Source organism: Staurois parvus, unplaced genomic scaffold (genome assembly GCF_062004578.1).
Source record: "Staurois parvus isolate SC_StPar_1 unplaced genomic scaffold, SC_StPar_1.0 ptg000015l, whole genome shotgun sequence".
Taxonomy (NCBI): domain Eukaryota; kingdom Metazoa; phylum Chordata; class Amphibia; order Anura; family Ranidae; genus Staurois; species Staurois parvus.
In genome coordinates, this window is record NW_028317811.1 from 3,254,740 (window position 1) to 3,736,588 (window position 481,849).

Below are 481,849 nucleotides of genomic sequence, written 5' to 3' on the forward strand. Positions count from 1 at the left end.
ATTGCAGAATTGTGTTACAGTAAACAATTTGTAGCATCTTGCATTGCTGCATACACACTGTAGCCTCGTGTGAATCTCATGAGTTTGTGGGCATGCATTAAATGCATGAAAATGCGTGTCATGTTTGCAGTGGTATTCATTAACGGCAACCCAAACGCTGCAAAATGTGCCACCTAAAAAATTTGTGCATGAGCTAGTTTGCCCTACTTTGCACATGAAGTGCAGCTTATTGAAATGAATGGCCTGCCCTATGTGTGTAGCTTGACAATGTGCAAAAAAAAAGAAAGGGTATGACAACTTGGGCATCAAAGTGTGAATGGGGCTGTGATCTGACACAAAAATTAGTCTCATGATATTTCAGGGGCACTATTAAGCAACCAAAACCCACCCATGTAACCCTAAGCTTACCATCTCTCTTGCCATACAGCTCTGATTTTGAACATTCATTAGCTCATTATTTTATACTGATATGTCAGGCTATATGGAAGTTATGGTTTATATTGTGTTTTTATTTTCACATGCTCTGTTCCAAATAATAGCTGGGTAAGTCAGCCACTTGTAAATGTTGTATTCAGAAATGCACATATTTAACAATTAACAGCATTAATGGATATGATAATTACTTGCACATGCTTCTCAATAAATGAATATTTGTAAAACCTTCCCTGGCTGTTTCGGGGAAAACATAGCGTGCACTTTTAACTTGTCTTATTGTAATAGGATATGACATAATGATCTAAATGTGCATGCTGTCATACCTCATATTCATTTTATATATAATCATGATTGGATAATAGAAATGTAATGGTAATAATTATTTAGTACGACATTTTCTTGTAGCTTCACTTATGTTATGCAGTATCCCAAGTGAATTAATTCACTGAACAGTGCTGCATCCAAATCCTGTTGAAGTCAATGGAAGCTGAATGTTAAAAAACAGTTCTGGCCATTCCCTAGGCTAATAGGTAATGGATTGTCAGACACATGGCATGGGAGGCTGGAAACTGCCCCAGGGAACATGTACTAAAGCAAAAAAAAAAAGTAAAAAATGTTGAGTTTCTGTAAGCAGTGATTTTAGTACTGCTTAAAGTGAAGCAATAAACATTCAAAATTCCATTAAATCACATACTTGGGGGATCCCTTGACCCTGTCTGTGAAGTAGCACATCTGGTCTCCTGTATGCAATACAGGAGGCTCTAAGATAATGCCGCCTCCATTTTCGACAAAGCCTTTATTAAAAAAAAAAAAAAGCTCCATGTACTGCGTCCACCATCCATCACGTCATTCGGTGATGTTGGTCTATGGCAATCACGATACCTGCCGGAAAAAAATGCAGCCCCTTGACACACATCTGATCCCAGACTTTTTTTTTCTGTTTTTTAAAAGACTTATTGGAAACTTGGGATTCCCATCTATGAGGAAGTTTGCATGTTCTCCCTGTGCTTGCGTGGGTTTCCTCCCACACTCCAAAGATATGCTGGTAGGTTAATTGGCTCCTGTCTAAATTGACCCTAGTATGTGTATGTATGAATGTAAGTTGGGGACCTTAGATTGAACACACCTTGAGGGTTAGGGACCGATGTGAATGTACAATATATGTGTAAAGCGCTACGTAAATTGATGGCGCTATATAAGTACCTGAAATAAATAAATAAGTGTAAGTAAATGGCCCATACAAGTGTGTTTGTGCTGAGTGAACTCCTGGATGCTGTACGCTGACAGCTGGAGTACACAACCAAATAGCAATACCTACAGTTGGGCAAAAAAGTATTTAGTCAGCCACCAATTGTGCAAGTTCTCCCACTTAAAAAGATGAGGGAGGCCTGTAATTGGCATCATAGGTAGACCTCAACCATGAGAGACAAAATGAGAAAACAAAATCCAGACAATCAGATTGGCTGATTTGGAAAGAATTTATTTGCAAATTATGGTGGAAAATAAGTATTTGGTCAATATCAAAAGTTCATCTCAATACTTTGTTATATATCCTTTGTTGGCAAAAACAGAGGTCAAACCTTTCCTGTAAGTCTTCACAAGGTTGGCACACACTGTTGCTGGTATGTTGGCCCATTCCTCCATGCAGATCTCTTCTAGAGCAGTGATGTTTTGGGGCTGTCGCTGGGCAACACGGACTTTCAACTCCCTCCAAAGGTTTTCTATGGGGTTGAGATCTGGAGACTGGCTAGGCCACTCCAGGACCTTGAAATGCTTCTTACGAAGCCACTCCTTCATTGCCCGGGCGGTATGTTTGGGATCATTGTCATGTTGGAAGAACCAGCCACGTTTCATCTTCAATGCCCTTGCTGATGGAAGGAGGTTTACACTCAAAATCTCACGATACATGGCCCCATTCATTCTGTCCTGTACATGGATCAGTCGCCCTGGTCCCTTTGTGGAGAAACAGTCCCAAATCATGATGTTGCCACCCCCATGCTTCACAGTAGGTATGGTGTTCTTTGGATGCAACTCGGCATTCTCTCTCCTCCAAACATGACGAGTTGTGTTTCTACCAAACAGTTCTATTTTGGTTTCATCTGACCATATGACATTCTCCCAATCCTCTTCTGGATCATCCAAATGCTCTCTAGCAAACTTCAGATGGGCCCGGACATGTACTGGCTTAAGCAGGGGGACATGTCTGGCACTGCAGGATCTGAGTCCCTGGCGGCGTAGTATGTTACTGATGGTAGCCTTTGTTACGTTGGTCCCAGCTCTCTGCAGGTCATTCACTAGGTCCCCCCGTGTGGTCCTGGGATTTTTACTCACCGTTCTTGTGATAATTTTGACCCCACGGGGTGAGATCGTGCGTGGAGCCCCAGATCGAGGAAGATTATCAGTGGTCTTGTATGTCTTCCATTTTCTAATTATTGCTCCCACAGTTGATTTGTTCACACCAAGCTGCTTGCCTATTGCAGATTCAGTCTTCCCAGCCTGGTGCAGGTCTACCATTTTGTTTCTGGTGTCCTTCGACAGCTCTTTGGTCTTCACCATAGTGGAGTTTGGAGTGTGACTGTTTGAACTTGTTATCAGTATAAAAGACATCTGTCCACAACCTCAAACAGGTGCCATTGATACAGGTAATGAGTGCAGGACAGAGGAGCCTCTTAAAGAAGAAGGTACAGGTCTGTGAGAGCCAGAAATCAGGTGACCCAATACTTATTTTCCACCATAATTTGCAAATAAATTCTTGTGATTGTCTGGATTTTTTTTCTCATTTTGTCTCTCATAGTTGAGGTCTACCTATGATGCCAATTACAGGCCTCTCTCATCTTTTTAAGTGGGAGAACTTGCACAATTGGTGGCTGACTAAATACTTATAAGCCCCACTGTATATACACTCAATTGCGCTTCCTTCAAATTTCATATAAATGAACAGTGACCCCAATACACTGATTGTGATTAAATATATACAAAAATGTGAAGACATTAAAATACTCAAACCATAATATAATATGTATATGCAAATTAATGCATAAAAAAGATGAAATACAAAAACAAACCCTTACAAAAAGATGTTGATCTCTAGTTATAGAGATCAAAAAGCCAATGCAAAAAGTCCTATGCCGCTCCAACCAACCAAACACTCGGGGGTTCATAGATCATGCAACTATGTATATATCCCAAAGGAGCCAGCATAGTGTAAAACTGCCACACAGGTTGATTTCAGCAAATCTCAAGCAAACACTTACAGGATGATGAGTACAGAGCAGCACAAGAGAAAACACTGCAACACTATCCACGTATAGCTAACATGATAACGTCACTGGCTTCCCTTGAGTAAGCTCATTGCAAGTGAAACATGTCCAGTGGGGCCTAACTGTATCAGTGTATGGTGGTCACTATTCAGTTACAGTATTCATTTATATGACATTTGAAGGAAGCACACCTGTGTGTATATATGTAATGGTGCCTCCACCCCATGGCTTCCTTAAGAACACTTGACAGTGAGAAGTTGTCATACATAAAAGTTGTATTAATACCACTATTATACATGATGTTACGCTCTGTCTGAACGCCAACACAGCCATGGTTTGGTTCAAACCTTAAGCTCATCCCGACTTGTCAGCAGCTTTAGGTTTTCTTATAGAGAAAGAATCTCTGCAAGTATTATACCGTACTAGCTGAGCATGTATCATAATTTAGATGCATTTAATATAAAGTTTCTTCTAAAAATGCATACTATTGCATATGACCTAATGGTCCTTCCATCTGGGTGGCCTAAAGCTGAAATCTCAGATACCACAAACCAAGTAGATTTTCAAGATGTTTATTATCCATCTGTTACAAACCAAGACTACTTTATTGTGGTTAATCCCCAGAAACGTGTCCATTACGTAGAAGCCATAGTCTTGGAAAATGTGCTTTGTTAGACCTTACCCGATTTTTAAGCTTGCCACACGTAACAGTCTAATTATGCTTTTCTTTAGATTTACCAACAGCCATGAGGTGTGATGGTCTACCTTATTGGAAAAATAAAAAAACTGGATTGTTTAGGTAGGCCCCCATACTACATAGATGTTGGTAAATTGCAAAGTCAGATGTGATGTGTGTGGCTTCCTAAGGACTCATGAATGTGGTCACAGAAATGTACAGAGGACATTACTGGCATAACAAAAAATGGTTTGTAGTGCAATTCAACTCATACAGACATACATGCATAGGTTCTTATCCAGTTCCCGCCCGGCCTATGGCCGAATGGCAGCCGGCAAAAACCCTCACCGTTCCGGGTGGATGCCATATGGCGTCCTTTCGGGCATGCGCAGTTTGTGCACCTGCAGAGCCGCGCAATCTGTCACCGGCCGTGTACCTCGGACACAGTCGATGACAGATCTGAGTACCGACCCGTTGCTGATACCATGTGACCTGCTGTGACCAATCACAGCAGGTCACATGACAGTTGTATACAATGGATGGCTTCATTCATGACATCTATTGTATACTAGTGTGTCTAGCTGTGAATGGTCACAGCGATCACATGCACAAGCTGGGCCAATCACAGCCCAGCTGTGTCATGTGAATAGCCATGGCCAAATCACAGCTAAGCACATAAAAAAAAAAACCCTGAATGAATCAATGTCATTCAGGTAAATGCTTGCTTTTAGCAAAGTAATTCTTTGCTATAAGCAAATTGTGTATAAAAAAAACATTGTAGTACTTTGGTCATAGTGAAATATGAAAAAAAAAGTAATAAAAAAATAATAAAAAAAATGTAAAACAAATTATATTTTTTTTCATACTGTCACCAGTCAGTGTCCCTGATCACCACCACGCCAGTTATATGATGACGCTGTACTGCACTGGTGACAGTATGTGAAAAAAAATAGTGAACATTTTTAAAATTTTTTCATTTTCAATTATGACAAAAAAAATACAACTTCAAAAAACTCGCCATGCCTCTTATGAAGTACGTCAGACTGTCTATTTTGCAAAAAGGGATCATTTGGGGGATATCTGTACTGTTCTGACATTCTTGGACCTCAAGAAATTAGATTGGCTGTCAGTACTTCAGGATTGATCAATATTCAGATCTATACCATAGTTTGTGAACTCTATAACTTTCCTACAAACTAAAAAATACATCCTAATTTTGGTTATTTTCACCAAAGACATGTAGCAGAATACATCTTGGCCTAAATTTATGAAGAACAATTATTTATTTGCAAATTTTATAACAGAAACAAAGAAAAATTTTTTTTTTCAAAAATTTCAGTCTTTGTTAATTTAGCAAAAAATAAAAACCCTAGTGTTGATTAAATACCTTCAAAAGAAAGCTCTAGTTGTGTGAAGAAAACTATAAAATTTTAGTTTGGGTACAATGTTGTATGACCGCGCAATTGTCATTCAAAGTGTGAGAGCGCTGAAACCTGAAAAATGGCCTGGGCAGGAAGGGGGTAAAAGTGTCCGGTATGGAAGCAGTTAAAGAATTGAGATGCATAAAAAAACATTCATTCAGAATGAAGGCCAATGTCACTCTGTGCCACCACTGCTGCCTACTACTTTGTTTATGTTTACATATCCCCCTAGCTCTAAATTTATCATTCAATAGGCAGAGGTGGTGGTGCAGAATGACCTCAGCCTTCAGTCATTACAAATGACTGAAGGCTGAGGTAATTCTGCACATTTACTTCTGCCTAGTGACTTACCCATTTTTGGTTTACACAGCTCAATGCTATAGGGAAATATGGACCACAATGTAGCTGTGTGCATGGGCCCTACAGCCTACAATACTGTTGCATTCAAAAGCACATATAACTGTGCACAGTATAGATCTGCATGCAGTGATTCATATGTCTATATGAACCAGCCCTAATGCTGTTTACTTTATTATGAGACACTTACCTTTGTAGCGCTACCCCAGCAGGTGCCCCTTGGTAATTTGGGTTCTCTGTTCTGTGTATCTGCTCTCTAAGAACAACCTCAGCCCCTCTGACATACCTGGTTGAATGAAAGTTACTGTCAGCACTTATAAGAACACTAATATCTAGATATATAGATATCTTTAATTTGGCTCTCAATCAGCATCAGGAAATATATATAAGACCAGTTAATGGCAAATGAAATCAATGTATCAAAGTAATTTAGAATAGATTTTTGTATCATCAGACTGTGGTTACCTCATGAATCAGCAAAGTCAGCAATAAACAGTTTAAGCATTAACTGCAATGTGAATAATAATACTATAACTAGTCTAGAGTGCACTCTAGAAGATTGGCTAGCATATGGGTCAATGTCCCCTGAGAGGTACCTCTTATCATAAGCAATAGGTGAAGGTCTCTGTGTAGCAGCTGTAAAGGGAGTGTCTTTAGTCCTAACTCTTCAGCCAGCTAGCTTTGGGGCCCAGTTGTACTGTTGGCGCACATGAGACTAGTCCCAGTCAAGCCTGTAGGCAGCAATAAGGCTACTAGGTGTCTGTATGGTCAGTTCCTAAAAGGCTCAGTCTCTCTAGCAGCAGATTGTAAATCCCCACAACAATAGCTCACCAGTCCCAGTGATATTGCAGCTTACCACCTGGTCACACACAGCGATTAGTCCACTCTCTGCTCTGAACCCAGGTGACTCTGGCTGTCGGCACACATGAACTCAGCAATACTAATAGCCGCCGTTAAGCAGCTGTGGCGGTGCACACTGGACAGCGATGTGCACTCTCTGGGCTCCCTCATGGCAAAAAAGGAAGATGTGTCCTGTACAATCTGAGAAAATGCAACTGTTTCCCCTTCTGCTGCCAATCTTTCTCAGGGAAATGCAGTTCAAAAGCTCTGGATTACAGTAGAGTCTCTCTCCTCTGGACTACAGTTCTTATAGTGCTCTTCCTGCTCAGCAGCTCCCTCCTTGCTGATATAGCTTTAACCAGCTTGGCACCACAGGGCAGCAGCTACAGAGAACAGCTGCAGCCAGTGTATCTTTTGCTCTCTATTCTTAGCCAAGCACCTGGCTATACCTGCTTTGCCTCCTGCTACAATACTGGCAGGCACACACCCTGCGCACTGCAGTGAGCTGTCCACCTGTATATGAGGAAATGTGTGCAGCCACAATCCTCTGTGCCCAGACACATGGACACATATAGTAGTGGTCACTTCGGATTATTTGATTCCCTTTTAAAGGGACTGCTACATCCCTTCCCTGTAGAGCTTATTCTGTCTCATTTAGCTTCTGAGTTGATTGTTTTGACACTTCTCCTTGCCTGCTCTCTAACTATATTTGTTCCTCCTAATTTGGTACCTCAGTCTGGTGTGTCTGCTTCTTTGACTCTCAAGCTCATTTTACCAATTATCTTCATATGACATCTGTACATTTGGTTCCTAAATCCATCTGTCTGACCTTGAATTTTAATATGCATAGGTATAATGTCAAGGCATGATAGTAGGGTGTTAAGTCCTGGGAGTAGCTGAGCATGATCATATATCACACTAATATCCATTTGCTTAAAAGGGACTGCTATTGGTAAAGTGCACCTTGTATGGCTAACCTGCCTGAACCAGAACCTAGAATGTTATTTTGTTTTTTTTAAAACAATATTATTGCATATTCATTTGAAGTTAATTAAAATAAATAAACAAAAAAAGAGGTAATACAATCCGATAGTAACACATGTGGGCAGTTTTAAAATATATTTAGCTTTAAAGTGGTTGTAAAGAGTGAAGGTTCTTTACCTCTATCCTTGTGCTGGGGGCACTCAGCAAGGGGGAGGGGCCACAAGTGTTGGGGGGGAACCCAAGAAGAGGAGGATCAGGGCTGCTCTGTGCAAAACCATTGCACACAGCAGGTAAGTCTGACATGTTATTTTAAAAGGGAAAAAACAACCTTTAGAACCACTTTAGTAACAGATATTCCAGTTCAAGGTTTCAATCTCATTCACATTGTGAGCCCACTCACACTTTGCATTTCAGTAGATTTGCAGTCAGTTCTTTTGGACCACAATGGCTAAACTTACACCTTTTAAAACCCAAATTAAAATCTGGAGTAACCATTCTGAATGAGCCATTTAAGAAAGTGGCATTCATCAGCTACTATTTCAATTAAATAAACCCAATGTGAAAATACCACGGAGGGTTTCAATGCTTACCTGGTCCTGAAAATGCTATTACATGACTATTAAGCTAACCCACTAACTTCAATACTTTGTACCACTGTCCCAGAACAAGTAGTTCAGCAGTCAGTAAAAAAAAAAAAATGCCTTATGTGCATAATTGTTTTTGGTCAATGAGTCAGTTTGTTAATGCATGACCAACAGGCAATTCAAGTAGAGCTCAGCAATTGCAGTCTCCAGGTTTGCCTAATGGCAAGTTTCCATTATAAGTGTAGCACTACCTCCTTAGGAGTCGCTAGAGATTTGGGTCCCCCTATAGTCCTGAACAGCCAGGCAACACACAGGACAGTACCCACTCCTTGAGCTTGGTTTTTTTGGGGGGGATTTTAATAGGGGAATTTGAACTTGGTTGGGGTAAGGTTGTATGGGATGCTCAAGGGAATGGCAACTGAGGACGAGCTTCCTGAAACTATGTACGAGTCTTTTAAACAGCATAAATCTCATCTTGGAGAGCTAGCCAGCCTCTCCTAATGTACTACCCCAGACTCCAGATGCTCCTCTATCCAGCTGTCTGAAGGAATCCCTTGGCAGGGGATCCAGTGCCTGTCACTTAAAAGGTAAGACAGTCCTGGGTAGGAAGGTAATCCAGTTTCCCTCCAGAGTGCTTCTTCAACTTACTGGCCCATGGGGTGTAGGTCTACTCACTCAGTCCTCTGTATATGAGCTGATGGGCCAGTCGCTGCTCTCAGGCCTGCTGGGCCACTCCTTCCCTGCTGCACAGGTGGTCCTTGCTTTGAGGGTCAATGAGGTCCTGAGCTTTCCTCCTTTCCAGCTCCACTGCCTGCAAGTAAGCCCCTTCCCAACTGGTCCCTTCCCAGCCTTCAATATACATTTTTCACCCAAACTCTCCTGCTGCTGAGAAGGCTCTCTCACATTTAAGGGCTGCCGTGGCTCCATGCCAAGCCTGCTTGGGGATTGGCCAGGGTCCCTTAAGTGTGCCGGCCAGCCCTTCCTCACTCCTACCCATTTCTTCTAGAATCTTCTCCAAGAGCCTCTCAGCACGGACCCAAAATAACGCTATAGCTCAGCCCAGCCTGCTATTCAGCCTTTCTAGCTGAAAAACCTACTCTAGCTCCCCATAGCGATCTATGAGTGTGCTACTCAAAAATGTGGGAGTAAAAAAAAAAACCAAAAAAAAAAACAAACATTCATACTCAACTAGGTGGATGCAGAATCAATATATAGTGCAGCGGTTCTCAACCTGGGGGTCGCGACCCCTTTGGGGGTCGAACGACACTTTCCCAGGGGTCGCCTAAGACCATCGGAAAACACATATTTCCGATGGCCTTAGGAACCGAGACACCGCTCCTTGATCCGTCTGCAGGTGTGGGCGGGATGACATACCGTCCCTGTCATCTGGACACACCCCCGGGATCAATCCTTCCTCGTCGGTGATTGACTGCCGGAACTGTAGCTCAAGAGAGGCACACAGGCGGCCAATCACCTGCGAGGAGGTGGAGCTTGGAAAGGAGGAGCCGAGCGGCACCGCGAAGCACGAGCGAGTGAAGAGGAGGAAAGCGGCCGGAGAAGGAAGCCATCTGACCGGTAAGTGTTTGTACCATGGGAGAGGGAGGGAGCGAGCGAGCCCAGGCTGGAGCAGGGGTCAGCAAGGTAAGTATCATTGGTGTCAGTGGGAGGAATAGTGCCCAATCATTGGTGTCACTATTACCAACGATGGGGCACTATTCCTCCCCCCACTGACACCAACGATGGGGCACTATTCCTCCCACTGACACCAACGATGGGGCACTATTCCTCCCACTGACACCAACGATGGGGCACTATTCCTCCCACTGAGACCAACGATGGGGCACTATTCCTCCCACTGACACCAACGATGGGGCACTATACTTCCCTCTGATACCAACGATGGGGCACTATTCCTCCCACTGACACCAACGTTGGGGCACTATTGCTCCCCCTGATGCCAATGATGGGGCACTATTCCTCCCACTGACACCAATGATGGGGGCACTATTCCTCCCACTGATACCAGTGATGGGGCACTATTCCTCCCACTGACACCAGTGATGGGGCACTATTCCTCCCACTGACACCAATGATGGGGCACTTTTCCTCCCACTGACACCAGTGATGGGGCACTATTCCTCCCACTGACACCAGTGATGGGGCACTATTCCTCCCACTGACACCAATGATGGGGCACTATTCCCCCCACTGACACCAATGATGGGGCACTATTCCCCCCACTGACACCAATGATGGGGCACTATTCCCCCCACTGACACCAATGATGGGGCACTATTCCCCCCACTGACACCAATGATGGGGCACTATTCCCCCCACTGACACCTATGATGGGGCACTATTCCTCCCATTGACACCAACGATGGGGCACTATTCCTCCCCCCACTGACACCAACGATGGGGCACTATTCCTCCCACTGACACCAACGATGGGGCACTATTCCTCCCCCCACTGACACCAACGATGGGGCACTATTCCTCCCCCCACTGACACCAACGATGGGGCACTATTCCTCCCCCCACTGACACCAACGATGGGGCACTATTCCTCCCCCCACTGACACCAATGATGGGGCACTATTCCTCCCACTGACACCAGTGATGGGGCACTATTCCTCCCACTGACACCAATGATGGAGCACTTTTCCTCCCACTGACACCAGTGATGGGACACTATTCCTCCCACTGACACCAGTGATGGGGCACTATTCCCCCCACTGACACCAATGATGGGGCACTATTCTCCCCACTGACACCAATGATGGGGCACTATTCCCCCCACTGACACCAATGATGGGGCACTATTCCCCCCACTGACACCTATGATGGGGCACTATTCCTCCCATTGACACCAACGATGGGGCACTATTCCTCCCCCCACTGACACCAACGATGGGGCACTATTCCTCCCACTGACACCAATGATGGGGCACTATTCCTCCCACTGACACCAACGATGGGGCACTATTCCTCCCACTGACACCAACGATGGGGCACTATTCCTCCCACTGACACCAACGATGGGGCACTATTTCTCCCACTGACACCAACGATGGGGCACTATACTTCCCTCTGATACCAACGATGGGGCACTATTCCTCCCACTGACACCAATGTTGGGGCACTATTGCTCCCCCTGATGCCAACGATGGGGCACTATTCCTCCCACTGACGCCAATGATGGGGGCACTATTCCTCCCACTGACACCAATGATGGGGCACTATTCCTCCCACTGACACCAATGATGGGGCACTATTCCTCCCACTGACACCAATAATGGGGCCGTATTCCCCCCACTGACACCAATGATGGGGCACTATTCCTCCCACTGACACCAGTGATGGGGCACTATTCCTCCCACTGACACCAGTGATGGGGCACTTTTCCTCCCACTGACACCAGTGATGGGACACTATTCCTCCCACTGACACCAGTGATGGGGCACTATTCCTCCCACTGACACCAATGATGGGGCACTATTCCCCCCACTGACACCAATGATGGGGCACTATTCCCCCCACTGACACCAATGATGGGGCACTATTCCCCCCACTGACACCAATGATGGGGCACTATTCCCCCCACTGACACCAATGATGGGGCACTATTCCCCCCACTGACACCAATGATGGGGCACTATTCCCCCCACTGACACCAATGATGGGGCACTATTCCCCCCACTGACACCTATGATGGGGCACTATTCCTCCCATTGACACCAACGATGGGGCACTATTCCTCCCCCCACTGACACCAATGATGGGGCACTATTCCTCCCCCCACTGACACCAATGATGGGGCACTATTCCTCCCACTGACACCAATGATGGGGCACTATTCCTCCCACTGACACCAATGATGGGGCACTATTCCTCCCACTGACACCAATGATGGGGCACTATTCCTCCCACTGACACCTATGATGGGGCACTATTCCTACCACTGGCACCAATGATGGGGCACTATTCCTACCACTGACACCAATGATGGGGCACTATTCCTACCACTGATACCAATGATGGGGCACTATTCCTCCCATTGACATCAGTGATGGGACACTATTCCTCCCACTAATATCAATGATGGGACACTATTCCTCCCACTGACAAAAATGACGTGGCACTATTCCTCCCACTGATACCAATGATGGGGCACTATTCCTCCCACTGACACCAATGATGAGGCACTATTCCTCCCACTGCAGAATTACAGTTATGAAGTAGCAACGAAAATAATTTTATGGTTGGGGGTCACCACAACATGAGGAACTGTATTAAGGGGTCGCGGCATTAGAAAGGTTGAGAACCACTGATATAGTGCCTTCTAGGTAGATAGGCTTTTTTATTTTGTTCAGCAGAGGCTGGGTAGCAGCCTGGGATCAGTCAGCCTGGGAGTGAGGTAGTGAGTTCAGCTCAGGACATGCTGGGAGGCTGTACAGGTCAGGGCTTCTGGAGTCCTCCCACTCTTCCAGAAATGCAAAGAACATTCTGGAGGAGGGGAGGAGGCCCAGATCTGCATGTTTGAGGGAATTTGGCCAATCCCTAGGCAGGAGGCCAGGCATGGTGACCAAGTACAACCCTTAAATGTGGCAGTGCCTGTGCAGCAGTTTAGTGTTGGGTGGAAGATGGGATGAGAAGAAAGCTGGAGTGTGGAGCCTGGGAGGGGACCCCAGGGAGGGGAGCTTACCTACAGGCTGGTTGCTGGACAGAAGGTTCTCCACTGTTCCACTGTCTCCTAGGGAGCACAACCTGCCAGCTTCAAAGGAGCTAGCCCCACAAAAGGCCTGAAAGCAGCTTCAACCCACCAAGCTAACAGGACAGCGTACGTACATCTGCACCCCCTGGGCCAGATAAAGCGAGAGGGCGGTCAGGTGCAAGAACCAACTAATTCTCATCAGGGACTGCTTAATTGCTAGCTCTTGGAATCCCTTGCCCAGGGATACCCTCAGTACAGCTGGGTGAAGAGTAGAATTCCTCTGGAGTCTGAGGAGGTTTGCCAAGGGGACTTGAGTGCTCCTCAACAGAAACAGTGATATTTTTTTTTAATCTCATCCTTTTGTATGTGTATAGGCTGTTAAGAAGTCCTCAAGTTTGCAGTTGCTTGGGCATCCCATATACCCTTAGACCCCATCCCAGTTGCTAACCCCTTAATAAAAACAACTAAAAACTAGCTCAAGGACTGTTTACTGACTTTGAATGTGCAAGTTTGAAAATGCCTGGCCATGCAAAGCTAAGGGGGACCTAAAACTCAGCAGACCCTAAGGGGATAGTGCTACAGATATGATGGTTATATGATAAGCAATTAGTGGATCATCTGTTCCCAGGTCAGGTCATATATCAGATAACCATCTGGACACATCAGCATAGAAGTATCGCGGTCCTTTGGTGCGTATCGCCATCTTGGGTCATCTTTTTTAGAATGGGCACTGCGAATGAAGGCGCTCACACAGAGTGCCCAATAAGAGAACACATAGTGTTATACTGTATAAAGTACCTTTATTCCAATTGAATGAGTGTTACAGGAAATCAAATAAAATAAAATGTACTGACCATATGTTCCAAGTGGCCACCAGCGGTGGTCAGACGTCCGGTTGCTGTAGCCCCCCTAAGATGATCCACTAATTGCTTGGAAACGCAGGATTTCATATTGCGTGTTATAAACGCACTTCTGGTGAGTGCGTATTTCATTCATTTGAAGCACACCATCTATCACTCCCGGATCAGGATATCCACACACCTGCCATTGTGATCCCTCAGGATCCGCACGATTTTACCATACACTATTGAACTATTTAATCACTGAGAATCACCATTCGGTGACATCATCTGTTTTGCACTAATTGATATTGCATGAAAGTGTGTATACTATAAGGGTTTATCATTACTCAGCGCTGCACCTGCCTATTTTGATTTATATATTTCTGGAGGTTTTTTGGTTACCTTTATCTTGGTGTTTCAGCGGCTAGTGCATTTATTTCTTTTACTCCTATGGTAGCGCTCACTAAATATTCCTTGCATCAATTAGCTGCGAAACCTGAGCTTCAATCAGCATCGCACATGTGTGAATCAGCTCTTAATGTACTAGATATGAAGTAGTACAAAACCACATCTCTTCTCACCAAGTCCAATGCATTTTGAGTACTACACTGAAAACTGTTAAAAGTGAAAGGTATACTTCTAGCACTCATTGATAAATATAATTTCATATCTTGTTTTAAGTCTTGGACCTTAATAAGCCACAGTTACTTTGCTAACATAGCTGTTTTTTCATTAACATATACACATTTGAAAGTGATATTCCTTTAGCATCAGTATTTTTTGTAAAATGATGCTGAATTCCAAAGCTGCTTTTGCACAGACTGGCTGCACTGGTGATGTGTACAGTAAATAGCAAAATAAGAGGGTGTACACTAGAGACAGCTAATCCTGTAGTTTTATATTAGTGCAAAATAATTCAAATCATATCATACAAAGAAACACACTTTTTAAAATGTACTAGTAGAAATAATTTCTACTAAGTTGGCTAACTATATAAAGTATATCTAATGAACTAACAGATCTTTACCAGAAAAATTATATTTACATTATGAGTATATGCAGAAGTAGTTGGCTTAGACGGTGAACAGCTGTTATGTCAGGCTATTGCTAGCATCCTGGAGCACTTCATTCTGTCAATTGCTAAATATTTTTTTCTATATGATAAAAGGGTGGGACTACATAGACAAAATATGGCTAAAGATCTCAGAAGTTCATAAATTATACAGTATGTAAGATACAGTATGTGGACAATTTGCAGCTGGACTTTTTAAATACAACATAAAACACTGGCAGAAGTCCTCTTGTAGGGTATCTATTGGTTTCAGGACATCTGCTTATGCATACATGATGGTGAGTCATTCATTAAATATCCAAAGCCCAGTGCAACCATATCACTACCATGGTTTGCGGCAAGCAATTACGAACGGAAACACTACAAGTGTCTGACTTGGTAAATACATAGCTGCTTTCATGTGGGGTTCTCTTGTGGTAATCCCTTTCTGTGAAATGTTAGGAAAACCCACAAGATGCTGCTGCAACCCAGTACTGATTGCAGCCAACAATTTCTCAGTCAGGGCTTTATCTACTGGTAATTTGTAAAGGTGAGCATGTGTATGTGTTTACAAACCTATCAAACTTAAACTGTGCAAATAACATATAAACATGTACCACTTCATGAATGGAGGGGGAATCCTCAACACTATTCCCACTCCTGTAGTGCAAATTTTTAAACCTAAATACACATACATTATATTGCCAAAAGTATTGAGACACCTGCCTTTACACGCACATGAACTTTAATGACATCCCAGTTCATAGGGTTCAATATTGAGTTGGCCCACCCTTTACAGCTATAACAGCTTCAACTCTTCTGGGAAGGCTGTCCGCAAGGTTTAGGAGTGTGTCTATGGGAATGTTTGTCCATTCTTCCAGAAGTGCATTTGTGAGGTCAGGCACTGATGTCGGACAAGAAAGCCTGGCTTGCAGTCAACGCTCTAATTCATCCCAAAGGTGTTCTATCAGGTTGAGGTCAGGACTCTGTGCAGGCCAGTCAAATTCCTCCACCCTAAACTAGATCATTCATATCTTTATGGACCTTGTTTTGTGCACTGGTGTGCACTCATGTTGGAACAGGAAGGGACCATCCCCAAACTGTTCCCACAAAGTTGGGAGCATGAAATTGTCTAACATGTCTTAGTATACTAACACCTTAAGAGTTCCCTTCACAGGAAACAAGGGGCCAAGTCCAACCCCTGAAAAACAACCCTACACCATAATTCCCCCTCCACCAAACTTTACACATGGCACAATGCAGTCAGGCAAGTATCGTTCTCCTGGCAACTGCCAAACCCAGACACGTCCATGGGATTGCCAGACAGAGAAGCATGATTCTTCACTCCAGAGAGTGCTCTAGAGTCCAGTGGCGGTGTATTTTACACCACTGCATCTGACGCTTTGCATTGCACCTGATGATGTACAGCTTGAATGCTGCTGTTTGGCCATGGAAACCCATTCCATGAAGTTCTCTATGCACTGTTTTGCTAATCTGAAGGCGACATAAACTTTGGAGGCTAATTACTCTGCAGACAGATAGCAACTTCAGCGCACTGTGCGCTTCAGCATGCAATGACCCCGCTCTGTCACTTTACGTGGCCTACCATTTTGTGGATGAGTTGTTTTTCCCAGTTGCTTCCACTTTGTTAGAATACCACTAACAGTTGACTGTGGATTATTTAGTAGCAAGGAAATTTCATGCATGGACTTATTGCACAGGTGGCAACCTATCACGGTACCACTCTTCAACTCACTGGGCTCCTGAGAGTGACCCATTCTTTCACAAATATTTGTAGAATCAGTCTGCATGGCTAGGTGCTTGCATTTATACACCTGTGGCCATGGAGATGATTGGAACACCTGAATCCAATGATTTGGAGGGTGTCCCAATACTTTTGGCAATATAGTGTATATTATTTAATAAATAATGGTGAAAACCTCTAGTTTAGTGTATAAACCTTTAACACTTCATGAATAGTGGTGGAAGTCTCCGCACAGTTCTCAATTCTGTAGTGAAAAAATTACAAAATGAAATACACATACTATATCACTTAATGAATAGTGGCGGAAACCTCCAATTTGTACCCACTTGTGTTATTTAAAATATCAATCTGACTATGAACAGTAGTTGAAGCCTCCAATCTGTTCCCACTTAAAAAGTGCAAAATGTCAACTCCAAAGAGTCTTTCAAATTAAAGAGTCCAATGAATTATCCTCTTGCCACCATGTTGTGCAATTTCTTAACACAAAACACCACATGCAGGCCTTCACCAATCGCACCATCTGCTCACCTCCAGGAATTCATCTATGCGCACTATAGGTCTCAATGCTATTCTTTTTTTAGGTATTTTTGTTGATAGTTTCACATATTTATTCATTCACTTTTTTTTTGTTTCTATTGTTGTTATCTAATACTGTTTGAAAATTTAGTAGACTAGAAGAGTGAACACCAAAGGCGCAGTGTGGTGCAATATGTTTTATATAGGTCCCAATGTGCCTTCCCCTTTAATAGTGTTTTTTTGCTCCAACTCAGGATTTCTCCAGATTCTTCAACTGGATACACCTTTCACTCTGGTTTATATTAAGCTCTCCAGATCACAACTTCTCTCCCCATCAAATTCTCAAAAAAAAAATCACATTAAAAACCATGCATTTTATTGAAACCCTGGAAGATTTACACTCACATTAAAATGTGAATTGATTCTGGTGGGTATACAGCTTGAAAACTACATACTGTATATTGCCTCCTTAAGAAGTTAGAGCATTGGCATCACCTCAATCTAGTTCTATACGACGTCCCTTCTGGTTTGCATGATATCAATGGCTTCACCCTGTCGTGTTTCGTCACTATCACCTGACTTCCTGAAGGGAAAGGAGCCATAACGCCAGATCTCCCTCTTTATACCGGACCTAATTTAGCTAATGTTGTATAGCAACCAGTGCCATATTGTAGACCAATATCCAGCATTCTAACTGCACCTAATGCCTCTCCTCTAGTATTTTTGCCCCCATGATAATATTTATACATAGAAAATACCCCATTTTCTTTACCGGCACCATTTTGTTGGTTGTAAACAATACACGGGGGGGGGGGTATGGTGGATGGAGGTCGCACTGCATTTGTTATTACTTTATCTATGCCTCATGTTGATATCATGATATTTTGGTACATAACTGCTACTTCTTGATGATTGCTAGTTAAAATACAATTCAATACAGCAGGGATCAGACGCTGCTTGTGAGAGCTTACAATCTAAAAGGTAGGGTCAAATGATATAGAAGTTAATTTTTGGGATAAGCTGATAAACAATATTATGACCTAGTTTATTTGAGGAAGTGGTGTGACATCCATAATGATATGTAAGAAGAGTTGAAATTGAAGCACCATCAATTTCAGCTCTTCTTACATTACACTGCAAGCCAAAGAGACTGTGGAGGTCCTCTGTGGTGCAGAAGTCGCCTGCCTAGGAACCAGATAATTTTCATCAACATTATTACCTTAAGATAACAATATCAGTAAAATAAACCTATGGGTCCAGGGCTAGCTTTCCACTTTCCTCATCCATACTGTCAGTTAGTAAATGAGTGATGTGTGAGAAGACCGATGGGATGAGCAGGGTGGTAGAGAATGATTAGGGTCTTGTCAGCATAGAAATGGTGGTGTAGATAGAGAATGATAGGAAAAGGGGGAAAACAGCAGCAGTGCAGTTTCACGTCCCCCCCTCAGCTTTTCAGGGGGTGGGATTAAGGTACCTGAACGTCACCTGACCTTTGGTAGGGTTACGTGACCTTTCCACTTTTTTTCTAGAACTTTTTGGGGGGCTATATAAGTGGAGTTCCATTCTGGATTATTCAGTCGCCTCAGAGGGCACAGGCTATGGTGCTCAGGGAGCAGAAGAGGATGAAGATGCTTCTGAGGCTACTGATTGAGAGGACCGGCACAGAAGATGAAGATTGGCTCCAAAGGTGTCTGAGCCTACTGCGGTTGTTGGGTCAAGAAGAAACCGGGGCTGTCCTTGCCACTGCACCCACCTCTGCCTTCACCACCTCCAGTGATGCCTACGCCATTAAGACCTCCACCGCATCTGCCACTGCCTCCGTTGACGCGGTTGCCCCCAACGATTCCAGGGATAAATATAGAAAAAGTGTAGCGCAACTAAATTGTGTATAATCCAATATAAATGTGCAATAAAAATATTTTTTCTAAAAAAAGACAAACACATATAAATGCATCAAACACAATTAGTGATATAACTGATGATATGAATAGATAAAGTGCAATGAATAACCCAATATAAGATGTGCAAAAAAAAAAATTAAATTTTTTAAAAATAAAACACGGGAAATGCATGTAAATGCATAAAACACAATTAGTGATATAACTGATGATATAAGTAGATAAAGTGCAATGAATCCCAACCTCCTTTGTAGATACAGAGCTCAATAATTTATATTCCCCCTATAAACTTCATAAATACTATAAAAAAAGTAAATGCAATATGTATTAAACTAATATAAACAAATGAAGAATTCATAAAATGTTCCAAAATATCCAGTGAGAAATGTATTTCTTCAAAATATTGTGTTTCTTGACATGCATATGTCATGTGTGCTCGATATAAAGTTGCTGATGTGCTCCACCACAGTGAACCATCACCTTCCAATGCTTACCTCAAGGTTTGACCCACATAAAGATAAGGTCAAACACACTTTCCGAACACTCTGTGTAATAACTGGCAATATTCCTCCAATTCACTTGTAATAGGTAAGTGTCACTTTAAGACTGGAAGACTCCAGCCAAATCAATGTGAAAATTTTAACAAAAAAGATCATGGTGCAGTATCAGAGTAACTTGATATTGTTTATTAAAAGAAGATATAAAACACTCACAAGTACTGTGAACATTTAACATTCAGTGCATTAGATTGACCGCTTGTTTACATTTCCATTCCAATAGTATATTTCCCCCTTAAGGATGCATATTTCTGGAGTAGTGTCTAAAATAGCCGAACTCACACTTCTGGGCGTAATGACATCTAGTGGCCCTCTCTCTCTTATGATGCATTTCGACATGTGATCAGTGACTTAATCATAGGATTCCAGAGATGCCACCACCAGAGCATGGACAGATCTAGGGGGGTGCTGTGGTGGGCTGTCCCCCCCAAATTTCAGCTGCGCCCCATGGAGTTTGTCCAACAAGAGAAGCGGCTCACACAGCCCAGACAGCACACTCCCCCCTCCCCTTCACTCACAGGAGAGGCGAGAGGAGATCGATGCACACTGTCTCCTCCCGCTTCTCTCTTCCTGTCTGCCCCGCCCACACTTCAATTCCCAGCCAGTACTGTGCCTAAGAAGATGTGTGGGTAGGAAATTTGAAGCACTGCAGCCATCTACATGGTAGCTGCAGGACTGATTCCTGTCTGAGCCTGCAGAGACCAACCTTGGTGAGTGAGCGGAGCTCTGCACTACAGATGAACTCTCCCTCCCATCTCTTTCCCTCCCCCCCTCTATCTCCCTACCTTTTCCCCCACCTCTATCCCACATTCACTCACCCTGTATCCCCCCCTTCTCTCCCCCTCTATCTTGCCCCCTTCTCTTCCTCCTCTATCTCCCCACCTCCCCTCCACTATATTACCCCCTTCTCTCCCCCCTCTAACTCTGCCCCCTCTATCCCCCCTTCTCTCCTCCTCTATCCCCCATTCTCTCCCCCATCTCTTCCCATCCCCTCTCTCCCCCATCTGTCTCCTTTGCCCTCTCTGTTCCTATTAACATGCAGGGACAACTTTAGTATTATTGGGAATGGCTGACAATATAAAGGCTGGATAAACTGATGGAGTTATTACTCACAAGTTTGGGATGCTTCTGTTTAACCCTTTCTGGCTGAGCCCCAGCATCACTTTAGGGGATTGTTCACATGCACTTTGATCTCTGAAGAGCAATCTGCATTCGGATCACTCCTCAGAGAGCAATTGGCAGGCAATGAGAGGTATAACCTCCTCACCACCTGTTTTAACCCCTAGAACTTCACACTAGCGCACTACAACCACGTGCATTGCTTGCAGAGCAGCCTCATTCACTTGAATGGGTCACATTCAGCAGGCACTGTGCCCACAGAAAGCAAAACAGAGTTGAATTTCTTCCACAGCCACAAAACATCACAGTATATGTACACCCCAACCCTGTGTTGCCAACCATCCATAAATTTACAGACCGTTTGTATAAAAAAGACACTTTTCTCCTATCCACAAATGTTCATGGACAGGAGTAAAGTGCCCGTAAATAATCCCATTGTCATGGGCTCTGACTGCCAGACTCTGATGTAAGTGGGCAATCTGCTGGACTCTGATATAAGGGGAGCACTCTAGATTTTGCTAGACTCTGATTTAAGGTGGACTCTGCAGACTGTAATGCAAGGTGGTTTCACTGTGAGGACACTGATGTAAGGGAGGACTCTGATGTAAACGTGGCTATAGCTGGTGATGCTAATTGCACAGAAATTTTCCTAGAGGCTGATTGTATATAAGTTGATTGAAAGATCGACTTCTGTACAACCAGCCTGCCCATACATGGATCAAAATTCAACCGGTCCCTACTGAAGCAGATGAATTTTGATCCAAGTATGACCATCTATGGCAAAAATATCCTTTGTGTGTGCATAAAAACATATACAATGGAATAAATTGATAAAAACAAATGTTCCTTTGTTCTGAGGTTTGTCTTTGAGACTGTTGGTTGTGGCACAGTATTTAGTATTTTGTGGGTATGAGGAGTGTGGTATAGGTGTGAATTGTATACAGGAGGCACAGATTCTGTTCAGTCTCCCTTTAAGACCCTCCCACTGGCCAACCACATAACTTAATTCTCTGTTCTTTTCCAGGGTGCCCCACGTCTTTCATGATCCCAGTCTTGCTCGCATTTTTTCATCTTGTTTTGACTTTTTACTTGTAAAGCCAGTCAGATTACTTGTTATGAGTATTGTTAATATTGTCAATGTTTAGATATTGTTTATACTGTTGTGACAGGAAGCCAGGAAGAACTAAGGGTCCAGGATGGGAGGTATATTTGTCCCAGATCCATGCTTTACACTGACTGTTTCTCCTGTTGTGCGGTGTAGTGAGCCGGTTTGGCTCACTGATGATGTAATTAGCTCAGCTGTAGTAGGTTAACGGCGCTGGGCTCCCAGGCTGCTTAGAGAGAATGCTCCAACCTGGAACCAGTTTGCTGTGCAGGACAGACTGGGGAACAACCAAACAATACTGTGGTGAGAGTAAATCTGTGTGATCTTGGACTGGGAGACGCTCTGTGTGCAAACTCTGTGTCTGAGCAGCAATAGGCTGCATCCAGACAGGTAGCTAGGAACCCGTGTTTGCAGTTAGATGCCCAGTGTGGCAAGGCTTTATTTTCTGTTTGTATTTTTTTTTTGCCTTTTTGAATATATGCACCTTGTGTTCACCAGGATCCTGCTGTCGTGCTGAGCCTCTTTCACCGTGCTCTGACTCATCCAGGGGGTCAAGCACAACCCACTACTGGGCTAATCCCTCACACTGTTTAGAGGCTAAATTGGCCTTTAAAAGCATATTATATGTCCTGTGCACTGCTGACCTCTGTACACTGTTCTTGTATTAAACTGTATTGTTTCCTGTTATATTGTAAAGCGGTGAGCAAACTGTTGGCGCTATATACAGTCATGGCCGAAATTGTTGGCACCCTTGATATTTTTCCTGAAAATCAAGTATTTCACACAAAAAAGGTATTGCATTAACACATGTTTTGCTATACACATGTTTATTCCCTTTGTATGTATTGGAACAAATATAAAACAGAGGCAGAAAAGCAAATATGACATAATGTCACACAAAACCCCAAAAATGGGCTGGACAAAAGTATTGGCACCCTTAACTTAATATTTGGTTGCACACCCTTTGGAAAACATAACTGAAATCAGTCGCTTCCTATAACCATCAATAAGCTTCTGACACCTCTCACCCGGAATTTTGGACCACTCTTCCTTTGCAAACAGCTCCAGGTCTCTCTTATTGGAAGGACACCTTTTCCCAACAGCAATTTTAAGATCTCTCCACAGGTGTTCAATGGGATTTAGATCTGGGCTCATTGCTGGCCACTTCAGAACTCTCCAGCGCTTCTTTGCCATCCATTTCTGAGTGCTTTTTGACGTATGTTTGGGGTCATTGTCCTGCTGGAAGACCCAGGATCTTGGACGCAAACCCAGCTTTCTGACACTGGGCCCTACAGTGCGACCCAAAATCCTTTGGTAATCCTCAGATTTCATGATGCCTTGCACACAGTCAAGGCACCCAGTGCCAGAGGCAGCAAAACAACCCCAAAACATCATTGAACCTCCACCATATTTTACCGTAGGTACTGTGTTTTGTTCTTTGTAGGCCTCATTCCGTTTTCGGTAAACAGTAGAATGATGTGCTTTACCGAAAAGCTCTATCTTGGTCTCATCTGTCCACAAGACGTTTTCCCAGAAGGCTTTTGGCTTACTCAAGTACATTTTGGCAAACTGTAGTCTTGCTTTTTTATGTCTCTGTGTCAGCAGTGGGGTCCTCCTGGGTCTCCTGCCATAGCGTTTCATTTCATTTAAATGTCGACGGATAGTTCGCGCTGACACTGATGCTCCCTGAGCCTGCAGGACAGCTTGAATGTCTTTGGAACATGTTTGGGGCTGCTTATCCACCATCCGGACTATTCTGCGTTGCAATCTTTCATCAATTTTCCTCATCCGTCCACGACCAGGGAGATTAGCTACAGTGCCATGGGTTGCAAACTTCTTGATAATGTTGCGCACTGTGGACAAAGGCAAATCTAGTTCTCTGGAGATGGACTTGTAACCTTGAGATTGTTGATATTTTGCCACAATTTTGGTTCTCAGGTCCTCAGACAGTTCTCGTCTCCTCTTTCTGTTGTCCATGCTTAGTGTGGCACAGACAGACACACAATGCAAAGGTTAAGTGAACGTCTCTCCTTTTTATCTGCTTTCAGGTGTGATTTCTATATTGCCCACACCTGTTACTTGCCCCAGGTGAGTTTACAGGAGCATCACATGCTTGTAACATTCTTATTTATCCGCAGTTGTGAAAGGGTGCCAATACTTTTGTCCAGCCCATTTTTGGAGGTTTGTGTGACATTATGTCGAATTTGCTTTCTTTCCTCCCTTTTTTTGTTTTGTCCCAATACACACAAAGGGAATAAACATGTGTATAGCAAAACATGTGTTAATGCAATACGTTTCGTGAGAAATACATGATTTCCTGGAGAAATATCAAGGGTGCCAACAATTTCGGCCATGACTGTAAATCCTGTATAGTAATAATAACTGCCATTCTGACCCCTGTCCACTCCCCTGCTGACTGACTGTACTCTGCCCTGCTGACCCCCTATACACTGGCCTACAAACTGCTGATCCCTGCAATACACTACTACACTGACCCCTGTCCTCCACTCTGCTGACTGCCCGTCCTCTGCCCTGCTGACCCCTGTACACTGCCCTACAAACTGCGGATTCAAGCCCTTTGCTCTGCTAATTCCTGTCCTCTGCCCTGCTGAAACTCAACACACATCGCTACTGATTCCTGTTTTTGTGCACTGCCCTGTTGACCTCCTATCCTTTGCCCCCCTGACATTTTTTACTGCACCCCCATATCAGACTGGCTAGATCTGTCCCTGCGCCAGAGCTCTGTCTCCAGGCTGAAGAGGAAGATGTCTTGAGCATCAGGTCATTTGCCGGAAGAAGATGGGAGGAACCGACGAGGATTGGATCCAGGTCACCAAAGGCCGACCAGTGTCACTTCTGGTCAGGATGGAGGGCCTGTGAAGAGGTGGCACACTCGGAAGACCCCTCACTGTCTCTACCAACTGCGCTATGAGGTCTCCTCTGCGCATATACAGTACAACTAGCAGCAGGGGAGGGGGGGCGGAGATTCAAGAGTCGCAAGGCAAGAGTCACCTCCTAGGAGACCGCAGATTCAGGTGGAAGATGTAAGAAGACCGGCGCCAGCACCAACCCAATGTCAGGTTCTTCAGCAAGATGAAGAAAGAAGGCCCATACCTGTCTTCTTCACTGCCAATCAGCAAGCAGGACCTGCTTAGCAGTTACCTGATGCTGGTGAGTTAAAGCCTAATATAATGTCATTATTTAACAATTCATATTGCAATTAGATGTAGCTAAGAATAGTAATGCTTCTCCATGTCCTGAGGCTAATAATTTTGCCTTGGTTGAGCCTCTTCCATCACTAACTCTGGATTAAATTCTGTTAATAATCCGATTGCTCATTCAACAGCCATAGTTTGGTCACCATCTACTGGCACAATTCAGAATGACAATCCCTTACAACAAAAAATAATAGATAAATGTCAGAACTTTCCTGAAACTTGTTTGAAAGAGGCATTGCCGTGTGAGTTATCACGCTTGGCTTTCATCTTTCTCTCAGTTTAAAGGAGAAAATATGGTGAGGTGAGTTCATCAATGTTTTATCTCTTCTTCTGTTTGCAAAAGAGTTTATTTAGAGATCTGATAAGGAGGAGAATGAAACTGAAGATGATAGGAGAAGGCCCATAACCAGATCTTTCAATAATTGGTTGCAGGACTTTCACATTTTCTCAAGCGTAGCATGTGAGAAATTCCCAGAAAAAAAGTTCTGGTCTTTTCCAACACATAGATATTGTGTTGAAAGTTTATAAAAATGTTGGAGGTGCTGCTTGGTTTGTGTATGATGAGTCGTTCCATCAGAGGTTGTCGGTACGTCCTTCTCTTAAATGGGGATCAAAAGATGTTGGCCTCTGGCTTAATCCTTTTCTTTCCTAGAGACCAGCATACATGAGACAAATGACACCCTCCGTTACAAGTTCCAACACAAGCTATAAAAAAAAGAGTATGTTTTAACTTCAACAACTTCAACGACTGCTGAAATAAATTATCGGCTGCACTTTCCTCACGCTGTCACAGCGTGAGGAAAGTACTACTGAGAACTGGCAGTTGTCAGAGGAGGGATTGGCACCGATCATCAGGGCAATGATGATCGGTGCCCAGCAGTGCCGCCCACCTGTGCCCATCATCAGTGCCAGCTCAACAGTACCGCCTATCAGTGCAGCCTCATCAGCGCACATCAGTGAAGGAGCAAAATTACCTGTTTTATAAATTTTATAATAGAAACAAAGAAAACTTTTTTATTTGGTCTTTTTTTGTTTATAGCGCAAAAAATAAAACACCCAGCAGCGAGTAAATACCACCAAAAGAAAGCTCTATTTGTGTGAAAAAACTTATAAAAATTTCATATGGGTATAGTGTTGCATGACCACACAATTGTCATTCAAAGCTGAAAATTGGCCTGGTAAGGAAGGGGTATAAGTGCCCGGTAGGCAAGTGGTTAAATCAGATTTTAGATTACTACCCCATAACCCTGCATGCTTCAATTCCTTGAGATTTTTTTTTTTATGGCAATTTTTTGTTGTTGATGTTTGCAGATGAGCTGTTCATTATCTTGTTTTTATTTGTATCATTTTCTTCATTTGTAGAATGGGTGGTTTTCCAAGTTTCTAGTTCTAAGTTATTATTGCATTATTTACATGATGTTTTATTCTTAGGCCCTCCTGCATCACCTGATTGCTTTAATTTACTAAATTTATTTTTTTAAATTTGTGATAACTTTGGCATCCCATTGGCTAAAGAAAAGACAGTATGGCCCTCTGTTTGGAGTACTTGTGTGTGTAACAATAGACACTATGACTATAGACTTCAGATTGCTAGAAGAAAACATTTTTACGATTAAATGCTCGTTAGTAAATGTAATTAGAAGAAAGTTACACTGAAAGAAATGCAATCCTGATTAGGTTTATTAGCTTTTGCAATGCGTATTATGCCTATCGGAATAATTTTTTCCCCGTAGGTTACACACAGCTATTTCTGGTTTAAACTCGCCCACAGCTCATGTTTGCTTATCACATATGAGGGAGGATTTGCTAGTATGGTGGCAGTTTTTGGAGCATTTTAAAGGCAGAGCGGTATGGCAGAAGGTCTTAGATAAAGACTTCTGTTTACTTACCGACTCGATCGGGTCCATAGGCTTCGTGGCTATTTGGAATAAACATTGGTGTGCAGAACCTTGGAATCCATCTTGGGAGCTGAAAGGATATTTATGCAACATTGTGTTGCTTGAATTACTCCCAATCATAGTTGCTATAGTTATGGGGTGAGAGTTTTAGAAACAAACGTCTCCTCTTTAGTACTGATAATAAGGGAGTAGTTTTTACAATAAACTGCTTGACTTCTAAGTCTCCACCAGTCATTGGTGTATTGAGATACTCGATTTATAAATGCTTGAGCCTTAATATTTGGATTAAGGCCAAGCATATCCTGGGTAAATCTAATGGATTGTCAGATTAATTGTCTCGCCTCCAGATGGATCGTTTTTTTCTCTTTGATGCCAGATGCAGATTTGGTCAGGCTAGTATGTCCATCCCATTTATAGGAAATTATTTAAGATCTGTGATGGACAACGTTCAGAAATCTATGGCACCTTCAAACTGGGCAGGATATCAGTCAGCCTGGTTGTTGTGGATTTCCTTCTTGAATTCTAATTGAAGTTGGAACATATTCGACTTACATCTCATTCATTTAGGATAGGAGCTGCCACAGAGGCTTCTAGATTAGGTTTCAGCACAGGTATGATAAAAAAGATAGGTAGGTGGAGGTTCAATAGTTTCCAATTATATGTTCGCCACAATATTTAACCTATTTTAGGTCTGTTACGAGTTTTATGGCTTATTCGGCACTCTTTCATCTTTTGGGCTCACAAATGACCAGAGAACCAGGTTTATTCAGAGAACTTGAGTTTAGATCTGGCAAGAGTCAAGATTTTTTTTTTTTTTTTTTCATTGGCAATGGTTGGAATCTAGTTCCCTCCATCCTCTTGAGAAGATTAGAAAAAGGGTAAACAGAGCAGTCCAAAATTTTTTTATATCCTTGTTAGGTTTTTCATATAGACATACTGAATTGGAAGGTGGTATCCCTGGTCTAAACATTGTAAAACATCATTTAATTAAAATCATACATAGAAAAAAATGGCGGAAGTGCCTGTAAACTTGCTGTAGGCTGAGAAATGTTGTTCACCCTCTTCTGTGAGCCACGAGAGAGAGAGGGGTGAGTAAACTTCAGCTGAAAAGACCCAACGCATTTCAGAACAAAGTCTTTCTTCAGGGGTAAGCTGAAGAAGGATGGCCGAGAAACATTCTATAGAATTTAGTGGACATTGATAAGAATTTACAATAGCATCATTAGAAACAGCAAAATCAGGAAAATATATTCATACTACATACCATTCAATTTTCTTTTATAATTTGACTCACCACAATGTAGGAAAGGAAAACAGTAGTCTCCTATTAATGTGCTCACCATCGACAACTCGATACACCAGAGCTCGATGGAAATTGGCTTAGGGGAAAGGCATATCCCCCAAGGGGATTTCTCACACTGGGATCACCACAAAATGAGGCATCGGAACCAATTAAGAGGCTGTAAATCCAGGAGCAGATCTATAAGAAGAACATAGACACTTACTACACCATGTGCCCTGTTGCCACAGCTGCTACGGATGCACCTTGTTCTAAACGGGCAGTACAGATCCTATCATGATCAAGACAGAATGCTAAATGGGCTAGGTCTAGACAGATATAGACTTTCACTGGGATGGTAATCTTCTTACAAAAAACTGTATAGCAATGATGGCCCAATGCACAAATTAGTGCCAAAAGAACAACGCATAGAACCAATAAATCAATTACACCCAGTCCCTTCCAGGAAAACTAGTTCTTCATAGTGCAAACTGGAAGACAATAGGAAAGCAACCCATTCTTACCTAAATCCCAGGGTAAATATAGTAAAATAAGCTTGTCGTAGTACAGCAGCCTGTGTATCAAGAAGTCCACTGTGTATTGCACTAGTGGTGGTTTAAATATGACGTCAGAACACACGCGCACGCACAGTATGTCCTGTGCACTGCGCATGCGCGATTTCCCTGTCATGGTGACCCCTCCACGGCACCACCCCATCCAATGAGCGGGATGACGTCATGCGTCAGCGCACAATTCCAGCAGACTGGCAAACACCAGTAACAGGGCAAGATTGAAATGACACATACGAGAGGGAAGTGGGTGGCAAAACCCTCCACTTCCTCTCGTGGGCTGCTGGAGAATATACAAGGCTGGCCGTGGATCCCCGACCAGCTCTGGTGCACCGGGTGGAAAAAAAACACCCGGGAGAGGCACGCCCCCACCCCTCCAGCATGTAGACCCTAGGCTGAGCACCGTGGTAAAATCTAGTGGTGGCAAAGAAAAATATACACACAAAAACAATCATTATGATTAACAATACAACTCAATATATACAGGCTAAATACAGAAATAATAAGTGTGTCATACAGATACTGGCAAGCATGAAAAACAATGTCTCAATCTGGAAGATGATATGCATTATAGATTGTATACATGGGCCTAAACATATAAAGAATATAAACATATAAAGGGGAAGAAAACCCCAGAGGTATAAAAGGGGTATAAAGAAATAAATATACCTAATTTTATCTTTCCCAACCACCTGACACAAATCCATCCAAAAAGAGCTTAAAGCTGAGTGTGTCATTCAACCCCGGAGGGGTGGTAGCATTAAGCTACACAAACCACCTGGTTTCATTTTGAAGTAGTGATTTATTTCAATCCCTACCACTAGGGTGGATGCGGTTGAGGATGGTAAAGCTAATTTTAGGGAATTTGCTGCAATGGATGTCTCTAACATGGCAAATCAGGGTTTACACATTTCATACTGGAGATGTGGCGATATGCTCGACTCCAGAATTCAAGTTTTGTTTTTCCAACATAAAAACCCCAGCAATCACAACTCAAACGATAAACTACTCCTGCAGTCGAAGCTCATCCTCCGTTGCCATTCCCTTGAGCATCCCATACAACCCTTACCCCATCAAAGTTCAAATTCCCCTATTAAAATCCCCCCAAAAAAACCAAGCTCAAGGAGTGGTTACTGTCCTGGATTATTATACAGGATTTATATAGCGTCAACAGTTTGTTCAGCGCTTTACAATATAATGGGAGACAATACAGCAACAATACAGTTCAATACAAGAGGGATAAGAGGGCCCTGCTCCTCGGAGCTTACAATTCTAGGATGCAAGTCTGTATGGAAAATGTGGGTTGCCTGGCTGTTCAGGACTATAGGGGGACCCAAATCTCTAACGACTCCTAAGGGGTTAGTGCTACACTTATAATGGAAACTTGCCATTAGGCAAACCTGGAGACTGCAATTGCTGAGCTCTACTTGAATTGCCTGTTGGTCATGCATTAACAATCTGACTCATTGACCAAAAACAATTATGCACATAAGGCTTTTTTGTTTTTTTACTGACTGCTGAACTACTTGTTCTGGGACAGTGGTACAAAGTATTGAAGTTAGTGGGTTAGCTTAATAGCCATGTAATAGCATTTTTAGGACCAGGTAAGCATTGAAACCCTCCCTGGTATTTTCACATTGGGTTTACTTAATTGAAATAGTAGCTGATGAATGCCTCTTTCTTAAATGGCTCATTCAGAATGGTTACTCCAGATTTTAATTTGGGTTTTAAAAGGTGTAAGTTTAGCCATTGTGGTCCAAAAGAACTGACTGCAAATCTACTGAAATGCAAAGTGTGAGTGGGCTCACAATGTGAATGAGATTGAAACCTTGAACTGGAGTATCTGTTACTAAAGTGGTTCTAAAGGTTGTTTTCTCCCTTAAAATAACATGTCAGGCTTCTCTGCTGTGTGTAGTGGTTTTGCACAGAGCAGCCTGATCCTCCTCTTCTTGCCCCCCCACAACATTTGTAGCCCCTCCCCCTTGCTGAGTGCCCCCAGCACAAGCATAGAGGTAAAGAACCTTCATTCTTTACAACCACTTTAAAGCTAAATATATTTTAAAACTGCCCACATGTGTTACTATCGGATTGAATTACCTCTTTTTTTGTTTATTTATTTTAATTAACTTCAAATGAATATGCAATAATATTGTTTTAAAAAAAACAAAATAACATTCTAGGTTCTGGTTCAGGCAGGTTAGCCATACAAGGTGCATTTTACCAATAGCAGTCCCTTTTAGGCAAATGGATATTAGTGTGATATATGATCATGCTCAGCTACTCCCAGGACTTAACACCCTACTATCATGCCTTGACATTATACCTATGCATATTAAAATTCAAGGTCAGACAGATGGATTTAGGAACCAAATGTACAGAAGTCATATGAAGATAATTGGTAAAATGAGCTTGAGAGTCAAAGAAGCAGACACACCAGACTGAGGTACCAAATTAGGAGGAACAAATATAGTTAGAGAGCAGGCAAGGAGAAGTGTCAAAACAATCAACTGAGAAGCTAAATGAGACAGAATAAGCTCTACAGGAAAGGGAATCAAATAATCCGAAGTGACCACTACTATATGTGTCCATGTGTCTCGGCACAGAGGATTGTGTGTTTGGGATGTCCTGAGTCAGCTCTTAGAAATCTATAGCCTGATAAGGGTTTCCTATACAAACTGGTGACAACTGCACCCTCACAACCCCTCAGTGTGACATCCAAGAAATGAATGCTGTGATCGCTCATCTGTCCAGTGAAACTGAGGTTAAGTTCATTGTCATTGAGAAACGACAAAAAACCTTCCAAATCCCCAAACTCACTGGAACAAATGAAGATCAAATCCTCTATGTAGCTCCTGAAAAACTGGATGTAGGGAAGGAACGGGTTGTCAGGTCCAAATATCTTCACTCTCTCCCACCATCCCATGTAGAGGGTGGCGAGAGAGGGTGAAAACCGAGCACCCATTGCCGCCCCACATCGTTGGAGGTAAAAAAAACACTATAGAAAGAAAGGTAGTTGTGTAATAATGGGTATTCAAGACATTCCAAAATGAATTCCCTCCTGTATGCGGGAATATAGTCCACACAAATGTAAATAGAAGAAAACAGCCCTAAGCCCCAAAGTATGAGGGATGGATGAATATAGGCTCGCCGCATCACATGTGACCCATTTAACTTCCTGACACAAGTTCAAGAAATGGTTGGTATCACGAAGGTAGCTGGGGAGTCCCACCACTACAGGTTGTAATTGGAAATCCAACCATTGTCCAACCCTTTCGTTCAGGCTACAATTGGTCTACCCATTAAGGGGTCCAGCCCCTTATGTGTCTTAGGTAGATGGTAAAATATTGGGACAACAGGAGACTCTGGAACTAGTACTTCACTTTCCCATTTGGATAGAATACCCAATCGGACACCATTCTGGATCAGTGAAGTGAGTACACATTTATACTCTTTGGTAGGCTCCCTTCTCAGTTTAAGGTAAGTATTCTCATCTGACAGCTTTCTCAGATCCTCATGTCTGTATGTGTCGGCGTCCTGGACAACAGCCAAGCCCCCTTTATCCGAATTTGTAATAACAATAGAATCATCCTCACTAAATATCCTAAGAGAATGTCTCTCAATAGGGCTAAGACAGGCTATAGCATTCTAAGAGCTGACTCAAGACATCCCAAACATACAGTTAGAGGGATTCCTGTGGGACAGTTCCTACGATTGCATAGGATTTGCAATAAGGATGAAGATTTCAATAGAGAGGTGACACACGAGGGATCGCTTTTTACAGAGAGGTTATCCAGTGCTCATGTTAGATCGTGCTGTGGGTATATCTAACAATACTGACAGGAACAACTTATTACTAACAAAGGAGAGGTGTAGTTCCAGGCAGGGACCACCAGTTTTCTCCACTGCTTTCAGCCTAGAATTTGGGAGGATTAAAAGGATCATTGGGCGCTATCTTTCCATACTTCTGAGTGAAGACATACTTGCACAAATATTGTCCCACAGTACTAAAATTGTTTCCCTACGTGCACCAACTTTGGGCAACACTCTGTCCTCTAGCTATTTCTTCTCTAGAAAAACTCAGAGAACATGGCTGAGTTTTAAGGGTAACTATAGGTGTGGTATAGATGGCTGTCCTTGTTCCTCTTGTATTAAGAAATGGGAGGAATTTAGATCCAGTTAGTGGCAAGGTTTACAGGATCAAGAACTTTATTAATTGTAATACTAAGCATCGAATATATTTGATCACCTGTAGAAGTTTTCAAGTACAATATGTTGGTAGGACGACTAGGAGGCTACGAGATCGCCTTCATGATCATGTTTATGACATACAAAAGAAATCATTCTATCAATGTCGCTAATCATTTTAACAGTGCTCATGGAGGTGACCTTAGTACTTTGAGCATACAGGGCATTGAGAGGGTGGACAGGGCTCCTAGGGGTGGAGATGGCTTTAGATTGCTGTGCAAATGTGAAGTCTTTTGGATTTCTTATTTGCGTACACGTATTCCTAATGGTTTGAATTTTGAAAGGGATCTTACCCATTTTTATCACTTCCTTGTCCAACCATGGCCTCACCCTTCTCCCTCTCTAATGTGAATATGCTTTACCAGCTTTTTGAATATATGCGTTTGTTTACATGCGTTTATCTGGTGCTGATCTTTTTTGATTATTTTCTGTGTCTCTGCCCGTTCCATCGCCTTATTAGTCTTCATTATATCTGGGATGGTGAGGATAGGACAGAGACATTTGTTATTGATCTGAGACATATCTATTTTTATAATTTGTATATCTTCTTATTTGGGATAGATCAAATATACATACGGTTATACATGATGTGGTGTTTTCTTCATGGTATGTTATTTTTTGTTTGTTCTTCCCATACATTCTTTACAGCTTTATTTTCATTTTTGCCATCTCCATTGTGCGACGCGGGAATTCTTGCACATGTCCTATGGTTGAAGCGTTGGATTTTATGCCTTGCACTTTGGGGATCTTAAATTTGTTAATTGCAGAACTGTCTTTACCTTTGAATCGGCTTGGTGTAGCAGGAGGTGGACCAAGTGTTGATTAGGAGGAACCGCTGTTACTGGTGCTTAAAACCAACACTTTGTACATGGGTCCACTGGGTAATGAAGAAGAGCTGTCTTTAGAGTGAAACGCATTTACCTGCCAGTCCCCCACTGTATTTCCACTGTCTGTATAGGTTTTATTTTTGTTCAATTAAGTGGATTGTTTCGAGCAGCCGATTGGACGTCCTTTGTTCTCATCTATGCAGCACATGAGCTGGGCTAGAATCTACAGGAGGGGTTGTACTTGGAGATTAGGAGTCTCTCTACCTTGAGCAGTGGTAAACATATATGAGAAGGGTTATTGTTGAGGGTGGAGAGGTGGTTATTGTTTAGGGTGTAGAGGCAGGGAGGGGGGTTATTTTTTGAGGGTGGAGAGGCGGGGAAAGGGTTTATTGTTGAGGGTGGAGAGGTGAGGAGGAGGGTTATTGTTCTTGGTGGAAAGGCGGGGGTGAGGGTGGAGAGGTGGGATTATTGTTTAGGGTGAGGAGGGGGTTTATTGTTGAGGATGGAGAGGAGGGAGGGGGTTTACTTCTGAGGGTGGAGAGATGGTCGGTCAATTCTGGTTGCCAGACTTCACCAATACCTCTCCTCCTCCATATTCTGCTACGGAGCAATGGCTGGGAAATGCAGAGAGGTAAACCCCACAGCTGTCAATCACTGTAAAGGCAGGCATCCCAATACTTTTTGCAGTACAGTGTATACTGTATGAGTAACATTTGTGGCACATTGCATACTGTTTACAGTTATACCTTTATGGTTATCACCAGGTTTGTTTTTTTTAAATATTCACTACACTGAGCACTTGATTGGTTCAGGAGGTATTTTTTATTTTTAGTTCTTTTAGCAACTCCTCGTGTACCAAGTACTTGAATAATGGTAAGGTACTGTAGCCCCAAGGAAGTTAGTGATGAACTCTGGATGAGAAGGCATGGAAGCACGCTTGCAGTACTTTTGCTCTGAATCAGCTTTTTATGTCTGCAATTTTTCCCATAAACTTAAAGAGAGTTGCTGAGAATTCCTCCCTAAGTAATACCTTGAAAGGTTCACTCCAGAAAAGGTTAAGGAGGACCTTAACCTGAGACTTAGGCTGTCATTATCAAGTCCTAAAGAGGGGACACTGACCCCAGACAGACTGTCAACTGGCCAGGCCTCCATAACTGTTGCTTCTGCACTTATGATCTGCCATATCAATACAGAGTGGCATACAGTTGTGGCCAAAATTATTCAACCCCCAATGCTGTAAAGGGGTTTAGGGACTATAGTGTACATTTGGAATTGTATTCAGAATCAAATCCTACAAGGACGTTGTAACTACCCAAATGCAACTAAAATGACATCAATTGTTTATGTAATACAGTAGTAAATGGTTCTTATGTGGTTTCTTCATTGCCACAATTATTCAACCCCTTAAAGACTACCACTCTGAAGAACAGAGGTTCATACAGGTGCTTTCCATCAGGTATTGAAAACACCTGTGGATGTCACCGAGCAGCAATCAAGCATAATAAGCACCAATTAGGCAGCTTTAAAATGACTGTGATACTCAGCTCCTTCTAGACATTTACTGGTGTGGTTACAAACATGGTGAAGGCAAGAGAATGGTCCAGGAAGACAAGAGAAGAGGTGATTTCTCTTCACAGGAAGGGCAATGGCTATAAGAAGATTGCAAAGATGTTAAACATACCAAGAGACACCTTAGGAAGCATCATTCGCAAATTCAAGGCAAAGGGCACTGTTGAAACGCTACCTGGTCGTGGCAGAAAGAAGATGCTGACTTCGACTGCTGTGCGCTACCTGAAGCGTAGAGTGGAGAGAAGTCCCCGTGTGACTGCTGAGGAACTGAGAAAAGATTTGTCAGATGTGGGTACAGAAGTTTCAGCCCAGACAATAAGACGCACACTGCGTAATGAAGGCCTCCGTGCCAGAACTCCCAGGCGTACCCCCTTGCTGTCTCCAAAGAATAAGAAGAGTCGACTGCAGTATGCCAAAAGCCATGTGGACAAACCACAAAAGTTGTGGGATAGTGTTCTGTGGACTGATGAAACAAAATTAGAACTGTTTGGGCCCATGGATCAACGCTATGTTTGGAGGAGGAAGAACAAGGCCTATGATGAAAAGAACACCTTGCCTACTGTGAAGCATGGTGGAGGGTCAATCATGCTTTGGGGCTGTTTTGCTTCTGCAGGTACAGGGAAGCTTCAGCGTGTGCAAGGTACCATGAATTCTCTTCAGTACCAGGAGATATTGGATGGAAACGTGATGCAGTCCGTCACACACCTGAGGCTTGGGAGACGTTGGACCTTTCAACAGGACAATGATCCCAAGCATACCTCCAAGTCCACTAGAGCATGGTTGCAGAGGAAAGGCTGGAACATTTTGGAGTGGCCATCGCAGTCACCAGACTTAAATCCGATTGAGAACCTCTGGTGGGACTTAAAGAAAGCAGTTGCAGTGCGCAAGCCTAAGAATGTGACTGAACTGGAGGCCTTTGCCCATGAAGAATGGGCGAAGATACCCGTAGATCGCTGCAAGACACTTGTGTCAAGCTATGCTTCACGTTTAAAAGCTGTTATAACTGTAAAAGGATGCTGTACTAAGTACTAAGATTGAATGTCACTTGGGGGTTGAATAAAACTGATAATGCTGTGAGCACAGAAAAGACATTTGTGGTTATTTCATTATAACTGTTATGTTATATTTGTCTGACCTACAAGTGCCTCTTTAATGTAAATGTAAGCAAGATGACTGAATGATCAAAAGCAATGTCAAACTGGCCAAAACACTCAATTTCAGTGGGGGTTGAATAATTTTGGCCACAACTGTATGTGTACTCTAGTCACTGTTGGAACAGGAAGGATTAATGATGTCTGTGACCAGGTCAGTAGCCATGTAGCAGAGTGTCCAAGGTTTTCCAAAGGATTTCTGGCATGGGTGAGGCTGTAGGAGCAGGTGAGAAGTGTGGAGCCAGGTTCTGTGCACACCTGAAAACCTGTGCATTCTTGCTCAGCTTGCGTTGGAAAAAATGTCACCAGATCTGAATATGGTGCCACGCTCCATACCGCATCCACTGGCAATTGCAAAGAGAAGATTTCGCTCAAACATATACAATTACTTTTCCTTCATTAACATGCCCTATTGAGTGTTCAGTGCTTAAGTTCAAACTGAGCAAAAATGCATGTAGAAAGAACACCTAGCTCTGTGGTACTAGATGTGAACTCAGCAGTTTTACAGACCTATTGACTTTGTCCACTCTTTATTGTGCTGCTCCACATTTTTAAGCAACTCCAGTACCAGGCACTTTTACTCCCTTCCTGTGCAGGCCACTTTTCAGCGTTCAGTGTGGTCACATTTTGAATGACAATTGTACAGCCATGCAACACCGTACCCATATGAAAGTTTCTTATAAATTTTTTTCTTCACACAAATCAAGATTTCTTTTGATAGTATTTAATCACCACTTTTTTTTTTAATCTTTGCGCTCTCCTTTGGTGAGATTTAATCAGCACTGGGTTTTTTTTGCACTATAAAGGAAAAAAGACCAAAGATTTAGAAAAATAGGAAAAACACGTTTTTCTTAATAATAGTTATAAAATTTTTCAAAAAAACTTTCTACAAAAATTTAGGTCAGACAGCATTCTGTTACATTTCATTGGTGAAAATAACCCAAATCAGTGTGTATTATTTAGTCTGCAGGAAAGTTATAGAGTCCACAAACTATGGTATATATCCAAAAATCAATAAATCCTGACGTCTGATCTCATTTCTTGAGGCCCAAAAACGCCAGGACAGTACAAATACCCCCCAAATGCCAACTTTTTGGAAAGTAGACAGTCTGAGGTATTTAGTAATAGGCATGCCGAGTTTCTTTGAAGTTGTAATTTTTTGTCATAATTTTGTGGAAATGAAAAAATGAAAAAGAAAATGCACAAAAATTTTTTTTACATACTGTCACCTACGCAGTACAGCATCATAACTGGTGTGGCGGTGATTAGGGACACTGACTGGTGACAGTATAAAATACAAAAAAAAAAAACACTTTTTAAATAATTTGCATTACTTTTTTTTATGATTCTTTTTTTTTTTTTACTCCTTTGATCAGAGCAATACAATGTTACCATAGTAAAATTGTACTACTCTGGGCAAGTGATCAGGACTTTTTTTTTTACACACTGATTGCTTATGCCAGTGAATTTCATTGGTATAAACAACCATTTTTACAGAATGAAACAGATTCATTCAGCAGTTATTGTGTGATCAGCTGTGATTGGCCACAACTGATCACATGGCACAGATAGGCTGTGATTGGCCCTGTCTGTACCATGTGCTCACTGTAACCAATCAGAGCTAGCAACACTGTTGTAAGCCATAAATGTTCATTGTTTACAGCTCTCATGTGAGGAAGAAGGCATGTCCTTCGAAACGCGTCAGATGTACTGAGTGGCTTCCTCCATGATGGGATTCGCATTGGCATCTTGCCTCTAAAGTCCCTTTGAGGACTTACATGCTTGTTTTTATTCGCTGTTTGTGAGTACCATTCTTTTACTTAATAAATTTTGGTTACTGAGGTAATGCGCAAGGTTGGTGTGCTTCTTTTTGTTGTTCTTCACAGCTCTCTCTGACCACAACCTGATTACCTGCTCTATCTCCTCATCCTCCAACGCCTACCCCTCCAAATGTCACACTACTACCAGCCGTAACCTCCGCAACCTTAACCCTGCCCCCCTCCACTCTGCAGCTGATCAACTTCACGACAGCATCCTCCCCTGTCTTGCCCCGACTTGGCTGTGACTGCCTACAACAATGCGCTGTCAACAGCCCTTGACTCACTAGCGCCTTTAACCACACGCAACATCAGACCCCGACCGCTCCAGCCCTGGCAGACTGATCACACCAAAACCCTCAAACGACACAGTCGTGCCCTGGAGCGACTATGGCGCAAAACAAAATCCCAACAAGCCTTCACCCGCTACAAATCTGCCTTCCACACCTACACCTCCTCCCTCCACGCAGCCAAACAAGCCTACTTCCTGACCCTCATCAAGGCCCTCTCCTCCAATCCTCGCCGACTCTTCTCCACCTTCAACTCTCTACTCTCGCCACCCCCACCTCCACCCAGCACCTCACTCACTGCCCTTGAGATTGCCAATCACTTCAAAAACAAGATTGACACAATTAGCAAGGACATCGCCGCAACTCACACACCCTCTCAACCCGTCCCCTCTCACACAGCTACCCCCTCATCCCCCCTCTCCCTCGACATAACCCGCAGGGACTTCGTCGCTGCTCAAACTCCCTCCAACCCCGTTCCTCCTCACTCAACTACCCCCTCATCACCCCTCTCCCACGGCCCCACCACTGCTCTGACCTCCACTTCCACCCCACCCTACATTCCTCATACTGAAGCTCCCCCAACACTCCGCACCTTTGACCTTACTACCATCGAGGAAGTCTCCAAGATCCTCTCTGATGCCCGCCTCACCACCTGCCCCCTCGACCCTATTCCCTCACAACTCCTACGACCTCCCTCCCTCCATCCTACGCTCCCTCACCCACATCTTTAATCTCTCCCTCTCCTCCGGCACTTTCCCCTCCCCTCTGAAACATGCACACATCACCCCCATACTTAAAAAGCCCTCCCTGGACCCCAATGACCCAAACAACCTCAGACCCATCTCCCTGCTCCCATTTACATCTAAACTCCTTGAGTGCCTAGTCTACACCCGCCTAAGCTCTCACCTCAACGACAACAACCTCCTCGATCCCCTACAGTCTGGCTTCCGTCCCCTACACTCCACTGAAACTGCCTTACTCAAACTCTCCAACGACCTGCTAACCGCCAAAGCTAATGGCCACTATTCAGTGCTCCTACTCCTTGACCTCTCTGCGGCCTTCGACACAGTCGACAACCCCCTCCTCCTCAAAAAACTACACTCCCTCGGCCTCAGAGATTCTGCTCTCTCCTGGCTCTCATCCTACCTGTCACAACGCTCTTTCAGCATTACCTATAATGGGGTCCCTCAAGGCGCTGTCCTCGGGCCCCTTCTCTTCTCCATCTACACCTCCTCCCTTGGCCAACTCATACACTCTCACGGCTTCAACTACCACCTCTATGCCGACGACACACAAATCTATCTCTCAACCCTCCACCTCACCCCCTCGGTCTCCGCCTGAATCACACACCTACTGAGCGACATATCAGACTGGATATCGCTCCACTTCCTTAAACTGAACCTCTCCAAAACCGAGTTTCTTGTCTTCCCCCCAGCCCGGACACCACCCCCCATTGACTTCTCCATCACATCCAACAACGCCACCATCAAACCCGCCCCGCAGGCCAGAGTACTTGGTGTCATTCTGGACTCCAACCTATCCTTCCAGCCCCAAGTCCAATCTTTAACAAACTCGTGCAGACTCCACCTCCGCAACATCGCCAAAATACGCACGTTCCTAACCCCAGAAACCACTAAACAGCTCATCCACTCCCTCATCATATCACAACTCGACTACTGCAACTCCCTCCTCACTGGCCTGCCTCGCCGCTGGCTATCCCCGCCTCAGTCGATCCTGAATACGGCTGCCAGACTCATTCACCTTTCCAACCGCTCCATCTCCGCCACCCCCCTCTGCCAATCCCTCCACTGGCTTCCGATTGCGCAACGGATCAAATTTAAAATCCTAACACTGACGTAAAAAGCTGTCCACCATACTGCCCCGTACCTCATCACTGACCTAATATCCAATACCACCCAGCACGCACACTCCGCTCCTAACAAGACCTCCTTCTCTCTAGTTCCCTGGTCTCCTCCTCCCATGCCCGCCTCCAGGACTTCTCCAGGGTGTCACCCATCCTCTGGAACTCCCTTCCCCAACCCATCAGATTATCACCTACTCTCCTCTCCTTTAGGCGCACCCTGAAAACCCATCTCTTCAGGGAAGCCTACACCACTCCCTCCTAACCTGCCGACCTCCTCCACTCTTCCTACCACTCCTTCCCCCACAGCTATCTCCTCCTGTACCACTATCCCCTCCCTCCTAGATTGTAAGCTTGAAAGAGCAGGGCCCTTGATCCCCTCATGTTTTGCATTGTATTGGTATTGTTCTGTCACATGTTCTGTCCCCCTTTGTAATGTACAGCCCTGAGCGAACCATTGGCGCTTTATAAATACTTAATAATAATAATAATAATAATAATAATGAGCGATCCTTTTCCTTTTCACATGTGGTTCTGCTGAATTATCTACTTCTAACCTATGGTTGTTGGCTGACGCAGTGTTACAAATGAGGTCCATACTTTATTAAACAGCTGGCTGCTACTGGAGTTTAAGTGCTGATCCATCCATCCTCGATTGGGATTTTTTTCTAAAGCGTTGTTAGACCTTGATTTAGAGGTCTTAGCTTCTAGTAAGAGGCTTTTTTTTCTCTTGGTGGTGCACGCAGCGGTGAGAATTGGAAGCACAAGACCACTTTTGTTATTGTTTGATGCACAGACAGCACAATTTTCTTTCACACAACTGGCCATGGACTTTACTATATTTTATCATATTTTATATATTGATGAAACAATTGAGTTAATGTGTTTTTATTTGTTAGTGTAATTAATTAGAGAGAGAGATATAGATATATATGCACTTTAGTGAATTGTATAATTTTTAACAACGCAATACATTTGTTCGATTTATACATTTTTGTGTATTTTGGGAAAACACAGTGAGCGCAGCTGTTTATTTTGAGTATTTGATTAATTATTCTTTATACTAAAGCCACATAGCGCAGGATATTAGTTTTATTCATATGTGTTGGGTAGTTGTAAAATGGTTAAATTGCTTTTAAACTAATAGCAATAAAGAAGTAGTACGTTATCAATATTGTACTTGAAGTTAAAAAAAAAATCTTTAAAATGAATTCTATTGTAGTCTCCATTGTAGAGGTTCCAAGTACAGAAAAGCGGATAACGTATACAGGATAAAAAAAAGGGGATTTTCGTTTCACTCTTGTATAGATTTTAATTGCCGACTGCTTTCCTGCTAAAGAAATGCACACTTGAAATTTAGTATTTTACAAGGGTAAACCTTCTAATGGGGACACATACAGGTGAAACTAGAAAAATAAGAATATCGTGCAAAAGTTCATTTATTTCAGTAATGCAACTTAAAAGGTGAAACTAATATATGAAATAGACTTATTACTTGCAAAGCAAGATAGTTCAAGCCGTGATTTGTCATAATTGTGATGATTATGGCTTACAGCTCATGAAAACCCCAAATCCACAATCTCAGAAAATTAGAATATTACATGCAATCAATAAAAGAAGGATTGTACATAGAACAATATCGGACCTCTGAAAATTATAAGCATGCATATGTACTCAGTACTTGGTTTGGGCCCCTTTTGCAGCAATTACTGCCTCAATGTGGCGTGGCATGGAAGCTATCAGCCTGTGGCACTGCTGAGGTGTTATGGAAGACCAGGATGCTTCAATAGCAGCCTTCAGCTCTTCTGCATTGTTCGGTCTCATGTCTCTCATCTTTCTCTTGGCAATGCCCCATAGATTCTCTATGGGGTTCAGGTCAGATGAGTTTGCTGGCCAATCAAGCACAGTAATCCTACGGTCATTGAACCAGGTGTTGGTGCTTTTGGCAGTGTGGGCAGGTGCAAAGTCTTTTTGGAAAATGAAGTCAGCATCCCTATAAAGCTCGTTTGCGAAAGGAAGCATGAAGTGCTACAAAATCTCCTGGTAGACGGCTGCGTTGACCATGGACTTAATGAAGCACAGTGGATCAACACCAGCAGATGACATGGTTTCCCAAATCAACACAGACTGTGGAAACTTCACACTGGACTTCAAGCATCTTGCAGTGTGTGCCTCTCCATTCTTCCTCCATACTCTGGGTACTTGGTTTCCAAATGAGATGCAAAAGTTGTTCTAATCAGTAAGAGGACTTTGGACCACTGAGCAACAGACCAGGTCTGTTTTTCTTTAGCCCAGGTAAGACACTTCTGACGTTGTTTGTTGTTCAGGAGCGGCCTGACAAGAGGAATACGACCTTTGAAGCCCATGTCCAGGATCCATCTGTGTGTGGTGGCTCTTGATGCACTGACTCCAGCCTCAGTCCTCTCCTTGTGAAAGTCCCCAACACTTTTGAATGGCCTTTTCCTGGCAATCCTCTCCAAGCTGCGGTCATCTCTGCTGCTTGTGCACCTTTTTCTGCCACACTTTTCCCTTCCACATAACCTTCTATTAATGTGCTTTGATACAGCACTTTGGGAACATCCAACTTCTTTTGCAATTACCTTTTGAGGCTTTCCCTCCTTATGGAGGGTGTCAATGATGGCTTTCTGCACAACTGTCAGGTCAGCAGTCTTTCCCATGATTGTGTTTCCTACTGAACCAGACTGAGAGACCATTTAAAGGCTCAGGAACCCTTTGCAGGTGTTATGGCTTAATTAGCTGATTAGAGTGGGACACTTTGAGCCTAGAATATTGCACCTTTTCACAATATTCTAATTTTCTGAGATTGTGGATTTGGGGTTTTCATGAGCTGTAAGCCATAATCATCACAATGATGACAAATCACGGCTTGAACTATCTTGCTTTGCATGTAATGAGTCTATCTCATATATTAGCTTCACCTTTTAAGTTGCATTACTGAAATAAATGAACTTTTGCACAATATTCTAATTTTTTGAGTTTCACCTGTATACTGGTCAAAAACTTTAAAGAGAGGATTTTTTCTCACTTTGGAGAGATTGCGTCTCAAATTCTCTTGTGTCAGGAAGTAAAAGTACATATCTCTAAAGAACCAGACAACAAAAAACTGACAGATTTTAAATATTGCCCACTCTATCTAAAACGGAAAAGATATGTCTTGGCAGTGACTTCTCGAATGCAGGTTTTCTAGCAAGACTATCTAATGAACGGGTTCTGTTGAACAGAGAGGGCTACACACAGATTGACATTTTGGCCTGTTCCTGCTGAACCAGCAAAATTTCGATCTGTGTATACCCGGCTTACACAAGCAACTCAACAGTACATACATTTAGTTCCTCTAAAACATTAGCATTGTACCTGTACAAATTGGCCTTTGGTTATCCATGTCCATAAGATTTTGCCATCATTGTCTTTTGGCCATTAGCAGACAAAAGAGTAGAGTCCTTTGATTACATCTAGCATCTGCTTGGGTAGTTTCAGATTTACCTGTTTAAGACTGTTACATTATTTACTGTAAAAGCATTTGCATTGAACGTAATCTGATTTTACATGCATAGCTTTCCAAATGCATAGCTTTCAGTTCATTATAATGTAACAAAATCATAGTGTGAATTTTTGTTTGTAAGAAATACTTCTTGTTCCAAAAAGTTTTACTTTGCTAAAAATAGAAATTGGAGAAAGGAGATAACTACCCCTTGTGATTGTAAACTGTAAGGAGGTGTAGAATTAAAAACATTCTGCCTTATGAAGCAGCAAGTACCGTAGGAATGTGTATAACAGAAAAATAACAGCAGTAGAGCTTCTTCGTGTATCTCTCCTTGTCAAGGGGTGGTGGCAACTTTTCTGAGCAGGTCCTTTTAGGCTTAGATGTGAGGGGTCTGCAACAAGGTGAAGGTCCTGTAATAGATGAAGATTCCCTAAGAGGAAAACACAGAGGGGAGACCCATAGAAAAGAAAGGTAAGATTGAACATAGTGGGGTAGAAGCCTGTCCCTCAGTAGCCACCTCAATGTATTCCTCAAGGGAACTTCCAAACAGAAGCATACCCTTGAAAAACATGCACAAACAGTTTTCACTCTGGTGACCAGGCTTTAATACAGAAGATTTTGTACATACTAAAGGAAGGTAAGGCCATTCTGGAGATCTTCTGGATCACAAGCAATATCTGGTTGCAGGGCAAAGGAGGACTTTCCTTTGATGTTTTTAACGGTGGTGGAAGGGTATTGTGGATGGTCTGGAGTGTTTTTCACATATGGAGTAACCAGTGGATAGAGGCATCAAGATTTTACAGGCAGCTGATCGCTGTAGGGGTTTGCTGAAGCACTAAACACGCAGTTTGACCTACCGATGCAGGTGGTCAACAATTGTTGTCAAGAGAACCAGAGAGCACACAGAGGCAGATTGCATGGAACCCGGCTTTTATTGGGGAGGTTTTTGGGGCACAGACAACAGTTCCTTTAGTCCACAGATCCACACCAGACACAGCAGCACAATACAGTTCTCTGGAAGGCAATATGGAACAACAGGGGTATTGTAATCCACAGGGTTAATCCACACAGGAGGCTCCAGGCAGGGAAGGGTTAAGTCCAGGCAGGTTTACGGAGAGAAAGGGGTGAAGTCCAGGCAGGGGATAGATCCAGCCAGGCAGATTCATGGGGACAGAAGATTCCTCCACAGTACAGGGGTTCCAGGCAGCACAGACAGTCCGGGAGATGAGGAGGAGGACAGGGGATGGTCGGATGAGAGAAGTTGGCACTCAGCGCAGCCTTCCCTCACACACGCAGCCAGGAGAACACACGAGGGGTTTTCCTTGCTCTCTCTTAAGTAGAGAGCTGTGTGCCTTGTTGGTAACTGAAGATTTCCTGTCGGGTTATCATGGCAACGGGCCCTGTCTCCCAGGTCTCCAGACCTGCCCAGGGAGCCCAGGAACTTGTGCATGAGGGGGAAGGGAGGAAGGGGCCTGTTTGTGGATTCCTTCAGCAGGAGGCCAGACTGCAAGCCAGGGGGTGAGGGGCTGCTGAGGGCTGCCTGTGTCAGGGACACGGAGGACTAGAAGTCCCAGCATGGATGGGACAGAAGAGTGAGGGGCTGCTGAGGAGTGGGGGGTTGGCAGGCAGCAAGCCTAGAGGATGGGGGAGGAAGGACCAGCTCCGTGACAGGTGGACTTTCCTTTGATGTTTTTAACAGCGGTGGAAGGGTATTGTGGATGGTCTGGAGTGTTTTTCACATATGGAGTCTGTAACCAGTGGATAGAGGCATCAAGATTTTACAGGCAGCTGATCACTGTAGGGGCTTGCTGAAGCACTAAACACGCAGTTTGACCTACCGATGCAGGTGGTCAACATCTTGGGGTGAGTGGGGCTCTGGGGGGGGAGGACTAAGTGAAGCACTCAACACAAAGATCTTTACAGATAAGATTGATCACTGAATCACCTAGTCTCACATGGGATGTGGAAAGTGTTAAACATTGGGACCTTAAATATTTGAATGTGGAAAGTGGTGCACTGGGACTTAAATACAGTGCACTTATTGCAAATATTAACCTCCCTGGAGGAATTCCCCAGTGTAGCTCGGGATAAAGTTTCAGCACCACAAGCAGTAACCCAGAGCTACACTCGGGAATACCTTGCAGCGTTGCTCCGGGATCTCTTCTTCACTTACCTTGTCCTTCGCTCCCGCGATGTCCCCCAGCGTCACTGGCAATGTCCTCCGGCCGATGCCGGCATGTGTCTTCCGGGATTTGTTCCCTTCGACATCAGGACGTACGGGGACGGAACTGGCGGGAAATTTAAAAATGTCAAAAAGTGACATTCACTAAAATCACATAGTAAAACATTACTGTATCAAACCATTTCACATACATTTTGTCCCGAGTGCTTTGTCCTGTGCCCTGCCTGCATTTTTACGATTCATTCAGGCCTTGAAACTGAGAAAAGTCCATGGCATCCAAAAAGCATCCCTTTAGGTCAAAATCGGTTTTAGATCAGCTAGAGAACAGCGATAGTAAATTAGAACTACTTGCAGAACTGAGTGATGATTTGTGGGGAAATTAGTCATCGGATACTGAAAACGATTTTGCGACTTTACTCAGTGATGTGCAAACTTGGTGCTATATTTCAAATTTGAGTGTTTTTAGTTTGATTATATTATTGAATTAAATTTATTATTATTTATTAAATTATAATTTATGATTTCATGTTTAAAATTTTAACATACCCGGGATGTTTACTAGACTCTTGCTCGGACAGATTTCAGTGAGTTATTCCTAAAAATTACAGGCCTACAATAAAAAAAACAACATCTTTCCATGCAAAAATTTTTTTACCACTCTGAGCACAGAAATACTGACATAATCAGACCGCTAGGGAGGTTAATGTATGTTAATATTTCCATGTTTTGATTGAAATCTGTTCACATTGGGAGAACTGATCTCCATGATTGTTGCACTATTTGCACATTATTTCACTAATATAGCACAGGCTTATAGCATTAGTCTAAGCACGCTTGATATATAGGAATGTCAAATTTCCCCCTGCCATAGGGATACACTGAGACCCTGGGGAGGAGGGGTACACTTTAAGTTTATATGGTATAGAGGTACACATTTATCTGTGGGCCACCATCACGAACGGAGTGTGGCACATTCACTCACTAGTGGCAGCACAGCATTTATTTATGTTCATAAGGCAATAAGCAGTGTCAAGCTGGTGTAAATTGGATGATGGACCTCTTCTTCTTCCTCCTGGAGAGGATTTTTGTTTTCTAAGGACACCAGCCTCAGAGTAAGAGTTGTTACATGTGTACAGTGTGGGGTGGTTCCCAGCAAAGCTTTAATCAGTGTCCAATCATGTTAAGTTAGCTGTATATAGTCAATGTTCTAAGAATTAACTTCTGTTTCCTGTATGTACTATTAATATGCAGTAGATATGTTTTAATCACTTTTTGTACAGCTGCATCTTGTTTGAAAAGAATAGAAATAGCTTTGCAAATTTTAGAAATATTCTGTATGAAATACGGTATGACCTATTCTCTTTAATGTGATCACCGGAAGCTCATTTTGCCAGACTAATTTATCAGGACTACATGACTGTAATATCCTGCAATGTTTTCATTTCATGTTATGAACCTATCCTTCGACATTAAAGATACATTTTTTTATTTTCAATCATAGCCGGATGACTACAAACAGCAAGCCTGGCATCTGTGGATGCTGAAGCACCATATATTACTATAGGGTAAACATAGAAGATTGAAACTATTCTTACAATAGAAAACAATAAGTAAGGGGTAGAACTCCTTTAGCTTGGAATTACCTAAATTTTTCCAAAGACATAATGTGGTTGATTTTTCAAAGGCAAAAAGGCTGTTCAATTTGTAAGGAAACTTTCTCTCCAGGTTCTGCTAACTTCCTAAAATCTACTATATTAAGACATTAAAATATATCAGATCAAACAATTACACATATGGAAAATTCAGAATCATCCCCCAATGATAGTGGTCATGAGTAGTCTAAGCATTTTGTGAATGTCCCGCTTCTTCAGGATTTGGGATTTATTCTCATATAGATCCTTACAAAAATATCAGTCCATCTATTAACATAAAAGTATACATGAGAAAAAACAAATATACATTATACCAAACCTTCTATATATTCAATCATAAGAATGAAAAGCCTTGGGTACTCACCCCAGAAGGATTCTCAGGAAATCGCCATACATTTCAGGCCTTCCACAGGACTTGCCAGCTCTACTTTGCATTACAACCACAGACTTTCTCACTTGAATTCACTAAAGTGAGCTTTATTATTTCCTTGCTGCGTGAAGAACCACAGTCAAGGGCCCATCATCTCCTGCAGCAGACCAGTTCTGTCCTAAAGTCAGCTTCTTCCTTCTTTGAGGCTATGGCTCAGATTTATGAAGGTCCCCAACTGCCCTCTATAGCAGTGGCTATCTTGCATATACTCCAACAAGGACTTTGGCTTGGGGAAGACTATATGGCTGAGTTTCGCAAATGGAGTTCTGATACAGCTTGGAATTAATGCAGCTTTGCAGTATCAGAACCATTTGGGAGTTTCAGAGACTCTTAGATGAACTTGCCAGACTAGATCCACCGACTGCACTCTCAGACGTGATCCAGCTTGCTATTCAGCTCGATTGCAGGAGCAAAAGAGAGGAGATCAGAAAGGTCTGGCAATTCTCGACCTACCTGGATACCAGCAGCTCCTGTGCCCCCAGCTCTGTCACCATCTTCCTCCATGGTGGAATCTATGCGGTTGGAACTTACCCATTCACCTCTTTCATCCAAAGAGAGACTATCACCTGCAGAACTTGTGCCTTTCCTGCGGTGGTGCTGATCGCTATCTGTGAGACAGTCCAGTGAGGCCTCGTTTGTCTGTCCCTGCTTCTGATGCGCCCAATTATTCTGTGATGAGCAACCCCACTCATCTTCTGTTAGCTCTCTCCTTACAGCTAACTGGAGGGAACATCCAAACCCAAGTAATTATTGATTTGGGGGCATGCAGTTGTTTTATGGACTATGCCTTTGCTAAACATCAAAGTTAGGATGCAGCATCTATTTACCATGATTTTTTAGATGTTTCCGATAAGAAGGTGGCCAAGATTCTGCTGCCTTGTCAGCCATACAATTTCCAAACTAAACTGTTACCTGGAGCAGAGATTCTGTTAGGGCAGATCAGAACTCGAGCTTGAGGCATTGCGCCAATACATCGATGAGACCCTAGAAAAGAGGTTAATCCGCCCATTCTCATTTCCTGCTGGGGCCGGCATATTATTTTTTTAAAAGAAAGATCATACCCTGAGACCTTGTGTGAGTTGAATTATAGAGAGATGAATAAAATAACAGTCAAAAATAGAATACCTCCTTGTCCCTTGTTCTAGAACTTTCCAGCGGTTCAGAACAGCAAATGGAAAACCGCTTTTCGTACCCGTTTGGGCAATTCAAGTACTTAGGCCTTTTGGACTGTACAATGCCCCTGCTACCTTCCAGCATTTCGTCAATTATATCTTTAGAGATGTTCTTGAGCTCTTCATGATCATGTATCTTGATGACATACTCATTCTCTCCATCCATGGGAGAACACCCATATCTTGTGTTCAGATATTAGAGTGCTACAGTCCTTGAGAGATACACCTATTTAATTTATTGACACAGAGCGCAGGTGTTTGGTTAATTTAGTAATTGATGGCTACCTCCGAACCTCTGGGCTCCCTCAATTATCCAAGGATAGGGAGGAAATGAAGGGCCCCAAAACTGGACTGGAAGAGTCCTGAAGGCAATGCAGGGTATTGGGACAAGTCATGCTCCTGGTCCTGAAGGCTTCCCTTTACTACTGGACCTTCTCTACGCTACTGGTGCCCCAAATGGTACACTCTTGCAATGCTCTGTTTAAGAGGATGACTTTACCTTAAGCCACCCTTCAAGCTCATATCACTTTAATTCCAAAAGATGGTAAGGGTAATTCAAATTACGCAAATTATCATCCTGTTTCATTAAATGTGGACCTAAAAATTTTTACAAAGATCCTGGCTAACCCTCTCCATGGAACACTTACTGTGCTGAATTAGGTCTAATCCTGACATCAAGTCTCTAGAGTTTATCCACCATAAAGTCACAGCATATTCCAATGACCTCCTTTTTTTTTTTTTCTCCTGTGCAGATATTGCCATCTCCAATCTCCTATGGTAATTTTATGACTACGTTGACTTCTCAAATTATAAAATCAATACACGTCAGCACTCTTAAACATGAATTTAGCTCCCAAGGCACTGCGTCAAATTCAAACCAACTTCCTTTTTTCCTAGGCTCACAAGAAAGTCAAATACTTGGGCATATACCCTACCTTGTCTATGTTGGAGATATTCAAAGAAGCCTTCCCCCCATGGCTGACATTGACCAGGGCAGACCTTAAATGGTGGCATAAGCAAACTTTAAGCTGGTTTGGGGCACAACAGAATTTTAAAAATGACAGTCCTTCCAAGACTGCTTTACCTTTTGCAAACCCTCTCAGTTGCTATACCATGTTCCTTTGTGACAAAACAGAATTTTTTTATGTTCTTTGGGGCCACAAAAAAAATGAATTTCATAATGTCTTCTTGCCTTGCCTACAGGAAGAGGAGGCATTGGCTTCCCAGACCCCTTTAAATACTAATATGCTGTTCACAGATCTCTCGTATGCTAGACTGGATGAAACATGTTCCAGACCTAAAAATCCTGAGAAAACTCCCACTACAGACTCTTCCGTGACATACTTCAGTTTTGCCACAGGTGATTTTGCATCTAGATATGCTGTAGTGTCCTGGCAAAGATGGTCTGCCTGGAATCCCCTTCACAGACACCCACCATCATGTCCCTGTTTGTTGGCACTTTATTCTGGGTCTGGTGGATGCAAGATTCAAGGGTTTTCTTTTGACCAACCAGTTTAAGGTTAAACACTTCTTACTGCAGGGTAGACAGTGATCCATTCCAGAGATTCAAGATGCGATATCCCCCCCCCCCAGCTATACCACTGATGGGCTATGTACATACATCACTTTTTAACTATTCTCATCTTGAGCAGTGTGTTCCAGAGACAAGTCTCCCCATATGAGCACACTTTACCACTGCACCAGGTTGTCAACCTCCAATTCCCTGTAAGCTCCTTTACTGCTGGAATGGGAACAAGACCTGAATAGGACCTTGACCCTTAAACAGAGAGATTGTGTCCTTTACATTGCCCATCAGTCCTTTATTTCCATCAGGTATCAGAAGGTAGGTTATAAACTGCTGACACGTTGGAACAGGACTCCCATACTACTTCATAAGATCCATCCTTCCATTTCCCTGATGTGTTGGTGAATAAAACAGGAAACTGGGCACTCTGCTACATATTTTATGGTCATGTGTGACCATTTTGGGATGATATGAAATGGCTGATCCACAAACTCACTGATATATCCCTAGAGGTACTCCCAGAGACATTCCTTCTACACATTACTCCACTCTCGAAGCACAGGTGCAAGAGATTCCTCCTGATTCACTTGCTCAATGCTGCCAAGGTTTGTATTCTGCAAATGTGGAAAAAAAACAGACCCACCGTCAAATGACCAATGGATTCAAATAGTAGAGGAGAAAAATGACATGGAACGTCTGATAGCGGCTATGACATGCAAAGAACAATACTGTAAAAAGTGGCATTACAGGTAGGCTTTCCGGTACTCACAGGATTACACCTCATACCTAACCACCATGATAACATGGCTCCACCTGAGTAGAGGTTATACATTGTAACACCTTTGAACCCCCCAGTGGACTCCAGTCCCCCCCTCCCCCCATATTTACCCTATCAACCCATTCTATCCCCTTTTTATTTTTTGTTCTTTGCTTTCTCCATTTCCTAGGGGCCACTCTAGACCCCCCCCCCCCAACATATAAAACGTTTGAAAATAGGCTCCTTTAGCTGAAGAATTATTATTTTACCCGATCCCCTCCTACCTACAAGATAAGAGTGATCAAGTATTCTATTTGCGGTTGACTAAACTACAGCCTCGTATATGGATTCAATTCTAGAGCCTTATAAAGATGTCACACAGTGTGGGGTCTGAGTACACCTCCAGAGGTTTCACTGGGGTTGCTCCAATCTGCATGCACTGTGGTATTAGAAGACGCAAGCAAAAAAACTGAGTACTTGTGGAGTGGGGTAGAGTCACAGAAGAGGCACGCAGGGGGAATATCCTCAACAGCTTTGTCAGTGTCCATTTACCTGAAGGTATGAGCCTATAACTCGGGGTCTATGAATACTCTTGTACTTGTTTTGCTTGCAAAGCTCTTGAAGGGTAGTAGTTGGGAGCTCAGTTCCTATTGAGTTAGGTACAACTCCAAACTACGTCTCTCAAGAGCCCTTTTAGTGCATGCAGTGCATTGGCAAGCATTTGAAAGTCAAGGCAGTAGCATTGTTTTGCTGGGAAAAAAAAAAATCAAAGTATGGTTGTGGTGTGGGACAGAATAGGGTGGGAGATTGTCAGGATTCTATAGTTCAGCAAGCAGGTCTGTTTGGGATATCATTGCAAAGAAGGCAGCGTTTCAGTGTTAGCCCAAACAGGAAACTAATAGCACATTGTATTTCTTGCAGATTAACAGGCATTTTTCTGTGCCTGTAGCATTTACAAAGGGTGTACATGTACTGAATCCCTACACTAATACGAAATACGTTACTGGGAGAAAAAAAGTCAGTAAACTAAGTGCTGAATTATCTCAGTATTCAAATATATTATATACTGGCACACCTGCATTTCTGTCAGATAATGCACCACTTCACTCAGAAAATTGTTGCAATTACAAATGATTAGATATTCTCGTGTTTATTTCTCAACTTTTTTGTGTCATACCAATACAAACAAAGAAATAAACATGAGAATGCCTAAACATTTGTAATTGCAACACTTTTCTGTGCTAAGCGGTGCATTATCTGATCCGGGGGTGCCAATATTTTTGGTCATGACTATGCGAATGTTTAGTTAAAAATCAATTGTCATGTAAAGAATAATGTATGAACTGAATAGAGCATGAACATATTTTGGTGTATATTTATAAAGCAGAGAATGTATATTATCTACCTGTAAATGTTTGGAAAAGCCATATCGGATTTAAAAATAGACCCCTTTATGTTGCTTTTATAGTATCTTTCTATGTTACAATACCAAAGTTGGTGTAGCTTTTATTCAACCAGTCATACTTTATGGGAAAGCAAGACACCGATTCAATATTCCTTTAACTATTTATTTCTTCAGAAACATAAAAAATATGCAAAATAAAGAGTTATGTCTTCAAAAATTAAGACAATTGTATCCCGTTATTGCATTTTATACAAGTTTTTTCCCTAATAAAATAGAACATATTTAATAACATTATGCTCAGAAATCTGTATTTAGTACAAATAAATCCTGCAAAGTTTCAATACATTGGTACAAATGTAAAAATAACCACATTATTAAACATTATATAACAGAGCTGCCCATTACATAAAATTAAACAACTCCACCCACTTGTTGGTAGCAGCCATGAAACAGTACATGTAAAAATACAATTGCTTCTGGAGTTCAAATGTGATCAGTCACTGACAACCTGCTATGTGACCACTCCAAAGATCACAATACATTTTCTTCTACAATACTTTCAGATGCAGCATAAAAGAGGATGCCAATGGGAGGGAATGTTTACAGAAGAACCCCAGATATAGCTAATAAGCAATATATGCATTTTTATGGCCATATTGTAGCTGTACATGCAATTTTATTGTACCAGCTGGCATCTGCCTCAATATGTAAAATGAGTTCCCTGACAAATCAACAATCAGCATTCATATATCTGTATATGAAATGTTGCCTTTCTCTGGGGAGAAGGAAGGCGGGTATGTGAATTCCAGCACCTCTGCTTCTTAACCACTCCAAGACTGGACTGTTTCACCTTCTTCCTGCCCAGGTCATTTTAAAGATTTTAGTACTTTTAATGACAATTATTAGGTCATGCAACACTGTACCCAAACACTTTTTTATTTTAAAGGAAAAAAAAGGCTGAAAAATTTGACATGTGACAACACTGAAGAAATGACACTTTGCTGCAATGTAAAGTAGTGGGTGTACAGCTTGTATAACAGTGTAAATTTGCTGTCCCCTCAAAATAACTCAACACACAGCCATTAATGTCTAACCCGCTGGCAACAAAAGTGAGTACCTTCCATTTGAGGATGCCCCACAGATGCTCAATAGGGTTTAGGTCTGGAGGCATGCTTGGTCAGTCCATCACCTTTACCCTCAGCTTCTTTAGCAAGGCAGTGGTTGTCTTGGAGGTGTGTTTGGGCTGCAGGACAGTATTCCAGCATTATAATGATCCCAGTCTCCAAAGGGAGGGGATCATGCTTTGCTTCAGTATGTCACAGTACACGTTGGCATTCATGGTTCCCTCAATGAACTGTAGCTCCCCAGTGCCGGCAGTACTCATGCAGCCCCAGACCATGACACTCCCACCACCATGCTTGACCTCAAGACACACTTGTCTTTGTACTCCTCACCTGGTTGCCGCCACACACTCTTGACACCATCTGAACCAAATAAGTTTATCTTGGTGTCATCAGACCACAGGACATTGTTCCAGTAATCCATGTCCTTAGTCTGCTTGTCTTCAGCAAACTATGGGCTTTCTTGTGCATCATCTTTAGAAAAAGCTTCCTTTTGGGATGACAGCCATGCAGACCAATTTAATGCAGTCTGCGGCGTATGGTCTGAGCACTGACAGGTACCCCCCCTTCAACCTCTGCAGCAATGCTGGCAGCACTCATACATCTATTTCCCAAAGACAACCTCTGTATATGACACTGAACACGTGCACTCAACTTCTTTGGCCGACCATGGCGAGGCCTGTTCTGAGTGGAACCTATCCTGTATGGTCTTGGCCACCGTGCTGCAGTTCAGTTTCAGGGTCTTGGCAATCTTCTTATAGCTTAGGCTAACTTTATGTAGAGCAACAATTCTTTTTTTCAGATCCTCAAAGAGTTCTTTGCCATGAGGTACCATGTTGAACTTCCAGTGACCAGTATGAGAGTGAGAGCGACAACACCAAATTTAACACATCTGCTACCCATTCACAGCTGAGACCTTGTAACACTAACGATTCACATGACTCCGGGGAGAGAAAATGGCTAATTGGGCCCAATGTGGACATTTTCACTTAGGGGTGTACTCACTTTTGTTGCCAGCGGTTTAGACATTAATGGCTGTGTATTGAATTATTTTGAAGGAAGAGCAAATTTACAGTTTTACAAGCTGTACACTCACTACTTTACATTGTAGCAAAGTATCATTTCTTCAGTGTTGTCACCAGTGGCATCCCTAGGGGGGGTGCGGGCCGCATCGGGTGACACCATCATAGGGGGTGCAGCAGCAGCAGGATGCCAGCAGAGCTTCTGGGCTCTGTGAAGGTCCTGGCTAGTTATTGGGGTGACCCTGGATTCCTGGCACAGTGACAGCTTCCACCGTGTATCGATACATTGAGTATATGTATCATCCTATACAGGGGTTAACTGATTTTGCAACCCATAGTGATCCACGGGATCAGCTTCAGCGGTTTGCAGCATGTAAGGGGTTAACTGTGGCAGCTCTGTGTTAAAGGTGAAGATCGGCTTCTTTGGCCTGAAACCGGCACATGCGCAGTTGCTTCAGGGGATACATATCTTCCCGGGTCTGGGATACTCATTTTACCGCTACACTGGCACCGCTCTTTCCTTTCTGGAGGGGTGACACCAACCCTAGGGACGCATCTGGTTGTCACATGAAAAGATACCATCAAATATTTACAAAAATGTGAGCGGTGTACTGACTTCTGTGAGATACTGTATATATAAAATTTGAAAACTGGATTTTGACTGCCTATCATCTTGAGGTCCAAAATACCAGGACACTACAAATACCCCCAAAATGGCCTCTTTTTGGAAAGTTGAAGATATTTACTAAGGGGCATGGAGAAATTTTTTTAATGTTGTAATTTGTTGTAACAATTTTTGTAAAATGTGAAAAAAAAAAAAACAATTTTTTTTTCAAAGTTATTATTTTAACGTTATTTTTCACACACAGGAGATATTTAAAATTACATCCCAAAAACCATTCTGCTATTCCTCCCGAGTATGGGTATACACATATGTGAGACTTTTTTCACAGCTAAACCCCATAGAGGAGTCCAAAATCTAAGCAACCTTAGATCTGAGCAACTTAAGGTGTTCTTGGGCATACTTCTAAGAGGAATGAGTCGTGAAAATAATATTTTTTACCACTCGTTTTTGGAAAATGCAGAAAAAAATGAAATTTTTTTTTTCGCACAAAGTTGCCAATACAATATTTCTAACACACAACACATTATACTAACCCTGAGTATGGGGATTCTACATGTGTGAGATGCTCACAGCCTAGCCAAAGGGTCCTAAAATACTAAGGCTTTCTACGGTAATACATTTTTAATCTTTCTTGTTGCCTTTCACATCTTTGGAGGCCATGGAGTGCTGGGATAGTAGAACTGCCAGCAAAATGACCACATTTTGCAAACACCCCAAATTTATTTGTACAAGGCACGGTGTTGTGAAAACTTCCATTTTTTTGTCATGTTTTTGGAAAATGCAGAAAGAAAATGTATATTAATTTATGTTCATTGACGGACGTAGCTCTTCCATTCTTGACCATAAGGAGCAGGAGACTGGACAGAAAAAAATAACATGACTCTGCCTATGGGCAGACTTTCTGATAGTAACCTCTCCACCTCTGCTTTGGGCATCTGTTTTTTCTGCCTCGTGTGTTAGGACCTAGCTCCCTGTTTGGACCAGTGAAGATCTTCTATCAACAGTTGGACTGGGCAACAGGCTGGATAATATAGATCTACCAGTCACCCCAGCCATGCAGACCATTAGCTATAAGCTGGGTCGCCTGCAACAGCCCCATCCGAGATCAGGGCGGTTGGTGAGCCAATTGTCTCGCAGAAATACCTGACCCGGACACCTGATGTCCATGTCAGAGTATTTCCCTGGCTGACAGCACCCCTCACCTCGGTGGGAGGCGGTCTTTCTTGGGAGTGGTTTCCATTACCTTCGCTGGACTGGTAAGTATATGCCCCTCCCCAGGTAGTTGCCTCTGCAGGGTCTCCTCCTACCCACCAGACCTGCGTTGCCTGTGTCCAGTGCCCCCCCTCCACCTTCTCCCATCGGCTCAGGACCTGCTCAGCACAGCTCACAACACTGCATACCAGTTGGCTTCGGTCCAATTTTTGGTGGTGCATCCTGCTGGGGTCCCCCTTCAACTGCGGCAGCCTGTTGGATATGGTTTTCTTCCTCTCCGTGGGCATTTGTGCCCGGCAGTGCCTGGATTGGGGGGGGAAGGTAATTTGTGCATGGAGTCTCAGTAGCTCACATCGCCTTTAGACCTCCTCATGGAGGTGGCAGTGTTCTCAGAAGCACACTGTCGGCGGTCCTCAAGACTTTTTTTTCCCTTTGGTGGAAGCGCCATTCATATGCAAGGGGAATAAGAAACATCCCCAGCCTACACTTTGCCCCTGGATGCTTACAAGCCAGAGTCCAGCTCGGTTGCAGAGTTTCCTGGGGAACCAGAGGAAGTGGTCCCCAACTCTTCAGATAGCAAGGATGACTCCTCTATCACTGTTTCTGCGAAGAAAAGGCGCTGGTGGCCACAACCATTATCTCTGTATGGAAAATTTGTAAAAATGAGGATATTTCTGCCAAATTAGTGGTTGTCCCCTTTGGTACTCACAGGCGGGCTTGTTCCACTAAGGTATTCCCTTACCTGGCATACTTTAATAAATGTATTTACAAAGATTGGAAAGACCTGAAGAAACCCTTTATAGTTCCTAAACATTTTTCAGTGCATTACTTCTTTGCGGAGGCCTTTCTGAAGAAGTGGATCTCTCCTCCAGTCATTGATGCTCCTATCTCTCACTGTACTGATGTGGCGGAGATCAGAGACACTGGTAATGGCTGCCCTGCCTCTGGTGACAGTCACCCTGGTGTGCCAGTGATCAGCAACAATGGTCAAGCAACAGTGACTAATGTTATGGTGATTGGAGACATGGGGATTGGCTGGTCACACTGTCTGTGTTTGGGGCCTTGCACCTGCACGGATGTCAGATTGGGAGAAGTGGCTGTGCCCTTGCAGCTTCTGTGTCCCAATAAGACAATGATACACAGGGCGTATCAATGTGTACTCTGTGAAAGAGCCCTGTTTATCTACACAGGGATGAATAGGTGATCTGTGAATCCCTGTGCAGACAGTCCCATTCATGTCCATTGGGACACAGTGACTGCATAGACACCCGTGCAGTTTGTGTGCCTGAACATACACTGTTTGTGTCAGATTGGGAGCAGCTGCTGTTTCCCAATAGACATGAATGGGGCTGCCTGCACTGCGATACACAAACACCTGCACTGGGTATGCATTGATATGCCCCCTGGAAATGAGGCCTTATGATGACACTGTGACTAGCTACACTGGTGTGGTGAATGATGTGTAAGGGCTTGTTTACTCTTGCTGTTGGGGGAGGCAAAACACACAGAATCGCTGCATTTTTACTGCCCCTCAAATGCAACCCCTTTAACTGGGAAGGTAGCGGCTGGAGATGTACACAGCAGAAAATATACCGTTGCATTCAATAGGCATGACCTCCTGCTAAGCATGACCCATTCAAGTGAATGGGGACATGCTGTAACAGATAACTGACCTGTGGTGTGACAGTCCAGCATTTAGAGGGTTAAAACTATTTAATGCTCTCTGAAGAGTGATCCAAACACAGATTGCTCTTCAGAGAGCACTGCAAGTGTGAATTAGCCCTCATTTTTGTTATTTTTACATTTTTTTTTCTAAATTAAAAAATGATCATCATCACCAGAGCTCTGCACTGTTACTATGGTGACATTGTACTGCTCTGGCCAATGAGCAGTACAATGTACAACTATTTAATGCTCTATGAAGAGTGATCCAAACACAGATTGCTCTTCAGAGAGCACTGCAAGTGTGAATTAGCCCTCATTTTTGTTATTTTTACATTTTTTTTTCTAAATTAAAAAATGATCATCGTCACCAGAGCTCTGCACTGTTACTATGGTGACATTGTACTGCTCTGGCCAATGATTAACGACACTGTATACTGCAATGGCATGTCTTAGATCACTAATCAGAGCAGTACAATATCACCATAGTAAAAACAGCAAAAAAAATTTGACCATCCAAATATGCCCTGAACACAGCGCTCAAACCTGGTCTAAATCAACACTGGTTAAACCACTGTGGCATAAACCAGGTGGAGAAGCAGATGTATATGAATATATAAAAAAGAAGCAAATAGGTAAAACATCAATCATAAACAAATGTTAAATATGGGTAGTCCAGAACTAGACATAAAAAAACTGACACTAAGGCTGAGCATGCTGCTGTGTCTTGTGGGGAGGGAACAAAATAAACAGGTGAAAAGTGTGAAAACAATAAGGGAAGGAAAAAACACAGCGCAATCCACCATAGTGTAGTATCAATATTAAAAGTGCTTCATTTAAAGACAAATTCCTAATCACAGGGTATGTGACATGGCACACATGGCAACTGCGAAGCAGAGGATAGAAGGACCATGGTTGCCACTTATCTGTACAGCTTGTGGGCTGAACTTGATGTGGGGATACCTTCAGCTGCCATTGTGCTCTTGCTGGGTATCCAACGTGTCCCTGTGTCTTTAAGGTGGAGAGGGCTACCTTCAGGCAAACCTGCCCTTAATTTATCCACTGCTATATGTGCAACATATTGGAGACTCTCAAAACTATAGAGTTAGGACTGCAGTATACAGAAAAGCCTTGGCGAGGCACTGTGGATTACACATATATTTGCAAATGTGTGCAACTAAAACCTGTTTTAATGCAAACAGGGCCAATTTGGTTTGGTTGCAGGCTAGCAGGTATGTGGGCTGGGAAATTTGATGTGGTTTGTAATATAGAAGGACCGTACACTGCTCACAAGTCCTGGCCAGGGGCATGGATGTAAGACTTTGTTCAAACTTGATCAAAATACAGACGCCTAACAAACATGCCTACAGTGTTACTGGGAGAAGTTAGTTGCGTTTGTGGCGTGTTGAACACACATTAAAGACGAGTTAAAAATGCTCCCGAAATGCCCTATGCGCTTAAGTGTAAAAACGCACCCCAGATGCCTAGGTTTTTCCTTGGCTGCTGTGAACAAGGCCTAACGCCCTGCAAATGCGTTGCAAACACATCTCAAACTCGCTGCAAATACATGCCAGTGAGTTTATGGTGTAGTACCATACTGTAGACTTGAACAGAAGGAGTTGAGATGCTTCAACTCCTTCAAAACTCTACACAAAGCTTCATTGTCAAAGCGCAGTGACGCTATGTGACACAACGCAACCTCTTCATGAGCACTGTGTGCAGTCTATAGTAATAATTGCAGACTGCTTTACTAGGAGTTTGAGGAGAGTTGAGGAAAGACATGCCCCCAAATGCTTGGTTTTAATGCCAGTATAAACAAGGCCTTATTGAGCTTTTTTTTTATCTGAGTGCTCCCTTGATTGGCTGTTTTTATCATGACACACTGATTGTTGTAATAGCTGTACCTGTGGTAGAGCAATTAAGTCGGCAGATCCTTTGAACTTTCCGATACCATTCAGTATATAAGCACTTTAAGACCAGGCCTATTCTGACACTTCTCACATATATGTAAAAGTTAGCATTTTTTTGCTAGAAATCTACATAACATCCCCAAACATTATGTATTTTTTTTCTTTTACAATGAATTTTATTATAGAATAGACAACATCAGACTTTCAAAAGGGGTCAGCCTACAGGATCCCTAATGCGCATGTATTAATGTATTGATTAAGTGACAAAGTTGAAAGTAGCCAAAGAGCTCCCGCAATGGGATATCGTAAGAAGAACGCAGAATCTCAAAGGTGAGTATCTGGGTGGGAGAAAGCAAAGAATGCACATCGTGGAAGCTATGATCTGGCCACCATGTAAACTGTCCGGGATTGTCAAGGCCCGGGGGAAATAATGGGTTATGGAGCAAACATAGCAAAGGCAGATGGGGAGAAATGAGACCAGTAGAATATTTAATAGAATCCCAAAGTTGAAGTGTGTGCGTCAACGTTGGGCTAAGGGGTGAAGGGCAATGAATAGGAGGAAGCCACGGCAAAGAAGAGAGTGGTATCAGGTGAGAATCCATCAAATCTACAGTAGCCCACAAGGGGATATTGCGGGATGCGTGAAGATGAGCTAGGGGAGCAATATTAGCCACTAAACAGTAAGACTGAAGATTCGGGAAGGACAAACCTCCTGCAGTCTTACAGGCAAATAAAATCGGTTTGTTAATTTTAGGTCGAGTGGAGCCCCAGATAAAAGACAGAAGCTTCCGCTGATGAATGCGCGATATATGTGAATGGTCAAGGACCGGTAAAACTCGACGCACATACAATAGTTTAGGGAGATAAGTCATACGAATCGCATTAATTCTACCGAACCATGAAAGCGGAAAATAAGTCCAAGACAACATCTCTGTCAAATCCTTAAAAACAGCGGGGAAGTTAGCCCAATAAAGTCCCTTATAAGACGGGGTTAGCTTAATCCCCACATTCAGCACGGCCAAAAGCCACTGAAAAGGGAACGAATGCTTCAGGGTCGCCAACAATGACTGCGAAAGGGTTACTGACATGACCTTAGATTTGGCAGGATTGTCATGAAGGCCCGGAAGCGCAGAGAAGGAATCCAAAACCGAGAGTAGGTTTGGCAGAGTGACCCCCGGATTCGTAACTGACAACAATATATCGTCAGCACACAGGGATAACTTATGCTTAGAGCCGGCAACATCCAGTCCCGTAATATCAGGATGCATACAAATAGCTTCTGCCAGGGGTTCCAAAGCCAAAATGAATAGAATAGGGGGAAGCGGGCAACCCTGTCTAGTACCCCTACCAATCAGGAATGTTGAAGACTCGAATACATAATATTTAAGATTTGCTTGGGGGCTCGTATATAGTGACAAAATCTAATGCAAGAATGAGGGACCGAAACCAAAATGGTGAAGGACCGACATAAGGTAAGGCCAGGATAAAGTGTCAAAAGCCTTGTTGATGTCCAAGGATAAGAGCAGCATATTGATTTTGCGAATATGAGCCAGATGTTGCAACTGTAGAACTCGTCTGATGGCGTCCCTCGCTTGTCTATGGGGGATAAAACCCACCTGATCCTTTTTGATCAGCCGAGAAATAAAGGAATTTAAACGAGTGGCTAACATATAAATTAGAATTTTCATGTCAATGTTTATAAGGGAAATTGGCCTATAATTCGCCCAAGAAGAATGATCACGATCAGGTTTCAGGATCGTAACCACAGTAGCAGTCAGGGCGTCGGAGGAAAAAGCAGAACCACTCTTCACCTCGTTGAACATAGCGGCAAGGTGAGGAGCAAGCACATCAGCTAATTTCTTGTAATACAAAGCCTAGTATCCACTGGGCCTGGGCACATGCTCGACTTCAAATCAGCAATGCAAGACTTCTGATATTTGAATATCACGGTCCATTAAGTCTTTATGGGCCTGAGTCAAAGTGGGCAAAGACAGGCGAGACAAGAAATTGGAAATAGCCTGGGGATCAGCCACATTATGTATTTTTTTTTAAGCAGAGGCCCTAGGGAATACAATTGTGGGTGTTGCAATTTTTTTATCGTGCGGTATTTGTACAGCGGTTTTTCAAATGCAAATTTTTTTTGGAAAATGCACTTTAAAACAATTTAGTGCACACAAATACAATATAAAGGTTTCTTCACAGTAAGAGCTGTGAAAATGTGGAATAGTCTCCCTCAAGAGTTGGTTATGGCCAGCTCAGTGGATTGCTTTACAAAAGGCTTGGATTCATTCCTAGATACACAGAATATAACTGGATACTAACATTTATAGGTAAAGTTGATCCAAGGAATATCCGATTGCCTCTCGGGGGATCAGGAAGGAATTTTGTTCTCCTACAGGAGCAAATTGGACCATGCTTTGCTGGGCCCTTCCACTGCCTGTAGTTAACCTAAAATCACGTTTACAAAAAAAGTCCATCGCCTGCACTAAACAAAGTTATCGGAATGATGCCTGTAGCTGAAGGCATCATCCAGGTAAAGCCCAGTATATACACCACTGGGCTTCTGTGGGTAGCTGTGCATTTATCAAGGACTGACTTCACACAGGGGACAGGCTCCGGGGACGAGATTGATTCCAGCAAGTTTTCTGCATCGCTGAGCATAGCCTGTCAATGCAGACTTCCAGGAAACTGCTTTCCCAGTTTACATCCATGCCCCTGGCCAGGGCTTGCAGACGGTGTATGGTCTTTCCCTGCTCTGCTTAGCAATCCCCACATGAGCCATGTCATATACTGTAGCCTGTGAGTAGGATTCTGTCTTTAAGCACTTTTTACTTCTTCAGTGTGTAGTACAGTGCCCAGCAGTGTACTACACACACACACACAATCTCTCGCTCTCATTTCACAGCTGACTGATATGACAGGAGACACTTTACAGACTGCAGCATTGCAGGCTGTGTTTACATGTGTGACCGCTGTGATTGGTCACAGAGATCGCATGGTAAAGGGCCAATGAAATTAGCTCTGTGATCCTCTGCGGATCACAGATCCTCTCACTCTGTGATCCGCTGTGTCCAAGGGACACAGTGATCACAGATCACACACCTGAGAGTATGCAAACGAGCAGCTAGAGTGGAAAGATGTATAGGTTCACCCTCCCAGAACAGCACTTAAATCTGCACCTTAGTCACAAGATGGTGCTATAGTTCTTAATCAGCTCCCACCCAACTGCTATACTTGAAAGGTCAGGTGGGAACTGCTTAAGAAAATTTTTTTCCCCCACTGGTGCTCTACATTATTTAGTGACTATATGTATAGCACCATCTTGTGGCTGATGTGCAGATTCAAGTCTCTAGAAAATCAAGTGTTGCCAAGTTACGTACATTTTTGTATGACTTGTGGTTGTCTGCCTTTAAAGGACGAGGGAAACCCACACAGAAAAACTGGACTTTTTGTTCTTTTCGGTATTTCATTGCCTGTTAGAATCATGAAAAAATATATTTTTACAGGTATATATTTTTATTTTAAGCTGCAGAGGGATCTTGGTATAAACACTATATACTGGCGTTGTATTTTAAAAGCATAAAATCTTTAGATGAGGGTTGAAAAGTTAAAGTGGAAGTGTGGGCTAATACTATCTAAGCCTAAACCTGCTCCTATCCCCCTTTTAAACCCTATACAAGCTATCCTGTAAAGGAATGATGCCTATATTTACCTAATCTAACGGCGCTCCAGTCCGGTCACATGATCTCCCGAGGCCAGCTTCAGTGGAGAGAGCAATGACAACGGATGCAGTGCGTGTACAGTAATGTCATCCATAGACTTACTATGGGGCATCCATTGTCCGCTGTCACTTCTCTCCCCTGAAACTGCTGCTGGGAGCTGATCATGTGACCGGGCGGGAGAGTCCAGGGAATAGGTAAGTATAAACATCTTTCCTTTATAGTGTAGTTAGTGTAGGACTTAGAATGGGGGTGGTAGCAGGTTTACGCTTAGATAGTATTGGCCCAGACTTCCACTTTAAGCATAACTTTTCATGCAGGGTTTCCAAATTTTTAAAACCCAATATCAATTATTTTGAGTCCATTTTTTAAATTAATCTGTAATCACTACTGCAGCCAAACAAGAAGGCAGATATAAGAAAAAAAAAAAAAAGGATCAATTTTTTTTTCAAAACAATACATAGATATAAATCAAGGATCCAGACAGATATTTTCCTCTGAACATTTTCTTGATACACGGTGGCTTTCCTGGGACCTGGGAACTAGATGTAAAGAAAAAAAACATTTAAATCGAAGTGCAGGATGTGAAATTCTTACAGGTGCAACTAATTTTTCAGTTTGACTTATATTTGGAGCATGATCATATTAATAAGAGCATATAAAGTAAACTACCGCAACCAATCATATCTTATCTTTAATTGCCTAACTCAAGTTAATCAATATTTTACAGGCTGCTGTACTTTGAAAACATTATTTCAGGTGTTACTGCTGCTTAATTGAATTACCCATGTGCAGTAACCTTCCTACACAATGCCATAATTCTGGTCTGGTGTTTTCATGCAGGTTTTTGAACCCTACAACCACCTACAAAACAAGTCTTTATTGTGAATGAAACCTCTGTTTTAATATGTCAAAGACTGTATTAGATTGGAAAGTAAAAAAAAAACAAAAAAAAACAAAAAACAAACTACTGCAAGTTTATATGCTTGATGCAATTCATTATACAAACTGGACGTCTTTTACTTCCTGGTGACAATTGCTAAATAACAGTACTAAAAAAAACAGTAGTGTTTTTATGCTCCATTCACACCGGCACTCCTACATTTTCTAAATGCAGTCACCTGAGAAGCATAAACAACTTTTATGCCTTCCAGATCACTTTGATATTGTTTGGCCGCATTTAGTTGTGCTTACACTGGTTTATAGTGTCAATTCCCTGATCCTGGACACACAGAAATCTATCTTTCCTAAATGCAGCTAAACTGTCTGCACCTAAATACAGGTAAACGTACCGCGAGATTGGCACTAGTGTGAATAAGGACTAAAATCTAACTGAAAGACCCCTCTCAAATAAAACGTGTGCATGAAGGCTCCATTCCTAAACAGACAATATATGAATATATTGCTTTTATTTACATTAATATTTTTCTCTCTGCCCCACAAAAAAGAAGGGAGCATGGGTTATGCAGGCCATACATGGGTCAAAATCCAAACAAATTTTTTTTAGAAAATCGTAATTTTTGTGCATTTTATAATCCAATGGTGCCACCATTGATTTCGAAATTCAACCAACCAAGTCTTCAATTTCACGTCAAGTTGCTACAGAAAAGAATTTTCGTGGCCAAGAATTTTCTTTTCTTTCCAGGTCAAAGCTCATGCTCATTTCTTTATCGTTAATGATGGGAGAATTGTGCGGGAAACAGATTCGAAATTTGTTCATTTTCAAAAACATTCCAACAAGCCCGATCACTCGAATTCCATGGTCACACAAAAATCGGCCATTTCTGTGACATACTAATGGTGCGAAATTTGAACGAAATGTCTTAGAAAAGATTTTCGAAAGAAAATTCTTTCGGAATTCAACCCATGTATGGCTGGCTTTAGTCTGAACTTAGAGAAAAGACAAAGCCTCATTAGAAGGGTCCTAAGGCATCAGAAAGTACCAGAGTTTTACCACTTTTCACACTTTGATGTACATGACAAGTTCACTTTAAAGTGTCATTACACTTTTGCAGCCAAATTTGAGAAAAAAAACTATAAATGTTTGTGTTACCATTCATACAGCATGCCTAAAAAATAATTTAAAAAATATTTCAACCTTTCTACTTGTTTCTTTGGAGTAGGCTTTTGGGCATACTGCAAGGTACTTTGAACAATTTCAAAGTGAAAGAGGAGGGACACAATGGGGACAGACTCAGGATTCTTCAATGAAATACCATGCCTTGAGATTTTTAACCCATTGTTGGAACAGGCAGCATTTCTCCTGAGGTTACCTGTGGGTTTTTCTTTCTATCCCAAACAATTCTTCTGGCAGTTGTGGCTGCAATCTTTCTTGGTCTAGCTTACTTCGGCTTGGTATCAAGAGATCCCCAAATTTTCCACTTCTTAATAAGTGACTAAACTGTACTGGCCAACTAAATTCAAGGATTTGGATATCTTTTTATATCCTTTTCCATCTTTATAAAGTTCCATTACCCTGTTGCACAGGTCTTTAGACAGTTCTTTTCTGCTCCAAATGGCTCAGTATTTAGCCTGCTCAGTGCATCCACTTGACAGGTAACAAACCCATTGACTATTTATACACAGACACAAATTGAAATTTAGAAAGTCACAGATGTGGGAAATGAACTTTTAATTGCCATTTTAACTCGTGTGTGTCACCTTCTGTGTCTGTACCAAGGCTAAACATTCCAGGGTAGGAAAACTTTTGATCAGGTCCATAGAGGTGATTTCTGTTATCATTACGATTTAAAAATGAGCCAAACAACTATGTGATAATAAATGGCTTCATATGATCACTATCCTTAAATAAAAGACAGTTTTTAGGCATGATCAGTCATATTTTCATTATCAATGCCAAAATTTCACAATTTCCGCCAGGGTATGCAAACTTTTAGCACAAATATATATATTAGCGGTCTCCAAACTGTGGCCTTTTGCTTGCTTGTACACCGAGTTCCAAATTATTATGCAAATTCTATTTAAGTGTCACAAAGATTAAATATTTTGTTTTTCAGTTTAACTCATGGATGGCATTGTGTCTCAGGGCTCTTTTGATCACTGAAAACAATCTCGGACACCTGTGATAATTAGATTGGCCGGTGAGCCCAATTTAAGGAAAAACTACTAAAAGGAGGGTGTTCCACATTATTAAGCAGAGCACCATTTTCAAGCAATATGGGGAAGAAAAAGGATCTCTCTGCTGCCGAAAAGAGTGAAATAGTTGAATGCCTTGGACGAGGTATGAAAACATTATATATTTCACGAAAGCTTAAGAGTGATCATCGCACTATTAAGAGATTTGTGGCCGATTCATAGCACAGACGGGTTCGTGCAGATAAAGGCACATTGAGGAAGATTTCTGCCAGATCCATGCATCGGATCAAGAGAGCAGCTGCTAAATTACCATTACATAGCAGCAAACAGATATTTGAACCTGCTGGTGCCTCTGGAGTCCCACGGACATCAAGGTGTAGAGTCCTCCAGAGTCTTGCAACTGTGCATAAACCTTCTTTTCGGCCACCAATAACCAATGCTCACAAGCAAAAATGGCTGCATTGGGCAGAAAAATACATGAAGACTAATTTTCAAACAGTCCTGTTGACTGATGAGTGCTGTGCAACCCTGGATGGTCCAGATGGATAGAGTAGTGGATGGTTGGTGGACGGCCACCCTGTTCCAACAAGGCTGCGATGTCAGCAAGGCAGTGGTGGAGTCATGTTTTGGGCCAGAATCATGGGAACAGAGCTGGTCGGCTCCTTTAGTGTCCCCGAAGGTGTAAAGATGACCTCTGCAAAGTATGTGGAGTTTATGACTGAGCACTTTCTTCCCTGGTACAGAAGGAAGAACTATGCTTTCCGTAATAAAATCATCTTCATGCATGACAATGCACCATCTCATGCTGCAAATAATACCTCTGCATCAATGGCTGTTATGGGGATAACAGGAGAGAGTCATGATGTGGCCTCCATCCTCCCCTGACCTCAATCCTATTGAGAACCTTTGGAGCATCCTCAAGCAAAAGATCTATGAGGGTGGGAGGCAGTTTACATCCAAACAGCAGCTCTGGGAGGCTATTCTGACATCTTGCAAACAAATTCAAGCAGAAACTGTCCAAAAACTCACAAGTTCAATGGATGCAAGACTTGTGAAGCTGCTATAAAATAAGGGGTCCTATGTTACAATGTAACGTGACCTGTTAAAATGTTTAAAAAGTTAAAATGTTGTTAAAAGTTTGATTGAAATAGCTTTTGATTTCAGTAAATATGCTGCAAACACAACAAATGACAATTTTCAGTTCTTTACAACCTATAAAGTGTTTTGAAACTTACTGTGCGTAATAATTTGGAACAGTGCATTGTAAGTTTTTTATGTTTAAAAAAAATACTGTTATCATTAGGAGGTTTGGTCAATAAAATTTGAATTGTACTCTTAATAGTTGATAACATGAGAATTATGCTGACTGTTATTTGCATCAATTATACAGGTCTGCGACTAAAAATCTGTTTGATTATTTTCATTTAATTTCCATGTATTTTGGTGTGCTGAAAACAAATAAAATATTGAAACAACTCCTAGACGTCATGATTTGCCACAAAGTGCAAACTTGTCTTCAAATTTATCAAATATTTTTAATTTTTGGTATTTTTTTATATTATGGGTTTTTAACCAAATTTAAAGTCCAAATTACTATTAATTCACATAAGTGCATTTAAGATATAAAATGCCAAAAAAACCTTAAAAGGGGTTGTCCCAGTTATGTAAAAAAAATATAGCACTGTAAATCTGATGGTCAGCAATATATACATAAGCTAAGCAAGTTTTAGGGAAAAAAATTATATTTCCTCATTTCCCTAGTTCTCTTCTGGCCCTTTGTTGTTATTTGCAGGTAAACAATCTCTGCCCCTCCACCCCTGCAAAGGGGGTGAATACAAGTGCTGCTCTGAGTGACATGTCTGACTACTGGGATACTCAGCAGCATGCTGTATGTGTAAGCCTCAGCCCTGAGTCTGTGCTTCTAATGGTAGAAGGGGTTAATCTTTCCTGAAGAATCCAGTGAGAGGGAGACACAGGGCAGATAGCAGCAGCTCCGGTCAGTGCAGGGGGCGTGGCCAGCACTGTGATGTCACGTGTACAGACACAGAGCTGCTCTCTCCTGCAGTCCATACTTGTGCACGAATCATCATCAGGTTCTTGGTTCTAGGCTGTTCACACTTTTTCATCGCAGTTCGTGTTAGCTCGTCATTCTTCAACCGTTATGTTATGGCTCTGCGAAAGTGTATTATTTGCCAGACAGTTTCTGTTTCATCTGTGGTGAATATCTAGTGTTGAAGCAACAGCAGAATATTATAGACTTTGTGAAAAAAGTATACTTTCCATACTTTGGACTAAAAATTGGAGATCAAGCTAAAGTTTGGGCGCCTGATAAAGTGTGCAAACGGTGTGTTGAGGACCTCCGAAACTGGTTAAAGGGTAAGAAAAAAATCTTTCCGTTATGGGATTCCTATGGTATGGCGAGAGCAAAAGAACCATAGTGACGACTGTTACTTTTGTTCATGCGATGTGAAAGGGTTTAATTCTAAATGGAAGCATTCCATTTCATACCCCAATCTTCACTCAGCAATTCGTCCCATCCCCCGTGGCACAGATATACCAGTACCCAAGCCCCCTGCTACCTTGGAAGAGATACCTAGCTCCGACGAAAGTGAAGTCATACCTGAACCAGATGACGAATCAAGTTCTAACTCTGAAGATGATTCAAGACCAAAATTGTTTTCTCAGGAGGAGATGAATGATTTGGTAAGAGACTTGAATCTTCCCAAAGATGCCGCTGAGTTACTCGGATCAAGGCTGAAAAGCAGGAATTTATTGTTGCCAGGAGTGTCATCTTCATGGTTCAGACATCATGAAAAGGAGTTCGTTCCTTACTTCGCCCAGGAAGACAAGTTGGTTTATTGCATCGATGTCGAAGGTCTGATGGGTCAATTTAAAATCCAATATGATTCAGAGCAATGGCGTCTTTTTATAGATTCTTCAAAAAGAAGTCTCAAAGCAGTTTTACTCTACAACGGTGGTTTTTACGCTTCCATACCTGTAGGTCATTCCATACACTTGAAGGAAACCTACGAGAACTTGGAATTGGTTCTTCATAAACCTAAATATGAAGACCATGGGGAGGGCGGAGCCTAGTCATGGTGGTGTAGGAGAGCACGGAGCGGGTGCTCTCCGAGACATCTACACCGCCCCAGATGCCTGCAGAGGTGTGAACCGGGGACTTACTTGAGAGTGGCGGGGTCCAGAGTGGGTTCGGTGACCCCGGGAGCAGCGGGGAGAAGGCGTGCCATGACGGCGGGGCTTGCTGGAGGAAGTCCGGCCTGATGTACGGGGCTGCTGGGAGAGCAAAGAGACGCGGCGTGGCCACGTGGGCAGCCGCGGAGGAGTACTGGGAACGGGAAAAGCCGTCCGGCGTCTGAAGTGAGAGCGAAGACGCCGGTTCGCTCCCCCCCTCAGCACACGAGTGAAATTTTTTATGGACAACCTGCTCCCCTTGTGAACCAAGTTTATACACAGGGGAGTGGGATTTGAAAAAGAAAAAGACCCAGAGGAATCCCCCTGAAGAGAGCAATGGAAGGCTGAAGTTCACTGCTGGTGGCCTGTAGCTGTCTCAACAGAAGAAAAGCAAGCAGAGGGTGAGTGTGAGCAGCTTGGCCTAGCCAATATTGATCAAATAGTGACTGTATGTTTTAAAGGAAAAAGAAGATATATGAAGGGGGGACTCCCTGGGGAGGATTGAATGGGATAAGGAAGAACTAGCAGCCCTAGAAGAAGGAGAATATAGTGGAAAAGTGGAAAATAAGTGTGAATTGAAATCTGGATCCCTGGCTTGCAGTTGTTAATCCACTGTGGTTCCTGTATTTAAGCAAATAAGACACACAGAAGAGATGAAGAATAAAAACGTCAAAAAGTAGTGGGCTAAAGGGGTCCCAAGTTGGTACAATAAAAAAGTATACGTCCCAAGGAAATGTGATTCCGGAAAGATCTCAAGGTATCGGTGATAAAAGTGAGCTGGAAATGAGTTTGGAAGTTAGCCCTAGACTCTCCCTGGGAACAAAACATAATAGCCAACAAGTATCAGAAAATGTGGAGAGGAAAGAATTGGAAAGTGAACTACAAGCACCAAATAAGAAAGAGATGGCAGATATGTTTAAGAATTTAGAAAAAACAATAAAACAAGAACTGACAATTATACGGAGTGATTTGGGGCAGATGTTATTGCGGATGGAGGAGACAGAGGAAAGAATTAAAAACCATGCCCAATTTATCTCCGGTTTAGAAAAAAGGACAAAAGATATTAGGAAAGAGCAAAAAAGACTGCTTTATAGGATGGAAGTACAGGAAAACAGGGAGAGGAGGAAGAATCTTAGGGTAAGAGGTGTTCCAGAGCTTGCAAAGGGAGAGGAAATAAGAGACTTTGTCTGTAAAATCCTAAATTTCATAATGGACAGACCAGAAACAGAACTGGTTAATCTGGAAGAGGTTTTTAGAATTGGAAGGATTCAACAAGGAAACGGAGAAAAGAAATCCAGAGATATAATTGTCCAATTCCAGAAGATGGGAGATAAAGAAGAGATATGGAAAAAGATTAAGGGAAGATCAATTATTAAGTATGGAGAAATGGATATACAGATATTTGCAGATTTAACATCAGAGACACTATGGAGAAGAAGATCTCTGAAACCCCTGTTAAAGCAGATGAAAAAACAAAACGTGCACTATAGATGGGGTATTCCTGAGTGTCTAATCGGATAGAAGAACGGAGTTAGAGCTTATTTGAGATTCCCAGAGGACTTAAGAGACTTCTGTGACAGACTTGATTTGCAAATTATAGAGATTTCTGGTTGGGAGGAGGAGGAAGGAGACAGTGGGGCCAGAGTAAATGAAGATTGGCAGTTAATTAGGAGAGGGAGATAGAGGATGGAGAGGATGTGCTTTTTTTTTTTTTTTTTGCTTCTCTCTCTCTCTCTCTCCCTCTCTCTCATGAAGTAGCTCCTAGTGGAACCATGTTGAGTTTATGAAATAGATATCGGGCATCTGGGGTGGTGGGAGGTGGGGGAGGCCGTTCATGGGTGGAGTTCAACCCCAAGGTAGTAAATCTAGGTGGGTTTTGACTCTCAAAAGATTTATAGGCAAACTACAAGCCTAAAATGGGTGGGAGGGAGGGAATTGGGGAAGGAGGGGGCAGAGGAGGTTTTTAAAACTGACATCTTGCATAAAAGAAGAGGTACAAGGAATGGGAAGAAGAAAGGAGATGGTAAAATAGGAAGAAGACAAATGAAATATGGAGGAAATACAGTTTGTAACCCATAATGTAAATGGATTAAATTGCCCAGGTAAAAGATTTAGGTTATTCAGAGAATTAAAGCATAGAGCGGCCTCAGTGGTATTTTTGCAGGAAACGCACCTTGAGTTAAAAAAAAACCCCTAAGTTGAACTCTAGATATCATCCGATATGGTACTATGCAGACTCCCCAGTTAAGAGAGCGAAGGGTATGGCTATAGGATTCGCAAAAAATACTAGGTTTGAACTGGAGGATAGAAAAACGGATCCGGATGGGAGGTTTCTGTTTTTGAAAGGTAAATTGCAGGACATTGAGTGTACGCTCGCAAACATATATTGCCCTAATACAGCGGTTCTCAACCTGGGGGTCGCGACCCCTTTGGGGGTCGAACGACGCTTCCACAGGGGTCGCCTAAGACCATCGGAAAACACATATTTCCGATGGTCTTAGGAACCGAGACACCGCTCCTCGCCGCTGCCGCCACCACCAGGTGTGGGCGGGATGACATGCCGCCCCTGTCATCTGGACACACCTCGAGATCAATCCTCGCCTGTGATTGGCCGCCGGCACTGTAGCTCAGGAGAGGCACACAGGCGGCCAATCACCAGCAAGGAGGTGGAGCTTGGAGAGGAGGAGCCGAGCGGCACCGCGAAGATCGAGCGAGTGAAGAGGAGCAGAGCGGCCGGAGAAGGAAGACATCTGACAGGTAAGTGTCGGTACCATGGGAGAGGGAGGGAGCGAGCGAGCCCAGGCTGGTGCAGGGGTCTGCAAGGTAAGTATCATTGGTGTCAGTGGGAATAGTGCCCCATCATTGGTGTCACTAATACCAATGATGGGGCACTATTCCTCCCACTGACACCAACGATGGGGCACTATTCCTCCCACTGACACCAACGATGGGACACTATTCCTCCCACTGACACCAATGATGGGGCACTATTCCTCCCACTGACACCAACGATGGGGCACTATTCCTCCCCCAAATGACACCAACGATGGGGCACTATTCCTCCCCCACTGACACCAAGGATGGGGCACGATTCCTCCCCCCACTGACACCAACGATGGGGCACGATTCCTCCCCCCACTGACACCAAGGATGGGGCACTATTCCTCCCCCCACTGACACCAAGGATGGGGCACTATTCCTCCCCCCACTGACACCAAGGATGGGGCACTATTCCTCCCCCCACTGACACCAAGGATGGGGCACTATTCCTCCCCCCACTGACACCAAGGATGGGGCACTATTCCTCCCCCCACTGACACCAAGGATGGGGCACTATTCCTCCCCCCACTGACACCAAGGATGGGGCACTATTCCTCCCCCCACTGACACCAAGGATGGGGCACTATTCCTCCCCCCACTGACACCAAGGATGGGGCACTATTCCTCCCCCCACTGACACCAAGGATGGGGCACTATTCCTCCCCCCACTGACACCAAGGATGGGGCACTATTCCTCCCCCCACTGACACCAAGGATGGGGCACTATTCCTCCCCCCACTGACACCAAGGATGGGGCACTATTCCTCCCCCCACTGACACCTATGATGGGGCACTATTCCCCCCACTGACACCTATGATGGGGCACTATTCCCCCCACTGACACCTATGATGGGACACTATTCCTCCCCCCACTGACACCAAAGATGGGGCACTATTCCTCCTCCCACTGACACCAATGATGGGGCACTATTCCTCCTCCCACTGACACCAATGATGGGGCACTATTCCTCCCACTGACAGCAATGATGGGGCACTATTCCTCCCACTGATACCAATGATGGGGCACTATTCCTCCCACTGATACCAATGATGGGGCACTATTCCTCCCACTGACACCGATGATGGGGCACTATTCCTCCCACTGACACCGATGATGGGGCACTATTCCTCCCACTGATACCGATGAAGGGGCACTACTCCTCCCACTGATACCGATAATGGGGCACTATTTCCTCCCACTGATACCGATGACGGGGCACTATTCCTCACACTGATACCGATGACGAGGCACTATTCCTCCCACTGACACCGATGACGAGGCACTATTCCTCCACTGACACCAATGACGGGGCACTATTCCTCCCACTGATACCAATGACGGGGCACTATTCCCCCAATGATACCAATGACGGGGCACTATTCCTCCCACTGACACCAATGATGGGGCACTATTCCTCCCACTGATACCAATGATGGGGCACTATTCCTCCCACTGATACCAATGATGGGGGCACTATTCCTCCCACTGACACCTATGATGGGGCACTATTCCCCCCACTGACACCAATGATGGGGCACTATTCCTCCCCCCCACTGACACCAATGATGGGGCACTATTCCTCCTCCCACTGACCACCAATGATGGGGCACTATTCCTCCCCCCCACTGACACCAATGATGGGGCACTATTCCTCCTCCCACTGACACCTATTGATGGGGCACAATTCCTCCTCCCACTGACACCTATGATGGGACACTATTCCTCCCACTGACACCGATGACGGAGCACTATTCCTCCCACTGACACCAATGACGGGGCACTATTCCTCCCACTGACACCAATGACGGGGCACGATTCCTCCCACTGACACCAATGACGGGGCACGATTCCTCCCACTGACACCAATGAAGGGGGCACTATTCCTCCCACTGACACCAATGGCGGGGCACTATTCCTCCCACTGATACCAATGATGGGGCACTATTCCTCCCAATGACACCAATGACGTGGCACTATTCCTCCTACTGCAAAATTACAGTTATGAAGTAGCAACGAAAATAATTTTATGGTTGGGGGTCACCACAACATGAGGAACTGTATTAAGGGGTCGCGGCGCTAGAAAGGTTGAGAACCACTGCCCTAATAGGAAGCCGGAGATGTTTTTGAAAGGGGTTCTGAAGAAATTGGTGGATTTCGGAAAGGGATATTTAATAGGAGGAAAAAAAAGAATAGGAATTATATAGACAAAATAAAAAAATCCAAGGGAGAGTTAGTCCACTCAACCAAAGATATCGCAAAGGTATTTAAGGATTACTATAGTAAATTATATAATATTGCCCCCAACGATGCTACAAATAAGGACAAAATGGTAAATATTGAAAAAAGAAGGGAATATTTAAGAAATGCAGGATTACCAAAATTAAGTGAAGAACTATTAAACTCCTTAGAATCTGAAATTACACAGGAAGAATTAAAAAAAAGCACTAAAAAGCTTTATGATGGGAAAAAGCCAAGGTCCAGACGGGTATACTGTGAGGTATTATAAAAAATATAGTGACTTACTGTTACCTAACTTAAAGATATATATGGATGCGTTGGGGGGAGAGATGGAGATGAGACAGGAATCCCTACTGGCCCAGGTGGTTCTAATACATAAGGAAGGTAAAGATATCTCCCAGTGCTCAAGCTATAGACTGATATCGTTGTTGAACATAGATACGAAGTTGTATGCAAAGGTTCTGGCGAATAGGTTGAGGGATCTGATGCCAGAGTGGATACATGGGGATCAGGTGGGCTTTGTTAGAGGAAGAGAGGGCCGAGATAATGGGTTGAGATCCCTGATGCTTATACAGAAAAGTGGAAAGGGAAAAAATCCAGTGGTGTTGCTCTCGATAGATGCGGAGAAGGCGTTTGACAGGGTTAACTGGAGCTTTATGATGGATACACTAGAGGTTCTGGGATTGGGTATTAGGATGAGGAGGTGGATTGGAAGATTGTATGTAGGACCTTCCGCGATGGTAATGGTAAATGGAGAGAGATCAGAGACTTTTGCGATGTCAAACGGACAGACAGGGCTGTCCACTGTCCCCACTGTTTTTTGTTTTATCTTTGGAATCCCTGTTATCAACAATTAGGAAAAATATAGATATTAGGGGAATTAATGTAGGAAAGATAGAACATAAGGTAGCCGCATTTGCGGACGATTTATTGTTCTATATTGGAAACCCTAGGATAACACTTCCTAACCTAATGAAAACATTGAAGGAATATGGGAAATTGTCAAACCTAAAAATTAACCCGAGTAAAACAGAGATATTAAATATAAATCTTCCAAGGAGTGAAAAAGAAAAGACACAGAGAGAATTTCCCTTTATATGGAAAGATAGAGAAATAAAATACCTGGGAGTGAAACTTACTTCTTCACAGAAAAACCTTTATAAAGCTAATTATATCCCATTGTTAAACGAGATTAGGGAGGAATTGAAGAAAATTGGTGGAGGAAATCCTTCCTGGTTAGGTCGTATTAATTTAATAAAAATGGTAATTGTCCCCAAGATCCTGTATAAATTCCAGATGATTCCCATTAAACTCCCAGAGATATATTTCAGGACAATTAAGCGAATGGTAACAAGATATATATGGAAAAATAAAAAACCTAGAGTATCATACGAAGTGCTAAGTAGAAATAAAGAAAAGGGTGGGTTGGGAATACCGGACTTCAAAAGATATTACAGGGCAGTTATCCTAGCAAGAATTTTTGATTGGATGCACAACTTAAAGAGCAAAAATTGGGTCACAATAGAAAATACATTTAGTGGAAAGGATTTGAGTAGGATTGTCTGGGTGTCAACACAGTTTAGAGAATTAGCTGAGAGCACGAGTCCATACACTATGATTGTATTAAGGGAGTGGGATAGAATGCACAAACAGATGAATTGGGATTTTAATTCACTGCTAATGCCACTAAGAAACTCAAAGTTTTTTCTCCCAGGTAAAGAGGAAATTACAGGTAAATGGATTAAGAAGGAAGATGCTCAGCTGAGAGATGTAATGGAGGGGGTAAACTTAAGAACACTGGAGGATTTGAAAAGGGAAGAGGGAGGGATTTTCACTAAGAGAGATATATGGAGGTATAACCAATTGAAACAATTTGTGGGGAAATTGACGAAGCCTCTTAGAATTAGAAAAGATTGGAATTTATTTGAGAAGTATTTGGAAGTTCGAGGTGATGGGAAGCACAGCACTGCTAAAGTATATAAAATTCTCACTGATCTAGATAGTAAGTCAAAATTAAGGTACATAGAAAAATGGGAAAGGGATTTAGGGGTGGAGTGGGAGGAGCACACACAAAGAAAAATATATAGACTGGTACATGAGAATGTCAGTATGCATGAGGTGGAAATGAACTTCAAATGTTTGATAAGGTGGTATGTTACACCGACGGTAGAGCCCAAGATGAGTGGGGAGAAACAACCTTGGTGTTGGCGAGGGTGTGGAGGGGTGGGCACGATGTACCACATATGGTGGGAATGTCAAAAATACAAGTTTATTGGAGAAAGGTTATAAATCAAATTAGGATTATTACCGGAACTGAGATTGGACTGGACCCTGAAATTTGTCTTTTTCATATCACAAAAATATCAGTGAATAAATATAAAGATCTGGGTATATGGTGCTATCTAAATGCAGCAAAACATTTGATACCTAGGTTTTGGCGCAAAGTTGAGGCACCGAGGGAAGAGGATTGGATGAATAGAGTGGACCAGATTGCTAGATTGGAGAAACTATATTACAAACAGGAAGATAGGATGGAGGCATGGGAGGAGTTTAAGGTAAAGGTGAAAGAAGTTACTTTGTAATTAAGTATAAAAAAAAAAAAGAAAATATATAGGAATTTGTCTTTCTTCCTTTTAAAAATCTGTATCCAGAGGATGTGAGTTATAAGTCGATCAGATAGATGTCAGGGATTCATTGAAGAGGGGTGGGGCGGAGGGTGGGTTGAAGGAAGGGGGTTATGGGGAGAAAATGATATGCAATAAGTGGTTTTAGAAGAAATTTGTTGTTGTATTTCCTTTTTGGATTTTTCTGTATTGCTATATTTGAAAATGAATAAATATCTAAATTAAAAAAAAAAAAAAAATATGAAGACCATGGTTGGCAAGTGTGTGGGGACTTGAAGGTCTTGTGCATGCTGCTCGAGCAACAAGCTGGGTATACCAAATAACCTTGTTTTCTGTGTCTATGGGACAGTCGAGACCGACAAAATCACTGGACCAAGAAGAGTTGGCAGCCGAGGGTGCTAACAGTCGGTGAAAAAAATGTCCTTCGAGAAACTTTGGTACCTTCCCATAAAGTTCTTCTACCACCTCTCCACATAAAATTGGGATTGATGAAGCAATTCATAAAATCACTTCCAAGAGATGGAGAATGCTTCAAATACTTGGTCACCAAGTTTCCAGGCCTGTCGGAGGCAAAATTGAAGGAAGGTGTGTTCGTCGGACCAGACATTAGAAGGCTTATAGTTGATCAAGAGTTTGTCAATACCATGACGGATCATCAAAAAGAAGGGTGGATTGCATTTAAAGAAGTCGTACAGAAATTTTTAGGCAATAACAAAGATCCTCACTACAAAAATATCGCTGGATGAATGCTGAAAGCATTTCAAGCTGTAGGTTGCCTGATGAGTTTGCAAGTGCATTTCCTCCAGTCCTGACTACTTTCCTGAAAATTTGGGAGCTGTGAGTGAGGAACACGGTGAACGATTCCACCAAGACATTAAAGAGATGGAAAGGACATACCAGGGAAAATGGAGCATTACAATGATGGCAGACTACTGTTGGATGCTTCAGAAAGACATTCCAGATGCTACTCACAAGCGTAAATGCACCAAGAGGAGCCTCACAGGGAAGACGAATCGAGTTTAGTGTGTGTACGTAAGCTCATTTCAGTTCAAAAAAGGATTTTCATGAAAAAATTGTAATAAAACTTTAATTTTATAAGTCTATTTCCATTTATTTTGAGGTATTGCCTTATTTAACATAGTTACCTAAATTGTCAGGAAACGTGATGTCCTATGACAAAATGGAGGTCATTTTCGGATTCAGCGCACCAAAAAACATAAAGATTACATGGAATAACCAAAACAGCTCTTGAAAAATTTTTTTTTGCAGACTTGTGTTATTTAGGAAAATTAGAAAAATATAATTACGCATAATAATTTGGAACACGGTGTATCTAGCCCTTGGGGCACCATTTCATCCCCTGGTACCAATAATGGGGCATAATTCTCTCCACTGACCCCAACAATGGGGCACAATTCTTCCCACTGACACCAACGATGGGGAATTGTTTTTCCCCCTCTGACATTAGGACCTTTTCTACTCCCTGTGACCACCGTCCAGCCCCCCTAAAGTTTGGAGACCCCTAACATATATATATATATATACACACACACACACACACACACACACACACACACACACACACAGTGTGTGTGTGTATATATGTATATATATTTATATATATATATATACACACACATACATACATACATATATACACACACATTTTAATTTTTTTTGTGAAACTGATGCATCATATACCATGTGGGAAAATGTGTTCGGCTATAACATGTTTTTGCCTTTAAAACAGGCTTTTTTTTTAAACCAGCGTTCTGTGGAACCCTATGTTTCCTCCAGAAATTGCTAGGAGTTCCTTGACCAGCGAGCAATGACAGAATGATCTTCTACAATGATGACCAGTTCAAGGGTTTTTTTTTCCACTGACCATCAATGTAAGTGGGTATTTATTTTGTAACTGAAGTAAAGTGACACTACAATTTTCAGTCTATGTTACTTTCTTATCTGTTTTTCATATTTCATGATTATTGCTGATGATTAGAACAAGAGAGTGTTGTAAAATAATAGTCTCTGGATGTCAAAGATTCTAGATATGTAATATTTTTTATTCATTCATTTAAACCGAATTTATTTATTAATTTAGTTAAACAACTTACTAATCATATTAGGAAAAGACAATATTGACCGATAGCAGGATTAGTGAAAAATGATAGCCATGTATTAAAAAAAACCTATATCCACACATACATGAAGGAAAGGGGTATACAGCTTGAGCGCAGAAAGAAATGGCAGGATGGCAGGCAGCCACTGACACAGTGGATTAGAGGATCCCGCCCTCTTTGCCAAGTCTGATCTCCTGTTTCAGCAGCTGCCTCTAAGCCTGTCATCAAGCTGATCCTAAATCTACCTCTGCACTCGTGCTGTATATCCCTTTCCTTCATGTAACTGTGGATATTTTTTTTTTAAATAAATGGCTATTATGTTTTACTAATTCTGTGCTCTGGCAATATTGTCTTTTCCTCTTATGCTGCTACAGATCCCTCCCTGATCTATAGTCAGGTCCATAAATATTGGGACATTGACACAATTCTAACATTTTTGGCTCTATACACAACCACAATGGATTTGAAATGAAACGAACAAGATGTGCTTTAACTGCAGACTGTCAGCTTTAATTTGAGGGTCTTCACATCCAAGTCAGGTGAACGGTGTAGGAATTACAACAGTTTGCATATGTGTCTCCCACTTGTTAAGGGACCAAAAGTAATGGGACAATTGGCTTCTCAGCTGTTACATGGCCAGGTGTGTGTTATTCCCTCATTATCCCAATTACAATGAGCAGATAAAAGGTCCAGAGTTCATTTCAAGTGTGCTATTTGCATTTGGAATCTGTTGCTGTCAACTCTCAAGATGAGATCCAAAGAGCTGTCACTATCAGTAAAGCAAGCCATCATTAGGCTGAAAAAAAACAAACAAACCCATCAGAGAGATAGCAAAAACATTAGGCGTGGCCAAAACAACTGTTTGGAACATTCTTAAAAAGAAGGAACGCACCGGTGAGCTCAGCAACACCAAAAGACCCGGAAGACCATGGAAAACAACTGTGGTGGAAGAATTCTTTTCCTGGTGAAGAAAACACAATTTCACAACAGTTGGCCAGATCAAGAACACTCTCCAGGAGGTAGGTGTATGTGTGTCAAAGTCAACAATCAAGAGAAGACTTCACCAGAGTGAATACAGAGGGTTCACCACAAGATGGAAACCATTGGTGAGCCTCAAAAACAGCAAGGCCAGATTAGAGTTTGCCAAACGACATCTAAAAAAGCCTTCACAGTTCTGGAACAACATTCTATGGACAGATGAGAACAAGATCAACTTGTACCAGAGTGATGGGAAGAGAAGAGTATGGAGAAGGAAAGGAAAGGAACAGCTCATGATCCTAAGCATACCACCTCATCAGTGAAGCATGGTGGTGGTAGTGTCATGGCGTGGGCATGTATGGCTGCCAATGGAACTGGTTCTCTTGTATTTATTGATGATGTGACTGCTGACAAAAGCAGCAGGATGAATTCTGAAGTGTTTCGGGCAATATTATATGCTCATATTCAGCCAAATGCTTCAGAACTCATTGGACGCCGCTTCACAGTGCAGATGGACAATGACCCAAAGCATACTGCAAAAGCAACCAAAGAGTTTTTTAAGGGAAAGAAGTGGAATGTTATGCAATGGCCAAGTCAATCACCTGACCTGAATCCGATTGAGCATGCATTTCTCTTGCTGAAGACAAAACTGAAGGGAAAATGCCCCAAGAACAAGCAGGAACTAAAGACAGTTGCAGTAGAGGCCTGGCAGAGCATCACCAGGGATGAAACCCAGCGTCTGGTGATGTCTATGCATTCCAGACTTCAGGCTGTAATTGACTGCAAAGGATTTGCAACCAAGTATTAAAAAGTGAAAGTTTGATTTATGATTATTGTTCTGTCCCATTACTTTTGGTCCCTTAACAAGTGGGAGGAACATATGCAAACTGTTGTAATTCCTGTTGTAATTCCTGGAAATGGAAATACCCTCAAATTAAAGCTGACAGTCTGCAGTTAAAGAACATCTTATTCGTTTCATTTCAAATCCATTGTGGTGGTGTATAGAGCCAAAAATGTTAGAATTGTGTCAATGTCCCAATATTTATGGACCTGACTGTATGTGCCTATGATTTGTGGATTCTGGTACATTAGATTACCTCTGTACTCTTAGTTGCTACTTTACTGTTTCAAACTGTGGATTCTATCAAACACTGACTGAGAATGCTGGGAATCATTGGTTGTCTTAAAAGCTTTCTCATAATGCTATTTTACCATAAAGGGTAGATATAATAAATTTTATCAGGGGTTTCCTGAGACTTGAAAATTACTTTCAGGGTTCCTTCAGGCTAAAAAGGTTGAGAAAGGCTGCTTTAAAGGGATAGACAAAGCTAGAGAATGCTTCCTTGTCCCTGATGTAGAACTGCGATACGTTTGAGGGCTTAGCCAGTAAAATAGCAGATAAGTAATTCTGAACAAATTAAAAAAAAAAAAAAAATACTGTCCAAAATAAGAACTGTAACTGCAAATAGCAGTTGAAAATTACCTTTTATTTATTTATATCCCTTTATGTCCCTTTTCGCCCGCTTAGTTGGAATAGGACAATCAGACACAACTTCAGTATTTTGAATTTTTGGTGTAATACCTGCAAAATATAAGTAAACACTGAAATATACATAATTGGTGCAATGCAAATCATAATTTACAAGGGACAGCAGCTTTTGTTACCAATTTTAATGCGCTCCAACACTGGTTAAATCGATCAAATTTTAAAGCAGCCAAAACTATGAAAAAAAAAGAATTTTGACCTACCTGTATATTCCATATCTTGGAATGCAGTACAGGAAACAGGCTGGATATTTATAGATCCTGGGTTATAAGCCACTAGCTTCAGGTGATAGGGCAATGGAAAAAGCTTGTTAACATAGGTCTTCCTTGAATGTACCAGAGACCTGTTTTTTTTTTAACAGTGTCCTGTACTGTACTTACAGATATTAAAATTACAGGTGAGTAATAATTCTGTTTATCTTTATCATGCAATGCAGGACAAAGGCTAGATAATCAAGAACCTTAGGCCATAAGTTGCATCAACAGAGGCCTGGACATCTACCTGGTAGAACTTAAAAGAATGTGTGAACTGAAGACCAGGTGGCAGTCTTAAAAAGCTGAACAGACACTTGGTGGAATGCCGAGGAAACCTCCACCAATCTGGTGGTATGAGCATAAAAGGATACTGGAGCAGGGTTGCCAACCATCAGCAAATTTAAGGACAGTTTGTAAAAACCTGTGATTTTTATAACTGCCTGTACATACCAGGAGCTGATAATTTGGTATGCTGTGCTGACTTTTGTAAGCATAAACCAGTCAAATTACCTGTTATGAGTATTGTCAGCGTTTTCATATTGTGTTTATACTATGTAAATATTGGTTGTCTTAGTTTTAATGTAGGTTGTCCGTTAAAAAAAAAAAAAAAAAAGAAAAAAAAAGCTCAATCAGTACATTTTTCATGTTTTCTCAGTAAAAATGATGCAGAAGGTTGGCAATGAGTTTCTTTATCCACCTGGCAATAGTGGATCTGGAAGCACAGTGTCCTTTTGGAGACTCTGTTGGCAAGGCAAAAATAGAGTTTTTTTATGAGGTTTTTTTTTTTCATATAGACTCTGACAACTCTCACTAAACAATGAAAAGCAATTTCCTGGGGGTGCTTGGGAGCAGGGCACAAGGAAAGTAGTACAATGTAGGTAATTATAGTGGAAGGCTGATACCAACTTAGAGAGAAAGGAGGGTTTTGGATACAAGACCACTTTATCCTTGTGAGGGATTAGGAAGGGCTCCCCACAAGAGAGGGCCACTAATTTTGAAACAAGTCTGACAGAAGTGATAGCTGTCACGAAGGCCAATTTGCAGGAGGGATCATTGGAATGGGTTCAAAGAGTGGTTTGTTCAGGGCAAAGAGGTCCAAATTGAGATCTCAAGGGGGTTTGATCCATGAAACACTTTGAATAAAGGTTTTTACAATTGAGAGTGACGCCAAAGCTTTTTTGGAATAGAATGAACAATGCTGAAACCTGTCCCTTAAAAGTTTTTAGAGCTAAGTTTTGGTAAAGTCCCAACTGCAGAAAAGTCAGAATATGAGGTTCAGAGTAGTCACTGGTTGTAATATGCCTGTACTCACACCAGGCAAAAAAGGATCTCCAGGTACAGAATAATTTCTTTAAGTGGATTTTCTGGACCAGAGAAATGAGGAAATTACAAATCAGTCAAATCAGTGGAATAGCATGGAGAGGGGCAGCCGGGGCCGTTGCACCAGATGCAACATCTAGAGGGGTGCCGCAAAGTCCAGATTCACAAGTGTGCAACTGACTATGCTCTCCCTCCACTGCTCTTCACGACCCATGATACCAGCGCTGCCTGAGCCTCCCCGGCTGTCCGGGCTCATCGATGGGCGCCCTCTGTGATTGGCTGAACTGGGTCACGTGCGACAGCGGCGGACATAGGCGGCCACCGCCCTGTGATTGGTCAAATCGAGTCAGATGGCAGGCACAGCTAGCGTTGTATTGAAATAATAGTGGTGGTCACAATGCCACCCTTATCGACAGCTAAAAAGACAATTGGTGTCATGCCATTAGCTCTGCCAAGAGGCACAGCACCTGAAACTATCCTGGCACCATGAAACAGGAGGTCTATCAGCCACAGCTCAAGGAATCCCTAGCAACCACTAGAAGAACCCTAGCTGCATATGGCTGTTTTACTGGAACTAAAAAAAGATGATTTACTTATGCTCCTCCTTGTAGCTACTTCTACCCCATGTTCCAGCAGGCTAGGGTCCTAATGTCATCAAGACCATAGCTGGGTCCATAGACCTGCACTGGACATCATGGAGTCGGGCTTATAGCATGTGTGTTATACTATGAAATATATTTACAGTTAAGACACAAATCATATTTTCTTCATTGTAAATTAAAGGACTAGTTCACCTTCACCAATAAATGTCTGTGCAGGTAAAAACAAACTGTGCACCTTTAAGGTAAATATTGCCCTTGCTATAAGTGTAGGCCATTTATATACAGTATCTCACAAGGTTTGGCCATAAAACTCCCAGAGATGGCATTTCATCATCCCATGCTGCCTTGATGCTAGAACATTGCAAAGACTACCAGCTGATTAAAACCCCTTTGCAGGTGCTCTCACTCCTCTGTGGCAATAACTCTGAGCTCAACAATGCCGCAACAGAGGGGATGGTGGACCACAGTCAAATCTGCAGTTTGTTTTAATCTACAGGCACCCCTTACCTGCACAGGCAGTTTTTTGCTAAAAGTGAACTAACCCTTTTAGTGCCAGGTCATGCACTGTACTTTTAACCTCAGAAGGCCAGACCATTTTTGTCATCCCCCACCTTTTATTGTTTAAAAGAATTTTCACTTACAGCTTTCAGAGTTAAAATATCATCCAAACCATACATTTTCTGAAAGCACTGGATGAACAGAATAAAAAGATGGTGCTAATGATTTTTTTTGTAGGTCCTGTGATAGTTTCTCAAATATTTATCAAAACCTTTTCAATAAAAATACACTAAAATCAATATTAGTGCTCACAGACACAACATAACTTTCAAAATTCCTGATAAATCTAAAATATAAAACGGTTTTGAGTCAATAAATATTTGGTAATTTTAAATTGTGCCTTTTAGTGAAATGATGAAAATTAAAGGTATACAAAAATGTAAATAAGCATGTTATGCTAAAAATCTGGAGGTTGGTCTTACCTATACATTATAGTAATGCCCGATCTGCAGTGATATTTGTGTGGTGCAATAATTTGATGCAGGCTTACATTTAATCTCACTGCGGCACATTACAATGCAGGCATTGCAACATGCTGCCACAGAGAACAGAATGCATGTAATTTCAAAAACATAAAAAAAAAAAATTAAGCACTGAAATGCACTGTACCAACACACTGCGCCACATGCACACTTTTTGCCCTTTGTTGTGAATAGGCCTTTAGTGTGTTGGTGCACTTCAATAATTAAATAAATAGGTATATGGGGGGCGTTCGTGAGCAGCAGCCAGGATGGCTGCCTTTTGAATCTCCTCCTCGGCCGCCGGACACATCTGCCGATTTCTGACCCTCAGGGGGCGTCCCCCTGCTTTCTCGCTGGCCCCTTGTCCTCCAGGTACCCCAATGGGCAAGAAAACACCGGCCACCTGTGCCTCCAGCACCCGACGGGCCGCGCCAGAATTTGCAGCCTACCCGCTGGAGGTCACGGCTGAAGCCGCGGCCTCGATTTTTGGCCGGCCGTCGGAGGCTTCCAGGACCCCGGCCGCGAGTTCGTGGCTCCCGCTGGAGGCCGCAAATGAAGCCCCAGCCTTGATTTCGGGTACCCTGCCGCCGCTACCCGCGGGTGGGTTGGATCCTAGCGGTATGGAAGACCTGGCATCAGAGACATCCCTGCAGTCTCCCATTCCATCCTTGCGGGATGCTGAGCTCCTGTGCCACTTCAAATTCATGCTGCAGTCAGAATTGTCCTCCGCTACTTCCAAGCTGGCCGACCGTCTTTTGCGAGAAATTCGGGAGCTGGGCAACTGGAAGAAAGATCTCGAAGATAAAATGGACGCTGCGGCCACGGTCATTGAAAATCACGAACAGGATTTGTGCGACCTCAAGGAAGAATTGGCGGACGTGCTGCTACGGCTTGAAGATTTCGAAAACCGTTCCCGCCGTGGCAATTTACGGTTAAGGGATATCCCGGAAACGGTCACAGATCTCACTTCCACTGCTACTGCTCTGTTTCAGGAGCTGACGCCCGCTATTCCCATTGACCGGCTCGAATTTGACAGCATACATCATGCATTGGGCCCCAGACGACCGGATGAGCCCCAAAGGGACATTATCATCAAGTTTACTTATTACCGCACTAAGGAAACTATCCTCTTGGCGGCCATAAACAACCCTGTTCTCAGCTTCCAGGGGCATCACTACCAGCTCTTCGCAGACCTCTCCCAGACCACTCTTCAGAAGTGCCGCCAGTTGAAGCCCTTCACTTTGGTCCTGGTGAAACGCAGTATTAAATACGCATGGGGCTTTCCATTCCGCCTCACTTTCAACTACCAGGGCCGCAGTCACTCTGTTGCCACGCCGGAGGAGGCCCATTCTCTATTTGAATCTTTGCACCTTCTTTCGCAGGAAGCTGCTGATCAGAGCCCAGCTCATTCATCTGGATCCCTGGCGAGGCCGCTTCCTCCGGGCCACATTTGGGAGTGGTCGTCCAACAGGAAGAGGGCCCTCCCTCAGACCCCTTCACGTTCAAGTCCTTCCTGTTCTTCTCCGGGCTGAAGATGCATCTTGGACCTCCCACGTATAGTTTCACCGATGGACTTCTCTGAGGGGACCGTGAGTTTGGCCCTTGGGCTTTCCCAGTTTGTTAGCATTCCAGGTTGGGACTGATCCAGCTTGCTCCCTTGGGTTCCATAACTAGTTGGGGGGAGGGTCTCCTCCTGGACTTAAGGATTATGACTTTCTGCTGTTGCAGCCTATTTTGGGTCTGGGTGATGTTCTTCGGGTCTCCGTTGGTGGCATAGGGTGATGGTTCCCTCGGGCTCCGGGGTGGGAGGTTGACCTGGTAGGCCCGGTTGGGCGGGAGGGGGTTGGCCCCCATGGTTCTCCGGGTTTCTATGAGAAGGTTATCACGGAGGTTCTCGCTCCTGGGACTCATAGTGTTATTATTTGGTACCCCGTTCTATTATGTTCATTGCCGTATTGCCTTTTTGCCCCCTGAGGGCTTATGTTTTTGATGTTTCCAATTGCAGCCATGTGTCCGGTGGTAGAGCCACCCCTAACTGGTATCCTTCAAGTGTAGGATGCACCATTGGCGTGACACAATTGCACTGTTGTATATTCCTCTTGTGTCATTTTCTTTTTTCTTTCTTTGTTTTTTGTTCTTCTCTGGTTTTTTTGTTTTTGTTTTATGCAGGGTTCCGGGACGCCACGGTCCGATCGCCATTGGGAGTGGAAATTGTTGGCTGCTTTATGCTTTTTCTGTTGAGCATGCTATGCTGATACCGCCATGGCCTTGCCCCTTTTGAAAATACATTCACAAAATGTTCAAGGCTTCAATTCGCCTCAGAAGCGGGCTAAAGTTTTTCATCACCTCAAATCGCAACAAATTGACGTGGTATGTTTACAAGAGACCAGGTTTTCTCAGCCCTCCGCTCCACGTTATCTTTCACATTGGGGTGTACTGATAGCTTTCAAATTAAATCTCCCTTTTGTCTGTGCTCGGAAAATAGCGGACCCCACGGGAAGGTATTTGCTTCTGCAAGGCACCCTCTGGGACCAGGAGGTTACTTTTGTCTCTTAATACGCGCCTAATCGTTTTCAGCATAAATTCTTTTTGCATCTTTGCACCATTGTTTCCAGACACTCCAAGGGTCTTCTTCTTGTTTTGGGAGATTTAAATGTTACCTTGGATTCCACATTGGATAGGCGCTACGCACGGGGGGTGGCCCCTTCTCACGACTTAGTGCTGGAGGAATGTATGCGCTCTCTCTTGTGGACGGCGGGGCTGGCGGATGTCTGGAGAGAACTTCACCCAACTGAGAGCGACTTTACATTCTATTCCAATCCTCATGACAGTTTTTGTAGAATTGACCATATATTCATGCATGTTCAGCGGCTTCCCTTGGTTCGGCGGATAACTATTCCCTCCTCACCCTGGTCGGACCATGATCCCTTGGTACTCCTCCTTGCCCTCTCTGGGTCAGAACGGCGCCCTTTTTATTGGCGCATCAGTGATTCTTTATTGACCACCCAGACTACCTGCCAACAAATAGAATTTTTCTTACGAACACTCGGGATCGGTCTGTTTGGCAGTGCCCCTACGGGAGGCGCATAAGGCCACGGTGCGGGGTCATGTTATACAGCTGGCGGCGGTCCGGGAGCGCTGACTTTTGGAGCTTCATTCTCTCCTGGCCTCTGTGGATGCGCGTTGGAAGTCATCTCCATCCACGGCCCATAAACGCACTCGGGACGCTCTGGCGGCAGAGTTGGACCTACTTGCCTCTTCGGAGGCAGAACGGGCCCTGCGTTGGACCAAACAAAAATTTTATTCCTGTGCTAATAAGCTGGGCCCGATGCTGGCCAGGAAACTCAATTCTGTGGGGAAACCCCATAAACCGATCCGACTGCGACTTCCCACAAGTGGCTGTACTTCTAATCCCCAGCAGATTGTTTCCCGTTTCTCAGACTTCCTTTCGCGCCTCTATGCTAAACCAGATCCCTTCCCTGTGGCTCAAGCAGAGGCATTTTTTCAAGATCTCCAACTTCCTGGGTTATCCGAGGCAGCACAGGCGGCCACCAACGCCGGTGTCACCGTTCTGGAAGTGCTCCAAGCTATCAAATCTTTACAGTCCACCGTGGCCCCAGGTCCCGACGGCTTCTCCGGTTTCTATTATAAGAAATTTTTGGCCTTGTTGGCTGACTATTTTAATGAGTTACGACAGGGCTCCTTGCCCTCTCCAGACGCGCTTAGAGCACATATCTCCATGATTCCTAAGACGACCGATGATGTACAGGAACCGCAAGCCTTCTGGCCCATTTCTCTTCTCAATGAAGACCTGAAGATATTGGGCAAGATCCTGAGTTTTCGCATCAATAAATATTTGCGTAGCCTGGTCCACAGGGACCAAGTAGGGTTCGTCCCCGGGAGGCAGGCGGGCGGTAACGTTCGTAAGGTGGTCCATCTTATACATTTTCTGCAACAGCGGAAAATCCCAGGATTCTTACTGTCCTTAGACATATATAAAGCCTTTGATTCTCTATCCTGGGAATATCTGCGGTTTGTGCTGTCTCATTGGGGTTTTGGGGATTCTATTCTTTCTTGGATTCAAGCCTTGTATTCTTCACCTTCGGCCTCCGTTAAATACGCTGGGTATTTTTCGGATCCCTTTCCTATTGGGCGAAGGACGAGACAGGGTTGCCCCGTCCCCGGTGCTCTTTGTCCTGGCGCTTGAGCCGCTGGCTTTAGCGCTCCGAACCGATTGCAATGTATCAGGGGTTCCATACGCGGGACAGGAGTTCAAGCTGAACCTTTTTGCAGATGATGCCCTCTTGACTCTTACTAATCCCCTGACAACGCTTCCTAATTTGCAACAGGTTCTTGAGCGCTTCTCCTTGATTTCGGGTCTCCGTATTAACTTGGATAAGACTGTCGCTCTCAATATTACTTTGGCTTCAGATTTGGTTTTGTGCCTACAATCCCACTTCCCTTACAAATGGGCTTCCTCTGACGTTCCTCTCTGGGTCCTGCTGGAACTACCCAATTGTGCCCCTATTGCATCGTCAACGCTTCTATGGCTTCCCCCTGCCCTGCGCCCTATGGCACTGAGTCCGATGTTGCTCCATGGCTTACAACTGTGGGACTTGGTACGTTACTCCAGTGGCCTGATGTCACCTTTTCTGCCTTTGCTCCCAATTATTAACAACCCTCTTTTCCCACTGGGTTTAGATCACCCAAGGGCGTTTTCTTGGTGGGTGACTAATGGTTTTTCGCAGGTGCGACACTTTTTGATTTTTCGGTCCTTCCCCACCTGGAATTCTCTTCGGGAGTCCCGGGATGTCCCCCCAGCGGAATTTTTTTGATACCTTCAATTGCGGCACTGGCTGCTCTCGCTGCGGGGCACTTCTGCTTTCCCGTACCAGAAATCTGCCTTTGAACAGCTTTGTCAGCAGCGTCTGGGCGCCCCAGGCCTTATATCCCTTCTTTATGCAGCTCTGAACAGACGCTTGTCGCATACTTCTCCTTCATATGTTGTTCAGTGGGAGCGCGACCTGGGAGTGGCTGTGGATCCGGAGGACTGGAATAAGGCCTCTGGTCACTCATAGCTAAATGCTCATTTAATACGACCACGCTGGAGGCAGCCTATAAGGTATTGTCAGGGACCATCGCGACGCATGGGTCTACACATGCGTAGGCGTCTGTCAAGACGTGCAGGTAGCAGGGCACTAGTACCCAGGCGCACCCGTCGTCTTGACAGTACTAGGCAGGCACTGGGACCTAGGCAGCGCCTGTCAGGTGCAGGGCGGGCTACTTAAACCAGCCCTGCACAGACGCTTGTTGCCGAATGCCCTTTTGTATCCTGTTGCCTGTGTTTTGAATACTCTGATCTGGATTGTCTGACCTTGTTGCCTTCTCCTGTCCTGACCCCTTGGCTTGCCTGACTCTGCTCCTGGATGTTCCCTTATAGATCTGATCTTTTGGTATTGACCCTGCAAGTGACCCGACTAGTCTTGTACCTCACCGACCCGCTAGTTACCGACCCAGCTTGTTTGACTCTGACTTTGCTCATCCGTCCATCCATCCCTCAGGGATCCCTGGGCTCCCTCACATCAGACTCTTAACCCGCTGGAGCCCTTGGCAGACTCTTCTACCTCTGGTAGAGATACCTAGCAGCTGCGACCTGGTCCCGGAGCGCTCCAAGTCCATCCCCACCATCAGGGGCCCTGGTGAACAAGTGCTCCGGTACTTAGACTCCGCACTCTGGGGAGGCTCTATCAGGGGACTGATAGAGGTACTGTCAGGCGGTCCGTTACAGGTATTGTTTCGTTGGTATTGGGTTCCGGCTCGTTTGGCCCAGGCTAACCCTGCCTGTAGTGATTGATGCTTTCGGGGTTGTGGCCATCATGGAGATGTATTGCATATCTGGTGGTCATGCCCGAGACTGTTTCGTTTTTGGTCTCGTGTGTTTGGCCTCCTTTTCACCTTGTTCCATCTCTCCATACGCCGGGATGCTCGGTATACCTTGCTTCATTGCCCCATACTGGGCCTCTTGGCTCACCAGCAGAAGTTGGCTTCCTATTTGTTTTTATCGGCCACTAGAACAATTGCTCAGACCTGGAAGAGTCCGTTTGTCCCTCTTCAGGGGGTGTGGGATCACATGACCACTATGATGCTCAACGAACAGATGTTGAGTATCTGCAACAACTCCCAACGTAAATTTTTGAAAATATGGGAGCCGTGGTTGCAATATGCCTTTCCCACGCTCCCCCCGGCTAGTCTGGGGATGTAATGGCGTTCGGTATTGGCGCTCTTGGACCCCTGCTCCTTTTTGTTTTCCTTTCTCCCTTTCTCTGTTTGTTTTTGGTGTGACGGTGGACAGCTGCCTTTAGTTTGTATAGTCAGAGTTACATTAATGGTATTGTAACTTATGTGCCATTGATAGCCCCTGCGTGGGCATACCTTTTGCCCTGTTGGCGTTAGAGCACTGTTTTTTCTATTTTGCATTTTTCATCTGTGCAATTGATAGCCCCTGTGTGGGGGTGTTTTGTTGCCTCTGTTTTATACTGTTTAAAAATTAATAAAAACCATTGAAATATAAATAAATAGGTATATAATCCTCTAGTTGTGCATAGCCAAAATTAACCTACATTATTTTATAATACATCAATATATACAGTGCAGAAGTGACTTAAAACTGTTTTTGCAAGAAGTGTTATTTAATAAAAAAACCTTTATGACTCTAATGCTAATTTATTACTGCAACCATGAAATGGTAATCTCAGTGTAACACAATGTCCTTGTGAATCACAGTCCAAATAGTATTATTCAATAGACTTCAATGTGTCAGTGTATAGTATACATCCCACATCAAACAAAAGCCAAAAACTGTTGCTTGTCAGCAGTGCCTCCTCCTGCTGGATCCCAGTTCAAGTGCACACTTACAGGATTTAAATGACCTTTTATATAAATAAGTCAACAGTGCTTTGGTAATACACTCCAATATGACCAGATCCTCTCCGCTTTACTCCTTTCCGAAACCATTCATAAGAAGCTACAGATAGGGAGAACTTTCATCGCTTACCATTGTGAATTAAAACTGTTAAAAATTATGAAATATAACACACATATCCTAGCTCCTCCCCGCAACTCAGTGGGGATTACGAGCTTCAATGCAGTAAAGCGCTGCTCAACCCACTGCCAGTGAGTGCAAGTGTACTTTCCACTGAGCAGAAGTGATGTGCAGCAGATGCCATCTGAACGCATTTCGTCAAATCAGGATGTCATCAGCAGTAGTGCAGCTAAGCATTCTTTGCTCTCTAAATGGGAATGTAGTTTTAACCTCTTGAGTGCTGGCTTCTTGCATACCTATCTAAATTATCTGTACTATATTACACACTGGGAACAAAGCATATCAATTGCAGTTCATAATATAAAACAAATGGTGCATTCTGGAAAAATACTAGTAGATTGCACTATGTATATTAATAATAGATAAAAGCTTCTTATTTATTTCAATTACTGCCTTATTTAATAGTGGTTCAGCTGTACATCTATGTTTTATCATTTAAATCCAGTGAGCGTGCACTTGAATAAGGATCTAACAACGGGAGTCACTGCTAACAAGCAACACAGGGGTTTCTGGCACTTGTGTGGAGTGTGTTTTGTACTACACACTGACACATTGGAGTTCATCATTGGATTTTTACTATATGAACTGTGATTCACAAGGACATGGCTTGTGTCATACTGAGTTTATAGTTTCACGGTTGCAGCTATGTTGTATATGAAATTAGCATTAGAGTCATAACGATTTTTATATTTAATAGCACTTTTTGCACAAGCACTTTCAAATCTGTATTACAACTTTATATATTGTCTGGTTTTAAGGTAAATATTCACTTTGTAAACGTAAGGTTCACAGTTTTAATTTTGCAAAGAATCATAAGATGATGCAAGTTTATTCTGACTATGCACAACTAGAGGATTATATACAGTACAGAAACAGAAAGATGGGGATCAGAAGGTTCAATGAGGCAGGGGAGAGCAGTGGGCAGCTGAGAGCAAAAAGGAACTTTGACAGGCAGGGCTAACTGTAGGCAGTGTAAGAAGGGGGCACAAAATTCTTATTGAATGATTGCACTCTGTGGTTGATCAGTCTAGGGAAGCCTTCTGTTATTAGTTCATGGTAGCTGAAGCAACAGTGAGCATATAGCGGAAGGGAATACAAACCGTATTTGGGCCTGTCATCTGGAAGCAGTCCTGTTCCAATATAATCCTGTATCCTTTAATCCTTTTGCCATCAAGAATATAAGGCTTAAGTATTCAAATACATTTGGATATCCAAAGGGGCTTAAGAAAACCAACAAGGCAACAGAGGGGTTCTCAACACAGCCTAAAGAGCGACTTGAAGAATCTAACAACAAAACTGGTATCTGCTAAGGAATACATGTCCATCTGTTAAATCTTGACAAATGTGGGGAACAGAAGACCAGGTGGCAGTTAATGAATCTGAGAAATGTATGCCTGATGATCAAAAGCCAAAAAAAAAAAAAAGACCCACTAATCTTGCGGAGTGCATTTTAACAGGGAAAATTGGAACCTTGTCCTTAAGTCTACACCGTGTGCACAATTATTAGGCAAGTGAGTATTTTGACCAAATCATCATTTTTATGCACATCGTCCAATTCCAAGCTGTAGAAAAACTTGAATGCTTTTTGGATTAAGGACATCAGGTAATGTGTATTTGTGTAATAAAGGAGGGTATGGCCTAAGGAGATCAACACCCTATATTAAGGTGTGCATAATTATTAGGCAGCTTCTTTTCCTCAGGCAAAATGGGCCAAACAAGAGATTTAAATGACTTTGAAATGTCAAAAATTGTAAAAAGTCTTTCAATAGGATGCAGCACTCTTGAAATTGCTAAGATATTGGGGTGTGATCACAGAACTATCAAACCTTTTGTTGCAAATAGTCAACAGGGCAAAAAGAAACATGTTGAGAAAAAAAAGATGCAATTTAACTGCCAAAGATTTGAGAAGAATAAACCATGAAACTACCAGTTACCTATTATCCTCCAGTACTGTCATATTCCAGAACTGCAACCTACTGGAGTGCCCAGAAGTAAAAGAAGTTCAGTGCTTGGAGACGCTGAAACATCAAGACTGAGCCAAAAAATATCTGGAGACAGATTTTTCAAAGGCTTTAAGGACTGATGAGATGAGAGCAATGCTTGACGGACCAGATGAATGGGCTAGTAGCTGGATCAGTTACGGGGCACACAGCTCCACTTTGACTCCAGCAAAGTGGAGGTGGGTTACTGGTATGGGCTGGTATTACTAAAGATGAGCTAGTTGGACCTATTTTGGTTGAAGACGGACTCAAAATCAACTCTCAAACCTACTGCCAGTTTTTAGAAGACACTTTCTTCAAGCAGTGACACAGCAAAATGTCTGCATCTTTCAAGAAGACCATGATATTTATGCAGGACAATGCTCCACCGCATGCACTGATGTACCCCACTGCGTGGCTAGCCAGTAAAGGCCTTAAAGATGAAAGAATAAGGACATGGCTTCCTTCCTTACCTGACCTAAACCCTATCGAGAACTTGTGGGCCCCTCTTAAACAGGAGATTTACGGTGAAGGAAAACAGCACACCTCTCTGAACAGTGTCTGGGAGGCTGTGGTTGCTGCTGTACAAAAAGTTGATCATCAACAAACCAAGAAACTGACAGACTTCATGAATGGAAAGCTTATGACTGTTATTGAAAAGAAGGGTGGCCATATTGGACACTGATTTTTTTTTTTTAAAATAGAAATGTTTATTTGTAAAATTTGAGTTGTTTATTTTCATTTGTTAAAGTGAGAATAATAAACAAGTGAGGTGGGAAAGTTTTTCATTCAGTTACATAAAAAATGCACACTAATAGCTGCCCAATAATTGTGCACACATATTCTCTTAATAAAGCAAAAACCTCACTTTTACTTTCTTAAATATTCAGGTTTGAGGTTTAATAACATTTTAGATTGACCAAGAGCACTGCGGTTGTTCAATAATGAAATTAATCCTCAAAAATACAACATGCCTAATAATTGTGCACACAGTGTATATGCTTGAATGATGAGTTGCTGAATCAACCAGACATTAGTGGAAAGAAGCAGGCTGTCCTCATGGAAAAACTTTAGGAATGACAAAGAGGGAGTCAAATCGTCTAAGGGGAGCTAGAGGTGAGAGAAAGGCTTGAACAGAGCATAACACTCCTTAAGGTGCTGTGGAGCAGGATACATAAAAGGAAGATCAATGTCCTGGTTAAGATGAAAGGACGAAACCATCTTGGTAAAAAAAAAGAGGCCTTGGGTTCTTTACAGGTTAAGGCTGCCAACTCAGAAACTCACCTTGCAGAGGCAAGGGCCAAGAGTAGGAAACTCTGAGTAAGAACAGACAGAGCAATATCCCTGTCAGGTTCAAAGAGCAGTTTCTGAAGAACTGATTGAACCAGGCATCACTGTGAACATACATGAGGAATAATGTGAATGATACACTGTATGAAGGCCTTCAGTAAGCAGTGAGAATCAAATGATCTTTGCAAAATAACTGCTAATTACAAGATTTGAGCCTTGATAGTAGTCAAGGCCAAATGCAGATCCAGATCAGACTGATGAAGACCCATGGATTATTACCTGGGATGAAATTTCCTTGGCAAGCAGTGGAACCAGAATGGGGCCCTGGTGATTCCAACAGGAAATGTCTAAACTGGAGCCTTAACAGGATAGTTCACCTTTCAAATTGAAAAGGTGGGAGAAGAAAAGGGAAGTGTGGATGTGCCACACGCCACCTAATGGATGATCCCAGTGCTCAGTTCAGTACAGTCATCACGCCTGTAAATATAGATAGTGCACATTGCTTCAATTGTGTAATCGCGCTATATCAGTCTGTGCAGGGTCAATCACTATGTGAGTTCTTAGAGACCAGGCATGTCAAAGGCTGTGCAGCCCTCTGAAATCAAAGAAAAAAAAAAAACACTTTGTAAAATGGCACAGACTAAGCAAGGGCCCAAAGACACTTTCCAGACAAAACCCTAATGTCTGAAAGTACAGAGGGGTATATATACAGCTGTGAAAAAATCAACATGGGTTTTATTTGGTAAAGGAGTATGAAAAGACTGGGTCACGGTGTGATTTGCACCATGGTTCTGAGACTAGGAAAGTGCCTTGCAGTTCATTAATACAGTACACAAAGGTGTGGATAGTGCTATAAGGCACTGCTGAATGAGGGAAGGTCACAGACCATGACAACCCACCAAATCACTGTTCAGTGAGGTGCAGGTAGGGATTCCAAAGTTACACTGAGGAAGTGCCCATATGTTTCAGACTGAAGGCCTATCTCACCTATTGAGTTTTCAGGGACTGAGTCACACCAGTGGGTGTGTCACAGTTCTGGACTTTGAGATGATGCTCTGCTGCTTACTGACATAGGTCTGGAATGTGCCACAATGTAGAGCTTAGTGCCTGAAGATAACATACCAGGTTTATCTTCATCACAATGTGAGTCTTCAGAGATTGGTTTACAAAAAAAGGCTGTGCCATAGCTTTGAACCTACAAAGAGCTCAATTGCTAACACAGCACAGTAATGTCTGGAAAGTGCCACTGGCAGAGCACACAGTCTAATGGTCTAATTCCAGACTAGCTCCACAATCTCCAGTCCAGCGGGGTCCAGGTATGTCTTCAGAAGCTATTATTGAGGATATGAAAATTCGGATAGCTGCTATGAAGAAATAAGCTGGAGCAGCACATTTAGAGACTTGACGAGGAAAACATGCACAGTGAAACACATACTCATTGAAAAGAAAAAAAAATTGTCAAAAAAAAATTAGGGTTTTCTACAGCAGTGTTGAGAAAAAGGCGTCCAGTCACCTAGGACACTTGTAAAAACTGAGGCCTGATGGTTTGAGGCAGAGTTATAGAGGGGTTGGCCTAACATGTTCTGTTTTGCAAGTATCCAAACCTCCTGAATGTGGTAGTATAACTTAAATGTCAGACTATTCTACAGTTATGTGTGCCTATATGGAAAATAAAGAAAATACAATTCAAAGCTTTTTCTGTGTGGACTTAACAATACAAATTAAAATGCCACTCACCCAGCTTTTTTTCGATTGTCCTTAACCGTATCTCATGTTCATCCAACTCTTTTTTCTTCTGTTGCATATCTGGGGAGTTAAGATGTTGGATCTGCTTCTTAAGATCTTTATCTACACTCTGTGATCTCTTCACCGCTCGACAATACTGCTGTAACAAATCTTTAAAAAGCAGGCATATAAATAGGAGTGATTTTGGCATATAGACAACCAGTACACATTTAATGACAACTTAATGTGTCCACCATAAACGTTTAATTAGAAGTTTCACTTTATATGAAAGTTACTTAGGAGTATTTTTTTTTTATTTATAGAAGCAAAATCATTTGAAAATGCAGACTACCTGACAGACTCACTGTATGAGGTATGAGATATTACTGTATAACATGCTTCATATTACAGAATTTAATTATCTACGACAGCAAGCTGTTGTACAAATACTGTATAAGAACACAGAATCCTAACTATGCAAACTAACAGAATAAAAACATTTTCTGAAAGTCTTAATGATAATGTAATGGGTCAAGACTTGGCATAAAATTCTAATGACTTGTGCATCATTGACATAAAAATTCCAGGATTGCCCGAGACCTAAAAACATCCCCCCACACACACTGCTTCACTGTGTCTGGGTGCTTGAGACTTTTTTTTTTTACTTTTTTGCATTTAAAATCTTTGTTTTACATAACATTTAATGATGGGATGACCAATGACACTGATTGGGAACAGTATAGAGTAAATACTTTCACATTCAGAAGTAGTTTACCACACACTTTCATTTATTGCATTCTAATTTTTTTATATTTTTATTACTGAACATAATAAATAGAAAATGTATAAACACTATGGGGTGCAATTATAAAAGAATTAGCAAAGCAACTCACCCATTAAAAGCAAATATGGGAACAATTAATATTTTTAGGCTATTTTCTGTGCTGGGTTAAATGTTTTTCATTCATTTAATATCATTTGTTTCTCCCCACCCTTTCAATTGCTATGTGAATATTTTATAAATACAATCTTAAGTATTCACCTTCAAATACCAGTATAATAAAACAAATTTTCCTGCAGCCAGCAAAATCAAAAATCTTCCCTGCAATATGAAAACTGAAGTCCAGTCCCAGAATAATCTCATCTCAGAAATGTATTATAGAGTGTGGGATTCATGGAGAATCCCAAATTCCATTACCTCACTGTCATTTTTATTTATTTTATTAAGTCAGCAGACATCATGGTTACAATACTGAACTAATTATAGTACAGGACTGGAGTTTTGGAATTTATATTTCTTCCTATTTTATCTCAGGTGCTTTATTTATGCACATGGTTACATGATTTTACACAAAAAATGGCAACCATCCCAACCTGTAACCAGCCTTAGCAGTAAGGTGCACATGGAAGGGCAATGCACATCGCAAGAGGATTTTGTTTGCACACATTCTCGCGTCAAGGGTCCTCTGTATACTGTGTACCTAACTAATGGTTTAAATAATCTCCAGAAAATGTATATGGTAAAGGATACTGGAGAAAAGTCTAATTTTGTTATCTATCTACTTAAAGGATAAGTTAATTTTTGGAACATGTTACATGTTCTACCCATATTTCTGTGAATGAATATACTACAAGTACTGCTGACAACAGCAGAAAACAGACTAGTAGTTTCAATGGGTTGTGGGGGTGGTGAGGTGCATTCTCGTAGTCCACTGACATGTCTTTGATTTTTCAAACAGAAAGCCGTACGGAGGTAGGAGCTGAAAGCCAGAGAACATGTCTGCAGGAGTCCACATTGTACCCATGAAAAAATATTAAATACATTTTTTTTCCAGCAAAAATATGTGCATTCATTATTTTTTCTGCAAATGTGAACTTAGCCTTTATTGCTGGGACAAGGCCATCAGGCATCCAAGGTGAGGATGCAGAAGTGTCCTACCCTGTATAATAATCAAATCAGTGACAGTTGTTTTCTTTGCTCTGTTTATTAGAAGCAGAATCTTGCTGACTATACCCGCTCTTCAAGTGTAATCTGCATAAGCAGCCTAAAACCAGGTATAAAAAAACAAAACAAAAAACAAGAGCCCAAACAACTGCAACTACTTATTTACCCCTAGGGCAGACCCCTGGTACTTTCCCAATGTAGCATGGTCTGCTCATAAATGTGGAAATAAAAGGGATTTTTTTACTTGCTTGTAAAATCTGTGTCTTGGGAGTACAGTACAGGACACAGGAACAAAGTCAGAACCATGGGCTGTATGCAGCTACCTTCAGGTGATTGAACACTGGCAAAGAAGAAAGCTGCAGTGACATCTACTATATAACCCCTCCCGCTTTCAGCAAGACTCAGTTTTGTAGAAAGCAATAGGGAGATAAAAAAAGAAAGGCTCACCAGAACTTAGAAATCAGCTACCAGCAACTTAACAAATGTGTGAACAGAAGACCTGGTTACAGCCTAACAAATCTTAGAAACAGGTGCTTCATATTAGGGAGCCCATAAAGCAACTGATTTGGTAAAGTGTGACCTAACAAGAAATGGAGGAATTCATTGATTGTGGGCAGTTGACAATAGATTGTATTTGCATCTCTGCCTTGCTGACTCCAAGTGCTCCTCCCCCACCTGCAGCGTAGTGCTGGGAAGCAATGAGCTCACGTGTGTTCGGACATGAGCCCAAACACGCCTGAGCTCTCCTGCCAGGAAGCTATCAAAGCTGACAACCGATTCTATGCAGTGGGCACATTCCCCACCCAGCAACACGCCCCTCGTATACGTATGGCTGCAGGGTGGGGAATGCCTCAGCTGCTCAAGATTCGCTGTTGACTTTGACAGCTTTTTAGACGGGACAGCTCAGGTGGGTTCAGGCTCTTCTCTGAATAAGCCTCAGCTCATCCCTTGAGTGCACTGCACTGATCCCTGCTGGTCTTCCTCTTCAGTCTATCCAAGGTGCTTGAGGATGACATCATCTAGGATAGACAAAAGAGGAAGGCCAGCAGGGAACAGAGCATGCAAGTAGATCTTTCTGCAGTAGCATGACCTCCTGACCCCAATGTTCTTTGCCCTGCTGACCCTCTGTCCTCTGCCCTACTGATCTCTGTACACTGCCCTTCATTCTACTAACCTATGTACAATACCCTACACCCTACTGTCCTCTGTAGACTGCAATACATCCAACTGACCTCTGTACACTGCCCTACATACAACTGACCTCTGTGCACTGCCCTACTTACTACCGACGTCTGTACACTACCCTACATAGTACTTACAGAATTCAGAGCAGCAGATCAGCTAGGCCTGAAACTATTTGAGCAAGTCAGCCTACAATACCAGCTGTTCTGCCTTCATGATGGACTGCATCAGCCTTGTGCTTGTGACCAATTACTCCCCAGACATGAAAAGAATTGGAATGAAAGTGAATTCATTACTGAAGCTAACTTTTAAGGTTGAAAAAGTTTAAATTTTTACAGTGACAGGTTTTTATTATGTTTAAAGTTTCTACGTTTGTCTTAATGATATCCTTACTTTTTATTTGAGGCTTGCTGGTTAATTCCACCGCACTGCAGTGATCTTTGATTCCTTCCATGTTGTCCAGGTAGATCCCCACCTTTCAAAGGTTGCCTACCCTTGCTTTAGACCATAGGCTTGAATGATGACAGATAAGCGGGAACCACCCCAATCTATAATTTGCCTTTGCAGTAAGGTGAACATGGAGGGACATTTGCAAATATATGTGAAAGCCGCAGTACATCCCCAAGGATCCTCAGTATACTGCAGCCATAACTCTATAGTTTTGAGAGTCTCCGACTTTGAGCACATTTAGCAGTGGATAAAGTAAGGTATGATTTGCCTAGAGGGAGCCTAATCTTCCTTAAAGGCACACTGTCAACATTGAATGTCCAGCAAGAGCACAATGGCAGCTGAAGACATCCAATGTGGCCACCACTAACTCTATAACTATTCTTTGCAGTCAGGTGTCAATGGAAGGGCTTTTTCCCAACGTACCTATGAGCTAGCCTGCAAAAAAAAACAAAAACAAATTGACCCGGTCTAAAAATTTACGTTAAAAACGTAACACAACCAAACCCCCTGTGTTTACTGTAAATTGTTAGACGGGCAATTTTTTTTTTGCAGGCTAGCTGGTAAGTGTGCTCTTAAATTTGTTTGTGATGTGCAAAACCCTTCCATATACACCTTACTGCAAAGGCTAGTTATAGACTGGGGTGGTTGCTACTTATCTGTACAGCTTATCCACTGGATTTGGCATGGGGTCACATTGGATGCCTTCAGCTGCCATTGTGCTCTTGGTGGGCATCCAATGTGGACACCATGCCTTTAACCACTTGCCGACCGCAGATAGCCAAATGATGGCTTCACTGCGGCCGGCCAGTTCTGGGAGGGCGTCATATGACGTCCTCCAAGAACGCACCCTTCCGCGTGCCACCGGGGGCACGCATTGGGCGATATCCGTGATTGCTATGTTCTACGGACACAGCTGATCACGTGATGTGGTAAAAGGCCAAACACAGCAGCTTTTTACCACGTGATCGACTGCTCTTTCCTCAAGCTGTCACACCGTGAGGAAAGTAATGCCAATAACAGACAATTGTCAGAGGACGGATCGGCACTGCTCATCAGGGCACTGCCACCCACCTGTGTCCATCAGTGCCACCTATCAGTGCTTATCATTGTTGCATATCAGTTCAGCATCATCAGTGCTGCCTATTGGCACTGATGAGCTGGCACTGATGATGCCTATCCGTGCCATCTCATCAGTGCCGCCTATCTGTGCCACCTCATCAGTGCCGCCTATCAGTGCAGTCTCATCAACGCACATCAGTGAAGGAGAAAAATTCCCTGTTTGCAAAATTTTATAATAGAAACAAAGAAAAACTTTTTTTTTCTTCTAAATGTTTGCTCTTTTTTTTGTTTATAGCACAAAAAATAAAAAGACTCAGCGGCGAGTAAATACCACCAAAAGAAAATATTTGTGTGAAACAAAGGGTACAGTGTTGCATGAGCACGCAATTGTCATTCAAAATGCAAAAGCACTGAAAGCTGAAAATTGGCCTGGGCATGAAGGGGGTAAAAATGCCTGGTAGGCAAGTGGTTAAGGAGGAGTTAGCTCCCTCCAGGCATAACTTTTGGTGCCTCCTTGATAGTTTATGCCACTGCTGTGGCATTATCCATATGGATTCTGGTTGAGTGACCTCGCAGCTGGGGGGTTGAGCTTTTAAGGAACCAGAGGACTGCCCTAAGCTTCAGGATGTTGATAGAAAGTTGAGCTTTCACCGACGACCAAGTCATCCTGCACCAAAAAGGAATTAGGACTCCCCAGCATGACAGACTGACATCCATTGTGAGAACTTTTGATGTCTGTTGGGGTAAGGGTCTCCCTGACTCCATTGCCAGGTTGGAAATTCAACATGTCAAGGAAAGTCTGGTCTTGTAGATCAGACACATGAGAAGGTCTAGCTGTGTCTCACGCTGCTAGAATGTTGAGTTTTACCGGTCCACCAATTGCTGATTGATGCTTCCAAAGCCTGTCCAGCAAAAGTAACACCCTGGCCTGCAATGAATCAAAAATTATACCCAGATATGCCAAATATCTGGTTATACCCAGATATGCCAAACATCTGGTTGGAGTCCAAGCAGACTTATGGACATTCAGGATCCACCTGAAGCCTTGCAGGGTGTGCAGCATGATCACCACGGTGTCCATCAGGACAAATTTAGTTTTTGCTCTCAGGGGCAAGTCGTTCAGATAGTCAATAACGGCAATCCCCCGCTGTCACAGCAAGGCCAGAACTGGAGCCAGCACCTTGGTGAAAACCCAAGGAGCAGAAGCAAGACCAAAAGGCAGCTTCACAAACTGATGTGCCTCTCCTACCACAAAACATAGGAAGCATTGAAAAGGTAAAATGAAGGTATGCATCCTTGAAGGAAATCCCCCTTATGAGGGGATGCCACCACAGACCGTGTAGATGCTATCTTGAACTTCTGCACCCTCACATAGCAATTCAAGTCCTGGAGATCCAGGAACAGGTGAACCTTTCCTTCCATCTTGCGTAAGGCAACTAGGTTTGAGTAAAAAACCCCAAAACTTTTTCAAAGCCAGAACTGGAGCAATCATCCCCCAGGGTGGAGGTCCTGCACTTCCCCGTAAAGAAACTGAAGGTGAGATGGGGAAAGTCGAAGATTGGAAAGAAAGAACCGCTCTGGGGACAGGAACAAAATTCCATTTTTTACCCGTACAAAATCAACTTGTGGACCCATTTGTCGGAAAGAAGGTAGTGCACAGACTACCAACGGTCTGAACGTACCCAAATGTTGCCAGCTTGAGTGTACCAAAAGGGAAGGATGAAGCCTTCTGTACACTATAGACTGCTGAACTCAGGAAGTGTCCAGATTTTGCTATGCTGTACCGCTGGAGCTAGGATACTAGGTGGCAACAGAGAGAGCATGTTGGGGGAAGCAAAACAGATTGTGTGTGCACAGAAAAGCAGTAGGGACCATGCAAAAACTTGCAACAGAAGGTTGGAAAGGATGACGGCAATTTGGAACGGCTGGCATTCCTACTCCATAGCTATGGCACAACATTTAAAGTGGTGCAGCCTGTGCTCCATTACATAACAGGCCTTGCAGTAACAGCAAACTGGGTCAAAGAGGCCCTGTAACTTACCATGGCAGATACTTCTAACTCTGGACAGGATGTATAGGGACCAGCCCCATCCTAGCTTCACCCTCCACAAGGCACATACCCCCGAACAGGCCTTCAGGGACAGGGCTCCACCAGCGTAAGATCATGATGGCCCAAGATCTGAACAGCACACTGTGACTAACACAACATGATACAGCACATGGTAATGTAGGCGCCCAAGCAGATTCAGTGTCCTAAATGGCATTACAGGCTGGTATCGCCACTTCTCCAGGTGAAGTCTAGGTACAGTCCTAAAGGTAAAGTCCTAAATCAGCTGAGGCATGAATTAATCTAGCAACTGCAAAAGGAAGCCACAGTCACTATGGTGTAGTCAGGAAGCTTGACAGAATAATCTTTAGGAAAATCTCTGCATAGAAAAGGTACGTTTTTCTCACTAGAGAGAATGGGTCTATCACCTAAGAATAATGGCAAAAAAATTAGACTTATTGGGAGTAGGAGGTGTTATATAGAGGATGTCCCTGCAGTTTATTTTTGTCAGTGTCCATCACCCATGGTTATGACTAAGATTCTGTGTACTGTACTCTATGATTACAATTAAATAGAAAATAACTAAATTAAATAGAAATCACAATACTAAATGTTATTACAAGTACTAACACCATACACTTATCAAAATACAATATTTTTGTTGCAGTAGTGTTAATATAAAGGAGAACCCTCCTGCCCTTTCCTTAATATAAAAAATACATAAAAACAACCTAAATAACTACATACCTACCTCCATGCTGTCCCTCTTTTTCCTCTCATCCTTTTCATGGTGTCTCTTTGTGCGGCTTGTGCACTCGCCCTGTGCCACCATTTTGTAATATAGTGCTAGAGTACATGTGCGAAATGTCATGCAGCTCATTTGGCATGTGACATACAACAGTGCTTTTTTGTTAAAAAAACAAAACAAAACAAAACAAAAACAAACTTCCACCAAGAACCCGTGAAATCTTGAGGGAAGACATGAATGTAACATTGTATGGGCCATGCGTGAAATTAGCCGGATGACGTCATGTGCTCTATCTTGAGCATGAGCAGAACGACAATACTGCAAAATCTCACAGATTAGGTATGAGATCTCCCTGAAGACACGGATGACGTTGCCTTCCCAGGGGGCATCACTGTGGCCAGGACTATGTCATCTGTGACTTCAGAGAAACCAGAAAGTGGACACAAGAAAGTTAAATAAATAATAATGAAAAAAACAAACAAAAAAACCCCAAAACTGTGTTAGATGATTTCACATCAACATGCAGTGATGCATGTTGATGTTTTAGTAAAAAGGGGAAAAGGTTTAAGTCTAAAGCTTATACTGACTAATAATTATTACCTTCCCATATTCATATACATGTTTATTTCTTTACTGCTTTTGACATCTTTTTGTTAAAAAGGGAACTGTTTTTAAATGGTTTACCAAATATGCATTAGCCAATAAAATACGCTAAAAAGTTCATACACACCAATTTCCACAGAAAGTGTATTATATTCTTTAGGTAATGGTGCTCCAAAAACTGTTCCTCTGAGTTTGTCTAGTGGAGGGGCCTTATTCTGCAAGCCTCCAAACTTTCCATTGCTACGTATTCGATCTCCTTCTCTTGTTAATAATGTTGGACAATACGAAAAGGTAACTAGCTGCACAGGGAAACAAATCAAATATGTGTCAAAAATACCTAGAAACAGACACTACATCTAAAACATATACTGTATACTTTTATAACATATACATTATCAGGCCATCTGTGGGCTGAAATGGAAAGCTGAAGCAAAAAAAAAGAGAAACTGTTAAAGGACCGCTCAATTTGTAGTCAAAAATTCTATTCTATGGTAGCAATATAAGGATTTTTGACTTACCTGTAAAATAAATTTTGGCTGAGAACTCTGGCAAACAAAGCTGTTATGACAAAGGATATAAATTTGCCCACTCCCAACAGTCCTCATTTTTTTTAGCAAGCAATCAGAGGAAAATGCCAGGATAGAAGGAAGGACACCTGGAGTTGAGCTTTAAGACCATGATCTCTCAAGACATTGGTTTCAGCAGCCAAGCTATCTGTGTACCAAGTTATTTTAGGTCAATTTAGTGCCACCAGGATCACTGGAATGCCCTCCATCTCGCTCCTGTGAAGCGACTGAAGAAGAATCCAAAGTAGAGGGAAGGCATATACAGTATCAGCTGCAGCTGATCCCTTGAGATCACCAGTGCATCCAATGCAAAAGACTTTGGATCCCTGACCCTGCAAACAAATCTGTCCACCTTATTGATGAATCAAGATGTCAACAGATCTACATCTGCTGTCCCTCAGAGGTGACAACTCAGACCTAATTATTAAGTCGTCAGCTTCTCAAAGGGATGTGCGGCTTCTGGTACTGCTCCGTCTTTGTCCAACTGAACCCTCGTTGGTCACCCCTGAAGCTGGTTAATTCCATGCAACAGGGATAAGCGAATGGCCCTTAGTTCGACAATGTTGAAGTGAAGTCTGGACTCCACTGACGATCACATCAATTGGACCATTTTCGTCCATAGGATACATCACCAGCCCCTCAGGCTGCCATCCATTGTGAGAAACATCTAAATCAACAGGAGAAAACGTCATCGGTTCTAGTGCAAGGATGGTCAACCACTATGTCAAAGATATCTCTCTTAGGACAGATGTGCATGAGCTTATCCATAGACTGAGTGAGCTTGTCCCACACAGTTAGCACTTTGGGTTAATTGCTCAAATGTAATGAGTCCCAGTGAGTTCAGTTCATGGCAGAAGTGCTGTTTCAGGGCTGGTTGGCTTACATTTCCTGAAAAGAAAGTAAAGTTCCTTACATCAGGATTCTCAAACAGTGCTTCAGCTTTATACAGGAAAAAAGAAAAGAAAAAGAAAAGCAAAATCCTGGCTCTTGGCGTAGTATGAAGTCTCTCAGTCCAGACATACAGTGGGGCAAAAAAGTATTTAGTCAGCCACCAATTGTGCAAGTTCTCCCACCTAAAAAGATGAGAGAGGCCTGTAATTGGCATCATAGGTAGACCTCAACTATGAGAAACAAAATATCCAGATAATCACATTGGCTGATTTGGAAATAATTTATTTGCAAATTATGGTGGAAAATAAGTATTTGGTCAATATCAAAAGTTCATCTCAATACTTTGTTATATATCCTTTGTTGGCAATGACAGAGGTCAAATGTTTCCTGTAAGTCTTCACAAGGTTGGCACACACTGTTGCTGGTATGTTGACCCATTCCTCCATGCAGATCTCCTCTAGAGCAGTGATGTTTTGGGGCTGTCGCTGGGCAACACAGACTTTCAACTCCCCCCAAAGGTTTTCTATGGGGTTGAGATCTGGAGACTGGCTGGGCCACTCCAGGACCTTGAAATGCTTCTTACGAAGCCACTCCTTCCTTGCCCGGGCGGTATGTTTGGGATCATTGTCATGTTGGAAGACCCAGCAACGTTTCATCTTCAATGCCCTTGCTGATGGAAGGAGGTTTGCACTCAAAATCTCACGATACATGGCCCCATTCATTCTGTCCTGTACATGGATCAGTCGTCCTGGTCCCTTTGCGGAGAAACAGCCCCAAAGCATGATGTTGCCACCCCCATGCTTCACAGTAGGTATGGTGTTCTTTGGATGCAACTCAGCATTCTCTCTCCTCCAAACACGATGAGTTGTGTTTCTACCAAACAGTTCTAATTTGGTTTCATCTGACCATATGACATTCTCTCAATCCTCTTCTGGATCATCCAAATGCTCTCTAGCAAACTTCAGACGGGCCCAGACATGTACTGGCTTAAGCAGGGGGACACGTCTGGCACTGCAGGATCTGAGTCCCTGGCGGCATAGTGTGTTACTGATGGTAGTCTTTGTTACGTTGGTCCCAGCTCTCAGCAGGTCATTCACTAGGTCCCCCCGTGTGGTCCTGGGATTTTTGCTCACCGTTTTTGTGATCATTTTGACCCCACGGGGTGAGATCTTGCGTGGAGCCCCAGATCGAGGGAGATTATCAGTGGTCTTGTATGTCTTCCATTTTCTAATTATTGCTCCCACAGTTGATTTGTTCACACCAAACTGCTTGCCTATTGCAGATTCAGTCTTCCCACCCTGGTGCAGGTCTACAATTTTGTTTTTGGTGTCCTTCGACAGCTCTTTGGTCTTCACCATAGTGGTGTTTGGAGCGTGACTGTTTGAGGTTGTGGACAGATGTCTTTTATACTGATAACAAGTTCAAACAGGTGCCATTGATACAGGTAATGAGTGCAGGACAGAGGAGCCTCTTAAAGAAGAAGGTACAGGTCTGTGAGAGCCAGAAATCTTGCTTGTTTGTAGGTGACCAAATACTTATTTTCCACCATAATTTGCAAATAAATTCTTTCCAAATTAGCCAATGTGATTGTCTGGATTTGTTTTTCTCATTTTGTCTCTCATAGTTGAGGTCTACCTATGATGCCAATTACAGGCCTCTCTCATCTTTTTAGGTGGGAGAACTTGCACAATTGGTGGCTGACTAAATACTTTTTTGCCCCACTGTACACCTTCTTCAGCTCTGTGTATAAAAAGGAGCATGGGGGAGCTCTTGTCTATAATGGGCATGGTATTAACACAGCCCCAGATTATCCACACTGGCTCACAATTGATATGATCCAAAAATATTTAGACAGTTTAAAGGTGACTAAAGCACCTGGACCAGATGGCATACACCCACGGGTCCTTAAATAATTGAGCTCTGTCATTTCAAAGCCATTGTTTCTAATTTTTAGGGACTCTTTAATGACTGGCATAGTACCACTGGATTGGCGTAAGGCCAATGTGGTACCAATATTTAAAAAGGGGTCAAAATCTTTACCAAGTAATTATAAACCTGTTGGGAAGATACTGGAGAGTTTAAAAAAAGACCACATAGATAAGTTCTTGCTGGAAAAAATATTTTAAACAACTGACAACATGGATTCATGAAAGACAGCAGTTGTCAAACAAATCTGATTTCTTTTTATGATGGGGTGAGCAAAACCTTGGACAGAGGGGTGGTGGTGGACGTGGTATACTTGGATTTTGCAAAAGCGTTTGACATAGTTCCCCACACAGGGCTAATGTGTAAGGTAAAGTCTATGGGCTTGGAAAAATCTGTATGTAAATGGATAGAAAACTGGCTAAAATATTGTATTCAAAGAGTAGTGGTTAATGATTCATACTCTGAATGGTCTGGGGTCATCAGTGGTGTAGACCCTTACTTTATAATATATTTATAAAAGATATAGGGTCTGAGATTAAAAATGCCATTTTAGTCTTTGCAGATGACACCAAGCTGTGCAGTTGAATAACGTCCTTACAGGATGTCTTCAACTTACAAGCCGACCTCAATGCACTGTTTAATTGTCAACTGTGTGGCAAAGGAGGTTTAATGTTGATAAATGTAAGGTTATGCACTTGGGGGCTAAGAATATGCATGCATCATACATACTAGGGGGAGTACAACTAGGGGAATCAATAGTGGAGAAGGATGTGGGAGTTCTGGTAGATCACAAGCTTAATAATAGCATGCAACGCCAAACTGCGGTTTCTAAAGCGAGCAAAATCCTCTCTTGTATTAAAAGAGGTATAGTCTCCAGAGAGAGAGAGATATCATATTACCCCTGTACAAATCATTAGTAATACCTCATCTGGAATATGCAGTTCAGTTTTGGACACCAATTCACAAAAAGAACATTGGGGAACTTGACAAAGTACAGAAAAGAGCAACTAAATGGATAAACGGCATGGAGGAGCTCAGCTATGAGGAAAGATTAGAGGAACTGAATTTATTCTCTCTTGAGAAGAGGAGATTAAGAGGGGATATGATCAGCATGTATAAATACATCAGTGGTTCATATAGTGAACTCTGTGTAGAGCTATTCACTCTGAGGTCATCACAGAGGACAAGGGGGCACTCTTTACGTCTGGAGGAAAAGAAATGTAATCTCCAAACACGGAAAGGTTTCTTCACAGTAAGAGCTGTGAAAATGTGGAGTAGACTCCCTCAAGAGTTGGTTCTGGCCAGCTCGGTGGATTGCTTCAAAAAAGGCCTGGATTGTTTCTTGGATACAAAGAATATAACTGTATACTAATATTTATAGGTAAAGTTGATTCAGGGAATATCCGATTGCCTCTCGGGGGATCAGGAATTAATTTTTTTCCCAGCAGGAGCAAATTGGATTGTGCTTTGCTGGGTTTTTTTTGCCTTCCTCTGGATCAACTGTGGGTATAGGATTATAACTTTTTTTTTTTCTATGGTTGAACTGGATGGACTTTTGTCTTTTTTTAGCCAGACTATGCAACATCGTTAGTGTGTTCACACATGCCTACTACTCCCTTGCAGCTTCAGACTCCTGGGGAAGGGTGAGCCACAACTACAGGCAGGCCCTTGATTATAGCGGGTGTGCACACATGGACATGGGTGGAGGCTTCATCCCACCCTTGAAACTTCTGCACTCCAGACACTGATCTGGGAATTTCAAATCCCAGAGAGAACTAAAAGCATAGTTTTCTTTGCTCTGAACTTAATCTTTGGAGCCCCTCACTCTGAGTTCGTTAGAACCTTGTGTTGTTTTCAATTATCTTGATACAGTGGCAGGTCCTCAATCTGTCACATACCCCACCATTGTTTTGAACTGGAAGGAGAAACATATGAGCCTGTACTCTTGATTGGAAAACCTCTGTGCCAGCTGTCAGCCAGATGGGTCCAATCCTTTTTCCTGGTATGCTTCCACAAGCACTTCTTCCAAAATTTTAACAGGGATCCACTGGTCTCTTTACCAACTTTGTCCACTTGCCTTGGGTTCCTGGGTTTCCTGACAACCCAGAATTACTGTCTTGGGGTTGCAGGGGGCCTACTTTTATTGTGTCGGTTATGGTTCCATCCATCTTATTACCTTTATCAGCTTTGATCACTACAGTCTGACTTTCAGGGTTACTAACCCCTTCATGGATACTCTTAGCAGCCAAATCCTCGGAGATCTGCAACACCTCACTCTGTTTATTCCTGATAGTCCTATTCATGCAAGTATTAGAACTCTGTTTATTGTCAAAGTCAAACACCAGTACCTCTTCAGACTGTAAAAGTGAGCACTGAAAGATTTTACCCCAGAATTCATCTACAGGCACCAGTTTATCATTAATCAAATGGTAGATGAAGTTTGTTTAAATAATTGTATTTATATTCCACTTCCTCTGGATTTGCAGCATTTCTTTGCGCAGTGTCCAAAGAGGGACCACACACAGACGAGTGGCTATTCCCCATGGGAAAAGTTTCATCTTGCTTGTTAAGCAACACTCAGCAGGCAACCGCCCTAGCATCTGATATTTTTCAAAGAAATCTGCATCTCTATTCAAATGCTGAAGAGATGAAACCTTGTCTGACCCATTTTCCACATACCACACTAGGATAATTTAGTCCTTTAACCTCCTCGGCGGTATGATTCTTTCCGATTTTTTGTGCTGAAAGCGGTACCATTTTTTTGCATGTAAATATGTAGTTTTTTATTGTAGGATGTAATTTTTAGGAATAACTCACTCAAATCTGTACGAACAAGAGTCTAGTAAACATTCCGGATATGATAAAACTTGAAACACAAAATCATAAATTATAATTTAATAAATAATCATAAAAAATAATATAATAATAAATTTAATTCAATAATATAGTCAAACCAAAAACACTGAAATTTGAAATACAGAGGCAAATTCGCACATCGCTGAGCAAAGTCCCAAAATCGTTTTCAGTGTCTGATGACGAATTTCCCCACGAATCATTATCACTCAATTCTGCAAGTGGTTCAGATTTACTATCGCTGTTCTAAAACCGCTTTTGACGTAAAGGGATGCTTTTTGGATGCCATGGACTTTTCTAAGTTTCCAGGCAGATAGAACAGTCAAAATGCAGGCAGGGCACAGGACAAAGCAGTAGGGACAACATATATGTGAAATGCATTGAAACAGCAATGACAGCAAAAATGAAATTTTTTTAAAAATTTCAAATTTCCCGCCGTACGTCCCGACGTCACAGGGTCCGGAACACAGAAGCCGGATCCCGGCATCAGCCGGAGGAGATGGCCAGGGACGCTGCAGGGGACACATTGCGGGAGCGAAGGACAAGGTAAGTGCTGCAGGGACTCCCTGAGCAACGCCGCATGGTAAGCCCGAGTGTAGCTCGGGGTTACCGCTTTTGGTATTGAAATTTTACCCCGAGCTACACTCGGGAAAACCGCTAAGGCGGTTAACCAGTACCTCTTTCTGGGTTAGGGACAGGATTTTCTGACACCGTAGCGTCCATTCTTGGCCCTTCTATCCTGCAAGGCTTTTCTACTGATCCAGCATGTGTGCCCTTCACCAACTGACCAGTCACACCTCGGACTGCAGCAGTAAAAATGTTTCCCATCAGGTTATCGTTTGGAGAAACCTCCAACACCTTCGATTTGTCTAGTAGTTGATCAAAGCATCTTCCATATACCAGTTTACCAGAAAGCAACCCGGCCGTGCGCTGAGAGACAACTTTTAACATCATTAATACATTTTGTAACAAACCATTCTTATCTTGTCCACCTCTTTTCAGTTTAACTTGTAAATACCTTGTTCCATCCAATAGTGCCACGCAGTAGCAGCCCATCCATCTGTGATATTTATTGGCTGTACATCCCAGACTTCAAGTTTTTCTTTTTACCCATCTGTCACAAACAGATACACTGACTCCATGTGGATACTTATCTTAAGAACCTGGAGGGACTCATCTGCTGAGACCTGAGAGATTGTAACTTTTCTTAAAAGGGACCTTCTTCCAGATGGAGGTTGCTGACACAACAGCCTGCTGCTCTCCTAGAGTCCTGCCAGGTGCGTGACTCTCAACCTCTCAGGTTTAGCATTAGTGAGCTGCTACAGGTCTTGATCAATGACACTGTCAACTTGACCCTCCACATCATTAACCCTTTGATGGGTTGCAAACAAAAGTCCTGCTGTGCAGTTGCCCTCACAAAGTCCTTCCATCTTGAGAGGCTTAACCTCTGCAGCAGCCAATGTGCCCTTGGCTATAGGCTCTTCTGCAGATGCTCCTTCTGGCACAGCAGAAATAATGTCTACCCCACAGTTATACAAAGAAGCCTTGTTAAGGCTAGATAACAGACTTTCTGTCCAACTGTTCTAATTTATCATTTCTCAATATGTTCCATCTGCATTCCAATCACAGGTGCTCTGCAGCACCGATCCATCTGCCCAAGGTGTCACAGAAGAATAGACTGACTTTGCAGCATACGCATTACACACATCACTTTTAATCATAGCTACCTGTGATAATGCAGTCTTAACCAAAACAGGGTGCAATCTCCCAATTTCACCACCTTGCTCTGGTGGCGATTCACACTTCACAGAAAAATTTGCATTAACAAACTTAACAGACTGCACAACATACTCCTATTATAAGGCACAGATCCACACTGTCCCATCAGGGCAGCATCACAGTTGTCCTGTGTAACCTTGGGTTCCAACACACTGATGTCTCTACTGCTCTAGACACTGTTCCAATAGGAGACAACATATCTTTTACTACAGCATTTGAATTGCAAGACACAGGAGTTTTCCCAGCAGCAGCAATAAACTTTCTGTCAACACTTTTATTTTCAGTAGATAACATGGAATTGTTAGGTTTGGTTTCAACAATTGCTTCCGCATTGTACTGGGAACTGCACCAAAGCAAGTCTCTCTTAAGAGAAGACTCTGTGGGAATCTCAACTGGGGTCATTCCTACTTCACAGTGGACTGTCTCAGAACTAGTCCCAGCATTTTTTCCAGCAGAGATAATCCTACCCACATCTCTGTAGGTGTTGCCATCTTTGCCTGGCCAAATTTCTAATGCAACCACAGGATGAAACCGCAGGCCTCCTGAACTCTCTGGCACCCCCTGCACGCTAAATAGGATTTTTATTCCATTTGCAATGGATGACAGCATTTTTTCACCAAATGCTTGGCCATATCCAATGAAGGGCTATGGAATTTTACAGAGCCTTAAAAAAGTATTCATACCCCTTGAAATTTTCCAGATTTTGGTACATGTTACAACCAAAAACGCAAATGTTATTTACTGGGATTTTATGTGGTAGACCAACACAAAGTGGCACATAATTGTGAAGTGGAATGAAAATATTAAATGGTTTTCAAAATGTTTTACAAATAAGTATCTGAAAACCGTGGCATGCATTTGTATTCAGCCCCTTTTACTCTGATACCCCTAACTAAAATCTAGTGGAACCAACCGCCTTCAGAATTCACCTAATTAGTAAATAGAGTCCACCTGTGTGTAATTTAATCTCAGTATAAATACAGCTGTTCTGTGAAGCCCTCAGAAGTTTGTTAGAGAACATTAGTGAACAGCATCATGAAGGCCTAGGAACACACCAGACAGGTCAGGGATAAAGTTGTGGAGAAGCTTAAAGCAGGACTAGGTTATAAATAAAATCCCAAGCTTTGAACATCTCACGGAGCACTGTTCAATCCATCATCCGAAAATGGAAAGAGTATGGCACAACTGAAAACCTACCAAGACATGGCCATCCACCTATACAGAGAGGCCGGGCAAAGAGAGCATTCAAGAGGCCCATGGTAGCTCTGGAGGAGCTACAGAGATCCACAGCTCAGGTGGGAGAATTTGTCCACAGGATAACTATTAGTCGTGCACTCCACAAATCTGGCCTTCATCAAAGAGTGGCAAGAAGAAAGCCATTGCAGTTTGTGAGAAGCCATGTAGGGGACACAGCAAACACGAGGAAGAAGGTACTCTGGTCAGATGAGACCAAAATTGAACTTTCTGGCCTAAAAGCAAAACGCTATGTGTGGCGGAAAACTAACACTACACATCACCCTGAACACACCATCCCCACCATGAAACATGGTGGTGGCAACATCATGTTGTGGGGATGCTTTTCTTCAGCAGGGACAGGAAGGCTGGTCAGAGTTGATGGAAAGATGGATGGAGCCAAATACAGGGCAATCTTAGAAGAAAACCTGTTAAGAGTCTGCAATACATTTGAGACTGGGGCGGAGGTTCACCTTCCAGCAGGACAATGACCCTAAAAATACAGCCAGAGCTACAATAAAAGGGTTTAGATCAAAGCATATTTATGTGTTAGAATGGCCCAGTCCAAGTCCAGACCTGAATCCAATTTACAATCTGTGGCAAGACTTGAAAATTGCTATTCACAGATACTCTCCATCCAATCTGACAGAGCTTGAGCTATTTTGCAAAGAAGAATGGGCAAAAAATTTCACTCTCGATGTGCAAAGCTGGTAGACACATATCCCCAAAAGACTTGCAGCTGTAATTGCAGCAAAAGGTGGTTCTACAAAGTATTGACTCGGGGGGCTGAATACAAATGCATGCCACACTTTTCAGATATTTATTTAAAAAAAATGTTGAAAAACATTTTTCACTTTCCTTCCACTTCACAATTATGTGCCACTTTGTGTTTGTCTATCACATAAAATCCCAATAAAATACATTTACGTTTTTGGTTGAAACATGACAAAATGTGGAAATTTATAAAGTAATGTTGAGTATAGTACCAGCAGATTAATTTTTTGTATCCGAATTTCTAGTATTTATTTTCTAGTAATTATTACTTATGAAGGATTTATAGGACAGAGCTAGTATGTTAGATTGCTCCACAGATGATAGAGTAATGTTAGGATTCTTCTCCCATTGCTTCAGAAAGCATGGGGGAGTTTGTGAGGATTTGGTGACAGAAAGAGTGAATGCCAAAATGGTTCAGATGCCTGTTTTCCACTTTGAATTGGGTTAGGGGAAATGAAAACTCTGTTGACACTGGTAGGGATGGTAAAAAGCGGGTGACCTGTAGTATTTGATGAGGTCCTAGCAAGAGGATATCTGGGTGGAGGACAGCCAGGATGAATGTTTTAAAAAGTGTCTAACACACCACTTATTTCTCTGGCGGAGTGGGAATATATGCCTTGTCATATTGCCAGGGGGTAAATTAGGATTCTCCAAGATAGGGAAGAAGAGGGAAGGGAACAGGGAAGATGATTCATTAGGTCTTGCATGGGAATTGCTGGTGACCAATTACTTGCAAAGGGGTAAGAGATGTGTCTTGTTCAAGTGTCACCTACTGCTTGATCATATTGTGTCTGCACCAGCCTAGGACCCTGGTTAATCGGTAGCAATGTAATATAGTCTGATGACTGGGAGTTCCATGCCTCCTAACTTTTTCAGTCTGCGTGGAATGGTTTGTTTCAAGTGTGCTTGTTTAAAAGACCAAAGTTGTTTATGAGTGAACGCAGAAATCTGAAGTAAGCGAAGTTGAAAATTCAGCACGAAACATAGGTAGAATGGGGCCAACGAAACTGGATTCTGAGATATCTGATTTGGTAGAGGCCCATTTGAATGCAAATATGGAATGCAATGAGTTGCGTATGGTGTGGGAAGATCAGGTCTAAGGCTTCTGATTTCTGCTAATTAATGTGAAATCTGTGATCAGGTTAGACAGAGTGATCTCTGGGTTACTGAAGAAGAAAAGAAGGTCATTTGCACAAGCAGAAACATTATGAACAGGATTCCTGACTTGTATCCCTGAGATGTTCAGGTTGGCTCGTATGGGGCATAGGAAGGGTTCCATTGTCAGGATAAAAATCAGTGATGAGAGTGGGCAACCCTGTCGCATGCCACCCTGATCCTAACCTGTGCTGTGAAAGAAGTGCGAAGCGAACTTACCCAGGTCTGCATATGGTCTTCCAAGGTGATAGAAGGTCCAGTTGACCCTGCTGGAAGTCCTTCTCGGCATCAGTGGTGAGTATTAATTTAAAACCATACATGTAAAGCGCTATCCTTAATGTTCACAAACAACAAACCAATAGGTAATGTCCCTTTAAATCTACAATACACCACATGCAATTTATATTAGAAATAAACAAGTGTCCTTTTTATATTAATATTATAGGTACCTAGTGTGACTCACTGGGAAAAAGAGCACTTGGCTGTCAGGGACTGCTTGAACCGCTACAAAAATATTTACCGGCAAGTGCTAACAGAGATCAGGCCTACGGTTTTGTGTGCAATGTATCAAGTGACAGTGACCCACTGACACTGCACTTGCTGGGGGGGGGGGGGGGTGGTGGTTAAGCATAGGGGCTAAACGCAGGTGCTGGCAAGTTCCAGGGCTGGTTCCGATAACGCTGCATTTTTGGAGACACTCCACTAATGTGAACGCTGGTATAGTATTGATCTGATCAAAGATATTGATCCTTTCAGACACTATACTAGCAATGGAGGTTTATTGTGTATGTGAGCGTGTTCCTGGCAATCAACGCTATCTGGCAGGGACACTAACTGATGCTAACGCTATCTGAAGTCACCAGCAACATTAATACAATGATCAGCAGCAAATAAATCTGTACACTGTACAAAAGACACTGGTGACAGGGCAGTGAAGGGGTTAACTGGGGGGGCAGTCTAAATCGATGACTGATCCCTTGGGGATCAAATTACGCCACCAGCAGGTCAGCCCGCAACAATCGCGGGAGTACGAATCACGTATATATACGTGATTTTGCACACCCATGCCGCCCTGTAGCAGTATTTCTGCTATAGGGCGGTCGGGAAGCAGCTAAATAATGCGTGAAAACACAATGACATCAGACACTATGCCCCACCCATCCAATGTGGCGTTTCGTTACAAATAATTTTTTGGGGAAAAATGCTTCCATTTCCTCTGAAGACATATTTTCACGCATTCACGCTGGTTACTGATGCCGATAACACTGTTTGTTTATTGCAAGTATTGTTTAATGTTTGTTGATTTTGTACATGAACTTTATGCCCTGGAAACCATCCATGTGTGTCCTGTAAATTGCCCATGAGATCCTGGGAAAGACATCTGAGCGGGTTTGGAGCAGGACGGAGCGTGGAATGGTGGTATACCAAGAGTTCTGTGACCTCCTTGTGGTATAGGGGTCATATTACAGGGTAAGGAGTTTTCTGGTGGTGGTGGTTGCTGGACTGGTTTGCTTGCATCCTGGCACAAAAGAATTTGGATCTTTTGTTTTTAGAAGCACTTCTGTGGACTTTATATCACTTTGAATATAAAAAGAAAATTTTTGGGGGGGGACTTTATTTCAAACATAAATTGCATGTGGTGTATTGTATATTTAAAGGGATATTACCTATGTTTGTGAACATTGGGGATAGCGCTTTACATGTATGGTTTTAGGTTATTATTAATATCTGTATGTGGGTATTTAGTTTGGCAGCTTTCCGTTTACATTTTATTTAATGCAGAGTTGTGGTTTATAACACAACACATTTAATACATTGTGGATAGGTTTTTGTGTTTACTGTATTAGCACTGAGTGTTTTGGTTTTTAATTTTGAGTATTAACAATTGTTCTCTCTTTGACAAGGCCAAATGGATAATATTTATCACCTGGTTGGTTTAATCTTTTGCATCCCATGTCAGCATGAACCCACACGGTCCAAGTGCATTATTTGTGGACATGTGATCACTCAGTTCTCAAGCTTAGAGCTTATGAAAGACCGCTGCCGCATATAGCATAGAGGTAAGTATGTTTACTTTTTTATCATACATCTCCATTAGCCTGGGTTCACATATTTGCAGTGCAGTATATCGCATATGCTTCGCACAGGAATTGCACCGCATTCCTGCGCAAATCACATGCGATTACATACATTTTGTATAGCTCTAATTGCACCGCATCCGCACCAAAAAGGTGCAGGACCATTTTTTGGGTCTGCACTAGAATCGGATCGCATGGGTATTCACACCTATGTGATCCGATTCTGCACATAGTACTGCGTTTTGTGGACCGCTTTCAGGGTGTTGCTAACTTAACATACACACCTGCAGCGGTTAGCATGAACGGGGTGTGATTCTGATGCGGTGCGGAATTCGCACAGAAAATGCTGCACACCGCATCAGTGTGAACCAGGGTTAAAGGTGACAGGCAACATAATCCTCTCTGACCAGGAACCTATCAGTGGGTGGCCAGTTGCGAATGCCAATGATTTATTAGGATCTTGTCAATATGGGAGTATTAACCATGGACTGCAGAGTGGTAAGAGTAGTTCCTGTTGGCAGGATGGTGATTTTGCCAGACATCTGCAAATTGGTGGAAATATAGAATCAGTTTAATACATTTGCAAGCTGGGCCAGAAAAGTGGGAGGTTTAAGAATCTAAGAACAGGTTGAAGTCAGCACCTACAACTGTAATTCCTTCGGAGAAATTGCTATTGTTTCCAATGTAGATTCCGGGAATTAAATTTGGTTATGATTAGGAATGTACATTATATCGGCCTCCACTATCTTAGTGTACAGTCCAAGGGACCATGTGTACAAAAAGGTTAATTATCCCCCCTATTTTTCTCGTAACTGAGGTATAAGAATGAAATTACATGGGGTAGTGTGTCTCATAAGGAGGGGGCTTTGCCTTGAGTAAAGTTTGCTTTCTAGAGAATGTCTACTTGGGCATTTTCATTTGTGAAGGTCCGTTTAGGTCAGGATCAAGGATGTTGAGGCCTCTAACAATGAAGGAAAATGTTGTTTGACATGTTTCAAATGTTTTGGATGGGGGATAGTGGAAGATAAGAATAGGGTGGTCATGAGAGAGTAAGGATGCTGTGATGGAAAGGACGAAAGGATGGGGAGAGGAAAAGGTACTGGAAGATGTTTAAGCGGTAGACTGGGTCGGGCGGGAAGCCATATGCCCCTGGCCAGACCAGCTGGTGACCAGGGTGAGTGTTGGCCCTCGTGAATGGTGTTGGCTCTCGGAATAGAGTGTGCCCACAGTGCAATGCTGTACCTAGAGATATACTTTCAACCCATTAGGGAGATTCATTACAACTGGTGCTTACAAAATCTGGTGCAGCTGTGCATCTAACCAGTCAGCTTATAACTTCAGCATGTTCAGTTAAAGCGGAACTACACTGCATCTGAGCACCACAAACCAAAAACCTATTTAATTCACTTTTAACATTCAAAGCAAACACACCCACTCATCGATGTCTCCATGCTTTATTTAGTTAAGAAATGACTTTGAAAAACACCCCTTAGCATTTCTGGCCGTGGCCATTTTGAGAAGGGCAGATGATTCATGTAGCATTTACTTCTTGAAATCCATTTGACTCTAGCTCAGGCATGCAGGCAGGAGGGTGTGCTTACCTAAGAACACCCCTCCTCCCCTCCTGGGATGCATGACATCATTGCCTAGGCATAGAAACCAGAAAGTAACCGAAGAAATGTAAAAAAAAGTTTAAAACAAGTAAATATAATATACCTTCCTGTTTATTTAATAATGCTAGCTGCATTAGGATTAAAAATAGTCAATGTTGACAGAGAGGGAAGGTCTGCTTTAAGCTTTGACAATAAAATCTAGAATGTATGTGTATACATGTGTATATAGATAGATATATATATATCCATATCTATATAGATATATATATATCATGGCCAAAAATATTGGCACCGCCTGTATTTCTGTCGGGTAATGCACCACGTTGCCCAAAAAATTGTTGCAATTACAAATGCTTAGGCATTCGCATGTTTATTTCTTTTGTTTGTATTGTTATGACACAAAAAAGCGGAAAAACAAATAAGGCAAATCTGACACATTCCATGTAAAACCCCCGAAAATGGAATGGATAAAATTATTGGCACCTTTTCAAAATTGTAAGAAATAATTGCATTCCAGGTTTCTGATGCTCCTGTAATTTGTAATTCAACTCACCTGTATCAATTAAAAAGTACTGACAACATAGAAATCACACCAGCAACCAATTAAAATGGTGAAAAACGGACTCAACCTTTCTGTTTGTCTGTGTGCCACATGGAGCATGGAGAAGAGAAAGAGCAGCAAAGAATTGTCTGAGGATTTGAGAACAAAAATTGTGGAAAAGCATGGACAATCTCAAGATTACAAGTCCATCTGCAGAGATCTTAATGTTCCTGTGTCCATGGTGCGCAACATTGTCAAGAAGTTTATAGCCCATGGCACTGTAGGTAATTGCTCTGAATGAGGACAAAAGAGAAAAACTGAACAAAGATTGCAATGAAGGATTGTTTGAATAGTGGCTAAAGAACCTCGATCAACTTCCAGACAAACTCAAGCTGACCTTCAGGCACAGGGTACAACTGTGTCAGCTCACATTATACATCACCATCTGAATGAAAAGTGGTGATATAACAGGAGACCCAGGAGGACTCCACTGCTGACATAGAAATAAAACAGCCAGATTGGAGTGTGCAAAAACTTACCTGAGGAAGCCAAAATCCCTTTGGGAGAATGTGTGAACAATCACAGCTTTTTGGTAAAGACAATCATTCTGTTTTCAGAAAGAGCAATGAGACCTTTAAAGAAAAGAATACAGTTCCTACAGTCATAGTGGAGATTCACTGATGTTTTGGGGTTGCTTTGCTGCTTCAGGCTCTAGATGTCTTAACTATGTGCATGGCATTATAAAGTCTGACTACCAAAGACTTCTGGTGTGCAATGTAGGGCCCAGTGTCAGAAAGTTGGGTCTCTGCCAGATATCAGTGGTTTTACATCAGGACAATGACCTAAAGCACACGTCACAAAGCACCCAGAAATGGTTTAAGACAAAGCGCTGGAGAGTACTGAACTGGCCAGCAATGAGTCCAAATCTTAATCCAATAAAGCACCTGTGGAGAGATCTCACAACAGCAGTTGGAAAAAGGAACCCTTCCAATCTGAGAGACCTGGAGCAGCTGGCGAAAGAAAAGTGGTTCAAAATTCAAGTAGAAAGGTGTAAGAAACGCATTGATGGTTACAGGGAGTGATTTATTTTAGTTATTTTTTCCAACGGGTGTGCTACCAAATATTAAGCTGAAGGTGCCAATAATTTTGTCCAGTCTTTTTTGGAGGTTTTGCTTGGAATGTGTCAGATTTGGCCTTTTGTTTCTCCACTTTTTTGTGTCATGCCAATACAAATAAAAGAAATAAACATGAGAATGCCTAAACATTTGTAATTGCAACAATTTTCTGGGTGAAGTGGTGCATTATCTGACAAATGCAGGGGTGTCAATATTTTTGGCCATGACTGTATGTATGTGTATACATATTTTTTCAATATTTAAAAACATACATTTAAGTATGACCAAACCCCAGCATGTTGATACTATTCTCATCTTGCCAAATGTCTCTTGGCATATCCTCAAACCTTGAAATGGGAACATTCTCAATTTATACGTGCTAAAGACAAAGGTGCTCACCTGTTTTCTGTATTCATTAGCAGCTTCTAGATTATCCAAGAGTATTGTATCTCCTAAAAGCATTCCAAAAACTAGAAAGAAAAAAAAATCACTTTCAGGTAGGTTAGTGTGAGTAACCCCAAAGCTGTTTAAAAGTTATGTTATACCTAAAGCCAGTTCCCATTATTTTATTGCTCTGTGGTGTGATATAGCCCCATTCCAGCTTTTGCTTAAATTGTCAAACTAGGAGGGCTACAGGCTTTTTGATAATTCGCAAAGAACATTGGGGTAGACAAAGCCATGATCAATGCCAAGGCATTATTCAAAAGTTTTAATGTGAACATTTTCCATGCAGTCATTTGAAATCAGGAATGTTTGTGCACATTTCAAGATGTGAACATGTCATTCTTTTTGTATGGTTTAACCTCTTCACGCTGGCCGAACGCAAATGTGCGGCCTCACGGCGTCTGGACCTAGATGCCGAGCGGCTGCACATTTGCGTTCTATTAAAAAAGGACATATGTGCCTAGAGAATGTGCCCTGCGCGGAGTCCGGTACTCACGGAAAGGTGCCGATCTCCTCTTTCAGTCGGGACCTTTCCCGATCATGTGACAGCCGTGACAACGCGTCATATGACCCTAAACCCAGCCACGACTCCTGGCTTCTGAAACTCTTAAAGGGCTGGGATGCACCGGCGTGAAGGGGTTAATATGCAATGGCTTAAAAAATCCCAAGTGCTTGAAGAAAAATCTTTGTTCTATGTGGGGACATTTAACCACTTGAGCTCCAGAGGATTTACCCCCCTTAATGACCAGGCCTCTTTTTGCTACTCGGCGCTGCACTAATTTAACTGATAATTGCGCGGTCATGCAATGCTGCACCCAAACGAAATTTACGTCCTTTTTTTCACACAAATAGAGCTTTCTTTCAGTGGTATTTGATCATCTGTGCACTTTTAATTTTTCACGCTATAAACAAAAAAAGGCCAAACATTTTGAAGAAAAACAATATTTTTTACTTTCAGCTATAAAAAATATATAGTAAACTCAAAGTTGGTTATAAATTTAGGCCAAAATGTATTCTGCTACATGTTTTTGGTAAAAAAAAATCCCAATGAGTGTATATTGATTGCTTTGTGTGGAAGTTATAGCGTCTACAAACTATGGTATAAATACTGCAATTTACGCCATTTTTCTGCTATACAGCTCTTCGCTAGTTTAACGGATAATTGCGCGGTCATGCAATACGGTACATAAATGAAATTTACATCCTTTTTTCCCCCACAAATTGAGCTTTCTTTTGGTGGTATTTGATTGCCTGTGCGGTTTTTATTTTTTGCGTTATAAAAAAAAAAAAAAGGCTGACAATTTTGAGGAAAAAAAAAACAATATTTTGGACTTTTTGCTATAAAACATGTCCAGTAAAAAAAAAATGCAAAAATCAAATTTAGTCATAAATTTCTGCCAAAATGCATTCTGCGACATGTCTTTGCTAAAAAAAAAAAAACAATACGTGTAAATTAATTGGTTTACGTGAAAGTTATAGCGTTTACAAATGGCGGGAAAGATACTGGGATTTTTAGGTTTTTTTTTTTTTATACTAATAATGGCGGCGATCAGCGAATTATGGCGGCGATCAGTGACTTATGGCAGCAACCAGTGACTTATGGCGGGACTGTGGCGGACATTCTGACATTGGGGGGTACTGACTTGGGGTCACTGACATCCCCAAAAACACTAATACAGTGATCAGTGCAAAAAAAAAAACAAAAACCACTGACACTGTACTAATGGCACTGGGGAGGAAGGGGTTAACTTTATTTTGCAGGGAAGGGTTATCTGTGTGAGGGGGAGTGTTTTACTAGGGGCGGGGGTGTGTGCTGCACGGGACACCGATGATCGAGAGAAACTCTTCTTTCTCGATCAGCTTGTCCTCGAGCTGTCAGGAAAGTGACAGACAGCACAGCTACTGCAGCTGTGCTGTCTGTCACTGTTTGCCGCCGATCGCCGGGAAACAGCCGGTAAGGACCGGCTGTGACCCGGCGACTGACATCCGTGGCGGTGATCGGCGGGACAGATAGGGCGGCGGCGCCGCGCCTCCTATCTGTTTACAAAACACACGTTTTAAAACGTGGTTTTGCCTGCCCGTGCTGCCCTGCCGCCGTATTTCTACAGTGGCAGGGCGGCAAGTGGTTAAAGTGAAGGTGTATTGTGTATGTGAGCGTGCTCCTGGCAATCAAGGGGTTAAATGTGATGATTGGTGTACTGGCGATGCTATCTGGGAGGAATGCTGATGCCAATGCTACCTGAAGTCGCCGGTGACACTAATACTAAAAAAAAACCTGTACACTGTACTAATGACACTGGTGACAGGGCAGTGAAGGGGTTAACTGGGGGGGGGATATGGGGATTAAATGTGATCTATATGTGTGTTTACTGTAACTGTGCAGTACTTTTACTCATGTGGATCTTTCTTCTCTCTCTGGGACAGAATGTGCCCAGAGAGAGAAGATTGCATCATTTCCTGTGCCTGTGTAAATGTAAACACAGGTACATGATGATGTCCGATAGGGCAGGGATCAATCAGCAGATCCAAGCCGAACATCACTGGCCTAAATCTGTTGACTGATCGGTCAGGCACCAAATCACGTATTCCTGCTATAGGGCGGACTTAAAGCAGTTCATTTCATAATCATATAAATATAAATCGATCTAACTGTGCAAAAAACTGTATTAAAAAAAAACTGTGTGTAATCAAAGAAATAAAGTCTTTTGATAATAACAAAGTGCTCTAGAAAAAAAAGTTAATGCAAAAGTGCAAATTTTTTCATTGAGGTGTATCCCAAATTGAACTGAGCAAAGTGATGTGCCAGATTCAATCCACTAGACACTCCAGAAGGCAATAGACTCATCTTTAGTTTTGACCCCTTTAATAATAAACCATTGAAAAAGCACAGGTACACAATTATTTAAAATCTGGGAAAGATGCTCAAACCCTACCCTATGCATTTTTCCCTCAATAGACCTTGTCCTATCACAGTGCTTAAATTCCTCCCAAAGGATTTCATCTCCAACTGACTTTGTCCTGACAAAGGACATTAGAGACAAAAACATGTAGGATGTGGCTTGTCATCGTACACGCTTGGGACCACACATGGGCACAACACTAGGAAATGCTGGTGCGATATTCCAACACAGGATTAATCATTCTGTCCTTTGTGCTGGGTGATAGCATTTCCTATGTAAGTGGATATTTATGTTTAATTTGGTGTGTTTAACCCCCCTTAGAACTGGCTGTTGTATTACTACTCACTGTAATAAGTGGTCATCTTTAAACAACTTTTTACTCTGTGCTTACATGTGCCCCTTAACACAGCAACTGCGGTTGCTTCTGTGATAGTGCAGACCACAGAAAGAAAGTATAAAGGCAATGAAATTGGCTCTGTACTATGCGATTGCTGCGAAGGATCAGAGCTCTCAAACCGGTCAAGAATGCCTGGGATCTGCTTAATAAATGACATCACAGACTTTAAATACAGAGCCAAAGAAACAGTTCTGTACCTTGTAATTGCCGTGACCAATCACAGTGAACAAAAGTGCAAATGCTAGTTGCCATGACCAGCCAGCCCTCCCCTTCCTGTGACAAGCACAGCTGCAGCCACTGTTAAGCAGGATGTATATACGTATTGAAATCTGGCTGGTTTAGCAGAAATCAAGCACATTTCGATGTGTGTGTATCCCTTTCTGTTTACCAGAGGCTGATTGTTAGACCAGCTTCTGTCAAACAGTCTTGTTGGAAAGCCAGCATTCCATCAGCGTGCGCAGCCAATGCAGACAGCAGCGCTGATCTGTGCATTCTGACAGGGGGAGATCTCTGCATCCACATTGCTTTTGTGGATGCGGCGATCTGTGAATGTTTCCACTGGTTAAATTAAAAAAATAAAAAAAATTGCTTACCGTTTGCTGGTCACAACCAGCATCAGTTTGTACAGTTGGCTATGAACAGCAACACTGGCCCGCTGGCTGTTATGAGCAAAGAGTACTTATGCTCAAGTCCAGATTTTAGGAAGGCTATGATGCAAGGCACGGAGTAACCTCTGGGGTAGAAGTGCCTGCGTTCAATCCAGGCAAGGAAATTTACCAGGTATAATATTAGATTTGGTAGTGACCTTTCTTGCTCTGCAATGTGGGAATGACAACATTAGAGACTACTCTGTCCTTCAAGACCTGGGCATTAACAGCCAAGTGGTTAACACCAGATATTGAAGCAGGATGGAACAGGGGTCCCCGGGATAGAGGCCAGGGGTTTGTTCCAGAGGTAGGAGTATATCTGCATAGCAGGTTCTTCTGGGCCAGTTTGGGGAGAATAACTGGTTCCTTCCCTTGCTCTATTTTGCAGAGCAGTCAAGACAGAATTCACACTGGGGAAAGGCATAAATTAAAGAAACGGAGCCCAGAGAAATATGGGAGCGTTCAATGCAAATGCTAGAGGATCCCTGGTCCTGGCCAAAAACAGAGGTAACATGTTGTTGAATCTGGAGGCCAGGATATCCACATTTGGAGTCCTCCATCTGTGACATATCAGGCTGAAGATGTCTGGATGAAGGCCCCATTCCCCTTGTTCCAGGTGGTGACAGCTGAGGTAACAACTCATCTAGGTGTCCACTCCTGGGAAGACTACAGCAGAGATCTTAGGACAGTGTTTCTATGTCCATGAGATGATCAGGCTTGGTGATTAACCAGTTCCCACCGGGCCTATAGTAAAATGATAGCTGAGTGGGACTCTCGTCGATCCGGGTGGACGTCATCTGAAAATATGTAAAAAATACTGATCACTTCCCCAGAGTAGTGCAATGTTACTATGGTAACATTATATTACTCTGGTCACAGTGTTTATATAAAAAAAAAAATCATAAGGAAATTAATGTAAAATCCATTTCTCTGAGTTAATTGATGGACACAGCCTTCATGATCTTGACCGTAGGGTTATAACGCCACTTCAGGAGTAGGACTAGGCACAAGCACAGCACCGCCTATGGAGAGTCCTAATCCCCACTCTGCGATAGGCAGCTCAGTTTGTTATAAAGAAGTACAATAAAAAGGAGGGGTGGGAGCTGTGTCCATCAATGAAGGCCGAGAAAGGGATTTTACAGTAACAAAAAAAGTTTTCTCTTTCATTCACTGACGGACACAGCCTTCATAATCTTGACCGTAGGAACATACCAAAGGAGTGCCATAACAAGGGGTGGGAGCTCAATAAGAAGAAAACACACAACCACCCACAGGAACCCCCCCATAACAGGCCTCAGAAAACCTCAGACAACAGCCTGCAAAACCGTGTAGCCAAAACATGCATCCAAAGATGCCAGAACATCAACTTGGTAAAAGTGTGCACAGACGACCAGGTAGCCACCGTACAAACTTGAGATACGGACGCCTGATGACGGAACATCCAGAAAGCACTAATCGCCTTGGTAGAGTGTGCCGTGACGGGGAAGGGAGGCACCCAACCCCTAATTGCATTAGCCTGGACAACCGTCTGTCTGATCCAATAAGAAATAGTGGCTGAAGAAGTCGACAGACCCTTTCGTGGACCGTCCACAATCACAAAGAGCGAATCCGATTTCTGAAAGGGGGTCGACCAAACTGTCAAACCAGTATTATAACTCATCATAAGTGCAGCGCCATGGCAGTTACAGATCAAACAGATGGCAGATTCCTTGGCTGAAAAGGATAGGAGGGTTTAGTTCTGCTTTAACTGCCTCCAGCAAGAAGAAACAGGAACAGTGCTGGAGGCAATTTACAGCACACACTAATTTTGGTTGCATAATTATTAGTGTGGAAAGTATGTTCCTTGCTAAAGAACATTATTTTTTATCAATTGTTATGAGTAAAGTTCCACTTTAATATAAGCTAGTCAAAATAATGATGCAGCGCTATACATATATATCTAATTGGTGGATATGAAAAACCACCCAATACCTGAAAACATAAAGCAACATATATAGCAATATCAATAAAGTAGATCCTCTTTTCTGTGTTAGATCTGACCAGATCTATTAGGTGACTTATAAGTGGTTAGCGGTTCAAATAAGAGGTTCAATGGTGAACCCTAACAAGTGATAATACCTATACCCCACCAGGGGATCAGCCCATTCAGAGTAAAAGTGAAAAAAACACAGTGAATCCCTATATAGGGATATATGCTACCACATATAAGTGATTAGTGTAATGAACCATATTAATTGTTAAACCACAAATATTGGGCAATGTCCATAATGAGCTGACATAATCATACGTGGCACAAGTAAACAATAATGACTTTCAAAGCGTGCTCCTGTGCTGGTGCAAGTGGTGAATGGTAATCCTAAACGGCAGGCATGCCCGCTCACCTTCCATCTGTGACCCACAGGGGCCAAAACGCCTTTCGGATCACTTCGGATCCTGCACGCAGTCTCTAAGATAGGTTCCACAGCCCCTACTGGTCTCTCCTTCACTCTGTTACTCCTCCATACACAGGTGACAGTGTATATGCCCATATATGCACATCATGTTGGAATCATACAATGATAAAACAAAGATCCTCCATAGTGCAACACTGTATATTTATTGTTAAATAAGGTAAAAACGCCAAGTGTCAACTCACATTTAAGCAGATAATAACAGGCAATTCACACCACTGTACATGGGTGTACTGGATGCACTCTGGTGTACTAAGATGGCGCTCACCGAAAGTGCATCACCACGCCTCATCTACGCGTTACGCCACGCCCACGTGGCTTACTACTTTATTGATATTGCAACATATGTTGCTTTATGTTTACAGGTATTGGGTGGTTTTTCATATCCACCAATTAGATATATATATATATCGCTGCATCATTATTTTGACTAGCTTACTGTATTCATTCAAAGGTGAGGATTGGATGTCAGCTGCTGTAGTTTAGGCCTTTTAACCTTTAGCAGCGCAGGAGGACTTTAACATAATATTTTGTGCCACTTAATGTAAGTCACAGGCATGGCCTTGTCTGTTTGCACCCTGATTTGGTATTCCTGAAGAAATGGGGTCCAGTGGTGCAGAGTCATTTTTACTGCTCTGAGCTCCAAGATGTTGAAGGGAAGCTTGGCTTTCTTGGTGAACATGTTCACTGGAACCCTCTTTCCTAGCCTGAGAGGATGGCATCTGTTATTACCTTGCATTGGTATGGAAGAAGGGACTTCCCCATTGTCTAGACCAGGGGTGTCAAACTGACGTCCCTCCAGCTGTTGCCAAACCCAAGAGGTATTGCTAGGCTGACAGTTGCAAGCATGACTGCAAAAGGCAGAGGCATAATGGGACTTGTAGTTTCGCAACAGCTGGAGTGCCGCCAGTTTGACACCCCTGGTCTAGACTATTTGGAAATCCAGGTTACGGAGGTCCTTGCTTGGCTGGACAGAATATTAGGGATGTTGGTGGAAGGAGTGTGTTTGTTTCATGCCAACAAGATGTTGTGTTGGAGGCCTTGAATGGAATAGGATGAATCAACGAAGGAGGCCACCATGAGGCCCAGTATTGAGAATCTCTTGAAGGATGTCTGTGTGACCGTAAGGTCCAACCGCAAGATCTTAGAGAGACTATAGAAAAATCTATACTTGGAGTGTGTCTAGAATGACGCACATGTATTCTAGGCGGTGAGAAGGTTGGAGAGAGAATTTTTGAAAACTGATTAACCAACTGAAAGTCTGAATATTCCTATTGAAATTTGCAGATAGGTGGAAAACAGTCCTTCACAACAAGGTTGTCTGCAAACCCTGTGATCCTAAAGGTCTGAGTTCTTAAGAGGGCAAGAAGGGGTACAAGCACCTTTATGAATACACTGGGGTTGAGGATTGGCCACAGGGTACTGCGGAAAACTGTAAGTGTTTGCCTCCTATTGTAAAGTGCAGAGAGCGCTGAGGTAGGTAGATAGAAATATGCAGATATTGGATGTCTACAGATGCTAAATATTCCCCTTTCATCAGAGAGGCAATAACTGGCCTGGAGGATTCTGTATACAACTTTGTTTAGGGATTTTAAAACCAGCGTAGGATGAACACCCCTGTGGGTTATGGGTACTGTGAATAGGTTCCTTTGAACCTGTCCCCCAGAGAGAGGTACTGGAAAGGGTGACCCTTGCCTGAACAAGAGATGGTTTAGGTTGCACTGGAAATCTGACTGTCCTTCAGCAGATTTTGGTTGACTTGAGTGGTGGGTACTCTTTTAAACTCTAATTTATACCCCTATTAAATACACTTGCCGGTTATCGGCAGTACTTTCCTCACATTGTCACAGCATGAGGAAAGTACTGTAGATGACTGGCAACTGTCAAAGCAGACATCTGCACTGATAATCAGGGCACTGATGTGCAGCCCCAAAAGGGCCCAACAGTGCTGCCCATCAGTGCCCAAAAGTGCTGTCAATCTGTAAACGTCAGTTCCCTTCACTGCTACCTATTAGTGACCATCAGTGCCGCCTCATCAGTGACTCATCAATGCCCACCAGTGCCACCTCCTCAGTGCCTATCAGTGCAGCCTCATCAACGTACTTCAGTGAAAGAGAAAACATTTGCAAAGTTTTATAACAGAAACAAAGAAAACATTTTTTTTCAAAATTTTTGCTCTTCTTTAGTTTACAGTGCAAAAAATAAAAACCCAGTGGTGATTAAATACCACCAAAGAAAGCTCTATCTGTGTGACAAAAATTATAAAATCAGGTACAGTATAGGGTACAGTGTTGCATGACCATGTAATTGTCAAAGTGCGACAGCACTGAAAGCTGAAAACTGGCACGGGCAGGAAGCGGGTAAAAATGCTCAGTAGGAAAGTGGTTAAAGAGCATACATGTGAGGCAGCTTTTACAATTAATTTGTACTCCTAAAATTAATCCACCTTCACGAAGGCATTCTTTATATCCACGTGTACCTCAAAAAGAAAAAATTCTTCATAGTGCATTAGCCCATGGACATAAGGGAATACAGTATCCACCCAGTGCTAATAAACTGTCTAACCACTCAGTGTCCACTTCTAAGCGGCTGTATTAACCCCTTCATGCCGGCGCCTCTTGGCCCTTTAAGAGTTTCAGAAGTCGGGAGGCAGGGTGGGGTTTAGGGTCATGTGACTGCCGTGACGCGTCGTCACGGCGGTCACATGATCGGGAAAGGTCCCGATCGAAAGAGGAGAACGGGACATTTCCGTGAGTACCGGACATGTGTGCTGGGAGCGCACAGGGCGCGCGCTCTTGGCACATATGTCCTTTTTAAATAGAATGCACATGTGTGGCCGCTCGGCGTCTAGGCCCAGACGCCGGGGGGCCGCACATTTGCGTTCAGCCGGCATGAAGAGATTAAATACCCTTACCCTATCAACACTTGTAAATGACTTTAAATCTCATAGTAATCCACAAAACTGGTGCTCCAAGCCGTTCTTTTCTGCCATCAGTATTACCTCCGAAAAAACATATAGTGCAATATCCAAAAGTGCTCCCCTTCTTCACAGCATTAGTGTAATGTGAATCCACTCCCCATCACCTTACACACCATGCACCTTACCAGACTAAACACTTCCACAAGCATAAATGGCTCCCCTCATCCGATAATCCCAGCCATGTTCAATCTCCATATGACATCATGGCATGGGTCAAAAACAAGATCCTTATAGTGTAAGTCTTAGAAAAGGGTTTAGTTTATTAAAATTATGCTTACAATCAAGACAATATTAAAAACGCATTGTCCTCCATAACAGGGAACATGAATCCTCAGAAAAAATGTCAATCAGTGAATAAACCTCAATCAAGATGGCCGCTCTGTAACTTCCGGTCTATGTCTAATGTCACGTCCTAGACGCGTTTCGTCACTTCCGACTTCTTCAAAAAGGGAACCCTTGTTCCCTATTATGGAGGATCATGCATTTTTAATATTTTCTTGATTGTAACCATAATTTTAATAAACTAGACCCTTTTCTAAGACTTTCTACACTATAAGGATCTTGTTTTTGTGGAAGTGTTTAGGCCGGTAAGGTGCATGGTGTGTAAGGTGACGGGGAGTGGATTCACATCACATTAATGCTGTGAAGAAGGAGAGCACTTTTGGATATCCTAAAGAATATTGCACTATTATATGTTTTTTTCGGAGGTAATACTGATGGGAGAAAAGGGCGGCTTGGAGCACCAGTTTTGTGGATTACTATGAGATTTAAAGCCATTTACAAGTTTTGATAGGGTAAGGGTATTTAATACAGCTGCTTAGAAGTGGACACTGAGTGGTTTGACACTATTACCAGTAGCACTGGGTGGATACTGTATTCCTTTATGTCCATGGGGTAATGCAATATGTAGAATTTTTTTCTTTTTGAGGTACGCATGGATATAAAGAATGCCTTCATGAAGGTGGATTAATTTTAGGAGCACAAATATCATTGTTTTGAGAATATCACAGACGCCAAGAGATTGTTATCTTGACTTTGGACTTTCGGGGGAGAAGGTAGAACTGTTTGCGTCTAGGGTGGCATATTAATTATTTTAGGATTGTAATTTAGGTTTGGGTAAACCGAATTCTGTGATTGAACTTTTACAAGTAGCTTCAGCTGTCCAAGCTTGTGTTGCCATGGCTATTGTAAATTAACCAAAAAGATACAAGCAAAATATGGCTTTTAGTCATAAGATTCTGTGGATGTGGACAGAAATCAGAGCCATTCTGGTCATGGCTTGTTCTAGGGTGGGTGTCGGCAACCCGCGGCTCCAGAGCCGCATGCGGCTCTTTTTCACCTTGGCTGCGGCTCCGGAGCACACTGCCCACCAGGTGACAGGCAATAGGGCAGCAATGGGCAAACTACGGCCCGGCGGACCTTTTAATCTGGCCCGCGGAGCTAGGCTCCCGCTAGGCTCCTCTCACAGTCCACCCTGAAGACCGGTGTAGCATGAAAATCTGTCTCCTATGAGGATCTGTCCCCCTCGACGTATCTGCGCATGTGCTGGAGATCGCCGATCGGCTGCTAATGCCTGAAACTGGCACATGCGCAGATACGTCGAGGGGGACAGATCCTCATAGGAGACAGATTTTCATGCTACACCGGAACGGCGCGGGAACACGGCGAGAGGAACACGCGGAGCAAAGGTAAGTGAATTGACACAGGGGGGACTTGGGGACTTAATATGGGGGATGAATTAATATGGGGGATGAATTACTATAGGGGGGATGAATTACTATATGGGGGATTAATTACTATATGGGGGATTAATTACTATGGGGGATGAATTACTATATGGGGGATGAATTACTATATGGGCGATGAATTACTATGGGGGATGAATTACTATATGGGGGATGAATTACTATGGGGGATGAATTACTATATGGGGGATGAATTACTATGGGGGATGAATTACTATGGGGGATGAATTACTATATGGGGGATGAATTACTATATGGGGGATGTATTTTCAGTTTTAAAAATGTGGCTCTCAAAATAAATTTCAATCATGGTTTTGGCGAGATTTGGCTCAGTTGAAAAAAAAGGTTGCCCACCACTGACCTAAGGCTATGATTGTGATTATGACGATACACTGTGGCCCTGATTAACCCTTTGCTTACTGGGCCCTTAAACCCCCTTCATGACCAGACTGCTTTTTGCAATATATGCAGTGTCGGATTTGTTTTAAATGTTGCAATGGTTTTGCGGCTCCCAGTCTTTTTTTCCCTCTCGGAAACGGGTCCAAGTGGCTCTTTATGTCTTAAAGGTTGCAGACCCCTGTTCTAGGGCATCAACACAAAACAGCAATGTGGAGGGTATTTGCTGTAAGTGTTCTGCCAAAGCATGGTCCTGGAATACAGGATCCTGGTGGTTGTTCATTGTCCTAGTCCAGATAGCTGTGGCTTGACAAACAGAAATTGCAACAGCTGATAGCAAAGTTGTGCCTGCAAGAGTAAAGAGTTCCATACAGACTAAATTGCATGCACTTAATTGGGTTTTTTTTACCAAAGAAATTTAGTAGAATACATTTTGGGCTAATTGTGTAAAGAAAAAATATTTGATAACATGTTTTATAAACAGAAAGGGAAACTTTTTTCCCAATGTTTGGTCTTTTTTTTCCCTTTATATATAGCACAGAAATAAACTGGTCACTAACCACTTCCACTCAAGAGCATTTTTAAATTTTTCACACACAGGTTAAAAGATGCATCTATAAAATACTTAAAACCCCCAAAACATTATATAATTTCTGAAATAAATTGCAATTTAAGTCACACAATATTTGCGCAACTGTTTATCCGATCTATATTTTCATGAAAAAATGCACTTAAAATGCATTTAATTGCACGCAAATGCAATTTAATTCCCTCTTATTGGTATAAAATAGAAAATGAGGTAGTGTAACGTGAACGGATACCAAAATGTGTCAGGCCTCAAAACTGTGTGCACTCATTAAATTAACAACAGGCGATCATTTAAATGCTTTTACAGCTCATCAGTTTAGAGCAGTGGTTCTCAACCTCTGGAACCTCAGGACCCACGTTTGTCCTTGGCCATTAAGTTGCGACCCAAAAATAATTAAATTTCCGAAACATTATAATTTATTCCACAAAACAACTTGTGCAGTATTCTACAATGTACATGCACATTTTAAACCGTAAACAAACGGCTTTCTTCCAAAATGGATAGTGCAGTAATCACAGTGCTAGTGAAAATGAAAGTTAGCATGGGCCGATCATGTAAAAGCGATGGCTCCACAGCTGCCCAGATCAATTTTGGATAAATGCCCAGAGATTGCAGATAAACACAGAGGTGAGCCTGTTTGAACCGATGCACGTTTGGATGTGCCACACACATCCAAAAAGCTGACTAGTTACCACCAAAAGAACGCTCTGTCATAAAAAAAAGAGAGAAAACAATTTGGGTACAGTGCTGCTTGATCAACTAATTGTCAGTAAAACTATCACAGAGCTGAAACATTGCCTAGTTAAGAAGGGGGTGTAGAATGCTGGTACTAAGTTGGCAATAAAGATGGTTTGCTTAGCCTTGTCTCCTCTCGTTTATGCACTTTATGGAAGAGTGTGTTTGTTAAGTGCTGCAGGTTTTCAGATTTTCCAGAGTTTAAACAAGACTTTGTATCTTTGCTTTCCTAGCAACTTATGTATTAAAGGGGTCAAAACTGAGAAGTGAGTTTGTCACTTTAGTGGTGTCAGGTGGAATAGATTGGCACACCACTTTGCGGAGTTCAATTTTGCAGATACCTCAAACAAATCTTTTGGAGGAAGTTTTTAATGGAGAACTTTAATGATATCGCTATCTGAATACTGAAAGAGACTTTCTTTCTTGGATTGCACATATCATTTATATATACACTAGAATTTTTGACACAGTTTTTAATTATTTAATGTTTTAAATGTATTTATTGTGTACAAACTGTATTATGAGTAGAAAATGTACAGGCTCCCAAAATTACTAATGACAAATATTTGTTCAATACTATGACAGAATGCACAGAAAAAGTGTTACTTAACCTTTTTGACACTCTTCTTTGCGGTCAGAGAAATCCAAGAGATCTCTGGCGAACACTGGATTTCCTGTTGCATTGAATTGTTTTTTTCCATTAAGTATGTGTGGTAAAGACCTTGAAACCAAATCACAACAACTTTCATTAGTTTAATTTCTGAATTGCAGCATGTAACAAAATAAATGCATGCTCTACAACAACACTACAGCAAACACAATTAGGATAAAAAACAACAGGGGTAAAGATAAAAATAATAATAAATATACAACAAATTGTCATCCTCAACAATTTTCAATGAAAAATGGCAGCTATTTTTTTGACTGTTTGCTGCTAACAATATACCTTGAAATGTCCAGGCTTTGCACATTAAAGTATTAATATAATAAAATAATTAAGCTTTAAAACACATAAGCTTTAACCCTTTGCGCCGATGCTTCCTGGCCCTTTAAGAGCTTCTAAATGCAGAAAGGTTGAGGCTGGCATTTGGGTCATGTTACCACTGTGATTGGCTGTCACATAGGTCACATGATCGGAAAGCTCCCAATGACAAGTATGCATCAGGAGCCCGGCAACCGTACTGGGAGTGCATTCTCAGTACGATAAGTGGTTTATACAGGGCCGCATATATGTGGCCACTTGGTGTTAAGGCCTACTCGCCGAGTGGCTGCATAACAGGGCCGGATCTAGCCTGTCCAATCTGGGGGTGCAGTAAAAAATGTTAGGGGGGCAGAGGATAGGAGGTTAGCAGGACTGTACAGACAAACCTCAGAACAAAGAATTATTTTTAAATATTTAAATGTTTCCATCACGTATGATTCTCTTCACAATTTCAGTAAAACGGGGAGGGACTTAAACTTCAACCTAAATACAGAGTGCAGAAATCAGAACTATGTAATTTACAGTGCAAGTGTTATGTGTACAGTGCCTTGAAAAAGTATTCATACCCTTTGAAATTTTCAATATTTTGTTATGTTACAACCAAAAACCTAAAAGTATTTTATTGGGATTTTATGTGATAGTCAAACACAAAGTGTCACATAATTGTGAAGTAGAAGGAAAATGATAAATGGTTTTCACATTTTTTTACAAATTAATATCTGAAAAGTGTGGCGTGCATTTGTATTCAGCCCCCCTGTGTCAATACTTTGTAAAACCACCTTACGCTGCAATTACAGCTGCAAGTCTTTTGCGGTATGTCTCTACCAGCTTTGCACATCTAGAGAGTGAAATTTTTGTCCATTCCTCTTTGCAAAACAGCACAAGCTCTGTCAGATTAGATGGAGAGCGTATGTGAACAGCAATTTTGAAGTCTTAATAATAACAATGAAAACTCTGCGCCACAGGCAAAACCAAAAAAACAAACAATAGAATCCAAAAACAAAGAAACACAGATGAGTGTGATTATGGCTGCTGCAGTCTTCAAAATGTGACTGACTTCCACATTAGTGAGCCTTATAAATGTGTATAATAATATACTGCGTATAGTGTAGTATAATATAGACTGCGCTGCCAAAAACCGTGCATCAAAATTACTTAACAATTTGCCATATCTTCCTGAAGACGTCTAATTACACACGAAACTAGCTGAAGCAGTATTCCCCAGCCAATACATCACATCAAATCCTATCCCATCCCTGGAGCGCAAGCCAGCTTCTGACTTTGGGGCGGTGATAGCCATAACAACAACAAGCTCTGTATGTACCTGGTGCCATTCCCTAGGCATATACAGTATACATGTGAGTGCGGTGTAATGGTTAGGGTTATATGATTGCATAAAGTCGACTACTTTGCACAATTAATTTTTTCCCTGACACGGTTTTTAGAGTGGCCGTGTATTGCATGGAAAGAAATCGCATTCCTGGTACATGTGAATGGTCAAGTTGTTGACAAGACACACAGTGGGTCCAATCAAAATAAGCACAGTGAGACCTATCTAATAACAGAAGTGAAATAGAGATGAGTGCAAAACCATGTGGGGTCACCTGGAAGTGGTCACCTGTTTTTTCTGTTACTAATGGCACCAAATAAATATCTGAAAAGTGCAGTGTGCATTTGCATTCAGCCCTCCTGGGTCAATACTTTGTAGAACCACCGTTCGATGCAATTACAGCTGCAAATCATTTTGGGGATGTCTCTACCACCTTTGCACATCTAGAGAGTTACATTTTTGCCCATTCTCCTTTGCAAAATAGCTCAAGCTTTGTCAAATTGGATGGAGTGTGTCTGTGAACAGCAAGTTTCAAGTCTTGCCACAGATCCTATATTGGATTTAGGTCTGGACTTTGACTGGGCCATTCTAACACATGAATATGCTTTGACTTAAACCATTCCATTGTAGCTCTGACTGTATGTTTAAGGTCGTTGTCCTGCTGGAAGGTGAACCTCTGCCCCAGTCTCAAGTCTACTGCAGATTCTAAAAGGTTTTCTTCTAAGATTGCCCTGTATTTGGCTTCATCCATCTTCCCATCAACTCTGAGCAGCATCCCTGTCCCTGCTTCATCCATCTTCCCATCAACTCTGACCAGCTCCCCTTTCCCTGTTGAAGAAAACCATCACAACAACATGATGCTGCTACTACTGTGTGTCACAGGGGATGGTGTGCTCAGGGTGATGTGCAGTGCTAATTTTCTCCCATACATAGCGTTTTGCTTTTTTCAATTTAGATTTTACCTGACCAGAGCACCTTCTTCCACGTTTGCTGTGTCCCCCACATGGCTTCTCGCAAATGGGACTTATGGATTTATTTCAACAATGGCTTTATTCTTGCCACTCTTCCATAAAGGCCAGATTTGTGGAGTGCATGACTAATAGTTGTCCTGTGGACAAATTCTCCCACCTGAACTGTGGATCTCTGCAGCTCCTCCAGAGTTACCATGGGCCTCTTGGATGCTTCTCTGACTAATGCTCTCCTTGCTCGGCCTGTTAGTTTAGGTGGACAGCCATGTCTTGGTAGGTTTGCAGTTGTGCCATACTCTCCATTTTCGGATGATGGATTGAACAGTGCCCTGTTCAAAGCTTGGGATATTTTTTATAACCTAACCCTGTTTTAAACTTCTCCACAACTTTATCCCTGACTTGTCTGGTGTGTTCCTTGGCTTCCATGCTGTTTGTTACCTGTTTATTCACTATTGTTCTCTAACAAATCTCTGAGGGGTTCACCACATAACAGTTGAATTTATACGGAGAATAAATTTCACACAATTGGACTCTATTTACTAATTAGGTGACTTCTGATGGCAATTGGTTCCACTAGATCAAAGTTAAGGGTATCAGAGTAAAGGGGGTTGAATATAAATGCACGCCACACTTTTCAGATATTTATTTGGAAAAAATTTGGAAAACCATTTAACATTTTCTTCCACTTCACAATTATGTGCCACTTTGTGTTGGTCTATCACATAAATGTGATGTCCTGGAGTTCCCCACCGGCTGCTGACATCTTCTAATGGTCAGCTTCTGGCTATTGAATGCCACCTGCTTTCATTGGCTGGGCAGGGATGACGTCACTCCTACGCATGCGTGGAAGTTCTGTTGGCTTCTGCATTGCTGAATTTCTACAGTGAGCTGCATGTACGTGGCTACTTTTGCTGCAGTCCGGAGCAATTTCAGACCATTCAAATAAAAGGGTTTAAATCGCACTACACCCAGGTTGTATGTGAATGGCACAGGAACGTGTAGCATGTTCCTGTGCGATTCATGGTGTGAACTAGCCCTTAAGCTTCATTCACACAGGTGGCAAGCGGGTGGTAAAAACAGGTGGCTGAGCTGCAGTTTCACCACCCCTGGCCTCCCACATAAATGCTAAAATACAGCTGGAGAAGGCTGCAGTAAATTTAACACGACATGTTCAGTTGATAGGTGGCATTGCTTTTCAGACTCAGCCATTTAATTCAATAGGGCTGCACTGCAACTGTGATCAAAAGCTGCTGGCTTGTCGTTGCAGCACATTATCCCCATTCTAAAATGCCCCCTCCACTCCTGTATGCCAACTTTGTGTTTACATTACAGTATAGAAGGCTAACAAGTTCCATGTCACTGTCAGCAGGGGAGAGTAACACTAGCTACGAATAAAAAATAAGGCTTTTTTTTTTTATTGTTGTGAACTTTGATAAATTAGGACCCATTTACACTAGAACGCAGTCCCCATAGCACAGGCATTTTCGAGCATTAAGACCTGTTATGCTGGGCTTTAATGCAGCTGAACATAACAGAAAATAAGTATTACAGCATTTTTATGCAGCACAGTGTACCACATGCATTGTAAAGAAGCAGCAGAGGTGTGTTGGGGTGCAATTCAAAATGTGCCTTTTGATGTTTAGCTATTTTGGTAGTGGGACCTCTCCTATCTCTTTTCTCCCAAACTTTTGTCTTCCTTTCTTTTAATTCCATCATATTATTTCAAACACTGACTAGGCAAACTGATATGCACACTATGTTTGCTCAATTAAATATGTGCATTTGACTTTTTATAGCATTACCATTATACAATTCTTTGTGCTTACTTGAAAATCAGTTTCTTGGAGTTAATTAAGGAACAGAAACAGAAGTAAATCAGAGACAGTTGAGTTACACTGCCACCTACAGGAAAAACTGGACACGGGCAAACAATAAAAGAAATTGTCTTATCTGTAAATATTGTTGGAGTACAGTACAGGACACAAGTTAAATATTCATAGACTCAAGGTTATGGCTGTACCTTTAGGTGATTAGACACTGGAAAAGCTTTTGAAGACACCCCCCATAACCCTACCCCACTCCGAGTCCTCAGATCTTGGCTAGTGTCCAAGGTAATGGACCCCCTTCACCGTGGGGTCATGGTGATTGTGGACACAATTACTCTTTGCTAACTAGTTTCTTATTTTACTTTGAATCTTTATTTAACTCCTTAATGTTTTCTGCTACCGCAAGAAATGCTGTGCATCTGGATCAGTACAACCTCCTTCTAACCTTAAGAACGGAACTCAGACCCCACAAGCAAAGCAGAACACATGATTCGAAGGGAGGGTGTCCTATAGCCTATACTTTACTTCAAGATAAGGAATTTACAGGCAAATCAAAATGTCTTTAATCTTAATCATATACGCCTGGAAACATGGTCAATATTCATAGAACTTGGGATGTTCCCCAAGCAACAAGAAGGTTGGCAACAACTGGGCAAACTAAACTGTGCCAACAGGCCCAACACCAGGGGTCAACAGACCCAAATTTGGAGTGCAGAGCAAGTAACTTACAGATGAAAATGAAGATTGGATGACCACCTGGTAGAACTTTGAAAACCAAAGCTAGACTTACTAAACTACTTCCAGGACAGCCCATGAGAGAGAGCTCCTCCCATCAGAACAGGAAGCATGCTACCTTCAAGAGTTAAAAGGCGGTCCTCCGGGCCACTGTTTCAGTAAACTTAAGAACTAAAGCACAGAACTACAGCAAAACACAGAACACATAATAAACAAAATGGGAGGGAATCTGGCTGTCCTAGAAGACTACTGAAAATAGAGTTACCGGTAATTCTGGTTTTCCACAGTCATCTTCTAGAACAGCCCATGAGACGATAAGCAATAACTTACCATCCTAGGGTGGGACCACCGCCTAGAGGACTCTTCTACTGAAAACTTGGTCCTGACTCGACAAGAGGTCCAAGCAGTAGTGCTTAATGAAGGTGGAGAACCTGGACCATGTTGCCACTTTACAGTTCTGCTCGAGTGGCACCAGTTCTCTCTGCCCAGGAGGTAGATAAGGCCCTAGTTGAATGGACATTAAGAAAGAGGAGAAACATTCATAATCTGGTAGGATTCTGCAACAGCATGCTTGATCCACCTGGCTATCAAAGACTTTGAGGCCTGTGCTCCATTGTGAGACCCAGCAAAGTGTAAAAACACAGCATCTCACTATATGAACTACTTGGTTACTAATAGGTAAACCAAAAGAAATCTCAGGACACAACTTCAAATTACCAGGTTTCATTCTAGATACTGCTTTGAAGAATCTAGAAACTGTGGGGTGTTCTAAAAAGGTTGTTTAGTGCTGCTGCCTGAATGTTTGATATGCTGAAATCTAACCCCTGATCCACACTGAATCACAACCACAACCCCTGATCCACATCCTGAAAAAAACTCTAGGACAGACTGAATGTCTGGTACGGTTTATTTATGCCCTACCATCCATGAGTTAAACTTTTTCCACACCTTCTGATAGATGGCTCTAGAGACAGGCGTGCTGCAATTGACCAAAGTCCTAATAACCCAGTCTGAAAAAACTTTGGATTATAACATCTGTTCTTCAGATACCAAGCCACCAGAATCAAGGTAGCTTACTTGATGATGCAGAACTGGACCCTTAGATATTAAAGTGATTCTAAAGGCATAATAAAAAAAAAAATGCCTATACTTACCTGCTGTGTGCAGTGGTTTCTCGGGTCCCCTGCAGGCTCTCCTGGCTCCTCCCTCTGGTCCGGTGCCCCCCACAGCAAGCTATGGGGGCACCCGCTGCTTCGTATGTCCATTTACACATGGAGCAGCGGCTCCACCTGCCCTCTCTCTCTTCTCATTGGCTCACTTGTTGTGATTGACAGCAGCGGGAGCCAATGGCTCCCATTGCTGTCTCAGCCAATGAGGAGTCCCAGGTTAGCCGAGACTCCAGTGCACATCGCTGCATCGAGAAGGGGCTTAGGTGAGTGTTAGAGGATGGGGGGAGATACCGCACACAGAAGGTTTGTTACCTTCATGCATAGAATGCATGAAGGTAAAAAACCTTCAGCCTTTACAACCACTTTAAATCCTCCTTCACTGTCAGGAAGACTGAAGGAGTCAAGGCTAGGAATTGCAGGAAAACCAAGGTCTATCAGAATAAAATCTGTCCTTTCTAGCAGACATTTGTGAAGCAGTTCCAGAATAAGTGAATAATAAAGTGAGCGCTTCTTAAGATTGGAAAATGAAAGCAGCTTGCATAAGTAAAAAACCCCTAGATCCTTTAACACATATATATAAAAAATGCAGCGCTTAAATAAAAGTACATATATATGAATAAATTATAAAGTGATAAATAAAAGTGCTATTTAAATAAAAGTGCTATTGTGTCGTCTTATTTTAGATGAAATATAATGACATAAACGCACACTATAAACGCATGAGTCCACAATATAAATGTTTAAAAATTCACATGGTGCATCAATACTCCAGAGTCTGGGGGTACAGATCCCTCTTACTGGAATTGCATAAATAATAAGGTGCTAGTGACTTCCGTGGTAAGGAAAAGAGGTGTGCTTGCACTCACCGGTCGCACAATAATATTGCGCATATAATAATCAGAAGGGCATTAATGGTCATCTGGGAACCGATAAGGTTGAGGCACTCCGATGGCACTTGGTACACCCAAGGTTGGACTCCAGACCTCTCAGTAGGACCCTCTCAGCTTACAGGGACTGCTCCTTGGTATCACTTACACCCGGCATCAAGCAAGGTCAGCATCAAAAGAAATCCACCTTAAGTAGCTCAAAAAACAAGCCACCAAACAAAGAGAGCGGTTGTCTGAACGAGGCTTTTATTTTTCTCTCTTCAGAAGGTCGCAGTCTATGTTGTCTCATCTTTTTATGAAGATCATGAAACCAATTTGCCATGAAAACTTCAATCCAAAAACTAATTCTCCATGGACAACATGGATCCTTGAGGACTTCCATGTCCTCAAAGGCTAAATGTGATTTCTATGAAATCTTAGAGAGGGATGCATCCAAATAAGGGTACTTGTTCCATAAATACGTGGAATCATCAAAGGGAAATCTTCTCTTTAAACTGACAGAGAAGTAAGGTTTCTTATATGGTTCATGCCACTCCAACTGGATAGCATCCAAAAGAGTTTTATATACTTAAAAAACTCCCCTGACACATGAGGTCATGCTTATAAAGCTGTACTTTTTCTTGTTCAATTTCCAAAATGTTATAAATGCCTCTTAACAAATCATCCAAGTCTTCTAAGGACAATTTGTACCTGGAGCTCTTGGCAGGCTCATCATCCCACTTACTATCTGCTTCATACTGGGATGAAGAGAAAGCTACAGAAACATCATCCTCCATTCCCCCTCCCCTCTCCCTCACACACACACAAACACTGCCCAGTGCTGGAGAGGACCCCCCTGCAGGCGGTTTAGGTACCACCAAGGACTGAAACGGAGGCACTGTGGGGGTTTTCATATCTGCCAGAAGGGATCTAAAGGAGTGAAAGCTGGAAGCTGATTATTTCACTGAAAACAAAAGCTTATTAGATGCCATGGCTGACTCATCCCTTACCAGGCTGTTAGTACATGAGTGGCATAAAGCTTTACTCCAAAAAGATCCTAATTTAGCTGCACAGACTATACAGGGCTTCTCCTATGGGTTTCGCAGGCAGCATGTTACCCCCGTTTGGAGGAAATGCTAAAAAGTGAAGCAGTGGCCTGGAGAACCACCTTTTCTTTTATAATGGAAGGAGTTCTACGTCTCATGGGCTGCAAGACAACTGGGACAAAGATATGAGCAGAAGATAAGATGATGGGCTTACAAAGCTGGGCAACAGAGGCTTGATGTCTGAATGCCCAGGAAACGTTCACTGGTCTAATGGAGTGAGCAGACAAGAGTGATGGAGGACCTTTTCCTTTTAAATTGTAAGCTCTTAAGATGAGTTGTCTTATCCATCTAGCAATGGTTGATTTTGAAGAAGTGTTTCTCATGAGGTCCAGAGGGTATGACACAGGGAGTCTGTTTTTCTGATAGAAGCCATAGCTTTGAAATAGTTTCTGATGACTACGTCTAAGCAGCGAAGAGTAATTTATTTAGTGATCTTCAGAGTAGGACACAAAGATGAAAGTACAGTGTCTTAATTGAGGGGGAAGACTGACAACACCTTAGGAAGGAAGCATAGCCTTGGGTGTAAGGCTGCTTTGTCCTTGACCAAGAATGCTACTTAAAGAGAGATCATCTAAGGAGATTTCCCTGCTGGGTTCAGAGGGTTGTTTCTTCAGGGCAGAAAAACACACAATAAACTCCCAAGGTGGACAAAGGTTTTGACAAGGGAGATGCCAGAGGTTTTAGGAAAAGAATGAACAAGGCATAGAAACCATCCTTTTAGAGTGTTTAGAGCCAAAGCATATATGTGAGTTGTCTTTTGCAGGCAGCTTCAGCTGTCCAGGCTTTAAGCCATAAAATACTGCACATGCAATAAGGAAACAGAGCCATTTTGAAGATTTGTGTCATAACCTAGGGCATCGACACAAAAGAGCAATGTAGAAGGTATATGCTGTAGTTGCTCAGTCAAGGCACAGTCCTGGAAGACAGGATAGTGTTGGTTGTCCACTGTTCTAGTCCAGTTAACTGCAGTTTGGCAGACAGAAGTCACAGCAATAGCTGGTTGAAGAGCTCGGTCTGCCAGAGTAAAAAGAGCCTTTAAGAGCATATCAAACTTTCTATCAGCAGAATTTTTGAAAGAAGGCACATGCTTGAGGCAGTGAGATGTTTAAGATGGCAGGGTCCACCACTTCGACAGAATTTCTGTTGTGCTGCTGCATTCATACAGCCAATGTTACCTACTAATCATATTGAGGACTTTTTGACCGAGTTTGAGAATGTTGCTGTGTTCAATGCATGGCCCAGAAGAGACTGCTGGTCTGAAATATTACAGCCCTTTCTACCAGTGCAGTTCTGGGAAGTTTACTGACTGATGAGATGACTATGACAGGTAAAACGTAGCAAGCCGGTCTGGAGAGGGCTGGGATGCTCAAGAGTCTGTGATGCCTAGGAGGGCATCTGTTGTTTCATCCCATGGTTGCATGGGGAAATATGCCAGGGAAAGTGCTGCATAGGAATGGTTCCTGAGGTGACGCACGGAAAGGAAGATCGCAACACCTGCTAACTGGAGAAGTTGCAGTTACTGCAGAAGTTAACCCTCCCATGACAGAAGGTTTGAGTTTTGTCCACAATGTATAAAGAAATGATGGGTGTAGTGCAAGGGTGTCCATCTTTTTGACCTTCTTGGGCCATATTGGAAGAAGAGGAATTGTCTGGAACCACACATAAAATACACTAACAATAAGGATTACTGATGAGCAGAAAAAGTCAGGCAGATCACAAGTTAATGATCACTGATATAGATAATGTACCTCTCTGAGTAATAAAACTTCTTTTGTAATTTTTTTTTTGTATTATACACGTAAAAGAGGACATAAAAATAGTGCAATATTTGACACTGTTTTTGAGAAACTAAGGCATCAATATCTGGTTGGATGGATGTAGTTAGTAGCAATTCTCAATGAATTCTCAAGGTGCTCATCAAATATTTTGGTTCCAATTTTGCCCTTTGTGTGCTTCATCTTTGCTCAGAAATATAGGTGCCGCCGAAAACAATTACATGAATAAGTGACTGTGAAAAGTGGGATATTTTTCTTTGGGAAGCTAAAACTTATAAAAGTCCAGTAAAGAGACAGTCAAATTTTTCTTTGGCCGCATGTGTTTGCCAAGGGTAAATGTATTTATTTTAAAAATTTATTTTTAAAGTGGTTCTAAATGCTCAAGGTTTTTTATCTTTATGTATTCTATGCATATAGGTAAAAAACCTTTTGTGTGCAGCATCTCCATCAAAACTCACCTAAACCCCTCCCGATCCAGCGATGTGCACTTAAGTCTCAGCTATCCCGGGACTCCCTCTTCTCATTGACTGATACAGAAGCAGTAGCCATTGGTTCTTGCTGCTGTCAATCACAATCACAGCCAGTGAGCCAATAAAAAGAGCGAGAGAGGGGGCAGGGCCGAGCCACAGTACTGTGTGTGAATGGACACAAGGAGCAGCGGGGGCTCCCATAGCAAGCTGCTTGCTTTAGGGGCACCCGACAGGAGGGAGGGGCCAGGAAAGCTTGCAGGGGAACTGAGAAGAGGAAGATCCGGGCCCCTGGGTGCAAATCCACTGCACAAAGTAAGTATAACATGTTTGTTATTTTCTCTTAAAAAAAAAAAAAAGCCTTTAAAATCACTTTAAATAAGTTTAAGATTTCGTGTTGGGCCAAATGTATACCTGTCTTGGGCCGCAGGTTGGACACTCCTGGTGTAGAGTGTCTTGTGATGACAGATATGCTGAAAGAAATGTAAGAATGCTGGAGTGTACAGCCAGTGTATATTTTGATTCCTCTCCTGGGTCAGGAAACCCATATCACAGGGTACTGCTAATCTGAACTGGATATTACAGACTGTACTGGACATGGATAGCCGATATGGGAAGTATGTGATGCAATGTTCTGTGATAATATTGAAAGTGCGTTGCTGAATTGCTTACTACTAGTGTTGTGTAGGAGAAGCACTCCGGAGCACTGTTGGACAGGTCAGAGGTATTTGTTAAAGTACCAGAGGACACAGAAGTGGTTAAAGAGGCTGGTGTGACCGAACTAGACAACAGTTGTGTTGAAAAACGTTCGCTGGTAGGAATGTTGCTTATGTAGTGTTGGGTGATAGCTGGCACAGAGGTGCCAATGTGAGGAACTGGTATGTTTCTCCCTCCACTGCGAATTTGGGGGGGGGGGGGGATAATATGTGGTAGGGTGAGGCCATGCCACTGTGTAAAATGGCAATCTAGGTCAGGTTTCACAGAAGAGAGCCACACTGATGGCACTGGTGTGTGCTGACTTTTTAGGAGAGACAGGATTAGTGTTCAGTGAGATATTGCGTGTCTACAAGGGAGCAGAATGGTGCATATCTGCACAGCACTGCAAGGAAAGACACAGAGCTGACAGAGGAAAAGAGTTGGTGCACAAGCACTGGGATGTGTGTTAGATGGTCTGGAGGATCCAGGCACGAGGCTTGAACTGTAGAGCTGCAAAGAGCCAGGAGGCTGAACAATCTTCTTTTGTCATATTGACAGTGGAAACCCCCTGCATGGAAATCTATTTGTGAATTTTTGTTTCAAATAAAAGTGGGCAGAAAAAGCCCTGAAAAGGAACATCTGAAGAGGTCTGGACTCGCTGTTATGCACTACCAATGAGTTACACTCATTGTCACAAAGGATAGAAAGTGAATCTCTGCAGAAAACAAACAGTATTTTCTGCTTCTCTTTCCGCAACAAGACACCTGGTTCCTCCCAGATCGTTTGTGTGCCACTGTTGTGGCATTGTCTGACCAAGTTCAGATCGGATGGCCCTATAGTCAAAATATCCCATGTTTAAGGGACAATTGTGTTGCTTGGAGCTCCAGTATGTTGATCAGAAGAGAAGCTTCTTCTTCAGGGTCAAAAGGACTCCTGGATTCCTCTCCAGTTTGTCAAGACAGGCATCCTTTTTGAGAATCCTCCAGGATAATGGAAAGAAGGATGCCACAGACTCCTGGGATGGATTCCTGAGCTACCAGACTAGAGATAAACTGATCTTGAGTGTTTGGCGCATCTTTTGATCCACAAACTTCATTTTCTCGTCCCATACAGCCAGAGTTGTAATGGCCGAAGTGGAATTGAGCAAGACTGCTTCAAATGAGGCTACCATGAAGCTCAGAACTCTCATGCAACAGTGGAGATGCATACAACACATAAACTGTATAGTCAAAACCCGAGAGCAAAGAGTCTGGAGTTTGTCTTGCAGAAGGGTAACTTTGGAAAGAGTAGTATCCAAGTTGAGAGCAAGGTGCTCCAAGCAATGTCTGTTCAAGCACAGATTTCTGAAGTTTCAGGATCAAACCAAAGCATTAAAAGGTCTGGGCAGTCCACACCACATTGTCAGAGGATGAGCTGACTGTTCCCACAACATCCAGGTATCCCAAAATTGGAATATCCTGGGAAAGGGAAGTACTGGAGCCAGTACCTTGGTGAACACTAGTAGTGTGAAGTACTGACCAAATGAAAGGGCACAAAACTGGTAGGGTTGAATGCCCACAACAAAGCAAAGCAATAGCACTGGGAAAATGGGGACATGCAAATATGCATACCTGATGTCCAAAAAGGCTAAAAGTCTCCTTGGTGAAGGAAGCTTTGATAGATCTAATGGATTTCATGAAAACTTTTTAGATCCAAGATGGAGCAAATATCCTTTTTTCTGAACAATGAAGTTTTGAGTAAAAAAACATAAATCTTTTCAATTCCACAACAATTGTACGGTCTACCTGATTCAAGAATCCTGTAGTTCAGAATGAAGGTCTGCTAGCCTGTGTGGGGACACAGGTAGGTAAGAAAACACGAAGTAGGATGGAGGAAGAGGACAAAACTCTAGCCTGTGGCCCCTGAAAACTATATCTTTTACCTGTGCATTTGAGATGCTTTCTGAGCATGTGTCTGCGAAGGACAACAGGCACCTCCATCCCCTCTTTGGAAAGCAGGGGTGTCCCTTCACTGCAAAGAGGACTTATCTGCAGGTTTGGAACATTCATGAGCCAAAGACTAGCAGTTTCAGCTGCAGGACCTTCCAACCTGTGCATTTAACATCAGTAAGATCCAATATGGTATCTCTAAAGTGTTTTTCCGCTTTTGAAGTCAAATTGGGACAATACCTACTGTGCTATATATGCTCTCATTCACGTAGCAAAAAAAATATTTAAAAATTGCACCTTACCTTTTAAAGATGTTCCATTCTGGAAATTCCAGTACTGTAAAATCCTACTTGTTAACTTTGTTTGGGTGGGGGGTGCTCAGCTGTGTTGTTGCCATAACTAACCCTGTCTGTAATGTGCAGGCAGATCTCTATTATCAATTGTAAACTAAAGTTGCTGTCCATCCTAGCAAAGGCTTAAAGATTTAGAAGCTGATGTTAATAAGAGGAGACTCAGCCTGTCCTTTCTTCAAAAATCCTTGAAGTCAACCATGAGGCCTGAATAACATCTAAAATGTAAGAAATATATTTTTTTTTTCATTTTTATTTTAGTATGATATGTGAATGGGATTTTCTCAAATTTGACTGCAAATCTGGAAATACACTTTAAGCTTGAAAGCTATATCAGCCGACAATTTTGGTACAAACTTGTCCAAAACTCCATCTGCAACTCAGAGGACAACACAGCTGCAGAACTTTTAAGGGGATAGTATAAGGGACACTCCTAAAAGTGTGGAGACAACTATCTATGATATTGGTGTTAGGTCCAGGAGGAGGGGAAATGTAAGCTGTCCCAGAGTTGTCAGTGGATTGAGACCACTCCCTTATCCTTTTGGTCCAGCATGTTGCTGTATAATTAGAGTAACTTATTTAACCAGTTCCCGCCCAGCTAATAGCAAAATGACGAACAAGCGGGACTTTCATCGATCCAGGTGGGCATCATATGACGTCCTCCCGAATCGCCGCCGCATTGCGGCAAGATCTATCACCTGCTGTGTCTATTGTACACAGCTGATGGCCAATCTGTGTACCGGCTCGTTGCTGATACCATGTGACAAATCACAGCAGGTCACATGACAATTGTAAACAATGGATAGCTTCCTTTCATTCCATCCATTGTATACAATTGTGTTGCTAGCTGTGATTGGTCACAGCGATCACATGGTAAAGACTGGGCCAATCACAGCCCATCTGTGTCATGTGATTACTGTGGCCAATGACAGCTAATCACAACAAAAAACACTGAATTAATCGACTTTATTCAGTTAAAGTGGTTCTAAAGGCTCAAGGTTTTTTACCTTCATGCATGCTATGCATGAAGGTGAAAACTGTCTCTGTACAGCTCCCCCCCAGTCCCTCCTAATACTTACATAAGCCCTGTCTCGATCCAGCGATGTGCACTGGAGTCTCGGCTATCCCGGGACTCCCTCTCCTCATTGACTAAGACAGAAGCGGGAGCCATTGGCTCCCACTGAGGTCAATCACAGCTAGTGAGCCAATGAGAAGAGAGAGGGGGTGGGGCCGAGCCGCGGCTCCGTGTGTGAAAGGACATATGGAGCAGGGGGTGCACCCATAGCAAGCTGCTTGCTGTGGGAGCACCCGACAGAAGAGGAGGGTCCACGCTGCTCTGTGCAAAACTCCTGCACAGAACATGGCAAGTATAGACATGTTTGTTTTTTAAGGAAAAAAATAAGCCTTTAGAATCCCCTTAAATGCTTGCATATAGAAGTGAAATTCACTGCTACAGGCAATCATAATGTGTTAAAAAAAAAAAATTACTGATCACTTCCCCAGAGTTGTACAATGTTACTATGGTTACATTATATTACTCTGGTCACAGTGTTTTCTTAAAAAAAAAAAAAAGTAAAAAGAAAAAAAATTGAAAAAAAATATTCTTTTTTTTAAAAAATACTGTCACCAGTCAGTGTGATCACTGCCACGCCAGCTATGTGATGACGCTGTACTGCAATGGTGACAGTGTGTAAAACAAAAAATGATGAAAACATTTTTTTTTTCCATTTCTTTATTTTCTAAAAAATTATGACAAACAGCTACAATTTCAAAAAAACTCGCTATGCCTCTTACTAAATACCGCAGACTACCTACTGTCCCCCCAAAAAGGGGTAATTTGGGAGATATCTATACTCTCCTGACATTTTTGGCCTCAGGAAATGAGATAAGCCATCAGTACAGCAGGTTTGAGTGATTTTCAGACACTGTATATACCACAGTTTGTGGACACAAATTTGAGTTATTTTCACCCACAAAAAGTAGCAGTACACATTTTGGCCAATATTTAGGAATAACAACTATTTGTTTGTAAAATGTTATAACAGAAATGAAGAAAAACTTTTTTTCAAAAATGTTTGTCTTTTTTAATTTAACAAAAAATAAAAAACCCAGTGGCGATTAACCACTTGGCTACACCTTTCTTTTGGTAGTATTTAATCACTACTGGAGTTTTTATTTTTTTGCCCTATAAATGAAAAAAGAGCAAAGATGGTTAAAAAAAAAAAAAAAAAAGGTTTCCTTTGTTACTATTATAAAATTTTGCAAACAGGTAATTTTTCTCCTTCACTGATGTGCGTTGAGGAAGCTGCACTGATAGGCAGGATTGATGGGCACTGATAAGCTACACTGATGAGGCGGTACTGATGAGGAGACACTGATGATGCTGCATTGATAGACAGCACTGCTGGGCACTTTTGGGGCTGCACTGATAATCAGGGCACTGAATACCAGTGCAGATGTCAACTTTGACAGTTGCCGGCAGAACTTTCCTCACACTGTGACAGCGTGAGGGAAAATACTGCCGATAACCGGAAAGTGTATATACAAGATGATCAGCTGTGATTGGACACAGCTGATCACATGGTAAAAGGATGCTGTGATTGGCCTTTTGACATGTTAGGTGATCAGCTGTGTCCAAAAGGCACAGCGAACACAGAAAACGCCAGGTTCGTGTCGCTTGGCGCGTGTTTTTGGAGGACGTTATAGGACACCCTCCCAGAACTGGACGACCGTGCTATAGCCATTATTCGGCTATAGCGCAGTCAATAAGTGGTTAAACCAAAAAGAAAACTCTAGTTGTGTGAACAAAATGATAAAGATTTAGTTTGGGTACAGTGTTGCACGACTGCGCAATAGTCAAACTTTCGTTTTATTTAATCACCACTGGGTTTTTTTATTTTTTGCACTATAAACGAAAAAAGAGCAAACATTTTGAAAAAAAGGTTTTCTTTCTATTATAAAATTTTGCAAACAGGTAATTTTTCTCCTTCACTGATGTGCGTTGATGAGGCTGCATTGATGGGCATGGATAGGCAGCACTGATGATGCTGCACTAATATGCAGCAATGATGGGCACTAATAGGTAGCACTGACGGGCACTGACAGGCACAGATTGGCAGCACTGCTGGGCACTATTAGGCCTGCGCTGAAAATCAGGACATAATCAGTGCCCCGATTATCAGTACAGATGTCTGCTTTGACAATTGCCAGTTACTGGCAGTACTTTCCTCCTGTGACAGCGTGAGGAAAGTACTGCCGATAACCAGCAAGTGTACTTACATGGTGGTCAGCTGTGATTGGACAACGCTGATCACGTGGTAAAAGGCCGCTGTGATTGGCCTTTTACCATGTCATGTGTTCAGCTGTGTCCAAAGGATACAGCGATCACAGACAGCACTGAGTGCACGCTGCTGGGGGCTCATTCTAGGAGGACGTCATATGACGCCCTCCCAGAACTGGACGACCGCGCTGTAGATGTCATTCGGCTATAGCGTGGTAGTAAAGTGGTTAAACAAACCAAGAAGAAACCTTGGCTACTCACAAACCAGAGGTGACTGTAACCTTTTAGCAAAAAGGAGACCCATACAAAATTCATAGTCGTCGAAAATAACTTTACTAATTCACAAAATATCCACCATGTTTTGTGGTAAAACACACTCCCCCTTCATTAGGGCTAGAATATAAATATAAATGAAAAAAAAATAGATAACTATCCACTTGTATACATAGTGCCTAAAATCCTAACATTAAGAACAAGATCAATATATGCCTTGCATACAAATACCAGGTAATTTCCTAAATAGAATAAATAATTCATGATAATATAGTTCATATAATATGTTGTAATGTAAATCAATAAGTGCAAAATTATAGTTCGTAGCTCCCGGAAATGACCCTCTGGACCCTGGTCAACAAGATTTGTTGAGACCAGAAGGGCAAGAGGTGTGCTGACACTCTTAGAAGGGGGAGTCCCATCACTAGGAAGAGGCCCTGGAATCAGTCGTGGCTGGTCTGGAGAGTCGTGTCTTCTTACCAAAGTACGTTCCAGTCTTGGACTTGGCATTGAAAAACTGAGAGGGATGAAAGTAACCCTTCCTAAACTAAAGAGGAGTAGTTCTACTGATAGCGATATAAAACTTCTATTTCTCAGGGAAGGAGAGTAATCTTACCCATTCTGATCCCCTTGATATACTTATCCAAGAAGGGACCAAACAGCTGTTCCGTTTCAAAGAGCTCAAGGCATATTCTGCATGGGAGCTCAGCTGACCAGCTTTTAAGCCAAAAGGATCCTGCGTATATGTGACTGGAAAGTACTTATCCTGAAGCAATGACGAAGTGTATCCGCCCTGCCATTCATGCAAGTTAAGGCTTGTAATTAAAAGATTTAAATGACTGTGGATGAGGAATTCATTAGGAAGCAACTAGGATTTCAGGCCATGCACTTAATCCAACAGCAATCATCTGATAGACTGCCATTAAATCAATTGCAGGTTGCATAATGGTATCAGGGCCTGGACTTGAACCTGGGACCTCCACTGTGTCAGGCAGTAACTCTTCTCACTGAGCTACCTGGGATGCTGGACAACACTCTGCCTGATCTATTGGACAATCCTGCCTTGTGTCTTGTTTTCTGATGAACCTTGAACTCCTTGCTCCTCATGAACTTCCTGATTTAAGCCATGTCTCTGTACTTCCTGTTGCCAGATTATTGTGCCTTCTCCAGCCAGTATCTCAGTTGTCTCTCCTGCTGCTGTCTATACCTTCGCTACCGACCTTTGGCTTGTTCCTGGACTACGATTCTGCCTCATCCCATCTACTACCGCTTGTTACCGACCCTTGGCTTGTTGACTTCGCTTCTGATAGATTCCTACCTGCTCTATCTGCTATCGGATTCTGGCTTGCTCGTTTCCTGGTGGGGTGATCCTGAGAACTGCCACCCGGTACTAAACACGCAGCTAAATCCATCTCCACCATTAGGAGCTCTGGTGAAAACCGGTTAGTGCTTAGACCCCGCACCTGCAGGTGAGCCTGCGTCATTTCCCAGGGTGACCGGCTGGTGTACCCATCCTGCTGGTTTCAGGTAAGCCTTACACTGCTATAGCAACTGGTCTCTGAACCTGACCTCACACCGTGACAGGTGGAAATAACCAAGGAGAAGAGCAATTTAAAAAGGGCATCTGACCTCTTGTCTACGGGGTCCTTGAACACAGGATTATCCTCCACAGGTGAAGGTCATGTTAAAAACAGAAAAGGCAGGATCTACCACAGGAACCACCCACTTCCACAGGAAAGCGATGCATTTTGGAGGAGTAAAGATCTTCTCCAGGTGAGGCCAGGTTCCACAAGCAAGTGGACTGGGATAGTCTTGACTGGTTAAGGTAATTTAAGGGAACTCTTGCTGCATAAATCGGAGCATGCTTAGTCAGTAAAGGGTGATATGTTATCCTTAAGTTCAGATGAAATCTCTGTTATGGGTGTCACCTTCTCTTGAGGTATTATGCCTGGCTCAAGGATAAAATCAAAGACTAAATCTGGAGGGGAAGTCACAAAAAAAAGGTTGGTGTGATAGCTGACCCAGCACAATGGCCAGAGAAAGGAGAAAGGCAGAGAGTCGGACTAGGGAAAAACATCAAAGTAAAAGATACTAGAGCATCAAGTGGAAAAAGTAACACCCTCATTGGGGTTAAGACCTGAGTTTGAGTTAGCAGGTCCATCTGATCCTTTTCCCTTTTGCTTAAGATCTGCCATGCATGTAAAATATCTTCCTCAGTGGGCTACTCATGATCTCTGCCACAGTAATCCCACCGAAAGTGGAGGAGTGCGGAAACAAACTATGAGGTTGCACTGGTGCAGAAAGTGCCCACGTCCTGCAAGGTAAACCCTGGCACATCTGGTTCTCAGCTGCCACTGCCGAAAGGATAGTCAAAGGCCTCCACACCCCCAAAGGGGACCTGTAAAATAAAAGGGAACCCTGGGCTGAATGTTTTTAAAGTTTCCCACCCTGTACTCACAATTTGTGATCTTGTAGACAGGAGTAACATGGTATATACCCCGTCCTGGCTACACCCTCCATGATAGGCACACACCTCAACTGTCTTGGGGACTGGGCTCTGCTGCTGGCATGAACCTGTAAAGTTAACTTGCCCCCTGCAACTTAAAACGCATCATGTGCCAAGTGAGCATCCACGCAGGATCCAGTGTACAAAGCGATATTGCAAACTGGCTCCACATCTTTTTCTGGGCCTGGTTACAACCCCCCAAGGTTTGGGCAAGGGGTTAACTGATATGGAAGCTGCATCTGTAGAAAGAAAGAAACATATAAAAAGGAGGAAATCTCTCAATAGAGAGAAGTCCATCACAAAACAAAGAAAAAAAATACAGGCTTGTCTGAAATGGGAGGGGCTTTATAGGTCTTTCTTTGTTTGCCAGTGTCCTGTCACAAGAAGGTAGCTGCATATAACTCATGGTTATAGACTAAAACATGTGACTTGTACAGTATGGCAAGAAATAAAGTTTCAGACACGGAGCTGAAAAATAAACGTTGTAGCTGCTTTAATAACATTGGTCTAGCACACAAACAATAGTTTATCTTTAAAGTTGTCCAAATAACTAAAACTTTTTGTATTCTGATGTAAAGGTTCCATGCACATCAGATAAAAATCTTAGTTTAGTGATTTTAACACTCCATACACCACCAACAATCAAAAGAGGCAACCTCAGAATAACAGTGTTGATAACTGAATTTTAACATATTGCATATTTTTGTTCACATCCCCATTGTGGCTGCTGCAATACCACCACTGCCATAGTGCCAACTCTACAGCACACTAGTTACTAACCCTAAGGACTGTAGAAAAGCTAGAATACCTTCCCCATGTTGGTAGATTCTTCTGATATATTGAGTCCATTGGAAGAACCTGTTGGTGGCCTTTTGTCTCATTGTAGATACGACGAGCTGCATCTGTGGTTTGTGTAACCACACAGTCCATATCACTAGCTAAATGCCACGAGATTACTTTTGCTGCTTCATCATCTTCTACATATGCTAAATGAGCAATCTAGGAAAAAAAAATCAAGCATAAAATTGATACCAAGTATCAAACAATTGCTTTGTTTTTCTTATTCTATAAAAATACTGTTTTTACCTTTTTAATAATTTGTTGCATCCCAGTGCTACTGATCGCCTCCAATTTAGCCACTTACAGTCTACATGCACTTGCTACAGCCTTAGCTGCACATAATTGCTCTAGCATCAGCTGCTTGTGTCCAGGGGCGATCATCTGTCTCTAACTGCAGGTAATTACTGAGTGAAAACTTCTGAATACCGGCAGACAGCTGCCCGCATACACCTGGGCTCCCAGCTGCAGTTTTCCACAAGATACTTGATCCTTACCATGGCCAATTTGGCTGTATGAATGAGAATCAATGGTGCCCTTACACTAGATGAAAAATCTTTTGAAAATCTGTCATTTGAATAGTTTTTTGTCCAGTTATTGGGCACAAATAGAAATTCGGTTTTGACATTTTTGAACCATAAATTCTAAGGAAAAGTTTGGGAAACTTCTGCCGCACAGACGATAAATTGAAAGGTTAATGTGTTTTTTTTGCAATGAATATGATGCCTCTTCTAAATGGCCGAATTTAAGAGGCAGGCAAATTACAGGAAGGTGTGTTTAATCTCCACTGAGTGGTCCCCGACAGCCCCCTTCCCAGTGCTCCAGAAGTCAATCACAGTTTGATTTCAAAGAGGCAACAGGTTGAGTTACCACAAGGTATTAAAGAGACACTAAGGGCTCCATTTATGAAAAATTTGTTTTGCGAATGTCTCAACATTAATGCAAACGTAGCCAATAATATCTGTAATGCGCATGTAATAGTTTTCTTGTCTTTTGCCAGGCGAGTGTAGCACTCCCTAACATTCAATATTAAGAGAAAAATAGCTATGAGATGTGACCATAAGAGAACATTCCCCAATACAGAACATAGCCTGCAGATACACACTCTAGGCTCTAAGAACTTTTGAACAGCAGGGGATATAATACGGAGGAGACCTCTGCACTCTTTACAGTCTATGGAGATTCCTGTATGAAAAGCCAAACGAATCCCCAGCTGTAGTGTGAAGTGAAACATTTAGCAGTGGTGTAATTACCTCTGCTAAATAGAACAACTTCCTACTGATTGTTAGTGAGTCATAACAACTAGTCACAGCTTTTGAGATGGAGATAAGGAAACTAGGGGAATAATCTCAAGCTTCTGTCCACTGCTCCTCATCCAAAGGGTCCAAATCTTTTTTTCTAGCTCTCATCACGCCGACTCTAGCACAATTAACCATTAAAAGAGCACAAAAAAAGATTTCTTACAAGACCCTTCCTTGCAAAATGTTACAGAAACAACCATCGTCAGATGGAATATGCTTCAACATAACCGTGCGAGATTGCGCCTTAAGGGCAGACATTTGAAAAGTAATTGTTTAGTTAACTGAATTTGTTCTGAGAGAGATTGAAATGAAAAGTAAAATATCATTATTGAATAACTGGTGAATTAAAAGAATGCCAGCCCATTTCAGCTCCCAAAAACCTCTAATTTTGATAGTTCAGGAAAATACAAATTATTCCAAATTAGGACATATTGGGTATACCCAGGATGTTCAGTGATTGTTTGGATGGCCAGATAAAGCTTTTGAATAAGCAAAAGAATAGGGAATTGCCACTGACTGTGAAAATGCCCAGCTTCCAATAGAAATATAAGGCTGTGTTTTGTTGAAGATGGGCAATAAGCAATCTCTGAATAAGATCCTCTAAATTTAAGCTACTCCACCCCTCTAAATGTTGAAGTAGGTCAGTATAAAATAATTTGGCATTAGGGACTGCCACACCACCTCCATCCTTTGAAAGTTGTGGTATCTCCAGTCTATTTCGGGGCTGGCTGTACTTTCAAATAAGAAAAGTGAAAATTTTTTTTTTTTTTTTAACACCCATTGTGTAATCGATAGAGTTGTGAAGAACAAATCATTTTTATCAAGTTTGCCCTACCTACCACTGATAGAGACAGTTTACACCAAGTTTTGCAAGTCTTCCTCATTCTCAGGAGTGACTCAATATTAAGAGATGCATAACCCTGAATTATAGGAGAAAGCTGAATGCCCAGATATTCAAAGGATTGTACCAATACTATCAACTACACCACCACAGGGAGCTTGGAAGTCAAGGGGTCTAATGGCAAAAGTGAGGATTTAGTCCAATTTATGATAAATCCGGAAAAGCGACCTTATTCATCTACTAGAAACATAAGAGAGACCAAAGATTGAGAAGTATCACTCAAGAACAACAAAGCATCATCCAAGTAAAGGGCAATCTTTTCCTCACCTGAGGGATAACAAAATTGCGTTATTCCTGGTGATCGTCTAACAGCTGCGGCTAACGGCTCCATGGCTAAAGCAAATAATAAGGGTGATAACAGACGCCCTTGTCTGTCCCTCTGTAGAGAAGAAAGGAATCTGACACATGACCATATGTGTCATCAAATTACCATGCGACTGTGAATATCCTCTGTTCAATATCACATGGATGATGTTAAAGTGAACAGTTAATAAAAAAATTACATTAAATAAAATAATGCTTGGAACCAGGGCTTTTTTTTCTCAGGGAAAAGGTGCAGGAACGCCCCCCTCCCAATCCACAGGGGAGAGTAGCAATGTGGCGCATTGTGTGCACTACATTATATGGTGACTGTGGCAAAATTGCAAAGCGGGAGGAGGGTTTTAAAGGTGCAATGTTAAATAAAACCAGGATTGCACAAAACACGGAATGCAGAGTTCAGAAGTACCCTATTCAGAGTGCAATGTTCAGGAGTGTATATCTCACAACAGGCCAATTTCCAATCCAAAAGTGACCTTGCCCTAAATTCTTCACAAACACCCTCCCCTCCAGTACAGAGCTCTTCCCTCGAATCCCCCCCACTAAAAAATGTCATCATTCACCTGCAATTCTTGTCCTCAGTGCACCCCACTTTGCACAACTCACTTCTTCCCCCTAGCCAAAGTTCACATCTGTATCCCTATCTAAATGTTCACCTCTGTACTCCTGCCCAAAGATCACCTCTGCAGCCCCCTGTCTACAACTGACCTCTGCACCCTTGTCCAAAGCTCACCCCTGCACCACACCATCCACAGCTCACCCTGCTGTCCCATCCACAGCTCTTCTCTACACTTCCTGTCCATAACTTACCTCTGTACCTCCATCCACAACCCCATCTGAGGCAGATGCGGATGCAGAGGTGAGCTGCGGACAGTAGGTGCAGAGGTGACCTGCAGACAGCTGTGGGTGGGGGTGCAGAGGTAAGTTGTGGACAGGAAGTGTAGAGATTAGCTGTGGATGGTGGGATGCAGAGGTGAGCTGTGAACCAAGGTTGCAAAGGTGAGGTGTAAAAAAGGGGTTGCAGAGATGTGCTGGAGTCAGCTGTGGATGGGGATTACTATAGAGGTCTGGATGCTGATAGTTGTGTTTTGCAAAGGTAACTAGCCATATGAGGGCAGTGGGGGGGTGCACAGGTGAGCTGCAGTCAGGTGCTGCAGAGGTAAACTGACAGATACGTTGCAGAGAGCGTGCAGAGGTGAGTTGCGGCCAGGGGGTGCAAAGGTGAGTTGCAACTCAGCTCACATCTGCACCCCTCGTTCAAAGCTCACCTCTATTCCCATCCAGCTGCAGGTCACCTCTGAACCCCCCCTGGCCCCAGCTCAGCTCACTCCGGAACCCCCTGGCCACAGGTCACCTCTGTAACCTCCCGGCCTCAACTCAGTTCACCTCTGCATCCCCCACCACGTTTCAACTCAGCTCACCTCTGCACCCGTCTCATCTCAGCTCACCTCTGCACCCCCCCATCCCAACTCAGCTCACCGTTGCACACTGTCTGTAGCTTACCTCTGCACCCTATCTGCAACTCATCTCTGCACCATCTGCAACTCATCTGTTTACCTCTGCAACACCTGAAGGCAAATGACCTTTCCACACTCCTCTTCCTCCACTGCCCTCAAATCCTTAGCTAGCTTTGCACACAACTGTCAGCAGCCAGCTCCTCTCTATACTGGCGGGTCTTATCTTCAAATACAAAGCACTCGTGTACCGCTCTGCCTCTTCCCCACTGGCCGGCGATCACCCCTGGGGTTTTGATTTCCAAGCATCAGGCTGCAGGACGAGATGCCCCGCCGTGATCTGATAAACACACTGAACAATACCCCCGCAGATATCAGCTCCTCCCCTCTACCATGATAGTGAGTACAGTGGTAGAAAGGTCCTGTGGGAGCCTATGGCACTGTCACTTACAAACACAAAAGCCGCACTTCTGTGTTTATAATTGACAGTAGACATTGATGTGCACTGTGCAGAGAGCGTTCCGCCACGTTCCATTTGAAAAAATATTATATATATTCTACTAATATTTCTTTAATCAATATAGTGAGCCACCAGTCAATGAATATTCAATAAATATGTTCTAATCTTCTCTCAGTTTGTGCATAATGTTTGGTCAAATAGCGATTGTGTCTCTTTCATTGGACTTTGAAAGAATGTCTCGTGGATTATGATTCATTCTTACGGGCAAATCGAATCCTCTATGTGCAACCTCCTCCTTCTCACTCCACCGCCCAGCATGAAGAAACAAATGCGCAATCGCACTCAGGGGAAGCTACTTGACCCTATGGTGCAACGCATATAGGGGAGGGCCTAATTACATCACAATGCTTGCGTTGTCCGGCGGATTGGTAACACGAGGATGTCATTAGTATTGCTGTTTTACATGCTGGCTGTATCTGGTGCAATTGAGCACCAATGAAATGTGAGTGGCTCATTGTTAGGCTTTTATGTTTTGGAATAAAGGTGTTTTAAATGATAAAGCACTATGTTCTGCCCATTTGTTTCTTCATGCCGAGCGGTGGAGTGAGAAGGAGGAGGTTGCACAGAGGATTCAATCTGCCCATCAGCTTGAATCATAATCCAGGAGACATTCCTACAAAGTCCAATTAAAGAGACACAAGCGCTATTTGACCAAACATTATACAAGTGAGGTCAAAAACTCCAGGTGAGAGCACACTAGGTATGTTGGTGGAGGTGCACAAATTGAGAGAAGATTTGAGCATATTTACTGAATATTCATTGACTGTTGGCCCACTATACCGACTGGAGAAATATTAATAAGGACTACACAATTCTCATGGGACTTCTTTTGGTTCAAAACATTATTTTATTTAATGTTCATTTTTTAATTTACTGTTCACTATTTTATTATTGATGTGATACTGAACAGAGGATATACACAGTCACGTGGTAATTTGATGACACATATGGGTTTGGATATTTCAGCATTTTAAAGAGAAAGCGTGGCACATTTTTTGAGTTTTTTTTTATATAGCACACTAATGCAGGCCATAGATGGGAAGAAAAACGGCAGATTTTTCTTTTAAAAAACGAAAATTCGGTCGTTCAAGCGGCCGACGTTACCATCAATGGTGAAAAAAATCGGCCGATTTTCATCCCTTCTACAGCCGGCAAAAAGTGTCCCTGCAGAGAGCTCCGCTATTTCTGACAGTTCTCTGACAGTTCCTTCACATTTACAGCGGTTGAAACATTGTATCTATTTGTTTCCATTTAGGATACAGATGTTTTTATTCGGAAACAAATAGATACAATGTTTCAACCGCTGTAAATGTGAAGGAACTGTCAGAGAACTGTCAGAAATAGCGGAGCTCTCTGCAGAGACACTTTTTGCTGGACTGGAATTCTTCTTATTTTCATCCTACTTCTTCTTCTTCATCCTCATCCTCTTCTTCTTCATCCTCATCCTCTTCTTCTTCATCCTCACCTTCTTCCTCATCCTCCACTTCTTCATCATCCTCATCCTCCACTTCTTCTTCATCCTCATCCTCTTCTTCTTCCTCATCCTCTTCTTCCTCTTCTTCTTCATCCTCATCCTCTTCTTCTCCTTCTTCATCCTCATCCTCTTCTTCTCCTTCTTCTCCTTCTTCATCCTCTTCTTCTTCATCCTCTTCTTCTTCTTCATCCTCTTCTTCTTCTTCATCCTCTTCTTCTTCTTCATCCTCTTCTTCTTCTTCATCCTCTTCTTCATCCTCATCCTCTTCTTCCTCTTCTTCTTCATCCTCTTCCTCTTCTTCTTTTTCTTCCTCTTCTTTTTCTTCTTTTTGTCTTCCTCTTGCAGGTCACTGCTCATGCGCAGATTTTTTATCGGTAAAAAATCGGCCGATTTGCCCACTAATTGCCGCGAAAATCGGCCGATCGGCAAAATCGGCCGATTTTTTTCCAACTTTACCGGGAAAAAAAACGGCCAAAATCCCGAAAAACGGCCGACCAAATAGCCCACTAACGATCTGAAAATCGGCCGATTTTATTTTCGGCCGAAAAATCGGCCGATTTTCGACCCATCTATGGCCTGCATTATATGAGTACGGTATGTATAAAGTGCGAGTAGCTTTCGCAGAGTGGTAAAATAATTTCTTGGTTAGAGACTGTGTAAGAGCTTTTCTTGAGCTGCTCGCAAGGTTTCATTTATTTATAACTTTATCCACTTAGTGAAAACCAAATCTCGTTGGAGTCTGCTAGAGGTAACACCACTCAATACCATCAAAGGCCTTGGCCACATCTACGGAATGGGTATCTCTGCTGCCCGTGTTGATTGGTATAAACTGTAAATTAAGGAATACACATAAATAAAAAGTGTGGCGCTAATAAATATGAGATCTATGGACACATATATATCTCAGATGATCTGAAAAACACGATGTGGTATGTAGCACTAATATATCAGGTAAAATTAATAATAATGTTCAGACAAGTTGTCGCAGGATCCTGCATAGAAGCTTAGTATACCAGGATCAAATAGTAAAATTACGCACTCACCAGAAGCGCATATGATATATGACCCCTGGAGATCCCTCATCTAGTGGGGAAGGTAGATATCCATCCGGGAGCAGATAATCCTGATGCAGTAGACAGCTTCCAAATCCAGGAATCCCCTTAAGGCTGGGTAAATTTATGAGTATGGAACTCCCTCCGGTGGCAAAGGTGAGTAATAGGATATCCTGAAATTTATTAGCGGTCTCCGCTCCGCCCCCGGCACCTCCACGATCCGCACTACTTTATCCCTGCTTGTTTTGGTCTGCCTCAAAACTCTCTTCCGCGGGCGTGGCCACAGATGAGGGATCTCCAGGGGTCATATATCATATGCGCTTGTCCATAGCGCGTCCGGTGAGTGCGCAATTTTACTATTTGATCCTGGTATACTAAGCTTCTATGCAGGATCCTGCGACAACTTGTCTGGACATTATTATTAATTTTACCTGATGTATTAGTGCTACATACCACATCGTGTTTTTCAGATCATCTGAGATATATATGTGTCCATAGATCTCATATTTATTAGCGCCGCACTTTTTATTTATGTGTATTCTTGAAGGTTTTGCTGAGATTACCTTGGGTGCATTAGATGTATTAAAAGTCCTCCTGCGCTTCTATGGACCACCCTCCCCTTTCCCTAGTTTACAGCCGCTTACACTCCTACTGATACCCAAAAACAGTGCTCAAATAAATATTAAAATAGTGTAGCGCTAAATGACATAATCAAGACAATCTAAATATAAAAGTGATAGTGATAAAAGAGATGAAGTCACGAGGTACGTGACGTAACGCGTAGGCACGCAGAGACGCAGTTTCCGGACTCCGGAGTGACGCACTTCCGGTACGGGACGCCATTTTCCAAGAGGTTACATGAGTGCAGTTTACCCATGCAGGGGAGAAGAAAACGCTGTACACAAATGTGAGTTGCTTTTTATTTGTCTTACAAATAAATGCTGGATTTGAAAACTACTACACTATGGAGGATCTCTTTTTTTGAACTCACTATTATGAGAGTGAGAATTCACAGAGGATCGCTGTAGAGGACTCCATAAGGCATAAAGGTGTGGAGGAGGCCAAACAGGAGGATAGCCTGAGAGGTACCATCCAGGAGTGTTGAGGATCCAAGGTGATCCTAAAGGCTTGTTGGCCCCTAGGGGTCGTTGAAAGGAGGTGAGGAGGCATTGCAGCCAAAGTGGAAGAGTGGATTTTTCACGAGTGACAGTATAACACACTGCATGTGCATCTAAGCATCACTTGGATTATACTGTTGTATATTGGTTTTTTGGATATTGGACAATTCATTTATTTATAGTGATTTGGCACGATCACATGTTATATATTTATTTGAAGTGGCACCAACACAAAATTATGTTTAATGGTTTTATATAACACTATTATGTTTTATGTGGTCTATTATTCATGAGTAAAGTAACACGTTTAATGAGCACTTAGATTATCTTAGACACTATGAGATTTCCCACAAGGTTTATGAATTTAATTTATCACTTTTATATTTAGATTACCTTGGGTGCATTGGCTGCTGATGGGAGAGCGCTCACTTTTTTATTTTGTCCTGTAAATTAAGGAATAGTTGCCCGATATTGATGGCGGTAGAGCGTTCAAATATAAAACCCATTTGATCAGAATGTATTAAATTGGCAATAATGGTAGACAATCTAGTCACTAAAACTTTAACAAAAAGCTTAAAAGCAGAAAGAAAGGCATCCCCATCAAAAATCATTAATTAAAAATAATACATATTGTCACGTGACATTTATAACTCTGGCTTTCCCTGTGATTCATGACTCCTGGGCGTGTCCCATGTGTGGTGACTATGTCATTTATGGCGGACCGTTATCCAGCACTGGGTAAATAGCAATTTACCCTGATGCCGCCTGCTGTCCAGCGGCATCATTTTCGTAGCAACGGGATGCATTAAGTAGTACAGCTTCCACAAGCTCTGGTCCTGACTCTTCTACAGCTATTATTGCACCGAACTCATCTGCAGGGAATTTGAGTTTCTTCATGTGTTTAGAAACACACAGAAATACAGTATGTGTTTGTAGTGTGTGTGTATGAGCTGAAGGCTGGGAGGGATGGGGATGGTGCTGGGTGGGACTGGGCAGGACAGGGGCGGAGTTATTGAAAGCTACGTTTTCTGAAAAAAAAAGACTTCCAACGGTTTCAGGAACTGCATGACAGCTGGCAAATTCAGTTGAAGAGAGCAACCATTGTCGGTAAAGAACAGAATACAGCTGATTGTCTAGGTCAGATTAGATTTTTTAAGCTCAACAATAAGCTAGTCTGAAAATGCATAACATCAAAGTTAAACATATTTAACATACTAATCATGGGCAGTATTTCAATTTTGACTGGAATTCCACTTTGACATCAGATGTCAAAAGAGATCTGGGATGATAGAAATTCAGCAACGGGAGATCCTTTCCCAATTTCAAAAGAACTATGAGGGCTATGAAATGAACTATGATTCATAGATTACGGAAGAGTACTCTCATCAGATGAAGTATTACATAGCTTTAGAAGTTATAACCTCCCCATATTTCTTTATAAATTTTCACAAGTAGGCCATCTATACCTGGAGCCTTATTGGCATTAGTGTCCACTAGTACCTGCTGTAAATCCACTAAAATTATATAAGCATCTATCTTCCTCGGACAAAGATGGCAAGGAAATGAAGTCTAAGAAGGTATTTAGATCATCCTCCACAAATAATACTTTACTGCTATATAAAACAAGATAAAAACTGCTAAAAAGTGGACTTCCCATAAGCCATAAGGCAATTTACTACGCCCCCCATATTGAGGGGATGTGGACTGGGTTCAGGAAGGGGGAACATTCACCAGTCAGTTGGGAACCCGTGGCGTACAGTTGACAGTGCCAGGTGGGTATAAGTCACTGGTTGTTAGTAGACTGGCGTTAAATAATACCACTGCTAAATCTTTCGCTTCAAACTGCAGCTGGACATCCTATCATTTAGCTGATCACAAAGGAGACACAATAAACTGTACACTGTGCAGAAGTCTCACTCATCATTTCCCCTGCTGGTCGAATGTTTTACCCTATAGTGTTAGCTAATTTTCTCTGATGGTGAATGTTCATTCTCATGGTCGAATGTTCTTATAGCCATTTTTCTCTTATGATTGAACATTAACACATTTTACTTTCATCTGGCAAAAGAGAACAAAGACAAAATTATTACACGCATATTACAAACATTATGAGAATTATTGTTTTAGAAATAGCCCCCTAAATTATATCCTTATTCTCCAAAAACTATCCATTCAAATCCGCTACTTAATGTCCTGTTTTATTTTTCATGAAATTTCTTACTGTGTTTTTCTGCCTCCTAGTAACATCCTCTGTAAACTCCCAAATTTCTACTTTTTCCTTCTCACTTTCATTTGTTTGGAACAAACAGTGCATGTTAGCTGTAGTATTTCATGCCTACTGTTCTATGCACACTACATATCTGATAGTCCTTAGTCCATCTCAGGAGCGAGCAATAGAACCTGGCTACATTTCAACAAAGAGTGGGAACATGGTGAAAACATGTAGTCACCCTCTAACAGGAAATCAAATCATAACAGCAAAGACGAAAAAACAAACTAGACATTTGGAGGACATTTAGACAGATTTTATTTTTAACCAGAGTTTTGTGTTATTTTAAAGCAGTTATGTACAACCCCCAATTCCAAAAAAGTTGGGACGCTGTGTAAAATCTGCATAAAAACTGCATACAATGGTTTCTTGCTTGTTGTGTGCATAGACTAATTTTTCATTTTAACTGTGCCAGTCTGCTGCAAACTTCCCAGTTTAGCTATCGCATGGTTCTCCTGTCAGTACTCATTCGTACACAACTTGGTTAGGGTGCTAGACTGGGAAAATCTTGTACAGACGATTTGAGGCACATAGTGTCTTCAGATTGATTCTAGATACTATATATCTAGGATGCTACTGTTGGCAAGAAGTCCCATTCACCTCAGCAGATGAAGTCAAAAGAATAGACTGCTAAGCACCGCCCCCCCTTGACTAATAAATGTTTCTTTCATTTCTCTACTTCTTTGTGGAGTGCCTCCAAGCCTAGTTTCTTTACTTCCTCGTGGAGTGCCTCCAAGCCCAGTTTCTTATCTGTCCACAAAGTGTGACACTCTAAATTTGCAAAATCCTCAGACAAATATTACTCATCATGAAAGTGTGCCTCCATTTTCCAGATTTTTCATCTTTGACGCTTGGATGCAAGAGGTGGCAATGCAAGGGCTAATATAGCTTCTCTCACTGCCCTTGCCTCAGTTTCTCACCTCCAAACTTCCAGAGTCAACACACCAATTAGCAGATCTCCTTCAAGGCCTCTCAAGTCTCTTGGATCAGGGTGTCATTGTCAAAGTTCCTGTGACAGAATGGTTTCAGGGTTTTTGCTCCAAATTGTTCACCATTTGCATACACAAAAGGGGCATTAACCTAATCTTGGATCTCAGTTCTAAATGTCTCCATTTGCATCCCTAAATTCTGCATGGAATCCACCATATCGGTCATCGCCTGCCTTCACTGGGAAGACTTTCTGACTTTTGTGTACATAACATGAAGCTGCTTGTCTCCAATGTCCATGACATATACATACATTGAACCTCCTAGCTTCCAGGTTCAACAACAAACTGGACAGGTTTTTGTCTAGGTACAGGGATCCACTAGCAAAAGCACTGGACTATATTGGTGGCTCAGTGGGTTCAGAACACCTGGTTCTATGCAATTCCTGCCTTAAACATCTTTCTTACCTGCTTTCTAGGATCAAGGTGAAAGGTATTCTGGTGATCCTCATTGCGCAGTACTGGCGCAGATGGCTGTTATACGCTGATCTGAGAAGACTCCTGGCAGATACTCTGTTGGCTTTGCTGGATTGCTAGGATCTTCTGTTGCAAGGACTGATTTGCATCCTCCTTCACGGTCATCGTCTGTCAGCATGGCTGTTAAAGCCATTTTGTTTTTACTTTTTTTTGAACCAGATGCATTTCTGAATATGTTTTTTGCCTGCTTGCTCCTTTAAGGTCTTCCATCAGACATGGAAGGCATACTTCACTTTGTATGAGTCAGGGCTTCCACCATACAAATTTTTCTCTGTGGGATGAAGCTCCTTTTTCTTACAACTGGGTCTGGTTTTCAGCACTTCCAAGAACGAAGGTTTCTACTCAGTCTGATCTCTGTCTATGCAGCACTCTCTCTGTCTATGTGACTCAGAGATCTGTATTTTTTTTCTTTTTTTGTTTTCTCGGTTTTCAAAGACAATGATGTGAGCCTATTAAATATATTCCTCTCTCTTGCTCTACTCTCACAACAAGGTGGTGTATCTTGTAGCCATCGTCTCTGAAGTGAGCGTTTAAAATGTCAGTCCAATAAGGAACCTCTTACTGGATCTAAACAGGGACATGCTGGGATTGAGGCCCAGAACTTATTTTTTGCCTAGGGTGGTTTTACCTCAACCAAGACACTGCTCTCCCTTCCCTCTACTTGGCTCCAGTTCATCAAAAGGCATATATTGACTTCTCATTCTACCATCTAGAGTTAAAACTCAGGCTGACCATTGTCCAAATATATGGTCTTTAAAATTACAGTCCACCCTTTTCTGTCTGATGCACTTTACTAGAACTGTGAGTGTGCCTTGGTATTTTTTGCATCACAACTTTCCAAGTTTGTAAGGATACCATCTGCTTTTTTGCCTTCCATGATTCACCAGGAGGATATGCATACCTCATCTCATGCCATCTTCTGCCACTCCTCTATGTTTATTTTCATACTTTCGGTACTACATAGCTACATAACTGAGGCATGATCGTTATGGGTGGGGTTAACTGCCCAATGTGATTTTTTTTTTTGCCAATGTTCATTTCTTTTGTAGGTGGCAGGATAACTTGACAGGCGAAGTCCCTCACTGGACTTCAGGAAAATGGTTTTAAGCAGAATACAAAAATCTTATTTTAACAATTTTCCCCAAACTTCCTATATACTTTTCCAGTCAGGAACCTTAGTAGAACACAGAATTGAAACTAAAATCTATATCCCAGTCTGTTTTTAAGCCAGAATGCTCTTCTGGCCACTGTTCTTAGCAGAAGCCCTGATTGACATCTTACAGTGCATCCAGAAAGTATTCACAGCGATTAAATTTTACCACATACAGTGGGGCAAAAAAGTATTTAATCAGCCACCAAGTGTGCAAATTCTCCCACTTAAAAAGATGAGAGAGGCCTGTAATTGGCATCATAGGTAGACCTCAACTATAAGAGACAAAATGAGAAAAAAAATCCAGACAATCACATTGGCTGATTTGGAAAGAATTTATTTGCAAATTATGGTGGAAAATAAGTACTTGGTCAATATCAAAAGTTCATCTCAATACTTTGTTATATATCCTTTGTTGGCAATGACAGAGGTCAAATGTTTCCTGTAAGTCTTCACAAGGTTGGCACACACTGTTGCTGGTATGTTGGCCCATTCCTCCATGCAGATCTCCTCTAGAGCAGTGATGTTTTGGGGCTGTCGCTGGGCAACAGGGACTTTCAACTCCCTCCAAAGGTTTTCTATGGGGTTGAGATCTGGAGACTGGCTAGGCCACTGCAGGACCTTGAAATGCTTCTTACGAAGCCACTCCTTCGTTGCCTGGGCGGTATGTTTGGGATCATTGTCATGTTGGAAGACCTAGCCACATTTTATCTTCAATGCCCTTGCTGATGGAAGGAGGTTTGCACTCAAAATCTCACGATACATGGCCCCATTCATTCTGTCCTGTACATGGATCAGTCGTCCTGGCCCTTTGCGGAGAAACAGCCCCAAAGCATGATGTTGCCACCCCCATGCTTCACAGTAGGTATGGTGTTCTTTGGATGCAACTCGGCATTCTCTCTCCTCCAAAACACGACAAAATGTGTTTCTACCAAACAGTTCTATTTTGGTTTCATCTGACCATATGACATTCTCCCAATCCTCTTCTGGATCATCCAAATGCTCTCCAGCAAACTTCAGATGGGCCCGGACATGTACTGGCTTAAGCAGGTGGACACGTCTGGCACTGCAGGATCTGAGTCCCTGGCGTAGTGTGTTACTGATGGTAGCCTTTGTTACGTTGGTCCCAGCTCTCTGCAGGTCATTCACTAGGTCCCCCCGTGTGGTCCTGGGATTTTTGCTCACCATTCTTGTGATCATTTTGACCCCACGGAGTGAGATCTTGCATGGAGCCCCAGATCGAGGGAGATTACCAGTGGTCTTGTATGTCTTCCATTTTCTAATTATTGCTCCCACAGTTGATTTGTTCACACCAAGCTGCTTGCCTATTGCAGATTCAGTCTTCCCAGCCTGGTGCAGGTCTACAATTTTGTTTCTGGTGTCCTTCGACAGCTCTTTCGTCTTCACCACAGTGGAGTTTGGAGTGTGACTGTTTGAGGTTGAGGACAGGTGTCTTTTATACTGATAAGATCAAACAGGTGCCATTGATACAGGTAATGAGTGCAGGGCAGAGGAGCCTCTTAAAGAAGAAGGTACAGGTTTGTGAGAGCCAGAAATCTTGCTTGTTTGTAGGTGACCAAATACTTATTTTCCACCATAACTTCCAAATAAATTCTTTCCAAATCAGCCAATGTGATTGTCTGGATTTTTTTTCACATCTTGTCTCTCATAGTTGAGGTCTACCTATGATGCCAGTTACAGGCCTCTCTCATCTTTTTAAGTGGGAGAACTTGCACAATTGGTGGCTGACTAAATACTTTTTTGCCCCACTGTATTGTTATGTTACAGCCTTATTTCAAAATGTAATAAATTAATTTTTTCCCTCAACATTCTACAAACAATACCCCATAATGTCAACGTGAAAGAAGTTCGTTTTTGAAATCTTTGCAATTAATTAAAAATAATAATAAAAAAAAAAAATGTACATAAGTATTCACAGCCTTTGCTCAATACTTTGTTGAAGCACTTTTAGCACCAATTAGAGCCTCAAGTAGTTTTTAGTATAATGCTACAAGCTTGGCACACCTATTTTTGGGCAATTTCTCCCATTCTTCCTTGCAGTACCTCTCAAGCTCCATCAGGTTGGATGGGGAGAGTCGGTGCACAGCCATTATCAGATCTCTCCAGAGATGTACAATCGGGTTCAAGTCTGGGCCACTCCAGGATATTCACAGAGTTGGCCCGTAGCCACTCTTTTGTTATGTTGGCTGTGTGCTTAGGGTCGTTGTTCTGTTGAAAGATGAACCGTCGCCTCAGTATAAGGTTGAGAGTGCTCTGGAATAGGTTTTCCATCAAGGATGTCTCTGTACATTGCTGCATTCATCTTTCCTTCTATCCTGACTAGTCTCCCAGTTCCTGCCACTGAAAAACATCCCCACAGCATGATGCTGCCACCCCCCTGCTTCAATATAGGGATGGTATTGGCCAGGTGGTGAGCGGTGCCTGGTTTCCTCCAGACATAACACTTGGCATTCAGGCCAAAGAGTTCAATCTTTGTTTCATCAGACCAGAGAGTTTTGTTTCTCATGGTCTGAAAGTCCCTCCGATGCCTTTTGGCAAACTCCAGGCGCGCTGCCATTTGCATCAGGAACGAAGCACACGGTCACGTGTGCAAAACGCATTGCCGTAGGCAGCGACAGCTAGGTCCTGGCCCACGCCTACTGGAATGGGCGCGTGTTGATCCACCGCACGCTGTTCTGAGCGGGGCGGTTACTCCTACACTGCGATTGCCGTTTTGAACTACTACTACAATCACTGAGTCATCTACTCCAACCTGGCTCGGTTGTTTGGAAGCTATAGATGGTCCGGTCACCCGGATGCACGCCAAGCCATCAACTAATCTAACCATGTGAAGTCTGTCATGTTGTCAATAGATGCCCAGATTTATCTTGGAGTGGCGAGAGCCTGTGGGCACAATTTTAGCGGCAGCTGCCGTATCAATGCTACACCAATACCTTTCACTTATATGGTCCATAGCTGTCACTTTAATATACAGTGACTTCCCAATTGTCAATATTTGACTGTGAATATCATCTTGCATTGGAAATCAAGCTGGACTGAGTTGATTTAATAACACTGGTTTAGTCACCCTTCAACCACATATTAGGCTGTTCAGTCTTTATTCCAATCTGTACATCAATGATACTTATACAACTGTAATTGAGCTAGACTGATCTGGTCTTATTATGCTGGCGTCTTAGCCTTCAAGTTTCATCATTATTAGGCTATTAGCCTTTACTTCAAGTGGAAAATCAATATCACTGATGTCTACAATGTGATTTGGATACAATTATTTTTCTATATACCTGTGATCAGGTCAAGTGGGCATTAGCCCTCATCTTCAACTGTATGGCATTGTTCTCTATTGATGTCCATTGAAGCTGGATATTTAATTTATTTTCATTAATCTGTGATCAGATTTAGTGGATCTACTGGATGAACAGACCAACAAGCTTCCAATTATTCAACATCCAACTGCAAGCTCCTTTTCTAATGTGCGCATTTTAATAACATCTGTGGCTATAAAGGGAAGTTATCCCTCATGGGATGTGATTCGCCACTATGGCTCTACACTAATATTGTGTTGATTTAGTGAGCCCCTCTGCCTCATTTCAGATTTTTCATATGTGCTGTCTACGGTTGCAAGAAAAAGTACCGTATTTTCCGGCGTATAAGACGACTGGGCATATAAGACGACCCCCCTACTTTTCCTGTTAAAATATAGGGTTTGGGCTATACTCGCCGTATAAGACTACCCCTCTACCAACCAATCACGGCAAGCGATGTACCAGTATTTTCTGTGCACACTGTGCACACTGCATACAAAGCCTGCTTGGATTGGGTGGGTCAGCTCTCCCTGCCTGCCCAGCCCTCCCTGTCTCCAAGATGATCTGAGAACTGCCACAGTTATTAATATATAATAATTAATAATTAATGTTAATTACCGTATTTCATAAAGGGGTCAAGAACTGCAAGGTACTGCCTAGCTGACGCTTCTGCGCATGTCTTCGGCAGCAGTAGACGATCGCTGATCACCATTCCTCGCAGAACTGCATGAGACGTCGGATGCAGCCGTTCAGTGCTCGATTGAGCTTGACTGAAACTGTGATATGCAGAGAAGGGATACACATCGGGTAGCGGCAAGAAGACGCTTCTGCACATGTCACAGTTTCAGTCAAGCTCAATCGAGCACTGAACGGCTGCATCCGACGTCTCATGCAGTTCTGCGAGGAATGGTGATCAGCGATCGTCTAATGCTGTAGAAGACATGCGCAGAAGCGTCAGCTCGGAAGTACAGGTATGGTTTCAGCACAACACCTGGCGTATAAGACGACCCCCGACTTTGTAGAAGATTTCCAGGGGGTAAAAAGTCGTCTTATACGCCGGAAAATACGGTATGTGAACCCCTTGGGATTGCGTGAAGTTTTGCATGAATTGGGCATAAAATGTGCTCTGAACATCATCTAAGTCACAACAATAGAAGAACACAGTCTGCTGAACATAATACTACACAAACATTAGATGTTGCCATGGTTTAATTGCACATAACATGTAAACATTCACAGTGCAGGGAGGAAAAAGTATGTGAACCTTTGGACTTAATACCTGGTTGACCATCCTTTGGCAGCAATAACCTCAACCAAACGTTTCCTGTAGTTGCAGATCAGACCTGCACAACGATCTGGAGTAATTTTGGACCACTCCTCTTCATAAAACTGTTTCAGTGTAGCAATATTCTTGGGATGTCTGCTGTGAATTGCTCTCTTAAGGTCATGCCACAGCATTTCAATCGGGTTGAGGTCAGGACTCTGACTGGGCCACTCCAGAAGGCGTATTCTGTGCTGTTGCAGCCATTTTTTGTTAAATTACTTGTATGCGTTAGGTCATTGTCCTGTTGCATCACCCATCCTCTGTGGAGCTTCAGTTGGCGGACAGATGGTCGTAAGTTTTCCTGCAAAATGTCTTGATAAACTCTGGAATTCATTTTCCCATCAATGACAACAATCCGTCCAGGCCCTGAGGCAGCAAAGCAGCCCCAAACCATGATGCTCTCTCCGCCATGTTTTACAGTGGGGATGAGGTTTTGATGTTGGTGTGCTGTGCCTTTTTTTCTCCACACATAGTGTTGTGTGTTCTTCCCAAACAACTCAATCTTGGTTTCATCTGTCCACAGTATATTTTGCCAGTAGTGCTGTGGAACATCCAGGTGCTCTTTTGCAAACTTCAAACGTGCTGCAATATTCTCTTTGGACAGCAATGGCTTCCTCCGTGGTGTCCTCCCATGTACTCCATTCTTGTTTAATGTTTTCCTTATTGTAGATGTGTCAACAAAAATGTTAGCATGTGCCAGAGATTTCTGTAGGTCTTTAGCTGACACTCTGGGATTCTTCTTTACCTCATGCAGCATTCTGCGCTGTGCTCTTGCAGTCATTTTTACAGGACGACCACGCCTAGGGAGAGTAACAACAGTGCTAAACTTTCTCCATTTGCAGACAGTCTGTCTTACTGTGGACACATGAACATCAAAGCTTTTGGAGATACTTTTGTAACCCTTTCCAGCTTCATGCAAGTCAACAATTCTTGATCATAGGACTTCTGAGAGCTCTTTTCTGCGAGGCATGGATTCACATCAGACAGTGCTTCTTGAAACCAGTAAACCCAAAACAGGTGTGTGTTTTTTAAGGACAGGACAGCTGTCAGCAACACATCCAATATCATCACACTGATTGGAGTCAAGGTTGGCTCACTCCTGGCTCCAATTAGCTCTGGGAGAAGTCATTAAGCTAGGGCCTCACATACTTTTTCCTCCCTGCACTGTGAATGTTTACATGTTATGTGCAATTAAACCATGGCAACATCTAATGTTTGTGTAGTATTATGTTCAGCAGACTGTGTTCTTCTATTGTTGTGACTTAGATGACGTTCAGAGCACATTTTATGCTCAATTCATGTAAAACTCCACCTAATCCCAAGGGGTTCACATACTTTTTCTTGCAACTGTATATATGGTGGACAATCTCCTGGATGGAAAGTTTATTTTCCAGAGTCTTGGATTCTGCACTGCTAGCTCATGGTGATCATCCCACTATGCGAGACTCTGGTTAATTGACTCATAATTAATGTTCATTTAAGACGGAAGGTAGTAGTAAGATGTCTATATTCATAGTATGTGTGGCCCAGGTCATTTTAAGGTGATCTTTTGGCTTAATAGGTTAATTACCAATTTTTGTGAAACATAATAAAGCTATTGGTTTTATTTACACCGCTGTTGGTTCTCTTTTAAACTTCTCTCCTTTGGGGGAACTCTCTCACCCCCTAATGCTTACTATCGTGTCTCTGGTTTTGAGGACGGTGATGACCATAGCACTGAGTCTTAAGGCTCCCTAAATAGGGAGAGGTAAAAATATAAAAATATGCAGATTTTATTAATTGATTATTTACACTCTAGCATACAGGCCTCATTGGTGGAGTGCTGCAGAGATGGTTGTTCTTCTGGAAGGTTTTCCTCTCTCCACAGAGAAATGCTTGAGCTCTTTCAGAGTGAGCATCGGGTGCTTGGTTATCTCCCTGGCTAAAGCCCTTCTCCCTTGATCGCTCATTTTGGCTGGGCGGCCCACTCTAGGAAGATTCCTGGTGGTTCCAATCTTCTTCAATTTACGGATAATGGAGGTCACTGTGCTCATTGGGACCTTCAATGCTGCAGAAAGTTTTCTGTACCCTTCCTAGATCTGTGCCTTGATACAATTCTGTTTCGGAGGTCTACGGACAATTCCTTGGACTTCCTGGCTTGGTTTGTGCTCTGACATGCACTGTTAACTGTGGGACCTTATATAGACAGGTTTATGCCTTTCCTAATCACGTTCAATCAACTGAATTTCCCACAGGTTGACTCCAATCAAGTTGTGGAAACATCTCAAGGATGATAAGTGGGAACAGGATGCACCAGTGCTCAATTTCGAGTATCATGGCAAAGGCTTTGAATACTTATGTACATGTGTTTTTTTCGGTTTTTATTTTTATTAAATTGCTAAATTTTCAAAACAAACTTCTTTCATGTTGTCATCATGGGATATTGTTTGTAGAATGTTGAGGAAAAAATTAATTTAATCAATTTCGGAATATGGCTGTAACATAACAAAATGTGGCAAAAGTTCAGTGCTATGAATACTTTCTGGATGCACTGTAATAGCTTCTGCAGAACCATTCATCAAGTTTGCTGTGCTACACAAAGTAGGAATAATGCAAGACTCAGGTCAGTGGGAGAAACTTTGTTCAAATGTTTCCATGTTTAAACCAAAAATGCAAGCAGTAGAAAACTACAATTAAGATATGCAGCAGATGCCTCTGGTCTACTTCAACTAGAAGCCACATCTGGGGTGGATTGGTCTGTTCCTAATCTGTGCAGTGTAACTTCCTCTTTTTGACTGCTGTAACACAAACTAGATTCAAAATTCCAAGGCATGTTTGAACCTAATTGATGCCTAAAAGCAGCTTACATTAAACCTCCTGTATGCAAGACAAAACTAAGTCTATTTTTGGTGTTTGGAAAAACCTCTCTTGCATTCCAAATATCTGGGAAATAGTGGTTCCTGGATCTTTAAAATACAGGCAGAGTGATAAACTACAGGTAAACATGGATTAATAAAAAAAAAAAATCTGAGCAGGTAGGTGGTTACATTTCAATGTTTCCTTTTTTAATTTTAACTGGAATGTTTCTTTAAGAATTTACAGTATATGCTACCTCAAAATTGCATGACAAAAATACAGAACACTAAAAGTGTAACTAAAGGCTTTTTTTTTTTTTTCATGTTCGATACAGTAAGGGAGGGTTGAAACCCCCACACATTTTTTTGCCACCTAATTCCTATTGGGGAGATTTCCCTTCACTTCCTTTCCCACAACCTAAATCCCTCGAAAATAAGGGAATCCCACTGTGTCCCCAGGGTCACCAGAACTAGTGTTCATATTAGATTTCCCTTCTATTAGTGTTCTGTCAACCCAAAATTTGTTTTCTTTTACTTTCACATTTGAAAATGGCAAAAAAAGGCAAATATAGAGAATGAATCTCCCTAACAAAAGCACAGACAGCGATAAAAACTGACAGGTGTCCTATTCCTTTTTGCGCTTTCCAAAATAAAAAAAAATAGTTCCACTATAAATGCATAAAATTTCGGGGATATGTATATACCCTTACTTAAATTTAAAGACAAGAGTTGTCACACACTGACACCTACTAACAAATTTCAGGCACCATACTGACCTTTCCTATGACATTACTGTCTTTTGGAACAGGGGGAAGCAAACATTTCCTCCTTGGCTGATTCACTAGATTTTGCATCTGTGTTTTCTTTTGGTTCATAATTTTAATGATGTGGTCCATCTATAAAGTAAAATCATGTCTGTAAGCACTGCTGCTAACATACAGTATAGTATGGTAAAATATAGTATCAACATACAGTAGCTGTTAGAGTAAATGTGGTACCTGGTCTTCGATGGGCAAGTCAATCTTTTTCTTCTTCAGTTCATTCTCTAGAGACACTTCTTTCTTTTTGGCTTCATCTGCCAGACCTAAATAAAAAGTAAAAAGTCATACGTATCCAGTTTTTTCTTTAATCAATTATATCCCAAACAAGCATGTAACTAGACCACAAAATCATTATGACTGATTTGCATCCGTAAATTAAAAAGAACATATCGATTGTCAGTATTGCTTTATAGCTCTGAATGCCAGCGGAGAACCTACTAATGTCACTCTGAAAATATCGTAATAGAGCACATCAGCAATCATGACCTAATATGGATTAGCTGCACATGGAAAAAATAGGATTTTTATACTAATCACAAAATCATTTTTTCATTGTCCATGGAGGAAAGAACTTGATGATAATGAAGCAGTGTAGGGTTGTATTGCCGCCTACAAGAAAAAACACCAGGTGCAAGGAGACTGAAGCCCCGCACCCTTGAGGCCATTATCCTTCCCACCCACCTCAAAACTGCTCATTTGTAATTTATAGTAAGCAGCCCAGGATAAAACAATAGAATTTGAGGGGAAAGAGTGGTGTCCCTCGGTGGACTGCAAGAAAAGGATTTTATGGGGAGTAAATTATTATTATTATACAGTATTTATATATAGCGCCAAAGGGTTTGCTCAACGCTGTACAATAGCAAGGGGGACAGAACATGAGACAAAACAGTAGCAGTACAATACACGAGGGGTTCGAGGGCACTGCTCTTTCGAGCTCACAATCTAGGAGGGAGGGGAAGTGGTACAGGGGGAAGTGGTACAGGAGGAAGTGGCTGTGGGGGATGGAGTGGTGGGAGAAGTGGAGGAGGTCAGTTGTTAGGTGAGGGTGGGGTAGGCTTCCCTGATGGGTTTTCAGGGTGCGCCTGAAGGTGAGGAGGGTAGGTGACAGTCTGATGGATTGGGGTAAGGAGTAAATCCCATTCTCTTCAAACCTCTATTGTGGGATACAACATGATAATTAAGCAACCTATGGCTATTCAAAGGCAGCTCAAATAGAGGGGCAGGCACACTAAAATGAATTACGGCAAACAAGTCCAACAAGACAAAATCAAAGTAAAAGGGAAAACAAGTGCATTACATAGAACTTGGAGAATGCACATACAGAAGAGCAGGTCACAGTCATACAGAACTGACACATACAGCAGGGCCGCCAACCATCTGTATTTTCAAAAACAGAAAAGAAAAACAAAAAAAACATCCCCCCCCCTAGTAATTTGTCAGGTCTGTAAAAGTGGGAGAAACTATTCATCAAAATATAGTGCTTGGTTGCGGCTGTCAGTTCCGTATGTATGTGACCCTCTACCAATGCCCAGATATCTCCGGGCACTGTCCACCCTTGCATTAAGAGGACAGAGGTTGGATCTGCTCCACGTTCTGCTTTATTCCATGTGTCCTCCACACTCCAACCCCTGGCGTACCATACATGGCAATGGCAAAGTGCTTGTCGAAGGGGTTGCATGGGCAGTCAGGCAGCAGAGTGGAAACAGAGTGTACAGCTCTACTTCCTGGCTGCCTGAGCCTTTGGGAGACCAGTTTGGGCCCTGGGGGTGGGGAAGCATAACTAATGAGTTGCCATTCTGTACACTGAACACTCCCCCCCCTCTCACTCCCTGTCCCTCCTTCCCTATCCTTACTGCTTCACTCTATATCCTGTTATATTTTACTTGCTGCTCCTGACACCTGCACCTCTATACTAGGTTGTGCATTACGTGTTCATTGTCTCAACAGTTACGAGTTTCAATGAAGTTCTTCTTTAAGATTTCATGAAGGAGAAAGTTAGAGACCACTTTGGGTATAAAGGAGGTTCTTGGCTTACAGGGCCTTTCTGATCGATGTGGTGGCTTCAAGGAGAATACCTTACAGTGTCGTAACGTCAGGGAGATGTCACAAATAGGTCCACATGGACTTCTAGCACTGACAATCTAGATGCAACTCCCATGAATGGAGTTGATGCCTAACAGTGGAAGCAATGTGTGTAACCCCTTGTAGAATAGTAAGAAACAGCAATAAAAATACATAAATTAAAGCAATAAGACATAGTAAAAGAACAATGTACACACCCGTGTTCTGATTGTGCTAAGGAATGATAATGGTTCAACCCCCAATTGGAGGAAAGAAGAACATAAATAACATAAGGGAAGTAGAGATACAGGATTAAAGCATGGTGGGATAGTTGAATCTGAAATGTTCCCCTCTCTCAAAACCTGTTTTTCAGTCATCAAAATTATCAACTGAAAAGCAGTGTGAAAGATCAGTCCTTGAAAAAGCAGATCTAACCGACCTTCCAGGAGGCCATGAAGAAGTATCAGTTATTAGTTGAACAAAGACTTTAATGCGCTTAGCCTTGAACTTTTGAAGTAGACAAGGTAAAGAGGCTCAGCATAGGAAAGCTATAGATCAGGGTACACTGATCCCACGGTGCTGCCAAGGCATCAGCTGCATTTGCTGTCGCATCCCACATCCTATAAGAAATCAACATCTAGCAGCCAAATGCGGATATACATTACTGTGCAATAGTTTTAGACAGGTGTGAAGAAATGCTGTAAAATAAGAATGATTTCAAAAATATATATTTTAATTGTTTATCTTTATCAATTTACAAAATGCTAAGTGAGCAAACAGAAGAAAAATCTAAATCTAATTAATATTTAGTGGGATTACCCTTAGGATTAGAGTCAGGTGTATGATTAACCAACTATACGAAGCAGGAGCTAATGATCATCAATTTTATGTGCAGGTTGAAGCCAAGTCATTAAGCGAAACAGAAAAGGCTGTGCAGCAGCATAAAACTGTATGAGAAACAGCCAAACTCTGATACTAAGGGGAGGTTGGGGAACACAGTTTCATGTCACAGATCATATACCATGGCAAGGCTGAGCACAGCAGCAAGACACAAGATACTTACACTGCATCTTATACTGCAAGCTCTCTCCCATACTCCCCCTGGGGTTTTAAGATGTGCCGTTCAAGCTCTTTTGAAGAAGCACAAAGAAATAGGCAACACTGAAGACTATAGACTCAGTGGTCAACCAAGGAAAATTAATGCAGCATAAGAAAGACACATGCTTACTTCCCTTTGATGGAAGATGTACAACAGTGCCAAAGCCATACCTCTGACATGGAAACAAGGCTAAGTGACTCAACTATAAATTAATAAAGGTAACTCGTGCATTGCCACCTACACCATATAGATTATAGGATCTAAGCTGCTGCCGACACCTGTGTGACCTACCACAGAGAACAGGATTAAAGTACAGTATATATGGTGTAGTAAAAAACTTGTAAAAAAATAAATAACATTTATAAAATACAATTCTTAAATACATGAATAAGTGGTGGAAAGCATAATCCAGTGCTGCAAATCTTCTCTGATAAATAATTACCCAAAAATTAACAGTGATAAGAATAAAAATGGAAGTGAAAATATGTATGTGTTTCAGTGTAATAAGCTGATAGTAGTTACTGCTGTGCAAAATTCATAAATAACTTAAACATATTAGCATATAACTCATGTGATCTCCAACTTTCAAATAAAGACACTACATGTGAAGCCACCACATCGATCAGAGCTGCAAGCACTAAACAAATTCTTCTAATTTCATAATCAAATAAATATTTACATAATAGAGTGAGTAAATCCAAAGCTCGTGTACACAAAAAAATCCATAATAAATTAGTCCTCCCTTAAGAATAAGTCCCCAACGTGATGTGGAAAGAACCAAACGTGCTCCACCAACGTGCAGAGTGATTGCTTGCCTTCAATATTGGCTCATATTCTCATATAAGTCAACCATGCTTTGTTTTTGGAGTCCCAACTGATAAGTGCTGCACTCTCTCCGCCTAGTGTAGGCCACTCACGTTGGGTAACACTGGTCATCAATGGTAATCAGCAAATGTGCAAAAAAAGTAGATAGGACCGGAGATGATAACCGGAGATTACCCAGCAGAGTGGTCTACACTAGGCAGAGAGAGAGAGCAGCACTTACCGTTTGGGACTTCACAAACAAAATGCGATTGACCTATATGAGAATATGGGTCAACACTGGAGGTGAGCCACTCTGCACATTGGTGGTGCACGTTTGGTTCTTTCCACATTACATTGGGGATTTATATAATTTATAGCATATGGAAGAACAAGGAGTCCTGGAAGCCCTGATCAACATCGAATCTGTCTGGGATTACATGAAGTGACAGGAGAATTTGAGGCAGCCCACATCTACAGAAGATCTGTGGTTAGTTCTCCAAGATGTTTGAAACAACCTATCTGCCGAGCTCCTTCAAAAACTGTGTGTTAGTGTACATAGAAAAACTGAAGCGGTCTTGAAGGCAAAGGCTGGTCACACCAAATATTGATTTGATTTGGATTCCTCTTCTGTTCATTTACTTTCCATTTTGTTAATTGAAAAAAAAAAAACAAAAAAAACTATTAAACACTTATGTATGACAGTATTCTTAATTTACAGCATTTTTTCACACCTGCCTAAAACCTTTGCACAGTAGTGTGTCTTGGAACACCTCTGATGAAGTGCGGATTCCCCCAGTTCCAGACATTGTCTGCTGAGAAAATATGATTGCCAGTTTTTAACTTTGAGATTATGCACTATGGAGATTGCTTTAACATGAAACTCCATCCAGGACAGTATAGATTTTACCTCCAGGTTCGTCATGGTGACCCCAATGACTAATGAAAGCCACTGATGTAGCATTGTCTTATTGCTCATAGACTAGATGACCGTTAGAAGCGGAGTCCAGTGAATTAAAAGAAAAATTTAAGAATCACAAAAAAATAAATAAAAAACTAGGCTGTCACCATCTCTCTGCTCTGTCCCTCCAGCGCTCACTGACGCGCTGGGATATGGAAGCGGCGGGAGAGGCTGGCTCAGGCTCTCGGTGCATCGCTGAGCCAGGTGACGGTCCAGACTTCTGGGTGGATCCCCATTATATGGTCGAAATCTTTTCAAAGTCTGGACCAACTCTGTAAACTCAAAAACAGGTTACAGGAGTGCAGAACGACCTGTACTCCAGTGACCCACAGAAGAAGTACAGCCAAAAAGCTTTTCCCATAATTCTCCTTTAATACCATGTGAATTGCTTGTAATTTTAGTAGGCATTAATTTCTCCCGAGACCACAACCCTGGACTGATAGATCATTCAGAATTTTGCTCCCAAACCAGAGAATCTGCTAACAGTCTTTCATTGTAAGGTCAAAAATGGTCCACGACATTGCTGGGGACAGAAGCCACCACAACAGACAATTTGAGGATGTAACTGGATCATTATTTAGTCAATAGGTTAAAGCTGTAAATCAGATCTTACCATATGAAAGAATAGTGTATGAAGATATTGGGGATATACAGAAATATTATGAAATGTGGGGGGACGTGGAGTAACTCTTATATAATATTTTATATAAAGCAAGGATAAAAACAGATACAAACTGAAATGGTGTAAGAAAGCATTTCACATGGAAAGAAGAGATAGTACCCATTGCATTGAAATTATAGAACTGATTGGGTGATTTGGGTATTATTAGTGTGAGAAACTGGAATAAGGATGGAATTGTAAGAGAAGGTATGTAAATTGTATTTAATGATAATGGAGATTGTAATTTAATTGGAAGAAAAATTTGGAATAAAGAGTATTATTAAAAAATGGGTCATTTTTCCCAGAGAAACACTGGATGTGTCCCACACAATGAGAATGTTCCAATGAAAACTGGATTGAAGGTTTACAAATGAGATTGCTTCAAAGGGGGATATCATAAATCCAAGTAATGACATATTGGAGTCTAAAGCAAGAGGGGTCTGATTTGACAGTAATAAAGGTATCTAATGACTCGAATAACTCAAACATAGAAAACACATATGCAAAGACCTTTGTGAACACTCTCAGGACTGAGGCAAGGCTGAACAAAAGGGCCACAAATTGATAATGGTCATGGCCCACGGCAAAGTAGAGAAAGTGGAGAAACCGCTGATGACCTGGAAGAATGGGAACGCGTGAATCTTTTTGTGTGGATGGATGCTAAGAAGTCTGTGCAGTTATGAGAGGTAATTACTGGCCTGTCTGGGATGAAGGGAGGCAAAAATAAATCAATGAGATTCCATCCTAAACTTCTGAGCATGTGTTAAGTCATTGAGATCCTTTATATCCAGCATGACATGTATGATCCCTTTGTGTATTTAAACTATAGATAGGTTTTGTTACTTTTTTTAATTTTTGGATGACGTAATGGGATTGATAACCCCTTGTTGAACAATCCCTGGATGGTAGGAAAAAGGCTTGTCCAATCTTTTTGAGACATGGGAAGAGGCAAATCTCAGCATCCTGTACCCATGATTTGGCTGTGCAAGATTCCCAAATCTCAGCAAAAACCAGCTGGCATCTCCCCACTTCTAATGAAGTTAGTGGGGGTTGTTTCCTCCACTGGTTGATCCCCTGTTTATCCAAGGAAGTTAAAAATTTCCTGAACCCAAGGGCATAGAGAAGAGTTGTGAGTCTGAGAACTGGAACCCGATTTGGAAGAATAAAAGAAACAGTTGATGCAGATTAGGAAGGCGTCAACTTGTAGATTTTTATTTCTTTACATAACTGGGGTTAGATCCAATAGTTACTATGTAGTGCTCTGGCTTGCCAGATTAGTTGTTTATTGTTAGGATTGCATAAATGAGTCTACATTATGTGCAGTCTATATGAATGTGTAGGGCGATTGTGCAGATTGAGGGATCTGATTGCATTGTGTATATCCAGCTACAGAGAGGGGTTTTTCTCTCTGCTGTGTATATGTATTATTTACTGTTTTCTTTTTATATATTTGTTTGTATTAAATATGTGTAGAGTGTCCTAAATTGGGTGCACGGTCCTTTTTCTAGCACAGTATATTTACCTTCTGTACACTTGCTGTTTTCCTAATCATGGTAATTTTTCTTATATTTTAGATTGTGAAATTCTAGCAAGCCACTCTTTGGAAGCTGCCCCCTGAAACTTCACCATCAGAGTTCTTGTTGAGCATTATTTCTACCACATTACATGCATATTTTTATTTTTCGCTGTCAATCAGAAGCTTATTGGCACATGGTCCAGCCATGCTGTGGTTTGCAAGTCTTGGGAGTAGGGAGGAAACAAATTTAATGTCACTCCCAGAAACAGGAGCCAGAAGAGATGTCACATATGGTTAGCTGGGGGAATAGTTGCTAGTAGCAGCCTTTGTATATAGGCAACATGTGCTCAGATGGTAGATTAGGTAGGAGATTCTTGCAAAAGGGGATTCTTACATCCTCAAACTGTTGGGATTTTCCTCTCCCTCTCTCCTTTCACCAGGGTCTGGCTCAGCTATCCTTTTCATTACTCTCTTCTGGGTACTGAATTCCTGTATGTAATTCTGAACATCAGCTGCTAAAGTGCTGTTCATTGTACCTACATTCAGGTCCATAAATATTGGGACATCGACACAATTCTAACATTTTTGGCTCTATACACCACCACAATGGATTTGAAATGAAACAAACAAGATGTGCTTTAACTGCAGGCTGTCAGCTTTAATTTGAGGGTATTTACATCCAAATCAGGTGAACGGTGTAGGAATTACAACAGTTTGCATATGTGCCTCCCACTTGTTAAGGGACCAAAAGTAATGGGACAATTGGCTTCTCAGCTGTTCCATGGCCAGGTGTGTGTTATTCCCTCATTATCCCAATTACAATAAGCAGATAAAAGGTTCAGAGTTCATTTCAAGTGCGCTATTTGCATTTGGAATCTGTTGCTGTCAACTCTCAAGATGAGATCCAAAGAGCTGTCACTATCAGTGAAGCAAGCCATCCTTAGGCTGAAAAAACAAAACAAACCCATCAGAGAGATAGCAAAAACATTAGGCGTGGCCAAAACAACTATTTGGAACATTCTTAAAAAGAAGGAACGCACCGGTGAGCTCAGCAACACCAAAAGACCCGGAGGACCACGGAAAACAACTGTGGTGGATGACCGAATAATTCTTTCCCTGGTGAAGAAAACACCCTTCACAACAGATCAAGAACACTCTCCAGGAGGTAGGTGTATGTGTGTCAAAGTCAACAATCAAGAGAAGACTTCACCAGAGTGAATACAGAGGGTTCACCACAAGATGGAAACCATTGGTGAGCCTCAAAAACAGGAAGGCCAGATTAGAGTTTGCCAAACGATATCTAAAAAAGCCTTCACAGTTCTGGAACAACATCCTATGGACAGATGAGACCAAGATCAACTTGTACCAGAGTGATGGGAAGAGAAGAGTATGGAGAAAGAAAGGAACTGCTCATGATCCTAAGCATACCACCTCATCAGTGAAGTATGGTGGTGGTAGTGTCATGGCGTGGGCATGTATGGCTGCCAATGGAACTGGTTCTCTTGTATTTATTGATGATGTGACTGCTGACAAAAGCAGCAGGATGAATTCTGAAGTGTTTCGGGCAATATTATCTGCTCATATTCAGCCAAATGCTTCAGAACTCATTGGACGCCGCTTCACAGTGCAGATGGACAATGACCCAAAGCATACTGCAAAAGCAACCAAAGAGTTTTTTAAAGGAAAGAAGTGGAATGTTATGCAATGGCCAAGTCAATCACCTGACCTGAATCCAATTGAGCATGCATTTCACTTGCTGAAGACAAAACTGGAGGGAAAATGCCCCAAGAACAAGCAGGAACTGAAGACAGTTGCAGTAGAGGCCTGGCAGAGCATCACCAGGGATGAAACCCAGTGTCTGGTGATGTCTATGCGTTCCAGACTTCAGGCTGAAATTGACTGCAAAGGATTTGCAACCAAGTATTAAAAAGTGAAAGTTTGATTTATGATTATTATTCTGTCCCATTACTTTTGGTCCCTTAACAAGTGGGAGGCACATATGCAAACTGTTGTAATTCCTACACCATTCACCTGATTTGGATGTAAATACCCTCAAATTAAAGCTGACAGTCTGCAGTTAAAGCACATCTTGTTTGTTTCATTTCACATCCATTGTGGTGGTGTATAGAGCCAAAAATGTTAGAATTGTGTAGATGTCCCAATATTTATGGACCTGACTTTATATACATTCAAGTAATTTTGTTTGCTGGATTTATTAGTGGAGCGAATACCTATGCTGTATTATGCTTGATGTGATATGACAATACTTAGATATTTGTACCTATTGTAGAATTGTATGTAAATGCTTAATACAACTGTATTGCTAAAGCATTTTTGCTATGTGGTATGCTTATTGTATATATATTTAACATTTTGTACTAACAGACTGATACACTGTGGAGTTTAAGCACCCTAAAAAATAATCTATTGCTAACTGCTAAAAATGGCAGATGATAATGGTATGCAGATCAGAGATTAGAGAAAAATAGCTTATTTCTATTTCGTAGAAAACATTTCTGACTGAAATTAGGTTGATGGAGCCTCCTCCTCTAAGAATGGGAGGAACTAGATGTCCAACAATGTGTTCTTAGGAGGACCTCAGAAATATTAGGCATATCTTTCCGTCAGATTTTAAAATCAATCGGCCAATCCGTGCTGTCACACAAAAGCAGCTACAAGCATCATATACAAAACATTTACATTAGAACAGGGAGAAGATCAAGGCTAAAAGTACAGAAACAAACAAACATTCAATATACAGTGGATATAAAAAGTCTACACGCCCCTGTTAAAATGTCAGGTTTCTGTGATGTAATAAAATGAGACAAAGAAATCATTTCAGAAATTTTTCCACCTTCAATGTAACCTATAAACTGTAAAACTCAGTTGAACAACAAACTGAAATCTTTTAGGTGGAGGGAAGTAAAAATAAAAAACTAAAATATGGTTGCATAAGTGTGTACACCCTTAAACTAACACTTTGTTGAAGCACCTTTTGATTTTATTCCAACACTCAGTCTTTTTGCGTATGAGCCTATCAGCCTGGCACAGCCTAACTTGGCAATACTTGCTCACTCTTCCCTTGCAAAAACACTCCCAATCTGTCAAGATTGCGAGGACATCTCCTGTGCAAACCCTCTTCAGATCACCCCACAGATTTTCCATCGGATTCAGGTCTGGGCCATTCCATAACTTTAACCACCTTCTGGTGGAGCCATTCTTTGTTGATTTGGATGTATGCTTTGGGTCATGCTGAAAGATGAAGTTCCTCTTTATATTCAGCTTTCTAGCAGCAGCCTGAAACTTTTGTGCCAATATTGATTGGTGTTTGTAACTGTTCATAATTCATTCTACCTTGACTAAGGCCCCAGTTCCAGCTGAAGAAAAACAGCCTCAAAGTATGATGCTGCCACCACCATGCTTCACTGTGGGTATAATGTTCTTTTGGTTATGTGCAGTGTTGTTTTTGCGCCAAACATATCTTTTGGAATTATGGCCAAAAAGTTCAACATTGGTTTCATCAGACCAGAACACATTTTCCCACATGCTTTTGGGAGACTTTAGATGTATTTTTGCAAAATTTAGCTGGGCTTGAATGTTTTTCTTTGTAAGCAAAAGGCTTCCGTCTTGCCACTCTACCCCATAGCCAAGACATATGAAGAATACGGGAGATTGTTGTCACATGTACCACACAGCCAGTACTTGCCAGATATTCCTGCAGTTCTTTTAATGTTGCTATAGGCCTCTTGGCAGCCTCCCAGACCAGATTTCTTCTCTTTTCATCAATTATGGAGGGACGTCCAGTTTTTGGTAATGTCACTGTTGCGCCATATTTTCTCCACTTGATGACTGTCTTCACTGTGTTCCATGGTATATCTAATGTCTTGGAAATTCTTTTGTACCCTTCTCCTGACATACCTTTTAACAATGAGATCCCTCTGATGCTTTGGAAGCTCTCTGCGGACCATGGCTTTTGCTGTAGGATGCAACTAAGAAAATGTCAGGAAAGTCCTACTAGAACAGCTGAACTTTATTTGAGGTTAACCAGAGGCACTTTAAAATGATGGCAGGCGTGTACTGACTCCTATTTTACATGATTTTGAATGTGATTGCTTAATTCTGAACACAGCTACATCCCAATTTATAAGAGGGTGTGCACACTTATGCAATCACATTATTTTAGCTTTTTTATGTTCACTCCCCCCCCCCCCAAAAAAAAAAAAAGATTTCAGTTTGTTTTTCAATTGAGTTGTACAGTTTATGGGTCACATTAAAGGTGGAAAAAGTTCTGAAATTATGTATCTTTGTCTAATTTTTTTACATCACAAAAACCTGACATTTTAACAGGGGTGTGTAGACTTTTTATATCCACTATACTTGAAAAGTCTGCACCTGTCTGCATGTGGCACCCAAACTATTTAAATATACAAAAAAGGCTCCAAAATAAACTAAACCCGCCTCTTTCCCCATCTTTGATGTCACATACAGTGCAGGAAGTCTCACCTTCATGACATCATATCCAGTGGAGGAATTATTATTATTATACAGGATTTATATAGCGCCAACAGTTTGTGCAGCGCTTTACAATATAAGGGAGACAGTACAATAATTTCAGTATAGAAAAAATAGGAGGGCCCTGCTCGTGGAGCTTACAATCTAAAGGAAGGGGAAGATGATACAAAAGGTGATAGCTGCGGGGGATGATCTGGTGGAGGTGATTCAAGTACAGTTCTTAGGTGGAGGTGGGGTAGGCTTCCCTAAAGTGGTGAGTTTTCAAAGATTGCCTAAAGGCAGACAGGGTGGGGGCTGACCGGACATGCTGTGGTAGGGAGTTTCAGAGGATGGGAGAGGCTCTAGAGAAGTCCTGGAGGCGAGCGTGGGAGGAGGTGATGAGGGAGCTAGAGAGGAGGATATCATGGAAGGAGCGGAGTGGGCGATTTGGGCAATATCTGTGGATGAGATTGGCGATATAGCTAAAGGCAGTGTTGTGGATGGCTTTGTAAGCTGTGGTCAGCATTCTGAATTTTATACGTTGGGTTAATGGAAGCCAGTGAAGGGATTGGCAGAGAGGGGCAGCAGTCGCTGATTGGTTGGTAAGGTGTATGAGTCTAGCAGCAGCATTCATAATAGACTGAAGGGGGGATAGCCTGTGTAACGGTAGACCAGTGAGGAGGGAGTTGCAGTAATTGAGGCGGGATATAACCAAGGCGTGGATAAGTTGTTTTGTGGTGTCACTGGTCAGGAAGGGGCGGATTTTGGAAATGTTCCGGAGGTTGAGGCGGCAGGATTTAGCCAGTGAGTGGATGTGGGGCCCAAAGGAGAGGTCAGAGTCTAGGATTACGCCTAGCACCCTGGCATGAGGGGAAGGACCAATGGTTGTGCTGTTGAACTTAATGGTAATGTCGTGAGTGGGGGATCGGGGAGGAGGAAATATTACAAGCTCAGTTTTTGAAAGATTGAGTTTGAGGTAGTGATGTGACATCCATGCTGATATGTCGCTTAGTCGATTTGTGATACGTGAGGAGATTGAGGGGGTGAGCTGGGGAGTGGAGAGATAGATCTGGGTGTCATCAGCATAGAGGTGGTATTGGAAGCCATGGGAGGTTATTAGTTGGCCCAGGGAGGAGGTATCGACAGAGAAAAGGAGGGTCCCAAGAACAGAACCTCGGGGTACCCCAACAGAAAGGGGAAGAAGAGCGGAGGAGGAAGAGTTGTATGTGATACTGAAAGTGCACTAAGAAAGGTAAGAGGAGTTCACATTTTCACAACATCACTTCCAGTCCACCACCACTAGGATGCACAGGAAGTAGCCAACCAGGGGCAGGGAGGCTGTCCCACACAAGAAAAAGCATACTGCTCTTCCTGTCTTAAAGAGACACTCCATCAATTAAACATCACAGTGGGAAAACATTTTGAGATAGAGGACTAGCACAGCATAAAGAGCCATCGAAAAAAATAAATAAATAAATAAATACAAAGATAGGAGACTGCATTAACCAGAATCACCTATATCTACATACACTACATTGCCAAAAGTATTGGGACGCCTGCCTTTACACGCACATGAACTTTAATGGCATCCCAGTCTTAGTCCGTAGGGTTCAATACTGAGTTGGCCTACCCTCTGCAGCTATAACAGCTTCAACTCTTGTGGGAAGGCTGTCTACAAGGTTTAGGAATGTGTCTATGGGAATGTTTGACCATTCTTCCATAAGCACATTTGTCAGGTAAGGCACAGACGTTGGACGAAGAGGCCTGGCTCGCAGTCTCCGCTATAATTCATCCCAAAGGTGTTCTGTCGGGTTGAGGTCAGGACTTTGTGCAGGCCAGTCAAGTTCCTCAACCCCAAACTTGCTCATCCCTGTCTTTTCAGACCTTGCTTTGTGCACTGGTGCACAGTCATGTTAGAGCAGGAAAGGGCCATCCCCAAACTGTTCCCACAAAGTTGCTGATGCCTTAAGAGTTCTCTCCACTGGAACTAAGGGGCCAAGCCCAACCCCACACCATAATCTCCCTTCCACCAAACTTTACACTTGGCACACTGCAATCAGCCAAGTACTGTTCTCCTGGCAACTGCCAAACCCAGACATGTCCATCGGATTGCCAGACAGAGAAGCGTGATTTGTCACTTCAGAGAACACATCTCCACTGCTCCACTGGCAGCGTGCTTTACAACACTGAATCTGATGCTTTGTATAGCACTTGTAAGGGTTGGATGCAGCTGCTTGGCCATGGAAACCCATTCCATGAAGCTCTCTACGCACTGTTGTCGTGTTAATCTGAAGGCCACACCCAGTTTGGAGGTCTTTAGCTATTGACTCTGCAGACAGTTGGCGACTTCTGCACACTGTGCGCTTCAGCATGCGCTGACCCTGCTCTATCATTTTACGTGGCCTACCACTTTGTGGCTGAGCTGCGGTCATTCCCCTGTTGCATCCACTTTGTTATAATAGCACTAACAGTTGACCGTGGAATATTAGTAGCAAAGAAATTTCACAAATGGACTTATTGCAAAGGTAGCAACCTATCACGGTACTACGCTTGAATTCTTTCTCAAATGTTTGTAGAAACAGTCTACATGCCTAGGTGCTTGATTTTACACACCTGTAGTTATGGAGGTGATTGGAACACTTGAATCCAATGATTTGGAGGGGTGTCCCAATACTTTTGGAAATATAGTGTATACACACCAGGAGGATCACTTTAGCCACCTCACACATAGGGGAACAATAACAGTTAGGAACACAGATCACATGAATACGAATAGATCCTTATCCTCATTCATCCCTTTAGGGATCCAGTTTATAGATCCAAAATATTTCTCTCTGTAACATTAGATGAACCAAGTCACTACTTTGGGAGTATTAACCTCTTCAATAACTGCAACGCTTAATTGGGAACAGTTATGTCCTGCCAACCAAAAATGATATGAACGACCTAATGCTGCCTCTGGGTTCACATATACAAGCCCTAACTTCTCTGTTATTCCCACATCATCTCCTCCCTTCAATTTTTACATGGTAGAAGCCTTTGTGAAGCTGGTACAGTGGGAACTCAGTTGCCTGCATTAGCCGAGTCAACATGGGAGGTTGGAAAACTTTCCTGTGAGGAAAAAAATGGCTTCAAATTCATTATGAGCAAATGACCCATACGTGAAACCAGCAAATAAGTGTGGAGCCATCTTGATTTTGAATAAATATATCAGGGTGAGGTTATGAGCTTTTAGATGGTGAAGTGTATTGTAATTTGAGGGGTGATCCTTTCTAGGGATTGAAGAAGCAAATTGATACATTAGTTTTACAGGCCTACTTAAAGTGGAACTTCACCCTGTAAACAAAAATGTAAAAGTCAGCAGTTGGCTTTTAAAAAAAATACACACTTATTTAACCCAGAATCCAGCAATATCCTAACCCAACCCAGACCTTTGTCTTTTCTTCATTCCCCGGTGTTGGCTTCTTAACTGTAGGCAGCCGGCTGTGACTCCTTGCGGTTTTAGAGACGGTTGCCCACTGCGCATGCTACGAGATGCGCTGCGCCCCATTACTGATCCCACATTCTCTTGGGATCTCTGACATGTCCCAAGAAGCAGTGGAGGAGGGGGGGGGGGGGCACTTCCGTGTCATTTGCCTAGGTGGCTGGAGCAGAAGTGGGAGCGGGTATCTCTTTTTTTCGACAGATACCCACTCTTCCCCTACAAAAAGCACTCCAAATATGGCAATATGGCAGGGGGTTGGGGGGTGGGAGAGAGAAAAAGCGGAACATCCCCTTTTGGCTGAAGTTCCGCTTTAATGGGAATTATTGCTACAAAACAAAATTTTTGCTCAGGGAAACATCCGTTAACACTCCTATTTTATTACCGCTCCAAGGTTCACAAAGGACTACAGAATCCTTCAGGGCATTCCATTATGGCAGAGATTTAATCTATTTTTCAATTTTTGGGCATCTTTGTGAACAAATTATTACAACCTAAGAAGGCAGGCATACTATCATTTTTTAACCATTTGGTCTATTTGGATAATTTACCTACTGATTGCCTATTATGCGGTATGAATGTGAATGGTTTGTACACATCCATACCACGTGATGAAGTAGTAAGAGTAATGGGCAGAGTACTGATGAATTTATGTCTCCCTGCTGGCCTGACTTGACTTTGCCATGCAGCTGCAGGAGATAGTTCTTACCAGTAACTTTGTTTTTAATAACTAATTCTTTGAGCAGCTCATGGAACAGCCATGGGCTCAAATGTGGCTCAAGAATGGTTTCTCAAACCATTCTTGAACCATTTGTGCAGTGTAGCAGGGCACATTATCCTGCTGAAAGAAGCCATCACCATCAGGGTATACCATTTTCATGAAGGGGTGTACTTGGCCAGCAACAATTTTTAGGTAGGTGCTAGATGTCAAGTAATATCCATATGTATGGCAGGACCCAAGTTTTCTTAGCAGAACATTGCCCAAAGCATCACACTGCATCTGCCTATTTGCCTTTTTCCCCAAACTGTATCCTGGCACCAACTCTTCCCCAGATAAACAACACACATGGCACCTGGCCATCTACATGATGTAAAAGAAAATTCGACTCTTCAGACCAAACCACTTTGTTCCATTGCTTTGCAATCCAGTTCTGATGCTCGTGTGTCCATTACAGGTGCTTTTGGCTGTGGACATGGGTCCGCATGGGCACCCTGACTGGTCTGTGGCTATGCAGCCCCATACACAATAAACTGATACCCATTTTTTCTGCTGTCAACACATCAAATTGAGGAACAACATGTCTACTTGCTGCCTAATATATCCCACCGACTTTCAGATGCCATTGTAGTGAGATATTCAATATTATTTACTTAACTTGTCAGTGATCATAAAGTTACGGATAATCAGTGTATATCAGTAGTTGCAAAGAAGATAGACAAAAGTGCAAAGAGCTAAAAACCTGTAAGGTGGTTGTAACCTGTCCAGGATACTTAAAAGTGACAGCTAAGAGTTGTGTCTGCTCAAAGCTGTGAGGTTTGAGAATGAATGAGAATACTTGAGAGCTGGAAATCCACAATGAAAAATAAACTCAGATTGAAAATTGTGTTCTAGCTTTAAACATGGTTAGGACCTCTGTATGGTTCTTATTGTTGTGTTTCCTAGCTCAGTCACTAGACAGCAAACCATCCTCATCACCTTGGTGCAATTAGCATTGATGTGATAAGGGAAGTGGTAGGTTTATCCTACCTGTTAAGCATTGCTAAACAAAAACGGTAAACTTTTTGGCATGTAGAGTAAATATGCCTGTATTTTAAAGGATAACTACAATGAATATAGAAAATAATCACTCCCTTTAAAATAATCACATTTTGTTGCTTTGCAGCCTGAAATGAAGACAGACAGTTTTTTGTTTTATACAGCTGTATTTACTCAGTACAATTTATAACATCCAAGTGAAAGATACAACATCAACATGTCAGGAAAAAAAATAAAAATTCAAAAACAGAATCATGGAGTTGGAAAAAGGATCACCCCCTCCTAAAAATGACTTCTAAACTCAATCTGGTGTAGCTAATCACCTTCTCAATGTCACACAAAGCAGTTTGACTTTCAACTGTGATCAGCTGTGGTCATTTTGATTAGCTCAGCATAAAGAGCCTTCCTGGAGCATTTCAGTCCCTGATAGTGCAACTGAAGCAAACAATCAACTATGGGTGGCAAGGCACTGTCAAAAGATCTCCGGAATAAAGTTGTGGACAGCTACAAGTCAGGAGATGGCTACAAAAAAATTAAAAAGCTTTATAAATGCCAAGAAGCACAGTGAAGTCGATCATTAAGAAGTGGAAGGTATTTGGTACAACACAGACCCTTCATGGATCAGGACGTCACTCCAAACTAGATGAAAGAGCCAGGAGAAAACTGGTCAGAGAGACTACCATGAGACCTACAGCAACTCTGAAGCAGTTGCAGGAATTTGTAAGAGTGGTCATTGTGTGCAAGTGGCAACAATATCACAAATTCTCCACAAATGTGGCTTGTATGGGAGGGTTGCAAGAAAAAAGCCTCTCCTCAAGAAAGGCCACATGCAGTCACAACTGAACTTTACCAAAATGCACCTTGAAGATTCTGAGCCCACATGGAAAATGGTGTAATAGTCAGATGAGACTAAAATTGAATTATTTGGGCTCAACACAAAATGACATGTCTGGCGGAAATTAAATATAGCTCACCATCTAAATAACACCATTCCTACATTAAAGAGTGGAGGTGGTAACATCCTGTTATGGGGGTGTTTCTCTGCAGCAGAGACTGGAGCACTTGTTAGGATAGAAGGAAAAATAGGTGGGACAAAATATCGTCAAATTCTTGAGGAAAATCTGCTGCCCTCCGCCAGAAAGTTGACAAAGGGAAAGTTTACCTTCCAACATAACAATGACCCAAAGTACACAGCAAAAATGACCACACAGCAGTTGTAGGAGAATAGGTGCATGTCCTTGCATGGCCTAGTCAGAGTCTAGACTTAAACCCCACTGAAAATCTGTGGAATGGCTTGAAGACTGCAGTCAACAAACGGTCACCATCAAATTCATCTGAACTTGAGCTGTTCCGCAAAGAAGATTGGGCAAATACTGCAAAGTCTAGATGTGCAAAGTTAGTAGAGACATATCCCAATACACTAAAGGCTGAAATTAAAGCATAAGGTGGTTCAACAAAATACTGACACAAGGGGGTGATCCTTTTTCCAACTGATTAAGTTTTTTAATAAAAAAAAAATTTCTGATATGTTGGTGTTCTATCTTTCACCTGGATGTTATAAGTTGTACGGAGTAAATACAGCTGGATAAAACAAAAACGGTGCCTGTCTTTATATAAGGCTACAAAGCAACAAAATGTGATTTTAAAGGGGGTTATTCTTTTCTATACCCACTGTAAAGCCAAAGCTTTTTTTAGTTGTGTATGAAGTGAACGGGGATTAGAGCCCATGTTAAATTTGTATTGAGGTCTGTGCCACTGGGTAAAGTCCTCAATGGGGACAACTAGGGATTCCGATTTTGGAGGAATTTCTGCACACCAGCTTTGGCAATGGAACAAAAAGGTGAAGGAAAACATTCCCAATAGGACACAAAAGGCGAACCCGCTCCTGCCTCAAAAAAAACAAAACAAAACAAAAACTTCACAGGGGTTATAACTACCTTAATTTACCCCCCCCCCCCCCCCCAAAAAAAAAAAAAAAAAAAAAACAAAAAAAAAACACATTTTGCCTTTAGGTCTACTTTTATACAAGGTGGCATTGTTGAACAGGACCTAGAATAATCTCCCAAATAGTGAAACAGATTGCAGTAAAAACCTGACAGATGTTCTATCCCCTCTCCTCCAAATCTAGGAAAACATTTTCACCTTTAGCTATATATTTATGTTACTTTATGACAAAAAGGCAGGCTAAACTTACTCTTATATTCCCTGAGCAGTAGATTTGTTGCATCAAACAGGCTTCTATAAGCCTTTACAGACTCGGTCAGCTGGTCCTTCTCTTTAGTAAGCTGTGCCATCTCTTGTTGTTTTTTGAAATCTGTAGAACAAAAAAAAAAAAAAAGGGACGGTAATGAAAAGGCTATAATTTACTTTTGTATAAATCTGTCCAAAAAGTTATTATGGCACTATTACATTACAAGGCTGAAGTTGTTTAAGAAAACACAGTTTCATCAATATTTATTGTAACTCGATAATTAGAAACACCTAGCCACAATGACATAATTATTAGATAAGGGTAACCTCCCAGCCCAGGGGTTTATGATCTCAGGAGACAAGGTGGGTTTGAGGTAACGTGACCACCGTGATTGGCTGGCACAGTGGTCACATGATCGGAGCTTTCTGTTAGGCACTGGTAAATTGCAATGCTCACACTCTCGGCACAGGTTTGTTTACGTTTTGGTACGCATTTATGCAGCTTTTTGGTGTCAAGGCCCACTGGCCAAGAGGCAGCATATATGCGTACTGTTGGCACAAAGGAGTTAAAGTATAGCTAAATGCAACCTAGAATAGTGGTGTTGTGAACGTTCTGCGCTACCAATAAATACATATACAGTTAGTATGTGTTGACAAATGTGCGTGTAAACCAAATATGTGTAAAATAATACTAGTGAATCAGCTGCTGCTAAACATCAATTTGTGTTCCCACAAATAAACGCAAACAGTGTAGCACAATCAATGATAATGTGAAATCAATAAATAAAATTAGCACAACAACAGTGCGTAGAGAGCTTCATGGAATGGGTTTCCATGGCTGAGCAGCTGCATCCAAGCTTTATATCACCAAGTGCAATGCAAAGCGTCGGATGCAGTGGTGTAAAGCACGCTGCCACTGGACTCTAGAGCAGTGGAGACGTGTTCTCTGGAGTGACGAATTATGCTTCTGTGTTTGACAATCCGATGGACATGTCTGGGTTTGGCGGTTGCCAGGAGAATGGTACTTGCTTGACTGCATTGTGCCAAGTGTAAAATTTGGTGAAGGGGAGATTATGGTGCAGGGTTGTTTTTCAGGGGTTGGGCTTGGTCCCTTAGTTCCTGTGGAGGGAACTCTTAAGGCGTCAGCATATCTAGACATTTTGAACATCTTCATGCTCCCAACTTTGTGGGAACAGTTTGGGGATGGCCCCTTCCTGTTCCAACATGACTGTGCACCACTGCACAAAGCAAGGTCCATAAAGTCATGGATGAGCGAGTTTGGGGTGGAGGATGGCGTGACATCCATTGAGAGAGCCATGCTGCGGCCGAAACTTCCTTTGTGCATGTGTGAGAGTGACGACATTGCGGCTTGGCCAATCAGATGGCCGCAGCCTGCGAACCCAGAAGGAAGACCAGGTGAAGATGGAAGCCTCGGCGAGCCGTGACAGTGCTCTACTGGAGGGATTCGTTTTCAGGTAAGTCTTTCATAATGTGTTAGTATGCGATGCATACTAGCACATTATGCTCTTAACTTGCAGAGAGAAGATTATTTAGAATTTTTTTTGTTGTTTCCTACAGCTTTAAAAGGCACAAGTACCTCAGATATTGTTTGGGAATATATGAATTGGCATCCCAAGGGAGACCCCTGTGGACTGAGGCTGTAATGTTGCCTCGGAGAATCTGATCATATATACTGGTGTATTTGGATTGGAGGTGAGAGTTCTGGGAGCTTGGAGGGAGCATGTGGTGTTTGGACATGCAGAGAGCATTTGTGTGATTCACAATTAGTGCTGGATATAACATTCACGGACAACACGAGTATCATATATCTGAAGAATTTTATAAATGGACTGCACTACGAACTTGTTTGATTTGGGTTTTGTTATAGAGGTTTAAATGCATGATTGAATATTGATGATAGTTTATGTAATTTAGATTCTCAATGTGGAGCATCACATCATATTTTCACATCATTATTGATTGCCAGCAGCTCTACACTATTCTTTAGACATATAACTAAATGCAACTTTGGATTGTGTGGAGAGGAATTAGAACACCTGTCAGGTTTTCACTGTTATCTGTGTCAACATTAGGGAGATTTATTGTATTTGTACTGTTTATCGTTATCACCAAAAGAAAGGAAAAGCCCAGAACAGGAGAGGTTAGCTGTCACTAGAACAGTAGAGCACTAGTTCTGGTGACCCCGATGACAGCCAGGGATTTTCCTAACTTAGAAGAGATTTCCTCTAAGTTCCTGTTGGGCTTTGGGATAGGAAGTCACATTAAGAAAGTTTTTAGTATTACTTTAAGCTCACCACATTTTACAATTTGACTGTACAATTGTATTCATATCTACTGACAACTACGTACTGTAAGGGCCTTCTTGACTGGATATAAATTGTTTGTATATTTTAGGTAGGTGCTCATTGTGATAATTTTGTTCCTAGATACACGGACGCTGACAATCATATTTGTATCATACTCTGCAAATGTCATTCTCACTCTGTCCAGTCCCCCCTCCCCTTTGAATGAAATGTGGTCTGTGTGTGTGCACTGGGGTCACAAGTACATAAGGCACAGCTGGATAAGCTTCATGGTTGTAACCCCAATTAAGCCTGTTGCCAGAGTGTCTGACAAACACTTTCATCTGCCCGGTCGTAAAACTATAACTCAGTCGGTCACTTGACATGTAAGCATTACCTCAGCGTGGCCATAAAATGTACATTCCACATGAGTAATTTCTCATACAAATTTATAAACTTCCGCAGGAACTGAGCACATTGATATAAAGCATATATTCAGATAGGTCATTTTAGTACGAGTCACCTGACACTTTACACCCCTAGGTAGCATCTCCAAGAGAGTAGAAAGCAATATATTTTTATCCGGAATGGCAGGATATGCCATATTTGGTGTCTGGACGTTTGGAATATGATTCTGCATATTAATCTGCCAGTGGCTAGGATGCTACATGTACCCATTGAAGGTTATTGACCATGGTATAAGTGCTCACCAGCTGTCTGCCACGGTGCCAGGCGGTAGTTGTAAATCGGTTCTTCAGATTCCTGTGAATGAATGATGTGGCTGTGCTGGGAGAGGATCCCCCGCCAACTGGCACTGGGGGTGGGGGGGGGATAAAAGGACAGGCACTGAAGCATGTTACACTCTAAATATGAGTGTAGTGTGTAACATGCTCAAAAATTTGAACCTTTAAGTATTTAATCTTCCTGGCTCCTTTTTCTGCTCTGCTCAATAAACTCCTCATAGAGCCTTGTCATATTAAGGACTGATAACTTTTATTAATTGATCTCTATTGCTTCAATTCTGTGTCCTAGCAAGGGTAAAATGATATACAGCGGATAAAATAGGGACTGAACACGTCACCATTTTTCTAGGTAAATATATTTCTAAAGGTGCTATTGACATGAAATGTTCACCACATGTTGGTAACCCATACATACAAATAAACCAAAACAAATGAGTTCAGAAATTAACCGCTTGCAGACCAGCCACAGTACGAGGTGCGCGACCGCCCTACCCACACCGTCGATCGCGGCCATCATCGGGTCCCGGCCGGTGATTACCCGCTGCAGCCCAGTGATTACCAGAAAACACCGACAGGAAGAGGGCTGCATTGTTTGCAACGCAGCTCTTCTCCCTGTCAGTTTGGGTACACTGCTCGGGATGGCTGAGCACAGCTGTCACGAAGCTGGTCTTCCCCCCCATCCTACAGGTTTGCTGCCTGCCACCCCCCACTCTTCTGTCATGTCCATGCTGTTACTTCTAGTACTCACTAATACAGTCCATGCTGGGACTTCTAGTCCTCATTGACACTAATACCGTCCATGCTGGGACTTCTAGTCCTCATTTTCACTAATACAGTCCAGCATCCTGCTTCCCTGGCCGAGCGCAAGAAAGTCGGTCCCCTTGCTGTGGGAATCCACATGTAGGTTCCCTCCTGTCACCCCCCTCCCGTCCCTCCATGCCCGTCTTCCTGCACTCCGTGCCCGACAGGGACAAAGGCAACCACGGCAACAGCAGCGCGCCCAGCTCTGTACTTAAGACAGAGCAGGGCCCCGGTCCTGGGTGTTCTCCTGCCTGCTGTTAGTGAATGAGGTCTGAGCTGCTGCCAGCCTCCTCATTGCTCCAATCCCTCTCCTCTGACTGGCTCCCCTGCCTGCCAGTCTGCTGCTGGATCCCTCCTCTGTGTGGGGTTAACTCTCTGCTGCCTGCAGCTCCTCACTGTGGATGAACCCTCTGCTGCCCGTGAGCCTGCTGCCTGGATCTCTCTCCTGTGCAGACTTAACCCTTTGTTGCCCGTGAGCCTTGCGGACTTAACCCTTTGTTGCCTGTGAGCCTGGCAGACCTAACCCTTCGCTGCCTGGAGCTGCCTGTGTGGATTGACCCCTGTGTTGCCTGTAACCCTCTGTGCCCCGCTCCCCGCATCCAGTAAGTGGACTAACCCTGTGCTGCCCGAAAGACTGAGCCCAATTCTCCCCATGAACCCCAATTACCACGGAACCTCCACCCCACTGTCCTATTGAACCCTGTGGACTATCGGCCCCCTGTTGTTCCATATTGCCTTTCAGAGGACTTTACGGTGTTACTGTGTCTGGTGTTGATCTGCTGACTAACGGATCTATTGTCTGTACCCCGTAAACCTCCCCAATAAACGCCCGCACGTCGGGTTCCGTGCAATCTGTCTACGAGTGCTCTCTCTCTGCACTTCTGGCACTTGACAACAGCTGTCTTGATCAGTGTGCTTACAGTGAAGCACACACCCCGTCCCCTATTAAAACACTCCCATCATACAGTTAACCCTTTGATTGCCATAAATTTTAACCCCTCCCCCCCCCCCCCAGTGCCATTAGTTCAATGCCAGTGCTTTTTTTTGTATTGATCACTGCATTGGTGTCACTGGGGATGTCAATGACCCCAAGTCAGTTCCCCCCCAGTGTCAGAATGTCCGCCGCAGTCCCGCCATAAGTTGCTGATTGCTGCCATTATTAGTATATATAAAAAAATAAATCCCAGTATATATACCGCTATTTGTAGACGCTATAACTTAAACGTAAACCAATTAATTTACACGTATTGGGATTTTTTTTTCTTTTTTAGCAATGACGTCGCAGAATACATTTTGTCCCAAATTTATGACTAAATTTTATTTTAAAGTTTTTTTGCTGGACATGTTTTATAGCAAAAGTACCAAAATTAAGTTTTTTTTCTCAAAATTGTTGGTCCTTTTTTTATAGCGCAAAAAAACAAAACAAAAAAACGCACAGGCGATCAAGTACCACCGAAGGAAAGTTCAATTCGTGGGAAAAAAAGGACATAAATTTAATTTGGGTACAGCATTGCATGACTGCACAATTGTCAGTTAAAGTAATGCAGCGCCGTAACACAAGCCGCTTTTGTAACCGCTTCCTGACTACCCCATAGCAGAAATACTGTTAGAGGGCGGCACGGGTGTGCAAAATCACGTATATATACATGATTCTTGCTCCCATGGTTTTCACTCCCCTCCCAGGTAGAGTCAGATTGCCAGTCAGTACACCAGTAATCACATTTAACCCCTTGATTGCCAGGAACACTCTCATACACAATAAACCTCCATTGCTAGTATAGTGTCTGAACGGGTCAATATCTTTGATCAGATCAGCACTATACCAGCGATCACATTAATATAGTGTCCCTAAAAACGCAGCGTTAGCGGGATCAGCCCCGGCACCTGCGTTTAGCCCCTACGCTTAACCCCCCCTCCGCCCTCCCCTGCTTCTCCCCCAGCAAGTGTACTGTCAGTAGGTCACTGTCACTTAATACATTGCACACAAAACTACAGTGGTCACAGAATCAGCATGGTAATTCCCCCATTGACTGCGCAACTGGGAATTCAGGTGGAAACAGCAAATTTAACTACTCCCCTTGATTTTTGGAGCGGTTTTCATGGAAAATCTGTATGCATTGATTGTGGAACAAAGCGTTTTATATGCACAATAATTTATCGCCACCAACCCAAACTCAAACCTTGCAAGACCATTCGCATGGAAACCCATTACGGTTTTCAAATTTACATTTTTTTATGGGCCTAACCCTCAACATGGGCATTACTAAAAAAAATTAATTGCAGTTGTATTGGTCCACAGAGCCGATTCTTCACATGCCCGTGTTCTCTGCTACCATGGCCAGGCACAGAGATGAGAGTATAATGTGTTTTATACATTTCAACGACAGTACACTCTGTTGTCCTTGGGGTGATCCTGAATTTGACCGACTCCACATAATGCGGCCCCTCGTAAATCACCTTAACCAAAAATTTTCAGATGTCTATACTCCCCAGCAAAAAATCTGCATTGATGAGTCCCTCATTCATTTTTCTGGCTGCCTTGCATTCAAACAATTTCTTCCCAGCAAGCGTGCCAGATATGGGATCAAGATGTATACGACCTGTGAGAGGGCAACAGGCTATACCTATAAGTTTCACTTTTTCTGGCAGATATTTCTTCTCTTTTTCCCATTCAGCCCACAGTTTGCATACAAAAAAAAAGAAAAAAACATAGCAGATATACCCAACAAGGACCAGCAATGTACTGGTACATCACTGGACTTTGAATGGTTATACCAGGATGATGCCTACAACTGCAGGCATCATCCTGGTATTGTTTTTATCAGCCAGCGATCGGCTTACAAGTAAAAGCAATCCTAGTGGCTAATTAGCTGCAGACTTGCTATTACAAGCAGCAGGAGACGATGCCCCCCCATCCCGTGCTGCCTTCTCAGGCAGTCCTGTGCCATTGGGAGAACCTGAGAATGCAGCCGGTGCTTCTGCCAGCTGACCATACAGCTGATTGGAAACCGGAATAGTGCCAATCATCTCTATAGTCTAAGAAATCGGAAGCTACGAGCATTTCATCACTTCAGCTTCGCAGGATATAAACAGCACCATTTTAAATTGGGAAAGCATCTGATCACACTGATATTGGTGAGATTAGTTAATGTAAGGTCAGAGGAGATATCTAGAGCAGTGGTTCTCAACCTTTCTAATGCTGCGACCCCTTAATACAGTTCCTCATGTTGTGGTGACCCCCAACCATAAAATTATTTTCGTTGCTACTTCATAACCGTAATTTTGCAGTAGGAGGAGTAGTGCCACGTCATTGGTGTCAGTGAGAGGAATAGTGTCCCATCACTGATGTCAATGGGAGGAATAGTACCCCATCATTGGTATCAGTGGTAGGAATAGTGCCCCATCATTGATGTCAGTGGTAGGAATAGTGCCCCAGCCTTGGTGTCAGTGGGAGGAATAGTGCCCCATCATTGGTGTCAGTGGTAGGAATAGTGCCCCATCATTGGTGTCAGTGGTAGGAATAGTGCCCCATCCTTGGTGTCAGTGGGAGGAATAGTGCCCCATCGTAGGTTTCAGTGGGAGGAATAGTGCCCCATCATTAGTGTCAGTGGGAGGAATAGTGCCCCATCATTGGTGTCAGTGGGAGGAATAGTGCCCCATCATTGGTGTCAGTGGGGGGAATAGTGCCCCATCATTGGTGTCAGTGGGGGGAGGAATAGTGCCCCATCGTTGGTGTCAGTGGGGGGAGGAATAGTGCCCCATCGTTGGTGTCAGTGGGGGGAGGAATAGTGCCCCATCGTTGGTGTCAGTGGGGGGAGGAATAGTGCCCCATCGTTGGTGTCAGTGGGGGGAGGAATAGTGCCCCATCGTTGGTGTCAGTGGGGGGAGGAATAGTGCCCCATCGTTGGTGTCAGTGGGGGGAGGAATAGTGCCTCATCGTTGGTGTCAGTGGGGGGAGGAATAGTGCCTCATCGTTGGTGTCAGTGGGGGGAGGAATAGTGCCTCATCGTTGGTGTCAGTGGGGGGAGGAATAGTGCCTCATCGTTGGTGTCAGTGGGGGGAGGAATAGTGCCCCATCGTTGGTGTCAGTGGGGGGAGGAATAGTGCCCCATCGTTGGTGTCAGTGGGGGGAGGAATAGTGCCCCATCGTTGGTGTCAGTGGGGGGAGGAATAGTGCCTCATCGTTGGTGTCAGTGGGGGGAGGAATAGTGCCTCATCGTTGGTGTCAGTGGGGGGAGGAATAGTGCCTCATCGTTGGTGTCAGTGGGGGGAGGAATAGTGCCCCATCGTTGGTATTAGTGACACCAATGATGGGGCACTATTCCTCCCACTGACACCAATGATACTTACCTTGCTGACCCGTTCTAGCCTGGGCTCGCTCGCTCCCTCCCTCTCCTATGGTACAGACACTTACTGGTCAGATGTCTTCCTTCTCCGGCCGCTCTCCTCCTCTTCACTCGCTCGATCTTTGCGGTTCCGCTCAGCTCCTCCTCTCCAAGCTCCACCTCCTCGCCCGTGATTGGCCGCCTGTGTGCCTCTCCTGAGCTACAGTTCCAGCGGCCAATCACCGGCGAAGGATTGATCCCGGGGGTGTGTCTAGATGACAGGGACGGCATGTCATCCCGCCCACACCTGGAGACGGATAGAGGAGCGGTGTCTCGGTTCCCAAGGCCATCGGAAATATGTGTTTTCCGATGGTCTTAGGGGACCCCTGTGAAAGTGTCGTTCGACCCCCAAAGGGGTCGCGACCCCCAGGTTGAGAACCGCTGATCTAGAGTCTGATAGACCCCAGATTTCTCAAAAAAGAATATATGACAATGCCCAAGTTATAGGGGATATTTGCATTCCCTGTGATAGCATTAAAAGTGATTAACAAAAAAAATAATAAAAAATTTTTTTTTTTCAAAACCTTTTTGTTTATAGCGCCAAAAATAAAAAGCGCACAGGTGATCAAATACCACCAAAAGAAAGCTCTTTTTGTGTGAAAAAAGGACGTACATTTCATTTATGTACAGTATTGCATGACTGCGCAATAAACTAGTGCAGCGCTGTATAGCAAAAAGAGGCCTGGTCATTAAAGGGGGTAAATCCTCTGGATGGCAAGTGGTTAAATTATGTGTAATAAAATGGAACGACACAGGGAAAAAGTATTAAACACATGAAGGAAGGGAGGTGCAAAAAAGCATAGAACACCAAGACACCAGCTGAAATCTATCAGTGATTAGAAAGGAATCCTGCCCCTTGTCAGTGCAAATTAGTATTAGCTGGTTCAGCCTCAACTGATGGCCTATAAAAAGGTGTCTCATTACCAAGGCACCGCACAAGAAACATCTCATGATTGGTAAAGGCAAAGAGCTCTCTCAAGATTTTTGTAACCGGTCATGACCAGATGCTCCTCGCAAGATTTCTGACAGAGGAGTGAAAAGAATTATCAGAAGAGTTGTCCAAGAGCCAAGGACCACTTGTGGAAAGCTTCAGAAAAATCTGGAGTTATCGGGTACAATTGTTTCAAAGAAAACAATAAGTAATGCACTCAACCACCATGGCCTGTATGCACGCTCATCATGCAAGAGTCCATTGCTGAAGAAAAAGCATGTTGAAGCTCTTTAAAGTTTGCTGCACAACATTTAGACAAGCCTTTGAAATACTGGGAGAATATAGTCTGGTCAGATTAATACCAAAATTGAACTCTTTGGATGAATAATACACACCATGTTTGGAGGTCAAATGACACTGCACATCACCCCCAAAACACCATAACAAGAGTGAAGTTTGGAGGTGGGAACATCTTGGTGTGGGACTATTGTTTTTTAGCATACAGTATTGGCAAGCTTCATGTCATTGACGTAAAGATGAATGGAAAAATGTACCAAGACATTCCTGATAAAAATCTGCTGCCATCTACCAGAATGATGATGATGATGATGAAACGAGGGTGGACGTTTTCAGCAAGACAACGATCTCATGCAACTAGTTTCTCCATACAGGAGGCGTGTTTAAGCTGTAATTACCAACAAAGGATTCTGCACGAAGTAGTAAATAAATTTCAGTTAGCGTGTTCACTACTTTTTCCCTGTGTCATTCCATTTTATTACACATAGCTTAATTTCTGAAGTTATTTGTTTTGGTTTCTTTGTATGTGTTGTTACGGACATGTGGTGAAAATTTAATGTCAATAGAACCTTTATAAGTATATTTACCTAGAAAAATGGAGATGTGTTCAATACTTATTTTACCCGCTGTAGGAATACTCTCCTTAGCATTTCCTAACTGTACAGATGAATAAAGGAACAAAAACTAAAACTAGTAGGGGTGAGAATAGGCACAACATGACACCCCCTGACCACAATGTTCTTAATGTATGGCAGGTTGAATCTTAAAATGACTCTGGGTACTATGTTTTATTACCAGCCCTTTTAGCTTCGGCAGCTGACTGCTTTCCATATGCATCTGGGTATATTAACCACTTGCCGACCGCGCATAGCCGAATGACGGCTTCACCGCGGCCGGCCAGTTCTGAGTGGACGTCATATGACGTCCTCCCAGAACGCGCTCTCCTGCGCGCCCCAGGGGGCGCGCACCCGGCGATCTCCGTGATCGCTGTGTCCTACGGACACAGCTGATCACGAGATGTGGTGAAAGGCCGATCCCACCGGCCTTTTACCACGTGATCAGCGGTGTCCAATGACACGCTGATCACAGGAAAATGCAAGTGCCGGTTCTCGGCTGCACTTTCCTCACGCTGTCAGATCGTGAGGAAAGTACTGCCGAGAACCGGCAGTTGTCAGAGCGGGGATCGGCACCGATCATCAGGGCACTGATGATCAGTGCCCTGATGATCGGTGCCCAGCAGTGACCCCCGCAAGTTCCGATCAGCTGTGCGCCCACTAGCCCCGCCCACCCATTCCCAGCAGTGCCCCCACCTGTGCCCAGCAGTGCCCCCACCTGTGCCCAGCAGTGCCCCCACCTGTGCCCAGCAGTGCCCCCACCTGTGCCACTCTGCAGTGCCACCTACATGTGCCCAGCAGTGCCACCTACATGTGCCCAGCAGTGCCACCCACCTGTGCCCACCCACCTGTGCCCACCAGCGCCACCCACCTGTGCCCACCCACCAGTGCTGTCCACCAGTGCCACCCACCAGTGCTGCCAGTCAGTGCCACCAGTCAGTGCCCAGGGGTTGTGCCAGTCAGTGCCGCCAGTCAGTGCCCAGAAGTGATGTCAGTCAGTGCCGTCTATCAGTACCCATCATCAGTGTCACCTATCAGTGCCGCCTATCAGTGCTGCATATCAGTGCCGCCTATCCGTGACCCCTAATTAGTGCTGTCTATCAGTGCCGCCTATCCGTGCCACCTCATTAGTACTGCCTATCAGTGCCCTTTAGTGCTGCCTATCAGTGCCCATCAGTGCCCCCTATCAGTGCCCATCAGTGCCGCCTCATCAACGCAAATCAGTGAAGGAGAAAAAATACCTGTTTGAAAAATTTTATAAAAGAAACAAATAAACTTTTTTTTTTTTTTCAAATTTTTTGCACTTTTTTTAATTTATAGCGCAAAAAGTAAAGCGCCCAGTGGCGATTAAATACCACCAAAAGAAAGCTCTATTTGTGAGAAAAAAATGATCAAAATTTCATATGGGTACAATGTTGCATGACCGCGCAATTGTCAATCAAAGTGCGGCAGCGCTGAAAGCTGAAAATTGGCCTGGTAAGGAAGGGGGTATAAGTGCCTGGTAGGCAAGTGGTTAATGAATATGCATCTTAGTGGATGTATTTCATAAAACTTATGATCCTTGTTTTTACTACTAAAATTCATGTATAATGCAGTATAATGGAATGAAATGGCAAAGACAGCTCAAAAAAAGTACTGTTCATGGAATATCACTTGGAATAGGTAATATTTATACTTACATTTATGAATTTCAATCATTTATGTTGATGGATGGTATCAATACAGACACCCTGAATTTGAGATTACTTCAGTTTCTGATCTCTACTAATCATGGTAGGAATTAAACTATCGAAGAAATGTACGTACAAGTACTGTGCAAATTTTTAGGCAGGTGTGAAGAAATGCTGCAATGTAAGAATGCTTTAAAAATATATATTTCAATAGTTTATTTTTATCAATTTACAAAATGCAAAGTGAACAAACAGAAGAAAAATCTAAATCTAAATCAAATCAATATTTGGTGTGATTATTCTTTGGCTTCAAACAAGCATAACATTATTCTAGGTACACACAGTGCTTGTGCACAGTTTTTGAAAGAACTCATTAAGTAGGTGGTTCCAAAAATCTTGGGAGAACAAACCAAAGATCATCTGTGGATGTAGGCTGCCTCAAATCCTTCTGTATCTTCATGTAATCCCAGACAGACTCAACGTTGTTGAGATCAGGGCTCTGTGGGGGCCAAAGCATTACTTACAGGACTCCTTATTCTTTTTGTTGATGATATTAATGCTGATCTTAAAGACATTGGCTGTATGCTTGGGGTTATTGTCCTGCTGCAGAATAAATCTAGGGCCAATCACATGCCTCCCTGATGGTATGGAATAATGAATAAGTATCTTCCTGTATTATTTTTCAGCATTGAGGACACCTTTGACCCTGTTCTGGCCAAATCTTCAATTTCATTTGCAAAAATGCAGCTCCAAACCTGGAAAGAATCTCCACCACGCTTCACTGTTGCCTGCATACACTCATTATTGTACTGTTCTCTAGCCCTTTGGCAAGCAAACTACCTTCTGCTAAAGCCAAATATTTCAAATTTTGACTTTGACATCAGTCCAGAGCACCTGTTGCCATTTTTCTGCACCTCAGCTCCCATGTTTTCATTTATAGTTGAGTCGCTTAGCCTTGTTTACCGCAATTCTTCCTTGAAGACCACTTCTGGCCAGCCCCTGGACAGTAGATGGGCTAACGTGGATGCTACTGGTTTCCACCTGTTATGCGCTGATGGCATTGCTGGACATCTTCTGATGTCGAAGGGAAACACGATGTATTCTTCATCTGCTACATTAAGATTCCTTGGCTGGGCATTGCATCTACAGTCCTCAACATTGCCCAACCAATGGTGTCCTCAATGCTGGGAAATAAAGGCAGATACTTATCCATCATGCTATACCATCAGGGAGGCGTGTGATTGGCCCCAACTTTATTGTGCTACAGACAACAACTTCAAACATACAGCCAATGTCTTTAAGAACTATCTTCAGCATAAAGAAGAACAAGGAGTCCTGGAAGTGATGGTTTGGCCCCCACAGAGCCCTGAATTCAACATCATCAAATCTGTCTAGGATTACATGAAGGCACAGGAGGACTAGATCTTTATAGAGGAATCAGGATCTTCTTCCTCATACTGGTGACTCACCCTAGTAATGGATACTAGAATTCCTAGAATCTTAGAATTGATGCTAGTTTGAAGCCAAAGGGCAGTCGCACCAAAAATTGATTTGATTTAGATTTTTCTTCTGTTCACTCACTTTGCATTTTGTAAATTGATCAAAATCAATAATTAAAATACATATTTTTGAGCACATTTCTACTTTTCAGCATTTCTTAGGACCTGCCTAAAACTTTTGCACAGTACTGTATATCACATGTATAAAGAGGTGGCGCCATCAACAAGACATACCGTATTTTAGTGGCATATACTAATCAATCCATTTCTAATGTTGTTTAACCACATGACAACCAGGCTATAGCCGAATGACTGCTACAGCGCGGTTGTCCAGTTCTGGGAGGGCGTCATATGACCTTCTACCAGAACGCGCCCTCCCGGACGCCCCCAACGGCGCGCAACCAGCAATCTCAGTGTTCGCTGTGTCCTACGTACACAGCTGATCATGTGATGTGGTAAAAGGCCAATCACAGTGGCCTTTTACCACGTGATCAGCTGTGTCCAATGACACAGCAGATCACCGGGTAAATGCAGTTTCCAGTTGTCGGCTGCACTTTCCTCACGTTGTCACAGTGTGAGGAAAGTACTGCCGATAACCAGCAATTGTCAGAAAACAGATCGGCTCTGATGATCACTGCCCAGCAGTACCACCCACCTGTGCTCAGCAGTGCCAACCACAAGTGTCCATCAATGCTATCCACCTGTGCCCATCAGTGCCACCCAGCAGTGCCGCCTATCAGCGCCCATCATTGCTGCATATCAGTGCAGCATTAGCAGTGCCGCTTATCAGTGCCCATCAGTGCTGCCTCATCAATGCACATCAATGAAGGAGAAAAGAATTACCTGTTTGCTAAATTTTATAATAGAAACAAAGAAAAACTGTTTATTTTTCTCAAATGTTTTGCTTTTTTTGTTTAAAGCGCAAAAAATAAAACACCCAGTGGCAATTAAATACCGCCAAAAGAAAGCTCTATTTGTATGAAGAAAATGCTAAAAGTGCGACAGCACTGAAAGCTGAAAATTGGACTGGGCAGGAAGAGGGTACAAGTGCCCAGTAGGCAAGTGGTTAAGCGAGTAAAAATAATACCTATTTACCATCATCTTTTGGTACTAGAAATTTGTGACAAGTCTCACTGTAAGGACTATCTAGTAAACATTTCATAATAAACATATTAAGAAATATTTTACAATATGTTTAACATCCACACTTAGAAAGAGTGCAAATTTCACATTACCATTGTAAAACATAAAAGGAAGATAAAACGGTGAAATATCCTCTGGTACTGGTGCTACTAGATGTAACTTGAGATAGAACTGAACTTCATATTCAGTGCTGTCTCTCCCAGGGCTGTTTTCAGCAAGAACAAGCTCCTGAAATGGGCATTATAAAGAAAAAAAACAGAAAGAAATGAGGGTTATCATTAATAATAAAAACAAATACAAAAATCAAAATGGCAAACTCAATAATATACTGTTGTCACCAGCATGTATAGGATGAAATGTACATAAATATATTAACATTGAAATGGTTGTAGTAAAAAAAAAAAACATTTGAAATATTACTGTTTTTCAAAGCAAGAGTTCTGGTAAATAGACTCTGGTACATCCGAAAACAATAAACAAGAAAGGTGGGCAACAACAAGGCAGAACTGATTTGAGCAGAACTCCAACAGGCCCAACAATACTACAGTCAACAGATACAACTCACGGTGTTGCTGCAAGAACCTTGCATCTGAAAGCTGCTCCTGCAGTAGCTTGAACTTATAGTGCTAGAACTTGGAGAAGCTAAGAACTGAACACCAGGTGGCGACCTTGCAAAGCTGGGCATAAAGGGCTTGATGTCAGAATGCGCAAAAACACCTACCAGTCTAGTGGAGTGAGTACATAGCAGTGCTGGTGTCTTATCCTTAATGGTGGCCATACACTGGACAAAAAATCTTTTGAAAATTATTTTTCGACCACCTAATGGTCAGAAAAATATTTTTTTTTTTAACTTTTTTGAGCAAAAAAAAAAATTAAAAGATTGGAAAACTTCTGCCAAATGGACGTTAAACTGAAAGGTTAATGTGTTTTTCTCCCGTTAAAAATCAAACTGTTCGTATTGCACATGTGACAAAACAACCAAAAAACTGATTCATTTATTGTCCACTCAGATTCGGTCACTACAAAATAGTTTGCTTTAACGACTGAATGTTCATTATTTGAAAATGAATTCAAACGATTTTTCGACTAGTGTGCGGCCAGCATTAGATTACATTTTTGAGTTGAGTTGCCTTGTCAATCTGACAATAGTGCATTTTGAGGTAGGTTGTCCTTTGCAAGGCACTGATAATAAGAGTCGGTTTTTAGATAAACTCTGACACCTCTGAGAATGTCCAGGCAATGAAGAACAATCTCTTTGGGGTGTTTAGAACAAGGCGCAAAAGGGAAGGACTCCGGGGGAGATTTACTAAAACTGAATCACTCAAAATCTGGTGAAGCTGTGCATGGTATCCAATCAGCTACTAATTTCAGCTTGTTAAATTAAGCTTTGACAATGAGCCCTGGTTCACACTGGTGCAACTTGTCATGCAACTTGACAGTTTCAAATTGCATGACAAGTTGCACCCTATTGTCCACAATGGAACCCTTTAAATCGGTGCCACCCCGCCTTTGCGGTGAAGCACCGATTCGAAAAGAATGTTCCTGCATTATTTTTTGCAATTTCAGGTGCAACTTGCATAGACATCTGTGCATGAAATCGCATAGATGTCAGCCAAGTCGCACCTGAAGTCGTACTGACATGCGGCTTTGAAATCGCGTGACTTCAAATGAAGAACCAAATTAAGACCCCAAGGAAGCACTGGGTGCTGCAAGGGAGATCTAAGAAACACCTTCAACAAACGTTTTTACCAGGGATAAAGAAGCCAGCCGTTTTTGGAACAAAATGGACAATGTCAAAAGTAGTCACTTAACAGTATTTAAGGTCAATAAGTCCGGACTGTAGGAAGACCAGAATGTGAGGCAACCAAGAATTCTCTGTGATCGAAATGTTCACACAAGGAAAATAATTTGTTTCCAGAAACAATAGTACATTTTTCTGGCTTTTTTGGCTTTGAGTAATGTGCAAATTAAATAACCAGAGACACACCTGTCCCTCAAAACCTGGGTTTCAAAAACCATGCTATTAAAGCCAGTGACTGAGAAGCAAAATGGAACAAGAGGCCCTGAGATAAAAGGTCTGGCCTGTTTGAAAAAAGCCAGAGTTCATCTCCTAGAAGTTTGAGTATTTCCATGTACTCCTGGGTGAGTGTGGAGCAATGGGTCACTTTATTTTTCTTTACCTTGCTCTATTTTCCGGAGCAATTAGGGCAGAATTCACACTGCAGGAAAGACATAAATGAACTGGAATGGGGCCCAGGGCATCCTAACAGCCAGTGCTACAGGATCCTTGGTCCTAGCAACAAACAGGGGTCATGTTTTGTAGAAGGTTAAAGATGTCAGGATGAAGGACCCATTCCCTATGGTTCAAGCGGTGACTGGTGAGGTAATCTACCTTCCAATTGTCCACTCCTGGGATGTCAACAGCAGAGAGGGCTGGACAGTCTTTCTCTCCACCCATGAGATGAACAAACTTACTTATTTTAAGGCTGCTTGACTCATGGTACCCTTGGTGTTTGATATAGGCCACAGCTGTGGCATTGTCTGATTGTACCCTGATAAGGTGACCTTAAGAGGGGGGTTGCAGTGATACAGAGCTAGTTTAATTACTCTAAGCTCCAGGATGTTGATATGGAGCCAGGATTCTTTGGTTGACCATGTTCCCTGAACTGTGAGAGATTAGAACATTCTCTCCTAGCCTGAGAAACTGACATATGTTGTTATCACCTTCCATGGGTGTGGTAGAAAAAACTTCCCAATTGTCAAGACTGGATTGTCAATCCATCAACCTAGGGATTTCCTTGCTTGGCTGCAAAGATGCATAGAGAGGCCAAAAGAAGTGAGCATGCTTGTTCTAGGTCAACAAAATGATGCATTGGAAAGGCCTTGAATTAGGTTACCAAAAAGACCCAGAACTCTCAGAGAATCTCACTGAAGGATGTCTCTTTCATCTTAAGTGCCAAGCATGGGATGTTAGAGAGACATTGGCCTGGGCTTTGGTCAGAATGAGGTTTAAAGATTGGTACACGCAGATCAAAATTCAGCTGGTTCAGAAGAAATACATTTTTATCTGTGTGTCTCCAGAATGGGACTGTGGAAAACTTTCACTTGATTAGTAGCTGCAGGATTGATCAGTGTATTCTGACGGCAGAGGTATCTCTGCCGTCAGAATACAATAGCACAGCATGGAGGATTATACCATTCACTTCATTTGTGTGAATGAGGGAATCCTTCCTTTTTTATACTAAGCGTGCACATGCAGCTTAAGTATTCTAGGCAAAGGTCTGGTTTCTATAGGGATGTACTATAGCCCTGGACCTGTATTGCACCCTGTGGCTAACTAGATGTTGCTCTACAAATGCCAATACGAGTGCCTAAAGCAACATTACAAAGCGTCCCTATTTAAACAATTCCCTGCACTTGATAGAAATGTACTGGCAGACAGACAATATGTACTCTTGGACTGATCCAATAATGGCACCGGCTTTGCAGCTCTCTTAGCAGGCCAGGGAAACCCATAATAGGAACTGCAAAAATGAGACAGAGGGTACACCAGCTTAGTGCATTACCTTTGTGGTGATCTTATTAATGGTAAAAGAGTAAACATATACTAACAAACAAAAAATTCAGCACATACACACTCTGTGAAAGCACAGTTTTTCCTACTGTTCTAAGGGGATGGACCTCTTTTCCCTTATGAGAAACCATATGCTTCACTAGTTATTTTTACTTCAGGTTCTGCAATAAACTCTTCAGTCTGCTCCGCACTATCTTCTAAATGAAAAAAAAAGTAAAGAAGTGCATCTATGCAATGTCATATAACCTTGGGAGCAAGACCCCATGCTATCGGGACGGCCTACAAAAACAAGAGAAAGAAGAAGCACCAGCCTAGCGCATTACCTTTGTGGTGATTTTAAAAGAACATATATATACCCACAAACAACATCAGTGATAAGGCATATCAAACTCCACAAGTGAACGTCTGGTCTCCTGGACAAATCGCAAATGAGTATCGAACTTTCAAAATACTGACACGTTTTGAGGGGCGATCCCCTCTTCATCAGAGCCAATTTTGGATGCTGCATAACTAGCATTTAAATAACTGAATAGGGTCATATGATCACTCCCCAGGGCCTCTCCCATTCATCGGAGGGTATATAAAACATGTAACATACATATCTCATCTCAACCATCTATACAATCCCGCACTCTCAGACTGGTGCTGTCAACAAAAGATATGTCACCTCAGAATCCACATCTAGTACCATAAAAAACACAAGGCATAAAACTTGATAGATGAATATGTATGATATAGGATATGTATATACATATGGTGTACAGTATGTATTAAAAATGTGCATAAAAATCGTACCCATATATCAGAAGCTCTGAAACACAGCCTAGCTGTCACATGTACACAAACATGTATCCTAAAAAGACAATGCATTTGGCCAGCAGCTCATTCTTGGAGACTTGGCAGGAGTCCAGAATGGGTGACAGCTGGATCTTGAACACACGCTGGTGAGAGCTGGAAGTGCGGCTCAGCTGTACCTACTGTTGGCTCTGCTGTGCGTTCCGGCTACTGTCTCCTTCAATAGACCTCACTACCGGTTTGGCGGCAAGTGCATCTTAACTGGTGTCTCCGGAACGCAGAAAACAAAGAACATAGACCGACCAAAATGCTAGCAATGCACACAAACAGAAAAATTACAAAACAGCAAGGTCAAAAAGAAAACAATGGACCAACCGCCCAAGACACTGTGCGCTCCTGTGGCCGCCAGTCCGCTGCTTACATTATGAGGCTTGGTGATAATATTACAAATAATTATTTGTAAATATTATTGATAATACGTTGGCCCCAAGTAGTTATGCATGGTGATTCTCTGAATGAATGGGTAACTAATATTGCGTGAGAGGAAAAAACTAATAAATACACGTGTGTATATGTGTTAAGCGCTTCCTGGAGGGCCCTATAGACCCAGTGTCAATATATACATAATAAAAGTCATAAATATGAACAATAATAATACTAATAAAAGTAGTGATTCATTGCTACTTAAAATTTAAATAAGAAAACCATATACTAAACATAATAAATACATAATGTATGATAAATATATAATAAATCTCGTTTTATAAACTAATGATCGTTTACAGTTATGCAACTATGGTGTGAAAATAGTAATGTGTGTGTGTGTGTGTGTGTATATATATATATATATATATATATATATATATATATATATATATATATATATACACACACACACACACACATTACTATTTTACACCATAGTTGCACAACTGTAAACGATCATTAGTTTATAAAATGAGATTTATATATACATACATACACAATGCAGCACATAATTGTGAAGTGGAAGGAAAATGATAAATGTTTTTTTTCATTTTTTTTACAAATAAATATCTGAAAACTGGTGTGCATTTGTATTCAGCCCCCCTGAGTCAATACTTTGAAGAACCACCTTTTGCTGCAATTACAGCTGCAAGTTTTTTGGGGATGTCTCTACCACCTTTGCATATCTAGACAGTGAAATGTTTGCCCATTCTTCTTTGCAAAATAGATTCTGGGAAGGAAGTCCACAAGGTTTAGGAGTATGTCTATGGGAATGTTTGACCATTCTTTCAGAAGCACATTTGAGAGGTCAGGCACTGATGTTGGACAAGAAGGCCTGGCTCTCAGTTCCCGCTCTAATTCATCCCACAAGTGTTCTATAGGGTTGAGGTCAGTACTCTGTGCAAGCCAGTCAAGTTCCTCCACCCAAAATGTCCATGTCTTTATGGACCTTGCATTGTGCACTAGTGAGCAGTCATGTTGGAACAGGAAAGGGCCATCCCCAAACTATTCCCATAAAGTTAGAACTAAGGGGCCAAGCCCAACCCCTGAAAAAAACTCCCACACCATAATCCCCCCTCCACCAAACTTTACACTTGGCACAATGCAGTCAGGCAAGTACCATCCTCCTGGCAACTGCCAAACCCAGACAAGTCCATCAAATTGGCAGACAGAGAAGCGTAATTTGTCATTCCAGAAAACACGTCTCTACTGTTCTAGAGTCCAGTGGCAGCGTGCTTTACACCCCTACATCTGACGCTTTGCATTGCACTTGGTGATGCAAGGCTTGGATGCAGCTGCTCATCCATGGAAACCCATTTAATGAAGCTCTGTACACACTGCTGTTGTGCTAATCTGAAGGCCACATGAAGTTTGGAGGTGTCGCAATACTTTTGGAAACATAGTGTATGGGTATGTATATATATATATATATATATATATATATATATATATATATATATATATAAATAAATAAATAAAGGTATACACGTACACACTGCCTTGAAAAAGTATTTATAACGCATTTTGTCATGTTACAATCATAACGCATTTTGTCATGTTACACTCAAAAACGTAAAATTTTAATGTTTTATTGGGATTTTATGTGATAGACTACAACAATGTGCCACATAATTGTGAAGTGGAAGGAAAATGATACATGTTTTTCAAAATATTTAACAAATAAATATCTGAAAAGTGTGGTGTGCATTTGTATTCAGCCCCCTTTAGTCTGATACCCCTAATTAAAATCTGGTGGAAACAATTGCCTTCAGAAGTCACCTAATTAGTAAATAGAGTCCACCTGTGTGTAATTTGATCTCAGTATAAATACAGCTGGTCTGTGAAGCCCTCAGAGGTTTGTTAGAGAAAATAAATGAACAAACAGCATCATGAAGGACAATGAACACACTAGACAGATCAGGGATAAAGTTGTGGATAAGCTTAAAGGGTTAGGTATAAAAAATCCCAAGCTTTGAGCATCTCACGGAGAACTGCTCAATCGACCGTCGGAAAATGGAAAGAGTATGGCACAACTGCAAACCTACCAAGACATGGCCGTCCACCTAAACTGAAAGGCCGGGCAAGAAGAGCATTAGAAGGGCAAGAAGAGAAGCAGCCAAGAGGCCCATGGTAAGTCTGGAGGAGCTGCAGAGATTCACAGCTCAGGTGGGAGAATCTGTCCACAGGACAACTATTAGTTGTGCACTCCACAAATCTGGCCTTTATGGAAGAGTGGCAAGAATAAAGCCATTGTTGAAAGAAAGCCATAAGAAGTCCCGTTTACAGTTTGCGAGAAGCCATATGAGGGACACAGCAAACATGTGGAAGAAGGTGCTCTGGTCAGATGAGACCGAAATTGAACTTTTTGGCCTAAAAGCAAAGTGCTATGTGTGGTAGAAAACTAACAGTGCACATCATCCTGAACACACCACCCCCACCATGAAACACAGTGGTGGCAGCATCATGTTGTGGAGATGCTTTTCTTCAGCAGTGAAAGGGGAGCTGGTCAGAGTTGATGGAAAGATGGATAGAGCCAAATACAGAGCAATCTTAGAAGAAAGCCTGTTAGAATCTGCAAAAGACTTGAGACTGGGGCGAAGGTTCACCTTCCAGCAGGACGACCGTGAACATACAGCCAGAGCTACAATGCAATGGTTTAGTTCAAAGCATATTCATGTGTTAGAATGGCCCAGTCAAAGTCCAGATCTAAATCCAATTGAGAATCTGTGGCAAGACTTGAAAATTATAAATGTGTATATAGACTGCGCTGTCAAAAATATGAATCAAAATGACTTCATTTGCCACATGTGAAAATGCAAAAAATAGAAAAAAAAATTATATAAATGGACAACACAAGAAAATACAAATAATGTGCAATGTATCAATAAGTCCTATTAAAATAATATTTACATGAAAGGCAACAGAGGTGAACAGGTGCTGCTGCCATTAGTAACAGAAAACACAAGTGATCACTTCCAGGTGAACCCACATGGATTTGCACTCATCACAATGGATGGACCTTCTATTACTAGATAGGTCTCACTGCACTTATTTTGATTGGACCCACTGTGTGTCTTGTCACCAACTTGACCATTCACATGTAGCGGGAATGCAATTTATTTCCATGCAATACACGACCACTCTAAAAACAGTATCAGGGAAGATTAAGTGAGCAAAGCAGCTGACTTTATTCAATCATAAAACCCTAACCATTACACCGCACTCACACGTATCTGTGCCCAGGGATCGGCACCAGGTACATACAGCGCTTGTTGAGATGGCTGCCACCGCCCCAAAATCAGAAGCTGGCTTGCATTCCAGGGATAGGATGGGATGCATAAGCTGGGGAACACTGCTTCAGCTAGTTTTGTCTGTAATTGGACGTCTTCAGCAAAACATGTGGAAAATTGTTAAGTAATTTTGATTCACATTTATAAGGGTCACTAATGTGGAAGTCAGTCACATTTTGAAGACTGCAGCACCCACAATCACACTCATTTGTGTTTCTTTATTTTTGGTTTCTATTGTTTTTTTGGTTTTGCCTGTGGTGCAGAGTTTTCATTGTTATTATCAGGACTTGAAAATTGCTATTCAAAGACACTCTCCGTCCAATCTGACAGAGCTTGACCTGTTTTTCAAAGAAGAATGGGCAAAAATGTCACTCTCTAGATGTGCAAAGCTGGTAGAGACATACTCCAAAAGACTTGCAGCTGTAATTGCAGTGAAAGGTGGTTCTACAAAGTATTGACTCAGGGGGGCTGAATACAAATGCATGCCACACTTTTCAGATATTTGTTTGTAAAAACTTTTGAAAACCATTTAACATTTTCTTTCAACTTCACAATTATGTGCCACTTTGTGTTGGTCTATCGCATAAAATGCCAATTAAATACATGTTTTTGGTTGTAACATGACAAAGTGTGGAAAATTTTAAGGGGTATCAAATTTTTTTCAAGGCACTGTGTGTGTGTGTGTGATACACACACACACACACACACACACACACACACATACAAGCACATATACAGTGGGGCAAAAAAGTATTTAGTCAGCCACCAATTGTGCAAGTTCTCCCACTTAAAAAGATGAGAGAGGCCTGTAATTGGCATCATAGGTAGACCTCAACTATGAGAGACAAAATGAGAAAAAAAAAATCCAGACAATCACATTGGCTGATTTGGAAAGAATTTATTTGCAAATTATGGTGGAAAATAAGTATTTGGTCACCTACAAACAAGCAAGATTTCTAGCTCTCACAGAGCTGTACCTTCTTCTTTAAGAGCCTCCTCTGTCCTGCACTCATTACCTGTATCAATGGCACCTGTTTGAACTTGTTATCAGTATAAAAGACACCTGTCCACAACCTCAAACAGTCACACTCCAAACTCCACTATAGTGAAGACCAAAGAGCTGTTGAAGGACACCAGAAACAAAATTGTAGACCTGCACCAGGCTGGGAAGACAATCTGCTATAGGCAAGCAGCTTGGTGTGAACAAATCAACTGTGGTAGCAATAATTAGAAAATGGAAGACATACAAGACCACTGATAATCTCCCTCGATCTGGGGCTCCATGCAAGATCTCACCCCGTGGGGTCAAAATGATCACAAGAATGGTGAGCAAAAATCCCAGGACCACACGGGGGGACCTAGTGAATGACCTGCAGAGAGCTGGGACCAACGTAACAAAGGCTACCATCAGTAACCCTACGCCGCCAGGGACTCAGATCCTGCAGTGCCAGACGTGTCCACCTGCTTAAGCCAGTACATGTCCAGGCCCGTCTGAAGTTTGCTAGAGAGCATTTGGATGATCCAGAAGAGGATTGGGAGAATGTCATATGGTCAGTCGAAACCAAAATAGAACTGTTTGGTAGAAACACAACTCGTCGTGTTTGGAGGAGAGAGAATGCCGAGTTGCATCCAAAGAACACCATACCTACTGTGAAGCATGGGGGTGGCAACATCATGCTTTGGGACTGTTTCTCCGCAAAGGGACCAGGACGACTGATCCATGTACAGGACAGAATGAATGGGGCCATGTATCGTGAGATTTTGAGTGCAAACCTCCTTCCATCAGCAAGGGCATTGAGGGTGAAACGTGGCTGGGTCTTCCAACATGACAATGATCCCAAATATACCGCCCGGGCAACGAAGGAGTGGCTTCGTGAGAAGCATTTCAAGGTCCTGGAGTGGCCTAGCCAGTCTCCAGATCTCAACCCCATAGAAAACCTTTGGAGGGGGTTGAAAGTCCGTGTTGCCCAGCGACAGCCCCAAAACATCACTGATCTAGAGGAGATCTGCATGGAGGAATGGGCCAATATACCAGCAACAGTGTGTGCCAACCTTGTGAAGACTTACAGGAAACGTTTGACCTCTGTCATTGCCAACAAAGGATATATAACAAAGTATTGAGATGAACTTTTGATATTGACCAAATACTTATTTTCCACCATAATTTGCAAATAAATTCTTTCCAAATCAGCCAATGTGATTGTCTGGATTTTTTTTCTCATTTTGTCTCTCATAGTTGAGGTCTACCTATGATGCCAATTACAGGCCTCTCTCATCTTTTTATGTGGGAGAACTTGCACAATTGGTGGGTGACTAAATACTTTTTTGCCCCACTGTACACACACACACACACACACTATATTGACAAAAGTATTGGGACACCCCTCCAAATCATTGGATTCCGGTGTTCCAAACACCTTGATGGCCACAGGTGTATAGAATCAAGCACTTAGGCATGCAGACTGCTTTTACAAACGTTTGTGAAAAAATGGGTCGCTCTCAGGAGCTCAGTGTATTCAAGCGTGGTACTTGGTTGCTCCCTGTGCAATAAGTCCATCCGTGAAAATTTCCTTGCTACTAAATACTCCATGGTCAACTGTTAGTGGTATTATAACAAAGTGGAAGCAACTAGAAACAACAGCAACTAAGCCACGAAGTGGTAGGCCACGTAAAATGACAGAGCAGGGTCAGCGCATGCTGAACCGTACAGTGCGCAGAATAGCCAACTTTCTGCAGAGCCAATAGTTAAATACCTACAAACTTTGTGTGCCTTTAAAATTAGCACAACAGTTCGTAGAGAGCTTCATGGAATGGGTTTCCATGGCGGAGCAGCTGCATCCAGGATTTACATCACCAAGTGCAATGCAAAGCGTCAGATGCAGAGGTGTAAAACACGCCGCCACTGGACACTAGAGCAGTGGAGACGTTCTCTGGAGTGACGAATCACGCTTCTCTGTCTGGCAATCTGATGGACATGTCTGGGTTTGGTGGTCGTCAGGAGATGCCTGACTGCATTCTGCCAAGTGTAAAGTTTGGTGGAGGGGGGATTATGGTGTGGGGTTGTTTATCAGGGGTTGGACTTGGTCTCTTAGTTCCCTTGAAGGGAACTCTTAAGACATCAGCGTACCAAGACATTTTGGACAATTTCATGCTCCCAACTTTATGGGAACAGTTTGGGGATGGCCCTTTCCTGTTCCAACATGACTGCGCACCAGTGCAAAAAGCAAGGTCTATAAAGACATGGACAGTTTAGAGCGGAGACTACAAACCGGGCCTTCTTGTCCGACATCTGTGCGTAACCTCACAAATGCGCTTCTGAAAAAATGGTCAAACATTCCCATAGACACATTCCTAAACCTTGTGGACAACTTTCCTAGAAGAGTTGAAGCTGTTGCAAAGGGTGGGCGAACTCAATATTGAACCCTGCGTACTAGACTGGAATGCCATTAAAGTTTATGTGCGTATTAAGGCTGGTGTCCCAATACCTTTGGCAATATAGTGTATATACATACAGTGGGGAAAATAATTATTTATCTCCTGTAGATTTTGTAAATGTGCTCACTTAAAAAAAATTATAGACCATTAATTTCTTTGTATCAAAGGTGTATTTTAAATGATAGACAGAATATCAACCAAAAATCCTGAAAAAAACCCCGATACAAATATAATAAATTGAGTTGCAGTTCAGTGAGTAAAATACATTTTTTGATCTCCAAGCAAAACATGACTTCGTACTTGGTGGAGAAACCCCTGTTGGCAAGCACAGAGGTAAGACGTTTCTTGTAGATGGTTAGCAGGTTTGCACACATCTCAGGAGGGATTTTGGTCCACTCTTCTTTACAGATCTTCTCTAAATCCTTAAGGTTTCTTGGCTGTTGCTTGGCAACTCTGTTTCAGCTCCCTCCATAAATTTTCTATAGGACTGAAGTCTGGAAACTGACAAAGCACTTCTTGACCTGAATGTGCTTCTTCTTGAGCAACTCCTTTGTTGCCTTGGTGGTATGCTTTGGGTCATTGTCATGCTGGAAAATCCATCCACGACCCATCTTTAGTATTCTGGTTGAGGAAAGAAAGTTCTCATCCAAGATTTTACAATATTTGGCCCCTCAATGCAGCAAAGTCAGCCTGTACCTTTAGCAGAGAAACAGCCCCAAAGCATAATGTTTCCACCTCTCTGCTTGACTGTGGGGATGGTGTTCTTATGGTCATAGTCAGCATTTTTCTTCCTACAAACACAGGGAGTTGAGTTAATGCCAAAGTGCTCAATTTTCATCTCATTTGACCTCAACCCTTTTTCTCAATCCTTCTCGGAATCATTTAGATGTTCATTGGCAAACTTCAGATGGGCCTGTATATGTACCTTCTTGAGGAGGGGGACCTTGTGGGTGCTGTAGGATTTCAATCTATAGTGGCATATTGTGTTACCAATGGTTTGTTTGGTGACTGTAGTCCCAACTGCCTTGAGATGATTCACAAGCTCCTCCCGTGTAGTTCTGGGCTGATAGCTCACTTTTCTCATGATCATCCTTGCCCCATGAGGCGAAATCCTGCATGGAGCTCTTGACCGAGGGCGATTGATGGTTATTTTGTGTTTCTTCCATTTGTGAATAATCGATCCAACAGTTGTCTTGTCACCAAGCTTCATGCGGACGGTCTTGTAGCCCATTCCAGCCTTGTGTAGGTCTACAATCGTGTCTCTGATGCACTTTGACAGCTCTTTGGTCTTGCCCATGGTGGTGAGGTTTGACTGGAAGAAAGAGATTCTGTGGACAGGTGTCTTTTATACACATAACGAGCTGTTGTTAGGAGCACCTTCTTAAATTGACAGGACTAATTTGTGTACCACATGTGAACAAAGCCAGTCTGTGGGAGCCAGAATTATTGTTGGTTGGTAGGGGATCAAATGCTTCATTTACTCCCTGAACTGCAACTTAATGTATAACGTTGTATCATGTATTTTATCTGCAGTTTTGGTTGATATTCTGTCTCTATCATTTAAAATACACCAATGATAAACATTACAAACCCTTCATTTCTTTGCAAGTAGGCAAACTTACAAAATCTGCAGGGGATCAAATAATTATTGTGTGTGTATATATATGTTATAAATTGGAAAAAAAATAAATTTTTACTTCAATTCTAGTTTTATTTTTATCTTTATTTTTAGGTGGAAAAAAGCATTCAAAAACACACGCACACAACTGGATACTCAACAAAGTGGAAAAAGCTAGCAATATAGTAATAGGGGTGATTGTTTTTTTAAATTCTTTTAGGATAGAAATAGTACTATTAATATTAAAAATTGTTGTGCTGTAAAGTGCAGTAAATTGTACACTTGTCTAAAAAAAAAACCAAAAAACAAAAAAAAAACCATGAATAAATAATTTTCAAAAATGGATAAGGAGTTAGTGCTCAACCATATATGAGAAGTATGTCCCCAAATGAGTTTATGGGGTTTAGAGAGAAGAATGTAGCTGGAACTAGAAACTAAAACCTAAGGGATCACAGGGCAGGGCCCAAGACATATCCCTTACCTGGGCATAAGTGTATTACCCCAAAGGCTAGAATGAGGATCTTGAGATCCACAATCTTTTACAGTAACCCTCTCAAAACACAGGCAATTTATTCTTCTATGCTCTCGTCGCCGTGTGTTCCAGAGCCGCCCATCATCCATTTTGGACTCCTGCCAAGTCTCCAAGAATGAGCTAGCAGCCACATACATTGCCTTTTTAGGATACATGTCTGTTTACATGTAACAGCTTGGCTGTGTTTCAGTGCTTCTGATATATGGGTATTTATTTTATGCACATTTTTAATACATACTGTAAAAAATATATAAAAAAAAAAGTAAAAAAAAACATACAAAATAAAGTAAAAATATAATAATAAAAAACAAAACAAAAATAGTTGTTGTTTTATTGAGTTACTGTTTTAATGTCAACCATTGCTGATTTCTTTGCAAGAATGCCATTCAACTACAGCTTCGATCTGTTTATTCTGACAGCAACAGAGTCTTACTCTCAGAATATACGTAAGTGTGTGCAGCACTGTTGGATGATATTTTTCATCCGCAATATAAAAAAAAGAACATGAAATGTCCAATCATGGGGGCCTGGGGTGGATTGCCCCTATGCTTTGGCATACATATTTTACCAAATTTTTGGCACAGATTTCAATAAAAAAGTTGTTTTATTGAGTTACTGTTTTATTGTTAATCATTGCTGTTTTCTTTGCACGAATACCATTCAGCTGCAGCACCGATCTGTTTATTCTGACAGCAAAAGGGTCTTGCTCTCAGAATATATGTAAGTGTGTGCAGCACTATCGGATGAGATTTTTGCATAAAAAAAATAGAACATACTTGCCCAAGCATGGGGGCCTGGGGTGGTCAGTGGGTGGATCGCCCCTATGCTTTGGCATATATTTTTAAAATTCTTTTTTTGGCAGAGATTTCTTCATACACATCGATGTGAATAGAGGAATCTGTAAGTTTCTTTTTTTTCCCATTCATGTCACAGCTCTTATGCCCACCATTAGAAGTGGGTGGATGAAGGGTGGTATATTCTAGCGGTGCGCATAACACACACTTTTTCTGGCAGAGATTTCTTCTCTTTTTTTTTCATTCAGCCCACAGGCTGAATAAAAAAACCCCCAAAACAATAGAAAAAAAAACTAGATGCCCAACAAGGACCAGTGACATACTGGACTTTGAATGGTTATACCAGGATGATGCCTACAGCTGCAGGCATCATCCTGGTATCGTTTTTTTTTCAGCCAGCGATCGGCTTTCATGTGAAAGCAATCCTATTGGCTAATTAGCTGCAGGAGAGCTTTTAAAAGCAGTGGGAGGTGATCTCCCTCTCACGCTGCCTTCCACGACTTTCTCTGGAAGTCACGTGCCATAGGGGAACCTGAGAATGCAGCCGGCATTTCCACCAGCTGGCCATAGAGCTGAATGGAAACCGGAATGGGGCCAATCACCTTTATGGTCTAAGAAACCAGAAGCTACGAGCATTTCATCACTTCGGTTTTGCTGGATATAAACAGCGCCATTTTTAAATTGGGAAAGCATCTGATCACACCGATCTCAGTGAGATCAGATGATTGAAGGGCAGAGTAGATATCTAGAGTCTAAGAGACCCCATATTTCTCAGAAAAGAATACCCGTTACTGCCTATTGCTATCACAAGGGATATTTACATTCCTTGTGATAAGAATAAAAGTGATAAAAAAAAAAAAATGAGAGGGACAATGTAAAAATAATTTCAAAGATCAAAATAAAAAAAACCCCCAAAAAACAAAAAAAGCACCCTCGTCCCCCCTGCGCACGCGCAATGGCATACACAAGTCTTGGCCCCGTGTCAGTATGTAAACAGTGGTTGCACCATGCATGTGAGATATTGCCGAGAACAACAGATTGAGGGCAGTAATTCTAGGAATAGATCTCCTGTGTAGTGCCCCCCCCCTCCTCCCCAAATGACCCCTTTTGTGGAAAGTAGACACCCCAAAAAATTTGCTGGGAGGCATGTTGAGTCAATAGAATTTATTTTTTACCACAAGTTTTTGGAAAACGACAAATGTTTTTTTTTTTTTTTTTTTTAAACAAAGTTGTCACTTAAATGATATATTGCTCACACATGCCATGGGTATATATGGAATTACACCCCAAAGAGTCATGGTGAGTATTTTGCAGATCTGGTTTGTTGCCACAAATTTTTGGAAAATAAAGAAAGAAAACAAAAACATTTTTCTTTTTTTATTTTTCCAAACCTTACGCAAAAAGATTATATCTGCAAAATGCTCACCATGCCTCTTATTAAACTCCGTGGGGTGCCTACTTTCCAAAAAGGAGTCAATTGGGTGGAGGGGGGGTGTACTCCTGGCATTTCAGGGCCTCTGAAACTGTGATAGGTAATGAGGAAGTGAAAGAGGAAGTTACGCACCTTCAGGCTTTCAAAGGGGTCACTAGATTTTAGACTCTTGTATGTGGCTAGGCTCCCAAAAAGTCTCACACATGTGGTATCCCTATACTCTGTAGAAGTAGCGGAATGTATTTTGGGGTGTAATTCCACATATAACCATGGTATGTGTGAGCAAGATATCATTAAAGTGACAACTCTGTGTAAAAAAAAAAAAATTGTTTTGGTCATTTTCCAAAAACTTGTGGTAAAAAAATAAAGTATTCCATTGACTCCACATGCCTCTCAGCAAATAGTCTGGGGTGTTTACTTTTCAAAAAGGGGTCATTTGTGGGGGGGAGGGGGGTTGTGCTATCCCGGAACTTCAGAGCCTCTGAAACTGTGATAGGTAGTGAGGAAGTGAAATGAGGAATTTACGCACCATAAGGCTGTCAAGGTGGTCATTGGATTTCGGGCTCCTGTATGAGTCTAGGCTGCCAATAAGTCTCACACATGTGATATCCCCACAGCAGAATGTATTTTGGGGTGTAATTCCAAATATACCCATGGCATGTGTGAACAATATACCATTTAAATGACAACTTTGTGTAAAAAAATAAAAGTTTGGCATTTTCCAAACACTTGCGGAAAAAAAATAAATCTTCCATGGACTCAACATGCCTCTCAGCAGATAGCTTAGGGTGTCTACTTTACAAAAAGGGGTCATTTGGAGCGGTTTGTACTGCCCTGGCATTTTAGCACCTCAAGAAATGTGATAGGCAGTCAGAAAGTAAAAGCTGTGTAAATGCCAGTATCCATACCATAGTTTTTAGACACTATATCTTTCACACAAACCAATTCACTTATTGGGGTTTATTTGCTATCAAAGACATGAAGCAAAATACATTTTGGCCTAAATTTATGATGAGCTTTGAGTTTATTGGATATTTTTGAGAAAATATCTGGTTTTTTTTTTTCAAAATGTTGTCTTTTTTTGTTTATAGCACAAAAAATAAAAAACCCAGCGGTGATCATATACCACCAAAAGAAAGCTCTATTTGTGTGAAAAAGGAAATAAATGTTGTTTGGGTACAATACAGCATTACCACGCAATTAGCAGTTGAAATAGGGGAGAGGCAAATAGCAAAAAATGGCCTGGTCAGGAAGGGCGTAAATCTTCCAGAGGGCAAGTGCTTAAGGTGCAGCCCACTGATCTGATCACCCTCGCTGGATGCCTGTGGTATCCCTGACAGCAAATGAGTTCTCATAAGGGAAAAGAGGTCTATCCCCCTTAGGACAGTAGGAAAAAACTGTGCTCTCACAGAGTGTGTGTATGCCCAGGGGGTGTGTCCAGCAAAGTTTTGCCATCGTCCAGTAACCTGAAATTCCAGCCTATGGACAATCAATATTCAGACTGTGTCCTGCACTGTATGATTAAGATATCTTGCTCACTGATGCAAGGGCATGCATTTCAGGTAGATTTCTCATTTTCTGTGTGGCTGGTTCACATCAGTGTGCTGCAATTTAGTGAGAAAGGAAAATGCCTATGCATGTGGGATACGCACTGAAAAAAACACAGAACACCCCAGCCTAAATATTCAATGTTCTATGTAATGCAGGTTATGCCTTTCATTAGGTTTCACTGGTTTTCCAAAATTATGCAACACATTTATAACCAAAAAGAAAATTTATTGTATTTATGAAACAATCTCACACCATATGGCAGCATACAACTTACTGCATAATGACATACAAAAGAAAAGTATACTCACTGGTATGCCAGCAGATCCATTATTAAATGGAAACTCCAAGGTGTCAGTATTAGACTCGAACAGTGGTATCTCTTTCTCACCCTCTTCAGAACAAATTATCCTCGCAATGACTTTTCCACTTAAATTGGCACCGGCCACATTATTGTGCTTATCCTAATAATTTAGAAAGACAACACAAAAGACCAAAATTGTGACAATGAGATTTAATTAATCTGAGCAATGATGTACTTGATGCTTAGGCAGAGCTTGCCGCGGGTTGCGCAAGATGGCCGTGATGTTTAGGCAGAGCGATTTTTAGTAAGTCAATGTGACACTATTTAAGCTTGAAGACTATGGGAAGCTCCAACCTCTGATGAAGTCAATTGGATGTAACACATAAGATGGAGTTATCCCTGGGTGACGACATCACGCTAGCTGGGAGCTGGTGTGTCAGCATAGAGCATAAAGCTGGGAACAAGCTTGTACTTTGAAGGATGACAGAAGAAAACACTTAGCACTGTTTGCTGTAGAACCCAAGCAGGAAGTTTTTATGCAAGTGTTTTTAACCCATTTAAATAAATATTTTCGGGAAACAGTGAGCACTATGCCCGTCTCTGCTTTACTATGGTTTTATGTGGGGAACAGTATTGAGATCTGGTGAATGGAGGACAATATCCCTGGGGAGACAGTCGATTTAGTATCTATGTGTGTTTATTCTGTTATTGATATTTGGGGAGCAGTGAGTTCTATATTTTTTCTTGTTTTAAACATGAAGAACTTACAATTACTTAGATGTATTTTGTGCATCGAGCGTAATACCATAACTGTGGGTCGGTCAAGGGTAACACACCACGAATAGAAAGAGAGGTTCACAGTGGAAATTGGTGTGTCCAGAAAGGTTTTTGATGTGTTAACCAACTTATTATGTGATATTTGCATTTGGAAGTGGTGAACACTATGTTTAACCTTTTTATTTCTACTAAGGATTTGAATACGGACATCTGAATTAAGTTCAAATGATAATAGGGTAGTTCCCAGGGTCCAGGGTCTGTAAACCTTCTATGATTTAGAGGTCCATTCTTTGTGGTGAGCAAATTGCCATAAGTGTGAGTGAAGCTGTATAGCAGGGGTCTACAAACTTTCTAAACAAAGGGCCAGTTTACTGTCCTTCAGACATTAGAGGGGCAGACTGTGCCCAGTGGGAGTATAAATTGCCTTTGCATCAGTGGGAGTAAACAGTGTCCCATCTTTGGTATTAGGGGATGAAGAGTGTCTCATCATTGGTATCAGTTGGGGAAAAAGTGCCACATCATGGGTCAGAAGGATAAATAGTGCCTCTTTGTTCATGTCAGTAGCAGGAATTATGCCCCATTTTTGGTGTCAATAGTTCCCCAAGGGCCGGATAAAGGCAAGCGAAGGGCCACAGTTTGGAGGCCACTGCTGTATAGCATCACGGAATTTCAGAAGATATTGCACTAAATGGAGTCATGTGATTACATCCTTTTGTAGAACGCTAAGTGGACTTTCATTATAAACAGGGACACCTGTTTAAGAATGTATACTACATTAATTAATTTCTGGAGTATATCTATAGTGGGGTTAACACTGTCGCTTTATTACTTTTATTTTATATACAGTAATACCTCGGTTTAATTCATTCTGCAGGACTTTTCGTATAGCGAAAAATTTGTAAACTGAAACATCGTTTTCCATAGGAATGCATTGAAAACCAATTAATTCATTCCGGAGGTCAGAAAAAAGAAAATGCTACTAAAATACGGCACGAGTTATTTTATTAAGTCATGCCGTATTTTAGTAGTGACAAACGTGTTAATGTTTCAGCTGTAAGCGGGGTTCCCCACTGACAGTTGAATGTAAAAGAATTTGCCGGCAATTAAAAAAACGGTGTGGTGTCCCCCCTTCTATCCATACCAAGCCTTTCGGGTCTGGTATGGATTTTTAGGGGAACTCCCACGCCAAAATGAAAAAAAAAAAAAAAAAATGGCGTGGGGGTCCCCCCAAAAATCCATACCAGACCCTTATCAAGCATGCAGCTCGGCAGGTCAGGAATGGGCCCTACCCCGAACCATACCAAGCCACGTACCCTCAACTTGGGGGGGGGTGCTTTAGGGCAATTGATGGGGGCAAGGGCCTTTTCCCCACAACCCTGACCGGTGGTTGTGGGGGTCTGCGGGCAGGGGGCTTATCGAAATCTGGAAGCCCTCTTTAAAAAGGGGGCCCCCAGATCCCGCCCCCCTATATGAATGAGTATGGGGTACATGGTCCTGATACTCATTCACAAAAAATAAAAAGTGTAGTGTGAAAAAAGACAGGACACGGCCTTTGACAAGTCCTTTATTAAAAGAAAAAACTAAAAGAATGTCCCCAGCAGTAGATCCAATGTCAACCACGATGCCCTTAAATAGGTAAGGGGCGGGGCCATCCCAAGTCATCACGCATGTGACCTCACCCCATGTGACATGACCTGACTGGGCTGCATGCTCGTATAAAAATCTGATATGGATTTTGGGGGGACCCCCACGCCATTTTTTTTTTTTTAAATATTGGTGTGGGAGTTGCCCTCACAATCCATACCAGATCCGGAAGGCTTGGTATGGATGGGAGGGAGGACCACACACAGTTTTTTAATTTATTATGGTGTTGGTTTTTAAATGTAATTACCGCTTTTTTTTTCCTTCACTATAGCTCAGAAATTCAGCTGTCACTTTCCTCCCAGCTATAAGAGAGAAAGTTTTATTTTGGTTTATTTCCCCAAGTTAAAAGAAACAATATTTCCTTTTAGTTTCTAAAAAGAAACAAAGTTTCCTGTAACTCCGGGGAAAGTGACAACTAATCTTGTGAGCTATAGTGAAGAAAAAAAAAATGCCGGAAATTGCATTTAAAAATCAGCACCGACATACACTTCGTATTGCGAAAAAAATTAGTAAAAGACACGTAAACCGAGGCATTATTTTCAATGGATTTTTATTCGTAAACCGAAAACTACGTTAACCGAGGCATTCGTAAACCAAGGTACCACTGTACTAATTTGGGGGGTATATTAGGTAATGCACAAATTTTGACATTGTTAATGTTCAATGATACTTAAAGTTTTGTTGATACATTGCGCATTTTCTTTGCGCGTCCGGTGAGTGCGCATTTTATACATACCCTGCCCCTCACCGAGTCTTACTTAAACTACGGCCGTGGGAATAATATATCACCTTTGAGCTCTTGTATTGTGGACTAATAACCCATTTATGAACATTGTTACCATACATTTGTCCAGATTATACTTAGCGCTGCAAATATTTTACATATATGTCTCTTGAAAGGTTTATGGTTTCCTTTACTGTGCACAGCTGCTTTTATGAGTTTATATTGTGAGCGCTCGCCGAGTCCTTTTATCTTTGATCAGATCAGCACTATACCAGCGATCACATTAGTATAGTGTCCCCAAAAACACAGTGTTAGTGGGATCAGCCCCGGCACCTGCATTTGGCCCCTACGCTTACCATCCCCCCACTTCTCCCCTAGCAAGTGCAGTGTCAGTAGGTAACTGTCACTTGATACATTGCACACAAAACCACAGTGTTCGCAGAATCAGATCTGATCTCTGCTAGCACTTGCTCGTAAATTTTGATGACTCTCATATGCAGGAGTGCTAGTACTAGTGCCGCTCTACCTTTTGATGAACTGGCGAGCACCAGCGGCCTAGTACACCCTGGTCTTTCACATACCAGCACTGCAGTATCACTTGGTGACGTGGCGAGTCCCATAAGTGCAGTACAAGCTGATGTGGTGATGAGCACATGTACTGTCCTGCTACCACCAAGAATTCGCACACCGGCCCGTAGAACCCCTAGTATTCTTCTGGATGTGCTTGCGAATCCCAAATGGCAGCCCACAAATTCTGCAGCACCCGTAGTTCCCTCCATTCACTGCCCAACCCGGACTTCAGGTGGAAACAGCAAATTTAATTACTCCCCTTGATTTTTTGGAATTGTGTTTCATGGAAGATCTGTATGCATTGATTGTGGATCAAAGCAATTTATATGCACATATCGCCACCAACCCAAATTCAAACCTTGCCAGACGATGTGCATGGAAACCCATTACGGTTTCCAAATTAAAATTTTTTTTGGGGCCTAACCCTCAACATGGGCATATTCCAGATGAGGTCTTACTAATGATTTGTACAGGGGTACAATTATATCTCTCTTTCTGGAATCTATACCTCTGTTAATATAAGAGAGGATTTTACTCTTCTTCTGTCTTATGCTCCCTCACTCACATCTTCAATCTCTCCCTCCTCCCCTCCTATGTTTTCCCCTTTTCCACTGGGTTATCCACAACAAACGTTTTCTGAGAAGTCCGTCTCACCATGTGCCCCCTGCATCCTGTCCCCTCTCAACTATTACGGTAACCCTCTTCTTCTGTCCTATGCTCTCTCACTCACATCTTCAATCTCTTCCTCTCTAATGGCACCTTCCCCACCCCTCTAAAGCATGCACAGATCACTCCCATACTTAAAAAGCCCTCGCTGGCCCCACCAACCTGAACAACTTAAGACCCATCTCCCTGCTCCCGTTTACCTCTAAACTCTTAGAACACTTAGTCTATAATCACCTGAGCTCCTACCTTGACCCTTTAGTCTGGCTTTTGCTCACTACACTCCACTGCCCTACTAAAACCAATGGACACTACTCCATACTCTTACTACTTGACCTCTCTGCGGCTTTTGATATTGTTGACCATCCCCTCCTCCTCAAAAAACTCCACTCTCTTGGCCTCCCAGACTCTGCTCTCTCCTGGTTATCCTCCTACCTATCGCAGCGCTCTTTCAGCGTTGCCTATAACTCTGTCTCCTCCTCTCCACTTCCTCTTTCTGTAGGGGCCTAAGGTTCTGTCCTTGGATCCCTTCTTTTCTCCATCTACACCTCCTCCCTTAGTCAATTGATAAACTCCCATGGCTTTAAGTACCATCTCTATGATGATGACACACAAATCTATCTTTATACTCATCTCCTGTCCCTTCAGTCTCCTCTTGCATTACTAACCTACTAAGTGACATACCAGCATGGATGTCATGCCACTTCGTCAAATTAAATCTTTCCAAAACGGAGCTCATACTATTCCCTCCAGCCCGTGCCCCCTCCCGTGACTTCTCCATCAAAATCAATAATACAACCATCAGTCCCTGCCCTCATACCAAAGTACTAGGTTTAATCCTAGACTCCCATCTGTCCTTTCAGCCTCAAATCCAATCACTGTCCAAATCTTGTAGACTTCACCTCCACAACATCTCCAAGATACACCCGTTCTTAACCTCTGAAGCCATTAAGCAACTTATTCACTTGACTTAACTATTGTAACTATCTCCTCATTGGCCTACCTCATTGCAGGCTATCCCCTTTTTATTCTATCATGAATGCTGCTGCCAGACTCATCCACCTTACTAACCGTTCCATATCTGCCATCCATCTCTTCCAATCCCTCCACTGGCTTCCCATTGCCCAACGAATAAAATTCAAAACATTAACAATAACATATAAAGCCATTTATAACTGCCCCAAATTACATCACCAATCTTGTCTCCAAATATCACCCAAACAGTCCTTTCCACTCCTCCCACGACCTCCTGCTCTCTAGCTCTCGTCTCCTCCCATGCTCATCTTCAGGACTTCTCCAGAGCCTCCCCCATCCTCTGGAACTCTCTACTCCAATCTATCCGACTATCGTCTACTCTGTCCACTTTCAGGCAATTTCTGAAAACCTCTCTCTTCAGGGAAGCCTATCCTGCCTTCAGCTAATAATGAAATCTTCCATTCCTCCTATCAGTTCATCCCCCACAGTTATTACCTTTTGTATCACCAGTTCCTCCTTAGATTGAAAGCTCCAAGGAGTAGGGCCCTCCAAACCCTCTTATATTGAACTGTATCGTTGCTGTAATGTCTCCCTTTATATTGCAAAGCGCAGAGCAAACTGCTGGCGCTATATAAATCCTGTATAATAATACTAATAATAAGCTTGAAAAGTTTAATGCTGTATAGGTGAATGTGTTCCAAACACGTTCCCACTTTCCTGGTATAACCGATAGGCTATAAATGCATATTATTCAGGATATACAAAACAGTATAAATCAAGTATTGTGGTATTGTATACCATTCTTGCTGTGGGATGGATCACAGCCCTGAACCTGTATTAGCACCCTTTGGCTAATTACACATGCTGCATCATGTACTGAGGTGAGAGCTCAAGCAGGAACTAGTGCCTGAAGCAACAACACAGGACATCCACCTGGTGTGGGATCAGAGTATGGCTCTCAAGGTTTTACCAAGGTTGCACCGATCCAATTGCACTGATTCTATTGTTGAATTATATTGTTGAAGACAGTAAAGTGACGAGTTAAGAGTTGATTGAGGAATCCGAAGTAAGATAATAAACTAGTTAAGCTAAGAGTGACTTCTCCAGAAGGGACAAGAGGTACATTATTTTAGGACACTGACACCGAGTGGAACAGAGATACAGGCGGAAACCCAGGGGGCATGTCCTCAAAAGCTTTGCCAGTATCTAATCACCTAACGGAACCAGCCTATATCCCAGGGTCTACGAATATCAAGCCTGTATCCTGTACGCTACAATTAAGATAAGTAATTTAACCTTAATGGAAAAGCTTTTTCACAGTAAGAGATGTGAAAATGTGGAATTGACTCCCACAAGAACTAGCACTGGCCAGCTCAATAGAAGGTTCCAAAATAGAAAAAGATGCATTTCTAAATGGACAAAATATAACTGGCTATCAACATTTATAAAGGGAAAACAGGTGGCGCACACCTGTTTTCCCTTTATCCAGTGGCTGATTTCCCCGTCTGAGGAGGGCTGCACCCCTGAAGCATTTCCTTTGGTTTTCGCTGTCCTGATACCCTTGGCTTCCCTTTTGGCTGTGCATATCCTGAGGCGCTGGAGAGTACATACGATATCAACATTTATAACACCAGAGATTGTTGATCTAGGGAATGTTCGATTGACTTCTGGCTGATCAGGAAAAAAATCTATTTTTTCTTTCCTGGAGCAAACAGGATCATGCTTTATAGGGTTCTTTTTTTGCCTTCCTCTGGACCAACTGTCATTATAGGATTATGTATTTGGAGGGTTTTCTATTTATTTATTCTATTTTTTATTTTAATTGGTTGAACTAGTTGGCTTTGTGTCTTTCTCAGCTTAACCATGTAACTATGTACTGACCTTCCTGAAATTACTGTTCAACAGCAATAAAAAAAATAATTAAGCTGAATTTGATTAGATTCTTTTCCAGGACTGATCAGTTTGCTTTCATGAAAACTATCAACTGACTGGAGCAATTGGCACAAATTGATTTTTGAAAGATAACATTTTTTCATCAAAATAAATATTATATAGAGTGAACTTATTGCCGTGTGTATGGCCATCATAATACAGAATTTATCAAAAAAAAAAAAAAAAATTACCACAGTTTTGAGCCACAGATTCTTGATCAGAGTGCGTCCCTCCTTTGCCTTTATGTTGGATACCGTAGGCGTAGCAGGCTGAGGCTGTGGCACCAACTTCACAGGTGAGTTTGGTAGAACATCTATTAGGAACTTAAAAAACCATAAAAATAGGTTTTATTTTTACATGAAATGACAGCAAAGGGAAATATAATGTTTGCTAAACTATGAAAAATAGATTAAGAAAAGGTTACAGACCTGTTCACTGTATAGTACATTAGACTTTTCAGTCATATACATAAACTGGATGCAATACTTTTCAACACGCTCCGGTATCATTTTGTCCCTGTAATCATGAAAAGTAATGAAAAAGAACCATACCAGAATGCAATATTATAGTATAGATATGTAGTTTAAAAAACAAAACAAAACAAAACATAATGCATGCTTCAATGCTAAGGTATGCAACTTGAGAGTGTTGACCCTATTAGGGTTTGCAACAATGGTTTCAGAAGTCCAGCACAACAGGCTGTCCTGCAAACACTGGGAGTTATTACAATAGCCTAGATAATCTCTTGCAGTGCCCTTGTGATCATCTAAAACAAAACCAAAAAAACAAACAAGCATCAACTATTAACCACCTTCCGCCCACCATATAGTACAATGACGGGCACAAGGTGGTTCTCTCGTTCTGGGAGGACGTCATATGACGTCCTTCCATTCTCACCGTGCATGCGCGGCTCAGGGAGTGCGCAGCGAGGCGATTGCCGGTGCGCTGTGTCCCTCGGACACAGCGGATCACGGAAAGAGCCGAAGATGTCGGCTTGGTCATGTGATCAGCTGTGTCCAATCACAGCTGATCACATGTAAACACGGAAATGCCGGTTATCGGCATTACTCTCCTCTCGAGCTGTCACGCTGACAGCTCGAGCGAAGAGCAGAGCCGGTAATCAGCTTTCCACAGAGGGGACATGTGCCCTGATGATCAGGGCACTGATGATCAGTGTGCCCTGATGATCAGTGTGGCCCCAGAAGTGCCACCTGTCAGTGTCCATCACTGCCAGCAGTCAGTGCTCATCAGTGCCACGTGCCAGTGCCCATCAGTGCCACATCAATGCCACATATTAGTGCATACCAGTGCACATCAATGCCACATATCAGTGCCCATCTGAGCTGCCTTTCAATGTCACTCATCAGTGCCAGTTAGTGCCACCCATCAATGCCAATCAGTGCCACCTATCAGTGCTGCCAATCAGTGCCAGTCAGTGTCGCCTATTAGTGCGCATCTGTGCCGCCTATGAGTGCCAGACAGTGCTGCCTAAAAGTGCCAGTCGGTGCTGCCTAAAAGTGCCATATATCAGTGTCATGTATCAGTGCTGCCTTTCAGTGCCCATCAGTGATGCCTGTCAATGCCCATCAGTGCAACCTACCAGTACCTCCTCATCAGTGTCCATCAGTCCAGCCTATCAGTGCCCATCACTGCAGCCTCATTAGCGCACATCAGTGAAGGAGCAAAATCACTTATTTACAAAATTGTATAACAAAAACTAAGAAAAAACGTTTTTTTTCAAAATTTTCAGTGGTTTTTGGTTTGTTTAAGAAAAAAAAAAAATCCCAGAGGTGATTAAATACCACCAAAGGAAAGCTCTATCTGTCTCAAAAAATGATAAAAATTTCATATGGGTACAGTGTTGCATGACTGCGCAATTGTCATTCAAAGTGTGACAGTGCTGAAAACTGGAAATTGGCCTGGGCAGGAAGGGGGTATAAGTGCCCTTTAGGCTAGTGGTTAAAGGCAGAAACCTACATCAGCTATAGACACCTAACATAACCCCTACAAGTTTCCAGGGAGCACAGAACAATTCCTGTTCTTTCTTTAGTGCAGTCTTCCTCAATCTTTTCAATACAAAAGAATGCATTAGTGATGATGGTCAGTGGGAAGAATGTTCCTTACCCTTGCGGTCATTGGGAAGATTTACCCCCTTACAGATGGCTAAAAAGATAAAGGTTGTCAGTGGGAAATTATCTGAGAGGCAGAATTTGCTCATTGCTCAAGAAACCTTTAGCAACCACTGGAGGTACCTTAGGGTTCTATGGAACCCTGGCTGAGAAACCCTATGCTAGTGGATCAACCTTCTTTAGAAATGTGAAGGAGGAGGTGTTGGTGCTACTATTTTGATGTTTGTCTGTGATGTAACTTTACCCTGTCCTTGAGAATCATACAGCCTGGGAGAAATGTAGAGTAGACTTTAAATTTACAGGATAAAGAGAAGTCATTTTGTGGCTTTCTCGGTTTTCTCTCTATAATTACCCTCAGTTTTCTATCAATCGACTTCTGTACAACCGCCCTGTTAGATGTATGCCACTTGATCAGCACTGCCGGCTATAGCTGGCAGCGCTGGTCAGTGTATTCTAATAGCTCAGCAGGGAGGATTCCCTCATTAACCTGAAATGTGTGGATGGGGGGGGGGGGGGTCATTTTTTTTTCCTCCATCAACCCAGAGGTTGAAAGAAAGAGAACAAAAAAAAAAAGAATATATGGGCTGGTTAAGAATCTGCTGCCCATTCCATCCCTAATTCCAATCATTCTTAGGACTGTAGAAAAGAGAGAGGTCAGTGAACAGCAGTGAGCTTATTTCTTACTCTTTCTCCATCCAAGGTTGAACAATGCAGACTAAGGGAATACTTCTGGCAATTATGGGAGAAGAAATGTCTAGTGCAAGAGAAAAAGGAAAGATTCTTGGACCCCCAAGAAAACAAAGGATTCTACACACCTGCATGCAACAGAGTGCAGTAAAATGCCAGTCACTGTACTAGTGTGAATTGGGCCTTAGCAGCAAGAGGGCCATCATTTTGAACTAATCATCAACTCTACTCGTAGAAATACAGTCCCAAACCAGGGACCCTCCTCTATGATTCACTGTTATTCATATTTCTCAGTAATCAAGGCCATCATTTTGAGCAAATGTAACCTGAAATCTAGTACCTGCAAACACATTCATGTACCTTTTTCCAGGCTTTCAGCAAACTGCCCTCTTTTGCAACCAAATAAATCATTTTGATTAATCCATCCAACATTACTGCATGAGAACATGCCTTACTTACCTAAAGTAGAAGCAGCCATCCTTGTCCCCATCTCTAGGCTTATTGCAATGAAAGACAGTTGCCTGCATATAAAAGAAAATACATTTATGTTGAGGTGTCACACAAAAAAACCTCACAAACCTTTGTCCTGAGCACAGAGAAAAAGTGTATGTGTGACATTTTCTGCTCTATTTCTGCATGCATTACTGAGTAAGTTAATATAATGGGTCCCTGTAGTAAAACACGGACAAATACTACATGTTAAAATAGTAAAATAGGATTTTTGCATTCACTGTATAATTCCTTTTCATGGACTCTAACGAGAACATGCAACAGTGACAGCTTATTTCTCTCAAGAAGCAAAAAGAGCAATCTCATACCACCAGGTCTCCAAATTAAAAATCCTTGTGCAAATACACTAGACTGTGACTATACAGAAGGACTTTGCAAACATACAAGTGAAAGAGAAAGGAACAATCTCATACACAAACAGTATGGTAAAAGGATGAAACTCTAACAGAATTGGATCCTACCAACACTAACAAAATTAAAAATGAAATGGAAGTTATACAAAGGTGTCTGCAAAAACATGACATGAATAAGAAGAAAAAAACTCCAGAAATTATATGAAGAGCAGACTCTTTGGATACAATATAAAACCAATACAACATCTACTCTTCCTTCTATCAAGGACCTGGAATCCAATCCAGAAGCCCAAGGTATGCCATATGAACATGATGACCTTACTGAAAATGGGGATAAAACAGAGGAACTTGGAATAATCAATTTGTCAGATCACAGACTTTCCTGAACCAGAAATAGGTTCTCTTAAAAGGCCTTTCATTCTGCCCAACCACCAAACTTGACAATTTACAGTTATCCTAAGATATGGAGGAATTCTTCAGTAGACTAAGGTTCAAAGAAAACTTTCACAGAATTTATAGCAATTCTAGGACAATAGAATGAGACAAAAATAATAATGACTTCACATCTCCACAAGGATGTAACCCCAAATTGGACATCTATATTAACAACTTCAGACTACAAGTTACACCCTTGATATCCACCTAGCAAAATAAAATTTTATACAATCTTTCACCACTGAGGCGAAGGGCTATACACGATTTACGCAACAATCAGGCCATCAGCATGAAACTAGCGGATAAAGGGAGAGCAGTGGTTGTGATGGATACAAATACACACAAAAGGGCCAGAGACAACCGGCAAATGCTACCTACTGTAAACAACAGGATTGTGATCTGACCCATGATTCACTCACCAATTAAAAGGTCTCATTGAAAAACTCTACCAACCCACCTACATTCAGAACTTATCAGGGGACTTCTACATGCTGCTAAGATCTACAAGCCAGGGAATCTAGGCAGGCCCATCATAACAGGTATGAACACACTTACTGATAAATCTCAGGGTTTGTAGAAACAAAAATGGTAAAACCATTAGTCATAAATACTGCTTGTTTTCTACAAGATAAAACTGATTTTCTGAACAAGCTCAACAATATACAGTACAGCATTTACCACCAAACACACTTCTAGTCACCATGGATGTAGAATCTCTGTACAGTAGCATCCGTCACAAGGACGGTATTTTCATCCGCACCAAACCATATATACAGCGCTTAAGATGTTACATAGCTCATTCAGTTCATTCTTACACACAATTACTTCATTTTTAATAATGACATCAATCTTCAATGTATGGGTACAGCTATGGGAAGTAAAATGGCAATCCCAATATGCAAAATTGTTTATGGCTGACCTGGAGAACAGATTCTTTAACAGCATACAACAAAAACCATATAGATACTATCACTATATTGATTACATTTTCATCATATGGACAAAAGGTGAAGAAAATCTAATATAATTTTACTCATTGATCAACACATTTCACCCATCAACCATACTAAAAATTGACCATTCAATCTCCTAGACACCATAGTATACATCAAAGAAGACAAGCTGCACATCTCAATAACAGAGTATGAAACGGTGAAAGAAATTAAAAGAAAAAAAACCAATGCTGGCTTTCAGGCAACCACCCAAACTCAGTCAGAAACTAATCAGCAGGAAACTTGATTCTGACTAGTAATAAAGAAATGAGGCACTGCAAAAAAAAAAAAAAAAAAAAACGCAAACGATGCAGACAAATCAATATATCAAAAAGTGTCACATACACAAAAGGGATCTTCAGGATTATACAGCTGCACCTCCAGCAATGTTGTGCACTATGAGAGTTTTTTTTAAATTCTTTCTCATATCTTACTGGCATGTATGAGGTTCATAAAAACAGCTGGCAGAAGGCTACAGGGCTACACAGCCCTGTTAAAATGTCAGGTTTCTGTGATGTACAAAAAAGATAAATCACTACAGAACTTTTTCCAGATTTAATGTGACCTATAAACTGTACAACTCAATTGAAAAACAAACTGAAATCTTGGAGTAAACATAAAACATTAAAATAATGCGTTTGCATAAGTGTGCACACCCTCTTATAACTATGGCTGTAGCTGTGTTCAGAATTAAGCAATCACATTCAAAATCATGTTAAATAAAACTTAGTACACACCTGCCATCATTTAAAGTGCCTCTGATTAACCCCAAGTTCTAGTAGGTCTTTCCTGACATTTCCTTAGTTGCATCCTACAGCAAAAGCCATGGTCCGCAGAGAGCTTCCAAAGCATCAGAGGGATCTCATTGTTAAAAGGTATCAGTCAGGAGAAGGATACAAAAAAATTTCCAAGGCATTAGATATACCACGGAACACAGTGAAGACAGTCATCATCAAGTGGAGAAAATATGGCGCAACTGTGATGTACCAAGAACTGGATGTCCCTCCAAAATTGATGAAAAGATGAGAAGAAAAATGGTCAGGGAGGCTGCCAAGAGGCCTACAGCAACATAAAAGGAGCTGCAGCAATATCTGCAAGTACTGGTTGTGTGGTACATGTGACAACAATCTCCCATATTCTTACAGTATGCCTGAGCTATGGGGTAGAGTGGCAAGACGGAAGCCTTTTCTTATGAAGAAAAACATCCAAGCCCAATTTTGCAAAAACATATCTGAAGTGTCCCAAAAGCATGTAGAAAAACGCGTTATGGTCTGATGAAACCAAGGTTGAATTTTTTGGCCATAATTCCAAAAGATATGTTTGGTGCGAAAACAACACTGCACGTCACCAAAAGAACACCATACCCACAGTGAAGCATGGTGGTGTCAGCATCATGCTTTGGGGCTGTTTTTCTTCAGCGAGAACAGGGGCCTTAGTCATGGTAGAGGGAATTATGAATAGTTCCAAATACCAGTCAATATTGGCACAAAGCTTCAAGCTTCTGCTAGAAAGCTGAACATGAAGAGGAACTTCATCTCTTAGCATGACAACTATCCAAAGCATACATCCAAATCAACAAAGGATGGCTTCACCAGAAGAAGATTAAAGTTTTGGAATGGCCCAGCCAGAGCCCAGACCTGAATCCGATGGAAGACAAGGGGTGGTCACACCAAATACGGATATGATTTGGATTTCTCTCAGCATTTTTCACACCTGCTTAAAACGTTTGCACATAAATGTAAGTGGATGAGAAATGCACATGACAGAACTTGGAGAATTTGGAAACAGAAGATCAGGTGGCAGCCTTGCAGTCAGGGTAATAGCTGCTTGATGCCAAAAAAAACAAAATGCACTCACAAGTCTAGTACATTCTGCCTTGACAGGAAAGGGTAGAGCCTGATCCTAGAAAACAAAGGCTTGGATGATGGTCTGCCTGAGATCACATAGAGATGGTGGAACAAGAAGTCAGATTACCCTGCTGGGGTCTATCCTAGGTGACAAATGAGAATCAGTCTTTAGAATGAAACAGTAGGTTAGAGATAGATTCTCATAGCTAGACAATGGAGGACATTTTCTTTTGGGTATACTGAAATCTGAAACCTGGTTGAGGTTAAAATAAATATTTTATTGTATCTTTTCATGTGACAACACTGATGAAATGACACTTTGCTACAATGTAAAGTAGTGAGTGTACAGCTTGTATAACAGAGTAAATTTGCTCTCCCCTCAAAATGTTCCCTCCCCGGTATCATGTGACTTATTAGTGTAACAAGGTCTCAGGTATGAATGGGGAGAAGGTGTGTTAAATTTGGTGTCATCGCTCTCATTCTCTCATACTGGTCACTGAAAGTTCAACATGGCACCTCATGGCAAAGAACTCTCTGAGGATCTGAAAAAAAGAATTGTTGCTCTACATAAAGATGGCCTAGGCTAAAAGAAGATTGCCAAGACCCTGAAACTGAGCTGCAGCACGGTGGCCAAGACTATACAGCAGTTTAACAGGACAGGTTCCACTCAGAACAGGCCTTGCCATGGTCGACCAAAGAAGTTGCATGCACATGCTCAGCGTCATATCCAGAGATTGTCTTTGGGAAATAGACGCATGAGTGCTGCCAGCATTGCTGCAGAGGTTGAAGGGGTTGGGGGTCAGCCTGTCAGTGCTCAGACCATACGCCGCACACTGCATCAAATTGGTCTGCATGGCTGTCGTCCCAGACGGAAGCCTCTTCTAAAGATGATGCACAAGAAAGCCCGCAAACAGTTTGCTGAAGACAAGCAGACTAAGGACATGGATTACTGGAACCATGTCCTGTGGTCTGATGAGACCAAGATAAACTTATTTGTTTCAGATTATGTCAAGCATGTGTGGTGGCAACCAGGTGAGGAGTACAAAGACAAGTGTGTCTTGCCTACAGTCAAGCATGGTGGTGGAAGTGTCAAGGTCTGGGGCTGCATGAGTGTTTCTGGCACTGTGGAGCTACAGTTCATTGAGGGAACCATGAATGCCAACATGTACTGTGACATACTGAAGAAGAGCATGATCCCCTCCCTTCGGAGACTGGGCCGCAGGGCAGTATTACAACATAATAACGACCCCAAACACACCTCCAAGACGACCACTGCCTTGCTAAAGAATCTGAGAGTAAAGGTGATGGACTGGCCAAGCATGTCTCCAACCTAAACCTTATTAAGCATCTGTGGGGCATCCTCAAACGGAAGGTGGAGGAGAGCAAGGTCTCTAACATCCACCAGCTCCGTGATGTCATCAGGGAGGAGTGGAAGTGGAATAAAGTGGCAACCTGTGAAGCTCTGGTGAACTCCATGCCCAAGAGAGTTAAGGCAGTGCTGGAAAATAATGGGGGCCGCACAAAATATTGACACTTTGGGCCCAATTTGGACATTTTCACTTAAGGGGGTGTACTCGCTTTTGTTGCCAGTGGTTTAGACATTAAAGGCTGTGTGTTGAGTTACTTTGAGGGGACAGCAAATTTACACTGTTATACAAGCTGTACACTCACTACTTTACATTTTAGCAAAGTGTCATATTTTCAGTGTTGTCACATGAAAAGATATAATACTTCTGTGAGATCCTGTGTGTATATATATATTTCTATCTAAAAAAAATAAAATATAAACAAGGACCTTAAGGGTGAGAGTAGAAAAAAAATGTCCTTAATGAGATCAAATGGCATTTTCCAAAGTGCAAAGAGAACCATATTAAGATCTCACAAAGTCACAGGGGACAAAGGTCCTAAATCAAGGAGTAAGAGGCCAGCAGTCTCTGAAACAAGATAGAAAGGACAGAAACTCAGTCCTGCTAGTACTGAGCCAAAAGATGATCCAGACTGCAAAAAAGGAGTGGATTCTTCCCATAAAAAACATCTAAACAGTGAGGTGTGCTATAAACATCCAGAGACAGACATTGTATGAAACATACTTCCTAGTTTTCATAGGGATCAAATTCCGAGATGCCCTTGTCTCTCAAATCCAATTAAATCCAGTAACTGTAAAATACAATGATAAATTTGTGCTTAAGTCAAAAGGACCTGACATACTGATAAAGCCCACAGACTGTCTGCTAGCAGTCATTATAGCTTACAACATCCATCTAGGCTAATCCAGAGCAAGGAGGATCACTGCCCTCCATATTCATCCTACAAAGCAGATGAGGAAGAGGTTTCAGGGGAGGAAAAGCATAGACCAGGTTGTACTGATCCCCAGAGCTTCCACTGTGTCAGACGTTGACAGTCACCTCATATCTATTAATCAAGGAGAGAGTGTTTATTTAGAAGCCCTTATGACAATTGGCCCTCCTTTGGTAGAGACACAAGCTTGCCTGCGCTAACTGATATACATCAGTTTATGACCAGGTAAAAAAGTGAGTGTGATTATGATGTAGAGGGAATTGTCAGAGATTGCACAGATATAGTTTGTTTGAAGGAGCACACAGCATGTTGGATCACCTTCATGACTGAAAAAAGTAGACGGAGAACTATACTGTTGATTTACATCACATTTTGAGAATTGACTTCATTTGTATAAATATTACAAATTGGTGGATTTTTGTTGTAAGTGTTTGGGAGATATGGTACTCTAATGCAATGTAGTTATATATAATATCTATTGTTGATAAGGTAATTGTAATATGAGACTATAGCGTAAAAGCACTGCACTAATCACAGATTCACCGTTTGGTTTTCACTTGTTCAAACTGAGTGCTGACAGCTATAGTTAGAGTTTTTAGGTTGGGTTGGTGCAAAAGGAACTCAGTATTAGAGAAATTTTACAGGTGTTCAATTAACTAAGTTTGGTAGTTTCTAGTGCTCAGACCAATCAGCCTATTATCAAAGTGGGTTTTCGGAGGTAGGGCAAGCAGTGAGGCAATGTCAGTGGCTCTAGACCTGCAAAGCATTCCATTAATACAGAAAATGTGCATGTTAGACAACCTAAAAAGTTGTTACCTAGTAGGCTGATGGTGGTACTGTCAGAGTTAACATTTGTTCAGTCATTGAATCATTTCCAGACAAAAATAAAAATTGTTTGTAGTTGTTTTTATGGTTGGTCTATCTTCTTGGTAAGTTTACATTAATAAAACTTCAGAGCCTGTGCACACAGTTTTATTAATGTATATTGATAGTGAAAGAAAAAAAAGTTAGACTCACTCTATAGGACACAAAGTGAGAGACAACATGAAATATGCAAAGAACATGCTAGAGAATGAACTACACATTCTCAAATGATTAAAGCTAAATTAGATTAAAACTATGTACCAATTATTAACATGATTCCAATTAATGCACAGTAATATGTACAAGTTACTCACAGTAGCTGGAGGTTTCACCCCTATTGACTGAGATTTCCATATTTTCATTGAGCAATTCACTTGACTGAGGTTTTTAATGGCATCTCTATCTTCAGACAGAACACTTACCAAAAAGTCTAAATAAGTAGACAAGAGACCAGATAGGCCATTATAATTTTTCTGTTGACTTAAACTACGTACACATTTTACAATTCGGTTGCAAAAATTGAATTTTTGGTTTACTTGTAAGATCCTTTTCTTGAAGTACATCACAGGACACAGGGTATATTCATATCCATTATGATAGGGTTATGCTGTCATCTTCAGGTGACAGGACAGAGGGAGGAACAATTTAACATTAAGCGTGGAGGGGGTAAACTGTGAAAATACAGCTTGTAACCACGAGCCACAATGTTACACGCCTATTGAATTGCGATAAATGTTTGTGAAGGCCTGTAAACATCCCCCACAGGAGCAAGTGGGGGTGTCCCTTGGTACTATTCCTCATTGAAGACTACTGTGAGCAATGAATCCGGAATGAGCCAGTCATCTAATCTCAGACTGAATATTAAGGCTACTTTCACAATGATCCACCGCAAAAATGCACAGGCATGTTTACAGCGTTTTTGCTACGTTTTTTAAAGGACACATGACTTAAAACTGCACCAAAAATGCTTCTCAGAGGTGGTTTTGAGGTGTTTTTTCATGCATTTTCCATTGATTTCAATGGGAAGAGGCGTTTTTGGGGCTAATTATTTTTTAACTCCCCAAACATGCTGCAAGCAGGAGTTTTTTACACCGCACCGAAACGCCTCAGTGTGAAAACATACATAGATATACAGATGAAATTCAAAAAATTTGAATATCGTGCAAAAGTTCATTTATTTTAGTAAGGCAACTTAAAAGGTGAAACTAATATATGAGATAGACTCATTACATGCAAAGCAAGATAGTTCAAGCCGTGATTTGTCATAATTGTGATGATTATGGCTTACAGCTCATGAAAACCCCAAATCCACAATCTCAGAAAATTAGAATATTGTGAAAAGGTGCAATATTCTAGGCTCAAAGTGTCCCACTCTAATCAGCTAATTAAGCCATAACACCTGCAAAGGGTTCCTGAGCCTTTAAATAGTATCTCAGTCTGGTTCAGTAGGAATCACAATCATGGGAAAGGCTGCTGACCTGACAGTTGTGCAGAAGACCATCATTGACACCCTCCATCAGCAGGGAAAGCCGCAGAAGGTAATTGCAAAAGTGCTGAATCAAAGCACATTAATAGAAAGTTATGTGGAAGGGAAAAGTGTGGAAGAAAAAGGTGCAAAAGCAGCAGGGATGACCGCAGCCTGGAAAGGATTGTCAGGAAAAGGCCATTCAAAAAATGTTGGGGACTTTCACAAGGAGTGGACTGAGGCTGGAGTCAGTGCATCAAGAGCCACCACACACAGACGGATCCTGGACATGGGCTTCAAATGTCGTATTCCTCTTGTCAACCCGCTCCTGAACAACAAACAACGTCAGAAGCGTCTTACCTGGGCTAAAGAAAAACAGACCTGGTCTGTTGCTCAGTGATCCAAAGTCCTCTTTTCTGATGAGAGCAACTTTTGCATCTCATTTGGAAACCAAGGACCCAGAGTATGGAGGAAGAATGGAGAGGCACACACTGCAAGATGTTTGAAGTCCAGTTTCCACAGTCTGTGTTGATTTGGGGAGCCATGTCATCTGCTGGTGTTAGGCTCACTGGATTTAATGAAGCACAGTGCACCACCAGGAGATTTTGTAGCACTTCATGCTTTCTTCCGCAGACAAGCTTTATGGGGATGGTGACTTCATTTTCCAGCAGGACATGGCACCTACCCACTCTGCCAAAAGCACCAAAACCTGGTTCAATGACCATGGGATTACTGTGCTTGATTGGCCAGCACACTCGCCTTATCTGAACCCCATAGAGGATCTATGGGGCACTGCCAAGAGAAAGATGAGAGACATGAGACCGAACAATGTAGAAGAGCTGAAGGCCGCTATTGAAGCTTCCTGGTCTTCCATAACACCTCAGCAGTGCCACAGGCTGATAGCTTCCATGCCACGCCGCATTGAGGCAGTAATTGCTGCAAAAGGGGCCCAAACCAAGTACTGAGTACATATGCATACTTATACTTTTCAGAGGTCCGATACTGTTCTATGTACAATCCTTGTTTTATTGATTGCATGTAATAATCTAATTTTCTGAGATTGTGGATTTGGGGTTTTCATGAGCTGTAAGCCATAATCATCACAATTATAACAAATCACAGCTTGAACTATCTTGCTTTGCATGTAATGCGTCTATCTCATATATTCGTTTCACCTTTTAAGTTGCATTACTGATAAAAATGAACTTTTGCACGATATTCTAATTTTTCACGTTTCACCTGTACATTCACATACAAAAGGAAGCGGTTTTCTTCAGCTTTTCAGGTGCTTTTTTTTATGCATAAATACTTGAAAAAACTCCTCAGCGTGAAAGTAGCCTAAAGAAAAACTAGCCAATGTATTTGTGCAAATAGTGCACAAGCATGACCATCACCTGAGACTGTAGCAAAAAAAACAAAAAAACAAAAAAAAAAACCCAAAACAAAAAACTGTTAGCCTTACCAGTAACTCTTCCAGTAGTCTTCCATGAAAGCCCCTGAGATATGTAGCTACTCTCCCATCAGACAAGAAACACATTGCCCACTTAGATTAATGTATAAAAAGGTGGTCCTCCAGGCATCCCCTTCAGTTTAACCATGCACAATACACAACAAAGCAAAGCATAATAAACTTTCAAGGATGGGAAGTTAGCTGTCCTGGAAGACTACTGGAAACAGTTACCGGTAAGTCCAACTCCAATTTTCCCCCATCCGTTTTCCAGGACAGCCCCATATGATAAACGAGAAACTTGCCAACTCAGGGAGGGACCACTGCTTGGATTACCTTATACACATATGACGAAAGTTGAAAAGAAGGACAAGGTTGAAGCTTTAGAATTTTGCTCTTGGGTGGTGCCAGCTCTCTTTACCATTAGAGGGATTTTGACAAAGGGTAGGTAAAACAATGTCAGAACCAGTAACAAAAAAGTGAGAGGCACAACAAATTTAACGTATCGCTGAACGTATATTATCTGCCAAGTAACCTGACGAAGCTGAGTAAGCTACGCCCATCGGCGAAACGCACTGACGTCACTACCGGTCAGACGCATTGGCGCCATACACGTAGTCCTGCAGGGGATGCGGATACACACGCCTGTCCTGGGCGTCCATCAGGATGCATGTGTACTAGGATGGAAGCGGAGCCTGTTTGTCCATAGTCCCAACGCTGAGGGCTGCCTCCGGGCGGGAATCCATTTATGAGAGGGACTATGCATTGTCAGTTATCCTTTGCACGTGTGGTGAGTGGAACACTGAAAACATAAATAAGGAAGCACGGCCTTACGGCTGTCAGTATTTGACATACTTAGTGACAACCATATTGACTCTCTTTATGTCACTTATTTACTACAGGATGGGGACATCATGCTACATTTTCTGAAAGGTGCACAGCACCCTACTTCTATTACACGGCATGGATACCTCTACATTCTGCACAACAGATACATAATAAGGGAGTTACTCAGTCCGAACTCTGGCGATGAATAATCCCTATTGGCAGGGCCCTGCCACTTCAACTACAGATGACAGATGTCATTTGGAGATATTACTAAGGTCAGTAAGTCTATTTCATAATACTATCTTGGACATGACTGTCTAGATCTTTACCACTCATCTTACCCTCTAGTGCCATTTTTGAACCATCATTAATTTTTTCAGTGTGTTTATACAGTATAGCTTTAGGCGTTTGCGCCTACATAAGCAGATTTACTCTTTATTGCATATGTTTCTCATTGATCATTGCCCTGAATTGGAGGTCTATGCATAGTATCAGGTTCCTGAACCCATCTTTAACTGGTACCAATATATACAGTATTGCATGTCTGATGTATAGCCTACTATGGTACAATTTTTTTAATACATCCCCTACATGGTGGTGTTACCTGTGTGTCAGTGCTGCTCATGTACTAGACCAAGTGTCATTACATTTACAGCATTATATGTTCATGACTGGTCATAACGTCTGGTTTTTAACAAAATTTTGGTTTTAAGTCATACTTTTTTGTATTGTCTCATCTTGTGGTGATGGCTAACTGAGCTATTTACCTAAATGTCTATACATGCATTGTTTGCAATAAAGCATAATTTTTTGAAAAATTTCTGGGTATCGCTTTCTGTTCATGATGTAACCGGTTTTCTTGTGAATCCCTAGGTAAAACAATGTCTTGAGACCTGTGGAAAGTTGAAGCTACTTATGTACAGATGAAGGACCTGCTCTTGAGAAATTATATCATCTCTGAGAGGAAGAATCCAAGGAGGAGAATCTAGAGAGCGAAGAAGTGTGAACCATGACCATTTCGGCCAATAAGGAGCTATGAACTTTTGGAGAACACACATCAAAAGGGAACCTCTGCTATAGATTACTTGAAAAAAGTGGATTTCCTTCAGGATTTTCCCATTCTTACAAGATGGAATCATGGTAAATCATGCTTGCTTAATTGAATTTTACCTTCTTATAATAGCACTAACAATTGTGTCATAATTGGCTCTTGGGAGTTCATCTGCTTCCTCCATGGACAGCTTATACCTGGAAATCCAGAGACTTCTTCTGGCTTTGGTTACCTATCCAAATACCAGAATAATCAGGGTCACTACCCTCCCCTCTGTTTTTCCCATCATATCCTAGAGTACTAACTCCGGAAAATATAGTCAAAGAAGAAGCAGATAGCTCAGGTAGAAGAACAATCTTAGAGGATGGTTTCTGCACGTCAGTTAATAGAGTCTTAAACACATGAAATGTTGCTGCTAATTCTTAACTAAAGCCAATGAACTGTTAAAGGCAGGTTCATCCTTCATTTAATTACTAATGCAGGTACGGCTTAGAGGCTTGTTCCAAGAAGAACCCAGTTTAGCTGAAAAACTTGAACACTTCTTTTTGGGTGTCACACTTTAGCTTTTGTCAGCCAACCTTTCCTGCAGATGGACAAAAAAAAATAAAAAGTGACTCAGTCAACCAGCAAGCCCACCATGTGTCCTGTTCACCTAAGTCCACCACCAATAGAAACTCCAAGGTGAACAGAGGAGACTTATCATAGAAGCATATGTGTAGGAGAACAGCACGGCTCAGTCGCCACCGCCATTTACCTGTCCAGAGTTGGTGCCTGCCTGACCCGGAGCTTGTTGGGTAGAAGACTCCACAGCACAATTCTTCTTCACCTTGTGTACCACAGCCGCTGGTGGGTTTTAAAGACATTGGTGAAATACGCGCCTTCCCCTGTGCCCTCGAGGCCTGAACCGTTACTTCAGCACTCGGTGATGATCCGCCTCGACACAGATGCATGTTCTAGAATCTGTTGTTCACGGCCCCTCCCCCTTCTGGCAGCCAAGAGAAACTCCAGGCTGAGAGCCACTTTCGAATCTATCCCGAAAAACACAAGGCAGTGACCCAGCCAGCAGCACCAATAAAAACTGCACCTACAGCCTTCACCAAGTACTGATGGGAAATGGCAGACAGATAACTCCTACCTCAAGGAGGGGGTCTGCTGGCTCAAGAAAGGGGTTAACAGAAAACACTGTCCCAATATCCTGTCCATACCACTCAGTCTCCTAGGCATTAGAGCTGTGGCCCTTCTCCCTGCAAAGGATAGAAAAATGGTTCCTCTTAGAAGGCAATGTATCCCCTCCAGCCAGAGGAAACACAATAACAGAAGGGGATGCCTGGATCACCTTTTGTAATCTAAGTATGCAATGTCTCTGCTGTCTGATCAGGGAGGAGCTACACATCTCAGGGGCTGTCCTGAAAAACGACTGGAGTAAAACTGAAGATATGCCTGGCTGGCATCACCCGAAGTGGAACCTTCACCCTGTCATAATGGATATGACGATACCCTGTGTTCGGGATGTAGGATGAAGAAATCTACTTTAGATACAGCCACAACAATGTTACACATGACTTAATTTTCAACTTCGACTGGCATGTACCTATAACAGTTATGAGCCCAAACTACTGAATTTATGAACACTAAAAAATTAAGAGGATAACTAACAGGCAAAAATGTGGAACATGGTAACTTGAGAAATGTACCACAAATATGCATTCTCTATAGTCTTCACCTCTTGTAAAAGCAATTCGTAGTACTGTTTACTATTAAACCTTTATAAGCAACTCTTAAAAGCTTCATTTCTTATAACAATACAATTATGCTAATCTGTATCCTTTTTCTCAAGTCTAAATAAGAAGAATTTAGACCTACCTGTAAATTCCGTATCTTGGAGGACAGTGCAGGGGAGTGTATCTATAGATCCCAGGTTATACGTCTGTAGGCCTTCAGGTGACTAAATACTTTTGAGTATATGTCCCTTGGGTGCTTCCTCATAACCCAACCCCATGAATCCGCAGTTTTGTAGCAGGCAATACAAAGTAACCAAAGAAAGACGTGATGGTGGCCTGTATCCTGCACTATACTCCAAAATATGAAATTTACAGGTAAGCCTAAATTTCTTTCAGCTTAACTGTACAGTGAAGGACAAAGGCTGAGTTTTTAGAGACCCTAGGACATCCCCATGCAATGAATGAGAAGGGAATGCAACAAATTGACAAACAAAAGTTTGTCAAAGGCAATAATTAAAGAAACCAGGATGAGTGCGAAAGTAGCCCAAGACTGAGACAGCAGGATCAAATACCAGAACAGACCACTTTTTAGAGAGATCTTTTTCCAATCGAAAGACTTCAAAATATTTTCACTCCTCCAAAATTTTTTTGCTGACATGATCCACTCATAGGATGACCATTCTATTTGTTCATGGATGGGGAATTTCTATGGATTTTGAAGGCCTCTTTGCACCCAAAAGGGCATGCTGTGGAGAAGAATCAAGTGCAACAATGCCAAGGCTTTTGCGCACAGCAAAAGCGAGCATATACACATTTGCAAGAGTGTTACATGAAGCTAACGACTGTGGTGGTGAACCTCCTCAAAACACAGTCTCTGTGTCCACCTCTTTTAGGCTGGCACATTTTCATTTGACTCAAGTCGAGACAGAGGAGATGGGGAAGGCGCTTGGGGTTTTCTGGCTCTAGACAGAAGCAGCTGTATTGAAGCTGTTAGTTATCCCAAGACACAACAGAATGTGCAAAAAGATCAGCTCATTTCTGGTAGGCTGCTTGTTGCATGCTTGAAATGGAACTAGAATTGGATACAGAGATTGGTGTTGATGTCGCATTCCGTTCTAGTGCAAGGGAAGCATCATGCCTGTGTCGTATGGGCCTTTGGTAGAGTAAATGTTCGCCTGAGATTTTCGGTGTGGCTCTATTTCACCTTGTTTATGCCATAGCTACAGGTGAGGGTATTCCCGTGTGGGATACCACCAGAATAGGTTGCGGAATATAGCAAAGTACTCATGGCAAAAGGGCAGGAGGAAGTGACTGAGGACCTTAAAAGGGCTCTTGGCTGAAGTGCCGTCAAGTGTGTGACCAGTGGTGTGATCTAATAAGCATATAGGATGATCAACAGTAACTATAAGCAACCTTTCAGCGCTCACACAGAAGATGGAAAATGAGTGAAATATGAAACAAGAATAAAAGAGGAAGGCATAAAAACCAGTTCACAGGGTGAATGGACGGAGGACAGGATTCCTGGCGAAATCCAGTTAATTCAGCATACAGCGGTCAATAGGTCCATCCAATTGATATGCGGAGTGAGAAGGGAATGGACTGTGAAGACTGAAGAACCACACGAGCAGACCGGCAGCTTCTCGCCAAGAATGGGGGGATCCCACAGAAGCATGCAAAGGAACAACAAGCAGGGTGCTGGGTCAGCGTGGATAAAAACAGTAGTACTTTATTTAAAAACACTAACATCTAAAACTCCGTCGACGTATGTGGTAGGCAGGAACACTGGAGCCAGAAAAGCAGATTGGATAATCTGTGCAGGACCCGGGAAGAGACCCGCTGCGGTGGAGACCCACTTTCCCTTCACTTAGTATATGGTCCTCAGTTTTTACCGTTTCTTCCCCTTTTTTCTTCATTTTCTCTTCCTTTCTGTACACATAATCCTACCCATTTTCCCTCCCTTTCTTTTCCCCTTTCAATTAATTTTCCATTCCTTTTCCATCAATTCAACTATTATCCCTTTGATCATCTGGATCGCTTTCCAAACACCCTATCCAGTGTGTGTACTTTATGCTCTTATCTTGCTCTAATCCATGATCTCCGGAGAGCACAGCGGTCTCCTCCACTTGCACTCCTCCCCTTCCCCTCTGGCTTTTCACGATCTGACAGCTCATATATAACCTGCAGTCACAGGGGCGGGCTTGCTTGACAAAGGAGGCGGAGCCTCTGAAACGCACTGCGCCCCCCCCTCTTCCATTCACAGCACCTGTCACTTCTGCCTACTACTGGCAGGAAGGCACGCAGAGACCCCGACAGTCCACCACAGCGGGTCTCTCCCTGGGCCATACACAGATTATCGAATCTACTCTTCTGATGCCCCTGGCTCCAGTGTTCCTGCCTGCCACACACATCTAGGGAGTTTTAGATGTAAGTGTTTTTAAATAAAGTACTACTGTTTTTATCCACGCTGACCTGGCGCCTTGCTTGTTGTTCCTTTGGTGTGATCGAATACTTGGTCATCCACCTGAGTTGAGTATATGCATTTTAGAACCAAATTTTGAAAAGTTTACATTCTAAATTGAATACATTCCAAACACAGACAGTTTTTACAGTAACAGTCAGAGATATAGGGTGACCCTGTCTTACATATCCATGACACTTGACTATATATAGAGTCCAGGCTTCACCCGCTATGGTGGACATACCCACAAAGGGTATAGTTTTACTGAGGTTGCATTGACCCAGATGCACTGATTCTATTGTTGTATTATAAGACAGCGAAGGGGTTGATTGAAGAATCCAAAGATAAAATAAAAAAATTGTTAAGCGAAGAGTGATTTCTCCTTAAGGTTGAAAAGGTACAACAACTAACAAACTGAAGACTCACCGAGAGAGGTAGGGGTATAGGGAAGGCGCACAGGGGGGGTACAAACCTATAACCCAGGGTCTATGAATATTCAGCCTGTGTCCTGTACTGTACGATTAAAATATACCTTTTTGGGTAGTCAGGATTAGGCTGGAATTTTGTATTAGAAAGGAGGGTGCCTTATTATATGGAGGCCATTGATGATCAACACATTCTTAACATGATCCCTGCTTGTTAAACAAGATGGGTTTTAACTACATTCCTCTCCTACATGTAAAGATCAGCATTTTTTTTTTGCTAGAAAATTACTTAGAACCCACAAACATGTATATTTGCAATTTTTACTGTATGTCATACAGTATTTGCACAGCCTTTTTAAAAATGCAAATTTTTTGGAAAAGACACACTTTAATGAATTTTAGTGCACGCAAACACAATATAATACCCAATTGTTTGTTAATGGTAAAATATAAAAGATGATGTTATGCCTATCATCCGGTACAGACTAATAAAGGCAATGGTAGGAAGGAGGTGGGACCCCTGCTGCCTGTAAAAGTAATCCAGCAGCTTCTTATCTGCTAGGATTGCTTTTACATGGAAGGGAATCACTGGCCGAAAAAAATATCTCTTGCTGCAGCGATGTCTGAGATATCACCCTTCCCAATCAAGGGGACCAGAGATTGTTTACTTTTTCTCCTTCGGTCAAAAATCACTTTAAATAACATACAACTTACCTGGAAAAACACTTCCAGCTGTAAAATCTACACCTTTATCATATTTAATAGAAAGAAACACTGGTTTATCAGGGTCTGCCATTACTTTAATCTTGACTGGTTGACTTTCCAGGGTACTTCTGTGATATGATGCTTTACAGTGCAAGGAATAAACCCCCCTAAAGGAAAAAAAAAAAAAAAAACTTAGACGTTAATATAGAATACTTTCTGAGAATAAAAGTGATAAAAAGTGCAAAGTTCTCCAAAACAAAAAATACTGCATTGTAGCATGAAAAAGTGAATGTCTAGCCAAAATGTATTCATTTATTTATTTTTTTTTCCATTTTTATGGAAGTGTGGAAGAATCAGAACCTCTGCCAGATTTACACTGCTATTACTGTCCCGGTGACAACTGTTTTACCACACAGGAATTAAGAGAAAATTATCCACAGCAACACAGAGATGGAGAGTAGAGAAGCTAGAACACTTGGCTGCCTTTTATTGCTGTCTGTGCCTACTGGATATTCCCTTCAATTTCTGTGTGGTGAAACCATTGCCAGGCTGACAATACGAAGCCCATGATAACCGTGAAAACTCCAAAGGGGTTAAAATCCTTTACCACTTTATTTATAACTAGAAAAAAAAAAAGTTTGCCTGGACATACAGTACATGTTAAACATAAGGAATTTGGTAGATTAATTTATCATTCAACAGACACAACTACTTTGCAGAGTATGTTGGATGAAATAAATAAACGGGGATCCAGCTGAAATTTCCCAACTTATCTGGAATATTTCCTGTGGTTTTAATCAAAATTGTTAGATTAACCACTTGCCTACCAGGCACTTATACCCCCTTATTTACCAGGCCAATTTTCAGCTTTCAGCGCTGCCGCACTTTGATTGACAATTGCGCGGTCATGCAACATTGTACCCATATGAAATTTTGATCATTTTTTTCTCACAAATAGAGCTTTCTTTTGGTGGTATTTAATCGCCACTGGGCGCTTTACTTTTTGCGCTATAAATAAAAAAATTGCAAAAAATTTGAAAAAAAAAAAAAGTTTCTTTGTTTCTATTATAACATTTTTCAAACAGGTAATTTTTCTCCTTCACTGATGTGCGTTGATGAGGCAGCACTGATGGGCACTGATAGGCGGCACTGATGGGCACTGATAGGCAGCACTAAAGGGCACTGATAGGCAGCACTAATGAGGTGGCACGGATAGGCGGCACTGATAGGCAGCACTAATGAGGTGTCACGGATAGGCGGCACTAATATGCAGCACTGATAGGCGGCACTGATAGGTGACACTGATGATGGGTACTGATAGACGGCACTGACTGGCATCACTGCTGGGCACTGACTGGTGGCACAGACTGGCAAAACCGCTGGGCACTGACTGGTGGCACTGACTGGCAGCACTGCTGGGCTGCACTGGTGGGTGGCACTGGTGGGCAGCACTGGTGGGTGAGCACAGGTGGGTGGCACTGGTGGGCACAGGTGGGTGGCACTGCTGGGCACAGGTAGGTGGCACTTCTGGGCACAGGTGTGTGACACTGCAGAGTGGCACAGGTGGGTACACTGCTGGGCACAGGTGGGTGCACTGCTGGGCACAGGTGGGTGATCTGCTGGGCACAGGTGGGCGGAGCTAGTGGGCGCACTGCTGGGCACAGGTGGGCGGAACTTGTGGGTGGCACTGCTGGGCACCAATCATCAGGACACTGATCATCAGTGCCCTGATGATCGGTGCCGATCCTCGCTCTGACAACTGCCGGTTCTCGGCAGTACTTTCCTCACGATCTGACAGCGTGAGGAAAGTGCAGCCGAGAACCGGCACTTGCATTTCCCTGTGATCAGCGTGTCATTGGACACCGCTGATCACGTGGCAAAAGGCCGCTGTGATTGGCCTTTTACCACATCACGTGATCAGCTGTGTCCGTAGGACACAGCGATCACGGAGATCGCCGGGTGCGCGCCCAGGAGAGCGCGTTCTGGGAGGACGTCATATGACGTCCACCCAGAACTGGCCGGCCGCAGTGCAGCCGTCATTCAGCTATCTGCGGTCGGCAACTAGTTAATGAAAGACTGTACCAAAATATTTTGCTTCATTTGAAAATCTAAATATGTAGGTGTAGTTTAGCTAAGCATAAGATTTAAAACCCAACTCTAGAGTAAAAGTAAACTCCCTCACTCTAATAGCTTGATTAGATTTAAAAAACAAAACAAAAAAAACAAAACCAAAAAAACCTGTGGTCACATGGTCATATAGGGTGGTCATTTCCTTCTCTTTTTATTTCCAGGAAATGTCCTTCATTCGGGTATCAACATCACCATCTGAGCAGCGTGGACAGTTCTCTTTGGCTTGCCAGCAGAGAGGTCATCTCAGATTCCAGAAAAAAACTGAAGTCAGATTGAGGGGAGAGAAGGAGACCTGCCATCAAAGTTAAAAATGGCACTGGACTAGCAGTCCCTGCTGGAGGAAGCAGCATCAGCAAGGGACCTGGATGGGGCGGACTCAAGTGAGTATAACTAACTTCACTATGTAATAAAAAACCAAACCGCTGGAAGAGAGGGTTAGACAGAAGTGGGAGGGAGAGATGGGGAACATTAGATTTTTTTCTAGAGTTGCGTTTTAAACAGCTACCTTTATTTTGGTAAATTTTCACCTTGCAGTCATATCACAGCTCAACAAACAAAAATTTACATTGCCTAAACCAGTGTTTCTCAACCTTTTTCAGTCAAGGCACCCTTTTAAATCATGGACAGTCTTGAGCACCCCATTAAAAAATGTAAAAAAATATTCTAATAATTTTACATAATGCGTCAACAGCCACACACGTAGCACACCCAACATTAGAGGTGATTTATTCTTCCAAATCAAATACACTTTTGCACACTAGTACTGGCTAATATTCCAATGTGTTTATCTCCATCACTCAGCTAATGTGATCCCAGCACTGATGGAGAGGGGCAGTGGAATGTCCAACAAAGATGCTGTGCCAACATCCTCCTTATCAACTGGTGATGTTATTGGTTTTTCGGGATGCCAGCAGCTAGAAGGTCATAATGATGCACAATGAAAACCCGTGGCTTTGTGTAACAAAAAGGCAGGATTAATCCACTTTTGGCTAGGTACACAATTTTTGGGCAATGTTTAGGCATTTTGCCAAGGCACCCCTGAAGAAACTGAAAGGCACCCTGGTTGAAGAACACTGGCCTAAACCTTAGCCCTTCTAGTTAATAACTTGGTACTGAACTACTTGGAGGCTATTATAAAGACTACTTCTAAAAGAAAACAGAATTTTTGTAATTTTCGTAAGTTTCTTTTCTTGTCCATTGAGGGACACAGGAAATCATTTTACGTTTACTTTTTTGTTAAACTGCTGACTATAGGAGACCTGGACACTAGCCAACCCTGAATAACTCCCCCCCTCCCATTAACGTTCCTGAAGTCATCAGAGCGACGAGTTAAAAGAGGCTTACCACATCACTTCCGCTTTCATACTTCCGGTGTGTGGAGAGCAGGTGGGTCCAGAAAGTGGTTTACATGTGCTGTAGCTTAAGTATATACAAGCACTGGTATGGAGTAAGTATTTTAATTGTTTTAAACTGCCAGTAAATGCAGACTTAAAGCATTGGAGGCTGTCTCCTGTTTTTTGTTTTTTTTTTTCCTTTACATATGCAAACTGGAGGAAAGTTTATGAAGAAATGATCCTGGGGAGTGAATCTGGATAAAGCTGCTGGAAGGAAAATATATTCTTAAAGAGCTAAAGACCCATTTATAGGGGGTCATGGAGATCTGGTGAGTGCGGTGCTCACAAGAGGAGCACATATTGGTCACAATAAGTGAAGATATTGGAAAAAAAAATGATCCCAATATATAGATTGATATGAGAAAAAGTTATTGCGTTTGCAAACTACTGTATATATACTGAATTTTTTAAAACAAATATGTAGCAGAATACAATTTGGCCTAAATTTATGAAGAAATTAGATTTTTTTTATTTTTTTTTATATTGGATATGTTTTATAGAAGAAGAAACCTAAAAAAATTGTTTTTTTTCGTTGTGGTTTTTAAAATTTTGGTCTTTTTTCATTTATAGCACAAAAAAATAAAAAAAAGTGGTGATCAAATACCACCAAAAGATCAAATACCACCAAATATTTGTGGGAAAAAAAGTGTCGTATCACAAAAAATAGCCTGGTCATGAAGGGGGTAAATGTTTCGGAGCAGCAGTGGTTAATTTTTTATTTAAAGTGCCCTTGTCCTCCCATGTAAAGGCAAATGCAATCGTAGGTCACACAAACATCAATCACCCCGCAAATGTGAGGTATCACCGCAAACGTCAGATCAAGGGCAGTAATTCTAGCACCAGATCTCCTCTGTAAATCTAAAGTAGTAACTTCTAAGGCTTTTAACCACTTGCCGCCCTGCCACTGCATATATACGTGTGCAGGGCGGCACTGGGGCAGAAAAGCACGTTTTAAAATGGGCTCCGCGCTCCCGACGTTTTCGCCGGCAGGGGGCGCACGCGCTCCCGCCGACCCGCGGGTGACACCATTTGATCCCGGAGGGATCAATCAGTCGATTTCAGCCAGTGATGTCTGGCTGAAATCAGATGATCGGTCCCTGTCCTGTGTTGACATTTACACAGGACAGGATATGATGTCATTCTTCTCTGCCTGGACACATTCCGTTCCAGACAGAGAAGAAGACATACGAACAGTGAGTAAAACAGCACATACCCACAGTTAGAACACTCTAGGACACATTTAACCCCCTGATCGCCCCCCCCCCCCCCCCAGTTAACCCCTTCACTGCCCTGTCACCAGTGTCACTGATCAGTGAACCGATTTTTACTGATCACTGTATCAGTGTCGCTGGCGACTTCCAATAGACGACCCCCCCACTTGGAGGCATGTTTTTCAGGGCAAAAAAGTCGTCTTATATGCCGGCAAATACGGTAAATTTCGTTTGGGTACAGCATTGCATGACCGCACAATTATCATTTGAATTAGTGCAGCGCCAAACAGCAAAAAAAGGCCTGGTCATTAAGGGGGGTAAATCCTCAGGAGCTCAAGTGGTTAAAGCATCGTCTATGGATAGTAAAATTTACATTGTCTGTCGCCGTTGCACGGGCATGTGCAATTTTAAAGAATGACATTTGGTAGCTATTTAATTTTAATTTTTTTCAAATTGTTCAGACAATACTGCATTCACAAAGCAGTAAAATACAACATACACACACACACATACATATATATATATATATATATATATATAGTGTAACTCCTTCAAAGGTCACACACCGTCATAACAAAATACAACAGGTATAGACAATATAAAGTGCAAAGTAGACTCGTTCAGAACATGTAACTAGTATGTCAAGTTTGCAAGCAAGATGTAAAGAGGGCTTTCCCCTCTGCATAGAAAGTAAACATATTCCAGTAAATCCAGGTTGTTCACTAGGCCTCGTGTCTGTTTTGCGCTGAAAATATTAGGTCATCTTGTTCACTTCTACCTTTGAAAGCCAAAGCGTGATAGGAGGGGGGTGCAGATCTCTCTATCGTAAGGCAACGCACGATTTGGCAGCATTAAACAAGTGGCGCAAGATCAATTTGCTGTACGTTTTTTCGGGAATATCCGAGACATGTAGAAGGAAGAGAGCTAGGTCGTCAGGAAGGACATAATCAATGAACTTCTGAGAGATACGGTGTACCTCTTTCCAGAAGAGATTACTTTTCATCTCAACATGCGTCAAGTGCTTGCATGGATTGTTTTTCGTTTCTCTCACCCATGCATTTATTGCAACAGATATGTAGTGCATCACTGCCATTTCTTGTGTTCATGTTCATTTTAACATTTTGTATAAATAAAATATAGTCTGTAAAATTTTTTACTTATTGAATGACTATTGGTTTTGTCTGTGCCTTTAAAATCCCACAAAAAAAAGAGGGTTTTCCATACATGCTTTAACCTCCCTGGCGGTATTCCCGAGTGTAGCTCGGGGTAAAGTTTCAGTGCCAAAAGTGGTAACCCTGAGCTACACTCGGGTTTACCATGCGGCGCTGCTCCGGGATCTGTTCTTCACTTACCTTGTCCTGCGCTCCCGCGATGTCCCTCCTGCAGTGTCCCTGGCAATGTCCTCCGGGGGATGCCGGCATCTGTCATCTGGGTTCCGTCCCCTGCGAGCGTCGGAACGTAAGGGGACGGAACTGGCGGGAAATTTGAAAATGACAAAAACTGACATTCACTAAAATCACATAGTAAAACATTACTGTATCAAACCATTTCACATACATTTTGTCCTGAGTGCTTTGTCCTGTGCCCTGCCTGCATTTTTACTGTTCTTTCTGCCTGGAAACTGAGAAACGCCCATGGTGTCCAAAAAAGCATCCCTTTAGGTCAAAAGTGGTTTTAGACCAGCTAGAGAACAGTATAGTAAATTAGAACCACTTGCAGAATTGAGTGATGATTTGTGGGGAAATTCGTCATCAGACACTGAAAACTTTTGCGACTTTGCTCAGTGATGTGCTATATTTCAAATTTCAGTGTTTTTGGTTTGATTATATTATTGAATTAAATTTATTATGGGATGATGGCACTTCTTGTTATCACACCCGTTGTTTTTCTTTTTCTTTCCAGAATTACAATTTTGGCCATGTCAAAAAGATGTGTAGTAAAGACCCCAATTTCCATCCTGGCATCTCCAGCACAGGTCTAAGTTTGCGGGAAGATATTTGGGAAGTACCGATAGTGTGTGGTACCATCTAATAAGGATTTTTAAATTCGTTTCCTTAATCCGTGTACAGATGGATAATTTTAGAGCAAGATGTATGATCCATCTTTGTTGGACTGAAGAGAAGGATCTATTTAAAGTCAGTTTCCATTTCCGTAGGAAGGGGGGGAGAGTAGCCCTCTGGTGGGAGTGATCAGCTGGGAGTACATCTGAGAGAGTGAATGAGCAGGGGACCACCTCCTTTGCAGTCGTTCAAAGAGAGTAAACTGACACTGTAACCTCATCCTTTACATTTTACAAAAATTGTGTAATTTATTGTGCGGTTCTTTTGCATTAAAATAAAAAAAAAAGTTATTTTTCCCCCATAAAAATTGGGTTTGAAAAATCACTGCGCAAATACCGTGTGACAAAAAAATTGCGAAACCCATCAATTTACTGTCTAGGGCAGAGGTCCTCAAACTTTTTAAGTTCACTGTCCCTCAGACCGTTGGAGGGCCGGACTATAGTTTTAAAAAAAAAAACTATGGTCATCTCCTGTACTGTGTCCGCATTTGTTCAGAGACTGCGGACATACAACGGCGGTGGGAATACTGGGCCGGCCGCTCTATAAGACGCACAGACATTTCCCCCCAAGTGTGTCTTATGGAGCGAAATAGTGCCCCATCATTGGTGTCAGTGGGAGGAATAGTGCCTCATCATTGGTGTCAGTGGGAGGAATAGTGCCCCACCATTGGTGTCAGTGGGAAGAATAGTGCCCCACCATTGGTGTCAGTGGGAGGAATAATGCCCCATCATTGGTGTCAGTGGGAGGAATAATGCCCCACCATTGGTGTCAGTGGGAGGAATAGTGCCCCACCATTGGTGTCAGTGGGAGGAATAATGCCCCATCATTGGTGTCAGTGGGAGGAATAGTGCCCCATCATTGGTGTCAGTGGGAGGAATAGTGCCCCATCATTGGTGTCAGTGGGAGGAATAGTGCCCCATCATTGGTGTCAGTGGGAGGAATAGTGCCCCATCATTGGTGTCAGTGGGAGGAATAGTGCCCCATCATTGGTATCAGTGGGAAGAATCGTGCCCCATCATTGGTGTCAGTGGGAGGAATAGTGCTCCATCATTGGTGTCAGTGGGAACAATCGTGCCCCATCATTGGTGTCAGTGGGAACAATCGTGCCCCATCATTGGTGTCAGTGGGAGGAATAGTGCCTCATCATTGGTATCAGTGGGAGGAATAGTGTCCCATCATTGGTGTCAGTGGGAGGAATAGTGTCCCATCATTGGTGTCAGTGGGAAGAATAGTACGTCATTGGTGCCAGTGGGGGGGGGGGGGGAATAGTGCCCCATCGTTGGTGTCAGTGGGGGGAGGAATAGTGCCCCATCGTTGGTGTCAGTGGGGGGAGGAATAGTGCCCCATCATTGGTGTCAGTGGGAGGAATAGTGCCCCATCACTGGTGTCAGTGGGAGGGAGGAAGAGTGACCCATCGTTGGTGTCAGTGGGGGGAATAGTGCCCCATCATTGGTGTCAGTGGGGGGAATAGTGCCCCATCATTGGTGTCAGTGGGAGGAATAGTGCCCCATCATTAGTGTCAGTGGGAGGAATAGCGCCCCATCACTGGTGTCAGTGGGAGGAATAGCGCCCCATCACTGGTGTCAGTGGGAGGAATAGCGCCCCATCATTGGTGTCAGTGGGAGGAATAGCGCCCCATCATTGGTGTCAGTGGGAGGAATAGCGCCCCATCATTGGTGTCAGTGGGAGGAATAGCGCCCCATCATTAGTGTCAGCGGGGGGAGAAATAGTGCCCCATCATTAGTGTCAGCGGGGGGAGAAATAGTGCCCCATCGTTGGTGTCAGTGGGGGGAGGAATAGTGTCCCATCATTGGTGTCAGTGGGAAGAATTGTGCCCCATCATTGGTGTCAGTGGGAGGAATAGTGCCTCATCATTGGTATCAGTGGGAAGAATCGTGCCTCATCATTGGTGTCAGTGGGAAGAATCGTGCCCCATCATTGGTGTCAGTGGGAGGAATAGTGCCTCATCATTGGTATTAGTGGGAAGAATCGTGCCTCATCATTGGTGTCAGTGGGAGGAATAGTGCCCCATCATTGGTATCAGTGGGAGGAATAGTGCCCCATCATTGGTGTCAGTGGGAGGAATAGTGCCCCATCATTGATGTCAGTGGGAGGAATAGTGCCCCATCATTGGTATCAGTGGGAGGAATAGTGCCCCATCATTGTTATCAGTGGGAGGAATAGTGCCCCATCATTGGTGTCAGTGGGAGGAATAATGCCCCATCATTAGTATCAGTGACACCAATGATGGGGCACTATGCCTCCCACTGACACCAATGACACTTAACTAACCGACCCCTGTTCCAGCATGGTGCTGCTGGAGCCAGCATACCTGGTTGCAGCAGTACCATCTGCACGGCACACTTACCGGGCGGTCAGCTGTCCTCCTTCCTTCACTTCGGCCTCTCCCTCCCTTGATTTTCGCGGGGCCGCTTGGCTCCGCCTCCTCGCCGGTGATTGGCCGCCTGTGTGCCTTTCCTGAGCTACAGTACTGGCGCCAATCACCGGTGAGGAGGCGGAGCCGAGCGGCAGCGCGGACATCGAGTGAGGGAGCGGCCGGAGTGAAGGAGCTGCGCATCCTGGACTAGATCGTCGTGGGACTGGGACCGGAGCCAGGTAAGAGACAGCAGCCCCCTGCCTGCCCCTGTACTTAGTGTACCCTGCCGGTGGGCCGGATGAATATGCTCGGTGGGCCGCATGTGGCCCGCGGGCCGTAGTTTGAGGACCCCTGGTCTAGGGACTCTGCTTTAAAAAAAGAATATAATGCTTGGGGATTCTAAGTAATTTCTAGCAAAAAATACCAATTGTTACATGTGAACAAAAAGTGCCAGAAAAGGCCCGGACTGGAGGTGGTTAAAGAGCACTTTATGAACACTAAATTTTAACACTCTTTATTCGATATACAACCCTGGCAAAAAGTATGGAATCACCGCTCTTGAAAAATGTTCATTCAATTGTGTAGAAAAATAAAATCCAAATAACAAACATGCCTCAAAACTATTTTCATTTAACCACTTGCTCCCCAGAATGTTTATGGCCACCCCCCCCCCCGACCAGGCCATTGTTTGCGATATGGGGCGCTGCGTTATTATAACTGACAATTGCACAGTCATGCAATGCTGTACCCAAATAAAAGTTATGTCCTCTTTTACCCCACAAATAGAGCTTTCTTCTGGTGGTATTTGATCACCTCAGTAGTTTTTACTTTTTGTGCTATAAACAAAAACCCATGACATTTTTTGAAAAAAAAAAAAAAAAGACAAAAAAACAAAACATTTACTTTCTGCTATAAAACATAGCCAATAAAAAAAAATTTAAAATCTAATTTCTTCATAAATTCAGACCAAAATGTATTCTGCTACATATTTGTGGTAAAATAAAATCCCAATAATTATATATTGATTAGTTTGCACAAAATTTGTAACGTCTACAAACTATGGTACATATACTGGAATTTTTTTTTTTGTAATACTAGTAATGGCGGCGATCAGTGACTTGTATTGCGCAAGACATTTTTACACTGACGCTTTGTGGGAACCAGTGACACTAATACAGTGATCAGTGCTACAAATATGCACTGACACTGTACTAATGACAATGACTGGGAAGGGGTTAACATCTAGGGTGATCAAAGGGCTAAGTGTGTGCCTAGCTACGTGCTTGGTGTACACTAAGTGGTGCTTTAATTTGTGAAGTTATGAATCATGTTCTCAGAGAAACGATTCATGACTTTCCTCTGTCACAACAACGTTGAGCCATAGCTCTGTTCTTCCTCCCTGACTGACGTTCCGCAGGAGCTGGTGAGCAACTGCTTGCCGGGGCTTGAAAATCGTTTTGTGCTGTGTCAGTTCACAGCTGAAGATTTATGCCGGCGGCGCGCCCCCATGTGGCTAAAGGGCGGAGGGCAAGTGGTTAATATTCCAACCTTCTGGCTTTTTAGGAAACACTTAAAAAAATAAAAAAGAAAGAACAATGAAGTCAATTGCAACTGTGTTTGCAGGTCAAGCAGAGGAAAATAATATAGAATCACTAAATTCTGAGGAAAATATTATGGAGTCACTATGTACTTGCAGTTCTAAAACAAACATCTGCAAATTAGACTGCAGTTAAAAAAGAGTAAGATATAGTGCTGTTGCGCTTAGGAATACATATTCATGTAACTTTGATAAGTATACGCTGCAGTCCTAATTTGTGAACCAATAACAGAAAAACAAACAAAATATCCACGTTGGTCATCATCCTATTGGTTACTATCAGTCAGATCGCATGATTCCCAGGAATGAATATTGGTGTCATTCTTACCATCACGTATTGGGCTAGTTCCAAACCAGGCGCTTAAGACCAACCTAGAGATAGGTGGTCCACGGCTAACGGTGAGTGCACATCCATGTGGGGAACCGATTGAGCAAAGAGAAGCACCTGTCATTTTTTGCATGAAGTTCACCAACTAGTATTCAACAGCTGGGCACTTTATTTTTCCGTATTGGGACTGAATGTTAACAATTATTCACTTTGCATATGTGAAGCAATATTACTCATGTATTGTCAAATTTAATGCACTTAATTTATGCGCGGTTTACATGGTATTTAGTTAAAAAAAAAAAGAGTGCTTGCACACCTTGGTGAGCTGTTGCACCAAGCTGATTGACATGAATCATGTCTCCAACACGAGAGATGTCAGTTGAAACAAAGGAGAGGATTATAAAACTTCTTCAAGAAGGTAAATCATCACAGAATGTTGCAAAAGATGTTGGTTGTGTCCGGTCCCTGTGTGTAAAATCTGGATCAAGTACAAATCAAATGGGAAGGTTGTAAAAGAGAAGAGTACTGGTAGACCAAGGAAGACATCAAAGCTTCAAGATAGAAAACTTAAAGCAATATGCCTTGAAAACAGAAAATGCACAACAAAACAAATGAGGAACAAATGGGCAGAAACTGGAGTCAAAGTCTGTGACCAAACTGTAAGACATCGCCAAAAGGAAATGGGATTTACTTACAGAAAAGCCAAACAAAAACCATCATTAATACCTAAACAGAAAAAAACAAGATTACCATGGGCTAAAGAAAAGCAATCATGGGCTGTGGATGACTAGATGAAAGTGATATTAAGTAATGAATCACGAATCTGCATTGGGCTGGGTGAAGATGCTGGAACTTTTGTTTGGTGCCATTTCAATGAAATGTTTAAAGACGACTGCCTTAAGAAAACATTTAAATTTCCACCATCATTGATGATATGGGCTTGCATATCAGGTAAAGGTACAGGGGAGATGACATTTATTAAATCTTCAATAAATGCACAAGCTTATATTAAAATTTTGGACACTTTTCTGATTCCATCTATTGAAAGAATGTTTGGTGATGATGACATTTTTCAGGATGCATCTTGCCACAGGACATCAAGTCCTGAAAACTTTTCTTCTAGAAAGACATATAGTGGATATAAAAAGTCTACACCCCCCCGTTAAAATGTCAGGTTTCTGTCATGTAAAAAAATGAGAAAGTTAAATCATTTTTTCTTCACTTGATGACTGTCTTCACTGTGTTCCATGGTATATCTAATGCGTTGGAAATTCTATTGTACCCTTCTCTTGACTGATACCTTTTAACAATGAGATCCCTCTTATGCTTTGGAAGCTCTCTACGGACCATGGCTTTTGCTGTAGGATGCGACTAAGAAAATGTCAGGAAAGACCTACTAGAACAGCTGAAGTTTATTTGGGGTTAATCTGAGGCACTTTAAATGATGGCAGGTGTGTTCGGACTCCTATTTTACATGATATTGGACGTGATTGCTTAATACTGAACACAGCTACATCCCCAGTTATAAGAGGGTGTGCACCCTTATGCAACCATATTATTATTTTTTTTAATTATTTTTACTTCCCTCCACCTAAAAGATTTCAGTTTGTTGTTCAACTGAGTTTTACAGTTTATAGGTAACATTAAAAGGTGGAAAAAGTTCTGAAATGATTTATCTTTTTTATCATTTTTTTACATCACAGAAATCTGACATTTTAACAGGAATGTGAAGACTTTTTATATCCACTTTATAATGTCAATGGCATTGCCTGCAAATAGTAAGGACCTCAATTCAATTGAAAATTTATGGTGAAAAATAAAGAAAATGGTCCATGACAAGGATCCAACCTGCAAAACTGATCTGGCAACTGCAATGAGAAAGTTGGAGCCGGATTGATAAAGCATACTTTATTGATAGTTAAATCCAAGCCTCAGAGAATTCAAGCTGTATAAAAGCCAGAGGTGCTGCAACAAAGTACTAGTGGTGTACTATAGTGTTTTTTCATGATTCCATAATATTTTCCTCAGAATTGAGTGATTTCATGTTTTTTTTCCTCTGCTTGATCTGCAAAAACAGTTGCAACTGTTTCTTTCTGTTTTATTTTTTTTAAGTGTTTCTTAAAGCCAGAAGGTTGGAATTTTAAATAAAAATAGTTTTGAGGCATGTCTGTGATTAGTTTTTTTTCTACACAATTAAACAATTGAATGAACATTTTCCAAGAGTGGTGATTCCATACTTTTTGGCAGGGGTTGTATGTACCTCACACAGAGACTTGTGTTGCTGACTTTTGCACAGAATTTACAATATTGTTTGCACTATATCTTTTACAATATTTATGCTCTATATTGCACAGTTATTGTTTTATTTGAAATATTACATGCTATTGATTTAAGCACTTAACAGATACATGCACTTTAGTTAAAACGGAGATCCGCTTATTTGCCTCTCCCCCCCCACTACCATATTTGGCAACCTTTGGGGTGAGCGGGTACATGGTTTTGACAGGTACCCGCTCACACTTCCGGCTCAGTTCGCCGTGGCGAAGTGACCTAGAGGTTTGGCCCCCTCCTTGCTCCCACAGTCTCCTGGGAACTTTCACAGGTCCCAGGAGACTGCCGGACCAATCAGGAGGTGCGGCACGATTCGCACATGTGCAGTGGGCACCAGACTGTGATGCCGCAGGCGGTCACAGCCTGGTGCCCACAGCAGAGATGCCGGTGCTGTGGAGGACAGAAGGAGAGAAGGGACTGCACGGGCGAGTACATCGCTGGACCCCGGGACAGGTAAGTGTGTGTTTATTAAAAGTCAGAAACTACAGGTTTTGTAGCTGCCGACTTTTAATTAACACAAAAACAGCTTGAACTCTACTTTAAGGATGCGATTGAGGGAGGTGTGTTGTAGTACAGTTCATGAGTATGGTGTCAATGAAGGGAATTTATACTGTATTATTGTTTAGAAGAGTTGCTGCATTGAAGTATTGCACCATACGGTCTTTTCTTACCTTGGTTGTATCCTATTCATGGGATACAAGTACGGTGGGGGCAGCTGAACTTGGTAACAGACTTATAGCGCAGAGTATTGAATTGATTGATTACAAGGAATGCCACCTTGCTGGGTGAGAGGAGAAAGAGAGAGCAAAGGGAGAAATATCTGTGATGGGTTCAAACAGCGGTTTGTGAAGCGCAGACAGAACCAGATTCAATGGACCCCTAAACATTATAAATTTTCAGAAAGCAAAGGACCTAGAACATAAAACGGTGGTTGTTACAGTTTTTAAAAAAAAAATGTAACATGATACTTATCAAATGAAAATATTCAGGAAAAACTACAGGTTGGTGAATTTTTGTTTACACAAATGTAATACCCAATTTTGTGATGAAATAAAAGATGAAGTTGCACCGAGTAAATAGATACCAAACAGGCAATGGTTTAAAATTGTGCATGCCTGTGGAATGGGAACAAACTACAGTACATTAAATTATCCATAGGCGATGCTTTAAAAGCCTTTTTACAGGTTACCAGTTTGGAGTTTAACAGGTCTGGTGCTAGAATTATTGCTTTCACTCTGATGTTCGTGCAATTTCTTACGTGTGGTAAGATTGCGGTTTATACATGGGTGTGGGTCCTATGTACAATTAGGTCCATATTGCTGTGAACCTACAACATACTTTCAAGGCAGCTATCCATGCAAGTGAAACAGGCCATTGTAAGGCTTCAAAAACTAAACCAATCCATCAGAGAGATAGCAGCAACTTTGGGAATGGCCAAATCAACAGTTTGGTACATTCTGAGGAAAGAACAACGCACTGGTGAGCTCAGCAACATAAAAAGGCATGGACGTCCACAGAAGACAACAGTGGTGGATGATCGCAGGATCCTCTATGGTAAAGAAAAAAACATTCACAACATCCTGACAAGTGAAGGACACTCTCCAGGAGGTGGGCGTATCATTGTCAAAGTCTACAATCAAGAGAAAACTTCACAAGAGCAAATACAGAGGGTTCACCACAAGGTGCAACCATTCACAAGCCTGAAGAATAGAAACGCCAGATTAAAAACTTTGCCAAAAAACATCTAAAAAAGCCAGACCAGTTCTGTAAAAGTATTCTTTGGACAGATGAAACGAAGGTGAATCTGTACAAGAATGACAGGAAGAAAAAAGTGTGGAGAAGGCTTGGAACAGCTTATGATCCAAGGCACACATCGTCATCAGCAAAACATGGTGGAGGCAGTGTGATGGCATGGGTATGCTTGGCTTTCAGTGGCTCTGGGTCATTGGTGTTTATTGATGATGTGACAGAAGAAGACAAAAGCAGAATTAATTTTACAGTGTTTGGAGATATACTGTCAGCCCAGACAACAAAGCTGATTGGAGGGCACTTCACAGTAAAGACGGACAACGATCCAAAACACACTGCAAAAGCAACCCAAGAGATTTTGAATGAAAAGAAGTGGAATATTCTGCAACGGCCGAGTCAATCACCTGATCTCAGCCCAATTGAGCATGCATTTCACTTGCTGAAGGCAAAACTAAAGGAAGAAAGACCCACAAAGAACTGAATACAGCTGCAGGTAGAGCCTGTCAAAGCATCAGAAAGGAGGAAACTCAGTCTTTGGTAATGTACATGGGTTCCAGACTTCAGGCAGTCATTGCCAGTAAAGGATTATCAACAAAATATTAAAAATTAAAATTTTATTTATGATTATATTCAATTGTCCAATTACTTTTGGTCCCTTGAAAAATGGGGATGGCTACTCTTAAGAGCTGTAATTCCTAAACCCTTCCTCCAATTTGGATGTACATACCCTCAAACTGAACCTGAGAGTGTGCACCTTTCAGCCCATATCCATTATATAACTATAGCTTGAATATGTTTTGGTAAATACCTGAAAAATCTAAAATTGTGCCTGTGTCCAAATATATATATGGACCTAACTGTATGTGTTAGAATTTGCACAAAATCACGTAGTAACGAGGGCCCTTTAAGTTTTTTTTTAAGTATTTAAAAAAAAAATCCCTCTGATGAAGTTGCGTGATGTAACGTGTAAGGGGCTTGGCTCTGGGCAGACATGAAAAGTGAGTACAGTTTACAAGTGAGGCCTGCATCTGAAGATTTTATTGAATTTTATTAATTTACTTCATGTGAGTGTATTACTGCTTCTTAATAAATTTTTATATTAGTACATACTGCACCATGTGTCCTTTGTTCCCTTATAAGGATAGAAATGTGTGACCTCCATCATCCTTAAAGGGACCGATCCCTGGCTCTGGTTTGACAATCTATTGAAAGCTCAAAGGTGTTTGATTACTACCACATGGATGTGGATTGAAAAAGTGAAGAATCCTTTTGTCTATTTGATATCATAAAGTGCATTTCCATGTGCTCTGAGGTGAGAGTTCTGTGAGCACTGAGGTGGAACAATATGTTATGTGCACTATTTTACTTGATGGTGTTTGGGATATCAGCACAAGAAGAAAACACATGAATTATGGGAGAATCTTTATTACAAATTGATTGATTGATTTTACATATATGGACTCATTATGGACATTTTATTCAGACATGCCACTCTTATTTTTTGTAGCTATTATTTAGCAGCACTATATCACTTACTTATTTTTAATTTGATAATAGTCTGCCTGAGCCACATAGAGATGGTGGATCAAAAAGCCAGTATACAGTCCAGGTATCTGGGATAGCAAATCAGAATCATTCTTTAGACAGAAGCAGTAGCTGAGAGATAGATTATCACAGCCGGACAATGGAGGGAGATTTCCTTTAGGTAGACTAAAATCTGACAGCGAAAGGAAAAAATTATGTCCTGGTTAAGGCAAAAATAAGAGATTACCTTATGCAATAAGGAAGTCCTGGGTCTCAGCAACAGGGAGCAAACAATTCAACAGAGGCCAACAGTCTTTGAAAACAAGATAGAGAACAAAAACATGGCCCTTGAGAGTGCTGAGAGTAAAACACCAGTCCAGACCCAGCTGCAGGGAGGGGAGGATTCGTCTAATGTCAAACCTCCTAAAGAGAAAACCCTGAGGCTTACACTAAGTGAAGCATGCCCTTCATGTTCGATGATAGACTTTGCAGGAAATAAGCCTTCCAAGCTTTTAGCACTCTAGGAATCACAGTTTTAAAGATGTATATTGAATTCTGGGCTTCAATAACCATGCTGAAGTACCAGTGAAAAAGAAGCCACGAATTTCAACTTTTTTCATCATCCATTGATTTTATGGTATATAATTTTTTGTTGAACCTGGAGGCCAGGAGATCCACATCCAGTGTCCACCACCTGCAATACAGGTTCTAAAACACCTCCAGTCTTAAGACTACTCCACCGGGTCCGACTAAGTATGGCATTCTGTCAATGCCTGAAATGTACACAGCAGACAAGGCTGAAATGTAAAGTTCTGCCCACAATTCCATCTATCCTAGTTAGTGCAGGGAGAATTGTGGTTCCTCCCTGATAGTTGATGCATGCCACCTCTGTGCCAATGTTTGACTAAAACCCAGATCAGATGACCTTCAAATAGAATGGTCCAATGCTGTAGAGACAGTCAAATCACCCAAATTAACAGGATATTAAATCAGGAGCTGAGACTCCTCCAATGACCAAGTCCCTAAAACCAACAAACATACATTGTGAGGATATTCTGGAAGACAAAATGGAAGGACTTCACAGATTCCAGAGACAGAACCCTAATCCAGGTGGCCAGTGAGAGCCTGATCTTTCGTGTCAAACAAACTGGTCTGTCCAGGGACCTTTTAAGTTAAGTTTATTTTTATTGTATTATTTTTTGGGCTCATGATCCTGAATATAGAACATACTGTATATTATTCAGATATGTTGCTGCCCCTGGGATCTCGGCATGCACTTCTGTCCCTTGCCCTACTGGGACCATATCATCATGGGACCACGCTATCTGAGTTGTTGTTTTTAGGCAACAGGCTACATATCTCTCACTGAGTCTGTAAGTGTTTTTTTTGATACTCAAAGTGATTTCTTTTTTGCATGGCAATATTGTAACTGTTGTAGCGGTCTTCATTTGATGCTTATCCTAACTTACAGTATGTCCCTGATGTAATGTGATACCTGAAACATGTTGGGAAAAATGGATACACTCTACATATTGTATGATCAATATTACTGTATTCTTGTCACAAAAACTATGATTTCCTTCTATGCTTACCTCACCTGATATTTTATCTGTTAACTGTTTGCCCAATAAAGATGTGATAAGTTCATTTTTATCATACAGGACTTGGAATTGTTTCTAGCGGCATGCGGAAGTAGGACTTGTCACATGTCCCTTAGGCCTATGGGGAAGGAAGACCACTTCCTCTTCAGATCAAAAATTTCCAATTTAAAATCTGATACCCGGACCAACCACTCCCCCCACCCCCCAATCCGCTACATAGAGGTGCCAAACCCTAACAGGGAGAGGGAAACAAGGCCATAAAGCAGATGTTCCCCTTTAGGGTGGAGCTCCACTTTAATCATCACAGGGTTTTTAATTTTTGCTAAACAAACTAAAAAATACCAAAAATTAAAAATAAAAAGTTTTTCTTAGTTTTTGTAATTTTTCTTCTTCACCGATGTGCTCTGATGAGGTTGCACTGATGGCACTTATAGGCTTTCACTGATAATCAGGGCACTGATATTCAATGTAAACCGTGCAGTGACAGTCTTGCCGTAATTGGCTTTCCAGTCCTCACACTGACACAGGAAAGGACCACCGATAACCAGCAAGTCTGTTTACAAGTGTCCAGCTGTGATATCATATATTAAAGGGCTGCTGTGATTGGCCCTTTACCTCGATCTGCGATCAGCTGTGGCCAAAGGAGCCCCGCAGGATCCACAGAGCATGCCCGATGTGTGCCTCGGGGTCATCCATGGGGTGGGGTTCTGAGAGGATATCTATGGACACCCTCCCAGAACTAGACGACTGTGCTGCAGCTGTCTTTCAGCTATAGCGGCAAGTGGTTAATTAACTGAAATGTTTGCCCTGATTGGCGCAATAGAGAGATTACCAGGATTTCAGTATCTGGCCTCAACCCACTAGAAGCTATTCACAGCAGGAAAAAACTTCTAAACAAATAGAACATATCAAATCTGAATAAAACATATCTACCATCCTTAGGACACTAGCAAAAACATGACCTTCAGTTTTTCTGTCTGTCACCGTCCAATTCTCCCATAGGCAGTACTATAGCCCCAAGGTAAAAGACATCATGTGTGGACATTATTCTTTGTACAAGAAAAAGTAAGATATGCTGTGGGTGTGATATATATATTTATTATACATACAAAGCACTTTATTAGTAACAATGTAGTATACTAAATTGTGGCCACAGAGGGAAGCAAACGGTCAGCATTAATCCTTCAATTCAAGAAATAATCATGTGCCAATTCAACTGCCAATTGGAACCTGTTTTGGTCTTTTGCTGTAGTTGCCTGAGCAACTCAAGGTTCAACGTAATGTGCATTCTAAAGCTGGTTATGCAGCGTGGATTGACGAATCTCTCTCTCTCTCTGGCTATTGTAACAGCTGGCTCTGCCAATCCAATGCAGCCACTGTTTGACTGACAATTTTCTGCCTGACTCCTCCGATTTTTCAGTCAAAGGATGTTGGGTGGGAGGTGGCCGAAATTCACATAGTGTATGGTCAGCTTAAGATGCTCTCTCATTCACTACAGTTACAAAGAGCTGACAACAGACACCATAGTTTGTCAGCTCAAACCAGTCTGGCCATTCTCATCATCAAGGAGTTTATTTCTGTAGGTCTGCTTACTGCATGGTTTTTGTTTTTCGCCCATTCTGAGTGAACTCTGAGACTGCAGAAACTGCTCCAGATCAGCAGTTATAAAAAGTCTTAAACCAGCCCTTCTGGCACCAACGATCATGCCACAGTAAAAACAACTAATCACATTTTTCCCCCATTTCAATGTGCAATGAGAACATTAATTGTAGCTCCTGACCTGTATCTGCATGACTTTATACACTGGTCGGCTGCCATATAATTGGCTGCTTAGATAATTGCATGAATGAGCAGGTGTACCCAATAAAGTTCTCGATAAGCGTATGTGGTGTGTGTGTGTGCAAGTGAGAGAATGCATGAATATGAGAATATATGTCAAATGATCATTCAAAAACAAAAGTGTTATTCTTTTATTTTCACTTCAAACCATATAGCTTACTTTGGTGCAGAAAATGCAAGTAGTCCCATATTCATCCGACCTTCTTTATCTGTTTTTATCTGTTGAGATTGCCCATTTATCTGAAACAGAAAAAGGATTGGTGAATGTGTGACTGTTACACAAAACAGGGCTTTAAATTGGAAGTAAAGGCAAAACCTAAGTCCAAACCTACTCTCAGCCACATTCTAAACCTAATTAATTTAGCCCTCGATATCTATGTTCTGCAGCTGCTCCGATCTGGTCTCCAGTGGCGCTCTGTGTGTACAAGAGACAGCCTCAGCTGTCAAGGAAGTGATTTCAAACATAGCGTTACTATGGGGCTTCTATTCTTGGCTGCCTCTCCTACACACTGAAGCCGCTACTGGCAGCTCAGCGCAAGACAGGACCGGAGCGGCTGCAGAATATGGAAGTATAGTGATTTTTGCTTTACAGGGCTAGATATATTAGGCTTAGAATGTGGATGAAAGTAGGTTAGAGTTAGGTAGGTTTTGCCTTTACTTCCACTTTAACAAGACACACAAGACAACTGATCAAACAAATGCACTCTACCACTTTATTCTGGTCTTCTTAGAGATTTTCAAAAGTTCTACATTTCTTTCATTTATTTAGTAATCAGCCAGTTGCCTTTTTTCCCTTCACTGCTTTATGTGTTATATTTCGGCGTATTACTAACATAATTCTTTATGGTGTTTATCTGGAGATAAACATATTAAAGAGGAACTTTACACAACACTAATATTTTTTTTCCCCCTGAATACCTGATGTGGTGATCTGCACAGGAAGCATACTCACCCAGTGGATCCAATATTGCACAGCTGAGATCTCCTTCTCTGTAGCTGGCAATTGGGTCCCACAGCCACCACCATCTTCTTCTGAGATGTCATTGGTAGGCCCAGGTGCATCTCCAGATAAAGTGCTGTTAGGCCTGTCCCTCCTGCTTTGGTGAATAGAACAAGTATGATACTCCTGGTGCCTCCTTGAATATGCATGTCACATATCCCAACGGGCACTGATGTCAATCACCTAGACGAATGACGAAGGGGGGGGGGGGGGGGACGACAAAATGTTTTCAGAAAATAAGGTAGATAAAAGGAAAAAAGGCTGAGAGTTGTGCAGTGGAGTGGGGGCAGGATGGAGAGGAGAAAACTTATCTGGATGGGTGAAGATCCCCTTTAACTTATTTTATTGTTGGTACAATTTAAAGGAATTATGACTTGACTATAAGCTTCATATCTTACAGTACAGGACATAGGCTGGACATTCTTAACCCCCGGATTATAGGCAATTAAACAAACCAACTAAGCCAAGAACACAAATGAACACTTGCTATCAGTCCATGTAAAGAGTGGGGAAATTACTTATTAAAAATTAACACTGTGAAACTGCAGATACATCTGTTCAATAAAAGACATACAATCTGAGTAAGAAGGAAAATGAAGCTTTAAAGGCCTTGAAAACAAATGTAGATTTTATCATAGAGTAGGACAAAGGAGGAAGCATTGTCCTTCAAGATAAATCTGTAAATATTGCAGAGGCATGAAGCCTCCTGTCTGATAACGCAACAAATCTAAAATTGCCTAAGGATCAATTAGAGGAACACAGAGTTGAAACCCCTTGTGGATAAAGCTATGATTGATTGAGTTCTCAAAAAGGAAGAATTTTCTTTTCTGTATAGAGATTAATATTTTTTATTATATTATTTTTTATCACATTCCTGAAGTCCACAAGTACTCAAATAAGCCAAAGGGGAGGTCAAACAGCTTCCATGGAGAGCCTCACCAATGGGCTTTTCCAGTACACAGATCAATTTTTACAACCATGTGTACAGTTTTTACTATCTTATTTTAGAGATTCCCTGCACTTGTCAGAGACTTTGAAACATTACACTTGGGACATTAGATACATCTGGTATTTGGGTGTAAATGCATTATACACCTCCATTCCTCATATAATTGGATTAAGAGCATTAGAATATTTTTTAGCTACCAATTCATGGTTGCATCACACCCAGGCCGAATTTATTCTATATCAGAGATGGTCAACATGTGGCCCTCAGAGCCATCTGATGTGGCCCTCGACCTCAAATCAGGGAAGCACATGATCAGGGTCGGCAACCCATTGATCGCAAACTGGGCTTGCTGATCTGTCATCCCAGAGCGTTAGAGTACATCGAGCTTGCGCCAGCAGCGAAAGAAGCAGTGGTCACGGAGAGAGAGCAGGAGCTACATAAGTCGAAGCTTCCTCTGTGGAGCTGGATCTTGTCCCAGGCGGAGTCATACCAACTGCACTTCACCTGGGACTTTTCTAGCAGTTTGGAGAACAATGCCAGCAGAAGCTGGAAGAAGAAAAGAAGGTCAGTGTATTAAACATCACATACACTGACATTTGACAGGAGGGGTAGCAGGGGCGGCATATGCAGGAACTGATCCTCTCCATTTTCCTCCTGCACCTGCTGAAATCCAGCGTCTCTTCCTCTCCCTCCCATTGTCATTCTGCGGCTGCAGGAGGAAAAATTAAATTAATAGCAATTTCACAATGCTATTCAAAATAAAAAAAAAAATCTAAATTCTGAACCATTTCAGTTCATTTTGGCCCATGACCAGTTACCAAATCACTTAAGTGGCCCTTGTTCTTCAGAGGGTTGAGAACCCCTGTTCTAGATAGTACCCGTTTTCGCTTAGAATGTAATTAAGTCTGAAAGGATAATATAACATAATCAACTCCATTTTGTGATACAAGATGTTTGCTTAAAAAATATATAACTTTTGTACACATTAAGAGAAAAGTGTGTATGTATGCTTTACAGGAAAATAACTGTGCTTGCAAGTTTTTGAGGAAGTAACTTTCGGTAAGACAGTAACCGTAGTCTGGGCGTAGCGCCAAAATCATGAGTTAGTCTGACCACAACCATCTGGCCAGACAATAGTTTGCAGATAGTTCTGCAAAGTTTGATGACAACTAAGATGCAGTATTAAAGATAAAATGCATGGATTTGATTGGCTGATATTAAAAGTTGGTCATTAATATTCTGCCTAGAGACTACAGATTTATATATACGCTGATGTTTCCGCAATAAAGTTGAAGTGTTTGCAACGTACTGCGGTGTTTGTGCATACATTTCCCAATATATATCGTAGCTATCGCTCACGTGTAACCGGTGGGGGCCCCTATTGAGAGGAAAAACTAATCACCAAACCTTTGAACGTCACATTTGGTAATGAATTTTACCTTCAAGTTTGCAGGACAGTGATGTAAACGATTTTGTGTCCAGCTACGCAAATTTAACAATGAACCTTTGGGAGCAATCCAATTTGTGGAATCACAATCCTTTTGCTTCTAGTATAGTATTTTTTCAGACAATACATCAACAACATTATTGTCATTTGAGACAGTCCCTTTTCAGCCCTAGAATCATTCATTCATCATTGTAATAGCAATTCTATTGGTATCTCATTCACTTATGTATGTGATGCTACGACACTGGTATTTCTAGACCTACATATAGGTCATGTAGATTATAAAATAATTTTAAGAAATCATTTCATATGGTCTGCTGGAAATTCATACCTTCAGGCAAACAGTTGGCACTATCCAAATTGGGAGCGCAACATACCAGGTCAGTTTTAAATAGTTTAGGATAGATGAGGACCTACATAGTCCAGAGAAAATTTTTGATTAACAAATTCATAGACAATGGGTACAAGAGACAGGATTTGGAGAAAGCCTGTTGGGATTGTTTGTCAACCCATCTTCTACCACTAAAAACAAACATGTCAATCATTCAGAGGTTAAATTTGTCCCACAGCTTCGGTTTTATACAAAATATCGTAGCATGGAGAATATTATAAAAAACAAACAAACACTGGAACATTTTGAGAAGAGACCTGATAAACCTAAATTTGTGTAGTAAAAGGCACTGAGTATAGGAAATAAATTAGCACTTAGCAAGAGAAGAATTGACATTACCAAAAAAACAATAAGTAACACTCTAAAATTCCTTCTGTATCCTGATAGAAATGTATCAGTGTAAAAAAGAAAAATGTTCGATGTGTCAATTTATCCAAAACAGGTAAAGATCTTTCTCTGGCGAGAAAGGTAAGGTCTATAACTTACAACTGCTCCTGAATTTGTAATATATTGCGTCACTTGCCTAGGTGGTCTCCCATACATTGCATTATTGGAACTTGGTGAACAATGGAGACTAAAAAAAGAGGGAGACATTGACCACAGTGCGCCTAAACACTTTACATTAAACATAGTATGTCCACAGAAGGCCTCAAAGTTTGGGTAGTACAAACTATACCCAAAGGTGGGTCCCTTGGAGAGAGGTTCCAAAATTATGCCATAGGGAGACTTTTTGGATATTTACTCTTCACACACTAGCCCCAAAGGGGTAAATGAGGAGTTGGACCCCCATACTTAAAAAGGCCTCACTGGACTCCACCAATCTTGGAAACCTAAGACCCATCTCCTTACTCCCTTTTGCCTCCAAACTCCTTGAATGTCTAGTCTACAATCAGCTGCACTGTCACCTCATTGAGAATAACCTTTTGGATACCCTTCTGTCTGGATTTCGCCCACAACACTCCACAGAAACTACTCTCCTAAAACTCACAAACGACTTAACAGCTAAAACCAATGGTCACTATTCCGTACTCTTACTCCGCTGCTTTTGACACAGTTGACCACCCCCTCCACAAAAAACTCTATTTACTTGGCCTCCGTGACTGTACTCCTTTGGTTCGAATCTTACTTATCTCATCGCACCTTCAGTGTCACTTACAACTCTACTTCCTCCTCTCCTACTCCTCTTACCGGCGGGGTCCCCCAAGGTTCTGTCCTTGGACCTCTCCTATTCTCGATCTACACTTCTTCCTTGTGTCAGCAGATAGCTTCCCATGGTTTCCAATACCATTTCTATGCTGATGACACACAAATCTATTTGTCTACTCCTCAGCTCACCCCATTAGTTTCCTCACTTATCACCAATTTACTAACAGACATATCAGACTGGATGTCACACAATTTCCTAAAACTCAATCTATCCAAACTGAGCTCATAATATTTCCTCCCCATGTGCCTCTTCCCCTGATTTCTTGGTCAGGATCAATAGCACAACTATCAACCCATCCCCACATGCCAGCGTTGCAGGGGTAACCCTGGATTCTGAACTATCCTCAGGCCCACATCCAATCCCTGTCCAAATCATGCTCCATCAACCTCTGCAACATCTCCAGAATACGCCCCTTTTTAACCAATGATACCACAAAGCTCCACATTCACTCCCTGATTATCTCTCGCCTCGACTACTGCAACTCCCTCTTCATTGGCTTACCTTACCATAGGCTATATCCCCTCCAGTCCATCATGAATGCTACTGCCAGGCTCATACACCTTCAGTGTCTGCTACGCTTCTCTGCCAATCCCTCCACTGGCTTCAACTTACCCAACAAATAAAATTCTAAATACTAACAACAACTTACAAAGCCATCCACAACTCTTCCCTCAGCTACATCACCAACCTGGTCTCAAAATATCAACCAAGCAGCTCTCTTCGATCCTCCCAAGACCTTCTGCTGTCTAGTTCCCGTGTCACCTCCTCCCATGTTCGCCTCCATGACTTCTCCCATCCTATGGAACTCCCTACCACAATCTGTCCATTTATCTCCTAATCTATCCACCTTTAGACGATCCCTGAAAACCTCTCTCTTTAACCAGTTGCCAACCGCAAATAGCCAAATGACCTACGGACACAGCTGATCACGTGATAAGGTAAAAGGCCAATCACAGCGGCTTTTTATCACGTGATCAGCCATGTCCAATGACACGCTGATCACAGGGAAATGCAATTGCTGGTTCTCGGCTGCACTTTCCTCACGCTGTCAGATCGTGTGGAAAGTACTGCCGAGAACCGGCAGTTGTCAGGGGAGGGATCGGCACCGATCATCAAGGCACTGATGATCAGTGCCCTGATGATCGGTACCCAGCAGTTCCACCCACCTGGGCCCAGCAGTTCCACCCACCTGTGCCCAGCAGTGCCACCCACCTGTGCCCATCAGTGCCACCCACCTGTGCCCAGCAATGCTGCGAGTCAGTGCCTAGCAGTGCCGACTATCAGTACCCATCATCAGTGCCGACTATCAGTTCCACCTATCAGTGCCGCCTATCCGTGCCACCTCATTAGTGCTGCCTATCAGTGCCCTTCAGTGCTGCCTATCAGTGCCCATCATTGCTGCCTATCAGTGCCCATCAGTGTAGCCTCATCAATGCACATCAGTGAAGGAGAAGAATTACCTGTGCAGAATTTTATAATAGAAACAAAAAAAAAACTTTTTTTTCAATTTTTTTGCTCTTTGTTTATAGCGCAAAAAGTAAAAAACACCCCGCGGGGAGTAAATACCACCAAAAGAAAGCTCTATTTGTGAGAAAACAAATGATAAAAATTTCATATGGGTACAATGTTGCATGACCACGCAACTGTCATTCAAATTAGGACAGTGCTGAAAGCTGAAAATTGGCCTGGTAAGGAAGGGGGTATAACTGCCTGGTAGGCAAGTGGTTAAAGAAGCCTATCCTGCTTCTAGCTAGTAAACTGCCTTTTATTTCCTCCATCAACTCATCCCCACAGCTATTACCTTTTTTATCAATGGTACAAAAGGTATGTTCAATCTTAGACAATTTCTACCAACCAATCCACAATATGCTGGTCAATCTGAGACGTACCTTAAGTGATAGAATATTACAAAAATAAATCAACACAGAGCACAACAGTAAATCATTTTTGCCTGTGGCCATCAAATTAGACCATTCTTCTCTGTAAGTATTTACTGTGGTTTATGATCCAAAATTTTATGTTATGTTAGTATTAGTTAATTATGTTTAATAATGTTTAGAGAAAGTGGTGGTTTGTAATTTTTCAATCAGTGTTATTATTCCAAGTAGTTGTTTTAATAGGATGGTATATTATATTAAAGTATAGTGCAAATTTTGTTTAATTTTAATTCATGGCTATTGTATACTGTATATTAATTTACTCTTTCTAGTAATTATATTGTTGCTATTGTGTCTTGTTTCCATTTGTTGTGATTTTTTGTTATTTTTGTTGCATGTAACTGTACCTTAAAGTGATACTAAACCTACACCAGTAAAATCAGTTTGTACATGCAATAAAGCATGCTTGTTATAATCACTGTGGAACCTAAGGGGTTAATCCTCTGCATTGTGTAAAAAGGCTGTTTGATCCTGACTTCTCTGATCCTCCCCTTCTACTTTTTCAATACTTTTTTAAAGGATTTGACAAAGCCAAAGCACAAAAAAAACAAAAAAAAAAGGGAATGCAAAAGTACCGGAATGAGCACTGAGTAACAGACCTTATAAGCTGTATAGGACCACAGGTATGTGCTACATTCCAATAAAACATGCAAACAAAAATGAGTTTCCGAATTTTTGTCAAATACATACTGAATGAACTGTAAGCAACTGGGTGGATGGGCCCAACCGGGAGTCCCCAAACACTCTAAAAGCAAAAAAAAAAAAAAAGATAAACAATGTGGTTCTTCAAATCTATTGTCTGTCCCCTCAATCGGGAGAAAATTAAAATTAGGGAGGTCAAAGCAGGTAGGAGAGCCGAGGTAGAGAAGAAAGAAAGAAAATAAAGAAAATGTCAAAAAGCAAGAGAGCTATGGAGGGGAAAATGCCAGCGAGTCCCTCCAGCGACTGATCGTGTGTTCAGGTTAAGTAGTATTGCCCGTCAGGTGCTTGATGATTCTGGCCTTCTTTTGCTGTCCTAAATCCATCTGCCATAGTTAAAGCAGCAAGTCTGCACATGCTCTGCTTGGTGTGTATTGTTAGAGGGTGCATGTGATCGGCACAGGGCCAATCAACGCTGTCAAGAGGGTCAGGAGATATGCAGGCTCATAGGACAGTCAGAGGAGAAAGAAAACTTCTACAAGATTAACCAGTGCTTGGCTGGTCACTGGCAGAAGTCACAAAACTGCTATATACTGCTGATGAGAAAAGGTATTTAGTCATTTATATTTACTAAAATAATTTAATTTCCATGTTCTGTGTACTGTGGAAGACTGGATATACTGAATGCAGGGTCATGGGTTTAGTAACACTTTAATAATTTCCCTTTGGGATTAATAATGTATTCTGAGTATCTGTCGAGGAGTAGCATTGCTACCTCCGCCAGTATACAGCAGAATGACTGCTCAACTTAGGATGGGAACAGGGAATTAGGCAAAGAGAGGCAAATACTGGTGAAGGGAACTTGGTTATTAGAAGGGTAGGCAGGGTAATCTGTCACAATGACTGCACTTTCAAGCAGTTTGCAGTTTCCGCAGTGTGAACCAGGTTGAGAGATTGTTGGGTGGGGCTGGAGAAGAACCAGCTATCGTGGTACAGATTGGCACAAATGACAAAATTAGAAGAAGATGGAGCATCGAAAAAAGATTTCAGAGACTTGGGTATCAAATTACAAAAAAGGACCTCTAAAGCAATATTTTAAGAAATTCTACTTGCGCCATAAACCACACCAGCAGAGGGGCAGTGGGAGCTTACGGAGTTGAAAAAATAGCTTAATACCTGATGTAAGAAAAAGGTTTATCAGTTTCTGGAGAACTGTGCCTGCCTTTTTGGTCAGTTTCTGGCTCTACTATGGGGAAAGACAGCATCTAATTGGGGAGAATATAGGTCTGCTGGGGAGAAACTGGCTAGAAGGCTATAGAAGTTTTTAAGCTGGGATCTGTGGGGGAAGAATCAGAAAAGAATGACATATGGAGAGCAAGGGATCTGCATATTATATATGTGCTCCTATTATGGAGGCTCTCAAAATTCATAGTTACGACTGCAGATAATACTGGGGTGCTGTTAAGTGGCCTCTGCAGCTTACGCATGTATTTTTCAAATGGGTGCAAACTAAATCCGTTTTTTAACATGAACTGTTAGGACAATTTGGTTTGTCACAGGCTGGCTGGTAAATTGAGCTGGGAATTATTCTTTGTTGTTACGGATATGCATGTACATTACTCGAAGAGTGATCTGAAACTAAATTTGAGAGATGATATCACTAATAGGAACTGGGATTGTGCACAGTCATTATGGCTGGAGCTCTAGAAGAATTCAACAAATAGTAAATTAGTTTAGGGAGAACGTTATAGGCCCCTAGCATAAAGGATGAGGAAGAGTCACGGCTTTTTTCACAAACTGGAGCGCTTGGAAGCAGGGCAATCTTATTACGGGCAATTTTAATTTTCCTAATATTGATGGGGCAAATAGGACTGCACACTTAACAAAGGTTTGTCATTTCTTAAACTTATTCCAGTACAGTTTCAAGGAACAGATGGTGGAAGCCCCATTGAGGAAAAATGCCCTGCTTTAAAAATGTCAAACACAAGACTTGGGTAATAATGATCCTGATGTATTCACAATGCCAGGAAAAAGAGGCACATCCAAAAAAGCTAACTTCAATAATACTTTCTGCACAACACTCAATGGGACCAATATTTGCAAAAAAAAAAAAAAAAAGGCAAATGGGAATGTTTTAACCACTTCAATACCGGGCAATTTTACACCTTCCTGCCCAGGCCATTTTTCACGTTTCAGCGCTCTCACACTTTGAATGACAATTGTGCGGTCATACAACATTGTATCCAAACTAAAATTTTATCATTTTCTTCACACAACTAGAGCTTTCTTTTGGTGGTATTTAATCACCGCTGGGGTTTTTATTTTTTGCTACATTAACAAAAAAAGACCAAAAATTTTGAAAAACAAAACACGTTTTCTTTGTTTCTGTTATAAAAGTTTACAAATAAATAATTGTTCTTCATAAATTTAGGCCAAGATGTATTCTGCTACATGTCTTTGGGGAAAATAACCCAAATTAGGATGTATTATTTAGTTTGTAGGAAAGTTATAGAGTTCACAAACTATGGTATAGATCTGAATATTGGTCAATCCTGAAGTACTGACGGCCAATCTAATTTCTTGAGGTCCAAGAATGTCAGAACAGTACAGATATCCCCCAAATGACCCCTTTTTGCAGAGTAGACAGTCGGACGTACTTCATAAGAGGAATGGCAAGTTTTTTTAAGTTGTATTTTTTTGTCATAATTTTTTGGAAAATGAAAAAATGAAAAAAATAATTTTCACTATTTTTTTTTTACATACTGTCACCAGTGCAGTACAGCGTCATCATATAACTGGCATGGCGGTGAACGGGGACACTGACTGGTGACAGTAGGAAAAAAACAAAATATATTTTTTTTATTATTTTTTAATTTTTTATTACATTTTTTTTATTTTTTTTAAGATTTTTTTTTCATATCTTACTATGACCAAAGTAGTACAATGTTACCATAGTAACATTGTACTACTTTGGGGAAGTGATCAGTATTTTTTTTTTTTTATACACAATTTGCTTATAGCAAAGAATTACTTTGCTATAAGCAAGCATTTACCTGAATGAAATCGATTCATTTAGGTTTTTTTTTTTTTTTGTGCTTAGCTGTGATTTGGCCACAGCTAATTACATGACATGTGCATGTGACCATTTACAGCTAGGCACTAGTATACAATGGATGGCATGAATGAAGCCATCCATTGTATACAACGGTCATGTGACCTGCTGTGATTGGTTACAGCAGATCACATGGTACCAGCAACGGGGGCCGGTACTCAGATCTGTCATCGGCCGTGTCCGAGGTACACGGCCGGTTACAGATCGCTCTGCAACCGTGCGAACTGCGCATGTGCGGGAGCACGCCAAATGGCGTGCACCCGAAAAGCTGATGCATTTTTGTCGCCGCCAAACGGCTATAGGCCGGGCGGCTAATGGTTAAAGATGAATGTGTGTTTACAGCCAGGAGAGTATCAGACTTGTTTCTTCTAAAGCAGCTTGACTTCTGGCACCCCATTGATGGTATATTTAGGACAATGCAATGACACTGTCCAATCCTAACTGGGTGGCCTAGCAGAATGGACATCAGTGTTGTAGAGATAATCTGATGGCTCTCAGTACTAGAACATTGATGGAACGTTTCTACTCCTGTAGGGACCTGGTCCCCTGGATGGTCAGGCAATTGTAAACTTCCCCCAGCCAGTAGAGCTGGCATCTGCTGCCACCACCTACTAGGGTATGTGAAGGAAAAACGTTCAAGAGCATAAATTGAGATCTACCATCAGGGAGGAGCTTTGTCTGGCTAGACAGAAGCACAGTGCAATCCAAAGATTGGCTTTGCGTGTTCCACATTGTCTGTATGTTGGATTAAAGAAGCCTGGAGTGAAACAGAGCAAAGGGAACTACCTTGAAGGAGGCTACCATCTAGCTCATAACCCACATACGGAAGCAAACTGAGGGTGCCATTTTTGCCCGACTGTCCTAGTGGTCCTAGTGTGCAACCATAGAGAAGTAGCCTTCTCCCCAGGAAGGAAATGTTTGGCCTGAGCTGTGTCCAAAATTGGAACCAGATACTCCATGCAATGTGAAGGCTGTAAAGAAGACTTTGGAAAGTTGATTATCCCGTCAAAGGTTTTAAGGAGCTTAATTGTCCATTGGACGTTGACGGACATAATTGTGGCTGAGGTATAACCTTCATTAGGAGGTCATCTAGATACCTACAAAAGGTACCTTCAGCAGGAGGTCATTCAGGTAATGTATCAAATTAATGTGCAGGGAAGAGCCAGAAGCAGGGAAAGCACTTCTCTGAACACTCAGGGTGAAGAGGATAGCCCGAATGGTAGTGCTACAAATTGGAAATGTTTGTCTTCTAAAGCAAAATGCAGAAAGCCTTGATTCCAGAGAAAGATGCAAATGTGCAGATAATTATCTTGCATGTCTATTGATGCCAGAAATTTTCCTTGTCTGACGGAAGCAATGACAGGTACAAAAATAAATCTGTTTCGATATTTTAAATCCAGTGATGGTGGATGCCCCCATTTGGTTTTGGGACTGTGAATAGTTTTACATAGAATCCTTGAAGCCATTCCTCTAAAGGAACTGTGACAACCACTCCTTTTTTTCATAAATTGGTTCAAGATGGTCATTTAATCTGCCTTTTTTTGTTCTAAAGCTGGCAGACTGAAAGACAAAAAGCGAGAAAGGGGCAGAAATAGAAACTCTACTTTGTACCCATTTGAAATGACAGATTGCACCCAGAGGTCCAGGACATCTAAGATCTTGACGAGCGCAGACCTCAACAGAGGTCCCCCCACTCCTAAGAGTGGTAGAATCCCTTCATTGCGAGGAGAGCTTTTGGGCAGGCTTGGTGGACCTGAGAGTCCAGGGCTTGTGACAAAATGAATTGTTAGCCTCAGTTTGGAAATTGATGCCTGGGGAGAGAGAAAATAACTTTTTTGCCAAGCAGCAATAGCTGTAGGAGCTGGAACTTCCTTGATAAATTTATCAAGGGGTTCCTCAAATAGGCGTTCACGGTCAAAAGGCATGTGTACAAGATGCTTTTTCAACCAGGTTCAGCATACTAACTCATTAATCGCAAAACCCTGCACAGGTTAATAAAGATACAGGAAATTTTTGAGACTTGGCAAATTACATTCTCTACAACATAAACACAACATAAGACAACAGGGTCCTAAGAGAGATTTGTGGTCTCTATTCATTTATATGGTACACTTAGCAAATCTGGCAAATAGACAAGGCAGCAACAGCTAGCTGCAAGGTAGGACCTGCAAGGACAAGGGAGACCTATAAGAGGTCTTCCAATTGTCTATAAACAGAATCCTTAACGTGTAATTAAACCCACATCATCAAAAAAACAAACAAAATCAAACTATCAACAAATGTTATATTACATGTTGTTCACACTCACTCATTCAGTAAGGGATTATTTTCTGTATTCTGCAAAAAACCTGGTTGATCCTAGTGTTCTCTATCTTCCCATTCTGTCCATGTCCCCAATGCAGTTGGGGATTTTGCAAAGCAGTGTTGGCAGGTACTGCACATGCTCAGTTTTTAGTGAGTTTCTATGCTGAGCATTTCCTCCCCATCACATCTGAGCAGCCCATGTGACTATAGAGTCAAACATTTGGGAGTATACACTGTGGGAAATTACTCCCTCCTTCCCTTCCTCCTCCATGCCAACAAACCAGCTAAACACAGTGGAAGCAGGATATTACATCTTGATTGATGGAGGCACCACCTCCCTGTTTTTCTAAGAGACAGGTTGGAGGGGCATGACACAGCCTGTGACTGGTAGAAATCCACCCAACACGCTGTTATTGCCAAAAAATAATAAAGATTTGATTTCAAATACGAGGTGTGTCTAAAACGTTTGGTGAATAGTCCAATATCTAAATAGCAACATGGGCCAGGTTCGTGCGCATGCACATGGCTATCAGAGACATGCCGAGAAGTGCTACCTAGCGTGGGTCAGGATAAACCTGCTGCAGGCAGCTGAACATATTCAGTGCGAGACGTAGGGTCACAGTGCAATGGAGTAATGAGTGAACATCAAGTTCGGCTACAAATTGGGTAAAAGAGCGACGGAGACGCCTGAAACGTTGGTGCAAGTGTACGTGCATTACGACTGGTTCAAATGTACTTTCGCAATGGGAAATAAAAAACTGAGGATGAGCCACGTTTGGCCAGTTGTCGACAAGCAAAACCTGAGACATGATTGAGTGCAACAAATGCTGGCATAAGATCAGCGACTGACTCTACAAATTATGGCAAAAGAATTGGGCATTAGCAAGGACACGGTACGCACCATCGTCCGTGATTATTTGGGAAAGCGGAGGATCTGTTCCCGGTTTGTGTTGCACAAGCTGACAGACAGAAAGCAAAACCCCCGCAACCCAAAAAGAGTTGCCTGTAAAAGTCCAAGGTCAAGACAATGTTGATCGCCTTCTTCAACAATGATGCCGCCATCCATAAGGAATTTGTTCCTGCGCGTCAAACCATGAGCGCAGCATTCTACGAAACGGTTGCTACGATGTATCAGCCGTATTCGGCCAGAGTTGCACAGGACTGGACAGTGAATTCTACTGCACAATTACACGCCTGCGCTCTGTGTGCACCAATTCTTGGCTCAGCGTGGTGTACCTGTTCTCGATCATCCACCATACTCCCCTTAATCTGGCACCTGCGGACTTCTGTTTCCCCACCTGAAGACAGTCATGAAAGGTGCACATTTTGCGGACTTGGCAGCAATCCAAGAATGTGCAACAGCAGTTCTGTGATTGATTCCTAAAGAGGCCTCTGCTGACAGCTTCCATAAGCTTTAAGAATATTGCCAAAAGTGTGTTGTAAAGGATGGCAATTATATTGTTTCCTGATAACATTCACCAAACTTTTTAGAAACACCATATATATTTGAAAGATGACTTAAAATAGTTTGATATTAATGATTTATTTTGTATACCAAAGTCTGTTTTTTTTTTTTTTTAACATGTGACTAGCAGCAGAGGACTGGAAGCTCCTCCTACCTACGGGAATGAGCTGGGACATGTGAAAGCTGTATATCGATTGGGGGAAAAAAAAAAAGGTACTTAGATTTTTTTTTTTTTTGTTTATTAAAATAATTACAGTGCCATCATCCACAAACAGGAGGAGAAGGGTCAATGTAAATTAAACGTGTGTTTAGCATCACTTTAGAGTGGGGGGAGGGGGAAATCTTCAATAGGAACTGTAGGGTGTTTATTGATAACTGACCAGACTACCAGTCCATTTCTTTTTACATTAAATACATTTCACCAAAAAGCTTAGGAGTGAAAATACTTTCAGAATTGAGCTTGTCATTATAAAGTGCACAACCAAACTGTCCAAGAATTGTAAAGTTTTTCTTGATTTAACCAGTTTTTAATGCCTATAGGGTTTTTTTAAGCTGAGGGGAATTGCATGCTGCCAGGGAAAGATCTGGCATCTGCTAACACTATGAGCCAAGGTGAGCACATACCACAGGATTCGGTGCCTGAAGCAAACATTACAGGCTGGCCCCGCACAGTGGAGTCTGAGACTGGTTTCCAAGGTACACACCGAAGGTAAATGATCCAGAAACTGCTGGATATGCCAGGGCTGTACGCAATCAGATCTTCAAAGAAGCTTAAAGTGTTACTAAACCTACAACAGCAAAACCAGTCCATATATGCAGTAAAGCATGCTTGTTATACTCACTGTGGAACCTAAGGGGTTAATCCTCTGCATTGTGTAAAATAGCTGTTTGATCCTGACTTCTCTGATCTTTCCCTTCTTCCTGTGTCCCCCTCTTATCTCCTGATAAGACATATCGTGTGGAGCCACTCTGCACATGCTCAGTTTGGTGTGTATCAAAAGCGGTTTTTATTTTCTTGGGAGAGTGCATGTGATCAGCAAAAGGACAATCAGCACTGTACAGACAGAGGTCGGGGGTTCTGCATCTTCCTAGAGCAGAATGAAAACTCATCCTACAAGCTGTAACCAGTGCTCGGTCAGAGCAACTTCCTAGTTGCTCCGTGCTTCTGCTTTCTCTCATACTACTTGTATACTCTGCCTGACTTCCTGTGTACCGACCCCGGCTTCATCTACCATGTTTGCTTGCATGGCATGTACCCTGATCTCAGCTCATTTCTCAGATCATCTCTCTCTCGTCATCTGTACTCTGCACACGCGAGAGCTTGCTTCATCTTCAGCTGGGTGTACCTGGGGGCAGAGACATGGTTCCAGTCTGCTGCAAGTCCATTCCCACCATCAGAGGCCCTGATAAAGAAGCAGGCTGAGGCTTAGACTCTGTGCCCTGGGGAACCCAGAGTTGGCCATCTACAAGGGCTCACAGCCATAGGAAAATTACAAAGCCTCCCTAGTGGTCTGATTATGTCAGTATTTCTGTGCTCAAAGCGGTACATTTTTTGCATGTCGTTTTTTTATTTTAGGCCTGTAATTTTTAGGAATAACTCACTGAAATCTGTCCGAACAAGAGACTAGTAAACATCCCGGGTATGATAAAATTTGAAACCCGAAATCATAAATTATAATTTAATAATCATAAAAAATAATATAATAAATTTAATTCAATAATGTAATCAAACCAAAAACACTGAAATTTGAAATGCAGCGCCAAGTTTGCACATCACTGAGCAAAGTCACAAAATCATTATCAGTGTCTGATGACAAATTTCCCCACGAATCATTATCACTCAATTCTGCAAGGGGTTCTGATTTACTATCGCTGTTCTCTAGCTGGACTAAAACCGCTTTTGACCTAAAGGGACGCTTTTTGGACACCATGGACATGTCTCAGTTTCCAGGCAGAAAGAACAGTAAAAATGCAGGCAGGGCACAGGACAAAGCAGTAGGGACAAAATGTATGTGAAATGGTTTGATACAGTAATGGTTTACTATGTGATTTTAGTGTATTTAGTGAATGTTACTTTTTGACATTTTTAAATTTCCCGCTGGTTACGTCCCCCGTACGTCCCGACGTCGCAGGGAACGGAACCCGGAAGACAGATGCCGGCATCAGCCGGAGGACATTGCCGGGGGCGCTGCAGGGGGGACATCGCGGGAGCGAAGGACAAGGTAAGTGCAGAAGGGATCCCGGAGCAACGCTGCAAGGTATTCTCGAGTGTAGCTCGGGGTTACCGCTTGTGGTGTTGAAACTTTACCCCGAGCTACACTCGAGAATATCTCCAGGGAGGACAGTCTATAATTGCCTTTAACATCATTTATTCAACAAACATATCAACAGATGAGCTGTGAAAAAAAATCAGACGCCTGTTTTGCCCTCCTTTAGCTTTGTAAGAATTCACACATCTGCCCACCAGTCTGACACAGACTGAGATTTTCAACCCATTTTTCATTCAAGATTCCATCAGCTGCAGGAAGTTTGTATGTTTGCTGGCATGAACTGCCCATTTCATATATCTCTAAACATTTTAAATGAGATTTAAACTGAGGCTTTGACTAAGGCAGTCCATAATCCTCAATTTCTTCTGTCTGAGCAATTGCTTGGTTCATTTGCTAGTGTGCTTCAGATCATTATTGTGTTGAAAGATCGATTTCTTTCAACTCCAACTTTTTGGACAGATGGCCCTATAGTCTCATTAAGCACACTTTGCTACAATGCAGAATTCTTACTTGACTCGAAGATTGCAAGCAGAAAAGGCCATGAAGCAGCAAAGCAACTCCAATCCATAACATTTGCAATCACATCCACAATACTGCAATATATAACATTTTCAGTGTTGGATAAGGATAAGTGTTGGAAAAGGATAAGTTCAACTTTTGACAAAAAATAAGTGCACATTATTTTGTAAGTAAAAAAAATAGCATTTATTATTTTTTGCTGCAGGAGCCTGTAGTTCATTGCGAACTACAAACTACAAGCCGTCATCAGCTAAGGCTGTCGGGACTTGTAGTTTGCTAATAACTTCCAGTTTTGCTCTGCATAGACTCTGGCAGAGCTCTCTCTAAAAACAAAAAACTAATGCAGCCACTGCATTAAATAATTTGTAAGAAGCAATATATATAACATTTTTGTTTAGGAGTTTAATGACATTTAAATAAGACAGGTTCCACTTGCATATTTCATATATACGGATTCAGATCATTGACACCTAATCTGAAATATTGCATTTTATTTTTGCATTTTTCTAGAAGTAGCAAACATGGGGTTTTACTTACTTTTCCATGTAAGAAATCTGCATTTTCATTTGACACATAATTACATATTTATACCTTGTATTTATTTTGTACATTACAAGACATATGGAATATCCAAATACTGCTTGTCATAACATGAACAAACATTTAGTTAATAATAATTTTACATGACTGCTGTACAGTGTGTATAGTGTGACTGTACAAAGTGGTAAGATGCCATTTTCTAGCCATGTTGGAAGGTTATAGTCGACACCCTTATTTCTGCAAACAATACACAATATATTTACATTTTTTTCAGGCTTTCTTATTCAAGTGTACCTTAAGAAGGTTGTCCTTCACCAAAGTGACCTTAACATTTGGCTCCAGAACTTGGTTTCCCCATTCATCGCAAAGCTGGACAATCAGGGGCTTTTGTAACTTTTTACCACAGACAACTGTAACAGACTAATTCATAAAACATTGTTAAGTCAGCAACCATCAAATACAATAAAGCAGCATACTTTTGTACCCTCAAATATTTTACCTCTGGCCAGTCTACCAGGGCAATTTTAGTCGGAGACCCAGCAACTAAGCTCAGTCTTAAGTATGTTGAAAAACTTCTCCACGCGAAGCAAAGTTCTTTTTCCTCTAGAGGACCATTAAAAAATTGTATTCCTTTGACAATGAAAGATTGTGTATTTTCCTGGATTAAGCATAAGAAGGCACATAACAGATATGTTAGCATTCCCTTTATATATAAACATAAATACATGTTACATGTACACTGTGTCCTGACAAAATGTGAACACAGTAAAATATGCACAATACGCACCTGAAAAGTCATTTTTACATTACTTTTGTCAAGACTAGTTCCAGAAATACCTAGGGAGTCAAGGTATGAGGGTGATAATGTACGGATCTGATTACCAAACTGGTCTGTCAATAGCAACTCTGCAAGAGAGATAAACAAATGGCAGAAACTCATCAATTAGATACAACAGTTCGACACACTGTTTAGGCTCCAGCTACCCTTGTGTGACTTGTCATGTGACTTTGGTCACTAAAGTTGCATGACAAGTCGCACCCCATGTTTTTCAATGACAAGCATTCAAATATGTGCGACTTAAAGATACAGCGAATTTATAAAAGGTACCTGCACTAATTTGGTCCAACATTCATGTGACTTGAGTGCCATAAACTGCAATGTAAAACCTCAAAAGTTGCATAAAAGTTGCACATGATTGGTATACAGTTGTACAACAGTTCTTCATTATCATTGGTCAAAGCCAAAGTCACATCCACCACCCACCCAAAGTTGCACTCCAAAAGTCTTACTTGAAATTGTGCTAATTTTGGAGTGTAAATGGAGCCTCAAAGCAATCATGTATTGTTTATGAATAAGTAAGCTACTAACTGCTGCATGCTGCCTCAATCTGCCAATTAGAGCCTGAGAAAGTCAAATCCAAAATCAGTTTTCTAAATAGCTAGCTTCTTCACATTTCGTCTGAAGAGTTTGTAGATGGCTGGGATGACTGGAATGTTATTGCCATAGTTTGAATGATACATAAAAGAAGAAAATAACTGTGGAATAATGTAATGTAATAGCCTGCACGTTTTGTTTAGCTATATAAATCACATATACTGTGTCTTTATGAGTGATAACCATTTATAAATAACCCAGTGTGATAAGAAAATGACATGTAAATGGTTCATGCCAGTTGATGGACCATTATTACTTACCAACTTCACCCTTCAGCTCTTCTCCCATTTTGATAACATTAGGTCCAGTTAACTTGCATTTCAAATATTTTGGTTCATCAGGGAGAGGCCTGAAACATTGCAAAATGTATTCAGTTCATCCCTAGAGTTAACATTGTGATTGATGGTGTGATTATAACAGACAGACACTCCTATAGAGAACTCAGAATAGAGGAACGTGTGTGGCAGTATCCACAAAAAAAAAGGTAAAGGTGAAAGTCTGAAACAACATTTGCAAAATTCGGTGCAATATACTGTATGTAGTTAAGCTGGAGAGGAGGGTTTCCTCCCACAATAAAAGAATAGCTTTACTTTACCAGGATGCCATATACAGGCCCTGCCTGTATACCTAGAATCTTCAGGAGCAAACGGTAATGACTTAACTCAATTATTGATACAACTTTTTCATAACACCTCCCCTGGCTGCTTATTGGTCAATAAAGAATACCAGCACTGTGCTCTCTCTTACTATCAGCATGCTTAGAGAGCCTTATCATTTTACCAAACAGTTCAATGGTGACTACATGAATTTATAACACTAAATGTTCATCATTTAAAAAGCTTATATTATTCTATAAATTATTTTGCAGTTCTGAGTGACTGGTGGAGAAAATACACTATTTTCAATCAACAGCTGCTGTAAGAACATGTCTTTCTCTAATCAGACACTGCTGTGTGCCCTTCGCTGAATCTTCCCTGAATTTAACAAAGCAAATCTTCCCTGAATTTATTAGCATTACATAAAATTTTGGCTTAAAAAAAACACAACATATTTTGCAGATTCGCATATTTTGTATATGAGAAGCTGCAATATTTTGTAAACTGCAATACATACTTGAGTGTGAAAGCACTCTCCAATGAAACATTATCATCATGATAGGTGACCTGGCAGTAGCGAACATCATTAACTGAATTTGACACCTCTACATCAGGTAAAAGCCCTTTGACTAATTTCTCCTTAGAAACGTTTGGTGTCCAGTTCACCTGTCATGGAGAAAAAGATTCTTTAAGAAAATACATGTAATACATATACTGTAAATAGGTACAACTAAAGAAAAATGTAGCAACCAAAGAGTTTGAAACATTTACTTGCATTACTAAACATAGAGCCCCAAAATAATCTTCACGGCCCATTTGCTCATTTAATTTATACAATAACTCTGCTTGTCAAGGATGATCATCACTCTTGGAGTGAAAGATAAAATCCAACACTTTATTCCAACCATAAAACATCAAATGCTGGTGCCCAAACACTGAACTTGTAAGGAAAACACAGGGGGATGTGGTCTGCAGAGTCCCAGCATGGCAGTTTAAGCCTGGAGTTCCCACTAGCCGGAGATTCTGTACCGTTATTATATAGGATCAGGTGAGCAGAGGGCAGTGACAGATAGGGAAGGGGGACCGGAGTACACTGGGATCCTGGTCCCGCTCCCCTCGGGCTTCTAACACATAGCAGTCCCACCATATACAGTAGCTGTTCTGCTCCCAGCAGACGGAGAGGCCACAGCCATCCCCCTCTCCCTCTCTCTCCCCCTTCAGCAGCAGTATCGGCAGCCAGCTCTCCAGGGACAGACACACCTGCTGATTCAGTCCCTCAGCATGATCTCTCTGCAGAGAACCATACACTATCCCTAAGAGACCTAAGCTTTTTTGGTTTATAGCGCAAAAAATAAAATACCCAGCGGCAATTAAATACCACCAAAAGAAAGTTCTATTTGTGTGAAAAAAATTATAAAAATGTCATATTGGTACAGCGTCACATGACCGCGCAATTGTCATTCAAAGTGCGACAGCGCTGAAAGCTGAAAATTGGCCTGGGCAGGAAGGGGGTATAAGTGCCCGGTGAGCAAGTGGTTAATGCAAAGATGCAGATACTCTTAGAGGCACTGTGTTCTCTCTTTTCTTCCCAGTTTCTATATCTCTATGTGGTGGATTGGAATAAACAAGGAGTCTTGGAGAACTACTATTATTTGGAGTAATTGTTTCTGCTCTAGTCTGTGCAAAGGACTATCTGCTGCCCCCTTTCTTTTAGGGGTATAATCTGTATGGGTTGTCATTCCCATTGGGAGAGAGGGGTAAATCTATTTTCACTGGTAAATTCCTACAGAGGATATATTCAGTCACGTGGTCAGCGGCCATTTACTTAAAACATGTGAGTCCATAAAACTGCATGCATTACCACTGTTTGGAAAACACAAATAACTTACAGATTATAATTAAAAAAACTAAAACAAAAACAAAACACTGCTGATATTGATGGAAATACATTAAACAAATAAAAGTGTTATACCTTTATTTTTTCAGCAATTGTTGGTGTGATGAGAATTTCTCTATCTCCTTCATCGTACATTTGGAAAATAAGATTCTGCATGATATCACCTGCAATCCACTCTATCTCATCTTTGTGTTTAATTTGAATTGCTTTTTCACCATCAACACTTAGAATATGAAGTTTTGTAATAGTGCTACTTGGCTGAAGTTTAATAGTTTTTTCCACTGTTTTTATGTCTCTGCAATTCTATAAACAGAAAATAAATATAAATGCATAAGAATAATGCATACGATCTACATGTAAATTAATTACTCATTTTAAAACAGACTGTACTTACAGATACTTCAATTTTGGCTTTCAGTAACTGTAACTTTTTTATGTTTTGAACTCTGATGGAAGGCCCAGTCAAAACACCACTTCCTGAATTGCTGCAATCCAAGGTGTAGGTTGGGAGGTTTGGAGCCCCTGTAAACTACAAATTAAGATCATAATGCCTAAATATATAAAGTGGTAAATAATCCTGAATTAAACTGATTTATATCTTGAACAAATACTGTTGTCCCTAAGGAACAAATCAGGGTTGAGAGATGTAGGCAACTTTAAATTACCCAGAGTCATGTGCAGCTTCTACCTATTTTCGGAAATGCACAAATCAACACAATCCAAGTCAAATACAGTTGTTTTCAAAAGTTTGCACACCCTGGCAGAAATCGTGAAATTTTGGCATTTATATTGAAAATATGACTGAATATGACTGATCATGCCAAAAAACTGTCTTTTATTGAAACTTAGTGATCATATGTAGCTATTTATTACTACACGGTAGTTTAGCTCATTTTTAAATCATGATAACAGAAATAACCCAAATGGCGCTGATCAAAAGTTTGCATACCCTGGAATGTTTGGCCTTTGTAAAGACACCAAAGGTGACACACACAGCTTAAAATGGCAACTAAAGGTTAAATTTCCCACATCTGTGGCTTTTAACCATGTTAGCGCCGGTTTTTCCCCCTTCCTGACCAGGTCATTCTTTGCTATTCCGCACTGCACTATTTCTGCTGCTAATTCTGTGGTCATGCAACGCTGTACCCAAACAAAATGTATGTCGTTTTGTCACACAAATAAAGCTTTTTTTTGGTGGTATTTTATCACCACTGGGTTTTATATTGGGTTTGGGTGATATATTGCTTACACATGCCACGGGTATATGAGTAAAACCGCAAAACACATTCTGCTACTTCTCCTAAGTATGGCGATACCACATGTGAGAGACTTTTTAGTTTCATATAGGTTTTTATTATAGAATCATCAACATAGTACATGAACAATGGAGGACCTGTCAGCTTCCTTCGATACAGAACAGTGGTAAACATGAACAAACATTGCCACATAATGAATGTCTGATTGATCGTTTTCCATATAAAAGAATGCCAAAAACATACACATTCTCCCACATATCCCACACAAAGTTGTCAGATATTAACATCATCCAAGAGAATATATGAAGAGACATGTATAATTTTCACTACAAGACAAAGAAGAAGAAAGAGAAGGCAGATATTAGTACAATTTGCTTACTGTTCAAGCCTAGCAGGAAGGCATATACCAGCAAACAAGAGTTGTCTTAAAAAATACCAATACCCATAGTGTAAGAGTAAAAATTATAAGCTCCCACTGAACAGTCAGGTAGCTCAGAGAGAAGGAGGAAATGAGAAAGAGAGGGGAGAAGAGGAGGAAAACTGGGGGGGGGGGGGGGTTTGTGGAGAGATTAAGAGGGGAAAGAGTAAAGAGAGGGGTAGGGGGTGTGTTCAGAGAGGGCAAAGCAGAAGGGGAGTCCCCTCCTTAAGAGCTGGTATAGGTTCCATTCCACCTGCTATCAATCAGTTTGACTGAAGTGTCTCTCACCATGGTAGTCCTTCAGAGAGTAGGGGTAGTCAGCCTTCATTGACAGGACAGCACATTTTGTATTTCTCCGTGGTCACAAAGTCCATCCAACAAGCCCAGGTTTTATAGTATTTTGTCATAAGCTCTTTAGGAGGTAGCCATTAGTTCCTCCATTTCAGCTACTTGAGTCACTCTTAGAAATCATTCTCTCATGGAAGGGATTGTGGTTTGTCTCCAATAAACAGGGATGCGTTGTCTCACTGAATTAAGTGCATGGCTAATGATTTTCTGTATGATCTGTGCATGACAGAGAAGTGGTTCATCAAGAACTGAGCTGGTGTGAATTCTAGGGGATATGAGGTCACTCTAGAGACAACGTCATGAACTTGTCGCCAATAGGCTTGCATACGAGGACAACTCCACCAGATGTGAAGAAAAGATCCCACCTCCTCTTCACATCTCCAGCATTTATCTGGCACAGAGGGTGATATTTTGTGCAGCAGCAATGGCACTCTATACCACCTGGAACCCACCTTGTAGCAGTGCTTCTGTACAGCCACACTGAGCGAGCCCTTATGGGTCATAAAACTTGCAGCTTCCCATTCATGCTCCGAGAGGGGCTGAGGTAATTCATTGTTCCACGCTTTCATAGCTATATCTAGGTTTGAGTGGTCCTGTGCTGTCAAGAGTAAATAAAAGAAAAGGTGTTGTTGTGGTGGACGAAGCGAACAGAGATCTTCGAAAGGGGTAGTAGGTCATTGAACCGCCTCCAGTCTGGATGCACGAGTCAAAAAAGAGCTTATTTGTAAGTATGGCAAGACCGGGAAAGTTGTCCTATCTGACCAGGATGGGAGGAGCTGCTGAGAAATTACCTTTCCCACAGCAAAGAAGTCACCAGCCCTAGGACTCTGTTGAAATCCACATGTTTGTTGGAAGATTTAACAAAAGCCCAGTGAGAATGCAGAGTTCTGAAACATCAAGGTCATTGGCCCAGGAATAGAGGACAGCACAGAGGTGTTGCATAGCACCCAAAAGCAGCATAAGGTTGCTGCAATAAGCGGGTGGCCTTTTAGGGGGTTGATACTAGTGTATTCCACGGGACTACAGTCAGAGAACACAGAGAATATCCCTGTTCCAGGGAAATCCAATCCTTAGTCTGTCTGTGAAAATGCCAACACACCAATCTAACTAGGTGACATGCTTGGTGATCGCGTTTAAAAATTGGGGAGACCAATACCACCTTTAACCACTTGCCCTCCTGAGAATTTACCACCCTTCATGACTAGGCCATTTTTTGGATTACGGCGCTGCGTTACTTTAACTGACAATTGTGCGTTCATGCAACGCTGCAACCAAATGAAATTTACTTCAGTGGTATTTGGTCACCTGTGCGTTTTGTATTTTTTGCGCTTTAAGCAAAAAAACCTGACAATTTTGAGAATTAACACAACATTTTGGACTTTTTGCTTTTAAACATACCCAGTAAAAAAAATGAAATTTAGTCATATATTTAGACCAAAATGTATTCTGTCTTCGCTAAAAAAAAAATCCCAATACGTGTAAATTAATTGGTTTACGTGAAAGTTATAGCGTTTACAAATGGCGGTAAAGATAATGGAATTTTTTTTTCTACTAGTAATGGCGGCGATCAGAGACTTTTAGCGGGACTGCGGCGGACATGCTAACACTGGGAGGGAACTAACTTGGTGTCATTGACACCCCGGTGGCACCCATACAGTGATCAATGCTAAAAAAAACAGCACTGACACTGTACTAATGGCACTGGGCAGGAAGGGGTTAATGTGTGGGGCGATCAAAGGGTTAACTGTGTGCTGGGAGTGTTTTACTAGGGGGCAGGGTGCGTGTTCTTCATTGTACTCACACTGATCGGGATGGATGAACTGTGCACAGCCATCTCAAGCAGTGTGCTCGAGCTGACAAGGAGGAAGATTGCTTGTAAACAGAACAATCTTCCTCCCCGTCGGAGATGCTCGGTAATCACTGACCGGGACCTGATTGAGATTCACAGCTGCGAATGGCAGCGCACGCCCCCTACCCGGAAATGCAAAATTACATATATATACACGCGATTCTGTGCACAGGTGCCACCCTGTAGCAGTATATCTGCTATAGAGCGGTCCTTAAGCGTTGTGCAGGAGAGACATCTCAAACTAATTTGTGGAGGTCTTTTACTCTATATAAAAGATTTTATTAGGTTGTGTAGGTTCTTGAAAAATTAGCTTGGTAGCCAAATAGGAATCGTTTGCATAACATACAAGAAGTACTGGGAAGTACTGTTATCTTTACAATAACGGCCCTCCCAAACCACGAGAAACAAGGTCTACCCCATGTCTTAATATCTATCTGAAAGGATGACAAGAGTGGCAAAAAGTTTTGAGTATAAAGTTCAGATAGATTAGTGGGAAGCTGGATGCCTAAATATCTTATCAAGGTGGTTTGCCAGATAAAGGGAAAGTTGTCTTAACATTTGGTTACCAGATCCGAGGGTAAAGAGATATTAAGGGCAAAATATTTCGACAGATTGACCTTGAAGTTGGAAATCTCCCTGTAAAACTTAAGATCACGCAATAGGTTCGGAAGCGCAGTTTGGTGGTTCGTGAGAAACGGAAGTACATCATCGGCGTATGCTGCCGTTTCATATTCGTGACCTGCAATACGTCCTCCTTGGATACCAAAATTGGAGCGGATACATCGCAGGAATGGTTCAAGTGTAAGGATAAAAAGAATCGGGGAGAGGGAGCAACCCTGTCATGTTCCATTGGTGATGGGGAAGGCGTTCAACCATTTACTGTAACTCTAGCTTGTGGCATAGGGTAAAGAGCAAAAATCCTGGAATGCATACCATTACCTAGGCCAGAGGACTGCTTTCATGAAGTCCTATGCCACCCTGTTGAACTCCTTCTCAGCATCCATGGACTGAAAAAAGCCAGGACAGGAGTTGCTGGTGAGACAGTGGTGAAAGTTCAGGGCTTTTATGGTATTACCACGAGCCTCTTTACCCGGGGTAAAGCCCACTTGGTCCAGGGATACCTAGTGTGACAGTAAAGGGAGAAGTCTAGCAGCTAAGATTTTGGTGTACACTTTGAAATCCACATTGAGTAGAAGAGATCGGTCTTTAAATCATTACCTGGGAAGGGTTGAACCTCCAGGTTTTGTGAGTATGTCTTTAGTCCAAAAGGGTCATCATGATAGGGTTGTGATCTGAGAGGGTCATGGGTTCACTAGAGGCCATCTGAAGGCGTGGTAAATCTGTTTGAGTAATAAAGAAATAATCCAATCTGGAGTATTTTTGATGGGATGTGGAAAAGTAAGTGAAATCCTTATCTATTGGGTGTAGGAATCAACAGGTATTGTGAAGAAGGAGTGAGGAGAGTTGCAGCTTTATAGCTTGAAGAGCTCTGTAAGGGATGGAGATTGCTCCATTGGATGAATCCAGTGACGGGTTTAGAGGTAGTTTCAAATCTCTGCCCAAGATCAACATTCCAGAGGCAAAGGATGCAAGTTCATTCCCCACAGTCTGAAAGAAAGCAACGTATTTCTCATTAGGACTATAGACATTCGCCCGGGTAACTGGTACATTTTTCAGAGTGTCTTTAAGGAAAAGATAATGGCCTTGGGGATCAGCCCTCTGGTCCTCAAGTTGAAATTTAACAGTCTTTGCAAAAAGAATAGCAATTCCTCTCGTCCTGGATGAGGGATTAGAAGCATAATACTTTGTGGGAAACCTGCTATTGGTCAGTTTCGGGCAGCAGCTTGGTAAAGTGCATCTCTAGATTAAATGCTATATGAACTCGATACCTATGGAGTTCTTGGAGGACTATCAACCTTTTTTCGGGCATTTTAAGACCCCTAGCATTCAGTGAATTGAAAAACATACCTGGGGGAGGTGCTTTCCTGTGGCCGGAGGGTACGCTAAAAGAAAGTGCTTAACACTTCATAATCAGCAGGAGAAAATTCAGTCAATGAAGTACCTCCAATCAAAGAGGGCAATCTCTTCAACTCCCCAAACACACACACATTAAAAAAAAAAGAGGGGGGGGGGAGAGAGAGAAGGGAAATAGGTGTAATAGAGAGGAAGAACAACAATTAAGCTAACGTAAGTGATAGTGATAGCATTTGACCAGGAATAGAAAGAAAGCAGGCGAGAGAAGAAAAGAGCGTGAGGGGAAGTATGTATCGGGTGGGTTAGAGTACCAAACTACTCACCCATGTTACAATGCCTAAATATGAATCAGCATGGCCTATGAGCCAGGCAGTGTGGGGTACACATGCATATCAGGAGGCAGCTACCATGGGCCATAGAGGGAAATCTGGCCATAGAGGGAAATCTGCCTGTAAATAACCAAGATATGGCAAATATCTCTGCATTATCTGTATAAATCCACAGTACATAACATAACATAACATGAGGCAAGTTTAAAGAAACCTAGTAGGAAACCTGCATCATATTGCAGCCTGGCAGCATTATAGAGTGGTTGGCAACACGGAAAATATCCTCCTATTAACTGTTGGTCCACTATGTATGCCCTTCTCCTAGGTGCACACCTTTCAGAGTTCATACTCTAGAAGAAAAGGTGGTATGTCACAATGAAGCTCCTAACAGTAGACTGGAAAGAAACCAAGGAGCACAGAAGTCTCTACTGTTGATTCCTTTCATCTCTGACCAAAAATAGCGCTCCACTGCCACAGTTGTAGAGATCACTAAAAAAGAATATAGGGGACCAAAGTCTCCCTTGGAGCTCGGTTTAGGTGAGGTAAAAACATGTCAAAGCGTGCACCCGAGTTGGGGATAAGAATCTGCACTGTCAAATCATCAACAGTAGCACCCTGTGCAAGTTCAGACTACAGTTTTAAAAAAGCCTAAGTCTCATTACTGTCACATTTATCATCACATAAATATAGGGATTATAGGCTAGACCATACAGTGGTGGGACATCACAACCTCAGTAAAAACAGAAAAGTGAAAAAGAAATGCAAATAAAAGAGAAAATAAAAATATAGATTCTCTAGAGCCAAAGCTTAGGGGCCCTCTACTGAGGGTCCCTCCTTAATCAGCATTGCTATGGCTCTCTCTGGCTGAAGGAACATCCGTCTCACCACAAGCAGTAATGGCAGCCTCAGGGTTTCCAAGAGGCTTATTGGCCAAGTGCCAAGAAAAAAAAACCAAAAACAAAAATTTAAAAAAAGTGAAAAAAGAAGAACAATTCTATCATTAACTGTAGCATACAGGGCGAAAATCACAGCAGTGTGTCATCCACTCTTGGAATAGGACTGAAAATGACATTTCCAAAGGCCAGCACAGTTCCCTAAAAATCTTGATACTTTCAGTAGCTCAAAGAGCAAATGGCTAGTTGTACTAGAGAGTAAAGAATTGTGAGAGTGAGAATGAGGAGTTATGCTAAGCGCAGTAATCTCAAACAAACTTAAAACTTAGGGATAGTCTACAATAAAGAAAAGCACAAAAGCAAGAGGGCGTCTAAAGAACCAGAAGGTTGTGTAGCAAGACCCCATACTTTTCTGTCCCTTAGGAGTCACAAGGAGGTTCTGCGGCTGTATGCGGTCTGTAGCATGGTAGAGGCTGGTGATCTTGTTGGTAGCCAGATGGGCCATCGGCAGGGATGCTTAGAGTGAGGAATTCACTGTACCATTCCGGAACTGGAATCGGAGGCACTTGGAAGGATGTCAACGAACTTCTCCAGATCATCCGGTGTTTTCAGGACAGCTGTTTTGACTTGAGACGTTGCCTGGAGAGCAAAGGGGAACCGCCAAGTGTATGAAATGTTGCGTGCTGTGAGTGCTTAGGTAATAGGCCTCAAGGCCCAGCGGTTCTGGAGCATGAGTGGTGAGAAGTCCTGGAAGACCTTCACATCTGCTCCATTGAATGTGAACTATTCCTACTCCCAGGAGAGTTTGTGGATTTCTTTCTTCAGCTTAAAGCTTGTGAGGCAGCATATCACATCCCGTGGCTGATCTCCATTTCAGCCATGTGGCCAGAGGGCCCCGATGTGTTTTCTCAAACTCCACCGGGTCTCTCGGGTGGTCAAGAAGGTAATTAAATAGGGATTGCAAGGCTGATGGCAGTTGTTCTCGAACTACCGATTCCGGGATCCCCTGATTACTCTGGTACCCCCAATTACTTGAGCCCCCCAATTTGAATTGCATTTCCATAAAGTGTCACAGTAAATCCTCTCTATTCTCCAGCATGTTTGCATCATGGCGGGTTACCTCGTCTTCCACCACCTCCAGGCCATCCGAGACTCCAAGTAGCTCTTCTTTCAGATTAGAGACGGCGTCTGATAATGCGCTCTCGATGTCCGCCACAACGTATTGTAAATCCGCCATATTAGGAATCTGTTGAATTAGAGAGAGCACCGTATCTCAATAAAGCCTGCTTTTGGCCTTCGGGGATTGTTCTGGCGCCTTACAGGAGGACATAGCGGGGAAGAGATAACCCTCGAGTCCTGCAGCATCTTGGGCAGCTGGTTCCAAAAGATTTTAGGATTTTCAAGTTCAGCTATGAGTGAGGGATCTTGGAGGGGTAAACTGGTCGCCCAATCTTGTCCATGTTCGTCCAAGAAATGGAGGAAAGACAGCAGTATTCCCTCTTAGCCACGGCGCTCCGGATTCAAACAGCCAAGCAGTGCCAAGCCCCCGTGAGAGACTTTTTGGCAGCCTAGCTACATACAGCCCCCAAAATCCAATGACCACTTTCAGGCTTTCAAAGGGCATATTTCCCCATGTCACTTCCTCACTATCTACCTAGTTTCGGAGGCCCTAAAATGCCAGGATAATACAAACACACACCCCCCCTTTCTCAAATAACTTTTTGAAAAGTAGACACCCCAAGCAATGTGATAAGAGGCATGGTGGGTATTTTTTCAAAATATTTCTTTGTCACAGGGTTTTGAAAAAGAAAAGAAAAATTTTCGTTTTCTTTCTTAATTATCCAAAAAACTAGAGGCAACAAATAAGATCTTCAAAATACTCTCACTGCCCCTTAGCAAATACCTTGGTATGTCATCTTTCCAAAAAGGGGTCATTTGGGGGGTGCTTCCACTATCCTGGCATTTCAGTATCAACATTAGAAGCTTACCTACCCACTCTTCTAAACACTTGGAGACCAAGCCTTTTCTGACACTTTTTGTTTAATTTTCTAGCAAAAAACATTTTTTTACATGTACTTTGAACCCCCCCAAACATTATAAAAAATTTTTTACAGCAGAGGCCCTAGAAAATAATAACAGTAGGAATTGCAATCTTTTGTCACACAGTATTTGTGAAGCGATTTTTCAAACACAAATTTTTGGGAAAAAATAAACTTTGAGTTGTAATGCACAAAACCACAAAATATAATTGATAACATATAAAATAGATTACACTGAGTAAATAGATACTAAGCATGACATGCTTTACAAATACCTGTGCAATGGCGAAAAACTACGTACGTTTTTAATAACCATAGGCGACACTTTAAAAACCATTTTTGCAGGTTACCACTTTAGATTTACACCAGAGGTCTAGTGCTACAACTACTGACCTTGGAATGACATTCGCAGTGATACCGCACATGCTTAGTGCAATCTCTGTTTACATACCGTCACGGGACTGATGCTTGATTTAGTCTTTGAGGTGGGTTGTGTTTTTTTTTCTATTTATTTTGCTTTTCTTCATTTTTACACTGTTCCTTTTTTTTTTTTAAACCACTTTCATTGTTATGATAGGGAATGTAAATATGATTTAAAAAGGAGCCAAAAAACTATGAGATAATAAATGGCTTCACATGATTACGGTCTTTAAATAAATCATAGTTTTTTGGAATGATCAGTCATATTTTCAATATCAATGCCACAATATCACGATTTCTGCCAGGGTGTGCAAACTTGTGAGCACAACTGTACATTATCTGATGAATAACCCACTTACAACAAAGTGTATTTAGTACTGGCTGATAATGCTCATAAAGGTTACAGTGGCAGCAGATACAACTTGCCTTTAGTGTACACATTAGCCATGAAGGGTGGCTATAAATGGCTGGAAAAACAAGAAATGCTCCCAATTTTAAAGCAGAACTAAAGTAAAAAATCTGTTTTTTTTATTTTCGATAAAGTAAGGGAAGATTATAACCCATCTGGTTTGTTTGCTTTTATTGCCTCTGTGTCTAATTGGGGCGATTATCCTTAATTTCCTGTTCCACAGAAAAAACAGGTTGTGAGAGGACATGCCCAAAATGTATGGAATTCCTGGTTGACACCAGGACTACTGCCTTCATTGGAAGATTTCCCCTATTTTATTGTTTTGAGGACAGCCCAAAATTTGGGATTTTCTTTTACTTTCAATTTCCATGGTAATGGTAAACAGACAAGTACAGAGGGTGAATCTCCCTAATGAGGGTACAGGCAGCAATAAAAATCTGAAAAATATTCTAATCCCTCTTCATTATGTTAAAAAAAAACCCCATAAAAAAGTTTTGCCTTTAGTTATAATTTGTGACTGTCCAGGGAGTACCACTATCTGTCAGAGGTCTGTGAAGAGTGTGAATTGTTAGCTGAGAATTTCATATCTTAGAAGTACAATACAGGACTTGTATTCATAGACCATACATACCGCTACCGTAAATTGGACCACCATTTTGTGGAGGAAGGAGGGCCTGGGTCTAAAGATCAATTTGTCTCTATGCAAGATAAGGAAAAGTTCTTCACAGGAAAGGCGCCAACTCACAGACACACCTGACAAAGATAATGGACGTGAATAGGCCGTATTACTGGTGAGATCTCCCATTGAGGTATCACAAATTGATTCAAAGGGAGGTCGTTAAACTGAAAGTAGCAGCAGATACCAAGGAGACACAAGTGGTCAAAGTGGGGGATTGAAATAAGCAACTCCCTGTAGAAAGGTCTTCAAAAGTGTTTGAAACCAACGTTTTCTGGAATAGAATGGACAAGGCAGATAATGCTGCGGTGATCCTGGAGGCGGCAATACTGGGTTCATAACTTCTTAACCTAATTCATAGAGGTCCGAAGCCAAACTCGGCCATCACTCTTCCTATGCTGACGACCCTTAGGGTGTGGAGTCAGGCTAGAGCTCAATTTCGGGTGAATAATGCATACTCCCCTCACACACCACTCTGGGGCATTCCTGCCTCCCACATTTGCATACGATCCCAGACCCTGTGGTGTGGGCTCGATATGGTATAAAAACATTGCACCATATTATGCCTAGCGGCGTCCTGCTTCAGTTTGACAAACTCAAATGTAATTATGGCCTGCCTAACCAATTTTTACAATTGTGTCATGCGGTGGCAGCTCAATTTCCCTCTACACCGACCAGACAGATCCATTAGAAAACTTGCTGTTACTGGAGGATTTGCCTAATCCGTTATCTGCTCTCCATTCCCTGTTGATGCCACTCTCTACCCCTAGAATGCAGGTGCTCTTTGATAAATGGCACACCTTCCTTCGTTATCAGAGGATGACTGAGAGGATTGTTTTCTACAGTGCCTCCCTACCAAGATCTCGGCCAGGGACCGCTTCCTACAACTTAAATTTATCCATAGAGTATATTACACCCCTCTGCGTTTGGCTGTGATATATCCTGATAGATCATGCACATATCCTCCCTGTGATATGGAGGTGGGCACGTTTCTCCATATGTTCTGGGAATGTCTGGGTCGAGGTACTGGATATTGTTAACGCTGTTAGTAAACTGTCTATCCCCATGGATCCCCTGATTATGTTGCTAGGCCTTTTGGACCTTGTGGAGACGTCTAAGCATAATAGACTGTTTGTCCTCTATGCTTTTTACTAAGCTAGGAGAGAAATCCTGTTGAAATGGAATCAGTCGACTCAGCCAACAGTCTCGGGATGGAAATTGGCAGTCAACGGGACGCTTCCATTGTACAAACTTACTTATATGAGCTGTAATTGTCCAGCTAAATTTGATAAAATATGGACTGGGTGGGTGGAGGCTCAAGGCCTTCCGGTATAATTGGCTTATTCTCTTGCGGGTATGTCCAGTTTGTACTGTCTACTTGCTTGGTTATTGTTTATGTTTATGATTTGCTTTTCTTCTTTGCCTCTCTTTTTCTTCTTCCCCCCTCTATTTTTCTTCCTTATCTTCCCCCCCCCTCTTGGGGTTTTCTCTATTCTTACCTTTTCTCCCCCACCTTTTTTTGTCAAGGATGTTCAGTTGACTCCGTATGATATTTAGCGATGGAATTCCATGTGAATTGTATTTTTACTGACTGCCGCAACTTTGCCTGTTCTTATGTACCTTGCCTTGTTATACTTTTGTACGATTTCAATAAACGCAACTGTTAAAAAAAAAAAAAAAATCAGGATGGAACAGAGGGGGTACACTGTTGGCCAGCACTACAGAGGGAAAGGATTTGGGGGTACTTATTTCAGATGATTGCAAAATGAGAAAACAGAGTGGCCAGGAAGTGGGGAAAGTGAATAAAATTCTAGGATGGCTCAATAGAGGGGTCACCAACAGGAGGAAGGAGGTCCGGATTCCTCTATATCAGGGGTGGGCAACTGTGGCCCCCCAGCTGTTGGTGAACTACAAGTCCCATCATGCCTCTGCCTTTGGGAGTCATGCTTGTAACTGTTAGTTTTGCAATGCATCATGGGACTTGTAGTTCTACAACAGCTGGAGGTCCACAGTTGCCCGCCCCTGCTCTATATAGATCTTTAGTTAGACCTCATTTAGAATACGGTGTCCAGTTCTGCAGACCTCACTTATAAAAAGATATTGAAAAGATAGAACAAGTCCAGAGATGGGTATCAAAAATATTGAAAGGTCTGGGGGTCTGGGCTTGTTTACTTCAGGGCTGTCCAACATATGGTACTCCCCTGTTAGTTTACATAGGCCACAGCTGTGGTGGTGTTTGACTGCACTCTGGCTGGGTGACCTTGTAGGAAAGACGTATAGTGTAGGAGAATTAGTCTTAAGGCTCTCAGTTCCAGAATGTTGATGGGGAGCATGAACTCCCTTGGGAACAAGGTTCACTGAACAGTGATAGAACTGCAGTCCACAAGCACAGGTAGATTGTTCAAAGCAATGAAAAGAGTACCGCTCAAGTGCCCCCTAAAACTGTGCGTTGGTTCAGCATGTGAATAGGCATTAGTAAACTTCAACAAAATGGTGGCCGTCTGTACACAGACACTGACTCCTTGTTGCATAAATATGAATGAAATGAGTAAAAGATGGCTTCAGCTCCTGTTCTCAACCTGTAGAGAACTACTCAGGTGTGTTTTGCCCTTTTTGGGGCTTAATCGTAAAAGCAAAACACATCTGATGAGTTCTCTACAGGAGGAGAACAGGAGCTGAAGCCATATTTTACTCATTCACATTTATGCAACAGAGAGTCAGTGTCTGTGTGCTGATGGCCACCATTTTGTTGATAGGCAGACTATTGTTGAACCTGTAGGCCAGGATAGCCACATTTGGGGTGACAGAATAAAGCAGATAGGAGGTAGAGTTCTGTATCCCCCTTGAAACCACCAAATGAACCCACATGTCTGGGATACAAAAGAGAGGCAAACTGTAACAGATACCCCCCCACTCTTAGGAGTGAGGGTACCTCCTTCACAGGGAACAGGGCTTTGGGGAAAACTTGTAGGGCTTTGTGAGGCAAATATTATGGCAAACAAAGGGCTGAACTTGGGTTTGCAGTTGAAAGGGGGTTTTTGAATCTTCTGCTGTGGAAGTAGAACCTTCTCTCTTGTGACATCTTGATTTAATTCGCCAAGTGCCTCACCAAAAAGACATCCTCCTTCAAAGGGAATACATGTGAGGTGTCTTTTACAGGCAGCTTCAGTTGTCCAGGCTTTGAGCCTGAAGATTCTGTACATGCAAATTGAGATTACAACCATTTTGGAAATTAGTTTCATTACTGCTTATAGGTCATCCACACAAAAGAGAAAAGAAACTGCTGTAATTTCTCACTTTAGGCATGGTAATGGAATACAGTATCATATGGGTTGTTCATTGCCCATCAAGTGTGACGAGAGCCTTTAAGAGCATTTCAAACTTCCTTTTTGCAGAATCTTTGAATAAAGGCACATCTTCAATTAGTACAGTGCCATGTTTAAGACTGAGACAGCAGGATCAGCTACTGGAACAGACCACTTATTTGTGAACTTTTTTTTCACTGAATAAAGTTCAGCAATGATTTTCAGAGGAGTGAAAATATTTTCAGGATTAACCCAATTGTCACAGATTGCCCATTCTATTTGTTCATGATCGGGTAATGTCTTTTTAGGTTTTGAAGGTCTCTTTGTACCTACAGTTGCAAGAAAAAGTATGTGAACCCCTTGGGATTACGTGGAGTTTTGCATGAATTTGGCATAAAATGTGCTCTGAACGTCATCTAAGTCACAACAATAGAAGAACACAGTCTGCTGAACATAATACTACACAAACATTAGATGTTGCCATGGTTTAATTGCACATAACATGTAAACATTTACAGTGCAGGGAGGAAAAAGTATGTGAACCTTTGGACTTAATAACTGGTTGACCCTCCTTTGGCAGCAATAACCTCAACCAAACGTTTCCTGTAGTTACAGATCAGACCTGCACAACGATCTGGAGTCATTTTGGACCACTCCTCTTCACAAAACTGTTTCAGTGTAGCAATATTCTTGGGATGTCTGGTGTGAATCGCTCTCTTAAGGTCATGCCACACAATTTCAATCGGGTTGAGGTCAGGACTCTGACTGGGCCACTCCAGAAGGCGTATTCTGTGCTGTTGCAGCCATTGTTTTGTTGAATGACTTGTATGCTTTGGGTCATTGTCCTGTTGCATCACCCATCCTCTGCAGAGCTTCAGTTGGCGGACAGATGGTCGTACGTTTTCCTGCAAAATGTCTTGATAAACTCAGGAATTCGTTTTCCCATCAATGACAACAATCCGTCCAGGCCCTGAGGCAACAAAGCAGCCCCAAACCATGATGCTCCCTCCGCCATGTTTCACAGTGGGGATGAGGTTTTGATGTTGGTGTGCTGGGCCTTTTTTTCTCCACACATAGTGTTGTGTGTTCTTCCCAAACAACTCAATCTTGGTTTCATCTGACCACAGTATATTCTGCCAGTAGTGCTGTGGAACATCCAGGTGCTCTTTTGCAAACTTCAAACGTGCTGCAATCTTCTTTTTGGACAGCAATGGCTTCCTCCGTGGTGTCCTCCCATGTACTCCATTCTTGTTTAATGGTTTCCTTATTGTAGATGTGTCAACACAAATGTTAGCATGTGCCAGAGATTTCTGTAGGTCTTTAGCTGACACTCTGGGATTCTTCTTTACCTCATGCAGCATTCTGCGCTGTGCTCTTGCAGTCATTTTACAGGACGACCACACCTAGGGAGAGTAGCAACAGTGCTAAACTTTCTCCATTTTAGACAGTCTGTCTTACCGTGGACACATGAACATCAAGGCTCAAGGAGATACTTTTGTAACCCTTTCCAGCTTCATGCAAGTCAACAATTCTTGATCGCAGGTCTTCTGAGAGCTCTTTTCAGCGAGGCATGGTTCACATCAGACAGTGCTTCTTGAAACCAGTAAACCCAAAACAGGTGTGTGTTTTTTAAGGGCAGGACAGCTGTCAGCAACACATCCAATATCATCCCACTGATTGGAGTCAAGGTTGGCTCACTCCTGGCTCCAATTAGCTCTGGGAGAAGTCATTAAGCTAGGGCCTCACATACTTTTTCCTCCCTGCACTGTGAATGTTTACATGTTATGTGCAATTAAACCATGGCAACATCTAATGTTTGTGTAGTATTATGTTCAGCAGACTGTGTTCTTCTATTGTTGTGACTTAGATGACGTTCAGAGCACATTTTATGCTCAATTCATACAAAACTCCACGTAATCCTAAGGGGTTCACATACTTTTTCTTGCAACTGTATAAGGGCATCATGAGATGGAGGAGAAACATATGAGACAAAGTTGAGGTTTTTGCAAACAGCAGAAGTGAGAAAATTCACATTAGCAAGTATATTGCATTAAGCTGCAATTTCAAGGTGTATAGGAGTTGAGGGTGAGAAATCTTCTGCAGCCTCCTCTAACATTGCCTCTGGGTCCTCATTTCCTACTGTATCTCTTCTAGGCTGGGCATATCGGGATATGACTCAGATAGATAAGGTGTATAGGAGTTGAGGGTGAGAAATCTTCTGCAGCCTCCTCAAACATTGCCTCTGGGTCCTCATTTCCTACTGTACCTCTTCTAGGCTGTGCATATTGGGATATGACTCAGATCGATACGGAGTATCTCGTAAAAGGGATCATGGCATTCTGATGCCCTGGAAAGCCTTTAGTTGTCTGACAAATTGTGACATGGTTGCAGAAAAATCTGCCTTTATCAGGTAGGCGTACTCGGATACAGAGACCAATGTTAAAATCGAGGGCCTGATCTGGTGCAAGGGAAGCATTGTCAGTCTGATGTTGTGTGGGCCTTTGCCTGAGCTTTTGACCTGTCTCCCTTCTGCCATCGCTACAGATGAATGTAATTCCCTGAGAGGTACTCATGGCATAGGGGAAAGCAAGTCCAAAATGAGTACACAGTAAGCCCAGGTGTAGAGTGTCGTGTAGCAAAGTCCTTATGGTAAAAGAGTGGGAGGAATCGCCTGAGTACCTTAAAAAGGCTCTTGGAGGAAGTGGCAGTAGAGTGTGCAAACTGTGGGGTAATGAAACACCTGGCAAACCACTTGAGACTAGAATGGCTGAGTTATAGCACCAAGTTTGAAAAGTTTAGACTGTAAAGTAAATAAATTCAAAATATAACCTGGCTTTTTTAAAGTAACGTGACCCTGTCTTACCTGTCCACTATGTTGGACCCTAGAAAGAAAGAGTCCAGGCTTCGCCTGTCATGGTGGGTATACCCCAGTAAGGGTCTTCAGGGTCTTGGCACCATAGAAGGGGCCAAGGCCCTGGACCAGTATAGCATCCAGTGGATAACTGCACTTGGTACACCCAGTGCCATGGTGAGAGCTCGTGCGAGATCCAGTGCCCGAAGCAACTCTACAGGCCATTCCCATTGTGGGGTCTGGACACGGCTCCCACGGTTTTACTGAGGTTGCACGGATTCTGATGCAGTGAACAAATTGTAGAATATGAAGATAAAAACAAACAAGTTAGGCCCAGAGTGAGTTCTCTATAAGAAAGAAAAGTTCCACTACCTTAGTAAACTAGCTAAAAACTAAGGATTTAAAGAGTGGGTTAGGGTTATAAGGGAGGTGTCCAGGTGGTGTGTCCTCAAAAGTTTTGCTAGTGTCCAATCATGAGCCTTTAAACCCAGGATCTATGAATACTGTCTCCTATACTGTACAATTAAGACAGCATATTTTAGAAACTTCTCAAGAGAAGAAGGACAATAGCAAAAATGTTCAACAGAGTGGGTGGGGTTACATGAGGGTACACCGGAGGCATTCCCCACAAAGCTTTTGCCAGTGTCCAATCACCTGAAGGTAGTGGCGTATAACCCAAGGTCCATGAGTACAATTTCTGTACTGTACAATTAATATCTCTTCATGAGCATGTCTAGATCCTTCTATAGAGAATCAAGGACAATCAATGTGCCACATGAAAACAGTCACCAGTGTTTAGAACTGCAGCAGTTTCCAACAATCCATTCCATCTTTTGATTAAGGGCAGATATCTCCTCACCAGTTGTTTTCTGGGACTATCTTTGGGCAGCCTTTGACATTACTCCTGAATATAATTATCTGTGCAGCCCTCGGCAGTCTGTAGTGGGAACATTGATTAGGGTAATACCATTGATCTCTACTAGCCTCGTCCAATATGTTCCCAGTTTTATATTGTCTTTTTCAGCATATTCCCAGCCAAAAAATGCAGAATGTCTGCACTCACCGACCCTCATTTCCTCGATTAGGTCTGCAATTGCTGACAGTCTTCTCAAGCATTACATATACTAAACTTTATGTGAGACCCATTTGAAGCCTCCTTTAGCTCATAAATTGACAACCACTGGTTTATAGTATCTTGGACTCACCTTACACTGCACAATTAGCTTCGGCTGACATGTTATATTTCCTTCCTCATCTAACACTTTAACCTGAAAAGTAACTGCTGATCCATTGTCAATAATAAGAATATCAGTACTCGGAATAACATTCAGGAGCTTGGGTGGACCTAAAAAAAAAAAAAATGAAGAAAAAAAAAAGTTTACATTTTTAATATACACAAACATTTGGGGGAAGGCATCCATAAAGCACAAAATAGAACAGCTATCCAAGCCAATTTCATTACCCATTCATAGAAAAAAAGCCTCTCAAAATATACATAATTAGAAAAACAAGCCCTTACTTGGACATATCTAAGAACACGATTTCCCCATTAACGTCAGGATAACAAAAGTGTAATCATATAAATATTTTACTTATCCAAAATAATAACACATCAACATAATGAGACACAAACTATTAATAGAATTTTCCCTGCAGAGTATATATGTATGGCTCCTAGATTTTGTTAATCAGCATTAATATACAGTACATAAACAATCTTCACAAATACAGTATATTCCTTTGCATAAAGTTTAATCCGATTCATACATTTGCCAGTTAAATGTACTGTTGCATCTGCCCTACCAACCAACCGTGCTAACAACCAGGTGCACTTAAGTGAGCTAATATAGTCCACAATGATTAAACGGTATACCCATGGGTGATTTCTTATATTGTAAGTCCAAAAAACTAAATACTCTCTTTATACACTCACAACTTTCTGTATGCAGATTCTAACAGCAATGGCAAGGTTAACCCAAATATGTATGATAATGGATGTATAGGTACTTGTTTATATCACATCTCTTGTAGATTGACAAGCATTCTCACACCTGGGCTTAAATCCCGTTGGAGATACCTCACCCTTAAATTTAAATGGAACTGGGGCAATAGAATGGTGAGAAAGCATGTTTATGTGGTCTCAGTGGTAAATGCAATTTTTTGTGAGTCCATGCCAGTCCAAACTTTTATTGAACAAAACAAAAGTAAAACTCTTTAAAGCAAAAAAATAAAAACCTTACCCATGCAGGAGATTTAAAGCAGAACTCTTGGGAAAAATATCTTTATATGTCCTTTTTGCCAATGTCCTACCTTCATTGAATATGTCATCCATCTGCTGGTTCATTAAATAGTTGCGCTGAAATAGCCTATTCATTTTCAAATCAAATTGTTAATTCTCTTTGGTTTCCTGTTTATAAGACCAGTGGCTGCAATAGCCTCCTATCCCTGCAGCCACTGGTCTTGGCACATCACTTATGTAGGAAGCAGTGATGTAGTTCAGCCCCAATTGCAGTGGTGAGCGGACCGAGGCTTTCAGACACATTGAACATGTACAGGCCTAGTGTACCCACCCACATTCACTACAATTCCCCTTTGGTTGATGGGAACAGTAGTTTCCGTTTACTGCAGAGAGAAAGGAGAGGATATGATGTAATCTCTGCTGTTACACATCCTACTGGGCAGAACAAATGCGGTTATCTTTTGAATTACAGAGATAAGGTCATGAACATTCAATTAGACTTTTCTCCTAACTGGTAAGGGTTTTTTAAAGTTTTAACTGTTTAATGTTTTGTGTAGGGGTTGTACTAAAAGGTGATTTGTTTGCCTATCCCGGAGTTCTTCTTAACCACTTGCCTATCGGGCACTTTTACCCCATTCCTGCCCAGGCCAATTTATCAGCTTTCAGTGCTGTTGCACTTTGAATGACAATTGTGCGGTCATGCAACACTGTACCCATGTGAATTTTTTAATATTTTTTTCCCCACAAACAGAGCTTTCTTTTGGTTGTATTTAATCTCCACTGGGGTTTTTATTTTTTGCACTATAAACAAAAAAAATTGCTAAATATTTGGAAAAAAAAAGTTTTCTTTCTATTATAAACGGATGAGGTGGAAAAGATAGGCAGCACTGAGAAGGTGGCACTGATGGTGCTGCACTGAAATGCAGAATTGAGGGGCACTGATAGGCAGCACTGAGGGGCACTGACTGACAGCACTGCTGGGCACTGATAATCATCAGGCATAATCAGTGCCCTAATCATCAGTGCAGATTTGCTTTGTGACATTTGCGGGTTATCGGCAGTACTTTCCTCACGCTGTGACAGCATGAGGAAAGTGTTGCTGATAACCAGCAACTGTATTTACTTTGTGATCTGCTGTGTCATTGGACAAAGCTAAACATATGGTAAAAAACCACTGTGATTGCCCTTTTACCTAGTCATGTGATCAGCTGTGTCCGTGCGACACAGTTATCACTGACAGAGCCGGGTGCGTGCCGCTGGGGGAGCATTCTGGGAAGACTTCATATGACGCCCTCCCAGAACTGGACAACCGCGCAGTAGCCATCATTCGGCTATAGCGCGGTTGTAGATTGGTTAAATCACTTCAATACTGGACACTTTCACCCCCTTCCTGCCCAGGTCAATTTTCAGCTTTCAGTGCACTTTAAATGACAATTGCGTGCTCATGAAACACTGTACCTGAAAGGGTTATTAGTTAATTAACCTTTGCTTTATGCTTACTACTCAACTTTTATTCCCATAACAGAATGTTCTCTGGGGACTGGAATGTTATCTGAAAGTGTGTCCGGTCTTGAAGGCTGCAAAACGTATTATTTTGTTTGCTATATTTCTATTGCACACCGTATGGTGAGTTACTATAACATCTATAATGTACTTTGATTGGTGCTAGGGACACCGCCTGAAATATTCAATGTTATCGCTATATTTAAACTCAGATCAATAATAAAGACTTTGAATTCTGTGCTTGACACCTCAGTTTCTGAATTGCATTATTCCCAAAATACTTTGTACCTTTCATGATTGGACACAGGGTGCTGGTACGAAACTGAGTTGTCCTAACAGAACTGGTGTCAGAAGTGGGATAGGTTCGGCCATCGGAGATAAGGGAGCAATTTTTGTCTTACTTTGCCCCGGTTGCCTCCCATCTTGAACAAGCCTCTGTGCTGTGGTAGTACGAGCAGTTGTCCGCTGGAGCTTTGGGAGTTCGTGGGATTGAAAACCTAGGCTGATTTATAAAAGATTTGTATATGTGCCTTCCCCCAAGCACACAGAATAGGGTGTGAAGTTATTTCTGTATGTGTGCAACTAGAAAAACTGTTAAGTATATGTATTATAAGTCTCTGGATGATTGTGATGTGCACCACCTGCTCAGTGAGGGGGTTTCATGTGAAAGCATGGTGGCAGTCTGAAAGAATCAGAATAGGGGTGTATTTGTCCAAGTGATTTTAAGCCTTGAAGCTCTTGTGCAGTTGGGAAAATTTTGTCAGAGCTCTACATGAATTCAGTACAGCTTCACCATGCACAAAGAGTAATCACCAGGACAGAAACATATAGGCCCACTCGCATAACCTTGCTTCTTCGCTTTAAGTGACAATGGGAAACTCCCAAGGTAAGGGGAAGTAGCGAGATCCTCCTAAGTCAGCGCGTAAAGTATTAAGAGAAAGCAAATTCTAAAAAAAAAAATAACTAAAGAAAAGGGATCAGCTCTAGAAAAACCCCAGCCACCAGTTAATAAGACATGTAAAGAGTATGTTGCCAGAGTGTCACCTTGGGATTATTATGTTAACCCATGGGTGGACAACTTGGCGGTATGGACTGAAACTATGGGTAATGCCAGTCCTTTGGGATGGAGACCATGATGATTTTCATGTGGACATGATAAAGGGTCTATGTTTGGGGGACAGAACTGCCTTTCCATATTTTGATTCAGATCCTGAGTGGGATATGACTTATATGAAAAGGGGAGCATTAAACTGGTTGAAATATGCTCCAGGATACAAGCGCCCAATACAAACCCTTTCTGCCTCAATAGCCAAGCAGAATAATCATCCTTTTTTTGACACCACCTTGACAAAAGGGCACTAATCTTCCCGATTATACTCAATTGTATCCTCAACTCCCTAAGGAAGAGGATGAGGATTATATGTTGTCACACAATTGGAGGAGACATTTATTACATTCTGCTCCAGCCCACAGGGCCCTGCCTACCACTCCACTGGTTTCACCTCTGCAGTCGCCAGATGTTCCCTTCCCTGATTTTACCAAGCTGTCCCCAGTCGATCAAGAAAGCCATTTGGCATTGATGGATGGCGGTAGTGAGGGTTCTTCAGGGGAAGAATCAGTTAAAGGTTTGTCAATGCGTGAAATAAGTAGAGAGTAGAAAGAAGCTAAAGTTATATTGGGAAAGGCGATGGAGCAGATGCAGGAAACTGTGGCTGCTTTGACGCCTAAGACCAAGGGAAAGGGTAAAAAGGGCAAGGTAGCAAAACTAAGTAAATAGCAATTGGTTGTAAAGGAGCAGACAGCACAGGAGAGGGATGCAGCAAGTGAGGAGTCAGAAGATTCAGCAGGGGATGAAGAGGTGAGTCAGACTGAGCAGGATGAATCAGAAGAATCTAGTAGGTATCATCTGAGAGCCAGAAAAGGCACTAGAGATGACGAGGGATCCATCCAAGCTTACCATTACATCATTGTGGGTAATGATGGGGTGGTAAAGCCGGTGGAAATTACTGAAGTTAATGGCATCATAAAGGGTTCTCCTGATCCTCGGAGGAACTCCACTGCTGCCATCAGCTGCCTGAGAAGAGCAACCTGAGAAAGGACGACAATGTTCACAACAGGATATGAAGATAATCATTGATGGGATTTTGGGATATGATATGGAATCATCAAGTTGGGAATGGGCTAAGTTGTCTTCCATTACTGAGCTTCATGAACCATCTAAGCCGGCTACAGACTACAAGTAGAGAACTTCCACGGGAAGGAACAGATGTGGAAGGCGTTCACTGCAGAAATGCAGTGGTTATGGAAAGAAAAGCAGTCACTAGCTACAGCAGTTGTTTGTAAGCATGGCAGTAAGGAATCAAATTCCTTAAGAGATTTAAGAAGGTCTGGAAAGAAGAAGCAAGATTAAATGTGACAATGCGGGAGTTAGGAATTATATACATACAGCCAGTTATGCAAGGACATAGACCAGAGGTTTTATTATTAATCAAACAGTTAGTGTCGGAGTGGACAGACAAGGATGCTAAAACATTTGAAGCCAGAGTAATGGAGGATTCAGCAGGGTGTTGTGACCTTCCTAAAAAAAAACAAAAAAAAGGATTACAGCATAGTGATCCTAGAGATGCCAGACCAAAGGATGAGATTGGACAGTTTAGGAGCAACACAAGGAGGTTTTAGAGGAACAGGGAGAAGAGTTAGAGTCTTCAGTCCTAGGAATGACTGCTGTTTTTCCTGTGGTCAGTCCGGACATAAATCAGTGCCGAAATGTGACACCACAAAAACAGAATATATCAAGCGTGCCCTCACAAGCTCTTTCACCACAAGCACCCCTTATCATCTGCGCAGCAAAGCTTGTCGTGAAATACCCATTCCAGTGGGAAAACCGACAATAGGGCTGCCCGGAAGGTGTTCCCCTCATGCTCCCCCAGCTCTCTTTTGAATACGCTAAACAACCCTCCATATCTCTCTTGGTAGGAGGTGTGACATTATCTTTCATAACTGATACGAGATCCACCTGTTCTTCTTTAGGGTCAGCATGTTAAAAGGGTGCTGTGCTGGAGTGTGAACCTTCTATGGGAATAACTGGGGTTCTAACCAAAACCTGAAAAACCCCACCTTTAGAGGTGGGCAATCCCTATGGGCAAGGTCATATCATAAATCATTCTTTTAAGGTCATCCCAGTTTGTCCAGAGAATTTGTTAGGCAATGATTTATTAGGAAAATTAGAAAGTAAGCTCTGAAGGAGGGGTTCATATGGAATCACCATATTGTTTTATTGTCATTGAGGAATTGGAAGGGGTAGATCCAAAAGTATGAGCAAGGGATAAGTTGGATGTGGGATTCATACCCTGTACACCATACAAAGCCACACTGAAGCCTAACACACACCTTGACTGAAACATTTTTACAGGGGGGAATTCTGAACCCTGTAATATCACCTTACAACACCCCAGTTAATCCCGTTAAAAAGCCTGATGGTTCATACAGATTTACTCAGGATTTAAGAGCAGTTAAGGCTCTTGTAGTGATGTAGCCCCTATTGTTCCAGATGTATCGTCGTTGGTGACATCTATTCCCTGCACCACACAATATTACACTGTCCTAGTCCTAAGTAACGTAGTGTTAGCGGGATCAGCCCCGCCACCTGCCAGCACCTGGGTTTCGCCCGTACACTTAACCCCCCCCCCCCCCCTTCTTCCCCAGCAAGTGCAGGGTCAGTAGGTTACTGTCACTTGATACATTGCACACAAAACCGCAGTGTTCGCAGAATCAAACGTGATCTCTGTTAGCACTTGCCGGTAAATTTTGATGACTCTCATATGCAGCAGAGTGCCAGTACTAGTGCCACGCTACCTTTTGGCGAACTGGCCTGCACCAGTGGTCTAGAACATCCTGGTCTTTCACATACCAGCACTGCAGTATCACTTGGTGACGTGGCAAGTCCCATAAGTGTAGTACAAGTTGGTGCAGTGGCGAGCACAAGTATTGTCCCGCAACCACAAAGAATTCGCACACAGACATGTAGAGCCCCTAGTATCCTTCCAGATGTGCTTGCAAATCCTGATTGGTAGCCCACAAATTCTGCAGCACCTGTACTTCCCCCACTCACTGCCAAACCCGAAATTTAGGCGGAAAAAGGAAATTTAACTGCTCCCCTTGATTTGGAGCTGTTTTTCACGGAATATCTGTATGCATTGATTGTGGATCAAAGCAATTTATATGCACAACAATTTATCACCGCCAGCCAGAATTCAAACCTTGCCAGACCATTCGTATGGAAACCCATTACGGTTTCTGAATTTAAATTTTTTTTGGGCCTAACCCTCAACATGGGCATTACTAAAAAAAAAAAATGAATTGCGGTTTTATTGGTCCACAGACCCGATTCATCCTATGCGCGTGTTCTCTGCTGCCATGGCCAGGCATAGATATGAGAGTGTAATGTGTTTTATGCATTTCAACCACAACACACCTCGTCCTCAAGGTGACCCTGAATTTGACCGGCTCCACAAAATTCAGTCCCTCGTATCACCTTAACCAAAAATTTGCAGATGTCTATACTCCCCAGCAAAACATCTGTGTTGGGGAGTCCCTCATTAATTTTTCTAGATGCCTTACATTCAAACAATTTCTCCCCAGCTACTGTGCCAGATATGGGGTCAAGATTTATAAGATCCGTGAGAGGGCAACAGGCTATACTTATAAGTTTCGGATTTACGAGGGAAAAGATAGTCACATGGAGCCCCCCAGATACCTAGGCTACATGGGGAGCAGTGGCAAGATAGTTTGGGTGTCATCCCTTTTCCATATGGGGTACCACTTATACATGGACAATTTTTATTCAAGCGTACCACTATTTAGACATTTGTACAATCTTGGAACTGGCGCATGTGGAAACATGCAACCTAATGTGTGCCCACCATTAGAAGTGGGTGGATGCAGGGCGGTATATTCTAATGGTGGGCATGCCACACACTTTTTCTGGCAGAGATTCCTTCTCTTTTTTTAATGCAGCCCCCAGGCTGCATACAAAAAAAAAACAAAAAAAAAACATAGCATATATACCCAACAAGGACCAGCGCTGTACTGGTACATCACTGAACTTTAAATGGTTACACCAGGATGATGTCTACAGCTGCAGGCATCATTCTGGTATAATTTTTACAGCCGGCGATCGGCTTTCATGTAAAAGCAATCCTAGTGGCTAATTAGCTGCAGGATTGATTTTACAGCAGCGGGAGATTATGACCCCCGTCCCCTGCTGCCTTCCACAGCCTTTTTGGACAGTCCCGTGCCATTGGGGGAACCTGAGAATGCAGCCGATGTTTCTGCCAGCTGACCATAGAGCTGATTGGATTTCAGAATGGTGCCAATCATCTCTATAGTCTAAGAAATCGGAAGCTACAAGCATTTCATCACTTCAGTTTCGCAGGATAAAAACAGTGCCATTTGTAAAATGGGAAAGCATCTGATCATACCGATCTTATCATACTGGCTTCCGATTGCGCAACGGATCAAATTCAAAATCCTAACGCTGACGTACAAAGCTGTCCACCATACTGCCCCGTACTACATCTCTGACCTAATATCCAAGTACCGCCCAGCACGCACACTCCGCTCCTCACAAGATCTCCTTCTCTCTAGTTCCCTGGTCTCCTCCTCCCATGCCCGCCTCCAGGACTTCTCCAGGGTGTCACCCATCCTCTGGAACTCCCTGCCCCAACCCATCAGATTATCACCTACTCTCCCCTCTCCTTTAGGCGCACCCTGAAAACCCATCTCTTCAGGGAAGCCTACCCCACCCCCTGCTAACTTGCCGACCTCCTCCACTCTTCCTACCACTCCATCCCCCACAGCTATCTCCTCCTGTGCCACCACCCCCTCCCTCCTAGATTGTAAGCTCGAAAGAGCAGGGCCCTTGATCCCCTCATGTTTTGCATTGTATTGGTATTGTTCTGTCACATGTTCTGTCCCCCTTTGTAATGTACAGCGCTGAGCGAACTATTGGCGCTTTATAAATACTGTATAATAATAATAATAATAATCTTGGTTTGATTAGATAATGTAAGGGCAGAGGAGATATCTAGAGTCAGATAGACCCCCGATTTCTAAAAAAAGAATATATGACAATGCCCATTGAAGTTACAGGGGATATTTGCATTCCCTGTGATAGCATTAAAAGTGATTAAAAAAAAAAATTAAAAGGGACAGTGTAAAAATAATTAAAATAATCAAAATAACTTAAAAAAGGCTTTTAAACGTTGCCTATGGATATTAAAAACATATGCAGTTGTTGCCATTGCACGGGGCATGCGCAATTTTAAAGCATGTCATGTTTGGTATCTATTTACTCGGCATACCATCATCTTTTATACTTTACCAAATAATTGGACAGAATATTGTGTTTTTGTGCATTAACTACTCGCCAACCGCAGATAGCCGAATGACGGCTGCACTGCGGCCGGCCAGTTCTGGGTGGACGTCATATGACGTCCTCCCAGAACGCGCTCTCCTGCGCGCCCCCCGGGGGTGCGCACCCGGCGATCTTCGTGATCGCGGTGTCCTAAGGACACAGCTGATCACGTGACGTGGTAAAAGGCCAATCACAGCGGCCTTTTACCATGTGATCAGCCATGTCCAATGACACGCTGATCACCGGGAAATGCAAATGCCGGTTCTCGGCTGCACTTTCCTCACGCTGTCAGATCGTGAGGAAAGTACTGCCGAGGACCGGCAGTTGTCAGAGCGGGGATCGGCACCGATCATCAGGGTCACTGATCATCAGTGCCCTGATGATCAGTGCCCAGCAGTGCCACACGCAAGTTCCGCCCACCTGTGCCCAGCAGTGCGCCCACCTGTGCCACCCAGCAGTTCGCCCACCTGTGCCACCCAGCAGTGCGCCCACCTGTGCCACCCAGCAGTGCGCCCACCTGTGCCCCCCACCTGTGCCCAGTACTGCCACCCACCTGTGCCCACCAGTGCTGCCAGTCAGTGCCACCAGTCAGTGCCCAGCGGTTGAGCCAGTCAGTGCACAGCAGTGCCGCCAGTCAGTGCCCAGCAGTGATGTCAGTCAGTGCCATCTATCAGTGCTGTCTATCAGTATCCATTATCAGTGTCACCTATCAGTGCCACCAATCAGTGCCGCATATCAGTGCCACCTATCCATAATACCTCGTTAGTGCCGCCTATCAGTGCCGCCTATCCGTGCCACCTCATTAGTGCTGCCTATCAGTGCTGCCTATCAGTGCCCATCAGTGCCGCCTATCAGTGCTGCCTCATCAACGCACATCAGTGAAGGAGAAAAATTACCTGTTTGAAAAATTTTATAATAGAAACAAAGAAACTTTTTTTTTTTTTCAAATTTGTTTGCACTTTTATGCTTATAGCACAAAAAGTAAAGTGCCCAGTAGCGATTAAATACCACCAAAAGAAAGCTCTATTTGTGAGAAACAAATGATAAAAATTTCATATGGGTACAATCTTGCATGACCGCGCAATTGTCAATCAAAGTGCGACAGAACTGAAAGCTGAAAATTGGCCTGGTAAATAAGAGGGTACAAGTGCCCGGTAGGCAAGTGGTTAAAAGTAAAAAAAAAAGTGTATTTTTTTTTTAAATTGCATTTGAAAAATTGCTGTGCGAGTACTATGTAACATAAAAAATTGCAGCACCCACCATTATATTCACTAGGGTGTTTGCTTTAAAAAATATATATAATGTTTGGGGGTTTAAATTAATTTCCTAGCAAAAAATACAGATTTGTTTCATGTGAATAAAAAGTGTCAGAAAGAGCTTGATCTTCAGGTGGTTAGAAGAGTGAGTGATGTGTGGCATAAACTTCTAATGCTGGGCATAAAATGCCCTCACCACCCAAAACGACCCCTTTTTGAAGAGTAGACAACCAAACTATTTGCTGAGAGGCATGTTGAATCAATAGAAGAATTTATTTTTTTTACCACAAGTTTTTGGAAAACTTTTTTTTATTTTACACAAAATTGTCACTTAAAACGATTTATTGCTCACACAAGCCATGGGTATATGTGGAATTACTCCCCAAAATACATTCTGCTACTTCTCCCGAGTATGGGGGTACCACATGTGAGAGACTTTTTGGCAGTCTAGCCAAGTACAGGACCCTAAAATCCAATAAGCACCTTTAGGCTTCTAAAGGGCTTTGTTTTCTCATTACACTTCCTGACTACCTATCACAGTTTCGGAGGCCCTGAAATGCCAGGATAGCACCTAACCTCCTCAAATGACCCCTTTTTGGAAAGTAGACACCCCAAGGAATTTGATAAGAAGCATGGTGAGTATTTTGCAGATCTCGTTTGTTGCCACAAGTTTTTAAAAATGAAGAAAAAAAAAACAAAAACATTTCTTTTTTTTTTATATTTCAAAACCTTGTGAGAAAACATTAGATCTGCAAAATACTCACCATGCCTCTTTTAAAATTCCTTGGGGTGTCTACCTTCCAAAAAAGGGGTCATTTGGGGGAGTTCTGTGCTATCCTGGCATTTCAGGGCCTCCAAAAACTGATAGGTAGTGATGAAGTGAAATGAGGAAGTTACGCACCTTCAGGCTTTCAAAGTGGTCATTAGATTTCAGGCTCCTGTATGTGGCCAGACTCCCAAAATGTCTCACTCATGTGGTATCCATATACTCGGTAGAAGTAGCAGAATACATTTTGGGGTGTAATTCCACATATACCCATGGCTTGTGTGAGAAATATATCATTTAAATAACAACTTTGTACAAAAAAAAAAAAAAAATGTTTTTGTAATTTTCCAGAAACGTGGGGAAAAAAAAAAAATCTTCCATGTACTCAATATGCCTCTTAGCAGAGAGCTTAAGGTGTCTACTTTCTGAGTTCATTTGGGGGTGTTTGTACTATCCTGGTATTTTAGCACCTCAAGAAATGTGATAGCCAGTCAGAAAGTAAAAGCTGTGTAAATTCCATTTTCTATACCATAGTTTGTAGATACTATAACTTTCACACAAAGCAATCAAAATACACTTATTGGGATTTTTTAACCAAAAACATGTAGCAGAATACATTTTGGCCTAAATTAATGATGACATTTTAGTTTTTTTGGATATTTTTTGACAGAAATGAGAAAATATAGTTTTTTCCAAAAACATTTTTTTTTTCAAAAAGTTTTTTGTTTATAGTGCCAAAAATAAAAAGTGCACAGGTGATCAAATACCACCAAAAGAAAGCTCTCATTGTGGGAAAAAAGGACATTCATTTCATTTATGTACTGTATTGCATTACCGCACAATTGTCAGTTAAACTAGTGCAGCGCTGTATAGCAAAATAAATGGCATTCATTGCAGTATCTATACCAGTTTATAGACACTATAACTTTCACACAAAGCAATCAATATACACTTATTAGGATTTTTTTTACCAAAAACATGTAGCAGAATACATTTTTATAACTAAAATTTGAGTTTACTATATATTATTTATAGCCGAAACTAAAAAATAGTTTTTCTTCAAAAATTTCGGTCTTCTTTTGTTTATAGCGCGAAAAATAAAAAGAGCACAGGTGATCAAATACGACTGAAAGAAAGCTCTTTGTGTGAAAAAACAGATGTACATTTTGTTTAGGTACAGCACTGCATGACAGCGCAATTATCAGTTGAATTAGTGCAGCACCGAGTAGCAAGTAGAGTAGTAGTAGAGGCCTGGTCATTAAGGGGGGTAAATCCACTGGAGGGCAAAGAGTTAATCCTTTTTTTTTATTGAAACAAATCTGGCCTGCAGTATGGTTTTTATTGTACAAGTTTGGGGTTGCTATGCCCAGCGATGGTACAGTATATTTGGAGTATAGAGCGATATCTCCAAACATGGCCCCTGGTATCCAGGTAACAAATGTGTAACCTTTGGGCCTTGGCGATCATAGCTTAGGATCCAAGATTCTGATCAGGTATCTAGGCAACGGACAATTAACAACTGATCGGCATTTAAATTGTGATCCATCTGTCATGGCTCCCAATACCTTTGAGTAATACACGTGATGGTACGTATCAAGGCAGTGCCTGTGACATCATTCTGCAAACCCAGAGGTGGACAAACTGTGGTTTTACTGCTGGTGATAGGGATCTACTGATCTTAAGTGGACAATGCCACATATGTTTTAAAAGCTGTCATAATTCAGTACATGGTTTTATATTGCACTGATCTATGTGAGTGTATATTTATTGGTTTTAATAAAGGAGTGAAAGCACGTTTTTCCTATTTTTTTAATTCAAGTGCTCATCATTTGAAAAATGATAGGATCTCTTCTGCTGTACCAAACTGAAGGATTTATTAAGAGCGCGTTCCTGGTGGTAAATTCATAGATATCTGCAGGAGGTGTGTTAAGCCCTTAACCACCTTCCGCCCACCATATAGTACAATGACGGGCGCAAGGTGGTTCTCTCGTTCTGATAGGATGTCATATGACGTCCTTCCATTCTCACCACGCATGCACGGCTCAGGGAGCGCGCAGCGATCGCCGGTGCACTGTGTCCCTCGGACACAGAGGATCACGGAAAGAGCCGAAGATGTCGGCTCGGTCATGTGATCAGCTGTGTCCAATCACAGCTGATCACATGTAAACATGGAAATGCCGGTTATTGGCATTTCTCTCCTCTCGAGCTGTCACGCTGACAGCTCAAGAGGAGAGGAGAGACGGTAATCGGTTTTCCGCAGAGGGGATATGTACACTGATCATCAGGGAACTGATGAAGCCTATGAGTGCCCATCACTGCAGCCTCATTAGCGCACATCAGTGAAGGAGAAAAATCACTTATTTACAAAATTGTATAACAAAAACTAAGAAAAAACGTTTTTTTTTCTAAATTTTCAGTAATTTTTGGTTTGTTTAAAAAAAAAAAAAAAAAATCCCAGAGGTGATTTAATACCACCAAAAGAAAGCTCTATCTGTCTCAAAAAAATGATAAAAATGTCATATGGGTACAGTGTTGCATGACCGCGCAATTGTCATTCAAAATGTGACAGCGCTGAAAGCTGGAAATTGGCCTGGGCAGGAAGGGGGTATAAGTGCCCTGTAGGCTAGTGGTTAAAAGGGAGGGCACATTAATATATATATAGATAGATAGATATAGTGAAGGAAATAAGTATTTGATCCCCTGCTGATTTTGAATGTTTGCCTACTCACAAAGAAATGATCAGTCTAAAAATCTGATGGTAGGTGTATTGTAACACAGAGACACAGAAGCAACAAAAAATTCAACATAAATGCATGTCTAACAAATTATGCACTGATTTGCATGTTCATGAGGGAAATAAGTATTTGATCCCCTATCTTTCAGCAGGATTTCTGGCTACTAGGTGTCTTTCATACAGGTAACACGCTGAGATTAGACGCAGTCTCTTAAAGGGAGTGCTGTTAATCTCACTTTGCTACCTGTAAAAAAGACACCTGTCCACAGGAGCAATCAAACGATCAGATTCCAAACTCTCCACCATGACAAAGACCAAAGAGCTGTCCAAGGATTTCAGGGACAAGATTGTAGACCTACACAAGGCTGGACTGGGTTATGAAACTATCGCCAAGCAGCTTGGTGAAAAGGTGACAACAGCTGGTGCAATCATTTGCAAATGGAAGAAACACAAAACAACTGTCAGTCTCCCTAGGCCTGGTGCACCATGCAAGATCTCACCTCGTGGAGTGTCAATGATCATGAGAACAGTGAGGAATCATCCCAGAACTGCACGAGGATCTTGTCAATGATCTCCAGGCAACCGGGACCACAGTTACCAAGAAAACAATTGGTAAACTACACAGAGAAAGATTGAAATCCTACAGTGCCCGCATGGTCCCTCTGCTCAAGAAAGCACATGTCCAGGCCCGTCTGAAGTTTGCCACTGAACATCTGAATGATGCAGAGGAAAAGTGGTTGAAAGTGTTGTGGTCAGATGAGACCAAAATCAAGCTCTTTGGCACCAACTCACTGTGTTTGGAGGAGGAGGAATGCTGCCTATGACCCCAAGAACACCATCCCAACTGTCAAACATGGTGGTGGAAAGATTCTGCTTTGGGGGTGTTTTTCTGCTAAGGGGACAGGACAACTGCACCGCATCAAAGGGAAAATGGACAGGGCAATGTACCATCATATCTTGGGTGAGAACCTTCTTCCCTCAGCCAGGTGAGATCTTGCATGGTGCACCAGACCTAGGGAGACTGACAGTTGTTTTGTGTTTCTTCCATTTGCAAATGATTGCACCAGCTGTTGTCACCTTCTCACCAAGCTGCTTGGCGATAGTTTCATAACCCAGTCCAGTCTTGTTTAGGTCTACAATCTTGTCCCTGAAACCCTTGGACAGCTCTTTGGTCTTTGTCATGGTGGAGAGTTTGGAATCTGATTGTTTGATTGCTCCTGTGGACAGGTGTCTTTTATACAGCTAACAAAGTGAGATTAACAACACTCCCTTTAAGAGACTGCTTCTAATCTCAGCTTGTTACCTGTATGAAAGACACCCAGTAGCCAGAAATCCTGCTGAATGATAGGGGATCAAATACTTATTTCCCTCATGAACATGCAAATCAGTGCATAATATACACCTACCATTAGATTTTTAGACTGATCATTTCTTTGTGAGTAGGCAAACATTCAAAATCATATATATATATATATATATGTATGTATGTAGGTGAGCGCAAAAGGTGGAGCTCACTTAGCACATCTGAATGAAATTATTCATGAGCACAAGTAGTGGAGTTTTATCTCCGTACACAGATCAGCTAAAAGGCCAATTGAGTTGTTACACATTGATTATTCAATATGGACATTTAAATAAGGATTAACACAGGATTTTTGAAAATTGGTATGTTTATATCGTGTAGGATGTGCATCTATACAAACATTAGTATATGTGGTCTGTGGAATGTATATTATTATTATTATTATTATACAGGATTTATATAGCGCCAACAGTTTGCTTAGCGCTTTACAACATAAAGGGAGACAATACAGCAACAATACAATTCAATACAAGAGGGTTAGGAGGGCCCTACTCCTTGCAGCTTACAATCTAAGAGGGAGGGGCTGGTGGTACAAAAGGTAATAACTGTGGGGAATGAACTGATAGGAGGAAGAGAAGATTCCTTTATTAGCCGAAGGCAGGATAGGCTTCCCTGAAGAGATAGGTTTTCAGAGATTGCCTAAAAGTGAGCAGAGTAGGCTATAGTTGGATAGATTGGGGTAGAGAGTTCCAAAGGATGGGGGAGGCACTGGAGAAGTCCTGGAGATGAGCATGGAAAGAGGCGACAAGGGAGCTAGAGAGTAAGAGGTCGTGGGAGGAGCAGAGAGGACAGTTTGGGTGATATATGGAGACAAGATTGGTGATGTAATTTGGGGCAGAGTTATAAATGGATTTATATGTTATTGTTAATGTTTTGAATTGTATTCATTGGGCAATGGGAAGCCAGTGGAGGGATTGGCAGAGCGGAAAGGCAGATATGGAACGGTTAGTAAGGTGGATGAGTCTGGCGGCAGTATTCATGATAGACTGAAGAGGGAATAGTCTGCGATTAGATAGGCCAATGAGGAGGGAGTTACAATAGTCAAGGCGAGAGATAACCAGGGAGTGAATAAGTTGCTTAGTGGTTTCAGAGGTTAAGAACGGATGTATCTTGGAGATGTTGCAGAGATGAAGTCTACATGATTAGGACAGTGATTAGATTTGGAGCTGAAAGGACAGATGGGAGTCTAGGATTACACCTAGTACCCTGGCATGAGGGGAGGGACTGATGGTTGTATTATTGATCTTGATGGAGAAGTCAGAGGAGGGGAAACGGGCTGGAGGGAATAGTATGAGCTCTGTTTTGAAAAGATTTCGATTGAGGTAGTGGAGTGACATGCATGCTGATTTGTCACTTAGTAGGTTAGTAATGCGAGAGGAGACTGAAGTGGTGAGGTGAGGAATACAAATATAAATTTGTGTGTCACCAGCATAAAGATGGTACATAAAGATGATACTTAAAGCTATGGGAGTTATATATGCTAGTATATAGGATTTTAGATAAGATAGTAGATACGTTTTTTGAGACTTTGTGCTGCACTATATATGAAACATACCAATCAGCCTTAACATTATGACTCCTCTAATATTGGGTACGTCCCCCTCCAGCCAAACAGTCCTGATCACTGGATTGAGAAATGGAAAATTTGGAGGCCAAGTCAACATCTCAAATTCATTGTTGCATTCCTCAAACCATTCTTAAACCATTTTTGCAATGTGGCAGGGTGCATTATCCTGCTGACTGCCTTTAGGGAATACCATTTCAATGAAGGGGTGGTACTTGATCATCAACAACGTTAAGCAGGTGATACGTGTAAGAGTATCATCCACATTAATGGCAGGACCAAGGTTTCCCAACAAAATATTGCTCAGAGCATGGCACTGCCATAGTGCATCCTGGTTTCAGCTCTTCCCCAGGTAAAGGATGCACATGTATCCAGTCATCCACAAGATGTAAAAGAAAAACATGATTCATTAGATCAGGTCAACTTCTTCCATGGTCCAATTCTCATGCTCACGTGCTCATTGCAAGAACTTGTTGGCTGTGGAGACGGGTCAGCATGGGCACCCTTACCAGTCTGTAACACTCCATACAAAACAAACTGCAATGCCCATTTTTTCTGCCTTCAAATCATCAACTTCAGGAATAACATGTTTAATTGCAACCTAATATATCCCACCGATTTCCAGGTGCAATTGTAAAGAAATACTTCAAGCAGAACTTTGGGCAGAAACTTTATTACATATTTGTACAGGTGCATCCATACCTTTAAATAATCCGTTGGTCTTACAGTGCACAGTTCTCTTGCCTGTCAGATATTCAGCCTGCTTTGTTCAGTGAAGAGCCCTCTGTCCCCCTCATATCCTGTTCACAAGACCGGTGGTTGATATGACTTCTATCCCCTCAGCCACCGGTCTTGTACAATCTTCTCAGTAGTTTTTAGTGAAGGCAGAGGACATGTTATCACTGAAGTAGATGGACCCAGGAGACTCATGCCCCCTGTCTGACCCACCAACTGTGCGGTGTCATTAGATGGTCTGGTCACTGCACTCCTGGTCTGTCCCGCCTCCTATGACCAGACAATTCATTAGCAGACCAGGATGTGCAAGGCAAAGAGAAAGTGATCCTTAGCACATTAGCATCTCATATTATGGGGAAACAATGTGCAATGTACGGTCATAAAATGAGAGCATAGCAGGGCACAGTGATGTCGGTGGGCAGAGTCCAAAGCCGCTGTGTAGCACACTTCACATCCGTTTCACACATGCCCACAGTCCCGCCCACGTAGACACTATATCCCAGGGCATGGTGGGATGCATAGTCTCAGTGAGCGGCAATGAGCACTAATAGGAAGTGACATTGCCGCTTCTGAGATAGACCCTGGGGACTGAGAAACTTTCAGAGCAGAATGATGACAACAAAGCTTTTAATACAGTGAGTTTTAGACAAAACACACAGGTTTGAGCAATACAATGTCAGCAGTTTTGCCTAACTATACTGGACTACTGTGCACATTTAATCACCACCCAGAGTTCTGTAATGTTATTCATTGAAATTGTCAGTGATGTTAATGTTATGAATGATTAGGATATAAACTATATACATATACAGTTGTGCTCAAAGTTTTGCATACCCTGGCAGAAATCGAGAAATCTTGGCATTCATATTGAAAATATGACTGATCATGCCAAAACTATCTTTTAGTTAAGCACAGTAATCATATGCAGCCATTTACTATCACATAACTGTTTGGCTCCTTTTTAAATCATAACAACATAAATTAACCAAATGGCCCTGATCAAGAGTTTATATACCCTGGAATTTTTGGTCTTGCTACAAACACACAAGGTGACACACACAGGTTACAATGGAAATTAAAGGTTAATTTCCCACATCTGTAGCTTTCTAAATTAGTGTCTGTGAATAAATACTGTAGTCAATAAGTCTGTTAGCGCTCACGTGGTTGTACTGAGCAGGCTAGATACTTAGCCATGAGGAGCAGAAAAGAACTTTCAAAAGACCTGCGCAACAAGGCAATGGAACTTTATAAGGATGGAAAAGAATGTATAAAGATATCCAAGCCTTGAATATGCCAGTTAGTACTGTTCAATCACTTATTGAGAAGTGGAAAATTCAGGGATCTCGATACCAAGTGAAGGTCAGTTGGACCAATAAAGATTGCAGCCGCAACTGCCAGAAGAATTGTTTGGGATACAAAAAAAAAAAAAAAAAAAAGCCTCGGGAGAAATGCAGGCTGCTGAGGAAAAAAAAAAAAAGAGCGTGGTGTTTCAAGGAGCACAATATGATGATACTTGAACAAAAATAAGCTGTGTGGTCGAGTTGCCAGAAGGATGACTTTATAGCTCCATTGCCACAAAAAAGCCTAGTTACAATATGCCCGACAACACCTCACAGTTTATGGCACACTGTAATTTGGAGTGGTGAGACCAAAATAGAGCTTTATGCTCACAACCATAAGCGTTATGTTTGGACAGGGGTCAACAAGGCATATAGCAACAAGAATACCATCCCCACTGTGAAGCATGGTAGAGGCTCACTGATGTTTTGATGGGGTGTGAGCACTAAAGGTACAGGGAATCTTGTACAGATTGATGGCAACATGAATGCAGTATGTTATCAGAAAATACTGACTGACAATTTGCACTCTTCTGCACGAAAGCTGCGCATGAGCACAACAATGACCCTCAGCACAAGGTCAAGTTGACCCTTCAGTGGTTACAGCAGAAAGAGGTGAAGGTTCTGGAGTGGCCATCACAGTCTCCTGGTCTTAATACAATCAAACCACTCTGGGGAGACCTCAAACATGCAGTTCATGCAAGACGACCAAAGACTTTGCATGACCTAGAAGCATTTTGCCAAGACAAATGGGCAGCTATACCACCTGCAAGAATTTGGGACCTCAGAGACAACCATTATAAAAAAAACTGTACGCGGTCATTGATTTAGAACAGAGGTCATTTCATTTGTTGACTTGCTTCCATGTTTTGTTTTATGATAGTGCCATTCTATTATGACCTACAGTTGAATTTGAATCCCAAAAGAAATGTGTTTTGCCTGCTTACTCATGTTTTTTTAAAAAATGGTTTAGAGGAGAAAGAGAAAAGCGAGTGTGTTTGTTACCTCCGGGTCATGCCATACCCTTCTTTCTGATGCTCCAAACTAGACCACAGACACCACCTAGTTGTCACTTGATAAGCAATTTCAGAGAGTCTCTAATATGATGATTATATCATCGTATGGTATATGAATCACCGCTGGTTCATACTGGTTGATCCACCTTGCCATAAATACCGAGCCCGCTACATACCTAGCAGGGACATATTAGTCCACAGAAACCCCCCATAGGGACATACCTCAAAGAGAGGATGACATCATATAGAAAACTCTATGATATCACCATCAGGTGATAACTAAGTAGAGTCTATGGTCCAATTTGGAATATCAGAAAGAGAGGCATGGTGACAGTTCATCTATGGATGCTACATGGCTACAAACTGAACATCATGCAGTTCTGATGAGAGCCTAGGATAGCCTCCTAAAGCAGGTAATAATAGCGAAATTCTTTTAATCAGCAACTAGGAGGAGCACATCCTGACGCTCGCTCTGTTTCGCTCGTGTTACACACACACACACACACACACAGTAGTAGCTACATTAGATGTATATATCTTGTGGGGAAAGTTTTGGATATAATTAAAAATATATTTACATGATTGTTAGAAGTCATAGGAGAAACCCTGTTCATAGAGATCTCCAAGTGGGGGCTTGTTTTTCTAAATACATCTAAAATTCTATTGAAGGTAACATGAAAGACACAAATTAATAAAAATAAAAAATGAGTGTTCAAAACATAAAAAGATTGCGTAAATATGATTAGGCATTTTGATATTTATGGTTGAACTAATATTAGATTGACATTCTTGGTATGGAATATGTGATTAAATATTACAAGCATTCTTTTTCAATTATGAATGCTCTATTTAAACCGTAGAAACCAAGAAAGCCAAGAACAGAAAGTACAAAAAAAAAACACTTAAAAAAAAAAAAAAAGATATATATGGTAAAATAGCATCTACTTCAAGCTATTAAGTAAAGGCTTACATGTTTAGAACAAGCTTTTTTTTTTTTTTTTAATAGGAAGGGTAAATGTACACCAGAGGCAAAGCTATGCCCCTCATCACACAAAAGACCACTAGAGTGGTGCCCTGTCCCTGGGAATATGCACAACCGTATAAAGCAAAAGGGTATGCTCATCTCCTTGCATGCAGTACCCAAATGCATGCAAGAGAAACCGTTCTAGGGGAGAAGAATGCAGGACTCCAGTTACCAATATACCAATTGAAAAAGCCATATGAAGTCTTGAAAGCATGGTCATTGTACATGTGATAGCCTCAGACAGTCATGTTCCCTAAGCACATGTGCTTCAAAAGCTAGATCATTAATGTCAGAGACAAAGGATGGAGGTCTAGCAGACCTGGAAGAGGTCAGAGCACACCAGGAGAAAGAGAAATCATATCTGGGTGGGCAGTATAATCTGTATGAGTACTTGCCAAGCTTCAGAAGTGAACAAATAACAGTAGGGGTCAAAGCATATCAACAACTTAGTCCCTAGGGCTTGCTAAAAACCTGGTTAACTTCCAGTTGAGGAATACACCATTTGGTCAAAGTGTAGAACAACCTTGAGACATTAAGGATGTTTTTCTGGAGGGTCCAGATGTGGTCCTGGGCAAAGAGTATTGAATTGAAGGAAGACATCACCAGAGTACTAGGGGTAATATCCTAATTATCCATGGGCGGCACAGTGGCTAAATGGTTAGCATTCCTGCCTGGCAGCACTGGGGTCGTTGGTTCAAATCCCAACCACGGCACCACCTGCCTGGAGTTTGCATGGTCTCCCTATGCCTGCGTGGGTTTCCTCCGGGTACTCCGGTTTCCTCCCACACACCAAAAACATGCTGATAAGTTAATTGGCTCCTGTCTAAATTGGCCCTAGTCTGTGTATGTACGAATGTGAGTTAGGGACCTTAGATTGTACGCACCTTGAGGGTTAGGGACTGATGTGAATGTACAATATATATGTGTAAAGCGCTGCGTAAATTGACGGCCCTATATAAGTACCTGAAATAAATAATAAAATAGTGGGCTGCTATGGCTCCCAACGAAAGTTAAAATAAAATCCTAAATTTATCCAGACTTCCCACTACTTACATTTTAAAGAATTGGTTCAGAAGTGTATGTAAACACTAAATAGTTCTGTAAATCTGATTTCTATTACCTAGTAAAAGAGTAAAAAAGTAGTTGGCAGACAGAAAAGTAATAAAAGATACATACCTGGAAACACCTTCATTTTCACAGTTTGAGTATCTTCTTTTAAGCCAGGCAGTGTAACTTTCAGCATGAAATTCTATTAACAGAGATGTGCCATATGAGCATATAACAATTATATAATTAAAAAAAAAAACGCTGAGAAAAGAAAATAAATTAACTGAGATAAACCTTTGGGTACATGCCTATTGCTGTGTTACACAGGGATTACCACTGCTAGGAAGAGGGAACAAATTTGTCCTTTAGGAACAAAGATGTCAATATTTAGGGAACTGGAGAATCTAAAAGTTAGGCTCCATGCACACTAGCATTCTTTTTTTAAGCTATTATGAGCAATTTTTTCTGCTCCTAGAAGCTACCAGTGTTATCCTGTGTGTCCATGCACACTATTTTATGCTAGAAGCATTTTTCAAGCATCAGTGTTTAGGAGCAGAAAAAAATTGTTTTTGTAGCGTTTTTGGGAGCGTTTTCCAGGCAGAAAAATGTTCATCGCTCCTAAAAACTACTAAAACGCTCCCAACAGCTTTTTAAAAGATTTTCTTTTGTTCTTCATGTACCGTAAAAATGCTAATAAAATGCTAACACTCTTAAACGCTACTACAAGCTGGTACAAAAAGGCTATTTCATCCAGCCTTTTTCGAGCATATAAAAAACACTAGTGTGCAAATGGAGAAGGGTTTGGAGACCTACTAGAGCCTTTTCCCACACCTAGGAACCTTGTCATGTATTTGCAATACTGTGAAATATACCTAAAAGCTGACATGGCTTACATTTACACTGCAGAATGCACATGGGACTTAGTGCACCAGATAAAGTTGCAAGAAAAAGTTTGTGAACCCCTTGGGATTATGTGGAGTTTTGCATGAATTGGGCATAAAATGTGCTCTGAACGTCATCTAAGTCGCAACAATAGAAGAACACAGTTTGCTGAACATAATACTACACAAACATTAGATGTTGCCATGGTTTAATTGCACATAACATGTAAACATTCACAGTGTAGGGAGGAAAAGGTATGTGAACCTTTGGACTTAATAACTGCTTGACCCTCCTTTGGCAGCAATAACCTCAACTAAACGTTTCCTGTAGTTGCAGATCAGACCTGCACAACGATCTGGAGTAATTTTGGACCACTCCTCTTCACAAAACTGTTTCAGTGTAGCAATATTCTTGGGATGTCTGCTGTGAATCGCTCTCTTAAGGTCATGCCACAGCATTTCAATCGGGTTGAGGTCAGGACTCTGACTGGGCCACTCCAGAAGGCGTATTCTGTGCTGTTGCAGCCATTGTTTTGTTGAATTACTTGTATGCTTTGGATCATTGTCCTGTTGCATCACCCATCCTCTGCGGAGCTTCAGTTGGCGGACAGATGGTCGTACGTTTTCCTGCAAAATGTCTTGATAAACTCAGGAATTCATTTTCCCATCAATGACAACAATCCGTCCAGGCCCTGAGGCAGCAAAGCAGCCCCAAACCATGATGCTACCTCCGCCATGTTTTACAGTGGGGATGACGTTTTGATGTTGGTGTGCTGTGCCTTTTTTTCTCCACACAGTGTTGTGTGTTCTTCCTAAACAACTCAATCTTGGTTTCATCTGTCCACAGTATATTTTGCCAGTAGTGCTGTGGAACATCCAGGTGCTCTTTTGCAAACTTCAAACGTGCTGCAATATTCTTTTTGGACAGCAATGGCTTCCTCCGTGGTGTCCTCCCATGTACTCCATTCTTGTTTAATGTTTTCCTTATTGTAGATGTGTCAACAAAAATGTTAGCATGTGCCAAAGATTTCTGTAGGTCTTTAGCTGACACTCTGGGATTCTTCTTTACCTCATGCAGCATTCTGCGCTGTGCTCTTGCAGTCATTTTTACAGGACGACCACGCCTAGGGAGAGTAGCAACAGTGCTAAACTTTCTCCATTTGTAGACAGTCTGTCTTACCGTTGACACATGAACATCAAGGCTTTTGGAGATACTTTTGTAACCCTTTCCAGCTTCATGCAAGTCAACAATTCTTGATCATAGGTCTTCTGAGAGCTCTTTTCTGCGAGGCATGGTTCACATCAGACAGTGCTTCTTGAAACTAGTAAACCCAAAACAGGTGTGTGTTTTTTTAAGGGCAGGACAGCTGTCAGCAACACATCCAATATCATCACACTGATTGGAGTCAAGGTTGGCTCACTCCTGGCTCCAATTAGCTCTGGGAGAAGTCATTAAGCTAGGGCCTCACATACGTTTTCCTCCCTGCACTGTGAATGTTTACATGTTATGTGCAATTAAACCATGGCAACATCTAATGTTTGTGTAGTATTATGTTCAGCAGACTGTGTTCTTCTATTGTTGTGACTTAGATGACGTTCAGAGCACATTTTATGCCCAATTCATGCAAAACTCCACGTAATCCCAAGGGGTTCACATACTTTTTCTTGCAACTGTAAGTCCTGCATTCCCCCAGTTTTGCACACTACTTACTTTAAAATATGACTAATATTCTATATAATAAAAAGACTTCATTGCTGTAACCATGAACTATGATATCAGTGTGCCATACAGCATATAAACATGCTGTCAACAAACTGTGACACTAATCCTGGTAAATGCACCCCTGGGCAGCTGCTTTATTAATGGAAAATGCAAATCGTGGATGAAATATTACAACGCAGAAGCCTAAAAAGTAGCATATAATGTAAATTGTAAAATAACGGTTACCTCCCCCTGGCAGTTGTTCACCTGCCCTCTGGCATTCACTCCTTGTATTAACAAAGGATGCATTTTGTTTAGATCTTCATAATCCAGAATAAGACCACTAGGTAAGTAAGTAAAATGAATTATGAGATACAGATTTCATAAACTGCTGACACTTATTCAAATAAAGAGAAGTGGTCATTAAAACAGAAAAACTAACAAATAAGTCAAATGTGAAATACAAAAGTAACTTTTACTGCACACCTCTTCTGCCACATTTATTAAAACATATAAGCATGTCTTTTGTAGAATTTGTTTTTACCAATATACTGCATATGACAAATTGAAGCAATATTAACCATATGAGTATTTTAACTACTTGCCGACTGCAGATAGCCGAATGACGGCTACACTGCGGCCGGCCAGTTCTGGGTGGGCGTCATATGACGTCCTCCCAGAACACGCTCTCCTGCGTGCCCCTGGGGGCGCACACCCGGCGATCTCCGTAATCGCTGTGTCCTACGGACACAGCTGATCACGTGATGTGGTAAAAGGCCAATCACAGCGTCTTTTCACCACTGATGATCAATGCCCTGATGATCGATGCCTAGCAGTGCCACCCACAAGTGCCACCTACCTGTGCCCAGCAGTGCCACCCACCTGTGCAGCCTAGCAGTGCTGCCAGTCAGTGCCCAGCGGTTGTGCCAGTCAGTGCCCAGCAGTGATACCAGTCAGTGCCACCTATCAGTGCTGTCTATCAGTACCCATCATCAGTGTCGCCTATCAGTGCCACCCATCTGTGACAGCTCATTAGTGCTGCCTATCAGTGCCCTTCATTGCTGCCTCATTAACGCACATCAGTGAAGGAGAAAAATTACCTGTTTGAAAAATTTTATAATAGAAACAAAGAAACTTTTTTTTCTTCAAATTTTTTGCACTTTGTTTCTTTATAGCGCAAAAAGTAAAGCACCCAACGGCGATTGAATACCACCAAAAGAAAGCTCTATTTGTGAGAAAAAAATAATAAAAATTTCATATAGGTCAAATCTTGCATGACCGCGCAATTGTCAAAGTGCGACAGCGGTGAAAGCTGAAAATTGACCTGGTAAAGAAAGGGGTATAAGTGCCCGGTAGGCTAGTGGTTAAACATTGGAGATGCTTTGTACCAAAAACAGAAGAAAAACAAACAAACATTCTTACATTTAGCTCTTTCCCCCCTTCTAATGCTTTCAAAATGTACTGTAGCTTCTCCCACGTAAAATGACACTTGCAGATAGTCTGCAAATGTCAGTAATAACTTGTAACAATGTATTGCTTCCTTTTATTTACCATTTAAATCATATGCAGATCCTTAACTATTAATTTTTGCTGACTTTTTTTTCCATTAATATTATTTTTTTCCTTTTCCATTCATTCTGTGTTTTCAGAATCTCATAAAAATGTGCAAATCTAAAGAAAAAAAAAAGCTTTTTGGGAGGTATGTACCTTGGAGTATGGTCCAGGACGGAGGAATCAAAGAACTCATAGACCACTGGTTACATGCTGCTACTTCCAGGTGATTGGCCACTGGCAAAAGCTTTGCTGGGTCCACTCCCTTGTGTTCCCACATAACCCTGCCCAAACTGTAAGGCTCCAGTTTAGTTAGCAAGCAAAAAAGAAATCTAAGAGAAGAAGAGGGAGCAACCTGTGTCCTGTACTGTACTCCAAGATATGGAATAAATAGATACGTCAGAATCCCTATTTTTATCATACGCTACAGGATACAGAAATCAGTTCATAAACCATAGGATGTCCTCAAGCAGTAATCAGCAGTGGGAAACAATACATCTAAACAGCAGCAACAGGCCCACAGGAGAAAAGGCAGGACATGGCAGGAAAATTTAGGTTTCAAAAGGACAACAAGAAGCATTATGGAGGTAAGGAGAACACAGGCTTACAGGCTACCCTATCTCCAAGGAATGGTTACCACAGCTGATGGGAACAGGAGGAAGATTGGATCTTATGGGGGTCATCTCAAAAACGCAATCCCTCCTATTTAGAAAGATAGAGCTAAGGGTGGCCACGAGTTCCTGTAGGACTCCCGGTGGGTGACAAGGCAGAGTCCTTTGTGGTAGAAGGCTGCACAAGGAGTGCAAAGTGTCAAGAGATAGGAAGAGGGTGTATAAGGTTAAACAGGTCTTACAGGGCGCTAACTGAAATGCTGTATGTATGGCCAGGTAAAGGTATATAAAGAACGGGGGACGAGTTGGGAAGTCACAATGAAGTCTTCAATTAGCTTACTAGGTGGAGACATTTTACAAAAGATTACTGAGAAAGGGAATTAGTTTGGCTGAATAGAGATGTAAGGGAGTCATCCAATGCACGAATGTAGGAAATATTTGGGCAGTAAATACAGTTGTGTTCAAAATAATAGCAGTCAGACATCACTAACCTGATCAATCACTGTTTTTGGTAGAAATGATATTTCTACATGGCAAATAATTTACTAGCAGGTGTAGCAGAGTAATAGAAATCCAACAGACCCAACAGTCATGACATACATGCTGCTGATTCTGTGTAATTGAATCACTAATTGAAAGGGGCATGTTCAAAATAATAGCAGTATGGAGTACTATTAGTGAGGTCATTCATTCTTTGAAAAACAGGTGGCAATTATTGCCCTTATTTAGGGAAGGAAGGCAGCAAATGTTGTACATGCTGGTTACAGTGCATTTCTCTCTGAAATTCTGAGGAAAATGGGTCATTCCAGATATTGTTCAGAAGAACAGCGTACCTTGATTAAAAAGTTGATTGAAGAGGGGAAAACATATAAACAAGTGCAGAAAATGATAGGCTGCTCAGCTAAAATGATCGCAAATGCTTTAAAATGGCAACCAAAACCTGAAAGACGTGGAAGAAAGCGAAAAACTACCATTCGAATGGATAGAAGAATAGCCAAAATGGCAAGGACTCAGCCGACAATCAGCTCCAGGAAGATCAAAGAAGGTCTAAAGTTACCTGTGAGTACTGTCACAATTAGTACTGTTACAATTAGAAGACGCCTATGTGAAGCCAAGCTATCTGCAAGAAGCCCCCGCAAAGTCCCACTGTTGAAAAAAAGACGTGCTGAAGAGGTTACAATTTGCCAAAGAGCACATTGACTGGCCTAAAGAGAAATGGCGCAACATTTTGTTAACTGATGAAAGTAAGATTGTTCTTTTTCGGGTCTAGTGGCCGGAGACAGTTTGTCAGACGACCCCCAAACACTGAATTCAAGCCACAGTACACTGTGAAGACAGTGAAGCATGTTCCAACAAGACAATGACCCCAAACACACCAGTAAACATGCAACATCTTGGTTGCAGACCAACAAGATTGACGTTATGGAGTGGCCAGCCCAATCCCCGGATCTTAATCCAATAGAAAACTTGTGTGGTGACATCAAAAAATGCAGTTTCTGAGGCAAATCCAAGAAATAGAGAAGAACTGTGGAATGTAGTCCAATCATCCTGGGCTGGAATACCTGTTCACAGGTGCCAGAAGTTGGTTGACTCCATGCAACACATATGTACAGCAGTTCTCAGAAACAGTGGTTATACAACTAAATATTAATTAAGTGATTCAAAGGAAAGCAAAATCTTCAAACATTTTTCAGTTTATATGAATGTTTGAGTTTGTAAAGAAGAATACAAACACTGCTATTTTTTTGAACAGTCTAATATCCAATTTTTTTTAGAGGAACAACACAAATTTGATATATTTTTCTTCATGTTTTGATTTGGAATAGAATGTGTAGTGTTCCCAATGCATTTGTGTGTATAGAAATAAAAGCTATTAGAAGGATTTTGAGCTTTATTCACTTTTTTCAACACACTGCCATTATTTTGAACACAACTGTATGTCAGTAAATTAACTGCCCAGGCTGTCGATTATCAATAGGCTAAGGAGAATGGCTGTGCAAGGTAGTCAAGTGCCAAAGCTGCAATGGACCCACAGGTGGAAAAGCGGGGGGAACCACCCAGGAAACCCTGGGAACAGGGGGATTGCAACCTTTTTCAATAGCGTTTGGAAATAAGTCACTCCACAAAAAGGTCAAGACAAAGGAAGGTGAGAGCAGACTAGACGCCTTAGCCAGGAACAGGAAAGTTCGTGAACTGCAGCAGGTAAAGGGTCCGTTGGGGAACAAGGCCTAAGGATTAAAACCATGAAGGACATATCGTGGCAAAACACGGTAGTCAAGATTCTAGTTCATGTAACTAACCTTCTCAAGTAGAGTGGATTAGAAACTGGTAGCCCGAGAGAAATTAATTACCCACTGATCTGTCTCAAGGAGATCCTGCATAAGAGATAAATGCATAATGCAGGGAAGGTCTCAAAAAATGTTTTGCAAAGACGAATCTCCCAAAGAGTAGGCAAGCAAACCCTCAACAATGTGGAGGACACCAAAGCTGACAACTCCTTGTCCCTCGTAGCTGGCAAGCACTAGTGATGTCTTCCAGCCAGAGAAAGTAACCCAGGGTTGCAGAGCAGACCCTGGGAAGGTGGACCTTCCAAAGCAGCAACCGCCAGGGAGCGTTGAACATCAGCTTCACCATGTCGGTGTACCACAGACCAGTCTGGAGCCACCAGAAGGATCAGAATCCCTAAGGTCGTTGTCCCATGAACCCTCACAGCAGAAAAGGGAGCAGCCTGAGAAGATGAAAGGAAGAAAGACTATACTGGTCCCACGACAACACCAGCACATCCTTTGCATCCGCCAGGGGAACCCACACTTCGGCCACTACCGTGAGGCAGGAGCTCAGACGATCAACTCCCAGGGTTCCCCACCGCAGGTAGATCTGCTGAAAAACCATCCAGGTGCAGAACTCACTTCCCATGCTAATTCATAACGCTGGGAAAGTGCATGGTGAAGAGAACCAGAACGTGCTATGCTGTCCACCACAAAGGGTGGGAAGCATCCAGTGCTGTTGCCACAATGCACGTGTTACCCTGGTGGATGACAGAAGAAACAGTGGTGGAAATGTCCGGTTATCCAGTGCCCCAGAGGCAACCCGAACTCTCTCAGCCCCAGGACACTGATGAGCAAACAAGCCTCTGCCAGAGTCCTACGGCCTCATTCTGATCTAGAACCAAAAGCCCCCCCAGTCAGACAGTCTGGCATCTGTAGCAACGGCCATCCAGAGTAAGGGAAGTATGCCCCGCCTTGCCAGACAGGGGACCAGAACCACATAAAGAAAGGCCCTCGTCGGTCGTTTCAGATGAATCAGTTGTCCTTCCATATGGACCAAACTTCCTTAAGCAGAATTCTTGTATGGAATTGTGCTCATTGGACCATCTCGTGGAAAGGTGGATACCATATGACCCAGAGTCCACATAAGAGACCACTGGTAGGGCCGCTCACTGGACAAAAAATAGTTGGATCGCAGTCTGAAGCTTGTCCACCAGGAGAAAAACGCTGGTCTGCGTCAAGTTGAGAATCAGGCCCAGAGACTCAAGTCTCCTGGTCAGGGTAGACCTCTTGATGTTCTGGAACTATCCAAAGCCCTGCAGGGAGGGACTTACGCTCTCCCCAAGTTGTTTGTCACTGCGACTTGGGAGTCTGCCTTCAAAAACAGGTCGCCCAAGTAACCAGTCACAGCAATCCCGTTGTCTCAGCAACACCAGGACTGGAGCCAGCATGTTAGAAAACACCTGGTAAGACGAAGACAGCCTGAAGTAAAGCACCACAAATTGACAGTGTGTTTCCGCAGCTGCAAAGCATATGAACCAACATGTCCCTCGCCCATGAGAATGTGCAGGTATGCATCCTATAAGTCTAAAATTGCAGAACAAAAAACCCTGAGACGAGAGGTCACTGAATGAATGGACTCCAGCTTGATTCATGAACCTGGCCTCTGGTCCCTGTGTCGGGACAGGTTGGAGGAAACCTTTGGAATCGTGCAGGCTCGGGCACAGAGACAAATACCCCCTAGAGTGGGGGACCCTGCACAATAGTAGAAAATAGAAATTGGAGGGAAGGAATTGCTTAAAGCGCATAAGGAAATGCTATTCTGCAGTAGGACACAAGCCTCCAGCTACCCCGCCAGGGGAGCAGGTAGTCTTGCCAGGCAGGAAACAGAGGGGAGGGCGGATGCCCTAGCGGAAAATGAACGCTACAGCCGCCCTCAGCAAGGTCTGCTTCCACAGTGCCACCCATCCAGAGGGAGGCAACTGGCTTATCCAGCGGCAGTACCATACAGAAAGGGCAGCTACTCAAAAAACAAATGGCGACCCTGCCACACGGCGACTAGGCCGCATAGCTTTGGCCTAAAGTGGCGGGTGGCCCGACTGTATGGTGTGCACTCCCGCAGGGGGTGCCTAGCAGCACGTTCCCCAGGCCTCATGCAACAAAAGCCAGGACATCCAAGGGGAGCAAGAGCGGTACTGCCACATATGATTCCTACATCTCTGATGAGTACCAAAACTGAGAAGTGAGGGAAGAAAGGCGCCCACAGCTACCCAGACCAGGGGACACAGTCTTTCTGGCATGGAACAGGATGTCAGTGCAGCACACCAATCCATACAGACTAGCGTTCCTCGATAACCCCCCACCCCCCAGCGATTAAGGGAGACTACAACACCAGAGTCCCCCCCCCACCCCCACCATGCCAAAACACCCCATATGATCTAGGGGGAGGAAAGGGGAGGGAGGAGGAGCAAGCCTGGAGGGGAGAAGGGAACTCCATAGGGACCAACTACCCCAGGAAGTACCAGAGCCCCAAAACCACGTCCGAGAAAGGAGGGGGCATCTACTTACCAATCCAGCAGTGCTTGCAGGCAACACTCCCAAGACAGAACTTCCTCTCCATCGAAATGGAGGGGGCTGTCAGCCAGGGTAACACTGACACAGACTATAGGTGTCTGGTCGTAAGTGTCCCTGCAAGACGTTGAACTCGGTGGGCACCTTAGTCCAGGATGGGGCATGTCGCAGCCAACCCTGCATGTAGCTACAGGTCTGCGCGCACTTGCTGGCCAGTCAGGGGTGACCACTAGATCTAGATTATCCGGCATGACACAAAAAGGAAAAAGCTATGGAATTGCAGGTCCTAGTGGGGATGCTACATCTTTTTGATAAAAAAAAATCCCAATAAGTGTATATTGATTGCTTTATGTGAAAGTTATAGCGTCTACAAACTATGGTATAGATACTGCAATTTACGCCATTTTTTTGCTATACAGCGCTGCGCTAGTTTAACGGACAATTGTGCGGTTATGCAATAAGGTACATAAATGAAATTGATGTCCTTTTTTTCACACAAATAGAGCTTTTTTTCGGTGGTATTTGATCGCCTGAGCGTTTTTTATTTTTTGCGCTATAAAAAAAAAAACTGACAATTGAGAAAAAAATATATATATATTTTGGACTTTTTGCTATAAAACATGTACAGTAAAAAAAAATGTAAAAATCAAATTTCAGCCAAAATGCATTCTGCGACATGTCTTTGCTAAAAAAAAAAAAACCCTATACATGTAAATTAATTGGTTTACGTGAACGTTATAGCATTTACAAATGGCGGTAAAGATACTGGGATTTTAATTTTTTTTATATAATAATGGCGGCGATCAGCGACTTATGGCGGCGATCAGTGACTTATGGTGGGACTGCGGCGGACATTCTAACACTGGGGGGGAACTGACTTGGGGTCACTGACATCCCCAGTGACACCAATACAGTGATCAGTGCAAAAAAAAAACCACTGACACTGTACTAATGGCACTGGGGAGGAAGGGGTTAACTTTATTTACTGAAAGGGTTAACTGTGTGAGGGGAGTGTTTTACTAGGGGGCGGGGGTGTGTACTGCACGGGGACAGCTGATCGGGAGAGATAAACTCTTCTCTCTGGCTCAGCATGTCAGGAGCTGACAGGGAACTGACAGAGAGCAGAGCTACTGCAGCCTTGCTATCTGTCAGTGATTGCCGCTAATCGGCGGGACACAGCCGGTAACGACCGACTGTGACCCGGCGACTGACATCCGCGGCCGTGAGCGGCGGGACAGGTAGGGCGGAGGCACGCCTCGCGCGCCCCCTACCTGTTTTGCAAATACACGTTTTAAAACGTGGTTTTGCCCAGCCGTGCCACCCTGCCAACGTATTTCTACAGTGGCTGGGCAGCATGTGGTTAACCCAAGACAGCAGAAAAAATTTTGGCCTAAATTTATGATGAAATTTGATTTTATTGGATTTTTTAAAACAAGAAAATATAAAATACTGGGATTTTTTTCAAAATTTTCAATCTTTTTTTGTTTATATAATAAAAAATGTAAAACCCATTGGCGATCAAATACCACCAAAAGAAAGCTCTATTTGTGTGAAAACAAATTATAGAAATTTCATTTGGGTACAGTGTGCATGACTGAGCAATTGCCAGTTAAAGTAGTGCATTGCAGAGCAAAAAATGTTCTGGTCACGGAGGGGGTAAATCCTGTCTGAGCCTAAGTGATTAATATCCTATACATTACTTTCCCATACACTTCTCTTTCATCTATTATAGAAGAATTGTAAGAAATCAGCCTGGTGAGCAGTTTCAAAATTAATTATGACAAAAAGGAAGGTTTTGAAAATTTCCCTGCCTTCCCAAGATCTTTCCCTAATCAAACCAAAGTTTTTGTTTAACCACTAGCCTACAGGACACTTATACCCCCTTCCTGCCCAGGCCAATTTCCAGCTTTCAGCGCTGCTGCACTTTGAATGACAATTGCGCGGTCATGCAACACTGTACCCATATGAAATTGTTATTATTTTGTGACAGATATAGCTCTATTTTGGTGGTATTTAATCACCTCTGGGTTTTTTATTTTTTCTTAAACCAAAAACCACTGAAAATTTAACCACTTGAGGTCCAGAGGATTTACCCCCCTTAATGACCAGGCCTCTTTTTGCTACTCGGCGCTGCACTAATTCAACTGATAATTGCGCGGTCATGCAATGCTGCACCCAAACAAAATTTACGTCCTTTTTTTTCACACAAATAGAGCTTTCTTTCGGTGTAACTTGATCACCTGTGTGCTTTTTATTTTTCACGCTATAAACAAAAAAAAGGCCAAAAAGTTTGAAGAAAAACCAATATTTTTTACTTTCAGCTATAAAAAATATATAGTAAACTCAAAGTTGGTTATAAATTTAGGCCAAAATGTATTCTGCTACATGTTTTTGGTAAAAAAAAATCCCAATAAGTGTATATTGATTGCTTTGTGTGGGAGTTATAGCATCTACAAACTATGGTATAAATACTGCAATTTACGCCATTTTTCTGCTATACAGTGCTGCGCTAGTTTAACGGACAATTGCGCGGTCATGCAATATGGTACATAAATGAAATTTACATCCTTTTTTCCCCACAAATTGAGCTTTCTTTCGGTGGTATTTGATCGCCTGTGCGGTTTTTATTTTTTGCGCTATAAAAAAAAAGGCTGACAATTGAGGAAAAAAAAACACTATTTTTGACTTTTTGCTATAAAACATGTCCAGTAAAAAAAAAATGCAAAAATCAAATTTAGTCATAAATTTTTGCCAAAATGCATTCTGCGACATGTCTTTGCTAAAAAAAAACCCAATACGTGTAAATTAATTGGTTTACGTGAAAGTTATAGCGTTTACAAATGGCGGGAAAGATACTGGGATTTTTAGGGTTTTTTTTATACTAATAATGGCGGCGATCAGCGAATTATGGCGGCGATCAGGGACTTATGGCAGCGACCAACGACTTATGGCGGGACTGCGGTGGACATTCTGACATTGGGGGGTACTGAGTTGGGGTCACTGACATCCCCAAAAACACTAATACAGTGATCAGTGCAAAAAAAAAAAACCACTGACACTGTACTAATGGCAATGGGGAGGAAGAAGTTAACTTTATTTTGCAGGGAGGGGTTATAGGAGTGAGGGGAGTGTTTTACTAGGGGGCGGGGGTGTGTACTGGACGTGACAAGGCTGATCGAGAAAGAGAAACTGTTCTTTCTCGATCAGCTCATCCTCGAGCTGACAGGGAAGTGACAGACAGCACAGCTACTGCAGCTGTGCTGTCTGTCACTGTTTGCCGCCGATCGCCGGGAAACAGCCGCTAAGGACCGGCTGTGGCCAGGCGACTCACATCTGCGGCGGTGATCGGCGGGACAGATAGGGCAGCGGCGCGCCCCCTATTTGTTTACAAAACACACGGTTTAAAACGTGGTTTTGCCTGCGAGTGCTGCCCTGCCGCCATATATATACAGTGGCTGGGCGGCAAGTGGTTAAAAAAAAAAAAAAATTCTTAGTTTTTGTTATAAAATTTTGTGCGCTAATGAGGCTGCAGTGATGGACACTGATAGGTGGCACTGACAGCTCGTGAGGAGAGAAATGCAGATAACCGGCATTTTCCTATTTACATGCGATCAGCTGTGATTGGACACAGCTGATCACGACTGAGCCGACATCTTCGGCTCTTTCCGTTGATCGGTGATCCGCTGTGTCCGAGGGATACAGCGCACCGCTGATTGCCGCGCGCTCCCGGTGCCGCATATGCGCGGTTAGAATGGGAGGTCATCATATGACGTCCTCCCAGAATGAGAGAATCGCCTTGCGCCCATCATTGTACTATATGGCGGAGGGGAGGCGGTTAAAATGCAGAGCACGGCCACTGAATGAATACCTTGGCATACATATACCAACTGACTTGACGAATATTGCCAAAAAAACAAAACTATCTTACACATAGTTTGCACTACTCTACAGTCATATGACAAACCAACATTTTCATAATGCAAGCCCATTAATATTAAGGTGGATAGCTTACTCAAAGTGCTATATGAATTCCAGACTTTCCTTGTGCCCCCAACCCCTGGCTTCATAGCCCAAATCATTTCTGCTATACATAACTTTGTTTGGATAATTAGGAGCACCCTTCTATCGCTTCCCAAACAAAGGGATGGAGTGATTCTATTAAATATTGTATATCCCTTTATCTTAATGTAGCCTCATCATAAGAAATCCGGTCTGATTCCACTGCAGATCTGTCAAAATATGGACCAACTTAGAAAACAGCTTCATCTCTCCCGATAGCATTTCTTTGCCCTAGATACCCCAGAACAAACACCACCTAGAGACTCTCTACCTCTGTTACTTCATGTATGGGATAGCAATATAAACAAGGGCCTATTGTCGACTAGAAGAGGCCCCATCATACACCTATTTGCTAACTATGCGTTTCACCTAACCCGATCTCACTTCTCGTCCTCAAATGGAAAAAGATTAGTCAAATATTACACCACAAACTACTGCAAATAAAGCCCCTTTGCCACAACTCATCTAACGTGTGGATAGGGTATTCTCAATTTAACCACTATGTAAGAGCTTTGCTTCTATTGGACCCACTCTTCAGACTGTCACGAGATTTGAATTGCCATTCCTCCAAACATATACCGTGGGGCAAAAAAGTATTTAGTCAGCCACCAATTGTGCAAGTTCTCACACTTAAAAAGATGAGAGAGGCCTGTAATTGGCATCATAGGTAGACCTCAACTATGAGAGACAAAATTAAAAAAAAATTCCAGACAATCACATTGGCTGGTTTGGAAAGAATTTATTTGCAAATTATGGTGTAAAATAAGTATTTGGTCACCTACAAACAAGCAAGATTTCTGGCTCTCACAGACCTGTACCTTCTTCTTTAAGAGGCTCCTCTGTCCTGCACTCATTACCTGTATCAATGGCACCTGTTTGAACTTATCAGTATAAAAGACACCTGTCCTCAACCTCAACAGTCACATTCCAAACTCCACTACGGTGAAGACCAAAGAGCTGTCGAAGGACACCAGAAACAAAATTGTAGACCTGCACCAGGCTGGGAAGACTGAATCTGCAATAGGCAAGCAGCTTGGTGTGAACAAATCGACTGTGGGAGCAATAATTAGAAAGTGGAAGACATACAAGACCACTGATAATCTCCCTCGATCTGGGGCTCCACGCAAGATCTCACCCCGTGTGGTCAAAATGATCACAAGAATGGTGAGCAAAAATCCCAGGACCACACGGGGGGACCTAGTGAATGACCTGCAGAGAGCTGGGACCAACGTAACAAAGGCTACCATCAGTAACACACTATGCCTCCAGGGACTCAGATCCTGCAGTGCCAGATGTGTCCCCCTGCTTAAGCCAGTACATGTCCAGGCCCGTCTGAAATTTGCTAGAGAGCATTTGGATGATCCAGAAGAGGATTGGGAGAATGTCATATGGTCAGATGAAACCAAAATAGAACTGTTTGGTAGAAACACAACTCGTCGTGTTTGGAGGAGAGAGAATGCTGAGTTGCATCCAAAGAACACCTACTGTGAAGCATGGGGATGGCAACATCATGCTTTGGGGCTGTTTCTCCGCAAAGGGACCAGGACACCTGATCCATGTACATGACAGAATGAATGCGGCCATGTATCGTGAGATTTTGAGTGCAAACCTCCTTCCAAAAGCAAGAGCATTGAAGATGAAACGTGGCTGGGTCTTCCAACATGACAATGATCCCAAACATACCACCCGGGCAACGAAGGAGTGGCTTCGTAAGAAGCATTTCAAGGTCCTGGAGTGGCCTAGCCAGTCTCCAGATCTCAACCCCATAGAAAACCTTTGGAGGGAGTTGAAAGTCTGTGTTGCCCAGCGACTGCCCCAAAACATCACTGCTGTAGAGGAGATCTGCATGGAGGAATGGGCCAACATACCAGCAACAGTGTGTGCCAACCTTGTGAAGACTTACAGGAAAGGTTTGACCTCTGTTTTTGCCAACAAAGGATATATAACAAAGTATTAAGATGAACTTTTAATTTTGACCAAATACTTATTTTCCACCATAATTTGCAAATAAATTCTTTCCAAATCAGCCAATGTGATTATCTGGATTTTTTTTCTCATTTTGTCTCTCATAGTTGAGGTCTACCTATGATGCCAATTACAGGCCTCTCTCATCTTTTTAAGTGTGAGAACTTGCACAATTGGTGGCTGACTAAATACTTTTTTGCCCCACTGTATATGCGCAGTGGCTCTGGGAGCAATGATCTGCAGATATATCAATGACTCCTATACCTTCTTGGCTTTGGAGGTGACGTCACCACGTGGTACGGGTGAGCTGGCAGTGTTTGTAGTGACCGGAGTTCACCCGCTTATAGATATACATGCCATTTATACCAGTGTCTGTGATGACACTGCACATTGTGAGTGTGATTCATACTTTTTAATAGAATAAAGCATTTAATGGTTTTACGCTATGGAGTTCCCTCTTCCTTTCCTTCCATACGGTTCCATATAGTCACATGAGGATTGACCAGCCAAGAAGGTATAGGAGTCATTGATATCTCTGCAGATCATTGCTCCCAGAGCAACTGCACAGTAGTTTTAAATAATAATTACTTTAAAAGTGATACAGTAACTTGATGAATCAGAGCCAATATTTTTTTCTTTAAATGGTCATTATACCCAAAACTGATGATCCTGTTAAAGTGTTACTAAACCCACAACAGCAAAATCAGTCTGTATATGAAGTAGAGAATGCTTGTTATACTCGCTGTGGAACCTAAGGGGTTAAAATCCTCTGCATTGTGTGAAAAGGCTGTTTGATCCTTTCTCCACCCCTCCTCTTGCTGAAACAACCACCTGATACAGACGAACTCGTGGTCACATGCACATGCTCAGTTTGGTGTGTGTTGCTAGAGGTTTTTTTTTTTCGTGGGAGAGTGCATGTAATCAGCACAGGTCCAATCAGCACTGTCCAGACAGAGAATCAGAGGTTTCACATCCTCCTAGAGCAAACGGAAAATTCCTCCTACAAGCTTTAACCAGTGCTTTGCTGAAGTCACAAGACTGCTCTAACTGCTGATGAGAAAAGGTATTTAGCAGTTCATATTTACTAAAATGATTGCATTTCCATGTTGTGTGTACTGTGAGAGACCAGATATATTGAATGCAGGGTCCTGGGTTTAGTAACACTTTAATGCTGCCAAACTGAATTATTAACCAAAATCCTATATTTCTCAATGTCTCAGCAAAATCTAACCTTCTAAACCAATAACTGTGTATTTGAGGTTTCAGTCCAATGGAGTCTAATTTCTCTTGTGCAAGGATATCAATTATGCAACTGTACTATCCATTATACAAAGTATGTGCATGCTTTATACGGTAACTCACACATAAATATTTCCAGTTTAGGACCATATGAAGTTCATCTAACTTCCTGGTATATCGGATTTGGGTGGACAACATTGATAAAGCTATACTTTGCAGGTTTCGCCAATCCAAATTCATAACAATTATCAATTACAAACTGTGATTAAAAGAATATCTCTTCTAGTAGCTGCTATCACATATAATAATTACCTAGCTTCCAAGACAGGCTTGAGATCTGGTGTGGGCAACGTTGGGTGACTAAATTCATCCTGGAGACTTAAGGGGATATTGAATGGAATTCCAACACGGATTGAAGAATCCATAGTACCCAAGAAAAATTTAAATGGTTTACCCTCTGACACAAAGAAAGACAAAATGGAAAATATTTAAAAGAGAAAAATATAAAATCAAACAATGCAAAACTTCTAATCATTATATCAAAAAGTAAACATTAACTGGAGTCGCTAAATCAATGCCTAATTCATTCAAATCTCATGCTTTTGGTGTGTGTGTGTGTGTGCGTGCGTGCGTACATTAACAGCTAAGGTAGGAAGCCTGTACAAAGCAATGACATGCTGACAGGGAGCGGCTTCTTTCCACTCCTGTTTGTATTTATTCGCACATCCATTAGGGACAGATGATCCAACCTGGACACAATTCACCTTATCATTTGTCTCTAAATGCTGGATGTGTAGATATCAGCAAACTGATGGACAGACAGAGGGCCACGGCTCCTATCAGCCTGTCTTGCATTATGATTACAACCACAGTAAAAGATAATTTTGTGGAAGGAAATATATTTAACTCAAAACTACCCATTAACTGAAAAAATGCATTAAACAAGTAGCCAATTGAAATTAATCAGATGCAGCAGATAGGACAGTCTCACTGTGCTTCCTGGAGAGGGGGGGGTTGAAACTTGATATGAATTCTAAACTTTCATTTATTTCTGCACTTGCTTTGTGTTTTGATATTCTGCTGCATTCAGATTACTCTCCCATACAAGTCAAATCAACCTAAATGCAAGTTTAAAGCATCTCCGGTAAAACAGTTTTTCGCATAAGCATGTTGCATTTGACTATTCAAAATCTACAATACACAGATGAAAACATTAACAAATTTAGGGTTTTGGCAGGCAGATTGCATTTTGGTCACAATATCACAATGCATATTTGAAAAGAATGGATGAATTGATGTGACATAGGCCTAATCCAATAAAAAAAAAAAAATCAAAATATTCTCACCCACAATCTTAAAAGTGATCTTTTTACATGGAAGAGTTTTTCCTGCATATTTGTCAGCATTACTTTCATTTAATACAACTTGTAGTTTCAGGGTATACACACCAAGCTTTGTTATGTTCTCTGAAAGAAATATATTGTATGTCAAAAGATAGGCCTCACATGAAGAAAAACTGAATGAACTGAATACAAATAAATATGGCTGTTAAAACAATTACCCATTTTTTTAAACCAGTAGGGCCACTTTCCACCATGTTGACTGATATGCGAAATTACTTCTTTGTCCCCACTTGGTGCTGCAATAAACAAAACATAAAGAGACCTAAATGACAGAATAAATTTATGGGTAAAGATGACATGGCCCTGTAAACATAGACTTTGGCTAGTATGTTTAAAATAAATAAAATATATCCATCTTTAATTTACAGAATTTAATACACAATGCTTCATACACGTCCCTGAAATATCAAATGACTACACCATCCAATATTTTAAAGGTTAAGTATCTAAACTCAAGAACAAATACTTTTTGAGTCTTATTTTTACCTGGTGATCCTGCCATTACCACAGCCAGATCTTTGCAAGGGTAACAACACTCACTCAAAGTAGGTTCACATTACTGTGTGTCATGAAGGTATGCAAACTCATGTATGTTCCCTACCTGCAGACAAACGTGCTGCTTTCCATGCACCCCCATGCACTGGCAAATGCAATGTGCTTTTCATGTGCCAAACCACCTGGTGATGCAGCACCATGCGTCTTAGTACTACGCAATTTTTAAAAAAAGGGTAGGGGACTTCTTTCTTCATTCTTCTGCAGGTAGGGCAGCCCAATGAAATGAATGAGCTGCCCTACATGCACAAAGCAGACATAGTAATGTGAACCTAGCCTCACTTACTCAGTGTACTGCATCAATGAAGGAACAAAGTTGCTATCCTCAGCTGCTTTTTTTTTTTTTAGCTCTGCATAAGATACACTAGTTACCCACTTCCTGCCTATGTTCTTCTGTGCCCCATTCTCAGTAATGTAAATGTAATCACTTTTACTGAAAAGCCAATCATCAGCTTTAACAACCTACCAAGCTCACAGCTGCAGCCCGGGACATATATTAACCACTTGGAGTCCCCAAAGTTTTTAAATGTCGTGTAGATGGAAAGTGGTTAAAGCCAACCTATTGCTTTTCCCTTCTTGGAAAAAAAGTTTTGTTTTTGGGGGAGGGGGAGGTTTGCCCTACGTGTCTCATTATGGAGATTTCCCTTCACTTCCTGTTCCATAGCCAAAACAGGAAGTGAGAGGAAATCACTGCAAACAGAATATCTTGCGCCCTCCAGGTCAACAGAAATGGCCCCCATTATAAGATTTCTCCTCGATTATTGTTCTGGAGAAAACCACAAATTTGGGATTTTCTTTTACTTTCACTGTTAATGGTAAACATGACAAATAGAGATGGTGAATTTCCTTAACCACTTGCCCTCCAGAGCATTTGCCCCCCTTCCTGACCCGGCCATTTTTTGCAACACGGCGCTGCGTTACTTTAACTGACGTGGTCATGCAACGTTGTACATAAATTAAATTTATGTCCTTTTTTCCCCACAAATAGAGTTTCTTTCAGGGGTATTTGATTACCTCTAAATAAAACAATGTGCACTATCAAACTTTTAAATCAGCTAATAAAATAGAGCCACTGCAATAACACTTAAAAGGTGATCCCACACTTCAAACATAAAACATATATAAATAGTGCTGCGCTAACTCGTATATAAATAATAGTCCATAAAAAAGTTCAAATGTGATAGTTCAATCAAACTATGAAATATAAATTAGAAAATATATAAAGTGTTTGAATGGTGAAAAATCAATACAGTGCTTGAATGGTGAAAAATAAATACAACGTGCTCCTTACAAATTAAGCCTTTTCAAAACACACAGTGCTCCACTTTGACTTTGTGTTCCTCCACCTAAAAATTTATGGATGGCCTCTCACCTCATAACGTGGACCTATAAATTAATACAGGTCAACCAAGCATGGTAATTCCAAAAAGATGCTCTAGATGGCAGCAGGGAGCCGATGACAGGCACCCCTTCAATGACAGGATATATGGGACTCTTCTCAGCTTAACTCCATATACAGAAAGAACAGAGTACATCTCCGATAGTGTTATACGGTTTAATTTCACATAAAATGTCACTGTGGAACAATTTTATGTGAAATTAAACAGTAATACACTATGGGAGATGCCCTCTGTTCTTTCTGTATGTGGAGCGAAGCTGAGAAGAGTCCCATATATCCTGTCATTAAAGGGGTGCCTGTCATCGGCTCCCTGCTGCCATCTAGAGCATCTTTTTGGAATTACCATGCTTGGTTAACCTGCATTTATTTATAGGTCCATGGTATGAGGTGAGAGGCCATCAATATATTTTTAGGTGGAGGAACACTAAGTCAAGGTGGAGCACTGTGTTTTTTTGAAAAGGCTTCATTTGGCCGGAGCCCATTGTATTGATTTTTCACCATTCAAGCACTTTATATATTTTCAAATTTACATTTCATGTTTTGATTGAACTATCACATTTTAACTTTTTATGGACTATTATTTATATATGAGTTAGCGCAACACTATTTATATATGATTTGATTACCTCTGCGGTTTTTATTTTTTGAGCTATAAAACAAAAAAGGCAAACAATTTTGAAAAAAAATATTTTTGATATAGAATATATACCGTATATATATATATATATATATATATATATATATATATATATATATATATACACACAGAGAGAGAGCGTATATTGATATACCGTATTTTTCGCTCCATAAGACGCACCTGACCATAAGACGCACCTAGGCTTTAGAGGCAGAAAACAGGAAAAAAAAAATTCTGAACTAATGGACTGCAGACATAGTACAGGAGATGAACAGAGACTGCGGACAGTACAGGAGATGAACAGAGACTGCGGACAGTACAGGAGATGACCAGAGACTGCGGACATAGTACAGGAGATGACCAGAGACTGCGGACATAGTACAGGAGATGACCAGAGACTGCGGACACAGTACAGGAGATGATCAGAGACTGCGGACACAGTACAGGAGATGATCAGAGACTGCGGACACAGTACAGGAGATGAACAGAGACTGCGGACACAGTACAGGAGATGAACAGACTGCGGACAGCACAGGAGATGACCAGAGACTGCGGACAGCACAGGAGATGACCAGAGACTGCGGACAGCAAAGGAGATGACCAGAGACTGTGGACAGCACAGGAGATGACTGCTGACCTTTGGGGAGGGAGAAGAGCGGGTACCTGAATTTGACAGGTACCCGCTCTTACTTCCGCGGAGTTGTTCTTTGATCTTACCTGTTCCTCTATCCAGCCGCGCGCTGTCTACCCGGCTTCTGTAGTGTGGGCGCTTGGCGGACAGCCAGATGCCCAGTGCGCATGAGCGAGAAGTGCTGCGCTTTTTGATTGGTCCGGCGGCTTCTGGGATCTGTCATGTGTCCCAGGTACCGCCTTACCATTCACAAAGAGCACCGCTTCTTGCGCATGCGCACTTGGGGCCCGGCTGTCACGCACACTACGGAAGCCGGGAAGACAGTGTGCCGCTGGATAGAGGAACAGGTAAGGTCCCACTGCAGAGCTGAGAGGCCGGCCCGGTATTCTGACACGGCGGCAGTGGAAATACCGGACCGGCCGCTCCATATTTGCTCCATAAGACGCACTGACATTTCCCCTCCTTTTTTGGGGGGAAAAAAGTGCGTCTTATGGAGCGAAAAATACGGTAGATATAGAGTTTGCTCTTAAACATGTCCAATACAAAAAAATGAGTAAATTAATTGGTTTACATGACAGCTATAGCGTCTATAGATGGCGGTATACACAGTTAGCTGCATATATACAGTGAGGAACATAAGTATTTGAACACTCTGCGATTTTGCAAGTTCTCCCACTTAGAAATCATGGAGGGGTCTGAAATTCACATTGTAGGTGCATTCCCACTCTGAGACAGAATTAAAAAAAATTCAGGAAATCACATTGTATGATTTTTAAAGAATTTATTTGTCTTGCACTGCTGAACATAAGTATATGAACACCTGAGAAAATCAGTGTTAATATTTGGTACAGAAGCCTTTGTTTGCAATTACAGAGGTCAAACATTTCCTGTAGTTCTTGACCAAGTTTGCACACACTGCAACAGGGATTTTGGCCCACTCCTCCACACAGATCTCTAGATCTGTCAGGTTTCGGGGCTGTCGCTGAGCAACACAGAGTTTCAGCTCCCTCCAAAGATGTTCTATTGGATTTACTTCTGGAGACTGACTAGGCCACTCCAGAACCTTGATATGCTTCTTATGGAGCCACTCCTTGGTTCTCCTGGCTGTGTGCTTCGGGTCGTTGTCATGTTGGAAAACCCAGCCACGACCCATCTTCAATCCTCTCCTTAATACAGTGCAGTTGTCCTGTCCCCTTGGCAGAAAAGCACCCCCAAAGCATGATGTTACCACCCCCATGTTTCACAGTAGGGATGGTGTTCTTGGGATGCAACTCATCCTTCTTTTTCCTCCAAACACGACGAGTGAAGTTTAGACCAAAAAGTTCTACTTTGGTCTCATCTGACCACATGACTTTCTCCCATGCCTCCTCTGGATCATCCAGATAGTCATTGGCAAACTTCAGACGGGCCTGGACATGTGATGACTTGAGCAGGGGAACCTTCCGTGCAATGCATGATTTGAAACCATGACGGCGTAGTGTTCTACCCACAGTGACCTTTGAAACTGTGGTCCCAGCTCTCTTCATGTCATTGACCAGCTCCTCCCTTGTAGTTTTGGGCTGATTCCTCACCTTTCTTATCATCAGTGATACCCCACGAGGTGAGATCTTGCATGGAGCCCCAGTCTGAGGGAGACTGACAGTTGTCTTTAGCCTCTTCCATTTTCTAACAATTGCTCCAACAGTTGATCTATTTTCACCAAGCTGCTTGGCAATTGCCCCGTAGCCCTTTCCAGCCTTGTGGAAGTCCACAATTTTGTCTCTGGGATCTTTTGACAGCTCTTTGCTCTTGCCCATGGTAGTAGTTGGCGTCTGACTGACTGTGGGGTGGACAGGTGTCTTTAAAGAGCTCAGACAGGTGCTACTAAGTTAGATTAATGAGTGGAGTTTTAAAGGCACAATATCAGGTCTTTGAGAGCCAGAATTCTTGCCGTTTCTTAGGTGTTCAAGTACTTATGTTCAGCAGTGCAAGACAAATAACTTCTTTAAAAATCATACAATGTGATTTCCTGAATTTTTTTTTAAATTATGCCTCTCAGAGTGAAAATGCACCTGCAATGTGAATTCCAGACCCCTCCATGATTTCTAAGTGGAAGAACTTGCAAAATCGCAGGGTATTCAAATACTTCTGTTCCTCACTGTATTTGGACATAGCCACAATTTTTATACTTTTGGCTCTGTATGCCACCAGAATAAATTAAAATTAAACAATCCAAATGAATATGAAGTGCAGACTTTCAGCTTTATTTCAAGAGGTTGAACATAAATACCAAGTAAAAAGTTAAGGAACTGCAACCATTTTTATACACAGTCCCTCCATTTTCAGGGGCTCAAATGTAATTGGAAAAATGCATATAATCATAAAGTGTTCATTTTTAATATTTTGTTGAGAATTCTTTACTGGCAATGACTGCCTGAAGTCTGGAACCCATGGACATTACCAAAGACTGGGTTTCCTCCTTTCTGATGCTTTTCCAGGCTCTAACAGCAGCGGTCTTCAGTTGTTCTTAGTTTGTGGGTCTTTCTGCCTTTAGTTTTGCCTTCAGCAAGTGAAATGCATGCTCAGTTGGGTTGAGATCAGGTGATTGACTCGGCCATTGCAGAATATTCCACTTCTTTTCCTTCAAAAGCTCTTGAGTTGCTTTTGCAGTGTGTTTTGGATCATTGTCCATCTGTACTGTGAAGCGCAGTCCAATCAACTTTGCTGCATTTGGCAGAACCTGGGCTGACAGCATATCTCTAAACACTGTAGAATTCATCTGGCTGCTTCTGTCTTGTCACATCATCAATAAACACCAATAACTCAGAGCTAGTGGAAGCCATACATGCATATGCCATCACACTGCCTCCACTATGTTTTACAGATGATGTTGTGAGCTGTTCCAAACCTTCTCCACACTTTTTTCTTCCCGCCATTCTGGTACACATTAATCTTAGTTTCATCTGTCCAAAAAATGCTTTTCCAGGACTGGTCTGGCTTTTTTAGATGTTTTTTGGCAAAGTCTAATCTGGCTTTTCTATTCTTCAGGCTTATGAATGGTTTACACCTTGTGGTGAACCCTCTGTATTTGATGCAGTGAAGTCTTCTCTTGATTGTAGACTTTGACAATGATACGCCCACCTCCTGGAGAGTGTCCATCACTTGTTTGGATGTTGTGAATGGATTTTTCTTTACCATAGAGAGGATCCTACGATCATCCACCACTGTTGTCTTCCGTGGACGTCCATGCCTTTTTATGTTGCTGAGCTCACCAGTGCGTTCTTCTTTCCTCAGAATGTACCAAACTGATGATCTGGCCACTCCTAATGTTGCTGCCATCTCTCTGATGAATTTGTTTCATTTTTGAAGCCTTACAGTGGTCTGTTTCACTTGCATGGACAGCTCCTTTGAACGCATGATGTAGGTTCACAGCAATAGATTCCAAATGTAAATACCACACTTAGAATCAACTCTAAACCTTTTACCTGCTTAATTGAGGAAGAAATAATGAAGGAGTAGCCCACACCTGGCCATGAAATAGCTTTTGATTCAACTGTCCAATTACTTTTGGTCCCTTGAAAAAGGGGGGATGGCTACTCTTAAGAGCTGTAATTCATAAACCCTTCTCTAATTTGGATGTACATACCCTCACATTAAACCTGAGAGTGTGCACTTTCAGCCCATATCCATTATATAACTGTAGCTTGAATTTGTTTTGGTAAATACCTGAAAAAAAAAAAAACTAAAATTGTGCCTGTGTCCAAATATATATGGACCTAACTGTATACCGGAATTTGTTTTTTTTATACTAGCAATGACGGCGATCAGCGACTTATAGCGGGACTCCAGGACTGCAGGAATTCTGATACTGGGTGGGAAATGACTGCCACTGACATCCCCAGTGACACTAAAACAGTGATCAGTGCTAATAAAAAGCACTGACACTGTACAATGACATTGGGCAGGAAGGAGTTAACTTTTGGGTGATCAAATGGTTAACTGTGTGCTGTTTTACCTTGGAGACATGCTGTTTTGTATTTCTCTGCTGTGCAGAGAAATACAAAACAGCATGTTCTTGCTGGCAGGAGAGAGACCTGTGTGGTTTACACACAGGTCTCTCCCGTCAGCTTTGCACGGTGATTGCCGATTGCCAGCGGGGAATCTTCGGACGGGATCCGGAGACTGACATGCCTAGATGCCAATGACAGCCCTGCCGCCCTGTAGCAGTAGTTCTACTATAGGGCGATGGGGAAGTGGCTAATGGGGGCAAAGGTAGCAATAAAAACCTAACAGGTATTCCAATCCCTCTCCACTCTGTTCAAAACTAAAAAAAATGTTGCCTGTAGTTATACTTTAACAAAAATAACAATACTGTGACCAAGTATATCATGTATCAACGCAGACCTTTATCTGCTTCCAGCATGCTGTTCACTTACAATGTAACAGAACCTTCAGCTCCACCAAAAGTTTCTTTGCAGCTCCATGACTTGTACCCGGAAGCTTCTGCACAGCCTCCCCCTTCTTATTGAAGATCTCAACTCGTAATGCTCCTGTAAAGAAAAACTTTCTACTTAGAAACAAGGATCTAGCACATCCCATCAACATATATACTTAATTCTAATTAGTTTCTGTATGATTAACAGAAGAAATAAGTAGACTATCTCCAGAAGAATGCAGCATGTCAGCATGCATATGACATCTCAAAACAAAGACAGGTATCATGTAACGTACATTAGCTGAGCTGAAAGAGATACAGTACATCAATGAATTAAAGTAGAACTGAATGCAATGTTTTTCATATTGGATATAGTAAATGAAGATTATAACCACTGACAGTTTTTTTTGGGCGGGGTTTGCCATCTGGGTCCCACTGGGGAGATGTTCCATCATCTCCAGTCCCGTGGCCAAAACAGGAAGTAAGATGAAATCCCGGCAAACTAAAGGAATCCCTTGGGGCTCCCCAGATCAACAGAACAAGTGTACCTATTGTTAGATTTCCCTCTATTTCTTTTCTGGGGACAACCCAGAATTTGGGATTTTCTTTTACTTTCAATGACAACAGTACAAACAGAGAGGGTGAATCTCTCTGAAGGGGCCGCAGACAGCAATAAAAACCGGTGTCTAATCCCTTTTCACTATATCAAAAAAAAAAAAAGTTTCACCTTTAGTTATACTTTAAATAGTTTGCACACCCTTGGAGAATTGGTAACCGTATGTAACATCTTTAAAGAAAACCGTGAGCAGGCAAACACATTTCTTTTATTTCTTATGTGATTCATAGTCAACTGTAGGTCATAACAAAATGGCACAATCATAAAACGGAACATGGCAACAAGTAAAAGAGATAAAATGACCCCTGTTCAAAAGTATGCATACCTTTAGTTTTTAAAGTATACCTAAAAGGCAAAGATTTTTTTTTTACTTAGTTTTGGATAGAGTGGAGAGGAATTAAAACTCCTGCCAGTTGTTATTTCTGCCAGTGCCTCGTTAAGAAGATTCACCCTCTCTATTTGTCCTGCTTACCATTATCATTGAAAGTGAAAATAAAAAAAAAAAAAGAAATGTGGGTTGTTCCCAGAAAAGTCATAGAGGGGGAATCTTTCAATGGCATACACTAGTTCTGCCGGTCCTCAAGGAATTCCCCTACTTTACAGGGATTTCCTCTCACTTATTGTTTGGCTATGGGACAGGAGGTGAAGAGAAATCTCCCCAATAGGACACTGATAGATACTCTATCCAAACCGTAGAAAAAAAAAAGGTTTTGTCTCTAGTTCTACTTTAATATTGTGTATTACCCCCTTTAGCATCAATGTCAGAGTACAGTCTTTTGTAAAAGTTGTCTACGAGACCCCAAATTCTTGCAGGTGATATAGCTGCCCATTCCTCTTGGCAAAATGCCTCCATGTCATGCAAAGTGGTTGGTCGTCTTGCATGAACTGCATGTTCGAGATCTCCCCAGAGTGGCTCGATTATATTAAGCCAGGAGACTGTGATGGCCACTCCAGAACATTCATCTCTTTCTGCTGTAACCACTGGAGGGTCAACTTGGCCTTGTGCTTAGGGTCATTGTCATGCTCTAAAGTCCAAGAGTGTCCCATGCCCAGGTTTCGTACACAAGAATGCAAATTGCTTGCCAGTATTCTCTGATAACATGCTGCATTCATCTAGCCATCAATTTTCACACTCACTATGCCTTCAGAGCTCACACCTCCCCAAAACATCAGTGAGCCACTACTATGATTCACAGTTGGGATGGTATTCTTGTTGCTATCGGCCTGTTGACTCCAAACACAGGGCTTATGGTTGAGGCCATAAAGCTCTATTTTGGTATCATCTCTCTAGATTAGCGTGCCATAAGCTGTGAAGAGTGTAAAAAGTGCTGTTAGGCATATTGCAACTGAGTTTTTTTGTGGTATTGGTGCAGTAAATGCTTCTTTCTGGCAACTCGACCATGCAGCTCATTTTTGTTCAAGTATCATCGTATTTGCTCCTTGAAACAACCACATCATCTTTTTCCAGAGCAGCCTGTATTTATCCTAAGGTTACCTGTGGGTTTTTCTTTGTATCCCAAACAACTTTTCTGGCAGATGTGGCTGCACTCTTTCTTGGTCTACCTGACCTTGGCTTGGTATCAAGAGATCTCCAACTTTTCCACGTCTGAATAAGCAATTGAAAAGTACTGACTGGCATATTCAAGGCTTTGGATATCTTTTTATATCTTTTTCCATCTTTATAAAGTTCCACCTTTATAAAGTACCTTGTTACACAGGTCTTTGACAGTTCTTTTTTGCTCCCCATAGCTCAGTGACTAGCCTGCTCAATGCATCCACGTGAGCGCTAACAAACTCATTGACTATTTATACACAGACATTAATTGCAATTTAAAAAGCCACAGAAGTGGGAAATTAACCTTTAATTGACATTTTAACCTGTGTGTCTGTACCAAAGCCAAACTTTCCAGGGTATGCAAACTTTTGATCAGGGCCATTTGGGTGATTTCTGCTATCACTATGATTTAAAAAGGAGCCAAACAACAATGTGATAATAATATGATCACTATCCTTTAAAAAAAAAAAAAAAAAACTTTTCTGGCATGGATCAGTCATATTTTCAGTATCAAAGCCAAAATGTCATGATTTCTGCCAGGGTTTGCAAACGTTTGAGCACAACTGTATACTTGGAATCGATACTTAGCTCAGTTTTATTTTTAACGTTATTGCTTAATAACTGCACATAGAGCATTACTGGGCTTAAAACATCAAAATCCTATTAGTCTCTCAGTCATATCTAAAAGCTAGGCTCTAAAAAAGTAGACAGTACCTATATTTTTCAGAACCACTAACTATCCTGGTATCTAAAATTTGTCAAGCTTTGCTGTACTGAGCAAGGAACACTTTCAAAGCCATATGTTAAAGCAGTAATAAATGCAAAAGCAAACATTATATTGCAGCTTACCTATTCTTAGATGTGATGGCTGTATTAGTTTTCTTTTTGATCTTTTTTTGTTTATTCCCACTTAGTGATCTGACCAGTAAGTCTGTTGTTTTACAACAAAATAAAATGTCCTGCGGATGTAGCAGTTAAACTATTTAACACTGACAGGGGTGCTTACAATGATCTGCTTTAATTTATGTAAAACCTTTATCCCAAAAGGAAAAAAACTGTTGTTGTAATTTGGCTTTAATTTGTTAATGTATCTAAATCTGCTAGTTCATCTAACACTCCCCCAAGATTAACAATGCTGCACTCCAAAACTGCCTCTGCACTCCTTCATCCAGAGTTGAGACACCCTAATATAGGAGGTGTGTTAGGGCCAGATCACCAGGTGGAAAAAAAGAGGGGAAAAAAGCCTTAAAAAAGTAAGCTAACGCAGCCACAAATCTAAGGATTGGGAAGCTGTAATATATTTAATTTTTGGGTTATTGGGTTTAATACAAATTTAATTTAGCTTGCATTACTGAAGAGCAATGTTATCAACCTATTCAAAACCTGTCCCCTGTGTGGGCAATTTATGAGCATGTCTTGTTCTTGATGAAACACAAAAAACATTGAGGGCCAGTTCACACCACAGACACACACTCTGGATGCATTCCAGATACGTTTTTTTTGCTTACAGTTCACACCACACTCTGTTCCAATGTAGTTTTGATGCAGTTTGCTATGTTCCAGTACAGTTTTGTGCAGAAAAAATGCAGCATGTTCTATTTTTTTTTCTGCATCGGAAACTGACTGAAACTGACTGCACTGGAGTGAACTAGGATTATTGGAATACATGGAAAACACTGTGCAAGCATTTTGGATGCAGAAAAAATATGTGCTGGACTGCATCTAATGTGAACTAGCCCTGAAAAGAAAAAGGAAGTTTATCATGCGGATACTAAAACCTACTGCATGTCTTGCTCATCTCAGCTGCTAAGTAGAAGATTGCAGACAGACACTGGTTGGTAATGGAAATAAGATCTGACAGAACTTTTAATAGTGAATTATTATTATTTTTTTATTTAGGAAAGGGCACATCACATACAGTTGTGTCCAAAATTATTCAACCCCCAATGCTGTAAAGGGGTTTAGGGACTATAGTGTACATTTGGAATTGTATTCAGAATCAAATCCTACAAGGACGTTGTAACTACCCAAATGCAACTAAAATGACATCAATTGTTTATGTAATACAGTAGTAAATGGTTCTTATGTGGTTTCTTCATTGCCACAATTATTCAACCCCTTAAAGACTACCACTCTGAAGAACAGAGGTTCATACAGGTGCTTTCCATCAGGTATTGAAAACACCTGTGGATGTCACCGAGCAGCAATCAAGCATAATAAGCACCAATTAGGCAGCTTTAAAATGACTGTGATACTCAGCTCCTTCTAGACATTTACTGGTGTGGTTACAAACATGGTGAAGGCAAGAGAATGGTCCAGGAAGACAAGAGAAGAGGTGATTTCTCTTCACAGGAAGGGCAATGGCTATAAGAAGATTGCAAAGATGTTAAACATACCAAGAGACACCTTAGGAAGCATCATTCGCAAATTCAAGGCAAAGGGCACTGTTGAAACGCTACCTGGTCGTGGCAGAAAGAAGATGCTGACTTCGACTGCTGTGCGCTACCTGAAGCGTAGAGTGGAGAGAAGTCCCCGTGTGACTGCTGAGGAACTGAGAAAAGATTTGTCAGATGTGGGTACAGAAGTTTCAGCCCAGACAATAAGACGCACACTGCGTAATGAAGGCCTCCGTGCCAGAACTCCCAGGCGTACCCCCTTGCTGTCTCCAAAGAATAAGAAGAGTCGACTGCAGTATGCCAAAAGCCATGTGGACAAACCACAAAAGTTGTGGGATAGTGTTCTGTGGACTGATGAAACAAAATTAGAACTGTTTGGGCCCATGGATCAACGCTATGTTTGGAGGAGGAAGAACAAGGCCTATGATGAAAAGAACACCTTGCCTACTGTGAAGCATGGTGGAGGGTCAATCATGCTTTGGGGCTGTTTTGCTTCTGCAGGTACAGGGAAGCTTCAGCGTGTGCAAGGTACCATGAATTCTCTTCAGTACCAGGAGATATTGGATGGAAACGTGATGCAGTCCGTCACACACCTGAGGCTTGGGAGACGTTGGACCTTTCAACAGGACAATGATCCCAAGCATACCTCCAAGTCCACTAGAGCATGGTTGCAGAGGAAAGGCTGGAACATTTTGGAGTGGCCATCGCAGTCACCAGACTTAAATCCGATTGAGAACCTCTGGTGGGACTTAAAGAAAGCAGTTGCAGTGCGCAAGCCTAAGAATGTGACTGAACTGGAGGCCTTTGCCCATGAAGAATGGGCGAAGATACCCGTAGATCGCTGCAAGACACTTGTGTCAAGCTATGCTTCACGTTTAAAAGCTGTTATAACTGTAAAAGGATGCTGTACTAAGTACTAAGATTGAATGTCACTTGGGGGTTGAATAAAACTGATAATGCTGTGAGCACAGAAAAGACATTTGTGGTTATTTCATTATAACTGTTATGTTATATTTGTCTGACCTACAAGTGCCTCTTTAATGTAAATGTAAGCAAGATGACTGAATGATCAAAAGCAATGTCAAACTGGCCAAAACACTCAATTTCAGTGGGGGTTGAATAATTTTGGACACAACTGTACATCAAACAAAGAGATGTAATATAGATCATAGTCAATGGGGAGAACATAGCATAAATCACAGACATTAGGCATGAAATTGATCTAGGTGTTGTGATGCCACCCAATGTTTTTCAAGCAGCAAAAGGCAACTAAATTACGGAAGGTTCCCCATTGTAACAAGAAGAGTAGGTGATAAAGGGAAGGATAGGTCTACAAGGAGAGAACAGCATGCCGCTCAGGGGGGAGGGCTGTTAATGTACAGTTGTGAGAGATAAAAGATAAGAGGCAGAGGGGGAAAGTCCTCCGCCACAGTAGGATTAACCCCTTCCAGCCGGCGCCTCCCGGCCCTTTAAGAGTTTCAGAAGCCGGGACAGGCGGGGTGATCGCCGGGACGCGTCGCCAAGACGGTCACATGATCGGGAAAGGTCCTGATCGAAAGAGCAGACCGGGACCTTTCCGTGAGTAGCGGACACGTGCGAGCTCTCAGCACATATGTTTTTTATTAATTGAACACAAATGTGCGGCCGCTCGGCGTCTAGGCCCAGACGCCGGGAGGCTGCACATTTGTGTGCGGCTGGCGTGAAGAGGTTAAGGAAGAGTAGATAAACTCCTGTGTAATCAAGGGAAATAAGGCACTCATAGCCAATACTAAAATTATTTTTAATCCTATTTACCTATAGGTGCTCCAGCAAACCTCTCCTCGTTCTCTTTCAATGCATCTCCTTCAGGCCATGTCACTAACAGAGTGTCAGGAAATCTGATAAAAAAGGAAGTCCATGAGAAATATCCACAACCTACATCATCCATAAGAAATAATAAAAATTCTAATCATACCGTGCCATTTCATCGTCCATATACTTCTTGATAATAGCCAGGTTTGCACTACGATCAAGTTTAGAAATGGGCACACTTTTTGTTTCATCATGTACCTCTTTTGGTTCCTAAGAGTAAGAGGGCCATCATAAAAAGATGCAAAATTGGAAAATATTAAATAAAACATCCAATTAAAAAATTTTAAAAAAATCAAATTTCAACATAAAATTTAGGCCAAAATGTATTCTTCTATATGTCGTTGCTAAAAAGAAAATCCCATTTAATTGTATATTAATTGGTTTATGTGAAAGTTATAGCTTTCACAAATGGCGGTATATATGCTGGAATGTTTTTTTTTATTACTAGTAATGGCGGTGGTCAGCGACTTATAGTGGGACTGCGGCGGTTATTCTGACACTGGGTGGGAACTGAATGCCACGGACATCCCCAGTGACATTAATACAGTGATCAGCGCTAATAAAATTGCCCCCCTACCCAGAAATGCAAAGTGTGTGTGTGTGTGTGTGTGTGTGTGTGTGTGAGAGATTTTGCACAGCCGTGCTGCTATGTAGCAGTACTTCTGCTATAGGGTGGATGACAAGTGGTTGAAGTAAAATAAATAAATCCCTTAAATATCATGCTTGGGGAGCCTTAACCTACCTTCAAAGTTGCACATCTGTACAAAGCAAAGAACCTGTTGCAGGACTGACATTTATTTAAAAAACACAGGGTGGGGCTCCCCCTCTAATCTATACCAGACCCTCTAGGTTTGGTAGGAAGGTTAGGAGGGACCCCACAGAAAAAAAGTGTACCCCACCTCCCTAAAAGCCATACCAGGCCCTTTAGGCCTAGTAGGATTTTTAAAGGGAGCCCAGCCCCCAAAAATGGGTCCTCCTCCCCCCAGAAACTATACCAGACCCTTGATCTGAGCACAGGCCTGGCAGGGCAGGGAAATGGTAGGGGGACGAACAAGCGTGGCTTACCAGGCCACGTGCCACAAGGGTCTCTTTCCCAAAACCCTGTCCCGGTGGTTGTGGGAATCTGCGGGCAGAGGAGCTAATTAGCATCAGGGTACCCCTTTACATAGGGGGGCACCCTGATGCTGCCTCCATTGTGAATGAGTAAGGGGTACCTACCCATTCACTAAAGGGTTAAATTGAGTCAAAAATAAGATCAGCCTTTTGAAAAATTCTTTTATTTAACAAAAAGATAAACAAAAGTTTTTGACAAATCCTTTATTTAAAAAAATAAATAAATGAAAAAAAAAAAATGGTTCCATCATTGTAATACATCGTCAATCATGCTATCCAGCACTGTCATGACCATGCAGACTCACCAATATAAAAAAAAAATTCTGACGCTCGCCAACCCATCCGCCGAGCTATGGTCAGGTGCACTGTAATGGCCACTCCCATTGCACTTTGAAAGCGCAGTGTATTGGGCTGTGGCAAGCGAACAGCCAGCTGAAAGCCCTTACCATTCATGTGTGCAAGCAAGCAAACGTCTGATGTTTGAGTTGAAATTACATTCAACTCAAGCATCCAGTCTATCACTGCTGTTTACCAGTCAAATGCCATGTTCCACCTACATGGGTGTTTCCCAACCGCACTTTGTTGGTCACCAATATTATAGGACTTTCACACTTTAAACCTAGGTTTTGCATAAACGCACTACAGTCCATTTAGCATGATTTCCTTTGGGACACGTTCACATCTCTGCGTTTTCACGCAGTGCTTTTTTGGAAAGGGTCAGGGACTTTTTTCAATGCAAAAAGTTGCATTTTTGGTTCTACAGACTTCAGGGGAAACCTAAGCGTTTTCCGCAGCATTTTGTAGAGGTGCACTACAGCCCATTTAACATGCTTTACTTTGGGACATGTTCGCATCTTCGCGTTTTCACGTGGTGCGTTTTTTTGGAAAGGGTCAGGGACTTTTTTGAATGCAAAAAGTTGCATTTTTGGTTCTATAGACTTCAAGGGAAATGCTGCAGAAAAGCATGTAGTGCGTTTTTGCCATGTTTTTGATGCATTTTAAATCTGCCTAGCAGCAAGGGGAAAACAACACATCAAAAAAAGCATCAAAAATTCAAAATGCAATGCAGAAACAGGTGAAACTCAAACTGTATAGGTGTGAACCTAACCAGAGGTAGAAAAGTATCTTCAACTTTGCCAAAGCTTAAAATAAACACACTAATTGTTCTGGAAAACACCTACTTCTGACTGCTCCCAAAGGCCACAAATTAACACTGACCTATGTATTCACCAGACAGAAACTGAATCAACTTACTATCTAGGTAACTAAACCTCAGTTCACACTGCATTCATCTAAAACAAAAACTCTACAGTGTAAAAAATAAACAAATAAAAAATGTGTTTAAAACAAGAGCTTTTATTCTAGTTGTAAAGGCTCAATGTATTTCAACATTAATATCATTGCTTTATCCATGCCATTTCCTCCTTATACTCAGCACTGCACATTTGAACTTAGGTGGGTCACTTTACACAAATGTTTGCAATTACAAGACAAAAGGTGATTCATTTGATTCAGTACTTGGATCCTGATATGAATTCTGGAAAACACTTACCAAAGCAAGAAGAACCTCCCCTCCTGTAGCATAAACATCCCCTTCATGATTTCCATAAAGGAGAAACTTTATAATCCTTCCATAAATTATTGGCTGGGTTTTAAGAGTTTTTACCTGTAACAGGGAAAAAAAGGCTAAATAAACAGCAAAATAAATAAAATAACCCACTCTATGTTTCCCAATGGCACACAAAGGATGTTTTTTCCCTTGCTTGGACAATTCTGTAACTATTTACCACAAAGACCAGCATGTAAAGCCCCCTTCCTGTCCAGGCCATTTTTCAGGTTTCAGCACTGGAATGCTTTGAGAATTACTCAGTTATACAACAATGCAATCAAATGAATCTTTATATAATTTTTTGAGAGCTTTCGTTTTGAGATATTTAATCACTTGATAAGTGAACTCCATGTTTCAAAAAGTCTACCTCTCCTGCCCCTTACTTTCCAGTCAGGTCAGTTCTACTAGATTGATCAACCTACAAGGTTGATCAATCTGATAGATTGATCAACTTAGTGAAGGTCAGGTGAGGTATGGGCCAAGCTGTTTATCCATCCCTACAAAAGAGATGTCCCCACATGCGTCCAGTATGGAGGTAACAGGAAATCAGGAAAAATAAGAACAGAGGAGGAACAAAGACAAAATAAGAGAAAGGGGGATAAGACATAAGATTAAAGAAAAAAAAAAGGAGGGGGGGATGGGGACAATGCAAAAAAAACAAAAAAATCTATAGAAAACCCCAACTCCCCCTTCACCATCTTAGCGTGTACAGAGGCTATCTTGCTACATCTGACAGACCCAAGGAGGAATTAAAGCAATACAAACAGGAGTAAAGGCATAACCCTATAAAATCAGCAAGCCAGGGGAACCCCCAGTCTCAAAGAGCAAGTTACATATATTATTAAGTGCATCTAGCACGCCCATATCTGTGTGAAGTTAGAAACACTATCCTGTGCTATATGGATTAACCCTTTAATGCATAGTGGTCACTACAGCACAAAGCTATTTAAAAGAAGTTTTCGAGTGCATTGGTGCTGATTGTATAGGTGCATATCACGCTGTATATTGGACGCTAGGGAGTCATTCCATACTCTGCCACCCACTGGTCAGCCATTGTAAGTTCAAAACAAATTTCTCAAAACTATGGCCGATGGCCGATGGGAAGCCAGAAAGGCTGAGCAGCTTAGCAATATCCTGCTAATCTTTTTATAGGAAGAGTCCCTTGGAGTTTAAGAAAAATATGGTAATGTCAAGTAACACCTAAAAAATGTTCCAATTCAATTTTACTAGTATTGATTTTATCTTGGGTGTAAATTACAATTAATCATATGTCCACTAAATTGGACATTGTGCATCTCTGATTATACAACCCCTGGCAAAAAGTATAGAATCACCACTCTTGGAAAAATGTTCATTCAATTGTTTGTGTATAAAAAAACAAAACAATCACAGACATGCCTCAAAACTATTTTCATTTAACATTCCAACCTTCTGGCTTTAAGAAACACTTAAAAAAAAAAAAAAAAATCTGAAGTCAAAAGCAACTGTTTTTGCAGATTGAATAGAGAAAAAAAATATGGAATCACTCAATTCTGAGGAAAATATTATGGAATCACCATCTACTTTGCAGTTCTAAAACAAACATTTGCATCAGATTACATCTGCTAATTAGTCTGCAGTTAAAAAAAAAAAGAAAAAGTGTTTGCACACCTTGGTGAGCTGTTGCACCAAGCTGATTGACACGAATCCTGGCTCCAACATAAGAAATGTCAGTTGAATTAAAGGAGAGAATTATAAAACTTCTTCAAGAAGGTAAATCATCACAGAATGTTGTAAAAAATGTTGGTTGTTCCCTGTCAGCTGTGTCTAAAATCTGGACCAAGTACAAATCAAATGGGAAGGTTGTAAAAGGAAAGCTTACTGGTAGACATCAAAGCGTCAAGAAAGAAAATGTCAAGCAATATGCCTTGAAAACAGAAAATGCACAACAAAACAAATGGAGGAACAACTGGGCAGAAACTGGAGTCAATGTCTGTGACAGAACTGTAAGACATCGCCTAAAGGAAATGAGATTAACATACAGAAAAGCCAGTGGGTACAACCAGGGGAGTTCCGGGGCGGAGCCTGACGATGGCGGCGGCGGAGAGCTCGAGCTAGGAGCTCTCGCACGAGCCCTCTCTGACCGACCCCCCCTATTTTCGGTCTTAATTCCCCCCAGCGGTATGGAGCCCTAGATGGCAGAGATATACCTCGGCCTGGTGGGCTTTCTTTGATGGGCAGCGGTGCGCGGTTGGAGCCGGAGAGCAGTGGAGAGAGACTGGGACGCTGAGCCTGGTTGCCGGGAGACGAGGAGGCGCGGCCGGGGCACGTGACCAGCCGCGGTGCATCCCTGGGAAGCAGGGACGCCGGCCGGCCGAAGGCGGACAGGGGGAAGGAGAGTCGTGTGAAATTGGAAGCCGGCTGCCTCCCCGATGTGACAGGGAGACGCTCACTGCTGCCTATACCCCCCTACCTAGCTGGCTGTCCGCACCTGGGCCTGGTGGAGCCAGGAAAACCAGGAAACCCATCCTGCCTCCTTGGGACGAACCCTAAGGAGGAAAAGAAGAAGAGAGGAAAAAGGAAAGGAAAAGAAGAGGGAAAGAAAAACAACACAACATCGGAAACCCTGAGAAATCCCCCCCCCCCAGGACTGAGCAGCAGTGATGGCCCTCCGTACAAGCATGGAGCTACCGTCTTGAGAAGGGAAGGGTGAGTGAGAACTACTGGGGACTTACTGTGTTGCTGTGTTGTGGACCCCAGAGTGACATAGAAGACCAGGTGGTGAAAGGGGAGGGGAGGATTTCCAGGGGTTAGAAGAGAAGAAGAGAGGAGGTCCAGGTGTCCTAGGTGTCCTAGGAAAATAAAACATAAAAAAAAAATTGCAAGTTTGTCTGGTCCAGAAATTATAAAGGAGAGGTACAATCCCATCTTGAGGATATAGAAAGAAAAAAAAAAAAAATTTAATAACAGAAATTTCACAGAGGATATGAAGAATAAGGGTCCCAAGGCAGCAGGGCCCAAAGGGTCTCAAACAGGAACTTTACATCATATGGAAATATTACGCCAGAAAGGGCCCAGGGCACAAGCACAAAAGGGGAAATGGACATTAGTTCAGGTAATAGTCCGAGATTATCATTGGGCATGAATAGCAGCTGCAGCCAACAAATAGAGGATGGTTCGGGAAAAAGAGAACCAGATGGGGAACTACAAGCACCAAACAAGAAGGAGATGATAGAAATGTTTCAAAACCTGGAAAAAATGATAAAACATGAAATGACAGCTATTCGTAATGACCTAGGGCACCTGCTATCAAGAATAGAAGAAACAGAGGAGAAAGTTAAAATTCAGGCCCAAAACTTTGATAACTTAAGGAAAAAAATAAACCAATTGGAAAACACTCAGAAAAAATTAACCTATAGGATGGAAGCCCAAGAAAATAAAGAAAGAAGGTGTAACCTTAGGGTACGAGGAATTCCAGAGACTGCAAAAGGCGAAACACTATATGAACTAGTGAAAAAAATTTTGAACTCCATAAGAGATAGACCCCTGACCCCTGAAACAGACGGGATCAAGTTAGACGGAGTGTTTAGAATAGGAAAGCTCAAACAGGCTACTGAGAAGGAAAGACCGAGAGACATAATTGTACAGTTCCAAAAATTTGGGGTCAAAGATGAGATTTGGAAGAAGACCAAGGGAAGATCATTAATTAAGTATGGAGATTTGACTATCCAAATTTATGCAGACTTAACAGCAGAGACCCTATGGAGAAGGAGATCCCTGAGACCCCTGTTGGAGCAAATGAGGAAACAGAATGTGCAGTATAGATGGGGTATCTCAGCATCTCTGATTGGCTGGAAAAACGGGGTCACAGCCTACTTGAGATTTCCGGAGGAACTAAGGGACTTTTGCGAGAGACTGGATTTGCAAAGAATGGAGATGGCGGGGTGGGAAGAAGAAGAAGAAGATAAAGGAGATACAGATGTTACTAGGAAAGAGGACTGGCAACGGGTCGGGGGGAGGGGGAGGGAGATTTTGGGGTCGGGGAGGGAAGGGAGGAAGAATTAAGTAGAAATTATGTTTTTTCTTTTGTTTTTTTTTTGTTTTTTTTGTTTTGTTTTTTTTTTTTCTTTTTCTCTCTCCTGCTTCCATCTCTCGCCCCTGGTCTCTCCCCTCCGGATGTTGAGGTCCTTCAGAACACTCTGGTGAAGGGAGGGAAGTTAAGATTCTTCTTGAGCCTGGACGTTAGAGAGAAGAGATCTGGGGGGGTCGGAGGAGAGGAGAGCCGTCCATGGGCGGAGTTTACGCCCTAAGTTTTAAATCAAAGGTGGAAATAGATCCACAAATGATTTGCAGGCAGTTTATAAGCCTAAAAACGGGTAGGGGAAAAAGAAGAGAGGGGGGGAGGGAGTGGGAGATGGGGGTTGGGGGGGGAGGATGAGGGGGGAGGGGAGGTGGGGTTAAAATGTTGCACGATAGAAGGGCCTAATAGAAAGAGGTTTATTAGAAGAGAGATAGACAGATTTAAGAAGGATGGAAGAAATACAGGTTATACCATATAATGTGAACGGGTTGAACTGTCCTGGGAAAAGATTTAAGTTGTTTAAAGAGTTACACCACAGGGCAACGTCAGTGGTATTTTTACAGGAAACACATTTTGAGATAGTCAAATGTGAAATTAAAATCTAAATATTATCCAACATGGTATTACGCTGACTCCCCAATTAAAAGAGCAAAAGGGGTGGCAATAGGGTTGGCAAAGAACATGAGATTCGAGCTGGAGGATAGAAGAACTGATCCGGAGGGGAGATTCCTATTTTTGAAAGGTAAACTACAGGGAATCGAGTGTACATTAGCCAATATATATTGCCCCAACAAAAAGCCGGAGATCTATTTGAAGGGTCTGTTGAAAAAACTAATGGACTTTAAAAAAAGGGCGTTTGATAGTAGCAGGAGACTTAAATCTCTGCATGGATCCCCAAAAGGATGCAACCTCCCCTGTGCGGAGAGAGGGGGGTGGGTCTCTGAGAGCTTTGAAGAAAGCGATTCACGAGTACCAACTGGTGGACACTTGGAGAATAATGCATATGAGAGACAGAGACTACACCTTCTTCTCTAAGGCACATGAGATATATTCGAGGTTGGATTATATTTTGATAGATCATCAACTCATAGAGCTATTGGTTAAAATAGAAATAGAGATGAGTACATTCTCGGATCATGCCCCTGTCACAATGAAAATGGGATGGGGAAGACGGTGGACGGGAGGTTTAGGATGGAGGTTAAATGAGGCCCTTCTTTTGGATGAGGACATAGCTCAGAAGATTGGGGAAGAGATCAAGCTATATTTTAGGGAGAATGAGACAGAGGAAGTATCGACAGCCACAGTATGGGAAAGTCACAAGGCATATATAAGAGGTATCCTGATTGCGATGGGAGCAAGGAAGAAAAGAGAAAGAAGAGAGAGGGTTAGTGGGCTCCTAAAAGAAATCCTGGATCTAGAGCAGATGCAAAAGAAGAAAATAACAAGAGAAATAAGACAGAAGTTAATGGATAAAAAAGATGAATTAGAGAGATTGATGGACGAAGAGAGGAGAAGAGTATATAACAAAGTATTAAATGAAAGATATAGATGGGGCGACAGACCAGGAAAATATTTAATGAGAGCTCTGAATAAAAAGAAAAATAGAAATTATATAGAAAGGATAAAAAATTCTAAAGGAGAGTTGGTTTATTCAACCAAAGGGATTATTAAAATATTCACGGAATACTATAGAAAACTGTATAATATTAGCCCCCATGGCTCTTCAAAGGAAAATGTAAAGGATATTAATGAAAAAAGGATGATATATTTAAAAAATGCAGGATTCCCAAAGTTAAGTGAAATACAATTGAATGCCTTGGATGTGGAAATTTCCCAGGATGAAATAAAAGTAGCATTAAAAAGTACAGGGGGTGGAAAAAGTCCAGGTCCGGATGGGTATACAGTTAAGTACTATAAAAAATATAGTGAAATATTGTTACCTAAGCTGAAGAAGTATATGAATGAACTGGGAGGAGGGATGGAGGGTAGAAGAGAATCTCTTCAGGCCCATGTTGTACTCATTCAAAAGGAGGGAAAAGACCCTTCCCAGTGTTCTAGTTATAGACCAATTTCACTATTGAACACCGATACTAAGTTGTACGCAAAGGTCCTAGCAAATAGGCTGAAAGATCTAATGCCTGAATGGATTCACGGAGATCAGGTGGGCTTTGTCCCAGGGAGAGAGGGTAGAGACAACGGGTTGAGAACTCTGATGCTCATTCAGAAAATTAGAAAAGGGAAGGCCCCGGCGGTACTACTGTCGATTGATGCCGAGAAGGCGTTCGATAGAGTGGACTGGGCCTTCATGATGGACAACTTAGAAGTGTTGGGGATTGGAGAGAGAATGCGTGAGTGGATAGGTAAACTATATAGAGAGCCCACCGCAATTATCACGGTAAATGGGGAGAGGTCGGAATCCATTGGAATGTCCAATGGAACAAGACAGGGCTGCCCACTGTCCCCCTTGCTGTTTGTTCTGTCATTGGAACCCCTGCTGTCTACGATAAGGAATAGTGGAGCGGTAAAGGGAATCCAGATAGAAAATATAGAACATAAAGTCGCGGCCTTTGCGGACGACCTATTGTTTTATGTAGACAACCCTCGAATAACATTACCTAATATAATGAAGATCTTGAAGGAATATGGCGATTTATCAAATTTAAAAATTAACCCAACAAAAACAGAGATCTTGAACATTAACGTACCAAAGAGTGAAAAGGAAAAGCTACAAAAAGAGTTCCCCTTTACATGGAGAGAAAAAGATTTAAAATACCTAGGAATAAAACTTGCTATCTCATATAAACAACTGTATAGATTAAACTATATTTCTTTAATAAATGAGACCAAGGAAGAATTAAAAATATTAGAAGGAGGAAACCCATCATGGATAGGACGTATAAACTTAGTTAAAATGGTAATCATACCTAAAATACTGTATAGATTCCAAATGGTCCCAATTAAACTCCCAGAGGCCTTTTTTAAGATAATGAAAAAAATGTTAATAAGATATATTTGGAGGAATAAAAAACCAAGAATAGCATACGAAATATTGAGTAGAACTAAAGAGAAAGGGGGAATGGGACTACCTGATGTCAAGAGATACTATAAAGCAGTAATTTTAGCAAGAATTTATGATTGGACATTCAACCACAAGGGGAAGAGTTGGGTTCAAATTGAAAACAAATTGAGTGGGATTAGTTTGAGTAAGATGATATGGGTCCCAGCACATCTTAGAAGAATTAAAGAAAGCACAAGTATTTACACTTTAAATGTTTTAAGGGCATGGGATAATTTACACAAAAGTAGGAAATGGGAATTCAATTCTATATTAATGCCTCTTGTAAATTCTGATTATTTCCCCCCAGGAAAGGATGAGATATCAGGTAGATGGTTTAAAAGGGAAGATATCCAACTGAGAGATGTACTGGATGAGGGGGAATTGAGACCATTTAAAGAATTAAAAGAGAAGAAGGGAGAAAGTTTTATTGGAATAGACGAGTGGAAATATCATCAGTTAAAATGTTTTATTGGAAAACTACCAAAACCCCTGAGATTAAAAAAGGATTGGAATAAGTTTGAAAGGTTGTTAGAAACACGTAGAGATGGGAAACACGGTATTGCCAAGGTTTATAGAATACTCACAGAATTAGACACAGACACAAAGTTAATTTTTATAACGAAATGGGAAAGAGATATGGAGGTGGTGTTAGATGAGGACCAACAGAACAAGATATATAGATTGATACACGAGAATGTTAGTGTGAGAGACGTGGAGATTAATTATAAATGTTTGACACGATGGCATATTACACCGAGTATTGAGCACAAGATGAGGAGGGAGAACTCTAAAATGTGTTGGAGAGGTTGTGGGGAGGAGGGCACGGTGTTTCACATATGGTGGCAATGTCCGAAAATTCAGGCTTTCTGGAAGACAATAGTTAACTCAATAGAAATAATAACTGGAAATGACATAGGGTTAGACCCAACGATGTGTCTTCTACACAATGCTGGGATCTCAGTAAATAAATATAAAGAATCAGGCATATGGTACTATTTAAACGCTGCAAAGGGGTTGATACCCAAGTTCTGGCAAAAAACAGAGGTGCCGAAGGAGGAGGATTGGATCAACAGAGTAAATCAGATAAGTAGAATGGAAAGATCTTACTATATGCAGGAAGATAGGATGGGAATATACTATACAAGATGGGAAAAATCAGGAATGAAAGAGAAGTATAGAAAACTATAAATTAAGAAACTATTGGGCCTCGAGAGAGTATAGAACGTGCTAAGGGGAGGGAGGGGGAAGGGGGGTGGGAAAGGGCTGGGAGGGGAGGGAAAGAAAAGATTTATTAGAAGGGGTAAGGTAGAAATGTATGGAATATTTATATGTATTGTTATCTCTTCTTATGGAATTTTTTGTAATAATATGAAAAACTAATAAATATTTAAATTAAAAAAAAAAAAAAACATACAGAAAAGCCAAACGAAAACCATCATTAACATCTAGACAGAAACAAAAAAGGTTACAGTGGGTTAAAGAAAAGCAATCATGGACTACGGATGACTGGATGAAAGTGATATTCAGTGATGATTCACAAATCTGCATTGGGCTGGGTGATAATTCTGGAACTTTTGTTTGGTGCCCTTCCAATGAAATGTATAAAGACAACTGCTTGAAGAAAACATGCAAATTTCCACAATCATTGATGATATGGGGTTGCATGCCAGGTAAAGGTACGGGGGAGATGACAGTCATTAAATCTTCAATAAATGCACAAGATTATACTGAGATTTTGGACATTTTTCCTATTCCATCAATTGAAAGGATGTTTGGTGATGATGACATTTTTCACAATGATAATGCATCTTGCCATAGGGCAAAGCCGTGAAAACTTTCCTTCAAGAAAGAAATCTTGGGGCTGATTTACTAAGAATAAGGTGAAGCAACAGAAGTTAGACACCAAGGGGTTGATTTACTAAAGCACCTTGTCTGCAAATGGTCACAGTTCCTTGCATGACAGACTACTTTTAGGCAGAGAAGAGATTTACTAAAGAACTCAGTCCAAAAATAGACACAATAGGAATTTACGAATGGTCACAAAACTTAGAGACTGTCTAAATGAGTTCACCTCTTAGAACCAGGTGGTGAACAGCAGAGAAAAATCTTTTTAATGACATGATCTCAAGGAATGTATACTTTCTATAAATATGGACATTTTTAAGAATAAATGCTTTAAAAGAATTCAAGATTTGTCTGTATAAAGTAAAATATTTCAAAAAATCCAAACAGGCATGGACTTCACCTAGTTCAGACATCTCGGTAGTGACATGACTGAGCATGCCCAGACCAGCAAAACTGAAAACTACCTTCACCTTATAGTGTCAATGGCGCGGCCTGCAAATAGTCTGGACCTCAATCCAATTGAAAATCTATGGTAGGATTTAAAGAAAATGGTCCATGACAAGGTTCCAAACTGCAAACCTGATCTGGCAACTGCAATAAGAGAACGTTGGAGCAGGATTGATGAAGAATACTGTTTGTCGATAGTCAAATCCAAGCCTCAGAAAACTCCATAGCTGTATAAAAGCGAGAGGTGGTGCAACAAAGTATTAGTGGTGTACTGCAGTGTGTTTTCTTCAGGATTCCATAATAGTTACCTCAGAATTTAGTGCTTCCATATGTTTTTCCTTTGCTTGATCTACAAAAACAGTTGCAACTTTTTTTTTTTTTTTTTTTAGCGTTTCTTAACCATTAGCCGCCCAGCCAATGGCCGTTTGGCGGCTTCAAAAGTGTTCCTGCATTCCGGGTGCATGCCATTTGGCGTGCTCGCGCACATGCGCAGTTTGCGCTAATGCAGAGCGGCGCAGCAGCACGATCTGTCACCGGCCGTGCACCTCGGACACGGCCGATGACAGATCCGAGTACCGGCTCCCGTTGCTGGTACCATGTGACCTGCTGTGACCAATCACAGCAGGTCACATGACAATTGTATACAATGGATAACTTCATTCATGCCATCCATTGTATACTAGTGCCTAGCTGTGAATGGTCACAGCTAATCACATGCACATGTCATGTGATTAGCTGTGACCAAATCACAGCTAAGCACACACAAAAAAAAAAAAGAAAAGCTGAATGAATCGATTTCATTCAGGTAAATGCTTGCTTATAGCAGTAATTCTTTGCTATAAGCAAATTGTGTAAAAAAAAAAAAAAATACTGATCACTTCCCCAAAGTAGTACAATGTTACTATGGTAACATTGTACTACTTTGCATATTTTCCATTCTGGCAAAAATATTTTTTTTCAGCACAGCAATACCACACATATATGATTACATCTTTACCGAGTTTCCACATATCACACTGGACATGGGGGAGTGGAGCAATTTATGAGCTAGAGGACATAAGTGTGGAGGAACTCTAAAAGTCCCCAGACATTATTATACTTCTTGGGACACCCTCTATGTTCATAAATTATTTTTTCCTAATTAACAGCTTCTATCCATTGATGGATAGAGGGGGGTATAGCCTAGATCAATTTAAGTGCAATTAATTTGAGGGCCAAGAAAAGCATTTCTTGTAACAAAATTCTAGTATACCTTGGCAACTCTTCATCAAGTATACCCAAAAAAACATATTTTGGGGGTAAGAGGAACAGATAATATAGCGGATAGGAAATCTACAATTTGTTGCCAATATCTGATGATCACTGGGCATAACCACATTACATGGTCAAAATTCATCCATCATAATCACATCTAGTACAGCTGGAGGTAGATATACAATGCATAGCATGAAGTCCAACTAGGGTCAGGTAAGATTGGTGCAACAAATAAAGTTGCATCAATTTGTAGTTTACAGCAGTAGAAACAAATTAGTTTTAGAATTGTATTCCATTACCATGACCTGCCTCCATAAAAAAATAAAAATAACTTCTCATATACCTGGTGATTGCGGTGAAACCACACACACGTGTGTCATTTCCTCTTTGTAGCTGTAGTAGGGCCAAGAAACAATAGTATGCACTTTGTGTTTTTGATGTCCTACCTAAACACATTTACGCTAACACTCGAAAGGACACTAAAGCCCTGTACAAATGGGCCAATATCGTCCGGTTCAATAGAAACCGGCTAACATTCGGCCCGTGTGTACACTCACTTGGCTGGCTTCTGTCAAACGGGTATGCTAGAAAACCAGCTGCTGCCAGCACTGACCGATGTGTTCTGGCGAGGGGCAGCCCTTTTGTCAGAACACAATAGCTCAGAGGGGAAATTGCTGTACTAACATCGGAAAGTTATCGCAGCAAGCTCCTCCCAAGCTCTTCAGTTTTTTTTTTCATTTAGTCCGCTGGGTTGAACGAAAAAATAAAACTGATAGCGTTTAGCCAGCATAAAGGGTTGATTTACTAAAGCTGGAGAGCACAAAAATATCTGGTGCAGCTCTGCACAGAAACCAATAAGCTTCCAGGTTTTTTATTGTGAGAGCTTAATAGAACAAGCTGAAGTCAGAATCTGACTGGCTACCATGCACAGACCCTTAAATATAATATCATGTTTCCTATCTAAAACACACTGACATTAACTGCCAGTTCTACTGGCAGTAAGACACTCACCAAATTGGATCCAGCCCTGATCTAATTAAAGAGAAGTGCAGGTTTACAAAAAACAAAACAACAAAACACAAAATATACTCACCTAAGTGGATGCAGCATCACTCTGATACTGCATCTGTCTCCTGCCACTTCTAACACCAAGAAACAGCACGCTTAGAGGTTGAGCCAGCTGCTGGTCAGACATCTGGGTAGATCCCAACATTACAGTCAGGATCCCTGCAGGACCTTGACCAGCTATGTGACATCAGCTGACTTGAGCCAGCTTTGGCCATAGTTCTCCTTTAATCTTTATTATTTTCAACAGGCCTCTTTTTTTATCTTTTTCTTAAACAGCCTTCTCTAGCAAGGAGGAAAGACACAATGGGGTATGGTAGCCATCAGCTTCTAACTTCAGCTTGTTCAAATAAAGGGTAACACCACTTTGGAAAAAAAAAAAAATAGTGTACACAATTGTGACACAGGTCATATTGTAATTGATTAATAATAACCTTTCTTTTTCAATCTGCAGCTCTGAAATGTTCTGTTCAATGCAATGCAAAATGACAGATGGTGTACAAAATGCCCCCAAAAATGTCATTTCCTGCTTCTATGATTGGTTTACTGATTTTACCAGAAGTCTGAAATAAGATACAAATCAGATATCGGGCATCCCCCGCAACAAAATTTTGCACACATACAAGCTATTTCTTCAGAATAACAAAAGGTAGGAATCTGCAACAATGTTTGCTAAAATCCATGCAATGTATATTGATTACCCAAAGGGAAATGTTTTTTTTTCAACAAAAGTGGAGTTACCCTTTATGCTTTGACAAAACAAAAATGGAAGTTGACTGGTTTCTATGCAGAGCTGCCCAAGATTTTGAACTCCCCAGTTTTAGTAAATCAATCCTAATTAATAGTTTCCTCTTCACAGAGAAGAAACACTGGATCAGGTCTTCACAGTGATCGCATGATTGAGATCTGGTTCTCCCAACCCCCAATCATTTGAACGGGACCTGGAGCTGTAGGTAACAGCTTAGTTTCAGTGCTGGAAGCACACGATTTAGCATGCTTCATGGTTGTAAATGGGAGAAGAAAAAGAAAACAAAAAGTACACAACCTTGACAGTAAAAATATATCTTACCAGTTGTCCAGCTTTGTAGGTCTTTCCATCCCATTCTATGGATGTATATTCTGCCCAAGGAGTTTGCATGCGTTTTGAAGCTATGTCCTGACGTGTAATGACACCTTTAAAGCCCAAATACTTTATTTGTTTGTCATATTTTTCATGGCAATTTTTTAACCATATTGCAAATTCTCGATCAATTTTTACTCTTTGCTCCTGGAAAAAAACAATAAAACCAAAAAATTAAGTATGTCAGATTTTTTACTTGCTGTTGACTTTACCAGATTATAACACAAAAGGGCAAGCTGGAAAAAGAAAGCTTGCTGAAGAAACCTAAAACCTACTGATGGACAGGGACTGAGTGAGAATATCAAACACAAACATCAGTCAAGGACTGAGTCAGCCCACAAGACTTAAAAAGGAGACGTTCAGCCAAAGCTCTTTTGGCTATACTTCTATGGATCACAGGAGAACAGTTCGTTCTGTAACTTTAGAGGATAAGCTCACCTTTGGGAACATGTTCCACCCATTTTTAGGATGAATATGTAACATGTTCCCATAGTCGTAGCCGCCACCCCCTCCCTCTGACAGATAGTATAAGGAGAAGTTTCCCCGTACTATCTGTCAAAATTTGAAAACAGCATCGCCGTGCGGGGCTCTACCCACACGGCTGCATTATTCATTTACGGACTTCCGTGAATGAATGAACTGCAAGCCCCGACAGCCTCAGCGGCTGTCAGGTTGTAGTTTTCAATGATCTACCATGGCGCTCCACAGTTCATTGAAGCTTCCTGTCAGAATATCTACTTGCTCATACATCCCGTACGGAAAAAAGATATTCTGACAGGTCTGCAGGAGGCCTGCATGGCATTAGTGATTTGCTGATCGCTGGTGTAATGCTTTCCAGGCTCCTGTAGACAAAAATAATTTACTTTTTGTCTAAAGGGTGAACTTCAAAGTTGGGATCCACCCTAGAGTCTGGAGCGGCACCTGCTCAGCCTCTCAGCAATCCGCTGAGAGCCTGAGCCAGTCACTCCCCCCCCCCCCCCCCCCCCACAGCCCAGTGCACCAGTGAGTGCAGGGGGCAGAGCAGACAGCGGTGATTGATAGACACCACTCTCTACTCAGAGTGGCTGTGAGAACTCAGTGATCAGCAGTCATGTGATCACTGAGTTGTTTCATTCTATAAAGATCACATTCTAAAAGAAATAGCTCAGTGACAGTCATGAGTGGATAATGACTATCCATAAAACTATACAAGTGCTCTAAATAAAAATTTACAATTAGTTTACCTTATTTTGGTTAAATGTAAACCACTGCAATTAGAGTCAAGAAAGTGCTTCTGGGTACAAATATCGCTTTTTGCATTGGGATTCTAAGCACCCTCCCCTCCTGTTGTAAGCAAGGAATTTACAAAACAGGTGGAGGTGAGTACACATGAACTGCATATTATCGGGCTCAGGAACTAGTGAAACTTGAACATAATAAGCAGAAGGGTGATTTTAGGAAAATAAGCCTTGTGCACTGGAATGCATGAAAAAGACACATGCAGAAAGGCATAGAAAAACGCATCCTGACTGCGTTTCTGTGGTGTGAACCAGCCCTTCGGGAACAATAAACAAACATGATTTCACCATAGCGTCAAATCTATATTCTAAAAAGTATCAGTATAGCAGATTTACTTGTAAACTCCCTATCTTAGAATACAGTACAAGGCACAGACTTCGTATTTATAACAAAGCACAGCATGCAAAGATATAAAACATTCTTGGCAGTTATAAAATTATATAAATAGAGTACCAATGCTGAATAGAATTATTTCTAAAGCAGTACCATAGAAATATATTCAGCATCAGTACATCTACACTATATTGTCAAAAGTATTGGGACACCCCTCCAAATCATTGGATTCAGGTGTTCCAATCACCTCCATGGCCACAGGTGTATACAATCAAGCACCTAGGCATGCAGACTGCTTCTACAAACATTTGTGAAAGAATGGGTCGCTCTCAGGAGCTCAGTGAATTCAAGTGTAGTACCGTGATAGGTTGCCACCTGTGTAATAAGTACACATATAAAAGTTCCTTGCTACTAAATAATATATCACGGTCAACTGTTAGTGGTATTATGACAAACTGGAAGCAACTGGGAACAACAGCAACTCAGCTACGAAGTAGTAGGCCACTTAAAAATAACAGCACATGCTTAAGTGTACAGTGCGTAGAAGTCAGCAACTGTCTGCAGAGATAATAGCTAAAAAGCTCCAAACTTCGTTCAGATTAACACACAAGTGCATAGATAGTTTCATGGAATGAGTTTCTATGGCCGAGCAGCTACATCCAAGCTTTACATCACTAAGTGCAATGCAAAGCTTTGGCTGCAGTGGTGTAAAGCACACCAAAACTGGATTCTAGAGCAGTGGAGACATGGTCTCTAGAGTGACAAATCACGCTTCTCTGTCTGGCAATCCAAAAGACATCTGGGTTTGGCGGTTGCCAAGAGAACAAGAGCAAGAGTACTTGTTAAGTTCTGCTAAGTTTAAATTTTGTTGGAGGGTGGATTATGGTGTGGGGTTGTTTTTCAGGAGTTGGGCTTGGCCCCTTTGTTCCAGTGAAGAGAACTCTTAAGGCATCAGCATACCAAGGCATTTTGGACAATTTCATGCTCCCAACTTTGTGGGAACAGTTTGGGGATGGCCCCTTCCTGTTCCAACATGACAGCGTACCAGTGCACAAAGCAAGGTCCATAAAGACATGGATGAGCAAGTTTGGGGTGGAGGAACTTGACTAGCCTGCACAGAGTCCTGATCTCAACCCGATAGAACACCTTTGGGATCAATTAGAGTTTAGACTGCGATTCCAGGCCCTCTCATCCGACATCAGTGCCTGACCTCACAAATGCACTTCTGGAAGAATGGTCAAACATTTCCATAGATACACTCCTAAAACCTTGTGGACACCCTTCCCAGAAGAAATGAAGTTGCTATAGCTGTAAAGGGTGGGCCAACTCAGTACTGAACCCTACTACAACTGAGATGCCATTTAAGTTCATGTGCGTGTAAAGGCAGGCATCCCAATACCTTTGGTAGTTATGCTTTAACCACCTCCTGCCCGCCATATAGTCCAATGACGGGCGCAAGGTGGTTCTCTCGTTCTGAGAGGACGTCATATGACGTCCTCCCATTCTCACCGTGCATGCGCGGCTCAGGGAGCGTGCTGCACGGCGATCGGCGGTGTGCTGTGTCCCTCGGACACAGCGGATCACCGATCACGGAAAGAGCCGAAGATGTTGGCTCGGTCATGTGATCAGCTGTGTCCAATCACAGCTGATCATATGTAAACAGGGAAATGCCTATCAGTGCCACATCAATGCCACATATCAGTGCACACCAATGCCACATATCAGTGCCCATCTGAGCTGCCTTTCAGTGTCATCCATCAGTGCCACCTATCAGTGCTGCCAATCAGTGCCAGTCAGTGCCGCCTATCAGTGTGCATCAGTGCCGCCTATCAGTGCCGCCTATCAGTGCCCATCAGTGATGCCGGTCAATACCCATCAGTGCCTCCTCATCAGTGCCCATCAGTGCCAACTATCAGTGTCCATCAGTGCAGCCTATCAGTGCCCATCACTGCAGCCTCATTAGCGCACATCAGTGAAGGAGAAAAATCACTTATTTACAAAATTTTGTAACAAAAACTAAGAAAAAACTTTTTTTTTTTTAAATTTTCAGTGGTTTTTGGTTTAAGAAAAAATAAAAAACCCAGAGGTGATTAAATAACACCAAAAGAAAGCTGTCACAAAAAAATGATAAAAATTTCATATGGATAGTGTTGCATGACCGCGCAATTGTTATTCAAAGTGCGACAGCGCTGAAAGCTGGAAATTGGCCTGGGCAGGAAGGGGGTATAAGTGCCCAGTAGGCTAGTGGTTAATATTTATTGCAGTTCAGATTGATTTTTTTATTGGCATGCTGTACTCTGTTATTGATGTTGAAAAACAGATGGTGACATTGTTTATCCACTTGTACGGGGCTGCTCTTATACATGACAAACATTTTATCAGAGCAGGGTGGCACAAAAGGGTTGTTTTCTTACTGTATTTTTTTCACCATTTAACTGTAAAATTCAATGAAATACAATTCAAGGTTATTTTTTAAAAAAATGGAACAAAAACTAGCTGCTCACCTGTCCATTGGATATCCTTGTAAAAAGTGTGTTTTTGTCCTGTAGTTTTAATCCCAAATCTAAGAAAGTCAGTTTATTTGTGCTGACTCCAAACTTGTCATTTGTAAATAATACTCCAGATATCCTATTATAGCACTCAAATGGAACAATTCCTCTTTTTTTAGGGACAGCACACCAATCAAAACTGTTAAAAAAAACATACAGATTATCAGATTTAATATGCATTGTCTGTTGATCTTTAAAAATTTTGCCCCTCACAATGTGGTTAGGGGATGCTCTATGTAGTTAGTTCCACCCTTCTTCATGCATTGGCCTCCATTCGCCACATGTACTGTACTCTGTTGACCCTAGACACACTATGATTTTCTTTTTATGTATTTGATGTTCAGTATGCCAGAATGGGCAAATTGACAGACACTGGATTGATTTTCAGTATCTGGTGCCCATTAAAATACAGCCTTAATGGTTAAAATTCACAGGATGTTAATAGCAGCAAACAAGTAAAATAATCTAGTTTGTTGACTTAATAGGAATTGGTACCTATGCCTTGACAGCACATTACAGCAAACTTTTTGACTTTTTTTTTTCATTCACAGAGCATACAGTAATCATTTTGTGTGTCATGGGCTTGCCTCACACAGATGTACTAGTGAAGCGATAATACTTCATTGCCAGTTAAACAAGATGGTGCCCCATATTGCGAAGCAGTAGTTTTCAGCACCAACATCTCTGCATTGCTTTGTTTTGGTGTCAAACTTCAAACAAAAATGATCAATATCTTCAGTGAGAAGGTGAGAACAGATTAGAAGATTAGGTTTTAAGTTCAGGTTTTAGGTAATTAGCTGTTAAGCTATATGCTGTGTTAGGATATGGGGTTATATTTCAAGGTTAGAAGAGAATTTAGGGGTTAACAAACTTTAAGGCATGTGTAAGGGAAGAGTTAAAAATTGGGGTCTATGTTTTTCCCAGTCATAAATGAACCTCTTACAGTTTGCAAAAATGTCACATTTATGTTTCGTCACTGTAATGGTTGTTTTAAAACCTGTAATCTGACCTTCGGGCACACCAAATTTTTGTAAAAATTAAGTCAGCAACCACAAAAAATATAGCTGCTAAGTTTTTTTTTATAAATAGACCCTTACCTGTCCACGGATCCAGCAGTGTGCTCACCTTAGGGGGAGCCAGCATCTTAGCTGTGGGCACCCCGCTGTGCCAGCCTGCGATTTCACAGCCAGGATCCCATTGCGCATGCGTGAGCTGCACACTGTGATTAGACTGGCAGTCTTCTGGAACCAGTGCTGTGTCCCAGAAGACTGTGGGGAGGAGGGAAGGAGCCTAGGTGATCCGAGTGAAGTGGGAGCAGGTACCTGTCAAAACCAAGGGGGGGAGGCCTTAAAACAGAAAGTCTCCTTTTGGGTGGAGATCCGCTTTAAGTACAACTATTTGTATGTACAAATAGCTTTAAAATAAGGTTAGACTAGTTTTCAAGTAGATTTATAAGTATGGTAAGCTACAATACTCACTTGTGAATTGTAGTGTAAGGAATAAGCCTTCCATTCCAAAAACATTCAAAGATTGGCCTTTTCCCTCGAGCTTCATTCTCCAATGGAATACAGTCTTCATCAAATTCATCATCCTCATTTTCTATGTAAAAACGTACCATGAAATTAAATAGTGTTATGTTGAATGCACACATTTTTTTACACTTATCAGAGCTCTTTGACACTAGTAAGTTTTTGAGGAGCTTTTGAGGTTTAAAAAACAAAACATAAATGCATAATAGATATATCCCTTTAAAATTCTATGGAACTATTCACACCAATGGCGTGCGTCTTATATGCGATATGCATTTTTAAGGGATCATTCATATAACACGTGCTGCCGTGCTTTTGTTGCCATTTCCAATACATGGCAACCAAAAAAATGGTTCCCCTTGAATTAAATTTATACCAGTGCTTTGCGTTGCATTTGCCCAGTGCTGATAAAAAGTACGGCATGCACTACTCTTTTTCAGCATAGCACATGTTCAAGCACAAGCAAAAACACACAAATGCAACGGCACTGGAAGCAAATCAAGGCAAAAAAACCCCAAAGCAACACATGAAAAAATGCACACCAATGCATTACAACACCTTACAAAAATGCAATGCATGAGTTATGGTGTGAATGAATGCTAATAGCCCTTTCACACAGTTCCATTGAAAAACATGGTAAAAAACACATATGTTTTCAATGTGTTTTTGATGGTTATTCTGGTTGCTTAATTTCAATCATGTACCTGTGCTATGTACCGTGGTGCTTTTTCATGCATTTTCTATTCATTTCAATGGGGAGGTGTGGTTTAGGTGCGCTCTTTAACCAATACACGCCCGGCCAATAGCCAAAAGGCGGCCGGCAAAATGTATTGGATTTCTGGGTTGGACGCCAAATGGCGTCCTCCCGCACATTTTAACGCTTGCAGAGCCGCGCAGCGGCGCGATCTGTCACCGGCCGTGTACCTCGGACACGGCCGATGACAGATCTGAGTATCGGCCCCGTTGCCGGTACCAAGTGACCTGCTGTGACCAATCACAGCAGGTCACATGACAGTTGTATACAATGGATGGCTTAATTCATGCCATCTATTGTATACCACTGTCTAGCTGTGAATGGTCACAGCTAATCACATGCACATGTCATGTGATCAGCTGTGGCCAAATCACAGCTAAACACAAAAAAAAAAAAAAAAACCCTGAATGAATCGATGTCATTCAGGTAAATGCTTGCTTATAGCAAAGTAATTATTTGCTATAAGCAAATTATGTAAAAAAAAATACTGATCACTTCCCCAAAGTAGTACAATGTACTATGGTAACATTGTACTACTTTGGACATAGTGAAATATGAAAAAAAATGAAAACAAAATGTAATAAAAAATTAAAAAAAAAATTAAAAAAAATATATATTTTTTTTTTTTCATACTGTCACCAGTTAGTGTCCCTGATCACCGCCATGCCAGTTATATGAAGATGCTGTACTGCACTGGTGACAGTATGTAAAAAAAAAATTGTGAAAATTTTTTGCATTTTTTCATTTTCTGAAAAATTATGACAAAAAAAATACAACTTCAAAAAACTCGCCGTGCCTCTTATGAAGTACGACAGACTGTCTACTCTGCAAAAAGGGGTCATTTGGGGGATATCTGTACTGTTCTGACATTCTTGGACCTCAACAAATTAGATTGGCTGTCAGTACTTCAGGATTGATCAATATTCAGATCTATACCATAGTTTGTGAACTCTATAACTTTCCTACAAACTAAAAAATACATCCTAATTTGGATTATTTTCACCAAAGACATGTAGCAGAATACATCTTGGCCTAAATTTATGAAGAACAATTATTTATTTGCAAACTTTTATAACAGAAACAAAGAAAATTGTGTTTTTTTTTCAAAATTTTCGGTCTTTTTTTGATAATTTAGCAAAAAATAAAAACCCCAGTGTTGATTAAATACCACCAAAAGAAAGCTCTAGTTGTGTGAAGAAAATGATAAAATTTTAGTTTGGGTACAATGTTGTATGACCGCACAATTGTCATTCAAAGTGTGAGAGCGCTGAAACCTGAAAAATGGCCTGGGCAGGAAGGGGGAAAATTGCCCGGTATTCAAATGGGTAAACATGCACCCAAAAGGGTATGTTAACAGTTACCATCCGCCCTATAGCAGTTTTACTGCTACAGAGTGGACTCCCTGCGCAGAATCAGGTATATAAACGTGATCCGTGCTCCCGCTGTGCTCACGGTACGGGGGGCGTGCATCGGTGCTGTGACTCAGTACAGCAACAATCACTCAGCAGATTCAGGCCAATGATGTTTATCCTAGACCGGCTGATGGGCTGTACCCAATCACAGCTCAACCTGTGCCTGTGTTTACATTACACAGGCACAGGAAATGATGAACATGAGTCAAAGGACGGATAGGTCACATTTAACCCCGATTGCCCCCACAGTTAACCCCTTCACTGCCCTGTCACCAGTGTCTTTTTTTTTTTTTACTGATCACTATATTAGTGTCACAGGCGACTTCAGAATGCATAAGCATTAGTTACCGTCCCTCCTGGATAGCGTTAGATTGCCCACCACCACATCAATCACCACATTTAACCCCTTGATTGCCAAGAACACGCTCACATCCAGAAACCTCCATTGCTAGTATAGTGTCTGAATGGATCAATATCTTTGATCAGAACTACAGCGGATATAAAAAGTCTACATACCCCTGTTAAAATGTCAGGTGTCTGTGATGTAAACAAAAGAGACAAAGATAAATAAATAATTTCAGAACTTTTTCCACCTTTAATGCGACGTATGAACTGTACAACTCAATAGAAATACAAACTGAAATCTTTTAGTGGGGGGGTAAACATAAAAACTCGGGATGTAGCAGGGTTCAGATTTAAGCAATCACATTCAAAATCATGTTAAATAGAAGTCAGTACACACCTGCCATCATTTAAAGTACCTATCTTTAACCCCAAATAAAGTTAAGCTGTTCTAGTAGGTCTTTCCTGACGGTTTCTTAGTCGCATCCTACATCAAAAGCTATGGACCGCAGAGAGCTTCCAATGCATCAGAGGGATCTCATTGTTAAAAAGTATCAGTCAGTAGAAAGGTACAAAAGAATTTCCAATGCATTAGATATACAATGGAACACAGTGAAGACAGTCATCATCAAGTGGAGAAAATATGGCGCAACTGTGACATTACCAAGAACTGGACTCCCTCCAAAATTAATGAAAAAACGAGAAGAAAACTGGTCTGGGAGGCTGCCAAGAGCAACATTAAAGGAGCTGCAGGAATACCTGGCTAGTACTGACTGTGTGGTACATGTGACAACAATCTGCCATGTTCTTCATATGTCTGGGCTATGGGGTAGAGTGGCAAGACAGAAGTCTTTTTTAACGAAGAAAAACATCCAAGCCCAGCTAAATTTTGTAAAAACACATTTGAAGTTTTCCAAAAGCATGTCGGAAAATATGTTATGGTCTGATGAAACCAAGGTTGAACCTTTTGGCCATAATTCCAAAAGATATGTTTGGCATAAAAACAACACTGCACGTCACCAAAAGAACACAATACCCACAGTGAAGCATGGTGGTGGCAGCATCATGTTTTGTGGCTGTTTTTCTATTTCAATGGTCTTTATTAAATTTTTTAAACAGTATAAACAGAGGCAATAAAACACGCCCACGCAGGGGCTATCAATTGCACAGATAAACAAAATGCAAAATAAAAAAAAAAGGGAAAAACAATGCTCTAATGCCAACAGGGCAAAAGGTATGCCCACGCAGGGGCTATCAGTGGCACATAAGGTACAAAACAGTAATATAACTGATTATAACAATTAAATGCAGCTGTCCAGTCACACCAAAAACAGAGAGAGAGAGAAAAAAGAAAAGAGAGAAAGAAAAAAAACAAAACAAAAAGGGGTGGGGGGCAAAGAGCAGGGATTCAAGAGCGCCAATACCGAACGCCATTACATCCCCAGACTAGCCGGGGGGAGTGAGGGAAGGGCATATTGCAACCATGGCTCCCATATTTTCAAAAATTTACGTTGGGAGTCGTTGCGGATACTCGACATCTGTTCGTTGAGCATCATAGTGGTCATACGATCCCGCACCCCCTGAAGAGGGACAAACGGACTCTTCCAGGCCTGAGCAATTGTCCTAGTGGCGGATAAAAACAGATAGGAAGCCAACTTCTGCTGGTGAGCTAAGAGGCCCGGTATGGGGCAATGAAGCAAGGCATACCGAGCATCCCGGCGTATGGAGAGATGGAACAAGGTGAAAAGGAGGCCAAATACACGAGACCAAAAACGAAACAGTCTCGGGCATGACCACCAGATATGTAATACATCACCACGATGACCACAACCCCGAAAACATTGATCACTACAGGCAGGGTTAGCCCGGGCCAGCCGAGCCGGAACCCAGTACCAACGAAACAATACCTTATAGGCTGCCTCCAGTGTGGTCGTATTAAATGAGCATTTAGCTATGAGTGACCAGGCCTTATTCCAGTCCTCCGGATCCACAGCCACTCCCAGGTCGCGCTCCCACTGAACAACATATGAAAGAGAAGTATGCGACGAGCGTCTGTTCAGAGCTGCATAAAGAAGGGATATAAGGCCCGGAGCGCCCGGACGCAGTTGGCAGAGCTGTTCAAAGGCAGATTTCTGGTACGGGAACGCAGAAGTACCCCGCAGCGAGAGCAGCCAGTGTCGCAATTGAAGATATCGAAAAAATTCCGCCGGGGGGATATTCCGGGATTCCCAAAGAGAGTCCCAGGTGGGAAAGGACCGAAAAATCAAAAAGTGTCGCACCTGCGAAAAACCATTAGTCACCCACCAAGAAAACGCCCCTGGGTGATCCAAACCCGGCGGGAAAAGAGGGTTGTTAATAATTGGGAGCAAAGGCAGAAAAGGTGACATCAGACCACCAGAGTAACGCACCGAGTCCCAAACTTGTAGGCCATGAAGTAACATCGGACTCAGTGCCATAGGGCGCAGGGCAGGGGGAAGCCATAGAAGCGTCGACAGTGCGATAGGGGCACAATTAGGTAGTTCCAACAGGACCCAGAGGGGGACGTCGGAAGAGGCGTGCAACATAGACAGCGGGGCAATCTGGCTCGCTTGATAATACTTAGTCACATTAGGCACCCCAAGACCACCCTGAAGTCTATGGGCAAAAAGCGTACTTTTGGATACTCTGGGGTGCTTATCGGCCCAGATAAAACGCATTAACTTCGCCTGAAGCAACCGAAGAAAATGAGGGGGAACCCGCACCGGGAGTGTGCGAAAATAATACAACAATTTCGGCAAGATGGTCATTTTCACCGAATTAACCCGTCCTATCCAAGACAGGTGCGGAAATTGCCAAGAATGCATAAGAGAGGATAGAGAGCTAAGCAATGGATAGTAATTCGCAGCAAACAAGGAGTCATAAGTGGGGGTCAAGCGAATGCCTAAGTATTCAAGAGAAGAGGAAGCCCATTTGTAAGGGAAGTGGGATTGTAGGCGCGAAACCAAATCTGAAGCCAAAGTAATATTGAGGGCGACAGTCTTATCCAAGTTGATACGGAGACCCGAAATCAAGGAGAAGCGCTCAAGAACCTGTTGCAAATTAGGAAGCGTCGTCAGGGGGTTAGTAAGAGTCAGGAGGGCATCATCCGCAAAAAGGTTCAGTTTGAATACCTGTCCCGCGTAAGGAACCCCCGATACATTGCAATCGGTCCGAAGCGCCAAAGCCAACGGCTCAAGCGCCAGGACAAAGAGCGCTGGGGACAGGGGGCAACCCTGTCTCGTCCCTCGCCCAATAGGAAAGGGATCTGAAAAATACCCAGCGTATTTGACGGAGGCCGAAGGAGAAGAATACAAGGCCTGAATCCAAGAAAGAATAGAATCCCCAAAACCCCAACGAGACAGCACAAACCGCAGATATTCCCAGGATAGAGAATCAAAGGCTTTATATATGTCTAAAGACAGTAAGAATCCCGGGATTTTCCGCTGTTGCAGAAAATGTATCAGATGGACCACCTTACGAATGTTATCACCCGCCTGCCTCCCGGGGACGAACCCTACCTGGTCCCTGTGGACCAGGCTACGCAAATATTTATTAATGCGGAAACTAAGGATCTTGCCCAATATCTTCAGGTCTTCATTAAGAAGAGAAATAGGCCGGAAGGCTTGCGGTTCCTGTACATCATCGGTCGTCTTAGGAATCATGGCGATATGCGCTCTAAGCGCATCTGGGGAGGGCGAGGAGCCCTGTCGTAACGCATTAAAATACTCAGCCAAAAAGGGCGCCAACAAGGCTGAGAATTTCTTATAATAAAGACCGGAGAAGCCGTCGGGACCTGGGGCCGCGGCGGACCGTAAAGATTTGATAGCTTGGAGCACTTCTGGTACAGTGACACCGGCGTTGAGTGCCACCTGTGCTGCCTCGGATAACCCAGGAAGTCGGAAATCTTGAAAGAATGCCTCTGCTTGAGCCACGGGGAAGGGATCTGGTTTAGCGTAGAGGCGTGCAAGGAAGTCTGAGAAACGGGAAACAATCTGCTGGGGATTAGAAGTACAGCCACCTGTTGGAAGTCGCAGTCGAATCGGTTTATGGGGTTTCCCCACAGAATTGAGTTTCCTGGCCAGCATCGGGCCTGGCTTATTAGCACAGGAATAAAATTTGTGTTTGGTCCAACGCAGGGCCCGTTCCGCCTCTGAAGAGGCAAGTAGGTCTAACTCTGCCGCCAGAGCGTCCCGAGCGCGTTTATGGGCCGCAGATGGAGAGGACTTCCAATGCGCATCCGCAGAGGCCAGGAGAGAATGAAGCTCCAAAAGTCGGCGCTCCCGCTCCCGCTTCCGGACCGCCGCCAGCTGTATAACATGACCCCGCACCGTGGCCTTATGCGCCTCCCATAGGGGCACTGCCGAGGAGACCGATCCCGCGTTTTCCGTGAAGTATGTTCGTAAAAAAAATTCTATTTGTTGGCAGGTAGCCTGAGTGGTCAATAAAGAATCATTGATGCGCCAATGAAATGGGCGCCGTTCTGACCCAGAGAGGGCAAGGAGAAGTACCAAGGGATCGTGATCCGACCAAGGCGAGGAGGGAATAGTTATCCACCTGACCAAGGGAAGCTGCTGAACCTGCATAAATATATGATCAATTCTACAAAAACTATCATGAGGACTGGAATAGAATGTAAAGTCGCGTTCCGTTGGGTGAAGCTCCCTCCAGACGTCCGCCAGCCCCGCTGTCCGCAGGAGAGAGCGCATACGTTCCTCCAGCACCAAGTCATGAGAAGGGGCCGCCCCCCGTGCGCAGCGCCTATCCAATGCGGAATCCAAAGTAACATTTGAATCCCCCAAAACAACAAGAAGACCCTTGGAGTGTCGGGAAACAATGGTGCAAAGATGTGAAAAGAATTTATCCTGAAAACGATTAGGCGCGTAGTAAGAGACAAAAGTAACCTCCTGATCCCAGAGGGTGCCTTGCAGAAGCAGATACCTGCCCGTGGGGTCCGCTATATTCCTAGCACAGACAAAGGGGAGATTGCGTTTAAAAGCGATCAGGACACCCCGACGCTTCTCAGGGGCCGAGGCCGTGTAAAAGGTGGGATAGTGAGGTGAAAGATAACGCGGGGCGGAGGACTGAGAAAACCTGGTCTCTTGTAAACATACCACGTCAATTTGTTGTGATTTGAGGTGATGAAAAACTTTAGCCCGCTTCTGAGGCGAATTAAAGCCTTGAACATTTTGCGAATGAATTTTCAAAAGGGGCGAGGCCATGGCGGCATCAGGGCAACGCGCTCAGCAGAAGAAACCATAAAGCAGCTAGCAATTTCTGCTCCCAATGGCGATCGGACCGTGGCGTCCCGGAACCCTGCAGAAAAAAACAAAAAAAAACCAAAGGAGAAAAAAAAACAAAGAAAGAAAGAAGGAAAAGTACACAAAAAGAATATACAATAGTGCAATCGTGTCACGCCAATGGTGACGTGCATCCTACAAAGGAAGGATACCAGTTAGGGGTGGCTCTGCCACCGGACACATGGCTGCAAATGGAAACATCAGAAACATAAGTCCCCAGGGGGCAAAAGGGCAATAAGGCACTAAACACAATAGAACGGGGTACCAAAGCAATAAAACTAAAGGAGCTAGGCCACCGTGATGACCTCCCCATAGCAACCCAGAGAACCATGGGGCTAACCCCCTCCCACCCAACCGGGCCTACCAGATCAACCTCCCACCCCGAAACCAGAGGGAACCCTCACTCCGTGCTACCAACAAAAACCGGAATACCATCACCCAGGCCCAAAATAGGCTGCGGCAGCAGAAAGTCATAATTCTCGAATCCATGAGGAGACCCCCCCAACCAGGGAAGGAACCCAAGGGGGCACACTGGAGCAGTCCCAACCCGTAATGCTGACAAACTGGGGGAGCCCTAAGGGCCAAACTCACGGTCCCGTCAAGGAAGTCCATCGGTGAGATGATACATGGGAAGTCCAAGACACATCTTCAGCCCGGAGAAGAACAGGAAGGACTTGATCGTGAAGAGGTCTGAGGGAGGGCCCTCTTCCTATTGGATGACCGCTCCCAGATGCGGCTTGGAAGAAGAGGCCTTGCCGGGGATCCAGATGAATGAGCTGGGCTCCGATTCGCAGCCTCAGGCGAAAGAAGGTGTAAAGATTCCAGAAGAGAATGGGCCTCCTCCGGCGTAGCCACAGAATGACTGTGGCCCTGGTAGGTGAAGGTGAGGCGAAACGGGAAGCCCCAAGCGTATTTGATACTGTGTTTCACCAGGACCGAAGTGAAGGGCTTCAATTGGCGACGCTTCTGAAGAGTGGTCTGAGAGAGGTCCGCAAAGAGCTGGTAGCGATGCCCCTGGAAGCTGAGGTCAGGGTTGTTTCTGGCCGCCAAGAGGATAGTTTCCTTAGTGCGGTAATACGTAAACTTGATGATAATGTCCCTCGGGGGCCCATCCGGTCGTCTGGGGCCCAACGCACGATGTATGCGGTCAAATTCAAGCCGGTCAATGGGAACAGCGGGTGTCAGCTCCTGAAACAGAGCTGTAGCAGTGGAAGTAAGATCCGCGACCGTTTCCGGGATACCCCTTAACCGCAGATTGCCACGGCGGGAACGATTTTCGAAATCCTCAAGCCGTAGCAGCGCGTCCGCCAATTCTTTCTTGAGGTCGCACAAATTCTGTTCGTGATTTTCCATGACCATGGCCGCAGCGTCCATCTTATCTTCGAGGTCGTTCGTCCGGTTGCCCAACTCGCGAATCTCCTGCGAAAGACGGTCGGCCAGCTTGGAGGTAGCGGAGGACAACTCGGACTGCAGCATACATTGGAATCGGCGCAGGAGCTCAGCATCCCGCAGAGATGGGATGGGAGACTGCAGGGATGGCTCTGGTGCCAGGTCCTCTACACTGCCAGGGTCCGACCCACCTATGGATGGTGACAGCGGGGGACCCAAAATCGCGGCTGGGGCTCCATCTGTGGTCCCGGGCGGGAGCCGCGAACCCGTGGCCGGGGTCCTGGAAGTCCGCGGCGGCCGGCCCAAAATCGAGGCCCCGGCTTCAGCCGCGATCTCCGGCGGGTAGGCCGCAAACTCCGGAGCAGCCTGCCGGGAGCTGGAGGCACGGGCGGCCGGCGTTTTTTTGCCCATCAGGGCACCAGAGAGACAGGGGGCCAGGGAGGAAACAGGGGGACCCCCCCCCCCCTGAGGAGAGAAAATCGGCCGATGTGTCCGGCGGCCGAGGAGTTAATTTACAAAGCAGCCATCTTGGTTGCTGCTCACGAGCCTGTGGCTGTTTTTCTACAGCTGGAACTGGGGCTTTGGTCAAGGTAGAGGGACTTATGGACAGTTCCAAATACCAGTCAATATTGGTACAAAACCTTCAGTCTTCTGGTAGGAAGCAGAACATGAAGAGGAACTTCATCTTTCAGAATGACAGCGACGCAAAGCATATATCCAAATCAACAAATGGCATCACCAGAAGATTAAAGTTTTGGAATGACCCAGCTAGAGCCCAGACCTGAATAAGATCAAAAATCTGTGGGGTGATCCGAAGAGTGCTGTGCACAGGAGATGCCCTCGCAATCTGACAGATTTGGAGTGTTATTACAAGGAAGAGTGGGCAAATATTGCCAAGTCAAGATGTGCCATGCTGATAGACTCATACCCAAAGAGGCTGAGTGCTGTAATAAATCAAAAGGTGCTTCAACAAAGTATTTAAGGGTGTGCACAGTTATGCAACCATATTATTTTAGTTTTTTTATTTTTACTTCCCTCCACCTAAAAGATTTCAGTTTGTTGTTCAACTGAGTTATACAGTTTATAGGTTACATTAAAGGTGGAAAAAGCTCTGAAATTATTTCTGTGTCATTTCTTTACCTCACAGAAACCTGACATTTTAACAGGGGTGTATAGACTTTTTATATCCACTGTATAGCAGCGTTCACAAAAGTATAGTATCCCAAAAATGCATCGTTAGCAGGATTAGCCCCGACACCTGTCAGCACCTGCATTTAGCCCTTATGCCTAACCCCCCTTTCTCCTCCAGTAAGTGCAGTGTCAGTAGATCACGGTCACTTGATACATTACACACAAAATTGCAGGGTTAGCAAGATCAGGCCTGATCTCTGCTAGCATTAGCAGGTACATTTTTTTGTAGCAGTTCAAGCAGTCCCTGACAGACAGGTGCTTTTTTTCCCCATGATTAACACTAGGTACTATGAATTTAGTGGCCAGAATGTTCAAAGAAAGGTACATTACTGAAGAGGCCTACAGCATTTTGAGTACATCAGATGAGAGTGAAGGGGAAGCCTTACTGACAGAATCAGGCTCAAAATACAAACCTGTAGAGAGCAGCGATACCCTGACAGATGGCTCAGACAATGGAGTAGAGGTCCCTTTCTAAGGTCAGGTTTACCTGACCCCGTTCCCAAGTTGCTGAGGTGTTACAGTTGCATGATGATTCTCATATGCAGCAGAGTGTCAGTACTAGTGCCGCTCTACCGTTTGGTGAACTGGCGAGCACAAGCGGCCTAGTACATCCTGGTCTTAAACCAGCAATGCACAGTCAGTGACGTTGTGAGTCCCCCTTTCACTGCCCAACCCAGAATTCAGGTGGAAAAAGCAAATTTAACACCTCCCCTTTGATTTTTTTGGAGCTGTTTTTCACGGATGATCTGTATGGATTGATTGTGGATCCTGACTCCTGTGATCTACCTGCTTGACTCTGACTACGACTGAACTCCGCCTGCACCGATCCGGCTCTCCCTTTGACTATCCCCTTGCCTACTCCTCTGTACCTGATCCGTCGGATTGATCCTGACCCAGCCCGCCTGACTATTCTACCTCTCCTGCCTGTGACTACCCCTGGCTACCAGCTGCCATGGTCATCCGCATCTCAGTTACACCTCGCTGTTGCTGCACCTGATCACCTGCATACTGCTACCTGCATCCTGGTCTTCAGGGTCTTCACCTGCCAGCTGTCCTAAACCCTTCCTCCAATTTGGATGTACATACCCTCAAATAAAATGAGAGTGTGCACTTTCAGCCCATATCCATTATATAACTATAGTTTGAATATGTTTGGGTAAATACCTGAAAAAAAACAAAAATTGAGCCTGTGTACAAATATATATGGACCTAACTGTAAGTGATTTGGACTTTGCTTGGGTGGTGACACTACTGTGCTGCTCACTTGGCCCCCTACCAGAATCTCTGATATTGCAAAGAAAAATCCTGTTTCTACCAAGGTAGCCATCCTCACACAAAGTGCAGAACAAGGCATAGTAAGACAGTAATAAGGGAAAATCAGCTGCCATGAGACCACAGGCAATTCTGGTGAATAGTCCTGTTCTGTCTGTCTTTTTGGGCTCAACTTCCAGAGTTCAATTTCTCAAAGTAACATGCGACATACAAAAATTGCAGGGAAGCTACGATTTCGCAGCTAGACAAGGAGAAGCAAGCTACAAAATCTGTGCTTTCACGATACACAGAATACAGCAGAAATTTTGCGCTGAAGGTTTTTTTGATTGTTTGTTTTTTTAAAGCAGGGACAATAAGACTACTGTTCTTATAGTTACTCAAAGGGCTACAGTGCAAGAAAAGGAACAAGGTATTTCACTGGTAAACAAGTAGAGAGGTTAAGGGAAAGGGGCCTGCACATTCTCTCAAAAGTGGGGGAAATAATTAAAAAAAGGGAAATGCCTATTAAAAATTAAAACCTTGAACAAGTCAGTTATCAGAAAGGAACCATGTTAAATAAAGAGTGACACAGAAACAAAGATAACTAAAACAGAGTAACTTACTTGTGGGAAAGTATGGGTCATCTGGGTATGTTTCTTTGTCATATAAGAAAGGATGGTATCGTATGATTCCTTCTATTACACCATCAGCTTCAACCAGAGCCTTAAACTCAAAGCTCTCAGAAGCACTGTTAATATACAGTGTCTGCATGTCATTACAGACATCTCTTAAGTTAATAATCTTAGGTGTTTTTCCTTTTTCAAATATGTTGATCTGTAAAAGAATTGAAAACAACTATATTTCACTGAGTGTATTTTCATCTTTTTTCTATGGGAACAAAAAGCAAACATTTTATGATTGACCAGAAGAATACATATAAATGTAAAATTGCTGATGGTCTAGCTTCATCCATAGTTTATAAAATAAGTACCCAATGGTCATCTATTCCAAACCCTATATACAGATTTCATGTGAAAATCACAAATAAAAAAATTGGATTTTTGTACATAAAATCATTTTCTTGGCAGTTGAGGGACAGCTGGGTTATACTGGGGGGATACGGACACTGGCAAACATATTTACAATAAAGTATATATGTAATCTAAAGGAATTCATGCATGTCATCTTATTGCCATTTTAATATTGAGATTTTGAAATACTGTATCTATGAGAGTGAACATCTTTCCCATCTGCGTCAATCATTGTTTTTTAAACAATTTTATTCTTTGTATAAATAAAATATAATTAAAGTGATATTAAAAGGCAGATGTTTTGGTTTACAAATAACAAACAAGTCATACTTACCTTGCTCTGCGCAATGGTTTTCAACAGAACAGCCCCGTTTCTCCTCTTCTTGGGTCCCCTGCCGGCATTGCTGGCCCCTCCCTCCTGCAGAGTACCCCCATAGCAAGCAGCTCGCTCTCGAATCACTGCTCGGCCCCACCCCCACTCTCTCATTGGCTCACTGACTGTGATTGACAGTAGTGGATCGAGAAGGGGCTTAGGTAAGTTTTAGGGGGGGCTGGGGGTACTGCTGCACACAGGTGGTTCTTCAGAATGCAAGAAGAGAAAAAAAAACCTTGAGGCTTTACAACCACCAAGCTTTTATACAGCTTTGTATTGTGTCTTTTAACCCTTTCGTTGCCAGGCCCTGTGCTTGACTTTTAAACCCAGCTGGCTAGACCATTTTTGCAGTTTTTCCAATGCTTTTTTATTTTTATCTTACAGCTTTCAGAGTTTGTAAATGACCAGCAGTTGAAAACACAGCAAATTTTACAAAACTCCTGCTAAAAATAAAAGTTTAACCTGTATTGAGTTAATAAATGTCAATTTTAAATTGCGCCTTTTTGCAAAATGGTGAAAATCGAATGTACACAGAAACGTAAATAACCAAATCTCTCTAAAAATCTGAAGGATTTCATTTTTCCTCAACCGTATTCACCTCCTGGACGTACTTAAAGGTTTTAAACACTGCATGGCCACACTGCTCATTTTGCAATCGTCTGAAATAAGTACTCCCAAATGTTTTCCTCTGTAGCATTGGCCAACACTGTGCCCACAATACTGTACTCTATCAAGGGATTCTTTTCCTAGGTGCATTATTTTACATATAGAAACATTCACCTGCAGTTTTCACTGCTTTGATCAATCTTCCAGCAATACCAAATCACGTTCCATATTAGACATCTCCAGGGATTGAAACCTTATTGCACAACTTTGTTTCATCAGCAAAAAGACATACCTTACCCACTCAAACTTTATTTTTACCACTTACAAATAGAATAAATAGAACAAGATCTAGTACAAAGCCTTGGAACACACCACTAGCGACTGGTCTCTGTTCGGAATGAACCCCATTTACAACAATGCTCTAATATCTATCCTTTAGCCAACAGCACGTCCACAGAACCACCCAAGGGTCAAGTCCTAGCTTGTACAGCTTTTATTTTATTATATAGAACTGTATCAAATGCTTTACTGAAATCAAGAAAATTCAATCAGATTAGTCTGACATGATCAGCCCTCAGTAAAGCCATGCTACTTTGGGTCCAGCAAGGACAGATCATATCAGAATAATCTGATTTAATAGGTTTTCCTATATCACTAAAGTTTTGGACAAAGGTGTTTCTGTGGGCATAGCCTATCCTATCGAAGTGAGCTTTCCTTGGTGAATGCAAAGAAACATTTGAGAGTATTTAATGCAAAAGGGGAAGGCTTAGAAACTCTAGCTTGTAACCCCAAGACATTACACTGGAAACCCATTTGTCTGCAATTTTTCTGGTCCAATTGTTCGCGAAGGCCAGCAATCGTTTTTTTCATTCCGAGCGAGTGGGGGCATTCCTGCACTTAGAAGGCTTAAAGGTCAAATGCTTCTTGCAGAATTGGGCTTAGAGCCATATGCCTGTGACAGACAATATGACTGTTTCTGGAAGGTGGAAGGAGCAGTAGACTTCTAAACCACAAACGTTGCTTTTTTCTTGAGCGGTATTTCAGTCAAAGAATTCTGTAAATATGCACGGATAAAATGCTCAAAACAAGAGAGCTGTGCACAATGGAAATCCTCCAGGTATCTACCTGATGAGGTGGCATCCCCCTGCTCAGAATCCTTATCTTTCATCATGTGGCAAACTCAAACTTAAAGCGTTTGACACACACCTGCCACAGCAACTGCCAGTAAACACAATTCCAACCAGGGCAAAGAATGACTTAACCCCTTCGCGCCGGCGCCTCCCAGCCCTTTAAGGGTTTCAGAAGCTGGGAGGCAGGACGGGGTTTAGGGTCATGTGACCGCCGTGACACGCCATCACGGCGGTCACATGATCGGGAAAGGCCCCGATCGAAAGAGGAGATCGTAACCTTTCCGTGAGTATGGGACATGTGTGCTGGGAGCGCGCAGGGCGTGCGCTCTCAGCACAGTGTCTTTTTTTAATAGACCGCAAATGTGCGGCCGCTCGGCATCTAGGCCCAGACACCGGGAGGCCACACATTTGCGTTCGGCCGGCGTGAAGAGGTTAAAGGGCATTCAGGGACACGACTCCCCATCTGGGGATCACCACCCAGGACCTGTATAAGATCCTATCAATACATAAGGGATTGCAAGAGGTCCAGTATGCGCATCATCAAGTGCCAAACAGCAATTATTATCACTAGCAATACTAGCATTCTTAAGGGCACAGCTATGGCAGTCTGCATTAATTTTTCAGGACAGTGTAATATTACAAATTAAAAATAAAATGTATTTGGTTGATTTTCATATACTGCGAGATAAGCAGCCTATCCATATGCTTAAATGATAAGATATTATAAAATTGTCATGTTTACCTTTATGTCAATGTGGCTGATAAATTTATCTTTGGGATTATTCAGCACATTTCCTCTAGGTCCATGTATGTAATAATGGTAGATGTGCCTGAAGTAAGAAGCTCTTGTTACATAAATATTTTCACAACAGAATTTATGTTAAACTTTTTTATTATTATTTCATTAAGAAAATTTAAAAATAGCAGAACTGTCTTTAAAGAAATGTAAATTAGTATTCAGATATACTCACGACAACTGCCTGACCCATAGATGACGATATTCCTTCAGGTACTGTATGTGGACAGGCTGAATACCAGTAATGAGAACTGTTGTGAAGCTGTCTTGAGCATTTTCTTCCACAATGAGGTCACGCAGATAGCGCTCATCTTCATATAAATGAGAATAATCACCTGGCTTCAAAATCAAACGATAAAAAATAATGGTGTTATAAAAGGAACTTATTCACTACTTAAAAAATTTACAAAATTTTATCAGTTGTCACATGCATTATTAAATACATCCTTGCATAAAAGTTTAACCAGGGCTGTAATACACCAAAACAAAATGTATCCAAGTGACATTAACACCACATCTTCCCCCGCCTCCTCAAGTTCTGATATACGTTACCATATCTACCTTTAGACAAACTCAAACATGTCAGAGCTTGAAGAATTTAGCAAGGCTGTTAATGCCACTTGGATAAAGTTAAAGTATATGTAACCCCTCACCTTGTAAACCAAACCGTTCATTATAAAATTTAAATGAAGGGCAAAACATTTATGTATACATATAAAAAAAAATTATAAAAACTTTCCCCCATTTTTATAAATGATCACATACCCTCTAAGCTCCTTAGGCAGCTGAGAACAGAGAGCTGGGGAAGGAAAAACAGTACTACACTGAGATTCCCAGTGAATGGCTGTGCAGGGAGGGGGGGGGGGGGTGAGCAAAAGTCTGATCAATGAAGGAGTACACACAGTTTCCAGCACAGCTAGATAACTGGCCACAGGTTGCTCTCATGCCTAGTGTAGTTAGTTTTTAACAGAAAAGCAGGAGAGGCTGGAAGCAACACCAGGGATTTCACACAAAGGAAGCAATACAAGGAGAACAGGATACTGTTTCATACAAGTACATGGTGCATTAGGCACATATGAGGAATATGAATGTTGGGTTTATATACTCTTTAACTTCTTGCCGACCGCGCATAGCCGAATGACGGCTTCACCGCGGCCGGCCAGTTCTGAGTGGACGTCATATGACGTCCTCCCAGAACGCGCTCTCCTGCGCGCCCCAGGGGGCGCGCACCCGGCGATCTCCGTGATCGCTGTGTCCTACGGACACAGCTGATCACGTGATGTGGTGAAAGGCCGATCCCACCGGCCTTTTACCACGTGATCAGCGGTGTCCAATGACACGCTGATCACAGGTAAATGCAAGTGCCGGTTCTCGGCTGCACTTTCCTCACGCTGTCAGATCGTGAGGAAAGTACTGCCGAGAACCGGCAGTTGTCAGAGCGGGGATCGGCACCGATCATCAGGGCACTGATGATCAGTGCCCTGATGATCGGTGCCCAGCAGTGACACCCGCAAGTTCCGCCCAGCAGTGCGCCCACTAGCCCCGCCCACCCGTTCCCAGCAGTGCCCCCACCTGTGCCCAGCAGTGCCCCCACCTGTGCCCAGCAGTGCCCCCACCTGTGCCACTCTGCACTGCCACCTACCTGTGCCCAGAAGTGCCACCTACATGTGCCCAGCAGTGCCACCCACCTGTGCCCACCCACCAGTGCCACCCACCTGTGCCCACCAGTGCCACCCACCTGTGCCCACCCACCAGTGCCACCCACCAGTGCAGCCCAGCAGTGCCACCCACCAGTGCAGCCCAGCAGTGCTGCCAGTCAGTGCCACCAGTCAGTGCCCAGGGGTTGTGCCAGTCAGTGCCCAGAAGTGATGCCAGTCAGTGCCGTCTATCAGTACCCATCATCAGTGTCACCTATCAGTGCCGCCTATCAGTGCCGCCTATCCGTGACCCCTAATTAGTGCTGTCTAACAGTGCCGCCTATCCGTGCCACCTCATTAGTACTGCCTATCAGTGCCCTTTAGTGCTGCCTATCAGTGCCCATCAGTGCCGCCTATCAGTGCCCATCAGTGCCGCCTCATCAACGCAAATCAGTGAAGGAGAAAAAATACCTGTTTGAAAAATTTTATAAAAGAAACAAATAAACTTTTTTTTTTTTTCAAATTTTTTGCACTTTTTTTAATTTATAGCGCAAAAAGTAAAGCGCCCAGTGGCGATTAAATACCACCAAAAGAAAGCTCTATTTGTGAGAAAAAAATGATCAAAATTTCATATGGGTACAATGTTGCATGACCGCACAATTGTCAAAGTGCGGCAGCGCTGAAAGCTGAAAATTGGCCTGGTAAGGAAGGGGGTATAAGTGCCTGGTAGGCAAGTGGTTAACTTAATGCTGGACTTGCAGAGTGTGCGATTACACTTCACATTGAAACTGGAAAAGAATAGGATGATGGAACAAAGCCTCTGGTTTGGACAGCATCCTAATTCTTATGAAAACAGCCAAACATGGGGCATAAGTGATGCGGTGTTTAAGTGAAGTTACCAAAACCCAAGTTTTTAGCAAAACAAGTTTCAGGTTCACAAATGTCCATTCCATTATGACAAAAAAAAAACTGCTGAAAAACACTTTTCTCTTGTTTGTTAACTTTTACTTTTTATCAAGACCCACCTATTCTTAAAAGGAACATGTTGGGTTCATAAATTTAAAGAATAGCTCCACTTTTGTTGAGAAAACATTCTCTTCTGGGTAATTTACGTACATTGCAAGGATTTGAACAATCTTGTTGCAGATTCCTACCTGTTGTTATTCTTTATAAATAGCGGTCTGTGTCCCTGTGCAAAGCAAATCTACATGGGAATGAATTCATAATAATCAATAAGCTGCTTCACCTGCAGGTCTGCATCCCTTTAGGCTAAGTTCACACCTATGCAGGTTGCGTTTGAGACGTTTCTGCATTGCGTTTTTGCCACGTTTTGCTTTTTTTATTTCTTTTTTTGCTAGGAAGATTTAAAACGCAAAACGCCGCAAAAAGCGCAATACATGCTGTCATGGTATAGGGGCCCTGCCAATTATTAATTCTGCTTAATCCTCTCATTAATCCCTTGTGCCAAACGTCCCCAGATTTAATTACAGTATGGCCTCCGTGTCATCCGGCCAAATGGCCCAAATTCATTTACTGTCGTTTTCTCCTCCCTGCCAGCTTGCTCAATTGTCCACAAATTTCATTAAACTCTTATCTCCACCAGGTCCCCTTGATGTCCCCAGGGGCCCAGTGTCATCCTGGCCCCCTCACTGTTGTCCCCTGTCTCCAGCCTGTTTCTCTCCCCTTGCCAAATGACCCCCCTCCACCGCTCATCCTGCCGCGCAGGATGAGAGGTGCGGCTTTCAGCACCCCTGCCATTATCTTCTCCTCCGGCAGGGCCGGAGAGGAGAAGGTAGCGAGGTTCACACCTCTCCACGGAGAGGTGCGAACCTCCTGCGGGGATGTTCCGGGCTGCGGCGTCTGACTGACGCCACCCCAGCCCTGTCATCTGCAGCGCGGGCATGGGAAGTTCACACAGGACAGAACACACAGAGTAGATGGCAAACACACAAAGCTTTATTGAGACAAAAAGATGACAGTCACTCAATGGAGGGGTTGCAGGGAGGGTGACCTCGCCAGTAAGGGGCAGCAAGGAGGGGCCAAAACACTTGTAGTCCAGTACCGAGAGCAAAGGAAAAGTCTCTGTAGCAGGTTGTAATCCAACAGGGGGGGTGGTGGGTCATCGCAGGAACAGTTCAGGTAAAGCAGGGGAGAGCGTATGCTCACGGATCCAACAGAGTGCCTGGTCTCCCAGGGATAGAAGGTAAGACACAGGTACCTGTTGGGGTCCGGAATAGGCGGGTGTTCTCTCCCCTGGACTGGGGTCTCAGGCAGCTGGAAGGCGGTCTCTCCCCTGCACTGGGGTCTCAGGCAGCTGGCGGGCAATCTCTCCCCTGGCCTGGGGTCTCAGGCAGCTGGCGGGCAATCTCTCCCCTGGACTGGGGTCTCAGGCAGCTGGCGGGCAATCTCTCCCCTGGACTGGGGTCTCAGGCAGCTGGCGGGCAATCTCTCCCCTGGACTGGGGTCTCAGGCAGCTGGAAGGCGGTCTCTCCCCTGGACTGGGGTCTCAGGCAGCTGGCGGGCAATCTCTCCCCTGGACTGGGGTCTCAGGCAGCTGGCGGGCAATCTCTCCCCTGGACTGGGGTCTCAGGCAGCTGGCGGGCAATCTCTCCCCTGGACTGGGGTCTCAGGCAGCTGGCGGGCAATCTCTCCCCTGGACTGGGGTCTCAGGCAGCTGGCGGGCAATCTCTCCCCTGGACTGGGGTCTCAGGCAGCTGGCGGGCAATCCCTCCCCTGGACTGGGGTCTCAGGCAGCAAGTGGGCAATCTCCCCCCCTAGACTGGGGTCTCAGGGAGCTGGCAGGATATCTCCCCTGGACTGGGGTCTCAGGCAGCTGGTGGGCAATCTCCCCCCTAGACTGGGGTCTCAGGCAGCTGGAAGGCAATCTCTCCCCTGGACTGGGGTCTCAAGCAGCGGGCAGGCAATCCTTCTAGGCTGGGGTCTCAGGCAGGGCTTGGATGCGGTCCCCCTCTTAGCTGGGGGTCTTGGCAGAGTCTGGCCACGAGGGTCCCGCTGCAGCTGGGCTCCCTCGGTGGCTGCACAGCGGAGAAGATGACCGGAGCGCCCGGCAGGACGGTCCCTGGTCATCTTGGCAACCGGGGCAGGCTGGAACTGGCGTGCCTCGTCGCCTGGCAACGAGGCACGCCCCCTGGACACGGGCCGCTCTTCTCGTGAGCGCGACCTTTGTCCAGGGACCTTTGTCTGGGAACAGCTGCGGATGACAGGGCTGGGGTGGAGTCAGTCAGACGCCGCAGCCCGGAACATCCCCGCAGGAGGTTCGCACCTCTCCGCGGAGAGGTGTGAACCTTGCTACCTTCTCCTCTCCGGCCATGCAGGAGGAGGAGAAGATAGTGGCAGGGGTGCTTAAAGCCATACCTCTCGTCCTGCACAGCAGGATGAAAGGTGGAGGGGGGTCATTTGGGAAGGGGAGAGAAACAGGCTGGAGACAGGGGACAACAGTGAGGGGGCCAGGATGACACTGGGCCCCTGGGGACATTAAGCAAGCTGGCAGGGAGGAGGAAACTACGGTAAATGAATTTGGGCCATTTGGCCGGATGACACAGAGTACATACATTAATTAAATCTGGGGACGTTGGGCACAAGGGATTAATGAGAGGATTAAGTAGAATTAATAATTGACAGGGCCCCTATACCGTGACACGTTTTTCTGCAGCATTTCCATTGAAGTCTATAGAACCAAAAACGCAACTTTTTCCGTAAAAAAAAAAAGTCACTGACCCTTTCCAAAAAAGGCACCGGGTGAAAACACGTAGATGTAAACATGTATTATAGAAAATCATGTTAAATAGACTGTACTGAGTCTCTGCAAAACGCTGCAGAAAACGCTTAGGTATGAAGCTAGGGTTAGACGGGGTTTCCCTTTGAGAGCATATAACCAAAAATTATGTTTTTGTTGCAGGGATGTCCAAAATATGTCTTGTATGTTAGTGCAGAGTTCTGGGAAAATCAGGAAGCCAATCACACAAGCAGAGAATGACATTGGCACCTTTGGGGGGCGGGGGGAGCAGGTACCCGAATTTGACATGTACCGGCTCCCAATTGCGGTCGGACTGCCTAGGCGATCAGAAACGGTCCTCCCTCCTTCCCTCCCCGTAGTCTTCTGGGACACGTGACAGGTCCCAGAAGACTACAGGACTATTCATGAAGCGCAGCGCTGCTCGCGCATGTGCAGTGGGTACCCGGCTGTGAAGCTGCAAGCAGTCTCAGCTGGGTGCTCACATTGAAGATGCCGGCCTCCAGGAATACAGGGCGGCAGGTGAAACAGGCTGCGGGGGGACACACCATGGGACCGAGGGACAGGTAATTGGCTGTTTTTTAAAAGTCAGCAGCTACAGTTTTTGTAGATGCTGACTTTCATTTTTTGACAGGATGAGTGGAACTCAGCTTTAATTCTATTAGCTGACAGATCACTGTGCTATGCTACAAAAAAAAAAAAAACACTCAGAAAAAGAGAGACAATGTTTTTGTATGCAGGCAGGCTTACTACAGAGACACAGTGCATATCTGAATTCTGGAGGAAAAGTCAAGGGACCTGTAGGAAAGTTATTGCCTGTCATACCATCTCATTGTAACTGTGCTACAAACGCCTGTTTATAGCACCACAAAATTATAAGGAAAATAGTTTCCAATAGTCTATGAAGATCTTCACATTATGGCTCAGGCACGTGTGCAGTTTCACAATGCAAAACATAGGATCTGGCTGCAACAAGATCCTACGATTTACTTGTCCAAACCAGCCTCTCTCAATTAGAGTGCCTCCAGAGGTGCCGTGGTGTCCTGGCAGAGAAAGGCTGTCAGTTGAGCCCAAGCTCCCGATGCCCATCAGCACTGTATGTCGGTACTGGGAGCCATCAGACCGCTAAGCAAAATGAAAGCAAAGGGAAGGGGAATGCCTTCTGTGCTCTTTTTTTTTTACGACTTGTTCATAATGGGCAGCACAGTGGCTAAATGGTTAGCGCTTCCACCTGTCCGTACTACGGTCGTTGGTTCCAATCCCAACCACAGCACCACCTGTCTGGAGTTTGCATGTTCTCACTGTGCCTGCGTCGGTTTGATCTGGGTTTTCCAGTTTCCTCCCACACTCCAAAGACATGCTGGTAGCTTAATTGGATTCTGTCTAAATTGGCCCTAATATGTGTATGTACTGTATGAATGTGAGTTAGGGACCTTAGGATTGTATGCCCTTTGAGGGTTAGGGACTGATGTGGATGCATTATATATTTAAAACGCTGCGTAAATTGATGCCGCTATATAAGTACCTGTAATAAATAAATAATAGTAGTGAGGACTGCTGCTGCTCTGAAAAGCAATGTGTGCACTGATCACTTTTCAGAGGTATTTGACAGGTGGTAAAGAGGCAATAATTGCTTTAACCCTGTAAAAAGCAGCATCAGCTGCGGCCACAGCATGTGTATACCCCCAACTGCTGCTTCCTCAGCTAAAAGGGGGAGCAGCTGGAGGTGGTAAAAGTAGCTCAATTGCATGGTATACCACCACAACCTCACAGGTGAACAAGCTCTTGGTTCACATCTGTATGGCTGTGTGTAGGGAAGCTCATTTATTTCAATGGGCTGCCTTACCCGCAGAAATGCAGGGAAAGTCGTCCCTGACCCTTTTTTTTTTTTAAATTGCACACCTAAAACACCCCGTGTTTGCCAATGTACCCCTAAAGGGCAGAGCATTTGTCTGCATGTCAGGAATGAGCACGATTTTGCACGCATTCTGTGACACACAGTAACATGAACCAAGCCTTGGACAGGGATGCCTCGTGATTGAAAATACTTTTAAAGGGCGCACCGACTGGAAAAAGGTTGAGAAACACTGGTTGAAACATTGCACGTATGTAACATTTCTTTAATGCTTACATGTTTAATGCAGGTAGCTGCAGCCACCTAGTGCCCTTCATTACTAGGATGCTGGTGGCTCTTGTACCTAAATAGAGCACATTTGCATTGTACACATGTAAACATTAACACAAACATTTACAAGCACATAACGTAAAATACAGTACATAGGCAGGACCATGGAAGCAGACTTTATAAATCTGAAAACAGCAGTGTTACTGATCTTCACACAGTTTTGTGCATGGGGCCATAGCAAACCATGCACTTGCATTCAGATCCAATTAAAAAGTCCATAGTTTGTCGTTTTTTTGACAGGAACAATTGATACTGTCCGTGACACTTTTTTTATTTGCACGAACATACAATTTTGAGGCTACAATCACCTCAAGCACAATGGAAGATTGTGTTTTTGAGAAATCCTGCTTGGTGCATCTTACACACACTACATTACAAAGGGCCCTTCTGCCAATTATTGGTACACTGGTTCACTGTGCAGCATTACTTGCACAAATGTGATGTGAACTAAAGTCATCAGAAGGAAACCTAACCTGCAATCCCATTACAATAGTCAATGTGTGTAATATGCAAAAAAACAATAAAAAAAAGTCAGAGGCGCTTTAAACTGTGGGCTTCTGATCTGACACTACAAAAAAAAATTATTCAAAGTCACCATATTGAAAAAAAAAAAAGACAAAGCATTAGCAAAGAAAGAAAAAAACATGTAATTTTTTTTTTTTAACCACCTAAATACTGGACACTTTCATCCCCTTCCTTGCCCAGGCCACTTTTCAGCTTTTATTACTCTTACACTTTCAGCTGAAAATAGGTCACATCAAATTGCACTCCTGTGATCCACAGGACAGCCAAACAAGCTTTGGCCGTACTTCACCTTTAACCACTTTAATAAATTTTGTAATGAGATTAGTGATGGAGATGGAGCAGTACCCAAAAACTCATAGTGCAAGCATCGCCCCAATATCTGCACCTCTCCTGCTACTTATGAATCCCCACCAGTCATCAAATCAACAGTCATCAAAAGCGCAGCTCTGAAATGAGGAAGACTGCCTCCACACAGAGTGAAAGTGAAAAAAGTATAGTAAGTCATTACAGAGGAAATTATCAACTTTAGGATTCTTACAGGCAATAGTGGTGACTAATCCTTTGCCCTCTGCTTGCCTATTTTTGGGCTCAACTTCTAAAGCGTAGGTCTTTTTTAACATTTACACATACTATACTGCATAGCACATGTATGAAACCAACACAGCAAGCTACTGTTCAAACTGAAAAATTTTACCTTTCTGTTTGTAATAAAGCCACTGTAAATAGATTCTTTATTTTTTTCTTTTTTCTCAAAATCTTCTTTGGAAAGCAAAAATTCATGAACATCTTGTGAATCTGATTTCTTGGTTATAATCTTAAAAAAAAAAAAAAAAACACTAATATTTGAAACATGCTACACAGCCTACTTATGGGATCATGGACTATCAAACCTACAATCAATATTTAAGTAATCATTATAAAGGTAAAATAGAAAGATATATGTTAAACAATTAAAGCTGATCTCCAGACACAGCTAATTTTCGGTGAAATGCATGCCTCAAATGAAGCACAAACTGATATAAAACCATTTTGTATGTTACATATGCCTTTTGTAGAAATGTGTCCTTATTGGGCTACACATACCCTGTGCAGAGATACTGTAATGCCTAGTACACACGATGAGAAAATCAAACGAAAAATACTTCTTTTGATCATTCAATAATCTAATCTTTAGTGGACAGTACAGTGGCTAAATGGTTATCACTTCCGCCTGACTGTACTAGGGTCGTTGGTTTGAATCCCAACCATGTCACCACCTTCCTGGAGTTTTGCATGTTCTCCCTGTGCCTGCATGGGTTTTCTCCCACACTCCATTGGATCCTGCCTAAAATTGGCCCTAGTATGTGTATGTATTGTAGAAGGTGCCAAGGATACATCCTGGAGGGGCGTTATTTACGTTCCTTTTGAGAGGTTCTCAGCCCTAGCTGAGAGATTTCAGGGAAATTGGTTAGCAGTTTCCCCTGTGTTTCTTTATTTTGGTATGGGTCCTTGGAATCTGGAGATTTTAAGAGTTAATGGGAGGGATGAGTCTCCAACCTCTCACCACCGGAGCCGAAGGGTTAATGGCCTCATCTGGGAGGAGAGGTGTGTTAATGGCATAGCCCTCACCTAGCAGGGGGGCTGTGTGAGCTGTGTGTGGGAAGACACATGGCTGAAAAACAGTGTCTGCTCCTAAACTGCTGAGCCATTTTGCTGGAGTTGCTATGTGCTGTGTTTGACTCTCAGAGAAAGGCAAGGACACAACCCTGGATTGACAGTTCCATGGAATTACCTGTTCTGTGGATGGCAGTAAGCCACAAAGTTTATTTTGGGTTAAGGACTGTTTTTTTGTCTGCTCTAGACTTGTGTTTGAGTCCCTGTAGAGGCTTAAGGCCTATTACCCAGCTTTTGGAACAGTTTTATTTCTTTTTGCTGCCAGAAAGCTGTTTTTGTTAATGTTATTTGGAAAAATAAAGACGGATCTTGATTTTACATGGCACCAGTGTAAGCATAATCCCCCAGAATATCACAGTATGAATGTAAGTTAGGGATCTTAGATCATACGCCCCTTGAGGGTTAGGGACTGATGTGAATGTACAAAATATATATGTTAAGCGCTGCACTATAAAAGTACCTGAAATAAAAAAAAATAAATAGTGCAAAGTTTTCATGTGAAATTATCCAAAGGGACAAGCACAAAAATGTTTCTCGTGCGATAACAGAACTATTTTTTTATAGAATCGAGCATGCTCAGAAATGAAAGAATACATTACAATACATTACTTCTGAAATTGTATTCTGTCATACAAGAATTTCCGAAACTTTAGTAACCTCTATTGTTAAGAGACTAACATGCAAAAAAAAAAAAACCCACGATCATTCGTTTGATATTCTTGTTGTGTGTATGAGGCTTAAGTACTGCAGGTGATTAGTTCCTCCTGACTCTTTATGTCACTTTATGTCACTTGCTAGTGACGTCTGTGCTCTTCAGAAAACTACATTTCCCAGGATTACCAACATTTGCATTCTCAAATTTGAAAGTTATAATTTTTTGGGGTAGGGAGGGAGGAGGTTTAGGCAACCATCAGTATTGGACTCATTTTGTTTGATTTGCATATGCTGCTAATTAGAGTTAGCGTTAAAAGGCATGTCTAACAGAATATATTCTATACTAAACCTTTCATTTTACATTACCAAATACACAGAATGAATACGAGCCAGCACACTTACGCGAGTGGACTGGCCAATAAAGAAAACCGCTTGTTTTCCTCCCACTCCAAAGTAGGAAATATCACTGTTCAGACTGCGCATAACTGGAAGAGGGCGGATGTAACTTTCTTCATCACTTAGGAAAAATACAACAAAATTACTGGAACTGAAATTTTAGAGAACCTAACACTACTTTAGTTTATAATTATATGATACTAAAATTAGTAAAAAAAAAAAAGGTACTTTACCAAATAAATTTACAAAAATTACAGACTCCAGGTTTTTATATAGGTCACAAATATTAGGTCTCTTTGGTCATGTTTGCTACTATGCTCCCTGCAGTAGACATTACAATTTGGAACTGTCACACTCCCCTACTGAACGTCAAGTGAAATAATAAATAAATGAACAATAGTGAGCGCTCATCTTTAGATTCACTGTATTAGATAAAGACTGTACTCATGTTCAGAGCAGAGAGTCTGGAGATTACGCTGCCATCATCAGGTTACTGGCCAAAAGGTGGGAAATCCCCTCCTAGGCATAACCCATTCCCGTCAGGAAAGGTTTCAAAGGGGCATGATCTCTTTGTCCCATGATGTACTCCAAAAAAAAAAAAAACCTGTAGAATCCTAATTTCTTTATCATACATCACTGAACACAGATGTGTTCAAAATCCTTATGACAGAGATGTCCCAAAACCATAAATCTGAGGAAAGGGCAACACAGCAACAGGCCCCAAACAACCCAGAACATGATAATGCAGCAGCTTGCAACACATGCCCACCAAAGGTGTTGTTCTCAGTGGCTCTAGCACCCACCTGGTAAAACTTGGTGAAGATATGAATGGAAGACCAGGTAGTGGCCTTACAAACTTACGATTAGCCCAGGAAGCACCGACACTCCTGCTGGAATGAGCTGTCACTGGAACTTTTCCTTTTAACCAGTAAGCCTGAGAAATAAGCTGATGAATTCATCAAGAAATTGTATACTAGGAATATGAGCGTCTGTGGTTTAGGATAAAAGGATGGCAACACAATGTCCTGATTGAGGCGGAAATAATAATAAATAAATAAAAAAAAAAACACCTAAGGTAAGAGAGACATTTTAGGCCAAAGAACCACCTTCTTGAAGTAGATCACCAGGAATGGTTCTTTAATGGAAAGAGAAGCCATTTCCAAAACTCTACAAGCCAAAGTAATGGCGACCAGAGAAGAAAAGACCTGGATGGGTACAAATAAGAGATTTGTGTAATACCACTAACCATAACATACAAAGCCATCCACAACACTACCCCTAGCTACATCACCAACCTCATCCTCAGATATCATCCAAATCACCTGCTCTGCTCCTCCCAAGACAACTTACTCTTTAGCTTCCTTGTCACCTCCTCTCACGCTTGCCTCCAGGACTTCTCCCAGAGGATGGGAGAGGCTCTGAATTCCCTACCGCAGTATGTCCAGTCAGCCCCCACACTGTCGGCCTTTAGGCAATCTTTGAAAACTCACTTATTCAGGAAAGCCTACCCCACCTCCACCTAAGAACTGTACTTGAGCCACCTCCATCAGATCTCCTCCCCCTTCCTTCAGATTGTAAGCTCCATGAGCAGGACCCTCCTATTCCTCCTGTAATGAAATGTATTGTAATTGTACTGTTTCCCTTTATATTGTAAACCACTGCGCAAACTGTTGGCGCTATATAAATCCTGTATAATAATAATACCAAAAATACCAAGAGACAGACTCCCACAGAGTCAAAGGAATTCTGATTGGTGGAACAATATGCATGACACCCTGCACAAAGACATGCACCAAGGAAGCAATCAGCTGCAATTAAGAAGAAAAAAAAAAAAGGCTAAGGTCGAGGATCTGACACTTCACTGTACTCAAAGGCGATCTCAGATTCACTCCAGTTCGAAGAACAGTCAAGATGCAATCTACAACATGCCTGAATGAAATACCCTAGTCTCGCACCAAGCAAATTACCGTATTTTTCTCTTCATAAGACGCGCCTAGGTTTTAGAGGAGAAAAACAAGAAAAAAATATTGTGAGCCAATGGACTGCAGACATAGTACAGGAAGTGACCAGACACTGCGGACACGGTACAGGAGATGACCAGAGATTGCAGACAGTACAGGAGATGACCAGAGACTGCAGACACAGTACAGGAGATGACCAGAGACCGCAGACACAGTACAGGAGATGACCAGAGACTGCAGACACAGTACACAAGAAGGACCAGAGACTGCGGACACAGTACAGGAGATGACCAGAGACTGCAGACATACTACAGGAGATGACCAGAGACTGCGGGCATAGTACAGGAGGTGACCAGAGACTGCAGGCATAGTACAGGAGGTGACCAGAGACTGCAGGCATAGTACAGGACCTGACGTCACTTCCGGTGAGTGGAACACACGCCGAGTGGTGCGTTCCAGCGGCCATTTTGCGGGATTTAGGCTGGCTCTCTGCTGTTCCTCTGCTCTATCTGGCTACATTGGTGTGGGAACCCTGGAGTATGTTGGCTGGTTTTGATCATCAGGATGTCATGGGCTTAATAAATGTGCCTTTTACAAGCTATTGAAATGTGAGTGGCCTGGATTCTGTTCGTTATTGTATAAGATTGATCTGGAAATATTACACTATGTGAGTTTTCTCTTTGATGATACGGTGGAGCAAACTAGGGAGCCACGGTGAGACCTGTAAGAGGATTTTATCTTGGAGAGGCTATCACTGAACTGATGAAAAGAGGGTATAGGATTCCCCATAAGATCCTAAAGGCTTTTCATTCACCAAAATCTGGTGAGTGCATTTGATTTTGGTGTGCACGGGTGAAAGGTGGAAGGCTAGAAAAATTATTTGGAGTTCGTATTTTTCACCACAAGGGACTTTTTATGGTGTCCTTCTCTTGAAAGAAATTTTCTCTGACACAGATATGCACTTATTGATATGGGACATTTATATTTTGTGATTTATTAATATTTGATTTTAGGTCTATTTTTGCACTGTTTATTTATATATTTCAATGTTTGTGTATTCACATTTTAGCACAGCAGCAATTTAGAAGGGTGATTTACTTAATTTGGGTTTTGGCGCAGGAATATTTTTCTTTTATTTTAGTACAGGGCATGACCAGACACTGCGGACCTTTAGGGAGGGAGGGGGAGCGGGTACCTGAATTTGACAGGTACCCGCTCCCACTTCCGCAGAGTTCTCCTTCCTATACTGTGGGCACCCGACTTTGACAGCCGGGTGCCCACTGCGCATGTGCGAGAAGCACTGCGCTTTGTGAATAGCCCGGCATCTTTTGGGACCTGTCATGTGCTTCTCACACATGCACAGTGGGCACCCGGCTGCCACAAATGCCGGGGCGGGAAGAAGCCGGCGCGGGAAGACTACAGCGCTGGACAGAGGAACAGCTGAGTTCCTGCCGCAGAGAACAGCTGAGCGACCGGCCCGGTATTCTGACATGGTGGCGGCGGAAATACCGGACCGGCCGCTTTATATTCGCTCCATAAGACGCACTGACACTTTCCCCCCTTTTTTGGGGGGAAAAAAGTGTGTCTTATGGAGCGAAAAATAAGGTAAGTTTTCCACGTCTTGTGGTATATCTTCCTTGAAATCACTTTACTAGGTTTCAGAGACTCTCCTGTGTCTCAAGACTTGGGCTTCAACAGCCATGCCCTTCAAAGCCAGTGACCATAAAAAAGGATAGAAGAACGGACCTTGTGACAGAAGGTTATGTCGATCTGGAAGGATCCAAGGACCATGCACACCATGTTCATGATGCTAAAATACCAAATTTTCCTGGGCCTATCCAGGGCACCAAGAATCACTGGAATTCCTGCCACTCGAATCTTGCGAATCAGACCAGAGCACACATCTGGACAGAGTTCCTCAAATACCTCCAGGTGAAGAACCCACTCCCCTGAAGACCGCTGTTGACACTTGAGGAAATCCACCTGCCAACTTTCCATCCCTGGAGCTTGCAAGGCAAACACTGCAGGAACATGCAGTTTCACCCACGACAGGATGAAATCCACTTCCTTCTAGGCCACCTGACTTCTGGTGCCTCCTTGATGATTTATCTATGCCACCGCTGTGTCGTAGTCTGAATGGATCCTTACAGGAGGAACGTTTAGCTGCTCGTACAAATGAACAGCAAGAGGAACCCCTCTCAGCTTCAGCATGTGGATGGGCAATGACCTCTACTGTGTAACCTAAGTATCCTGGACTAAGAGATTGTCTAAAACTCACCCCAAACCGGCAAGGCTGGCATCATTGTCAGAATCTTCCAGGAGAGGGGGAGAAAGGATTACCCCATCTCTAGCATACAAATATCCACAGAAATATCCACCAGTCCAAAGTCAGAATCAAGCTGGGTTATAAAGACATTGGAAAGTCCAACAATTGTGTCCTCTGTCCCAAGCCTCCAAAATATTTCACTGTAGAGGCCTGGAATGAAACCAGGCAAAGAGTAGTGCCTCAAAGGAGGTCACTATCTCCCCAGAACTCTCATACAAGGGTGAATCAAGGGATTTGTCAGAGATCTGAGGAAACCAACCATAGTCCATAGAGCAAGACATTTCTCCAGAGGGAGGATCACTCTTGCCTGGACAGTTATCCAGGGAGTCAGACTCAGAAATTCAAACCTCTGGGCCAGGATTAAGGCAGATTGGGGAGGTTCAGATGGGTTCTGAATTTACACAAGAGTGTGTACTGTATGAGACACACTGGTCTCAGCAGAGAAGAAAGTAGGTTGCTCAAAAGTAAGTCATCCAATACCCTTTAATAGGGATTCCTCAGGACCACAACAGCCCCAGAACTGTAGCAAGGACCTTGGTGAACAGGCAGAATGGCAGATCCATACATTGAAAATGTGGATCTTTCACGGCAGAAACCTATGGCAAGGGGGGAAAAAAAAATCAGAACGTGCAGGTAAGCATCGTTGATATACACGGATGCCAGGAAATCTCCCTGTTGGAGAGAGGCCACCACTGCCAGGAAATCTCCCTATAAGAGAGGCCCCCACTGACTGCACAGATTCCATCCAGAGGATGGGTCAAATATCACCCTTTGGTTTCAAAACTGTGAAGTGGTTCAAAACAATTTGAAAGCATGAAGCACTGAGAGGGAAAGCTCTGAAACTCCAGTTGGTAGACGCAAGCAGCAACATTGCAAAAATACTCATCCACAATTTCCCCTTACAAATCTTCACAAAGGCTTGCAAATGTCCCCCTACCCGAACAAGTAAGGGCACCCCTTTCATTGTGAAGAGAACAAATGTCCTGTCTTAGTGGGCTTGGAAGTCCATGGTTTCTTCCAGGCATTGACCTAGACGTAGAAGCCAGAGATCAAAATGTTTCCTTGAAGTAGAAGGAGCAACAGGTTTATGAGCCACATGCTTACCTCTCTTTCTAAGTGGTAACAAAATTCCCTTCCCTACAAATTATCTTCTGAGTGTAATCATCCAGAGCATGGCTAAACAAACATTCCTCTTGAAAGGATGAATGTCCACATGCCTCTTGTAAAGTGGGTCCAATGACAAACACTTTACCCACAGAATCCTGTGCATGTGCCTGGACAAAAGTTCCACACTACATCTTTTGTATGGAGTCTTTCAGTGTGTCCACTGAAAAGCTGAGAGCACGAGGAAAATCTTCCAGGTTCCTAAATCCCACTGAAAGGGTCCCCCTCTTTCATCATGCAACGAGCCCAGACCTTGAGACTTTCACCTATAAAAAACGTAATTGCCAGCTGCAAAGCTACCCCTGCCAAGGACAAAGAGGATTTTAAAAAATGTCTTCAGGTGCTTGTCAAACATCCTTAAATACATGAACATCATCCACTGGGCACATGAGGTTCTCATTGAGATAAGAAACCACTAGATCTACCGAAGACATACTTCATTTCTAGTTGGACTCACTCTTCATGGGGTATTGCTGATCAAACCTCTTGGTAGCATGAGCCCCATGTCAGAGTAAGCCCAATCCATGTACAGAACATCCTTCAGGTGAGGATATATAGTGAAGGGTTGAAGATCTTGTGGTGGCTGCCACAATCCAAACGCTGAAACCTTTGGAAACGAGTAGCCATAAATTGCCGTAAAAGAACTGGTGAAAGGTGCCCGAATGTAGCAGCAGTACCTGATAGGTGGAGAGAGAGTGCTGCTAGGAACACACTGACCCTTAACGGATATGATGCATGAGGGGCTATGTCCAAGTTCCTCGCTAACTGGCAAGTGTATGTGGACCCCTCACCCCCTGCATCCCTCCATGCCATCTGAGAGACATTGGCCTGCTGACTGGTATATATGGATCCTCGCTGAAAACAGCGAACCTAGTCAGCCGAGAGTGCCCTGTGCCAAAATACACGCTAGTGCGCTGATTAACCTAAGAGCACTTTTTATATCTGTATTTATACTTGGGATACTAAGCATACTTCATAAGATTATCACACTTTTTGGGGTTTAAGTTTATCAGCGTTTTGGGGAAGTTTGTTAATAAGGGAAGGGTACACTGTATTTGATTGTCATTATTTTGCACTAGGGGGGTTTATTTGTATTTATATACTTGGGATACTAAGCATACTTCATAAGATTATCACACTTTTTGTGGTTTAAAGTGTTTATATGCGTTTTGGGGAAGTGTGTGAATAAGGGAAGGGAACACCGTATTTAATTGTCACTGCACCAAAATTAAATTTACGTCCTTTTTTTCCCACAATTTGAGCTTTCGGTGGTATTTGATCGCTTGTGCGGTTTTAATTTTTTGTGCTATAAAAAAAAAAAAGGCTGACAATTTTGAGGAAAAAAAAAAACAACAATATTTTGGACTTTTTGCTATAAAACATGTCCAGTAAAAAAATTTAAAAATCAAATTTTGTCATAAATTTCGGCCAAAATGTATTCTGCGACATGTCTTTGCTAAAAAAAAATCCCAATACGTGCAAATTAATTGGTTTACGTGAAAGTTATAGCGCCTACAAATGGCGGGAAAGATACTGGGATTTTTTTTTCATAATAATAACAATGGCGGCGATCAGCGACTTATGGTGGTGATCAGCGATTTATGACAGTGATCAGCAACTTCTGGCGGGACTGCGGCGGACAGTTTCACACTGGGGGGGAACTAACTTCGGGTCACTGACATCCCCAATGACACCAATACAGTGATCAGTGAAAAAAAAAAAAACAATGACACTGTACTAATGGCACTGGGGAGGAAGGGGTTAACATTTTTATTCAATCAAAGGGTTAACTGTGTGAGGGGAGTGTTTTACTAGTGGGCAGGGGGGGGTGTGTACTTCACAAGAACACACTGATCCAGAGTGCTAAACTCCGCTCTCGGGATCAGTGTGTTAGGAACTGACAGGGAGCAGAGATGCAGTGTAAACACTGCAGCCGTGCTCCCTGTCAGTGATTGCCAGTAATCGCCGGGACCCAGCGTGTAATGACCGGCGAGGACCTGGTGATTGACAGCCATGATTCGCAGCGCGGGTAGGGCGGGCACACGCCCCCTACCCATTTTGCAAAATGACATTTTAAAACATGACTTTGCGCAGGGGTGCCGCCCTGTCGCCGTTTTAATACAGTGGCTAGTTGGCAAGTGGTTATGATAAACCTTAATTGCACAAATCACATTCAAGGTATGAAGAGCCTTGTCCCCCAGCACCTGAAGCTTAGAACAAAAAGAAGGCAACACAATATTCTGGTTAAGATGAAACAAAGAAACCACCTTAGGTAGAAAAAAGGCTGAGGTTGCAAGGATCACCAGGAACTGTTCCTTATAGGCAAGACCAACCAATTTTGAACCTCTGAGAGCCAAATCAACAGTAACCAATAAAAAAGAAAAGAAAAAAAAACAACCTTCCGTGGCAGAAGGACTAAGCGAATGTCCCAGATGGTTTAAAATGAGATTTCTGTAATACAGAAAGTACCAAGTTAAGGTCCCACTTAGTCACAGGATCCCTGAACAGTGGAACAATATGCCCAATTCTTTTACAATGGCATGCACCAGGAAAGGTGAAGCAATGGGTCCCTGGAAGAGAACCGCCAAGGCTGAAATCAGATCCTTGGTTGTACTCAGAACCAGACCCTGATCGACTTGCAATTGGATAAAAGCCAGAATGCAGCTCACAACATTATGGGGATCACATCCCTGAGCCTCACATAAGACTTCCAAGTCTTATGATAAATCATCTAGGACGTTGTATTTCTAGCCTTCAGAAAGGTTATGATAACCGAATCCGATACACCCTGTCTCTCAAGACCCTTCAACGGTCATACTGTTTAAGCAACAGACCATAAACATGGATGGAATATAAGACCTTGTAACGGGAAGTCAGGTTGATCCAACAGGGTCCATGATTTGCTCACTGACAGGTTTTCAATATCAGAGTACCAAGTTCTCCAGGGATAGGATGGGGCGATCAGAGTCACCAGAATGCCTGACCCAAAACGATGTATAAGCTGTAGCGTCGGAAAGGCATACATTAGAAAGATATGATCCCGCAACATTACCAGAGCATCTATCGCAACCACCCAAGGGTCCCCGGTTCAGGCTATGACAATGAGCAATTTTACACTGAACCAAGATGCCAGATCTAATCCAGAGTTCCCCATCTTTGACAGTGCTCCTCGAACACCTGTGAGCGAAGAGCCCACTTCATTGGACACTAATTGATGAAATACTCTTTCCAGTTTTCCACGCCAGGAACGGTGATTGACTGGGAAAGCAACTTAACATCCAAGACAAGACGAGATCCATCTCCACCCAAGTAGCCCGATTCCTGGTGCCCCTGACCTATGTAGGCCAGCATCATGGTGTTGTCCAACTGAACTATTGACGGGGAAGATCTTCATCTGCAACAATCAATACAGCAGAGCAAGACAAATAGCCTTCAATTCCAGGGTGAGAATAGGCAACAACCTCTCCTGCGGCAATCAAGTTCCCTGTAGCAAACTCCACCCCAGCGTAGCAGGCTGGCCTTCATCAGGACCCTCCAGGACATAGGAAGGAATAATTTTCCCATCTCCAGCATACGTGACAAAATTCACCAATTCAAAGACAGTCTCATCTTGGGGTTTAAATCTATCAGGGAGTCCAGCAATTGTTTTCTCTCATCCCATGCTAACACAACACGCTACGATCTTTCCTTGAACCCTCATGCAAAGACATATTGATGGGTTTTGTAGAGTCTAAAATAAGACCACCTGGGTGCACAGAGCAAGACATTTTTCCTGGGGAAGGATCACTCTCAATTAAACCGTGCCCAAAACAAGGCCTAAATATTCCAACCTTTCGGTTGGGTCTAAGGCTGACTTTTGGAATTTAATGGAGAACTAAAGGGAAAAAGTTTTTTTTCATTTTGGATAGAGCAAAGAAGAGCTATAACTCATGCCAGATTTTCTTTCACCATCTGTGTCCCATTTTGGAGATATCCTCTCACTTCCTGTTCCATAGACAAACAGGAAGCGAGAGGAAATCCCTGCAAATTAAGAGAATCCCTTGGGGACCCCCAAGTCACCAGAACTAGTGTCCCTATTGGAAGATTTCCCCTCTATTACTTTTCTTGGGACAACCCAAAATTTTAGCTTTTTTTTACTTCCAATGATAATGGTAAACAGGACAAATAGAGAGGGTGAATCTCCATAATGGGGGCACAGACAGCAATACAAATTGATAGGGGTTCTAATCCCTCTCTACTCAGTCCAAAACTTAAAAAAAAAAACTTTTTATAAAGTTATACCTTCAGGACCCAGCCAAACCTTTCCAAGGTCCCCATGATTCACATTGGCTTTCAGAAGCCAAGCTCCTTCAAAGCAAATCATCCAGGCAACCTATAAAAAGAATACCCTGAGCTACAGTGCCTTGAAAAGTATTTATACCCGTTGATATTTTCCACATTTTGTCATGTTACAACCAAAAACGTAAATGTATTTTATTGGGATTTTATGTGATAAACCAACACAAAGTTGCACATAATTGTGAAGTGGAAGGAAAATAAAAAATGGTTTTCAAAATTTTTTACAAATAAATATCTGAAAAGTGTGGCATGCATTTGTATTTACTCTGATACCATTAACTAAAATCTAGTGGAACCAATTGCCTTCAGAAGTCACCTAATTAGTAAATAGTCCACCTGTGTGTAATTTAAACTAAGTATAATTACAGCTGTTTTGTGAAGCCCTCAGGGGTTTGTTAGAGAACATTATTGAACAAACAGCATCATGAAGGCCAAGGAACACACCAGAAAGGTTAGGGATAAAGTTGTGGAGAATTTTAAAGCTAGGTTAGGTTATAAAAAAATTTCCCAAGCTTTGAACATCTCATGAAGCACTGTTCAATCCATCATCTGAAAATGGAAAGAGTATGGCACAACTGCAAACCTATGAAGACATGACCATCCACCTAAACCGACAGGCTGGGCAAGAACAGCATTAAATCAGAGAAGCAGCCAAGAGGTCCATGTTAACTCAGGAGGAGCTGTAGAGATCCACAGCTCAGATGGGAGAATCTGTCCACAGGACAACTATTAGTCGTGCACTCCACAAATCTGGTCTTTATGGAAGAGTGGCAAGAAGACAGCCATTGTTGAACGAAAGCCATAAGAAGTCCCATTTGCAGTTTGCGAGAAGCCATGTGGGGGACACAGTAAACATGTGGAAGAAGGTGCTCTGGTCACCAAAATTGTACTTTTTGACTTAAACGCAAAACACTATATGTGGCAGAAAACTAACACTGCACATCACCCTGAACACACCATCCCCACCGTGAAATATGGCGGTGGCAGCATCATGTTGTGGGGATGCTTTTCTTCAGCAGGGACAAGGAAGCTGGTCAGAGTTGATGGAAAGATGGATGGAGCTTAATACAGGGAAGAAGAAAACCTGTTAAAGTCTTTAAAAGACTGGGGCAGAGGTTCACCTTCCAACAGGAAAACGACCCTGAACATAAAGCCAGAGCTACAATGGAATGGTTTAGATCAAAGCATATTCATATGTTAGAATGGCCCAGTCAAAGTCTAGACCTATATCCTTGACAATCTGTGGCAAGACTTAAAAATTGCTATTCACAGACGCTCTCCATCCAATCTGACAGAACTTGAACTATTTTCCAAAAAAAAAAAAATGGGCAAAAATTTCACTCTCTCGATGTACAAAGCTGGTAGAGACATCCCCAAAAAGACTCGCAGCTATAATTGCAGCAAAAGGTGGTTCTACAAAGTATTGACTCAGGGGGCTGAATACAAATGCACGCCACACTTTTCAGATATTTGTAAAACATTTTGAAAAACATTTATCATTTTCCTTCCACTTCAAAATTATGTGCCACTTTGTGTTGGTCTATCACATAAAATCCCAATAAAAAACACTTACACTTTTGGCTGTAACATGACAAAATGTGGAAAACTTCAAGGTGTATGAATACTTTTTCAAGGCACTGCAAGTCCTTGTTGAACACTCTTCAAACTGCGGACAGACCAAACAGCATGGCCACAAACTGAAAATGTCTATCCTCCAATGCAAAACTGAGATATGCAGATAAGAATTTTTGATATCCACAGATGCCAGATTGCGTTTCTACTGGAGGGAGGTGACTGCTGACTGAACCAATTGTTACTTTAGCACTTAGAAAAAGCTGTTGAGTCTTTTGAGGTCTAGAATGGGCAAACATGGCCAATCTGCTTGAGAAACACAAAGAGGTTCGTATAGAAACTAAAACCTTTAGCTCACTGGAACCAGAGCAATTACACTTTGTGGCAGCAGGTGATTGAAAGCCTGAAAAAAAGACTGTCCTCCTTTGAAGATTTAAAGAAACATTTGAAAACAAAGCGGAGAGGGGGAGGGCTCAGACATTCCAGCTTGTAACCCAGAGCCACTATACTGCGGACCCAATCGTCCACAATCTCCAACTGCCAAAAGTCTGTGAAAGCCAGCAAACGTCCCCCATACCTGAGCGAGCGGGGGAGCCCCTTCGCTGTGAGGAGGACTTGTCTCCAGACTTAGATGTATTTGGAGTCCAAGTCTCGCAAAACTGGGATTGGAGCTTAAGCTTTGTTGCCTGAGAGTGGTGAAAGAAATGCTTTTTGAAAGTAGAAAGGGTGGCAGGTTTTTGTTCCGCAGGATTCGATTTCTTCTTAAAAAGCAACAGGATACTCTTGTTTGCATTTTACCTTTTGGATGTAATAATCAAATGCAGGGCCGAACAAAGATTCCCGTTAAAAGGGTAATTGTTTAACCTGCTTTTTACAAGAGAGCTTCACTGACTTTAGCCATAAGATATTTTGCATGTGTACAAATTAGCCACTGAGCTGAGAAAGTTGTTATATGGACTCTTTTAGGTCATCCACCAAGAAACTAAAACTATCCAGGTATGTGCCCGACTCTGTACCGAATGTTAGTGTCTATCTCCCGACATCCAAAATGCCAAGACTTTGAGGGTTAGACACATGCCTACAGGCACAACAACTTGTAAGGGTGCCAACACTACAGTAAAAGATGCTTTGAATAACAGAGTTTTGTCCAAATCTTCCTTAACCACCTCTCGACCATGATAATACCGCTGAGCAGGAGCATTATTACCTGGGGTGGATGTCATATGACGTCCTCCAACTCTCGCGCAACCTAGGGGCCATGCAGTGACACAATCTGTGACCCGCTGTTTCCACTGGGCACAGAACACAGATCGTTTTTACCAGGCTGGCCCTGGTACGAGATGATCACTGTGACCGTTCACAGTGATCACATGTCAGTTGTACACATTGGCAAAGTCCCCAGTCCCCCCCCACTCTCTGCCTTCGCAGAGACAGCTTGTCAACAATATATTTGCATGCTGATTGAGGGAGTACAAGGTCAGCTGAGGGAAGCAGGTGGGAACACTAGTGTCCTATACCCTCAAATTGGAGGGAATTAAAATGTTCCCCAGGAAAACAGAATTCCTGCCTATCTGTTCTAGTGACCTGCCTCCCCAGGCAATAGCAGTGGTTCGAGTATTAAGTGTAGTTATGCTGGCAATGTTGACAATACTTGCTGTGCCCCCAAAATTTCAGATGTTCCAGAGTGCCCATCCTAATGCTGCGATATTGCGTTGCTTGGGGGAACAGGGCTGCTAAGATGACCACTGCCAGTAAGCTCCACCCCTAAAAACCTCATTGACCGTTACTGCACAATACTAACCCAGAGGTGGTGTGGGGGCAAAATTAAGTGCTTCCCTCTACTGTTTGGAGCCAAGGGATGCTCCAGACTGACCCTGAACGACGTCACTGCTATGCAGTGCTTAGGGTGGTCAGAATATATACAGTGAAGTGTGTTTTTCCTTGGTTTAAGGCAAAAAGTTGTTCAATAAAAGAATACAGAGCAAAACACTGCCCCACTAAGGAAGGGGGGGGGAAACACAAAGCTAATAAGGCAGGATAATGACCATTTAGGTATGGAGTACAGGTATCTCCAAGGAGTAACCACCAGGGCACTCACCAGTCCATGCTGCAGGACCCCCAGGGGGTTCAAACTTCACCCATCTCAGCAAGAATTGGCCACAAAGGCATTTCCTTGGGATCACCAACCTGGACCTGTAAAGCACTCTGCTGGTCCACAAGGAACTATATAATTGCACAAGGTTCCATTATGCAGTGCCAAGGCAATATTACAGACTTTCTCTGCATGTTCACTATGGAGTATGGGTACCGTTCGTCTTAGCAGAAAGCCATAGGCAACAGATCTAGATAAGCCAGTCTCCTATTCCCAGATGGAAATCTTGAGAAAAAAAACTGCTAAAAAGAAGTAACTTGAGCAGAGACTGCACAGGCATGAACATCACTAGCAAATAAAACTGAGATCATGCCTGGCTGGGAGGGGTTTTGCATGGGCAGGGATTTTCAGGGTTTTTTTTTGCCAGAGTCCAATCACCTGAAGGTAGCAGTATAACTCAATTTTAATGGATATGAAGTTACCCTGTGACCTGGGATGTATAATAAAGGAATACGGTTAAGCTATGCTGCTGGAAGCAGGCTTTATCATTGGTAACATATTACAATAGAATTATTCCATAGGGTGCATAGACAAATACAGTTATATTTTAACCAGGCCCTGTCCTACAAATTTCTAATAGATTTTCAGGTACAGTCAATATGTAATATAGATACAATAACATTTCAAACCTGTAACTGCCAGTTCCTCGTGTAAACTTTGACAAACGATACACTGCCCAGTTTTTAAGCTGCACTGAAGTCATTCCTTTTCCATTATCTATGACGGCAATAGCAGGCTTTCCTCGAGTTTCATCAAAAAGCTGTTGTATTCATATAAGAAATATAACAAAAAAACATTGAGCCAAATAGAAAAATTATTATGCACATGGAAGAAACAATTTGATACCGATGTTACATACCAGGTTTATCTGTATGTTTCGACTGCCTGAATTTTGTGCTGTTGCTGAAAGTGAATTGTCTATTAACTCTGCTAGAGCGAAAGCTGAAAATAAAATCAGAAAGCCCATTGAGGTTGTTAGGGTAGCAGCAATCAGGATGCACTAGACCATAAAAGCTATCAGGTAGTAACACTTTACAGTAAAAGGTTATTGCTCAATATATTTTCACAATAATACAGATAACATAAAAGGAAGGTAAAAGGAATAAAGTAATAGTGAAAGATCTATTCCACTACATATCTAAATACCTTGTGTGGCACATTGTAAATTACAGAGATTTCCCAACATGCTGTGAAATTGCTGCACACAAAGCTAACCTCCAGCCTTACCTTCAGGCTTGCACAACAATTTTACAGGCTCCTCTCCTGTCCAAGCGGTTTGCTATGAGGACACACGCTGCATGCATGCTGCCGACCGGTGTCTATGAAGTTTTGATTCATAATCATGCACAACAGGACTTAACCCCACCCATCCACTTCCTCTTCACTATATTTGATTGACAGCAACAAGAACCAATGGCTCCTGCTGCTGTTTGAGTCCCTGTGTGAAGAGGAAGAGAGGGGAGAAGAGATACAGCCATGCACTGCGCTGTTCTCTCCTCCCCTCTTTTCCCCTTCACAAAAGGAAGGGGGAGCACATGGAGACCTCAAACGTTTTTTACGTTAATGCATTGCTTGCATTAAAAGGTAAAAAAAACATTTTAAGTTTATCACTTTAAGGGGCACTTACTATGAAAGTACCGTGGATTCAACCTCATTCAAACTAATTGTTGAAGCCTATTCCTTCCAGAAAAAGATTCTACCCTTTCATATTAAGTGGCACTCTATTAGATCCATGAGTGTTTCTTGGGCTTTTCAACATCAAGCTGGTTTCACAGATTTGTAAGGCTGCTGCCTGGTCCTCTGTTTCCCAGTCTGCAAAATTTTACCATGTAGATGTTCAGGCTTCTGTTGGTGTGAGCCTTAAGGTGCTGGAAACAGCCTTCTAAACTAGAGTCTTGAATCCGTGTTTTATGAAACGGTTAGCAATAGTGTGCTCTGTTGCCCACCACTCATTTTTATGTATTGCTTTTGGATGTCTCAGTCATCTCAGCCCCGGTTCACACTAGAATGGGTGCAGGAAACCGCAACCTTTGTGGGTTTAACAACACCGCATTCCAAACGCACTGCCCTTGTGATCTGCAGCGGATGTCAGTGACATGTTAATGACACTGCAAATGCAGGTTGCAAGCGCAGTGTGCTTTCCTGGACCAGATTGCATAGTACACAATTACCATGCGATTCGGTAGCACTGCATTTCCAAAAGTACTGAATGCACTACTTTGGTGCAATTTGAGCTCATTAAAAATGTATAGACTCAAATTGCATGTGAACTGCACAGGAATGCAGTGCACATTCCTGTGCGATTCATAGTGTGAACCTAGGTTTAAATATGCCTGTGTCCTGTACTCTATCATGATGAAAAAAGGATTTTTAACTTGCCTGTAAAATCCAGTTCTTTCAGTACAGTACAGGACACTACTTTCCATTTCTATCAATTTATTATTGCTGGCTACAAATAAATGAGGATTGCTGTAAGTGGGAGAAATTATCTGGGGTCCTGAAAATTAGGTTTGCTAGTGTCCAATCACCTTAAGCTAACAGTATGTAACCCAGTTATCTATGGACTATGCCTGTGTTCTGTGCTGTATGATCAAGAAAACAAGTTTTAGAGCACAACAGTAAAGCATGTTGCCACAATATATTACCTTATAGGTATGTAATTTATCACAATACAATGAACAAAAAATGATTGCAGGTGCCTTAAAAGCTCCCTTGTGATATGCTGTTGCCGAACCCCAAACACAGATACACTATATTGCCAAGAGTATTGGGACACCCCTCCAAATCATTGGATTCAGGTGTTCCAATCACCTCCATGGCCACAGGTATATAAAATCAAGCACCTAACCATGCAGGCTGTTTCTACAAACATTTGTGAAAGAATGGGTCACTCTCAGGAGCTCAGCAAATTCAAGCGTGGTACCGTGATAGGTTGCCACCTGTGCAATAAGTCCATTCATGAAATTTCCTTGCTACTAAATATTCCACGGTCAACTGTTAGTGGTGATATAACAAAGTCAAAGCAACTGGGAACAGCAGCAACTCAGTCACGAAGTGGCTGGCCAAGTAAAATGACAGAGTGGGGTCAGCGCATGATGAAGCGCACAGTGCGCAGAAGTCGCCAACTGTCTGCAGAGTCAATAGCTAAAGACCTCCAAACTTTGTGTGGCCTTCAAATTAGCACAACAGTGCGTAGAGAGCTTCATGAAATGGGTTTCCATGGCCGAGCAGCTGCATCCATGTTTTACATCACCAAGTGCAATGCAAAGTGTTGGATGCAGTGGTGTAAAGCACGCCGCCACTGGACTCTAGGGTAGAGGAGGCATGTTATCTGGAGTGACGAATTGTGCTTCTCTGTCTGGCAATCCAATGGACGTATCTGGGTTTTGCGGTTGCCAGGAGAATGGCACTTGCTTGACTGCATTGTGCAAAGTTTGGTGGAGGGGGGATCATGGTGTTGGGGTTGTTTTTCAGGGGTTGGGCTTGGCCCCTTAGTTCCAGTGAAGGGGACTCTAAAGGAGTCAACATACCAGGACATTTTGCACAATTTCTTGCTCCCAACTTTGTGGGAACTGTTTGGGGATGACCCCTTCCTGTTAAAACATGTGCACAAAGCAAGGTCCATAAAGACATGGATGGGCGAGTTTAGGATGGAGGAACTTGACTGGCCTGCACAGAGTCCTCACCTCAACCCGAAAGATCACCTTTGGGATAAATTAAATTAGAGAGGAGACTGCGAGCCAGGCTCTCTGTCCAACATCAGTGCCTGACCTCACAAATGCACTTCTGGAAGAATGGTGAAACATCCCCATAGACACACTCCTAAACCTTGTGGACAGCCTTCCCAGAAGAGTTGAAGCTGTTATATCTGCAAAGGGTGGGCCAACTCAATATTGAACCCTACAGACTAAGACTGGGAAGCCATTAAAGTTCATGTGCGTGTTAAGGCAGGCGTCCCAATACGTTTGGCAATATAGTGTATCTGCACTCTGAATAAACAGTTTACATATTACTGACAAACTATTTGTAGTTTTTGGGGGATAAAAAAAAATATATCTTTGTTTGGGAGACAACTTCACTGTATGCACTGGAGTTGTAGATATAAAGCTAGCTAATATTAAATCAAAATATCCTAACCAACTGTGTTCCAGTCGTGAGAAGATGGGCTATGTATGCTGTACTTACATAAAAAGATACCTACGAACTGTTTTATGCACAAATAAAAATTATAACAGCATGGTTACCCAGTTCTGGGAGGGTGTCATATGACATCCTTCCAGAACACGCCCTCCCGCACACCAGGGGCGCGCACCAAGTGATCTCCGTGATCCTGATCACGTGATGAGGTAAAAGGCCGCTGTGATTTGTCCAATGACACAGCAGATCATGGAGTAAATACAGTTGCCGCTTATCGGCAGCACTTTCCTCGTGCGGTCACAGCGTGAGGAAAGTACTGCCGATAGCCAGCAGCTGTCACAGAGGAGATCACCACTGATCATCAGGGCATTGATGATCAGTGCCCTGCAGTGCCTCCCATCAGTGTCCCCCCATCAGTGCCATCTATCAGTGCAGCTCATAAACGCACATGAGTGAAGGAAAAAAATTACCTGTTTGCAAAATGCTATAATAGAAACAAAGTAAAACTTTTTTTTTTCGTTTATAGAGCAAAAAAAAAAAAAAACCAAACTGGCAATTAAATACCACCAAAAGAAAGCTATTTGTGTGGAAAAAAATTATAAAAAGTTCATATGGGTACAATGTTGCATGACCGCGCAATTGTCATTCAAAGTACGACAGTGCTGAAAGCTGAAAATTGGCCTGGGCAGGAAGGGGGTATAAGTGCCCAATAGGCAAGTGGTTAAAGGAGAAGTACAGCCAAAACTATTTGGCTATACTTCTCCTGTAGATCACAGGAGTGCAGGACAAACTGCACTCCTGTGACTCGTTTTCAGCTGATAGAGGACTGTCCACTGTCGGCTTACCTCACTCAGCTGGTCCAGGCTGGGGAAAGATCCCAACTTCAAAGTCGGGATTCACCCAGAATCTAGAAAGCCACCTGGCTCAGCCTCTCAGAAAAGCGCTGAGAGCCTGCGCCGGCCACTCCCTCCCTCTCCACAGCCTGGTGTTCCAGTGAGCGCTGGGAGTGGGGGGGAGGGGGGGTCTGCGCAAACAGCAATGACTGACCATCCCTCTCTGCTCAGTGCAGCTGTGCAATCTCAGCGACCAGAGGTCATGTGATCGCTGAGTTCTCACCCTTCGAGCCAGAGGGGGGCAGATGCAGCATCGGACCGATGCTGTGGATATCCACCTGGGTAAGTATAAATAGGGAAAGCCCTATTTCTCTTTTAATTCTAGCATTTTTCATAGCAACATTGGCATTTGGGCTAAAATGAAGTGAACATACCACATCCAAATTAGACCGACACCTACTGGCATCTTTATATCTCCGTGTCCATTATTACCTGTTTACTGTATTTGTAAGCAAAATATAAAGGTCTACAATGTACAACTTCACTACCCAAGGTCTATAACAGGCCAGGAATCATTCTGTTAATGTAAATCTGTAAATAAAATCTTATTTAAATCATTTTTGTCAGCTGAAAAGGCTAGTTCTAAAACTCTGGTAAATCCAGTCCTTAAGGCTACATGGCTTCAGGCTCCAAGGTTGACACTATTTCATGTTTAGCTTTAACCACTTGCCCTCCTGAGGATTTACTCCCCTTCCTGACCAGTCCATTTTTTGCGATACGGAGCTGCGTTACTTTAACTGACAATTGCGCGGTCAAGCAACGCACTCAAATGAAATTTACGTCCTTTTTTTTCCCACGAATAGAGCTTTCTTTTGGTGGTATTTGATCACCTCTGCAGTTTTTATTTTTTGCGCTATAAAACAAAAAAGACCGACAATTTTGAGAAAAAACAAATATTTTTGACTTTTTGCTATCAAACATGTCCAGTAAAAAAATAAATAAATACATTTTGCCATAAATTTAGACCAAAATGTATTCTACTACATGTCTTTGCTAAAAAAAAAAAAAATCCCAATACGTGTAAATAAACTGGTTTACGCGAAAGTTATAGCGTTTACAAATGGTGGTATATATACTGTGATTTTTAAAAAATAGTTTTACTAGTAATAGCAGCGATCAGCAACTTATAGCGGGACTGCGGCGGGCATTTTGACACAGGGGGGGGGGGGGGTGTGACACCAATACAGTGATCACTGCTAATAAAAAGAACTTATGCTGTACTAATGGCACTGGGCAGGAAGGGGTTAACATGCGGGGCGATCAAAGGGTTAACTGTGTTCTGTGTGTGCTTTACTTTGGGGCTGTGTGTTTGTGGCTTCACTGTACGCACACTGCTTTGCAAGGTTATGCACAGCCATGCAAAGCAGTTTGCAGGAGCTGACAGGAGGGAACGGTTTTGTTAACAAACAGTCCCCCCCCCATCGGAGATGCTCGCCAATCACTGGGCGCCAGTGATTGGCAGCCACGGGCGAGAGTAGGGCGCGCACGCGCCCCCTACCCAGAAATGCAAAATCACGTGTATATATACATGATTTTGCGCACTCGTGCCGCCCTGTAGCAGTACTGCTGTTATAGGGCGGACAGGAAGCAGTTAATATACCACTTATTAAAAGATCTAAAAAAAAACACAAAAAAAAGAAAAAAAAAAAAACCACCACATCATGCCGCGATCTAAAGAAATTCAAGAACAGAGGAGAAAGAAAGCAATGGACACGTATCAGTCTGGAAAGAGTTACAAAGCCATTTCTAAGGCTTTGGGACTCCAGCAAACCATAGTAAGAGTTGTTATCCACAAATGAAGAAAACTTAGAAAACTTGGAAAAGTGTTGAACCCTCCCAGGAGTGGTTAGCCGACCAAAATTACTTCAGGAGCACGACCACTCATCCAGAAGGTCATAAAAGAATCCAGAATAACATATACAGAACTGCAGGCCTCACTTGCCTCAGTTAAAGTGTTACTAAACCCACAACTGTAAAATCAGTCTGTATGTGCAATAAAGCATGCTTGTTATACTCACTGTGGAGCCTAAGGGGTTAATCCTCTGCATTGTGTTCAAAAGGCTGTTTGATCCTGTCTTCTCTGATCTTCCAGTGTCCCCCTCTTATCTCCTGATAAGACATATCTTGTGGAGTCACTCTGCACATGATCAGTTTGGTGTGCATTGCTAGAGAGGTTGTTGTTTTTTTCTTTGGGAGAGTGCATGTGATCAGTATAGTGCCAATCAGCACTCCTACAGAAAAATGAAAACTCCTCCTACAAGCAACATGTACCCTGCTGGACACTGATAGAAGTCAAAAGACTTCTCTAAGTGCTGATGAGAAAAAGATATTTGGAGGTTTAGGTTTACTAAAATAATTTTGATGTTCTGTGTACTGTGGGAGACCAGATATAGTGAACACAGGATCCTGGGTTTAGTAACATTTTAAGGTCAGTGTTCACGATTCAACAATAAGAAAGATTGGGGGGAAAATGGCATCCAGGGGAGAGTTCCAAGGCGAAAGCCACTGCTGACCAAAAAGAACACAAAGGCTCATCTCACATTTGCCAAAAAATAAATAAATCTTGATTATCCCCAAGACTTTTGTGCAAATATTCTGTGGACTAAGGAGATAAAAGTTGACCTTTTTGGAAGATGTGTGTCCCAATTACATCTATCAAAAAACTAAACACAGCATTTCATAAAAAGATCATCATATAAACAGTCAAACATGGTGGTGGTAGTGTGATGGTTTGAGGGCTTCTTTGCAGCTTCAGGACCTGGATGACTTGCTATAAGTGATGGAGCCAAGCATTCTGCACGCTTTATCAGGAAATCCTGAAGAACGTTCAGTCATCAGTTTGTGACCTCAAGCTCAGGTGCACTTGTGTTATGTAGCAGGACAAAGATCCTAAACACACCAGCAAGTCCACCTCTGAATGGCTTAAAAAAAAAAATATCAAAATGAAGGTTTTGAGGTGGCCTAGTCAAATTCTGGACTTAAATCCAATTGCGATTAAACAAGCCGTTCATACTCGAAAACCCTCCAATGTGGCTGAATTAAAACAATTCTTCAAAGAAGAGTGGGTCAAAATTCCTCAAACATGATGTGAAAGACTCATTGCCAGTTATCATAAACGCTTGATTGCAGTTGTTGCCGCCAAGAGTGGCACAACCAGTTATTAGGTTTAGGGGGCAATTACTTTTTCACATAGGGCCAGCAGGTTGAAAGCATTTTTCCCTTAATAAATAAAATCAGAATTTAAAAATGAAGAGAGAGGAAAAACCAAGTGACATCTATGTGTAGTATTTCAATAACCATTTTAATAATCGTAAACAATTACACTCACAAGAAAAGAAAATGTCTTGGCATGTGTAACAATATGAGAGTTGTCGGCAATACTGGTCCAGGGCCGCAAGAGATGGAGGCTGTGAGGCTGCTCTGAAACGAGTCGCCATCTTTGATCATCAGTTCCAGTTGTGATGTCACTTCCGCTTGCCGTGCTGCATTCCACGCCGACCAGGAAGCCCTGGGAGCCTCCAGAACATCCTGCCAGCGGGCTCACAGGCTTCATCTCTTGAGGTCCAGAACCAGTATTGATGACAACTCTCATATTGTTACACATGCCTAGACATTTTCTTTTCTTGTGATTGTAATTGTTTATGATTATTAACCACTTGACCTCCAGAGGATTTACCCCATAAATGACCAGGCCTCTTTTTGCTACTCGGCGCTACATTAATTCAACTGATAATTGCGCGGTCATGCAATGCTGCACCCAAACAAAATTTACGTCCTTTTTTCACACAAATAGAGCTTTCTTTCGGTGGTATTTGATCACCTGTGCGCTTTTTATTTTTCACGCTATAAACAAAAAAAAGCCAAAAATTTTGAAGAAAAACAATATTTTTTACTTTCAGCTATAAAAAATATATAGTAAACTCAAAGTTGGTTATAAATTTAGGCCAAAATGTATTCTGCTACATGTTTTTGGTACAAAAAAATCCCAATAAGTGTATATTGATTGCTTTGTGTGGAAGTTATAGTGTCTACAAACTATGGTATAGATACTGCAATTTACGCCATTTTGTTGCTAAACAGCGCTGCGCTAGTTTAACGGACAATTGCGCGGTCATGCAATACGGTACATAAATGAAATTTACATCCTTTTTTTCCCACAAATTGAGCTTTCTTTCAGTGGTATTTGTTCGCCTGTGCGGTTTTTATTTTTTGCACTATAAAAAAAAAAAAGGCTGACAATTTTGAGGAAAAAAAACTATATTTTGGACTTTTTGCTATAAAACATGTCCAGTAAAAAAAAAATTTTAAAATCAAATTCAGTCATAAATTTCTGCCAAAATGCATTCTGCAACATGTCTTTGCTAAAAAAAAACAAAAAACAATACGTGTAAATTAATTGCTTTATGTGAAAGTTATAGCATTTACAAATGGCGGGAGAGATACTGGGATTTTTAGTTATTTTTCATACTAATAATGGCGGCGATCAGCGACTTATAGCGGCGATCAGTGACTTATGGCGGCGATCACCGACTTATGGCGGGACTGCGGCGGATATTCTGACATTGGGGGTACTGACTGAATTTTGTCATAAATTTAGGTCAAAATGTTATCTGTGACATGTCTTTGCTATAAAAAAAAAAAAGTGAATTAATTAGTTTACGTGAAAGTTATAGCGTCTACAAATTGCAGTATAGATACTGGAATTTTTTTTTTTTAATACTAATAATTGCGGCGATCAGTGACTTATGGCGGGACTGCAGCAGGCATTCTGACACTGGGGGGGGACTGACTTGGGGTCACTGACATCCCCAGTGACACCAATACAGTGATCAGTGCAAAAAAAAACAACAAAAAAACACTGATACTATACTAATGGCACCAGGGAGGAAGGGGTTAAGTTTATTTTTCAGGGAAAGGGTTAACTGTGTGAGGGGAGTGTTTTACTAGGGGGCGGGGGTGTGTACTGCACGGGACACCGCTGATCGGGAGAGAGAAACTCTTCTGTCCCGATCAGCTTGTCCTGGAGCTGTCAGGGAACTGACAGAAAGCACAGCTACTGCAGCTGTGCTCTCTGTCAGCGATTGCCGCCGATCGGCGGGACATAGCCAGTAACGACTGGCTGTGACCCGGCAACTGACATACGCGGCTGTGATCAGCGGGACAGGTAGGGCAGCAGCGCACCTCGCGCGCGCCCCATACCTGTTTACAAAACACACGTTTTAAAACGTGGTTTTGCCCAGCCGTGCCGCCCTGCCGCTGTATTTATACAGTGGCTGGGCAGCATGTGGTTAAAATGTTTTTTTTAATACTACACCTAGATGGCGCTTGTTTTTCCTCTCTTCTGGTCTATTCACAGTTTCATCTCCTGCTCTAATCACAAGCTGTTTCCTACTGGACATATTGACCATATTAGGTCTTTGGACTTTTTTATTCTCTCACTATCTTTCCCTAGTAGTGCTCAATTTATTTGTTTTCTATATATCATTTAAAAACTGCATTTTTTTATTGACTCAGGTTATCTTTGTGTAATATTTTTTTTTTTTATGATCTGAACCATTTAAGTGTGGCAAACATGCCAAAAAATAAAATATCAGAAAGTGGGCAAATATTTTTTCACAGCACTGTATATGTATAGAAAAAAATAAATAAAAAGTACATACGCAATGGGTTTTGTCCTTCACTTGCATAATATTCATACATTCCACTTTTGACCAGGGTATCATAATGAGGTAAGAAATTGATTCTCTCTTGAGTTGAGGAAGGAAGCAGTTGATCAATTGCATTGAGAAGGTAAAGTGTGATGCCATCTTTTATAATCAGACCTAGAAATACATAAAAAAAGAACATTTCAATTGCTTCAAAACAAGCTGGGCAGTTCTAAAACTACTTTTACATAATAAACAGGGAAACGTTGCCATATTACAAATGAGCATGATGCACTTTGTGACTCTATATGCGTGCTCTGGTACCTACAGTACACCATTTAGATTTTGTCTACAAATTCACTTTAATCACTTCAGCACCAGCATGTCTTGAGCACTTCATTACCACACCGTTTTTTAGCATGGTGACAATTACTGTCAAACAACACTGTGCCAAAATGATTTTTACACCTTTTTTTTAAGCAGATAGAGCTTCCTATTGGTGGTGTTGCCCTCCAGAGGATTTACCTCTCTTAATGACCAGGCCTCTTTTTGCTACTCGGCGCTGCACTAATTCAATTGATAATTGCGCAGTCATGCAATGCTGCACCCAAACGAAATTTATGTCCTTTTTTTCACACAAATAGAGCTTTCTTTCAGTGGTATTTGATCACCTGTGCGCTTTTTATTTTTCGCGCTAGAAACAAAAAAAGACCGAAAATTTTTAAGAAAAACTATATTTGTTACTTTCAGCTATAAAAAATATATAGTAAACTCAAAGTTGGTTATACATTTAGGCCAAAATGTATTCTGCTACATGTTTTTGGTAAAAAAAATACAAATAAGTGTATATTGATTGCTTTGTGTGAAATTTATAGCATCTACAAAGTATGGAATTGATACTGCAATTTATGCCATTTGTTTGCTATACAACGCTGCACTAGTTTAACTGACAATCGCACAGTCAAGCAATACGGTACAAAAATGAAATTTATGTCCTTTTTTTCACACAAATAGAGCTTTATTTAGGTCGATCACCTGTGCCCTTTTATTTTTGGCGCTATAAACAAAAAGTTTTGAGAAAAAAAAACATTTTTTTTTAAAAAAAAACTAATTTTCTCATTTCTGTCATTGAAAATATCCAAAAAAACTAAAATTTCCTCCTTAATTTAGGCCAAAAACTTATTCTGCTACATGTTTTTGGTTAAAAAAAATGGAATTTACACAGTTTTTACTTTCTGACTGCTTATCACATTTTTTGAGGTGATAAAATACCAGGATAGTAAAAACACCCACAAATGACCCCTTTTTCGGAAAGTAGACACCCTAAGCTATCTGCTGAGAGGCATATTGGAGTTCATGGAAGATTTATTCTTTATTCACAAGTTTCTGGAAAATGTCAAAATGTTTTTTTTTTTAACACAAAGTTGTCATTTAAATGATTTATTGCTCACACATGTCATGGGTATATGTGAAATTACACCCAAATTATTATTTTTTTTTCCAATTGCATTTGAAATATCACTGCTTGAATGCTATTTAGAAAATGACAATTTTTTTTTTTTTTTTTTACACAAAATTGTCACTTAAATGATTTATTGCTCACACATGCTATGGGTATATGTGAAATTACACCCCAAAATAAATTCTGCTACTTCTACCGAGTATAGGTGTACCACATGTGTGAGACGTTTTGGGAGCCTAAACACATACAGCACCCTGAAATCCAATGACTACTTGCCTGAAGGTACATAACTTGCTAATTTCACTAACTCACTACCTATCACAGTTTCGAAGGCCCTGAAATGCCAGGATAGCACCAAACCCCCCAAATGACGCCTTTTCGGAACGTAAACACCCCAAGGAATTTAAAAAGAGGCATGGTGAGTATTTTGCAGATCTCATTTTTTCTCACAAGGTTTTGAAATATAAAAAAGAAAATAAAAAATGATTGTTTCTTTTTTTCTTCATTTTCCCAAAACTTGTGGCAACAAACGAGATCTGCGAAATACTCACAATGCTTCTTATCAAATTCCTAATGGGTGTCTACTTTCCAAAAAGGGGTCATGTGGATCATCGGTACAGATGTGAAATCTACACTGGTATACTGTGACAGATGCGGAATTTATACTGCTACGCTGTGATAGATGTGGATCACTGGTACACGTGGACTTTACTCTGGTATGCCGTGACAAATGTGGATCACTGGTACAGAGATGGAATTTACACTGGTACTGTGTGACAGATGTGGATCACTGGTACAGATGTGGATGACTACTGGTACACTGTGACAGATGTGGATCACTGGTGCACTGACAGCTGTGTGGGGGACACTATGGAGTGATGTGTGTGTGTTTTACACAGATCGGCTCTGCTTCTCCTCACTAGTGGGCTCTGTGTGAGGAGAGGCAGAGCTGATCAACAGACTGGCGGCTTTGTTGACATCACATTATGGCTGTATTTGGACACAGCCATCATCCCGTGATCAGAAGGGCCAATTAGAGAGCCCTTCTGCCGTGCTGCGTTGCACTGTGTCCAGGGGACACAGGCACACCAAGAGTGCGCAGCTGCGTGGCCATAAAAAATATGGTTTGCACCGAGTAAAGACACCAAACATTCACGCTTTAAAATTGCTTATGGAATGGTGCCAAACTACGATATTTAAAAATCTCCATAGGCGACGCTTTATAAGCCTTTACAGGTTACCAGTTTAGAGTTACAGAGGAGGTCTGGTGCTAGAATTATTGCTCTCGCTTTGACGTTTGTGGCGATTCCTCACATGTGTGGTGCGATCGCTGTTTATGTATGCATATGAGACCAATGCGTACGTTCGCCTTTGCACATGAAAAAGGGGGGACTGGGGGTACTTTAAATTTTTTTTATTATTATTTGTTTTGTGCACTGGTTCACTATGAGAGATGTTTTTGTGCACTGTACACTGACAGATGTTGACACGTGGACAGGTACAAATGGTGCTTGGTGCACTGGTGTGGGATGGTTGCAGATCTGTGTAACTGATGAATAAAATCATCAGCTACACAGATCAACTGTCAGAGGTTGCAACATCCCCCACTTCCCCTCCTTCACTGAGCTCTCACAAAGCTCACCGGAGGAAAACAACTACAGAGACTCGTGTCTCTGTTGACATTCTGAAACGGCTGTGATTGGACACAGCCATCACGTGATCGGACATAGCCATCACGGGATCGGACATAGCCATCACGGGATCGGACATAGCCATCACGGGATCGGACATAGCCATCACGGGATCGGGTGGGACAATCAGAGAGCCCATATCCCAATCCGAGATGGACTGTGTCTGAGGGACACAGCCACCACAGAATCAAGCTGCTGTGAGGCCTCGGGCCGCGCGCAGGCACGTGTTCTGAGGGACGTACAGGAACGTCCACTCAGAACGGGGAAGCTCCCACCTGGCCATTTATGTACATTGGCAAGGTGGGAGGTGGTTAAAAAGTGTTCCTTTAATTTTTTTTGAGCAGTGTATATGAAAGAGGATGTTACGCAAAGTAAAACGATACCCAACATGTCGTGCTTTAAAACTATTTTCATGGAATGGTGACATTTATTTAGAGGAGGTCTAGTGGCAGAATTATTGCTCTCATGGGTGGTGCGAACACTCTCTACATATTATTATTATTATACAGGATTTATATACCGCCAGTTTGCTCAGCGCTTTACAATATAACAGACAATACAGCAACAATACAGTTCAATACAAGAGGGAAAGGAGGGCCCTGCTCCTTGGAGCTTACAATCTAGGATATGCGTGTGCAACTTACGTATATGCGTTTACTTCTGTGCGGGAGCACGGAGTGATGGGGCGCTTTAATTTTTTTATAATTTCTTTTTCTCCGTTCCTCGGTCCAGTGGTGTCCTGCTTCCATCGGCAGTCTTCTCTCCCTGGCGCCAGCATCTTCAGTGTGGGCACCTGGCTGTGACAGTTTACGGCTTAAAAGCCGGATGCCCACTGCGCATGCGTGAGAAGTACTGCGCTTTGTGAATGGCCCCGTAGTCTTGTGGGACCCGTCACATGTCCCACAAGACTACGGGGAAGGGGGGGGGGGGGGGGGGAGTTGTACAACTCTGTGGGAACGGGTACCTGTCAAATTTGGGTACTTGCCCCCCCTTCCTCCCAAAGGTCTGCACTCTCTGGTCATCTCCTGTACTGTGTCCGCAGTCTCTGGTCATCTCCTGTACTGTGTGCGCAGTCTCTGGTCATCTCCTGTTCTGTGTCCGCAGTCTCTGGTCATCTCCTGTTCTGTGTCCGCAGTCTCTGGTCATCTCCTGTTCTGTGTCCGCAGTCTCTGGTCATCTCCTGTTCTGTGTCCGCAGTCTCTGGTCATCTCCTGTTCTGTGTCCGCAGTCTCTGGTCATCTCCTGTTCTGTGTCCGCAGTCTCTGGTCATCTCCTGTTCTGTGTCCGCAGCCTCTGGTCATCTCCTGTTCTGTGTCCGCAGCCTCTGGTCATCTCCTGTTCTGTGTCCGCAGCCTCTGGTCATCTCCTGTTCTGTGTCCGCAGTCTCTGGTCATCTCCTGTTCTGTGTCCGCAGTCTCTGGTCATCTCCTGTACTGTGTCCGCAGCCTCTGGTCATCTCCTGTACTGTGTCCGCAGCCTCTGCTCATCTCCTGTACTGTGTCCGCAGTCTCTGGTCATCTCCTGTACTGTATCCGTAGTCTCTGGTCATCTCCTGTACTGTGTCCGCAGTCTCTGGTCATCTCCTGTACTGTGTCCGTAGTCTCTGGTCATCTCCTGTACTGTGTCCGCAGTCTTTGGTCATCTCCTGTACTGTGTCCGCAGTCTTTGGTCATCTCCTGTACTGTGTCCGCAGTCTTTGGTCATCTCCTGTGCTGTGTCCGCAGTCTTTGGTCATCTCCTGTACTGTGTCTGCAGTCCATTGGTTCAGAATGTTTTTTTTTTGTTTTCCTCCTCTAAAATCTAGGTGCATCTTATGGAGCGAAAATACTGTAAACAGCCTTTGTAATAGAAATAAGGGATAACAGGTCCTCTTTATGGAGAGATTTGGGGTCTAAAAGACCCCAAGTCTCTCCCCTACCTTTAAAGCAAAAGATCAAAAATACTTTACTTCCGCCTTCGACCAGAAATTGAGTCACTTCGGCCCTCCAAGATCATAGAGGTGATGAGAGACAATCTGGTCTCTGACCACCACTATGGCCAGCCTCGTAAACCATCAGATAGTTTCCTGGGCTCGCTGGTAAAAGCGGTAAGGGATCGAGCACATTGTTGTGGCTTTGTATACAGGTGGTGGATGAAGAACGGACACACGTGCTGTGGATTTTAATAAAAAGATATGTATATTACAGTTTATTAGCCACCACTCATGTTAATTATTCACATCAGACTCTTGTGTTAGTACTGTTTTTACTATGTTGTCACTATGTTCAAACTTTTACCCCGCTGCCCTATCGGCGGTGCTCCGATCCCATCCGCCGATCCATTCTGCTGACAGTCTCCCCTGAGCTGTTCTTCAAAAGTTCAAATCAGCCCGCCCCATCCTGTCTTTTCCCTATAAAAATACCAGAACCCCTGACAGCCAATCAGGTCTGAAGAAGAAGCTACTGCTTCGAAACATGTCACCTGACATTTTCCTGCTCTGCCATTGGTCGCCCACCGAGTCCCTGTCTTCCTTGTGGTCCACGCTGGTTTCGGCACCATTTTCAAACTCACTGTGCAGCTGACAACTCCATCCCTGTTCATCTCGAACGACCCAGACCCACACCGCTGGTGGACTGACGGCTTACCAAAGGATTACCTTACCATGCTTTCTTACTCATGATGTTTGTGAGTAGTTTCTATACCTTATGTTATTAATAAATTAATAACTCTCTACACTCAGATTGGCGCCCCCTTCTGTCCGTTTTTATCAATTCAACCACAATGGGGAATAGGGCGACACCCCTGAGGCAGTCGAAGAGAGTAGTTTTCCACCTTCTTGCCAAGCTATAAAACATACATCCACAGGGGAAGATCTAAAACATCAAGAAACAACAGACCTGTGAAGTTCATCATTCAGTAAATCGGCAGGGCTGCAAAATGCAAATAGAATAGTGGAGGGGTTTGGGAAGTGGAGTCGAACCAGTCAAACAAAAGTGAGTTGAGAGGCTATAAAATAGTTATGAAGATTTGGGCAGGCCAGACCTCCATCAGATATAGGGACCTGTAGTGAGGACCTGGCTATACGAGGTTGTGCCCCATTCCACAGGAAGATGGACAAGACAGCCTCGGTGCAATGAAAAACAAAACTTTCTTAGGCAAAAAGACCAGGGTTGCTCTAAAAACATATAAAAAGTTTTACAAATATACCATTTTAAAAATGTTAATACAACCAAACAAATTAAGTGGCAAAGAGGACCAGGTATAAAGTTTGGCTTCCATTTGTGTAACTATGGAGGCAACATTAAAGTCTTCAAATTTGGAAATATCGGTATGATTTTGGATGCCTAAATATCGAAAGGAATGGACTATCTGTAAATTTGACCAATATAAGTAACCATGAGACAAAGTAGGTCCATTTTGAAAGCATTCTTACTTTACAAGGTAAGGATGCACATATATTTTCACTACTGCAGTGTGTGATCCTCACCACAAAGGTAGATTTTGCCTCATTTCTGAAGTTCAATAACAATAAAAGATAAAGAGCATACAAATAACAAACACATCATTGTATAGCCAAAACAGACAATGATTTTTTCTTATTAATGTCCGCATAACTTATATACTATATCTGAATATACACTTACTAAAGTTTGTGACAGTTACTTCCTTTCTGTTTGTTGTTGAAATGACAAACTTCTCATTTGAGTTGATCCCAAAGGCCTGAAACAAAGAAAATACAAATACATTTGTGTGTTGGCCAGGTAGAAGCAATTGTCTTGAACTTGAAGTCAAACACTATAACACTTAGGCTGTATAATAGGCAAGTAAAACAAAAAAGCACTTATTCCCTAATGCAGCAATGCTTGTTTAATACTTCAATTCCCACTTATTTTACCAATGCAATGGAACTGGTCATGCAGTCTCTACTAAAGAAGATGGGGAGTGTTCAGAAAAAGCCACCTATTGACCATCCTGAATGCCTGAATGTCACTACTCAGGTCCCAGGAGCAGAGACCACATGAACAATGGTGTGAGCATCTGAACAAGCAAGCAAAATCCTCTCTTGTATTAAAAGAGGTATAGACTCCAGAGAGAGAGATATAATTTTCCCCCTGTACAAATCATTAGTAAGACCTCATCTGGAATATGCAGTTCAGTTTTGGCCAACAATTCACAAAAAGAACATTGGGGAACTGGAGAAAGTACAGAGGAGGGCAACCAAATTGATGAGAGGCATGGAGGAGCTCAGCTATGAGGAAAGATTAGAGGAACTGAATTTATTCTCTCTTGAGAAGAGGAGATTAAGGGGGGATATGATCAACATGTTAAATACATCAGTGGTTCATATAGTGAACTCGGTGTAGAGCTATTCACCCTGAGGTCATCACAGAGGACAAGGGGGCAGTCTTTACATCTGGAGGAAAAGAAATATAATCTTCAAACATGGAAAGGTTTCTTTACAGTAAGAGCTGTGAAAATGTGGAATAAACTCTCTCAAGAGTTGGTTCTGGCCAGCTCAGTAGATTGCTTCAAAAAAGGCCTGGATTGTTTCTTAGATACACAGAATATAACTGGATACTAACATTTATAGATAAAGTTGATCCAGGGAATATCTGATTGCCTCTCGGGGGATCAGGAAGGATTTTTTTCCCAGCGGGAGCAAATTGGATCGTGGTTTGCTGGGTTTTTTTTTCCTTCCTCTGGATCAACTGTGGGTGTAGGATTATAACTTTTTTTTTAGTTCTATGATTGAACTGGATGGACGTTTGTCTTTTTTCAGCCAGACTAACTATAACTAGAGTATTTGTTTCATTTTCTGATTACAAATGGTTGTTATCACACAGGCCTAACTCTAAAAATATGCCCAGACTATAAACTACACAGATAGGGCAGATAATAAAAAGTGTATGTGTGAATACAGGTATATACTGTACATACCGTATTTTTCGCCGTATAAGACGCACCTGACCATAAGACGCACCTAGATTTTAGAGGCAGAAAACAGGGAAAAAAAACTAATGGACTGCAGACACAGTACAGGAGATGACCAGAGACTGCGGACAGCACAGGGATGACCAGAGACTGCGGACAGCACAGGGATGACCAGAGACTGCGGACAGCACAGGGATGACCAGAGACTGCGGACAGCACAGGGATGACCAGAGACTGCGGACAGCACAGGGATGACCAGAGACTGCGGACAGCACAGGGATGACCAGAGACTGCGGACAGCACAGGGATGACCAGAGACTGCGGACAGTACAGATGACTGCTGACCTTTGGGGAGGTGGGGCGCGGGTACCCTGAATTTGACAGGTACCCGCTCTTACTTCCGCAGAGTTTTTGTTTCATCTTACCTGTTCCTCGATCCAGCCGCGCGCTGTCTTCCCGGCTTCTGTAATGGCGCTCGGCATGACAGCCGGGTGCCCAGTGCGCATGAGAGAGAAGCACTTGCGCTTTTTGATTGGTCCGGCGGCTTCTGGGATCTGTCATGTGTCCCAGGTACAGCCTTACCATTCACAAAAAGCACCGCTTCTTGCGCATGCGCACTTGGCACCCGGCTGTCATACCCAGTGCCCACACTACAGAAGCCGGAAGACAGCGCGCCGCTGGATAGAGGAACAGGTAAGGTCCCGCTGCAGAGCTGAGCGGCCGGCCCAGTATTCTGACACGGCCGCGGTGGAAATACCAGACCGGCCGCTCCATATTCGCCTTATAAGACGCACTGACATTTCCCCCCCAGTTTTGGGGAAGAAAAAGTGCGTCTTATACGGTGAAAAATACGGTAAATGAAATTGTATATGCACCTTATGAATCTATCTTTGCTGGCTAAGCAGAAAGATTAAAGTGGTTATAAAGCCTAAACATTTTAAACTTAATGAGTTCCTTGCATTAAGGTAAAAAATGTTCAGGCATCAGTATCCCTCCTCAACCCCCCCCCCCCCCCTTTACAATAAATTGTTATTGTTTTTAATTGTATTTATTGTTTTGTTTTTTTTTTCCTGTGAGGCAGTTAGGCTCCATGCACACTAGCATTTTTTTAAGCTCCTAGAACCTATGACATTTTTTTTTTTGCTCCTAGAAGTTTATAGTGTTATCCTATGTGTCCATACACACTATTTTATGCTAGAATTGTTTTTCTAGCTTCAGCGTTTAGGAGCAGAAAGAAAAATATTTTTGTAGAGTTTTTGGGAGCATTTTCCCAGCAGAAAAAACGGTGAATGCTCCTAAATGCTCATAAAAGCTCGTAATAGTTTTTTACCAAGTTTTTTTTCCCCCTTCATGTACTGCAAAAAAGTTAATAAAACACTAATGTTCCTAAACGCTTCTTCAAGCTGGCACAAAAACAAATATTAACATTTTTCATCAATCGTTTTTTACTTATCAGCACTGTGCTACTCTGGCAATTGCTTGGTCATGCAAAATTTTAACCAAATTAACCACTCCCCGTCTGCATGCCCGCAATGTACTGCAGACGAGTGGCAGCTATAGGACCAGCGACATACCCATATATTGCTGTGTTTTTCCGGGTTTGACCTGACTGTCATTCGAGGCAGGACATGTTTGCAGCAGGTCAAGGCCAATGATTTTTGGATGGGACTCTGCTGATCTCCTGAAACGAATAGAGAAACAGAGCTATACCTGTATTTGTAAATACAGTTACAGGGCCTAGCTGGATCTTCTCTCCCAGACACATTACAAGTGAGTAAAAGCAGCACATTTGCACCCAAACCTTAGATAGATACAGTTTAACCCCTTGATTGCCATATTTAACCCTTACCCTGTCAGGGCCATTCATACAGTGTTGGTGTATAGTATTTTTCACTAAACACTATACAGTATTAGTGCCACTAGTGATGTGAGATAGCATCAGGGTCAGTTAGCGCCCTTCCCAGACAGGGTTAGCTAGCATTAGATTGCCTGCACACCATCACACTCACACTATAGGTTGCTGATCACCCCCATTACTAGTATAGTGTTTGTACAGATCAAGATACTGATCACAAACATAACTATACCAGTTCCCCCCCTTAGCATTAGTGTCCCCAAAAATGCAGTGTTAACAGGATCAGCCCCGTTGGCTGACAGCAATTGCGTTTAGCCTCTCTGCCCCCCACCACCAACCAAATGATAAATCCATACCTAGTTTCCCACAAGGTTAGACACTGGTACAAATAGATGTTTATTTATTTCAATTGGCTATATATACCGTATTTTCCGGCGTATAAGACGACCCCCTACTTTTCCTGCTAAAATGTAGCGTTTGGGCTATACTCGCCGTATAAGACTACCCCTCTTCCAATGCACACCAGTGGGAGGAATAGTGCCCCATCATCGGTGTCAGTGGGAGGAATAGTGCCCTATCATTGGTGTCAGTGGGAGGAATAGTGCCCCATCATTGTATTAGTGGGAGGAATAGTGCCTCATCATTGGTATTAGTGGGAGGAATAGTGCCTCATCATTGGTATTAGTGGGAGGAATAGTGCCTCATCATTGGTATTAGTGGAAGGAATAGTGCCCCATCATTGGTGTCATAGCGACGAATCGTGCCCCATCATTGGTGTCAGTGGGAGGAATAGCACCCCATCATTGGTGTCAGTGAGAGGAATCGTGCCCCATCATTGGTGTCAGTGAGAGGAATAGTGCCCTATCATTAGTATCAGTGGGAGGAATAGTGCCCCATCTTTGGTGTCAGTGGGAGGAATAGTGTCCCATCACTGGTGTCAGTGGGGGGTGGAATAGTGCCCCATAATTGGTGTCAGTGGGGGGGGGAATAGTGCCTCATCATTGGTGTCAGTGGGGGGGAGGAATAGTGCCCCATCGTTGGTGTCAGTGGGAGGAATAATGCCCCATCATTAGTATCAGTGACACCAATGATGGGGCACTATTCCTCCCACTGACACCAATTACACTTGCTAACCGATGTTCTAGTATGGTGCTGCTGCAGCCAGCATATGTGGTTGCAGCAGCACCTCTACACTGCACACTTACTGGCCGCTCCTTCACTCGATTTTCGCGGGGCCGCTCGGCTCCGCCCCCTCGCCGGTGATTGGCCGCCTGTGTTCCTTTCCTGAGCTACAGTTCTGGTGGCCAATCACCGGTGAGGAGGCAGAGCCGAGCAGCCACGCTAACGTCCAGTGGCCGAACTGAAGGAGCAACCGCGCTTCCTGGACCAGATCGTCGTGGGACCGGATCCAGGTAAGAAACAGCAGCCCCTGCCCACCCCTGTACTTAGTGTCCCTTCCGATGGAAGGGGGGGGGGGGGCGGCAGCACCGCCCCCCTAAAAAGTGTCAGTATGCCGTATACCGGCGTATAAGACGACCCCCGACTTTTGAGAGGATTTTCAAGGGGTAAAAAGTCGTCTTATACGCCGGAAAATACGGTAATGCTTTTGTAATTTACAAAGCAACTGGACGAAGTGGATCCTTCCTCAAATTTCAGGAAGAGATCATCACAGCCCTTTGTATCCAGAAGGTGCTGTGGCCCAAATCCAGATGCAGTGAGCTGCATGACAGGCATTTTCCAGATGTTCTCTTTGGTACCCCAACCCAAAGGTCACCTCAAAGAAGATGTCATGTCTGCAGCACTCACAGCATAAGATGCAACATCTGCTTTTTTTGTTCCTCCTGCCCTGGCCAACCTGGTCTCTGCCTAAAGGATTGCTTCTGTTGCTACCACACTAGTGGAGTATTAGTATAGGGTACAGTATGGCACAGTCTAGGGCACATTTTCACAATCCTCACACAGGTTCTCGAAACATGTTAGATACTCAGAAAACTGTATCGCATTTTGAGAGACCCTAAAATCAGAGGCTGTTTTTCAAAGTTAAACAAAACAAAAACATAAAAAAGCAAAAAAAATAAATTGAATAAAAGGTTTTTCAAAAATTGTCATTTTATTGAGTTAATGTTCTATTGTTACTGTGTTTTTTGTTGACTGTTGCTGTTTGCTTTGCAGGAACACCACTCAGCTGCAGCACCCATCTGTTTATTCTGATAGCAATAGGGTCTTGATCTCAGAATATACGTCAGCGCAAGCAGTGCTGCTGGATGAGATATTTCATTCACAGTTTAAAAAAACAAAACAAAAAAAAAACATATGCCCAAGCATGGGGGCATGGGGTGCTCAATGGGTGGACCGCTCCTATAATTCAGCATGTATTTTTTTTGGCAGCGATTTCTTCATCCACATCGATGTGAATAGAGGAATCTTTTTTTTGTTCAGCCCATGGACTGACAGAAAAAAAAAGGATATTTCATGTGTGCCCAACATTAGAAGTAGGTGGATGCAGGGTGGTATGAATGAAAAAAAAGAACATTACATGTATTCCCAACAAGAATCTGTGATGTACTGGTATGTCGCTGGACATTAAGTGGTTATACAGTTTTTTTTCAGCTGGCGGTCAGCTTTCATGTAAAAGCAATCCTGAATTGTTTTTAAAACCAGCGAGAGAGGATCACCCCCACCTCCAGCCACCTTTGGCGGCTTTCTCAAGCTCTCCTGTCCCACCAAGGGACCTGAGAATGCAGCCAGTGGTTCTGCCTGCAGACCATAAAGCTTATCAGAGACCGAAACGGCTCCAATCAGCTCTATGGTCTGAGAAATCGGAGGCTATGAGCATTTCATCACTTTGGTTTTGCCAGATACAAACAGCGCTATTTTTAAAATAGGAAAGCATCTGATCACACTAATCTTGGTGTGATCAAAGGCTTTAAAGGGCAGAGGAGAGATCTAGAATATAATAGAAAGAAATGCCTGATGAAGGGGTCCTGCGAGACTCCGAAACGTTGCCTTGCTGTAACTATGTGATGGTTTATTAAAACCTTTGGACCCATATTGGTGATCCTCGGTGTGCTGGTGACATTTTTTTCTTGCCGATTTTGTTCGATCCAGCCGACGGTCACTGCAGCACCCACTTATACACACAGCCATTTTTAACGCAGGGACGTGTGCGTTTGGATCATACACTTGCTAGAATCTAATTGACCTCAAATTTCTCAGAAAAGAGTAACTGTAACTGCCTATTGCTACCACAGGGGATATTTACATTCCATTTGAGAAAAAAAAAGTGATAAAAATATAAATAATGATAATAACAATAATAAGGACAGTGTAAAAAAATAAATAAAAAACAACAATGAATGCACCCCCCCTCCCCCCGCATGCAAAGGCATACCAAGTGTCCATATATAAACAGCAGTTGCACCAGGCATGTTTGGCATCTCCACAAACCTCAGATTGAGGGCAGAAATTCTACCAGTAGACCGCCTGTGTCAATCTAAAGTGGTAGCCTGTGTAGGCTTTTAAAGCGTTGCCTATGGATATTAAAAATGTATGTAGTTTGTCGATGTTTTAAAGCATGACAAGTTTGGTATCTATTTACTCGGCATAACATCATCTTTTCGATTTTACCAAAGAATTGGCCAATATATCGTGTGCGTATTTGTGCATTAAGTACTGTGTGACATAAGAAATTGCAACACCCACCATTTTATTCTCTAGGGCCTCTGCTTTAAAAATATATGCTTGGGGGTTCAGAGTAATTTTCTAGCAAATAATACTGACTTTTTTCATGTGAACAAAGTGTCAGAAAAGGCTTGGTCTGCAAGTGGTTAGAAGAGTGGGTGATGTGTGGCAGAAGCTTCTAATGTTGGACATAACATTTTTTTCCCCTCATCACCTTCCAGGACATCTAATGGAGAGAAAGGCCCCTCCTACCAAAACAGGAAACACATGATCCACACTAGTTTAAAAACAGCCCTCACTGGCATAGCCCCTCAGTTTTAATGTGCTGAGTGGGAGAACCAGCAACAGAACCTTTGGATTCAGAGGACCCCCTCCCCTCTTGGGGTATTCTCTAAGTATTAGTGCAAATACCTTGGGGAGAAGTAGTGATGCCGGTCCTGATAGGTAATGGAGTCCAGGGACCTCAAGCCCAAGGTGTCCCTGAGGTGGATGGAGTTTCTTTGTGTGGCCAGGTCAGGCTGTCTCTGCCCACATTGGCCGAAGGAAGACAGTGTCACTTCCGGCATGGCCATTGATGCCACTTCCGGAGTCAGCCTGGGGGCCACCATCTTTCCGGTCAGATCCTTTCCCTGTCAAAACACAGGGGTCACATGGGCGGGACTGGAGTCCGATCCACAAAGCCGCGGAGGACCTAGGACAGACACAGGTGCGGGGGCAGAGTCCATCTATTCCCCCTATTTACTGCTGGAAGAGAGGTGGACCAGAGGGTTGGCACTCCTAAGGATTCGTCATAGAGGCAGATCTGGCTAAAGCAGGGGAAACATGCACCAAGGTAGGGAAGCCTCATTACTCCTATGGTTCTTCCTTCAATGAGGGAGCTCTTAGTTGGTGAAGGGGGCACTAAATAAGTTTGCTGTGACTTTTCTCGGGCAGGGGCTCAAGTTTTAAAGCGCTTAGGTGTATTCATTTGTATGCTTATTCACTGTATGCTTATAATTTTTATTAGATCTCTTTTAAGTAAATTAAATTACTGAGTGGGTGATTTTTGTACTCATTTTTAGGCAAACCCCCAGGAGGAGAAAAAAAAAAGTCTTCAAATCTTCCAAAAACACTGCGCATTATGTAAAAACATGTCCAGCTCATGGAACAAGCCCCTGTGTAAAGACTGCATGGACAAGCTAGTTAAAAAAGAATTTAGTAGCATACTAAAAGACTTCATGGCAAGCCTGAAGCAGTAAATGACATGTACTTTTCATTCCTTCAGAACCCTTATGGATGAGCAAGTTTATGGTGATGCAATTCCAAGCACCTCTTATGTGGGGTCTTCAGCAGCTGAATCTAGCCCTATGGAAGTAAGGGAGGAAAAAGGTTCATCAGATAACTCAGACACAAATAAAGATGACTCAGAAGGGGAAATTTGTGAAGGAAAGGAGGTGCAAAAATATTAGTTTCCTACAGAAGAGACAGAGGAACTATTGAAGGCAATTCATGATATGTTGGGGTTCGAGGAGAAAGAAAAGGTGGTCACACTCCATGATTAGCTTTATGCAGGGCTCCAGAAGAAGCAAATGCGCAGTTTTCCAGGGAATTCCACTGTTAAGGAGACTATCCTATGCGAATGGCAGGAGCCCAAAAATAAAGTATTTCTGCATAACAATAGGAAGAGGAGGTTCCCATTCAAAGAGGAAGACTCAGAATTATGGGGAAAATGCCCCCCGTTGGAAACTTCTTTGGCTAAGGTATCTATGAAATCCGACCTGTTGTTCAACGACGGAGGGACGCTAAAGGACCACAAGCAAACATGGGAGACCAGTTCAGCAAACCTTAAGTCTGCATTAGCTACGATATGTGTGGACCACACACTTGATGTATGGCTGACCCAGCTAAAAGCCCACTTGGTAAAGGGCACACCGGTGGACCAGATTCTTAAATCCCTTCCAGTCCTTACCAATGCAGTTGCATCGGCAGAGACCATCACGTTAACGGCCAGATCCACTACAATATTAAAACACAGCAAGAAGAGCAATCTGCCTGAAGACATGGCATGGGGACCAAGCATCCAAGGACAAACTCTACAGCCTACCATTCGAAGAAAACCTTCTATTTGGGTCAGAACTCGCTTCTATGCTTGAAAGATCAACAGATAGGAAGAAAAAGAGGTTCCCAGTGCCAAAAAAGCAAACTGATTAGAGTTTTTTTTTTGTCCCTCCAATCAACAGTTTCAAGCATCTAGATGACAGATGAAGTCGGGGGAAAAAAAATAATAATAAAATGGACCTTCAAGGAAGGGAAGGACAAAAGCAGGCTGCTTATTTAATCCCTCCCAGGCCAAGGATAAGCCTCAACCCCAATGACTCTGGGAGTGGAGTAGGAGGCAGATTAACAGTATTCCTTCCACAGTGGATAGAGGCGACACAAAAATCGGTTCATCCTAGATATCAAATACGGTTATTGCAAAGAATTTTTGGGAAATCACCATCAAAGATTTCTGACTACACCTCTTCTCATACAACAAGACAAAGCAAAAAACACACAGTTGTCACTTTTACAGGACATGCTGAAACAAAATGCTCTTTTCCTCTGTAAGAGAGGAAATTACAGAGTAGGTTTCTATTCTCACGTGTTTTTGAGGAAAAAACCTTCAAGAAGTTTCAGAATGATCCTGAATCAGAAACATGTCAACAAATTCGTCCAATACAAAAAGTTCAGAATGGAGTTGTTACACTCAATCAAGGATTTAATTCTGGCGGATCCTTCATGGCATTTTTAGAGCGAAAGGATGCTTACCCCAATATTGCAATCAGGGAAGAGTAGAAGAAATACCTACGGTTTGCCATAAAAGGCCCAGCAGGGATAGTATGCTTCCAGTTCAATGGACTTCCTTTCGGACTGTCTTCAGGGCCACGAATATTAGCAAAGTCTTGGAGGAGATTCTAAAGAATCTAAGACTGAAGGGCCTGGAAATTATCCCTTACCTGGACGATCTTCTAATTTTTGCAAACACGGCAGATGCAACAACGAGGAGCCTAGAAATTGTGAAAGCTTACTTCCAAGAAACAGACAGGACTATCAATGTCGAGAAATCAAAGCTAATTCATCAGAGAAGCTGGTTTACCCGGGGTACATTTTAGACTCCGGGAACTCAAGAACTTTCCTGACAGAGGAAAAAATCCAGAACCTGCATCAGGGGGCAGTGAAGTTCCTGGTATCCTCGGACTGCTCAATAAGGGAAGCCATGAGGCTGATGGGCTGGATGACGACCACAATCCCAGCAGTTTAACGGGCCCAGTTGCACTCAAGGCCCCTACAGAACTACAGTATCTCACAGAAGTGAGTACATCCCTCCCATTTTTGTAACTACTTTATTATATCTTTTCATGTGACAACACTGAAGAAATTACACTTTGCTACAATGTAAAGTAGTGTGTACAGCTTGTATAACAGTGTAAATTTGCTGTCCCCTCAAAATATCTCAACACACAGCCATTAAACCGCTGGCAACAAAAGTGAGTATACCCCCCATGTGAAAATGTCCACATTGGGCCCAAAGTGTCATTTTGTGTGGCCACCATTATTTTCCAGCACTGTCTGAACCCTCTCGGGCATGGAGTTCACTAGAGCTTCACAGGTTGCAACTGGAGTACTCTTGCGCTCCTTCATGATGACATCACAGAGCAGGTGGAGGTTAGAGACCTTGAGCTCCTCCACCTTCCGTTTGAGGATGCCTCACAGATGCTCAATAGGGTTTAGGTCTGGAGACATGCTTGGCCAGTCTATCACCTTTACCCTCCGCTTCTTTAGCAAGGCAGTGGTCGTCTTGCAGGTATGTTTGGGGTCGTTATGTTGGAATACTACCCTGCGGCCCAGTCTCCGAAGGGAGGGGATCATGTTCTGCTTCAGTATGTTACAGTACGTTGGCATTCATGGTTCCCTCAATAAACTGTAGCTCCCCAGTGCCGGCAGCACTCATGCAGCCCCAGGCCATGACACTCCCACCACCATGCTTGACTGTACTCCTCACCTGGCTGCCGCCACACACTCTTGACACCATCTGAACCAAATCAGTTTATCTTGGTCTCATCAGACCATAGGACATGGTTCCAGTAATCCATGTCCTTAGTCTGCTTGTCTTTAGCAATCTGTTTGTGGGCTCTCTTGTGCATTATCTTTAGAAGAGGCTTCCTTCTGGGACAACAACCATGCAGACCAATTTGATGCAGTGTGCAGCGTATGGTCTGAGCACTGACAGGCTGACCCCCCCACCCCTTCAACCTCTACAGCAATGCTGGCAGCACTCATATGTCTATTTCCCAAAGACAACTTCTGGATATGGCGCTGAGCATGTGCACTCAACTTCTTTGGTCGACCATGGAGAGGCCTGTTCTGAGTGGAACCTGTCCTGTTAAACCGCTGTATGGTCTTGTCCACCGTGCTGCAGCTCAGTTTCAGGGTCTTGGCAATCTTCTTATAGCCTAAGCCATCTTTATGTAGAGCAACAATTCTTTTTTTCAGATCCTCAGAGAGTTCTTTGCCATGAGGTTCCATGTTGAACTTCCAGTGACCAGTATGAGAGAGTGAGAGAGAGAACACCAAACTTAACACACCTGCTCCCCATTCACAGCTGAGACCTTGTAACACTAACAAGTCACATGACACTGGGGAGGGAAAATAGCTAATTGGGCCCAATTTGGATATTTTCGCTTAGGTTGTACTCACTTTTGTTGCCAGCAGTTTAGACTTTAATAGCTGTGTGTTGTGAGGACAACAAATTTACACTGTTATACAAGCTGTACACTCACTACTTTACATTGTAGCAAAGTTTAATTTCTTCAGTGTTGTCACATGAAAAGATATAATGAAATATTTACAAAAATGGGAGGGGTGTACTCACTTCTGTGAGATACTGTATGTCCTATCAAAGTGGGATGGACACTACTTTATGCCTTCCCGCCTATCCGATTGGTCCCCAGTGTAACCCAGAAGATGAGTTTCAAAAGGTCAGTGTCAATCTTGCGGCACCGTTTTGGTCAAAGAGGCCTTGGTTCTCGTCCCTCTGCAATCTAAGCTTGGAAATACAAAAGGGATAACAGGTGCATGGTGTGGCAGTCCATGTATGTTTGATGAGTTCCAAATGGGCAGGGGTGAAGGTAGTCCAGTAGGCACTAAGGGCAAGCTGCGTAGGAGCGAAGCATAACTCTGCAGAAGGGAAACAAAGAAACTCAGCGCCTCCAAGTGTGTACTGTGAAGGTATTTAATAGAAAGATAAGTAGTAACTCACATCTTAGAATATAAAAACAGGCTCAAAGGTAAGAGGGTGAGACGTCTGTAGCCAGATGATGTTGTGTGCCTGATCCAGAGAGGAGATCGATTGAGTCCATCAGCGGGTGGTGCTGTGCATGTGCAACATGGATGGTACACCTGGTGGAATCTCCAAGGTGTCTGCCAGCATCTGCTGGGTGCTGTGCATATGCAGCATGGATTGTGGAGCTTGGCAGAGTCTCCAAGATGTCCGGGATCAGCACATGTGGCGTCTGACATCATCAAAATGCGATGCGTTCCTAAGCATGTGCAGGACGAGATGAGTCCAGGTGCGCTCTTTCATCAGGCACTGCCTGATGAAAGAGCGCACCTGCACTAGATAGGGAACAATGAAACGACCCCCAACACAGTGGCTAAATGGTTAGCACTTCCGCCTGGCAGTACTAGGGTCGTTGGTTCGAATCCCAACCACGGCACCACCTGCCTGGAGTTTGCATGTTCTCCCTGTGCCTGCGTGGGTTTCCTCCAGTTACTCCGATTTCCTCTCACACTCCAAAAGACATGCTGGTAGGTGCATTGGATCCTGTCAAAATTGGCCCTAGTATGTGAATGTAAGTTAGGGACCTTAGATTGTACGCCCCTTGAGGGTTATGGACTGATGTGAATGTACAATACATATGTAAAGTGCTGCGTAAATTGATGGCGCTATACAAGTACCTGAAATAAATAAAACAGGAATGGTTTTACAGGTGGAGGTCACTGACATCTTTTTCTGACCGTTTTTCACTAGTTTTGGATAGGGTTAGTGTCACTATTGGTAGCACAGGTGTTTGGAAACTTTTGAAAAAACTACTTGTCCATGAACTAAAATCGGGGCCCCTATCTACTTGTCCAGATTAAAAAAAAATAAAAAATTAACCAAGACCATATTTAAATCAGAGGTGAGTTTAGGAATGTCTGGGGCTTTTAACCACCTCCCGCCAACCATATATTAATATGACGGACGCAAGGTGGTTCTCTTGTTCTGGGAGGACGTCATATAAACGTCCTCCCATTCTAACCACGCATGCGCGGCTCCCGGAGCGAGGCAATCAGCGGTGCGCTCTAAACAGGAAGATGCTGGTTATCTGCATTTCTCTCCTCTCAAGCTGTCACGCTGACAGCTTGAGAGGAGAGGAGAGCCGGTAATCGGCATTCCGCGGAGGGGCCATGTACACTGATCATCAGAGCACTGATGATCAGTGTAGCCCCAACAGTACCAGCTGTCAGTGTCCATCAGTGCTCATCAGTGCCACATGCCAGTGCCTACCAGTGCACATCAATGCCACATATCAGTGCCCATCTGAGCTGCCTTTCAGTGCTGCCTATCAGTGCCTGTCAGTGCCGCATATCAGTGCCCATCAGTGATGCCTGCCAATGCCCATCAGTGCCACCTACGAATGCCTGCCCATCAGTGCCACCTATCAGTGTACATCAGTGCAGCCTATCAGTGCCCATCATTGCAGCCTCATTAGCACACATCAGTGTAGGAGAAAAATCACTTATTCTCAAAATTTTATAACAAAAACATTTTTTCTCAAAATTTTCAGTGGTTTTTGGTTTGTTTAAGAAAAAATAAAAAACCCAGAGGTGATTAAATACCACCAAAATAAAGCTCTGTCACAAAAAAATGATAAAAATTTCATATGGGTACAGTGTTGCATGACCGCGCAATTGTCAAAGTGCAACAGCGCTGAAAGCTGGAAATTGGTATAAGTGCCCTGTAGGCTTGTGGTTAAAAACAAAAGAGGCTTTATGGTGACTTAAACGTGTCATTTTTTTTTTTTAACATTGCGCTGTATATCTCCTCCTCCCCTCCCTATCTCCAGCACCGCACCCAGGGACTAGCAGGGAGGAGAGAGACCTTGCAGTGTGATGAACACCGATTGGCTGCTCCTAAAGAAAGGAAGTGTTGTGCTTATCCGTTATCCCTTTCGCTGCCAGAGCCATTTTTGCATCTTTGCACACATTTAAAAAATCATTTTAGGCCTGAAGATTACATAAAACCCCTAAAATGATATTTTCTGAAATCAGGGATCCTGGAGAATAAAATAGCTGTAGTTTTAATTTTTATGTAGCACGATTTTGCCACAAAGTAAAATTGTTTAGTAAAAAATGCAAGTTAATTTTAGGGCACAAAAAAAGCAATAAATTACCCTTTTTTTGTAAAATATAAAAGATGAGGTTGCAGAGTAAATAGATATCTACCGTATTTTTCGCTCCATAAGACGCACTTTTTTATCCCCAAAAAAGGGGGGAAAATGTCAGCGCGTCTTATGGAGTGAATATAAAGCGGCCGGTCCGGTATTTCCGCCACCACCATGTCAGAATATCGGGCCGGCTGCTCGGCTGTTCTCTGCGGCGGGAACTTACCTGTTCCTCGGTCCAGCGCTGTAGTCTTCCCGCGTCGGCTTCTTCCCGCCCGGGCATCTGTGACAACCGAGTGCCCACTGCGCATGCACGAGAAGCGCTGCGCTTTGTGAATGGTCCAATGTCTTCTGGGACACATGACAGGTCCCAAAAGACGCCGAGCCATTCACAAAGCGCAGCGCAGTGGGCACTCGTCTGTCAAAGTCGGGTGCCCACAGTATAGGAAGGAGAACTTCGCGGAAGTGGGAGCGGGTACCTGTCAAATTCAGGTATCCGTTCCTCCTCCCTCCCTAAAGGTCCGCAGTCTCTGGTCCATCTCCTGTACTGTGTCCGCAGTCTCTGGTCATCTCTTGTACTGTCTGCAGTCTCTGGTCATCTCCTGTACTGTGTCCGCAGTGTCTGGTCACTTCCTGTACTGTCTGCAGTCCATTGGTTCAGAATATTTTTTTTCTTGTTTTTCTCCTCTAAAACCTAGGCGCGCCTTATGGTCAGGTGCGTCTTATGGAGCGAAAAATACAGTAACTTGACAAATCTTAAATTTGTGCGCACTCGTGAAATGGCTACGAACTTCAGTACCCTATCTTTTCTATAGGTCAACATATTTAAAGCTCCTTATAGGTCACCAGTTTAGCGTTACGGAGGTCTGGTGCTATAATTATTGCTCTCGTTCTGGCCTGTGCAGCGATATGTAACATGTATACCACAATCGACAGTTTCATGTGTAGGCGACCAAGCGTGTGCTTTTACGTTTGTACGTGCGTATATGTGGGTGTCTCAATTTTTTTTTTGGAGGGGTGGTATGTGCTTGGGTGTAACTTTCATTTTTTAACATTAAAGTCCCCTATGTGATGATTTTGAGTGACAGGTTCTCTTTGAAACATCCAAGGTCTAAAAGACCCTGCATGTCTCCCCTTTGCTCCACTGAATGTAATGCAGTGCACATCCCACTGCTTCACATTCTTTCTTGGGGATTGCATTACAATCTTTCAACGGGGACCCGGACGTGACATCGTAACGTCACTTCTGGGTCAGCAAAAGAAGGGGAGGGGAGTGGACTTGTCCCCTCTTCACCCTCCCCTCTAGCCGCAGATGGGCAAGCAGAGCAAGGGAAACCTCCCGGGGGTGGGGCGGGTGCGGAGAGACTGGCACTGCGTGGAAGCAATCGGAGGCAGCACTGCCGCTGATTGCTTCACCTGACAGGTGAGCTCTGCTGCTTACCCGCAGCAGGGCTAAAGATAGAAAAAAACTACCTGCCCAGCGCCTGGAACTATATGTCCCTGGCGTCGGGTGATAGGAATCAAACATCCCTGTAGCATGAGGCGATACCTGGACTTTACAGAGGTTTCAAGGGCAGTCAAACTCCTCCAGGATGGCGCATCAACACATGCCATTGCCAGGTTTGCTGTGTTTCCCAGCACAGTCTCAAGAGCATGGAGGAGATTCCAGGAGGTAGGCAGTTACTCTAGGAGAGCTGGACAGGGCAATAGAAGGTCCCTAACCCATCAGCAGGACCGGTATCTGCTCCTCTGTGCAAGGAAAACCAGGATGAGCACTGCCGGAGCGCTACAAAATGACCTCCAGCAGGCCACTGGTGTGAATGTCTCTGACCAAACAATCAAACAGACTTCATGAGGGTGGCCTGAGGGCCCGATGTCCTCTAGTGGGCCCTGTGTTTACTGTCCGGCACCATAGAGCTCGATTGGCATTTGCCATTGAACACCAGAATTGGCAGGTCCACCACTGGCAAACTGTGCTTTTTATGGATGAGAGCAGGTTCACCCTGAGCACATGACAGAAGTGAAAAGGTCTGGAGAAGCTGTGAAGAACATTATGCTGCCTGTAACATCGTTTAACATGAACATTTTGGTAGTGGGTCAGTGATGGTTTGGGGAGGAATATCCATGGAGGGACACACAGACCTCTACAGACTAGACAATGGCACCCTCATTGCCATTAGGTATCAGGGTGAAATCCTTGGACCCATTGTCAGATCCTATGCTGGTGCAGTGGGTCCTGGGTTCCTTCTGGTGCATGACAATGCCCGGCCTCAGGTGGCGAGAGTATATAGGCAGTTCCTGGAGGATGAAGGAATTGATACCAATGAATGGCCCCCACGCTCATTTGACCTAAATCCAATACCTAAATCACGTCTGGGATATCATGTTTTGGGCCATCCGACGCCACCAGGTTGCACCTCAGACTGTCCAGGAGCTCAGTGATACCAGGTCCAGATTTAGGAGAAAATACCACAAGACACCATCTGTCGTCTCATTAGGAGCATGCCCCGATGTTGTCAGGCATGCATACAAGCATGTGGGGTCCATACAAACTACTGAGTACCATTGTGAGTTGCTGCAATGAAATTTCAGCAAAACTGCCTAGCCTGCTGCATCATTTTTTCACTTTGATTTTCAGGGTGTCTTTGAATTCAGTCCTCTGTAGGTTGATAATTTTAATTTCCATCAAACGATGGGGCATCCTTACATTCCTAACACATTACCCAGTCCATCTCAGTATAGATATCCAGCATGGTATTTTTCCCCATTGAGATCTGATGTGCTTTCAAAGTGTTCCTTTAATTTGTAATGTTTACTTTTTTCAACTTTATTATGCTGCAGCCTGATACTACAGTTGTTTACATTAATTTTCTCATTAATCGACACTCAGTACCCCATAATGACAAAATGGAAACAGAATGCATATTTATGCAAATGTGTGAAAAAGGAAAAAGTGAAATATCACATTGGCACAAGTATTTAGACCATTTGCAACAACACTTGAAATTTAGGTCAGGTACCTCTTATTTGTCTCGATTGTTGCCGAGAGGTTTCTACACCTTAACTGGAGTCCATTGTCCAGCCTCACAGATGGCAATGCATCAGAGCAAAAGCCATGAGGTCAACGGAACTGACTGAAGAGCTCAGTGGCAGGATTATTGCAATGTACACATCTGAGGAAGACTACAAAAAAAAAAAAATTCTGCTGCACTGTAGGTTCACAAAAGCACATTAGCCTCAATTCTAAAATGGAAGACGTTTGGCACAACCAGGACTCTTCCAAGAGCCGGTCGCTTGGCCAAACTGAGCAATAAGGGGAGAAGGGCCTTAGTAGGAAAGGTGACCAAGACACCAATGGTCATTCTGACTGAGCTGCAGAGATCCTGTGTGGAGATGGGACAAAGTTCCAGAAGGACAAACATCACTGCAGCCCTCCACCTATCAAGGCTTTATGGCAGAGAGACTAGATGGAAGCCTCTCCTCGAGAGCCCGTTTGGAGTTTATAAAAAAACACCTGAAGGACTCCCAGACTGTGAGAAAAAAGATTATTTGGTCTGATGAAAGGAGGAAACCAGGCACCACTCATCACCTGCCCAATGCCATCCCAACAGTGAAGCATGTTGGTGACAGCATCAAGCTGTGGGGGTGTTTTTCAGCAGCAGGAGACTGGTCAAGATTGAGGGAAAGCTGAATGGAGCAAAGTACAGGGATATCATCTATAAAAACCTGTTCTACAGCATTTAGGACCTCAGATTCATGTTATATTTAAAGCGGTAGTAAACGCAAGAAAAAGAAAATTCCCTTGCAAGACAAAGGCATAACATGCTAGTATGCATCACACACTAGTAGACTGTGAAACGTACCTTAAAACGAAGCTCTCCTCCAGTACTGCTGAATGGTCAAACCGCCTTGACGTCACTCTGTATACAGTGAGGAATGTAACTGAAGCCTGAAGGAACGGAATGGGTATGCTGTTCCTTCAGAGTGCATGCACCAGTGCTCTACAAAGGTAAACATCTCCTAATCGGTGAGCATTTAGGAGAAATTTACAGTACCTACAGGTAAGCCTTATTATGAGCTTACCTGTTAGGTACAAGTTAACCACTTCCATACCGGGCACTTTTACCCCCTTCTTGCCCAGGCCAATTTTCAGGTTTCAGCGCTCTCACACTTTGAATGACAATTGCACGGTCATACAACATTGTACCTAATCCAAAATGTTATCATTTTCTTCACACAACTAGAGCTTTCTTTTGGTGGTATTTAACCACTTGACCTCCAGAGGATTTACCCCCCTTAATGACCAGGCCTCTTTTTGCTACTCGGCGCTGCACTAATTCAACTGATAATTGCGCGGTCATGCAATGCTGCAGCCAAACGAAATTTACGTCCTTTTTTTCACACAAATAGAGCTTTCTTTTGGTGGTATTTGATCACCTGTGCGCTTTTTATTTTTCACACTATAAACGAAAAAAGGCCAAAAATTTTGAAGAAAAACAATATTTTTTACTTTCAGCTATAAAAAATATATAGTGAACTCAAAGCTGGTTATAAATTTAGGCCAAAATGTATTCTGCTCCATAAATCCCAATAAGTGTATATTGATTGCTTTGTGTGAATGTTATAGCGTCTACAAACTATGGTATAGATACTGCAATTTACGCCATTTTTTTGCTATACAGCGCTGCGCTAGTTTAACAGACAATTGCGCGGTCATGCAATACGCTACATAAATGAAATTTACATTTTTTTTCCCACAAATTGAGCTTTCTTTCGGTGGTATTTGATCGCCTGTGCGGTTTTTATTTTTTGCGCTATAAAAAAAAAAAAAAAAGGCTGACAATTTTGAGGAAAAAAAACAATATTTTGGACTTTTTGCTATAAAACATGTCCAGTAAAAAAAATTTAAAAATCAAATTTAGTCATAAATTTCTGCCAAAATGCATTCTGCGACATGTCTTTGCTAAAAAAAAACCCAATACGCGTAAATTAATTGGTTTACGTGAAAGTTATAGCGTTTACAAATGGCGAAAAGATACTGGGATTTTGTTTTTTTTAATACTAATAATGGCAGCGATCAGCGACTTATGGTGGGACTGCAGCGGACATTCTGACATTGGAGGGTACTGACTTGGGGTCACTGACATCCCCAGTGACACCAATACAGTGATTAGTGCAAAAATAAAACCACTGACACTGTACTTATGGCACTGGGGAGGAAGGGGTTAAGTTTATTATTCAGGGAAAGGGTTAACTGTGTGAGGGGAGTGTTTTACTAGGGGGCGGGGGGGGTGTACTGCAGGGAACACCGCTGATCGGGACAGAGAAACTCTTCTGTCCCGATCAGCGTGTCCTGGAGCTGTCAGGGAACTGACAGAAAGCACAGCTACTGCAGCTGTGCTCTCTGTCAGCGATTGCCGCCGATCGCCGGTGTAGCAAACTTGCTCATCAGAGTTGGACACGGAGTTCCCCTTTACCTTTTTATTTGAGGTATTCCTCGATCATTCACTCCCTACCCCCTCCCTTCCTGAGTGACAGATGGGGAGTCAACACAGGTGAAGGCATCCCTAGTTTGGTGCCAGGCAATCTGCGAATTGTAACCTTTTTCACCCATCATAAAACAGATAAGGCAGCTTCTCCCCAGACTTGAAAGAAATTGAAACTTCACAGAACCTACAGGTAAGACGACAGAAGAATTGAACATTCGTCAGGTCAACTGTATGTTTCATATCATGGAGTATGAAGCTGTTAGTTTTAATTCAGAGTTCCCCTGACCCCTCCCAAAACAGCGTAGTGGCCAGTGTTCAGAGCCCCCCCCACAGAGGGATTTTTAAAAAGGACAGGCTGCAAGCCTGAAAGCTAAGCTTTACACACATCTCCTGGGTTTAACATCGTAACAGAGACCCTTCCTGCTCTGCACTTTGATCTGCTTACAAACCAAGGCATATTGGCAAGTAACTTAACCCTTTAACCTCCTTCCTATTATCTCTTTGCTGTACCTTTATATGCATATATATATATATATATATATATATATATATATATATATATTTACATTTTCTTTGTAAATATTTTATTGCACCTGTTTGACTCTTTTAGTAATAAATCCTTCTTTCTGAAAGTATTAAACTGTTTCTAAGCGCTTACTTGCAATTCACGAATTCCTGCCTTTGAGGAGACGCTACTGTGTTTGTTTAATCCTCTGCCCAATCGGCCTGCGGTGACCGTATTGGACAGGTGACTTTTCAATCATTATAGTGTATATTTGATAACGGGAGTTTCCCAGTCTCCGACAAAAGTGGTGATGGCAGTATAGGGTTAGTTGCGTAATTGACCCGACCCAGTAACAAGCACATTCAGGCTGCAGGCACCGATTGTAGCCCATTAGCTGGACAATCGCTGTGCAGGGTGCAGCTGGGTGGGGCCTTGTTACGCGCGTCACACTGCGGTTTTAGATCGGCCGGTCCTTCAGTCACGAGCTGGTGAGAAGTTCTGGGGTCTGACGCCGCGGGTGTGACGTATTACTGTTAGTCGCGGTCGTGTGATTGTCGCATGTTGGAGGCAGCGACCGTGCGATCGTGACAGCCGGGACATAGCCGGTAACGACCTGCTGTGACCCGGCGACTGATATCCGCGGCTGTGATCGGCGGGACAGGTAGGGCGGCGGCGCGCCCCCTACCTGTTTTCAAAACACACGTTTTAAAACGTGCTTTTGCCCAGCCGTGCCGCCCTGCCGCCGTATTTCTACAGTGGCTGGGCGGCATGTGGTTAATCACCACTGGGGTTTTTCTTCTTTGCTAAATTAACAAAAAAAAAGACAGAAAATTTAGAAATTAAAAACACTTTTTTCTTTGTTTCTGTTATAAAAGTTTGCAAATAAAAAATTGTTCTTCATAACTTTAGGCCAAGATGTATTCTGCTACATGTCTTTGGTGAAAATAACCCAAATTAGTATTTATTATTTAGCCTGTAGGAAAGTTATACAGTTCATAAACTATGGGATATATCTGAAAATTGATCGATCCTGAAGTACTGACAGCCAATCTAATTTCTTTAGGTCCAAGAATGTCAGAACAGTACAAATATCCCCTAAATGACCCCTTTTTGCAAAGTAGACAGTCTGACATATTTCATAACAGGCAAGGCGAGTTTTTTGAAGTTGTCATTTTTTTGTCCCAATTTTTCGGAAAATGAAGAAAGTAAAAAAATTATTTTCACTTTTGTTTTTTTTAACATACTGTCACCAGTGCAGTACAGCGTCATCATATAACTGGCAAGGCGGTGATCAGGGACACTGGTGACAGTATGAAAAAAAAAAAATTATTATTTTTAATTTTTTATTACATTTTTTTTTTCATATTTTACTATGACCAAAGTAGTATAATGTTGCCATAGTAACATTGTACTACTTTGGGGAAGTGATCAGTATTTTTTTTTTTAACACAATTTGCTTATAGCAAAGAATTACTTTGCTGTAAGCAAGCATTTACCTGAATTAAATCGATTCATTCAGGGGTTTCTTTTTTTGTAATTAGCTGTGATTTGGCCATGGATAATCACATGACACAGTTGGGCTGTGATTGGCCCAGCTTGTGCATGTGATCATTCACAGCTAGACACACTTGTATACAATGGATGGCATGAAAGGAAGCCATCCATTGTATACAACTGTCATGTGACCTGCTGTGATTGGTCACATGGTACTGGCAAAGGGGCTGGTACACAGATCTGTCATCGGCCATGTAAAAGATACATAGCCGATGACAGATCGCACAGCAGCGTGGCCCTGTGGGCATGCACAATGCGCGCTCCGGAAAGGACGCCACATGGCGTCCACCCAGAGGGACGAACTGTTTGTCCGGCCAACTGTGAGCGGTTTGTCCTGGCTATAGGCCGGGTGGCAACGGGTTAAAAAAAGACTTCACTACCACTTTTAAGTTTTTTCTTTTTAATAAATTCACATTTCTAAAATTCGGTTTTCACTTTGTCATTATGGCATACTGAGTGTAGTTTAATGAGGAAAAAAATGAATTTAAACAATTGTAGTATCAGGCTGCGACATAACAAAATTGAAAAAATTGAAGGGTGCCTGAATACTTTGTAGAGGTAGGGAGAGAATACACAGACATTTAAAACGTAAATGCACCTCTGAGTTCATGGTCTATAATTTTTGTAGGATTGAATTCCCTTCTGTTCGTGTATTAGAACACGTGGAGTGTGACACTTGTGCACACAACTTGGTCAGGGCTTCCAGGCTCAATAATGTATACCTAGCCAGGGTGGTAACACGTGTGTCTTGCAGTCAGTGGTGTATCAGCATGCTCATTTGGCGCCAAACCCCCACCTGACAGGACTTCCTTGTAATACCCCTCCATTACCTCACACACGTCATGACGGAGCTCCGCGAAGCCGCCGCGCACCTCCAGGCTCTTCTCCTCACACGTCGACTGCTGTAAGCGGCGGTCAAACAAGAAGACGGTGAGGAAGGGGTCGCCGTCTCCGTGCTGGCCCGACGAGCTTGCGCTTGCCGTGGCCATGGCACCTGTGGGTCGCTGAGTGAAGAGAACTCCGGTCCGGCGAAGCACTGGCACAGCCAGCACCAGCACGATAACCCGGCACCAGGTTCAAACACGGGCCCCTTACGTCACATCCGTCTGGGCGCCTCACAGAGCTGTAGAGCGGAAAGGCTTGGAGGAAGCTGATGGTGTTGTCTGTGTGAAGTAGCTAAAGGGATGGTTTACTGCAAATAAAGCCTTGCCACAGGACTGCACAGCTCCCACTTATCCTAACTGCTGTATATTCCTCTGCAAGGAGTGTGGATTCTATTCATGTGGGCTCAGAGAGGCAGCAACATGACAAGCACAGGTTCAAGAGACACCAAGAGCCAGTTCACACTACATGAGTTTCAGTTGCGTTTTTATCTGCATCCAAAATGCACAGAAAATAGGTTCTATGGCTGTCAATGTCATAATTAACATCAGTGCTTGCAGTTTCAGTGCATTCTGGATGGAGAAAAAAAAAAGTAGAACATGGTGCATTTTTTCTGCACAGAACTATACTGGAACGTGGTAAAATGCACTGGAACGCATATGTTCCTATTTAAATTGAAGAAAGATGGAAAAAGTTAACGAATGCATAAAAAACGCATTGGAAAATGTAAAAAATGCACCGGAACGCGTCAAACGAGCATGCAAAAATGCATCCGGAACACATCTGGACTACATTTCTATAGTGGGACTTGGCCCTAATGCAGGCCATAGACGGGCCGTTTGTCGGCCGATAAATGAAAAATCGGTCGTTGCCGATGCTGCCACTAATGCTCACGAAAGAATGGGACAAGAAACCAATTTGACAGACACAGGAGCACACCATACAATGTGACAGCAATACAAATACATTATGTTTTTATTTGGATAAAAATGGATACATTTGTTTCAACCGCAAGACTTTTTCATATAAAATATAATAGCGTACACTCCATAGTGCAGTACAGAGCAGTCACAGGGCAGGCAAAGGCCAGGACTGGGAATGGTGCACTGAATTAACTGCTTGTGAGGCAGCAACTACTTATTTACAGTAAAAAGAATGCTGGCAACCTTGCAGTTCACGGCTCATGCACAGATTTTTTTATTGGTAAAACGATCGGCCGATTTGCCCATCATTGCTAGGAAGATCGGCCGTGAATTTTCCAACATGACTGATAAAAAAAACTGTGCAAAAAACCTGAAAAATGGCCGACCAATTAACCCGCTAACAGTGCAAAAATCGGCCAATTTTTTTTCCGCCCGATTTTTCGACCCGTCTATGGCCAGCATAAGGGTCAGTTCACACTATAGAAACGCAGTCCAGATGCATTTCTGCATGTGGATTTTTAACATGTTCTAGTGCATTTTTTATGCATTCCAGCTTATTTTTTTCCACTTTCTTTCTCTTCAGTTTAAATAGGGATGTGTGGTTTTTTTATGCATTTTACCACATTCCAATACAGTTCTGTGCATAAAAAATGCACAATGTTCTGTTTTTTTTTTTTTTATGCAACCGGACCGCACTGGAACTGCAAGCACTGATGTGAACTATGACATTGACAACCATAAAACCTACTTTCTGTGCGTTTTGGATGCAGAAAAAAGCAACTGATCACTATTAGTGTCACTGGGTATGTCAGTGACAGTCAGTTCTTCTCAGCATCCGTTAGTGTCAGATTACCCGCTGCATTATCCTAGTCCCACTATGAGTCGCTGATTGCTGATCTTTTACTAGTATAAAAAAATAAATAAAAATTCCAGTATCTATATCATAGTTTATAGACATGCAAACCTATCAATATACACTTACTGAGATTTTTTTTTTAACAAAGATATGTAGCAGAGTAAATTTTGGCCAAAATTTATGAAGAAATTTGAATTTTTTTCAATTTTTTATTGGATATGTTTTATAGCAGAAAGTAGAAAATATTTTTTTTTCTTAAAAATTTTTAGTCTTTTTTTCGTTTATATTGAAAAAAAAAACAGCGGTGATCAAATACCACCAAAAACAAAAGCTCTATTTATGTAAAAAAAATGCTTTAAATTTTGTTTGTGTACAACAGTGCTCATTAACCACCCTTCCTGACCTTGATTTTTTCTGCGCTACTTTAACTGACAATTGCACGGTCATGCAACGCTATACATAAATTAACTTTATGTCCTTTTTTTCCCCCGCAAATAGAGTTTTCTTTTGGTGGTATTTGATCACCTCTGCGGTTTTAATTTTTTTTGCGCTATAAACAAGAATATACTGACAATTTTTTTAAAAAAAACAATATTTTTGACTTTTTGCTATAAAAACATATCCAGTAAAAAATCAAATTTCTTCATAAATTTAGGCCAAAATGTATTCTACTACATGTCTTTGCTAAAAAAAAAATCCAATACATGTAAATTATTTGGTTTAGTGAAAGTTATAGCATCTACAAATGGCAGTATATATATTGGAATTTTATTTTTTCATATACTAGTAATGGCGGCGATCAGCAACTTATAGCTGGACTGCGGTGTGCATTCTGACACTGGGGGGGGGGACTGACTAACTGCCACTGACATCCCAATGACCCTAATACAGTGATCAGTGCTAATAAAAAGCACTGACACTGTACTAATGGCACTGGACAGGAAGGGGTTAACATTTGAGACGATCAAAGAGTTAATTGTGTGCTGTTTTACTGTGTGCACTGTGCGAGTTTTACTAGGGAAATATGCTGCTTTGTATTGCTCTGCTATGCATAGCAATACAAAGCAGCATGTTGGTGCTGAATGGTCTGTTGTTTACACACAGACCTCTTCCCTGTCACCATTCCTTGGTGATTGCCGGGTGCCGGCGGGGAATTTCTGGCTGGGACCTGGTGATTGACAGCTGTAGCCGCCAATGGCGGCGTGCGTGCCCCCTACCCAGAGATGCAATATCACGTATATAACCAGTTAACAAAAAATGGACTGTTCATGAAGGGGGTAAAATATTCTGGAGCCCAAGTGGTTAAAGTAGAACTACAGGCAAAACTTTTTGTTGTGATATTGGATTGTGTAAGGGTGGGTTGGAACCCTTGTTTTGCCCTCGGTGCCTTATTGTAGATGATTTTGCTTCACTTCCTGTCCCACAGCCAAAACAGGAAGTAAGAAGAAATCCCTCCAAAATGAGGGAATCCTGGGGTGTCACCAGAACTAGTGTCCCCATTGGAATATTTCCCCTGCATTACTGTTCTGGGGACAACCTAATATTTGGGATTTCCTTTTACTTTCACTTTTGCTTTCACTTATTATAACAGTAACAAATATAGAGGGTGAATCTCCCTTCCGGACACAGATAGCAATAGAAACCTGTTTTGTAGCAAAAAGCTTGAAACTGCAAGACGTTCAAACATAAATCAATTATTCTTTATAGTGCTTGTTCACACCTGCTGCTTTCTTAGCTCAAATTGGTCAAATAGCATTGGTGTGAGCAAAAATGTGCAATATGTGGGTTTTGACGTAGGTTTATGCTAAGTTTTGAGCTGATATGTCCACACAGCAATAAGTGGTGTAACTGATGGCTAGAACAAAAACAGCTGAAGATTAAATGCTGTAACAAAATGCATATTAACCACTTGCCGACCAGCCACAGTACATTTACTGTGGCATGTCGGCACCGCTGCACAAAATCACGTATATATACGTGATTTTGCATTTCAGGTAGGGGGCATGCAACCGCCCTACCCGCGCAGCTGATCACAAGTGTCAATCACCGTATCCCGGCCGGTGATTATCCGTCAGAGCCCGGCGATAACCAGTAAACACTGACGGGGAGGAAGGCTGCATTCTTTACACTGCAGCTCTCCTCCCTGTCAGTTTGAGCACACTGATCCGGAACACTGAGCACAGCCTTCCAGATCAGTGTTTTACAGTGAAGCACACACCCCCCCGCCCCCTAGTGAAACACTCCCCTCACACAGTTAACCCTTTGATTGCCTTCAAATGTTAACCCCTTCCTCCCCAGTGCTATTAGTACAGTGTCAGTGGTTTTTTTTTTTGCACCGATCTCTGTATTGGTGTCACTGGGGATGTCAGTGACCCCAAGTCAGTTCCCCCCCCAGTGTCAGAATGCCTGCTGCAGTCCCGCCATAAGTCGCTGATCGCCGCCATTATTAGTATTAAAAAAAAAAATTCCAGTATCTATACTGCAATTTGTAGACGCTATAACTTTCACGTAAACTAATTAATTCACTTTTTTTTTTTTATAGCAAAGACATGTCACAGATAACATTTTGACCTAAATTTATGACGAAATTTGATTTTTTAATTTTTTTACGGGACAAAAAGTCCAAAGTATTGTTTTTTTTTTTTCAAAATTGTCTGTCCTTTTTTTATAGCGCAAAAAAATAAAAAATGCACAGGCGATCAAATACCACTGAAAGAAAGCTCAATTTGTGGGGAAAAAAAGACGTAAATTTAATTTGGGTGCAGCGTTGCATGACAGCGCAATTGTCAGTTAAAGTAACGCAGTGCCATCACACAAACTGTTTCCTGACCGCCCTATAGCAGAAATACTGCTACAAGGCGGCACTGGTGCGCAAATTCACGTATATATACGTGATTCATGCTCCCATGGCTTTCACACCTGTTTCTTGGGTAATTTTTACAATAAAGCATTGTTGCGCAAATGCCAGGAGCATGAGAAGTGACTGATGTCATTTCTTTAGCCAAAGGAACAGAGTCACAAGATATTCTGCTGAGAGCAAGATAAAACCTTGTTTATGACATCTAGTAACCTCGCATTAGGAGATAAAAACCTGTTTAAGGACATCTAAGTTAGAAATCCTTAAGTCTGGGGGAGATGAAAAGAGGTTTTGGGGTATATAAGAAGCAAAAGTGTGAATTTTCAGATAACGAATATGGTGATTGAACATGACTGTTTATCCTCGTGGAACCCTTCTGCTAGCCCCTCCCATAGTGGGTGTGGCACCGCCAACTATTGGACCACTTCCGGGCAAGACCAGTAGAAGCTCCCCTAGTGGCCAGAGGACGCTCTGATGCTGAGATTTTTACCAAGGCTATATGGGCTCATTGACTGGTCGCACCTATGGCTTCTCCGTGAACCCCTGGGCAGTTTGGTTCCGATGGGATTTGTTCCTTCCAGCTTCCACATAGTTTCTGTAATGTAATAATTCTATGCTGTTACGTTGTCAAATGATGTGTCTGTTTCATGCTGTAATGCTCACATTATTATTGGTGTGTGTTATTATGCAGATTGTGATGACTATAAGATATACACTCCTGTGTGTTGTGTGATAATAAAAGTGGAGGTTGTTTTGACAGTGCAAGAATATTGCAGTTGTATTCTGTTATTTCTTGGAGTGCTGGGTGAATGCTATGATGTGCCAGGGCAGGTTTTCATTGGGTAGTTGGTCTTTCACAATGCATAGAACATGTAATGGTTTAAATGCTGATTAAAAGTACCTGCACGACTGCATGTTGATTGTTAGCATGTACAGTCATGGCCGAAATTGTTGGCAACCTTGATATTTCTCCAGGAAATCATGTATTTCTCACGAAACGTATTGCATTAACACATGTTTTGCTATACACATGTTTATTCCCTTTGTGTGTATTGGGACAAAACAAAAAAAGGGAGGAAAGAAAGCAAATTCGACATAATGTCACACAAACCTCCAAAAATGGGCTGGACAAAAGTATTGGCACCCTTTCACAACTGCGGATAAATAAGAATGTTACAAGCATGTGATGCTCCTGTAAACTCACCTGGGGCAAGTAACAGGTGTGGGCAATATAGAAATCACACCTGAAAGCAGATAAAAAGGAGAGACGTTCACTTAACCTTTGCATTGTGTGTCTGTCTGTGCCACACTAAGCATGGACAACAGAAAGAGGAGACGAGAACTGTCTGAGGACCTGAGAACCAAAATTGTGGCAAAATATCAACAATCTCAAGGTTACAAGTCCATCTCCAGAGAACTAGATTTGCCTTTGTCCACAGTGCGCAACATTATCAAGAAGTTTGCAACCCATGGCACTGTAGCTAATCTCCCTGGTCGTGGACGGATGAGGAAAATTGATGAAAGATTGCAACGCAGAATAGTCCGGATGGTGGATAAGCAGCCCCAAACATGTTCCAAAGACATTCAAGCTGTCCTGCAGGCTCAGGGAGCATCAGTGTCAGCGCGAACTATCCGTCGACATTTAAATGAAATGAAACGCTATGGCAGGAGACCCAGGAGGACCCCACTGCTGACACAGAGACATAAAAAAGCAAGACTACAGTTTGCCAAAATGTACTTGAGTAAGCCAAAAGCCTTCTGGGAAAACGTCTTGTGGACAGATGAGACCAAGATAGAGCTTTTCGGTAAAGCACATCATTCTACTGTTTACCGAAAACGGAATGAGGCCTACAAAGAACAAAACACAGTACCTACGGTAAAATATGGTGGAGGTTCAATGATGTTTTGGGGTTGTTTTGCTGCCTCTGGCACTGGGTGCCTTGACTGTGTGCAAGGCATCATGAAATCTGAGGATTACCAAAGGATTTTGGGTCGCACTGTAGGGCCCAGTGTCAGAAAGCTGGGTTTGCGTCCAAGATCCTGGGTCTTCCAGCAGGACAATGACCCCAAACATACGTCAAAAAGCACTCAGAAATGGATGGCAAAGAAGCGCTGGAGAGTTCTGAAGTGGCCAGCAATGAGCCCAGATCTAAATCCCATTGAACACCTGTGGAGAGATCTTAAAATTGCTGTTGGGAAAAGGTGTCCTTCCAATAAGAGAGACCTGGAGCTGTTTGCAAAGGAAGAGTGGTCCAAAATTCCGGGTGAGAGGTGTCAGAAGCTTATTGATGGTTATAGGAAGCGACTGATTTCAGTTATGTTTTCCAAAGGGTGTGCAACCAAATATTAAGTTAAGGGTGCCAATACTTTTGTCCAGCCCATTTTTGGGGTTTTGTGTGACATTATGTCATATTTGCTTTTCTGCCTCTGTTTTATATTTGTTCCAATACATACAAAGGGAATAAACATGTGTATAGCAAAACATGTGTTAATGCAATACCTTTTTTGTGTGAAATACTTGATTTTCAGGAAAAATATCAAGGGTGCCAACAATTTCGGCCATGACTGTATATGACTTGTTTTTAGTAATTGCACCCAGCATCACGATTACATTTTGGCATAGTTGGAAATTTTTATTTTTAGTGCTATTAAAGTAATAAAGTTGTAATGTAGAGATATTGTATGTAGAAATATTGTATACAGGGTTATTTCAGAGTAAAGATAACATTTAGTTTCAGTTTTGCACTGATGTCTGGGCGTTCAGCCAAGGGCGTGGTAGCTTTCAAAGAACAGAGGGTGTGTCTTGGAATTTAAAAGTGTGTTTTAAAATTGAAGTATTAAGACAAAATGTTTAAAAAGAAGCCTTGCAAGTGTGCTTTCTGTGAACCAGCTTTTAATGTAACCCAATGGGGTGTAATTTTTTAATGATAAGCCCAGGCACGGCTTATCTGATGCTGTCTGGAGGATGAAATATGAGACTTCTAGACTAGCTATAGAAGTTGGCCGGTTGCCAGATTTAATGATATGCCCGTTAACTCCTCAAGTACGTAAGGCAATGATTAAAAATGCCCCTGCTCCCTATAAACAGGTTGTGCTGACCCTGTTGATAAATATGACAGGTCAGCCATTAAGGACGGTTGCTGAATCCTTGCTACAGTTAGGAAAGTTGGGAGAATGGTCAGAGAAAGGGGAATTGCATGCTCCACAGCACCCTCAATTTTTCAGACCACAGGCTAATCAACCTTGAGGCGTAGTGATGGAACCTCATGCCACGCCATGGTGAGCTGTTCTCTGCACTATTAAAGAATGGTGTACCTAGAGAACAGATAGATGGCATGGACACAGAAAAGCGTTATGCTCTGTCAATATTGGTACAAAACCTTCAGGCTTCTGCTAGAAAGCTGAACATAAAGAGGAACTTCATCTTGCAGCATGACAATGACCCAATGCATACATCCAAATTAACAAAGGAATGGCTTCACCAGAAGAAGATTAAAGTTTTCGAATGGCCCAGCCAGAGCCCGGACTTCGATCTGATCTAAAATCTGTGGGGTGATCTGAAGAGAACTGTGCACAGGAGATGCCCTCACAATCTGACAGATTTGGAGTGATTTTGCAAAGAAGAGTGGGCAAATATTGCCAACCAGATGTATGGGGGCCTTCTTCTGCAGAAACTTGATGTAAGTCGGCACTCTGATGGGAATACCTGATGTAAGGTGTCACTGTGATGGGGACACATGAAGTAAAGGGGCACTCTGACAGAGACAACCGATGTATAGGGGCACCTGATGGGCACACCTAATTTAAAGGAGCACTCTGATGGCAACGCCAAATCTAAGGGGGCACTCTGATGGGAACACTTTATGTAAAGGGTCACTGTGATGGGGGAACCTTATATAATGGGGGACTCTGATGGGGACAAATGATGAAAGGGGGCATACTTATGGAAGACACCAGATGTAAGGGGGCCTCTTGATGCAGAAACCTGATGTAAGTGGGCACTCTGATGTGGACACTTGATGTTAGGGGGCACTCTGACAGGAATACCTGATCTAAGGTGGCACTCTGATGGGAACACATTACTTAAGGGGGCACTCATTCATTTCTCATTTTTTGATAGACATACAGTGACTACAATCTTTCTGAGTCATATCACAAACTTGAGATTCGCACCTCAGTCGGAAGAAAAGTTTAGTTACCTGACTTCCTTGAATTTTAATTCTGTACCCCTGGCCTAGAGAATGTGGCATGTCCTAAAATTCTTGATACATAGGAGTGTAATGTCCCATCCACCTGCCATTGTTTAGGGTTCTTTTAGACAGGTGATAATGCTTACTGCCCCAGCACTACGGTGGAT

At 42.4% G+C, this 481,849-nt stretch overlaps 1 protein-coding gene and 1 long non-coding RNA gene across 2 annotated transcripts; one reads left to right on the forward strand and one right to left on the reverse strand.

Moving 5' to 3' along the window:
• The first annotated feature begins 20,488 nt into the window (after positions 1-20,488).
• Positions 20,489-100,494, forward strand: LOC149473437 (uncharacterized). Its single transcript, XR_016312842.1, has 4 exons — positions 20,489-20,610; positions 80,487-80,610; positions 98,977-99,026; positions 100,393-100,494. It is a non-coding gene; the product is annotated as an uncharacterized LOC149473437 (long non-coding RNA).
• SMCHD1 (structural maintenance of chromosomes flexible hinge domain containing 1) lies at positions 64,526-473,051 on the reverse strand. The gene is made up of 48 exons (XM_089678219.1): positions 472,805-473,051; positions 450,158-450,233; positions 443,397-443,558; positions 433,566-433,648; positions 433,336-433,466; positions 419,200-419,314; positions 417,185-417,304; positions 408,565-408,728; positions 408,336-408,423; positions 405,077-405,287; positions 392,749-392,869; positions 391,226-391,409; positions 387,060-387,257; positions 374,205-374,318; positions 371,643-371,749; positions 371,483-371,565; positions 365,123-365,236; positions 357,647-357,724; positions 357,432-357,551; positions 356,398-356,542; positions 342,069-342,165; positions 339,369-339,441; positions 317,446-317,585; positions 299,868-300,002; positions 299,549-299,776; positions 298,094-298,242; positions 297,241-297,329; positions 296,333-296,451; positions 296,045-296,203; positions 295,840-295,965; positions 277,926-278,005; positions 257,634-257,791; positions 247,839-247,954; positions 240,685-240,746; positions 237,838-237,925; positions 237,601-237,732; positions 230,132-230,284; positions 212,409-212,544; positions 197,935-198,054; positions 179,091-179,176; positions 178,869-178,988; positions 157,560-157,750; positions 137,106-137,215; positions 123,611-123,681; positions 106,815-106,986; positions 98,666-98,824; positions 83,300-83,398; positions 64,526-65,289 (listed from the first exon to the last, which is right to left on the reverse strand). The coding sequence occupies exons 1-47, from the start codon at positions 472,961-472,963 to the stop codon at positions 83,307-83,309; spliced, it is 5,934 nt and encodes a 1,977-aa protein (XP_089534345.1). The 5' UTR covers positions 472,964-473,051; the 3' UTR covers positions 64,526-65,289; positions 83,300-83,306.
• Between the last annotated feature and the right edge of the window lie 8,798 nt (positions 473,052-481,849).

Bases quoted from the DNA above. Each gene is read 5' to 3' on its own strand.
- SMCHD1 (XM_089678219.1), bottom strand. From the start codon at position 472,963: ATGGCCACGGCAAGCGCAAGCTCGTCGGGCCAGCACGGAGACGGCGAC. The intron at 443,559-450,157 runs GTAAGTGTATAT...ATGTATTTCTAG, and splicing joins AGTAACTGTCACAAACTTTA to GTCTGATTATAAAAGATGGC. The intron at 178,989-179,090 runs GTACCACATTTA...TTTACTTTATAG, and splicing joins ACTTGCCCATCGAAGACCAG to ATGGACCACATCATTAAAAT.